Source organism: Homo sapiens, chromosome 6 (genome assembly GCF_000001405.40).
Source record: "Homo sapiens chromosome 6, GRCh38.p14 Primary Assembly".
Lineage (NCBI taxonomy): Eukaryota > Metazoa > Chordata > Mammalia > Primates > Hominidae > Homo > Homo sapiens.
Genome location: NC_000006.12, coordinates 10,654,226 through 11,171,573, shown reverse-complemented (window position 1 = coordinate 11,171,573; position 517,348 = coordinate 10,654,226). Strand labels below are relative to the sequence as shown.

Sequence of the window (517,348 nt, the reverse complement as noted above, 5' to 3'; positions counted from 1 at the left end):
ATCCCTTAGCTAGACATAAAGGTTCTCCAAGTCCCGCCCAGACTCAGGAGCCCAGCTGGCGTCACCCAGTGGATCCCGCACGGGGCCGCAGGTGGAGCTACCTGCCAGTCCCGTGCGGTGTGCGCGCACTCCTCAGCCCTTGGGTGGTCGATGGGACTGGGCGCCGTGGAGCAGGGGCGCCGCTCGTCGGGGAGGCTCGGCCGCACAGGAGCTCACGGGCGTGGGGGAGAGGCTCAGGCATGGCAGGCTGCAGGTCCCGAGCCCTGCCCCGCAGGGAGGCAGCTAAGGCCCGGCGAGAAATCGAGAACAGCGCCGGTGGGCCAGCACTGCTGGGGGACCCAGCACACCCTCCGCAGCCGCTGGCCCGGGTGCTGAGCCCCTCATTGCCCGGGGCTGGCAGGCCGCTCCGAGTGCGGGGCCCACCGAGCCCACACCCACCCGGAACTCACGCTGGCCCGCAAGCACCGCGCGCAGCCCCGGTTCCCGCCCGCCCCTCTCCCTCCACACCTCCCTGCAAGCTAAGGGAGCCGGCTCCCGCCTCGGCTAGCCCAGGAAGGGGCTCCCACAGTGCAGCGGTGGGCTGAAGGGCTCCTCGAGTGCCGCCGAAGTGGGCGCCAAGGCCGAGGAGGTGCTGAGAGTGAGCGAGGGCTGTGAGGGCTGCCAGCAGGCTGTCACCTCTCAGCGCCATCTCGGCTCACCGCAACTTGTGCCTCCTCACTGCTTTAGCCTCCCGAGTAGCTTGGATTACAGGCTCCTGCCACCACGTCCCCCTGATTTTTGTATTTTTAGTAGAGACGGGGTTTCACCATGTTGGCCAGGCTGGTCTTGAACTCCTGACCTCAAGTGATCCGCCTGCCTCGGCCTCCCAAAGTGCTGGCATTACAGGCGTGAGCCACCACGCCTGGCTTGGAGGAGCCCTTTAAAGGAAAAAGAACATTGCAGGATCCTTAACAATAACTAAAAATAAAATTCCTTCAAAAGGCAGGATGTAGTGCCCATGAGTTACTGTTGTATTGTTTCCCCTTTATATAACCTTTTTCCACAATTACTTTAGTAACTTTGGTTGTTCTCGTTGAATGTCTATGTGATTTCTCTGCTGTAAGCTCCTGAGGTTGGATTTGCGCTGCACAGCAGATCCCTACAAGTCCCCTTCTCAGTGTTCCTTGAAGATCTTTTGTTTTATTGCTTGTTTCATAGTTCCCCGGGTGATCTCAGCTGCAATATACTCCTTTGCAAAGTTGCTGTAACCAGGCCAAAACCTGTCCCTAGATTTAGAATCCATGGTTTGGGATGACTGTGACGTTAATCACCCCATGCTCTCTGTCAACATGACCCAACACTTTCAGTACATCCCATCCTCATCCTCAGATCCTCATCCTCAGATCTTCAGCACTTACAGCATCTATAGGCCTTTCAACCATTGCACCAGCAAGCAAAACAACAATTATAGAGAAAATGGACAGAAGGCGAAACAAAAGAAAAGTTTTATGATCAATGAGCAAATTATAGGCAAACGTATTCATATTTAAGCATCAGGGGATATTTCATTTGTCCTGAGTAATTGATATGCTTTTTCTCATGGAAACAAGATTTTTGCAATTAACTGATCATGTTTTCCTTTACTGTAAAGGTCAGAGACAAATTTGATGCCCAATATCAGTAACTAGTAACTTATGGGTCCATCTGGGTTTTACATTTTCTCTCCATACCATCTTTTCTACCTAAATTATTCCTCAAAATTATTCCTCATCCTCTCTTTTTTAGCTACTATCTTTTTTTTTTTTTTTTTTCCTGAGATGGAGTCTCACTCTGTCGCCCAGACTGGAGTACAGTGGCACGATCTTGGCTCACTGCAACCTCTGCCTCCAGGGTTCAAGCGATTCTCTTGCCTCAGCTTCCCAAGTAGCTGGGACTACAGGTGCACACCACCACACCCAGCTAATTTTTAAAAAAATATTTTTGGTAGAGACAGGGTTTCACTATGTTGGCCAGGCTGGTCTCAAACTTCTGACCTCAAGTGATCCGCCCACCTCAGCCTCCCAAAGTGCTGGGATTACAGGCATGAGTCACTGCGCCCAGCCTTTAGCTACTATCTTTGATTACATGTGATTAGCCACATGTGAGAGCTCTGATGCTCTCTGAATGTATAAAGAAGCATGGGCTCTGCTCCTCCGTGTGCTGAGCCAATATGTTCCACAGTAGAAAGGGAGGGGCTCCAGAACTGCGGCTCATAGCAAGTTTTCTTCCATATACATCCACCACCAGGGTGCCAGGTGGAACAACTTCATCTGTTGGCAATTTCACACCCTAAATCAATCTTTCCTTGCAACTTCCCCCTGCCTCTGGTGTGAAACTGGCCCAGACTTCCATCTCTGCCATTATCAATCTCCCCTCCAGAAACCAATGCCCTTCCCAGAAATCCGGCATCAGACATGTTTTTATATGTTTGACCCTCAAAGACAGAAGTCAGGGTTAGGATTCCATTTCTTTTTCATTCAGGAGGCACCTCTGCCACTTTGTAATATCATCAATGCAAGCTTGACTTATTGGTGCCTGAAAACATCCAAGCCCGAAATACTCTACCTGGAGCCTGGTCCAGGCCCTACCCAAAGCCCTGCAACATCCATCTGTAAGCTTCATCACTGAAAGGCGCACAGACTTTCCAGCTGCAGGTGGAGGAAGTGCACCCTCCACTCTCCTCACGTTCCCCTAGAAGGGAAGGGCTTCTCTCCATCCTCACACACACACACTGCTCCTTATGACCGTGCCTCCACCTGGCAAGAAACATATTTCAGGCTCCCCACAGGCTGCTTATTAGATGCAAAGGAAAACTAGTAATTTACACCATGGGGAAATCAGTCAACGCCCTGGAGGGGAGGAATGATCAAAATCAACACCGCCAATGAGGTGAGAAGGACATCAGTGTCTCCAGAAATGAGACCTTTTTTGAGACGGATGCAGGATCACTTACGCAGTATTTCATTTTCTCGCCTCATCGTGAGGAAACATCAGACAAACACAATGAAGAACATTTGTTCTGTCTTTAAAAGGCACAGGGAAACTTATTCTGCTGCCTGTCATTGTTATGAAAGATAAAGGAAGGCTGTGGGAATGTTTCTGATTAAAGGAGGCCAGACAGACATGACAACTAGATCCAAATGTCGGGCCCTAGACTGGATCCCATCCCAGAGGAAATAAGAAAGGGCATTATTGGGTCAACTGTCATCATGGAAATACAGACTACCATTGAATAAATTAAATCAATGTTAAATTTACTCAAGTGGATAAATACTCGGTGGTTCTGTAAGAGAATATTCCTATTCTTAGCAAAGATGCACTCAAGTATTCTAGGGTAAAGGTGACTATATAGGCATGCGTGTTTTAGAAAAGCAATTTTATCTGTGTTAACAGTAAGTGGATCTCAGTAAAGGGTGTGTGCTATTGTTAGTCTCAAAGCTTTTCTGAAAATTTGGAATTATTTCCAAATGAAAAGTCAAAACAACAACAACAGCAGTTCAATCTCATCTAGAAGAGTTTGGCCTCAGTAATAGAACCTGGGTTTAAATCTCATCTCTGGCTCTTCAATGAGCTACTTCACTCTCTGCAGATCTTGATCTCCTCACCAATAAAATGGGCATAATCATAGTCGCTGTATCACAGACTTGTTAGAAGACTGAAAATTACAAATTAAACTTTACAAAGCATTGAGAACAGGGTCTGGCACATAGTCAGCTTCATATAAATGTTTAACAAATATATTGCCACCATTCTGAAATTGAAAACAAAAGAAGCACACAAAAATTTTCCAAATCTAAGAATTTCCTCTTGGGATCTGCTGACTGACTAAAATAATGTTAAGTCAACGTTTTCATAGATCGAGCATGAAGTGTGTGTTAATTGTTGGGTGACCAAGCAGAATCAAGTACAGTTGATCAAGCAGGGTTGGAAACGTGGGCGAGCTTAAGCTACTCACGCATTTCACTTTTGCAAAAGCCGTGAGATATATTAAGTAGATATTGAGTTAAAATAAGCACAGATAAAATAACTACTCGGTAATCTTCCAAACACATCTTTGGTATAATACTGAGCTTTCAGGAAATCAAGGGGGGAAATATGATAATATCCTATATGGCCTAGCCTTGCTATAGGATGCAAAGTAATTAAACCTCACAGGAGAATGACTTATTACATACCAAACACGTGGAAAAGGAAAGGCAAAAACTGCCTATCTTTGGCTTCTACAGTAATTTTTTCCTGGAGGAGAGCAGAGTTGGGGCAACTAAGAGTTTCTTTTGAAAGCTCCCAAAGTCTCTGGCCATTTGGCCGGGAAAGCCTTCCTGTCGGCAGGGCCTGAGTGAGCACTGTCTTCAAACCTCCCAGGGTCAGGTAGCTGCAGGCATCTTTGGGAAGCCACATGGTTAAACCTCCAGATTCCAGGAAGATTACTACCTAAAGCATCCAGGTGGATGGCAGGTCAAGGTGACTGCATCGAAGAAGTGTGATGAACGTTCACAGAGGTTTCTGCAAAGATTTACAACTCATCCATCCCTCTAGCTATGCTAAGCTTTATCCTGATCAAGCCAATCCACCCATGAGTTTGCACCTGGACCACACTGTCTTGGCCTCTTAAATCTCATAGAATTCCTCTTACTCTCTGACATGATATGACAGCCCTGCTCCTGTTATAAGAAATAGTTTCACTGTTCTGTTGATAAAGTGATGAACTTTTTTATATTATTACTTTAAACAAGAAATGGATTTAAACAGCAAGACACTTGACTTGAAGGAAAGCTATCTAGGATCATTTATTTTAGAGAAATTTATCCCACCTTAAAAACTGATTGCCGTACATGTAACAGCTGTGTACAAAAAGTCATGAGTCTCCTTGATTTCACAATGATAATTGAAACATATTGGAATTCTCTAATCAAATAAGTATGCAGAGGAGTCTGTTGTTGTCATTGCTATTGTTTGTCAAACAATGAAAGTAAAAAACTAAATGGGAAACAAAAATAAAAGTGGAACAAGCACACCACTAATGCATTCTTTTTTTTTTTTTCCAAGACAGAGTCTTGCTCTGTCACCCAGGCTGGAGTGCAGTGGTGCGATCTCGGCTCACTGAAACCTCTGCCTCCCGGGTTCGAGTGATTCTGCTGCCTCAGCCTCCTGAGAAGATGGGATTACAAGAGCACACCATCATGCCTGGCTAATTTTTGGATTTTTAGTAGAGACGGGGTTTCACCATGTTGGCCGGGCTGGTCTCAAACTCCTGATCTCAGGTGATCTGCCCATCTCGGCCTCCCAAAGTGCTAGGATTACAGGCATGAGCCACCATGCCCGGCCTAAGGGGTTCTTTCATAAGAAGGTTTTTCTCTACCTCATTTTCTTTTATTGTCTATATCACTAGCCATTTAGTTAAAAAAATAATAATAGTGTTATACAATAGATCTGATCACATATGTCAGTTACTTGATGTACAGTGAAGGGAGAGAACAAATGATGGGATAGAGAGAATTATGTGTACAAGTCAGGATGGGCTGGGCTCCAACTGTAATTTGCTAACTGAGAGTGTTTTTGTGTCTGTGGGTTCTGGTGTAAGGTAGTGAATCATGTGCATTTTCTTTTTTTTTTTGAAACGGAGTCTCACTCTATCGCCCAGGCTGGAGTGCAGTGGTGCAGTCTCGGCTCATCACAACCTCCACCTACCAGGCTCAAGCGATTCTCCTGTCTCAGCCTCCCAAGTAGCTGGGATGACAGGTGCGCTCCACTACACCTGGCTAATTTTTGTATTTTTAGTAGAGACGCGGTTTCACCATGTTGGCCAGGCTGGTCTCGAACTCCTGACCTCAAATGATCCACCTGCCTCGGCCTCCCAAAGTGCTGGGATTACAGACGTGAGCTACCGCTCCCGGCCTATCATGTGCATTTTCATCCTTCATTTCCAACTGTGCAGGTGCATCTGTTTCATTGATTATCCGCCCACCAAATTAGAATATGATCAGCCTCGGTGACAAATCCTGGCCTTCACACTAGGTTTATATTTAGTCACTAGTGCTCTGTGTCTCCTCTTCAACAGAATGATCCCATCCTACCTCCTTCTAATGAATTTGATGTCATTTCCTGTTTTGACCCTCCTTGGGTTTTGCATCAGTCGTGGTGACGGCTGAGGACTCCTTGGTTGCCACGCCACAAAAGATATGTCAGGTCTGCACCCCACGAGCATGGGAGAAGCCGAGGAAGGTGCAGCAGGAAGAAGGGAGGAGGGAGTGATGCTTTTAAGTATTCAGCTACACACCAGTGTCTCTTTCTAAGGATCCCCTTGAGAAATTAAAGCCAAGCTCTCCTGAATGGCTGTGTTGGTTGCTGCAGGGCCCAAGGCTTGCTTCTGTGGCCCCTTCTGTTCTCCCTAAGGGAGCTTACCTAGTCCACCAGCCTGCTCCAAACTGCTGGCGTCTCTGTCCTCGACAGTAGCCAAGGCCTTTCACCTGGACTCCTTGTTTCCCCACTTGCCGGATACAATGCAAGTCCCACACAGCAGCCAGGAGAGCCTTTACAAACACGAACCACATCCCACGCCTCACCTGCTCAATGCCAGCCAGTCCTCCTCTTTGCCCTTTGCCTCGCTGACATCTGACCTCAGCTCAACCTCGCCTCCCACATTCCAGCCACGGGGGCATCTTCTTGGTCTCTCAGATAAGCCAAAGGCATTCCCCTCAAGACCTTTGCACCAGCTACCCTGCTGCCCTGCGGCTCCCCTCCCGGCCACTCAGGAGCCCCCTTATCGTCACGCAAAGCCCAGCCACCTACACTTCCCAGTCCAAAGTACCCCCCAGCCACCTCGCAGCACACAGTGGTCTCCAGAGTCTCTCAGAATGCTCATCGCTTGCCTTTTTCTCTCTTCCTTCTTCCACCTAAAATGTGATCTCACGAGAGAAGAAAACTTGCCTGTCTTATCCACTGCTGTGTTCTCACAGACAAAAAGTGCCTGGAATAGGATATCTGCTAACAAGCATTTATTGAATGAGTCTTATGAGCATGGTAGATTTAATTTCCATGTGTGATTTTCTCATTGCTATGATCCCTAGGACACTCAGGGTCAAAGGCAAGGCTCACTTCTCCTACTTGCACAAGACCTTACGCTGTGCATTGGAGGGACCCATCGCAGCTCTGGCCTGATGTTTCCCTCCTATGTTCCTCTTGTACCGATTTGCTCATCTTAAGAAATATTTATAAAAGGCTGAATGCATCATTGAGCCTTTCTCAGCCCTTAATAAAATGTGGTGGTGTGTAAATACATTGGCAGGTGGCTTTTGCTAAATAGCACAAGATAGATTTCTGCAGGGAACAAGAGGAATCAGTCCTCCATGTCATTCACCAACTACAAGTGGGGAGAGCAAACCCAGATGCTCTCCCTATTTGAGTCAGTGCTGCAGTGGCCACAGAAAACATCCTGTCCTCTGCAGGAGGCAGGTGTGAATTCCCAGGTCACGGGTAAAGTCGGTCAACAGATGACAGGAGAGCAGACATCAGGCTGAGCCAGCCTCAGGACCACAGTGAAGGCAAACAAGGTGAGAGGGAAGCAGACTATCCACTCAGAGGCATTCATAGGACACTTTTAATTTTTTTTAAATTTTATTTATTCATTCATTTTATTTATTTATTTACTTTTTCTGAGATGGACTCTTGCTCTGTCTCCCAGGCTAGAGTGCAGTGGTGCAATCTCTGCTCACTGCAACCTCCGCCTCCCGGGTTCAAGTGATTCTCCTGCCTCAGCCTCCTGAGTAGCTGGGACTACAGGTGAATGCCACCATGCCCAGCTAATTTTTGTATTTTTAGTAAAGACAGGGTTTCACCCTGTTGGCCAGGCTGGTCCCAAACTCCTAACCTCAGTTGATCCACCTGCCGCAGCCTCCCAAAGTGCTGGGATTACAGGCATGAGCCACCGCACCCGGCCCATTCATTCATTTTAAAGATTGGTCTCCCTCTGTCACCAGACTGGAGTGCAGTGGCACAATCATAGCTCACTGCAGCCTCAGACTCCCAGGTTCAAAAGATCCTCTTGCCTCAGCCTCCTGAGTAGTTGTAAGTCAAGCTAAACTTCTTTATTGCTTATAGCATGTCTTTCTTTAAAAAAAAATTTTTTTTTAGATGACGTTTCGCTCTTGTTTGCTCAGGCTGGAGTGCAGTGGTGCGATCTCGGCTCACTGCAACCTCTGCCACCCATGTTCAAGCGATTCTTCGCCTCAGCCTCCTGAGTAGCTGGGATTACAGGCACCTACCACTATGCCGGGCTAATTTTTGTATTTGTAGTAGAGACGGGGTTTCACCATCTTGGCTAGGCTAGTCTTGAACTCCTGACCTCAAGTGATCCACCTGCCTTGGCCTCCCAAAGTGCTGGGATTATAGGCTTGAGCCACCATGCCCAGCCAAAATTTTTTAAATTTTTAATTGTGGTGAAAATTTTAAAGTGTTCAGTTCAGTAGTGTTAACTGTATTCACGTTGTTATGCCACAGACCTCCAGAACACTTTCACCTTGCAAAGCTGAAACTCTGAACCTGTTAGAAGCTCCCCACTCTCCCCTGCCCCAGCCCTTGGCAACCATCATTCCACCTTCTGTCTTTATGAATTTTGAAGTCATACAGTATATGTCTTTTCGTGACTAGCTTATCTATCATAGCATAATGTCCTCAAGGTCCCTTCATGTTCTAGCATGGGTCAGAATTTCCTTCCTTTTTAAGACTGAATAATATTCCATGATATGTTTATACCATGTTTTGTTTATCTATTCCTACATTGGTGGACATCTCTTGACTATTGTTGGATAGGACACTTTGGCATCTAAGTATGTCCTGCTCTGATCTGAGGGACATCTGCCCAAGCCAGGGCATCAGTCAGCACCCACCTCTCTCATGAGCCTGGAAAAAAATCCTACAGCCACGCAGGCCATGCCAGTTATGGTCTCCATACTCTGTGAGAGCCAAAGACTGCTGAGCATGCTTTCGGTCAGCTTGTCTTGTTTTATATATCTGTCTCCAGCCTTGTCCACTTTTCCCATACCTTCCAGCATGCATAACCACTCTGCCTGCATTTTGCAGACAACCTCTGCTTGTGTGGTCTGGCCTAGCAAAAGGCACTACCATCCACCCAGCTTGTGAAGGCAGAAATGAAAATCATTCCATTCCTTCAGGCCCCATATCCAACCAACGGCCAAGAGTAATAGAAGTGAGCCTCTAACATCACAGGATCTGCTCACTTTCACTATTCCCATGGCTGTTTCCTTACTGCCAGGTGCCATCATTGCAAGCTGGGCAACTGCAAAGGCCTCCTAACTGACCTCCCTGATTCCACACACCCTGCCCTTTCCCATCTGATCTCCACCCTGCTTCAGGGAGACAATCCCCCGATTCTGATATGATCCTGCCACCCCCTAAGGGCACCCCAATGCCCTCTCTTGGTGTGGCCTACAAGACCCTCCTTGAGTGGACCTCATCTCCTGCATCTCGTCCTCTCCACACCTGCTTCAGTCTTGCATGAAACCCCTCTACACGCACAAGACCTGCCATACCTTCCTAAATCGTTTCTGCTGTTTCTCCTGCCTGGCACACATTTACCTGTGCTTCACCGGCCTAACTCTTCCACGACATTCATGAAGCACCTCGTGCTCTGTATCATTCCTGAGCCCAGGCTCTTTCCTCCTGTACAGCCTCAATATTGGAGCACCTGTTTCACACTCCTCCTTCAGTTGTTGGAGGAATCATTTCTTTCCCCAGATTCCCACAGTCAGTCTGCGTTCTTTGCACAAGTCCTCAGGGCAGAAGGTCATATTCCCATCCCCACTCCCCCACCACCTTCTTTTCTATGGTAAGGAGACATTTCGTAGTGTAATAGTACATAAGAGCTTCTCAAAAGCCCATTGTTAAGCCTGAGTAGCATATAAACAAATGCACTTAAGAGGAATGTTTAAATTGTGAATTATAGGTACAAAAGGCACCATAAACAATTTAAACTAGGGAAGAATTGCCCTGCTGTGTGTCTCTGTTCTATCCAAGTATTCATGCACAAGGGCTGAGTCACAGATCAACAATGAAGAATGGGCATTCAGTTCCATGGCAGAAACCATGAATGCTAAGGGCACAGACAGACATTCGTTTTATGTCCCCTGGTTTCAGTAGTTGATGAAAAATTACCCTTTCTGTCTGAGGCTTTCTTTGTCTGAGCTCAAATTTCATTTTGAAAATTCCGAACAAGCTCTCTTCAATTAAAATGAATCATTTTCCCACATAATAAGAAATGTAAAAGGTTTCTGAACAAAGTTGGTTGAGCTTGGGGAACTGATTGGTCAAAAAAGAATGAAGGCTGTCAAATGACTTTAATAAGATTTTGGATGAGTGGGATGAGGTTTTTAAAGGAAAGACGTTCCTTGAAGGCGCATACCTTTTTTGTATTAGCAGTTTTGGGAAATTGGAATTTGGATAATCCTAGGCTCAAGCAGGGATAATAGAAACAAAACATGGCCATCTGCTTTTCTTAATGTTTTCATGGAAAGACAACTTTTAAATTTACAAGACTAACTACAATCTTCTCTCCTGCAGATCCAACTTCATATTTTAATGTGAATTATCTCAGATTGATTCTTTCAATAGAACAACATAATACAGTGTCATATTTGGAATTTGGAAATAACATTTTCAGGTCTCTCAAGAAGGTATCTGTCTTCATATTCATATTTTAAATTAAGACAGAACCCTCCAAAAAGCAACTGGAAATTTAGAAATTTGAAACTAAACCAAATTAATTCATTTTCACTCAAAAGTAAGAAAAAACAAAATTAACCAAAACAAAGTAGAAATACTAGTAGAGATAAAAACAAAAGTAAGGGATTTAAAAACAAACAAAAAGTAGAATTGATGAGTAAAACCAAGATTTTTGCTTTTAAAAGTCTAGCAAAAAAAAAGATAAAAAAGATTTACCTTTTCTGATATTTCATATAAATGATCACAATATGTGGACTTTTGTGACACTTATGTTTTTGGGACTCACCCATATTGTAGCATATGTAAGTAATTCAGTTCTTTTATTGCTGAGTAATATCCTATTGCATGGATATGGTACAGTTTGTTTATTCATCAGTTGATAGACATTGGATTGTATCCACTTTTTGGCTATTGTGAGTAATGCTGTTATGAACATTCATGTACAAATTTTTGTATGGACATGTTTTCATTTCTCTTGGGTAGATTCCTAGGAGTGGAATTGCTAGGTTATATGGTAACTTTATGTTTAAGATTTTGAGGAACTGCCAAACTCGTTTCCAAAGGGACTGCACCTTTTACATTCACACTGGCAATGTATGAAGTTCCAGTTTTCTCCATATCCTCACTAACACTTGTTACTGGCTGTCTTTTTTTATGACAGCCATTCCAGCGGGTGTGCAGTAGTATTTCCTTGGGGTTTTTAGCTGTAGTTCTCTAATGACCAGTGATGCTGAGCATCTTTTCATGTGCTCATTATTCATTCATTATCTCCTTTGGAAAAATATCTATTCAAATCGTTTGCCCATTTTTTAATTGGCTTATGTGTCTTTTATTATTGTAAGAATTCTTTAGATAGTCTGGATATGAGTCCCTTTTCAGATACATGATTTGAGAATATTCTCTGTGTGTTGTTTTTCACTTTCTTGATGGCATTCTTTGAAGCACAAAATTTTTTTAATGTTGATGAAGTCCAACTTATCAATCTTTTCTTTTATCCCTTGTGCTTTTGTTGCCATAACTAAGAAACCATTGCCTAATTCAAGATCATAAAGAGTTACTACTGTGTTTTCTTCTGAGTTTAATGATTTTAGCTTTTATATGTAGATACATGATTCACTTTATTGTGTATGGTAGGATTTCAGGGTACAAATTGATTTTTTTGCATGTGGATATTCAGTTATTCAGTTCTTCCAGCATTTGTTGAAGACTATTCTTTTCCCATGAAATGGTCTCGGCTGCTTTGTCAAAAATCAATTGACCATAAGCATATGAATTTATTTTTGGATTCTCAATTATATTTCATTGGTCAATATGTCTATCCTTATGACAGTAAAAAACAGTCTTGATTTCTATAGCTTTGTAATAAGTTTTGAAATCAGGAAATATGAGTAACCAGTTTTGTTCTTTTTAAAGATTATTTGGACCATTCTGGTTTCCTTCCATGCCCATATGAATTTTGATAGAAATTGTGTTGAATCTGTAGATGAACTGGAATATTGCCATCCCAACAATATTAAGTCTTTCAATCTGTTAATATGGAGTGCCTTTCCATTTATTTAAATCTTCTTTAATGTTTTTCAATACTGTTTTGTAGTTTTCAGTGTACAAGTTTTGAGTTTTGTACTTCCTTTTATTCCTTAGGAATAAAATAAATTTATTCCTAAGTATTTTATTCATTTTGACACTCATGTAAAGAGAATGGTTTTCTTAATTTCATTTTCAGACTATTTATTACTACTGTATAGAAATACAATTGATTTTTTTATATTGATCTGTTGAACTTGTGTGTTAGTTCTCATTGTTTTTTGGTAGAGTCTTTGATCTTTTTAATATACAAGATCATGTCATTTGTGAATATAAATAATTTTACTTCTTACTTACCAATGTGAATCTTCTTTTTTTTTTTTTTTTTTTTTTTTTTGCCTAGCTGTCCTAGCCAGAATGTTCTATGGTACAATGTGGAAATGGAAAGAGTGACACCCTTGTCCTGTTCTGAACTTACTGATTTTTAGATATTTGATATATTTCTATCAATCGCAGTCATTATTCTCTTTGTGAACTCAAATTCTCCCATTTTTTGGCCAGTGGGAGCTTCTTCTACTTAATTCCTATGGTCTTTTAATGTAATCACACCAGTCTTTGATTGCTTCCTCACTTTCTGGTGCAATAGTGTGCCCCAGATCCAACTAGTGTTTTCCTGCCCCAGACCTAGCATCATTCAGTTTCCCAAAAACTCATTTCCTTTACGTTGGAAACAGTACTGAGAGACCACAATCTGGATATTAGAAGTGACCAGTGCTATGAGTAATTATTGCATCTAGATCCTATATTTGACAAGGCTAGGAAATAAGATGGTGGTGTTGTTATTTAATAAAAGGGAAAAGCCACAAATTCATAGTTATATTTTTAACTTAAATAAAAAAATAAAGTTTTACTTATTTTCTTTTATTTTATCCTTTGATCTCATTTCTTGTACACTGAAAACCTTGATTCCTTTTAGGAGTAATATAATTATTTATTTGTCATATAACAGTCTCAAAGTAACAGTTTGAACATTCATATAACAGTTTCCAAGCAACAATGACAATATTACTACTAACAATTAGATACTGAATGCCATTTGAGATTTTTTAGTAGTTATTCTCATCATTAGAATATATTATCTGAGATGTACAGTCAAATTACCATATCCTAAATTCACTTGGAATATTTTCCTCTTTATGACTCTTGCACCAATTTGATAGACAGGTTCATTTGTTTCCATTCATTTACCATTTTTATTGATTATTTTCACTTCTTTAAAACTTAATTTTTGTATTTTAATTATAATAAATATATATTGGGTTTTATAAGAAGCTATTTTCACAGAGGTTCACTCTCATTCATGTCCCTTCTACCCTCCCCATAAGTAACTATTTTATTAGTTTTTATTTAACTGTCAACTTTTTTCTTTTTGAAAAGTACTCCAGTACAACCTAGAATAGAAATGGCAAGAGTTGACATTCTTTAGTTGTTTCCATATTCAAGGTAAAACTTTCAGTATTTCACCATTATGTATAGTGTTTTCTGAATAATTTTTGTAGTACTTTATCAGATTTTGAAAAATCTATTTTATTCCTGGTTTGCTGAAAGTTTCTTTTTTTGCTTAAAGTTTCTAAATAAAAAATAGGTGTCAATTTTTAGCAAATATATCTTCTGTATCTGAGATGATCATATGATTTTTTCCCCTTTTTTCCTTAATGTGGGGAATTACATTGATTGATTTTCAAATATTAAGCCAACCTTGCATTCTTATTTAAACCCAAGTTAGCTGTATCATATTATCCTTTTTATATACCACTGGGTTCAATTTGCCAATATTTTGTCTAGAATTTTTGCATCCATGTCCATGAGAAAGACTAACTCAGGAATGCCCTTTTTTGTAATTTCCTTGACACATTATGCTAGCTTCATAAAAAGAGTTTAGAAATGTTTCCTCCTTGCCCATTCCATTAATGTAGTGAGCTAAACTGATTAGTTTTTAAAGTATTAATCAAGCTTTATTCTTGGAATAAATCCAAAAATGTAGCATATAGTTATGCTTTGTTCTTCAAACTAGTTTGACAATCTTGATATTTTACTTGGGGTATTTTATATATTTATATGGGGGTATTTCATGTATTTATCTCAGTAATGTAAATATATAAACTACCCCAAGTAAAATATCAAGTAATGACTGATATATTTGGGCTCATTTATACCTATTATTTATTATATATTTAGCTCATTTTATGTTTTTCCTTCCCTTCTTGCCTTCTTTTGAATTAAGTATTAATAGTCTCTCCCTCTATTAGCTTTTCAATTATAGAGTATTTTACTATATTTTAGTGTTTATGTTAGAGATTATAATATGAATCCTTGACTTACTACTGTTAAATACAAATTAGTACTTACACTTCCCTAGAATATGTTCATTCCTTAGGTTACTTTTCTCTATTTGCCTCATGCTGTCTTTTGTTTTATGGCTGTCATATATTTCAATTCAACGTTAATTTTAAACCACAATATCCAACGTTATTGTTGGATAATGTTCTTTCCTCAGCACAGTTTTCTCTATTTGCCCCATGCTGTCTTTCGTTTTATGGATGTCGTATATTTCAATTCAACATTAATTTTAAACCACAAAAGATATTATTATTGTTGGATAGTCAATAGTCACTTATATTTACTGATATATTTGCTTTTTCTATTGCTCTTTATTCCTTCCTACATCTCTGGATTTCCATCTGGGACCACATTCCTTGTGCCTAAAGCACCTCTTTAAAAAAAGAAGTACTGACTTTTTGGCATACAGTTCTATGAATTTTAATGCATGTATAAATTTGTATAAGCCCTACAACAATTGTGATGCAAAACACAAATAACTCCATTTAACATTTCTTCTATTAGAAGTTTATTGGTGACATACACTCATATTAGTATTAGTTTTTGTTTTTCTGGAAATATCTTTCTTTTGCTTTTATTTTGGAAGGATATTTTCACCAAATATAGAATTCTAGGCTTGCTGTTGTCTCTCTTCAGCCTTTTAAAGGTGTCATTCCATCATTTAGTTTTCATCACTTCCATTGAGAAGTTAGCTATTAATCTTATCATTGCTTCCTTGAAGTAATGTATCTTTTTTCTCTACTTGCTTTTATGATTTTCTTGTCTTTAATTTTTATTAATTTGATTGTAGTATGCCAAGGCGTTATTTTTGTTGCCTTTATTTTGCTTTAGGTTCTTAGTAATTTTTGATTCTATGACTCAATATTTTTTACCCCTTTTGGAAAATTCTTGTTTATTATCTCTACTAATATTGCTTCTGCCACATTCTTTTCTTCCTCCCTCCTTGAACTCCAATTACACAGGTTAGAAAGTTTCATATGATAGACCATGTCTCATATGTCTCCTATACACTTTTTTGTTTTCCATCCTTTTTTCTTTCTGTACTTCAGTCAAGATATTTTCTACTGACCTATCTCCAGCTCACCAGTCCTTTCTTTGGCTGTGACCAAATTGCTGTTAAACCACATCTGTGGAGTTCTCCTTTTTCTTACTGTATTTTTTTCTTCAATGCCAGTATTTCTACTTGCTTTTTAAAAAATATAGATTCCAGATTAGCTGGTGCAGTTGACACTGCAGAGGTCATGTTTAGGTAGCAAGGGGGGGTTTTAATTCATAATTTTCTTTTCTTTTTCTTTTGAGACACAGTTTCACTCTTGTCGCCCAGGCTGGAATGCAATGGCATGATCTCGGCTCACTACAACCTCCGCCTCCCGGGTTCAAGCGATTCTCCTGCCTCAGCCTCCTGAGTAGCTGGGATTACCGGCACCTGCCACCGTGCCCAGCTAATTTTTGTATTTTTAGTAGAGATGGGGTTTCGCCATGTTGGCCAGGCTGGTCTCCTGACCTCAAGTGATCTCCTGACCTCAAGTTGAGCTCCTGACCTCAAGTGATCTGACAGCCTTGGCCTCCCAAAGTGCTGGGATTACAGGCATGAGCCACTGTGCCCAGCCCCTAGTTCATGATTTTCTACCTGCAGCGTAAAATATGAGTGCATGGGTAAAATCAGGATCCAGAAGAGGAGGTGGTCAAGATTCCTCCAGGCCAGAAGGATCTGTGGCTGCCCAGAGGCCATGATTAACAATCTCAACAAGAGGAACCACCAGCTGAGAGTCAGGATGTTGAAGCTGGACAAGAGAGAGAAGAAGGAGCACCTGTAGCTGAAGGTGAGGAGGAAACTGAACTGGAAGGTGACTGCCAGGAAATGGGTCTGGGAAAGAGTGGGAGTGAGTATGCAGATGGCCTCAATGTGAAAAGGAAGATTCTGCCTAACCTACAGTGTGCTAGAATTCCAGAAGAAGGTGGTGGATGGGCAGCTGTAAGTTAAAAAGAAGACAAGCTGAGGCCACAAATGCTGTTGTTATATTGAAATTTTGACTTATTAAATTCTCTCAAAAAAGCTTTACAGTTCTCTCTAGAAAAATATACATTCCAGTTTTCTAGTAAAATTCTTCATTTTGTAATTTATTTTCTTGATCACGATAATTACAATTAAAGTCTGCATCTGATAGCTACAACAATCTAGGACACATGTGAGTATGTTTTTTCTCTTGATCCTCTTTCTTGAATCCTACTAATTTTGAATTGAATGCTGATCACAGGGTCTAGAGGCTCTGGATGGAGTTACTTTCCTCTGGAGAAGGGTTACCCCGTGGTCTGACAGGCTGCTGGAGTAAGGTCAGTTTATCTCAATCCAGTCAGGGACTAAGAAGACGAAGTCTGCGTTGCAGTAAGGCTTGATCAGCCCTCATGCACTCCCTTTCCAATGGTCTCACCTGAAAGCCTGGCGCATTTGCTAAATGCTACTTCCTTGAATCGCGTGAAGCTGGGAGGCGGAGGTTGCAGTGAGCCGAGATCGCACCACTGCACTCCAGCCCGGGCGACAGTGCGAGACTCAGTCTCAAAAAAATAAAATAAAACGCTACTTCCTTGTCAGTTCCCAAACTCTAGTTTTTATCTCCGTTACAACACAAGACTGCTAAAATCCCACCTTGCTTTCCAGTTGCTTTTCCCGGCTTGACTGTCACTCTACATAACTAACACTACGCACTTCCGAGAGAAACCGTCAGATGTCAGGCTCACTCCTCTGCACCTCCCTTCTCTCTGGAACCAAGACTTCTTGAACCCAGCCGACTTGGAAACTCCACACTCCAAGTTTTATCACCTCAGACCTGTAAGACCGTGAGAACTCTGCTGCTTTTCCTCCCCTTCCAAGTCTCTACCAAGCCTCTCAACCTCTTTCTTCATGCCAAGAATTAGCAAATGCCAAGGGAGAAAATCAACATTCAGAATGTTGGGCTCACTTCAGTGGGATTCCCTTCTCTCTAGTATTTTGACCCTTCATCTGTGGGGTGTCTCTGTGACTCTCTGAAGACTTCAAACAGATCCCTTTCAATTGGATCTCTCTTTTTCTGTTGTTCTCACTGGAAGCATCAGTTTTCTACTAACCACTCCATCATATCTGAAAATGGAAAGTGTCTCCTTGTTTCACTTTCTAGATATACTGTAGTTTTTATTCAACCCATTCTCTGCTGAAAAACCTTTGGGTTGTTTTGCAGCCTTTTGCTATAACAGATAAGGCCATAGAGTATAGTGGCACATGTCTGCGTATATCGCCACTGGATAGTTGAGATCGAATCCTGGAAGCGTGATTGGTGGATCAAAAGGCACGTGCATATGTAATTTGCATATACTGATTTGCCAATTTCCCATCACAAAATTTGTACCATTTTATGTCCTCGCCTGCAGTGTATGAAAGGCCTGTTTTACCACAGCTTCACCAAAAATTTTACATTGTCAAACAGGGAATTTTGTCAATTTGACAGATGAGACAGTATCTCAGTAGTTTTGACATGCATATTGTTTACTGTGCATGAGGGTGATTAGCATGTTCTTCTGTGAACTCTCTATTCATACTTTTGCCCTTTGTGTGTGTGTAGAAGGGAGTCCTTTCGTCTCAATTTTTAGGAAATCCTTACTATATTAAAGCATGTTAATATTTGGTGATAAAGGTTGCCAAATTTTTCCCAATTTGTAATTATCTTATGACTTTCCTTATGTTGTTTTTTTTTCAGTGTTGTCAAATTTATCAATCTCTTCTCTTATCTCTAGATTTATTTTAGTCATAGTTAGAAATCTCCACTCTTGGATTATAAAAATAAAATACATGTTTTCTTCTAGTTCTTATATGGATTCTGTTGTTGTTGTTTTTCACTTAGATCTCTAACACATTTGTAAATTATCCTGGAGCATATTTTAAGAAAAAGTTACAACTTTATCTTTTTCTTTATAGCTATCCAGCTGCCCAAACATTGTTTAAAGTTAATGTTTCCCTCTGACTTCAATGCTTGCTTTGTCATATGCTAAATTATCCTTACATGTATTTCTGTATATTCTATTCTGATCCACTGGTCTATAAGTCTTTTCCTGAGCCAGTATCCCACTGCTTTAATTTAGAGGATTTAAAATGTTTTAGTACATTCTAATAGGATTAGCCAGATTAGCCATGCACTACATTAGTGTTCTTTCCAAGTATTTCTTGGTTATTCTCACTTGTTTATTCTTTCATATAAACTTTTTAATCAACTTGTCTAGTTCCAGGAAAAAAGTATCTGAGGAGATTTTTATTAAGGTTGCACTAAATTTATAACTATTTTAGGAAGAAGTATCATCTTTATCACGTTGAATTTTTCCTTCAAAAAGATAGTATGTTTTTCAATTTGTTCAAAATTTTTAAGTCCTTCAAGAATGTATTACAGTTTTCCTATTGTTTTTTCTATCTTATTAAGTTTATGTCAAGATATTTAAATTTTTGTTATTATACATAGGGTGTTCTCATCAAACTGCTTAGTTTATATATATGAAAGCTATTGATTTCTGTATGCTTATTTTATATGCTGCTACTTTATTATCTTACGGTTTTAGTACTTTTCCATTGATTCTTTTGGGTTTTCCAACTATACAGTTAAATTCTGTGAACAAAGACAGTTTGTCTCTTCCTTTCCAATTCTATGCTTCAAATTGTTTTCTCCTGTTTAATTGCATTAGCTAACATGTCAGTGCAATGTTCAACAATTGTAGAGATAGTGGACATCCTTGTCTTGTTCCTGACTTTAGGAGAATCTTCCCTAAAGTGTTTGACATTTGAAGATTAAGTATGAGGCTGGCTTTTGGATTGTTATGCGCACACACACACACACACACACACATTTTATTATGTTAAAGAAGTAGGGCTGTGCTATTTTTTAAATTGTGTGCTAGACATTTGGTTTTGAAAAATTATTTGCAGAAATAATTTGAGGACTAGAATGATATATCTTGCTCCAGAGAGGATTCTTGTTGCTTATTCCGTAATCCCAGGGGGCACTATTAGCAATCTGGATTCGCCCTATTCTAATTTTAGAGTTTGAGATTTTCTAGGCCTGCAGAATCACCTGAAGAGAGGCTATGAGCCTTATAAAGACTCATTTAGTTATCTTCACCCTTCCTTCTTGGGCCAGCTCTTCAGGGCTCTACTCCCAAGGTGTAGGGTACTTCCCAAGACTTCTGCCCCTGGCAGGCTCCAGACCACAGCTCTTTCTCTCTGGCTCAAGGGGTTTTTTAAACTGCAACTCTGTCTTTCAGTTGCCCTTTGAAGATCTGCAAATGTTCCCCAGGACAAAAGGAGCCTTAAATATGAGGCTCACTCTCCTGATTTGTGTCTTCTCCCAGATCTTGGCCAATAAATCCTTATGACCCTTTTGCTCTTCTTGATTTTAAAACTTAATTATCTATTGCATCTAGCTTTTACTAGTTATCATGAACAAGAGATCTGGTCCGAATTACCTAGTCCTCCATTGCCAAAAATGAAACTCCTATATGGAGACAACAACTTTTAAAACCAATAAAGAGAAAAAAGAAAGCAAACAGACTTTTTAAAATCATATTTTTTAATATTTGAAAGATTTCCAGATGTGTCTAAACTACCTTTAGAAACAGGTACTTCTCTAAAGACCACTAACAGCATGAAATTCATATGACTAAGAAAATAAATTTATTTCCGTAAGAGGTCCTCCAAAGTAGCATAACTTTAGAGCCACACCTTACTTTTTACCCAATTTACATATTACCTAGGCTCTCCTTGGCCTACCTTCTGGCACAGGAAATGTTATTCTTTTATAAAAAATTGAACTCTTTCCTTACAACATGTGAAGCTATCAATATCTGTGAAAAGAGGAGGTGGTGGGTGGGGGAAGAAAGAGAAAATGCGAAGCTATTCTTTGATTCTTATCTGTTACTAAGTAAATTTCCGCATGGCAATCACTCTCCTCACAAATGCAGACAAAATAAGTCAACAAACAGACAAACAAAAAAAAAAAAAAAGAAGGAAACTACAACAAAAACAGCATAGGGTACTTCTAGTGTTCTGACCTACGGAAGAAAATGCTTGGTGTTTTTTTATTGTCCCAGCAAATACAATATGATGTAAGATCCTTTGCCTGGACTATATACATTTTCATGGGACTCTATCCTCAGGTTTCTCAATCTAATTTCTTTCATGCACAAAGTTCACTCAAAAGCCATGCCTCATAGACTTACCAACAATACTTAAAAACTCAAGCCAACTGCTTTCGTTCCAGTTTAAAAAGCAACTGCTGGCCGGGCGAGGTGGCTCACGCCTGTAATCCCAGCACTTTGGGAGGCCGAGCCGGGCGGATCACCTGAGGTCAGGAGTTCGAGACCAGCCTGGCCAACATGGCAAAACCCCATCTCTACTAAAATACAAAAATCTGCCAGGCCTCGTGTTTACACCTGTAGTCCCAGCTACTCGGAAGGCTGGGGCATGAGAATCACTTGAACCCAGGAAGCGGAGATTGCGGTGAGGCAAGATGGCACCACTGCACTCCAGCCTGGCAACAGAGCGAGACTGTCTCAAAAAAAAAAAAAAGAAAGAAAAAGAAAAAAAAGCAACTACCCTGAAGATTACAGGCAGGAGGCTGGCTAATACAATTGGAACAGGATCTGACATTTAATGGGAATTGGCAGTACAGAACGGCACCTGAAGGTGGCAACTGCAGAGCCCCATGGGGGTGACGGGTACAGAGGGACTCATTTCACATAGGACCCAGAGGTGCTCTACACTTGCTTTCCAATGTTCAAAATATATATCCAATATTAGGGAACTCTTCCGGAAATACCACAGACTAAAGTAATGCAGACAGGTCTTCCCTCCTACTGCAAACCATAGAGGAGTTGGATATAATGGCAATATTTTCACTGCAGTATTCATAATCCAGCTGAACAAAGAAAGAATGGGAGGTAACCAGGAGCCAGAAGAAAGATAGAAATCAAACCCAGAGCAGTGAGAAGTAGACGCATCCCTGGTGCCTCGTGGCTCACTATGGTTGGGCCCTGATAAAGGCCCTAGGACCTGGCGTATAAGCTCACATGAACAGATGTGACCTCCAGACTGCAGAAGGCAAAGAAAATGTACCAAGCCCTGGCATGAATCCCTGAGCCTTGTTTATGAAAGGTGGACTAGAAATGTCTTCACACTGGCCCAGGAAACAGAAGAAAGGTGGCCATCTGTGCAGGGACTAGGATAAGGGGAAAATCATCCCCTGTCTAAAATAAACATTCCAGGCATCTGCCATATGTGGATGTGAAAGAATATAAACCCAGGTCACTATCTTACATCATATAAAAATAAACCCAAAATAGATTAGATACTTAAATATGAAAGTGAGATTAAAATCCTACAAGAAAATCTAAACAAGTATGAATTCACTGTAAGGGTGGCAGAGATTTTCTTAATCAAGACTACAAATCCAGGAGCTGTTTAATAAATACCAATAGAATATTTGACTCTATAAAGAATCTGCTGGGCGCGGTGGCTCACGCCTGTAAGCCCAGCACTTTGGGAGGCTGAGGCGGATGGATTGCTTGAGGCCAGGATTGCTTGAGGTCACTCTGGGCAACATAGTGACCAGCCTGACCAACATGGTGAAACCCCATCTCTATTAAATACAAAAAATTACCTGGGCGTGGTGGTGGGTGCCTGTAATCCCAGATACTTGTGAGGCTGAGGCAAGAGAATTACTTGAACCCGGGAGGCAGAGGTTGCAGTGAGCCGAGATTGCGCATTGCACTCTAGCTTGGGCAACAAGAGCGAAACTCTGTCTCAAAACAAAACAAAAACAATGGAGAGCAAAGAAACCGGGAAACATGTCGGTATAGCTCAAGAAGCTTCAACTCTTAAATATGCAACAAAAATGATAATGATGACTAATTAATGACTAATAGTAATTACTTAGTTAAAATTAAGGTGAACAAAAGTATTCAACCCCAATCACAAGAAAGGTGGATAGGATGAAACGTTTACTACCTCCTGAGGTCCTGGTGTTGAGGAGCGAACATTATTGTCTGTCTTCAGATTTTGTTGAATGAGCAACTTTGTTGAAAGAAAGAAAGAAAAGAGAAAGAAGGAAGGAAGAAAGGAAGGGAGAAAAAAGAACGAGAAAGGGAAAAAAAGTAAAAGAAAAAAGGAAAGAAAGAAAAGAGAGAAAGAAAGAAAGGCCTACCAGTGACAATCAGGCTTTTTAGATGCAGGCAACAGAAACTCACTGGGGCTGATTTAAGCAGGAAAGAGGTTTATTAGAAAGAATATTGGGCCAGGCATGGTGGTTCATGCCTGTAATACCAGCACTTTGGGAGGCTGAGGCTGGCGGATCACTTGAGCCCAGCCTGGGCAACATGGTGAAACCCCCTCTCTACTAAAAATATAAAAACTAGCTGGGCATGGTTGTGCATGCTTATAGTCCCACCTACTCAGGAGGCTGTTTGGGAGGATCAGTCAAGCCTGGGAGGCAGAGGTTGCAGCGAGCAGAGATCACACCACTGCTCTCCAGCACTGGGCAACAGAGTGAGACCCTGTCTCAAAAAAAAAGAGAGAGAGAATATTGGATATCTCACAGGATCAGTAGGAATATAGTCAAAGGAAGCACTAGTAGGACCAATACCACGGTCAGGGTGCGGAGCTGGCCTGGTGATGACACGACAGCCCTCACCTCCTGCATGGCCCACACCACATCAGCACACACGCCACCCTAGAACCCCTCGGGGTGGGCAACTCAAGCCACTGCAACTGCCACTGCAGATCCGGAGCAATGTCTCTGTCAGGCAGCCTCCTGGGGCTATGAGCTGCTACCCCCTCAAGCACGGGTGGGAACATATGGCTGTAGGGACAAGGTGATGTGCTTGCACCATCGCTGCAGTGCAGGGAAGGAAACCAAGGTCTGGAATTTTATGTCTTTTTTTTTTTTTTTGAGACAAAGTCTCACTCTGTCGCCCAGGCTGGAGTGCAGTGGCACACTCTTGGCTCACTGCAGCTTCCGCCTCCCGGGTTCAAGCAATTCCAAGTAGCTGGGATTACAGGCGCATGCCACAATGCCCGGCTTTTTTTTTTTTTTTTTTTTTTTTGTATTTTTAGTAGAGATGGGGTTTCACCATGTTGGTCAGGCTGGTCTTGAACACCTGACCTTGTGATCCACCCACCTCAGCCTAATTTTCCTTTACTGAGAGAGATGGGCTTGGCCTCCCAAGACACATGAGGTGGGTAGACACACGCGTTTCCTCAAGCGATCGTCCACTGAACCACCCCAAAAAATTGACATAGGTCCACTACAACATGAAAATAATTTAAATAAGAAATCTAACTTCCTGTAGAGGAGAAGGTGAAATAAGGATAACTTAAGACAAAAGAAGATAGGAAGAGAGAGGTGCAGGGTAGTATTTGTTACCTAGGACTGCAGTAGCGAAGTACCACACACTTGGCAGCTTAGAACAACAGAATCTTGGCCAGGCGCAGTGGCTCACACCTGTAATCCCAGCACTTTGGGAGGCTGAGGCAGGCAGATCGCCTGAGGTCAGGAGTTCAAGACCAGCCTGACCAACATGGAGAAACCCCGTCTCTACTAAAAATACAAAAAAATTAGCCGGACATGGTGGCACATGCCTGTAATCCCAGCTACTTAGGAGGCTGAGGCAGGAGAATCGCTTGAACCTGGGAGGCGGAGGTTGCAGTGAGCTGAGATCGCGCCATTGCACTCCAGCCTAGGCAACAAGAGTGAAACTCCATCGCAAAAAAACAAAACAAAAAACAGAATCTTATGCTCTCACTGTCTGGAGGCCAGAAGTCTGAAATCAATGCGTGGGCAGTCTGTGGCCTTCCACGGTTTGTCAATGTCTCTGTCCTTACATGGTGTTGCCACTCTGGGGCTCTGAATTTCCCTGTTCTTATAAGGACACTAGTCATTGGATTAGGGCCCACCCTAATCCAGTATAACCTCTTCTTAATGTGATTACATCTGCAAAGACCCCATTTCCAAATAAGGTCACAGTCACAGGTTCCAGGTAGATGTGAATTTTGGAAGGACACTATTCAAGCCAGCACAAGGGGTACAGAGAGGATAGTAATCACCTGCAGGGACACATATTAAAAATACAGCTTCTTAGTCCAGACCTCCCGAGATTCTCATTCAGTGGATTTCAATAAGAAAGGGCCAAGAATCTGCACTTAGCAAGCACCCAGGTGATTCTGCATGCTGAGAACACTTGCCTAGAAGGAGGGACAAGTGAGAGATCTCCTGGAGGTGCCAATGGAAAGCCACAGGATACAGGGGACCAGGGAAGGCTGCATGGAAGAGGTGGCCCTTGAGTTAAAGGTGAGAGGTCACCAGGCAAGGTGACTGGCATTTGCAGCAGCATGGGGCAGGACTGATGGATGGATGGTGTGGGCTAGGAAGGAACCAGCCTAGAAAACAGGCCGGGGCCCTGGGCTTCTTTCTGTGTTTCATTTTTTGGTCTGGACAGGAGCAGAGGACTTGTTTTTACATGTAATCACTAATGAGTATGAGTTAACCTGACAACACTCAGTGCAAGATTTGTTATGTATTTGGGTTTGTTTTGTTTCTCAATCAAATTAAATGTGACTCTGAGTCTACTTACCAGGGTTAGTGAGACATTCAATGTAAGTCATTACTGGCAACATATCTCCCTCTCCCTAAGAGCCTGAAGGGTCCTCCACAATCCAGAAAACTTAGCAACAGCCTGCGCTCTTCAGGTTGTCAGCGCTGTCACTGAGATGCTCGTCATCCGGCCCTATGGGGTCCACCTTACTGCTCAAAGCATCACTCCCTGGGTCCAAGGTGGCCACAGAAAACATGGCTACAGTTTCCAAAGCCAGAGCTTAGCATTCAGATACCGAGTATCCGCAAGCCACCCTCATTAGAGACCTACCACCTTCCAGACTATGTGGACACGGGGTGCAGGTTTCTACTATTAACCCCTGGGAATCCAACCACATTGCTCACAGGCCACTTGCTCTTGTTAAATGCACCTTTCCTCCAAACCCTGTGCAAGTCCTCCTTGCTGGACAATCCAGATTTAGAACCCCAGTGAGCCCAAACCTGTTGAGTCCGTATGGAGTGAGGGAAAGCCAGTGCTACACCAATACTCTCTCATTAGTTTATCCAGCCAGGTATGCTCATATAAATTAGGGTTTCATCTTGTGTTTGCATTTGAATATGCGTTCATTTTCCTTTGTGCTGAATGACATACAGTGATTTGAATGCTTTAAGTATCTCCCCTTCTCTAAGCAACAAGGCAGAAGCCCAGGGTTTGCACTTATCACATCCATGGCCAAGAAATTGCACTTCAATTTCTTTACCCGTGAAGTAAGGATAAGACTTTTCCTTCCTTCCTTACCCCTCACAGAGCTGTGAAGTTCAATGAAGGCAGTATACGCGAAAGGAGTTTGCAAATGAGAGGTACTTCAACACAAAGCTTTACTATTTTAGGCCGGGCACAGTGGCTCACGCCTGTAATCCCAGCACTTTGCAAGGCCGAGGCAGGCAGATCACCTGAGGTCAGGAGTTCGAGACCAGCCTGGCCAATATGGTGAAACCTCATCTCTACTAAAAATACAAAAATTAGCCAGGAGTGGTGGCTCATGCCTATAGTCCCAGCTACTCTGGAGGCTGGGGCAGGAGAATCACTTGAACCTGGGAGGTGGAGGTTGCAGTGAGCCAGGATCACACCACTGTACTCCAGCCTGGGCACAGAACAAGACTCCGTCTCAAAACAAAATTAAAAAAAAAAAATAAACTTTATTATTTTCAAAACATCTCACCAAAGGTAGGGTTTCTCTGACTCCAACAAATAAATATGTGAGCCTTTGAATCAATCATCCTCTCCTCACTCATTTTCTGAAATGATTTGCTTTCTGGAGTTCTACACAGGGAGATAAAATTCAAATGCTATTTGGGAGCGCTCCTTTTCTCTCCAACTTCAAGCCTTCATCAGTAGGTGTCAGAGAGACTGTAAATATTGTCCCCTGACTTGGCTTTAGAGGGAGAAAAAAGATGCCCCTGTGTGGCCAGAACAATCCTGGTTTGTATCTGTTGTCCTGGCCCAATGATGTATAGTCCACTCTCCTCCCATTCACTCTCAAGTGCTCCAGTTTGATCAACAGCTTCTATGCTCGCCCCAGCCGCTTTAGGTAAAGAAGGCTAGGTAAAATGCCTATGACACAAAACAGGGTGCCACATAATTACCAAACAAATTTCCATCCAGTGACACCCTTCTAAAGGAGCACACCCCTGACCAGACCGGAATAGAAGGCGTCCTCACCTGCCAACTCTTGAAAACTGTCGCCACCTCGTGGTCACAAGCTGCTGTTCCAGCAGCACTGGACAGGATCCTTTGACCTTTGCAGAAGAGATGAAGGAGTGAAATGGACACAGAAGATGCAGAATTAGGGGGCTTGAAAAATATGTATCTCATTAACATACACTTTTGTGTTTGCTGATTAAAGAAAATCGCCACTTTCAGGAGATTCTCATTAGGCAGGAATAAGGCATCTTTTATATTTTACACTCTCAGATTCCAATAAAAAGATTGCAGGCTAAAATGTTATTTTGATATAAGTTCTACTTTATATTGAAATATTGTTTAATTAATTCAACATAGTGGGAATGGTGGCACTTAATTTAAAAAAATCCACCAACAAATGTTCAATTCTTGTCTGGGATCAGGCCACTGAGGGAAAGGAAGACTTCTCTGTGACAGTTTGTCTTTCCAGACAAACTCTTTGTCTGGAAAGGGGGCTGTGTTCAAAGAACACTTCCCTGAGAAAGTGATTTGTGTGCTGAAATTGAAAGAAGGACTGGAAGATAAGGAGAGAGAAGGCAAGTTTGTGAGTGAGGGGCACGGCCAGTGGAAGGATCCAGTGAGTAGGGTGGGGATGTCTGAGTGAGGACAGCATGTTTGCGCAACTGAACGATGACTCATGTGGCCATGAGCATGTAGAGTAAGAGGATGACGAGGCAGCAAATGAAGCCGTGCAGCATGTCACCGGCATGTCGAAGCTTTTCTACCTTTTTTCTAGGAGCAATGGGAACCTATTCACATGTTCTAAGCAAGAAGACAAATTTGAGTTGTGAAAAGCTCATTCTCGGTAACGATAAGAGAAAATACTAAAGATGGGCTGTAGTGATTTGAAACAGCCACTACTGCAGTGGCCCAAGTGAGCATTATCATGGTAGGGAATAACCGATATATGCTGGGCACACTTCTAGATGCTTTGTGTATTGACTCATTTAAGCCTTACAAAAGCCCTATGAGATAGGTACTACTATTAATACCCATTTTACAGATGAAAAAAGAGGCATACAGAAGTCTAATTTCACAGACCACAATTTATGTCTAATTTTATGACCACTACATTACCTGGCCTACAGACAGTAATAAGAAAATGGAAGAAAGTATATGGTTTCAAGAGCTACTTCAGAAGAAAAATCAACAAGACCTGATGATGTGCTGGATATAGGACATCAGAGAGTATCAAGAATGATACCCAGGCTGACGACTTAAGCCACTGGATAGGGACACTGGAGGAACACCAGGTTTGGAGAAAGTCATAAGCTTGACCTTGCAGATGCTGAGTTTAACCAGTGTTTAACTGACTGAGAAGGCAGTTGGCTCAAGAGATAGAAATATGGAGCCAGGCACAGTGGCTCCTGCCTGTAATCCCGGCACTTCGGGAGGCCAAGGTGGGTGGATCACCTGAGGTCAGGATTTCAAGACCAGCCTGGCCAACATGGTAAAACCCCATCTCTACTAAAAATACAAATATTAGCTGGGCGTGGTGGTGCAGCCTGTAGTCCCAGCTATTTGGGAGGCTGAGGCAGGAGAATTGCTTGAACCCGGGAGGCGGAGGTTGCAGTCAGCTGAGATTATGCCACCGTACTCCAGCCTGAACAAAAGAGCGAGACTGTCTCAAAAAAAAAAAAAAAAGAAGAAGAAGAAGAAGAAAGAAGGAGAGGGAGAAGATGAAGAAGAAGAAGAGGAGGAGGAGGAGGAAGAGGAAGAGGAAGAAGAAGAAGAAGAAGGTTTCTACACTTAAAAAGATGAATAAGGAGAAGGGAGGGGGACAGTGAAGTTACTGATTTCTTACTATATATTAATATGCTTGATGGGTATTTTAAAAATTAATCCTATGAGATAGATATTATCATTCCCATTTAGCAGACCAGGAAACAGGGAGGTTAAATAAATTTCCAACTGTCAAGTTATAGCATTTGGATGGGATCTCAGTTCTTCTGACTGAGATCCTAAGATCTGGATTGGCCATTTCCACTGGTCTTACGCGCACCTGGGATTATGCCCAAACTGTCCCCTCAAATACATTCCACCCCAGTGTCCAGCAGTGATTCACCATTGACTAATCCTTGTCTTTCACTTCCTGTATCTAACCAATTATCAAAACCTGTCAAATTGACTCCCATCAGTATCTCTTCAATTTGTCCCCACTACCACCAGCCTTGCAGACTCATGTCATCTTTTGCATAAACTACTGCAATAGCCTCCTGTTGGCACAATTTCTTCGAAAGTCGGATCCAAGCAACATCACTCTACAATATATGTCAGTTGAACACTTGCTCTTCAAGTTTTTTCTTTATTTTGCTTCTAGCACCTTACTATCCTTCATGTATATTCCAGTTCTCTTACCAGTCCTTCTCAGAGTCCTTAATGAACTTCTTTCACCAGTCTCTTTAAGAAATTTTTACCAACCTCTTTGAGAAATACCAATGTTCTTTAGAGGCCTGAGTCTCAGTCTGTTTTGTATTGCTATAAAGGAATGCCTGAGACTGGGTAATTTCTTTCTTTCTTGTTTTTTTTTTTTTTTGAGACGGAGTCTCGCTCTGTCGCCAGGCTGGAGAGCAGTGGCGCAATCTCGGCTCACTGCAACCTCCACCTCCCAGGTTCAAGTGATTCTCCTGCCTCAGCCTCCCAAGTAGCTGGGACTACAGGTGTGCACCACCACGCCCAGCTGATTTTTGTATTTTTAGTGGAGACAGGGTTTCACCACGTTGGCCAGGATGGTCTCCATCTCTTGACCTCGTGATCTGCCCACCTTGGCCTCCCAAAGTGCTGGGATTACAGGCGTGAGCCACTGCCCCCAGCCTCTTTTTTTTTTTTTCTTTCTTTTTAAAAAAAGGTTTATTTGGCTCTTGACTTGACTGGCTGGAAGACTGGACATCTGGTGAGGAACTCAGGCTGCTTCCATTCATGGCAGAAGGTGAAGGGGAGCCTGCATGTGCAGGATTGCATGGAGAAGAGGAAGCAGGGGTTGGGGAGGAACTGCCAGGCTTTATTTAACAACTAGCTCTCTTGGGAACTAATACAGCAAGAACTCACTCGCTACTGAGAGAATGGCACCAAGCCTTTCGTGAGGGATCTTCCCCTATGATCCAAACACTTCCTGCTAGGCCCCACCACCAACACTGGGAATCAAATGTCAACATGAGGTTTAGCGGGGACAAATATCCACACTGTTAACAGCCTTAGTTCTTTTTGTGCTGCTATAACAGAATACCTGAGACTGGGTGATTTATAAAGGACAGAAATTTATTTCTCACAATTCTGGAGGCTGAGAAGTCCAAGATCAAGGTGCTGGCAGGTTCGGTCTCTGGTTCCAAGATGGCATCTCCTTGCTATATCCTCCGCAGAGGAAGAACACTGTGTCCTCATATGGAAGAAAAGAGAGCCCACACCTGCGGATCACCTGAGGTCAGGAGTTCGAGACCAGCCTGGCCAATGTGGTGAAACCCTGTCTCTACTAAAAATACAAAAATTAGCGGGGCATGGTGGAGGGCACCTGTAATCCCAGTTACTCGGGAGGCCGAGGCAGGAGAATCGCTTGAACCCGGGAGGCAGAGGTTGCAGTGAGCCAAGATCGTGCCACTGCTCTCCAGCCTGGGAGACAGAGTGAGACTCCATCTCAAAAAATAAAAAAAAGGGATCCCATGCCTGAAAGCCTTTTTTATAGTGACATTAATCCATTCATGAGATCAGGGCCCTCATGACCTGAACACCTCCCATTAGGCCCCACCTCCCAACCCTATTGCATAAAGTTTCCAACACATGAATTTTTGGAGGGAACAAAAACATTCAAACCACAGCAGTGTCACCTTGGGTCTCTTCTTATTCCACCCCCCTACCCTGGGGAATCCTATTTTTGCATACAGCTTCAAATGCATACACATAGTGATAACACTGAGTCTGTGTTTTCAATCCATGTCCCTCATACTATTTGTACAACTGGTTATTTCTGTCTACGTAATATCATATAAGCACCTGAAATTCAAATATGGTATGCCCAAAACTGGACTCCTATCTTCCACCTCCCTATGCCCAATCCCAAACCTACTTCTCTTGCTGTATGCATCCCCCCATGTTATCAACTGCTAAATGTTGAAATCATCCTTCATTTCTCCTTCTCCTTCACAATCTAATCTCAAGTCCTATTGATTTTTCATATCCTCAAATTTCCCATGGTCATTGCTCCTTTCCAGTCTGCCATTAGTTTTGTTTTCTTGCTTGGACCAGTTAAGAGACATCCTGTTTCCATCGTGCCTCCAACCAGTCCTCCTCCTTGCAGTTAGCACGAGCAACTAGTGCAGATGCCTGGAAGATTAGTCGACTACTCAACATATGTTAAATAAGCAAATCAGTGCTCTCTGTTTAAAATAGTTTAGTAGTCTCTGTCCCATATGACATGAACTTCAAAGCCTTTGCCACTGCACACAAAGTCTTTTTGTGACCTAGACTGTACATCTCTATTGTCAAAACAGTGGACCCCCACCCCCACCCCCGGACACGTGCATTCTCTATTTCAGGAATGACCAACTATCTATAGTTCTCCAAGCAAGGCACCTTCCCATGACACTGCCTGTGCACATTCTTTTATCTAGAATCCTCATCCTCTACTTGGAAAACTCCAACTCCTTTCTTCAAGATTCTTAGTGAAGCTTTTGCTGTCCTTCCCTCCTTCCTCCTCTAACCCCCACAAAGTTCTTTGTAAACAGCATCATTCTTACAATCCAGCTGAATTACTTACACAAGATAAACTAATGCACTTGTAGAGATGCCCAGGGGGTGGGAGGCCAGGATGAGGAAAGAGCATTCTCGAAGCTCCCCCAGAACATTCCTCTTCCATTTTCAGGAAGTTCCCTCCTCCTTTTAAGAGCCACCAGACATAACAGACCTTAAGATAAGTCTTCCAAGTCCCTGACATGGCCCCCAAGTCATAGTTACCTTCTCCATTCCAACTGTAGCCATCATGTGGAAAATATTAGTGGCCATTCTGAGGCTCACATCATATGCTTAAAATGAGTCACTGTTCTCAGATTCCCCTTTTCTATGGCTGTATTTAGTGTCATCACTCAGAACTACTTCACCTAATTTCCATCCCAAACTTATCATACACGTCACATTCATTTTATCTTCAATTCCCTATCCCTTTCCTTTCATCCAGTTTACCAGTGCCTTACTGATCCAACTTCTCTCATGACGCAGCCCAAATTCCAGGGCCAATCTCCAGCAATCTCTAATGACCCTGCCCTTCAGACACACCTGCCTTGCAAAATCCAACCCTAGCACAATCCACTTCTTCCCATCCTACATTCTTGGCAGCTGAGCACTCCTGGAGAAGTCACAACTTGCCCCAGCCAATGAAATTCATGGTTTTCTTTCTCAATTGCATTCTCAAAGAAACTCCTCCATCTTTTTACTTGGCTTTGATGAGTTTCTTCAATCTTCCTGGTGGTTAATACTAACAAAAATGTGAAACATGATCTGTGGCAAACAGGTTAACAAAACAACCTTGAGGGTGTTGAATACAGCATGGGAAGAAAACAATAAGGTAAATGTAATAATGTAGCTCTAACACTATATGTGTGTGTGTGTGTCTGTGTGTCCTTTAATGCTATATATATGTCCTAAGTCATTTACTTTCATGGCACTAAGAAATATTATTGCTATTCTCTTAATTCTTCTAGACTTTTCATTTGAAAAATGGGGTGAAGTGTGGACCATTAGTAAGAATGGCTGCTTTCAAATCCCTTCATGTCCAAGGCACCCTTCATACTTATTATCCTTTATCAACCAGAGACACATAACTTTTGTTGTTTTCAATTTAATTTATTCTATGCAGTTTAAAGTGAAAGTTAAAACATCATACAAACCACAGAAGCTTCATAGTACTGACCAGTTTTAAAACAAAAACAGTGAATGATCATTTACACACATTCCTCATCTTTAATTTTACATCTTGTTATATATACAAAGGTACTATTAAAACACGTAATTCTAATTATTTATAAACCTATTGTCAAGCAGCAAGATGGCAATGCATCATAGCAGACCACAGAATATTTCCTTCAAGGAATCACAGCAGCAGTATTTGGTGAATGGTTATGCATAGAACCAACTTGGAGGATCGTGTTAAACATTCCCCATAAAACAGGTAGCACATGTACACCAACAAATGAAAAATGTAACTTTAATTGACATAAGATAAAATGTTACTCTTTACACTTTAAGTTAAAAACTATAGGACACTTTAGAAGCAGACAATACAAGGTGCTTTAGTTCTAGACTTCACAACAGAACACTATTCCATTAGTCGCTTGAGAGTCCATAACCTCTGAGGACTGCTCAATGGCTTTTTAAAGTCAACCTCAAATATAAAAAGCACTTTAAGTTTACCAGTCAAAATCTAGTTATATCAGTTACATCTTACGTTACAACATACTACTTGAGAAAACTGACTTTTAAAAAAGACTGCATTGTTGACTAATTTCAAAGATTGCTGCTCTTAAAAGTAAAAATGCACCACTTTCAAATCTTTCAACATGTTTTAAGATATCATATTTTGTGAATCCATTACTTTATATATTCCAAACCTTCAGCAAAATAAAATTAAAATGGGTTTTAAACCTAATATCTCTAAAGAAATGGGTCTGCATGTCTGTGAAGTGGCTGTCCACCGCACAGCAATATGTTTGTTTCAACTGTGAAAACATCACTACAAAATCCATCAAGTGAATTTTATATTCATTTTGATGGAAATATCAAAAACCTCATTTAACAGCACTACACAAATATTTAGTGTTTTTGGCATTTAAATCAGAGCAACGCAACCAATGCAATTGGTACAGGCAATTTTCACAAAAAGTTTCAAAGGCAGAACAATTGGAAATGAATGGCTGGTTGGGAAGGAAATAAAACAACCTACCAGAGTCCTCAATTTTAGAATTAATCTTCAAAAGATGGCATGCTGATCACCATCATCCTTTGTGAGGGGTTAGACAAGATTCTAATACATGTATGTGTTTTTAATGCTTATAAACTTTTAAGCTCTAAAATTAACCACAGGCTAGTCCACCTCCCACTGAGACTGCAAATGTAGTTGTGATGCAGTTCCAGTAAGTTTTAGCTACAAAAGCACTAAAACAGGAAAACAAACACTATACCACATAAATAATTCTGCGTTCACTATCTTGCCTTTCTTAGTGGCATTAAGAAATATGTACCATGGTAAGTGTGTTGTGAGGTGCACGAAGAGAAAAAAGTTCTAAACAAAGGATTTGTTTATAGATCTTCATATTGGCATCAGTGATGTTTCTTTACCCTCCCTAAGTGAGAGTCTAAGAGCTAACTAGTATGCTTTTAGGTATATTTCACAAGTTAAATAGAGTATTTCTTAAAATTACATAAAATAAGACATGCTTGAAGCATAAATGTCAATAAATAATGCCAACATATATACCTCTACAAAGGTTAACCTGTATTAATTTGGGCATGACCCTTGTAGATTTCAGGGGCAGAGTTACATCAGCCATCATTCTTTAATAGTGACATAACAGGAAGCTCACCAGCTACTTTAAGTTTTCCAGCAACTATTATATAAACCTTAGGTATCCACCATAAAACAGAATCCATAGTTCAAAACAATAGACTATGAAAAATCTAATTTAAATATCCTCCCAGTACCAAATAATGCCCCCAAAAGTTTTTGGGGGCATTATTTTTTTTTCTGATAATCATTTTAAGATGATATTTAGCTAGTAGGAAGCATTAAAATTAACGCTTGAAACTGTCACTGTTTTGTTATGCCCTAGAGTCACATAAAAATAGAAAATTGTATCTAATAAAGAAATGAAGACAGAGACTGTGCCTTGCTCTCAGCTGCTAGGAAATCTTCCCCTAGCAAACACATAAAACTAAAGTTATGTTCTGTGAATTCTCTTTTAGTATCTCCAAGAGCTACAATATAGCAAAAAGGTGTTCATCACAAACATTGGGACAGAGCCAGTGAACTGTTAAACAAAACTCTAAGCAAGAAGTATGAGGTATCAAACATAATAACACACCATCATAAAATAGAGGTTAAATAGATATTTTGTGATGACTAGTCCTTAATAAAGGTTAAGAAAAACATAAAAAGAACTTGGATTAATAAAGTAAGTTGGCTTTGCACTTCATTCTTGTACAAAGCAGGTAACACTAAACAGGAAGGTTGTTTAATTCACATCTCTTCTCCCTGGTAAACACTCAGCCCAGAGTTCAGTTGAGACAAACACGGAAACCTGGCAAGAGAGTCATTTTACAGCTAAGCGGGAATTTTCACCCACTACTGTTTTCCTCAATACGCATTACCTTTGAGGTCTTGTCACTGAATTGTTTGTGAAGAAGTGTTTTTCTCCACAACACATTCCTTGAGCATAAAGTCCTCCTATACAAAGGGAGTAACTAATCCCACTCTTCCTAAAGTAGAAGATAGTTCTTAGATTCCTAAGTTACTACCCTGAAATCTTGGTTACCCCCTCCCCCCCAAAAACATGTGTTTCACACAGGATTACAAGTTTAACATTGTAAGAGTCAGAATCAAATTCCCCAATAAATAACTGCTATCTTAAAAAGAAAAATAAATTTACAAGCTACCATTTTTAATTTAACCTAAGACACTACCAATTGTTAAGATGCACCATATGTATCACTAAGAAAAAACACTGCCCATTAAACTATGACACAATGCTTTCATATCACAGAAAATGTTTATATTTATTGAAACAGCGCTTTGAGTTAAACAGATTTTTATCACATCAATCTTGTGCATATGTAAAGAAAATGTGTGAAATAAATTGGTTAAGTTATAATTATAACTTCATATTCTGAATCCAACTCTTCTGAATCACTTTTCAAACCACAGTCATTGATGTCTGCATTTTTCCACAGAACGTCTCTCCCGGTGTTGTCAAGAGTACTGGTTATGCAGCACTTCTTGAAAGAGTGCTCCAACACTGTCTTCTGTTTAATGGCAGTGGGGAGCTTGGGACAAAACGATGTTTGATGCCTTAATGATAGTCCTGCTCGACGCATGAATCGGTCACACCAGCCTCTTGTGGCTTTGAATTTTGTTTCATCAATTCCTAGGGTTTTGGCAACTTCTCCTGCCTTCAATTGCATTGCTTGGCGTGTGATAGGCAATCCTTTTGCACGTGTCTCACTGACGAAACGTAGTACAGCTTCATCTACTTGTGGGTACCTACCTTTCTTAGGTCCCGTAAAACATTTTGTTGTTGCTTTGCAGGAAAATATGGAATTGCGATCATTTCTCCAGCGACGAATATTTGCTTCACTAATATCAAATGTACGCCCTGCTGCTCTGTTTCCATGCTTTTCTGCATACACAATAACTTTTCGTTTCAATGCTGAATCATAGTGTGATCTTTTTGAAGACATTTTAAAATGTCAATTAAACCTGACACATTTGATACCAACAAAACACATGTTGGTTAAAGGGATGACACGATGACAAGCTGTAAATTCACACATGCACACGGTAGGAGCGTTACATGACTATCACCTGGTTGACAGTAATGAGATGCATCCCAATTTCAGATAAGTTAAAATGGGAAGAAAAATGTACATTTTAGGGCTAACAAAATATGGTTTTTCAAGCCTTTAATGTTTACCAGATCTGCACCAGTGCAAGAAAATAAGCCCAAAAGCCAAGGAATAAGTGTATAAGTAGAAAGCTGGTGAAACAAAAGATTATCTTTAAGATGAAATTTATAATAGTCCAATTTGGTTTCAGTTCCCTTTATTTTTATATGGCTTACATGTAAATCTTTTTTAAAATTCGACTTAAAATCCAATACAAATGTTCTTCAGTCATTAGTAAATTTCAAAGCGAAGTCAGTAAAAGACAGAAGCTGGCAACTGCCTTTTCATCCTTCACAAGTACAGGACTATGTCAGGGGTCTGTGGCCTTCATCAGCAGGTGCCCTCCTTTGGCGAGCGGATCTGATTCTGTGTGGAGAGGAGGAAGTGTCTTCTTCAGTTTCAGACCCTGAAGGCTCATGATCTCCCTCTTGGGATCCTGTGTCTCCCACCAGTTCCCGGAGAAACTTGAATTTTGATAAAAAAAGATGCCATACAAAATACCAACCTACAGAGAAAGACAAAAACATTAAGAAAAGTTATTACACACAATGTTATCAATTCAGAATGTTACAGTTAATGGGGGGTATATTACAAAATACTATATAAAAATATACATAATTACAAATATATAATGATATAACAAACATTTTTTGTACAAGGAATGAGGATAAACTCTGGGATTACAGTAATGACAAAAACAGTCTCTACCCTCATAGAATTTAGAATTCGGGCTGAGTCTATCTACAGTAAAATCATAATGAGTTTATGATATCTAAGTAAAAGTGTTACTTATACTAAAATCAAATTTTTGAGAGCATTTTTCTGGGAAAGAAAGAATTCACTTTGCCATTTACTTGGACTTTCATATCTCGGTGCTATTTATTTACTAAAAGCAAGTTTGTTTCGATCAGAATCCATAAGGCCTTAAACAGCAGGACTTAACTGCACTATGATGAAAACTACTCAGTCAGGACCAAGCTATTCGTAAGTTTCTGGAAATAATTTTTCAAAGAAAATACATTTTCTTAAATTATATGATGAAAGACTAAAGCCACGGCACCAATATCTTAGATTCAAGATGTTTAAAACACAGATTTTTAAAATACGATATTTTCACATCAATGTCATTAAAAAGTATGACTAATTCTCTTTTAACAAAAAAAAAAAAACAAGTTTTGTTTTTGCAAGGAGTAGTAAAGGTTTTTAAATGTTCGCTAATAAGGAACAAACATTAATCAATAAAGGAACACACAGGAGAAAACCTCTGAACCTATGCTTGGTTGCTCTAAAATGTTAAGAGCATAAAATTAACTAACTTAACCACGCTAACAAGGTTTTTCATGCTTACGTGTTTTCTTGATGCTGTCTACTTTAAAGACTCTGGTTGCATAGAATAGAAATGAAACACAGCATATTTTGTGAAAACAAAATACAACCAGCTTTTCTAGCCGTGTTAATCCAGGCCAAGATAAACAGATACGTAAGGGGAGTTTCTAATTTTACTTGTTTTTTTTCTTACTATCTCTGGAAAAAAAATTACTATAAACCCCTTGACACTAAAGACAAACTTCGGAGATTTAATCCATTTCTCAAGTTTTTGCTTTAAGCTTGAGTGCTGAGTGTTACCTGAACCAAATCACAAATATTTTTTGGTCAACTGTGTGTTTGAGTAAAGCACCCAACTTTGTAAAATATTATTTTAATGATATTCCAAATTAGCATCTTCTCTCTTTACCCAAAATTCTGTGTAAAACAGGCAGAGCGAATTAGTGGAAAGAACACCAAGGAAGAAGTCAGGAGTTCCAGTTCTGACAGAATATTCACAAAGCTATAGTGAGGAATGAATGAGAAGGTATCAAAAGGGCTTAGGTGCCTGGCATTAGGCATTTTCTAAAATGCTCAATTGATGTCAGTTGTGGTTGTCCATAGGCAGTGGGATCTGAGGTATCTTCTGTTGAGTTTTTAAATTGAGATGTAATTCGCATACCCTAAAATTCATCCTTTTAAAGTATACAATTCCGTGTTTTTTAGTATATCCACAAGATTGTACAACCGTCACCACTACTGAAGTCCAAAACATTTTCATCAACCCCAAGAGAAACCTCATACCCATTAACAGTCACTCCCCATCCCTGCTCCCACTTGCCCCTGGCAACCTCTAATCTACTCTCTGTCTCTATGGATTTGCCTATTCTGAACATGTCATTTTAATGGAATCATACAATACGTGGCCTCTGTGTCTGGTTTTTCAAACTCAGCCCATGTTTCCAAGGTGTGTCCATTGTGTTGTAAGCATCAGTACTTCATTTCTTTTTATGGTTGAATAATATTCAATTTTATGTATATATTACATTCTGTTTAAGGATTCATCAATTGATAGACATTTAGAAGTTTCTACTTTTGGCTATTATAAGAAACAAAGTTGCCACTTTTTGACTGCAATGAATATTTGTGTACAAGTTTCTCCATGGACATATGTTTTCATTTATCTCGGGTGTATCTATCTAGAAGGGAATTGCTGGGTCATATGGTAACTCTGTGTTTAAACACTTGTGAAACTGCAAAGCAGCTTCAACACTTTACATTCCCACCTGCAATGTATGAGGTTCCAATTTCTCTACATCCTCGCCAACACTTTTTATTGTCCATCTTTTTTATTACAGGACTCCTAGCAGGCATGATGGTATATCACGAAGCTTTGATTTGCATTTCCCTCATGACTAATGATGTTAAACATCTTTTCATGTTCTTATTAGCCATCTGTTATCTTCTTTGGAGAAATATCTATTCATTTCTTTTGCTCATTTTTTAAATTTAGTTGCTTGTCTTTTTATTATTGAGTTGTAAGAGTTCTTAGTATATTCTAGCTATTAGATGCTTATCAGGTATATGATTTGCAAATATTTTCTCCCATTCTGTGGGCCGGCTTTTCACTGTCTTGAAAAAGTCCTTTGAAGCACCTAAGTTTTTGATTTTAAGGAAGCCTAACGCATCATTTTTTCCTTTGTTTGCTTGTACTTTGGATGGCATATCTAGGAAACCACTGACCAATCCTACGTCATGAAGATTTACATCTATGTAGTTCTTCTAAGAGTTTATAGTTTTGCTCTTAGATGTAAGTCTTCAATCCAGTTTTGTTAATTTTGGTATAAGAGAGGGGTCCAAATTCATCCTTTTGCATGAGGAAATCAAGCTGTTCCAGGATCATTTGTTGAAAAGATTATTTTCCCCCACTATTATATTATCTTGGCACCTTTGTCAAAAAACAATTGGCCATAAATGTTACAGTTTATTTCTGGACTCTCAATTCCATCCCATTAACCTGTATATGCCTATCATTATTCTAGTTGCATACCATGTTGGTTACAGTAGCTTTATACTAAGTTTAAAAATCAGGAAATGTGAATACATCAATGTTCTTTTTCAAGATTGTTTTGACTATTCTGAGTCATTTCCATGGGAATTTTAGAATCATCTTATCGATTTCAGTAAAAAAAAAAAAAAATGGCATCAAGAATTTTGACAGGGACTGCATTTAATCTGCAGATCAATTTGGAGACCCACCTTGTTTTTTTAAAAAAATATATTTCTCTGTACTTACCAAATTTTTCCACAATGAACAAAACATGGCTTTGGTAATTGGGATAAATAAGAAAGAAACTGGTAAGATAAATCATGAATAGTCTGTAGACTTATATTTTGTAAATACCTCAATGCCATTAATTGGCCTAAATTAACATGGTCAATTGACTTCAACAAATACTAAGGAAAACTTCTCTTAACTCTTAGGTTAGACTCAAAAATGTAACTTAAAAGAACTCACTTGATCACTTGTAATATCTTGTAATATTACAAGAACTCACTTGTAATATCTAAACAGATATTACAGTGGTAAATTTACTATCAGAGAATTATAATCTTTCTAAAAACTGATAGTTTTGATTTCATTAAAACCAAAGATTCCAACAGTGGCTACAATGTATAAAATGACCATAAAGAAGAGTGAGGAAGTCTTTTGACTGAAAAGGCTATGATAAAGGGCCTCACCAGTGGGGTTCCTGCCATAAAGTACTATAGTGCTCTTGGGATGGTTAAGAAAGAGTAAGTCTCTCAGCACAGAAATCTACAAGGTAAGGAACTAAGGACAGCTGTAGCTTTCAGAGGCTTGGAATACAAGAGCATTCAGCTAGATCACAGACTCTCTCTTCCCCAATTTTAGTAAGAGGAATCAAAAAAATATTTTTGGTAATCACTGCCAGCAGCCAATGTAAGGGATTCAATCTCAAGTCAAAATTCAGAACCAGAATGTGGTATCAATGAGAAAAACTCTAGAGTTTGGAGAGGCAAGTTATGGCTACTATCACCACTCCCCTCCCCACCCTGGCCAGCTGAGCCACTCCAATTCCACACTGCTGTAATTTTTATCCTCAAATCTGGAGAGAGGTAAGCTTGAACAGTATGCATTTTTCTCCCAATTCTGTCTGGGTATAGGCTGTGTGAGGGCTGGGGGAAAACATGTAGTAGTTACACTGTTTCTCACAAAACACTGTGAGGTATGGAATTCCCCTAATATAACTAGGGAGCTCATCTACTGGGCAGCCAAAAAGAATAAACACCCAGTTGTTGTTGTTGTTGTTGTTTTTTTTTTTTTTTTACAATGACTACTGTAATGATAGGTTGGGAGTACAAAGGAAAGAGATAAATTGTAGTTTAGATAAGAATTGCAGTAAATTCACTAAATTGAGGAAAGTTCAACAAGTTGTCCTCCAAGTAAAATGACTAAGTTCTTACAGAGGTGTAATTTTGGGGACAGACAGGAGGAGGACAGGAAGACAGGGTGTTTCCATATCATAATACTTAGGACTAGTAAGATCTGATACTTCTACCACAGGCTGTTTATCAAAGAGTGTTCATAGTCTGAACAAAGGATGAGACTAAAAATGCCAGGTAGTCTCAATGGGAAAACGACACATGACACATCTGTTTTGAGGGAAAAAACCATTATTAAAGCCCCAAGGAATACATACCAGGAAAAGTATGACTGAGCAAAGAATAAACTAAGAAAGGTATTACTGTGCCAGATACAACTGCCAATAAGCTATTCAACTGCTATGTTAGATATGACAATAATAACAACTAGGAGGCATCACACTACCTGAATTAAAAATATACCAAAAAGCTAGAGCAACCAACACAGCATGGCACTAATAAAAAAACAGACACATAGACAAACGGAACACAATAGGGAATCCAGAAATAAATCCATGTATTAACTGATTTTTGACACAGCCACCAAGAACATTTAAGTTCCTCAAAAAACTAAAAACAGATTTACCATATGATCCAGCAGTTCTACTGTTGGTTTATACATCCAAAAGAAAGGAAATCAGTATATTCAAGAGATATCTGCATACATGCTCATGTTTATTGCAGAACTATTCACAATAGCAAAATATGAAATCAACCTAAGTGCCAGCAATGGATGAATGGATAAAGAAAATGTGGCACAGATACATAATAGAATACTATTCCGCCATAAAGAATAAAATCCTGTCATTGGCAGCAACATGGATGGAGCTGGAGGTTATTATGTTAAGTGAAATAAGTCAGACACAGAAAGACAAATATCACATCATCTCACTCATCTGTGGCAGCTAAAAAAGTTGATCTAACAGAGATAGAGTAGAATGATGGTTATCGGAGTCCGGGAAGTGTTGAGGTGGGGAGCGGATGAAAAGAGGTTGATTAGTGGGTATAAAAATACAATTAGAGAGGAGGGAGGCAGAGGAAGATGGCCAAACAGAAGCCTCCAGTGATCATCCCCCCCCCGCTCCCGGTAGCAATGCCAAATTGAACAACTATCCACACAAAAAAGCACCTCCATAAAAATCAAAAATCAGGTGAACGATCACAGTACCTGGTTTTAACATCATATTAATAAAAGAGGCACTGAAGAGGGTAGGAAAGATAGTCTTGAAATGCCTACGCTACCCTCCCTCCCCTGCCAGCAGCAGTCACATGCCATGGAAAGAGAATCTGTATGCCTGGGGGAGGGACAGCACAGTGATTATTATGGGACTCTGCACTGAAACTCAGTGCTGTCCTGTCATAGGAGAAAGCAAGACAGGACAGAACTCAGTCTGTACCCACAGAGGGAGCAGCTAGACCAGTCCTAACCATAGGGAAATTGCCCACCCCAGCAACTGGAACCTGAGTTCCAGCAAGCCCTACCACCATGGGCTAAAGTGCTCTGGGGACCTCAATAAACTTGAAAGGGAATCTAAGCCACAAGGACTAAAATTCCTAGACAAGTCCTGGTGCTGTGCTAGGATGGGCTTGGAGCCAGTGGACTTAGAGGGCACACAACCTAGTGAGACACCACCTGGGGCAACCAAAGGAATGCTTGCATTACCCCTCCTCAACTACAAGCAGTACAGCTCACAGGTCGGGGAGACACTTCTTCCCTCTGTTTGAGGAGAGGAGAGTAGACAGTGAAGAGGACTTTGTCTTGCAACTTGGGTATCAGCTTAGCCATACTAGAATAGGGCACCAAGCAGAGTCATGAGGTTGCCATTCCAGGCCCTAGCTCCCAGCTGACATTTCCAGATACACCCTGGGCCAGATAGGAACCTGCTGCCTTGAATGGAAAGACCCAGTCCTAGCAGGATGCATTGCCTGCTTAGTAGACAGCCCTTGGGCCCCAAATAGTCAACAGTGGTAGCCAAACAGTACTTACTGAGGGCCTTGAGTGAGACTCAGAGCCATGTTGGCCTCAGATGTGACCCAGCACATTCTGAGCTGTGGTGGCTATGCGGAGAAACTCTTACTCAAGGAAAGGAGAGAAAAGAGTAAAGAGAACTTTGTCTTGCAGCTTGGGTACCAGCTCAGCTACAGTGGGATAGAATACCAAGCAGCCTCCTGATGTCCCCAATTCCAGGCCTTGGCTCCTAGATGGCATTTCTGGACCTGCTCTGGGCCAGAGGGAAGCCCACTGTCCTGAAGGAGAGACTAAGTCCTGACAGCATTCACCACAAGCTAACTGAGTGATATGGCTTGGCTGTGTCCCCACCCAAATCTCACCACAAGCTGAGTTAGATATGGTTTGGCTGTGTCCCCACACAAATACTCCTATAATTCCCACGTGTTGTGGGAGGGACCCAGTGGGAGATAATTGAATCATGGGGAGCAGTTTCCCCCATACTGTTCTCCTGGTAGTGAATAAGTCTCACGAGATCTGATGGTTTTATCAGAGGTTTCCACTTTTGCGTCTTCCTCATTCTCTCTTTGCCTGCTGCCATCCGTGTAAGACAGGACTTGCTCCTCCTTGCCTTCCACCATAATTGTGAGTCTTCCCCAGCCACGTGGAACTGTAAATCCAATTAAACCTCTTTCTTTTGTAAATTGCCCAGTCTCAGGTATGTCTTTATCAGCAGCATGAAAGTGGACTAATACACTGAACCTTGAGTGAACACTGGTGGCTGGAAGACAGTAGTCCCTGTGGGCCTAGGGCAGCTGTGGCCACAAGGAAACAGTTCTCTGTTTGAGGAAAGGGAAGACTGGGAGGGATTTTGTCTTACAGCTTCGGTGCCAGCTTAGCTGCAGTAGAATAGAGAGCACCAGGTAAATTTGTAAGTTTCCCAACTCCTGGCTCTGGCTCCCAGACAGCTAGGGGAGAACTCACCCCACCCTAATGGGAAGGACAGAAGCCTGACTAGATTCACCACCTGCTGATTGTAGAGCCCTTGGGCCTTGAGCAAACGTAAGTGGCAGCCAGGCAGTGGTCACCATGAGCTTCAATCAAGACCCATTGTTATGCTGGCTTCGAGTCTGACTCAGCACAGTCCCAGCAGTGGTGGCCACAGGGGTGACTATGTTATCCCTTCCCCAGCTCCAGGCAGCTCAGCACAGAGAGACTCCATTTGTTTGGGGGAAAGTAAGGGAAGAGAACAAGAGTTTCTGCTTGCTAACCCAGAGAATTCTTCTGGATCTTACCCAAGACAACCAAGGTGGTGACTCTACAAGTCTGCAAGAGCCACGGCATAACTGGGCTTGGGATGCTTCCCAATGCAAACATGGCTACAGTGAACAAAGACTTAGGTCACAATGCCCAAGTCCCTTCCAAAACTTGGAAAGCATTCCCAAGAAGGATAGGTACAAACAAGCCCAGATTGTGAAGACCATAATAAACACCTAACTCTGCAATGCCCAGACACCAATAAACATCCAGAAGTATCAAGACCATCCAGGAAAACACGACCTCACCAAATGAACTACATAAGGCATCAGAGACCACTCCCAGAGATATGTGACCTTTCAGAGAGAGGATTCAAAATAGCTGTTTTGAGGAGGCTCAACAAAATTAAAGAGAATGAATTTGAAACCTATCAGATAAATTTAACAAAAAGATTGAAATAATTTTTTTAAATCAAGCAGAAATTCTGGAGCTGAAACTTTCAACTGACATACTGAGGAATGCATCAGAGTCTCTCCACAGCAGAACTGATCAAGCAAAAGAAAATTAGTGACCTTGAAGACAGGCTATTTGAAAATACGCAGCCAGGGCTGGGCGCCATGGCTCACGCCTATAATCCCAGCACTTTGGGAAGCCGAGGCAGGCAGATCACGAGGTCAGGAGTTTGAGACCAGCCTGGCCAACATAGTGAAATCCCGCCCCTACTAAAAATACAAAAATTAGCTGGGTGTGGTGGCACGCACCTGTAGTCCCAGATACTCGGGAGGCTGAGGCAGGAGAATTGCTTGAACCCGGGAGGCGGAGGTTGTGGTGAGCCGAGATGGTGCCACTGCACTCCAGCCTGGGCAACAGAGCGAGACTCCATCTCAAAATAAATAAATAAAATAAATGAAAATATGCAGTCAGAGGAGACAAAAGAAAAAAGAATAAAGTACATCTATAAGATCTAGAGAATAGCCTCAGAAGGGCTAATCTGAGAATTACAGGCCTTAAAGAGGAGGTAGAGAGAGAGATTAGGGTACAAAGTTTATTTAAAGAGATAACAGAGAATTTCTCAAACGTAGAGAAAAGTATCAATACTCAAGTACAAGAAAGTTATAGAACACCAAGCAGATTTAACCCAAAGAAGACTCCTCAAGGCATTTAATGATCAAACTCCCAAAGGTAAGGGACAAAGAAAGGATCCTAAAAGCAGCAAGAGAAAAGAAACAAGTAAGATACTCAAAAGCTTGAACATGTCTGGCAATCAATCTCTCAGTGGAAACCTTACAGGTCAGGAGAGGGTGGCATGGCATTTTGTTGTTGTTGTTGTTGTTGTTTTGTCTTTTGTTTTGAGACGGGGTCTCGCTCTGTCACCCAGGCTGGAGTCTGGAGTGCAATGGCACGATCTCAGCTCACTGCAACCTCTACTTCCCAGGTTCAAGCAATTCTCCTGCCTCAGACTCCCGAGTAGCTGAGATTACAGGTGTGCACTACCATGCCCAGCTAATTTTTGTATTTTTAGTAGAGACGGGGTTTCACCATGTTGGCCAGGCTGGTCTCAAACTCCTGATTTCAAGGGATCCACCCGCCTTGGCCTCCCAAAGTGCTGGAATTACAGGCGTGAGCCACCACACCAGGCCTTTTTTTTTTTTTTTTTTTAAGATGGAGTCTCACTCTGTTGCCCAGACTGGAGTGCAGTAGCGCAATCTCGACTCACTGCAACCTCTGCCTCCCTGCAACCTCCACCTCCCGGGTTCAAGTGATTCTCCTGACTCAGCCTCCGAAGTAGCTGGCCTTACGGGCGCACACCACCATGCCCAGCTGATTTTTGTATTTTTAGTAGAGATGGGGTTTCACCATGTTGGCCAGGCTGGTCTCGAACTCCTGACCTCAGGTGATCCACTGGCCTCAGCCTCCCAAAATGCTGGGATTACAGGCGTGAGCCACCACGCCCGGCCATGGCATGGCATATTTAAAATGCTAAAGGAAAAAAATTTACCCTAGAACAGTTTATCGAGCAAAAATATCCTTCAAACATGAAGGAGAAATCAAGACTTTCCCGCTAGGGGATTTAGTCAACACCAAACCTGTCCTACAAGTGATAAAAGGAGTTCTTCAACCTGAAAGAAAAGGACATTACTGATAAGAAACCACCTGAAGGTATATAAAAAGGTGCTCAACATCACTGATCATCAGAGAAATGCAAAACGAAACTACAATGAGATATCATCTCACCCAGTTAAAATGGCTTTTATCCAAAGGATAGACAATAACGATTGCTGGTGAGAATGTGGAGAAAAAAGGAACCCTTGTACAGTGCTGGTGGAAACACTGTGTACATAAATTAGTAACACCACTATGGAGAACAATTCGGAGGTTCCTTTAAAAATCTAAAAATAAAACCACCATATGATCCAGCAATCCCACTGCTAGGTATTTCCCCACCTACCCCCCTAAAAAAAGGAAATCGATATACTGAAGAGATACCTACATTCCCATGTTTACTGCAGTACTATTCACAATAGTCAAGATTTGGAAGCAACCTAGGTGTCCATCAACAGACAAATGGATTTTAAAAATGTGGTACATACACACAATGGAATCCTATTCAGCCAAAGAAAAGAATGAGATCCTGTCACTTGCAATAACATGGATGAAACTGGAGGATGTTAAATAAAATAAGCCAAGCACAGAAAGACAAACTTTGCGTGTTCTCACTTATTTGTAGGAGCTAAGAATTAAAACAACTGAACTTATAGAAAGTAGAATGATAGCTCCCAGAGGCTGGGAACGGTACTGAAGGGGCAGGGAGTGGGAATGGTTAATGGGTACAAAAACATATTTAGATAGAATGAATAAGATCTAGTATTTGACAGCACATCAGGGTGATTACAGTCAACAATAACTTACTGTACATTTATAAAAATAACTAAAAGAAAATAAAAGAATTATAATGCAAAGGATAAATGCTTGAGGTAGTGAATACCCCATTTATCCTGATGTGATTATTATGCATTGCATGCCCGTATCAAAATATCTCATGTACCCCATATATGTACCTACTATGTACCCACAAAAATAAAAAATACATACAATAATGTATTGTATATTTCAAAATAGCTAGAAGATTTGAAATGTTTCCAACACAAAGAAATGATAAATGTTTGAGGTGATGGATATGCTAAATACCCTGCTTTGATCATGGTAAATTATATGTATGTATTGAAATATCATATATACTCCATAAATATGTATGATTATTATGTAACAATAAAAATAATAACAGCTAACTTTTAAAACTCTGGGATAAGAACTGTAAGAAAATGCTTTGCACATATCATCTAATGGCCAAATTGTTATTCAGTTTAACTAAACTGTTCTGTCATACACTTCTGGTATGCCACACTCCTTGCTGCTAATAGGGCTCAAAATCTATTCATCTATGGTATTGGTAATCATCTTATGACAAATATAACACGAAATAGAAAGTCACACACATAGTTCATCTCTTGTTATTTTAATAAAGCAGCTTTTAGTTCAAGTTAGAAAATTCCAAAGACTTAGCTTAAACAAAAAAAGGGGAATTTACTAAAAGCTACAGAGGTGTCTGAGAGAGCACGGGAGGAAGCGCCCTTACGAGGGACAAGCACTAGGAGAAGGTTCTCGTGAACTGAGGTCATTTGCTCAGCATTATCTGTTTCTCTCTGCACAGCGGCTCCATTTTCCTCTACGCTTCTCTCTGTAGATTGCTCCTCCTCCCCCCAGCTTTCTAAAACACAAACCTAGAAAAAACACAACGTAGAATCTCTGCCCTAAACTGAATTCAAGTGTCAGCCCCAGGAGCAGGTACAGTGAACATGGATATAGGGCCTATCCCTGAGAGGACATGGATGTTTTTATTTATTTACTGTAGAGATAGGGTCTTGCTTTGTTGCCCAGACTGGTCTCAAACTCCTGGTTCAAGTGATTCTCCCGCCTTGGCCTCTCAAGGTGCTGGGATTACAGGTGTGAGCTGCCACTCCCAGCTGACATGGGTGTTTTTTGAGATTTAAGAGGGGAGTAGAGGGAACAGCCTGGAAAAAGATCCCCAGTAATGATATCTCCTCTACCTTTATTAGACAATAGGCTCTTGGAGGACAGCCTCTATCACAGGAGCCACCCCAAAAAAAAACCCAGACAGGCAATTATTTTGTTAGATAATGTCTAACCAAAACTTTTAATCTTCTTGGAATCTGCCTCAATTCCTTTAAAACACAGGCCTGACCTTTGATAAAGGTCCACACTGCAAAAAGTCCTCCACCTCTAGAGCAGAGGAACTACTTAGTCAGGGCAAGGTGGGGTCACAAGAAGATAGGCCTGACCTTTGGTCCATACTGCAAAAAGGTCACAGGCCTGATCTTTGGTCCACACTGCAAAAAGGTCACAGGCCTGACCTTTGGTCCATACTGCAAAAAGGTCACAGGCCTGACTTTTGGTCCACACTGCAAAAAGTCCTCCACCTCTAGGGCAGAGGAACCACTCAAAGTCGGAGCAAGGTAGGGTCACAAGAGGATAGGATTCATATTTTCCCTTTCAGGGAAAGGAACACCTGTAAAAGTAAGGCAAGTTCAGAATTATTATCCAGTGGAACGATTCTAGTTAAAGGTATGTGATTATCACACTGCACCTTTCATAAGAGGGATCATTCGAACTTCAAAATCTGCTGAGGAGTTTTTAGAAAACACAGATTGCCAAGAGCTCATCCCAGATATCCCAAAATCAATCTCCAGGGATTGTGCTTATTCATTTTTTTTAAGCTCCCTAGAATGATTGCGATGGACATGCAGCCTTGGAAAAGACAAAAAGCAGTGAAAAAGAAGCATGAGTGCTGCTGCCAGTGAATTGTGGAGACTGGCCAAGGAAAAGAAGAAAAAGATTAGCAGTGGGGTGCCCATGGGGGATAGACAGAACAACAGTTGACTACAGAACCTGAGAAGACTCCACTTGAGAAAAGGCAGCTTAATGCAAAAATCAGTATTTACTAGTGAGACGGTGTAGGTATGTATGTAAGGGGAGCAACAAAGAAACTGGCCAGACATTGCTGATGAGTGGAGCAATGCTGCAGGAGGACCATGGATATGATGACCAACATAATGGATAGTCAGAAGTGGACATAAAGAATGACTGTATCTTGCTCCAAGTAGAATTGTATTATGTCTGGTTAATAGAATGTTTAATACAGCACTTATGCATTCAGAACTCGTTCTCTTTTATACAATGAGTGGAAGAGAAGACAAGTGCAAAGTTATGTAATAGAAAATAAAGCATCACCCTTTACATGATATTGGTAAGAGAGCACCAAATAACAGCAGAGGGGTGTGTATGCAGGTGTGTGTGTTGGGAGGGGGAGAGGCACCTGTATAACCATAAATATAGACCAACCTAATCCGGACTCTGGGCCCTAATGACTAACTTCTCCCAGGTGAGCATATGTATTTTGGGGGACAGGGGAATGAAGGAAGTAAAACCACTAAAACCCAGGCAGCCTTCTTCTGAAAAAGACTTACCCATTGCACCCTGCATGCCTACAGCGGACTTCTAACAGAAGTATAGCTTATACAATTCCCAGACCCAAAGTGCACATATCAGAAACTTCTTAACTCTTATTCTATGGGCATGGGTCTGGAACCATGTCCTGGGATTTAGTAAGACAGAAACAGTAGAGAGTGAAAGAAGAAAGGAGAGGTGAGGGGCAAAGTACAGTCCACAATATACTGATTGTTAAGATGGGTTTTGCAGTTTTTCAGCTTAAAAGGAAGTTTATGTCTTGCTTCAGTATCGCATTGTATGCCAGAATAACTAATCAGCAATAGAGGGTGTGTATTCTGAGATAGGCAAAAGAGCACTCACTTCTGTGTGCCAATAACTAAGCATTTGTTCAAATGATGAATTTCATGAAACACACTGTAAATTGTTTTCTATGTAAGATAAACATGCTGGCAGCAGAAGGGTTGTGATAGATGAACTTGAGTGATGAACCATCACTATCAACACACCACAAACCCAGGGGAGAAGTGTAATTTCACCTTCAATTACACAGTTATCAGTTCACACAGTGCTTTTACATTCAATCACTGTGCTTTTACACGACCCATCTGAATGAGACCAGCAATCATTATTCCCATTTTCTAAATAAGAAAATAAAGGCACACAGTGACTCATGACATTGGAAGACAGCCAGCTACATAAGACAGAGCAATGAATCTTAACAGCGTATCAAATTTCTCAGATTTTCATGGTGACAGTATGACTGAAACACAAAGCACTATCTAGAGAATGAGAATACGATTTTGCTACTTGCTGTAGTCTGAATGTTTGTGTGCTCCCAAAATTCATATATTGAAATTTAATCCCCAATGTGACAGTATTTGCAGGTGGAGCCTCTGGGAGGTGATTAGGTCATAGGGTGGAGTCCTCATGAATGGGATTAATGCATTTATTAAAATAACACCCCAGAGAGCTCCCTCACTCCTTCCCCTTCTGCCATGTTTGGACACAGTGAGAAGACAGACATCTATGAACCAGGAAGCAGGCCCTCACCAGACATTAAATCTGCCAGTACCTTGATCTTGGATTTCCCAGCCCTCTAGAACCATGAGAAATAAACTTCCGTTGTTTATAAGCCACCTGGTCTATGGTATTTCTGTTACAGCAGCCCAAACCGATTAAGACACACTACCCAAGGTATTTTCAGTCCAAAAGCCCAGGTGCAGTATAACTACAAATTCTGATCTTTGTAAATTGTGGAATCATTCCAGTGGAGTTATATAATCTCACCTTCATGATAGTATCTAAGTAGCTAGTTGACTGGCTCACTACCAATTTCACATTTATAAAAAGCTCTTTTCCATTTTCAATCTTATTACCTTATTTCCATTTTATTCTGAAGGCAGCAAAGGCTCATCTATGAGACAGTATGTCCAAATCCTAAATGTAGACTAAACCAAGTAAGCCAAGCTCTTCTAATTCTTAAAATTCTCCCTCTATTGTACACACCCCTTTCTCAATGACACACTAGGCAATGCTAGAAGTTATTAAGCCCCTGGAGTTACCACTATCAAATCAATACAAATTTGAATCATAGTACCTCCAAATCCAAAGCTTTTCTATCCAATAATCATAAGACATTTCAAGTTACCTTTTAAAATCTCTTCTCTCCTCTTTCTGTTCTCTTCTTCTTCTTCTGGTGATCACAACACTGCCATGGATCCAAATATCATCGTTATTATAGATGATGAGGACCAAATTTTCTGTTTTTTTGGAGATGGAGTCTCGCTCTGTCGTCCAGGCTGGAGTGCAGTGGCACGATCTGGGCTCACTGCAAGCTCCGCCTCCCGGGTTCACACCATTCTCCTGCCTCTGCCTCCCGAGTAGCTGGGACAACAGGGGCCCGCCACCACGCCTGGCTAATTTTTTGTGTTTTTAGTAGAGACGGAGGTTCACCGTGTTAGCCAGGATGGTCTCGATCTCCTGACCTCGTGATTCGCCTGTCTCGGCTTCCCAAAGTGCTGGGATTACAGGCGTGAGCCACCGAGCCCGGCCCGAGGACCAAATTTTCATCCATACTTTCCACCTTTCCTGAACCTCAAGAGGGAATTTCTACCTGGCTAGTTTGAAGACATCTCAAAAACAGTGAGTGAGTGAGAGAGAGAAAGAGAGAGAGGAGAGAGTGCACGCGCATGTGTCTGCTGTCTGTCTCCATCCAACAGCTCTTTGGGAGAACTACATTCTCTCCCCATCTCTATGGCAGAAAAGAGTTCTTCTTCAGCATTTTGTTCCCACTTTATCTTATCCCAGTGCTATAGATTCTATTTTAATAAACCCTCTCACATCTGTTTCCTTCTCTACACTCCTAGTGTCATTCTCTATCCTAGATCACATCCTTGTATCTATCAACTGGATTGTCCCCATAATTTCTTATATCTCAGAGGCATGTTAGACTGCAATGTTCTTCCATGAATCCTAACTCAGTAACTTATTTCCGACTTCGGCAAGTTAACCTCTATGTGCTTCAGTTTCCTGTTCTATAAAATGTGAATAACAGTACCCATTCTCAAAGGGTATGTGGTAATTAAAAGTTAATACATGTAACAAGCTAAAGTGAATGCCTAAAACATAATAAGTACTCATCAAATATTAGCTCTGTTACCATCTCATAGGCTCCAACCTCCTCCCCTCTAAGGCAAAGAATACAGATATGAGACTACTACCACTGTAACTAAGAATTTTAAGTATTATTAATATATAACTTTTAGATCGTTCTACAATACTATTACCTCAATATGACCTATTTTGGGTAATTGCTTTAGCACCTCATGCTCACTTTCATCCTGCATAGTACTGACCACCTTCCCTATGAGAAACAAGTTTCTTAAGGAAACGAAACGTATGGTTTAATCAGTTTTCCAGTGTGTTCACTATGCCTTAAAGTAGCACCTGGCACAAAGTAGATACTCAAAACAAATCAACTATTATTCTCCCTGTCCCAACCCCACTCCCAAAACTATCAAGATTTAATTAATTTGACCAATTGATTCATTACAGAGCTCAATGTCTGCTCTGAAGAGTCCTACTATATAACATAGTAGCTACTGTATAGCAAAAGCTGCTGGTGCCCTTTCACAAAAGTACCAAACAACCCTCAACCAAACTGACCTGAGATGTACAGAACATTTCAATCAATAGCAGAAAAAAACATTCCTTTTGATTATATATGGGACGTTCACAAAGGCAAACCATATACTGGCCATAGGTGGTGGTTCATGCCTTTAAACCCAGCACTTTAGAAGGCTGAGGTGGGCAGATGACCTGAGGTCAGGAGTTCGAGACCAGCCTAGCCAACATGGCGAAACCCCATCTCTACTAAAAATACAAAAATTGGCCAGGAATGGTGGCATGCACCTGTAATCCCAGCACTTTGGGAGGCCGAGGCGGGCGGGTCACCTGAGGTCAGGAGTTCGAGACCAGCCTGGCCAACATGGTGAAACTCCATCTCTATTGAAAACACAAAAATTTGTTGGGCATGCAATCCCAGCTACTTGCAAGGCTGAGGCACAAGAATCGCTTGAATCCGGGAGGCGGAGGTCGCAGTGAGCGGAGATCTTGCCACTGCACTCCAGCCTGGGTGACAGAGAGAGACCCTCTCTTAAAAAGAAAAAAAAAAAAAAAGATAGACCATATTCTGTATCATAAGTCCCATTAAATGTAAGAGTAAACCCTCCTAAATTTTATCATACAAAATACATTGTGTGACCATAAAAAAGTCAAATTAGAAACTGATAACGAAATATCTGGAAAAGAACAAATATTCAAAATTTAACAACATACTTCTAAATAATCCATGGTTCAAGGGAGAAATCACAAGTGAAATTAGAAAATATCTTGAATTGAATAAAAATTTAAACGTCAAAATCAATACTTACAAACAACTATTAAACGTCGGCCAGGCATGGTGGCTCACGACTGTAATCTCAACACCTTGGGAGGCCAAGGCAGGCGGATCACGAGGTCAAGAGATTGAGACCATCCTGGCCACCTGGTGAAACCCCGTCTCTATTAAAAAAAAAAAAAAAAAATACAAAAAATTAGCCGGGCGTAGTGGCGGGCGCCTGTAGTCCCAGCTACTTGGGAGGCTGAGGCAGGAGAATGGCGTGAACCCGGGAGGCAGAGCTTGCAGTGAGCCGAGATCCCGCCACTGCACTCCAGCCTGGGCGACAGAGCGAGACTCCGTCTCAAAAAAAAAAAAAAAATACAAAAATTAGCCGGGCGTGGTGGCAGGCACCTGCGGTACCAGCTAGTCAGGAGGCTGAGGCAGGAGAATCAGTTGAACCCGGGAGGTGGAGGTTGCAGTGAGCCGAGATCGCGCCACTGCACTCCAGCCTGGCAACAGAGCAAGACTACGTCTCAAAAAAAAAAAAAAAAAAAAAAAAAAAGAAACAATTATCATTAAATGTCTATTTTCTTAAAAATAAGAAAAGTCTAAAATCAATAACCCAAGATTTCCCCATAAGAAACTTGAAAAAGAAGTACAAATTAAACTCAAAATAAGCAGAAGGAAAGATATATAGATATACGCATAAACCAATGAAACAGAATATGGACAAGCAATAGGGAGAAAACAATCAATTAAACCAAAGGTGGTTCTTGGAAAAGATCAATAAAATTTATAAACCTCTAGTCAGGCCAATTACAAACAAACAAGAAAGGACACAAATAATCAATATCAGATCCTACAGGTGTTAAAAGGCTAATTAAGAAATATTATAAACTTTATCCCTGTAAATTATACAATTCAGAGTAAACAGACACAGTGCCTGAAAAACACAAACTCTGAAAGCTCATTCAAGAAGAAACAGGTAAGTGGAATAGTCCAATATCTAATAAAGAAACAGAATTTGTAGTTGAAAATCTTTCCAAAAAGAAAAGTCCCAGCCCAGATGAATTCTACCAAACATTTACAAAGAAATTATGTCAAATGTGACAGACACACTCTAGTAATCCCAATGAGTCAATCCTTTGTGTAATCTTTATATGACTCCTCCTCTTGAATGTGGGTAGAAACTGATCTGCTTCTAACCAACAGAACATGGCAAAGCTGGCCAGGAGCAATGGCTCATGCCTATAATCCCAGCACTTTGGGAAGCTGAGGTGGGCGGATCACCTGAGGCCCAGAGTTTGAGAACAGCCTGGCCAACATGGGGAAACCCCATCTCTAGCAAAAAATACAAAAATTAGCTGTGTGTGGTACTGCATGCCTGTAGTCCCAGCTACTTGGGAGGCTGAGGCACGAGAATCGCTTGAACCTGGGAGGCGGAGGTTGCAGTGGGCAGAGATCACACCACTGTACTCCAGTCTGAGTGACAGAGTGAGACTCTGTCAAAAAAAAAAAAAAAAAAAAAAAAAAAAAGAGGAAGGAAGGAAGGCCGGCCGGCAGGGCATGGTGGCTCACGCCCGTAATCCCAGCACTTTGGGAGGCCGAAGCAGTTGGATCACCTGAGGTCGGGAGTTCGAGACCAGCCTGACCAACATGGAGAAACCCTGTCTCTACTAAAAATACAAAAAAATTAGCCAGGCATGGTGGCCCATGCTTGTAATCCCAGCTACTTGGGAGGCTGAGGCAGGAGAATTGCTTGAACCCAGGAGGCAGAGGTTGCAGTGAGCCGAGACTGAGCAATTGCACCCCAGCCCGGGCAACAAAAGTGAAACTCTGTCTCAAAAAAAAAAAAAAGAAAAGAAAAAAGAAAGAAAGAAAGAACATGGCAAAGGTAATGGGATAGTTAATCCCTTTATTAGGTTATATTATTTGGTAAAGATGAAGGGATTTTGAAACTATAATTAAGGTCTCAATCAGTTGATTTTTAGTTATTCAAAAGTGAAATTACCTTGGGTGGGCCTGACTCAATTAGGTAAAAACCTTAAAAGAGGGATTGGGACCCTCCCTGGTGTCAGAGATTCAACTGGCATGAAGAGGTGAGCCACCTTGAGTCCTCAGTCACAAGGAACTGAATCCTGCCAACAACCACATAAGCTTGAAGGAGGAACCCAAGCTCCAGAAAGGAACGCAGCCAGGCCAACACCCTGACTGCAGCTTTAGGAGCAGAGGACCCAGCTAAGCCAGGTGGAGACTCCTGACCCACAGAAACTGATATCTAATAACTGTGCGTTGTCTTAAGCTGCTAAATTTATGGGAATTTGTTATGCAGCAATAGAAAACCAATATAGCAATTGTATGTAAATGCTTCCAAAAATCCAAAGAGACAGGAACAGTACCCAACTCATGTAATAAGGTCTGCATTAACACGATGACAAAACCAGACAAGGGTGTTTAAGAAAACCACAAGTATTTCTCATGAATATAAAGAGAAAAATCTTAAATGTTTACTAAATTAATTGCTACAGTATAGAAAATGGATAACATGTCATGACCAAAACAGGTTTATCTGAGGAATGGGTTACTTTCACATTCGAAATGCAACAAAATCCACCATATTAACAGACTTAAAAGAGAAAAAATACAGCCGGGCGTGGTGGCTCATGCCTATAATGCCAACACTTTGGGAGGCCAAGGTAGGTGGATCACTTGAGGTCAAGAGTTCGAGACCAGCCTGATCAACATGGTGAAACCCCGTCTCTACTAAAAAATACAAAAATTAGCTGGGTGTGGTGGTACACGCCTGTAATCCCAGCTACTTAGGAGGCTGAGGCACGAGAATCACTTAAGCCTGGGAGGAGGAGGGTGCAGTGAGCCGAGATCATACCACCACATTCCAGCCTGGGCGACAGAGTGAGACTCCATCTCAAAAAAAAAAAAAAAAAAAAAAAAGAGAAAAAGTGCATGACCATCTCAATACAGAAAAATCATTAAAAAAAAAAATCCAATATCCACTCCTGATTTAAAAAAAAAAGAAAAATCACCACAAAGTAGAAACAGAGGGGAAGTTTTCTTCCTAAACTTGATAAAGAATATCTATTAAAATCCCACAGCTAATAATTTATTTAATGGTAAAAGGCTAAATATTTCACTCCAAAAGATCAGGGAGGAAGGTCTGCTCTCACTCCTTTCTTGCAACATTATAAGGCCCTAGCCAGTGCAATGAGGCAAAAGCTAAAAGACAAATGTACACATTGGGAAGAAAAGGTAAAACTACCTTCAACTGCCTGTAATCCCAACACTTTGGGAGGGCGAGGCAGGTAGATCACTTGAGATCAGGAGGTTGAGACAAGCCTGGCCAACATGGTGAAATCCCATCTCTACTAAAAATACAAAAATCAGCCAGGCGTGGTGGCGCGCACCTGTAATCCCAGCTACTCAGGAGGCTGAGGCAGGAGAATCGCTTGAATCCTGGGGGCAGATGTTGCAGTGAGCCAAGACCGCGCCATTGCACTCCAGCCTGGGCGACAGAGTGAGATTCCGTCTCAAAAAAATTAAAAAAAAAAAACAAAAAGAATAACTTTATATGTCATACCTTAAAAACTTGATAAGAAGGACTTATCAAACAATAACAACACAAAACAAATGACATTTAAAAATAAAAAGGCAGCCGGGTGCGGTGGCTCATGCCTGTAATCCCAGCACTTTGGGAGGCCGAGATGGGTGGACCACCTGAGATCAGGAGTTCGAAACCAGCCTGGCCAACATGGTGAAACCCTGCCTCTACTAAAAATACAAAAATTAGCTAGGTATGGTGGCACATGCCTGTAATTCCCAGCTACTGGGGAGACTGAAACAGGGCAACCTTTTGAACCCAGGAGGCGGGGGCTGCAGTGAGCCAAGATTGTGCCACTGTACTCCAGCCTGGGCAACAAAGCAAGACTCCATCTCAAAAAAATAAAAATAAAAAGGCAAGCTACAGAATAGAAGAAAATACTTGCAAAACATATCTGATAAAAACAAACAAAAAAAACTTGTATCCAGAATAAAGAATTGTTTACAACTTGATAAAAGTAACACAATTTTTTAAATGAGTAGAAAAAACTTGTAAAGATGATTTACACAGAAGGTAGAAAGAATGGCAAATAACACATAAAAGATGCTGAAAATAATTAGTCATTAATGAAACAAAAATCAAAAGCATAATACCCATCCTCTAGAATGGCTAAATTAAAAACAGACAATACCATCAAATGTTGGTGATGGATGCGGAGTAACAAATTCTCACTCATGACTGCTGGCAATGCAAATGTTTGGCAGTTTCTCAAGAGAAATGAAGTTACTCAAGAGAAATGAAAACATATGTCTACACCAAGATTTGCAACTGAATGTTAATAATACTACTAACTACTAATACTACTACTACAGGCTCACGCCTGTAATCCCAACACTTTGGGAGGCCCAGGCGGGTGGATTACTTGAGGTCAGGAGTTCGAAACCAGCCTGGCCAACATGGTGAAACCCCGTCTCTACTAAAAATACAAAAAAATATATAATAAAATAAAATAAATTAGCCAGGCATGGTGGCAGGTGCCTATAATCCCAGCTACTTGGGAGGCTGAGGCAGGAGAATTGCTTGAACCCAGGAGGCAAAGGTTGCAGTGAGCCAAGATCATACCACTGCACTCCAGCTTGGGCGACAGAGCAAGACCCCATCTCAAAAAAATAAATAAATAAAACAATAATAATACTAACAGCCAAAAGCTGGAAACCACTCTCATGTCCATCAATGAGTAAATGGATAAACAAATTGTGGTATATCTATACAATGGAATACTCTTTCAGCAATACAAAAGAATGTATTACTGATATACACAACACAAATAGATTTCAAAAGCATTATGCTAGCAGAAAGAAGTCAAACACAAAAAGCATGTTGTGTGATTTGATTTACATTAGAAAGGTAAATTTATGTTTATGGAAAGCAGTTTGGGCCAGGTGTGGTGGTTCATGCCTGTAATCCCAGCACTTTGGGAGGCCAAGGACAGCAGATCACTTGAGGTCAGGAGTTCAAGATCAGCCTGGCCACCATGGTGAAATCTTGTCTCTACTAAAAATACAAAAATTAGCTGGGCATGGTGGTGCACACCTGTTAATTCCAGCTATTCAGGAGTCTGAGGCACAAGAATCACTTGAACCCGGGAGGTGGAGGTTGCAGTGAGCCAAGATTGCATCACTGCACTCCAGCCTGGGAGACAGAGCGAGGCTGTCTCCAAAAAAAAAAAAGCAAGCAGTTCTATCAGGAGGCCATTAGGTTAAGCTGGTTCTGTTAGAGTAGGTAGTCAGGCAGACATGAGCAGGGCAGGAGAGGGCCCCCAGCTCAGGAATGTCAGGCGACCATCAGGTGATGATCAGGCGGTTGTTACACTGTTTCTCTAAAATAATAATAATGGGTTGCAGCCAGTACCAGGGAAAGACAGTCTCCCAAAAGACAGGAAACACCGGAAGCTGGTGATCAGCAACTTCCTGATAAGATCTCCGAAGCTGGGCAAGTGGGCTCAAGCATGCGCACTAAGAAGCAAAATGACAGTTTAACCAGTATGTGACCTTCCTCTAGGAACACCTGACTGATAAGGGAAAAATGTCTCAAGAAAGCATGCGCACAACTTCAGTAAACAAATGCACATGTGGCTCCTCCCAAGTGCTGACAGGCCACTGCACAGCAGACAGCCCACCCCAAGGAAAAAAATCCAAGGAGGAGAAATGGAAACCCCGGAACCATGCCGATGTATAAAACCCCAAGTCAAGGGCTGAACAGGGCACTTGGATCTCTCAAATGGTGCAGTGACTCGGATACCTTCCCTAGTGGTAAGACACCTCTACGCCTTGCCTTCTTCGGCTGGAGGCGTTCAACCCTCGTACGTGGTTTCGTTCTCCTCTTTCACTCTCCTGCTTACTAACCTACCCCTGGAACGATTCCTCTCAACCACAGTGGCTCTGCTCCCCCTGGCTGCTCTCTCTGCTCACCCCGAAGGATGGCTTGCAGGGGTGGGAAGGACCTTGGAGTCTGCACTAAGTAGACCTGAGACACTAATGGCCCCCCCAGACAGGAGGCTGATGAGAGCGGTAGGGCTAAAACCTACAACCATGTAGTATCTGGGGTTTCCTCTGCTTTTTCAACTAAAATCAGCTCTTTCCCAAAAACCCACCACCACCTATTTTCCTTTCTCTGTATGTATTCCAAAATGACCTCGCACACCCATTGGACCAACTGCCTTGGGGGTAAGTCTGTCTTTTCTCTGTTCTTACTTTGCATGCCCTGCAACTTTCTTCTCTGCCTTAAACACACATTCCCTATTTGTTATTCATGCACCCGCAGCTCTTGCTGTGTTAGCCTGGCAACCAAGAGATGGACTCCCTTACGGATGTCCCTTGATATTTATACTTGTTACCCTACCAGCTCGGATGACCTCCAACCCTTTCCCTGTCTGTTGGCTCACTGCCGGGATAGACACTAATCAGAACCTTAGCTCTGTCAGCTCCTTATGACTTACCATATGCTTTTCATCCCTGTTATGCTCCAGGGCCATGTTTCTCCCTGGCTTTTGAATGGTTTGCTTGCTTGCATAGGACCTCACTCTGTAGCCCTTAAGGACCCCACCCACTCGCTTTTTTTCTGAGTTAGCACCCCTTTGTGGGGAAGGAAAATTCTCTGCCGTTTGCAGGGTCTTATCCCAAACACCAAGTCCTCCAGAGGTTCCTCCTTTATATCAAGAGGGCAAATAAACGTTGCCCTCTCAAATCCAAGGGCTGCTGTTTCTGCAAACATATGAAGGCTTTCCATGAGTATTCCTCTTGCTTCCTCCCGCTTTCTCCTGTAGCAGAGGGATTGTTCTACCTCGTTAAGCATTTGTTCTGCATGTTACCCTGGGAGGATGAAGAATCCCAAATACAAATTTTCCTCCATTCCTCTAATCACCTCCAGGCCCTTCTCAATATGTATCAGGACCTTCAAAGTTATATTTGAAGGGAGAGAAGTCCAGCCCCCTTGCAGCAATTGGCAGAAAAACAGGCTTCTCGTCTTCTTAAAGAACATGGGAAATGAGAATCTGAGAAGAGATAATCATTCTGTTGCTAGAATGCTCTGAACAAGGGTCACTATAAGGTCATGGAGACAAGGATATAGGACAGCCCAAGGAGGCAGATGCAAGAGACCAAAGTACCCATAGAACAGAGATGAAGACTAGTTCCAGGCTACAAACACAAAACAGATTACCACTGCAACACAGATGAAGGCTGGTCCAGAAATGGGATGGGATCAGGGTAGGGGTACCCAGTAAACACTGGGTTCATTCCAGAACCCCTTGGATGAGTGGGAGGGCACCCTGTTCACTGTAGTCTGCCATAGGCACAGGATTAAGAGAACAAGGGGAGATGCCCTCTTCTCGCCTCTGTTCTTTCTTTACAAACGGGTAATTGTGCCTCAATAAAACAAGATGGGACCAAGGTTAGGGGTACCTGGTAAGCACTGGTTCATTCTGGAACCCCTAGAATGAATGGGGGACACTGCCATACGCAAAGGAAAAATGGATGAATGGGGTAATGCCCTACCCACTCTGGTCTGCTGTAAGTTCAGGAAAAAGACAGTAGGGAAATTGGAGGGGTTGCCTTCTTTTTCTCTTCTCTCCTCTGTTCTCTCTGTGGACAGGTAATCAAGTCTCTGTACCACAGGACACACTACTAGGATACATCCTCAAGAACTGGGAAAAGTTTGACTCCCAAACCCTAAAAAGGAAAAGGCTAATATTTTTCTGTAATACAGCCTGGGTTGAATAAAAGCTCTAGGACCAGGAATCTTGGCCAGAAAATAGAAGCACAAATTTAAATATGATCCATCAACTAGATTTGTTTTGCTACCACCAGGGAAAATGGACAGAAATCCCCTATGTGCTGGCCTTCATGGCCCTAAGAAACAACCCTGACCTTTGTTGGGCTTGTAAAACAGATCCATGGCCATAGTCATGCAGCCCCTTCCCATTGGTTCAGAAGGCCCCTCATCAGGTTTACCCAGAGCTCAAGCCCCATTGCCCCTTCTACCCAATTATATCGAAGTCTCCCAGAAGCCTTCTCCTCCCTACCCAGGGCCATCCTCTGGACACCACCTCCTTAAGTTATGCCCCATTCAGGAGGTTTAGTGGTCCCAGTGGACCCACTGGAGTCCAGACTCCATTCACTGTGCAAGACCTGAGCCAAATTAAAATGGAACTAGGGAAGTTTATGGAGGACCCTGACAAATATATCAAAGTGTTTTATAAACTGGGCTTAACATCTGAACTCACCAGGAGGGACCTCTCAGTCATACTAGGGCAAACTCTGCCTAAGGGAGAATGTGACTCCATTATGGTGGCGGTCCAACAATTTGCAAACACAATGCACATGCCTGACACTGGTGGCTACCCTGTGGGGGCCACCATAGTTCCCCAGGTCAACCCCAATTGGGATTACAATATCCAGGGGAGTACATGAGCAAGGACCCACATGTTCCTCTATCTGATAGAAGGAATGAAAGCTAGCAGAGCAAAGCCTGTGAACTGTAATAAATTGGGCTTGACAGATCAAGGGCCTTATGAAAACCTCACCATTTTCTTAGACAGGCTAGAAGAGGCCCTAGTGAAACACACTAACCTAGACCCAGACCCACTAGAAGGACAACTGTTCATAAAGGATCATTTCCCTAACTCAAACAACACCAGATATTAGGAGGAAACACCAGAAACTAGCACTGGATCCCAGTACCCCTATGCCTGACATCTGCAAAGTAGGTTCCTTGGTCTTTTACAACCAAAACCAGGAGGAGTAGGAAAGGGCTCAAGAAAAGGAGAGGCAAAAGGAAAAGCAACAGCTCCAACTACTGACTGCCCTGCAAACCTGCCAGCCACCTCTGGCAGGCCCCAGGGAGATCCCTTTGCCCAAATGCTACTTCTGTGGGGAGCCAGGCCACACAAGAAGGCAGTGCCCAAACTGATGGGGACACCCACCCCCAGCTCTCCATGCTCCAATTGCCACAATCTTGGCCACTGGGAAACAGGACTACCCTGAAAGCTGAAAGGCCCTCAGGACATCCCAACTGGATGACCTTCAGCTCCTTGAGCTGAAGGGGGCCCTACGCTCCACTTGGCTCCTGGATTAAATAACACTATTGAAGGGACAGAGCCAAGGGCTGCCTTGGATGTGCCCAGTAGGACTGTAAGTTTTCTTTTGGACATGAGGGCTGCCTGCTCAATGCTTACCTCTTTTCCCAGGCAATTATCCTCCTGGGAGGATATGAAGTGCCCGTAACCTGGAGGTTTACTCCTCCTCTGTGCTGTCTCTGGGGGAAAACCGTCTTTTCTCATTCATTTTTAGTGATGCCAGAATACCCTACATACCTTTTGGGTAGAGATATTTTGCTCAGACTAGGGGCTCAGTTAACCTTTCCTCCAGGGCCAACACCCCCTTTTTCAAATGCAATCTTATGCCTCAAGGAAACCATACACAAGGATGAACTGTTCACAGACCTTCCCATTTATCCAGAGGTCTGGGCCTCAGGAATAACAGGAAAGGCCATAATGGCAATGCCTATAGTAATTCAGCCCAAGAATCCTTCTAGCTATCCTTGTAGAAGGCAGTTTCCTCTTCAGCTGGAGGCCAAAGAGGGATTTCAGCTTCTGACTGAAAAATTTCAAAAACATGGATTATTAATACCCTATAACACCCCATCTTACCTGTTAAAAAGAGCAATGAAAAATACAGGCTAGTCCAGGACCTGAGAATCATAAATGAGGCAGTAGTCCCAATACACCCAATGATCCCCAACTCATATGTAATTCTTCCCCAACCTCCAGATGCTCAGTGGTTTCCAGTCTTAGACCTTAAAGACTCTTTCTTTTGTATCTCCCCCTCGACCCATCCTCCCAATTTCTATTTGCATTTGAGTGGGAGAATGAAAAGGAAGGAGTCAACAGCTCACCTGCACAGTGCTTCAACAGGGTTTCAGAGACAGTCCCCATTGGTCTGGGCAAGCCCTGGCTAGAGATTTGCAGGACCTAAGTCTTGAGAGGAGAGAGTGTCTCCTACAATACATGGATGACCTGTTAATCTGCTCCCCAACAAGAGAACTGGGAATCCAACATCTAGTCCAAACACCAAACTTCCTTGCAGACAGAGAATACAACGTGTCTGAAAACAGACTCCTAAAGTACCAAGTCTTGTTGTTAGAAAACCCATAGGTAACAGTTGAGCAGTGTTCCACCCTTAACTCAGTTTCCTTACTGCCACTACCAGGAGACCATAACACCACATTTGTGTTGTGAGATACTTAACCAAATTTATGCCAGCCAGGAAGATTTAAAAGATCAGCTCCTAGATAATCCACATGACATACGGTTTTCAGGTGGGAATAGCTTTGTCAGGGATAGAGCTAGATATGCAGAGTATGGTACAATGTCCCTTCAACAAATTACAGAGGTTAAAGCTCTGTCCCCGGGGACCTCTGTGCAATTAGCCAAACTCACTGTGCTGACGAAAGCCCTAAACTAGGGGAAAGAAAAGGAGTATATACAAATTCCAAATACACGTTTCTGGTTCTTCACACTCACACAGCTATCTGGAAGGAGAGGGTGTACCTAACAGCTCCAGATACTCAAATTAAATATGGGCCTCAAATCTTAGAGCTATTAGAAGCTGTTCATTTGCCCCAGGAGGTGACAATAGTGCACAGTAAAGGACACCAAAGGGGCTCTAATGAAACTGCATAGGGAAATAGGTTAGCTAACTAAACAGCTAAAGAGACAGGCATCTCAAAAGATACCTTCATGGGGGCCTTGCTCATCTCTCTCCCCAGTGAACTGCTCTCTCTCCAATACATTAAGGAAGAAACAGATTGGGCCACCCAACATGGGTATTGAAAAGAAACCAATGGATGATATAGGTTGGGAGAACTTCTCCGTCTACCTAAAGCCTACCAATGGAAACCATCAAGAGTTTACAGGACTCCCGCCACTTTAGAAGAGACAGTCTAAGGCAAATTTGTAAACCAGTGTTCAGTGGGGGAGGGACTAAATAAAACTATTCAACAGGTTTGTCAAGCCTGCACTTTGTGCACTATAAATAATCCCCAGACGGGGAAGCCCTCTCCATCAGTAAGTCCAATCCAAAGGAGAGGTACATACCCTGCGGAGGACTGGCAGATGGACTTCACTCAGCTCCCTGCATACCACAGGTTTAAGTACCTCGTGGTCTGTGTAGACACCTTCACAGGATGGGTAGAAGCCTGCCTCACAAGGACTGAAAAGGCACAGGAGGTAGCTAAATTCCTCCTAAAGGAACTCATTCCTCAGTTCAGCCAACCCAGGTCATTGCAGAATGACAATGGTCCATCCTTCATTTCCCAATTAACTCAACAGGTTAGTAGTGCCCTGGACATAAAGCTTCACTCTGCCAGGAGACTGTAATCTTCAGGAAAAGTGGAAATAACCAAACCCTCAAACACATCCCCAACAAACTCTGCCAGGAAACAGCACAGCCATGGGTGTACCTCTTAGCTTTAGCCCTCCTTCTGATTTGCTGCCCCTAAGGCTCCCTTGCAATTAAGCCCCTTCAAGGCTTTATATGGTAGGCCATTCCTATATTCTGTCATTACTAGATGAAGAAACTGCTAAAATCACCCACTATGTTTCTTCTTTAGCAGGCTTCTAACAGGCTCTCTGGGAATATGGTTTACAAACAAACCTGAAATCTGAAGGGGAAAAATCCCCACCTCTATACCCCATAGGCTCACAACTTCTCATTAACGCCTGGAAGGATGGAACCCCAAATTCCCAACAAACTCCTATTTGAAAGGGCCCCTTCACCATTCTATTATCTACCCCTACAGCCATTACAGTACTGGAGACTGCCAGCTAGATCCATCACACCCAAGTGAAGCTGTGGAAAAGCCCTTAAACTCCAGAGCCAGAACCAGCAACCTCAGCTCCGGAATACACTTGCAAGGCACTGGAAGATCTAAAATTCCTCTTTAAACAAAAAGATAAGTAATGCCCCACCAACATCCTTTCACCTCAAAGTAAGGTGATCCCAATACTAGAAATTTTACTGGCAATTGCTCTGATTGTTATCACTATTTTAACCCTAACTTGTACACCACCAGGAGTTCCATTGGCAGCTCGTTTTGTGACCAGTTTCTCTTAGGTCACCATGGGCCTGCTCCTGCTGGTTCTCATTCTCACGCCTTCACTAGCAGCCTACCGCCATCCTGATTTCCCGTTATTGGAAAAAGCTCAGCAACTGCTCCAAAGTACAGGATCCCCTTACTCCACCAATTGCTGGTTATGTACTAGCTCTTCCACTGAAACACCAGGGACAGCTTATCCAGCCTCGCCCAGAGAATGGACAAGCATAGAGGCGGAATTACATATTTCCTATCGATGGGACCCTAATCTGAAAGGACTGATGAGGCCTGCAAATAGTCTTCTTTCAACAGTAAAGCAAGATTTCCCTGATATCCGCCAGAAACCTCCCATTTTCGGACCCATCTTTACTAATATCAACCTAATGGGAATAGCCCCTATTTGTGTTATGGCCAAAAGGAAAAATGGAACAAATGTAGGCACTCTTCCAAGTACAGTCTGTAATGTTACTTTCACTGTAGATTCTAACCAACAGACTTACCAAACATACACCCACAACCAATTCCGCCATCAACCAAGATTCCCCAAACCTCCAAATATTACTTTTCCTCAGGGAACTTTGCTAGATAAATCCAGCCGGTTTTGCCAGGGACGCCCAAGCTCATGCAGTACTCGAAACTTCTGGTTCCGGCCTGCTGATTATAACCAATGTCTGCAAATTTCCAACCTCAGCTCTACAGCGGAATGGGTTCTATTGGACCAAACTCGAAATTCTCTTTTTTGGGAAAATAAAACCAAGGGAGCTAACCAGAGCCAAACACCCTGCGTCCAAGTCTTAGCAGGCATGACTATAGCCACCAGCTACCTGGGCATATCAGCAGTCTCAGAATTTTTTGGAACCTCCCTCACCCCCTTATTTCATTTCCATATCTCTACATGCCTTAAAACTCAAGGAGCCTTTTATATTTGTGGCCAGTCGATTCACCAATGCCTCCCCAGTAACTGGACTGGAACTTGTACCATAGGCTATGTAACCCCAGACATCTTCATAGCCCCTGGCAATCTCTCTCTTCCAATACCAATCTATGGGAATTCCCCGTTGCCCAGGGTGAGGAGGGCAATCCATTTCATTCCCCTTCTCGCGGGACTCGGCATTCTAGCTGGTACGGGAACCGGAATTGCTGGAATCACAAAAGCTTCCCTCACCTATAGCCAGCTCTCAAAGGAAATAGCCAACAACATTGACACCATGGCTAAAGCCTTAACGACCATGCAAGAACAAATCGACTCTTTAGCAGCCGTAGTCCTTCAAAATCGTCGAGGACTAGACATGTTAACGGCAGCACAGGGAGGAATTTGTTTGGCCTTAGATGAAAAATGTTGCTTTTGGGTAAATCAATCAGGAAAAGTACAAGACAACATCAGACAACTCCTAAATCAAGCCTCCAGTTTACGGGAACGAGCCACTCAGGGTTGGTTAAATTGGGAAGGAACTTGGAAATGGTTCTCTTGGGTTCTTCCCCTTACAGGCCCACTTGTTAGTCTCCTACTTTTGCTCCTTTTTGGTCCATGTCTCCTAAATCTAATAACCCAATTTGTCTCCTCTCGCCTTCAGGCCATAAAGCTCCAGACGAATCTCAGTGCAGGACGCCATCCTCGCAATATTCAAGAGTCACCCTTCTAAGGAGGACCCCTAGACTGCTCGCTAGTGGAACACGACAGAGGCGAAATCCTGCCCCGTCTCCCGTGGACCTGGCTGGATATGGTTTTTGCCAATCCACAGAGCCATCCTGCCCTGACAGCTAGCAAGAGGCCAAGACCCACAGAACAACCACTACAGCCCCTCTGTCAGCAGGAAGCAGTTAAAGAAGACTGACCTTCGTCCATTTTCCCAGATAATTGGGTCTTGGACTCTTGAGGGGGGGAAATGTTGGAGCAGGTAGCTAGTCAGACATGAGCAGGGCAGGGGAGGGCCCCCTCACCAGGAATGTCAGGCAACCATCAGGTGATGGTGAGGCAGTTGTTAAGCTGTGTCTCTAACATAATAATGAGTGGCAGCTGGCGCCAGGGAACGATGGCCTCCCAATAGATAGGAAACACCTGAAGCTGGTGATCAGCCACTTCCTGATAAGATCTCAGGAGTTGGGTGCGCAGGCTCAAGCATGCACCCTAAGAGGCAAAATAGTGGCATTTAACTCATATATGACCTTCCTTTAGGAAGGCTTGACTGGTAAGGGAAAAACTCCTCCAGTGAACACGTGCACAACTTCAGTAAAAACACTGCACATGCGTCCCCTCCCAAGTGCTGGCAGGCCACTGTGCATGCAGACAGCCCGCCCCAAAGAAAAATCAGAGGAGGAGAAATGGAAACCCCGGAACAATGCCAATGTATAAAACCCCAAGTCAAGGGCCTACCAAGGCAATTGGATCTCTCAAGTCACCCGCTTGGCTCTCTTCAAGTGCACTTTGCTTCCTTTTGTTCTTGCTCTAAAACTTTTACTCCTGCTATAAAACTTGCCTTGGACTATCATGCTACCTTACGCCTCCCCGGCCAAATTCCCTCCTCTCCTCCGGGGGGCAAGGATGGAGTCTGCTGCAGACCCATTGGATTTGCTGCTGGTAACAGTTCCACCATTTAGGTTCCAGCACCAAGCAAACTAACACCCGACTCAGTGTAAACAGCCAAACAAGCTTAACCAATTAGAAACCACCATCTAACCTCTAACTAGGTCCTTTCAACTTTAACCAAGTATTTTCTTTGTCTTGCTTCTGTGGGAACCTTATAAAATTTTCCCCCTTGTACCTCTGTAGTAGAGACCCAGTTGCTTGCAGTTTGGCCCTGCCTGTTCATGAATCACCCTTGCTCAAATAAACTCTCTAAAATGCTAATGTGCCTAAGTTGATTTCTTAACACATCTTTGCAGATTGTAGGAAAACCAATGAACTAGACAACCTACAAAATTTGTTCACACTTTTCTGTAATCAACACATTTTACCTCAATCTACTATCTTTGAAAGGTGTACATTATCCTAAATAAAACTGTATTAATCTAAGGATAGTTTAAATTTCTAAAACCAAATTTAATCTTTAAAAATTGATTTTTCAAAAGTCAATTAATTCATATATATCCACCTGTACTGAAGCCATCCTCACAGGGTTAATGAGAATTCTGGACAGAAACATAATTATAATTAAGCATTAATCAAGCTGCATTTTGACCCATTTTCTTGTAACCAAAAGTCACAATACACTAGATACTGTCCATTTACATCTCCATGGTTCCTAAAAATAAGATTTTTGAGTTAGAATTATAAGGCTTTTAAGAATTGCTAAAGATGAGGCCAGGCGTGGTGGCTCACACCTGTAATCCCAGCACTTTGGGAGGCTGAGGTGGGCGGATCACCAGATCAGGAGTTCAAGACCAGCCTGGCCAACATAGTGAAACCCTGTCTCTACTAAAAATACAAAAAATTAGCAGGGTGTGGTGGCGCATGCCTGTAATACAGCTACTTGGGTGGCTGAGGCAGGAGAATCACTTGAACCCAGGAGGGGGAAGTTGCAGTGAGCGGCAATTGTGCCACTCCACTCCAGTCTGGGCGACAGATGAGACTCTGTCTCAAAAAAAAAAAAAAAAGAATTGCTTAAGATGTTTTTCAGGTTCTGGAATTACAGTAAAACAGCTGTCACCAGTATAAGACCAGTTTAAAGACACCCTACAGAGGAATCAAATCAGCATGAGAATAGTGTCTTCATCTCCCTGTTCCATGGTTTCACCCCTGCACTCTTTGACCAATCAATCGGCCCACTCCAAAACCCTTAAACCCTAGCCCCAAACCCCTCCAAGATGGATTTGGTGTTTCCTTCCATCTCCTCCTTCGGAAGCCCTACCATAGAACCTCTTCACTGCAACCTGGTATTGCGAGAAACAGCTCTATTACAGTTATAGTACCTCAATGTAAGATAAATAAGCAGAAACAAAGTCGAACCTCAGTATTCCTGAATTATTTGTGAATTTATCTACTTGCTGAAATAAGAGAGGTTGACTGCATTCCTCAAGCCACACAGCTAGCAAGCGGCAACGCTAGCTGTGTGACTTGATCACACAGTCACAGATCAGCCCAGGTCCAACGCTAAACATAGAACAACCAAGTTCTGAAATTAAAAACTGGACAGCTAAAATTAAAAACTCAATTTAAGAGACAGAAGATAAAGCCCCAAACATCCTCCAGAAGAAAGGGGGAGGAGGGAATTAGGAGATAAAAAGATAAAATTAAAGAATCAACCCAAAAGGTCCAGCATACAACTACCAGAAGTTTCAGAGAGAACAGAAAAAAAAAAAAAAAAGAAAATGGAGAGGAGGAAATTGATCACAAATCTAGTAGAAAATTTCTCCACAAATGAGGAAAAAATCTGAACTGAAGGGACCTAGAAAAATGAAAGAGACACACACAAAGGTACATCATTATGACATTTCAGTATACAATGACAAAAAGGCTATCCAAAAAGCATCTTGAAAGAGAAACCAAGTCATGTATAATGACAAGGAAACAGAAGGCAATAAATTTTTCAATACCAGACCTAGAAGCAAGAAATCAATGGGGTAACCATTTTTAAATTTTGGGTGAAAATCTATAACCCCAAAATCTATTCAAATTATCAATCAAGTATAAAGGTAAAATATAAATAAATAGAGACATTTTCAGGTATGCATTAGCTCAAAAAAAAATTTTTCATGCATTCTTTCCTAGAAAGCTACTAGAAAATGTGCTCCAACAAAAAAAGAATGGAAACTGAAAAAGATAATGACATGAGATCCAGAAAACAGGGTACAGAAGAGGATAATAGAGAAAGTACAACTTTCTGCAGAATGACAGCTGTTGAGAAAGAAGGAAGGTTCTGGATCTGGGTGGGGGAAGGAGGGGAAAAGCAATCCATTTGAACACGTGGGAAATACCACTGATGAGTGTAAGAGATTGTGGAACATCTGGTAGGGGGCACATAACAATGTACCAAAGTAGGCCAGGCACCGTGGCTCATGCCTATAATCCCAGTACTTTGGGAGGCCGAGGCAGGTGGATCACGAGGTCAGCAGATCGAGACCATCCTGGCTAACACGGTGAAACCTCATCTCCACTAAAAGTACAAAAAATTAGCTGGGCATGGTGGCAGGCACCTGTAGTCCCAGCTACTCGGGAGGCTGAGGCAGGAGAATCGCTTGAATCCAGGAGGTGGAGGCTGCAGTGAGCCGAGATCACGCCACTGGACTCCAGCCTGGGCAACAGAGTGAGACTCCCTCTCAAAAAAAACAAAAACAAAAACAAAAACAAAAAAACAATGTACCAAAGTAATACTAGGTAAGCTAAAAAGGCAATTATGTATTAACTTCAAAAAATTGAAGAACCATGTAAAAATGAAAGTGTGGTCATATTACACTATTTAACCAGCAGAGAATAATGTTTACAGAGTCAAAATATAAATCCACACTATTAAGTCAGCTAAATGTATTATCAATGGCAAGCAGAGAAAGAAATGGATGGAGCATCTACCACGGTTAATAATGTCTAAAAATATATAGTGGCTATTTAGGTCTGTAAAGCTTATGATGCTTCTCTACCTCTACCCTCACCACTAGGAGAACTGGAGTAACAGAATTGAAATAAACTCTTATCTGTTGTATTGAGATCTCCATTGGGCATATCAGGTGTTTCATTTGTAGGAGCTTGGGTATTCTGCAGCATTCATCTATTCATTTGTTGAACAAATGTTTATTGAGTGTCTACTATGTGCCAGACACTTCTGTAGGTGTCAGGGATATAGTAGTGAAGAAAACAAAATGCCTGCCCTCATTGGGCCTTACCCTCTAGTGTGGGAGACAGATGATGGACAAGTAAAACATGTAGTATGGGCCAGGCACGGTGGGTCACACCTGTAATCCCAGCACTTTGGGAGGCTGAGGCGGGTGGATCACGAGGTCAGGAGATTGAGACCATCCTGGCCAACATGGTGAAACCCCATCGCTACTAAAAATACAAAAACCAGCCGGGTGTGGTGGCGGGCGCCTATAATCTCAGCTACTCGGGAGGCTGAAGCAGAAGAATCCCTTGAACCCAGGAGGTGGAGGTTGCAGTGAGCCGAGATCGCGCCAATGTACTCCAGCCTGGCGACAGAGCTAGACTCCGTCTCAAAAAAAAAAAGTCTGATGCATTGAGCCTGGGTCTCAGGAGAGACATAAGAGTTAGAGAAACAAATTTTTGAGTCATTAGCTAGAGCAGACATTTAAATCTCTAGGACTGGATAGGAGACCTTGGGGAGTAAAAGAAAAGGGAAATGTATTTGCAGTATATTATAGAAACATAATAGAAAAAAATAGAATCTTCTCATACAGTAAGGGCAAGTAGGCAAGTACTAGTCCATAAACATTTTATTTCAGAGATCGATGATAAGTAAATAGATGTATTAATGGACTAACACATGTAATCTGTACACTTATGAACATATTAGGAATAATCTATTTTCTATTGTAGGTTGTGGTCAAAAAAAGAAAATTCTAGGGAATGAGAAGAAGCTAAGAAAAAATAATAGCCACTGTGGTAGGAAGAACATCATGGAAATACAGTATATAAAAGCCAAAGAAATGTTGAATGGACCCGGCATGGTGGCTCATGCCTGTAGTCCCAGCACCCTGGGAGCCCGGGGCAAGTGGATCACCTGAGGTCAGGAGTTCAAGACAAGCCTGGCCAACATGGTGAAACCCCGTCACTACTAAAAATACAAAAAATTAGCTGGGCATGGTGGCTGACACCTGTAATCTCAGCTACTCAGGAGGCTGAGGCAGGAGAATCACTTAGACCCAGGAGTAGAAGTTGCAGTGAACCAAGATTGCACCACTGTACTCCAGCCTGGGCAACAAGAGCAAAACTCCATCTCAAAAAAAGTAAATAAAAGAAACGTTAAATGTTTCTAGCAGACATCACTTAACTGTAAGGAATGAATATGACAATTTAAGCTCAGTTAGGACTAAGAAGCGACCACCACAGGCTGGGTAATATGGAGGCCATCTGTTACTGACTTTGACAACAGCAGCATCACTGAATAGTGGGGGTAGAAAACACCTTGGAATGAATGAGAGGTGAGAAAGCAGAGACAACCAATGTAGACAGAAGGGAAACCTGCCTAGGAATCTGAACTTTGGACATCAGAATTCACTAGGTGAAGGAGTCTGTCAGAGCTCTAGAGAAAACTACATAAATTCCTAGGGACAGGAACTGTGTTCCCAGTTCCTGGTAGACACTCAATATTCAGTTTGTTGAACTGAATGAAATAAGAAAACAGGAGACCCAGCCCAAAGAGCAGAGCCTCTTGATCTGAACTCCATGTTTGTATTCAAGGAAGAGGAGTCCATGAAATCTCAGAAATTGGGTGGGGGGGCGGCGAGCAGGGAGCAGATAAGTTATGTGGGTGAATTTTTCTTTTTTAAAAAAAAAGAAAGGTTCACAGCATTTACCAGACTCTCAAAAGGGCTTGTGACCGCTAGAAGGGTAAAAACAACTGTTTTATGGGCATACAGCTACTCCCTAGCTTTCAGCCAGTGCTAAAGACATGGTGCTTGTTATAGAGTGAATCGTGTGCCATCCAAATTCATATGTTGAAATCCTAACCCCCAGTGTGACTGTACGGTATTTGGAGATAAGGTTTTTTTTTTTTTTTTGAAACGGAGTTTCACTCTTGTCACCCAGGCTGGAGTGCTATGGTGCAATGTCGGCTCACTGCAACCTCCACCTACTGGGTTCAAGCAGTTCTCCTGCCTCAACCTCCTGAGCAGCTGGGATTACAAGCATGTGCCATCATGCCCGGCAAATTTTTGGTATTCTTTTTTTTTTTTTAGCACAGACGGGGATTCGCCATGTTGGCCAGGCTGGTCTCGAACTCCTGATCTCAGGTGATCTGCCTGCCTCTGCCTTCCAAAGGGCTGGGATTACAGGCATGGGCCGCCATGCCCGGCCTGCAGATAAAGATTTTTAAAGAGGTAATTAAGGTTAAATAAAGTCATAGGGTGAGGAGCCATAATCCAGCGACTGATGTCCTTATAAAGAGATTAGAACACACAAAGGAGAGACTATGTGAAGACATAAGGAGAAGACCACCATCTACAAGCCAAGGAGAGAAGCCTCAGGAGAAAATCAACCCTGCTGATCTCTGACTTTTAGCTTCCAGAGCTGTAAAAAAATAAATGCGTTTGGCTGGGCATGGGTGGCTCATGCCTGTAATCCCAGCACTTTGGGAGGTCGAGGTGGGCAGATCACCTGAGGTCGGGAGCTCGAGATCAGCCTGACCAACATGGAGAAACCGCATCTCTACTAAAAATACAAAATTAGCCAGGCACTGGGGACGGGCACTGTGGCTCACGCCTGTAATCCCAGCACTTTGGGAAGCCGAGGCGGGTGGATCACCTGAGGTTGGGAGTTCGAGACCAACCTGGCCAACATGGAGAAACCCCATCTCTATTAAAAACAGAAAATCAGCTAGGCGCATGCCTGTGATCCCAGCTACTCAGGAGGCTGAGGCAGAAGAATTGCTTGAACCCGGGTGGCAGAGGTTGCGGTGAGCCGAGATCACGCCATTGCACTCCAGCCTGGGCAACGAGAGTGAAACTCCAACTCAAAAAAAGAAAAAAGAAAAAAAAAAGCAAAACAAAGAAAAGAAATGAGTTGTTTAAGCCACCCACCAGTCTCTGGTATTTTGTCATGGCAGCCCTGGCAAACTAATATCGCACTCCAATTTCTCTCTTAAGTCTGGTCTGATCCTTGCCTCCTCTCCCCAAGTTCCCGCCCCATCCTAGTCAAAAGATGAGGCTACTCCATCATCAGTTCTCCCAACAACAACAAAAAAAGTATTGATCACTTCATCATAGAGCTTTTAGTTCTTGACTATTCCAAAAACTAAGGTGTCCTAGCACAGGGCTCTCCAGCCCTAGCACACAGATCCCTCCTCCCTGCAGGAGGCAAGTATTACCATCTGAGCTCCGCCTCCTGTCTGATCAGCGACATACCAGATTCTCATAGGAGCACAAACCCTATTGTGAAATGCACATAGGAGGGATCTAGGTTGCTCGCTCCTTATGAGAATCTAACTAATGCCTGATGATCTGAGCTGGAATAATTTTATCCCAAAACCATCCCTGCTCCGTCTGTGGAAAAATTGTTCTCCACAAAACAAGTCCCTGGTACCAAAAAGGTTGGGGACTGCTGTCCTAGCACACCTCATCTCTCTTATTCCTTAATGTTTCTGAAACTAAAAGCACTTTTAGAAAAATGTGTATAATTAAACCATCAAACAGCTGTTTAGAGATGAGAGAGCAATTTGGATTTCTGAAGCCATAAAGGTAAATTTGGCAAATATCCTAGTGAAGGTATGGTAGGGTCTACGTGTCACATTCATTCCCATGTCCAGGTAGCTCGCATTTTCAAACTAGAAAGGGTAATAAATGCTTTCCCTCCTTCCCCACATCCAAACATATCACAAGGATTTTGTTTTCCTTACTTCAAGAACCTTAAACATCTACAATTAGTTCAATATTCTAATATTCTTCTGCTTGTTGATATCACAAGCAGAAAATTGAGAAAGGTTATTCAATTGCTTTATCTCATCAGAAAAGAAAGGCTGTAAATTAGAAGCTTTAACCTGGTGTTACAGAAAAGCACAACAAATTTTAAACATACATACAAGGCCGGATGCAGTGACTCATGCCTGTAATCCCAGCACTTTGGGAGGCCAAGGCGGGTAGATCACATGAGGTCAGGAGTTCAAGACCAGCCTGACCAACACGGTTAAACCCCATCTCTACTAAAAATACAAAAATTAGCTGGGCATGGTGGCGGGCACCTGTAATCCCGGCTACAGCTACTCGAGAGTCTGAGGCAGGAGAATCACTTAAACCCAGGAGGCAGAGGTTGCAGTGGGCCAAGATCAGGCCACTGCATTGCACTCCTGCCTGGGCAACAAGAGCGAGACTCCATCTCAAAAAATAAAATAAACATATAAGTTTATAAATACATACACATGCATATGCACAAGTGCACACATATATTCCACAGCGTCACTAAGTATTAATTTGTACATTTATCGTGTAATGAACAAGCCCTATAGTATCTGTATGAATTCTGACCCATTATTACATCAACCTGAACCCATACTTCAGTCTTATAAATATGTGTAAACTCACTGACACGTGTTCTACGTACTTTTTAGATTTTCACAATTGCTTAGCCACTTTGCTAAGAGACCTGTGGTTATCAGCTACTATACATGTACAAAGAAATCAAAAAGATCTAAAATTGGGCTACCATTATTTGAAGAAAAAAGTTGAACGTCCTCTCATTCCAAGAAGGAAAATACGCACAGCATTCGAAATAGCACCATTATTATAGAACTGAGAGTTAGGTTACCCGACCCTGCAAGTTTAATATAGCCGGTGTTTCTAAGCTCTGCCTGGTCTCCACATCTCTGCTTGGAATTGAGTTTAAGGCTGAACTCTAAGTAAACAATTTCACGCGTGCTGAAAACCCAACTCTACCCCACTCGCTGATGAAACGAAGGTGACACCTCTCATTATTAAGGTCAGAATCTGTGCAAATGAAAAAGGACCAATCAATCACTTCACCTTCGAATGCAGGCCAAGGTTACAATCTGGGCAGCCTGTGGTGAGAATGAAAGAGCAGACGCTGCCGGTGAAGCAAGGCTGAGTTTCACTCAGAGGCAGGAAGCCCTGGAGCCTGTCCTTTCCCTCCCCAGGATGCCCGAGGGCCGGCCATGAGTAAAGGGCCCACCTCTGCGCTCAGCCCTAGAGGCTAAGGGACAACAGTTGATTTTAAGACAATTGTCCGTCCACGCCCTTTTGTTTTTTTCAAAAAAACAAACAACAAAAAAAACCCCAGCAGATCAGCGACCCGGCGTGTGGAACTGCCTCGCGGCTACCGCCCCCACTCACCGCACACCATCAGCAGCAGGACGATCAGCAGCGTGGCCACGAACACAAGCAGAGTCAGCCCGACGCTGTGCCACATCTTGGGGGCAGAAGGGCAGTCGGCTCGGGGCGGCTGGCGCGGACGGCGGTGAGCGCGGGCGGCGGCGCGTCCTGCGCTTCAGCGGCGGGCGCCAGGCGCGGCTGGGCGCCGGGGCGGCATGGGCGGCTGGCGCCCCCTCGGCAGCGCCCCCAGGGGGTGGGGCGGCGCAAAGGCGGGCACTGTGGGACCGCCCGCCCGCCCGATCCTTTTCCCGCCGGGGTGGCCAGAGCGCGGGAGGCAGGCGGGCCTCAGGGCGCCTCTAGTCCCTCATCGCCCCGGAGAGCCGAGGCCGCGGCACCCAGAGACCCCAGCGGTCGGATGCGCTTCCATGGCGGACGCCGCGCGCCTGTAGGGAGGACAGAGGGTAAGCACGGGTACACACGGCGGCCACAAGGCCCTCGTCGCTGTCCACCCGTGTCTCTGAGACCCCAGGGATGCCAGATGTCAGCGTCGCCCGGCCGCGGCTGTAGCGGCTTCTCCGCCCCAGGCCCCCTACCGCTGGGGCAGCTCATCACCAAGCTCGCCTCCTCCGCGGCGCGGGGTCGGCTGGGAGATGGAGTGCAGAGCCTGGTGGAGTCGGGACGGCGTTGTCTCGCAGGGACTACAACTCCCAGAATGCACCGCCACTCGGGCTTCGCTGCTTTCATTCTCGGGCGGCTCTGCCTTTGGTCTTGCTCAAGTCGCCTCAGTCGGACGACCGTGGGCTGGCCTTCTCCAAAGCCGCGGATCTGGCTGCCCGTCCTGCTGAGGCGCCAGTGAGATTTCAACCATTACTCCGTATACAAAGTCGTTTTGTTTCTAGCCGTAATCGATGAAGTACGGCGAGAGAGGAAAGAGGAGGCGGCTGCCTGAAAAACTGGTTGCTCGTGCACCTAGCCCTGTTGCCGGGGGCGAAGGTTGGCTATTTGGGACTTGGAGGAAGAACTCAGGTCCCTGCCGCAGACGCGGGTCAGGACACGAAATCTCATTTTCCCCCTGCAACAGATGTTATGTTCTATCTTTTCGTAAGTAAAGCATTTCAGAAATGGCCCGCGGGTGACTTAAGGACAGCTGCACTGCCCTCAAATCACCTGCCTGAGTTGTAAGTTAGACCCAGCTGCCTCCTTGAGACCAAGCTTGGAGATTTTGCCGCACTGGCTTACACCTCTACGAAACAAGACACTGTAGTAATCTCAACTACTGTATCTCCACCCAAAATTGAAACTCCCCACTTCCGCCAGATTACATTCATTTGTTAAAGAGGTGCCCCCAGAAGAATAGAGGGTAAATGTGTCCCTCTTTTAGAAGGAATCAGAGCCTTCGAGTTTTCCTGTGATTCTTTTGCTCCCTGAGATACCTTTTTACTCTTCTAAAAATTACAGTTTCCTGTCTTCTGTCTCCAAAAACAAACACAAAAGTTCTAAGCAGCAATCCCTTGATTTAATAAATGTATCCTGCCATACCCAGCTGCCCTACTATGTGAACTGTATTCCCTAAGAAGCAACATTAGGAACAAATACCATGTATAAAAATACATTAAAGGATAATTACTTGCTTTGCAACAGATTTAATATAGATTCCTGTGAAGAGAATGAACCCAGTGCAATTAAGATATATTTACAAAAAATCAGTGTGTGCTTTTTTCATGGGTGGTTCAATTATGTTGCATAATTAAAACACATTTTATTAAAAGCCAGTTGAAAATACGCGTCAGGGCTAGGCGAGGTGGCTCACGCCTGTAATCCCAGCACTTTGGGAGGCTAAGGCGAGCAGATCACCTGAAGTCAGGAGTTCGAGACCAGCCTGGCCAACATGGTGAAACCCTGTCTCTACTAAAAATACAAAAATTAGCCGGGGGTAGTGGTGGGCGCCTGTAATTCCAGCTACTCAGGAGGCTGAGGCAGGAGAATCGCTTGAACCCAGGAGGCCAAGGTTGCAGTGTGCCGAGATCACACCACTGCACTCCAGCTTGGGCAACAGAGAGACTCTTATCAAAAAAAAAAAAAAAAAGAAAAGAAAAGAAAACAGCCATCGGAAGAACTAAAATAATTTATTTTAAAGGACCTTTTTCTCTTTGATTCACATATATTGGAATACCTATAGGGGCCAGGCACTGTTCTAAGTGCTGGGGATACAGCAGTGAATAAGACAAAGTGCCTTTACTCAAGATGCTTATATGACAGTTGGAAAAAAACAGACAATAAGCATAAATAGAGAAATCTCAGGAACTGCTATTAATAGCAAGACAGTGTGATAAATGTAGGTGTGTTATTTTAGCTTGTTGGGGGATCAGGGAAGGTCTTCCTGAGGAAGTAACATTTAATCTGAGTCCTGAATGACAACAAGGATTCATGGAAAGACCTAGAGAAGAACATACCAGGTAAAGGGAACAGCTAGTGCAAAACCCACAAGAAGGAAATAAACCTGGCCATTGCTCTAAGCCTTTTCAATGTTTCTCAACTCTGGATGCACATTTCAAATCACGTAGGGAGATTTATAAATTACGAATGGCTAGACCTCATCCCCATACCAAATGAACAGAATCTCTGGGAGTAGGGCCTAAGCATGGTTGTTTTTTATTTTTGTTTTTGAGACAGTCTCATCCTGTCTGCCACAGCTGGCCGGATGCAGTGGCTCACACCTGTAATCCCAGCACTTTCGGGGCTGAGGTGGACAGATCACCTGAGGTCAGGAGTTCAAGACCAGCCTGGCCAACATGGTGAAACCTCGTCTCTACTAAAAGTACAAAAATTAGCTGGGCGTGCTGGCAGATGCCTGTAATCCCAGCTACTCAGGAGGCTGGAGAATCGCTTAAGCCCAGGAGGCAGAGGTTGCAGTGAGCCAAGATCACACCACTGCACTCCAGCCTGGGTGATAGAGTGAGACTCCATTTTAATAAAAATAAAAAAATAAGCCACAGCTATTTCCAGAGTCCTTTTACTATTCTCTTCCCTATATAAAATGTTCTGCTTCCTCCTTTCTGATAGCCTCACTCCTACTTCTGCAATGTCTGTCCACATTCCTCCTCAATAAGACCTCCCTGACTCCTGTTCACTCGTCTGTCTAGCTCCTCTAAGCCAATGGCTTACTGCAGCCTCGACCTCCCGGACTCAAGTGATCCTCCCACCTCAGCCTCCTGAGTAGCTGGGACCACAGGCGTGCATCACCATGCCCTGCTAATTTTATTTTTTGTAGAGATAGGTTTTCGTCATATTACCTAGGCTGGTCTCGAACTCCTGCGCTCAAGTAATCTGCCTGCGTTGGCCTCCCAAAGTGATGGAATTACAGGCGTGAGCCACTACACCTAGTTATCAGTCTTGTTTATACATTGGAATTATCCAGGGAGCTTTAAAAACATTCCTAGATTTTGGGCCGGGCGCAGTGGCTCATGCCTGTAATCCCAGCACTTTGGGAGGCCGAGGCAGGAGGATCACTTGAGGTCAGGAGTTCAAGACCAGCCTGGACCACAAGGTGAAACCTCATCTCTACTAAAAATGCAAAAAAATTTAGCCAGGCATGGTGGCACGTGCCTGTAATCCCAGCTACTTGGGAAGCTGAGGAGGGAGAATTTGTGGAACCCGGGAGATGGAGGTCGCAGTGAGCCAAGATCACACCACTGCACTCCAGCCTGGGAGACAAAGCAAGACTCTGTTTAAAAAAAAAAAAAAAATTTCGTAACTTTCATATCAGGAATACTGAAGGCAGGGAAGGAGGTATAGAGGACCTGTAATTTTTTTAATGTTCTCCATGTTTTGATGAACAGACTTGAGAAATGCTAGTGTAAATTACATTTAGCAATTGTGTGCCCACCTTGTGATAGCCCTTGGATTGTTTTATATTTAGCACTTCATATATATATATATATATATATATATGTTCATATATGTCTTACTTCAGGCTGCTGTAACAAAATACCTTAGATTGGGTAGTTTGTAAACAACAGAAATTTATTGCATACAGTTTTGGAGGCTAAGAAGTCCAAGATCAAAGTGCCAGCAGATTCAATGTCTGGTGAGGGCTCGCTGCTTCATAGATGGCACCTCTTGCTGTGTCCTTACAAGGTGGAAGAGGCAAGGCAGTTCGCTCAAGCTTTTCGAGTTCTTTTGTTTTTGTTTTTGTTTTTTTCTGAGACAAGTTATCACTCTCCGCCCAGGCTAGAGTGCAGTGGCACGATCATGGCTCACTGCAGCCTCGACATACCTGGGCTCAGCTGATCTTTCCACCTCAGCCTTTAGAGTAGCTGGGTCTATAGGCATGCACCACCACTCCTGGCTAATTTTTTGTATTTTTTGTAGAGATGGGGTTCCACCATGTTGCCCAGGCTGGTCTCAAACTCCCAGACTCAAGTGATCCGCTGGCCTCAGCCTCCCAAAGTGTTAGGATTATAGGCATGAGCCACCACACCCAGCCCTTGAGCTTCTTTTACAAGGGTACTAATCTCATTCAAGAGGGTGGAGTCCTCATGACCTAATCATTTCCCACAAGCCCCACTTCTTAATAGTGTCACATTGGGCATTGGGTTCCAACATAAGAATTTTGGGGGGACACCAACATTCAAACCACAGCAGTATAAATACACACATGTAAATACAAATATGTACATATGTCTTCTTTCCCATATCTGATTCTTAGTGGGGGAACACTTACCTTTCCTCCTCTGCTATTTCCTTCCATGAGGGAGGCAGCTCAGGTGGTGTAATAATACTATGTCTGGGGCCGGGCATAGTGGCTTACGTCTGTAATCCCAGCACTTTGGGAGGCCAAGGCAGGCGGATCATGAGGTCAGGAGATCGAGACCATCCTGGCTAACACAGTGAAACCCCATCTCTACTAAAAATACAAAAAATTAGCCGGGCGTCGTGGCGGGTGCCTGTAGTCCCAGCTACTCGGGAGGCTGAGGCAGGAGAATGGCGTGAACCCGGGAGGCGGAGCTTGCAGTGAGCCGAGATCGCGCCACTGCACTCCAGCCTGGGTGACAGAGCCAGACTCTGTCTCAAAAAAAAAAAAAAAAAAAAAAAAAAAAAAAAAAAAAAAACTACGTCTGGTCTCTCTATGCTCTTTTATCCCCTCTGTCCCTGGTCAGGGGAGGAGTGATTTACTTAATTGGTGCCTTTAGGAAAAACTGGTTTTGCAGAGCTCCACTTTTCCCACATTCCTCTTAAATCTGAGCTGTTTATGCCTTATATCCACACAGGCCAGCAGCAAAGGGAGGTCCACCCTAGGTGCTTCCACTTAGGTCCAATCAACAGGCCTGACTGGCTCATACACTATTTTTGTTCTCTGATGTAGCCTTATTACTAAAGGTAATATTTTCGCCTCCAAATGTCTTCTTGTTTTCGCAGTTGAGCAGTGTTTTCTCTCAGCAATCCCATACTTCTTTTACGATAATTAAGAGGAGTCACGTCTCATTAGATTGGTATTAAAAGAGAGAAGCTATGGTTTTACCATTTATGTATCACATAGTAGGTGCTCGTCAGATTTCGATCCAAATGTTTTATCTCTAAAGCCTCACAAATTTTAGCCATTCGATCATTAAATATCGTGGGAAGAATATGCTAAATGTAGGGTGGATACAAGGTAAGACAGATTCCTGCCCTTGTGGATAAATCCAGTCCTACACCAATTATCTACCAAACACCTACACCTACTTCATGCCATGCACTGCTTGCCACTAGCAGTACAAAAATAAATATGCTCCCTGTTGTAAAATAGCCCAGCCTAGCTCAGTGTTTTTCAATGTTGACCCATCTGAGTGTGTCCGTAATTGGTAGGTTCTTGGTCTACACTGACTTCAAGAATGAAGCCACCAACTCTCACAGTTGAGTGTTATAGCTCTTAAGGTGGCGTGTCTGGAGTTTATTCCTGCTGGTGTTTGGATGTGTTCAGACTTTCTTCCTTTTGGTGGGTCCACAGTATCCCTAGCTCAGGAATAAAGCTGCAGACCTTCCCAGTGAGTGTTACAACTCTTAGGACAGTGTGTCTGGAGTTGTTTGTTTCTCCCGGTGGGCTACGTGGTCTCACTGACTTCAGAAGCAAAGCTGCAGACCTTCACAGTGAGTATTACAGCTCATAAAAAGCAGTGTTGACCCAAAAAGTAAGTAGTAGCATAATTTATTGCAAATAGCAAAAGAGCAAAGCTTCCCAAGGGCAGAAGGAGACGGGAGCAGGTTGCTACTACTGGCTCGGGCAGCCTGCTTTTATTCTCTTATCTGGCCCCACCCACATCCTGCTGATTGGTAGAGCCGAGTGGTCTGTTTTGACAGGGCACTGATTGGTGCATTTACAATCCCTGAGCTAGACACAAAGGTTCTCCATGTCCCCACTAGGTTAGCTAGATAGAGTGTGGACACAAAGGTTCTCCAAAGCCCCACCGGAGTAGCTAGATACAGAGTGTTGATTGGTACATTCATAAACCCTGAGCTAGACACAGGGTGCTGATTGGTGTGTTTGCAAACCTTGAGCTAGATACAGAGTGCCGATTGGTGCATTTACAATCCCTGAGCTAGACATAAAGGTTCTCCAAGGCCCCACCAGAGTAGCTAGATACAGTGTCGATTGGTGCATTCACAAACCCTGAGCTAGACACAGGGTGCTGATTGGTGTATTTACAATCCCTGAGCTAGGCATAAATGTTCTCCACGTCCCCACCCGACTCAGGAGCCCAGCTGGCTTCACCTAGTGGATCCCGCACAGCGCTGCAGGTGGAGCTGCCTGCTAGTCCCGCCTTGCGCCCGCACTTCTCAGCCCTTGGGTGGTCGATGGGACTGGGCGCTGTGGAGCAGTGGGTGGCGCTCACTGGGGAGGCTTGGGCCGCACAGGAGCCCACGGAGGGGGTGGGAGGCTCAGGCATGGCGGGCTGCGGGTTCCGAGCCCCGCTCCGCGGGAAGGCAGCTAAGGCCCGCCGAGATATCGAGCGCAGCGCTGGTGGGCTGGCACTGCTGGAGGACCCAGTACACTCTCCGCAGCTGCTGGCCCGGGTGCTAAGTCCTTCATTGCCCGGGGCCGGCAGGGACGGCCGGCTGCTCCGAGTGCGGGGCCCGCCAAGCCCACGCCCACCCGGAGCTCCAGCTGGCCCGCAAGCGCCGCGCGCACCCCCGGTTCCGGCGCGCGCCTCTTCCTCCACACCTCCCTGCAAGCTGAGGGAGCCGGCTCTGGCCTTGGCCCGCCCAGAAAGGGGCTCCCACAGTGCAGTGGTGGGCTGAAGGGCTCCTCAAGTGCAGCCAAAGTGGGAGCCCAGGCAGAGGAGGTGCCGAGAGCGAGCGAGGGCCGTGAGGACTGCCAGCACGCTGTCACCTCTCATGTGCATCCTGAAATTAATTCAGTGAGAGTCATGACTGGTACTTTAACGACTAGAATAGAATCTATAAATGTATATCACAAGTAGTAAGGGCAAATACTACTTATGGAAGTTTTATTTCAGTTATTTATGTATGTGGGTGTATGTATTAGTGGAGTGTGTGTGTGAACTGAGTTGCAATGCAAAATACATTCTTACTATGGGTTATAGTTTATAAAAAGACGAAAAATCCAGTCTAGCAAGAGGGAACCAGACGTGTATATATGTGACTTACTTATTTATTTTTCTTTTTTGAGACAGAGTCTCACTCTTGTCATCCAGGTTGGAGTGCAGTGGCGTGATCTCGGCTCACTGCAACCTCTGCCTCCAAGGTTCAAGTGATTCTCCTGCCTCAGCCTCCCAAGTAGCTGGGACTATAGGCACGTGCCACCATGCGCAGCTAATTTTTGTATTTTTAGTAGAGACGGGGTTTCGCCACGTTGGCCAGGCTGGTCTCGAACTCCTGACCTCAGGTGGTCCACGTGCCTCGCCCTCCCAAAGAGCTAGGATTACAGGTGTGAGCCACCACGCCTGGCGGACTATTTTAAATATTACTTTACATGTATAACATAGGATTTTTCAGATGTGATTGAGGCTTAGTGACTCTAAAAAAATTTGTAGTGGGTAATGAGTTGAACTGACATCCAAACACAGGTCAGTATAACTTAAAATTTCGTTTCCATTGTACCACAGACAGGAAAAGATCTGGAGAAAGGAAAGATTGAGAGAAAAACCATGAGCAAATTCTTGAGGTCATGAGTACGTTTGTGAGAGTGATGGTTAGGATGCCTAAGATTCCATGGAAAAGATAACAGTTCCTTTCAGTTCTGAAAAATTTGGAGTTGAGGGAGACTATGGTGGTTAAGTTCCTGCTCTGCAATTCAGCTCTGGGTTTGAATTCTAACTAACTTGGTTGAATGACTTCATCTTCCTAAGCCTCTTACTAATGTTTAATACTAATAATAATACAATTGACCCTCAAACAACATAGGTTTGAACTGCACAGTTTCACTTATATAAGGGTTTTCTTCCACCCCTACCATTGCTGAGACAGCAAAACCAACCCCTGCTTTTCCTCCTCCTGAGCCTATTCAATGTATAGACTGCAAGGATGAAGACCTTTATGATGATCCACTTCCACTTAATGAATAGTAAATATATTTTCTAGTCCTTCTGATTTTCTTTTCTTTTTTTTATTCATTTATTATTTTTTTGAGACAGACCCTTACTCTGTCGCCCAGGCTGGAGTGCAGTGGTGCGATCTTGGCTCACTGCAACCTCTGACTCCTGGGTTCAAGTGATTCTCCTGCCTCAGCCTCCCAAGTAGCCGGGATTACAGGCACGCGCCACCACGCTCAGCTAATTTTTTTATTTTTAGTAGAGACGGGGTTTCACCGTGTTGGCCAGGATGGTCTCGATCTCCTGACCTCGTGGTCTATCTGCCTCAGCCTCCTAAAGTGCTGGGATTACAGGCGTGAGCCACCACGCCCAGCATGATTTTCTTAATAACATTTTCTTTTCTCTAGCTTACTTTTTTGTATAAATAACATAATAGCATATAATACAAATAACATACAAAATACATGTTAATTGACTGTTTATGTTATTTGTAAGGCTTCTAGTCATTCGTAGACAATATTAGTAGTTAAGTTTTTGGGAAGTCAAAAGTTATATACACGTTTTTGACTGCGTGGGGGGTTTAGCATCCCTACCCCCACCCTGTGTTGTTCAAGGGGCAACTGTAGTACCCTCTCCACGGAATCATTTTGACAATGTAATGAGATGCTACATAGAAAGAGCTTACCTGGCACAGTGTCACCTGCACTTAGGATGTCTTCAATAAATGCATGCATCTTAATAACCTAATTTATATATATTTTTTATTTTTTTGAGACAGTCTCACTCTGTCATCCAGGCTGGAGTGCAGTGGTGCGATCTTGGCTCACTGCAACCTCTGCCTCCCAGGTTCAAGATTCTCCTGCCTCAGACTCCCAAGTAACCGGGACTACAGGTGCACGCCACCACACCCAGCTAATTTTTGTATGTTTTCGTAGAGATATGGTTTCACCATGTTAGTTAGGCTGGTCTCGAACTTCTGACCTCAAGTGACCCACCCGCCTCAGCTTCCCAAAGTGCTGGGATTACAGGTGTGAGTCACCACACCTGGCCCTAATGGAACTAGGTAGCAGGATTGCTTGCATTCAATTCATTTTTACTTGATTTGGAAAAGAGCCTGTCAGAATTTGATCAGAAAGCCAGAACCACCACAGGGGCATGGAATACAGGATTTATTGTAGGAGTTAAGTCTCAGGCAATTGTGGGAGCTGACAGGGCAGCCCAAGCAGGCTGTTGTTTCCATGCCTAGTGTTGAGCCTACAGTTGCTAAAACAGCAGTTGGGAAGGAAAGTTGGATGTGGACAAGGGTAAGGGCGACTGGAAACTGCAGGGGCAAACTAGGACCAACAAAGAGAACTAGACCCTGCAAAGACTAACTGGAACCAACATCCTCCTCTCCCCACTTCCAACCTTGATGCCATAGATAATGTGTAGAAGAAGCTTGTGCCCTTCACTATGGAACTGAGCATGCACTCAGTCCAGGAGTTGAAGAAACTGATGGGGGAGATCTGGCAGGAGCTGGAGTGTGTTCGTTTCCTAGGGCTGCCATAAGAAAGTACCACAGAAACTGGGTGGCTTCGACCACAGAAAGTTAGTCTTTCACAGTTCAGAAAGCCAGGACTCCAAAAGCAAGGTATTGGCTGGGCCATGCTCCCTCTGAGGGCTCTAAGGGAGAGTCTTTTCCGCTTCTGGTGGCTGTGGCAATCCTTGGCCTTCCTTGGCCAAGCTGCATCACTCCAATCTCTGCCTCCACCATCACACAGCATTCTTCCCTGCATGTCTGTGTAGCCGTGTCTTCACATGGCCTTCTTATAAGGACACTAGTCATGGGATTTAGGGCCTACCGTAATCCATTAGGACCTAATCTTAATATAACTAATTACAGTTGCAAAGACCCTATTACCAAATAAGTTCACATTCTGATGTTACTGGTGAATGTGAATTTTGACAGGACAACACTGCTCAATACAGTACATGGGGGAACTGTGTTTTGGGGTGTTTTCCCATACCTACGAGGTGAGCTAGCTGCAGAGCAGTGACAATATGCCTGCCCTTCACCAGTCACTAAAGCATAAAAAAAATGGCAGCTGCTTCATTTCAACCTCTCAAATATCATCCAACGTGTCTTTATTGGCCAACGCTGATCCAGAAACATAAAGGAAAGGAAATACTGGGAAATTCCAGTTTCACCAAATTGTTATAGTACAGGGCCACTATACAGTGAGTCACTGATGACTCTCAAGTCAAAACGACTTGATGGGAACATTGTTTTAAAAATATTGATCTGGCAGTAAAGTGGAGGAGAGATCAGGGGTAAGAAAAGATTGCAGATTCATTAAGAGATTGCTGGCATAGTCTAAGACAGTAGTCTCTAAATGTTTTTGATTATGCCTTTGGTAATCGTAGACTAAATAAATTGGACAAATTCTCTAGCTGAATCCAACTAAAAAGTCAGAATTAAAACAAAAATCTTTTTACAAACATCGGCTGGGTGCGGTAGCTCACTCCTGTAATCCCAGCACTTTGGGCGGCAGAGGCAGGTGGATCACCTGAGGCCAGGAGTTTGAGACCAGCCTAGCCAACATGGAGAAACCCCGTCTCTACTGAAAATACAAAAAATTAGCCAGGCATGGTGGCAGGTGCTTGTAATCCCAGCTACTCAAGAGGCTGAGGCAGAATTGCTGGAACCCAGGAGGCGGAGGTCGCAGTGAGCCGAGATTGGGCCATTGCACTACAGCCTGGGCAACAAGAGTGAAACTCCATCTCAAAAAAAAAAAAAGTTAAAGAGCTAATGAGACAATGAGAAATAAGTGGGCCAAGATTGGGGAGAAGATAGAAATAGAAAAATCTAAAACAAGAACCAGGTGTTTGGAGGCTCTTTTACCCAGGGAGGGCATTCAGAGATCCTAAGATGAGGCTGAGCAGTGCTTTCCACAACTCTGGGTGACAAGGGCAAAGCTGGAGTTGTGGGACTGGGGTTCTGGAGAATCCCAGGCACAGAGGGCTCAGACCCCGAAGGGCCTCACCACAGGAATAAAGGGGCGGCTGAAAATACACCTGAAGCCTGGTTGGCTTTGACTGATCGGGCTGACCCAGAAAAGTTCAATTTCTGAAATTGGATTAGGGGAATCCTGGATTAGTGTAGCCTTAAGGCCTGGCAGAAACAAAGAAATAAGCTCATCGTCCTAGGCTTCAAATGATTTCTACAAACACCTTTTCAAACACAATTTCCAGCACATACTCAAGTATTTTTTTATTGTATGCCATTCTTAAGTTACAACAAAAAAATTTTGAGCACACACCTTTAATACATATTTGTTTACAAATTATCACACTTGTTACTTTATATCATGGAATGTACAGAAAAAGAAATGCTAGAGGATGAGATGAAGATAAATAAAATATTTAAGTTTTTTAAATTTTATTTTTGTATTGCAAGAAGTAGTTTTATTTGAGTTAAAATTATTTACAAAAGCCCAGAGACATACTTCATGAAACTCATACAAACTGTTTTTTCCGGCGGTTAGCTTTGGCTCCAGAGATCACAGCTGTGAAATACTGTGTAAAATAAAAGTAGGACTGGATTCAGAAAAGTACTCTACTTTTCTAATTTCCAATGGGTAGTATTTTTAGAAATATTTACAATGGAAAAAAAAGGTTACTTTAAAACTTTAGTTAATTTGCAAGTCACCTCAAGAACCTTAAAAGGTAGAATTCTCTGAATGTTAAAAACACACAAATGTGCTACATTTGGTGAAGGTGATATCTCCCCCACCTAAAACTTTATTTTTAACAGTAGAGAAAATTTTTAATATCACTGTGTTAGTTTGCTAGAACCACGAAGTACAAAGAACCACAAACTGAGTAGCTTAAAACAACAGGAGTTTATTCTGTCACTGTTGTGGGGGCTAGAAGTCCAAAATCAAGCTGCTAGGAGGGCCATGGACCCTCCGAAGGTTCTAGGAAAGGATTCTTCCTTGCCTCTACCAGCGTTGGATAGCCCCAGGTGTTCCCTGGCTAGTGGCAACATAAATGTACTCTTGGACTCCTCCTTACCTGGTCCTCTCCTCTATGTGTATCTGCCCTCTCCTCTTGTTATAGGGACACCAGTCATATAAGGGCCTACCGGCTGGGCACAGTAGCTCACGCCTGTAATCCCAGCACTTTGGGAGGCTGAGGCAGATGGATCACCTGAGGTCAGGAGTTCAAGACCAGCCTGGCCAATGGGTGAAACCCCCATCTCTACTAAAAATACAAAAATTAGCCGGGTGTGGTGGTGGCTGCTTGTAATTCCAGCTACTTGGGAGGCTGAGGCAGGAGAATCGCTTGAACCGGGGAGGCAGAGGGTGCAGTGAGCGGAGATCACGCCACTGCACTCCACCCTGGGAAACAGGAGCGGAATTCTGTCTCAAAAAAAAAAAAAAAAAAAAAAAAAACCTTATGACCTCATCTTAATTTAACTAATTATATCTGCAATGACCCTATTTCCAAATAGGAACTGAGGATAAGGATTTCAACTAAACTTTCTGTGAGACATAATTCAATCCATAACAATCACCAAATACTCTTCATTACTTCAAAAAATCTTTTGAAAATGATTAATACTTTGAGGTTTAGCAGTTCAATGACCTATATTCACTTTATCTTAATACTTAATTTTAATATTTGTCATAATTTTAAAAAATATCTACGACATATAAGAAATATATATTTGGTCTCTGTCTCCAGTTCTTGACACAGAGCTCCTAAAACTCTTGTAGTTTCCTGAGCAATAGGAGTACTAAGAGCACCTTTTATTCTAATATTTGGTCCTCAACTCTGTGATATGGTTTGGGTCTGTGTCCCCACCCAAATCTCATGGCGAATTGTAATCCTTAGTGTTGGGGGCGGGGCCTGGTGGGAGGTGACTGGACCATGGGGGCAGATTTCTCACGAATGGTTTAGCACCATCCTCTTAGTACTGTTCTCACAATAATAAGTCCTCTCAAGATCTGGTTGTTTAAAAGTGTGTGGCGTCTCCCCTCTGTCTTGCTCCTGCTCCGGGCATGTGAGATGCCTCACTACCCCTTTGTCTTCCCTCATAATTGGAAGCTTCCTGAGGCCTCCCCAGGAGCAGAAGCCCCTATGCTTCCTGACAGCCTGCAGAACTGTGAGCCAACGAAACCTCCTTTCTTTATAAATTACCCAGTCTCAGGTATTTCTTTATAGCAATGTGAGAATGGACTAATACACTCTGGTTCCTGAGACAGAGGTCCCAAATCCTTTGAAAATTCTTGGGATGTCCAAAAGACGACGGGAATGTCTTTTGTTCTAGCCAGGCAACTGGCTGAATGAAGCTCCTGAATGGAGCTGGTCACCAGAAAGACCAAGCCATGATTAGAAGCTTGGAATTTTCAGCTCCACCCCACATCCTCTGGGGAAGAGAGAGGGACTAGTGACTGAGTTAATAATCAGTCATGCTTCCATGATGAAGCCTCCACTAAATCACTAAACTACCAGATTCAGAAAGCTTCTGGGTTGGTGAGTACAACCATGTGCTGGGAGGTTGGCGCATATCAACTCCATGGGGACAGAAGCTCCTGTGCCTGGGACCTCGCTCTATGTACCTCTTCATCTGGCTGTTCATTTGTATCTTCTATCATATTCTCTATAATAAACCAGTCAATGAAGGTAAAATGTTTCCCTGAGTTCTGTGAGCTGTTCTAACAACTTACGGAGCATGAGGAGAGGATGGTGGAGAGCCCTGATGTACAGATTTATAGCTGATTGTTCAGACATACAGGAGGCCCAGATCTGGCACTGGAATCTGAAGTGGGGACAGTCTTGTGGAATGGACCCATAACCCGTGGGGGCTGCACTAACTCTGGATAGTTAGTGTCAGAAATGAATTGCAGGGCTGGGTGCAGTGGCTCACGCCTGTACTTTAGGAGGCCAAGGCAGGAGGTCAGGAGTTCAAGACCATCCTGGCCAACATGGCAAAACCCCGTCTCTACTAAAACACTAAAATTAGCTGGGCATGGTGGTGGGCACCTGTAATCCCATCTACTCGGGAGGCTGAGGCAGGGGAATCATTTGAACCCAAGAGGCAGAGTTTGCAGTGAACTGAGATCGTGCCACTGCACTCCAGCCTGGGCCACAGATTGAGACTCCATCTCAAAAAAAAAAAAAAAAGGAAATGAATTGTAGGACACTCAGTTTGTGTATAGAGGGTTGGAGAATTGGGTCTTGTGGACACACACTCCCACATTTGGTGTCAGCAGTATGGTGAGAAATCATTTTTCTTTAATACCTCAAAAAGATGAAGAATTCCAAATGAAAGCAGTGCCCCTCTGACTGACTTTTGTCTTTTTCTTTTCTTTTTTTAGACAGGGTCTCGCTCTGTTGCCCAGGCTGGAGTGCAGTGGTGTGATCACGCCTCACCATGGCCCCAAACTCGTGGGCTCAGGCGATCCTCCCACCTCAACCTCCCAAGTAGCCAGGACTACAGGCTAATTTTTTTAAGTTTTAATTTTTGTGGAGGCAGAGGCTCACTATGTTATCCAGGCTTCTGACTGACTTTTGAATTGTGACACACATTTTTTTCAATCTCATCCACTTACTGTACAAAGATTTTTCTTGAAATTCGGCTAGCAAATTTCCATCTTTACTGTTACTTAGTTGTTCTTGAACACTAAATGGAATATGTTACATTTTTATTGTTTTTATAAATAAGTTAGAAATCCACAGAAACTCTGCTTAGCAAATTTTTATTTTTTATTTTTATTGTTCACATCAGGCAGGTAATGTGCCAATGACAAGGCTCAAGGGAGGCACATCTCACATGTGGACGCGAAAACTCAATCATCAAGCTTATGAACCACAAAAGGATCTAGAAAAGTTTTAAACATATGACACAATTCTGTGTCCATGCTTGTGTGCAAATAGGTCACACTGTTGTATAACTTTTTGACTTAAAATCATCTAACAGTGGAAATGCTTTCCAACATTCTTTTTCAAAACACTCTCTCAACTTCATGAACATAATGAAGAGAACAACATACACTGGGGCCTATTTGAGGGTGGAGGGTGGGAGGAGAGAGAGGAGGAGAAAAAGCAACTATTGGGTACTAGGCTTAGTACCTGGGTGAGGAAATTATCTGTACAACAAACCCCTGTGACATGAGTTTACCTATATAACAAACCTGCATATGTACCCCCAAACCTAAAACAAAAGTTAAAAAACAAAACAAAAAACCAAAATCCAAAATACTCTCTCCATAGGGTGCAATATTTCTAAAGCAACTATTTTCTCATTTGTTGTTATGACATTCTTTTTATCTTGAGGAAACATATGAAATGAGGTTATTTTTCCAAAAACATCTGTTACATGGTATGCTATAGAGACTCACTCTATCTTTTTGTCGCAGAAAGCGTCAGTGTCTTAGTTTAGTTCCAGCAGCTTTAACAAAATGCTATCGACTGGGTAGCTTATAATTAACAGAAATTGATTTCTCAGAGTTCTGGAGGCTGGGAAATTCAAGATCAAGTTGCCAGAAGAGTGGGTGTCTGGTGGTAAGCGCCCACTTCCTAGTTCATAGATGGCACCTTCTCACTATGTCCTCACATGGTGGAAGGGCAAGGCAGCTCTCTGGACACTAATCCCATTGATGAGGGTTACACCCTCATGACCTATAGTCCCTCCCCCAAAGGCCCCACTTCCTAATGCCATCACATTGGGAATTAAGTTTCAACATATGAATTTTGGAGAACACTGACATTTAGAACGTAGTTGTCAGCCAATTCTGTATCCTCATCTTCTGGGATGAACGCTGTGATCCATCACCCAGTGCATTCCCCCTGTGATGTTGGTCTTGTCGCTCCAGGTGTAGGGAGTGCTGGCGGGCATTTTAGGGACTGTCTTGGCCACACCCCTTCCTGGGGTGGACATCCAGTGACTATCCCATGCAGGAATATAAAGAACTGGCCATCTCAGACCAACTCAGGACAACTCTGAAGGGCCATTCTAGCTCCAGAGCTCCTGTGGGTTCAGCCAAGAGTCCTGGCCTGAAATGCATCTCGACTTCTGTCTCTCTGTTCGATTTCTTCTTCCCCCTTCCTTCTATGGGTGTTGAAACCAAGGATGAGCCCTAATAATCATCCTGCAGAATGTGTCTCAGAATTTTCTTCCCAGGAATCTAACTTAGGACACTTTCATCTAAAAGAAATAAAAAATATGTGTAACTTATCTTTAAATACTTTGCCAAGAAAAAAGCCGGAAAACTCCTGGTGGTAAGAAACGGTTTGCCTGGCCATTTTAGTGATGGCCTGTTATTTTAAAATCTTGCTTTTACAAAATTAGGCCCATTGAAAACAACTCATAGCAAGGAAACAGCAAAACAGAGTGACACACTGACAGTGGAATTCCTACCATGCCCTCAGGATACTTCCTATTATTCTATTTGACATGTGAACATGGAACATAAGAGACAAATTGAGGACCCAGTGTCTATCTTTATAGCAAATATTAAGAAAGCTTAATTTCTTACCTTTTAACATAAATACATATACTTTCTCATATTTTCTTTCTATGTCCTCAATGTACAGCATTATATTGCAAAGTCTACTCATCTAGGCAAAAAGCCACAAGAAATGAATGTAAGGAAGGCAGATGGGCACAACCCAGTGGGGCCAGGACTTATGAGCTGTCTGTGCTGCTGAGGACATGGGAAGAGCCAACGATAACTTCTAGATTGCTAGCTCGAGTGACTGAATGAAAGTCAGTGCCCTAAAATCTTTGACTTGGGGAGAGGAGCAAGGTGGCATTTGCCAGGCCGGATTTGGAGTGTGATGGTGGAACATCTGGATACAGGAGTTCAGTGGGAAGGTTCCAGTGTATGTATGCATGAGGGGCAATCAGGAGAGCTGCCAGGACTCAAGTGGCCATCTGCAAGTTAAAGCAAGGAAGTGATGAGAGTATAAAGAGAGAAGATGATAAGCCCAAAGTAATATTTTTAACAGATGAGGCCTAGCAGTAGTATTGAGGATATGCTGGAAAGGCCTCAGGCCTCAAGGCAGCCTATAGGAGGCTGTAGAGATGCAAATGTGGGCTAATGAAGTCCTGGGCAAGGGCACAGGGAGGGTGGAAGGGTGGGAAGGAGAGGATGTGTTTGGGCAAGCTTTACGACTAACAGGAGTAGGGAGCCAGGGAGAGGAGGGAGTTCATGTTTTCCTTTTAGACCTTATTTGGAAAAATACCTTTATCTTAAATACTCTGTGCCTTCCTCCCATTCTGACGTTATGAAAATCCACATACATATGAAGCATTTATGGTTCAAGTTTTAGAAGTGGTTAAGCTGCAGTTAGGCACTGAACACACACCAGTTTCCTATGGCAATTTAGACGACTAACTATAGTAATAGATTTTTACCTACACAGACAGCAATGACATGTCATAAGCAAGAAGGCAAGTATGACTGATTCTCACCTCCTTCTGTGGTGTAATCATTCCTATGACAGGTAGAATATTTGGTTCTAGGCCATGTTTATAAAAGTTTATATTGTAGCTGTTTAGGTTCACTTGTTAGTTTTTTGGGGGGAAAGTTAACCAATTTAGAACTTTGAAAGGGTATCTATACTATTATTTTCACAATTTAATAGGTAGAACATTTGAAAAAATGGATACCGTATTTCCTTCCTTTAGCAGCGGAATCTAACTTTTTCTAAACTTCTATAAGCACTTTCCACTGACCTCCCCCCACCCCAAAAATGAGTAACAACAAGAAAGTAAGGCCACCATGCAAAAAAATACAAAATTTCTCAAACATGTCATATTTCTTTGGTGTTACACAGAATGGAGCCTGCATCCTTCCATTTAAACAACAAAAGCCCTGATTGTTACATTCCTACAGAAATGTGACATTTTACTGGATCTTCATTTTCCAGTACAAAATGTAAATTTCTGGTAGAATGTTTTTTCCCTCAGTATAGTTTTAGAATGTTAATCAGTTGGATAACTAAGTTATTGCAGGCCTGCTTGAATCAGGACTGAGGGGAAATTGCATTTTGGATTAACAAAAACACCTTTATTGGACTTAATATTTATTGTAGCTCAATATCAAGACACTGGTTTAGAAGTACTTATTAACATAACACTACTCTTCTACTTTGTCATGAAATTGGAGTTAGGCTCAAACTTTACATTGTAATTTAAGTCCAGCTAACAGTAGCTAATAACATTCCTGTTGTACTTGTCTACGATGTTAACTCATTCAATCTTCACCTCAATTCTGTTAGGTAGGAACTACAGGCTGACCATTCCTAATTCAAAATTCCAAAAGTTTTGAGCACTGATATAACACCACAAGCAGAAAATTTCACACTTGACCTTGTGTACACAAACTTTGTTTAATGTACGAAATTATTTAAAATGTTGTATAAAATTACCTTCAAGCTATGTGTATGAGGTATATATGAAACATAACTTTATGTTTAGACCTGGGTCCCATCCCCAAGATATCTCATTATGTATATGCAAATATTCCAAAATTTTAAAAAAATCTGAAATTCTAAATACTTCTGGTCCCAAGCATTTTGGAAAAGGGATACTCAACTAGTATTATTATTCCCATTTTATAGATGAGGAAAGTGAGGCATGTAAGGTTAAGTAAGTAGACCAAAATTATACAGCTAGTATGTGGGATGGCCAGGATGCTGACCAGACAGCCTGCCATCAGTCCATGCTCTTAACCACGCTGCTCTACTGCCTGCTTAAGTGAGAGTTAAGTAGTTTTGAGGGAAAAAATACTCCAGCTTGCCTTTATAAAATTCCAGAGATCAAACATGTAGTTATATTGTAGATTAGGGGGAAAATAAGTGGTATCTATAATAAAAAGTGCTCCTGGAAGACATAGCAAGCAGGTCTTTTCTGCCATCCAGGTTACCCTGGAATCCCACTTTCCAATATTCCATTTCACACAATAAAAACACCTGTAATCCTAGCACTTTGAGAGGCCGAGGTGAGCAGTTTCCCTGAGCTCAGGAGTTTGAGACCAGCCTGGGCAACACGGTGAAACCCCGTCTCTACTAAAATACAAAAAATTAGCCTGGCGTGGCATCATGCACCTGTAGTCCCAGCTACTTGGGAGGCTGAGGCAGGAGAATTGCTTGAACCCAGGAGGCGGAGATTGCAGTGAGCCGAGATTGTGCCACTGCACTCCAGCCCGGGCAACAGAGCAAGACGCCATCTCCCAAAAAAAAAAGACAAATGAATGCTTTAGGAATCTAAATGCAATACAGTCTTATGACATTTTGCCAATGAATTGTGATTTTTTTTTAAAAAAGATGAAAGCTGAAAAGGTCATCCAGTTCCAGTTTTGCAAACTGCAGGCTGCCATTCACTTGTGAAAAGCATTTTAAAAAATAGATTGCAGGCTAGGTGCAGTGGCTCACACCTGTAATCCCAGCACTTTGGGAGGCCGAGGCAGGTGAATCACCTGAGATCAGGAGTTTGAGACCAGCCTGACCAACATGGAGAAACCCCATCTCTACTAAAAATACAAAGTAAGCCAGGCATGGTGGCACATGCCTGTAATCCCAGCTACTTGGAAGGCTGAGGTGGGAGAATTGCTTGAACCTGGGAGGTGGAGGTTGCAGTGAGCCGAGATTGCACTATTGCACTCCAGCCTGGGCAATAAGAGCGAAACTCCAGCTCAAAAAAAAAAAAAGGATTGTATAGAATGAATGTTATCAGAGTACATATTGATATTGTTTTATTTGTGACACTTTTATTTGTGTGCAAGATCATAACCTAAAATATGTTTCTCACTGTGGGTCACAAACAAAAACTTTGATATCTACTGATCTAGCCCACATTCATCTTCCAATAAGAGAGATGAGGACTGAATCTTCACTCAACAATGGCTTGTCCACTGGATTTTAAGCGCATCCGTAAAAATTCAATCCTCACACTTATCACTTACTTTGAAAGTTTTTATTGCCTTAGAGAAAATTCTGGGTTATATTTCATATAAAATTCTGGGTTATATTTAATACTGTTACTTACCTTTTTAATTCATTGCCTTGAAATGTCCTATTTTGTTATCACCTGAAACTATATAGTTTAAACTATAAGTGATTTATGGGTGAATACTTCCAAAAGGTAGAAAGTTTTTCAAGCAAAACAACTGCAACAGAATTAAAAAGGATTACCAGAAATCATCCAGTCCCTTGCTATTCAAAGTGTGGGCCACAGACTGGCAGAATCGGCACCACCTGAAGCAGAAACTCAGGTTGCACTCCACGCCTACTCAGTCAGAATCCGTGTTTTCACAAGATCCCCAGCTCATAGTTATGCACTGACCTCAGCTTTGTCCTCCTTACAAGTCAGGACTTTTGGTATCAGCAGGGGGAATAATGTTCATCAACTTAGATTTCATAGAACTTCCCCCAAACTAGAAAATGGCAAAAGAGAATAGTGAGTACACATTATATCTTGTCTTACATTTTGAGAGATATTCATATGTGTGTATCTATCTCTCTATATGTAGATATACACATATGTATACACACACACCAACTAGTTTATCTGTTCATGCCTATTTCATATCTGTTTTTCCAGTCCTTAGTGCAAATGTGTAAGAAAAACAGAAGTTGTCTGAAGCAAGCCTTCAGCTTTAGATCAACATGTGTATTAGTTCATTTTCTTTTTTTTTTTTTTTTTTTGAGTCTCGCTCTGTCACCCAGGCTGGAGGGCAGTGGCGTGATCTCGGCTTACTGCAAGCTCTGCCTCCCGGGTTCACACCATTCTCCCACCTCAGCCTCCCAAGTAGCTGGGACTACAGGCACCCGCCACCACGCCCGGCTAATTTTGTTTTTGTATTTTAAGTAGAGATGGGGTTTCACCCTGTTAGCCAGGCTGGTCTCAGCTAGTCTCAGTCTCCTGACCTTGTGATCCGCCCGCCTCGGCCTCCCAAAGTGCTGGGATTACAGGCGTGAGCCACGGCGCCCAGCCTATTAGTTCGTTTTCATGCAGCTTATAAAGACATACCTGAGACTGGGCAATTTACAAAAGAAAGAGGTTTAATGGACTCACAGTTCCACACGGCTGAAGAGGCCTCACAATCATGGTGGAAGGTGAAAGGTGCATCTCACATGGTGGCAGACAAGGAAGAGGGCTTGTGCAGGAAGATTCCCCTTTATAAAACCATCAGATCCTGGCTAGGCATGGTGGCTCATGCCTGTAAGCCCAGCACTTTGGGAGGCTGAGGTGGGAGGATCATTCGAGGTCAGGAGTTCGACACCGGCCTGGCTAACATGGTGAAACCCTATTTCTACTAAAAATACAAAAAATTAGCCAGGCACGGTGGCATGTGTCTGTAATCACAGCTACTCAGGAATCTGAAGCAGGAGAATTGCTTGAACCCGAGGCGGAGGTTGCAGTGAGCCGAGGTTGTGCCACTGCACTCCAGTTGGGGAACAAGAGCCAAGCTTCATCTCAAAAAAAAAGAAAAAAAAAAAAACCATCAGCTCTTGTGAGCCTTATTCACTATCATGAGAATAGTAAGGGAAAGACCCACCCCTGTGATTCAATTACCTCCCACCAGGTCCTTCCCACAACATGTGGAAATTGCGGGAGCTACAATTCAAGATGAGATTTGGGTGGGAACACAGCCAAACCATGTCAGCATGGTTATTTATATGGTCATCCTCTGGTCACCTCACTTACTACTCACACTTTTCACCTATTTGCCTACCCACTCCAACTCACCTCCCTATTCCTTCCCACCTCCCTTCCCTTTCTCTGTCTACTTTCTAGTGTTTTCTCTCTCAACCCAAGCAAAGCATTAACTTCTTGCCCATTCCGTTCTTAGAAGTGTGCCTCTACATGTATTTGTGTGTATGAATGTATCCTTATTAATTTGGAACTATGAGAGATCTAATGAAATTTATAGTGTAATGAAATGTAATGATAAATTTCACTTCAAAGTGCACTACTGAGTTCAAAGCAATGATCTAGGAAATACCGGGGATGGGGGGAGGCCGGAGGGAGGAAAGAAGACATTATCCCTTTTATATTTTTTACAATCTCATGGTGCAGAGAAGTATGAGATGTCTTATGTAGAAATGCAGATGCTATGTTATGGAAGTATAGAAGAAGTAGAAGCAGAATTCATGTTGAGTGGGGATGAAAAAAGAGAAAGCTTCCCAAAGGATGTGGTCTTGCATTGGTATTTTAAGAATAAATGGCATTTCCAGCTGGGTACAGTGTCTCACACCTGTAATCCCAGCACTTTGGGAGGCCGAGGCTAGTGGATCACTTGAGGTCAGGAGTTCAAGACCAGCCTGGCCAACATGGTGAAACCCTGTCTCTAATAAAAATACAAAAATCAGCTGGGCCTGGTGGTGGGTGCCTGTAATCCCAGCTACTCGGGAGGCTGAGGCAGGAGAATCGCTTGAGCCTGGGAGGTGGAGGTTGAAGTGAACTGAGACCATGCCACTGCACTCCAGTCTGGGCAACGGAGTGAGACTCTGTATCAAAAATAATAATAATAATAAATAAATAAATGGCATTTCCATAGATGGAGAAAGGAGAAGTGAGAAAAAGAAAAGGCATTTCAAGTGAGCATGGTACACGTTCTCAGGAAACAATCAGTATCACAGAGCACGTGAGGATGAAATTGAAGAAACAGACAGAGCCCACTTAGAGAAACTTACATGTCATGCTTGGGCACTAGGTTCAATTGTAGAGTAAAGGGAACCCAGTCTTATTATATCCAACCAGTTATTTCTTCTCCCAAACACAGCAAGAGCAATTTTGTTTTGAAATGCAGAGCTGAGAATGTACTGCCTATCCCATCTACCCTGCCTTCCATCGGCCTTTTTTTTACCAGCTCCCACTTTCTAAAGTAAAATAGCAACACTCCCCCTGATCTCCTTACTATGGAATCTTCCTTGTCTTTCACTTATCCTTTCTGGATGCAGAGTGGTGCACCTGCTGCTTTCTGTGTGTGCAATGCTCCTCCTCCACCAGCCTACCCCTCTCTTCAGCTGGTTAGCACCGTCCACCAAGTTCAGGTCATCTCAGCCCAAATATTGCTTTCTAACTTAGCTGGCTAAATTAGGTTAACATATTCATATAATTAAGATATTCACATAGAGTACCCTTTCAAAACACATATCACAGTTCATAATTTTTTTTAAATTATTTTTTGTGACAGGGTCTCCCTCTGTTGCCCAAGCTGGAGTGCAGTGATGCAATCTCAGCTCACTGCAACCTCCGCCTCCCAGGTTCAAGCAATTCTTGTCCCTCAGCCTCCGGAGTAGCTGGAATTACAGGCACATGCCATCACACTCAGCTAATTTTTGTATTTTTAGAAGAGACGGGTTTCACCATGTTGGTCAGGTTGGTCTCAAACTCCTGACCTCAAGTGATCCACACCTGCCTCCCAGCCTCCCAAAGTGCTGGGATTATAGGGTGTGAGCCACCGTGCCCGGCCTACAGTTCATAATTAAATACTTACTAACCTCTTCATTTGGTGAAAGTCTGTTCTCCAATAAGACCATAAACTCCCTAAAGACAGAGATATTTTATGGTTTGGATGTCTCCTCCAAAAGTCACATTGAAATTTAATTGCCACCGTAACAGTATTAAGAGGTGGGACCTTTAAGAGGTGATAGAGGCTCTGCCCTCATAAATAGATTAATGCCATTCCCTTGGGAGTGGGTTAGGAGTGAGTTCCAGATAAAATGAGTTCGACCCCCTTTCCTCTGCTCTCTCATGGTCTCTTGCCCTTCCAGCTTCCACTGTGGGTGACACAGCAAGAAAGCGCTTATCAGATGATCAGCCCCTTGACCTTAAACTCCCTAGCCTCCAGAGCCATAAAAAATACATTTCTTTTCCTTATCAATGACCCAAACTGTGGTATTCAGTTATAGGAGCATAAAACAGACTAAGATAGGAGATAATGTGTTTAGCTTAAAATGGGATTCCCACCACTTAACACTTTGTCTGTCACATGGTTTGCTGAATGAATGAGTAGGAATGACATAATTTGGACTGAGATTTGGCAGATGAATCAGAAGAGACTGGAGGCTATAAGTGTGCTTGCTCACAAGAATATATGGTGGGGAGGCTGTGTTGAAGAAAGGCATAGTATTACAAATTTCTTATTTCTTTTTTTTTTTTTTTTAGAGATGGAATCTCACTCTGTCGCCCTCAGGCTGGAGTGCAGTGGCAAGATCTTGGCTCACTGCAAGCTCCGCCTCCCAAGTTCACGCCATTCTCCTGCCTCAGCCTCCCAAGTAGCTGGGATTACAGGTGCCTGCCACCATGCCCGGCTAATTTTTGTATTTTTAGTAGAGAAAGGGTTTCACTGTGTTAGCCAGGATGGTCTCGATCTCCTGACCTCGTGATCCGCCTGCCTTGGCCTCCCAAAGTGCTGGGATTACAGGCGTGAGCCACCGCGTCTGGCCTACAAATTTCTCATTTTCATTAAGCCCATTTCTACTTTTTCCATGTGTAAACTATACACACATTAATGACTATATGTGCATGTATATGTCTTTCTAGGGGATCTGCAGGAGACAAATACCACTGGTGCATGGATAGTTTGTCAGAAGGCCATTTGCTTAAAGGAGAGGCTTCTTTTAGTACAGATTTTAAATAACATTCTCCAAATCCTATATTTAAGACACAAGTCAGAATGATCACATTGGCATAAATCACCTGCATTTATCAGAAGTGTATATAGTTTCTCCAGCAGAGGGTGCTAAAATATAAATTTGACACAGTGAAGCTCAGCATAAATTTATTCAATAGATTTGTCAGCTCAGTCTTTATTGTCAGGTTCTTGTAGCAAATCTAACCAAAAAGGGCCAGTCTTGTAGATTATGAGCATGGGAAGTCTTAGAACCAAAGTTTTACAAATGTGAAATTTTTAGTATTAAATCTTAAATACGAGGGCAATTTCCTCCAAGTTAGCTTGCTATAATACTTTGTAAAACTTTTAGTTAATGTTTTTTGGGGAAAGAACTTGTTACAAGGGGCTATATTATGTGTTATATACATAATATTTATATATTATGATTATAATGTAAGTCATCAAAGGACTGGAAAATAAGCCTTTTTAGAAAGATGGGCAAAATTATCATTAGTCCCTCCAATTTGTAGAGGGTGAGCGTTTTATCACACTCATCAAGACAAAATCCTTTCTCAAGTTATAGAGGCTCATTTTAATCCTCAGAAGCCTTTTTAAAAACCCTATATTTCAGTCAAATGAGGCTAGGTAATGCTGCAGTAACATTCCACCTCAAAGTTTCAGTCACTTAAAACATCCAGGGTTGATTTCCACCTTGTGCTGCATATCTATCACAGAGTTGGCTGGGGGATCTACCAGGTGAATCAGACCGAAGGAGCAGCCGTCACCCCAAAAGTCACCAGTTACTGTGGCAAAGGGACAGCAAAGCACAGGCAATCATGCGTTGGCTCCCAAAGTTTGTCTGGAGGTGGCATCCACTTCCTTCACTCACACTGTCTTAACTATACAGTAAATCACATGCCCACATCTAACTTCTAGAGTTCAGGAAATATACTACTATTGTGAATTTGGAGGAAAACCAGAAATATTTAATGGACAGCACTAAGAACTATTACATGTTATAAATGTGATAAGAAGAAAATAAAACATGTAAGTGTAAACATTAAAAAAATCTCATTGGAAATAATATAGCAACATTGATTTATACGTTATCCTTATATCTTTGAAGTGAGGGCCTGTAGGCTTATTATTAACTCAACTTTCATCCTTAGTCACAAGAGTTGCTAGCACGGATAATGAAAATACTTTGCTTTTGAATTCATTACTACATACTGTTTGGAGGGGAGGAGTGGGTAGTCGATTTACTCCTCTACTTAGGTTTGTCTTTGATTAATGTTAAACCTGCTTGACTTTCCTGAGAACATAACTGCAAGATGTGCGAGGAGGCAGGTGGGAGACACTAGGCTTGGGAAAAGGTCAGGCAGCCTGAGCTTCTGCTGCTGACAGGTGACAAAACAGAAATGAAAACCTTGCTGCTTAGCACGCCCTTTTTGCTTAGCCTCGTAAAGCCAGAGAAGCAGGTTTTTCTAATAAAGATGTAAAATGAAGTAAGTAGTCCCTCCAAGTACTAGAAAGGAGAGCCTTGCTTCTTAGCACACCCAAAAGGAATCTCAGATGGATCTGCCACTAAGCACAGAGTTTGGTCACCTTGTGCAGTGATAGCTGCTCACTGCTCACCAAGAACAATGCAGGGTTGCAGTCAGGTTGTAATCAGAGAGGCACAAAACAGGTTATCTTGGGAACCGAGGCTTTCCTGCCAAGATAGACCTGGCAAGCTGCCTGACCTAAACAGATAATGGCAGTTAATACAGGTGGACAACATGACCTTAACATCAGCACTCCAACCTGGATCCTGCCTGGAAAGGCAGTGAAGGCAGGGTCAGAGTTTAGTTCCTATCTGTCTGTGTCGCAAGTTGCTGAGCTGGGGAGAAAGCTTTAATGAATGCTTTGTGCATTTCCACGTAGTCAATTGGGAGAAAGAGAAGCCCCAAAGGAACTTCATTAGAATGTGGTATCACACTTTAATACTCATCATCTTCAATCCTCATCCACCTACACTTTGCTAATATCCTTCTCATCATTCAAGGGCCTTGCAGCTCCCACATTCTCCAAAATGCCTTCCCTAGACCCCCAAATTAGAATGACCTTTCTGCCTCCATCACTTTCTGTCTACAGCTCTACTACAGACTCCCGACAGCCCACTTTTTATTCAATCTGCTTTTGTATCTGTCTGTCTCCCGCCACCAACCTTTGGCCTGTGAGCATCTGGAAGGCAGAGATCAAACATCATTTATCTATGGATTTTGCTCAGCTCCTACCCAGTTCCATGTACACAGAAAGTTTGTTGATTTAGATTGACCACATGGCCATTTTATGACAGCATTCAATTTTTTTTTTGTTAACCTAGGAAAAATTTCAAACACCCATGAAAGTACTGAGAATAACATAGCACTCACTCAGCATGGCATTAACTTCTAATACGTTTACTCAGGCAGCGGAGCCTAGAGGTTGAGAACATGAACTCTGGAGTCAGAATGACGTGGTTCAGCTCTGTTTCTTATTACTTCACCTCTGGAAGTCTCAAATGGGAGAGTTTTTCTATCTGTAAAATTGGGCTGAGGGTTATTACACAGATTAACTGAGATAATATATGCAAAGCACTATGAGTGCTTGGTTCATAAAAAGGCCTCAAAAGGCAGCTACTATTAGTATCACATGTATTACCATAAACTCTTGAGACTGAGCTTACGGTCCATACAAAAAGGGACCATATATCCAAGCACAGTAATCACAAAAGTTGAAAATTATACGGATTAAAAACTATCTGATGAGAAAAAAAGAAGCTAAAGATCAAAAGAAAATTAAGAGACATATCAATCAATTACAATTATAGGCCCTTATATAGATCCTGTTTCAAATTAAGTAAACACTGACTTTATTTGATGTTATTGGGAATTACTGTTAACTTTTAAAGGTGTAATAATGGTATTGTGGTTATGGCTTTTAAAAGCAAGGGTCCTTACTTTTGAAAGATACAGCACATCCTGATATGTTTACAGATAAAAATATGGCATATGGGATTTGCTTTGGAATAATATAGGAAATACAGTATTTCCTATTTTTAAATAATACAGGAAATAACTGGGGGGTTTAGATAAATCTAAGTTAATTGTTGAGTTGGTGTCTTAGTTCAGGCTGCTATAACAAAATACCACAAATTGAGTGGGTTACAAACAACACAAATTTACTTCTCATAGTCCTGGAGACTGGGAAGTCCAAGATCAAGCATCTTCAGATTCTGTGTCTGGTGAGAGCCCATTTCCAAGTTCACAGATGGCACCTTTTAGCTGAGTTCTCACATGGCAAAAGGAGTGAGCTTAGCTCTGTCGGGTCTCTTTATAAGGACACGAATCCCAATCATGAGGGCAGAGCCCTTATTATCTAATCACCTCCCAAAGGCTCCACCCTCCATGGCAGTTAGAACTTCAGCACGTGAATTGTGGGGGAATACCTTTCTGAATATATTGTTGTGGGTCCGTTTGCCTATGGGAAGCAGTCTCTGAAATGGAGAACATTTACTGGGGAGTGCTCTTGGGATCAATGTCTGTGAGGGAGTGAGGAAGCAGGACTGGCCAGTGGGGGCGGGACTCATTTCGTCCTATGGGGTGCTCCAGAAGTGGCATAGGGAGCTGGGCCTTTCTACCCTCACATGACCAGTCACCAGATAAGAGCATAACCAGGATAAAAGAGGTGGTGTAACTTCCATCAAGGCAGCAAGGCTCTCCTTTGGCCTAGGACAAGTCCAGAAACACACTTAGCTATCTGAAGTCAAGACTGCAGCAACTGGCAAAATAAGTAGCTGAATAATGATGAATATTAGTAGCAAAAGACTTTACTTATTCAAACTGAAGTACAATAATTACATTTTAAATATCCTTAATAAAGATTGCCTGACAGCAGATATTTTATTTTTGTATGTATTTCGGGAAGTCATCTTTCTTTCCATTACTCTATCTCAGTTACTAGCTTGAGGGAAAACATCATTCTATAAAACAAGTGCAAGTGACTGAGCCACGGATGCACATGCTTCCTTAGGTTGACAAATAGCTTTCTCTTGAAACCTTCTTTGAGAAAAAGCTAGAGGAAGTAAATAAAAACATTGAAAATTCCTGGATAGCCACCTTAATGAACACATTATCTCAGCCAGTTTTGTTTTCTCCTAAGGCTGACTGGCAGGCTTCTGATTCTATCGCACAAGGGAGTCTCTTCTTGCTAATCCCAGAAACAATGCCGGGGCCATCTGTGTGCATCACCAGCTACAGGCTTGCAGCCAAAGAGGAGTGATTTAGTTCCCACTGAGGATGAAGCAGCATTTACTCTCTTTTGCCACAATATACAATACCATTTGAAATTTGAATGAAGAACAAATATTAAAAAAAAAAGGAAGGAGGAAAGATTTTGTTTTCACTGAATAAAAATGCTACTAGATCCTGAATATCTGAAGTCTTGGTGAGATTACCTGAACAGAAGTTGTAAGCTGTATTTCATGAAACTCTGCTAGTTGAATGTACATAGAGAAATTATTATTGCTAGTCCATACCATCAGCTAGTGGAGACTTATGAATCTCTCTTTTTTTTTTTTTTTTTTTCTGAGACAGAATCTCACTCTATTGCCCAGGCTGGAGTGCAACAGTGCAATCTCGGCTCACTGAAACCTCCATCTCTCAGGTTCAAGCAATTCTCCCGCCTAGCCTCCCAAGTGACTGGGATTATAGGCATAGGCCACCATGCCCAGCTAATTTTTGTATTTTTAGTAGAGGGGTTTCACCATGTTGGCCAGGTTGGTCTTGAACTCCTGACCTCAGGTGATCCACCCACCTCGGCCTCCCAAAGTGCTGGGATTACAGGCATGAGCCATCACGCCCAGCCCCCACTCCTTTTTTTTTGCGAGGGTCTCTGCGCTGTTGCCCAGGCTAGAGTGCAATGGTGCAGTCTTGGCTCACTACAACCTCTTCCTCCTGGGTTTAAGCAATTCTCCTGCCTCAGCCTCCCAAGTAGCTGGGATTATAGGCACGCGCCACCATACCTGGCTAATTTTTGTATGTTTAGTAGAGATGGTGTTTCACTATGTTGGCCAGGCTGGTCTCAAACTCCTGACCTCAAGTGATCCGCCCGCCTTGGCCTCCCAAAGCGCTGGGATTATAGGCGTGGGCCACCGCGCCTGGCCAGATACCTAAGAATCTTGATTTACCAGTGAGTACAAGAGCTAGCCCCACATCATTCCAAGTTTTTCACTTTTACCCAAAGGCATATCGAAAGATGGGGGAGCAGTTCAACCTGGGTGCAGGCCAAGGGGGTTCCTTGTTCATAAACAATATTTTTTAACTGCACTAAACATTTGTCTGGCTTTTCTTGCCACTATGTTAATAGGATCAGGAATCTGGGCAGCGATCAGCTGAGTGGTTCTTCTGCTTTGTGTGATATCAGCTAAGGTCGTTCCTGCAACTGAATTTAGTGGGTAGCTGGACTGGGATGGAAGGTCCAAGAAGGTTTCCCTCACATCTCTCATCTGGTGTTCCTTCATGTAGCGTTTCTCTCTTCATAGTGTATCTTACAACTCAGTAACTATGCTTGAGCTTCTTTACATTAAGGTGGCTGGCCTCCTCAAGAAAAAGCAAAAGCTGCCAGGACTCTTAAAGGCTAGACTCAGAACTTAACTTGCATGTAGTTACTTCTACCACAATCAATGGTCACAGCAAGTCACAAGATCAGCCCAAGTTTAAGGGGAATGAAAGTAGATTTTACCTCTTGATGTGCTTGCAGGGAGAAAGGGAATTAATGGCATTCATCTCTAGAGACTTATTTATCTCAAGTAAAATATTTGAAATCTCATGTAAACATGAGACAAACAAAAACTGAGAGAATTCATTACCTGAGACCTGTACTACAAAAAATAGTCAAGGAAATTCTACAGAGGAATATGATGCTAGGCAGAGAGTTGCATCTATGCAAAGAAATGCAGATCTCTAGAAATGGCTAAGCTGAAAGTAAAATCTCAAAAAAAAATTGTTTTAAGTTGTTCTAAAGATAACTTATTATCTGAAGCAAAAATAAGAGTAATGAATTATATAGTATTATGGCACATAAAAAGTAAAATGCATGCCAACAATACCACAAAAGGTAGAACTGGAGAATTGGGAATATACTGTGGTAAATTTTTTATGCCATATGAGAAGCCATATAACACTATTTGAAGGTAGACTGAGATTAAAGATGAAGGCAACTTAAGTATATAGAAGACCAAATATCACAAACAAGCGTGACTTAGCTGACACTGGGTGAAACCAACATTCCACCCAATAACAGCAGAATACACATTCTTTTCAAGCACACACAGAACATTGTTCTGTTGTTTTCTGATAATGTCTTTGTCTGATTTCGGTATTGAGATAAAGCTGGCCTCAGTAATGAGTTGGATAGTCCTCCCTCCTCTTCTATTTTCTGGAGGAGTTTATGTAGAATTCATGTTATTTCTTCTTTAAAAAAATTTAGCAGTACATATATTTGAAATCATATGAGCCAGAAGTTTCTTTCTTAGAAAAATGTAAAATATGAATTCAACTTCTTTAATAGACATAGAACCATTCAAGTCATTTATTTTTTTTTGAGTGAGCTTTGGTAATTTGTGTCTTTCAAATAGTTTGTCCATTTTATTGTCAAATTTGTTGGCATAAATTTGTTTATCCTATTCCCTTATTGTCCTTTAAGTGTCTGTAGCATCTCAAGTAATGTCTTTTCTTTCATTTTTAATACAGACACACTATATTTTATTGCACAAAGAGATACCTGGGAAACCCCCAAATCTTTAGAAATGAAAAGACACACTTCTAAATAACACATGGGTCAAAGAGGAAATCAGAGAAAATAGAAAATATCTTGAATTAAATAAAAATGAAATAAAAACATGTCAAAATGTGTGAAATGTAGCTAAAATAATGCTTAGAGGAAAATTTAATCAACGAAATTTACCAAATCCACAAACTAAATAAGAAAAAAAGTGTATGATTACCTTACTAGACCACAGTAAAGGCATTTGACCAAATTTAACATCCATATATAACAATAAAAAAAATTATCGGCAAACTAGAAAAAGAAGAGAATTTCTTCTTTTTTTTTTTTTCCGAGATGGAGTTTCGCTCTTTTTACCCAGGCTGGGGTGCAATGGTGTGATCTCAACTCACTGCAACCTCTGCCTCCTGGGTTCAAAACGACTCTCCTGCCTCAGCCTCCCAAGTAGCTGAGATTACAGGCGCCCACCACCACACCCAGCTAATTTTTTTATATTTTTAGTAGAGATGAGGTTTCATGTTGGCCAGGCTGGCCTCAAACTCGTGACCTCCGGTGATCCACCCACCTCAGGCTCCCAAAGTGCTGGGATTACAGGTGTGAGCCACCATGCCCAGCCAAAGAAGGGAACTTCTTTGACCTGCTAAAGGATGTCTACAAAACAAACACAACCCTACAACCATCATCATAATGACTGGTGAAAGGCAAAGCTTTCTGCCTAAGATGAGGAACAACCACTGGATGTCTGCTCTCACTATTCCTATTCAACATCGTATTGGAGGCCCAAGTCAGCTGAATGAGTTAGGAAAAGTAAAAAAAGGCATACATATGGGAAAGGAAAAACAACCGTCTCTATTCACAGATGACCTGATTGTTTATGTAGAAAATCTCCAAGTATCTACCAAAAAGCTTCTGGAACGAATAAGTAAGTTTAGCAATATCACAAGGTAGAATGTCAATATATAAAAATTCATTGTAATTCTATGTGTAGCAACAACCACACATTGAAATTTTAAAAATATCATTTACAATAGCATCAAAAAACATGAAATACTTAGGTAGAAATTTAACGAAATCTATGGAAGATATGCCTAGAATTACAAAACAGTGCTGAAAGAAGTCTAAGAAGATTTAAACAATGGATAAATACACCAGTATGTAGATTGGAAAACTCAATGTTGTGAAGATGTCACTTCTTCCTAAGTTGTCCTACAGATTTAACACAATCTCAGCCACACTTTCTCTAGGATTTTTTGTGGAATGTTGACACGTTGATTCTAAAATGTATATGGGAAAGCAAAGAAGTTGGAATACCCAAAACAGTTTTGAAAAACTGGAAAATTTACAAAACTTGATTTTAAGACTTACTATAAAGAAACAGTAATCAAGACAATGTGGTATTGGTGAAAAGGTAGACACATAGATCAATGGAACAGAATAGAAAGTCTAGAGATAGACCCATACATATATGGTCAACTAATTTTTGACAAAGATACAAAGGCAATTAAAAAATAATAGACTTGCTGAGGCAGGTGGGTCACCTGAGGTCAGGTGTTCAAGATTAGCCTGGCCAAAATGGCAAAACCCCGTCTCTACTGAAAATACAAAAATTAGCCCGGCATGGTGGTGCATGCCTGTAATCCCAGCTACTCCGGAGGCTGAGGCAGGAGAATCACTTGAACCCAGGAGGCAGAGGTTGCAGTGAGCCGAGATTGCACCATTGCACTCCATCCTGAGCAACATAGCAAGATTCTGTCTCAAAGAAAAAAATTAGTTTTTCAACAAATGGTACTATAACAATTGAATACTTGTATACAAAAGAAAAAAAAAAAAGAACTTTGACCCATCCCTTACACCATATACAAAAATTAACTGAAAATGAATCATATAGATGTAAATGTAATACCTAATGCTACAAAATTTCTAGAAGAAAATACACGAATAAAATCTTTGTGACCTTGGGAAGCAAATATTTCTTGTATACAACACAGAAAGCACAATTCATTTAAAAAAAACCAGCTTGAACTATATCAAAACTAAGAACTTTTCTTTGAAAGGCTTTGTTAAGAGAAAGAAAAAACAGGCCATAGACTAGAAGAAAATATTTGTAACATGCATATCTGATAAAGGACTTGTATCCAGAGTATATGAAGAACTCTCAAACCTCAATAAGAAAGAAAATAATAACAAATGGGCCAAAAATTTGAAGAGATTCTTTGCTGAAGAAGACACACACTAGTGGCAAATACTACACACATGAAACGAGCTCAAAAATACCTGTTGAATAAATGAATTAATGAATGAGTTTTGGTCTTGCCAAAGGTACCCCACTACTTGATTAACTCTTTAGAATTCATTTTGATGATTAGTAATTAGAGCAAGTGAAAATTATTCCATTACAAATATACATAGTAAAGTCAGATAAAAAATAAGTTATATGGACTTCTATCTTATGTTCCTTCCTTCTAGTAGGGCAAGTAATTTTTTTTTTTTTTTTTTTTTTGAGATGGAGTCTTGCGCTGTCACCCAGACTGGAGTGCAGTGGCGCGATCTCGGCTCACTGCAAGCTCCGCCTCCCTCGTTCACGTCATTCTCCTGCTTCAGCCTCCCAAGTAGCTGGGACTACAGGCGCCCGCCACTACGCCCGGCTAATTTTTGTGTATTTTTAGTAGAGACGGGGTTTCCCCGTGTTAGCCAGGACGGTCTCGATCTCCTGACCTCGTGATCCGCCTGTCTCGGCCTCCCAAAGTGCCGGGATTACAGACATGAGCCACCGGGCCCGGCCCATGGGCAAGTAATTTTTTTAAAGTTATCTGCATTAAGATAAACACAAGAAGGCCAGGCGCGGTTGCTCACACCTGTAATCCCAGCACTTTGGGAGGCCGAGGCGGACGGATCACGAGGTCAGGAGATGGAGACCTTCCTGCCTAACACGGTGAAACCCAGGCTCTACTAAAAATACAAAAACAAAATTAGCTGGGCGTGGTGGCGGGTGCCTGCAGTCCCAGCTACTTGGGAGGCTGAGGCAGGAGAATGGCGTGAACCCGGGAGGCGGAGCTTGCAGCGAGCCCAGATCCCACCACTGCACTCCAGCCTGGGCGACAGAGCGAGACGCTGTCTCAAAAAAAAAAAAAAAAAAAAAAAAGATAAACACAAGAAGATATGCCACAGGACTTCACAGGACTTCTTACGGTATTTCTTTTTTTCTTTTTTTTTTGAGACAAAGTCTTGCTCTGTTGCCTAGGCTGGAGTGCAGTGGCATGATCTCGGCTCACTGCAACCTCCACCTCCCAGGTTCAAGCGAGTCTCCCGCCTCAGCCTCCCGAGTAGCTGGGACTATAGGCGCGCCACCACGCCAGGCTAATTTTTGTATTTTTAGTTGAAATAGGGTTTCACCATGTTGTCCAGGATGGTCTCGATCTCCTGACCTTGTGTTCCGCCCTCCTCGGCCTCCCAAAGTGCTGGGATTACAGGCATGAGCCACTAAGCCCGGCCTCTTATGGTATTTCTAAATATAAAATGATACTATAGTGCAAAGTTCAATGGAGTCAAACAATTTAGTAACGGTCAATTTGATGTGGTCCCTGTCCTAAGCTTTCTGAAGACCTGGCTTAATGCAGGGATGGACTTAGCCTATGTAGATAAGATTACAAAAATGACAAGTCCCCATTAAAATATTCCTCTCTCAGACTTGGTGGATACTCAGTATCAGTGAGTTCAAGATAATTCTAACAGACAAATACTCAGAATATAGATGGATATCTATTAATGACCTTAATAAGGAAATGTGTCTGAGATTATTACTCAAATACCACAACTTGGCTACAGAATGAGTTTGTGCTTTGTTTCAATGCTAAGAGTTAATTTCCTTGGTTCTCTTTCTCAACACTAAGTTGGGTGCAGTGACTCATGCCCATAATTCCAGCTACTCAGGAGGTAGTACTGAATTTGTGGAAAGTATTAAAAGTTGCTCTCGGCTGGGCACAGTGGCTCACGCTTGTAATCCCAGTACTTTGGGAGGCCGAGGTGGGTGGATCACGAGGTCAGGAGATCGATACCATCCTGGCTAACATGGTGAAACCCCATCTCTACAAAAAATTAGCTGGGCGTGGTGGCGGGCACCTATGGTCCCAGCCACTCGGGAGACTGAGGCAGGAGAATGGCGTGAACCCAGGAGGCGGAGCTTGCAGTGAGACAAGATCGCGCCACTGCACTCCAGCCCAGGCGACAGAGCGAGACTCTGTCTCAAAAAAAAATTTTAAAAAGTTGCTCTTACATTTATTTTTCTTGAAGATTGATGATATTTAGAGCCCTTTGAGATTATGTACTTGGTCTCCATTGTGTCATATTTTAAATTTTAATTTTCAGCCTATCTTCTGGCAGAGTAAGAATCTTGAATAGTCTCATTAAAACATGGATTGGGTTTTCTTTCCATTTATTTATTTTTTCTTTTTCCTAAAGTGGAATAAAGGGTATTGTATTGACCTGTTCCCCAGCCAGTTCCAAAGGCTATCGGTTTGCTTTAAAGTGTTTCTGGCTGGGCACAGTGACTCTCACCTGTAATCCCAGCACTTTGGGAGGTCGAGGCGGGTGGATCATCTGAGGTCAGGAGTTCAAGAACATCCTGGTCAACATGGCGAAACCCCATCTCTACTAACAATACTAAAAGGCCGGGCGCGGTGGCTCATGCCTGTAATCCCAGCACTTTGAGAGGCCGAGGCGGGTGGATCACGAGGTCAGGAGATTGAGACCATCCTGGCTAACACGGTGAAACCCCGTCTCTACTAAAAATACAAAAAAATCAGCTGGACGTGGTGGCAGGTGCCTGTAGTCCCAGCTACTCGGGAGGCTGAGGCAGGAGAATGGCGTGAACCCGGGAGGTGGAGCTTGCAGTGAGCAGAGATCTGCCCACTGCACTCCAGCCCGGGTGACAGAGCAAGACTCTGTCTCAATAAATAAATAAATAAATAAATAAATAAATAAATAAATAAATAAATATAAAAATACTAAAAATTAGCTGGGTGTGGTGGGGGGGCACCTGTAATTCCAGCTACTTGGGAGGCTGAGGCAGGAAAATTGCTTGAACCTGGGAGACGGAGGTTGCAGTGAGCCGAGATCGTGCCATTGCACTCCAGCCTGGGCGACAGGGCAAGACTGTGTCTCAAATAAATAAATAAATAAAAAATAAAGTGTTTAAGAAATTCAGAGGTCGTCAGATCTTTGCATTTATAAGCATGTTCTGAGTACTGTTATGAGACAGCATGCTAAAGTTCCAAGATATAGTCTGGTTGATAGTCTATTTGTCTGGATGAGAAAACTATGTGTAACCACCAGCAGAAGTTCCCTTAGCAAGGTCCAAAGTTATGCAAAACTTGCTAGAGGCTGGAGGCAGGATGAGAGTTGTGGGAGCAGGGTGAGTCCAAAGTTGTATGGTAAAAGAGGCCATCCTCCAAATGTGAGGTCTTTAATCACATCTATGCATCCAAATTCAGGAATTTAGTGACTTCAGCTCACTGGAAATGATGGACTACAAATTGTTGCACCATGATGTCTAGCTATTGGTGCATTGCCTTTTATTTTACTATAATTAATTAATTTATGTTTAGAGTCAGGGCCTTGTTCTGGTGCCCAGGCTGGAGTGCAGTGGCAGAATCACAGCTCACAACAGCCTCGAACTCCTGGGCTCAAGCCACTCCCTGGTTGCCCACTGCCTCACACCCTCCTGAATAGCTGGGATTACAGGCATGAGCCACTGCATCCAGCTTGGTGCACTGCCTTTTAAAGCTGCAGATATTAATGTAAAAGAGCAGGTGAGCAAAGACTCAACTGGAAGTATCACCAAGCTTCATTCAATTTCACTACAGGAAGAATGATCAGGATAGGTACATATGAATTGAAGTGTGTGTCCTTTTAGGGACAAAAAATAGAGAAAAATGCAAATAAGCTAAATTTTCTTTCATTGGTAATACTTGGCCCCATTCTTACTAGCTAACCTTATCTTAGGCTCCAACATATGTAAGTTTCCTGGATATTAATTCCCAGCTCACTGAATTGTCGCTATTACTGGAATTCAACAGACCCTGTGGGTACTGGTCAGGCAGCAGTTTCTTCACTGCTAGTACCATGTTCAGTGTCACTATCAGAAACATGGAGAAAATATTAGAACCTACAAAACACAAGGTCCAAAGCAGCCACTGTGCTTAACAAATGTGATCGTTGTTTTTATTTTTGTGTTATTTAAATGTGTTTTATATATGTGTTGTATCTCTGTAATAGCTAGAACTGTGTGTCCAAAGTTTTTTGCAAACATCTTTTTTTTTTTTTTTTTTTTGAGATGGAGTCTCACTCCATCACCCAGGCTCGAGTACAGTGGCAAGATCTTGACTCACCACAACCTCTGCCTCCTGGGTTCAAGCGATTCTCCTGCCTCAGCCTCCCGAGTAGCAGGGATTACAGGTGCCTGCCACCACGCCTACCTAATTTTTGTATTTTTAGTAGAGACGGGGTTTCACCATGTTGGCCAGACTGGTCTCGAACTCCTGACCTCTGGTGATCTGCCCGCCTTGGCCTCCCAAAGTGCTGGGATTACAGATGTGAGTCACCGCGCCCAGCCTGCAAACATCTTATAACGGTGCAGGTCTCAAAAGGGTAATGACCACATTTGTTTCACAATATTGTTTATATAAATATATTATTAAATTGGCATTTAATCAGGGACTATATTTCCATTATCTAATAAAATAATATACTTTTCAAAGAGCTTTGAATCGGATAAAATTCTCTTTAGAATGTCATAGAAACCTCAGGTGGCATGGGGTAAATAACAAAAGGCCAGTTTGTCTCAAATATTTACCAAATGTCTACTGTGTGACAGAAACTAAAAAGGCAGTCAAAATTAACATTATAAGTAAAATACTGAACTAAGCTGAAGTACTGATGGAATTAATTGTAAATTTAACAGAATTAGTTAGGGATTGGACATAGACTATATTTTGTCCCAAGATTACTGTTACATGTACTTTTCCATCCAATTAGTTCAATGAGGTCACCAAACAAGATTTTAGACAAATTCTTCATGACTCACTCTCCTGAACTCTGACCTATCCCCTTGAAAACGATCAATCATGTTAAAGCCTTCTGTTAATTTTTTCCTTTTCAGAGTTTATATAAATAAAACGAATTCTTTGAAAGAGCCACTCTATTTTCAGGTAGAACATAAATGATATAAAAAACAAGTTGGGCAACAATGGTTAACATGGCATTATTGATCTTGGCAGTTAGCACGAGTATTTCTAAATGCTGTTTATTCTTCGCCTATCTCATATCTAAATTTTGAACTTGTTCTCTGCATTTTTATATTGTTTAATGAACCAGCTCTTTATTTTACAATTGGCATTTATCCTGCCTTTCCTATACAAACTATACCCCTTAGGTAACCAAAGAGTATATAGGGGATATTTTTCTTTAAAGTATTCTAGCTAATAAATGAAAAAGGAATGTAGAGCTAGAATACCACAGTTTTTTTCAGCCCCTAATGAATCACTGGATGTAGTACTGAGCATGCCTAAATATAGAAAGAGTGGACAATCAGATATTTTGTGCTTCCTGATAGAAAAGCACACCACACATGTATGGTATTTTTGCCAAAAAAATTCTCACCTGAATCTGATCAAACCTCTAGAGCCAGTTACCGATTTACAAACATACAGAATGCAGAGCACTTGTTAAGCTATGGCATTCCCATTGCAGGGATGCCATCAACAAAATCCAGACTATTGGAAATTCTACGGTACAAACAAATTACGAGAAAAAGAGATGAACAGATGTAGATATTAAAGGAGACTTAAAAGACACATCAAGCAACTGCAGTGTTAAAAAGAAAGACATAAACCTAATTGGAGAGCTGTATACTTATTTTATTTTTGTTTTGAGATGGAGTCTTGCTCTGTCGCCCAGGCTGGAGTGCAGTGGTGCCATCTTGGCTCACTGCAACCTCTGCCTCCCAGGTTCAAGCAATTCTCCTGTCTCAGCCTCCTGAGTAGCTGGGATTACAGGTGCCCAATACCACGCCCATTTAATTTTTGTATTTTTAGTAGAGATGGGGTTTCCCCATGTTAGACAGACTGGTCTCAAACTCCTGACCTCAGGTGATCCACCCAACTCGGCCTCCCAAAGTGCTGGGATTATTGGCATGAGCCACCGCACCTGGCCTACACTTATTATCTCTAAAGACATTAAGAAATCGGATTTTTAAGGTATTATAATGGTATTGTGATTGTGTTTTTTAAAAAAATCCTTGTCTTTAGAGATACATACTAAATTATTTATGGATAAATTATTATATCTGAGGTTTGCTTCAAAGTAATAGATGGAGGGAAAATAGGTAGGATATAGATGAAGCAAGATGGGTCATGAGTTGATAATTTTGAGGTAGATGATGAATGCATTGGGATTCATTATTATTCTGTCTTCTTTTGTATATGTTTGAAATGTTCTATAATTGAGAAAAATAAGTAAAATCACTGGAAGGCTCACACCTTATCTGCTCTTTAGACTTTAATACTAATAGCTGAAGGAAGACCAGTGACATACACTTGTATTTTCACTACTTGGGCAAACAATGCAGAAGAATTTCCCTTTCACTGTAACTGCAAAATTAACCTACAGATCTCTGAAGGCTGTCTTTAAGCCACTATGACAATCTTAATGAGCATAACATTTTGCTTCAACCCTACTCTTCTACCAATGCTGTAAAGCTCTCCTAGAGTCACGGTGGACCCATGTCATATAAGTGACTGACCCTCAATAAGTGAATAAATGACCTGAAGAAAGTGAATTTATCTGACAATTCTATAAAGATTCTTAAAGATAGGATTATTCAAAACAGCATGGTGTCCTGGAAAGAGTCCAACAGGCCTCAGGTTGAATCCTGGCTCTCCTACTTTCCAACTGCCTAACCATGTGACCCTGTGTACACTACTGAACGTCTCTGAGCCTGAGGTCCCTCACCTCTACAACGGGGCTAGTCACAGGACTATTGTGAGGATTAAATGAGCTACGTTGCAAGTTACCTAGCATAATTTTGGGCTTCTATTGGATACCCAATAGCTACCCGTAAATATCACATTTGAGCTTACAGAATGATGAAGTTATAAGCTGAGACTGCCTGCTGTGACTTCTGCACTAATTATAGGATGCCTTTAGTCAAAGCTTGTTCGACCCACAGCCCATGGGCCACATGCAGCCCAGGATGGCTTTGAATGTAAACTTTCCTAAAACATTATGGGATTATTTTGTGATTTTTTTTTTTTTTTAGCTCATCAGCTATCATTAGCGTTAGTATATTTTATGTATGGCCCAAGACCAATGTGGTCCACAGAAGTCAAAAGATTGGACACCCTGCTTTAGTCTCTGTTTCCTAGACATTGAAGAACTTGCTCAGGTTGTAACAATGCACATAATTGAGACCTGTACTCTTGAGTATCACTGAGACTCCTCATCTCTATTTCTTCTACAAGGTTAATCGACCAATTTACTAGAAAGATAAAATGTTAACTACATTGAGACTGTTCTTATTTTGTATCCTCATTTAATACCAATTAGGACAAATATAATAATGCATTAGCTATGTTTAAATAAGACTATATTTTCTGCTATTTTATTAGCCTGATGACTTCTTTTTTTTTTTTTTTTTTTGAGACGGAATTTCGCTCTTGTCGCCCAGACTGGAGTGCAATGGTGCGATCTCAGCTCACTGCAACCTCCCCCTCCTGGGTTCAAGCGATTCTCGTGCCTCAGCCTCCCGAGTAGCTGGGATTACAGGCACACACCACCACGCCCAGCTAATTTTTTTGTATTTTTAGTAGAGAAGGTGTTTCACCATGTTGGCCAGGCTGGTCTCAAACTCGTGATCTCGAGTGATCCACCCGCCTCAGCCTCCCAAAGTGCTGGGATTACAGGCATGAGCTACTGTGCCTGGCCACCTGATGACTTCTTAATACATTTAAATTCCTTGCTTTAGGGTGAAGTTGACAAAATTTTTGAGTAGATTATTTGTTGGCATACAGGGTTTTCATATTGAAGGCTTTTGTTCTTGATGACAATAGAAAGAAAATGCAGGACCAGTCAGTCTAAGGTGAAGCAAAGTCAAGGGAAGAGTCTACTAAATTTTGTGCATCCATGTAAATTTTATCACCAACTACATTCACAATAACATCTTCAATAATTTACAATAATGAAAAGAATTTGTGGTAGCACGAACTTGTAATCCTGGCTCCGCAGGATGCTAAGGCAGGAGGATCCCTTGAGCGCAGGAGTTCAGGACTCCATCTGGGCAACATAAGGAGATCCCATCTTGGCCAGGTGTGGTGGCTCACGCCTGTAATCCCAGCACTTTGGGAGGCCGAGGCAGGCAGATCCCTTGAGGCCGGGAGTTTGAGACCAGCCTGGCCAACATGGTGAAACCCCGTCTCTTCTAAAATACAAAAATTAGCCAGGCATGGTGGCATGCACCTGTAATCCTAGTATTTGGGAGGCTGAGGCAGGAGAATCACTTGAACACAGGAGGGAGAGGTTGCAGTGAGCTGAGATCGCACCACTGCACTCCAAGCTGAGCGACACAGCAAGACTCTGGATCAAAAAAAAAAAAAAAAAAGGAGATTCCCATCTCTAAAAAAAAAACCAACTTTACAATAATGTTGTAAAAATCATTTGTTACAGATCAGCCCAACTACAGGCCAAAAAATCATAGACTTCAAAATGATTAATTATGAGTTGCTAGTCTAGTCTCTTATTTACATTACTCTAATTCTAGCAGAAGAGGATGTGTGGCTTCACACTGCCACACCCCCCCACACTCACACTCACACAATCACACAATGGGGAATGGAAAGGGGGAGTCCATGCAGTGTGCCCTCCTTGAGACCTAAATGGTTGCATTTTTATCAGCATTTTCTCTCCTTCTTCAGTTGAATTCTAGGCTTCAAGTTTGCTGTAGAGTAGGTTTGCAACAAAAATAGGCTGGAGGACTACTGTGTGGGGTTAATCTTGGAGGGGTACACCTGGGAAAGGAACAGCCACTCTGTGGTATGGATTGGGATGGCTATCGCAGGTCATGCCGAGGGACTGCCTTCCTTGTGAAGTACACTATCCCACTTTATGCCCGTGCTACTTGCCATGAATACATTTTAAAAAAAAATTTAAAAAGAAATCAACAAAGACAATTTAAGTAAAATAGCATCTGTGAAAGACAAAATGGTAAAGTGCAAGAATGCGTAAATAAGATCAGTTAAGTGAGCATAACAAAAAGATGAAAGATAAAGTCCAATGGCTACAAGGGTACAAAGTAATGGCCCCCATTAGATTTTTTAAACTAGGATAACTGCAGCTGACCAGTAAACATCACATAAAAATGTTCTGCCAGGACCCGGATTCCTTAGGACTGAGGTCCTCAAAGGCATAGCAACAGAGCAGGGACCAGTGGCCATGGTGTCAACAAACACATGGATCTCTATCTATAGGATTTGGTCTGCATCCTCACTACAATCCCTGATGATTCACACTTTCCAGACACACTGGCTAACTTCCTGTTCCTCAAAGAAGCCTGATTTTTCTGTCTCGAAGTGTTTCCATTTGCTATCTTCTCCTGGAAGGATTTCCCCTAGATCTTCTCATGGCTTCATGGCTGGCTTGTTTTCATCAATGGATCTCAATTTAGATATTATGTGCTTAGAGGGGCCTTTCCTGACCATCCTATTTAGAGTGTTCTCCCCAAGGAAAGGACACCTACTTCAATAAAGGGTGCAGGAGAAACTGGATAACCATATGTCAGAGAATGAAACTGGACTCCTACCTCTCACCATGTACAAAAATTAACCAAGATGGATTAAAGACCTAAGTGTAAGACCTGAAACTTCAAAAATCCTAGAAGAAAACCTGGGAAAAAACTCTTTTAAAAGACACTGGCCTAGGCAAATAATTTATGACCAAGTCCTCAAAAGCAAACACAACAAAAACAAAAAATAGACAAATGGGACTTAATTAAACTAAAAGGCTTCTGCACTGCAAAAGAAATAACCAACAGATTAAACAGACAACCTACAAAATAGAAAAACAATTTGCAAACTATGCATCTGACAAAGGGCAAATATATAGAATCTACAAGGAAATCAAATAGCTCAAGAAGAAAAAACCAAATAATCCCATTTTAAAATGGACAGAAAATATGAACAGACTTTTTTTTTTTTTTTTGAGACAGAGTCTCACACTGCCACCCAGGCTGAAGTGCAATGGTGCAATCTCAGCTCACTGCAACCTCTACCTTCCAGGTTCACGTGATTTTCTTGCCTCAGCCTCCCAAGTAGCTAGGATTACAGGTGCACACCACAACACCCGGCTAATTTTTTGTCTTTTTAGTACAGACAGGGTTTCACTATGTTGGCCAGACTGGTCTCAAACTCCTGACCTCGTGATCCGCCCGCCTTGGCCTCCCAAAGTGCTGGGATCACAGGCATGAGCCACTACGCCCAGCCAACATTTTTCAAAAGAAGACATACGAGTGGCCACCAAACATGAAAAATGCCCAATATCACTAATCATCAGAGAAATGCATTTTAAAACCACAATGAGACATCATCTTACACCAGTCAGAATGGCCATTATTAAAAAGTCAAAAAACAACAGATTGGCAAAGATGTAGAGAAGGAAATGCTTATACATTGTTGGCGGGAATGTAAATTAGTACAGCCTTTATGGAAAACAGTATGGAGATTTCTCAAAGAACTAAAAATAGAACTACTATTTGATCCCTTAATCCCACTACTGGGTATATACCCAAAGGGAAAGAAATAATTATATCAAAAAGATACCTGCACTTGTATGTTCATCATAGCACTAATCATAATAGCAAAGATATGGGATCAACCTAAGTGTCCATCAATGGAGGACTAGATTAAGAAAATGTGTACACATACATGCACATACATACACACACCGTGGAATACCAGTCAGTCATAGAGAATGAAATCATGTGATTTGCGGCAACGTGGATGGCACTGGTGACTTTAACAGGTTGAAAAATTAGGAGGGTTGAAAAATTACCTATCAGGTAGTATACTATTTAGTGATGGGTACACTAAAAGCCCAGACTTCACCAATATGCGATATATGCATATAAGAAATCACACACCAAAATCTGTCGGGGTTGGGGGGTGATGGAAGGGAGAACATTAGAACAAATACCTACCTAATGCATGCGGGGCTTAAAATCTAGATGACGGGTTGAAGGGGCAGCAAACCACCATGGCACACGTATGCCTATTAACAAACCTGCACATTCTGCACATGTATCCCAGAACTTAAAGTAAAATAAAAAATTATAATAATAATTAAAAAAGAAATCTGTACTTGTATGCATTAAATATATAAAAATTAAAATACATAAAAAACTTAAAAAGCAAAAACCTAGAAAAATAAAGTGCTACCCCCAAGTCACTCTATCATCATACTGTTTCTTCATGACATTTCTCTATCTAGACTTATTGTCTTCTTCCTCTCGTTGAAATATGAGCTTCATAAAACAAGGGAAGTCACCTATATTGTTCCATACCATATTAATATCATCCAAGTTCTACAGAAATTGGCACTTTTTCTTGTAAAGGGCCAAATAGTAGCTATGTGGGGACTTGCAGACCATACAGTTGTGTCACAACTCTGCTGTCCTAACATGAGAGCACCCACAGACAATACGTAAACATAAGGACACAGTGGTATTCTAATACAAACTTTATTTACAAAAGCAGGCAACTGGCTGGATTTGTCCTGCCACTGTAGTTTGCCATCCTCTGCTCTAGAATGTTATACTAGAATATAGTACTCAGCATAATATTTTCAAATGAATTAACATAAACTTTATTTTAAACCTGGATTGATACAAGGTCATGATTGTCTCCTTGTTACTACATCCAATCAAATGACCAATATATACATATATTGCTTTGTCATAAATCCTTAGTCCTAACATATCGAGTGAAAGCTGCACTAAATTTGATGGAGGGAACTCAGTTTTTTCAATGTGCCTTCACTTGGGCTTAATCTTTACTCTTTATCTTACTATTTTTCATTTCTAAACTCATATAGGTGCAGAGCTTTCTTAACACAAAGCAGAGCCCATGGCCAAGGAAAGGACGTGATTTCCAGAGTCTGTTTCTACTACTACCCTAAAAGTACAAATACTTTGAAGAAATGTAGTAAACTGATTTAAAGTCATAATACATTGTAAGTGAGTATTTTTCTCAAGATAAAACACAAAGATGCTAGGTATATCAAAAGAAGGGATGCTTCAGAAGAGAACCACACTAAAAGGAGATTAAACTCCCCCCAAAACAAAGCTTGCCTACTTCATAATTTTGATGAGGGCTGGCAGACTAGCACTGCAGAGGCAGTAGAGACAATGAGAATACTCACCCAGGATTCAGGAGATCCAGGCTTTAGCACTGTCATCTATTAATCGGTCTTCTCTAACTCCTCTGAGACACACTTTCTGAACCTATAAAATCTACGATATGTGACAGAGGGAGAGAAAGAGCATCAGTCAGATCTCTATTTTTAGGTTTAAGATTCTTAGATTATGCTAATCATCACTTTATATAGCACCACATCCATGTAAGTACCTAACACACAATTAGTCTATGTTATTGTACACATGCTCAATATGGGCTTGCCGTACAGCTAAGAAACAGAGTCCAGCTTTTGTGTAATCCATACAAGAGAACAACGAAAGTAAATATTATAAAATCATGTAAGTGATGGCATGTTAAATTTTCCATTAAGTGGGAATTCATGTTATACCCAGTTAAGACCCTCTCCCAGTTATATCTGGTTAAGATATGTTTCCAGTCCTGTGTTTATACAGGTAGAACCACTTCCTTTTTTAAAAAAATTAATTAATTTATTTATTTTTGAGATGGAGTCTTGCCCTGTCACCCAGGCTGGAGTGCAATGGCGCTATCTCGGCTCACTGCAAGCTCCGCCTCCTGGGTTCAAACAATTCTCTTGCCTCAGCCTCCCAAGTAGCTGGGATTACAGGTGCCCGCCACCACGCCCAGCTAATTTTCATATTTTTAGTAGAGACGGGGTTTCACCATGTTGGCCAGGCTGGCCTCAAACTCCTGACCTTGTGATCCACCTGCCTCGGCCTCCCAAAGTGCTGGGATTACAGGCATAAGCCACCGCACCTGGCCACCACTTCCTTTTTCTATTTAATAAAATATTGGTGGGGAAAAAGACCCTCTGGCATTTGCCGTCTCATTTGTTCCTTTGTTGTAGTGATAAGGAAAGCCATAAAATAATATTTTAAGAAACAGATAAGATATAGATGACTTTTTAGATCTCCTTCTGGCCTTATGGGTTGATGTGTATTTTTAGAGAATAAAGGTAAAATAATGATTATCAGGCTAAATGGTAATGTGGAAGTATAGGGATAATTCAAAGTTTAAGAATTCCTTCCCCATGTTTACCTGGTGTGCTTTGCAAGGTTTAGATGACATCAATGATACAATTTTTGCAAGCAACAGCCGCAGGGTTCTTAGAGGTCGGTTGTCACTTAAAATTGTTTTTTCCCTTCATGTTGTTAGAAAAATAGACTAAAGCTTTCCCTGAATGGATAATGGAATTTAGTTTCTCAAAATATCATCCATGGACTGCCTGGCTGCACCAGTATCATTTGTGGTGCTTGTTCAAAATTCATATTCCTTAGAAATGGAGGTTTCACCACTTCAAGACCCATAGAGAGTCCATTATACTTTATGCAGGGTCAGAGATGCCTCTGGAATGAAGTAGATACTCCCGCAATGTGAAACTGATAGCAAATATTAAACCCAAAGCAAAACCAAAAAAAAATTCATATTCTTGGTCTGTACCTGAGGTCATCTTGATGGATCTCAAGTATCCCTGTATAGTATTAAACCCTCTGGTGCTACTTATACACAATAATGTCAAAAAATCACTATCTAGATTAAGAATTCACATTATACTGCATCAGATTAGTGATACAGTGAAATTCAGGTCCAGAGTTTTTATCATTCAATATCCAAAAGACGTGGAAGCTACTTTTATAGCTTTCAAATATAACACGTATCAAATAGAAGAAAGAACACAGGTAAAACAGAAAGAATAAAATCATTCCAAGGAAAAACAATATTTGGGGACTATTCGTGTGAATTTCCTTCAAGTCTCTCAATATCATAATATAGATCATCACAGGTTCTAAAAACTCCTAACAGCAGGGACTGTGTTTTTCTTCATCACTGTAACCCTAGCTGTTACCAAAACGCCTAGCACATAGTAGGCACTGAAATCTTTGCTGAGTGAACAAAGTAAGTGAAGCTGAAATCAAATTGTATCTTTGATTTGGGCCACACTTTTTTATAAAAATATGCCAGCATTAAATAGAATATCACTTTCTGATTCTCAAATGCATCAAATTGATAACAAATCAATAACTAGTACTTTTGTACCAGATATTTTTCTAGAGTTTTACCCATATTAATTTAACCCTAACAGCTACATGTAATGTTAAGTGCTATTTTATCCCAAATTCGTAAATCAGGAAACTGGAGCATAGACAGTTTAGGTAACCAACCCAATACCACACACCCAGTATGTGGCAGAGCTGACTCCTGAGATTTTTATCAGACTAGGTTAACCTGTTTATGGTCATAAAATCATCCGCCTTTTATAAACAAATATATGCCTAATATTTACCACTTCAGCTACAGAAATTCTATATTAGGAAGAAAAACTCTCTATTAGGAAACTATATATTAGGTGATTGTATGACAGTTAAGATTTAGCCCCGGTACCTACAGTTACTCACTCTGCTACTGCACAAAACTCTGCAAGGGCTCCCACACCGCCCCAGGTGTGGGATGCTAAGTGTATGGTGCAGGTACCTCCGTGCACAGCCACACGGGCTGCTCTCAACCCCAATAAACATGTTTACCACATGAGCCTCACATGTGGTAAACATTTTTTTTTTTTTTTTTTTTTTTTGAGACAGGGTCTCATTCTGTCGCCCAGGCTGGAGTGCAGTGGCGTGATCTCGGCTCACTGCAGCCTCCACCTCCAGGGCTCAAGCCATCCTTCACCTCAGCCTCCCGAGTGGCTGGGATCACAGGCGCAGGCCACCACACCCAGCTAATTTTTGTATTTTTTATTTAAGAGGCGGGGTTTCGCCATGTTGCCCAGGCTGGTCCCGAACTCCTGACCTCAAGTGATTCGCCTGCCTCAGCCTCCCAAAGTGCTGGGATTACAGGAGGGAACCACCACGCCCGCCAACTTCCCATGCTTGAGGGAGAAATGGAAGAAAGTTCATGTAATACTCAGGCAAGTCCAATTTTTTCGACGTCTTTCACTTGGGCCACACACACAACTAAAGTAACTAGAAGCGCAGGCTCTAGGAGGCCACCGTTCTGTTCACAGTGAAGAGGGTGCGCTCACCGTTGGTCGTGTCCGCTGGAAGCCCCGCGTCAGGCCGGGAGCGGGACAGAGACTCTTGCTCAGGGCCGTTATCCGAACTGATCCGCTTCCCACCGCACCCCCAGAGAAACCCACCCAACCCCCTAAACCTAAGAAACCCAGACTGCGCAAACCTGCAGGAACAGAGCCATTTCCCCCTAATGTGTGCTTCAAACCCACCGAAGCCCAACTGTAAGCAAGACCAGCGTGCCCGCCCTGCACGATACTGCTTCTCCCCGCAGCAGCGGCTGCCGATCTGGGCAGCGGGTGGGTATTCCTGGGGCTCCGTGGACGTTGAGCCGCCGCGCGAAACCGGCGCCGGCTGGACCTGCAAATCGCCGCCCGGCCGGCAGGGGACGCCGCGGACGCGAGGGCGAGGTCGGTCGCCCAGGAGGGGGCGCGCGAGGCCGCAGGGGCGGGGGGCGCCGCCTCACTTGCCCTGCGCCCCTCCCCCGCGCGCCCTCCTGGCGCGGCGGCCGGCGAGGCCCCTGTGGGAGAGGGGGCGGGGACGAAACGGCCCCGAGGCTCGGAGCGCCGCGCGGCGGCGGCGCGAGCCCGAGGGGGCGGGGAGGCGCGGGCGGGTGTGCGCGCGCCGGGCGTGGGTGTGGGTGGGGGTAACCGGCGCGGGCGCCGAGATAGCGCCGGGCAGAGGGACCCGGCTACCCTGGACAGCGCATCGCCGCCCGCCCGGGTCGCCGCGCCACAGCCGCTGCGGATCATGGTGAGTGGGGCCGCGCGCCGCCACCGACACCGCCGCGCTTTCTTTCTCTCCTGGACCCACGCACCGGGCGGGAAAGGGCCGAGCGGGCGCCGGCGCGGGCGCTGCGGGTTCGCCGCTGGAACCCGCTACCCTCGGAGGGGCCGGGTCCGCGCGGGCCTGGGGAGCGGGAGCTGAGCGTTTGGGCCGGGGGCGCGCGGGTCGGCCCGAGGCCCGCGGGTCTCGGGAACTTTGTCTCGGTCCCCTCTCCCCGGTCCCGCCCCGGCACCTCGAGGCGCCCGCTCGCGCCCAGTCCCCTGTTGCATGCACGGGGCCGGGCGCCCGGGATGCCCGAGGAAGCCGCCCCTCCTTCGCGGCGGCCATTCCCGCGCGCAGCCCACCCTCCGACCCTCCGGACCCCCGAACCTGCTCTCGCCACCGCCCGCCGACGCCTGGAGCGGAGAACGGCGTTTCCCGCGCGCGGCACACACCCTGCCTCGGGAGTTCTGGGGTTCGGGCCCTAACGGTCAAGCTCTTGCCCCTCTCCTCCCTTCACCGCGCCTGCACCCCGGGGGTGTGTCTGTGCACTCGTGGGTGCCTCCTGGGTTTGCAGATTGGCTTGGGAAGCGGCTGGGTTTCTATCAGTGTCTGGGCTCGGAGGGGCTTCTGGTGTGTTCTTTCCGACAACTCCTCTCTCTGCCCGATTTCCCAGGCCAGTCCTCCACTCTGGATTAGTAACGCTTCTTTCTCCTCGGCAGTAAGCTGTGTGTGTGTGTGTGTGTGTTCACCCGTGTCCGATGAACTGCCTGACAGTAAGCTGTGTGTGTGTGTGTGTGTGTGTGTGTGTTCACCCGTGTCCGATGAACTGCCTGACAGTTTTAGTAGCAGAGCCTGGTTCTTTGGTTACAAAGGGAGAACATCTGTTGTGCCATCCTCAAAGGACTGGTCTTTAGGCAAAATGTGAAATCCGCGTTTGTCTTCAGTGGTCCATATTCAGTGTTTGCCTCACCCCCTTCCCGTAGGGTTTTCTCTCCACTTCAGGACTTGTTAAAATAAGCGCACTTCCTTTCTCTTCCCCACTCCATCTGATTTTGCTCTGGCTACCCTTTTAGGCACGTACCATCTGCCTGATTATGTGTGACCACTTAATCTTAAAATTCCAACCTTTCCTACCCCGCCCACCACAGTGTATATTCCCCTTGCCTGCTTCATTTGTCTTCTCTTGAGCATGTATTAGTTAGCGTACTGCATATTTTGTTTCTTTAGCTTGTTTCTTGAACGTCTCCTCTACCAGAATATAGGTTTCAGGAAGACACAGATTTTTGTCATTTCGTTCATTGCTTGCTAGATTTCTAGTACCTACAGCAGTGCCTGGCGCACAGTAGGTACTTGATAACTCTTTTGAATTAACCCAATAAAGCAAGCTGCTTTATGTTAATGCACAGGTGGGGAGTAACTGCAAAGATTATGCAGTTGACATTTGTAATGATGAGAGTCTCAAGTGAAGTTTGGGAGGAGGGAGATACTCCCGACAGGAGGGACCCGATTTTGGCAGCCTTCAATGACGAGTCTAGGCGGCTATCTCTTATGCCTTGTCTGTCGCTTCATGCTCTTTGCACCTTGGCATCAGAGTGGACAAAGCATTTTTAGGACCAACTGGCTCTCCTTTTGGGCTCTGAAGCTTTGTCCTAAAGTATAGGTAGGAATTGTAGTGAGTAAGGGAATAAGTCCAAGGAAATCTCTTTAGCTGAATAGGAAAGTCATGGGAATGTTAACCTAAAAGAGCTAAAATCAAGGGCAAGCTCTTGAAAGCTTTATCCTGCCCAAGTGTGATGCTTCCTGTTTAGATAAGTATTTCTCAGAAACTGTGGGTCTTCAGAGGAATTTTTTTTTAATACCCAAATCCAAATTGTATTACTTTTTTCTTCTTTCTTTTTTTGTGGCAGGGTCTCACTCTGTCACCCAGGCTGGCATGCAGTGATGCAATCTTGGCTCACTGCAACCTCCACCTCCTGGGCTCAAGTGATTCTCGTGCCTCAGCCTCCTGAGTAGCTGGGATTACAGGCGCACGTCACCACACCAGGCCAATCTGTGTATTTTTGGTAGAGACAGAGTTTCACCATGTTGTCCAGTTTGGTCTCTAACTCCTGACCTCAAGTGATCAACACCCACCTCGGCTTCCCAAAGTGCTGGAATTACAAGGCATGAGCCACCATGCCCGGCTGAAATCGTATTACTTTAAAAAAAAAATGGGCAGGGAGTAGGAAAGTTAGGGGGTTGAATTTATAAATAACTTAGTGGGTCAGTTCAGAGAGACATCCTTTTCAATACATGTCCAATATGAACTGTCTTGTAAGATATCTCTGCTAGTTAGTCTTATTATTCCAAAATAAATATTTTTTCTTTCAAATTTCCTTTTGTTTTTCTATAATGTGGATTTATGGCATTGGTTTTTTAAAAATTAGTCTGGAGAAATGTATTAATTGGAAACAAATTGTTTAATAAAATTTACATAAGTTTTTGAAAATTATGTAATTATAGCTATGACTATGTAAGTTCAGCAGTTCTGTGGTTACCATCTTTCCCAGGTAGGTAGTAGAAATTAAAGGTAAAAAGGAAAGAAATATAAGTTTGTCTTTGAAATTAAAACCAATGAACCAACCAAAGATGAATGAAAGATACCTTATTGACTTAAGTTTCTATTTGTAGGATATTTTACTGTTAGGATTCCTAGGATTCCAAAGTATCCAGCCTTTTTCTCTTTCGATTCTTCGAACGTATAGCATTTTCAAGGAGTAAAAAATCAATTTTTAAAGTATCCAGTTGGGTAAGCCTAATTTTTGGTTCTTCAACAAGGGTTCCATTTAATCTAGTTTCCTTCAAAACGTTTTAGTCAGTTTGGGAGGTTCAGGTGCTTTCATGTTCCGAAAGAGAATGTTGAAAATGTGTCAAGTAGATATTATGTATCTAGTTATGTTCAGAAAACAGGGCCCTGCTATTCAGGGTTAGGTGGATGATCGTCTGGGTTGGACAGTTGGATATGTATCATCTAACTTGACAGGTTTGCATTTCTGGGAGTAGACATTGATAAGGGGAAAGAAGTTGCACCAGAAACTTCTTTAATGGCCCAATGTGGTGAAAATACGCCAGCATCAGTAGCTCATAGTAATTCTACAGTTACAGATTCACGCATTTGTAGCTTTTCTTCTTAATTGAATTGGGACATAACTGACTTTGACAATGAACAATTCTAATAAATAGTTAATTTATGACATTTTAAATCTAACCATTTAATAATTGGAGAGCATAACTTGTTCTGAAATTTATGTGACAGTTTAGAACCTGAGATCTGAGGTCATTCGTGGGCTTGAATCCTGACACCAGCATTTAACTGTGTGACCTTGGGCTTCAGTATTTTATCCTGTAAAAGATGATAATATTTCATAAGGTTTTCGGGAGGAACAAATATGATGGTGCCCTTTATGTGTCTAAAACAGTGCTTGGAGTGCTTAGTAAATATTAACTATTATAATGATGTGTGTTCTTTTTTCTCCCATATCTATTTTAGTTGAGACACTTCAGAATGATGTCTCTGTCCCTTTTGTGGTCTTAATATACAACTAATATTGCTGTCCAATAGAAATATAACATAAATCGCATATGTAATTTTCAGTTTTCTACTAATCATATTTAAAAAGTACAGAGACAAGTGAAATTAGTTTTAATAATGTTATTTAACCCAATCCATGCAAATATTTCAACATGTAATCAATGCAGAAAAAGATTTTTCCATTGTTTTTTTTCATAGAAAATCTTCAAAATCTAGTGTGTATTTTATGCTTAGAGTGCATCTCAGTTCAGGCTAGCCGTATTTCAGCGGCTCAGTGGCCACCTGTGGTTAGAGGCTACCGTATTGGACAAAGAGCTCTAGATTGTACACAACTTCCAAGTTTACCTCTTAAAGCTCTTACACCCTTTCCACTAGTGAGAACCTCACTGCCACCTTAAACCCAGCATTACAAAAAGAAAGCTACTCATCTTTCAGACTCTCTTCTCTGTTCTCTTTTGCTGTTAGTAATTCCACCAGCTCTTCAGTCTACTGTGTCTGAAATCTGATTCTTATTCTCTTTTTTATTTTATATTGTTTGTTGTCTAATATTCTCATATTTTTACTTGAAAATATTTCAAAATCTCTTTCCTCCACCCCTTGAGCCCCCTTTCCACCATTTTTGCCTTTTCTACAGATCTCCTCTTTTGTAGACTCTTTGTTTTAACTTTTTTACTTCCTGTCTCTTGGAAAATGTATATCTCTCGCTGAATCACTGGGCTCCACATTCTCTCCATTCCTTCCTCAGCCCTTTTTCATGTTGTCAGAAATGGTTTCTATTTTATAGGTTATTCCTACCCTTAATACCTTTCCTTTGTCAAATATCCAGAGAAGTATAATTACTTTCACAGATAGTCTGATAGTAAAATGATCCACTCAAGAAAAGAAGCACAGATAAAGGAGAAAAATAAGCTAGGGGAAGGGAAGATGAAATCATTCTTTGAGTTTTATTTTCCTTTCAGGAAATATCAGAGGGAATCGATTCTAGTAGTCTGTAGTACAGTAGAGAAATTATATGACTATTTATTTTATGTTTCAAAATAGCTAGATGAGAATTGTAATATTTCTAACATAAGAAAAGATAAATGTTTGAAGTGATAGATATTCCAGTTACCCTAACTTGATCATTACATTGTATACATGTACCAAAACATCACATGTACCCTGGGAATATGTACAACTATGATGCATAAATTAAAAAATAGTAACAGAGAAATATCATGGAACTGATTAATAATCACAATCACCACCACCACCACAATAGCAATGAAACTTGATGTTTATGCAGTGCTTTCTAAGAAACAGGGCACCTTCCTGTGTGCCTGGTGAACAGAGGGAGAAAACGAAAGGCACTGGACCAAGAGTCAAGAAACCTGGGTTCTAGCCCTAGCTTTATTGTTTACTAGCTCCATTCCCTTGCTTAAGTTGCTTTGAGACACTGTTTACTCACTTGCTAAATGGTGTATTATCTCTGTCACAAGATTGTTTTGTTAGAATCAAATGGGGCCTCAGCATCTTTACATTGGCTGCCCTTTGGCTGTATACATCTTTCCCCCAGAGAGCTTTATGTCTGTCTGCTTAATACTTTCATGATTAGACCTACCCTAACCACTCTACTAAAACTGGAACCTGCCTTACCATATGTCACACACCATATTCACACACACAGTTGGATATGTACCACACCTGATCCTCTTACACTGCTTTATTTTTTTTCCACAGCACTTAAAACTAGCAGTTTGCTAATTTACATAGCACTTGGAACCATTTAATCATTAATCTCTTGATAAATTTAAAATTATTTAATTATCACAATTCAGTTTGAGCATGTTTCAGTAATACAGCTGCTTCATCAATACACATTTGCCTGTGTAACCTTTTAGTAAATGATAATATGTATTCCTACAGCATATTTACACTTCATAGTCATATTTGTGGAAAGGGCCAGGTTATGTCATTTTTAAATAATTTAATCCATATTTCATCATAAGTTTTTAATGAAATTAAAATGCATATGTATTTCTATTTTTAGATAAATCTATACTTATAGCATTAAGTTCTTGCTGAAATTAAAAATGATTATCTTAAAATATAAACAAAGCTATGATATATGGATTTGCTGAGTAATTTTATTTTTATTTTTATTTATTTATTTATTTATTTTTGAGCTGGAGTCTTGCCCCATCACCAGGCTGGAGTGCAGTAGCGCAATCTTGGCTCACTGCAACCTCTGACTCCAGGGTTCAAGCGATTCTCCTGCCTCAGCCTCCCGAGTAGCTGGGACTACAGGCGCACACCATGCTGAATAAATAATTATTTTTACTTTACATATATGTGTGGCCTTTAGTTAGCATAACTTAAATATGATTCAAGTACTGTATAATAATACTATTTTACATTTATTAATCAGTTGAATGTTTTTCAATGCATTTTAATCCACCTTAACTCTTTCTGAAGCCTCACAAAAAAACTTTTGTGAGAGGCAAGTCCTGTAGCAACATACCTACTTTACAGTTTCAAAGAAGATAAATAATTTGCCCAAGGTCACATACTAGAGGTAGCAAAACCAGCTCTAAATATTCTCAATCCAAAATAACCACCTCTTCTGCTATTCCATATAGCCTTAGCCTTTGAGAAAGGCAGTAGTACTTTTCCCCATTATTACATATGAAAATGGAAAAATCAGAGTGACTTCCCCATGTAGTTTCTTTCCCATAAATTACAGGGATGGATAGATAGATATGGATATATACATATATTGCATATATACACTTAAACATATTAAATATATAAAGTCTTAAGTTTCATTTCATATATACAGAAAATGGAACCTGCAAAGGAAAATATTATTTGAAATGGAGGTGATTGTGAACAACATCCATATGTACTTATCAAACTTAATCCACTGACTAATATAATTTAAGGGGAACAAAGCTTTCTTTTGGATAAAATGGTACACAGACATAGAAGAACATTGAGTGGCCTGAGTGACTTGAGGGCTCACTGCCTATAAATGAGCAGTACTGAGCATGTGGCTGGTACAGTGCTCCCTTATAGTAGTAATTTTCAAGAGAAGTAAGGCCATCACTTTTTTTTTTTTTTTTTAGTAGAACGAGTGTAGTATTCAAACATTAATCAGAACAGCAGTAGCTTTACACAAAAATTTTGATATCATATATGGTATTTACTATTTGGTTTTATTTCCAATACTTTAAAGATTTAAATCTGTTGAATTTTCCACGTGACTAAGCAGAATTTGGTTAATGAGATCTTGGAGTTTAACATGCATTATGACAATGGGGAGGAGCCTTTTTTTTCTTTGGCAGGGTCAAAGAGCTCATTGACCATTACACTGAGGAGTTAGATTAAAAGTTAACTCATGCCGTCTCTCTCTCCCTCTCTGCCTCCTCTGTCTCTCTCCTCCTCTGCCTCTCTTTCCCTCTCTGCCTCTCTCTTTCCCTCTCTGCCTCTCTTGTCTCTTTCCCTCTCTGCCTCTCTGTCTCTCTCTCCCTCTCTGTCTCTCTCCTTCTCTGCCTCTTTCCCTCTCTACCTCTCTGTCTCTTTCCCTCTCTGCCTCTCTATCTCTTTCCCTCTCTGCCTCTCTTCCTCTGTCTCTCTCTCCCTCTCTGTCTCTCTCTCCCTCTCTGCCTCCTCTGTCTCTCTCTCCCCATCTCTCTTCCCCTCTCCTTCTCTCTCTCCTCTCCATCTCTCTCCCTCCTCAAAAAAAAAAAAATTAACTCATGCTTTGAAAGAAGAAAACAGAATATGTCCATAAGGCAAAAGTAAAATTAGGCTATTTTCAATTTTCCTGAAAATTCAGTTCTGAACAACTGATGTTCTATTTTGTCTCTGGAAGGTCTATGCAGAGTGTTCTCCAAGGCATGCTGGGACAAACAGGAAGCCAATACCTTGATCCTTTCTGCTCCCATTCTAGAAGCTTTCCTGAAATTGTTACAGGGAAGACATTCTCTTGGATCTGTAGCTTCCTTGACTTTTGGAAATGCAGATTTCATGACTGTTCTAATGTCAGTGGTGAATTTATGCTGAAGAGCGTGCTTTGGGATGTCAGAAAAATACTCAGTTGGCTGTGCTTTCCTCCGGGGCAACGCAGTCGAAATGGTACATGTGGGCTATTTCACATCTCAATCTCCAGAGCCCAGGGAATTGTTATTCCTTTGTAAGGAAGAGAATGCCCCCTTTCCTTTGGCCTTTTCTGTGTTCAGACTCCTAAAAAAAATGGCATATATCACAAGTCATTTTGAGATTTACTGCCTGAAGTCTGCATCAAACTCAAGAATACAAAGCAACCACACTGGCTTCACTATATTTTGGAAGCCATGTTTCTCTGTTAAAAAATAGCAGGATTATGACATCAAAGCTTTTAAAGTCCTGCCACTGCTACTAAAATGCTATCATGTTCCTTTTGTAAATTAGGTTTACTATCTCATAAATGACTTTCTGTTTACAATTTTAAAAGTAAGCAGAAACACCCTATTTTAATACCTTTCGTAACACTAATCTCATCAGTACTTGCTTCGTGTAAGACAGAACATATGTCTGTAACAGTCTTAAGTCCTTAGTGTAAACTTTGGAATTAATATTTTGCATTTGTTCTCCTTTTGAAGGAAAGAAATATGCTCTCTACGTTGAATACATATTCTTTAAAATTGCTCTCGAGACATGCAAATACATTGCCTCAGTCATTTTTTTGATTAGATACACTCATTGTTCATTCATTCAGCACGTGCTCAGTACTGCTCAATTAGAGGCAGTGTGTAAGCACTGTCAATTTAAATATAAAAGACAGCCCCTGCTTCATGAAATCTGTAGTACAAAAAGAGATTCTTTTGTCTCTTCCAGTGCAAGCATACTTCACAAGTCAGCAGTGTTTGGACCACTCAGTCCAGTAAATGTGCCTCCGTGTCCATGTGCCATTCCATCCAATAGAAAGACTTAGTCTAATAATGCGACTAGTAATATTATGACAAAAAAATCTAGACCCTACAGCATAGGTAACTTTTATTCTTTATCATGGCAAGAATGTGTTCAGGACCAAGAGGTGGCTGGTAGCTAAAGAGCCAACATCACTGGGATTAATAAAGCTGAGATCAAGACTATGTCTGTGTGACACCACAGTACTCAGCAGTCAATTCAGTGAGAGGAGAAAATGATGAAACCGATTGTGTGAAAGGATGGATAGAAGGAGCATGGACCTAGGAATCTGACAGATATATTTAAATGCACATTCCTAGGCTACGTGAGGTCGGACCTACAGAATGAGAATCTCTGAGGAGGGGCCTAGGGATCTGTATACCAACAATCAAGTGCACACAAATTTGAAATCTTACGCTCTAGGGGTCCAAATGAATGGGAAGAACTTCTAGCAAAATCGTTTTGTGTATGCTTCATGAAGGGGTTGGATTTTGGTATGTAGGGAAGGAAGGAATGTAGTGTAGAACAGAACAGTCTATTTAGGAGAAATAACTGGGTGAAGGCCCCAGAAAGTAGTAACACAAATATATTTATGGAACACTATACTCTGAGCAATTTATGGACAAGGCTGTTTTCACAGAGCCTAGCACAGATTAGGTGCTCAGTAAGTGTTTTTAATTATTATTTTATTTATTTATTTATTTATTTAGAGACAAGAGTCTTGCTTTGTCACCCAGGCTAGAGTGCAGTGGTGTGATTTCGGCTCACTGCAACCTCCATCTCCTGGATTCAAGTGATTCTCCTGCCTCAGCCTCCAGAGTAGCTGGGATTACAGGCGCATGCCACCACGCTTGGCTAATTTTTGTATTTTTGGTAGAGACTGGGTTTCACCATGTTGGCCAGGTTGGTTTCGAACTCCGGACCTCAGGTGATCCACCCGCCTCGGCCTCCCAAAGTGCTGGGATTACAGGCCTGAGCCACCACATTTAGCCCTAATAAGTGCTTTTTGTTATTTATTTATTTATTTATTGAGAAAAAGTCTCACTCTGTCACCCAGGCTGGAGTGCAGTGGCGCAATCTCAGCTCACTGCAACCTCTGCCTCCTGAGTTTGAGTGATTCTCCTGCCTCAGCCTCCATAGTAGCTGGGAATACAAGTGTGTGCCACCATGCCCGGCTAATTTTTGTATTTTTAGTAGAGATGGGGTTTCACCATGTTGGCCAGGCTGGTGTTCAACTCCAGACCTCAAGTGATCCACCCACCTCGGCCTCCCAAAGTGCTGGGATTACAGGCGTGAGCCACCATGCCCGGCAGTAAGTGTTTTTTAAATGTGTGAAGTTTGTGGACCAACAGGATAATGGGATTTATGCTAGGAGAGAGAAGTCAAATTTTAAAGAGTCTTGAATTTGAGGCTAAGAAGTTTCTTCTAGATTTTGTAGGTAATAGAGAACAATTAGGCTTTTGAAATGGGGAGTCAAATGATGAAAATATCATTTAGGAAGTTTAATCTTATTTTCATAATATACAGGGCTGGGAGAGACTGGATAGGGAGGTTATAAAGGGGCTGAACTAATATGTCACTTCTTTCCACTTATTTTCATATTGCCAGCTTCTGAAAAATTCTCTCTTTAACCACACACTCCTGGATTCAGTTCCCTACTCCACTTCTTACTAATTGTTTAGTCATTTGAATATCAGTATTCTCATGGCTAAAATATGTATACTCACACATAGTGAAGATTCCTTGATAGTAAACACTCAAAACTGGTGGCTGCTACCCACAGAAACTTAATCATGTTTATCTTTACAATCCTAACTTTTTTCTCTATGCCTGGAATAGAGATTTTTATAAAACAATCTTGATTAATCCACATGTATTTACATTTTTAAAAATTCTCATATTCCTGTCATGATGGATTTTAGTTTCGACATTAAGGATTTTTCTTCTGGGGAGGATAAAAAAAGTGATAAAGGTTTTATTCTCTGATTTTTGTTTCTTCCTCTTCGGGTTACATGAGTTTTATTAATCAGTGAAAATTGAAAATCTTAACTATATGCTTGTTTCAAAACAACTTTTCTTATTGAATGGTTCTCACTTATGCACTCATAAAACTGAATGTTTTTTGAAAATTGTTTCATTGATTTGAAACATAACTTCAGAAAATCTTAAGAGCTCTACATAATCAGATTAAACCTTAGCTATTTGCCCAACCACCTACATCAAATTGCCTGTCTTGAGCTCCTCAACAGTGCTTAATCTAAAGCCTTAACCCCTAAAAATTTACCCTTAAGAAAATATATCTTTCATCCTCTGTTGTACACACTGCATTCTCATTATTTCAGTTATGAAAATCCTAAATACATCAGAAACTCTTAAGTGTATTGGATTCGTGTATTGTGTTGGAAATAATGAGGAAAAGAATGCATATATGCACATAACTTCTTTTTTAACTTTTTCTCGGTCAGTTTGGAAATAGTAAAAATTGCCTAGACTTAATACACTTAAATAGTGTAGGAGTAAAAAACTAAATAAGTGGAGAATAGACTTTGTGTCATCTAGGAGGGGAGAATGTTAGAAGGGGGCAAGATAGGTAGACATTTAGGGGCAGTAAATAGACCAGCCTGGCTGGAATGAAGTTTACTGTGTAAGGGACTGGTCGAAGAAAAGGCTAGAGGAGTACTTGGAACCAAATGGAATGAAGTTTCTGGGTCTCTGGTATGGCTTGATTCCCTACCAGCTTATTTCAAATAAAATAATTACACCTCTAATTTGTGATCAACTCCAGAGGAACTTTCTACCACATTCCTAGTGATAGTAAGTTAGAATACCATATGTTAGTATGTTTCCATTTATAGAACACTTTCAGGGCGTCGTCTCAATTGCATGTTATTAGTTACTTGTTTATCTTTGTTTACTTGTGTATTATCTGTCTCCCTTACTGCAATATAAACTCTGTAAGGGCAAGAACTTCTTTATTGCTGTAACTTCAGCACTAGAAAGGTACCTGCAGACAGTAGATGCTCAAATAATACTTGTCTGATAAATGAACAGGCATGTAAAGTCACTTTCCCATGTTTGAAGAAACTGAGACTGAGATTATTTCATTCAGAGTCATAAACTAGTAAGTGATTGGCTGAATCCACGGATGCAGATTCATGCATACAGAGGATGACTGTATTTTGTAATTGTTTGAGGAATATTTGATTATCCTTTTTCCATTGGAAAATATGTGGCATGTGCAACTAAATTTCCAGGATTTGTCCATGGTTTAGTACATAGAGTAGAAAAAGCTAAGGATTAAACCTAAATTTATGTGACCCTATAGAGGCCCTATCCTAGTCTCCTCTACATTTTTTTTTTTTTTTTTTTTGTATAGGAAACATTTATCCAAATTGTGTAAAAAGATGTGAAAATTAATTTTGTCAGCCATTAGGAGAATATGTTCTGCTATTTAATAATATGATGGAACAACTTATGGCCTTGAAGTTCTTTCATAGGTAAGACCTTAACCTTGTGCAGGAGCCAGGTGGAAAAATAGAATAAACTCTACATGATATGGATAACAAAACTAAAGCACAGAAAAAGTAACTTCTCTACATGTCTGTAGCCGACTGGAAACCTGAGCCCAAGTCTTTGACTTTTAGTTCATTGATATGTACAAGAGGAAAACATCTGTGGTTTGCTGTAGTGATGCAGAAAGTTTGGAATAGACAACTAGATTAGTGAGGCCAAAAGAGAAAGTCTGGTGCAGATATGGGAACTTGCTATAAGAGAGGAGTAGCACTACAAATGAGTGTGGAAAGGACTGTTTGAGGAATGATGTTGGGACAAATGGCCTTTCATATGGGACAAAATAAAATTAGATCTCTACCTGATAACAATATGCAAAAATAAATTGAGATCATTTAAAAACCTAAAGAAAAATTAAGCTTTGGAACTGTTAGAAAATAGAGGTTATGGCAGGAATAATTTCTTAAGCAAGATTAAACACAAACCATAAAAAGTGACATTTGACCACATCAGAGTTTGAAAATTTTGAGATGACAGAAGACACCATACAGATTTTTTCTTTTTAAAGGAGGAGAAGTTATTTGCAGTGTATATAACAAAAGATTAGCACTAGGAATGTGTAAATGACCCTTATAAATCAATAAACAGAAGACAAGCCATCCATTAGAGACATGGGTAAAGGTTATTTAATGGCAGCTCACTGAAGAGGAAACCTGCATAGCCAATAAATATTTAAAGACATACGCAACTTCAGTAGTAATAAGGAATTGCAAATTAAAACCATGTCAGACTCATGAACTTGGCAAAATTTAACAATTCTGACAGTAGCAAGTTCCATACATTTTTAGAGCTTTGTGGTAGTTTTCAAATAAAAATGTATTCCCCAATGTAGCAATTCCACAGAGATTTATTCCCAAAGAAATTCTCATTAATAAACATAAGGAGATTTGTATAAAGCAGCATTTTTTGTAATAGCAGAAAAATGGGAAATAACCGAATATATCCATTAGTAAGGAGGTGGACAAATGACAATATGGAATATTCATAAGATGGAATACTATACAACAGTTACAGTGAATGAGCCAGAGCTGCCGTGTCAACATGAATAGATCTCAAAAAAAAATCTTGAATGACAGAACAAGCTGCAGAAAGATAAGTGTGCTACGTTATAGTGCATATAAATCCTTAAAACGTACAAAACTATTTTTGCTTGTGAATATCTGCATGTAAATATATAAAACCATAGACTGGAAGGCTTGACATCAAGTTGATTGCAGCAGTTATATCTGATGAATGAACAGGGGACACAGGATTGGGAAGATGTACAAAGGGAGTGAGAACTTTATCAGTTGTGTTTCATTTCTTAGTGCCCAGTACGTGTTTATTTAAATTAGTTTAAAAAGATTTGAATGGCCGGGCACGGTGGCTCACGCATGTAATCCCAGCACTTTGGGAGGCTGAGACGGGCAGATCACGAGGTCAGGAGATCGAGACCATTCTGGCTAACACAGTGAAACCCCATCTCTACTAAAAATACAAAAAAATTAGCCGGGCGTGGTGGCGGGCGCCTGTATACCCAGCTACTCAGGAGGCTGAGGCAGGAGAATGGCATGAACCCAGGAGGCAGAGCTTGCAGTGAGCCGAGATCAAGCCACTGCACTCCAGCCTGGGTGACAGAGCGAGACTCCATCTCAACAAAAAAACAAACAAACAAAAAAAAGATTTGAAGCAAATATGACACAATTTTAACATTCATAAGTGATATGTCTATTTTATTATTCTGTACTTTTTCATACCTTTACACTTTTTCCCCAAGTTAAAAATAAGGATCTGGGATCTGCATTGGAGTCCCAGATCAGAGGTCTGTTAAGAATAGCACATCTAGGACAGATGAGCTACAGGGCAGGAGGGCCTTCTATTGTTTTCTTAGACCCTAATCCTTCCTTCTTGGCTGACTGAATTGGCATCTAAAAGGCCTTACCAGGTCAGACTCCACATCCATGCAGTTTTAGAGAACTAAAGGACAAGTTGTATTAATAGAAATTTGTGTTTGTCATTCTTACCATCAGTGAAAGGGATAAGCATATTTTCTCATGTGTGGAAAGAGAGAGAATAGCCAAATACCAACAATAGCTGCAACCAATTACATTTATTAAATTCTTACTATGTCCCAGCATTGTCATAAGAACCTTTACTGTATTCCCATATCCCCACAGCAACCCTGGGAGTTGGTACTGCCATTCCCTCTTTACAAATAGGGAAACTGAGGCAAGCTGGGCAGTGAGCATAAAGGAATAAGGAGAGCATTTTTACTCAAACAAATTGCACACCATAAATATTTGTTTCCTACTTGTAAGTCAGTTGTGAAAGGGTTCCAACCCACTGCATGCAGTGTCCTCTCAGTGTTTCTCTTTTCCCACAAAAACTAATTGACCTTTGAGAATAGTTACATTGACTGTCAACCAGTCAACAATGGTAAACCCCAAACTGGAATTTTGTTATTCTCCCTTTTATACCACTGCACTTTCTCTTCTGATTTTTCTTTAAAAAGACATCACTCTTGAGACAAGCACTGATTAATGAAGGGACATTTCTGCTATACGATGTCACTCCCCTTAGATTATCCAAGCCTGATACAGTGGGAGTTGTGAGGCTACGACAGTATGCCCCTGCATTGGGATTTGAAAATGCAGAACACTGAATCAGTGACTATCTATTCAACTTCTACTCTGTGTACAGGCCTGTCATAGATGCTTTTACAAGTATGAAATCATTGAGTCTTCACAACCACACTGCGAAGTTAGGATGATAATTCTCATTTTATAGAGAATGAAGATATGTTCAAAGATAACATTTGGCCCAAAGTTACGCAGCGACTTAGTGTCAGAGCCAAAACTAGAACCTGCGTAAAACTCCTGCCCTTTGCAGTGAACCACACTGAATGCCAGCCTACCTTTTTTTTTTTTTTTTTTTTTTTTTGAGATCTCCCTCTGTCGCCCCGGGCTGAAGTGCAGTGGCGCGATCTTGTCTCCCTACAGCTTCCGCCTCCCAGGCTCAAGTAATTCTTGCGCCTCAGCCTCCTGCGTAGCTAGGACTACAGGCATGTGCTAACACTCCCAGCTTTTTTTTTTTTTTTTTTTTTTTTGTAGAGACAAAGTTTTGCCGTGTTGCCCAGGCTCATGCTACCTCTTTTAACCATAGCCTTAAGTGATGCCCCACCCTGAACCATACTCAGGACTGATTAAAAATAATCACCCCATGAATGAGTGACAAGAAGATGCTACAGTCTCATTTACCAGCTCTATGAAATCAGGCAAGTTGCTTTACCTCTCTTAAGTCCCATTTTCCTGATCTGTCAAAGGGGGATGAACATACCTGCCTTATAGAGTAGTTTCGAGAACTAAATGAAGTAATAGTGAGATAATAGGATATAATGTGCCCAGTACAATGGCTGGTATCTAATAAACACATTCTAGTTCTTTATAATAAATATATTACTATTATTACTATCATTTGTAGTTTTTATAATGAAGAAATCAGTGATGGGGGGCAACTCTGAACTGGCAATTAGAAAATTCTTGATACATTATTTTAAAGTGAAAAAAAAAATACCATAAAAAGCAAGCTTTCATGGCTGCTGTGGGGTAGCTAGTGTGAGATAATTTAATTTTTTTCTTTATAAACCAATCAATAGGTAAAAAAGCCTATAACCATTCTTCCACTTGGAGGCAATATCCTCTTCTGATGGAGACAGTTTCTCTGGACGGAAGCCACCCAACCACAGATCAGCCTGTTTGTCCACACCTGCGTCTAGTCAAAGGCAGAATCTCTATACAGTGGCCAGACTAAAGAGTCAGATTAACAGGATGTAAGTCAAGCAATGGCTTACCTTCCCAGCCACAGCAAATGAGGGAAACAGTGTTCTAGGATGACTTAATCTATTATGGCATTAAAATGCTATATCCAGATCTAAAGCTAGAAACCAAATCTCCAAAGAGGAAAAGACATCCTATAACCAAAGCAACTTATACATAGTTATAGAGGAACTCTATTGTCATCAGTTGCTTGATGGAAAAGAAGAGAAACCCATGTGTGTAGGTTTTTTTTCCCCCAAAGTCCAAATTAGACCCATTTGGAGGAATGGCATTGGGGAAAATAGCAAGGCTCAGGCAAAAGGAATTGGGTATACCAAGAGAAATACGATGTTCAGAGTAAGAAAGATAATAGTTCTACGACATTCTGAAAATGTTCACTTCTGAGGGCTCTATTGAAAGAGAAATGTTGACAAACTGGAATCAATTTAGAAAGAATGCTGAAAAAGGTGAGAGTCTGGAGCTCATGTCCTTTATATGGGCATGTGTCTAATGCCTAATACCTAGTAGATGTTCAGTTAGTGCTTGTGGAAAGTAGGAAAGGTCAGTCCACATAGTAAAGCAGAGAAAGGCAGGGAGGGAGGGAGAGGAGAACGGGATAAGTTGAATTTCCTTATCTTAGGCTGCTTGCCTAAGAAAGGTGAAAGCAGGGGGTGAATTAATACCTCTAATCAAATATCTGAAGGGCTCTCGTGTGGAAGAAAAATAATACTAGTTTTGTGTAACTCCAGAGGAAAGAATTAGGATTTATGGGTAACAGTTGAATGGGGAAAGATTTTTAGCACAAAATAAAGTAGGACTTTCTAAAAACAAGAAACATTTTTAAAATGGAATGTGCTACCTTACAGAGTAGTAAGAAGTCTTTCCAGTAAGGTGGGTAAATTTCTATCAGAATTATTGTAGAAACCAATTATTTCCGGCTTTGGGTGGAGAGTTAAAAAGTCCATGACTCTCCCATATGACGAGAGCCAATAAGCTGCTCCTACTCATCTGAGGTTTAAAAAAAGTCACTTGTTTCTGAGCTCATTTCTGTTCCTAACAAAGACTCTGGACCATGCAGAGCTCATTCTTGAGCCTTTACAATGCTGTGTGATGGGAAGTGAATTTCTATAGTAAAAATCGATGTTGATTTATACTATACTTTTAAAGTTATTTTTCATAAAACATAGACAGTAAGCTTAAGAAGTGAGAAGCATTTACACCAAAACTTTTAAAATATTATTTTATCTAAAGATATAAATCTCTTGTTGGTCAAAGGATACAAAATTTCCATTAGACAGGAGGTTCAAGAGATATATCGAAAAACATGGTGATTACAGTTAAGTGTTCTCACTACAAAAAAATGATAAGGATGTGAGGTAATGGATGTGTTAATTAGCTTGATTTCACCATTCCACACTGTATGCATATTTCACATCATATGCACCATAAATAAATACAATTTTTGTCAATTAAATATTTTAAAAGAAATCTCTATGTAAGGATAGTTAATCTATTAGATATAAATAATACTCCATATAGCTATGTAAGGTTGATATGAAGAAATCAAGCTATGATCCACAGACGGCAATAAATCCTGTTATTCTATTCCATATGCTGCATACATATAAAGCTAGAGAGGCCTTTTAGTACGAGGTAAGAGTGTGGACAAAGACAAATGGAAAAAGACAAATGACAAAAGTGCTAAAAACAGCTTCAGTTTCCCTGCAACTCCTAGTTAGTCGAGTGAAACAAAGGAGGCTCTCTAAGAATCAGTTTCTTGGTGGCTGTCCTGGATGTCCGTAGTACAACACTTCACTCCCATGTCCAGGATTAACGTGCAACAGTCTGCTTGCCTCTCCTGTTATAGCCCAGAAGGATCACAAAAGGATTTCCTGCCACATGCTGCCCACCTGTATCTTGGCAGCCTAGCACAGCCCGACCCAAACGGCACTACTACTTGCTGGTTACAGGAGCCATTTGCATTTTCAACCATGGCTATTTTAAGGCTATGCAAATGAGTTGGCGGGACTTTCTCCTTTAAAAGACAATGAAAAAAATTCATAGTCTAACATCTCCTTCTTTAACTTTTCTAATACATCTAAACCCAATACACACTTATTTTTATGGAATCAGAGCAGGATACTTTAAGTCTTCTCTGGAGACTAATTTTGGCTGCCCTTTGAGGAACAGTTAGAACCACTCATCAGGCTGCTAGCACTAGCAAAGGGGAAGCCACGCTGTCATAACTGGCTCTTGCAGTCGCTGCTTCCACTTCACCATCCTGAAAGCTTGATGGCTTATCTGCTTAGGAAACTCAGGAATGTTTCTCACCACCCCACTTCGCTACCCAGAGCCACTACCCATTAGAGTTACCGAACTGACCCTTTTTCTTTTAAAGGTTGGAAGCAAAAAGACTATAAATCTTTTACAGCTGCATTCATTACAGCAGTTAACATTCTCTATAATGATACAGTTCTAAAAAGCATTATCTAAAAAGAAAAATTATTTTTGAGAGCTGAGAGGCTAAAACTGGGTGAAGACTTCTGCAGAGAAAATATTTTTAAAGTCATAAAACCATGAAAATAACAACTACTGTACGTTTTATTTTATAGAAATCAAGTAGTATCTAATAGACAAGGGAAGACATTGATCCATAAACTTTTTAAAGAAAATTTGGTAATCTCTTAAAGTATTTGTATGGCTTTGAATGGGTGTGCTTTTCTAACTTTGTTTTAATTTTTATGATACACTTATAATTGTTTCAAATAGGCATTTGTTCATTTTAAAACTACTAGAAGTTACACTGAAGAAAAGCATTCAAAAGAAGACTTTTGAACAAAAAAATTGTTGAATGAGTGAAATGCCTGAAGTAGCTCAATTTACCAAACAGAAATCACTCAGTATTACAAGCCTGCAGATTTCAGTTTTACTGATTTCAGTTCTGTCTGCCCAGTTCATTTCCAAATTTGTATCAGTTTTACATACTTTAGACATTGGCGCCATATATGAAGCTAAAAAAATTAGCATACTTGTTTATTTTGTTTATATTCTTATTTTTAGTAGTGGTTTCAAAATTCTTATATAGGCAAAGAATGGGCTGGCTGTCAGGGTTGGCAGCGTGGATGGAGAGTGGGAACCCGAGGGGAGGGCTTGAATCTGCTATTACTTAGCCTTTTAAAGAAAACTGAGGAAATATGATTTTTCTCTTCAAGGAATGGTGTTAGAGGTCAGTGGCTGCTAGAATTTATGAGATTACGCCGTTGCCCCTACAAAAACATTGCTTTGTGCTACCATTGCACACTGCGAATTCTGCGAAGTTTAACAAGGCCACTGAAATCTTTAGTTTCCAAGGTTGTGTGTTGGGCGGTAATCTATCCCTTCTCTCTGAGTTTCCTGAAATACAGATGCAGAAGAAAGTTTCAGAAAGAAACAGTTTCTCTCAAATGTATACATGGGAAATCCAAACAAATTTGTCCGTTGAGGTTAGGAACAAACTCAACATACCTTTCCTCCAGTTAACCAACCTGCTTTCCAAAAAAGCCAATTTAGGTTAAGGTTACTTTTGAGAAATTTGTACTTTTTGTTTCAGAATCTGTAATAATTTCATGTTTGCTGATTGCTGATATTTGGTCAACAATACTATAGAGCCAGTTCTTACTTTTTGTATGAATTGGCACTCTGCCTACTGGCTTCAAGAATGTAGAAGAAAGCAGGAGAGGAAAGAATAGGAATGATGGGAGAATAAAGAGACTCATTATCATTGTCTCTTTAAAACTGAGAGCTAGAAGGGGCCTTGGAGATGATTTTATTCAGTAATACTAAGTACTTAGAGAATACATGTACATAGTTTTGTCCTGTAATACAAAAAATAGTGGTGTCTAGGGACCTAATAATAGGAATATTAAAATGATTATATTTACTTAAGGAACATTTCATATTATAAGGTACTATTGGCCATTGGATATAAATGATTTATCAATAAGAAAAAGGATAGTAGTATTTCATAAAAGTGTTCATTTAGCAGGATTCAAAACAATATCCAAGAAGAACCTGGAGAGAAGATTGTGTGTGACACAATGCCAATTTTAAAATGGGGGCCAGAGGCTTACATTTACATAATTTTCTTTATTTTGACTCAATCATTTTGGCAAAGCCACTGGCTTAGCCACACATGATGTATAGCTTGTAATAAATAACTTTGTCTTTTGCCTCTCGTCATCTGTAAAATAGATAATACTCTTCACCTCTTTCTTCCCTCCCTCCATAGAGTTGTCTGTCTTTATTCATCAGCTCTATATTTGGAGACTATGTTGGGCTGATGATTGAACAGTGATGAATGAATTAAGGTGAATTACAAGGATATCCTAGAAGATGCTTAAACTAACATGAAATTCAATTATCTAAAGTTAGTTTGTAATACTCTAACCATCATAGAGGCCAAGTATAGTGTTTCACCAATTTTTTTGCTCACGTAGCTCAGGCCGCATTTTTCTTTTTAGTGATTTATTTTCCTCCTAATGGTACTCAATTTGATTTGACATTATTCAGATTTAAATGCTGAGGGAGAGGTATGATTTTCCTTTACCTCCTAGAAAAGAGGATGCAGTCAAGGGCAGCTCACCGTCACTTTGATGGTAATGTCCTGCCAAACAAAACAGCGCGTGCTGAAGATTTCATTCAGCAGGCATGGAACCCGAATTGCTCAATAAATCCCCATATTGGTTGGTTTTATAGCTTAAAAGAAGGAAAATATAAAATAGTCTGTCCGGATGACTCACAGATTGTCTCTTGCTCAGTATTAACAGTAAAATAATAATCCTTTTGATTACCATAAATATATCAAAATACTGTAGCTATTTTCAAAATATATAGAAATACATAGAAATAATTTAGATGTGATTGTTGCCTAAAAAGTTAGAAATAAAATTTGGCCCATATTTTTTCCAAGAAGTCATTAAAAGCTTTCCTTTGTTTTCATATTCAAAAGGATACCACTTGTACATGCAGAATAGCCAACCTGCTTCCCCTCTGGTCAGTACTTGATAACCAGAGCACACACAGACAGAATCTCCTTTCATTGCTGCTCTTAATTGTGAAAGAGTTTTATTCTTCCCCATGTTCCCAAATCCAGAAACTGGTACAGTTCCAAGGTGTCCTGAATACAGATATCTGGCTTTGGATGAAATCTCCAAGGAGTTTTATATTCACTCACCACTTCCTGTGGAAGAAGTAGTTGTAATAATCATTACAAATATCTTGAACTGCAAACTTAGCAGCATTGTTTTCTTTTCTGTTTCAGACATATTCAGCATTGAATCACTGAATAATTTTATTTCTAATTATGAAATTGAAGCTTTGGCAGATTTCATTTTATTCACTTGAAATTAAAGCAAGTTATTTTATATATTCTAATGAGATCAGAATGTTACAAGTATGTGTTTGGATTTTATTTCCATACTCTTGGAGAGAAGGCCATAACTTGAAAAATGACTGGAAAGAAACTATTATAGTCATTATTAAGAAGAGACTATTTATGATAGTCATTATTTAGTAAAGTGAGTTTCCTTAAACTTGGTACATTTCTGTGTAACCAGTGAATTAATTCACAAGTCATTTAAGCTTCGTGAATATATTTTAAATGTTTAAAATCTATTTCAGAAGCTTAACCAATAAGATAAAGTTATATCTGATAACCAAGCACCATTCTGTGCACCAGTGATACACAGCTGAGTGGCAAACTCAAAATTTTTTGTGTGTATATAATTTATGTTTCACCAGTTCTTTCCCCAGCTCCTCACAAATTCCCTGTACCTGTTCTTCACCATTGACGTACACACATACCCATACCCAGAGAGTTTTTTCAAGAGTTCTCCCGGGATTGATTGTGAGTGATTCTGGTCTGTCTTTTTCACGCCATCTGTGGGGTAGTCCTCTTCTCTTGCTCAGGCCCCTCTCTGCTGGGTAAGACCCCCATATCCACTGACCACCCAGCCCTGCATGTGTGGAGTGCCGGCTGCCTGCTGAGCGCAGTACTTGGCAGTGCTCACTGCCGTTCATACCAGGTGTCCCAGACTCTGCTGGACACCGATTCTTGTCTAGCTGGACACAACTTCTGACACAGGAGGCTTGCAGGTAACACACTCCACGCAGCATTCTGTGGAAACGTTGAGGAGAATACCTTTCTCCTCTTTTCTGTTCTGGTAGAGAGATCACAAGCACTGCAAGGGCACCCCCAGTGTCTTATATGAGTACATCCTATTCTTTTTCATCACGGCCTCTCTCTCCCTGGGACCCCTGGGGAATGGAGCCATGAAGAATCCCAAGCGACAGACCCCCTATTACACTTAACATTACTTTACTCCTCTCATGTTCAGTTAGTGCTTTGTTACTGAGGCAGCCCTGTCAGCATCTGACACTCCACCAACGCACCTCCTTAGGATGAGCTCCCTCTCAAGCGTAGCTCAGGTTCTCGCACAAAGGGGACTGTCCTGCCAGTTTGCAGAGGATTCTGAAGCCAAAAGGTGAGCCAGCAGCACCAGCCACCGTGTGCAGATGAAACAGATGAACGAATGCACACAAGCCCTATAACACACTAGAAAACTGCTGTTTAAAAGATATTAATGATATTAATAATTTTTAAACCTTGGTATTTACCTCTTAAAAGTCTAAAATAAAAAGGTTTTCGGTTTTACTAGTTGGTTTCTCCTGAGTCATGGTGTGTATATTTTTAGTATTACTGCTGCCTCAATATCTCTCTGCTTTAAAATAGTGATACTTTCCCAAAGCTTTCTCCTTGTCTCTGTTCTCTCTTCCTACTCTCCTACACTCTTTACTTGCCAAATATATATTAATACACATACAATTCTGACACCCCTCTGAACCTGAAGAAGAGTGTTGTCAAAGGAAAAAGAGGTCAAAAGTGGACCCTTGAGATTTTCTAGCCCCATTCCTGGTGTGATTCTGTTACTTGTTCAATAAAAGACGCTTTTCACAAATGCTTATTGAGAGCTCAAATGTGTGCCAGGTAAAGAAGATCTTGACTAGTTTGGGAGAACAAGGGGGGCCAGGGAAAACCAACAGAGTTAGGAGGCATATCCAGGCAGAGGGAAGAACACATGCAGTGGCACATGCGGAGAGAACAGGATGTGTTGGAGGAACTCCAAGTAATTAGATATGCCTGGAACAAAGAGGACATCTGAGGATTTGGAAGGAGCAGAGACTTAGCAAAGTGGGTGGAGGTCATCACATTCTGGCCCAGTCTGCCAAAGGACTTAATAGCAATTGTTTAATTTTTTAAAGTTTTTCAGATTTTAAGTCAGATAAGAATGCTAGTTCCTCTTGTAACATACAGCTGGATACCAAGGAATTGAGGTTAAGATGCATAGTGTATACATCCAAACTACTATAGCACAGTTCACTGAGATGGACTTTTCCTTCCACTGAGCTCTGTACTGTGTTAGTTCCATCATATTTAAACATTGATAATAGTGACAGTAACCACACTTGTAATGATAAAAATAATGAGTTTGTCACTGGACCATGCTTGCTTTAGAGCTTTGGTTTTTGTAAAAATTTAACCTATTAGGGGGAAAAATGCTGTTTTACTGTTAACACATGGCAATCTGACCAGCACTTAGGACAGACTACTGCACATCCACTGAGGGAAGCCCCTCATGGTTTTGTTTGGGTTGAATAAAATCCTTCTCTTACTGTGGGGTTGGAGTCATCTTATTCCTCTGAGGTATGTTAGCAGATAAAGCAGAATGGAGTAACTAAAGAGCTAAAGGACCCTCTTGTACCCCTTCCCTGAGCATCTGGGAAAGACCCATATGGAAATATTAGACAGTGACTGGCTTTACTGATGTTTTGAAGATAGTCGGATTCTGGTAGCTTAGCATATGTAATGTGAACTTCAAGATTTATCCAAACGCTTATTGCCAATTACTACAGAAAGTTGGGTTGATTACTCTTATCGCTAATCTTTGTATCAATATAAAATAATAAGTATTTGATGAAAATTTAAGTTACTTTTCACTTAGTCAAGAATTTCTCAAACAGGGTCATACTTTTTAGTCATTTTATATCATGATATCATCTCATTTCTCTCACCTTTTATTTCAAGTGGATAGGAAGAAACCAACCCATTGGAAACTGATTTTTTTTTTAAGACTTAAGGAGGAACTTGTACAACTTTCCTCTATAAGTCATTTTGCTAACAGTTTTTTCTTTAGTTTTTAGTTGTAGTATTTTAATTATACAATTAATATATTGATAATGACTTATTGTTAAAAAGTAAAATGATACAAGCCAGGCCTGGTGGCTCACGCCTGTAATCCCAGCACTTTGGGAGGCCAAGGCAGGTGGATCACCTGAGGTCAGGAGTTCGAAACCGGCTTGGCCAACATGGTGAAACCTCAGCTCTACTAAATATACAAAAATTGGCCGGGCGTGGTGGTGCACACCTGTATTCTCAGCTACTCAGAAGGCTGAGGCGGGAGAATCACTTGAATGCAGGAGGCGGAGGTTGCAGTGAGCTGAGATCGCACCACTGCACTCCAGCCTGGGCAAAGAAGTGAGACTCTATCAAAAAAACAAACAACAACAACAACAACAAAAACTAAACTAAAACGATAGAGACATATACAGAGTAAAAAGTTAGTCCCTCCCTTTTCCTTCTCCCCATGCCCACTATCCTCCTTGCCTCTCCAGCAGTAGTCACTGTTAACAGTTTGATGTGTGGTCTCTGGCATTTGCCTTATGTGTATACTATATGTACTTGTACATACATGCCTAGGCAAGTAGATTGGAGTTGGTAAACAATTTATTTCTCTAAATCAAATCCCAGAAAGCAGAGTTTGTGCTTTATGTTATCTGATTGCACTCTGATTTTCTTTCTTACAGGAAAGCATTCTTTAAGGCTTAGGAAACTATAGGAATTCTTTGAGGCTTTTCTTTTTTTACCTAGTTTATTTAACTTATTTTTATTAGTAATCTGAATAAAGGTGCCAAAATTTTAAAATATACTAAACCTGGAGGGAAAAAATGTCTATATTTAGGAATTTGGACTAATCTTGTCAGCATGTGATGGTGAGGCTGAAATGAAGAAATATTCAATAGGGATAAAAATTTTAAATTGCATTTAAAATTTTAAAATGTGTTATAGAAGTTTAGGATGTAAGACTTGATTTCAGCAGTAGTTAACTTGAAAATAACCTGGTGATGTTTGTTGGCAAGGACTAGCTGATGTAGTGTCTGAATGCAATCTTATGATAACTGTAATAGAAGTATACTATCCTGATCAAGAAGGCACAAACCTCTTTGTACCCTTCCCTAAGCAGGCCACTTTCAGAATACTATATTCAGGTACAGGAAATATAAGGTAAAACACAAGTAGCCCAGAGATTTTATTTCTGTTTGGAGCAATATGGATACTATCTAAGTGGGTTTGTATAGCCCACTAATTACTAAATGCTTTGAAATTAATGGTTATATAATAAGTATAAACAAGTTTGAATTTCATCAGATAGCTAGATAATGAAATACTTGGTTGATTTTTAGAAAGTAAGCAAGGACTTGGTATTTTTGTAATAGAAACACATCAAAAAATCAATCCTTTAATTATAATCTAAACCAATTTCAATAGCCTGTGCATGGTCTCATTGTTGCTACTCAAAATGTGACCTTTAGCCCAGCAGCTTCAGTATCACCTGGGAGCTTGTTAGAAATGCAAACTCAAAGCTCATCTAGACCAATTGAATGAGAACCTGTAAGTTAACAAGATCCCCAGGTGACTTACGAACATTAAAGTTTAAGAACCTGAAAAATTCTGAACCCTCAACTGTGTTCAATGAAAGCTTTAAAAAGTCCATAAAGATGGTGTCTCCATACTTCTTGTGTATCTTCTTGAAGCATGATGCAATAGTTTGGTAAAGAAATGAGAAAAGTAGAAGATGAGGCAATCGTGGTGGCTTATTTGACTCTTGCATTGTCCTTCTAGGCAATACCAGTATTCTTACCTTTTCACATTTTTTAGTATAGGTTGGAATTATTGATAAGTAGTGATAATTCCTAGGATGACTAAATAGAAAAATGTTTTAAGTTATAGAAAAAAATAAGATCACTAAGATCCCGTAATGTATCATAGACTTATAAAAGGGTTCATTCTATTCATGTTAATTGCAAGAGAGAATAAATTTGATTCTACTTTAAAAATATATAGGCAATTTTTTTTCTGTGTTCTTTGGAAGAAAACTTCCAAAAAGAAATTTAAAAAATAAAATTGGATCCAGTTGACCCTGAGAATTAACTGGGAGTTAAGAATGTTAAGGCTCTTTCAAAACACACTGAAAACCAGATCATGTGTATGAAAATATAACTAGGAATGCGAAGTATATGAAATGGATATCGTGAGTATTGTAAAAGTTCAGATGAATGAGTATTTGATTAATTCATTCAATAAATATTAAGTGCCCATTATGTGCCAGGCATTGTTCTTGGAATTGGGGCTAACTGGAGCTTAGATTTTAGTGGAGGACCCAGCCAATACACAAATTAACAGGCCAGTGAAAGTCTGGGTAATACGTGCTGTAAAGAAAAAATAGAGCAGGTCAGGCGATGGTGAATGACTGCAGCACAGGCCAGGATGCCACAAGCAGATGCTTCCCTCTTCTTTGGTAACTAGGCCCTTGAGATGATGGGGAGATATGTAAGGAGTTACCATTTGGCCAGACTCTGAATAAAACACAAGAGCCATGTGTGGGAAGTGGAGCATAACCAAACTGCAGCAATAGTTCTGTTTGTAAAGTCCTTTTATCACCTTAATTGAATGGGACTGTCCTGTGGCCTCAGGGCTACCTAGGATGCAAATAAAATCACCCACTATTGGCTTTGTGGTATCCTGAGATACCACAGCACAAGAAAGGGGCTTGAGATCCGCAGAGATCATTCTCCGCTATCCAAGCTCTGAAACCCTTCAGTCTGAAGGCTGAAAAACACTGATTCATTGTAGTTCAAGTCTCACCTGATAGCACCACTCTTGAGTCTGCAGTCTCAATTTCCACATCTGTAAATTGGGAAAGATACCCAACTTGCAAGGTTATTGTGACAACCATAAAGAGTATGTATCAGGTGCCTGACACGTACTAAGTGTTTAATAAACAGTAACCAGTATTACTCCCCATGAGGGTTAGCTTATTAACATCTCATTTCTAAGATGTTAGAAATGATCCTCAGATTCCTTAGAACCTAAGGTAGACAGTTTCAGCCTTATGATATTACTAAGATACATAATAACAATTTAGAGTTCCCATACATAAAAGATTGTTCTACCCATTGCCTACCCTCACCCTCCAACTTAGCTCATTACTCCCTCCAGAGAATAGTAGTTGGGAGGTAGGGATGAGAGTGGATAGGCCCTGAAAAGGCAGTTTAGGGGTGTCAGTGTAAAATGTGCACAGATACATATTGTGTGAAGTCAGCTGCACGACAGCCAAATAATTTTATGCATTTTTATGTATCCACTCTTATCCATCCTGTAAACCTAGTTTCATTCACAAAGGTGAACACATTTAGTTTCTTCAAATACATGAGAGACTGGCTGGGAATAATCCCCCCAGGAGTTACCAAAAGAGGTTTCAACATTTGAAGGCCACCCTGAGCCATGGGAACAATGGAGAGGACTCACTGTGTGACTCTAGTCTGTCTCCCTTGCCCCTGAGAGGAGATAACACCTCCTCTTCTCTCAGTTCTGTACAGCTCAGCCTTGACCTTGAGGTTCCTGGGAAGTTGTTAGAATTGTGTTAGGTTAGTACGAAATCTATTCATTCCTAAGCTGATCAGATCCCATTTCCTGACTTCTTGTCATTGAATACTTCACATTTAGTTTACTCTGAAATGTACGTTAAAAAAAGAAAAGACAAAGTCTTTTTGGATGCTATGTTTCAAACTGTGTGTTTTGTGATCTTAATGGTTTTTGCTAATTTTAAAAAGCAGTGAGTTGGTGGTAGAAAATAGCTGTTCTCATCGAATGTGTCTTTAAAATGTTCTATAAAACTATCAACAAAACAGGGCAAACATCAAGATCTTGAATCACTGGATTTTTATACAACACAATGCCCATGGTAGACAAATACCAAAAACCAGAAAATGCCTAAAACGTAAATTTTAAAAAGGAAGGGAGAAGGGGAAGAAGGAAGAAGGAAATAGAGGGGAAAAGGAAATTAAAGGAAGAGAAGAAAGAAAGGAAAGAATAAAATGGAATCAAGAGTCCTATCCTTTAGATACCAGAGAAAGCGCAGGCAGAATTTTATGGTGGGGTTCATTTCTGCCTTGCTTCCTGCCTCAGCTTCTGTAGAATGGCCCTTAATCATGGTGGCAGTGATTCTGATTGCAAGGCAGCCTTTGCTGAAGAAAATCTGGCCATCAGGGTTTTGAGGATAAAGCAGTGATCACAGACTTAAACCTTTAAGAGCCAACTGGGAAATGCCCTCCCATTTGAGATGCCCTGGTTTGTGCTGACCTCCAACTGATAGAGTTAGGGATGGGTGGAAGTCCCAGTCAGCATCAGGGTGGCAAAAAGTGCCCAAGAAGTGTGTCCTTCTTGGCTCTTCTGTTTCCCACCTACCCACAGAAGGCAGGCATGCATGGTGAGCCAGTCTACCAGCACTAGGAGCTGCACATTCCATGCCAAGAAGACCCTCTCAGATTTCTATAAGAAGTCAGTCCTGTGAGACTGCCTTACATGGATCCCTACTACCTCCAAGTGGTGTATTTATTGCCAATAGAAGGGACAGGTCCAGGGCATCCCTGGATATTAGGCCACACTGATTCCTGGTGGTGGCGATGGACGGGGCATTAGAGGTGGTGCTGGTGCTGCTGGCTGTAACAGTGGTGTGATGAGGTAGGGGAGGCTGGCTTGCTCTGGGGTGCTCAGAATATGGCTCTTCAATTACATAGATCCATTTTTGGTTGTCTTGAGTCTTTTCTGCACATTTTACTTTCCATATGGAGTCATTTCCCTTTGGCATGAAGAGCATCTTTAGCATACTATGTAGTGCAGTTCTGCTGGTTACAGATTCTCTCACTTGGGCATATATGAATATGTCCTTATTTAGCCCTCATTTTTGAAGGCTATTCTGGTCTCTTCTTCTGCAGTCCCCAGCCAACCACTGATCTCCTCTCTGTCACTATAAGTTATATTTTCTAGAATTTCATATAAATGGAAACATACAGTATGTAATTTTTGTGTAGCTTTTTTCATGCAGAATAATTTTGAGATACATCCATGTTGTGTGTACATCAATTGTTCATTCCTTTATATTGCTGAGTAGTATTTACTATATGGCTATACACAATTTGTCACCTGTTGATGGACATTTGGGAGTTTCTGCTTTTTAGCAATTACAAATAAAATTGCTATGAATATTTGCGTTCAAGTCTTTGCATGGGGGTGGAAAACCTTTATTCAAATTACTAATAAAAATAAGTTAAATAAACTAGGTAAAAAAAGAAAAGCCTCAAAGAATTCCTATAGTTTCCTAAGCCTTAAAGAATGCTTTCCTGTAAGAAAGAAAATCAGAGTGCAATCAGATAACATAAACACAAACTCTGCTTTCTGGGATTTGATTTAGAGAAATAAATTGTTTACCAACTCCAATCTACTTGCCTAGGCATGTATGTACAAGTACATATAGTATACACATAAGGCAAATGCCAGAGACCACACATCAAACTGTTAACAGTGACTACTGCTGGAGAGGCAAGGAGGATAGTGGGCATGGGGAGAAGGAAAAGGGAGGGACTAACTTTTTACTCTGTATATGTCTCTATCGTTTTAGTTTAGTTTTTGTTGTTGTTGTTGTTGTTTGTTTTTTTGATAGAGTCTCACTTCTTTGCCCAGGCTGGAGTGCAGTGGTGCGATCTCAGCTCACTGCAACCTCCGCCTCCTGCATTCAAGTGATTCTCCCGCCTCAGCCTTCTGAGTAGCTGAGAATACAGGTGTGCACCACCACGCCCGGCCAATTTTTGTATATTTAGTAGAGCTGAGGTTTCACCATGTTGGCCAAACCGGTTTCGAACTCCTCTTTTCTCTTGGATGGATACCTGGGGGTGGAAAACTGGATCATATGGTAGGTGTATGTTTATGTTTTTACCAAACTACTGAACTGTTTTGCAAAGTGGTTGTACCATTTTACATTCCTACCAACTGTGGTAAGTAATCAGGGGTCCAGAGTTAAATAAGGCTCTCCCTGCTACCAGTCTTTCCATTCTTCTCATATTTGCTGTACACAGCCACAAATTGAATTCCAAGTCATTGAACACAGACTTTCTTGTAAGGGCAAGGAGTTGTTCTGGAAGTGGATCTAGGGTTATTTCGCAGAGAATTCTGTGGCCTGGGGAACTTGAAATGTCATCTGGGGAGGCTAAGTTGTGGCCATAGGGAGGCATGATCCCTTGGCTCAAAGGATTTTTTTTTTTTTTTTGCTTTGTGGAGGGACGTGGCCAAAGGATGACCAGAAGGGGGCCTTGAAAGTGTGGGGCTCAGGCCAGTGCCTCTCGCTCAGGTCTAAGGGCTATACTGTTCCCTTCTCATCCACCCAATTCTAACCATCTTGAAAAACCCATCCTGCATCCGCACGCCTGTATCTTCTGTCGTGTGGCAGTTCTGTGTGTCCTCCTCCTCTCGGTTGTTTGCTGTTTGACTTTCTATGTCTCACTTTCCCAATTTGTGCATAAACTTTTCAGTCAACTACTCTGTCTCCTTTTCCTTCATATGTATGACAAAGTGTTATGTACACGAATGCTGTTCAAAAATGTGTCAATGAAATGCATGGAGTTTGCTGCTTTTTCTCTGCTCCTAAGTTGGTGTTAATCTTCAGACATTGTCCAGCACACTTGACATTTACATACAGAATCTAGTCTAGTGTGCAGCTAGGACTTTGTGGTCCAAGCTCTGCCCAGTTAGCCTTCCTAATCTCACCCCAGTTCACTAACACTGCAGACCTCTCTGTGCTTATGCTATGTTTTACTATTCCAGTGTAAACCTCAGTTTGTTCCCCTGACATCACCTCATCTCATCATTGCCTTTTTAGACTACTTCCTTACTAACTATATTAAGTAACCCAGAAATAAAGAGAGAATTTTTATCAGGTTTCTGATTTTCCCAGCATTGGCTGTGGTTCTCTCTGTCAGATAGGTCACTAGAGACCCTGGCCATAAAAACATTTCCCAAGGGAGTCATGCCTCAATGTGTTTTATCTATGTTAATCTTTCTTTCTGATGTGTTCTTTCTTTCCTTCTCCATCTGGAAAATGTCTCCAGTCTTTCAAAATTCAGCCACAGCATTATCTCTTCCAAGAAGGCTTTACTTTTTAAGAGATCTAAATTAAAGTATGTTTCTCTATCCTTTATAGCACATCTCTTATAATATTTAAGACACTGGTACTGCAATTTTTTTATTTATTTGTGTATTACTCTCTCTCCACTAAGAACTCTGTGACGATAAGGACCACATCTCATTTGACTTTATTTTTCAGCATATAACAGTGCTAGTATATAAAATCCTCAAATAATTGGTTAATGAATCAATAAATTAATGAATAAAGGAATGGAATGCCTCTTTTTATTCATCTCTTTCCTTTTCTGTTCTCCACATCTTCCCTTGTTTTACTTTTGTTTCTGCCCTTCTTCCACTGTGACTAAATTTTTGCAATATAGAAATAATACGGGCTTTGTGACCTTTAGCGTTTTCTTAGCTCTACAAATGTTGGAAAATGGATTTTGAACCTTAGCAAACAAGCTGAAACAGTTTAAACATTTGTTTGTGGGTGCAGCAATGGAAGAAAGACTTCATTGGCATTTGTTATGATGGTGAGTACATTTGTGAGATTAACATTCTTTGCTCAAGACTGAGAGGCCTCTGGTCAGCCGCCCCCATTCTAAAGCAACACAGATCATATTCTGTCACACTGAGATCTCAGGTAACTGACCTTTCTCACATCGGGGGCCTCCCGAGATGCCCTACATGGAAACAAAGATGAATATACTGTTTAAAAATTTTCAGGCTTGGTTTAGCCCAGATATTTTTTATAAAGATATTATGAAATAATGAAGATAAAGTTCCTTATATGCTGGCCAGCAATAGTAGGTGCCAGTCAATGTTAGTCATCATCTTCATCCTCTTTCCCAAGCTTTCTAAAGTTCCCGAAGACATACGTTTCCTTGAAATTTCTCTCAGGATCAGAGTCACAAATAAGGAATAGGTCCAAGTGATATGTGCCAGGCAGCAAACATGCCGCTCCTCTTTTTCAGATGCCAGCAAATTAATCATCTGTTTTGGCACTTACAACTTTTTTTGAGAGTGAGCTGAATCTAATGCATGCTCCATATCAACTTCCCGAGGCTGTCATGCTCAGCTCACACACAGTCAGGGACCAACCCGCTGGCCCCACCTTCCTGGAAATACTGGTAATGTTCTGACTTCTCCTCTGGTTGCTTGAGGAGGTGCTGTAGACCTCTGTGGCGGAGCTGGGAAATACCTGAACGGGTATTTTGAGCAGCGTGAGAGCAGACCATGCTGGCAGTATTCCGGCTCCCACCTGAATCCAGTGAAAGTGACAATAATTAATCGGGTGTACCCAAGTGGCACTATTTACAGTAATATAAAGTAGATGTTAATGTGTAAGAAATAGTTTGAAAACAAACAAAACATAAATAGAAAAAATAGCTGTAATGCTCCTTACTTGAAAAACAGTCCTACTTAAAGTTTTAGATTCAGTTTTACGAAATACAGTTCAGCCTGAATTTTCATTTTAAAACTGGATTTATGAATATATTTTGTGGAAACAGATGTTCTCTATTGCCTACCCACAACTGTTATTGTAACAAGGGAAGTTGCTTATGGAACAGCTTTGCCTATAAGCATTTTAGAGGTAAATGGAATTTAGGTCAATAACCCTTCAATGTTTTTTTTTCTTTTTTTTTTTTGAGACAGAGTCTCACTCTGTCGCCCAGGCTGGTGTGAGGTGGCGTGATCTCGGCTCACTGCAAGCTCTGCCTCTCGGGTTCACGCCATTCTTCTGCCTCAGCCTCCTGAGTAGCTGGGACTACAGGTGCCTGCCACCATGCCTGGCTAATTTTTTTTGTATTTTTAGTAGAGATGGGGTTTCACCATGTTAGCCAGGATGGTCTCGATCTCCTGACCTCGTGATCCGCCTGCCTCAGCCTCCCAAAGTGCTGCGATTACAGGTGTGAGACACCGCGCCTGGCCAACCCTTCAATGTTTAAATGCACCAAGTCTGTTCTCTAGGACTCCTCTTGCCTAAGGAAATAAGAGGAATTGTTTCCTTCCAAATCTTTATAGGCTTGTGAAAGGTGAGGATGCATTTACTGTCCTCTTTCCTTAAGTCTTTGCAGTCAAAAGTCCTTGAAGCTGGGACCCTTTGAAAGTCTGTCAGTTACATGTTGTTGGTAGTGGCTTGTTTTGACCGTTTCAAAAAAAGAAGAAAAAAACACTTAAATCATTTTTTCTTTCTCTTTTTAGGAACATCTAAAGGCCTTTGATGATGAAATCAATGCTTTTTTGGACAATATGTTTGGACCGCGAGGTCAGTGAATTACTTGAGAACTTAATGTGGAAGGAACACAGGAAGAACACCATTTAGTTATAGAAAGGGATTATGTTATTTCTGGTGTCTTGGAAATAGTAAGGTACTTAATATTTAGAAACTTAACTTCCTCAACTTTGATATCCTTCCAGAATGTCCAGAAGATCCCATTTCTCCTACTGCTTAACCTCTCCTGGGATTAAAGAAGTTCTGGGAGCAGGAAGCAGAGATAGAGTGAAATGCAATGCTTTCCTCCAGTGTCTGTCTGGCTACAAAGCCGGGTTGTAACTTTCCTTCTAAAGGATGCTGCTTTCTTGTTTCCTCTCCACTGCCCATTCATCTTCCACCTTTCTTACATCCTAGTTATATGTGACATTTCTGCCCTTAGATGCCTTGATAAATTCCCTTTAAAGATGTGTGCGCTGGCTGGGTGTGGAGGCTCATGCCTGTAATCCCAGCACTTTGGGAGGCTGAGGTGGGCGGATCATGAGGTCAGGAGTTCAAGACCAGCCTGACCAACATGGTGAAACCCCGTCTCTACTAAAATTACAAAAATTAGCCAGGCGTAGTGGCTTATGCCTGTAATCCTAGCTACTCAGGAGGCTGAGGCAGGAGAATCACTTGAACCCAGGAGGCAGAGTTTGCAGTGAGCCAAGATCGCGCCACTACACTCCATCCTGGGCAACAGAGTGAGACTCTGTCTCAAAAAAAAAAAAAAAAAAGATGTGTGCGCTTTCTCTGCCCGGGGCCCGTAGGTAGGATGAGCTTAGACATCTCTCCATCTTTCCTTCATCACCAGTCGCTTACTGTACTGCAGTGGCCTCCTAACAGGCCTCCCCTCTTCCACTCTTGCCCCTTCCAGTCATTTATTCAGTGTCAGCTGGAATGACATTCTAAAGACCTAAGTCATATTGCATGGCACTGTAGCTTAAAACTCATCAGTGTCATCCCACTGCTCTCAGGTAAAAACCAAACTTCTTATCATGGACTGCGCACCCTTGGGCTGTCTAACCCCAGCAACCTCTCCAACTCAGTCAGTATCCGTCGTCCTCACTGGCTTTCATACAGCTGCTCAAGCCATCTTTTAATTCTGCAAATATGTAAAATTCTTTTACGTGCTATTCCCTGAGCCTGGAATTCCTTCCTAGGATCTCCTACCCCTCCCTCCAGATGAGTCAGTTCCTGTCACACTTGAGGTGTCAGCTTAAACGTTGCCTTTTCAGTTGGGCTTTGCCTCTCTAAGGTACAGTAGTCCCCCCTTAGCAGCAGTTTCGCTTTCTGCAGTTCCAGTTACCCGTGGTCAACCATGGTCCAAAAATAGGGGAGCACAATACAGTAAGATATTTTCAGATAGAGAGATGACCACATTCACATAACTTTTATTATAGTATATTGTTATAATCTCTTACTATGCCTAATTTATAAATTTTCCATAGGTGTATATGTACAGGAAAAAGCATGGTACCTACAGGGTTTGGGAGTATCTGCAGGCTCAGGCATCCAGAGGGGTCTGCTGTGGTCCCTCATCATTCTGTTTCAACCCTTGTTTACTTCCTTCAGATACTTCATTGTTACCAACAGCGATTTCTCCCAGAAGGGCAGGAACCCTGGCTGTTTTACTCACCATTTATCTCCAGGGTTTATTACAGTTCTGGGAACATATTCAGCACTGTATATTTTCCAAATAAATGAATGAATTCTAGACAGAAGGTTTCATTTTACTTGAGCCTTATTGGCTCACAGAACTGTGAAAAGTCCTTAGTTCTCTACAAGTTATTTCCTCAGCCCTATTGGAGGAGTGAGAGAGCAAGGAATGAGGAGGTTTTCCTGTTTCTCAAGATCTTTAAACAATCACTTGAGTATTTAGGCCATTCTCCATTTTCTCCATGGGCTCTATTAACTGTTCTAAATGCATGACTATATAGTTTTAATATAATGATACTGATTCTATACAGCTTTGAAAAAATCCTTTCACATAGGTTTTTTTGCTTTTTCCATTTAACCTCCTGATGACTCTGTGGGGTAGGCAGGGCAGAATATCTTTATCTTCTAACCTACTTTTACTATGTTCTCTCCCTTACAGTTCTAGTGGGTAGAAAGGAGAACAGCTCAGTGTAGAGGGCATGACCCTCTCCCTTAGGCATGCAGGACCCGGGACCCCTCCCTTAGGCATGCAGGACCCAGAGCCCCCTCCCTTAGTTAGGCATGCAGGACCCGGAGCCCCCTCTCTTAGTTAGGCATGCAGGCCCCGGGGGCACTCTCGCTTAGGCATGCAAGATCCAGGAGGAAGTATGATTTGTTGGTGACAGTGGTTTTCTGTTTGACACTTCGACTAGACAGTTAAACAACAACTTGTCTGCGCCAAGTTCACTGAGCTTTGCTGCCAGTAAGATTGGCGTGATCTGGAATTATGTGGATGTGGGATCAATTGAGGAAAGGATTACAGTTGTTTACTCTGCATTGGTCATTTTATGGAATTTTCCTTTGTAGCAAGGAGATTGTAAAATTGACAGTTGACAGTGGAATCAGATGAGCTCCACACTGACAAGGTGTCTAGCATGTAAGCCATCAGGAATCCTTTTTTCTTCCTAAAAGTCTCACACCCTGATGCTGACTGGCACATCACCGAATAAACCTCTCGGTGTCTCCTAGCCTCTTCTGATTTTGCCCACACCATGTTAGTACCATCAAGGGGTATTGTTCTGAGCAAATACTGACTCAGAGGAAGAGCTAACACTTCTCAAGTCCCAAAGATAAGAAAGTTTATTACAAGCATTTGTTCCTATCTTTTGGCTAAAACAACTATGATTATCCTTAACAACTGTAGCAAACATTTACAGCACTGTGACAAAAGAAAACAAAAACCTCAGGTGCTATATTAGTTTGCAGTATGTGCTTGACTCAATGTGCCAATGGATATGCATTTAATGAATGTTTCCTCTTAACTCAGCACTACGTGGGTATGAGTCAGACAGAGTAGAGATATAAGACCTAGTGGCTGTCTCCTGGAGCATGTACTATAGTTGGGGAGGTAAAGCCAGCACATCTGAAACTACTGGAAATCAATTAAATACTAAACCATGTGTGTTTGTTTCCTAGGCTGCCATAAAAAGTGCCACAAACTGGGTGGCTTAAATAGCAGAAATGTATTCTTTCACAATTCTGGAGGCCAACAGTCTGAAATCAAGGTGTCAGCAGAGCCTTGTTCCCTCTGAGGTTCTAGGGAAGATTCTGTACCATGACTCCCCGTAGTTTCTGGTGGTTGGTGGCAATCTCTGGTGTTCCTTAGCTTGGAGATGCATCACTCCAATCTCTGCCTCCCTCTTCACATGGCCGTCTTCTCTTTTGTCCTTGTATTCAGACCTCTCCTTCTTATAAGGACACTAGTCATTGGCTTAGGGCCCACCCTAATCCAGTATAACCTCATCTTAGCTATATTATATCTGCAAAGACTCTATTTTCAAATAATGTCACATTCACAGATACCAGGAGTTAGGACTTGAAGGCATCTTCGTGGGGGACACAATTCAGTCTAACACCATAACAAGAAGTAGCGTAGCAGTTTAGTGCAAGTCATTTCACTTTTCTAGGCCTCTACAGCTCAATTTTTCTTAAGGGTAAACTGGGATGATATTATCACCTATATAATGGGATTGCTTTGAGAATCAAATAAGTTAATACATGTAAAAGCCTTCAGAATAGTGCCTGGCACAGAATAAGTGCTCAGTAAATGTTATAGTAACAGTATCATAGCCATAATAATATGTGAATTAGAAAATGATAATAATTGTCTTGCTATGCATATGAGGAGCTATAAATATGAAAACACAGTAGGAAATGTCTCCCTTCAGAAGTCAGGACCTTTATCTGGGCATTAAAAGATGAGTAGGGTTCAGATATGGAGATGGACATTAGGAAGTGACACACAGCACAGACTTATGACAGGTGATTGCAAGCCTGCTGTATGAAAGGTGGTATCTGTTAGTCACATGAATGCTGAGAAGAGCTTTCTAACCTTTTTATCTCTATCACCAATGGGAGATATTTATAAAATAAGTGATGGGACAGTCAGAGCTTCAGAAGGCACTTGCCTTGTAGAAATGGTACTCTGTAGGGCGGGTGGTTTAACAAGAGGCTGGGGTATACAGGGTAGGATGCACCAGAAAGGGACTTAGAAAACAAAAAATTCAAGAAAAGGCCATTGCCTGTTGGTGAAACCAGCTCACTACAACTCCATTTGTGGAGGTTAAAAGCAGCATGCAATTTTTATAATTCTGGGCCAAATCATTTTCTTTATTTAAACAAACAAAAAGAGCAGAATAGAGAACACAAATCATTTAGTGTCTACAATGATTTTCAGGTGTTACTAATTATATTGTAGCTCTATCATGTGGGTTTCATTTAGGCTTTTAAATATTCACTCTGCAGTGTAAGGGGCCCTGATGTATTCAGCTGCTTGCCTCCCTGCTGTGTAAACGTCCAGTCCCATGGCCAGATCTGGGTCCTCAGTTCTGAATCACAGCTCCCAGGCTTTGCCTCTGCTGTCTGCAGCCTCCAGGCTTGCTGCACGGTCATCCTATTGCTTTCTCTGAACCAGCTGAACTCTAAACCCCTTCCATTACTGATACTAGGCAAATTCGGAGCTGTGTGGGCTTTAGGAATTAGGATACAGTATCGATATGCCTTCTTTCCTCTGACTGCTCTGATCTTCTCCATGGGAGGACAGCTGCAAGGTATCATGGGGCTGGGAGGCAGATGTGACTGGTTCAAATCCTGACTGTACTGCCGACTATGATGTAGCCTTTTGAAAGTTACTAAAGCTTTCTGAGCTGTTTTTTTTTCCATCCATAAAATTGCATAATAGTACTTACTTCATATTAATTTAGAGTAAATAAATGCAGTAACTGTTCCAAAATAGGCATTCAAGAACTGTCACTTCACACCTTTACTTCTTGTCCCTTTCATTCAGTGTTCAGCCTAAGCCCTGTTTGCTCCATGAAACCTTTACCGATTCAGCCCACAGGCTTCCTCTTCCCCTGAACTCTAAACCCAGGCCAGCCTACCTAATGTTGTATGGAGTTGTTCCCTGTTGTGCTGGTGTGTACAAATGCAATGTATGTGACAATACTGATGACTAAACAGGAGCATCATTCCTCAGGATCCTCACTGTATGTGTTTCTTTTCAGATTCTCGAGTCAGAGGGTGGTTCATGTTGGACTCTTACCTTCCTACCTTTTTTCTTACTGTCATGTATCTGCTCTCAATATGGCTGGGTAACAAGTATATGAAGAACAGACCTGCTCTTTCTCTCAGGGGTATCCTCACCTTGTATAATCTTGGAATCACACTTCTCTCCGCGTACATGCTGGCAGAGGTAAGTGTTTATGTAGCCAAAGCTGAAGTCCAGTAACTAGCAGTTTTTATTAACAGAAACAACCACATCTAGCCTGGCAGAACTATGCAAGGTTACTTTAAGACCTAAAAACTTATTCCAGCATTTGATATTATTCTTTCTGAAAATCCTGGAAGTCCTTGTTTATAACTTGAATCTTTCTATCCCAATTTAGACCTATTTCTTTTTTTTTTTGAGATGGAGTCTCGCTCTATCATCCAGCCTGGAGGGCAATGGCACAATCTCAGCTCACTGCAGCCTCCGCCTCCCAGGTTCAAGCGATTCTCGTGCCTCAGCCTCCTGAATAGCTGGGATTACAGGTACTCCCCACCATGCCCGGCTACTTTTTGTAATTTTAGTACAGACAGGGTTTCACTGTGTTGCCCAGGCTGGTCTTGAACTCCTGATCTCAGGTGATCCTCCTGTCTTGGCCTCCCAAAGTGCTGGGAGTACAGGTGTGAGCCACTGCGCCTGGCCTAGACCTATTTCTTTAGTCTCTAGTCTAATTATAATTTAGATTCACAATGTAGATCAAATGGGCCTTTCAAGATCATGTTACAATTTTCTCCTTTTACAGATTAGGATACTGAGGCTTAGAAAAGTTTCATAATTTGCCTGAGAGTAGACAGTGATTAACCGAGTATTTTAAAAATTAACTTAAACATCATATGCAGTTAGTTTGACTGAAATGCCAATATATATATTCCCTTAAAGAATACTCTGTATGTCTTTGGAACACTGACGTTTTAGCTCAGCTCTAGTGGCCCTTTGTTACATCCTGTGCTCCAAATTCCTCTGTGAAGCACCAAACCAAGGTCATTTTACAGGAGAAGGAACAAGGATGATTGCCCCATCTGTACAACCAAGGTTATTTTAATGTAAAGGAAGGGGAAATCTAAAAGTGTTAAATAACTTGCTGTAGAAAAAAAAAAAAAAAGAGGGACAAAGAGAACAAAAACAAAAATTTTTAGTGATTTTATAGCTTGTATAAAATCATTCATACAAGCTATAAGCGGTGGATAATGGCACAAATATAGCTGCCTTTCTGGTGATCTTGAGTTCTAAAAGAAAACAAATCCTTGCCTTAAAATGAAAGTTCTCTTGAGAGTTTATTCTATGCATTATTCTAATATGTACCATTCTTAATAACTATTAATATTACCATAAATGACTGGAATGAAGCTCTCATAATGGAATTTTAGGCATCAGTCAGTATAGGAGATGGAATTTTGGGGTCAAAAAAGCCATGCTGACAACTTTTTTTTTTTTTTGAGGCAGAGTCTTGCTGTGTCACCCAGGCTGGAGTGCAATGGCGCAATCTCAGCTCACTGCAACCTCCACCTCCTGGGTTCAAGCAATTGTCTTGCCTCAGCCTCACGAGTGGCTGGGATTACAGGCACCCACCACCAATCCTGGCTAATTTTTTTTTTTTTTAGTAGAGATGGGGATTCACCATGTTGGTTAGGCTGGTCTCGAACTCCTGACCTCAGGTGATCCACCCGCCTCGGCCTCCCAGAGTGCTGGGATTACAGGCGTGAGCCGCCACCCCCAGCTGACAACTCTTAAAATTATATCACATAGGTGCTCACGAATCTACTTGACACTGAAAGGACCATTTTTATTTTAGGTTCTCTACTAGCTGAATTTTAGCTCCCTAGATGAGTTAGCAAGATAGTAATTTATGGGATTCGTTTCTCTATATAGCAGAAGGCAAGATACTCTTGGATTGTTTTCCATAAGTGACAGCTGCACACTATTTACAATAGCAAAGACTTGGAACCAACCCAAACGCCCATCAATGATAGACTGGATAAAGAAAATGTGGCACATATACACCATGGAATACTATGCAGCCATAAAAAAGAATGAGATTCATGTCCTTTGCAGGGACATAGATGAAACTGGAAGCCATCATTCTCAGCAAACTAACACAGGAACAGAAAACCAAACACCACATGTTCTCACTTATAAGTGGGAGTTGAACAATGAGAACACATGGACACAGGGAGGGGAACATCACACGCCCGGGCCTGTCGGGGGGTGGGGAGCAAGGGTAGGGAGAGCACTGGGACAAATACCTAATGCATGTGGGGCTTAAAACCTAGATGAGGGGTTGATAGGTGCAGCAAACCACCATGGCACTTGTATACCTATGTAACAAACCTGCACATTCTGCACATGTATCCCAGAATTTAAAGTAAAATAAAAAAGAAGTGACAGCAGCAGCAGAAGGGCCAGCCTGCATGTCCAACCACACCAGCAGTTCTAGTACCTGTTTGGGTGGAGCTTTGGTGTAATGGAGTCAGAAGATACAAGTTTGTTTTAGCTCTGTCACTTTCTGTGTAATTTTACAGCAGTTTAACTTAGACTTTCCAAACCTTAGGCAACTTATCTATAAGGCAGAGATACAATATTTCTCCTATATAACTCTTGAGTGACTTGTAAGGATTGATGACTTCTGTTCAATCAGCATGTAGTGAGCTTTTCCTAGGCACTGAATAGGAAGCCCTGAAGGTATAAGATGGATAAGACACAGCTTCTACACTTGAAGAGCCTATGGACTAGTACAGGGTAGGAGTTGGTAAATGTGAAAATGCTTTGTGAATTGTAAAGTGCTAGTTGAACAGTAGTCACCATCAACAGGAGCAAGAACAACCGTTTAGTTGTTGAACAACGAGGTAAATGTCTTCTTTCTAGGAAGAACGTATCTGCACTGAGCCCATTGCCTACCACTGATTTTATCTACTGCTTACCCACTCTTTCTCTTAAACTTTGTATAGGTGTAAAATCACTTAGTTCAGTTCAAAATCACTACCATTGATTGCCACCCAGTCTCCTCTCTTTGATTGTGACCTCTTTCAGAGCAGGCAAAAGGTCTTCTTTGACACTCTGGGGGTATGTTTAATAGATACTAGTCAGGTGACACACTGATTTAACCTTGCTAACTTGTTAGGGGTCAGCAGATGTTTGCTTAAGCCAGAAAATCACCGCAATAATTATTAACAGTCTTTCAACAAATATGTATTGAGTTCCCACACTGTCAGATTCGACTGTAGATTCTAGAACACAACCTTTGCCCTGTAAGAAAGAGTGAGAGGCTGGTGATGGGGCAGCCTCTGAAAAGGTGACATTGGAGTTGAGACTGAATGACACAGTGGACAGAGGATCAGTGGTTCAAGATGAGGTGGAGAGATGGCAGATGACATTGGGCCCTTGGAAGGAATTTGGCTTGCACTCTAAGTGTAATGGAAAGCTATTGGAGGATTTTAATGACGGGAGTGCTATTATCTCCCTCTTAAAATAGATCACTCTAGCTCCTACATAGAAAATGGACCATGAGGGTGAGTTGGCAAGAATGTTAGCAAAAGTCCAGTTAGGAGATCATTGCAGTACTACAGGCAACAGATGTTAACATCTTGGATTAAGGTGGTGAAGATGGGAAGAAGCTGGTGGATTCTAAGTATATTTTGAAGTGATTTAGTCCACACCTCCTTACACCTAACCCTATTTGACAGCCTTGCTTCCTTTTCTTCAACACATAGGTTGGATGACTCCTACACCAGTAAGGGGATTAAGAATGGTCCAGGGAGAGACAGAGCCTCTCTAGCTTGGCTGCCTATTCATAATTGTCAGGTAGTTCTGCACAGATGCCACAGGAATGGGGACAGCCCGGATAAATCTAACTAAAGCAGGAAACATGGGGAAACAGAATATGCCCTGTCCTCTCCACAGTCAGGAGTTACTCTATAACTGTATTAATTGCGGAGTAGAGATTAGAGCCCCTTACTACAGAACTACAACCTGACCATAGAGGTTTTTAATTAATCCTTGTACACAAAGTTAAACAGCTTTCTTAGTTTGAAAAAATGCACGAACACACCAAAATTTATATGTAGTTTAAGGTCTTTCTGGGTCCTCTCTAGCCAGTCGCTGATTCCCAGTTGAGAACTAAGAGCATAAATCCCCTGGGAGATACTGGGAAATGACCTGATTTGTAGTAGATCCCATTCAGGAAAACCCAAGGTTTTCTTCTTTCACTGGACTTATTTATATTGATAATCTTTAATTAGCATGATGTTAACAGAAAGGGTTTTTGTTAGAAGGAAAGAGAGGTATATCAGGACAGTGAAGAAGTCTCACAAAGGTTCTAAAACATTCTAAATGTTATTTAGTAATCTCTCTCTCTCTAACAATTAATTAACATCCAAACCCTCTCAGCTGTGTATATGTATTTTAATGGATATTGTGTATGAATTTTATACATCTCTAAGGCAGCAGAAAATATTAAATCGTAGGCCTTTCGCCTGTAATACCTGATCCAAATCAATCCCAAATGCCTTATATTCTAGAATTTTAACTTTTTACAGGGAGAAAACTTCTTTCATAGCATTTTCAACAAAGAATAAAAAAGCTCATTTTCTCATGAGGTGGAAAGTACACCAAACAATGAATTAGGAAGTCTGAATTCTAATCATCCTTCTACCACTTTCTAGTCATGTAATCTTGAGCAAATCATACACTCATCAAATGTTTACTGAACACTTACCATGTAGCAGGTACTAGGCAAGGAACTGTAGATACAAAGATGAGCAAAAACAGATGCATAAATTTTTTGGAGCTTGTTGGTTTTTGAGAGTAATGGGGAAGACAGACATTAATCAATTAACCACCAAATTGTTTGATTACCAAGTAGCATAAATACAGTGAAGAAAATGGTTTAAGAACCTTACTGAACCCTGTTTTTAATATCTGTAAAATGGCAATATATGTATTTTTAAAAATTATTGAGATGATTAAATATATTTAAACCAATACAAAATATTAAACTTTTACTGTAGTTTTCTCACAGTTGTTTTCAACTAATTCTACATTACACTTGTAGAAACATGACTAGGTAATTCCTTACATAAAATTTTGTGAATCAAATGATAGTTAAAATCTGTTATTTTGGCCAATGTAGTTAGAGGTAACATATGTTAATTAAGGAAATAGCCATTGATTTCAGTTCAACAGCAGGAAATAAGTCCCCTGATAATAGGTGTTTGAGGATAGGATTGAGACAAACTCAAATTCTGGGAAATTCCTACTCAAACCTTGAACAGATGCCAGAGACATGAATGGGAAATTCAGTCTGTATCCAAATTCTTGTGCTGATGTTTGTTTTTCTTTCTTTCTTGGTTCTTTGGCAGCTCATTCTCTCCACTTGGGAAGGAGGCTACAACTTACAGTGTCAAGATCTTACCAGCGCAGGGGAAGCTGACATCCGGGTGAGCCACTAGAAGCAAATCAACCAACTATAACCAGTTCCCATTGACAAGGAGAGGAGGTTTTCTCCTTCCAGATAGAGGGCTGAGGCTAGAATTAGATAAGAAAGGGGTTCCTGTTCTAATAGAAATGCTTGGTAACAAAGATGATTTCCAACTATCCCTCTATAGAGGACCAACTGAATAAACCACAGCACATCCACGTAGCAGATGCCTCTACCAAGTGGAGTGAGGAAGAGCTCTATACCGCTACAGAATTGTCTCTGGGATATAGTTACATGAACAAAAGCAACTTGCAGACCGTGTTTATAGGATAGCACCCTTTGTGCAATAAATGATATGAATGTGTATGTGTATTTGCTTATATTTTTAAAAAGAAACGAGAGGATAAACTAAAAGCTAATAAAAAGTGTTTCTGCCGGGCATGGTGGCTCACGCCTGTAATCCCAGCACTTTGGGAGGCTGAGGTGGGTGGATCACGAGGTCAGGAGTTCGAGACCAGCCTGGCCAACATAGTGAAACCCCGTCTCTACTAAAAATACAAAAATTAGCCAGGCATGGTGGTGGGCACCTGTAGTCCCAGCTACTCAGGAGACTGAGCCAGGAGAATCGCTTGAACCCGGGAGGCGGAGGTTGTGGTGAGCCGAGATTGTGTCACTGCACTCCAGCCTGAGCAACACAGCAAGACTCCATCTAAAAAAAAAAAAAAGCATTTCCTTTGAGGGGAGGGAACAGGGCAGAGGGGATACAGGAGAAGCCAGAATTCTCTGAATGTACCTTGTGCTATATTTGATTTTGGAACCACTGAGTGCTTTACATAATTATAAAACAAAATTAAATTTAAAAAGAAAGCAAGGCAGCCGCCCCCTAAAAGTTGGAAACAAACTTAAATAAATGAATATACCTATATATTAAGTTGGTGACATAATCACCCAAGGAACTATTTCAAGTGACTTTAAAACAGTTTTTTGACTGAACGCCCCTAGTGAGATATATCTTAATAGTATTCAGTAATTTTTTTATTGTTAATAACATCGGTATTGCTTTTTTGACACTGTGATAGTACACTATGGGATAAATTAAGTGTATAATAATGTTAATATCTGTAGGCACTTCGATTTGAAACATGGAAAAAAAGAGATACCAATAAAAAAGTTAAACTAAAACTCATTAATGATAGATTCAAATTGGAAATATCAGAATTAACTTTATTTGTTTTTAAAAATTTTAATTTTCAGCTCTGTCTACAGAAAAGGCCTAGTCTATGACAACCCAGTACAACGAGCAGTGATTACCTAGATTGTGCTCTCTAAATAGAATTTTCTCCAGAAAAGATTAGGTTTCTTAGATAATGGGCCTCTTCCTGGTTTGGGGCAGGAAATGTTTATAAGATGAACCCAGGATATCTATGAGAAAGCGAAGCAGCTATCCAGGACTACAAGGATCATCACAAAAAGAGGATTTGCCTGGAAGGGACCCCACTGCCTAAAAATGGAGCAGGTTGAACATCAAAAAGAATACTGACTGGAATTAACTGAAACATTAAATATGTAAAAAACTGTGAGTTTAAAATGATACTGATTGTAAAAGCTCTTATTGTTACCTTTTGAAGGTTGTTAGAGCACCAATTCATTTTAGGAAAAAAAAATTAGAGGGAAAGAATTAAACATTTATCTTGCCTTTCATATGTGAATTTCCAAATCGATGAAAAGGGAAAGTTCTTCTCTAGAGAAAAGAAAAATGCTTAGGTAACAATTAGAAAAATCACCATTTTGCAACTCCTAGTGAAATAATGGATCGTATTAGTTTGTTTTGCATTGCTATAAAGGAATACCTGAGGCTGGGTAATTTATAGAGTTTCATTTTGGCTCATGGTACTGCAGGCTGTACAGAAAGCATGGTGCTGGTATCTACTTCTGATGAGGCCCTCAAGAAGCCTATAATCATGGTGGAAGGTGAAGGGGGAGCAGGCATGTCACATGGCAAGAGAGGGAGCAAGGCACAAGGAGGTCCCAGACTCTTTCAAACAATTAGATCTTACAGTAACTCACCACAGGAGGGGCACCAAGCCATTCATGAGGGATCTGCCACCGTGACCCAAACAAACACCTCCCACCAAGGCCCCACCTCCGACATTGGGGATGACATTTCAACATGAGATTTGGAGGGGACAAACATCTAAACTATATCATGGATCTGACAGCAATCACCTGTGGATGGTAAAACTATTCGGTGAAAATTGAATAGAAACTTCATAATGACGACTCAATACCTGAACTCACTGTTCAGTTTGAGTATCAGTGGAACAGCCGGAAATTACGTACCTCCTGATGTGAGGCAGTAGGAAGTAGACAGAACCCTCTGAAGTATTCGTACCAAAAACATTACACCTGAGTCTAATCAAGCCTGTAAATCTAATTGCCAGTAACAAAACGCATGTGTAGAGAAACAAATGATACTACGAAACAATCATACAAACCTATAATATTAGAAATTCTTCATAAAGGATCTAGTTTTTCTAAGAAATAAAAGACATGAAAGAATGGGAGGAGCAAAGAGAACTGTTATTGGTTAGAAGAGACTTAAAAACCATTTCAAACCAATGGAAGATGGACCTTCTTTGGATCGTGATTTAAACTAATTATAAAAAGACATTCTGGAGGCTAGGAAAACAACGACATTTTTGAGACCGAGAAATTTGAACATGGATTGGGCCATTAGAAGATACTAAAGAATTGTTAATGTTGATAGACAACAGAATGACTTCATGGTTATGTTAAAAAGTCTCCCTATCAGAAGGATTTATAAATAAAGTGATACCTGAGATTTGCTTATAATATTCTATACTTCCCACTCCCCTGCCCCCCAAAATGGTGGGAAGTGGAATTGATAAATACTAGATTGGAATCATATTGAAAATTCTGAATTTCGGCATTGGATGCTGAGTGTTCATTTGACTTATTCTCCTTGCATTAGTGAATGTTTGAAATTTTCTATAACTAAACATGACATATTATTAAGACAGATGGTAAAAACCATTTAACTAAAATCTTTTAATATCAAGATGGACCTTTTTTTTGAGACAGAGTTTCACTCTTGTTGCCCAGGCTGGAGTGCAGTGGTGCCATCTCGGCTCAGTGCAACCTCTGCCTCCTGGGTTCAAGCGATTCTTCTGCCTCAGCCTCCCGATTAGCTAGGATTACAGGCACCCGCCACCACACCTGGCTAATTTTTGTATTTTTAATAGAGACGGGGTTTCACCATGTTAACCAGGCTGGTCTTGAACTCCTGACCTCAGGTGATCCACCTGCCTCGGCCTCCCTACCTCAGGTGATGCACCTGCCTCAGCCTCCCAAAGTGCTGGGATTACAGGCGTGAGCCTCCACGCCCAGTCAAGATGGATTTTTTTTTTTTTCTTTTTTGAGGCAGAGTCTCACTCTCCCCCAGGCCGGAGTGCAGTGGCGTGATCTCGGTTCACTGCAAGCTCCGCCTCCTGGGTTCACACCATTCTCCTGCCTCAGCCTCCTGAGTAGCTGGGACTACAGGTGCCCACCACCACACCCAACTAATTTTTTTGTATTTTTAGTGGAGATGAGGTTTCACCTTGTTAGCCAGGATGGTCTTTAACTCCTGACCTCGTGATCCACCCACCTCGGCCTCCCAAAGTGGGACATTTTAAAAACGTCTTCAAAACTGCAATACAAATAAAGTAAGATATAGTGATTTCTCTGCACCCATTTTATTTCTAATGCATTACCACAAACCAGTGCATACCATACAGTTCTCTAAAGGTTGTTTTATATTTATTTGTAGTTTAATATTTCTAAAGGTTAATTATCTCATCAGACATTAAGACGGTTGCGGCCGTACCTTATGATGGTCTTCTTGGGAAGTAGACAGTAGAGCATGATATTTTAATTTCAAGATTCCTATTATGCAATGTCTTTAAAAATATCTTATGTTTAATGTTAGTGGTAAAAACACAGTGCCTTTAACTAAAGAAATGTCTCCCTATAGATGAGACTGACTTGAGGGCCTTAGGAGGGAAAGGATGTGTTATCATGACCTCCCACCATTAGCAAGGATGAATAACATCTTGATTTTTAATCTAGTCATCTGAGGAAAAGACACAAAAGATGTAGCCATAGACTGCCCTTGGACAGTCTAAGAGACAAAAAACATATATACTTTAGAAGAGCAGAGGAAAGTTATAATTTAATGTAACAAATAATAATGACCTCCTGTTGAGTTCTAGGCCCTGAGCAAATGTGAGTGACAGTTTCTGCCTTTGAGTGATTTGCAATCTATTGATAGATTCGTAACACTAGCTACACCCTATTATGTCTATTGATTATGGAGCCACAGTTAAAGTAATTTGAATACAAATGAAGCAGCAGTTCAGCCTGAAAAAGGAAAGGGCTGGGTGAAGTTCCAGAGAAAAGGTGGCATTTAAGAGGAATATTAAAGAATATGCCAGACCTGAAGTAGGAAAGGAGTGCTGGGAGCAGAGAGAAGAGTTTTCATGGCTGGAGGAGGAGTAAGCAGGCCACTGTTCCAGCACACAGGACACCGTGGTGGGGAGCTTGCAGGAGGCTGGTGGAAACAGCAGCCACCCAAGCCCATGGGAGATCCTGGGTTCAAGCCAGGAGTCATGAACTTGGGTTCTGCGGATGCAGAGGAGGAACGTGATCACACATGTGTTCTGGAAAAATAACTCATCTCTCACTAGAGGTGGGTGGATTGCTTGAAATAAGGAGAAACTGGAGACAAGGACACCAGGTGAGCTGCCTTTTCAGCAGTGAGAAAGAAACAGCAGGAAACCACAGGCAGCAGGCAGAAGGCCGAGCAGTGGGGCAGCACCAGGAACACTGCCATTTCTCACCCTTTTCTCCCCTTTACAAATTTCTATAGGTAGCCAAGGTGCTTTGGTGGTACTATTTCTCCAAATCAGTAGAGTTCCTGGACACAATTTTCTTCGTTTTGCGGAAAAAAACGAGTCAGATTACTTTTCTTCATGTATATCATCATGCTTCTATGTTTAACATCTGGTGGTGTGTCTTGAACTGGATACCTTGTGGACAAAGTAAGTTATTTTGTTAATTTTTCCGTTTTGAGGAATGGCTCTTAGAGACCACTGGTGCTGTCTTGTATTAAGCATCGCATGCAGATCAGGAGAGCATGAAGGGAGGCCTAGAGCGCCGGCCTTGCCGCAGCAGGATGCCCGTGTCTGCCAGGGGTCATGTATTCTAGTGTCTGGTCTTTGATACAGGCAAAATCTGGGCCGAACCTTAAATTTAAAACTGTTTTCTTTTCCACACATCATATGTCCCATGGTCAGAGGCACATACCCCAGCGGGAGCTGCTTCACTCCAATCCCGGGCGCTGTTTTGACTCCTGTGGAAATACATCACCTTCCACAGTCACCACTTCCCCGTGAAACAGATCGAGGCGAGGCATTTCAGCTTTTAGGGTTTCTTGTTTTCACATTCTGAAAAATTAAGGTTACATCTCTGAAGGACCTACCAGATTTTCCATTTTTTAAAAACAGAATTACAATAAGAAATACATTTTATATCACAACCCAGTGCACTCATTCATATTTGTTCTTTTTTTTTTTTTTTGAGATGGAATTTCACTCTTGTTGCCCAGGCTGGAGTGCAGTGGCGCGATCTCAGCTCACTGCAACCTCCACCTCCTGGGTTCAAGCAATTTTCCTGCCTCAACCTCCTGAGTAGCTGGGATTACAGGCGCCCACCACCACGCCCAGCTAATTTTTTGTATTTTTAGTAGAGACAGGGTTTCACTATGTTGGCCAGGCTGGTCTTGAACTTCTGATCTCAGGCAATCCACCCGCCTCAGCCTCCTAAAGTGGTGGGATTACAGGCGTGGGCCACCGCACCCGGCCCTTCTTCTTTTTTTATTTTTTTAAGACAGGGTCTCATTCTTCTGCCCAGGCTGGAATGCAGTGGTGTAGTCATAGCTCACCGCAGCCTTAACCTCCTGGGCTCAAGCCATCTTCCTAGTTAACTGACTACCCGCATATACCACCATGCCCAGCTATTTTTTTTTTTTTTTTTGGTAGGGCTGGGCATAGTGGCTCATGCCTGTAATCCTAGCACTTTAGGAGGCCAAGGCAGGCGAAATCGCTTGAGCTCAGGAGTTAAAGACCAGCCTGGGCAACATGGCAAAATCCCATCTCTACCAAAAAAAAAAAAAAAAAAAAAAAAAAAAATTAGCTGGGCGTGGTGACGTGCACTTGTAATACCACCAGCTCCTCGGGAGGCTGAGGTGGGAGGATGGCTTGAGCCCGGGAGGCAGAGGTTGCAGTGAGCTGAGATCACGCCACTGCACTCCAGCCTGGGAGACACAGCCAGATTCTGTCTCAAAAAACAAAACAAAACAAAAAAGTGTAGACATGAGATTAATTATATTCAACCAAAGCAATATACTCTTACATGATTTCTAGGCCCCATGACCCATGTCTAGAGACATTAATTCCAACCAGTTGTTTGCTTTTAAATGAGTGATTTCATTTTGGGAAACAGGTTTCAAATGAAAATATATACATGGGTAAAATTACTCTGTGCTAGTGTTGTAGTGTTGTCTTATTAATGTTTATGGTCCCACTTGTATATGAAAATGTGGTTATGTTAATTGGATAATGTATATATAAGAAGTTAAAGTATGTAAAGCATAACTTCAGCCACATTTTAGAACACTGTTTAACATTTTTGCAAAACCTCCTTGTAGGAAAAGAGAGCTCTCTACATGAAGATGACTTGCTTTATATTTCAGATTTTATTTTAAAAGCCGTGTCTGTTAAGAAAAAACACAAAAGAACCCAATTCCTGGTTCATAATTCTGTATTCTTACTCACTTTTTCAAGTTACCTATTTTGTTGCATAAACTAATTGTTAACTATTCATGGAACAGCAAACAAATGCCTGTTTAATAAAGAATTTTGACCAAGGCTATAAATGCCATTTACATTATTTTCAGTATTGTTGGTTATATTTAAATTTTCTTCATAATAAAGCACACTTTTATTTTTTAAAAAAGTGTAGACACAAGGTCTCTCTGTGTTGCCCAGACTGGTCTTGAACTCGTGGGCTCAAGCAATCCTCCCCCCTCAGCTTCCTAAAGTGCTAGGATTAGAGGTGTGAGCTACTATGCCTGGCCCTCATTCATATTTCTCTGTTTTGTATGATATTTTATGAAACAGTATTTACCCTGGCTCTATATGATGTACTGTATATATTTTTTAATCCTGTTTTTTTTTGTTTTTTTTTGTTTTGTTTTTTTTGAGATGGAGTCCCGCCCTGTCGCCAGGCTGGAGTGCAGTGGCACAATCCCGGCTCACTGCAACCTCTGCCTCCGGGTTCAAGTGATTCTCCTGCCTCAGCCTCCCGAGTAGCTGGGATTACAGGCGTGCGCCACTACGCCCAGCTAATTTTTGTACTTTTAATAGAGACGGGGTTTCATCATGTTGGCCAGGATGGTCTTGATCTCTTGACCTTGTGATCCGCCCGCCTCGGCCTCCCAAAGTGCTGGGATTACAGGCGTGAGCCACCACGCCCGGCCTAATCCTGTTTTACAAAGAGTTGATGACAATTCTCACTGCATTGACTTCACCATTCACTAATGGGTCAGTTATGACCTACAGTTTGAGATGCACTGAGCTATAGGGAACAGTACTCTCTATTTGATACTGTCTTGTTCTCAAGAATTTAGAAATACAATATGAAAAATCAGAACATGTAAAACTTCAGTCAAAATGACTTTGTTCCAGGATTTAGGATCTTGTAGAGATGATATTAGGGAAAAAAGTGCCCAGAGATATTTGGAGTATCAGTGACTGTGAAGGTACAAATGAACACTAGAGTGAGGGAGGAAATTGCTGTGAGTGCAGGGGGAAGAAAGAAAGAATTGATCTCTGTCCTTCTAGACGGGTAGACATCCATTTCTTGAGTTTAGTTATTAAGGAAGGACAACTATAATCAATATTAGAGGAGAATTACCAAGGTTAAGTATTTTTATGATTGTCAAGTTTCATTACAAATCACTAAGCATCTAAAACCCAAATCATCACTGTGTACAGACATAGTCCTGTAAATACTGTGACAATTTCTGCTTAAGAATATTAGAAAAATGATACTTTGACCTACCAGAGCAGACTTTCAATTTTTTGAAATGCCTTAATCTGTATCACAGTGAAATGGTGACTGTGGAAGGTGCTGTATTTCCACAGGAGTCAAACATAAGCAACAACTACTCATGGTTCATTAATTGATGGAAATGAAAAGTCATGTAGGTAAAGAAATACCACTAATACTATGCTGCTTGGTAGTCTGAAACTCTGTTTGTGTTTTCATATAAATTCAAGCGCCGTAACAGTTTATTTCAGCCAGTATTGGTTGAGAATTTACTCTATGCATGCTATTGTACCTTTTGTTTCTTATTTATTAATTTGCATTTAGCTATCCAGATCACTAATCTAGGATTAAAGAACCAGGCTAGGGAATTTAAATTGATTTATTAGCCAGCATATGTGCGGTGCTTTTAAATTCATATATTATCTCAGTTAATTTCATCCCAAACTTAAGAGCTAGTTATTATTATTATACCTATTTTCCAGGTAAGAAAATAAAAATTTACGTCAAATCAATGTCTCCAAGGGGACATAGCCAATAAATGGCCCTCTAATGCCACAATCCCTCCCACCACAGGATAGCTCGCAGAACAGCCATCTGGATCCCAGGCTGACAGCTGAAGAGCATTCACTTTGTGCCAAGCATTGTTCTAAGCACTTTCATGTACTGATGAAATCCTCACAACACTGAGTTTCCTTATTTCCAACAAGTGATGCATCTGTGGCATCTCACCTCTTGCAGCTAAATCCTTTCAATGCTTAGCTGACCCAGCATGGTACATGACCCTTTCTCCATGGTTTCCTGAAGCCTTATTCACCTATGGTGGAGGCAGTTACAGAGACGTTTCATGAGGTTGATGGCAGGGGCCTGGATTTTAGACATCCCTCATCCTAAAAGTCTCTGCAATGGCCAATCACTGGGAAGGTCTCGCTGGCCAGTTTCTCCGCCACTCCAGCCTTCTCTGTCTCCTTTATTCTTTCTCCAGCACCTCCCGGTCCCTAAGTGTCTTTCAGGCAGAATTTATTTACTTAATTATGAAAGCAATATATTTTGTCTCTCTAGCACCCTGTTCAGCCATGTACAAAAGGCTCTTTGTCAATATGTCTTATCAAAGGTTTAGCTAAAAAGCAAAGACAATTCTATTTCAGAGGAATTCTGCCAACAGCTTTAAGCTAGTATTTCTTTTCCTCCCTCAGTAGCTGATAGTAGTGACGGTTAAAGAGACAGTAAAACCTCGTAGATAAGGTGTTCCCCTGTGTGGCGGGGGGGGGGCATTCTGAAAAACCATCCCAGGCTACTCCTTCTATCATGGAGTTTTTGGTGAATCCTAGAACTGGCACAGTAATTGGGGAATTTATTAGTGTGGATTTTGTTATATGATCATGTCATATGTGCTACTCATTTTCAATTACCATGCAGAGAGAGAATCTCACTTGACAAAGAAGAATGAACAGTCCTTCCTGGAAGAATAGTGATTTTTATACTGTACTTTTATAGGTTTCTTTGGACCAACACTGAACAGTTTTATCCACATTCTTATGTACTCCTACTATGGACTTTCTGTGTTTCCATCTATGCACAAGTATCTTTGGTGGAAGAAATATCTCACACAGGCTCAGCTGGTATGTTGTCCCTTCTTTTAGCTTTTCTCCATGTGGCTTATGGATGGGGAAAGGAAATAGAAATCTTAGAAGTCAGAGGGCTTTTTATGTGTGATGAGGCTGCCCATTTTTTTTCCAAAATTGGCCTTTTAAGAATTAAACTTTTTGTGTTGAAATGCCCTTTGTGCATGCTATTAGCTTATAATGGAAAGTTCCTTGCTTTGAAATGTAGATGATTACTTTTCAAATTAATGTGTAAGTTAAATCCTTTTTGTCTAAATAATTTTAACTGCGACTTTTCCATGAGGAAATCATGGGCAATTTCACATACTAATTTCAAATAAGATTTCTGGATGAGGGGGCTGCTTCAGCAGCTTTGTTTTGTTCCTACATAATTCCAAGAGTCCTAGGAGTTGATTTCTGAATTGATCAAGCTTGGCCGCAGTGTCTGTGTGGCACAGCCTGGCTCGCTCACAGAGATGCCCTCTCTGCCGTCCCCAGGTGCAGTTCGTGCTCACCATCACGCACACCATGAGCGCCGTCGTGAAACCGTGTGGCTTCCCCTTCGGTTGTCTCATCTTCCAGTCATCTTATATGCTAACGTTAGTCATCCTCTTCTTAAATTTTTACGTTCAGGTACGTGGAATGTAAATATTCAGCAGTAAAATGTAATCGATTGGCACTATTTTTTTTTTTTTGGAGACAGAGTTTCGCTCTTATTGCCCAGGCTGGAGTGCAGTGGCATGATCTCAGCTCACTGCAACCTCCGCCTTCTGGGTTCAAGTGATTCTCCTGCCTCAGCCTCTCAAGTAGTTGGGATTAGAGGCCCGGCTAATTGTTGTATTTTTAGTACAGATGGGGTTTCGCCATGTTGGCCAGGCTGGTCTTGAACTCCTGACCTCAGGTGATCTGCCTGCCTTGGCTTCCCAAAGTGCTGGGATTATAGGCGTGAGCCACTATGCCCAGCCTAGATCATGCACTTTTACATTACATATTTGTTTAATTTTACTGATTAAATATTATAGTAGCACATGCTTGTTGATAAATTCAGGTAGCAGATACACAAAGTGAAATTTGCACTCCTAACTCCTCTCTCCACACCCTCCTCCTCAAAGGGTAACCACAGTTAATAATCTAGTGGGCATTTTTAAAAACATTTTTCAATGCATACACATAAGGTTTTATCAAAAATATCATTGGATTATATATACAGTTCTCAATTTGCAGTATGTATTTGTACCATGCTACCAAAGTCTGACATCTGAAAGTTAAAAACGTGTATAGTAAGACAGATCCAGGAAATGTGAATGGAGCAAAGCAAGGGCTTCTTCAATGTTTTTAATTTATTGAATTTCATGTTTAAAAATTGGTTCCTTATCAGCTACCCTGATGTTGCAGCCTCACTGTTTGTTTGGGAACCAGGATGGAAAGGCCGCACCGACGTCTTTATCCAGTGTCATTTTCTTTTTAGTTAACAACTTAAATGGAAGACAGCTTCAAAATGCAGTTTCAAAGCCACTCTGTTGTACAAGAACGGATGAAAGCTATAACAGAGAAGAGGCCTCAGGTGGATGTAGATTTTAAATTGCTCTCTTTTGTAGGCTGGGGAAATGGAAAGCTTAGTTTAAAAAACAAAGTACATTTATATTCAAAACTATACTTTTGAAATTGTATTCAACTGTATTTTTTTCAGACTAATAAGAAGTGCTTTACTTTTTAGTTTGCACTTGCTGAAAGTTAACCCATAGTGGTTTTTATTTTTATTTATTTTTTTGAAACAGAGTTTTGCTCTTATTGCCCAGGCTGGAGTGCAATGGCGCAGTCTCGGCTCAACACAACCTCTGCTTCCTGGGTTCAAGTGATTCTCCTGCCTCAGCCTCCCAAGTAGCTGGGATTACAGGCGTGTGCCACCACGCCTGGCTAATCTTGTATTTTTAGTAGAGATGGGGTTTCTCCATGTTGTTCAGGCTGGTCTTGAACTCCTGACCTCAGGTGATCCGCCCACCTTGGCCTCCCAGAGTGCTGGGATTACAGGTGTGAACCACCACACACATCCCCATAGTGGTTTTATACAGTGTGGAACAGTGGAAACTGAATTTTGACAGCTTTTCAGGTCTTGTATTTCTGAAATTGGACTAGGCTGTTTTAAGAGATAAAGGTTTCCTTTGAAGATTTCCAAAGAAATAATCAATGATGAGACCAAACAAAGCTATGTGTGGGTGTGCAAACCCCTGCCCCCAACTTCCCAATAAACGCTAAGTGTTAAAGGGAAGCTAAGGGAGTGATTTTGGTACCTCGTGTTGAAGAGAAGCGTATAGCCCAGCAAGAGTAGGTAATGGCATTCAAAGCCTTAGCCCTACATGCTGGTTCAAACTGCATCTTAGTTCTGAAGTCAAGCATATAATTTAAGTTTGGATCCTTGTTAATACTATTGCTTTAAAAAAAAAAAAAGTGAAAATGAGATGCGAGATCAGGTATTTTGTCAGAATAGGAAGGATATGCCAAAAACTAGATCAAGCCAGAATCCCAGGTATTGGTATTTTAAAATAACAGCACTTTTTCCACTTGAATTATTTTTAAAAGTTTTATCTTTCCAAGTGAGCAACTAATGCAGAATACTTTGCCAGCCCCACAATATACAAATCGTGACCTCTAATAGTCATTGAAATACATGCATTTGTTTTGGTCTTTATTTTTAATCTTTAACCAGAAGTTTAAAAATGATACTATAAACATGAAATCTAGGCAGAAATAAAGAAAGATGTTCTTTGAAACCAATAAGAACAAAGATACAACATACCAGAATCTTTGGGACACATTCAAAGCAGTGTGTAGAGGGAAATTTATAGTACTAAATGCCCACAAGAGAAAGCAGGAAAGATCCAAAATTGACACCCTAACATCACAATGAAAAGAACTAGAAGAGCAAGAGCAAACACATTCAAAAGCTAGCAGAAGGCAAGAAATAACTAAAATCAGAGCAGAACTGAAGGAAATAGAGACACAAAAAACCCTTCAAAAAATCAATGAATCCAGGAGCTGGTTTTTTGAAAGGATCAACAAAATTGATAGACTGCTAGCAAGACTAATAAAGAAGAAAAGAGAGAAGAATCAAATAGATGCAATAAAAAATGATAAAGGGATATCACCACCGATCCCACAGAAATACAAACTACCATCAGAGAATACTACAAACACCTCTATGCAAATAAACTGGAAAATCTAGAAGAAATGGATGAATTCCTCGACACATACACCCTCCCAAGACTAAACCAGGAAGAAGCTGAATCTCTGAATAGACCAGTAACAGGCTCTGAAATTGTGGAAATAATCAATAGCTTACCAACCAAAAAGAGTCCAGGACCAGATGGATTCACAGCCGAATTCTACCAGAGGTACAAGGAGGAACTGGTACCATTCCTTCTGAAACCATTCCAATCAACAGAAAAAGAGGGAATCCTCCCTAACTCATTTTATGAGGCCAGCATCATCATGATACCAAAGCCAGGCAGAGACACAACCAAAAAAGAGAATTTTAGACCAATATCCTTGATGAACATTGATGCAAAAATCCTCAATAAAATACTGGCAAACCGAATCCAGCAGCACATCAAAAAGCTTATCCACCATGACCAAGTGGGCTTCATCCCTGGGATGCAAGGCTGGTTCAATATATGCAAATCAATAAATGTAATCCAGCATATAAACAGAACCAAAGACAAAAACCACATGATTATCTCAATAGATGCAGAAAAGGCCTTTGACAAAATTCAACAACCCTTCATGCTAAAAACTCTCAGTAAATTAGGTATTGATGGGACGTATCTCAAAATAATAAGAGCTGTCTATGACAAACCCACAGCCAATATCATACTGAATGGGCAAAAACTGGAAGCATTCCCTTTGAAAACTGGCACAAGACAGGGATGCCCTCTCTCACCACTCTTATTCAACACAGTGTTGGAAGTTCTGGCCAGGGCAATTAGGCAGGAGAAGGAAATAAAGGGTATTCAATTAGGAAAAGAGGAAGTCAAACTGTCCCTGTTTGCAGGTGACATGATTGTATATCTAGAAAACCCCATGTCTCAGCCCAAAATCTCCTTAAGCTGATAAGCAACTTCAGCAAAGTCTCAGGATACAAAATCAATGTACAAAAAATCACAAGCATTCTTATACACCAATAACAGACAAACAGAGAGCCAAATCATGAGTGAACTCCCATTCACAATTGCTTCAAAGAGAATAAGATACCTAGGAATCCAACTTACAAGGGATGTGAAGGACCTCTTCAAGGAGAACTACAAAACACTGCTCAATGAAATAAAAAAGGATACAAACAAATGGAAGAACATTCCATGCTCATGGGTAGGAAGAATCAATATCGTGAAAATGGCCATACTGCCCAAGGTAATTTATAGATTCAATGCCATCCCCATCAAGCTACCAATGACTTTCTTCACAGAATTGGAAAAAACTACTTTAAAGTTCATATGGCACCAAAAAAGAGCCTGCATCGCCAAGTCAATCCTAAGCCAAAAGAACAAAGTTGGAGGCATCACGCTACCTGACTTCAAACTATACTACAAGGCTACAGTAACCAAAACAGCATGGTACTGTTACCAAAACAGAGATATAGATCAATGGAACAGAACAGAGCCCTCAGAAATAATGCTGCGTATCTACAACTATCTGATCTTTGACAAACCTGAGAAAAACAAGCAATGGGGAAAGGATTCCCTATTTAATAAATGGTGCTGGGAAAACTGGCTAGCCATATGTAGAAAGCTGAAACTGGATCCTTCCTTACACCTTATACAAAAATTACTTCAAGATGGATTAAAGACTTAAACGTTAGACCTAAAACCATAAAAACCTAGGCATTACCATTCAGGACATAGGCATGGGCAAGGACTTCATGTCCAAAACACCAAAAGCAATGGCAACAAAAGCCAAAATTGACAAATGGGATCTAATTAAACTAAAGAACTTCTGCACAGCAAAAGAAACGACCATCAGAGTGAACAGGCAACCTACAGAATGGGAGAAAATTTTCACAACCTACTCATCTGACAAAGGGCTAATATCCAGAATCTACAATGAACTCAAACAAATTTACAAGAAAAAAACAACCCCATCAAAAAGTGGGCGAAAGACATGAACAGACACTTCTCAAAAGAAGACATTTATGCAGCCAAAAAAACACATGAAAAAATGCTCACCATCACTGGCCATCAGAGAAATACAAATCCAAACCACAATGAGATAACATCTCACACCAGTTAGAATGGCAGTCATTAAAAAGTCAGGAAACAACAGGTGCTGGAGAGGATGTGGAGAAATAGGAACACTTTTACACTGTTGGTGTTTACACTGTAAACTAGTTCAACCCTTGTGGAAGTCAGTGTGGCGATTCCTCAGGGATCTAGAACTAGAAATACCATTTGACCCAGCCATCCCATCACTGGGTATATACCCAAAGGACTATAAATCATGCTGCTATAAAGACACATGCACACGTATGTTTACTGCAGCACTATTCACAATAGCAAAGACTTGGAACCAACCCAAATGTCCAACAATGATAGACTGGATTAAGAAAATATGGCACATATACACCATGGAATACTATGCAGCCATAAAAAATGATGAGTTCATGTCCTTTGTAGGGACATGGATGAAATTGGAAATCATCATTCTCAGTAAACTATCGCAAGAACAAAAAACCAAACACCGCATGTTCTCACTCATAGGTGGGAATTGAACAATGAGAACACATGGACACAGGAAGGGGAACATCACATTCTGGGGACTGTTGTGGGGTGGGGGGAGGGGGGAGGGATAGCTTTAGGAGATATACCTAATGCTAAATGACGAGTTAATGGGTGCAGCACACCAGCATGGCACATGTATACATATGTAACTAACCTGCACATTGTGCACATGTTCCCTAAAACTTAAAGTATAATAATAATAAAAAATATAATATATAAACATGAAATCTTATTAGAAAATCCAGTGCCCAACTGGGCACAGTGGCTCACGCCTGTAATCTTAGTACTTTGGGAGGCCGAGGCGGGTGGATCATCTGAGGTCAGGAGTTCAAGACAAGCCTGGGCAACATGGTGAAACCCCATCTCTACTAAAAATACATAAATTAGCCGGGCATGGTGGTGTGCACCTGTAGTCCCAGCTACTTGGGAGGCTGAGGCAGGAGAATCACTTGAACCCGGGAGGCGGAGGTCGCAGTGAACGGGGATCGTGCCATTGCACTCCAGCCTGGGTGACAGATTGAAACTCTGCCTCAAAAAGACAAAAACAGAAAATCCTGCGCCCAACAAAATCACATACTGTTTTAACTATATGCACTGTTAAAGACAAGGTCTTATTAAATAACCTTTTTATTTTTCTCTTCAAAATATACACATCCAACAGACATACCGAAAAAAGCCAATGAAGAAAGATATGCAAGAGCCACCTGCAGGGAAAGAAGTGAAGAATGGTTTTTCCAAAGCCTACTTCACTGCAGCAAATGGAGTGATGAACAAGAAAGCACAATAAAAATGAGTAACAGAAAAAGCACATATACTAGCCTAACAGATTGGCTTGTTTTAAAGCAAAGACTGAATTGAAGGTTACATGTTTTAGGATAAACTAATTTCTTTTGAGTTCATAAATCATTTGTACCCAGAATGTATTAATATATTGCTATTAGGTTAATCTGTTAACTGAATGCTTTGATCAGCATTGAGGTGATGCTCACCTCCGAGGACCTCAGAACTGGTGCAGCTTCTCTCTCCCTCCCTCCCACAGACTGAACCTTTCGCCAGAAGCTGTCCTTATAACGCCTTATACGCATACACAGCCAGGAAACGTGGAGCATTGTTTCTCACAGAGAGTCTCCAAATAAAAAGGGTTTTGTTCAGATTAAAATGTTTACAACAAAATGTTAATTATATTCTAAATACAGGGTATGTTCTAATCTATATTAAGCAATAATGCCAGTGCATAATCATTCCATTTGTTCCTTTAGCAATCAACCCCAGAAAATATTAAAATGGGATCATACACAGAAGATAGAAAAATCTAGCAAAACTTCTCTTTCTGTAAGCCAGAGTCTTGTCTATCAGATTCCCACAACCACTCCTGATTCTAAATTTAGTGATATGGTAATGAAATTGGTATTTATTTTAAATATTAGTTATTCTAAGGAGAAAAAAATGCTTCTGCAAGATTTTCATAATTCAGGGGCTGTGGATAGGATTGTTCCTCTGTTTCCCTAATCATTCATCTGTTCATGTCTCCCTCTTGTGCCAGTCAGCCTAGGTTATACAGATGCCATGCTCCACACCACGAGCAGTGTACAAATCTGGCTGCCCGTTTACTTTCTGAGCAAGCACTGGAGTCCACTCCGACCTTTTTCTTTGAACATGCATGCTGCTGGAATATGTATAAATCAGAACTAGCAGAAGTAGCAGAGTGATGGGAGCAAAATAGGCACTGAATTCGTCAACTCTTTTTTGTGAGCCTACTTGTGAATATTACCTCAGATACCTGTTGTCACTCTTCACAGGTTATTTAAGTTTTTGAAGCTGGGAGGAAAAAGATGGAGTAGCTTGGAAAGATTCCAGCACTGAGCCGTGGGCCGGTCATGAGCCACGATAAAAAATGCCAGTTTGGCAAACTCAGCACTCCTGTTCCCTGCTCAGGTATATGCGATCTCTACCGAGAAGCAAGCACAAAAGTAGACAAAAGTATTAATGAGTATTTCCTTTCTCCATAAGTGCAGGACTGTTACTCACTACTAAACTCTACCAAGAATGGAAACAAAGAATATTTTCTGAAGATTTTTTTGAAGATTAATTTATACCCTATAAAATAAAACTTGTTAGCTTCGATGAAGTCACTTCATCTTCTCTCCTGCCTTATTTTTTTAAATAAGTTTTTAGGTCCTGACACTGACATCAAATACATGCACACCAGAAAGGCATTTCCACCACCGTCCCCACTCATTAGCGTCCAGAGTGCCTTTCTCTCTCGGCTTTTTTTCCCCCCTGAGCTCTAGTTTTAAACTTTCTCCTGTTAAAAAAATTGTACTTTTATTTCATGTAAACTGCCCCTCTGAGGATTTGGGCATATTTTTTGGAAGGTGCCTAATGCTTAGGATAGTCTCTAGGGTGATGCACTGCACCTGCTTCCTTCCCTTCAGTGCGGCCGACCCATTTCTGTTGAACAGATGTCTCCTGTGTGATGCCCCTGACTCTTACATTTATCTTTCTAAATCATTTTCTGAAGCTGACTTGCTCTAGGGTGCTTCATCACCACTTCCATCTTGCATCACCTTATAACTGTTCTGTCTTGTTCTCTCCCAGCAATTTATTTTAAAACAAGGGCTAGCTTCAAGCATGACTGTTAATGGCTCCTCTGTGACAAAACACAAGTTGGACCAAGGAGAAAGCCCTTTGGAGAAACTGGACCCTAGTTCAGTTTAGATCTCAAATATAGGCTGAAATCTCTTACCAAAGTGCGTTCCAGATAAAAATGAGACTTAGAAGACAGACTGGTCTAATATGCTCACTGGTCATCACATTCAGCTTATTCTTACGTGCCAGTGAGGCCCTAAGGTCTCAGTGCATAGCATACCTGCCACTCTGGATGTTTTCCTGGGCTTCATATCTGTATGGCAAGGAGGGAGCTGTCCTTCAGCAGACAAAGTCAAGCAGCTTTAAGTACAAGGCAGCTTGAAACCTCTCTGATGAAAGTGAAAAATGTGGGTAGCTTATACTTTCAAACTAATGCCAGTGACTAGAGAGAGGTTTCATTCATGATGTGTATTTCCAATTTGGTCTTCAATTCAAGAGATGCTTCATAAAACACTTATAGCCTTAAACCATTCAAGGGCTAATTAAAAAAATAGTTATGAAATCTTAGCCACAAAAAATAAATCAGGTAAACATTTTAACCTGTCGTTAAGTGTTGTAACTTCAAAAAACCAAAATGCTTATTTTAATGTGATTTTTCTAAAACTATTGAAAAATTAATATTTCTATAATCTATTAAAAAAAATGGAGAATGTTTTCTCTCAAATTTCCTCTGACCCATGGGAATGAAAATACTTAAATACTGTAAAGCATATCTATTAATAATTCCCCCAATTTTTTAAACTAACAAAATGGAATGTTAACTGAATGGAATTAAACATAGCAATTGTCAAGCCATCAAAATTATATATCGAACCACTTAGGCATGTTACGGGGTAAAGTCCTCACCCCTGCATTTGAGAAATATTTTATTATTTTTATTTTAAGGCAAAACAGTGTTTACTGTGATGGGCAGAACAGCCTTTTGTATCTAGGAGTCCATTTGAGTTCTTTCCAATATTTCCATATCGTTCATAAATGTGTCTGGGGGCTTCCTTGTTTGGAAAATATGGATATCGCTTTGTTTTCCTTTGAAAGTAATTATATCTTAAGAACATAGTATCATGAATGGAGTAGACAGGGAGGCTGCAGAAGCCATTTCTCTTTGTAGATAAAAAGCATTATCTATGATTGTTGTATAATAAATTGATTTTTACATTAAATGCATGTTGCGAGTTTTATTTGGTTCAAAGCAGTTAAAATGTATGCCTGCATGGAATTCCAAATGACCTATCACTTGGGAGTTATTTTTACAATAAGGCATTATTTTAGCCATGAATTTTAGACATTTAATTCTTCTCTTGTTTCAGTGAGCAATGGATTATATCATTACCTTTACATTGTATTCATATACCAAGTTAAGCTGTTTCAAAAATGGCCATTCACTAGAAAAACGTAAGATTAGCAGAGGATATAAAGACGATAATTAATAAATTGCTATATAAAGCCACCTAGGGAGGAGCACTAGATTTGTTTGAGGAGAAATTTTTAGGCAGGAACGACATCGTGCAATGCCCTGAAACCCAGGATACAATTCACAGAGCACCTGCATGGGGAGAGAGGTGGTCAGCTCAGCTCGGGAGGAGATGTAGGTGAGTGAGGCCTGACTGTGAGGATGCCTGGGAGAGTTGAGGCGAGGGGCAGGACCACAGGTTGGCGTTTTGTCAGTGTAGAGAGTCGAGTTTTGAATGTGATATTAAGTATAATGAGACACAGATCCTAAAGAAAACTACAAAAGATGTGCTCAAAGTCTGATTAAAAAATTGCTTAAATTCCTGGATAGTGACAGGTGGGACAGGATAGATTTTAAGGAAGGGCAGGAGGAGAAGAGGGAATAGGAGAAGACCTTATTTTAGCTATCTGAATGGGGGCTAGAGTTTGGGGTGGGAGGTTAACGTTTTAGAGGAGCCTTCCCTTTGTTATTTTAAATGGTGGGTGGAACTTAATAAAACTTTGTGTTTAAAAATAAAAGATAAATCCTATGTCTCTATGGCAAGCCTAATAACTGTTGTCACAAACTTAAAGAGCTGCTTATTCAACAAGCGTTCACATCAATAAGCCTCTTAATTCCTTTATGCAAAGAAAAAATTCAGCATGTGTTTTTGTTACAGCAGGCTCTCTTCCAAGAAAAATTACATTCCCATATTTAAGGAAGAGTTTCTCTCCAGAGTATGCAAGGAAATAATCACTCCTAGGAGACTAACTACAGTCACCTCAGGATTCCCTGACCTTCAGTAAAACATGACTTTCAGTCATAGGGGGAAAAAGACTGAAAGCTATTGATTTGTAGGTCATTTTTCCATCTTCAATTGCACTGCAGAACACTGGAATAACACTGAGAGGACAAGGAAATCTGTAATCCGTACCCTCATTGAGCAATTGGTAAATGCGGTCATTGTGGATCTAACGAGCAACCCACCGGGAGCCTGTTCTGAAAGTGTCTGTGACCACATTTGGTAGGCTGAGGAAGGCGAAGCTTGTCACACATCCCTTGATGTTGCATGTGCCATGGTCTATAGCTACCTGGATGACTTGAGATGGGCATTTTCTCTTGTAGTTGCCACAATCACCATCACTCATCCTTTTTCTTTTTCTTTTTTTTGAGACAAGAGTCTCACTTTGTTGCCCAGGCTGGAATGCAATGGTGTGATCTCAGCTCACTGCAACCTCTGCCTCAGCCTCCCAAGTAGCTGGGATTACAGGCATGTGCCACCACTCCCGGCTAATTTTTTTTTTTTTTTTTCAATAAAGACAGGGTTTTGCCATGTTGGCCAGGCTGGTCTCGAACTCCTGACCTCAGGTGATCTGCCCACCTCAGCCTCCCAAAGTGCTAGGATTACAGGTGTGAGCCACGGCACCCGGCCCATTCATCCTTTTTATTCAGCCTATTAACCTGGCTGGCCCCTGAAGGCATTTGAATTTGTGATGCCTATACATTGAACAACAAAAGGAGAAAGTCTATATAGAGTTTCGCCTGGGCCCATATGATATACTTACAGGGAGATGAACACAGACTTACCGGCAGTGGCCCTAGAAACAAATGATAGATGTTGCAGATTTCTCTGAGACTGAAGCACTGTACGTAAGACAGCTCATGTAGAACCAGCTCCTATTCTTTTCAAGCTAGTTTAGACCTATGGAGTTTGATAAACTCTGGAAATAGTTATATTCAGTCTAAAAATTCATCAAATCTTGTCCAGCACTACGTATCGTGTTAGGGATATAGAATGATCTAGATGAAATATCTGTCCTCAGAGTTCATAGTCTAATAAAGTAGATAAACATTTAGCTATAAAATAAGTATTGAGGCCGGGCACAGTGGCGCACGCCTGTAATCCCAGCACTGTGGGAGACCAAGATGGGCAGATCACCTGAGGTCAGGAGTTCGAGACCAGCCTGGCCAACATGGTGAATTCTCGTCTCTACCAAAACTACAAAAATTAGCCAGGCGTGGTGGCCATGCCTGTAATCCCAGTTACTTGGCAGGCTGAGGCAGGAGAATCACTTGAACCTGGGAGGCAGAGGTTGCAGTGAGCCGAGATCACGCCACTGCACTCTAGCCTGGGCAACAGAGTAAGACTCCCTCTCAAAAAAAAAAAAAAAAAAAAAAAAAAAATATATATATATATATATATATATATATTGCCAGAGAAACATTCCTAAAGGAAGTAATGCCTGAGGTTAGTTTTGACGGGTGAAGAGTTCAAATAGACTTCAAAGAAAGTGGTGTCCCAGAAGCCAAGGAAAAAGAGAATATTTAAACAGAGAAAAACGCTGCAAGGCAGCAAGGTGAGCAACTAGTGAAGGCGTGGGGGGGGAAGGCACTGAATTTGGCCCTTGGGAGGCAGTTGGCAGATTACAGGGGGCTTTAGAATGAATGGGAAGTCGAAGAAAAACAATGATGAAGCAAGCCATATGAAAATCCTTCTGAAGAACTAGGGATGTGAAGGAACAGTTACAGTAGTTGCTGAAAGGGAGGAAGAGCTAAGGGGTGTATGTGTTGAATACTTTCAGGAGCATCTGAGTGACTGCAGCTGAGATGGAGGAGGAGGAAGCAGTAAGAAAGAAGCCGGCCCCTTGCTCAGCTCATGGGGCTGGGGCAGGGGATGCTTCAGGTGCCTTTGTCACCACAGGGAAAAATGCCCACAACAACATGCTGGCGAGACTGCAGAGAAAAGGGAATGCGTATACCCTGTTGGTGGGAATGTAAATGAGTTCAGCCCCTGTGGAGAGCAGTTTGGAGATTTCTCAAAGAACGAAAACCTGAATTACCATTCAACCCAGCAATCCCACTACTGGGTATCATCTACCCAAAGGAAAATAAATTGTTCTACCAAAAAGATACCTGCATTTGTATGTTTATCCAGCACTATCCACAATAGCAAAGACACAGAATCAACCCAGGTGCCCATCAACAGTGGATTGGATAAAGAAAATGTGGTATATATACACCATGGAATACTACACAGCCATAAAAAAGAATGAAATCATATCCTTTGCAGTGACATGGAAGCAGCTGGAGGCCATTATCCTAAGCAAATTAATGCAGGGGCAGAAAACCAAATACCGCATGTTCTCACTTATATGTGGGAGCTAAACCTTGAGTGCACATGGACATAAAAGGGGAACAATTGACACTGGGGACTCCAAAAGGCAGGGGTGGGGGAATTGAAAACCTTCCTATTGGGTACTATGCTCACTATCTGGGTGACAGGGTCAACAGAAGCCTAAACCTCAGCATCACACAATATACCCTTTAACAAACCTACACATACACCCCCGAATCTAAAATTTAAAAAGTTCTTAAAACCATAGAGTTCAATAAAAACTTAATACGATACAGGAAAGAAGACCCTTCCCTATAGTCATCTATGGCCTCTAGCAAATCCCCCTGAAAGCAGTCTACTAGAGCCCTGAACCCTGCAAAAAAACTGGCCTCGGTCTCTGTCACAGGAAGAAGGTTGGGGAAGGAGTCAAGAGGGGAGGTTGGTTCACGCAGGCCTGGTTGGCTGAGGTTCCAAGTGCAAAAGCCAGGAGTTCATCTGCTGCCTGAGGGCAAAGCAAATCCTCAGGGGAGCTGCTCGGAGGATGGAAGGTCAGAGCACAGAGGAACACCTAAAATGACAAATGAGGCTGAGGCCACAGATGGCAACAGAGTCTGCTGGGGTAGCTACAGGGCTGTTCCCGGCTACGAGTGAGTCAAAAAGGAAGGGAGCCTGAGTGTAGGGCTGGGAATGGGCCCAAAGGCTGGCTCAGTCCCCAAGGTCAGGGTGAGGAAGCTGACGCTGCTCTTCTTCCCCGAGGGCTGGATGTCAGCATCTCCAGGATGCCTCCTGGTCCAGCCTTCTCTCCGTGTTGCCTGGAAAAGCACATCGATTCCTGCATCCTGCCACCCCGCCCTGCCTTTTCAGGCCAGGGGAGCTCACACACCACCTGGCACAGCACTCCCCAGGCTGTTTTCCTGTTTCTCTGTCTAAGTGTTGGACTGATGTCTGTCTCCCCATTAGACTGCCACTCCTTGCAGGCAGGGGCAAAATCACATTGAATCCTTGGCACCCAGCACAGCACATGGCACACAGGAAGTGCTATAAGGATTCGCTGAAGAAGACAATGTGCAGTAGAGCCTCTCTAGTATTTCCAAAGAGATGTCCCCAATATCTCAAGCTCATGGTTTTTGCAACTTCCATCAACCCATCCTCAAAATTAGCTCTTTAAATCTTACACCTACCATAGCCTCTCATCTCTGTCCCCTCTTTTTCATTCCCAGTCCTATTTTAGTTGAGGCGTTTATTGTAACAGTAACCTCCCACAGTGTACTGAATGCAGCCTTCATATTGCTACCAGATTAATCTTCCAAAACCACTGTGCTCCTGATGTCTTCAGTGGCTTCTTCTCACCTACAGAATAAAGTCCTTCTAATCAAGCTGGTAAAGACACTTTAGTTTGGGCCTAGCTAAATTTAATTCCCACTAATACTCCATAGTATTATGGCCTCAAACAAATTCTGCATTTTTCTTCTCTGTTCTTATATTCATGAAAGCATCTCTTTCCTAATCCTAGAAAAAAACTCCTTCATCCTTCAAGATCTATTTCAAGTGATACCTCTCCTCCAGGAAGCCATCCTGCCACCCCAACAAAAATGACTTCTACCTCCTCATAATCCCGATGGTGATCACTTTACACTTCATTTTGGCACTTGTCACATAGAGCCTTGATTTACAGTGACCTGGGTGTCTTACTGTCCTCTCTAGACTAAGTTCTTTGCAGCTAAGATAGCGTCGTATCCATCCTAACATCTGCCACATCAGCTTACTCAAGGGTTTGTAGAGAACAGTGCTCAAATATATGCTCACTAGGTGCTGGAAGTCATATAAATTCTTCAGACGTACTTCAATGAAGACAGTCCATGTAATGGCACTGAAATCCATACACTCTCAGGTCATGAGAAACTGTGAGCCCTGAACTGGATATACCTAAACGAAATGAAGTTAGTTAACCTCATTCATGTTTTTTGGACTTAAAAAATAAGTGCTCTTGGCTGGGTGTGGTGGCTCATGCCTGCAATCCAGCACTTTGGGAGGCCAAGGCAGGCGGATCACCTGAGGTCAGGAGTTTGAGACCAGCCTGGCCAAGATGGTGAAGCCCCATCTCTACTAAAAATACAAAAAATTAGCCAGTTGTGGTGGTGTGTGCCTGTAATCCTAGCTACTCGGGAGGCTGAGGCAGGCGAATCACTTGAACCTGGGAGGGGGAGGTTGCAGTGAGCCGAGATCGGGCCATTGCACTTCAGACTAGACAACATGAGCGAGACTCCGTCTCAAAAAAGAAAAATTATATAGAAGATGGCAAAATAGGAATTATAAACGTTTTAGACAAATTAAACTATAAATTAATAACCTACATAATGTAACTAAGTTTTATTATATAGTGAATAAAGTATTCAGTCTGCAGTCTTTCACTTCACTTATCCAGTCATGAACAAAGGTACTTTGTAGATGGCCTTAAATGATGTAGGCTCCATTTTTCCAAAATAAATTCAAATGCTTACCTGTATGTGCAATTTCATCCACTCAAACTTCACTAGAGCATCTAGTAATTAATAACAACATGATGAATATTTCTGCCCTGCTAAAGGTGACACTTTTGTTGAAGTGCTGGAGAAATGAGAATATTTGCAGATCAAATGAGACCTCCTAATAAGTTTATTTTCAAAACATATCACAGGCTGGGCACGGTGGCTCATGTCAGTAATCCCAGCACTTCAGCAGGCCAAGGTGCGTGGATCACGAGGCCCAGAGTTCAAGATCGGCCTGGCCAAGATGGTGAAACCCTGTCTCTACTAAAAATATAAAAATTAGCTAGCCGTGGTGGCACACGCCTATAATCCCAGCTACTTGGGAGGCTGAGGCAGAGAATCGCTTGAACTTGGGAGGCGGACATTGCAGTGAGCTGAGATCGTGCCACTGCACTCCAGCCTGGGTGACACAGTGAGACTCTGTCTCAAAAAAATTAATTAATCAATTAAAACAAATGTAAAGCCACCATTTTTACCTGAGCTACCTTCATCATCTTCAACTCAAATTTCTCCTTCCAAGAGACACATCCAATTGTATTTATACAGATGCTGCTAAAGTGTTTTATTCACACAAAACTTGAAGACATTTCTCAAACAAAAAAAAGTCCATTTTACTTTTATAAAAAAAAAGCAACACCACTCCAAGTTGTTTAACATCCTGAACTTTCTATTAATACTATCTGACCAAATTTTAATACAAAAGGTTAATTTTTATGAACAAATGGATAATAACCCAACTGCAAACTACCAACATATATTCTATCTGAACTCAGCAGTTCCCAGGGATGATGTTTGGAGGGGAGGAAATTGAATGCGTACAGAGCACGAAGTCTGGCTAACAAGGCCTGAGCCAACAATAACCTTGCTCTTTCTCTTCGTCTTCAGGCAGCCCAGGCTGGCAGAAAAGGAAAAGGAGAGCAGTAATTAGTCAAGGCCGAACTGTCCTCCTCTTAGTCCCTAAGAACCCTGTGAGCCAATAGGAGCATCATTCCTTTTTATCCGCTACATCTCACTAACTCAGGTATTCAGTGAAGCATCTTACATGGTTGTCAAAAGCTCATGTCAGTGTCCTCGGCAGAAACTGCCTGGTTATCCTCAGAAATCTCTTCAACACATGCCACTCTGAAGATGTACCTGCCATCTCTCGATAGTTTAACCTAACAGGTGATTTTGTTGGATGTTGGAGATAAGACAGCTCTTTCTCTGTTATAGCACCAGATGAAGTGGGTGGCCTGGCTTTAGGGGCCACACTAGGAAAACTACATGTTGTTAATAGCCAGATTGGCAATCAGACCTATTATTATTATTATTATTTTGAGATGGAGTCTCACTCTGTCGCAAGGCTGGAGTGCAGTGGCACAATCTTGGCTTACTGCAACCTCTGCTTCCTGGTTCAAGTGATTCTCCTGCCTCAGTTTCCTGAGTAGCTGGAATTACAGGCGTGCAACATCATGCCCAGCTAATTTTCGTATTTTTAGTAGAGACGGGGTTTCGCCACATTGGCCAGGCTGGTCTCAAACTCCTCACCTCAGGTGATCCGCCCACCTCGGCTTCCTAAAGTGCTGGGATTACAGGCGTGAGCCACCATGCCCCACCTATCAGCCCAATTAGATGCTCATAAATAAGAGGTTGGTAGGAGCTGATATCAACTGAGGGAACAGATTCTCCCATCCCACCCAAACTCCAGGGCACATGCCTACTGAGAAGAATGGCAGAATCACCTGAGCGATATAAGTTATTTCTCCATTTTTTTCTGTGTGCAGCATGTGTAATTTAATTCAGGCATGACAGACATGACTAGTTACCTATCTAACACCTATTCTCCCCTGTTTCCTTATTAACAGAAGCCCCCACTTTTGGGGAGTGCTGTGACACACTCAGTCAAATTTTCACCTCTCCGGATTCCCTTGCAACTAGGGTGAGCCATGTGACCTAGTTCTGGCCACTATGATGCAGACAAAATCTATCAGCTTGGGCTTCCAGGAAAACTGTTTCCCTGATTTTAAAAAGTGGGGAGGAAGCTGGGCATGGTGGCAGACGCCTATAATCTCAGCATTTTGGGAGGCTGAGACAGGAGGATAAGTTGAGCCCAGGAGTTCAAGACCAGCCTGGGCAACACAGCAAGGCCTCATCTCAAAATAGACTAAATAAATAAAAAGCGAAAGAGGGGAGGATGTTGGCATACATCTTTTACCTTTTAGTTTTACTCAACTCCTTCTTCCTGCCTGGGGTGTAGAAAAGATACCTAGAGGTACAACAGCCATGCTGTGATTATAAAATTCCCAAGTCACAAAAAGAACGGTAAAGCAAAAAGCTCAAAGAACCCAGGTCCCTAATGACTACTTAAAGCTGCTGTACCACCAGCCCTGGACTACGCTGCTGCTCTTCACAGGGAAAAAAGTAAAAGCCCTATTTGGTTTAGCCGCCAGAGTCCAATTTCTGTTACTTGTGACCAAATGTAACATGCACATTTAGTTCACATTTAATCCAATTCTCTATTGGAGCTGGGAATTATTCCAATATTCTTAGCCCAGATTAGTCTTTTTTTAATATCCTCTTTTAGTCTTATTTTGATTTGGAGATTTGTTGTTATTGCTATTTCCTCAAAAGAAAACAGTATTTTTTTCCTCAATAATGTAATTCAAGGTATGTGTACAAAGATATTCACTACAAATTTTTGAATAATAATTAAAAATAACCTGGATGTCCATTATAGGGAAAAATATATAAGTTATAGCATGTTTATAAACTATTTTGCAGTTATTAAAAAATAAGATCTTGTATTGCTAAGAGGCGAGTCCTATTTTTATTGCTGAGTGAACTAATAATATATATTTAGTATATCAATTAATCAATTAATACATATTTATAGGCTGGGCGCAGTGGCTTATGCCTGTAATCCCAGCACTTTGGGAGGCCAAAGTGGGTGGATCACCTGAAGTGAGTAGTTCAAGACCAGCCTGGCCAACATGGCGACACACTCTGTCTACTAAAAATATAAAAAATTAGCCGGGTGTGGTGGGAGGCACCTGTAATCCCAGCCTCTTAGGCAGGAGAATCGCTTGAACCTCAGAGGAGGAGGTGCAATGAGCTAAGATCGTGCCACTGCACTCCAGCCTCGGCAACAAGAGCGAAACTCCTTCTCAAAAAAACAAAAACAAAAACATATATAAGTATACATGTGTAAATATTTGTATATATTCTTGTGTAAGCATCACAATAATCTTTGGAAGAATATACTCCCAACTATCAAGAGGTGGTTGTCTCTGGATCATGGATAAGAGGAAAGGCTGGAGAGAGCAAAAAATTTAACTCTTTATAAACTTTTATGTTGTTTGTTTCACAAAGTAACTCCTATCTTTCTTTCTTTCTTTTTTTTTTTTTTTTTTGAGACAGAGTCTCACTGTCTTGCCCAGGCTGGAATGCAGTGGCACGATCTCGGCTCACTGCAACCTCTGCCTCCCAGGTTCAAGCGATTCTCCTGCCTCAGCTTCCCAAGTAGCTTGGACTACAGCCTCGTGCCACCACACCCGGCTAATTTTTTGTATTTTTAGTAGAGATGGGGTTTCACCATGTTAGCCAGGATGGTCTCGATCTCCTGACCTCATGATCTGCCTGCCTCGGCCTCCCAAAGTGCTGGGATTACAGGTGTGAGCCCGACCCCCTATCTTTCAGTAAGTTGTAAAAGCACAGAATGGCCTAAGATAGAAATTAAATTTACTTTAAATATCACCACACAGAAATAAACCCAGCTGACATTTCTAGAACATCCATTTAGAATCTAGACCTCTTACTTCACAGGCAAGTACATAAATACATGCAAACTCTGATCCTCGGTAACCGCCTTCCCCCAGCCCAGTTATCTCCACACTTGATCTTAGCCAAAAGGCCTGGGGGTGATGGCCCGATTATCTCATTAGTCACTCCTTCTCATCCTCTTGCTGGCTTCATCTCCCCTACCTGACTTCAACACACTGGAGTAGCCCAAGAATGTTGTCCTGGGCTTCCTCTCTATACTGAGTCCCTAGGTCAACTTATCCAGTCTATGTCCAGCCCCCAGCCATGAGCTTCAGTCTCAGATATCCAGTTACCTACATGACAATGCCATTCAGATGCTGAAATCACATATGGAATGCATGTCCTGAATCTCACCTTTCATATCCATCCTCATCCTTCCCCGGCCAATCAACTGGACCTTTCCCAATCTCCTCCACCTCCTTAAGTGACAGTGGTTTGCACCCAGCTGCTTAAGCCCCAAACCTAGAAGCTGCCCTTGATCCTGCCTTTTCCCACCTGTCACATCCAAGCCATCAGCAATCCTTCCAGATCCTTCTCTACTGCCCATATCATCCAATTCCCCACCCTGAAACATACATGCCTTCGAAAATAGTCCTTTGACTACTACCCATTCATTGCAATTGGAATAAAATCCAAACTCCTTACCACGGCCTGTAAGGTCCTGGGTCACCCCCACCATCCACACCCACACCCTTCCTGACTTCATCTTATGTACTCTACCCTTGCTCCTTCTATTGGGGCCTTCCCTAAATTCTTAGAATATACTAAGTATATTAATATACTTAATCTCAGAGCATCTGCCTGGGCCATTCCCTCTGAAATGGGCTTCCTCAGTCTTCCCTGCTGCTGGCTCCATCTCGACCTTCAGACTTCAGCTCAAATGTCATATCCTTAGAGAGGTTTCACTTGGTTTCCTCCTTCCACGCTGTGAGTCTCTCTCTTATCCACAGTGTTTTCCTTCTTAGCACTGGCATGAATCCTCATCTGTTTCCTTTATTACCACACTCAATCCTATAGAATGTACACCATGAGGTCAGGGATCCTGTGGGTATCATTCTACCCCAGCATCTAAGACAGTCCCTGGCACCTAAAAGACTTAGCTGTTTACTGAGTAATGAGCAGGCACATACTCATATAACATTTCATACAGGTGGGATCATGTTATATATGCTACTTTGCGACTTTTCACTTACTGTTAAACATCTTCTCAAGTCAATTAATATCATGTAAATCTTTCTTTGTAGTGGCTACATGGCATATCATATGACTGTATTTAGCTGGGCATCTAGGCACTTTCCATTATCTCCCTATTATGATCAAGTTTGTAATATATATTATTGCACGTATCTTTGCACATGTCCAATTTCATCTTTAAGATAATTTCCGGCCAGGCGCGGTGGCTCACACCTGTAATCCCAGCACTTTGGGAGGCCGAGGCGGGCAGATCACGAGGTCAGGAGATCGAGACCATCCTGGCTAAAACGGTGAAACCCCGTCTCTACTAAAAATACAAAAAAAAAATTAGCTGGGCGTGGTGGCGGGCGCCTGTAGTCCCAGCTACTCGGGAGGCTGAGGCTGGAGAATGGCGTGAACTCAGGAGGCGGAGCTTGCAGTGAGCCAAGATCATGCCACTGCACTCCAGCCTGGGCGACACAGCTAGACTCCATCTCAAAAAAAAAAAAAAAAAAAAGATAATTTCCTAGAAGGGGAATTATCAGGTCAAAAATAACAAAGCACAGTCTTGGACATGAAAGCAGTTTTTAAAAAAATCACCTACTCAGTTTACTCTCAAGTTAAAATTAAACTAAATACATGTTTTGCAAAAATAACTACTATACTCTTCAAGGTAAATAGAATTACATCCTTATAAAAATATACTTGGAGATGGTCTGCTTACAAAATCTACTTTAGACCTCTAAATTGAAGAAAATCCCCAAGTGGATATCTGTATAAAAAGCCCTATTATTAAATGCTGTGAGAATGAACAAAATAATATTCAAAGAATCCAACTGAGTGGGAGGGTTGCTGTCCTTCAAGAGACTGCATCTAAGAAGAGAATAGTTGGTGGTTGTCTCACACATTCCATACTTATGTACTCTGTGATCCTCCATGACTCTGCCAGAAAACTCACGAAGTGGTACCACCATCAGCTGATGGACCATTCAGCAGAACACAGGGCTCTCAGAGATAACTATAAGCTCCCTCCTTCAAAAAGCTTCGAAAAGTCAGCTCCATTGGTCTCAAATCCCCTTGCTTTAGTAGCTGCTGAAAGACAGTCATCATCCCCCACACCCTCACCTGATGCTGTGCGTACATCTCCTCCTGGACCCCAGTCTACCTACTGCTCTTCCCTGCCTTCCCCACTCCCTGAGGTCTTTCTCTCCTGCCCCTACAATTCAATCTGTCAGCAGCAAACAAATATCCTCAGCCTCTTCTGGAAGAAAATATTTCCTTTCCTCTTTAAAACATGGCTGGTTTCTGAAGGTACCACCTCCCCTGACACCCTGACTCAACTAAAAGCTTTTTTTCCTCTGATATCCCATGACTTCCTGGCCAGGCAGAGGGGTAGCATTCTCCTTGCTCCCCACTGCCACATGCAGGCATGACTCTTGACTCTCACAGAAACCTCCCTGCTGATGTTTATGTCAACCATCTGCATTCTACTATCAACCTCCTGGCCCCTTTGTCCACTGGGCCCTGGTTCCTATCAGCTTAGCAGTAATTACAACACTGTCATGAAGCATCCGTTTTCAAGCTCTGGCTTCTTGGTTCTTCAACTCCTTCCCTCCTCTAGCAGTTTCTTCAGTGCCACCACAGCTATGTGCACCCCAACCTGTTATCATCACAGATGTCTTGATTCTCAACATCCCACATTCTGACCACATCTTCCTGGCCTTTCACCATCACTTCTTCTCCTTGCTTACCTGGACAATTTTATCCACTGGAAATGCCCATCCATTGAACCCATTACTTTATAACTGGTCCATCGAAGGAACTGGCTTCTATTTCTCTTTCCCTGTCAGACAAAGTGCATCACTCTAACAACTCCTGAGCAAACACCCTCAATTTCTTGGACTGAGATTGCCTCTGGATTCTGGCAAAACCACTCCCCTAGATGAAGCCTTCTCTCTACTTTCTTTACACCTGAATCTGAGCAGAATTTTGCTGGAGAAAAATCATGCAAGAAAGCTCATTACAAACCTCAAAAGGGCACTTAAGGCCCACCAGAAGTTACTAGAATCAGCACTATGCTAACTAGGAAGAAAGAACCGAAATTATTGTTAATGATTTTAAATGTTTTGCCATTAAGTTTAGTATTGCTGCAGACATTCTATCCCTAGTTTTCTAAGAGTCTTATTGTTTATTGGTTGGATTTTACTCATGAATGGGTGCTGAATTTTTATCAAATGTGTTTTCTGAATTTACTAGAATAAGTATGTGGTTATTCTATTGATCAGGTAAAAATAAATTAATAGATTCTTAAATGTTAAACCATCCTTGCATGTATGATATCCATCTACTTCTAATGGTTTTTCTTTTTTTCTCCTCAATACACACACACACACACACACACACACACACACACACACACACCCTCTACCCCATACACATAACTAATACTGGTGGAGTATATTTGCTAAATTTTTAGCATTTTTGTATTTATGTTCATTTGAGACTGATCTATAATTTTCTTCTCAGGATTGTCCTTGTCCTGTTTTGGTATCAAAGTTATAGAAACTTCCTAAAATAAACCGGGAAGCTTTCTTTTTTTCCCTTTTTCCTTGGAATCATTTGTTTATGGATTACTTATTCCTTATAAATTTGATAAAACTTATATTAAAAATATCAGGACCTGATGTATTTTTTATAAATTAAGGATGGGCTTTTTATACTACCAATTTAATTTCTTTAATTATGATTCTAGGTAATACATATTCATCTAGGAAATTGTTCATTTCATCTAAGTTTTCAAATTTATTGACATATTGCTGTTTCTAATATCTTCTTATGCTTTTTAAGACCTCTATGAATTGGTTATTTCTACATTGGTTATTTCTACATTTCAATCATATTCATCTAGAAAATTGTTCATTTCATCTAAGTTTTCACACTTATTGACATATTGCTGTTTCTAATATATTCTTATGCTTTTTAAGGCCTCTATGAATTGGTTATTTCTACATTTCATTCAAAATTTCATTGTGCCTTCCCTATCATTTTATTTTCTTGATCAGTCTGAAGTGGAAGTTTGTTTACTGCATCTAGTCTTTCTAAAGAACCAGGTTTGGTTTTACTCCTCCTCCTATGGTTTCCATTTTGTTTATTTCAGATTTGAAACTCATTATTAACTCCCTTCTAATTGCTTTGGACTTGTACCAGTACTCTTTTTTCTAATTTGTTTTTCAATCATGTTCAATCTACTTTTTCCCCTGTCCTTGTCCTTACACATTAGAATCAGCTGGTCAAGTTTCAAAAAATAACCCTGCTGGGGCTTTGGGGAATAAAAATTATTTTACTAATTTAGGCAGAATGGACGCCTTTATGTTATTCCATCTCCCATCCATTGGTCCTGATTTTAGTGATAATGCATTTAGAATTTCACGATTAAGCAGAATACTGGCTTTTGGACTGAGATTTATCATACTACAGAGTAACTAATCGCTACTATTTTATTAGGTTTTATGCAAATTCAAAAACAGATGTAGAATTTTCAAATGCTTTTGGAAATAAAGATAATCAAAATGATTTTTCTCCCTAGATCTACTGGTAATTAATGTATTAGTAGATTCCCTAATATCGAACCATCTTTGCATTCCTGGAATAAATCTCACTTGGTCATGACAATATGCTGCTAAATTCTGTTTGCCAACACTTTATTGAGAATTTTGGTGTGGTTGTTGTTGTTGTTATTGTTGTTGTTATTATTATTATTATTGAGACAGAGTATTGCTCTGTTGCCCAGGCTGGAGTGCAGTGGCATGACTTCAGCCCACTGCAACCTCTGCCTCCTGGGTTCAAGCAATTCTCCTGCCTCAGCCTCCCAAGTAGCTGGGATAACAGTTGCCCATCACCACACCTGGCTAATTTTTGTATTTTTAGTAGTGATGAGGTTTTACCGTGTTGGCCAGGCTGGTCTCAAACTCCTGATCTTAGGTGATTCACCCGCCTTGGCCTCCCAAAGTGCTGGGATTATAGGCATGAGCCACCAGGCCCAGCCTAGAGTGGTTATTTTAAGTGAGATTGTTCTGTACCTCTCTTTGCAATTTTTGTTGCATTTTGACATGGTAATGCAAGATTTATGTTAAAATTAGGAAATGTTTAATCTTCTATGTGCTAGAATGGTTTGAGCAGCACTAACATTATCCTTCTTTTAAAAAACTAGTAGAATTCCTCTGTAATGTAATCTGGATCATACACATATTTGTAGGGTACTTCTCTGACAACTTTGTCTCTCTCTTCTATGAAGATTTGTCTGCTAAGGTTTCCCATCTATTTAGAAGTCCATTTTGTTAAACTGTATTTTCCTGGAAAATTGCCCAGTTACTCCAGGTTCCTGTCAAGACTTGGATGTGCACAGACATCTGCCAGTTAAAATGTTAAATAAACTGTAGTTCCTGTTTGACCCACATATTCTTCCCACCCTGAGTCTTCCTTATCTAACTGGCAACACCATCCATCTCACTGCAAAAGACAAAAACCTAGAAGACTGACTTCATTCTTCTTCCTTTACCTACTGCTTGCAGCTATCAGCAATTTATTAACTCCAGCTCCAAAATATATCTGAAATCTATTTCTCACCACCTCCACTGCTATCCTCCTGCTTAGAACCACCAACTTGGACACCAAACGCCTTCTGGTTGGACTCTCCTCATCCAGTCTTCATTCCTCCCATCAATTCTTAACATAGCATCTAGAGTAATTTTCTTAAAATATAAATCAGATTATATTATCCTAATCTATTCCTAGATTAGGATAATCAATGGCTTCACCAAAAACCACATATATTTTCTCTAACCCTTAGTATAAAATTCAAACTCCTCAACATGGACAATGAAGTCTTACCTCGTTGAGAGTCTACCATCCTCCCAATTCACTTCAAATAACTGCTTCCCTTACTCACTGTTTCTCAAAGATGACCATACCTGACCCTGTTACTTTAAACCACAAGTCTAGTTTCTTCTTATTCTTGAAACCTCATCTTAAATGTCATTTCCTCAGAGAGACCTTGAAGTGTCTTAAGCTGACACTTCATACCACTGTTCTCTGCCAAAGCACCTTGTTGATATCTCTCAAAGCACTTGTTGTCATTGTTTTGTTTACTTGCCATTTTTCTATCTTCCTTCAAAAAATGTATCTTTTAATGGGTTGCCTCCATTAAACACGTTTGTGTATTAACCACTGAACAGGCTGAACATACCTAATCTGAAAATCTGATATCCAAATTTTTTAAATTTTTAAAATTTAAATTTTAAATTTTTAATTTAATCCAAAATTTTTAAAATGTCAATGTCAAAGAAATGTTCACTGGAGCATTGTGAATTTCAGATTTTTAGATTAAGGATGCTCAACCAGTGCATATTCTGCAAATATTCCAGAATCCAAAAACATCTGAAATCTGAAACACTTCTGGTCTCATGCATTTTGGATGAGGGATACTCAACCTGTATCTCTATGTCCATCATAGTGATTGATGCAGGGTAAGCATTCAGTTATAAACACTTACTGAAGGAATGACCCAGACCCAAAAGGATAATTTCTAAAATGGGAGAAATTGCTATAAAGGAGAAGCTCTGCCAGGCACAGTGGCTCACGCCTGTAATCCCAGCACTTTGGGAGGCCAGGACAGGCGGATCACATGGTCAGGAGATCGAGACCATCCTCGCTAACATGGTGAAACCCCATCTCTACTAAAAATACAAAAAATTAGCCGGGCGTGGTGGCGGGTGCCTGTAGTCCCAGCTACTCAGGAGGCTGAGGCAGGAGAATGGCGTGAACCTGGGAGGCGGAGCTTGCAGTGAGCCGAGATCATGCCACTGCACTCCAGCCTGGGTGACAGAGTGAGACTCCATCAAAAAAAAAAAAAAAATGGAGAAGTTCCGCTGCAGAAATGTCATATGAACAAAGCATTACAGTATCTTTTAGAGCTTGCTCCCTGCCCTGACCCCGATTCACATCCACTGAACAATGCAAATCTTTGCACCTACCTGAGGGCTGCAATCATAAAACCAGGCTTTGGCTTTCTTATGAAGTCTGAGTTGAATTGAACCTGGAAGAAATTGGTCCATCTCTTATTATATTCACATTAGACAATTTAAAAACAAGAACATACATCTAGATACATCTGCATATCAGAGTTATTTCACAGACCATTATATTACTTAATTATAGACACCAACACCCCAGGATATTAACGTAAGAGATTAACATGTTCATCTGATTCCATTTTATGCATTCTCTCTGTCAGTACCACAGACCCACAACATATGCAGAGGTATTTCATGGGCACCATCAAAGCACTGAATCCCTAGCACCTTGTAGTTCTAAGCTAGGGGCTGAAATAATCCAGTCTGAGGGATATTCTTTTCATTTCTTTAACAAAACACATACGCCATCACTGACATGAAAACATAAGATAAGGACAGACAAGGGATACCTGTTTGACCTTGAATGAGGCTTACTAACCTCTTGTAAGGCCCTTTGCACATCAAGGACTCAGCCCAGGGCCAGGCACCCATAAGCACTCAGCGTGAGCTAAGAGAATCACCATCATCCCTCACTGGCAAGCAAGAGGAAAGTTTTCTTAGGTGTTTGGAAGAGAAAAGAACAAACACAAAACCCCAGGGGAGGTATATTTAGGAGATGGTTGTTTTTAAGGTATTTAAATTCACACAGGGACCTGTTATCAAAGGGAGATGAATGCAAATAGTAATTAACATCTTAAAGTGTTTGAAGAGAGAGTTGCCTAATATTGGGGATTTAGTCAAAATAAATGAATCCCCCAGGTTTCAGAAGACTAGGGGATATAATCTCTAGTGCTTAACACAGTGTGGCTTTTTATCAGCTGTTCTCAAAGTGTGCCTGGGGAAACCCTAAGAAACCAAAGGTTCTGTGAAGTCAAAATTATTTTGGTAATAATAATAACATTAAGACATTATTTGCTTTTTAAATTCTTACTCCCTCAAAAATGTCCAGGGGAATTTCCCATAGGCTACATGACTCACAACAGATGAAACTCAGAAACAGATACGAGAATCCAGCTGGCTTCTATTAAGCCAGACAGTAAAGAGATTTGCAAAAACATGAAGCAATGCTATTCTTCCCACATGCTTCTTGTTCTGAAAAGTCATAGTTATTTTTCATATAAATCTGTTATTTATATCAACACGAAAAGGTTTATTGTTGTTATTTTAAAATAAGTGTATTTTTAAAAATCTGTCTCAATTTTTAATATGAAAAATATTCACAGATAGAACCCACATAAGCAAAAGGTCTTTGGGGATCCTCAATAAATGTTAAATATGTAAAGAGGTCTTGATTCCAAGACCTTGGAGAACCACTAACTACCAACCATGGGTATTAAGTGAAGATGGTTTAAAAGGTGTCATCACCTTTAACTATACACAGAGGGAGATGGTGTGTGAGGGATTGTGGAAATGGTTCATACAGTCATCATCATTAACTGTGGTAATTGGAGTAAAAGGCAGGATGGATAACTCAAATTTTAAAAGATTTTTTTTTTTGCTTTGGAATATATGCATAGGAATATATGCATAGGTTTTAGGAAGAATATCCTTCCTAAAACCATGTGCCTTAAATTTCTGTGAAAGCAGCTGATTCTCAATTGGAAGATAAAGCTTTAACTATTATAAATTTATATGGGGATTCCTTTTGATTATTCGAGTGGGAAAGAACACTAGAATTTTCCCGCAGGGCAGAAGTAGAGGATCCAGACTCAACTCTCCCCTTCCTTGGGCTCCAGAAGATGGGACGATATCCCAAATGGATAGAAAGAGCTTCCCCAGAGGATGTATTGATGAATTACAGTGCAGGGAGCCACAGCAGGATCAACCCATTTGTTGTTTTAAAAAATGTGTAAATGAGTAAAATAGAATATAGTCTATCAAAAGCACAATTTTGTATATAACTGAACATTTGTATAAAACTGAAAACTGTTTACTTAGAAACCTAAACATTTTTCTCAAAATCTAACCATTTTAATTTTAAAAAATACTGCTTAAAAATAAAAAAATTGGGATTTTAAAAAAACACAGAAAATTGGACATCAGGCTTTTCAAGATTTACGCCTCTCGAATGGTATCATTAGCCGCACTCTGTCCTCAGGGAGGTGCCACAGAAGTGGCCGGTTCAAAAGATGCAGCTATTTCATTAGTTATGGGAGTTTTACCGTCACCAACTGCCCATTCTCTAGCTAAAGCATTACCTCATACTTCAACCAAGATTCTTCTAGAAAGAACACCTTTCAAAGTACCTCAGCACTTGCAGATCACAGAAAGATTGCAGATCAGCAGACTGTTTCCCCCAGAATTCCTAAGATTGAACAAAAGTTTTGTTTAAGTAGCTAGCGTTATTTTTCCCTGGGAAAGATCCGAAGTCAGAAAATGTTCCACACAAAAAGAACTTACCAGAACCTCCTTCTCAAGGTGTTCCAGGGCCTGAATATCCTGCTTAAGACTGCTCAACTCTTGAAGAACCAAATTTTGAAAGCGCTCTAGTTTATTGAGTCTAATAAACATAAAAGCAGTAAATATCATTGGGATCGCTTGGATGTGACAGCAGACTTTCTTAATAAGTCATCTGATTACAAGGATACTTCAGACTCTTCTCCAGACATTTCTTGTCATGGGAACATGTAGTATCTCCCTTCTCTTCCCTCCCCTCCCTGCCTGCTCATCCCCAATCTGGAAACCTCACTATGCAAACTCTCAGGTCATCTTTTTTTTTTTTTTTTGAGATGGAGTTTCACTCTTGTTGCCCAGGCTGCAGTGCAATGGCGTGATCTCAGCTCATTGCAACCTCCACCTCCCAGGTTCAAGTGGTTCTCCTGCCTCAGCCTCCATACTAGCTGGGACTACAGGCGCGTGCCACCACGCCCAGCTCATTTTTTTCTATTTTTAGTAGAGACAGGGTTTCACCATGTTGGCCAGGCTGATCTCAAGCTCCTGACCTCAGGTGATCCGCCTGCCTCAGCATCCCAAAATGCTGGGATTACAGGCGTGAGCCACCGTGCCTGGCCTCAGGTCATCTTTCAATAGCAGCACAGAGGAAGCTGATTTTTTTTTAGTAGAGAACAAAAGGACAGATGACTCCAGGGAAGATGAGACTGAGGCTCCCCATCCCTTCCTACCTTCCACTTGCTCCCCTTTCTCTTGCATTAAGCTGGCCCTGAAACCTGTGGTCAGGAATGAGCTAATACACTCTTTTCCCACATCTACATTTTAGCTCTAACATTTCTAAGAGTCACTGTTCTTTGTCTAATGGTCATATTTGCTTATTTGTTAATTTTCTTATTTGCTTGCTTATAGTTTGTCTTCTCTATTAGGTCAAATGTTTCAATGAAAAGCACCTAAAACTCATCCTCACCTCACTCTCATACCAAGCACAGGGCCTGGTATCCGACATTGCCCAGTGTGCATTTGCTGAGTGAATACACAGATAACTGTGTGCCCCTGAAAGAGCATGGGAATTCCACCAATCCAAAGTCCTTCGTGGGCTTGCTTTGACATTCAAAGGACATTGCATGCACACCAGACTTTGAAAAATAGTAAAAATTTCTATTCAAATAATGTATTCCATCCTAAGAAAATTTCTGTCTCAGTTAAGCAAATCAACTTGCCATTCCTTTCTTCCCTTCCTTCATTTACAGGCCATTCTCTCCAACAAAGGAACAATTTCTACTCTCACCTTCCCTGTGCCATTCAAATCTTTGTTTCTAAAACCTCACTCAGGAAGCACTTCCATTGGTAATCACTCTGAATTAACTCAAATCACTACAGAAACCCATCCCTCCACTACCTTTCCTCATCCCTCTGAAATCCTGGCACCTCTGTATTTCTTGTTACATGGTCATAAGGGTGTGTGTGTGTCCAGGTGCATGTGCAAATCTGTGCACTGTGTGTGTATGGTGTTTTCTTTTCTTTCTTTCTTTTTTTTTTTTTTTGAGACAGAGTTTTGCTCTTGTTGCCCAGGCTGGAGTGCAATGGCATGATCTCAGCTCACCGCAACCTCCGCCTCCCGAGTTCAAGCGATTCTCCCGCCTCAGCCTCCCAAGTAGCTGGGATTACAGGCATGCGCCACCACGCCTGGCTAATTTTTTATTTTTAGTAGAGATGGGGTTTCTCCATGTTGGTCAGGCTGGTCTCGAACTCCCGACCTCAGGTGATCCACCCACCTCAGCCTCCCAAAGTACCGGGATTACAGGCGTGAGCCACCACGCCTGGCTGGTGTTTTCTTACTGTGGTAAAATACACATAACATAATATTTATACCCTTTTAACCATTTTTAAGTATAAAATTCAATGGCATTAAGTACATTCACAGTGTTTTGTAACCATCATCACTATCCATTTCCAGAACTCTTCCATCATCCCAAACAGAAACTCTGTACCCATTAAACCACAGCTCCTCCTTTCCCCAACCTTTGGCAACCTGTGTTGCACTCTCTGCCTCTATGAATTTGACTATTCTAGGTACACCTCATTTAAGTGGAGTCATATAACATTTGTCCCTTGTTATCTGGCTTCTTTCCTTTAGCATAATGATTTCAAGGTTCATCCATGGTATAGCATGTGTCAGAATTTAATTCTTTTTTAAGGCTGAATAACAGACCATTGTATGGATATAGCATATTTCATTTAGCCTGTATTTTTAACATATATTTCCATGCTTGCCTTCTCTTCATAACTGGATAATGATTTTTTTAAGAACAGCATTTTAGTATCATGGTAGACCATGAGGAGGCTTAAGATGGACATTTAGTTCAAACCCTTTTCATATGAATGAAGAACCGGAAACCCAGAAGGGTTAAATGATGTATCAATCCTCACATCTGCTCAGGCCCCAACTCCTCAGGGCCCTAGCACAGTGGTCATGAGATAAACGCTGTTGGTGAGTGATCACACTTCCACGACCTTGTTTTGAAACCTAAAACTTACCTGAACAGTTGCATCTGGTTTAAAAGTTTTATTAGGCAATCCGGTGCTTTCTTTGCATTTTCTGAATTAAACGGACGCTTTCTGTACCTAAGCTAAATCATAACAACAATAACAAGATGATCACATTTAATATAATTACATAAGTTGAGTGCATGCTTTGTGTTAAAAAGATGCTGCCAGCATGTAATAATATTCATAGCAAATGTGAGTGCTAAGCAAGTGTGATCAGGCATCATCCTATACACCTGTCAGGTATTACCCCAGGTTCAGGACCAATACAGAACAAGTTGAAATAGAAAAATTTACACTCATGCTACCTGATATAGTTTGCATATTTGCCCCCACCCAAATCTCATATTGAAATGTAATCCCCGATACTGGAAGTGAGGCCTGGTGGGAGGCGTTCGGGTCACGGGGGCGGATTCCTCATGGCTTGGTGCCATCCTCACAACAGCGAGTCATGACACCTGGCTGTTTGAAAGTGTGTGGCACCTCCCCGCCCCTTGCTCCTGCTCTCCCTATGTGACACGCCTGCTCCCCCTTGGCCTTCCACCATGAGTAAAACTCCCTGAGGCCTCCCCAGAAGCCAAGCAGATGCCAGTGCCATGCTTCCTGTATGGCCTGCAGAACCTTGAGCTAATTAAACCTCTTTTTTTAAAAAAAAATAAATTATCCAGTCTCGGGTATTTATTTATAGCAATTCAAGAATGGCCTAATATACTACCAATACACACAATGAATACTATGAATAAATTTCTATTACTAATTGGCTTACATTGGTATCACAGAAAATAAGACTCTGGAGATCTAAGTTAATTAAATGAATGTTGGTTAGAGTAATATACTTTTCTCAAATGTACTAATAAATAAGTCATTTGGGATTATAAGTAACAGGACAAAAAAGGAAAAGACTGAAATGGTTCCAATATTCATCTTGTAGACAAGATTTTGGGATGGGCTGTATGCACAGTGTCTCAAAGGTCTGCCACCACTCAGCCGGCCACCAACCCACAGTCCACCTCCGTCTTTGTCTCAGATTGCTCTTTTTTAAAAAAAATAGAGACATGGTCTTGCTCTGTTGCCTAGGCTGGAGCACAGCGGCATGATCATAGCTCACTGTAACCTTGAACTGCTGGACTCAAGGGATTCTCTTACCTCAGCTTCCTGAGTAGCTGGGACTACATGTGTATGTCACCATGTCTGGCTAATTTTTAAAAACATTTTTTGTAGAGACAGGGTCTCACTATGTTGCACGGGCTGATCTTGAACTCCTGGCCTCAAGCGATTCTCCCCCCTTGGCCTCCCAAAGTGCTGGGATCCACAGGCATGAATCACCATGCCCGGCCCCAGACTCCTCTCTAGCCCACTTGGTTCCATCCTTCCCCTCCTCCTTGTCTATCACTGTGACCAAATCATTGCTTTCTGGTAGTTCAGTTGTCTGAAAATGCTACCAATGAAACCAAACTATCAGTCTGATTTACACATAGGTCCACTTGGTCCCACTGGGGCAAATGGACATGGAATAGCTGTCTTATAAATACAAACCACAATTCACGAAGACTGAAATCAGTGACCACAGCTAAGACAAATACCCCTCCCCAAACACTTAGAAGCACTTTCACATATGAAGGTCAACAACAGCATTGATAAGTAATATGAACTTGTTACTTTAAATTCATAATGAACTACCTTTTCCTTCTTTCCTCTTTTTCAGCTTTGTTGAAGTATAATTGACAAATAAAAATCAGGCCAGGTACAGTGGCTCACACCTGTAATCTCAGCAGTTTGGGAGGCTGAAGCAGGAGGATCACCTTAGGCCAGAAGTGTAAGACCATACTGGGCAACATAGAAAGACCCTATCTCTACAAAAAATTTTAAAAAATTAGCCAGGTGTGGTGGCATGCACCTGTAGTCCCAGCTACATGGGAGGCTTAGGTGGGAGGATCACTTGAGCCCAAGAGTTCAAGGTTAGAGTGAACTATGATTTCACTGCTGCACTCCAGCCTTGGCAACAGAACAAGATCCTATCTCTAAAAAACTAAAAACAAAAGTGTTATGTATTCAAGGTATACACATGATTGATATACATATAAACTGTGAAATGATTACCACGGGCCAAGCTTGGTGGCTTACACCTGTAATCTCAGCACTTTGGGAGGCCGAGGCAGGTGGATCACTTGAGCCCAGGTGTTTGAGACCAGCCTAGGCAACATAGTGAGACCTCATCTCTACTTAAAAAAAGATTTTTTAATGATTACCACAATCAAGCAAATTAACATATTCATTACTTCACACAGTTACCTTCTTGGGGGGTGGTAGGAATACTTAAGATATACTCTCTTAGCGAATTTCAAGTATACAGTACATTATTACTAACTATAGTCACCATGCTGTATGTTAGGTCTCCAGAACTTATTAACTTGTAACTGAAAGTTTGTATGCCCCATCCAACATCTCCCATTTCCTCTAACCCTGACCCCTGGTAACCACCCTTCTCCTCCCTGTTTCTGAGTTCAACTTTTTTTAGATTTCAATATAAGTGAGACCATGTGGTACTGTCTGGCTTATTTCACTTAGCATAATGTCCTCCAGATTCATAACGCTCTAGTTTTTTAAGTTTTGTGGACTACTACCTCATATTTTCTTTTCCGTTTTTTAGTGAAGTTTTCAAAGGTTGGGAGAATGGCAGAACCGTTCAAGTTCTCTGGCACAACTTCTAGGGATGAAGTGGAAATTCCTTCTGGAAAACAAAAACAAAACATGGAATAAAACTAACAAAGTGTTCAAAGTAGACTTGCTCAATTCATCAGTTGCCCAGAGGATGAGTTATTTGGAAGCACAGATGCGAACCATGGAAGCCCCGCTGACTGCCTGGACATGACCTCGCTCTCTGGAAAGTGCTCATTTCTTCTATATCTTCCCAGCACTTTAAATCGGGGCAACTGACATTTTGTCTAAGAAGCAGGCCAAGGTGTTGTAATAGGTTCTAAGGAGGACATATAGCTAGGGTATTTCTCTGGTGTAACTGCTTCTGGGTGCCAGTCTTCAGAGGGCTTGCAAGGGGTCTGGTGCTGTTCTGAGGGATTTGCAAGCATCAATTAAGTCTCACAAAAATTGTGTGAAGTAGGTACTGTCAGGATTCCCATTTAACAGAGCTTGCATAAGTCTTGCATGCTCATACCAGCAGCTCCTGGATTCAAATCCAGGCTGTCTGGAATCAATGCTTTCAAATCTGTTGCATTGGAGCCCTTTGTTTCAAAATGCATGGTACCATTTGTCCAGAAGGCCAGCCTCAAACATGCAGACATTCCAGATCATTCTTCTTAATCGGTATAGATATTTCTCACACAAAAATTTGGTTGATAACTATCAACCATATCAGAGACCTATAACTTTAGGAACCCTTGGGCCCTGAAAATTCCCAGAAGGAAGAGTTACGAGGAAGAAATAAAAATGCTAGGGGATAATGGCACTTGCTTTTATCTATAATTTGTGCAACAACTTATTTGTCTCCAAAAGCACAAAAGCTTAGTTTTTAGGATTTTGTAGCTACTATGATCTTAAAACTATACCTCCCTTGTGATTCATGTTGTTACATCCTGTGCTGACCCATTTATCCCACTCCTACTTGAACCATTGGCTGGGTGCATGATGTTACCTGGCAACTCTCTTTCTTCTGTTATTGAGAAAGGGGATCCCGGAGCAACCTCTTCTTCCAATCTTGATTGTTGTGACTTAGCAAAACTACCTTCTGGTATGTCTACAGGCAAACAGAGCACATTTCCTTTTGACCCGAAATTATCTTGTTCATTTTTTGGCAGTTAATGTCTTACTGTGAAGAGTACCATCTGAAACTTGTCCCCTGCCTGTTGCTAATGAGTTATCATTCGGTGCATCGACTAGGCACAAACCAAGTATCGAAGCACGATGTCTACTGATACCTGAACATGGGAACAGGCATCCCTTTGATGAGCTCAGTTACATTTAGGAACACTCTGCTTAGCACAGACCCCTCACTAGGCAGAGCGTTCCTAAGTTAAGCAGTAATGGTAGACATCAAAAGCAACGCTTCCAGGGCTCTGAGCTAAATAGCAAGACAGCAAGGTTTCCAGGCAGATGGGCCTTTGGAAGTGCTTCAGCTCACACCCCGGAGCGCGCCATCTGCTGGTGACACGGGCACATCGGCGCTATGCTGAAGGCTACGTCATAAACGAGGCCATCTTGCCTCCTCACAGCTCAAGTGATTTTGAGAGACTCGAACATAGATTCCCATTTCAATTCAGCATAACACTAAATATTTTCTATTCTGATGTTCACTTTTATCCCAGACATGTCTGGTCCTCATCATCTTATCAATGGCACCACCATGGTTCACAGAGCCCTGGCTTTATGCTCAACTCCTCCTTTTCTTTGCTGCCCGCTTCTCCTCCATCCTCAAGGTTCTGCCTATGGAATGAATCCCTCCCTCTCTGAGTTCCTGCCCAAAGCCATCTCCCTAGAGGAAATCGTCAATCCTTCACCTTCAATTGTCACTTCCAAATCTCTCTCTTGCCTGAGCTCTCTCAAGCGGCCAACTTGTGTCTCCAAGTATTTGACATCTTTACTTCAAACCCCACTCGAGTCTATCCCTCCCACTTAAAACCACTCTCTCCCCCGCACTGTACCTTTAGTTGTGACATCATCTGACTTCTCTTTTGTCACATGCCTGTCTAGTTGCTGTTGGTTTTTCTCTCTGAAAGTTCTGGAATTCAATTTCACTAATTCATTCCATGAATATGTGGACGTTACTATGTGCGAGAGGCAGGGCGATGCGGCTGGCAGATAGTGAGAGGTAAAGACGAAGTGACCCTTCCTCCACTCTGCTCCTGATATCCTGGTCTCCTTGTAGTTCCTTGGACATCCCAGGCACGGTCTTACCTCAAGGCCTTTGCACTTGAGACTCCTCTGACCTCTGACCAGAGCACATCCCCATAGATCTGCACCAAGGATTTCTCCATCCATCTAACCTTAAATTTCAATGTAGCCTCCCAACTCTTCACACTCTCTTCCCAGCTTAATTTTCTTCTCAGCCTTTATCACATACAACATACTACATGTTTTACTTGTCCATCATCTGTCTCCCACACTAGAGGGTAAGGCCCAGTGAGGGCAGGCATTTTTTTTCTTCACTACCATATCCCTGACACCTACAGAAGTGTCTGGCACATAGTAGACACTCAATAAACATTTGTTCAACAAATGAATAGATGAATGCTGCAGAATACCCAAGCTCCTACAAATAAAACACCTGATATGCCCAATGGAGATCTCAATACAACAGATAAGAGTTTATTTCAGTTCTCTTATTCTAATTCTCCTAGTGGTGAGGGTAGAGGTAGAGAAACATCACAAGCTTTAGAGACCTAAATAGCCACTACATATTTGCTATAGTGGCCATGCTTTGGGCTATTGCTACAAATTTGCCACTAAGAAAAAAAAAAGTTCCAGAAGGGGCAGAACAGGAAGTAAGGAAAAGAAACTGCCTTTATTAATAGACAAATAGCAATTAATACATTTAACACTTTAAGACAAATAGCAGTTAATATATTTAGCACTTTAAGATCTGATAAAACTACCTTTTGGAGGAATCTATAAATATATGAATTTGGAAAAAAAGAAAATTATAAATGAGAGGTAAGAAATACCAATTGAGAAAGAAAAAGGATGATCTCAAAGCAAAAAGGATTAAACTAGTAATAATAGTAACTAGTAATAACTATTAAGGACAGACCTCATGGGACACCCTAATTAGTATTCTATAATAGTACTTTCATAAACTGAAAAATTCATTAGAGATCACATTCCCATTCTGCAGAACTTAGAAAAGAAACAGCCAGTATCTGGCCTCTCTGTAATAAAAAAAGAAAAGAAACACATTAAGAAATACTCTTATCTGTGAGAGGCATCTTATAGGAGCTAGTACCTCTTTTCTTCTCATTGCACTTAGACTTAGGTGTGTCCATTTGTTTGAAGGGTTTGGATGGATATTTTCTGGGGGGATCCCGTCATTTCAAGGGCAAAGATTTTTAAAAATAAAAAAAAAGAACCCAATTACAACTCTATCCTTTTCTTTCAGCCTCAAGGCAAACAACATTCATGCTTGCATCTTCTGTGGTGTCTATACCGCAGTCAGGGCCAAAAGAAACCACTTAAAAAGGATTCCACCTAGCCTCAATTAGGCACTGATCAACAATCACCACGTTTCTTTTCCTTACTACCTGTTCTGCCCCTTCTGGAACTTTTTTTTTTTTTCTTGGTGGCAAATTTGTAGCAATAGCCCAAAGTTTGTCCTTGAATTTCAATGTTCCACCCCCATGCATACCTGGGGCAAAGCAAGGCATCTGTCAGCACAGACACTAGTTACATCCACCAAAGAGAGAAATCCAGGAACATCGTGTAAATAACCTGGTCACCCTTTGAATGAATTATGCGGAATTTGTGAACCTACTAACAAGGGATCATCCAGTTGGATGGCTTCAGGGACATGGAAATCACTAGACTTTTAGAAACCTTCTTCGAAGTGGCAGTGCTCGTGAAGTTCTTTACCTTTACCAAAGGCATGGCTCTCCAGAGAGCACAGGCTCCTGCACAAGAACCAGCACTTCATCAGGAGAGGCTGCAGGTACTAAGTGATGTCCTTGGCTCAGTTTTGTTTCCATGGTAACTGTATGCCACTTTTCACTAGCACGTTTCAACATTTTCATAACAGAGTTAAAACTACATACACAGAACACCTCAAAAATAAACACAAACGCAGTCAAGTCATCTTAAAAGAATGTGAAATCCATGTGTATGTGTTGGTGGCTGCAGAGGGGGTGTGCTCCTGCTCTCACAAGAACCCGGCTTTCTTCATTTCCAAGAAAAGTGAAGACAGGTACAATCTGAGGAGCTTCTGAACTTATCTTGGGTAGCCGACTGGGCACAAGTTTCAGTGAACGTATGTTTGGCATCTGTGTTGTATTTTTCAACTTACAAAACTTCTGTTAAAAACAATGTTTAATGCCAGACCTATGGTTAACAGCCAAGCTCCCCTAAGTTAAGGCATTTTTTGAAACCTTGCTCTGAAGTGACACCCTGTGGTAAACAATGATAAAGGCCAACAGTCTTTCCTGAGCAAGAACAGAATCTACCAAAAGATCCTCTGTGGTTTTTACAGCGCTTTCCCAAGGCAAGTACTTTGTTTACCGATGTTTATTAAGTGCTAAGAGTATGACAATTTAAAGACTATCTTTACTGTTGAATTACTCAGTTTGATGGGAACTACTAAATATCTTTTGTATAGATTAATGCAGTTAAGAATGGATAACTCAACTGATAATAAATATTTATTTGTGACTACATATAAATGCTTAAATAGCGAATCAAGCAGAGTTTCATCATTAAATGTTGGGTTTTCTTTTTGTTTGTTTCTTTTGAGACAGGGTCTTGCTTTGTCACCCAGGCTGGAATGCAGTGGCACGATCACAGCTCACTGCAGCCTCATCCTGCCAAGCTCAACCACCCCCATGTCAGCCTCCAGAGTAGCTGGGAACACAGGGACACGCCACCATGCCTGGCTAATGTTTTTGTAATTTTTGTAGAGACAGGGTCTCACTATGTTGCCCAGGCTGGTCTTGAACTCCTAAGCTCAAGCAATCTTCCTGCCTTGGCCTCCCAAAGTTCTGGGATTACAGGCATAAGCCACCATGCCCAGTCTTAAATGTTGGGTTTTCTAAGTTTCTTACTCCATTCCCTTGACAAATACTTATGGAGTGTGTCTATATGCCGGGCACTGAGCTAGGAAGGAACTATCCTCCTGACTCCTTCCTGATTCTGGAGACCTCTCCAAGAAAGTAGATGAAGGCAAAATTCAAAATCTTAAAAAAAAAATTATCCTCTGGCTGGGCATGTGGCTCATGCCTATAATCCCAGCACTTTGGGAGGCTGAGGTGACAGATTGCTTGAGTCCAAGAGTTCAAGACCAGCCTAGCCAACATGTCAAATCCCTGTCTCTACGAAAATTACAAAAATCCGTTGGGTGTGGTGGCATGCACCTGTAGTCCTACCTACTTGGGAGGCTGAGGTGGGAGGATTGCTTAAGCCTGGGAGATCGAAGGCTGCAGTGACCCGAAATTGCACACCGTACTCCAGTCTATCTGAGGGTCCCTCTGACACAAGTCTCTTCTTCTCACCTAGCTTCTGTTAGAGAGCTGGAGGAGAGGCTCTAGTTAAAGGAGGGGCTCCTGCTGATCATACTACAAAAACAAAAGACCAATTGGACCTTAGACTGTATTTTCTAAAAGAAACATAAATCCTCTAATGAAAATGCTAAAAATATTTTTTGAAGTAATTCAGGCAAAAAGAACAAAAGGACAGTGATACCAGGAGGAAAGGTGCAAAGAGGAATTGTGAGCAAAATGATTAAATCTGAGTGTAAATCTAATAAAACACTGAGTAAAGTAATACCAACAGAGAACATTTTACGAATTAAAAAAACTAGAGAAGCAGCCAAAGGGTCAGAAGAATAAGTACGGCACGGAACGCTCATGAAATTTGGATACAGTTTTCAACCATAAGGCAAGTCAAATTGGGTCTTAATATAAGCCCCAATAAATTCTAAACAAACAATATTGTACAGACTGTGTTTCTCTGACCATGTTGCAATAAGTTAGCAAAAGGTAATGAAAGGACAGCTTTAAAATAACCCATATGTTTGGAAACTAAATGTTCAGAAATGTGATTGAAGTTAGTGCTCAAAGGTCCTTCTTCTGTTTGGGATATGGTGAAAACATTTACTTGAAGCTTTTAAAAGTGTGTGTGTTAAAATTTCTAGGGTTAACTTTAGAAATAGGGGACGAAAACTTCCAAACTAGGAAAAGGGGGAAAATGATTAAAAATGATAAATCTAAATGAAGGCAAGGACAGAAAGAATAAAAGAATGAGAATGTGGGACAAAGACGAGAAAACTCAATCCAAATATATCAATGGAAGCACAATGGATTAATTGCTCCTATTAAAAGAGATTGTCAGATCAGATTTTTTTTAATCCAGATATAAGCTCTTTATGTGATAGTCAGCAATTCACAAGGATGAAAAAAAGACTGAAAGTAAAAGAATGGCAAAAAAAAAAAAAAAAGATGTATCAGGTAAATATTAGCCAAAAGAAAACTAGTGTTGCTTTATTGATATTAACTAAGTAAGAAGAGTTACTAGAGATGAACAGTCACTTCCTGATGCACCTAGTAGCACTGCCTCAAAACATATAAAATAGAACAAAGGATATAGATAAGTACATACAGAACACTTATGAAATTTGGATACCGTTTTCAGCCATAAGGCAAGTCCAGTTAGGCCTTAATGTAAGCCCCAGTAAATCTAAAGGAAAGATATTGTACAGACTGTGTTTCTCTGACTATGTTGCAAAAAATTAGCAATAAGTAACAAAAGTATCCCATATGCTTGGAAACTACATTAAATTTTACTAAATAACTGGGTTTTAAAAAATACATAAAAAGGAAGAACTACTAACCATTGATGGTAACAAAAGCACTAATATCAAAATGTGATATAGCCAAAGCATTTCTAAGAAAACTTAAATGCATTTATCAAGAAAACAGAAAGGTTAAAAACAAATGAGTATTTAACTCAAAAGCTGGAAAAAGAGCATCAGAATAAACGTAAAGATATAAGAAGTAAAAATAGAAAAGAGCAGATAACAACAGAAGAGAAAACAATAGAAATAAAAACAGAGAAGAGTAACAAACCAAAATATCAATTCTTTAAAAGATGAGTTAGGTGGACCTCTAGTAAAACTTATCAAGAGTCAAAGATACAAATAAGCAAGTACACAATAAAAAGGAAACAACTACAATGATTAAAATTAAACATTAAGAAGCACACTAAAAAATATGATGCTAAGAGAGGCATTCCTAGAAAAACACAGAATTCCAAAACTGACCCAAGAAGAAATAGAGAACTTGGGTATATCAGTGGCTATTAAGGAAATTGAAATAATAACGTTTTCCCCCAAATTCCCCAAATTCCCAGGTGGTTTTACAAACTTTTAAAAAATAGTTAGTTTTTATCATATATAAACTTTTCCAGCAAGAGAGAGAGCTGCCCAGCTTCCATCCACAGGCTAGTGTGACACTGATTCCAATGCCAGATAATAGCAGTAGGAGAAAAGTACAGGTTTGTTCCACTCATGAGTGTAGATGTAAAGCTCATTAATAAGGTATTCACTAAATAAGTCCAACAATGTATCTTTTTTTAAATGTACCACAATCAAATGAGGTTTATCCCAGGAACACAAGTATGGCTGAACAACATAATACCTATTGATATAATTTGTCATATTAATAAGCAAAAGGACCACCACACCCTTCTACTCTCTGTTTCTATGAGTTGTACTTTTAAAAATTCCACATATAAGTAAAACTATGCAGCATTGGTCTGTGTCTGGCTTCTTTCACTTAGCATAGAAGGGTGGTTACCAGGAATCAAGGGGTTGGGAAAACCGGGAGACGTTGGTCAAAAGGCATAAACTTTCAGTTATTAAATGAAAAAGTTCTAGAGACCTGAGATATGAATGGTGACTACAGCTAATAATAATGTATATGTACTTGAAATTGGCTGAGAGAGTAGATCTTTATTATTAACACACGCATACACACACACAAAGATAACTATGTGAGGGGATATGTAAATTAGCTTGATTACGGTAATCATTTCACAATGCATATGCGTAACAAAATATCATATTAGATACCTTAAATATATACAATTTTTATTTGCCAATTATTCCTCAATAAAGCTGGAGGGAAAAAAAGAAACCAAAGGAGAAAATTCATTTGATTATTTTAGTTGATGCAGAAAAATGCATTTCATAACTTCAATACTTATGTATGATTTTTTAAAAACTCAGAGCAAATTATGAGTAGAAAGGAACTTCTTTAACCTGGTAAAAATTCAATACCAAAAATCTACTGCAAACATTTTACTTAACAGAGAAACTTTAGATGCATTTGCTATAAGATTAGAAAAAAGACAAGGATGCAGATTTTCACTGCTATTTTTAAGACATACTAAAGATATTGGCCAATGCTATGAAGAATGAAAAATAAGAGATGTAAGTATCAGAAGGGGAGAAAGAATCTATCATTTTTTGCAAGTAATAGAATCATCTACTTAGGATAACTAAGAGAATCAACAGATAAATTATTTGACCTAATAAGAGTTCAGCAAGGTTGCCAGATACAGGGTTATTTTATAAAAATTAACAGTATCGCTCTACTTTAGCAATAACAAATTTTAAAACAATAGTAACAAAATCATAAATACCTAGGAATTACCCAAAAATACATAAGCCCTTCACAGAGAAAACTTTAAAACTCAATAAAGGACGCAGACAATGACACAGATCAATAGAGAGACATTTCATACTCTTGTGTGGGATGGTTTAATATTTTAAAGATGTCACTTCTCTTCAAGTTAACTTATATATTTAATGCAATTTCTATCAAAATTCTAGTGAACTTAAGTAACTTGATCAACTTGGTCTAAATTTATATGAAAAAATAAGAAGTCCCTTGAACAACTAAAGTCAACTTTGAAAAAGAGGAAAGAAGATAAACTACTCTATTTAAACAAAGAAAAACAAGCTCAAAAATATCTTCAGGGAATAGGAACTACACAAAAGGACCTAGTAGCTCTAGAAAGAACCAAACAACTTCTAGAAATAAAAAATAAAATAAACATTCAATGATAGGTCCAGTATTAGATACTGGTGAACAGGTAGTTGTGAAAAACAGATGAAATTATCTAGCATGCAAATAAAGTGAAGGAATAGAAAATACGTAGGAGTGGGTAAAAGATGTGGAATCTAGTTGGAGTTCAAGCAGGAGAAAGAGGAATGAGCCAAAAGCAATATTTGAGGAGATAATTGCTGAGAATGTTCCAGAACTGATGAAAGACATGTCACATATTCCAGATTCCCTACAAATGCCAAGGAAGATAAACAAAAAGGTTTATCTTAGACGTATTTAGACTTACTTAGACAAATTTTAATAAGTGGAACATTACCAAGGATAAATGGAAAAAATCATATATATATTGAGGAGGGAAAAAAAAGGACAAATTACCTTTGAAGAATGACTGGTAGATTGACAGCTAAATTTTCATCAGGAAGAATAGAAAACAAAAAGCAATTGAATAATTTCTTTGATGTATGACAGAAAAAATTCTGCCAATATGGTATTCTTCACCCAGTAAAATTTAATTCAAGAATAAAGGTTGAATGGGCATTTTCATAAAGCAAAAATTCAACCTCAAGTTTTAAAATAAAATTAAAGAACACCAACACATTATGTGGTTGGGGTAGGCCAATGGAATTCAAGGATCTTAGGTCTATATAATCTGGAGGAAAAGTAACACTAAATTAAATTTAGGCTTAGAAATTTACACATTATGTAAAAGTAACACTAGATTAACACTAAATTAAATTTAGGCTTAGAAATTTACACGTTATGGAAAAGTAACACTAGATTAAATTTAGGCTTAGAAATGACACATTATGATTTCTAAGTTAATCAGTAAATGAAAAAAGAAATAGAGTATATAACTACAAATGAGTAGAGGTAAAAAATACAATAAAAATACTTATGCAAAATGAAAAGAATGAGAGAAAGAAAACAGAATGGTTGGGGCACACAGAAAGCACAAAACAAATTGGTAGATATAATCCAAATATGGGGGAAAGTACATGAAATGTAAATGGACTAAATACTCCAGTTAAAAGACATACTATGAAATGAGGGGCAAGGAAGTCCAAATACAGGCTGTTTACAAGTTATATATATAACATTATGAAACACATACACATATGTCAGTCATGAAAAGACTTTTAGAAATTATACCATGCAAATTCTAAACGAAATAAACAGACTTCAAGACAAAAACATGACTAGATACAGGGGTCATCACTTCATAATGATAAGAGTTTTAATATGCCATAAGGCAAATATACAATAAGGTAAATATTTTACTTTTATCTAAAGACTTACTCTTTTTTTTTTTTTTTTTTTTTTTTTAAGATGGAGTCTCACTCTGTTACCCAGGCTGGAGTGCCATGGCACGATCTTGGCTCACCGCAACCTCCGCCTCCTGGGTTTAAGTGATTCTCTTGCCTCAGCCTCCCAAGTAGCTGGGATTACAGGCATGCACCATCACACCTGGTTAATTTTTGTATTTTTAGTAGAGACAGTGTTTCCCCATGTTGGTCAGGCTGGTCTTGAACTCCTGACCGCAGGTGATCCACCCACCTTGGCCTCCCAAAGTGCTGGGATTACAGGTGTGAGCCACCACGCCTGGCCTAAAGACTTATTATTTAGAAAAAAGATTTATAGGGAGCAAAAATTGAACAGAACCAGAAGAAAAAACCAGCAAATCCACAATCATAGCGAAAGTTTTTAATACACTTCTCTCAGCACTTGATAGAATAAGTAGACTGATTAAAAAACAGTAAGAATGTAAGATTTGAAGGACATAGTTAAGAAAAGTAACCTAATGAATATACATATATAGAGACACTGCACCCAATGATTGTGAAATATACTCTTTTAACCACAAATTAATATTTTTAAAAATTGGCATATACTAAGCCATAACGTACATCTCAAAATTTCAAAAGGTATAATCATACAGACTATGTTCTCTAGTCACAATGCAATCAAAGTAGAAAACCATAACAAAAAGATAGCTAAAAGCTCCTATACCACTGAGAATTAACAAATATACTTCTAACCAACATTTGGATCAATGAAGAAATCAAAATAAAAAATATTTTAGGCCGGGCACGGTGGCTCATGCCTGTAATCCCAGCACTTTGGGAGGCCGAGGCAGGCAGATCACCTGAGGTCAGGAGTTCAAGACCAGCCTGGCCAACATGGCGAAACCCCGTTGCTACTAAAAATGCAAAATTAGCTGGGTATGGTGGCACATGCCTGTAATCCCAGCTACTTGGGAGGCTGAGGCAGGAGAATCGCTTGAACCTGGGAGACAGAGGTTGCAGTGAGCCAAGATCACGCCACTACACTCCAGCCTGGGTGACAGAGTGAGACTCTGTCTCAAAATAAAAAAATTAAAAAATAAAAAATAATATTTTAAAGTAAATAATGACAAATATATATTATAATGTGTGGGATTCACCTAAAGCAGTACTTAGAGAGAAATGGATAGCATTAAATGTAGTAACATAGGAAATAATATATAATATCTTTTTGGTAGGTAAGAATTTCATATGACTAACCACAGAGGAAAGATGAAAGAGAATTTATTAAAATTAAAAGCTTTGATTTATCAAAAAAAGCAATCTTAAACAGATTATACAGAGAGAGAAGTACAGACCACACAGTGGAAGAAGATATTTACAAGCCACATAATCAAGGACAAGTGTCCAGAATGTATTACGAAGAATTCCTAGGAATCAATATAAGAAGATAATTCTATAGACAACTAGGCAAGACGTGTTAGACACTACACAAGAGGAAATTCAAATGGCTAATAAACACACAAAATTATGCTAAATTTCAATCAGGGATATTTGAATTAAAACTTCAGTGTCCACACACACATATATCAGAAATTTAAAATACCAAGTGTTGGTGAGGATGTAAAGCAACAGGACTCTCATATACGGCTGGTGGAAAAGTAAAAGATACAGTCACTTTGAGAAAGTTTGGCATATGTAAAATTGTTAAAGGTATACATATTTTATAACCCAGCAATTATACTCCTAAAAATGTGCCTAGACAAGATTTTTAACCTGTGTATCAGGAGAGAGTTCATGATTCTTCATAGTGGCATTATTTCTAACAACCCAAATTGCAAAAATCCAAATATCCCACAGCACTGGAATGGATTTTTAAATATGGTATTTTCATGTAACTGCATGCTAAATAGTAAAGAAATATACCTCAATTACACACATTAGCATGAATGGATCTCACAAATGATTGAGCAAAAGAAGCCACATATAATGTATACAGTATAATGTCATTTGTTTACATTTAGAATCAGATAAAACTAAACTGTATATTATTTAGGGATACATATGGAGAAAGCAAAATTATAAAAAGAAGTAACTGAAGGATGTTTACAAAAGTCATAAGTCATTACCTCTATGAGGGATGAAAGAAATTAATAAGTAATAATCTGGTATGGAAGGATTCTAAGCCAATGGCAATTTTCTAGTTCCCAGTTTGAGCTGTGGTTACACAGATGTTCACTTTATAGTCATTCTTTAAACTGTACACATCTATCTCTTCTGAATGTATGGTATTTCTCACAACGCACGAATGAACAAAAAAGCAGAGACTCAGACATAAAATTAAGGGGAGGGGGTGGGATGGGTTTCAGGTAAAGCATACCAGGATTTTGAAAGCAATAGTAATGTTATATTCCTAAAACAGGATGGTGGTTTGCAGATATTTGTTGCATTAATATTCTAAATATCCTACACATATTTATAACTAGTTGAATCCTTTCGATACGTAATTTTAAAAGTAGAGAAAAAAATGCAGTCAAGAAACATCATAAACAGTAGAAAAGTATTATATTAACTCATTACATTATATTAGATACAACATTGTGAACCAGACTGGAAATCTTCATACCACTGTTAACATGAGTAAATGAACTCAGAAGTTTTAATAATTTGACCACACAATGTTTTAGAACATTTCTTATAAACCACAAGTGACCTACATGCTTGAGAATGAAATCAGCTCTGGATGAGACCCTTAGCAAAGTACCGCCACTGTGCCCTCCTCTGAGGCTGGAGAGAAGGTGTGACTGGCTGGTGGGATTCAGGTCCCAGGCTATACCTTCCTTGGCACAAGAGGTCCTGGTTCCTGAATGGAGCCCCCCATTTTTCCTCCTAACCTTCATGAACATTTAGAACTAGTAAGCAGCTCACACTGCTCCCTCCACGGCCTGGCAATAGTCACTGTGCAAAGTGACTTGATCTGCAATCTGAGTAACAGCCCAGTCTGCCAAAATCAGATTAATTTCATTTTATTCTGCAAAAAAAAAAAAAAAAGTACTATTCTCTTACCTTTGTCTTCCAAGTTTCTCAGCTTATGTTTCAAGCTAGTACTTTCTGTTAGTGATTCTTGGTTCACAATCTTAAAAACAAAACAGACCACAAATTACGTCCTTTATGGCAAAGCAAGAAACAAGTGGTGTACTCGTCAGAAGGAATAGCCAATGTGTTATGCAAATATGATATTAATTCTGGAAAATCAGATGAATAACCAACAATTAAATAGTACCTTAGGTTTTTCTTCATCTTCTGAGTGCTTCAAGGAAGAGAGCTCACTCAGTGAGTGAGGATCTTGAAGCTCTGAGCATTAGAGAGAAGTTTCAAGTGAATACACGCCAAGTAACAAAGCAATAAGAATTCACTATCATTCTAGATATTAAATCTCATCATCAAAAAAAAGGAACACAGTTCTAAGTGAAACAAAAATCTACTGACTGTGTCTTTCGGGACACGAATTCTTTTTTATTATACTTTTAAGTTTTAGGGTACATGTGCACAACGTGCAGGTTACGTATGTATACATGTGCCATGTTGGTGTGCTGCACCCATTAACTCGTCATTTAACATTAGATATATCTCTTAATGCTATCCCTCCCCCCTCCCCCCACCCCACAACAGGCCCCAGTGTGTGATGTTCCCTTTCCTGTGTCCATGTGTTCTCATTGTTCAATTCCCACCTATGAGTGAGAACATGTGGTGTTTTTCATCCTTGCGAGTTTGCTGAGAATGATGGTTTCCAGCTTCATCCATGTCCCTACAAAGGACATGAAATCATCATTTTTTATGGCTGCATAGTATTCCATGGTGTATATGTGCCACATTTTCTTAATCCAGTCTATCGTTGTTGGACATTTGGGTTGGTTCCAAGTCTTTGCTATTGTGAATAGTGCCACAATAAATATACCTGTGCATGTGTCTTTATAGCAGCATGTTTTATAATCCTTTGGGTATATACCCAGTAATGGGATGGCTGGGTCAAATGGTATTTCTAGTTCTAGATCCCTGAGGAATCACCACACTGACTTCCACAATGGTTGAACTAGTTTACACTCCCACCAACAGTGTAAAAGAAAAGTGTGCCTATTTCTCCACATCCTCTCCAGCATCTGTTGTTTCCTGACTTTTTAATGATCGCCATTCTAACTGGTGTGAGATGGTATCTCATTGCGGTTTTGATTTGCATTTCTCTGATGGCCAGTGATGGTGAGCATTTTTTCATGTGTCTGTTGGCTGCATAAATGTCTTCTTTTGAGAAGTGTCTGTTCATATCCTTTGCCCACTTTTGGATGGGGTTGTTTTTTTCTTGTAAATTTGTTTGAGTTCTTTGTAGATTCTGGATATTAGCCCTTTGTCAGATGAGTAGATGGCAAAAATTTTCTCCCATTCTGTAGGTTGCCTGTTCACTCTGATGGTGGTTTCTTTTGCTGTGCAGAAGCTCTTTAGTTTAATTAGATCCCATTTGTCAATTTTGGCTTTTGTTGCCATTGCTTTTGGTGTTTTAGACACGAAGTCCTTGCCCATGCCTGTGTCCTGAATGGTATTGCTGAGGTTTTCTTCTAGGGTTTTTATGGTTTTAAGTCTAACATTTAAGTCTTTAATCCATCTTGAATTAATGTTTGTTTAAGGTGTAAGGAAGGGATCCAGTTTCAGCTTTCTACATACGGCTAGACGATTTTCCCAGCACCACTTATTAAATAGGGAATCCTTTCCCCATTTCTTGTTTTTGTCAGGTTTGTCAAAGATGAATTCTTATTAGGTTTGTACATCTGTAGTTAAGATTAACAGCCAGTTACTTCAACTAGATCGGCACCTTAAGGAGCTGCCCATCTGGCCTCAAATAACACGGGCAGGGATTCTTCCACCTCAATCTTGTGATTCTTCTCTCCCTTAGAAACCCCTCCCTTATTGCCTCTTACTCTTTTTTGATGATTTGATATACATATATACGGTGTAATGATTATCACTTTCAAATCGATGAACACATCCATCACTACCTGTGCTGTATATTACATCCCCAGAACTTGTTCATGTTATGCCTGAAAGTTTATATCCTTCGAGGACCATCTCCTCTTTCCCCCCACCTCCTAGCACCTGGCAACCACTGTTCCATTCTCTGTTTCTATGAGTTTGACTTTTTTACATTCCGTATATATGTGAGATTATATAGTATTTGTCCTTTAGTGACTAGCTTATTTCACTTACTATAATGTCCTCCAGGTTTATCCATGTTGTTGCATATGGCCTGATTTCCTTCTTTTTTGAGGCTGAATAGTATTCCATTATTAATATATACCACATTTTCTATATTCATTCATCCACTGACCAGTGCTTAGGCTGATTCCATATCCTGGCTATTGTGAATAATGCTGCAATAAACATGGGAGTGCAGATCTCTCTTCAAGATGCTGATTTTATCTGCTTTGGATATATACATGGAAGTGGGATTGATGGATTCTATACAATTCTAATTTTTTTGAGAAAACACCATACTGTTTTCCACAATAGTTGCATCAGTTTACATTCTCACCAACAGCGTACAATTGTTCCCTTCTCTCCATACCCTTGCCAACACTTGTTATCTCCTGTCTTTTCGATAATAGCTATCTGGACAGGTGTGAGATATCACATTATGGTTTTGATTTGCATTTCTCTAATGATCAGTGATGTTGAGTACATATACCCATTAGCCATTTGTGCTTCTTTTTTGGAAAAATGTCTATTCAGCTTCTTTACCCATTTTTAATTAGGTTATGTGTTGTCTTGCTTTTGAGTTGTGGAAGTTATTTTGAATATTAACCCCTAACCTATTATCAGATATATGATTTGCAATATTTTCTCCCATTCTTTAGGTTGTCTTTCCATTTGATTGATTGCTTTCTTTGCTGTGCACAAGATTTTTAGTATGACATAGTCCCAAAAGTTTATTGTGCTATTAGGGTTGTATGCAAGAAATCATTGCTAAGACCAATGTCAAAGAGCTGTTTCCCTATTTTTGTCTTGTACAGTTTTAGATCTTAAAGTCTTAACCTATTTTGAGTTGATTTTTGTATATGGTATAAAACAAAGGCCCAATTTCATTGTTTAGTATGTGGATAACCAGTTTTCCCAAAACATTTATTGAAGACGCTTTCCTTTCCTCATTGTGTATTCTTGGTGCCCTTTTCAAAGATTAAGTGGCCATATATATGTGTAGGTTTATGTCTGGGCCCATAATGTTATCTTGGCCTATGTGCCTGTCTCTATGGCAGTACTATACTGTTTTGATTACTATAGTTTTTGAATACACTTTGAAATCAGAAAGTGTGATGCCTCCAGCTTTATTCCTCTTTCTCAAGATTGCTTTGGCTATTTAGGATCTTTTGTGGTTCCATATAAATTTTAGGATAGTTTTTTCTATTTCTGTGAAAAATGCCAGTAGAAATTTGATAGCAGTTGAATTGAATCTGTATATTGCTTTGGATAATAAGGACATTTTAACAATTCTTCCAATCCATGTACATAGGATATTCTTCCATTTATTTGTGTCTTCAATTAATTTCATCAATGTCTTATAGTTTTCAGATTATGACCTTTCACCTCCTTGGTTATTTTTATGTGTTTTTTGTAAGCTATTATCAATGAAATTTTCTTTTTTTTTTTGAGATGGAGTCTCGTTGTGTCACCCAGGCTGAAATGCAGTGGCGTGATCTCAGCTCACTGCAACCTGCACCTCCTGGATTCAAGCAATTCTCCCGCGTCAGCCTCCTGAGTAGCTGGGACTACAGGAGTGTGCCACCATGCCTAGCTAATATGTTGTATTTTTAGTAGAGATGGGGTTTCACTGTGTTAGCTGGGATGGTCTCGATCTCCTGACCTCGTAATCCTCCGGCCTTGGCGTCCCAAAGTGCTGGGATTACAGGCATGAGCCACCATGCTTGGCTGAGATTTTCTTGATTTCTTTCTTAGACAGTTTACTGTTAGTGTCTAGAAATGCAACTGATTTTTGTTTTGTTTTGTTGAAACCCAGAAGCAAACCCCACAACTGATTTTTGTATGTTGATTTTGTATCCTGCAACTTTACTGAATTCATTTATTAGTTCTAACAGTTTTTTGGTGAAGCCTTTACAGTTTGATATATGTAAAATCATGTCATCTTTAAACAAAAACAATTTAACATCTTCCTATTTGGATGTCTTTTATTTCTTTTTCTTGCCTGGATAGAACTGGGTAGGACTTCCAGTACTATGTTAAACAGAAGTGGCAAGAGTAGACACCTTTGTCGTATTCCTGATCTTAGAGGAAAAGCTTTCAGCTTTTCACCATTGAGTGGAATGCTAGCTCTGGGCTTGTCATATATGGCCTTTTTAATATTGAGGTGCATTCTATATGTACTTAATTTGTTGAAAGTCATTATGAAAGGATGTTAAATTTTGTCAAATGCTTTTTTTGCATCTATTGAAATGATTCTATGAATTTAACCTTCATTCTCTTAATGTGGTTTATCACATTTATTGATTTGCATATATGGAAACTTCCTTGAATCTCAGGGATAAATCCTACTTTAACATGGTGTATAGTCCTTTTAATGTGCTATTTAGTAAGTTTTGCTAGTATTTTTGAGGGTTTTTACATATACGTTCATCAGAGACATTGGCCTGTAATTTTCTTTTCTTGTAGCATTCTTATCTGGCTTTGACAAGAGGGTAATGCTGGCCTCATAAAATGGGTTTGGAAGTGTTCTGTCCACCTCAGTTTTTTGGAAGAGTTTGAAAAGGATTGGCATTAATTTTTCTTTAAATACTTGGTAGAGTTCACCAGTGAAACCGTCTGGCCCTGGGCTACTCTCCGTTGGGAGGTTTGATTACTGATTTGATCTCCTTACTCATTATGGGTCTGTTCAGCTTTTCTATTTCTTTATATTCAGTCTTGGTAGGTCGCATGTTTCTAGAAACTCACCCATTTCTTCTAGGTTATCCAATTTGTTGGTGTATAATTTGTTTGTTGTAATGGCTTATGATCCTTTGTAGTTCTGTGGTATCAGTTGTAGTGTCTCCTTTTTCATTAACAGTTTTTTTTGAGTCCTCTCTTTCTCTTGGTTAGTCTAGCTAAAGGTCTGTCAATTTCATTCTTTCCAAACACAAACTCTTAGTTTCATTGAACATTTCTATTGTCTTTCTAGTGCCTACTTCATTTATTTATGCCTTAATATTTGTTATTTTCTTCGTTAAGCTGACTTTGGGTTTAGTTTCTTCTTTTTTCAGTTTCTTGAGGGGTGAAGTTACTTGGGATTTTCCTTTTTTCTTAAGGTAGGTATTTATTGCTAATAAACTCCCCTTTTAACACTGCTCTTGCTGCATCCTGTAAATTTTGGTATGTTTCCATTTTCATTTATCTCAAGATTTTTTAATTTCCCTTTTAATTTATTTGATCCATTGGTTATTCGGGAGTGTGTTGTTTAATTTCCATGTATTTGTGAATTTTCCAATCTTCCTCCTGCTATTATTTCTAGTTTCATACTGCTGTGATCAGAAAAGACATCTGAGATTATCTCAATCTTTTCAAATTTGTTAAGATGTATTTTGTAGCCCAACATATGATCAATTCTGGAGAATGTCCCATGCGCACTGTACACTGGAGAAGAATAAGTGTTCCACTGCTGTTAGATGGAATGTTCTGTATATGTTAGTTAGATTCATCTGGTCTACAGTATTATTCAAGCCACTGTTTCCTTATTGATTTTCTATCTGGATAATCTATCGACTATTGAAGGTGGGGTAATTAAAGAACTCTTTTATTGTATTGCTATTTCTCTCTTCAGGTCTATTAATATTTGCTTTATACATTTAGGTGCTGTAATGTTGGGTGCATATATATATTTACAATTGCTATTTCCTGTTGATGAATTAACCCTTTTATCATCATCTAGTCTTTGTCTCTTGTGACAAATTTTGACAGAAAGTCTATTTTGCCTGATGTAGGTATAACCACATCCCTGCTCTCTTTTGATTGCCATTTGCATGGAATATCTTTTTCCGACCCTTCACTTTCAGTTTATATCTGTCCTTAAGGTACAGTGAGTCCCCTGTAAGCAGCAGATTGCTGAATCTCACTTTTTTCTATCCATTCAACCACTCTGTGTCTTTTGATTGGAGAATTTAATCCATTTAAAGTAATTATTGATAGGTAAAAACTTAGTATTGCCATTTTGTTGATTGTTACTCTTTTGTAGTAACTTTGTTCCTTTCTTCCCTATCTTGCTCTCTTCCTTCCTTTTAATCTATTTTTTTTTCTTTGTGAGATAGAGTCTCACTCTGTCGCCCAGGCTGGAGTGCAGTGGCTCACTGCAACCTCTGCCTCCCGGTTCAAGCAATTCTCCTGTCTCAGCCTCCCGAGTAGCTGGGACTACAGGTGCCTGCCACCATGCCTGGCTAGTTTTTGTATTTTTAGTAGAGACGAGGTTTCACTATATTGGTCAGGCTGGTCTCGAACTCCTGACCTCAGGTGATCTGCCCGCCTCAGCCTCCCAAAGTGCTGGGATTACAGGAGGGAGCCACTGCGCCTGACCCCTTTTATTCTTTAATGTTACATTTTCCTCTCTACTTTTTGATTTTCCCTACTTATTTTCTTCCAGTGGCAGCTACACTAACAGATTGTTATTGAAGTACTTACTAAATATCATTGTATGCCTGGCAATGTGAACTGCAGAATAATGAACAATATTAATATTGTTATTAATAATAATAAAATCATATTATTAACAAACTTAAAAACACAGTCAAAATAAAATACAGTGAGGGTTAAGAAAAAGCCTATAGGTTAAGGGTTGGCAAACTCTGGCCCCCAAGTCAGATCCAGTCTGCTACCTGATTTTATAAATAAAGTTTTATGGAAAGACAGCCACCCCATTGGCTTACATCTTATCCATGGCCAATTTTGTGCAACAACTGCAGAGTTGAATAGTCACAACAGAAACCATATGGATCAAGTCTGGCCATGGTGGCTCACGCCTGTAGTCCCAGCACTTTGGGAAGGCAAGGTGGGCAGATCACTTGAGGTCAGGAGTTCCAGACTGGACTGGCCAACATGGTGAAACTCCGTCTCAACTAAAAATACAAAAATTAGCCGGGCATGGGAGGCTGAGGCAGGAGAATCGCTTGAACCTGGGAGGCGGAGGTTGCAGTGAGCCAGGAGCACACCATTGCACTCCAGCCTGGGTGACAGAGCAAGACTCCGTGTCAAAAAAAAAGAAAAGAAAAAGAAACCATATGGATCAAAAAGCAAAAAATATTTACTATTGGAACCTTACAAAAAATGTTTACCAACCCCTGCTACAGGTCATCATTTGAGATGTCTTGCTTCTTTAAAAAAAGAAGAGACCAGCAATTCTTGGGTACAAGATGATCTCAAATGGCACAGCAAAATTAAAACATCATATCCTCTGTTAATTTGCTAATAAGAGACATTAAGGTAAAGAACAATGTTATCTTCATATTTTCTTTAATAGATATTAAAATAAAAATGTTTTGTTTACTTCAAACTACCTTTCCCAAATACAAATTTTTTCCTATGTAAGTCAACAGAAAATCATGTACCTGTTTTCTGGGCAGAATCTTCAGCAGTCAAAAAAGCAAAACTATCTTGGAATTTTTGTTCAGAAGTCTTTGGAGATGTGGTGTTATTTTGCTCGGGTATTTCTTTCTCTGATGGTGATAGAAGCTTAGCCTAAAATATAGTATCTTTTTTAAGTGTTAACATTCATAATTAAAAACAAGTTATCAAAATATTGTAAGACATTTTCAATATTACTTTAAGAAGCTTAAGTATTAGATTTACTCCATTTGAAAATAAATGCTAATTCTACTAAGAATTTCTGTGTGTTTTTAGTTGAGGGGTGGATATTAGCTTAATGCCATGGTACTGAATCTGAATTAGGTCATTTACTCTTTCTCGAGATACAGAAATGAAAATCTCATGAATCCTTGGAAATCAGAAATTCTGTTAGGTAAAAAGAGAAAGGCTGGCACCTGATCCCAGACTCTGGTTTTCACAGTTGGAAAGAATCTTACAGATTCTTGAATTTCCAATTTCCAGTTATCTTTTTTAAGATGGAATCACTCTGTCACCCAGGCTAGAGTGCAGTAGTGTGATCTCAACTCACTGCAACCTCCACCTACTGAGTTCAAGCAATTCTCGTGCCTCAGCCTCATGAGTAGCTGGAATCATAGGCACGCGCCACCACACCCAGCTAATTTTTTTGTATTTTATTAGAGATGGGGTTTCGCCATGTTGGCCAGGCTGGCCTCAAACTCCTGACCTCAGGTGATCTGCCCGCCTTGGCCTCCCAAAGCGCTGGGATTACAGGCATGTGCCACCGCACCCAGCCAATTTCCAGTTGTCTTCTAATGGCTCTGCATTCAAGTACTGCTCCCCTCAAATGGACAATAGATTCAAACCTTGACTCTTTGAATTATTTTTAAAGTATATATTGAGACAGAAATGTTTTCCTTAGGAACTACAACATCACTATTTTCATTAATTTAAAATTACCTTAAAGACATTTGCAAATAATAGTACTTTCATTAAATACATTAATAAAAACCAAAGGGGAGGGAGAATAAAGCAAGCTTATTTCAGAGATTTAGTTAAGAGAGAGACAGAGTGCACGAGACAGAGACAGAGGGAATGTGCCTGTCTAAAGTCCTAGGGTCAAAGCAAAGCGACTACTCATTTAAACATTCCTGCTCTACCTGCCTCTATTCTATTACAGCATGAGAACTGATCTGCCTAATGATCCTAGTGAAAATCCTAAATGATCAATGATTCAATTATATTTCCTTTACTCAGCTTACTAAGCTAAGAAAATAAAATATCTAACAATTAGAATTAGTGTAAGGGGATACTAGATTTAAATTTTAATTGGCAGGAAAATTACATTAACTAAATCCTTCCTTCTTGAGGATTAATTGAGTTAATTGAGATTTTACTGCAGTAAATAAAATTCTGACTGCATTTTTACTGAATAGGAAATTTCTCCTTGTGCTTTCATTCAAAGTTTGGTATAAATGCTATTGAGCTTCTCTTTTTAATTTTTCAAAGACACATCTAATAAACGTAGCCACAAAAAAATAAATACTAAGATCGTAAGACCCCTGAATTGGAAGAACGTGAAGTCATATTTCAGTAGATAACTCGAAGTGTGGTCTCGAAGTGTGGTCTAGACTGGCACATGAGCAGTATCTGGGAACTTGATGGAAATGCAAATTCTCAAGTCCCATCTATTCAATTCAAAACTCTAGGGACAGGACCCAGCAATCTATGTTTCAGCAAGCCATCCTGGTCATTGTGATGGCCACTAGTGTTTGAGAACCACTGCTCTGTATCAGGGGTTGGCAAACTAATCTGTTGCTGTTCTTGAAAGCAAAGTTTTATTAGAACACAGCATACCCATGTGTTTCCATTCCGTCTCTGGCTGTTTTCTGGCTACAAAGGCAGAGGTGAGTAGTTGCCAAAGAGATTGCATGGCTCAGAAAGCCAAAAGTATTTACTATCTGGCCCTTTACAGAAAAAATGTGCTGACCTGACCTCTGCTGTAAATTATTCTCTTATACAGAGAGAAGTATATTTTTGAATACCAGTATTTGTAGAAAGTCAGCAATGCCCTCACTGAAAATCAACATAGATTTCTTGCCAGAGGCACAGCTTAAATTTATCGATTTTTTAAGCTGTGGCAAGGCACGGTGGCTCACGCCTGTAATCCCAGCACTTTGGGAGGCCAAGGCAGGTGGATCACTTGAGATCAGGAGTTCGAAACCAGCCTGGCCAACATGGCAAAACTCTGTCTCTACTGAAAATACAAACATTAGCTGGGCGTGGTGGCAGACGCCTGTAATCCCAGCTACTCAGGAGGCTGAGGCAGGAGAATCACTTGAACCTGAGAGGTGGTGGTTGCAGTGAGCTGAGATCGCACTACTGCACTTCAGCCTAGGTGACAGAGCAAGACTCCGTCTCAAAAAAAAAATTTTTTTTGAAGCTGTGGTATTTCTTTGGTGTTTATTCCAAATAAAAGCTGTATTACTAGAAACTGTTCTTTGGGTCCATTTCTAACTGATAACTCATTATTTCAGGTTGAACTATTCAATGAATAAATACTTACTCTGGCTCATAGGTTTAACCCACCCCTCTCCTTACAGAGCATGAGAGCCCTTCAGGTGGACAGAGGGCAACACACTCCAGGCTGATGGAAGACAGACGATGAAGATGTGATTAAAACCCTAACCAAACTATTTCTGCATGAGCAAGCGGGGCACTGTCGATACTCTCAGAATCACAGCAGCCACTCCTTATAAACCGCTCCGAACTTGCTGATATGCTCTGTACTGTATACATAGCTCACGTGACACAAAACACAAACCAACTGCTGAGAGAGGTAATTCAGTGAATAAACGGCAAAAGTTGGCTTTGAATTGGTGCAGACACTGCTGTCTCTATTCTTAACTACTCTGATATAAAACAAGGATAAGTGAAGGGAAATGAAGAAACTTTGAGGGTTTATTCAATATTTATATAAGCCCGAAGGTATCCTAAGCACTTGCAAAATAAATGTCTAAATAATTAAACCATTAAAAGCTTTAGAAAAAACTAAGGGAAGAACTAAACCAACAAGTTTACATCAAAACATAAATTCAAAAGAGTAAATTTGCAGGAAATTGGAATAGCCCAGAATTTTAGCATCATTCATAATAAACATCCTCCAGCAACATTTGGGAACAGTTAAAAAAAAAAAAAAAAAGACCCTCAATCTTTTTTTTTTTTTTTGAGACACGGTCTCATTCTGTCACCCAGGCTGCAGCGCAGTGGCACAATCTCGGCTCACTGCAAACCCCACCTCCTAGGCTAAAGCCATCCTCCCACCTCAGCCTCCTGCGTAGCTGGGACTATAAGCATGTGCTACCACGCCTGGCTAATTTTTGTATTTTTTGTAGAGACGGAGTTTCACCATGTTGCCCAGGCTGGTCTCGAACTCCCAAACTCAAGTGATCCACCCGCCTTGGCATCCCAAAGTGCTGGGATTACAGGCGTGAGCCACCACACCCAGCCTAAAACACCTTAAACACTTACTTACCCAAGAGTCATATTAAACATTTAGAAGACCTTGAAATTTCTATTGGCGGTGATTCACATATCAGTAAACCAATATTTTGTTATTTTTATATTTCTGAAAGTTGTTTTTGGAGAAATAAATGCAGTTTAACTCACAGGGCACACAGCAACCCAGATACAATGTACTTACTTGGTCTTTCTCATGGCCACTGCCACTACTGGGAGGGAAAACTGGCAAGACTAAATTGAAAGAAAACAAGTGCACAACATATACATTAACTCATGAGGCATAAAAATTCTCTACTCCGTCTCCCAATATGCTAACACTAAAAGCAATTCCCACTTCCTACAGCTTCCAGAAATGTCTACTCTTAAGATCCTTTCCTGATTATTCAACCTTGTTCCTCACCACTCAGTTCCTCACCACTCAGCATGAATTCTCTGCTCTAGACTTTGTCCCTGAATGTCACCCTCACATGCTTGTTGTGTCCTTGTAGTTTGTTTCGTTTGAGACAGGGTCTCACTCTGTCGCCTGAGCTGCAGTGCAGTGGCACGATCACTGCTCGCTGCAGCCTTGACCTCCTGGGCTCAAGCAATCCTCCTGCCTCAGCCTCCCCAGTAGCTGGGACCACAGGCGCACACCACCATGCCCAGCTAATGTTTTAATTTTCTAGAGGTGTGGTCTCACCACATTGCCTAGGCTGGTCTCAAACTCCTGGGCTCAAACAACCCTCCCACCTCGGCCTCCCAAAGTGCCAGGATTAGAGGCGTGAGCCACCATGCATGCCCTTGTAGTTTTACCTACCTAAGAATGCTTCCCTTTCTCCTCTTCACATTCTATTCTTTTTTCCAAAGGTTAATTCAAGTCCCACCCACCTCTTCCTTAAAGATTTTCCTGATGATTCCAGCTCATGACAGATTCCTCTTATCTGAATTTCTACTCCATTTATACAAAACTCATCTGTAACAACTGTTGGTTAATTTCATGTTCTTCTGTTTCATGTACACAGTACATTTTGCCTTTCCAGTGTAACTGTAGCAGGGAAAGCTGGCCCCATAATCATATATTTCTTTGGACCCACTCCCATTATATACTGAAAAATAAATATCTGATTTGAAAATCACTATTTGAAAAGTGATTCAAAAGAAGACATGCCAGACTTACTTCTCAAATTACTTCTGGTTCTTGTCTTCTTTCTACTGGAATATGATTTTAGGGATTTCTTTTTCTGGTTACTGGTCCAAGATAGTTCACTGGTACTTGAATCTTGATTACTCTCAGAGAAGAGATGTTTTCTGTAATGAGACTTCTACAAGCACAGATCATAAATGAGAATTTTTAGAGGGGTGTTAGTGCCTCTTATGTATAACTAAACATATTCTACAAAGCTAGAGATAAGAGAAGTACCCTTCTAGAAGACTGGGCTCTCTTATATAATATAAAAGCAAAGAAGTATGGAGTGGAAGAAAAGGATTATTCCATCAGTCAATTCTCAACCAAGTTGCTGTTGTATAGGATGACAAAATCCTTTCTAATAAAACGTTTGCAACAGAAGAGATGGTGGATGACTGTTCAAAAGCAGACCAATCTCAATATTGTGCCTAATACTACTTGAAAATACTAAGTCAGATGGCAAAAGAAAAGTATGGGAATATTTTTTGCAAAGACAAGCCTCTCTACATTTTAGAAGAACCAAAACCAAAGAGGAGAGTTATTTCTTTTTCTTTTTTCTTTTTTTTGAGATGGAGTCTCACCCTATCGCCCAGGCTGGAGTGCAGTGGCGCCATCTTGGCTCACTGTATCCTCTGCCTCCTGTGTTCAAGCAATTATCCTGCCTCAGCCTCCAGAGTAGCTGGGATTACAGGCGCATGCCACCACCCAGCTAATTTTTTTTTTTTGTACTTTTACTAGAGACGGAGTTTCACTATGTTGGCCAGGCTGGTCTCAAACTCCTGACCTCAGATGATCCACCCACCTTGGCCTCCCAAAGTGCTGGGATTACGGGTGTGAGCCACCGCACCCAGCCCAGGAGGGTAATTTCTGTTTAAAACATAAAGCATTTTGAAATTAAGCCTGGATTATAAAAGATTAGAGATTTAGGGCAAGTTTAATCTTTCTGATGGATTATTCAACTGTACTTTGATATTTATATTTTTAAAATTTTTCTGTTCTTACATTAATTTTCATAAATGCTGTGATGAATACATGTTTGTGCTTGATTTTAATATGGAGCTTGTTTTTTTGAGTTCTGTTTGTTGGGTATCTTCAGGGCCCAGTCCTCAAGCCCTCCTGCCTCTTAAGGGGCTGTAGCATTCAGCTGCTAATAGTTCATTCTCATTTCAGGCCAGGGAGGAGCTAAGTCTCACTCCCAAACATTAGGCTCCTTCAGTCTCTAGATCCCAAATGAAGAAATGAGGCAGAGGCCAAACAAGTCATGTATTCCAAGGAAAAGCCGAGTTGAATGAAAAGAGAATACACAGCCGGGTGCGGCCAGGTGTGGTTGCTCATGCCTGTAATCCCAGCACTTTGGGAGGCGGAGGCTGGTGATCACCTGAGGTCAGGAGTTTGAGACCAGTCTGGCCAACATGGCAAATCCCAGTCTCTACTAAAGATACAAAAATTAGGTAGGCATGGTGGCATGCCCCTATAATCCTAGCTACTCAGGAGGCTGAAGCAGGAGAATTGCTTGAACCCAGAAGGCGGAGGTGGCAGTGAGCCAAGATTGTGCCATTAGCGAAACTCAGTCTTAAAAAAAAAAAAAAAGTAAAGAAAAGAGTATACACAAACATGGAGGCAAAAACAATCTCAAGGAGGGGATGGTCAAAAAATTGACAGATGGCTGATGGGGCATGGTGGCTCATGCCTGTAATCCCAGAGATTTGGGAAGCCAAAATGGGAGAATCTCTTAAGTCCAGGAGTTTGAGACCAGCCTGGGGAATGGAGCGAGACTCCATCTCTATAAAAAATTTTAAAATAAGCCAGGCGTGGTGGCACCACCTGTAGTTCTTGCTACTCAAGAAGCTGAAGCGGGAGGATCACATGAGCCTGGGAGGCTGAGGCCACGGTGAGCTATGATGACAGAACAAGGCCTTGTCTTAAAAAAATTTTTTTAAATTGACAGATGGTTGGCCAGGAGAAAATGGTCCATGAACCAGGAAAGGTGGCTTCCACCTGTCACAGTCCCACTGGAGACAGATAAGAAACTTGAGCCCCACTCCCTGTACTCACAGGTTGTTGCGGGAAGTCAGGGACCCCGAACGGAGGGACCGGCTGAAGCTATGGCAGAAGAACGTGGATTGTGAAGATTTCATAGACATTTATTAGTTCCCCAAATTAATACTTTTATAATTTCTTATGCCTGTCTTTACTCAATCTCTGAACATAAATTGTGAAGATTTCATGGACACTTATCACTTCCCCTTGTGATTTCCTATGCCTTGTGATACCCTTGTATCACAAGGGTATCACAATACCCTTGTGATTTCCTATGCCTGTCTTTAATCTCTTAATCCTGTCAGCTGAGGAGGATGTATGTCACCTCAGGACCCTGTGATGATTGCGTTAACTGCACAAATTGTAGAGCATGTGTGTTTGAACAATATGAAATCTGGGCACCTTGAAAAAAGAACAGGATAACAGCAATGTTCAGGGAATAAGAGAGATAACCTTAAACTCTGACCGCCGGTGAGCCGGGTGGAACAGAGCCATATTTCTCTTCCTTCAAAAGCAAATGGGAGAAATATCGCTGAATTCTTTTTCTCAGCAAGGAACATACCTGAGAAAGAGAATGCGCCCCTGAGGGTGGGCCTCTAAAATGGCCCCCTTGGGTGTGACCATCTTCTATGGTCGAGACTGTAGGGATAAAATAAGCCCCAGTCTCCCATAGCGCTCCCAGGCTTATTAGGGCGAGGAAATTCTCGCCTAATAAATTTTGGTCAGACCGGTTGCTCTCAAACCCTGTCTCCTGATACGATGTTATTGATGACAATGGTGCCCGAAACTTCATTAGCAATTTTAATTTCGCCCCGGTCCTGTGGTCCTGTGATCTCGCCCTGCCTCCATTTGCCTTGTGATATTCTATTACCTTGTGAAGTACGTGATCTCTGTGACCCACACCCTATTCGTACACTCCCTCCCCTTTTGAAAATCCCTAATAAAAACTTGCTGGTTTTACAGCTCAGGGGGCATCACGGAACCTACCGACATGTGATGTCTCCCCTGGATGCCCAACTTTAAAATTTCTCTCTTTTGTAGTCCGTCCCTTTATTTCTCAACCTGGCCGATGCTTAGGGAAAATAGAAAAGAACCTACGTGACTATCAGAGGCAGGTTCCCCAATAACAGGTGGCTCAGATTGGTCATTTAAGTGGAGAGTTATTAGGCAGCGGTCATCTTCAGCACTCATAAACTCCACCATGTTAGTGGATTCTTCTGCCTGCTCTATACAAATTAAGAAAAAGACTAATATAATAACCGTGCACACGCTGACATACTCACCAGTGGTCTTCATGGGATGTCCCCTCTGGTACCTCTCCATCCTTTGGTAAGACCTGGTAATTAGGTCCTGCCTCAAACCTCCAATCAGAAAGCTATGGGTACAGGCTGGCATGTTGGCTCACGTCTGTAATCCCAGGACTTTGGGAGGCCAAAATGGGCAGATCACTTGAGGCCAGGAGTTTGAGACCAGCCTGGCCAACATGGCAAAATCCCGTCTCTGCTGAAAATACAAAAAATTAGCTGGGCATGGTGGCACACACCTGTAGTACCAGCTACTTGGGAGGCTGAGGCAGAAGAGTTGCTTAAACCTAGGAGGCAGAGGTTGCAGTGAGCCGAGATCGTGCCACTGCACTCCAGCCTGGGCAACAGAGCAAGACTCCATCTCAAAAAAAAAAAAAAAAGAAAAGAAATCTATGGGCACTTGGGAAAACAGCCTTGGGGCATAACTCAAAAGAGAAACACGGTCTAGTGCAGGGCCGACTTTGTGGGTAGACAAGACCTTCCTTACCCCCATGTCCTGCCTCCCCCAAACCCCATCATTTCTTCTTTGTCATTTCCAGTTGACCCACAAGAGAGACCTTAACAGGTGTAGAAAACAATTCAAGGCTATCAGCAACTCTTCTTCCTCCAGAAGTGCCATCAGACACGCATCACTCATATGACCACAGGTTTCCAGTGACCTCTTCCAACTAAGGTTTCATCGCTTTTACAGAAAACTCAGGGTCAGAATTTTGTTATTTCCCAATATACCTGTTTCTCTTTCAAGGCCACTGGGACTCTCCCTGTCTTCTTTATCAGACTTACTAAAAAGTTCTGAGGAGATTTTCGTCTGGTCAGGCAACATCTGAAATGCAAGACAAAGGTCAACTTTGAAATGTAGTCATCTTTAAAAAAAAAAAAATTTAAGGAAAACGTAAAGCTTAGAACAAAACACACTGATAAATCAGAAGTTAGTCAAGTTTACCAGTTTGTCCTCTCCTGAAGGATCATTCCACTGTTTCTGGCTTCTCCAGGCCCCACCTCCCTACAGGACCAGCTCGGGCTAGCCATTCCCCTGCTCCAAGCACTCTTTCCTGGTATCTTCCCAGCCTCTCCTGTCTCTGGCCCAGGTCTTACCCCATTGGGTAACGTCTAACCGCTGCTTCTCTCAGGCACTGAGTCTCTTTCAGGATGAGTCTGTAGTGAGTTCCCAACTATAGGGTCCTCAGTCCAACCCCTTTCCCTAGAATAGGGGCCTCCTATTCTAGGAACTACAGCTTTATCACAGGAAAATCCTCATTCTCCCCTCAAAACGTTATTATTCATTTTGTGAAACTGGAAAGACATATGATTTCGATGTTTTTGTGAGTTAAGGCAAACTTGTCTTCAGAACATATGTAATTTGATGGAGGAGGTGTTTTTTAACCAAGTGACTGATTTCCCCTTTATTTCTCATCCTCATCCATGAAATGGCCTTTTTGTAAAAAGACCATGTCATTAAAATAAGGTGAGTTTTTAGAAACTATTTTCAGAGCACTTTGCTACATATAAACACCTTCATATACAACTCAAACCAAAAGGAAACCAGCCCAAGACTTCCTTATCTGGTCTCTGAGCTCTTAATTCAACTTTCTATGGGCCATTACCACAGTATTTTTTGCCTTTTGTCACAAATTTCTTTGCCCTGTCTACCATCTGTGATACAGAAAGGTTTCCTGTTTCTGTCAATAAGTAGGAAACAGAGAGAGTTGGAGACCACAGCAATCTAGAGAAGTACAGACCATTTCCACAAGATAAGACCAACAGGTACAACTGTGGAAAAAGTCCCTCAGAAACTTTATTCCTAATGACTCCCTGATACAGTCTGGCTGTGTCCCCACCCAAATCTCATCTTGAATTGTAGCTCCCGTAATTCCCACATGTCATGGGAGAGACCCCATGGGAGGTAACTGAAACATGGGGATGGGTCTTTCCCATGCTGTTCTGACAGTAAGTCTCACAAGATCTGATGGTTTTATAAAGGGGAGTTCCCCTACTCTCTTGCCTGCCGCCATGTAAGATGTGACTTTGCTCCTCCTTTGCCTTCTACCATGATTGTGAAGCCTCCCCAGCCATGTTGAACTGTGAGTCCATTAAACCTCTTTCCTTTATAAATTACCCAGTCTCTGGTATGTCTTTATTAGCAGCGTGAGAACAGACTAATACACTCCCCCTAGGTCCAGGGGGAGCTGAGAGAGACAGAAATGCCAGTGTCCTCAGGACTCCAGGAAGAAGGTGGTAACAGGGTGATATTATCCTAGAAAACCTTTCAGCTGTTCACAGTTAGTAGAGTAAAGCATTTCAAGGAACAAAGAGGCTTTCTATCCTACCTCAAGACAATGACCCATCAAAAGGGAAAACTGGGATTTAAATCCAGAACTCTCAACTCTTTTTTACATGGCATTTGAAAGACCAGGTTTTCTGCTTTATCAAATATTCACATCAAAACCCAACAAGGACATTTAATAGACATGAAACATACTAAAACATTTTTAAATAATCCAAAAGAATGAAACCTGCCACCTGTTTGTCTTCTCCTAAAGCTTGAATGGAAACTTGTGATATGTTGAACTGCAAATCAAAATGGATTTCTATTTTCATGACTTCTTTGTAGCTGATAATCATGGGCTTCTTCAGGTAAATGATAAATATCTTTATCTTCTCCGTTTCTAAGAGAAAATATGGAATATCAATGCATAGCAACATACTTCAATGTTTTATTTTAAAATTTTATCATTTTAAATAACTACGCTAGGGTATTTGTCCAGATTTTTCTGTGTTAAGAAGTTGAAAAGAAATCATATTAAATAACATTACTTTGAAATTGTCCTTTAGATGCACATGTATTTACACATATACACATACAACACAATTAAGTGGTTGATCTTGCAAACATTGGAAGTAACTTACCTTAGCAGCAAAGAAATGAAGATAGTTTTGTCTTCTGCAATTCAGTTTTTTTAAGAGCATTTTGTTTATACAAGGCTATCATCTGCAACAGGTATTTTATTCCCAAATATACTATGCACAATATTCACTCTCTCTCTCTCTGAAATTCTACTTATTTCTAAAATTGAAAATAAAACTCACTGTCCCCAATGTGCAAAATGGAATAATCTACCACCATTTCAATGGACTCCACTTGAAGAAGAGACGGAAACACCTTAGAAAAAATTCTGTAGGCCAGGCGTGGTGGCTCACGCCTGTAATCCCAGCACTTTGGGAGGCCGAGGCGGGTGGATCACGAGGTCAGGAGATGGAGACCATCCTGGCTAACACGGTGAAACCCTGTCTCTGCTAAAAATACAAAAAAATTAGCCGGGCGTGGTGGTGGGTGCTTCTAGTCCCAGCTATTCGGGAGGCTGAGGCGGGAGAATGGCGTGAACCCAGGAGGCGGAGCTTGCAGTGAGCCGAGATCGTGCCACTGCACTCCAGCCTGGAGGAGAGAGCTAGACTCCGTCTCAAGAAAAAAAAAAAAAAAGAAAAAGAAAAAGAAAGAAGTCTGCGTCTCCCAGCACTTTGGGAGGCCGAGGCGGGTGCATCACGAAGTCAGGAGTTTGAAACCAGCCTGACCAACACACTGAAACCCTATCTCTACTGAAAATACAAAAATTAGCTGGGCGTGGTGGTGCACCCCTGTAATCCCAGCTACTCAGGAGGCTGAGGCAGGAGAATTGCTTGAACCCGCTAAGCGGAGGTTGCAATGAGCCGAGATCATGCCACTGCACTCCAGCCTGGGTGACAGAGCAAGCCTCCATCTCAAAAAAAAAAAAAAAAAAAAAAAGTGTGTGTTTCAGACAATAGCCTCCTTGCAGCCTCCTCCCAGGTCACCAGCCCTTTCCTGACAAATTGTAATCGGGCTTACAAGAGAAAATGGCTTAGACCAAATTCACAAAGAGGCCAAGAATACACCACATTAAGTACAAGGTAAGTCGGAAGAAGGAGAATAGAAAAGGCAGCAAAGTCCAGGAAAGAACAGGCAAAGCTAATGGCCACAAATTAATGAGACGGGAAACAAGGGGAAAAAAGAGGGAAACATACATGAGTCTAAATCTGTGAGGTCCAACTCATCAGAGTACTGAAAGCATGCCTAGTACTAACCGAGATGCTCTGTAAGCACAAAATACGCATCGGATTATGAAGACTCAGTACACAAAAGAAGAATGTAAAATGTATCATTAATAATTTTAAAATATTGATTACATGTTAAAATAATATTCTGGATATTATTATTCCAGGATATAATATTCTGGGTTAAACAAAATATATTAATAAAATTAATCTACTTAATCTACTTTTTTAATCTACTCAAATTAATCTACTTTTTTCTTTAATGTGACTACTAGAAAATTTTAAATTAAGTATCTGGCTCACCTCATATTTCTATAGGACAGTGCTGGTCTAGAGTAAGCCTCCATGATCTCCCCAAAATACTAATCTTGCCGGACATTTTACTCATCACTCCAGGGAAAGTCTATAAAACCATGCAACAAAAGTAATCTTAAATATCTTAAAAAGTAACTAGCTAATTGTTAGCCCGGCATGGTGGCGGGCGCCTGTAGTCCCAGCTACTCGGGATGTTGAGGCAGAAGAATGGCGTGAACCCGGGAGGAGGAGCTTGCAGTGAGCTGAGATCGCACCACTGCACTCCAGCCTGGACGACAGAGTGAGACTTCGTCTCAAAAAAAAAAAAAAAAAAGTAACTAGCTAACTGGGCCGTGGGATCAATGCAAACATATACAAGGGTCAGAAGAAATACCATGAGGGCTACATCAAGCTTCCAACATACTACACTGCCAACTCCATAACCAGAAGGGCTATGATACAGAACAAAAGTCTTACTTACGGAATTTACTAGACAATCATCAGTTTCTTTGGCTATAAGAATGGAAAGAGTAATACCTACTTCCTGTAGAAATTGTGAGGCACTTTGTAAATTAAAAACCATGAACCACAGAAACGTGATCTATTCATGAAGTTACAAAATATTAACTTTGGCAAGTTGACTCCTGAAAGCTGTTAACTGAGCACCCACATTCTTAAAGAAAATAATGAATTATTTTTACCTTTTTCCTTTTCCCCCACCTCTTACTTAGCTCTTTAGGAATGCAATTATGAAAAACAAACAAACAAACAAACAAAAAACATTAAAAAGTGGTCGGCCAGGCATGTTGGCTCACGCCTGTAATCCAGCACTTTGGGAGGCCGAGGCGGGCAGATCACGAGGTCAGGAGACCGAGACCATCCTGGCTAACACGGTGAAACCCCGTCTTTACTAAAAAATACAAAAAATTAGCCAGGTGTGGTGGCGGGCGCCTGTAGTCCCAGCTACTCGGGAGGCTGAGGCAGAAGAATGGCATGAACCCAGGAGGCGGAGCTTGCAGTGAGCCAAGATCGCGCCACTGCACTTCAGCCTGGGCGACAGAGCGAGACTCCATCTCAAAAAAAAAAAAAGGTGGTCAAAGGACATAAACAGACACTTCTCAAAAGAAGATATTCATGCAGCCAACAAACGTATGAAAAAAACCTCAACATCACTGATCATCAGAGAAATGCAAATCAAAACCACAATGAGATACCATCTCATGCCAGTCAGAATGGCTATTATTAAAAAGTCAAACAACAGATGCTGGCAAGGTTGCGGAGAAAAAGGAAGACTTTACACTGTTGGTGGGAGCGTAAATTAGTTCAACCATTGTGGAAGGCAGTGTGGTGATTCCTCAAAGACCTAGAGAAAGAAATACCATTTGACCCAGCAATCCCATTACTGGGTATATGCCTAAAGGAATATAAATCATTCTATTATAAAAATACATGCACACCTATGTTCATTGCAGCACTATTCACAATAGCAAAGACATGGAATCAATCTAAATTCCCATCAATGATAGACTGGATAAAGAAAATGTGGTACATACACACCTTGGAATACTATGCAGCCATAAAAAAAATGAGATCATGTCCTTTGCAGGGACATGGATGGAGCTTGAAGCCATCATCCACAGCAAACTAACACAGGAACAGAAAACCAAACACCGCATGTTCTCACTTATAAGTGGGAGCTGAATGATGAGAACACATGGACACATTGCGGGGAACACATACTGGGGCCTGGGTATGTTGGGGGAGAACATCAGGAAGAACAACTAATGGATGCTGGGCTTAACACTTAGGTGATGGGATGATCTGTGCAGCAAACCACTATGGCACATGTAACAAACCTGTACATCCTGCACATGTACCTATGTAACAAACCTGTACATCCTGCACCTATGTAACAAACCTGTACATCCTGCACATGTACCCATGAACTTAAAAGTTGAAGAAAAAAAAAAAGGAACGCAATTATAACATTTACCTTCTTTCCATGAGGCACTCTCTGTCCTGCAGAGAGTATGTAACAAACCTGTACATCCCGCACATGTACCCATTAACTTAAAAGTTACCTATGTAACAAACCTGTAACAAACCTGTGTAGGTTTACCTATGTAACAAACCTGTACATCCTGCACATGTACCCATGAACTTAAAATAAAAGTTGAAGAAAATAAAAAAAGGAACGCAATTATAACATTTACCTTCTTCCCATGAGGCACTCTCTGTGCTGCAAGCTCATCTAACTATATGTTTGCTTAGAAATTCTAAGGAGGCCAGGCACGGTGTCTCACGCCTGTAATCTCAGCACTTTGGGAGGGCGAGGCTGTTGGATCACTTGAGGTCAGGAGTTCGAGACCAGCCTGGCCAACATGGCAAAACCCCATCTCTACTAAAATACAAAAATTAGCTGGGTATGGTGGTATAGGCCTGTAATCCCAGCTACTCAGGAGGCTGAGGCAGGAGAATCGTTTGAACACAGGAGGCAGAGGTTGCAGTGAGCCAAGATCACGCCACTGCACTCCAGCCTGGGTGACACAGTGAGAGTCTCAAAACCAAACCAAACCAAACCAAACAAAACAAAAAGAAATTCTAAGGAACAAACGTTGAACCAAACCAGGCACCCCCTGAGATTCTCCCCACCAGGAGATTGCCTTGAGACAACAGTCAATGTACAACCTAGTTCTGCCCACGATGGCACCAGCCAGACCACCTGATGGATAAGACATCAAAGCAAGTCATGAAGACCCCACACTTCCTCACTCTCTCCCTTACATGCCATTCATGCCAAGTCCCCTTTAAAATCCCCTGCTTTCTTGCTCACCCATTGCCTGCAAACAGACTTGGTGGTTTTGAGGGTGGGGGGTACCGTGGGAGTGAGACCGGCCCTTTGGATTGCATGGGAGCTGGGTGAGGCCTGTGACTGCTGACTTTTCCCCATTTCCCTGACAACCTGCATGACTCAGCAGAGACAGCCATAATCCTCCTAGGAACATAACTCCATTGACCTGGGAACCTCACCCATATCCCCACAGCAGCCACAGCAAGACCCACCCAAGGAGAGTCTGAGTTCAGACACTCCTAATCCTGCCCCCACCCAATGATCCTTCCCTACCTATCCTGGTAACTGAAGACTAAGGGAATATACTCTTGGGAGTTCTAGGGCCCCACCCACCGCCTGTTCCTCCCTACACTACCATAGCTGATGCTCTCTGGAAATCACCACCTACCGGCAGAAGGCCAACCAGCACAAAAACAGAGCATTAAACTACCAAAGTTAAGAACCATCACAGAGTCCATTTCACCCCACTGCCACCTCCATCAGAACAGGTGCTGGTATCCATGGCTGAGAGACCCATAGACAGTTCACATCACAGGACTCTGTACAGACAACCCCCAGTACCAGCCCGGAGCCTAGTAGACTTGCTGGGTGGCTAGATCCTGAAGAGAGATAATAGTCCCTACGGCTCGGCTCTCAGGAAGCCACAACCATAGGAAAAGAGGGAGAGTACTACATCAAGGGCACACCCCATGGGACAAAAGAATCTGAACAACAGCCTTCAGCCCCAGACCTTCCCTCTGACAGAGCCTACCCAAATGAGAAAGAACCAGAAAACCAACTCTAGTACTATGACAAAATAAGGTTCTTTAACACCCTCCAAAAATCATACTAGCTCACCAGCAATGGATCCAAACCAAGAAGAAATCCCTGATGTACCTGAAAAAGAATTCAGGAGGTTAGTTATTAAGCTAATCAGGGAGGCACCAGAGAAAGGTGAAGCCCAATGTAAGGAAATAAAAAAATCATACAAGAAGTGAAAGGAGAACTATTCAATGAAATAGATGGCATAAATAAAAAACAATCAAAATTTCAGGAAACAATGGACAACTTACAGAAATGCAAAATGCTCTGGAAAGTCTCAGCAATAGAATCGAACAAGTGGAAGAAAGAAAGTCAGCCGGGCATGGTAGCTCACGCCTGTAATCCCAGCACTTTGGGAGGCCAAGGTGGGCGGATCACGAGGTCAGGAGATTGAGACCATCCTGGCCAACATGGTGAAACCCGTCTCTACTAAAAATACAAAAATTAGCTGGGTATGGTGGCACGTGCCTGTAATCCCAGCTACTCGGGAGGCTGAGGCATGAGAATCACTTGAACCCAGGAGGCGGAGGTTGCAGTGAGCTGAGATCACACCATTGCACTCCAGCCTGGCAACAGAGCGAGACTCTGTCTCAAAAAAAGAAAAGAAAAAAAAAGTCAGAGCCCGAAGACAAGGTCTTCGAATTCACCCAATACAACAAAGACAAAGAAAAAAGAATAAGAAAATACGAACAAAGTCTCCAAGAAGTCTGGGATGATGTTAAACGACCAAATGTGAGAATAATTGGCACTCCCGAGAAAGAAGAGAAATACGAAAGTTTGGAAAATATATTTGGGGGAATAATCAAGGAAAACTTCCCCAGCTTTGCTAGAGACCAAGACATCCAAATACAAGAAGCACAAAGAACACTCGGGAAATTCATCACAAAAAGATCATTGGCGAGGCACATTGTCATCAGGTTTTCTTTCCTTTTCTTTTTTTTTTTTTTTTTGAGATGGAGTCTCGCTCTGTCGTCCAGGCTGGAGTAAGGTGGCGCGATCTCGGCTCACTGCAAACTCCTCCTCCTGGGTTCACACCACTCTCCAGCCTCAACCTCCCAACAAAGGAAAGAATCTTGAGAGCAGTGAGACAAAAGCACCAGGTAACCTATAAAGGAAACCTACCAGATTAACAGCAGATTTCTCAGCAGAAATCCTACAAGCTAGAAGGGATTGGGGCCCTATCTTCAGCCTCCTCAAACAAAACAATTATCAGCCAAGAATTTAGTATCCAGAGAAAATAAGCTTCACATATGAAGGAAAGATACAGCCTTTTTCAGACAAATAAATGCTGAGAGAATTTGCCACTACCAAGCCACCACTACAAGAACTGCTAAAAGGAGCTCTAAATCTTGAATCCTGGAAACACATCAAAACAGAACCTCTTTAAGGCATAAATCACACAGGACCTATAAAACAAAAATACAATATTACAAACAAAACCCAAGGCATATAAGCAAGAAGTAGCATGATGAATGGAATGGTACCTCACATCTCAATACTAACATTGAATGTAAATGGCCTAAATGCTCCACTTAAGAGATACAGAATTGCAGAATGAATAAGAATTCACCAACCATCTGCTGTCTTCAAGAGACTCACCTAACACATAAGGACTCACATAAACTTAAGGTAAAGGCGTGGAAAAAGACATTTCATGCAAAAGGACACCAAAAGCGAGCAGGAGTAGTTATTCTCATATCAGACAAAACAAACTTTAAAGAAACAGCAGTTAAAAAAGACAAAGAGGGACATTATGTAATGATAAAAGGCCTTGTCCAACAGAAAAATATCACAATCCTAAACATATATGCACCTAACACTGGAGTTCCAAAATTTATAAAACAATTACTAATAGACTTAAGAAATGAGATAGACAGCAACACGATAATCGTGGGGGACTTCAATACTCCACTGACAGCACTAAACAGGTCATCAAGACAGAAAGTCAACAAAGAAACAATGGATTTAAACTACACCCTGGAACAAATGAACTTAACAGATACATACAGAACATTCCATCCAACAACCGCAGAATATACGTTCTATTCAACAGGTGCCTGGAACTTTCTCCAAGATAGACCATATGAGAAGACCACAAAACAAGCCTCAATAAATTTAAGAAAACTGAAATTATTATGATGATTATTTTATTTTTTGAAATGGAGTCTTGCTCTGTCACCCAGGCTGGAGTGCAGTAGTGCAATCTTGGTTCACTGCAACCTCCACCTCCCAGGTTCAAGCGATTTTCCTGCCTCAGCCTCCCAAGTAGCTGGCATTACAGGCATGCGCCACCATGCCCGGCTAATTTTTTTGTATTTTTAGTAGAGACAGGGTTTCACCATGTTGACCAGGCTGGTCTTGAACTCCTGACCTCAGGTGATCTGCCCACCCTGGCCTCCCAAAGTGCCGGGATTACAGGCGTGAGCCACCACGCCTCGGCTAGAAAGTTGAAATTATATCAAGCACTCTCTCAGACCATAGTGGAATAAAACTGGAAATCAACTCCAAAAGGAACCTTCAAAACCATGCAAATACATGGAAATTAAATAACCTGCTACTGAATGATCATTGGGTCAAAAATGAAATCAAGATGGAAATTTAAAAATTCTTTGAACTGAGTGACAACAGTGACACAACCTATCAAAACCTCTGAGATACAGCAAAGGCAATGCTAAGAGGAAAGTTCACAGCCCTAAACACCTACATCAAAAAGTCTGAAAGAGCACAAACAGACAATCTAAGGTCACACCTCAAGGAACTAGAGAAATAAGAACAAACCAAACTCAAACCCCGTAGAAGAAAAGAAATAACCAACATCAGACCAGAACTAGATGAAATTGAAACAAAACAATACAAAAGATAAATGAAACAAAAAGCTGGTTCTTTGAAAAGATAAATAAAACTGATAGACCATGAGTAAGACTAACCAAGAAAAGAAGAGAGAAAATCCAAATAAACTCAGTAAGAAATGAAACAGGAGATATTACAACTGACACCACTGAAATACAAAAGATCATTTAAGGCTTCTATGAACACCATTACACACATAAACTAGAAAACCTAGAAGAGATGGATAAATTTCTGGAAAGATACAACCCTCCTAGCTTAAATCAGGAAGAATCAGATACCCTGAATAGACCAATAACAAGCAGTGAGATTGAAATTGTAATTTAAAAATTACCAACACCAAAAAGTCCAGGACCAGACAGATTCACAGCAGAATTCTACCAGACAGTCAGAGAAGAATTGGTGCCAATCCTACTGACATTATTCCACAAGATAGAGAAAAAGGGAACCCTCCCTAAATCATTCTATGAAGCCAGTATCACCCTAATACCAAAAGCAGGAAGGGACATTACCAAAAAAGAAAACTACAGACCAATATCCCTGATGAACATAGATGCTAAAATTCTTAACAAATACTAGCTAACCGAATCCAACGACATATCAAAAAGATAATCCACCATCATCAGGTGGGTTTCATACCAGGGATGCAGGAATGGTTTAATATGCACAAGTCAATAAATGTGATACACCACAAAAACAGAATTAAAAACAAAAATCACATGATCATCTGAATAGATGCAGAAAAAGCATTCGACAAAATCCAGCATCCCTTTATGATTAAAACTCTCAGCAAAATCGGCATACAAGGGACATACCTCAATGTAATAAAAGCCATCTATGACAAACCCATAGCCAACATAATACCGAATGGGGAAGAGTTGAAAGCATTCCATCTGAGAACTGGAACAGGACAAGGATGCCCACTCTCACCACTCCTCTTCAACATAGTATCGGAAGTCCTAGCCAGAGCAATCAGACAAGAGACAGAAATAAAGGGCATCCAAATTGGTAAAGAGGAAGTCAAACTGTCTCTGTTTGCTGATGATAATGATTGTATACCTAGAAAACTCTAAAGATTCCTCCAGAAAGCTCCTTGAACTGATAAAAGAATTCAGCAAAGTTTCCAGATATAAAATTAATGTACACAAATCGGTAGCTCTTCTATACACCAACAGCAACCAAGCTGAGAATCAAATCAAGAACTCAACCCCTTTTACCATAGATGCAAAAAACAAAATAAAATAACTTAGGGATGGGCCAGGTGCGGTGGTTCACGCCTGTAATCCCAGAACTTTGGGAGGCTGAGTTGGGCGGATCACCTGAGGTCAGGAGTTCATGATCGGCCTGGCTAACATGGTGAAACCCAGTCTCTACTAAAAATACAAAATTAGCTGGGTGTGGTGGTGGGCACCTGTAATCCCAGCTACTCAGGAGGCTGAGGCAGGAGAATCGCTTGAACCCAGGAGGCAGAGGTTGCAGTGAGTTGAGATCACACCACTGTACTCACTCCAGCCTGGGTGACAGAGTAAGACTCCATCTCCAAAAAAAAAAAAAAAAAAAAACTTAGGGATATACCTAACCAAGGAGGTGAAAGATCTCTACAAGGAAAACTACAAAACACTGCTGAAAGAAATCATAGACGACACAAACAAATGGAAACACATCCCATGCTCATGGATGGGTAAAATCAATGAAAATGATCACACTGCCAAAAGCAATCTACACATTCAATACAATTCCCAGTAAAATATCACCATCATTCTTCACAGAATTAGAAAAAACAATCCAAAAATTTGTATGGAACCAAAAAGAGCCCACGTAGCCAAAGCAAGACTAAGCAAAAAGAACAAATCTGGAGGCATCAAATTACCGGACTTCAAACTATACTACAAGGCCATAGTCATGAAAACAGCATGGTACTGGTATAAAAATAGGCACATAGACCAATGGAACAGAATAGAGAACCCAGAAATAAACCCAAATACATACAGCAAACAAAAACATAAAAGTAGGGAAAGGATATCCTTTTCAACAAATGGTGCTGGGATAATTAGCAAGCCACATGTAGGAGAATGAAACTGGATCCTCCTCCCTCTCCTTATACAAAAATCAACTCAAGACGGATGAAGGACTTAAATCTAAGACCTGAAACTATAAAAATTCTAGAAGAATGGGCACGGTGGCTCACACATGTAATCCCAGCACTTTGGGAGGCCAAGGTGGACGGATCACCTGAAATCAGGAGTTCAAGACCAGCCTGACCAACAGGGAGAAACCCCATCTCTATTAAAAATACAAAAAATTAGCCAGGCATGGTGGCACATGCCTGTCATCCCAGCAACTCAGGAGGCCAAAGCACAAGAATTGCTTGAACCTGGGAGGCAGAGTTTGTGGTGAGCCAAGATCGCGCCATTGCACTCCAGCCTGGGCAACAAGAGCAAAACTCCACTTCAAAAAAAAAAAAATTCTAGAAGATAACATTGGAAAAACCCTTCTAGACATTGGCTTAGGCAAGGATTTCATGACCAAAAAACCAAAAGCAAATGCAATAAAAACAAAGATAAATAGCTGGGACTTAATTAAACTAAAGATCTTTTGCGTGGCAAAAGGAACAGTCAGCAGAGTAAACAGACAACCCACAGAGTGGAGAAAACCTTCACAATCTATACATCTGACAAAGGACTAATATCCAGAATTTACAACGAACTCAAACAATTCAGCAAGAAAAAAAAAATCCCATCCAAAAGTGGGGTAAGGACATGAATAGACAATTCTCAAAAGATATACAAATGGCCAGAAAACACGAAAAAATGCTCAACATCACTAATGATCAGGGGAATGCAAATCAAAATCTCTGATCTGCAAAGCCCTTGATCCTAACTACTAGTTACAAGAGAGCCTGGCAATCCATCTCCGTAGAGGGGGCAGGCACCTTCATTTCCTGACAGCCATGTCCTTTCTTGCTAGATGTCTTCCTTACTAACCACAGTTTACTACCTGATTTTCTAGGTTTATCAAGAGAGGAACTAGGATGACATGTTCTCCTCTCCCCATCAGACTCTTTCAAACCAAAGCAGCACTTTGGGGAAAAGCATTGTTAATTGATTGCTGGATCATATGGTAGTTCTACTTTTAATTTTGTGAGGATCTATAAACATTTTTAAAATGAAAAAACTAGACAAATAATTTAATCCCAAGGTCACAAAGCATAGAAGTCACAAACCTGTGACAGCGCACCTTCTATCATACCATACAGCCTTCCTACCTCAAGGCATGGTCAAAATATGCCCTAGAATTAAATAAATACACACTGCATATACAACAGAAATAATATTTGGAACTGGACGTGGGTTGTTTAAATGTATCATATTACCTGTTATGCTGAAATTCATCACCGCTTCCTTCGGAAGTGTCACTGAGTCCCATAGAGTATTCTTGGGAAAATAAATAAGTGAAATTCATGAGTGCAAAACACATACTTACATAAAAAAGATCTCTAAAGGCTTAGTTCTAACCAAGAATCGAACATCATTACCTCAGCATTGTCTATATAAAAAGTGACACTCTGACTTCCTAGGTTGAAGTCGATCCAAAATTTCTCTAATTTTTCATCCGCTGGTTTTCTCATCTGTAAGAGATCATTTCAGCATGACTTATACACATAAAAATCATGCTATAGGGTCAGATAAACATTATTCCCTTGAAAATAGAATTTGTGCTCTTCCTGGAACAGCATTATCCTAGCATTATAGGGCCTCTATTGACTGACTCTTTTGTGCAAAACAGAAGGATCTCAATTTTATAGAACTCAGCCATTTCCTCCTCACCCCTCCAAAAATCCCACTATCCTTAGCATATTTGATAGATATTTAAATGTGTCACATTATTCTATCCACACAATTTTTTTTCTAATGAAAATCACGGAGAAAACAGTTCTATGTTGAATCAGTAACAAGCCACACTGCATATGGATGGAAACTTCTGGAGAAGGAGATACTGTAACCAAACATGAGTGATTTGCCATCTATCTTCCAACCATTAGAGTACAGCTAAGACTTGAAGACTTCAAATTTCCTTCATTTTAATTATTCTAAAATAAATAGATGCTTAGAGTTAAAACAGGGGAAGAAAGATTCTAACAGTATGGTGTTTATAGAAACAGTAAACATCTTCTCTGCCCCTCAGTTTTTCATAAGTACCTTTCCATAGGCACCATTAACAATGCCTTTGTTTCCTCCCAGATGTTTTCTAGACATGTATCAACAAGTATACTCGGGAGGCTGAGGCAGGAGAATGGCATGAACCCGGGAGGCGGAGTTGGCAGTGATCCGAGATCACATGATGGCACTCCAGCCTGGGCAACAGAGTGAGACTCCGTCTCAAAAAAAAAAAAAAAAAAAAAAAAAGCTTTTATTCCCCAACAACAGATAAAACACTAGACTTACTATTCTACAATCCAACTTTCCAATAAGTTGTATTTCTTGGACATCTTTCCTTTGTATCATACATGTCTACCTTTTAATAGCTACAGAGGTGAATGAGGGCTTTCACCCACAATACATGTTCCTGGAAGCCAATGTAAGGGTCAGGGTAAGGGCCCTGATGGAAGTGAATGGAAATTTGGATGTCATAGAAAGAAGAAAAACCAAACAGAGAGCAGAATCTTCAGACAACCAAAGGGAAAATACACAGAATTGAGACACAAGAATCAGCCTACCAGACTCAGTTCTAGAGAGAAGGAATGTGTAGTGTAGCCATGAGCTGAAAGTTTAGCTCTGAGAGGCCAAGAAGGGGACTCTGAACCCAAAACAAAGAAATCATGAATGAGGACATTCTGAAGACAGGGTTCAGGACACTCAAACAAAGTCAAGCTTCCAAGACCTCTAAATATTTTAGCCTGAAACTGAGATGCTGTAGGTTAGGGCCCTTTTATATGAAGGACCTTGTTCCTCTAGAAACCAAATGGGGGGTGGGGAAGAAACTGGTCAACCTTGGACTATAAAGTGCAAGGTAGAATGAGAGAGAGAGAAAGGACAGTGGCCCCAGTTGTTGAGAATAAGAGGACAGGGCATAAACCGGAAGGAAAGAAGCAAGGAAATCATCCTTTTTACCCCAGTCTAGGCATGAATTATGTTACCCATGAATAGGGTAAAATGAGGCAAGCTTCCTGTAACTGTGCTCATGTACACAGTACAGACCCTAAAATTCCTTTTTCCAGTAGTAACAGTAGAGGCCTTAAACTTACTGGTAACGCATTCTGGTTAGGGTATGGTATGATCGGTTTGAGAACTGAGGTCATTAGAAGACGTTGGCATCCTTTTTTAAAAAGCCCTTTTGAGTTATGAGAGCAAAAGTTTGATCTAACCACGTAAACCTAACTCCTGGTTTCACTGCACACCGCCCTCAGGACCTCCAAGAGGGATGAACATACCTCATGCTCATCAGCAAAAGCAGCAATACACGGAAATGAATACACCCTGCAAAATACCTCACAATTAAAAAAATAAAACATGAATGAATCTTAAACACATCTACAGACGTTCCGCAACAAGCACTTATAACTAGAGTATGCCATTAAGTCTCCTCGTACAGAGTACAATAGGGGGTTTCAAGCCTGCAAATGGAGACCTACTATGGGTAGATTTCAAATCTCCATCTGGCAGTCAGTAAGCCAGGTTTACTAGTACTATATCTCAACCCAGTTACTCAGCCAGATTCCCAAACAAAAGGAGTGAATTTAGCAAATATTGTCTGACCAAGGACTTAACTGTTCACGATACAACTACCTCCAGCAACCTCAAGTCAGGAAATTGTTCTTCATAAAGTCTATGAACTCTTTAAAGAATGTATTATTTTAAAATACCCCAAGTCACAAATATAATAAAACTGATAGAGGTAATTTTTAAACACACTCGAACAAGCCACTAGGCAGAAAGGGTCTGATCTTCTCAGGTTTCCACTCAATGGACAACTCAGTATACTCTGTAAATGATGTACCCAATATTCTCTCCTAAAATGAAACAGACCCTAAACTGTTCTTTTAAAATATTAGACATTTTCAGAATACAACTAGTCAATAATGCTCAGAGACACAACTTACCTTCTTTGGTCACCAAGTCTGTTGTTTAGGTGATTGAGAAAACGTCTACTGTCCTTCAAAGCAAATGATATAAACTTTTATTAAAAAAAAATCAAGATGTCTTAGTTAATACTACCTTAGCATACAGAGGCCAGTGTTTGCTTCTAAATGACCAGGAGGCAGTAACATCAATGAGGCTTTACAAGGATTTGTTATTATATGTTAACAATACTTCATGCCACAAAGAGGAGGCTCCAGGATCATGTTTCCAGAAGGAACCTTTGCTCCCTGCAGCCATTAGATTTTCAGCTGAGGAATACTTAGGTCTCCAAAAGTTAAATGCCTGGTTATGTTTCACTGGGTCAGAAGTGTAAGCAAGATAAATACGTCTTACTGATGACCTAGGTTACAATATTTGACCGACCCATTGGGCATCCACCTCCCTAACACCTGCACAGCACTAACCAACCACAAACCTACAAAATGTATTAACTGTGATCTGGGTGTATTATCTACGGCCAACTTTCCTTTTTGGGAGTTCTCTATCTCACTGTCTTCTCCTAGCATATGTTCTAAGAACAAAGACTATTATTAGAGTTCTCCTAACCAACAGCTCTCAGGAAGAAATCTGCTGCCCCCCAACATTCTAAAAACAAAGAGACAGATCCAAGTTTTTGTTCCCTTTTGTTAGCAAGAATTGACTGTTGCAGTCAACACTCCTTATGCTCCTGATCTACCATTCAGGAGTAAATAGACCTCAGCAGTGTAAGCCTTTCATGCAAAAAAGCAATTCGGGCCGGACGTGGTGGCTCTCGCCTGTAATCCCAGCACTTTGGGAGGCCGAGGCGGGCAGATCACCTGAGGTTGGGAATTGGAGACCAGCCTGACCAACATGGAGAAACCCCGTCTCTACTAAAAATACAAAATTAGCCGGGAGTGGTGGCACACGCCTGTAATCCCAGCTACTCGGGAGGATAAGGCAGGAGAATTGCTTGCACCCAGGAGGCGGGGGTTGCAGTGAGCCGAGATCATGCCACTGCACTCCAGTCTGACCAACAAGACCGAAAGAAACTCTGTCTCAAAAAAAAAAAAAAAAAAAAAAAAATTCAATTGAGAAGTTGATAGCTCTGGGGAAGGAAATGATTTTGGAAACAAGATAATTACATTTCTCTATTTTCATCAAATTTTCCTGCAAATGAGAAATGACAAAGAGCAGAAAGGAAATTAACACGTGAGCGCCTACAACAGCCCTGGACCTTTCAGTTTCTCTCACTGAGTTCTCAAGACTTTGAGGTGGGCTTTAGTCCCATTTTACAGATGAGGTCACTCAGGCTTCACAAGTCAACTACCTTGCCAAAATGCATACATCCCATAAATTGGAGAGGTGGGGCTCAAACTCTAGGTTCAACCCAGTTTGGGATAGCCCCAAAGCTCATGGTCTTTCCACTGAGATTATACTGAATCCTGGCTAAAGAATTACTTTATGCAGTATATGACAGTAGGCTCAGAGTCTGAGGAAATATAAAGGTCCATATTTCATAAGAGTCTTGATTACATAGGAATTTTGACGAGAAAGGTTTGTCAACATGAGTACTGTTATTAAGAATTCTACCTTTTCCTACAAGAGTCTAACCCTCATTTTAAAAACTTTTTAAAAGAAGAGGGAAAATGTTCTAGCTATTTTAAGATGAAGGTGAATACACAGCAAAGCCATACGCTATTTTTGTGCAGCCTGAGGACACAATCACAGGAAGCCCAGCTTGCAGAGAAGAAAAAAAAAAGTATTGTTTCTCCAAATTGTACAGGCCAGATGGCTCACAACACAACCACCCCATAATACTCTTCTGCCAGGCCATGTCCATTTCAGCCTCCTGCCATCACAGCAGCTGCCTTCTGCAAGGCAAAAATGCTCTGATTTCTTCTTCAATTCTTCCTACCATTCAAGGTTCATTGAAAATTGCTCACCCTTCCAAGACTTTTTTTTTAACTGGATCCATCAAATTCACCTAGTTCTGTCTCCTATAAAGAAGTCCTAGACAGACATGGTGGCTCATGCCTATAATTCCAGCACTTTGGGAGGCCAAGGTGGGCGGATCACCTGAGGTCAGGAGTTCAAGATAAGACTGGCCAACATGGCTAAACCTGGTCTCTACTAAAAATAAAAAATTAGCCAGGTGTGGTGGCAGGTGCCTATAATCCCAGCTACTTGGGATGCTGAGGCAGGAGAATCACTTGAACCCAGGAGGCAGAGGTTGCAGTGAGCTGAGATTGCGCCACTATACTCCAGCCTGGGCAAGAGTGAGACTCTGTCAAAAAAAAAAAAAAAAAACCTATCTGTATCCCTATATCTAGCTCACAAATATTCTGTTCATATTACCCTCAAATTGTTTCTCCTAAGTGAGAAACAAGTTCAAGAATGGCAGTGTAATCACACTTAAGCAAAAAAATCCTCCCGTAAGCCCAATGCACAGGAAAGTTCTCAGCGGATGCTTAATAAATATTGGCTAATAAGAAATTCGCATGGCCAGGAATCTCACCGTCTCAAATTCTCGATCCTTAATTTCTTTGAAAGCTTCAGCAATGACTTCATCATCAAACCATTTATGGACAAGTTCATCCCTTGATTTTTTAATCGTCAGTCTACACAGCGCTTCAGAAATAGCAACCTGCTGGTCATAATCTAGAGATTAAAAACATAGTAGACATAGATAATTCTGGGCACAAAGCAAAAGAAAAAATGAGTTCCAGATTTAGCACTTGCTCTAAGAAACTCCATCTGAGAAGCCTAGCATTGTGTCTTAAAAAGTTACCACAGCAAAATGCATCCTGGAGTAATTAGAATCATTTAAATTCTATTTTTTTTTTTTTGAGATTGTCTCACTCTGTCACCCTGGAGTGCAGTGGTGGCTGGAGTGCAGTGGCCCAATCTCGACTCACTGCAACCTTTGCCTCCTGGGTCAAGTGATTCTCCTGCCTCAGCCTCCCAAGAAGCTGGGATTACAGGCATGTGTCATCATGCCTACCTAATCTTTATGTTTTTAGTAGAGATAAGGTTTTGCCATGTTGGCCAGGCTGGTCTTGAACTTCTGGGTTCAAGCAATCTGCCCACCTCGGCCTCCCAAAGTGCCGGAATTGTAGGCATGAGCCACCATGCCTAGCCAAAATCATTTAAATTGAGTATTTAAGAAATACAATAAAAATCTAAACAAGAGGTTGGCATATAACAATTTTTAAATAAATAATATTTATGGGTGTTATATTTTAAATATATTAAAATACTCATTCAAACCAAATCATCAAACAGCCTTAAAAATGTTTCTACTGGCCAGGCGTGGTGGCTCATGCCTGTAATCCCAGCACTTTGGGAGGCCGAGGCAGGAGGATCACCGGAGGTCAGGAGTTCGAGACCAGCCTGGCCAACATGGTGAAATCCCCGTCTCTACTAAAAATACAAAAATTAGCCAGGTGTGGCGGTGCGTGCCTGTAATCCCAGCTACTCGGGAGGCTGAGGCAGGAGAGTCGCTTGAAAACGGGAGGCGGAGGCTGCAGTGAGCCGAGATCGCGCCATTGCACTCCAGCCTGGCCAACAAGGGCAAAACTCCATCAAAAAAAAAAAAAAAGTTTCTACTACAAAATAAAATCCCAAAATAACTTGTAGTATTTCACAGCAAATAAACTAAAACTACATGTAGCAACATGTTTAAATTTCAAACAATTCTAAGGGTAAAAAGGAATGGCATTTATAGAATGCTTTTAAAATCTGCAAAATGATAATGCATGTTGTTTAGGGATGTACAGAGTAAAAGTAGAAAAATATGCTTGGGAACGAAAAACAAATCTGAGTCAAGGAGAGGGAAATGGGATGAGGAACATGGACACAGGGGACTTTATCCATGACACTGTTTTTTTTTTCTTTAAAAACAGACTTGAAGCTAATGCGGTAAAATGCTAAATTGTGACAAAGCTGGCTGGTGAGTAAATGAGTACTCACGAATTATTCTTTACAGTTTCCAGCATGCTAAAATCTCTCAAAATAAATTTAAAATAAAACCCTGATTCCTATCTTCAATTTAACCATAATTTATTCCCCATAGTCCCAAGATGCTCATAAAACCCCCAGTGTCCAATATTTAATATTCTAATACTGAAAATTCTAAAATTTCTTACCACCCACAGTCAAGAGTGTCCTTGCAAGGTCTTTCCTGAAACATTTAGATAAATCACATTTAACTGAAGTGAACATCAAGAGGTAAAACTTTACTACACTAGCATTAAACTTTAAAACCAAAGTATATGTTTCTGAAACTATTTCAAATTCAGCATCAAAATTTCCTTAATGCCAACACATATTTATGGAAAAACCTTCTCAAGTTTATATATTAATGATCTAGATGTTATTTTTTAAGATGCTAGAACTACTATATACACTCTGAGGTTCTGTTTTCCCTCTTGTAAAGTGAATTCAATTTGATGATCTCTAAGGGTTCATCAGATTAATTCTGGAGTTTTATAATCACCGCACCAACCTGTGAGGGCGTATGTCCTTTTACACAGTTTGATACTTGCAGGAAATGATACGACAGTGATTCTTTCCTATGAGCTGCTTGATCTGATTTTAAAAACTAATCTAGGCTGGGCACAGTGGCTCACGCCTGTAATCCCAGCAGTTTGGGAGGCCGAGACGGGCAGATCACCTGAGGTTCGGAGTTCGAGACCAGCCTGACCAACATGGAGAAACCCCATCTCTACTAAAAACACAAAACTAGCCAGGTGTGGCAGCACATGCCTGTATTCCCAGCTACTCGGGAGGCTGAGGCAGGAGAATCTCTTGAACCCGGGAGGCGGAGGTTGCAGTGAGCCGAGAGCGTGCCATTGCACTCCAGCCTGGGCAACAAGAGTGAAACTCCGACTCAAAAAAAAAATGGTAATAATAATAATAATTTAGAGATGTAATAGAATTAAGTTATTACATTATTGTAACTAATGCAGACTCCTGAATTGTATATTCACTCAGAATTTCAAATAAATGCTAACAAGTGTGAGTCGATCTTCTTCTTTTTTTTTTTTTTTTTTTTTTTTGAGACCAAGTCTGGCTCTGTCACCCAGGCTGGAGTGCAGTGGCACGATCTCGACTCACTGCAATGCACTCTGCCTCCCAGGGTCAAGCAATTCTCCTGCCTCAGCCTCCCAAGTAGCTGGGATTACAGGTGCCCGCCACACCCAGCTAATGTTTTGTATTTTTAAGAGAGACGGGGCTTCACCATGTTGGTCAGGCTGGTCTCGAACTCCTGACCTCAAGTGATCCGCCCACCTTAGCCTCAGCCTCCCAAAGTGCTGGGATTACAGGTGTGAGCCACCATGCCCGGCCGAGTCGATCTTTTAATGCCTGAAATAACTCCCATTTTAAAGAACAGATTTGTTGAGAAACCTTGTGATAGTTCAGTCTCTTGTAAGAAGCAGCTCGACTTGTTACTATTAAATAGAAACCAGAAAACAGTACCACTGAGCGAAATTAATTCTGCTTAATTTTATACTTGCAGGTTTTACCTTTGAAGTCCAGAACATTCCAGACTTTCTAGAACACACAGACAATAAGGTAGTGTGTTCAAAGATTAGTTTGAAAACTTAGGAGAAAACATGAGATCAGCTGCTCTCCAAATCTAAATACACCACTAAGAGTAGTGATTTCACTAACGTATTAAATAAAAATTTGTTTAGGAAAAATTCTGTGTAAAAACTATATCCTGCAAAGACTAAATGGACAAACACGACAGCAGTGAGTTTCATGCTCACAAATCACCCATTTCAGGCCCTACACTGTGGCCACACACCACGCAAATAATGTGCCACCATGATGTCCTCCGCGCTGGCTGGTTGTTAGCGCAGTCGTGGGTTCAGGTTCCAACTTCAAAACACGGTGCTGGTTTTGTTGTTTGTATGGTCACACATTACAACCTTACCTCCAAATCTCATGTCCCAAGAATTACGCAACAATGACTTTGGGTCACCAACAAACAAAAAATCCATCACTTGAAAAGCAATCAAAATTCCATGCCCCATTAGTGTAGCTACTGGAAACCTTGGGGCACTTCCTCTTTAGCAGATAATGTGCTAATCACTTTACATGGATTGCTTGATTTAACCTTTACAATAACTATCAAGTAGTATTACTTTGACTCCATTTTACAGGCAAACAAACTGAGGTGTGATGAAGTTAGAGCTGTGCTCATAGACAGCTGGCAAAAGTGGCAAAACTAGGATTTGAAGCCACGCAGGCTCTACCGTCTGTACTCTTAACATTCTCCCATGAGTCACTAATTTAGTTCACATTCACAATGAAAAAATATAGCCTGAGAAAACATTTTGCCTCACAACGTTGAAGCAAAAAGAAAAAAAAATTATAATTATTAAAAAGGAAAAATCTAGGAATGTCTTTTTTATTTTTTTATTTTTATTTATTTTTATTTTTTTGAGACAGAGTCTCGCTCTATCACCCAGGCTGGAGTGCAGTGGTGCAATCTCAGCTCACTGCAACCTCCGCCTCCTGGGTTCAAGCGATTCTCCTGCCTCAACCTCCTGAATAGCTGGGACTATAGGTGTGTGCCACCAAGCCCAGCTAATTTTTTGTATTTTTAGTAGAGATAGAGTTTCTTTTTTTATTATTATTATTTTAAGACAGAGTCTCACTCTGTCACCCTCAGGCTGGAGCACAGTGGCGCGATCTCGGCTCACTGCAAGCTCCACCTCCCAGGTTCACGCCATTCTCCTGCCTCAGCCTCCTGAGTAGCTGGGACTACAGGTGCCCACCACCACAGCCGGCTAATTTTTTGTATTTTTAGTGGAGACAGGGTTTCACTGTGTTAGCCAGGATGGTCTCGATCTCCTGACCTCGTGATCCACCCGCCTTGGCCTCCCAAAGCGCTGGGATTACAGGCGTGAGCCACCACGCCTGGCCGAGATGGGGTTTTGCCATATTAGCCAGGATGGTCTCGATCTCCTGACCTCATGATCTGCCCGCCTTGGCCCCCCAAAGTGCTGGGATTACAGGCGTGATCTACGGCGCCTGGGCACAATGTCTTCTTTTTACCTCAGCCCGTCTTTATCACCTAGCATAGTGCCTGACACATAATAGGTGCACAAAGCATTTACCCAAGAGAGAAAGGACATAATCAGGTCTAAGTAGAACACAGACTGAAGCCATACACTCATGAGAGATTTTACCCTTACTACAGCACGTAACTTATACAAAGTCACTTACATAAGATGACACATGCCTTCTGACAAAGGGAATTTTTTTCTCTCTTCTCGAGGGACAGCGTGCAAAATGCAGTTAAAAGTCTTCAAGCCCTTTTTGGAATTGAGAAGACATTCATGGAGAAGAAAGAAAACAGAGACCTATGTACGATCTTCTTTTAGGTTTCTGGAACCACTATTACCTGTTTTGTTACTTGCAACTCACCTCCTGTTGAAGCAAATGATTTACAGTCTTTTCTGTCACCAGGAATCCTAAGCTAAGTAGGAAGGAATCCAACATCTGAATTTTCCCTGAAAGTATAATTTCAAAGCATCAAATTTATGTTTGGAAGAGTAAGAAAATGACTCCTACACACGGTCAGAGCTTTTCACTAAGGATGTCGTTCTGGCTTTTCTACAATATAACCCACTTTGCAGGCTGTGCCTCTTACAATCCTGTTGCATTGTCTTCTGGTATTAAGGGTTGTGAGCATGTGCACACACGCATACACGCGTTTATTTTCCATGGTTCTTGGTGACTTTTTTGAAACCAAATCTTACTTTAGCTCAGGAAAATTAATTCTCTGATACTTTTATTACAGCAGACTTTTTCAACTTTGGCAATATTGATATTTCAAGCCAGGTAATTCTTCTTCTAAGAAGAACTTGAGAACTGCTGTCAAAATGCAGGGGGGAAAGTGAGCGAGGAAAAGATGCATATGAAGATAAAAACAAAGATGTGACAGATAATCTTACAAAGAGGGAACAGAAAGTAACTGTAATGGACTTTTTGGTGGCCTCCCCACCATCCTTCCCCACTCCTCTGTTACGGAGCAATTGTGCTATTTGGGTGAGACCGATCAGTTCCAGGGGTAAATCTAGACTGGCTTAAACTAGGCAGAGGTGGCCCATTTATCCTTTCATAGTGACTGGTTCATCTGGAGGGCAGGGCATCCAATCAGAGCAAAGCTAGGGCTTTCATTTGCTGGTTGAGGAAAGTGAAACTTTCTCCCCAGATGTGAACCAGGAAGCACAAAGTTCTGGTTGCAACCAACAAGGAAACCACATTGAGAGCAAAGACTAGACTCTGAGAAAGGCAGAACTGAAATTTTGGGCTGCAGAGAAATGGGGCGGAGCCACGCTATTTCCAAACTGCCCACCTCTAGACTTTTCAGTCCCTTGAGCCAGTAAGTTGTCTTTATCATTTAAGCCTATTTGAACTAGATACTCTGTTAAATACACCCAAAGCACTCTACCTCAGCAGTTGTTGACTAGAGATGATTTTGCCCCACAGGGGACACTTAGCAATGTCTGGAGATGTTTTTGGTTGTCATGACGTGGGGATGGATGCTGTTGGCATCTAGAGGGTAGAGGCCAAGGATGCCGCCAAACACCCTCTGATGCGCAGGACAGCACCCACGACAAAGAATTACCCAGTTCAAAATATCTATATTGCCAAAATTGAGAAACTCTGCTGTAATAAAAGTATCAAAGAACAAATTTTCCTGAGCTAAAGTAAGATTTGGATTCAAAATAAGTCACCAAGAACCATGTAAAATAAACACGCTTTCAACCCTTAATATCAGAAGATAATGCAACAGGATTGTAAGGGGCAAAGACTGCAAAGTGAGAGTAATATTGTATAAAAGCCAGAAAGACATCTTCAAACGATGAAAAGCTCTGACCATGTCCCTCTCACAGCCTAATACTCTTACATTTCTTTAACACATTAAACTTGTTGTCATATACAAAGAAGAAGAAATAAGGTACCATCATTTTTTGATGTTAGTAATTAAATTAAGGGTAACTACCGGTAAAATAAAAGTAGGACATAAGCCATTCAAATCACTAGAGAGGGATAAACTGTGATTGAAAGAAAGTCATAATCCATATAGCAGAACACAAACAAAAGAATCATAAAAATAAGTAAGAAGACGTAAGTTTCAGAACAAAAAGGAAGGAGTGATTAATTGTGTCAATTGCAGAAGGAGGTGAGAAGAAATTCAGTGAAAACATCTTTCTACTTCGGAGAGAGGGATTAGACAGTAGCTCTGCAGAGCCTGGGCATAAAGCTCGCACAAGACAACTGTCAAAGGCCACATGTGAAAACCTGTCACTTCAGAGAGGCCAGCCCCGCTAAGGTGACCAGAGTGGGCTCCAAGCACAAACTGTCGTTGCTATAGATGGGACTGTGTCCCCCCCCGAAATTCATATGTTGGAGCCTTAACCCTCAGTGTGGTATTTGAGATGCAGCCTTTGGTAAGGGAAGTTCAGATGAGGTCACGAGTGTGGGATCCTCATGATGGGATGAGTGCCCTTATAAGAGCTCTGGCTCCGTCTAGGCGCGATGGCTCATGCCTGTAATCCCAGCACTTTGGGAGGCCGAGGTGGGTGGATCACCTGGGGTCAGGAGTTCAAAACCAGCCTGGCCAAAATAGTGAAACCCCATCTCTACTAAAAATACAAAAATTAGCCAGGCGTGGTGGCACACGCTTGTAATGCTAGCTACCCAGGAGGCTGAGGCAGGAGAATTGCTTGAACCCGGGAGGCAGAGGTTGCAGTGAGCTGAGAACGTGCCACTGCACTCGTCTGAGCCAACAGTGTGAGACTCTGTCTCAAAAAAAAAAAAAGAAAAGAAAAGAAAAAGAAAGAGCTCTGGCTCTGGCTCTCTGTCCACTTTGTAGCCACACAGCAAGAAGCCAGGTCTCTGCCCACCATGTAGGCATACAGCAAGAAGCCAGAAAGAGGCCATCACCAGAATCCAACCATGCTGGTACCCTAATCTCTTAATCCCAGCCTCCAGAGATAAATGTCTGTTGGCTTAGCCTCCCAATTGATGGCATTTTGTCATGGCAGCCTAATTGGACTAACACAGTCATCTAGAACAGTGTTTCCTCTACCAGGGGCAATGAAAGTCATTATAGCATTATGTGAATCCATAAATGCACCAAGCAATGACCGTAGAGTGAATATATAGCTCACATCTGCACTGTTTTTCAAATATGCAGTATATACATATTGTTGGGATTAATACAAAGCAAGTTTATTTTAAAATGTTACAAAAATCAAAGTAGTTTACCACTGTGCATTTTATCAACCAGTTTTAAAGACAGCAACTGTCATTGTGATGATCATAAAACTTTGACTTGAAAATGTTTGGAACCACTGACTTGAATTATGAGGACCAACCAAGTCAACCAAGTTTTAAAGTCAACCAAGCACAGGGCATGCTTAAGCTTCTGGTACTGAATTTCCTCAACTACCAGATACCATCCATTGCAGAATGTAGTGTCAATTAATGACAGCCTTTCAGAAGAAAACTAAAAACATGTAACATAGAAAAATGACATATCAAGATGGCTCCAATTTCCAAAATGTTTAAATATTTAAGTGCATCTTTGAATCCATGGTATCATAATTCAAATGTCAAATTACTTTTTTTTGAGACAGGATCACGCTGTCACCCAGGCTGGAGTGGAGTGGCACGATCATGACTCACTGCAGCCTCAAACTCTGGGGCTCAAGTGATCCTCCCACCTCACCCTCCCAAGTAGCTGGGACTACAGGTGCAGGCCACCACACCCCAATAATTTTTTATTTCTTGTAGAGATGGGGGTCTCACTATGTTGCCCAGGCTGGTGTCAAACTTCTGGATGCAATCAATTCTCCCTCCTCAGCCTCCGAAAGTGCTGGGAATACAGGCGTGAGCCACCACACCCAGCATAATTACCTTTAATTTGAGCTAAATGGAACAAAATCAATCTATCCTCCAAAGTTTCTAAAATTTTACCTTTTACACTCTTGAAAGACAGAGAAAGGCATCTGAATCAGCTCCAAGTTAAATCAGTAGTAGCTAAATTTTTGCATATTTGAATGACAAAAGTGACTTTCCATTACCTGAACAGAGCTAGCCATATGTCAGGAGCAGCGAAATAAAAATGCTTCTCAGACAAATACAAGACTTTTTTCTACAATGAAATGCATTTCCAAATGACACTATGATGACCATAAGGTGGTCAATAAATCCAAATAAAATGTTTAAACTCACTTTACTTTTACATATCATTTTTCTTTTCTCTGTGCCAGAATATTCTATTAATGAAAAATTAATAGCCAATTAGTAGCCAATAATATACTTACCTTCACTACTACTCCTGGAAATAATCTAACAAAAAGAAAGAAAAAGTAAAGCTCATATTATTTTAAAACAGCATGATAAACCGTAATGTGAATGTATTAGTGTTAACTTTCTCTAACAGGCAGGCATTGACTTTACAGAAGAAAAGCATTTTAGAGAAAGCCTATCTGGGCCTTAATCACTTCCTTAAAATGTGCATATCACTCTCAATCAGGTGACTAATATATTTGTATGATAATAAATCACCTCTCATTTTTAACATCGGTTATATATGTTTCTTACTATATCACATATTAATAATATTCTAATAATAAAACACGAGAGTCTTTTGTTTTGAGACAGAGTTTCACTCTTGTTTCCCAGGCTGAAGTACAATCGCGTGGTCTCGGCTCACTATATAAGCTCCGCCTCCCAGGTTCAAGCGATTCTCCTGCCTCAGCCTCCCAAGTAGCTGAAATTACAGGCGCCCACCACCACGCCCGGCGAATTTCTGTATTTTAGTAGAGATGGGTTTCACCATGTTGGCCAGGCTGGTCTCGAACTCCTGACCTCAGGTGATCCACTCACCTCGGCCTCCCAAAGTGCTGGGATTACAGGTGTGAACCATCACGCCCAGCCATGTGAGTCTTTTAACAAAACTTACATATTATAGAAAACCATGTTTTATAAATAACTTGAAGATTCCTGCCAATTACCAATGGCATCTGCTCAGTGAAGCATCCATCCCATCCTTACCAATGCAGTGTCAAAGAAATCTTCTATAACACAAATCAGCGACGTGTCTGAGGCTAGGCCTTCCGAGGTCAGAATTCCTGTTGTTCTTTCAAACCAGGAAACTAGGTACACAGGAGGACACTAACGTAACTACATAAGACTAAATGCTGCCTATTCAATAAAATTGCACAAGACAATTTTCTCATTACAACAAAATAATCTTAAAGATCTTTTCCCATTCCATTCCATTTCAATGAGGCCTGGCTCTGAGGCCTCCCACCAGAACACTTCAGGATGGTGCCATACTACTACAGAGCTGTCATAAGTAAGCTCTCAGAGATCAGCACAAAATAAGAGTCCCAGCCAGGATCCGTGTCAGAAATTCATATAAAGGGACTAGTGAGGAACATTTAAGAGATAAATGAGGCCAGGCGCAGTGGCTCATGCCTGTAATCCCAGCACTTTGAGAGGCCGAGACAGGTGGATCACTTGAGGCCAGGAGTTCAAGACCAGCCTGGGAAAGATGGTTAAACTTCGTCTCTACAAAAAATATAAAAATTAGCTGGGTGTGGTGGTGCACACCTCTAGTCCCAGCTACTTGGGAGGCTGAGGTATGAGGATCACTTGACCCCAGAAGGTCAACACTTTAGCAAGTGCTGTGATCACACCACTATTCTCCAGCCTGGGGAACAGAGCGAGACCCCACCTCCAAAAAAAAAAAAAAAAGAGATAAGTGAGCCTCCCCAGCACAGGTGGAAAAAAAATCTTGCGATCTGAGAATCTGCTGAAAACAAACTATCAAAGAAGACACAGAATTTGGAAAGTTCTCAGAAGTATTCTTGATTATAGTAAATATGCCTCAGGCCTAGGTATCTTTCTTTCGTTAAAAAGCTTCCAGCTAATTAGAGAATTTTTTCCTATAGGAATACATATCCAATTTCATATTAAACTGCTGGGATTGGAATGATTTAAAATAAACTTCTGCAACCTTTCCTCCCCCACTCCAGAATATACAGTATTTCCTCAATAAAGCAAAAGCCATCTTATTTTTCCCATGATTTTAACTGAGACTGGTCACTCTTAGAAAAAAAAAAATTAGAAAAACTCCGCATGCATAGTTAGAAATTATCAGCTGAACATGACATCAGTCACATGAGTTTCTGACGAACAACTCTTGCAGGAGTCAGGCCTTCAAAACTCTGTATACTTTGGGCCAAGAACCTGAGACAGCCCAGCTGAAGATAAAACCAGTTTTCAACCTTGGCTGTACATTAGGAAAACCTGGGGAGTTAGGAAACATCCCCCACTGCTGAAGCCTGGGACCTATCCCAGACCCAGTAATCAGAATCACTGGTGATACACCCCCACCTGAGTTTTCTATTTTAGGTTTAAGAACGTTTGTGAGAGCTCTCCAGGTGACTGTAATGTACAGCAAGGTTTGAAAGCCATTACTATCTTCCAAGTAAGGTTTCTTTTGTCTCAAATCAGACAAATACTTATACTAGATTGAATCATCCACCTGCTGAAGGAAGCTTTGCTCCAATAGCACAAGAAAAGAAATGTCCCTCTACGCAGCAGAACTCACTGCTAAGGCTGTATTTTCTCCCTCCCTATGTTCATACTCAAAATTCTATGCTTTTTAAATACATTTTTGTCACCACTCCATCTATCCCTCCAAAGCCTATCGCACTCCCAGCACCCTCCCAGCACCCTCCCAAATATACTGGTTGAGGAGATACAGAAGTGGCAGAAAGGCTGCACTATCTGATCAATACTTGGGAACAGGAAGTTCTCACTGAACCCATTTATGTGCCCTGGTCACACATTGTCTAACAGACATCCCAGCTCTCCCCACAGTTGTATCACTACAGAAGCCAGACACAACAGCCATGACTTCTTAGGAATATGGTATCAGAAAAGTTGCTTAATCCTCCTGGATTTTACGGTACAGGACTAAAGATGTTCCTTTCTGTAGGGCTTGTTTTGTTTTGGAGACAGGGTCTCACTCTGTCACGCAGACTGGAGTGCAGTGACACCATCTTGGCTCACCACAACCTCCAGCTTAAGCAATTCTCCTGCCTCAGTTTCCCAAGTAGCTGGGATTACAGGCATGTGCCACCACTGCCCAGCTAATTTTTGTATTTTTAATAGAGACAGGGTTTCACCATGTTGGCAAGGCTGGTCTTGAACCCCTGACCTCAGGTGATCTGCCCACCTCAACCTCCCAAAGTGCTGGGATTACAGGCGTGAGCCGCCGTGCCAGGAATTCTTATTCTATGTAGTAGAAGAACTTCCGAGCACACTTTGTGTTCAGTCTGCAAACACAGTTGTCTTTAGAAGTATAGAGTTGGCCAGGCGCGGGAGCTCACGCCTGTAATCCCAGCACTTTGGGAGGCCGAGGCAGGGGAATCATCTGAGGTTGGGAGTTCGAGATGTGGAATATGATGAGGTTTCTCTTCGAATAATCTGATCAATCTTTTATTCTCTAATTCATAGTACCCCCCCCTTTTGTTCTCCTTTCTCCTTTTTGCCTTTGTTAGATGCCCAGGCACGCCACGGTAGCAAGCGTTATCAGTACCAGCTCACATTCCTTTCCTTATTTGAAAAGAGGACTAACTTTCTAGCTCATTACAGACACCCCTTCCCCTTCCTCTCCACTTTCTCTTACATGCCCACCCTATCTAAAAAGAAAAAAAGGAAATGTTTAGCCAACCGGAATTAGATTGTACGACCCGACCCCGGCCAATGGGGAAAGGGTACAGGGGCAGGACTTGCGTCAGGAATAAAGGCCCTCGTGCCCCTTTGTTCAGGTGTGCTCTCATGGCAACTGGCCAAGGAGGTACCCCTCTGCGCAGAAGAAGTCCTATTCATACCCCAAAAGGTCAGCTTAGGGTTCCAAGGTACACTTAGGACATCTCTGCCTCATTTCCTTTGAGATTTTTATCTCCTTTCCCCTGCTTCCTGTTATCTGCAGAAGTTGGCGTATCAACAGGTCAAGTGGGGTTATATGCAGAACGAAATATATACGGTTTGCATAAACACAGTCCTTAATTCCCCCTGCAAACACTTTAAAGTCCCTGAGAGGAGTCTGGGAAAGCCTGGAGTTTGCTTTCTCTCCTGAGGGGGTAGCTTCATAATTAGACGCATTTTAGAGTAACAAAGGGCAAAGACAGATCTTGGCCCAATCTGGCCTCAATAAACTTCTGGTACTGGAGCTCAAGGGGTAAATCAAAGACATTATTAGCAGCCAGATGATCCTTCCACCCTACTTCTTCCCCACATCTCCTCGTCAATAAACAAACTTGCCTCTGGGCTGCAAAAACCTCACCACTAAAAGAGCGGAACTGCAGCAAGAGATGTTGCAGATTCTGCTTTACTTCCAGATGCCGTTATAAAGGCACTCGCCATGTTATCTCTTGGTTATTATTTTTAAAAGAATAAAAGCTGATAATTTGGGTAACTTTGAATAAGCAAAAATGTTTCTGCTATTTGTTTTTTCAGATTCATCCAAGGTTTAGAAAATGGATAAAGTGAGGTGTTACAAGGGCAAAGAAAAGTTTTTGACGATCATTTTTCTAGGTCTAATCTTGTTAATAAAGTCTATTAAAATAGTTCTAGAGCCTACTCCTACTCATTTTCCCCCAAATTCACTAAAATAATTTAAAATAATAATTACTGCATAGGCTCAACAAGGGCAGTGGTTGTGTCTGACTCGATCCTGTGCACTCCCAAAGTGCCTTCTATAGCAGGTACATCAGGAAATGTATGTCGAATTTAATTTTTGGTTAGACAGAAGCAATAAGAATGGATATCAATTTCTTTTCAAATTGGATTTCAAAGGAACAGAAAATACCAAACTTAACTAGACAACTAAATCCACCTAAGTTCTCTAAGTTACCCAAAGCCATATAAAATTAAAATAGGACACTTATCTTTGGGATCAGTCCCTGCCGAATTAGCAGAGGTTCATCTTCTTTCAGGCCATCTACGAGGAATCGCTGAATACATTTCAGCAACAGTGACACAGACTGAAATTCATTTTTATCTAGTTCCTAGGTATAAACCACACTAAGTTAAAACACTTATAAATAATTATACATTTGTATTTTGGTCACAAAGCAAACCAACTTGCCTTATTTATTGATCTGTCAAGACGGTATAATAGAAGACGATTATATTTTTGAGGAAAGTGGCTCTCTTTCTGTTGAAAGTATTCTTTTATTTTCTGAAATCCTTTATCATGGAATGCATCCGTAATAAGTGATTGAAGCTGGAAAGATGATAGTTTGCAAATTACTTTTTCCCCAAGAACATTTATTTTATAGTAATTTTCTAACTGATCTCATTATCAATAAGAATTCAGTGTGAAATAATATAGGGTAAATATAGAATGGAGATCTCTATCTTGAATAGTAAACAATCATTTCACAAATGATTGATGTTTCCGTTGGTTTAAGACAAGAGTTCCCAAAATGTGGTTCCTAGACCACCAACAGCGCTGGCATCACCTGGGGACTTCTTAGCACTCACACTCAGGGCAGAGCCTTTCACGTGATTCTCGTGCATGCTGAAGTCTGGGAACCACTGACCCAAGGAAAACAACACTTCAGTTTCAGATATCATTAGGTGAAGATCCTCAGCAATGTTGGGAATTCTAAAACACTAAAAATTTCAAGCCTATGATCACTCACTAAGTGACATAAATGATCATAATAGAAGGAAGAAAAATAATACTAATAATTATAGATAATAAGTATGCAAATTGACCATAATGAATGAAATTCATCTTTTCTGCCTGCACATTAGCTAAGACATGCTTCTAAGTACATATACTTGAAGGGCCGGGTGCAGTGGCGCACGCCTGTAATCCCAGCACTTTGGGAGGCCAAGGCAGGCGAATCACCTGAGGTCAGGAGTTCGAGACCAGCCTGACCAACATGGAGCAATCCCATCTCTACCAACAATACAAAATTAGCCAGACGTGGTGGCGCATGCCTGTAATACTTGGAAGGCTGAGGCAGGAGAATCGCTTGAACCTAGGACGGAGGTTGCGGTGAGTCGAGATCGCACCACTGCACTCCAGCCTGTGCAACAAGAGCAAAACTCTGTCTCAAAAAAAAAAAAAAGTATATATACTTGAATAACAGACATTTCCTTAAACATTTAAACTATAAAAGATTTTTTATCTTTAAAAAAATCTTACAGGTTAAATATACAATACTATTTTAATAAGGAAGCAATTTACTATATACAGCCCACAATTCCACTTATTCTTAGTACTGAATTAAAAGGGAAAACAGCATTTAAAATTATTCCATTTAAACAGAATGTTTTCTTTTTTAAGTTAACACATAGTGAGCTTTTTTGTGCCAAGTGTGTTAAGTGTTCTGCAGATGTTATTATTTAATCCTTACCACGGTCCTGAGAGGTTAGGTTCTTTATCTCAGGATACAAGTAGCAAGGATAGGAAAGGTTACAAACTTATGTGAGATTGCTCAGCTGAAATTCACTCCCTTTTACCTGCTTAAAACTCTGCCATTACCAGGCGCAGGGCTCACGCCTGTAATCCCAGCACTTTAGGAGGCCAAGGCAAGAGGATCGCTTAAGCCCAGAAGTTTGACATCAGCCTGGGCAATATATTGAGACCCAGTCTCTACAAAAAATGAAAAACTAGCCAGGTGTGGTGGTTCATGGCTGTAGTCACAGCTACTCAGAAGGCTGAGGCAGGAGGATCACTTGAGCCCAGGAGGTCAAGGCTGCAGTAAGCCATGATTGTACCACTGCACTCCAGCTGGGGTAACAGAGTGAGATCCCGTTAAAACAAAACAAAACTTTGCCATGGCTTCCTCTGCATTAAAAATAAACCCAAAATCCTTTGCTTTAGTCCGCAGAACGTGGCATGATCTGATCTCTGACAGTCTGACCTCCTTGCTAATGAGTCCTAGGATAAGTCAAGCTCTTCCTTGCCTCGGGGCCTTTGAACTGGCTGTTCTAGGCCTGGGCTACTTCACCCCACCACTTTCCACATGGCTGGTTCCACTCAGATCACAGCTTAAGCATCACTTTTTCAGGTAGATCTTCCAGGACCACCTTATCTTACGTAGACCAGGTGCCTCCTCAACATTCCCAATTATTCCCCATCTCATTACCCTGTTCTTTTTCTTCCTGCTTCTTTGGCTCTCTGCCAGTCTATAAGCTCCATAAAGGCAGACGTTGTTTCTAGTTTGTTCAGTATCATCTATCTGCATTTAGGGCACAAGATATCTGCACAGGGCACAAGATAGTTTAGACTAGGATATTGGTAAGATAGCTAATGGTAAATTGACTAGATATAGTAATAAATTGGACATGAGAGATTAGGGAAGGAGAAGTAAAGATTTCTCTGCTTCTGATTTGAGCAACTGGAGGAACAAGTTTGCTAATGACCCAGGGAACACAGAACTAGAAAGAATACATACACTCATATACACATACACACACACACACACACACACACACACACACACACACACACACACACACAGAGAGAGATTATAAAAGAAACTTGATCTTTACCCAGAAAGCATCATCCTGGGCCTTCCCAGTCCTGTCTTCCTTAATAGGCTGCAAAGCATCTTTGTTTTTCTGTGTGGAATAAAAACATGTTTTTAAACAATTTTTATTTCAAAGAAATGCATTTCAAGTTTTAAACACAAAGCAAAAAAAAAAAAAAAAAAAATTAAAGGTTTGTATTGTTTTCCTGAACAGAAATTTTTGTTTGCTCATATTATAGGTCTAAGTAAAATAGTACTTAGAAAAAAGAGAAAAACTTTATCCAACCTTCTTTAGCATGGTCTAAGACAAATACAGTACAAACTATCAGAAGAAGCAAAGCAAACATCATTTGAATAAATAATCACACAAAATAAACAAACTCTATAATGATGATTATAAAGTAGAAGTAAAAAGGCTTTGAACTAATAAACCATTTTCAGAATGAGAGCTTGTAAAATAAAGTTAAATAAAAGTGTCTTTAAGGCATCATAGTACCTGACTTCAAAATATACTACAAAGTTATAGGAACAAAACAGCATGGTACTGGCATAAAAACAGACACATATGTAGACCAATGGAACAGAATAGATAAACCCAAAATAAATCTACTTTTTTATAGCCAACTGATTTTTGACAAAGGTGTCAAGAACATTCATGGGGAAAAGACAGTCTCTTCAATAACTGGTGCTGGGAAAACTGGATATTTATATGTGGAAGAATGAAACCAGATCCCATGTCTCACCATATACAAAAATCAACTCAAAATAAACTAAAAGCTTACACTTAAGATCCCAAACTACTAGAATAAAATATAGGGGAAACACTTTAGGACATTGGTCTGGGCAAAGATTTTATGGAGAAAACCTCAAAATCACAGGCAATGAAAGCAAAAATAGACAAATGAAATTATACAGACCAAAAAGCTTCTTACAGAAAGGGAAATAATAGAGTGAAGAGACAACCAGCAGAATGGGAGAATATATTTGCAAACTATGCATCCAACAAGCCATTAATATCTAGAATATACAGGGAACTCAAACACCTCAACAGCAAAATAACCAATCCAATTAAAAATGGGTAAATAAGCTAAATAGACATCTCTCCAAAGAAGACATACAAATGACCAACAGGTATATGAAAAAATACTCAACATCACTAATCATTGGAAAATGCAAATCAAAACCAAAATGAGATATTATCTTACCCCAGTTAGAATGGCCATTATCAAGACAAAAAACAACAAATGCTGGCAAGGATATGGAAAAAGAGGAACTCTTGTACACTGTTGGTAGGAATGTAAATTAGTATAGACAATATGGAAAACAGTATGGAGGTTCCTCAAAAAACTATCATAAATCCAGCAATTCCACTCCTGGAGATATATCCAAAAGAAAAGAAATCAGTATGTCAAAGGCATATCTGCACTCCCATGTTTACTGCAGCGCTATTCATAATAGCCAAGATATGGAATCAACTTAAGTGTCCATCAGTGGATGAATGGATAAAGAAAATGTGGTATATTCACACAGTGGAATACTTTTCAGCCAGAAAAAAGAACAAAATCCTGTCATTCATGGTAACATGCATGAGCCTGAAGGACATTATGCTAAATGAAATAAGCGGGGCACAGACAGACACACTGCATGTTCTTGATCACATGTAGAGGCTAAAAAAGCTGATCTCGGCCGGGTGCGGTGGCTCATGCCTGTAATCCCAGCACTTTGGGTGGCCGAGGTGGGTGGATCACCTGAGGTCAGGAGTTGGAGACCAGCCTGGCCAACATGACAAAACCCTGTCTCTACTAAAAATAGAAAATTATCCGGGCAGGGTGGCGCATGCCTGTAATCCCAGCTACGGGGGAGGCTGAAGCAAGAGAATCGCTTGAACCCGGGACGCGGAGGTTGCAATGAGCTAAGGTTGCACTATTGCACTCCAGCTGGGGAAGCAAGAGTGAAACTCCATCTCAAAAAAAAAAAAAAAAAAAAAGGCTGATCTCATAGAAGTAGAGAGAATAGTGGTCACTAGAAAAGAGGAAGTGAGATAGGCAGAGGTTAGTTAATGAACACAAAATTACAGCTAGCTGGAAGGAGTAAGTTCTAGAGTAAGATAGTACTGCAAGGTGACTATAATGTACAACTTATTGTATATTTTCAAATAGCTATACGAGTAGATTTTGAACATTCCCAACACAAAGAAATAAATATTTGAGGTGATGGATATGCATAATTACCCTGATTTGATCATTACACACTGTATACACATATGGAAATATCACACTACACCCAATTAACATGTGCAATTACTATGTGTCAATTAATATATGTGTCAATTAAAAATAAATGATAAAGGCAAAGAAAAAGAACCATTGTGTTAGTGGATAATTGAGTAGAGGCAAAAGTGAGATAGGAGGAACAGCTAAAGCTACAATTAAAATTGGGTGTTAGGCCAGGCGCAGTGGCTCACGCCTGTAATCCCAGCACTTTGGGAGGCCAAGGCGGGCATATCATGAGGTCAGGAGTTCGAGACCAGCCTGTCCAATATGGTGAAACCCGTCTCTACTAAAAAATACAAAAATTAGCTGGGCGCAGTGGCACGTGACTGTAGACCCAGCTACTCGTGAGGCTGAGGAAGGAGAATCACTCGAACCCAGGAGGTGGAGGTTGCAGTGAGCCGAGATCCAGCCACTGCGCTCCAGCCTGGGTGACAGAGTGAGACTCCGTATCAAAAAAAAAAGGGTGTTAATTCATAGCATAAACTGACATCAAATAAACACTATGCTACGTATCTATAATTTCTAAGTTTTGTCAACAAATTCTGAATTAGTGGGAAATACTTCCCATCCCAAAGAAAATATTCCCGGGAGCCTTTATGTTAAGCTTCTTTACCTCTTTTCTCTATAGACACGGCCCTATCTCTCCTTCAGTTCAATTCGTATGCAGAGATGCTCTGCTTATTTTTATTTCTACCTCCTTTCAACCTTCTCTGGCCTTGGTGGTCAGTACTTTGCAAATTCCAAAGAAATGCTTCCTGTTTCTGGAATTTCTGGAGCCACTCTAGTACACAGAAAGGTATCCCCCTTCTGTGAAGATCATGTGGCAGCTTTTGTGGGTAGGAACCTGACAGGAAAATCAGAAAGTGGGATGGTTTAGGCAGAAAAGATCGTTAGATTCTCTGAGATTCAGTCTCCTCATTTAAAAAACATGATGATAGCCGGGCGCTGTGGCTCACGCCTGTAATCCCAGCACTTTGGGAGGCCGAAGCGGGCAGATCATGAGGTCAAGAGACAGAGACCATCCTGGCCAACATGGTGAAACCCCGTCTCTACTAGAAATACAAAAATTACCCTGGCGTGGTGGCGCGCGCCTGTAGTCTCAGCTACTCGGGAGGCTGAGGTAGGAGAATCGCTTGAACCCGGGAGGCAGAGGTTGCAGTGAGCCAAGATCACGCCACTGCACTCCAGCCTGGGCGACAGAATGAGACTCCGTCTCAAAAAAAAAAAAAAAAAAAAAAAAAAAAAAAAAAAAAAAAAAAAAAAAGATGGTAACACCTATATGGAAGGATTGGAGTGAGGACTGACTGACAGAATGTCTGTAATGTTCTTAGCATAGTGCCTGGGCACATAAAAATGGCTCAGTGAATGGCAGCTTTCAATGTAACAGGGATGGAGAGGGTGAGGAGGTTATGCTTAAGTGCTCTGAATTTAAGCGTAGCTTGATGTTAGAAAGGTTTCTGTCCCAAATCTGTTTCCCCATGGCTGGGAAGATGGCGCCAGATGACAGATGGATTTTATGGAGAACAAGAGTGAGTTCCTGGATCTAGGCAAGCAGTTACCCCTGGCTATCAGAATCACCTGGCGTCCTCACTAACAAACTAACAAACTACCGGCCCACCGTAGACCAATTACATCAGAATTTCTACCACCAGGAACCCAGGCAGAAGAATGTTAGAAACACGCCCCAGGTGGTTTTTGTTTGTTGTTTTTGGCGTCCCTGGGTGGGCTCAAACTTCATGTGTTTTTTTTTATTATTTATTGATAAGTAATAATTGTAGCTTTATCTTAGGGGCTGTCCTTTGTCGTTCGGTTAAATGAAGTCCCAGCACTTGGGGTTGCTTAACACTTCTGCACTTTCTACGCAGCAAGGTGGAAAGAGGGCTGGAAAACCGGCTAGGAAAATACGCAAAGCAACTAGAAAAGAACTATCTCATTGCTTTCCGAACACGAATTCTCCGGTTCCCCTTTCCCTGAGCGCTATTTAGCTAGGGATCCGAGGTTTCTATTCTGCCTGGTCTCCCCGCAGGCTGCCAATACACTCCGAGCAAACCCAAGGAGGTGGCGGGGGACTATGCCCAGCACCCGGTCTCTGAGCGAACACCTCAAGGCGGCAGAACCTGAGCCCCAGGGACCCCGCGCCCTCGCGCGCCCTAGCACTGTGGACAGAAGGTCCGGGCCCTTCGGGGGTCACTCACCGCTTGCATAACGAGGCTTCTTCGTTCCTGAAGCGACGCGCCGCTCAGCTTTGTTGCGCTCGGTCGGCCCTCTCCTGCTTCCCCGCCCAAGAGCCCCGCCCGCTGGGGGCGCTGCCGAAAGAGCCCTGGTGGCGGACCGCTCTTCGAGTCGAGTCTTCTTCCGCAACTGTAATTGACGAATCCGCCCCCTGAAGTTTACTAGAGCTCTGTGTTTTGAGACTCAAGAAGCGCGTGCAAGTAACTAGCGCACACAGGCCAAACCACCTGGGCGCACGCACTCACCCTTTAAGAGAAAGCCAGCACTCAAAGGATGTGAACTACGTCATTTAAACGTTCCTTATTTGCGAAATTCCAAACAGATAGGCGTTCGCTTTGTGGTAGCTGTTCCAAGTTTTTGCCCCGCCTTAAAAAGCCAGAGGGGCGGCCAGGCGCGGTGGCTCACGCCTGTAATCCCAGCACTTTGGGTGGCCGAGGCTGGTGGATCACTTGAGGTCAGGAGTTCAAGACCAGTCTGGTCAACATGGTGAAACCTTGTCTCTACTAAAAATACAAAAAATTAGCCGGGCGCGGTGCACGTGCCTGTAATCCTAGCTGTTGGGGAGGCTGAGGCAGGAGAATCACTTGAACCCGGGAGGCGGAGGTTGCAGTGAGCGGAGATCTCGCCACTGCACTCCAGCCTGGGGGACAGAGTGAGACTCCGTCTCAAAAAAAAAACAGCCAGAGGAGCAGTTTTTGGTCCATTGATGTGTGCAGACAGAAGCCGAACCCTTTCCTATGGTAACCAGACTTGTACCCGATATTATTAATACATTCCTGATTTCACACACACACAAAGTGTGTTTGGTGGTTGTTTTTTAAGTACCGTGGTGGGGAGGAAGGGGAATTTTTTTTTTTAATCAAAGCAAATAGTTTTGTTTTTGTTTTTGTTTTTTTGTTTCTTTGTTTGCCTATTTCCTTTAACCTGACAAGTATGCGTACCAATGGCTAGGCTGATTCGGATAGGTGGCCAGTTGTGTGAACACGGTGGCAAAATTAAATTGGACTAGAGTTTTCCACAAAAAACAAAAAAAAGACCCCTCCAATCCAAACATCCTTTGTGTAAAAATCAACTTGTATTATAACTAGACCTGTGAGTATTTCAAGTCATAATATGTACGGAAGATATTTGTCTACACCAAAGCAAAACATAACAAAACCAGAACCCCTGTTAGCCCAGGACTTGCACACATTTCTAGTCCGTTCAAAACAATGTTTATGTCAAAGCCTGTCATATCAATTTCCTGGAAAGTATAATGTAAACATTCTTACATTAATTTACCTATTTTAATCTAAACCAAGGAAATTCAAACGCAAGTTTTTTTCCTTTTCAATGAATGGACTTTTGTAATATTAAACTAGTAATCAAGACAGGAACAGCTGTGAGTATAAGCTATTGTGAGTCAATACAAATATAATACCAGGGCAAGAAAGAAACAATGAATAATAAGAAGCAATAAACAAAATACTACAGTTTAAATGAATTTTAAGAGAATATTTAAAAATTAGAGTTTTCATAATATTAGATAGAAAACTTAATCATCTATTATTTTCAGGCTTTGGGGGAAAACATGTCCTTCCAAAGTCTATGGTGCAATGCATTCAAATCTTTAAGAGAAATTAAAAATAACAGAATAGGCAAAATACCTTTTATCTGGTTTTTTTTTTACTTTGATTAGCTTCTTTTACTAACATGTTTTGTCTTAATATAATTTATGGCAACTTGAAATGCATACTCTAATTCTTCTCAAACTAAATATAGTAGAGGCTCTATGACATTTCTTTGGATACCAGAATCCCTTTAGAAATTAATTGATTTGCCTTTTACATAAAAAAGTTTTATTTATTTATGTTTTTGACGGGTCAGGTCTCTCTAGGAACATTCCAAAAGCACAGAGACAAGAACTATTCTAGCACTGCAATAAGACCAAAAATTAATTTCTATGCATTTTCAGAGGTAACTTTAAATCACCATTTTAAAGTTATTTTTAGAACATTTGAAAGGATAAGTTATCTTAGACTACAACATTTAATGAAATACTATAATTAAAATGGATAATCAATAAATTTTCATTCAATTTTGGAAGACAAAACAACACGAAAAGCAACTGAATCAACAGGAGTTTCGGGGACCTTTGGCAGACAGTTAATAAGATGAAAAATCTGTGAATGAAACTCGTGGGTGAAGAGTAGACAGATCTCTTCGTTCCCAGCTAGACCTCAGTGGCGACCATTTGAGAGTGATTTTAATCAGAAACCTTGACTGACAGGACCTTTTAGGAGGGGAGAACTTCGGGAGAAAGGAGGCTGGGAATGAACAAATCACTTTCTTCTGCTAGGACCCTTCGGCTTTGACTGGGAGGAGGACCCCAGCTAGAAGATAAAGGAGGAAAAAATCGCGAGGAACTGCTCGAAGTTGGCCTTTCTTCCCAACAGAGTTCGCTGGTCCGCTGCCACTGGCAGGCTTCTCTGACCGACTGGGATACTTTTTCTTTCTTCTTTCCTTTTCTTTTTTTTTTCTTTTTCTTTTCTTTCTCCTTCCTTGCTTCCTTCCTCTCTCTCTCTCTCTTTCTTTCTGTCTTTCTTTCCTTCCTTTTTTTTTTTTTTTTTTTTGAGACAGGGTCTCGTTCTGTCGCCCAGGCTCGGCGCTATCTCAGGTTACTGCAACCACTGCCTCCTGGATTCAAGCGATCCTCCCGCCTCAGCCTCCCAAGTAGCTGGGACTACAGGCACACGCCACCATGCCCGGCTTTTTTTTTTTTTTTTTTTTTCGAAGAGACAGGGTTTCGCCATGTTGCCCAGTCTGGTCTTGCACTCCTGGGCTCAAGCGATCCTCCCGTCTCGGCCTCCCAAAGTGCTGGGATTACAGGCATGAGCCACTGCGCCCAATCGCGGGATGGACTTTTCTAAGCAAGCCTCACTGTGCCTTTGGCGCGGGAAGTAAAAGGACAGGGAGCGTGGACCACCCTTAGCTTCCTGATGTGGTTTCGCTCTTCCTTTATCCGCCTTTTGCCAACCGAAGGCACTAATCCTGCAAGAGGCGTTGGCATGGGCGCCCTCCTGGCCGAGTCCCGGGCAGCACCCGTCCGTGCGCTCAGCACGGGCTTTGCGGTGCCAAGGCCTAGGGTGCGTCGCTTCCCGGGTCTGGAGGGTCATGGATTCGGTTCATCCTCCTCTATCAAGGGATCTGCCGTGAGGAGTTGGCTCCTCTTCTCTGGCTGGGGCTGGGAATGGAAGCGTGCAGCTGCAAAACAAGGACGCGGGCAATAAATTCCAGAAGCCCTTTCCCCTGGCCGCCAAGAATCCGGCCTTGGGGTAGTCAAAGAGTGACTTTAGTCACTTCAATCGGTTTTGTTTTGTTTTGTTTGTTTTTTGTTTTTTGTTTTTTTTATATATATATATACTGAGGGTCTCCATGTGCCGGAGTAGCCCTGGGCGAGTCGGCTGCTCAGATGATGAAGGTTTCGTCCCAGCCCCGGAGAACCCACATTGTCCTGCGCACCTCCGCACCACCGCGATTCTCTAGTCCTCCAAAGCCTCCCAAGACTGTAATGGAGTAAATTCAATTTCGTCGTGATATTTCCAAGACTATATCAGTGAAGTTTTTTTTTAAGAGTTGTGGGCCGGGCGCGGTGGCTCACGCCTTTAATCCCAGCACTTTGAGAGGCCGAGACAGGAGGATCACGAAGTCAAAAAATCGAGACCATCCTGGCCAACTTGGTAAAACCCTGTCTCTACTAACAATACAAAATTAGCTGGTCGCGATGGCGCGCCTGTAGTTCCAGCTACTCGGGAGGCTGAGGCAGGAGAATCGTTTGAACCTGGGAGGCGGAGGTTGCAGTGAGCCGAGATTGCGCCACTGCACTCCAGCCGGGAAGACAGAGTGAGACTCCGTCTCAAAAAAAAAAAAAAAAAAAAAGATTTGTGTTCGGGTGGGTGGCAACTGAGAGCTCGCCGAACCACAACCTCTTATTTAACAGATAAACAGATAAGGAAGCTGAGACCCAGAGGGAGCCAAAGCAGTGGAGAAAGCGAGTTCTTTGGGACTTTTCCCCTCTCCCCTTTCCCTCCTTCCCCAGGCTCCCACCTACCCCAGGCTCCCACCTACCCCGGGCTCATTTCCGCCCCCCACCTCCTCCAGGTTCACTTTGTAGGACTCCGTTCCTGCAGGGCCAGGTCCCTCCGAAGTCCCCGGGAGCGTGAAGGCGCCTGGGCTCGCGAGCATACGCGGAGGCTTGGCGCACCCTGGCACGTCCCAAACAGCAGAGCCAAGACTGCGAGACACTCACAATAGTTAGGGGAAGAGCCGGCAGTGGAGGCCCAAAATGGGCTGACCCCTAACTAGGAGGCGTGGGCGCGGTTATTCAGGCTAGGGCGCACGCGGACGGCAGAGGGGCCCACGCACGGTTCCCATGCTCTCCTGGAATTGAGTGTTGGCTCTCAGGGGACTTTGCTGGAAAGCCTCCATCTAAGCCCCTTTCCGAAATCAGGGAAGCTGGACGCGTTTAGAAAAAAGAAAAAAAATAGGCCGGTCGCGGTTGCTCACGCCTGTAATCCCAGCACTTTGGGAGGCCCAGGCGGGCAGATCGTCAGGAGTTCAAGACCAGCTTGGTCAGGGTTTCGCATGGCTAAAACCTGTCTCTACTAAAAATACAAAAATTAGCCAGGGTGGTGGCACGGACCTGTATTCCCAGCTACTCGGGAGGTTGAGGCAGGAGAATCGCTTGAACCTGGGAGGCAGAGGTTGCAGTTAGCTGAGATGGCGCCACTGCACTCTAGCCTGGGCAACAGAGTGAGACAAAAAAGAAGAAAAGAAAAGAAGAAAATAATAAGGTTTTAAACTTAAAGGATACATTCCTACTTACCCTCTCCACCCCCACCCTCTGGCTGCAGTTTCCATTTGCTTCCAGGGCTGAGTTTAACCTCCACCTCCGTTCCTGGGACTGTGGTGGAGGGGGCGACCGGCCCCTGGAGCGTGGGCGCTAGCGAGGTAGGCGAGACAGGGCGGAGCCCCCCGGAGGTATATCTTTATAAAGGAGGGGGCAGCTGCCAGAGGTCGATGCTGCCGTTCGGGTGGAGAACGTTCAGCACCGCGGCCAAGGACAAGGCCCCGCCCGGGTCCATAACCATTGTCCCCAGCTTCCAGATATCTAAACAGCCTCTCTCTCTTTCTCTCTCTCTGCACCTCCCCTTCACACACCCCACTTTCTTCTTTAAAGAGAAGAAAAAAAACCCACCTGGCGCACCTGTCCTTTTTTCTTCTATTTTTCAGAACCCTGGGCGGAAAGCGCGAGCGAGTTGGGCAGATGCCGGCGGCCGCGGTGCAGGAAGCGGTCGGCGTGTGCTCCTACGGGATGCAGCTCAGCTGGGACATCAACGATCCGCAGATGCCTCAGGTAAGTGAACCGGGTGTGTGCGGGCACGCGGGGCGCTGTCCATCCGAAGGAGGGAGAATGGCATTCGAGTTCTTGAAGAGTCTGCGGACGGACCATACACACACACACACACACACACACACACACACACACACACACACACACACACATACCCGCAAAATTTCTGGGTTTCTGAGGCCCTCTCAAGTGTAGAAAGAAAACTGGACTCTACAAAAGGCTGAGTTGGGTTTAGAAATGTGTCTTCTTGGCCGGGCGCTGTGGTTCATACCTGTAATCCCAGCACTTTGGGAGGCTGAGGCGGGTGGATCATCTGAGGTCGGGAGTTCAAGACCAGCCTGACCAACATGGAGAAACCCCGTCTCTACCAAAAATACAAAATCAGCCCAGCGTGGTGGCGCATGCCTAAAGTCGCAGCTACTCGGGAGGCTGAGGCAGGAGAATCGCTTGAACCCGAGAGGCAGAGGTTGCGGTGAGCCAAGATCACGCCATTGAACTCCAGCCTGGGCAACAAGAGCAAAACTCCATCTCAAAAAAAGAAGAAGAAGAAGAAGAAGAAATGTGTCTTCTCCCAGCAATTTCCTTGTGCTTGCCTGAAATCACAAGCAAAGCAGCAGGAAATGTTGGTCAGGCTCCACATTCCCAGTCTTGGGGAGAGCGGGACGCCTGTCCTTTCACTTCCCTTTAACCAAGGTAGAAATTAGGTGCCTCTCTCCTTATTCATTTACTTTAAATCCATGAGGAAGCTAAGGAGAAAATCTAAGCAGATGTAAATACCACTGCTTCTCATGCAGCAAAACTGAGGTACAACTGTAAAGTGAATCTAATGACCTAAATTTAAAACAAGTAGCCCGACTTGAGCAATTTGCTCAGACCTCCCTAACTGCTCAGAGGAAGGAGGCCCCATAGTCATGCCAACAAGGCCACCTGTACCCAAAACTTACTTCTTCTCTAATGACAAGCAAATCATCATTCTTTTAGGGTGAATTTGTTGTATTTTGCTTTATTTCAATAAAGCAAAAATGGTTTGGAGCCAAGTCCAAAGAATGACTGGGGTGGATGAAGTGGTGAATGAAGTGGGTGGTTTGAAGCCAGTTCCAGAGAATGACCAATTATCATTAGTCACACTGGTTAGGGCCAAAATTGAGTGATGTTGAAGTCCTGGCTGTAGGGGGTGGGGGGTGTAGAATGAGAGTTGCTTCCCTGCCATTTGCAGATGTGGGCTTCCAGCAATGTTGTGGCACAGGGATAAAAGAGATGGGTCATTTTGTCCGCAACTAAAATGTGTCTGATAGGTGTTCAGATGAATAACAATTCATTGCAACATTGTGTCGCCTCTCATAGAGGTCAGCACTTTTTTGGATCCATATATTTGTAGTAGGTTAGGTGTGTTTTACTCCTTTGTTTTTGTTTGTTTGTTGGGGTTTTTTGTTGTTGTTTGTTTGTTTTTTGAGGCGGGGTTTAGCTCTTGTTGCCTAGGCTGGGGTGCAATCACACGATCTCAGCTCACTGCAACCTCCATCCCCCAGGCTCCAGCGATTCTCTTGCCTCAGCTTCCCGAGTAGCTGGGACTACAAGCATGCGCCACCACGCCCAGCTAATTTTGTATTTTTAGTAGAGATTGGGTTTCTCCATGTTGGTCAGGCTGGTCTCGAACTCCTGACCTCAGCTGATCCACCCGCCTTAGCCTCGCAAAGTGCTGGGATTACAGGCGTGAGCCACCGTGCCTGGCCCACTCCTTTGTTTTAAAGTCTGCCTACTTTAGAGTCACATGGTACCATTTTCATGAAAGTGGACCACAGTACAGCAAGTGCATCTCATTCTGTTTCTGTCCATGTACATCTTCACAGGAAACAATCATATCTTGCATTTTAGAAAAGTCACATCCAAGTAATGTAATTATGGTTCATCTCTCAAGCATTTGCTAGACTTCCCATGTCAATATGAACTTTTTTTTAGGAGACTGGTTGTTAAGCAGGAAGCATGTGTGTAATATCTCAAACGGGCCAGGCACACTGGGACATGGAGAAGTGAAGAAACTTAGCATCGCCCTGCTCTGGGTAACCGAGTGAGCAAGTTAAACTACCTGTCTGACCTTGAGAGAGTCCTTGAATTTGCCTTAGTCTCAGGCTACTTACTCACTTGTCATCAAGTGGTAGAGTGAGATAACCATCTCAAACTCTCCTCCAGGTCTACGATCAGGTTCAGTGTCTATGTGTGTGTATGTACACACACACACAACATGCCAACACTTGAGAGCAAGTGAAACCCAATCCTTGACATCCTCTATTCTTGTACTGATTTTAAAAATACAATCTCTGTGGCTTCATTGCCAGGGTCACTACCTCAGTAGCTCGTGTGAGGCATGGGGGCCTAGTCTACATCCTTAAGGGAGAGCTAAAGAAATGCTGTTTTCTGGAAAATTGTCAATTTGTTACTAAGATCCTTAAGTTAAAATATTCACTTTTAAAACAAAGATATTAGCATTTAATATAAGCTTGGAGTTGATAGCACATCATTATATATTTCATTTGTGACTTACCTTACATTGATGTATCATGTCAATTGTAATATTTCAGAGAAAAGATAAATAATACCTATGGTAGTAATAATGATTTCAACAATATCTTTGTAATTTTGGAAACAAAATCACCCATTAACCTTATTACTGTTAGAATGTGCAGTATTAATGATGTATACAAGTCTGAATTTTCCAACTGTGAATACTTCAGCTTTGCAAATGTTTGATCTAATTTTCCTGAGTGGCAAGAGTGGGGAGGAGATGCAAATGGCTTACTGCTATTATACACTCTTCTGAGCCTTTATTACACCAGCAAAGCTACTGGGTCTGGCTGCTACCCATCTTCTGTTTATATTCCAGCTATGCCACTGTGAAAGGTTATCTATTGAACCTCCACTTCCTTATTTAGTAAACAAGAGTAAAGATGTCCATCTTGCAAAGATGTTGTGAGAATTATATATATTGCATAATATGGCTTTGCAGGTCATACTGTTTCTGTTCCAAATATTCAATTCTGCACTGTAGTGTGAAAGCAGCCCTAAACATTACATAAAAGAAAGTGCTCAGTGGCCGGGCATGGTGGCTTATGCCTGTAATCCCAGCACTTTGGGAGGCCAAGGTGGGTGGATCATGAGGTCAGGAAGATCAAGACCATCCTGGCCAACATGGTGAAACCCCATCTCTACTAAAAATACAAACAATAGCCAGGCGTGGTGGCATGCACCTATAGTCCCAGGTAGTCAGGAGGCTGAGGCAGGAGAATCACTTGAACCTGGGAGGCGGAGGTTGCAGTGAGCTGAGATCATGCTACTACACTCCAGCCTGGGTGACAGAGTGAGATTCCATCTCAAAAAAAAGAAAAAAGGAAGTGCTCAGTAAAGGGTGATTTTTCAATGAAACTTATATGCAAAAGTGACATTTATTGCAGTGTAAATAATGCATTAAATTGACAAAGACTACCAAATATGAATACTAAGGCAATGCTCAGTATTTTAGATACAACTTATTATTGCAGCCATGTGGCTCTTTGTTGAGGAGAATGACAGTCCCATATTGCTCTGGGGAGCAGTCCCGTGCCAGACAAGCTCACCCACACCCCAAAGCTCATGGCTTAAGTCCCTCATTGCAGTACCCTTTTAAACTTGGAGAGCCAAGTTGAGAGTAGGGAGGGAAGCTGTTCTTTCCTCTCTGACATTACTCTGGGTGCCACTGCTAATGTGACTGACAGGTTTGGCATACAGAGCCAAGTGCTTTTGAAGAAAATGCACTGACTTAAAGATATTTACCAGTTAAATTGCATTTCAGTGATAGAACATTCCAATCACTTTTTCCCCTGGTACTTTGATACCTAACTTAAAAATGTTTTCAACATTTAAACACACCAAGAAGTGATATAACATAGTGGTAAGAAGTACAGGCTCTGGAATGGGACTGCCAGGGTGCAAATCCTGGATCCAGATCTTGCTAGCTGTGTGATGTGACCTTGGGCGAGTCGATTAACCTCTCTGGCCTCCATGTCCTCATCGGCAAATTGGAAATAATTGTTTGCCTATAATTTGAAGTCTAGATGAACTAATACATGTATAGCATTTAACAGATAAGCACTATATAAACATTAATTATTACCTGGTTGTCAGGAAGTCTTACATAGAAAGAGTGGCATTTTGGAATTTGACGTTACTGGATTTAAAAAGAACTGGTTTGTATCCTAATGTGCTCAGAGAAATTTTAGAGCATGATGTGTGCAGTTTGGACTGGATAGACTGACCACCCTTCCTTCTGCACTCTTCCAGGAGCTGGCCCTCTTTGACCAATTCCGAGAGTGGCCTGACGGCTATGTGCGCTTCATCTACAGCAGCGATGAGAAGAAGGCACAGCGTCACCTGAGCGGCTGGGCCATGCGCAACACCAACAACCACAATGGCCACATCCTCAAGAAGTCGTGCCTGGGTGTGGTGGTGTGTACACAGGCCTGCACCCTGCCCGACGGTTCCCGCCTGCAGCTGAGGCCGGCCATCTGCGACAAGGCACGGCTGAAACAGCAGAGTGAGGACATGGGGCCAGGGAGAGGGTGACCTTGGAGTCATGAGTTTTTTGTTGTTGTTGTTTTTGTTTGTTTGTTTGAGATGGAGCCTCACTCTGTCACTCAGGCTGGACTGCAATGGTGCAATCTCAGCTCACTGCAACCTCCGCCTCCCGGGTTCAAGCGATCCTCCTGCCTCAGCCTCCCAAGTAGCTGGGATTACAGGCATGCGCCACCACGCCCGGCTAATTTTGCATTTTTAGTAGAGACAGGGTTTCTCCATGTTGGTCAGGCTGGTCTTGAACTCCCGACATCAGGTGATCTGCCTGTCTCGGCCTCCCAAAGTGCTGGGATTAGAGGCGTGAGCCACCACACCCGGCTAATTTTGTATTTTTAGTAGAGACAAGGTTTCTCCATGTTGGTCAGGCTGGTCTTGAACTCCTGACCTCAAGTGATCCACCCGCCTCGGCCTCCCAAAGTGCTGGGATTACAGGCGTGAGCCACCGCGCCCGAGCATGAGTTCTTTGTTCCCAGCTAATTTTCCCCTTCTTCCTTCAGAAGGGTCTGGGGTCAGGGTTAATATTTCTCCCTTCTGGGCTTTGCAGAGAAGGCATGCCCTAACTGTCATTCTGCTTTGGAGTTGATTCCTTGTCGAGGGCACAGCGGATACCCCGTAACCAACTTTTGGCGGCTTGATGGCAACGCGATCTTTTTTCAGGTAGGTCAGGTGAGAACACAATTTGTGATGGATACTTTTCATCAGACCACAAAGGCCAAACCACCTGTCGTGTGCCTTGGGAACCCTGGGCCAAACAAAATACAGCCCCAGTGGCCAGAAATAGGTGCTGGAGCTCCCCAGGGACCTAGCGGGAGCCTAGAAATTCACTCACTACTTTGTGCTCTTTAAGGTACACAGATGGTAAACCAAGTTATAGTTCTTTTAATAGAGTGAAGGGATTGCAGGTGATCTTTTCAGATGTCAATTCTTGAGCCTGTTTTATTTGTTCAAGAATTTTTTTTTCTGTCATTTTGAAAGAAACAAAACTAAACTCTTGAGATGTTGGGAAAGGCATGATCAATTTTTGGGCAACATTGTCAGCTTCCTTTAGAGGCACAAATGTATGATTCATTTTCTCGTTATCGCAGGCCAAGGGAGTTCATGATCATCCAAGACCAGAGAGCAAATCAGAGACAGAAGCTAGAAGAAGCGCCATCAAGAGACAAATGGCCTCTTTCTACCAACCCCAGAAAAAGAGAATTCGAGAATCCGAGGTAACAGGGAGCTGATAGTGCACAGTGGTCTCAGCTCATTTTCATCCCAAGATACGCTGATCGTTATGCAAAATATGAAGGTCATACGTTAATTACAAGGGTTTGATTTCATCTGAAAATTATACGTCTGTAACAAAATATCATTAAATCAACATTTGGACAGGGTTTCTAATCCCTTCTCCTTAAAACAAAAAGCAACAATCTCTACAGGCAATGATACAGTCCTGATATGTCAGTGTGCTGAGCTGACATCCTAATATAAGGGCGATTATGCAACAGTAATAAAGATAGAAATATGTGCCTACCAACAGGAAGTTAACAGTGCACCCTTGAGAGGGTCCTTTCCATTATTTCATCCACAAGAATGGATAAAATTTCTCTGCGCAATTTAATTCAGTTTGGCTTTTCAACCAAAGCACGCCAAGCAGGCAGAGTGTTAGTGTAAGGATAACAGAAGCTGACATTTTCCAGCACTTCCTATGTGCCAGGCACTGGTCTAAGAGTTTCACACATTTAATGGTTGCAGAAACCTTATAATGAGGTTACTGTTATTAAGTTCCATTTTTAAGATGAAGGATCTGAGGCTCAGAGAGGTTAAGTGGCTTGTACAATTTGTGAGGGACAGAGTCAGGAATTGAACCCAGGCCCGTGTGGCTCCTAAGTCTCCACTATTAGGAAGACAGTATAGGTGAGAACAGGACCATCTGCCACTCAGAAGCATCCTACCTGGCTACCATGGACCTTTGTCATTCAGTCGTTGGTATTTATGTCTGAGTGAGCCCAAGCTTAGCAACCCCTGGACCACGTGCTTACATCACGTACCTGAGCAGTGCCATGTTCACAACACAGAGCCCAGCACATGGATGTCTGTTTTTACTTACTTCTAGGCTATTGTTACAGGTGAGGGTGTCCACACGATTTACATAGCGTGTGTCTATGTTTGTATCATTTTTCTAGGCAGAAGAAAATCAAGACAGCAGTGGTCATTTCAGCAACATACCTCCCTTGGAAAATCCAGAAGACTTTGATATAGTTACTGAAACCAGCTTCCCTATTCCAGGGCAGCCTTGCCCTTCCTTCCCAAAGTCTGATGTTTACAAAGCTACCTGTGACCTAGCCACCTTTCAAGGAGACAAAATGCCACCCTTCCAGAAATACTCAAGCCCAAGAATCTATTTGCCTAGGCCACCTTGCAGCTATGAATTGGCAAACCCTGGTTATACAAATTCAAGCCCATATCCCACCCTTTATAAGGATTCCACCAGTATCCCTAATGACACAGACTGGGTTCATCTGAACACACTACAATGTAATGTCAATTCATACAGCAGCTATGAGAGAAGCTTTGATTTCACCAACAAACAGCATGGCTGGAAACCAGCTCTTGGAAAACCCAGCCTTGTGGAAAGGACTAACCATGGGCAGTTTCAGGCCATGGCCACTCGCCCTTATTATAACCCAGAGCTTCCCTGCAGGTACCTCACGACTCCACCACCAGGTGCCCCTGCCCTACAAACCGTGATCACCACCACCACTAAAGTGTCCTACCAGGCCTACCAGCCCCCTGCTATGAAATACAGTGACAGTGTGCGAGAGGTGAAGAGCCTTTCGAGCTGTAACTATGCTCCTGAAGATACTGGGATGTCTGTCTATCCAGAACCCTGGGGTCCTCCGGTGACAGTCACCAGGGCAGCCTCTCCTTCAGGGCCACCTCCTATGAAAATTGCAGGAGATTGCCGGGCCATCAGACCCACTGTGGCTATTCCCCACGAGCCAGTTTCCTCTAGGACAGATGAAGCAGAGACTTGGGATGTGTGTCTGTCTGGGCTGGGCTCCGCAGTCAGTTACTCAGACAGAGTGGGTCCCTTCTTTACCTACAACAATGAGGATTTTTGAAAGACAATCCAGGGGACATAATAGCAGTGTGCATGCAGGCAGGAGGCAGGGAAATGTGAAATGGCAATGATCTCTTATTGAGTTGGGAGATTCACCTTGTGTGCAAAGAAACACAGATAGTAGTAAAAATTCTGAGTAACTGAGAAAATAATCAGTTGGAAATGATTAGATAATATGGGAAATTTCACACAGCATTTTGAAACTGGCTACAATACATAGAAGTAGTGAGGAAAGTGTGAGTCTCTCAAATGAACAAATAAGCAAACTGTAGGAGGTTAAATACTGACCTAAGTTCACTTAGCTTATTAGCAGGAGTAGAAGTCAAGGATTCTGGTTCTTATTCTAGGACTTTTCCCATTAGAGCACCTTAGGGAATTTCACATCCCTAGAGGCTGCCAAAATAGCTTCAGGAAGAAATTTTTACAATCTTATCACCTGAGTCATTTCATGAAATTTTTGTTTAGCATTTAGAACCTGTTAAACTAGCTTCAGGAAGTAATTTTGATTGTTTTATCTCCAACGTGTGTATCTACAGCTTTTCAAAAAATCTCTAGCAATGGTAAAGTTCAGTTGTTTTTAAAAGATTCAATATTAGCTTTTCATAACATGATAGTTTCCTAACCTTTTCATAACCTTTTCATAACATGATAGTTTCCATAACAGAGACAGCCTAACAATGATGAGTTGTATTTAATGGATTACCATTGTACTAAATACATTTTTTTTCTGATTAGGTTTCAGAATTATAATTAAAATGTTTTGCTGAAATACAGCTTTACGGTTCCTCTGTTATTCTTCATAAAGGTAATTGATAATGTTCAATTAAATGTAATAAGGACATTTTAAATGAAGCTAATTCTTGCCTGACTTCAAAACAGAAATAGGAAAAAAATTGTTCATATTATGACCTGGGAAACAGTTGTTATGAAACATTAAAACTTATTAAATTGGCTGAGAGAGGTGGCTCACGCCTGTAATCCCAACACTTTGGGAGACCAAGGCAGGAGGATTGCTTGAGCCCAGGAGTTTGAGACCAGCCTGGGCAACAGGGAGAGCCCTCATCTCTGGGCAACAGAGAGAGACCCCAGGGCATGGCAGTGGGCCTGTGGTTCTAACTACTTGGGAAGCTGAGGTGGGAGGATCATTTGAACCCACGAGGTCAAGGCTGCAGTCAGCCATCTTTGTGCTACTGCACTCCAGCTTGGGCAACAGAGCAAGACCCTGTCTCAAAAAAATAAATAAATAAATAAATAAATAAAACAAGTATTAAATAGTTTGACTGTTTTGTAGTTTATTTGCAAAATACCTGCTGTTGTACTCTGTCATAACAGAAAGCCTTTTCAAAACATTTGGAGTGTTCACACACACACTTTAGTGAAAATATTCTGTTTTCAAATAAAGATAAACTACAGGAGCAATATATTTTGGGGGGGGGTGCCTAGAAGTATCATCCTCAAATTTGCATAGAATAATCAATTTGTATAACTAAATTGTAGTCAGTCAGATGCCATTTTAAATCATTGAGCATTCTGTATCATCCAACTAATTCATAAAAGCCTAATACTCCAACATCATAAATGCATGCAGTACTTAACAAAAGATTGAGTAGGTATGAGTACACTCCTATGAGTTTCTAACCAACCAATTTTTTTTAAAGGGAAAGATGCTTAGTACACTCATTGGTTACTTTTTCCTTTGAACTTCCATTGCCAAAACTCACAAGCTATAATAATATCTAACATTTATATAGCACTTACTGGCCAAACATGGTGGCTCACACCTGTAATCCTAGCACTTTGGGAGGCTGAGGCAGGTGGATCACTTGAGCCCAGGAATTAGAGACCAGCTTGGGCAACATGGCAAAACCCCATCTCTACCAAAAAAAAATACAAAAATTAGCCGGGTGTGATTGCACACAGCTGTAGTCCCAGCTACTCAGAAGATTGAGGTGGGAGGATGGCTTGAGCCCAGGAGGTAGAGGTTGCAGTGAGCTGAGATAGCACCACTGCACTCCAGCCTGGGCAACAGAGCTAGACCCTGTCTCAAAAAATAAAGAACATTTTTTTTTAAAAAAAAGAAAAAAAATTAAATATATATATATATATATATATATATATATATATATATATCAGTATTTACCATGTGTCAGACATTGTAAGCCCTGAACATACATTAATTGATTTAATCCTCACAGCTGTCCCCTGAGCTACCTGAGAAGGTGAAATGACTTATAGAGCAAGTGGGAGACCAAGATTTGAATCCAGGTCATCTCCCTGTTCCTAGCCAATACATCATATTGGCTTTGATTGTACTCTTTTATCAATAAAATTGCATTTATACTTTAGTGTTGCTCTTGGCACAGAGTGAGCTTTGTTACTTCTAAGTGTTCGTGTTCCAATGTGGGACTTGAGGAATCCCGGCAGGATGGGGAGGAAGGGCCGGGGATGGGAGTGAGCAGACATGCTGGAGGCCCTGAGACAATCATTTCCCAACATGTGGTACAAGGATCCCATGGGGTGCAGAGTGAGTCTAGACAGTCCACAAATATTTCAATAGTTACTGACTTATTTTAATGTATAATAGAAAAAGATATAAATAACACATCAAACTTATGATTTTAGGTGGTGACCATCATAATCCCAAAAGACACAGTCCTGAATGCCATAATCCCAAATGTTGAAATCCAGAATGATCAAAATCCCTAATGTCTAAAATCTCAAAAATCACAATCCCAAAAGATTAAAATCCCAAATGCTGAGATCCTGGAAGCTGAATTCTGGAAAAAGGGTTGCGCATGTTCAGTTGTACGCAGGATAGTTACATTATGTTAGTCGCATCACGTTAGGCAGAGCTACCATGTCTTTATTTGGAAATTAAGTATGGTATAAGGGATGCATATGGGTGCCAAGTTAACAAGGGATCAACTTATCAGTGTGTAAACACAGTGTACATAGGAGAAGTATGGCATGAATTGGGCTGAAATGGAAAGCAGGGCTCAGAGCCTTGAAGTCCAGTACAGGGCATCTAGATTTTATTCCAAGAGCCATGGCAAACCACTGAAGAATTTTTTTTTTTTAGATGGAATCTCGCTCTGTCGCCCAGGCTGGAGTGTAGTGGTGTGATCTTGGCTTGCTGCAAGCTCCGCCTCCTGGGTTCACGCCATTCTCCTGCCTCAGCCTCCCGAGTAGCTGAGACTACAGGCGCCCGCCACCGTGCCCGGCTAATTTTTTTGTATTTTTAGTAGAGACGGGGTTTCACTGTGTTAACCAGGATGGTCTCGAACTCCTGACCTCGTGATCCGCCTGCCTCGGCCTCCCAAAGTGCTGAGATTACAGGTGTGAGCCACTGAGCCTGGCCTTTTTTTTTTTTTTTTTGAAGATGGAGTTTCGCTCTTGTGGTCCAGGCTGGAGTGCAATGGCACGATCTCGGCTCACTGCAACCTCCGCCTCCCAGGTTCAAGCGGTTCTCCTACCTCAGCCTCCTGAGTAGCTAGGATTACAGGCACATGCCACCATGCCCGGCTAAGTTTTGTATTTTTAGTAGATGAGGTTTCACCGACTTGGCCAGGCTGGTCTTGAACTCCTGACCTTGTGATCCACCCGCCTCAGCCTCCCAAAGTGCTGGGATTACAGGCATGAACCACTGCGCCCGGCCACCACTGAAGAATTTTAAGGAACAAAGTGGCATGATCCAATTTATGTTTTGAGAGGAATCATCCCGATGCTGTGTGGATACTGGATTAAAGCTGGGTTTAGGAAGCAGGAAGATGACTGCAAGTAGTCCAGGCAAGAAATGATAGTGGCTTGGACTAGATGGTGTTGGTGGAGATGGAAGGAAGTAGACAGATTCAAAATGTAATTTGGGGAAGACCCACTCGGGAGCCCCTCTCTCTCTGCAGGAGAGAGAACTATTCTCCTTTCTCTTTCTTTCGCCTATAAACCTGTGCTCTTAAACTCACTTCTTGTGTGTCCACGTCTTCAATTTCCTTGGTGTGAGACGATGAACCTCAGATATTTACCCCAGCGAATGATGCTGCTTCATTTTAGGGCCCCATCTGGGATCGTTTCTAATAGCTTTGAAGGGTTTCTAATAGCTTTGAAGATCACAACATTGGAATAGAGAAAAAATGTGCAGGACTCATGAAGAGCTGAAATGTTCATGAACGTCAAACAGGAGTTAACTGCATGCACTACACCAATAGAAGTCTGAAGACACAATTGGAGAAACTGATTGTTTTACCAAAGCTTTGACTGGAACTGTGCTTCCCTTTAAGGAATCGAGTTTGACTTGCAGAGCCAATAAAGGCCCCTTGGGGATGACTGGCTTCCTACCTTTTCTACACAGTCCCCATGCAGATTTCCTAACCTGTGACTAACCCTGCTTATTCCCCTGAATCAAGTAGTGATCTCCTGCAGCTTGGAAGAAACAAAAAGGGACGGGTAATGTAAAAATCTGGATCAATATGCCAGTTCTGGGCAATTATCCCGCAAATCCTGCCGGGTAATAAAAGTAAATAGGGTGCCCATAAAAAAAAAAAAAGGTAAGTTGGAGGTAGCATCAGTGGAACGAACTTATGATTCAGGTGTGGATAGTAAGGAATAAGGAAAAATAAAGAACTACTCTCAGTTTCCGGCTTCAACAAACTGAGTAAATGATGGTACCATTCCTGAAATATTGGCAGCTGAGAAAAGAACAGTTATGGTCCCTTAATGCTTGTGAGTCATTGAAGCTATCAGATGGATATAACCCTGGACCTCTGTGGAGGGTCAGAGATATGGATAAATATCAGGAAATCATAAGCATAAAGCCGCTTTTTAAAGCCAATAGTAGCTCACCTAGTAAGATAATCTAGAGCTGTACTGTCCAATATGGTAGCCACTGGCCATATGTGGTAATATAAATTAATCAAAATTAAATAAAAGTTAGCTGGGCACAGTGGCTCATGTCTGTAATCCCAGAACTTTGGGAAGCCAAGGTGGGCAGACCACTTGAGGTCAGGAGTTCAAGACCCAGTCTCTATAAAAAATACAAAAATTAGCCAGGCATGATGGCACATTCTTATAATCCCAGCTACTCCGAAGGCCGAGGCAGGAGGATCACTTGAACCCAGCAGGCAGAGGTTGCAGTGAGCCAAGATTGCATCACTGCACTCCAGCCTGCGTGGCAGAGCAAAACTCTCAATAAAAAAATTAAATAAATAAAATTTAAAATTCCATCCCTCAGTCACACGAGCTACATTTCAAGTGCGTAGTCGCCATATATAGCTAGTGGCTACTTCATTGGATGGTGCAGAAAGAGGACATGTCCATCGTCACAGGGAGTTCTATTGGACAGTGTTGGTATAGAGGAGGACAGGGGAACCTTGCATGAAGCCATGAAGAGTTCCCAATTTGGAGTTAAGAGGAGAAGGATCTGATAGAGGAGATGAGAATTAGTGTCCAGATAAGTAGAAAACCAGGACAGAGAAGGGGGTCACAGAAGCCGGAGTCGAACTCTTTCAAAAGAGAGAAGGAGGTCAACATTGCAGAATGCGGCTGAGATGTTAACATGAGCGTCCATTGGGTGTAGCAACAGGGAACGTGTTGGTGACCGTGAAGACACCTGTTTCCATGGGGTGACGGGGCTCTGTGAGGCAGATTGGAATGGGCTGAGGGCCAGTGGGAAACAAGGAGCTGGAGACAACATACGTACTCTCTGGATGATGTAACATTGATTTTCAAGTGTGAATAAAAGTCAACGTGCTTGATTAAAAACTGTAGTGAGAGCTTCAAATTTCTTCCAGTGAAATTTGCCTTGGTGATAGGGTTGCCACAGTTAGCAAACAAAAATACAGGCCATCCAGTTAAATTTGAATTTTGGATAAACAATGAGTAATTTTTTAATATAAGCACAGTCATTCATCACTTAGCAATGGGAATATATTCTAAGAAATGTGTCCTTAGGCGACTTCATCCTTGTGGAGAAACCAGATTGTATTTGCACAAACCTAGATGATAGAGCCCACTATACACTTAGGCTAATATGGTAGAACCTATGGCTCCTAGGCCACAAACCTGGACATCATAGTACTGTACTGAATATTGTAGGCAATTATAATGTAATAAGTATTTGTGTATCTAAACATATCTAAACATAGAAAAGGTACAGTGAGAATATAGTATAAAAGATAAAAAATGGGCCGGGTGCAGTGGCTCATGCCTGTAATCCCAGCAATTTGGGAGGTCGAGGTGGGTGGATCACCTGAGGTCAGGAGTTTGAGACCAGCCTGACCAATATGATGAAACCCTGTCTCTTCTAAAAATACAAAAATTAGCCAGGCCTGGTGGCATGCACCTGTAATCCCAGCTACTCAGAAGGCTAAGACAGGAGAATAGCTTGAACCTGGGAGGCAGAGGTTGCGGTGAGCCAAGATCATGCTGTTGCACTCCAGCCTGGGCAACAAGAGTGAAACTCCGGCTCAAAAAAAAAAAAAACAAGATAAAAAATGGTACACCTGTGTGGGACACTTACCATGAACAGAGCTTGCAGGACTGGAAGTTGCTCTGATTGAGTCAGTGAGTGGGTCATGAATGAATGTGAAGGCCTAGGACCTTACTGTATACTAGCATAGACTTTATAAATACTGCATACTTAGGATACACTAAATTTATTAAAAATTTCTTCCTTTAATAATAAATTAACCTTAGCTTACTATAACATTTTTACTTTACAAAACTTTTTAATTTAAAAAATATTTATATATATATATATATATATATATAAATTGTACTTTAAGTTCAGGGATACATATGCAGAATGTACAGCCTTGTTACATAGGTATACATGTGCCATGGTGGTTTGCTGCACCTATCAACAATTCATCTAGGTTTTAAGCCTCACATGCATTAGGTATTTGTCCTAATGCCCTCCCTCCCCTTGCCCCCCACCTCCAGACAGCCCCCAGTGTGTGTTGTTCCCCTCCCTCCTCCCTGTGTCCATGTGTTCTCATTGTTCAACTCCCACTTGTGAGTGAGAACATGCAGTGTTTGGTTTTCTGCTCCTGCGTTAGTTTGCTGAGGATGATGGCTTCCAGCTTCATCCATGTTCCTGCAAAGGACATGATCTCATTCTTTTTTATGGCTGCATAGTATTCCGTGGTGTATATGTGCCACATTTTCTTTATCCAGTCTATCATTGATGGGCGTTTGGGTTGGTTCCAAGTCTTTGTTATTGTGAATAGTGCTGCAATAAACATGTGTGTATGTGTCTTTATAGTAGAATAAATTTTTAAAAACTTTTTGACTCTTGCAATAACAGCTTAAAACACACATTGTACAGTTGTACAAAAATATTTTCTTATTTATATTTCTTTCCTTCTATAAGTTTTTTTCTATTCTTAATTTTTTATTTTATTTTTTGCTTTTTAAACTTTTTTGTTGTTAAGAACTAAGACACAAACACGCACAGTAGCCTAGGCCTACATGGGGTCAGAATCATCAATATCACTGTCTTCCACCTCCACATCTTGTCTCTCTGGAAGGTCTGCAGGAGCAATAACATGCACAGAGCTGTCATCTCCTATGGTACTAATGCCTTCTTCTGGAATCCCTCCCAGAGGACCCACCTGAGGCTATTTTACAGCTAACTTTTATTTATAAATAGACGGAGCACACTGTAAAATCATGATAAAAAGTATAGTAAATACATAAACCAGTAACACAGTTGTTTATTATCATTATCAAGTATTACATATTATACATAACTGTATATGCTAGACTTTTATACGACTGCAATGCAGTAGGTTGATTTACACCAGCATCACCATAAACACACAAGGAATGCATTTCGCTATGACGTTATGACAGCTATGATGTCACTAGGCAATAGGAATTTTTCAGCTCTATTATAATCTTATGGGACCGCCAACATATATGCAGTTCATAGTTGACTGAAGTGTCATTATGTAGTGCCTGAGTTTGTATCCCAAATACTGCGTGGACATAACAAAAATTATTCATCATTTTTCTTAAATTCAAAGTTAGGTGTCCTGTATTTTATCTGGTACTCTACTTAATGTGAATATTATCATTTAATTTCATTCTTGTCCAAAATGTACTAAATGACATTTGAATAAACCAAAAAACTAAAAGTGCATTTATATAAAAACAATTCAGGTACTGAACACTTATGAAAAAATAATATTTATTTTAACTGTGTACTCTAGTGGGAGAAAAAATATTTTATTATCCTTTAAAGTATACACATCAAAGATAAACAGCACAAGATTTTAAAAAGCAAAAAAATCACCCTTTGACGTTTTCATTTACAAACGACACTATCAGCTGATTGTCAACCTATTTACTCATATTTCCATTCTACTTGGGTGAGATAAAGCAAGAGTGTCCTTTGAATGTTACATCAGTAATGTATTTTCCATTCATCAGCCCATTAGAGTTGGGTTTTCTGCTCCTCTCTCAGACGGCTGAGCTACCCACATAGTGTTATGGTTTGAATGATAAATTTGAATGACAAGCATGAGGCATGTCAGGGTTGTGGGCATGGGGGAGAAGAGGAAGAAGGAGAAGCCCTCTCCAACTGCAGCGACCTGTGGCTCTTCAGATGCAGCAGAAGGGCACTACTGGGTAAAAATGCCAGCCACCTGCCTTTGGAGGCCTCCGCCTGCGGAAAATAAACATTCTCTCTTCCAATGCTTCTTAAGTGTGAGGTTTTAAAAACCCCAGTTGAAAAAGCCTTCTGCTTCAAGAGGGCCTATGTATTAGGCTGCAGTACTGATCCGGGTTTCCATAAACCACCTGAATTCCTTCTCTTAACCACTTTAAGCACTATGCTTTCAAAGATCATTTCTGGCTATTGCCAAGATGTAGCAATAAAACCCCTTAATTCAAACGTGCCCAGAATTGTGACACCAGAATGGATGTCATCTATCCCAGTCTTCTGTTATCAGGACTGAGTGCCCTGTGGACAGATGCCCATCCATTTCTGCTGTGGGTGCTACTGTCCTCTGCAAGGATGCCACTGTCCTCATGGAACGCTAAAAAGAGCTTTTAGAATAAAGGTACAACTTTATGATCTGGTTTTGTGATTTTTAAAAAAATTAAGCTTACCTCAAAAAATATATCTGCAAAGATTATTTGAAAAAAAAAACTCATGACATTATCAACAGAATATATGCATTCACCTGTTAGATGCTAAATGCTCACTATGAGAATTACAGAGAAGCATAAAATGAGGTCGCTGCTTTCAAGAAATTTGTAGTAGGAAAAAACAAATAGGCCCGGCACAGTGATGCATATCCGTAGTCCTAGCTACTCAGGAGGCTGAGGCAGGAGGATGGCTTGAGGCTGCAGTGTGGTCGTGAGTATGCACTGTGATCCTGCCTGTGAATAGTCACTGCCCTCCAGCCTGGGAGACACAGCGGTACCCAGCCTCTAAAAAATATTTCAAAAGAAATTTGTAGTAAACAAGAGAAATAAGACACGCCAAATAATAGGTTAAATAGCAGGGCATGGCAGTACATTATTGCATGCATTGTATTTTATACATAGGAAAATATAATGATATTTCAAGAATTTTTACTTGCTAATTTTATGATTGTTGGAAACATTAAAATTGTGAAGGCTGAACTTGTCTCTGCAGCTGGAAGAGCTGGGCAGAGGAAAATTCTCCAAGGAAAGAATGAAATGGGGAAGGCAAAACAGCCCAGCTGCAGAGGCAGAGGGGAAGATGAGGAACACTCTTCATGAATATTTTCCTCATCTTGAAGCTTTTCTTATTAAAATATTTTCCTTATTAGTATTTTCTTCTCCAGATGTTCTTCAAAAACTTTCCATGTACACATTCCTCAAATTACTTCATAAGTAATTTGTTCATAAAATCTTCATGAAATTTGTTCACAAAATTTTATGAAACATCCTTATGAATATTCAACAACTATCTTTATGAATATATTCTTCTTGATTATGAATATTTTAATACATTTGTAAGAATAATATACTTGAATGAATAGAGCACTGTTTCTATTTGTAAAGAATCTGTTTTTGAAGCAATAGATGTTGAATATGTTCATGCACATAATAAACATATCAATGATCCCACATTCAAACAAAGTTTCTGAACACCTACAATGTTCTAAAACCTGACAGTAAAGGGATGGACAACGTAGACATGGTTCTTGCCCTCATGGGGCTTACATTCTTTGTGAGGAATATGTTTTTTTGTTTTGTTTTTTGTTTTTGAGACAGAGTTTCGCTCTGTCCCCCAGGCTGGAGTGCAGTGGCATGATCTCAGCTCACTGCAACTTCCGCCTCCCAGGTTCAAGAGATTCCTCTCATGCCTCAGCCTCCTGAGTAGCTGGGATTACAGGCACCTGCCACCACACTCGGCTAATTTTTGTATTTTTAGTAGAGACAGGGTTTCACCAAGTTGGCCAGGCTGGTCTCGAACTCCTGACCTCAGGTGATCCGCCTGCCTTGGCCTCCCAAAGTACTGGGATTACAGATGTGAGCCATGGCGCCTGGCCAATAATACATTTTTTTTTTTTTTTTGAGACAGAGTCTCGCTCTGTCGCCCAGGCTGAAGTGCAGTGGCATGATCTCAGCTCACTGCAAGCTCTGCCTCCCAGGTTCATGCCATTCTCCTGCCTCAGCCTCCCACGTAACTGGGACTGCAGGCGCCTGCCACCACACCTGGCTAATTTTTTGTATTTTAATAGAGATGGGGTTTCACCATGTTAGGATGATATCGATCTCCTGACCTCATGATCCGCCCACATCGGCCTCCCAGTGTTGGGATTACAGGTGTGAGCCACTGTGCCTGGCCGAATATGTTTTCAATAAAGGCAAAAGTGTTGTGTACATTCCTATAACTAAGAGTATTAGTGAAGAATGTACTCATGTGCCCTCTTTCTCTGCCACTCAATGTTCCCCATCTTTCCCCCAGCAAAAAGTCTTCTTTCTGCCCAACTGACTGTATCACAGTAGCAGAAATTCAAGGCGGAGGATAATCAAGTATTCCTTGAGATGCTACTATGAATATAAAATGAAAATTGGCCTATCAAAGTTTTGCAGAAATCCTCAAAACTTAAAAAAAGAAAGAAAAAACCCATACCCATCATCCCATCCCAGATAATAGCAATTGCTGTAAACTTTATAAATTGTTTTTATAAAAATATTTGGAGACCTGGCTTGGGAAATGGCTTCCAATAAATATCCTTCGTAAAAAATGTGTTCTCCACCATTCTGCTCTCAGGCACTGACATCCAGTGGGCACCACATGTCAGCTGAGATACCTGAGACTTTATGGTGCAAAAAAAGAGAAGGGGAGTAAAGAGTGAGAGAATATTAAAGCCTGCCAGGGCCAAATGTGGAAGTAGAGGAGGGCCCTCTACCAGCTCGTGTTACACTTGCCTGGGAGGGATCTCAGCAGGGCCGCTTGTGCGCCAACGTCTTATACAGTTTTAGTAAGTGGCTCTCCTCTATTACCACTTCCAGGTGAACAAGGAGAGACTGGAGCACCTTGTAATGCAAGAAAGTAAGGGCTTCAAGCAACAACAACAAAAACTGGAGCTGATGCAGGGCAGATGAGCCTCAAAATTGAGGCTTAGCCTGGGAGAGTTCTTGGCTCTGCTGAGGAAAGAATTCAAGGGGAAACCAGTGGTGTTAGACAGCAACTTTTTTTTTTGAGAGGGTGTGTTGCTCTGCCGCCCAGGCTGGAGTGCAATGGTGCGATCTTGGCTCGCTGCGACCTCCACCTCCTGGGTTCAAGTGATTCTCCTGCCTCAGCCTCCCGAGTAGCTGGGATTATAGGTGCCCACCACCATGCACGGCTAATTTTTGTATTTAGCAGAGACGGGGTTTCACTAGCTGGCCAAGCTGGTCTCAAACTCCTGACCTCAAATGATCTGCCCGCCTTGGCCTCCCAATGTGTTGGGATTACAGGTGTGAGCCACCGCGCCTGGCCTAGACAGCTACTTTTATTGAAGCAGCACTGTATAAGCAGCAGCAGAGGTACTGCTCTTTGTGGAGCAGGGCTACCCCACAGCAAATGTGCCCAGAGTAGCAGCTCAGAGGCAGTTCAGCAGTCACATTTATGCCTCATTTTAATTATATGCAAATTAAGGGGCAGATTATGCAGACAATTATTTAAAAAGTGTGGTAACTTCCAGGTTGTCAAGTTGTTGTCATAGAAAGGCGTGGTAACTTCCATATGTTGCCATGGCACACTGGTGGGTGTGTCTTATAGAAAGGTGCTTCTGCCCCATCTCTGTTTTAGCTAGTCCTCAATTTGGTTCAGTGTCCAAGCCCTGCCTCTGGAACTGAGTCCAGTCTCCTACCTCAGAGTCATGGCAAAAGGACATGCAATCCAATGGAAAGAGCTCCTATGGCCAAAGTTGGAACTATTTTAAAAAATAATAACCCAGTATTCGATTACAACCCAAAGTATTTAAAAAACGCAGGAGTCCGCCCCGATATGAGTACCTAATTGAATAAATATCAATCATGGGGGAGTACAGAAAAATCTCCTGTGCAAAATAATTTTAACTAATCTATGTTGCCACCCTTACCCTCAAGAAGCATAACTCCTCACTTCTTAGGTATGGCCTATATATGGTGACTTCCTTCTAAAGAGCACAGTGTGGAAAGTGGGGAGTGGAGGGAGGAACTTCCCAGTGGGGAAACTAGATAAACACTACCAGATGACCAGGTGACCAAGGTCAACAGCAACAGTGATGTCATGCTGCTAGCATGTGCCCGTGATATGATGTGATGAAAATGGCACTTCACCTCTGTGATCTTCCTCCCAAAAAACACAGAATCCCAGTCTAATCATGAGAAAAACATCAGACGAATCATAATTGAGGGGTATTGTACAAAATGCCTGAGCAGTACACCTCAAAATTGTCAGAGTTGTCAAAACAAGGAAAGTCTAAGAAACTCACAGTCTAGGGGAATCTAAAGAGACATGAGGATTAAATGTTATATATCCTGGATGGGATTCTGGAGAAGAAAAGGAAATTAGGTAAAAACTAAGGACATCTGAATAAAGTAGGGACTTTGGTTAATAACGAGGCATCAATATTGGTGTATTAGCTGTAACAAATGTACCATGCTAAGGTAATATGTTAATGATATGGTTCGCATCTGTGTGCCCACCACATCTCATGGTGAAATGTAATCCCCAGTGTTGGAGATGGGGCCTGCTGAGAGGTGATTAGGTCATGGGGACAGATCCCTCATGCCTTGGTGCTGTCCTCTTGATAGTGAATTCTCATGAGATCTGGTTGTTTAAAAGTGTGTAGCACCTTCCCCCAACTCCCTCTCTTGCTCCTGCTCTGGCCATGTGAGACTCCTGCTTCCACTTCACCTTCCACCATGACTGTAACCTTCCTGAGGCCTCCCCAGAAGCTGAGCAGATGCCATTACCAAGCTTCTTTGTAGGGCCTGCAGAACTGTGAGCCAATTAAACCTGTTTTCTTTATAAATTACCCAGCCTCAGGTGTAAATAACAATGCAAGAATGGCCTAATACAGTTAATAACAAAGGAAACGGGGTGCTAGGCTTTTGTGAACTCTGTATTGTCATCCTAATTTTTTGTAAATCTAAAACTGTTCTAAAAAATAACATTTAGGTCGGGCACAGTGGCTCACGCTTATAATCCCAGCACTTTGGGAGGCTGAGGTGGGTGGATCTCCTGAGGTCAGGAGTTTGCGACCAGCTTGGCCGACATGGTGAAACCCCCTCTCTACTAAAAATACAAAAAATTAGCTGGGCGTGGTGGTGGGCACCTGTAATCCCAGCTACTTGGGAGGCTGAGACAGCAGAATTGCTTGAACCTGGAAGGTGGAGGTTGCAGTGAGCCGAGACCGTGCCACTGAACTCCAGCCTGGGCAACAAGAGCGAAACTGCGGCTCATAAACAAATAAATGAACAAAACATTTAAATAATACTATTTAGTGATAAAAAAAAAAAGAAGGAAATCCTGTCATTTGTGACAACATAGGTAGAAGAGGAGGACATTATATGAAGCGAAATAAGCCAGACACAGAAAGACACATTTCTTGTGCTCTCACTTATGTGTGGGAGCTAAAAATTAAAACAATCGGACTCATGGAGATAGAGGATAGAATGATGGTTACCAGAGGTTGGAAATCAAAGCAAATAGGCAGGGGTGAAGTGGGGATGGATAATGGGTATAAAAATATAGTTATATAGAATGAATAGATCTAGTATTTGATAGCTACGTAGATGTAGATCTAGAGAGATATTTAGTTTAAGGAATTGGCTTACACAGTTGTTGGAACTGGCAAGTCAGAAATATGCAGGGCAGCCCAGCAAGCTGGAAATTCCAGCCAGTCATAGTTTCAGTCTTGGGTCCAAATTTTGGAGGGCAGTAGGATGGAAACATGGGCAAGGTATCTATGTTGCTGACTGAGAATTCCTCCTTCTCTGGGAAACCTCAGTCTTGATACTTAAAGTCTTCAACTGAGTGGGTGGGACAAGCCCCATCCAAGTTATGGAGAATAATTTGCTTTACTGAGAATCAACACAACTTAAATAGCATAATTTAAGATTAGACAAGTTTACATATATAAAAAGCTAAACACATTCTATATGGAGAAGAAAGAAGACTAATAGTACCCAAGGCCAATATATGTAAGACTTTATATCTACTCCTCAATAGGATAAGTTGACCAGAGAGAGTAATCTGTTAACTCTTATTCTATCACCAGTTATTCAGTGGCTGACAACATTTTTCTACACTCTGTACCACTGATGGAAAATACCCATGATTGTCAGCTGTGGCCATAAGACCCTGGAGATTCAATTCTCTGATGAGGTCAACTTGCCCTGAGTCTGTGAAATGTTATACCAGGCATTTGCTGAACTTGAAGGGAGCAGTAAGCAGTGACAGAATAATGAATATTATCACTGACCTGTATCAGTTGTGCAAATGCCAGGAAAATCATTTCAAGGTGATTTCTCAGGTATTTGTAATAGATCATAAATCAAAAATGGTTGCTCACTGATAACACCTTTCACTCCAACTTGAGTAACTAGAATATTCCTTGGATTATAAATATAAGTTAAAAGTTTTTCTCAAAAATATAAATATGTCTATTTTAAATAATCCAGCAAAGACTGGACAAAAAAAATTTTGAATTCCCACAGTTCCTTCTTACTTTTTAAATGTTATCCAAGAGAAATTCTAAACTTAGTAAGAAACCCATTCTAAAATGTAGAAATGGAGTCAAGGATGAATTTTCCCCTTTTTTTTATTTTTTATTTTTTTTGAGAAGGAGTTTCGTTATTGTCGTCCAGGCTAGGCTAGAGTGCAATGGCACGATCTCGGCTCACCACAACCTCCACCTCCCAGGTTCAAGCAATTCTCCTGGCTCAGCCTCCTGAGTAGGGATTACAGGCATGCGCCACCACGCCCAGCTAATTTTGTATTTTTAGTAGAGGTGGGGTTTCTCCGTGTTGGTCAGGCTGGTCCGGAACTCCCGACCTCAGGTGATCTGCCTGCCTCAGCTGCCCAAAGTGCTGGGATTACAGGCGTGAGCCACCAGGCCCCGCCGAATTTTCCATTTTTCTTTTTCTTTTTTCTTTTTTTTTTTTTTTGACATGGAGTCTAGCTCTTTCACCAGGCTGGAGTGCAGTGGCACGATCTTGGCTCACTGCAACCTCCGCCTCCCAGGTTCAAGTGATTCTCCTGCCTCAGCCTCCTGAGTAGCTGGGATTACAGGCACGTGCCGCCAAGCCCAGCTAATTTTTGTATTTTTAGTGGAGATGGGGTTTCACCATGTTGGCCAGAATGGTCTTGATCTCCTGACCTCATGATCTGCCCATCTTGGCCTCCCAAAGTGCTGGGATTACAGGTGTGAGCCATGGCGCCCCGCTGAATTTTCCATTTTGGATTGGACATTCACGGTGGTAGTAAACCCCACTACACTCTAGGAATCAGTAATCAGCAGAAATATTTGTGAAGTAGAAATGCCTTCTGAATACCTCATTCTCAGCATTTTTATCTAAATAATTCCAGCATCCTAACCCGTTAAAATCTATTCTCCACACCCACTTAATTAGCTGTGGAATCATAGACATTACATGCCAGGGAGTGTGAAAGCCCCTCAGGGAGGGGTCCAAAATAGTCAGGATTCTTCAGAGAAATAGAACCAATAGGATATATATGTGTGTGTGTATGTGTGTGTGTGTGTGTGTGTGTGTGTGTGTGTGTGTGTACAAATAGTTGGCTTTGCATATAGGGATGATTTCAGCTTAGCATAAGGAAAAACATTGTCTTCAATTTCTCATCATTTGAGCTAGTTAGCAATATACACATACGTACATACACATACATACACACATATGAGATTTATTTTAAGGAATTTATTCATGTGATTGTGAGGGCTAGCAAGCTTGAAATTTGTAGAGCAGGCCAGCAGGCTAGAAACTCAGGCAGGAATTGATGCTGAAGTCTTAAAACATTTCCTTCTTCTCTGAGGAACCTCAGTTTTTGCTCTTAAGACCTTCCACTGATTGGATGTGGCCCACCTGCATTATGGAGGGTAACATACTTAAGTCAGCTGATTGTAAATGTTAATCATATCTATAAAACCCCATCACAGCAGCATATAGATTAGTGTTTGACCAAACAAGTGGGTGCCATAGCCTAGCCAAGTGGACATATAATTTTAGCCATCACAGGGTCATCGGCTGAGAGCCCCCTACTCATGTACCTCCTGCCTGGATTGCCTTTCCCTGAGATATTTGCAGAGCTGATTCTTTTGGTTAAATACTTATGTCTGGGCTCAAATGCTGTCTTCACAGAGCTTTCCCTGACTGCGCCATCTCTTGCTCAGCTCCCTTCCCACCCCGTTCTCTCTATCATGTGCCCTGCTTTGTTTTCTTCATGACAATTTCATTTTCTTCATGGAAATTAATTTTTTTTTGCTTGTTGGTTATCTGCCCCACTAGAATGTAAATTCTATTACGGCAAATCCATGACTATCTCATTGATCACCTGCTCATGTCCAGAACAGGGCTTGGCATATAGTAGGCATTCAATACATATTTGCAGAATTAATTCATAAGCCCAATGATGCAGGTGCCTCATTCTATTGCTAACTAGCTCAAATGATGAGAAATTGAAGACAGTGTTTTTCTTTATGCTAAGATGAAACCATCCCTATATGAAAAGCCAACTATTTGTCCTAGATTTGTCTTCTGGACCACACAAAATAATTCTGTTCTTCATTCTGTATCCCTAAGCATTGGAACACAGTGCTCTTGCCTGCAATGACTTCTTTCTTCTCATGGCCAAGTGCCTTCAATTCCTCTATATTATGGTTTCCAAGATCTACCCTATCTTGTTTGCAGCCAGTTGAAAAATCTCTCTCTCAAAGTGAGCCTGCCAGAGGGAAACACAAAATTTGGGGTGTGTTGTCACCAATGCAAGAAGCCAGCCTACCACTTCCAAGGCCTGAACAATAAAATTGTATTAGTTTTTTATTTTTGTTTGTTTGTTGAGACAAGGTCTCACTAATCAGGCTGGAGTGCAGTGGCATGATCTCGGCTCACGGCAACCTCTGCCTCCCAGGTTCAAGAAATCCTCCTGCCTCAGCCTCCCAAGTAGCTGGGATTACAGGCGCCCACCACCATGCCCAGCTAATTTTTTTTTTTTTTTTTTGAGACTGAGTCTCGCTCTGTCGCCCAGGCTGGAGTGCTGTAATGCAATCTCAGCTCACTGCAACCTCCACCTCCCGGGTTCAAGCAATTCTCTGCCTCAGCCTCCCTAGTAGCTAGGATTACAGGCGCCTGGCTAACTTTTGTATTTTTAGTAGAGACGGGGTTTCACCATCTTGGCCAGATTGGTCTTGAACTCCTGACCTCGTGATCCACCCGCCTCAGCCTCCCAAAGTGCTGAGATTACAGGCGTGAGCCACTGTGCTGGGCCAATTTTTGTATTTTTAGTAGAGACAGGGTTTCGCCATGTTGGCCAGGCTGGTCTTGAACTCCTGACCTCATGTGATCTGCTCACCTCAGCCTCTCACAGTGCTGGGAGTACAGGTGTGAGCCACCACACCCGGCCACACATTGTCAATTTCAAAGACAATAATCAAGTGCAAGACTTATGATTCCGGATTTGGAGATACTTCCATGGTGTCCCACTGCTCTACAGTGGGGTGGGGGAATGGGTGGGGGAGTCTTTCCTGGGTAGCAGGGGTGGGCGTGTGGGAGGGAGATTGAGGGTGGGGGTGTGGGAGGGAGGTTAAGTGTGAGGGAATGGGAGGGAGGTTGAGGGTGGGGATGGGGGTGGGAGGGAGGTTGAGAGTGGGGGTGCGGAGTGGGAGGGAGGTTGAGGGTAGGGCTGGGGGGAGGGGAAAATCTTTCCTGGGGCCCCTGAGGGTGCAGGCTGCAGATACTCCTGGGTCCTGCGCCTAGGAGGGCAGCTTTAGCTGCACTGGGAAGGCAGATACTGCCTGCTTCCCGCCCTCCCCCAAGAGCATAGGGTGACTCTGATCCACAGCTGCAGTTTGGGAGGCTGTAGCCCCGCCCAGGAGGGTGGGGCTCCTTCCTGCTCCTTAGAGCAGGAGGCCTGGGTCTGCAGCTGTGGTTTGGGCAGCTGCAGCACCTGGCAGCTCTTACCGCAACTCAGAAGTTGCCATAAACTGAGATGGGGAAGGCTGTGGAAGGAGCAGCTTGGGGAAATGAAGGAAGAAGAAAAAATATTGAGAGCTCAGTTTTGAACAGGATAAGTTCAAACCATAAGATTTCTACGTGAAGTGTTGAGTAGGCAGTTGGATATGTAAGTTTAGAGTTCAGGACAGAGGCGCAGACTTGGAAATGCAAAGTCGAGACTCATTAACACATAATAATACTTGGCATTTGTAGATTGTCAAATGCTATTCAAATACAAAGCTTCATCACCTAGCAATTGCTCATGAATATAACACAACAGCAAACATTGGCCCACTTAGATTCTCTGATTAGAACACTAAAGATCCTTTTTGAAAGATACTTTTAGCAGAACACTTTTTTTGTTTTTCAGAAAAGCATGGCATATGCAAGTCTTTTACATTTTTCCTGTTGTACATCTTAACTATTTTATTGCTGATTTTAAATATAACAAAGTTCTGAAATTCTTAATTTATTATAGGCTTATGAAATACTATCAATCGGAAATTCTAAGAAGGCCATGTAATTATATCTTCTTTGAGAATGCTTATCTTCCCAGAAATTGAAAAGCTCAAATGTGAAATGCACAGTCTTAAAGAAGCATGCAGCTGCTAGGTCAGCCCTGTCCTGATAATAATCGTTTACCAAAGGATATTCTGCCAATCTTTGACAAGAAACATGCTGGTAGTCTTAAAATATACACACAAACACTCCACCTTGGAAGGAGAATTGGAAGAAATCACCAGTAAGACTGAACTACTGAAAAATTGATTATCTGAGGATGAAACAATTAATGAAAAACAAAAGATGAAGGCACGGGGGAAAATATCAAGATTAATTATTGAGGGAACCCACCCCCAATATATCAACATAGGTTCTTTCTATTTTCCATAAGTGTCGGCTGGCTGAGAAATAAAGAGAAAGAGTACAAAGAGAGGAATTTTACAGCTGGGCCACCAGGGGTGACATCACATATCGGTAGGACCATGATGCCCACCTGAGCCTCAAACCAGCAAGTTTTTTATTAAGGGTTTCAAAAGGCGAGGGGTGTAAGAACAGAGAGTAGGTACAAAGATCACATGCTTCAAAGGACAAAAAGCAGAACAAAGATCACATGCTTCTGAGGGAACAGGACAAAAGGCAAAAGCAGAACTACTGATAAGAGTCCAACAAAGATCACCAGACAAAGGGCAAAAGCAGAACTACTGATAAGGGTCTATGTTCAGCCGTGCACATATTGTCTCGCTAAACATCTTAAACAACAGAAAACAGGGTTCAAGAGCAGAGAACTGGTCTGACCACAAATTTACCAGGGCGTTTTTTCCCCACCCTAGTAAGCCTGAGGGTACTGCAGGAGACCAGGGCGTATCTCAGTCTTTATCTCAACTGCATAAGACAGACACTCCCAGAGTGGCCGTTTACAGACCTCCCCCCAGGAATACATTCCTTCCCCAGGGTATTAATATTAATATTCCTTGCTAGGAAAAGAATTTAGTGATATCTTCCCTACTTGCACGTCCGTTTATAGGCTCTCTGCAAAAAGAAAAATATGGCTGTTTTTGCCCGACCCCGCAGGCAGTCAGACCTTATGGTTGTCTTCCCTTGTTCCCTAAAAATCGCTGTTATTCTGTTCTTTTTCAAGGTGCACTGATTTCATACTGTTCAAACACACGTTTTACAATCAATTTGTACAGTTAACACAATTATCACAGTGGTTCTGAGGTGACGTACATCCTCAGCTTATGAAGATAACAGGATTAAGAGATTAAAGACAGGCATAAGAAATTAAAAATGTGTTATTTGGGAAATGTCCATGAAATCTTCACAATTAATGTTCCTCTGCCGTGGCTCCAGCTGGTCCCTCCGTTTGGGTTCCCTGACTTCCCACAACAATTAATATGAAGCTACTGAAAATCTTGAAGTTATGGCAAAGATCATAATATCTGTTTTGCTATTACATATCTACATGTCAAGTCATAAACACACAAATAGAAATATTTGGGGTCATAAAACGCAATCTTTGGAAATATTGGGGTATCAGTACTCAAAAATAACTTCTTGAATTTCTGGTTCTGGAAATGGTGGAGTGGCTTGTATTGGACTAACTCTTCTTCAGGTAATTATTATAAAACTCTAGACAAATATAAAATTTAATTATTTGAAGACCCTGGAAAAAAATCACCAAAGTTAGGTAGAAAGTGGAGGGAAGGCTGGGCACAGTGGCTCACACCTGTAATCCCAACACTTTGGGAGGCTGAGGCAGGCAGATCACCTGAGGTCAGGAGTTCGAGACCAGCCTGGCCAACATGGGGAAACCCTGTCTCTACTAAAAATACAAAAAATTAGCTGGGTGTACTGGCACATGCCTATAATCCCAGCTACTCGGGAAGCTGAGGAAGGAGAACTGCATGAACCCGGAGGCCACTGCACTCCAGCCTAGGCAACAGAGCAAGACTTTGTTTCAAAAAAAAAAAAGAAAGTGGAGGGCATTTGACACTTGAAATAAGAAAACCACCCACACTGAATGAGATTCATGTTTATACAGCTGCTCCCTGAGGGCACTCCCCAGTGCACAAGGCGTGGAATGGCTAGGACTGAGCAGAAATTGCGATGCTTTTGACTTGTCAGAGGATGGAGTCTGGGGCTGCCAAAGGACCTGGAAATTGAGGGGACGGACCTTGGAAAAGAGGGAGCCACAAAGAGGAAACCCTAAAATTTGTGTTTAAACTCACTTTGAATTCTTGGCTGACACCTGAACAGGGCTTAACGAGATGAGACTCTAAAGATGTCAACGTAAAGCAACAGCTGGAAAGCGTCAAAACAAAGCAACCATCTCGTCGGCTGCGCACTGCAAGGGAGATGGAATTTGGAGTTTGCATAGCACTAAGGCCATGCCCTAAGAGTAAACTGTATGTTCTACATCTAAGGAATTCACCCTAAAACTAGTGCCAAAGCTAAAATGAATGCATCTTTAGAAAGGGTAATACTAAGCATCCACAAATTTAAGGTGATTTGTCGAAAAAGCAATTGATTACTTAAAACAGAAAGCAACACTCAGTTAAGAAAGGTAAAATCCAAAACTCTTCAACATATTATTCATCATGTACAATATACAAACAAAATAGTAGCTATTTAAGTAAATAAGACTAGTACCATGAGGTTAAGAGGAGAAGCAGTCTATAGAAAAAGATGTGAGATGGCTCAGATGTTGGAAATAGCTGACAAGAACTTTAAAACAGCTATTATAAATATTCAAAGACCTAAGGAAAATATTGTCATCATAAATAAAAAGATATAGAGAATTTCAACAGAATATGGAAACTATTTAAATGATCCAAGTTTAAAAGTCTAGAACTGAAAATCGAAGGCTTTAAAATAAAATAAAACACCATGGGATAGGCTTACCAGCAGATTGGAGATGATAGAAGAAAGTGTCCATGCACTTGCAAACAATTTTTCAGAAATTATCCAATCTGGGCTGGGCGCAGTGCCTCACGCCTGTAATCCCAGCACTCTGGAAGGCCGAGGCGGGCAGATCATGAGGTCAAGAGATCAAGACCATCCTCGCCGACATGGTGAAACCCCGTCTCTACTAAGAATACAAAAATTAGCTGGGCGTGGTGACGCGCACCTGTAATCCCAGCTACTCGGGAGGCTGAGGCAGGAGAATCACTTGAACCCGGGAAGCAGAGGTTGTAGTGAGCCGAGATCGCACAACTGCACTCCAGCCTGTCCAGCCTGGCGACAGAGTGAGACTCTGTCTAAAAAAAACAAAACAAAAAAACGTAGTGGATTGAACTGAGTCTAATTTTTAATATGTATAACTGGTAATCTTAACAGAGCAAATTTTCCTCTATTAGAAAAATTATAAATCTTGACATTTAAATAAAAATTGATATAATAATAAATACCTCCAAATCTCAGTATGAAACTTTAAAATCTACACTTACCAAAGGCTTGTGTAGCATTTTAAAAATGTGAAGCTTATATTTACTTTCTGTGCTGAAAATAAATGCATGGATTTCCTGAGTTTTTTTTAACACAACTTCCCCCAGATGTCCCACTGTGACCAAAATGAAAAATTATGCATTGTAATGTATTTTTAAAAATTGGAATAAAAATCGGAATTTCATTGTCTTTATTTTGGCCCTCTAATATTTTTAAAATTTTGTTTCAGAGTTCTTGTACTTTACTTTGGGCAGGAACTTGATAATATATCACATTACCGTAAAATCTTCTAAGTCAGTGAATAAAACACATAAACAAAGTTGCTGGAGCTAGTAGAAACATATTGATAAAGATCAGTTCCACAAAGTCATTTTGACAGAAGCAAACATACCTGAGGTGATATAATTTATTACTTCCTCCTAAGCAGGACAACTTCACGACATATTGGTGAAAGGAACGAAATGAGCTACGCAGCCTGTTTAAGCATGACATGGTGAAGAAACTGCTTACTGACAGACAACCCGGGTCTCAGGTTCCCAGCCCTGCCCCGTGGCCCTCCCAGACTGTTACGGTCATCCATAAGGATGTTTGTGCTTGAAGTTCCAATGCAGTGTTTTGGGTTCACTGTCTTTTGCTCCCCTACATATGGGCCCTCCCTAACTTCTGCCTACACCTCTGGGACCTCCATGGGTTAGAGGCAGAGAGTCCCAGTACCGCGATGCCACTTAGCCAAGATGCTGTTGTATCATTGAATGGCATCAACATTCTCATTCTTGTAAAAAGCAACAAACTGGTCTGGAGTGGTGGCTCACGCCTATAATCCCAGCACTTTGGGAGGCCGAGGCGGGCAGATCACCTGAGATCAGGAGTTCAAGACTAGCCTGACCAACATGGATAAACCCCTTCTCTACTAAAAATAGAAAATTATCTGGGCGTGGAGGCACATGCCTGTAATCCTAGCTACTTGGGAGGCTGAGACAGGAGAATCACTTGAACCCGGGAGCTGGAGGTTGCGGTGAGCTGAGATTACGCCATTGCACTCCAGCCTGGGCAACAAGAGCCAAATTCTGTCTCAAAAAAAAAAAAAAAAAAAAAGCAACAAACTGTAAACACAGGTGAAAACCAACATATCCACACATATTCTTGCTTTAGTTGAAAAGCTGTTGGCAGGGTGATAGGAAGCAGTTTCTTTTGTTTAGAGTGGGTTGTTTGGAAAAGCTCTGCATATTGTTTTTGAAACTTTATATCCACTGAATAACAACTCCCCACTTATCCTCCCCCAAAATCCCTGACAACCACCATTCTACTCTCTGCTTCGATGAGTTCGACTATTTTTTTCTTTTTAGAGAAAAGGTCTCACTCTGTCACCTAGGCTGGAGTGCAGTGGCACAATCGAGGTTCACTGCAGCCTCAACCTCCTGGGCTCAAGTGAGCCTCCAGCCTCAGCCTCCCGAGTGGCTGGGACTGTAGGCATGAACGACCACACCAGGCTAATTTTTTTATTTTTTGTAAAGATGGGGATCTCACTATGTTGCCTAGGCTGGTCTTGAACTCCTGGGCTCAAGTGATCCTCCCCCATTGGCCTCTCAAAGTGCTGGGATAACAGATGTGAGCCACCCTCAGCCAGCCCGTATTGTAGTTACCTCATCTAAATGGAATCATGCAGTATTTGTCCTTCTGTGACTGGCTTATTTCAGTTAGCGTAATGTTCTCCAGGTTCATCCCTATGTGGCACATGGCAGGATTTCCTTTTTTTTATGGCTGATTCAATTTACATATATACCACATTTTCTTTATCCATGTATCCGTTGATGGACATTTACATTGTTTCTGTATCTTGGCTATTGTGAATAAGGATGCAGTGAGTATGGGAATGCAGGTATCGCTTCAACATCCTGATTTCAATTATTTTGGATACGTGCTCAGAAGTGGGATTGCTGGATCATATAGTATTTCTGTTTTTAATTTTTTTTTTTCTTTGAGATGGAGTCTCACTCTGTGGCCCAGGCTGGAGTGCAATGGCACGATCTCGGCTCACTGCAACCTCCGCCTCCTGGGTTCAAGCAATTCTCCTGCTTCAGCCTCCTGAGTAGCTGGGATTACAGGCACCTGCCACCATGCCTGGCTAATTTTTAGTTGTATTTTTAGTTGTGACGAGGTTTCACCACGTTGGCCAGGCTGGTCTCGAACTCCTGACCTCAGGTGATCCACCCACCTCGGCTTCCCAAAGTGCTGGGATTACAGGTGTGAGCCACCGTGCCCAGTGTAATTTTTTTTTGAGAAACCTCCATAAAGACAAGTAAACATAATGTAATATTCTAGGTGAGCTACTGGAACAGAAATTGGACATAAGGCAATTTATTCAGATACTAAGGAAATCTGAATAAAGTATGGACTTTAGTTAATGATAATGTATTGATATTGCTTCATTTGTTGTGACAAATGTAGCATAGGAATGTAAGATGCTTGACAATGGGGAAACTGGCTGCAGGATATAGGGCAATTCTCTGTACTATCTTTGGAATTTTTCTGTAAATCTAAAACTATTCTAAAATTAACAAGTTTATTTCAAACTTTTAAATGGCATACACCAAAATGTTAGCAGTGGTGAGATATGTGATTTTTATTATGTCTTCTAATATTATGTTGTTATGTATTACTTATAAAGTGAAATAATAAAGTGGATCAGTAAAGAAAAAATTACCTGATATGCTTTAATATTTTCTTTAGTATTTACTTAGCTGTTCATTGTTAAAATTGCTCACAAGTCATTAGGTATTAATAAGAGCTCAATGGCTGGGTGTGATCACTGACGCCTGTAATCTAGGTGGGTGGATCACTTGAGGTCAGTTCGAGACCAGCCTGGCCAACATGGTGAAACCTCGTCACAACTAAAATTACAACTAAAAATTAGCCAGGCGTGGTGGCAGTTGCCTGTAATCCCAGCTACTCAGGAGGCTGAGGCAGGAGAATTGCTTGAACCCGGGAGGTGGAAGTTGCAATGAGCCGAGATGGTGCCACTGCACTCCAGCCTGGGCGACAGAGCGAGACTCTGCCTCAAGGAAAAAAAAAAAAAAAAAAGGCCAGACGCGGTGGCTCACGCCTGTAATCCCAGCACTTTGGAAGGCCAAGACAGGCTGATCACCTGAGGTCAGGAGTTCAAGACCAGCCTGGCTAACGTGGTGAAACTTCGTCTCTACTAAAAATACAAAAATTAGTCCGGCGTGGTGCTGGGTTCCTGTGATCCCAGCTACTCAGGAGGCTGAGGCAGGAGAATTGCTTGAACCTAGGAGGTGGAGGTTGCAGTGAGCTGAGATCGTGCCACTGCACTCCAGCTTGGGCAAAAAAGTGAGACTCCGGCTCAAAAAAAAAAACCAAAAAAACAACAAAAAAAAACGGTCAAGTGGAATTCAAATTCCTAGTTTCCTAATCAAGGAAACCATAAATTGTCAAAACACTGATTTTCTTAATAAGACAGGCTATTGTAAATTGTTTTCAGAATTGCAGTATCATAGAACACTGCTACCTTGTGATGATTCATGGTATAGCAGATAAATCATGCTCAGATTCTTTTTTTTTTTTTTACTTTTTCTAAAAGATTTTTCTTATACTGGTATCTTCTAAGTAATAATTGTGACAAATGTATTTAGCCTGAACCAACATCAATTAAAAAAAACAAAAAACACCAGTAACTGGCTACTCTACAGAACTGACTGCAAAGGAGATGAGAATTCTCACCCAGGTAAACTCTTATATGAGTATGTGGAGGTTTATTCTTAGAATTATAACCATATGAAACGTATTTTGAATTTAGGAGTAAAATTTGAACATGAGATTATATAATAGTTGATACGTTTCTTTAGAAAATAATTTAACCCACAAACACGTCATTTGATGGTAGTTGGATCAGAGTTGGGAGCTGAGGGAAAAGCTAGAGAGTACAGCATACTAAAAAATGAATTGAACCGTGAATGTTCTGGTCCTTCAGTCACTGACTGAGTGTCAGGTCCACACACTTGGCATTGAGGCTTGGTAGGGAATTCAAGCATGAGATGGAAGTCTGGACTTGCTAAGGAAAGACCCTTTACCCTACAATTCTGGGATGGTGTCCAATCACAAATCAGTCCTTAAGTGGAGAGATGGGACAGCTAACTTCAAATACTGGAAGGGTTAACATGTAGGAGGGAAAAGTAAATCTTCTCTATGGCCCTATACGATTAGAAACACTTTTTTTTTTTTTTTTTTTTGAGACAGAGTCTTGCTCTGTCAGCCAGGCTGGAGTATAGTGGCACGATCTCAGCTCACTGCAACCTCTATCTCCCAGGCTCAAGCAATTCTCCTGCCTCAGCCTCCTGAGTAGCTGGGATTATAGGCGTGTGCCACCACACCTGGCTAATTATTGTATTTTTAGTAGAGACGGGGTTTCACCATGTTGGCCAGGCTGGTCTCGAACTCCTGACCTCAGGTGATCTGCCCGCCTCAGCCTCCCAAAGTGCTGGGATTACAGGCGTGAGCCACTGCGCCAGGCCAGAATCACTTTCAATTGCAAGTGGAAATGAAAATCAAAGGACTAAGCAAAAAAAGGAATTTTCTGACCCTTGTCATTGAAGAGACTGGGAATAGATACCTGCGTGGCTCTGTCCAGATGCTCCAGTGCTGACATCTGGAAACTATGTCAGTCCCTCCCAGCTCTGTGTTCTTCCTTGTTCCTTTTCAGGAAGGCTGTCCCTGTGCAGCAAAGCTGGCCCCCAGCCACTCTGGGCCTTCATGGTACTGCTAAGTGTCCCTAGCAGAAGGGGAGTTTGTCTTTCCCAGTAGCTTGGAATCATGTTGCCATCTGTGTAAGCCACGCTGAGACTCTGAGTGGCTCACATGCCCATCTCTGAAACTGAGCCACATAGCCAAGTGGGTCAGGGGTGTCTGCCCAAAGAAAACTGGGGGAAGGGCCAGGCACGGTGGCTCATGCTTCTAATCCCAGTACTATGGGAGGCCGAGAGGCGGGCAGATCATTTGAGATCAGGAGTTTGAGACCAGTCTGGCCAATATGGTGAGACCCCATCTCTACTAAAAACACAAAAATTAGCCGGGCGTAGTGGTGCGTGCCTGTGATCCCAGCTGCTTGGGAGGCTGAGGCAGAAGAATCGTTTGAACCAGGGAGACGGTGGCTGCAGTGGGCCGATATCGTGCCACTGCACTCCAGCCTGAGTGACAGAGTGAGACTCCATCTCAAAAACAAACAAACAAAAAACTGGGGGAATACCTGACAGGGCAGGTAGATGCTGGACGGGCAAAAATAAGAGGTCCACTACAGATCACAATGGGTAAAACTCGGGAACTGCAAAGTGACATATTACCATTCAATAGAAGGAGGGCAGTTTCAGCAATCAGACCCATCTCAAGCTGGGATTGGAGGAGGTAGTGAGTTCTGTCACAGGAGGTTCCAAGCAAACACTTGCACTTCTAAAGTTTCTAAGAATTCAAACTGCCGATGGACTCTATCTAAGGATTGATTTGTGGCTGGATGCCACATTGCTTCCCTCTGTCTCCACTGCTGTCCACTTCTCCAATACACCATCACAGCTTAACTGTGCAAACTGAATATGCCCCCTAACTTGTCTCACTGCCTGCCTCCCACTTGCCTCTCTACAATTCATTCTCCAGAGAGCAGGTGGAAGAAACAGTCATTTATTCATTCAATAAATATTTATTGTGCACCTGGTATATGCCGGGCACTGTTTCAGGGATAGATATATGAGCAACCAAGACAGACATAAATCTCTGCCTTCAGGGAGCTTACATTCCAGTGGGGGAAGCAGAAAATAAACAGAAAGTGGTAAAATATAGTATATATTAAGAAGAAAATTAAGCCAAGGGGTATGCATGAAGTGTCAGCAGTGGAGTAGTAGAGGGTGTCTAGAGAAGGCTTCACTGAGAAAGTGATGTTTTGAATAAAGACTAAAAGGAAGTGAAGAATCGAGCTATATGTTGAGTGCTACAATTTTTTGTTCAATGTGGTATCATTTAAGGCTGAATAGTCTTCCGTTATGTATTATGTATATCTTGTCATTTGCAACATGGATGAACCTGGAGGGCATTATGTTAAGTGATAATAAACCAGATATAGAAAGACAAATATCAGGCCAGGCGCAGTGGCTCAGACCTGTAATTCCAGCACTTTGAGAGGCCCAGGGAGGCGGATCACTTGAGGTCAGGAGTTCAAGACCAACCTAGCCAATATGGTGAAACCCCGTCTCTACTAAAAATACAAAAATCATCAGGGTGTGGTGATGAGCACCTGTAATCCCAGCTACTCAGAATGCTGAGGTTTGAGAATCACTTGAACCTGGGAGGTGGAGTTGGAGTTTGCAGTGAGCCAAGATTGCACCATTGCACTCCAGCCTGAGCAACAAAGTGAGGCTCCATCTCAAAAAAAAAAAAAAAAAAAAGACAATCACCACATTATCTCATTTATATGTGGAGTGTGAAAAAGTTAAACTCATAGAAATAGATAGTAAAATGGTGGTTACCAGAGGCTGGGGGGTGCGATGACTTGGGAGATGTTGGTCAAAGGATACAAAATTTCAGTTAGATAGGAGAATAAATTGAAGAGATTTATTGTTCATCATGGTGACTATAATTGATAACGCTATACCGTACACCTGAAAAGTACTGAAACAGTAGATTTTGTGTTCTCAGCACATACACAAAAGTGGTAAGTATGTGAGGTAATGCTTATGTTAAATAACTTGATTAAGCATTACACAATGTATACATGTATCAAAATATTATATGGTATAACACAAATATATACAATTTTTACTTATCAATTTTAAAAAATAATTTTTTGTTTTTTTACTTTTTTATATTTTATTTTTTTCTATTTTTTATTTTTTTGAAAAAAAAATTTAAAAATTTAAATGTAGTATAGTTTATTACCATCATTATTCTTTTTCATGTTCAGATTATTTCAAATTGAGCTAGTAGATACATCTTTAAACTTAGGAAGAAAAAAAGGTCAAATTTTAATTTTTTTCATATGGTTACTCATTATGTCATTTGTCAAATAGTTTGTATTTTTCCAAGTGCAAAATTTGAAGTAGTGTTAGAAAACAATATTTTTCTTTTTTTTTTTTTCCCCCAGAGATGGAGTTTTGCTCTTGTCCCCTAAGCTGGAGTACAATGGTACGATCTCGGCTCACTGCAATCTCTGCCTCCCAGCTTCAAGAGATTCTCCTGCTTCAGCCTCTCAAGTAGCTGGGATTACAGGCACCCACCACCATGCCCAGCTAATTTTTTTATTTGTAGTAGAGACAGGATTTCACCATGTTGGCCAGGCTGGTCTCAAACTCCTGATTTCAGGTGATCCACCCATCTCAGCCTCCCAAAGTGCTGGGATTACAGTCATGAGCCACCACACCCGGCCTGAAAACAATATTCTGACAGTACACCCTCAGTGGCATATAATCTAAGGACAAATTAAATTGAAAAGAAATCTTGAATTTAGGATAAAATGAGAAAGCCTAACATAGGTCTAAATAAATTCTAAGCAGCAGAAAGAATAAAGGAGAGACTATTTTTGCAAAATCATGGCTATTTTCTACAACTAGTTAAAGACATAAATCCACAGATCTAAGAAGCACAGATAATACCAAGCAGGGCAAGTAAGAAGATATTCACATCTAGACACAAAGTAGTAAAACTGTAGAGTGCCAGAACAAAGCAAACTTAAAAGTACCAGAGAGAAAAGAGAGATGACCTACAAAGGAGTGGCAATTAAACCACAGCAGACTTCTCAAAAGTAAAAATGGATGCTGGAAGATGAAATGAACATTTCTGTTCAAACGAAAATTTCCCCTCATGGTACTGAGAAGTAATAACTCTCAAACTACTAGAATTGTACCTAAGAAAACCATGTTGCAAGAGCAAGGACAAATAGAGATTTTTTAAAAATAAAAACAAAGCCGGGCACAGTGGCTCATGTCTGTAATCCCAGCACTTTGGGAGGCTGAGGTGGGTGGATCATGAGGTCAGGAGATCGAGACCATCCTGGCTAACAAAGTGAAACCCCGTCTCTACTAAAAATACAAAAATTTAGCTGGGCGTGGTGGCGGGCACCTGTAGTCCCAGCTACTCGGGAGGCTGAGGCAGGAGAATGGCGTGAACCCAGGAGACCGAGCTTGCAGTGACCCGAGATCGTACCATTGCACTCCAGCCTGGGTGACACAGCAAGACCCCGTCAAAAAAAATAAATTAAAACAAAAACAAAAAGCAAGTGCAACATTTTACCACGAACAGACCTACTGTAAAGGAACTTCTAAAGGCTATACTTTAGGATGAAGGAAGGTAATCCCAGGAGGAAGGTCTGAGGTACAGAAAGATAAGATGAGCAAAGACATCATCACATGTATCAATGTACAAATACTCTGAATGTAAAATAACAGACCAATCTATAGGGTTATAAATATAAACTAAAATATTAGATGACATTAGCACATAAATTGAATGGGTAATCTGAATTAAAGAATTATAAAGTCCTTGTAGTGCTCAGTGGCTTGGTGAAATAGGATCTTTAACCTTTGCTGGGTGTGCATGATACATTTTAAGACTACCTTGGACTTTCCTTGCCCCAGTCATGGAATCAGCCACTTCTCCAAGGAGTTCTGTTTCCTTTAAGTAAATAATAGTATTACAAAACCGGGACTTGGGTGTTAATCTGTTCACTGTTACTGTAGTGTCATTGTTTCTAGATCCTTTCAGTGAACAGAGCTAGGAAGCACTTTTTAGTAAGTCATGTGTTAATCTTGCTACCTCCAAGTCAAAACTGACACCACAGATTCTTCCTCTTCTTTCTCCATTCTACATCTTTATCTCTCTTCTCCCAAATAAGAACTCTGATTTTCAACAGTATCAATATTTGCTTGATTCTACCATATAGATAAATTTTACTAGAACTGCAGCTGGCCAGGCATGGTGGCTCATGCCTGTAATCCCAGCACTTTGGGAGGCCGAGGTGGGTGGATCAGCTGAGGTCAGGAGTTCAAGATCAACCTGACCAATATGGTGAAACCCCATCTCTACTAAAAATACAAAAATTAGATGGGCACGGTGGTGTGTGCCTGTAGTCCCAGCTACTCGGGAGGCTGAGGCAGGAGAATTGCTTGAACTCGGGAGGTGGAGGTTGCAGAGAGCCGAGATCACACCACTGCACTCCAGCCTGGGCGACAGAGTGAAACCCCATCTCAAACAAAAAAAAGAACTACTGTAGCAATGCATTATCAACAACAAATCTACTTCTTAGAATTTATTTAGACCCATGTTAGACTTTATTTTATCCATCGTATCTCTTAATTTCTCATTAGTATTTCTCATCTTCTTATCTTTTATATGCTATATTCTAGGTACTTTCTGCAGATTTTGTGCCAATTCCCTAATTCTTTCTTTTGTTCTAATATAACATGTAACTCATTTTTAAAGTTTCAATAGTTACGTTTCTTTCTAACAGTTTATTTAATTCTTTTTCTAATATTCCTGATTGATTTCTGTTCATTTTTGCTATTCCTTCTTCTATTTCTGTATATATTTCATACATAGCTATTTTGTATTCAAGCTGATTTTTCCAATTTCAGAAATCCTGGAAAGTCTGAATAATTGTTGCTTTTTCTAGATTCTCATTTGACGGTGTTCATTCCTCTGTGGTCATGAGCTCATATTTTTTGAAAAACCTAGAGGCCTAAGTTGAGGATGCCTTCTTCAGAGATGATTGTGTTTGTTTCCTTTGGGATCCAGATGATGCTCCTGACCTGGGACCACTTTGACCCCTTCTAAGCTCCCCTGGTTGATTTTCTAGTCCCTGGTCCAGCTCAGCCCTATTGCCACGGGTCCAAGGCTTCGTCAGCTGGTTGAAATGCTGAAATGGGATTTGCCTTTGGGCCACCTTTGCCTTTCAGGTACGTTCACTGCTCTGCTCAGATATTAGGTACTTTTTAGAAGGGGTTAGGAGTGCTTGGAGAATTTTTATTCTTCTATTGTGAAACGTGACAAAAAATATGTTTTGTGCATGCTCTACTTGTTTTAAAACAGAAGAGTTCTTCAGAAGGAATAAATGCTGTTTGTCCTCTTTTTGTTTTCTCTCTCTTTCCTTCCTTCCTTTCTCTTTCTCTTTCTTTTGGGAAACCTACCTTTCCTCATTCTGAAATATCATTTTTCTGAGGGATCTCCTACTACTTCCCTGACTTTTCTTTTTTCAGTCTGTCTCTTCCTCACCCCTACTCTTTCTTTCTCCACTCTTTAGAGGATGGAGTTTTCCAGAATCCCATCCCTTCTTTCTTCTTACTGTTTATTTCATCTATATCCATGATTTCATCCACAGTATCCCAACATATCTGTATTTCTAGCTCTAAAAGAACCCTAAGTTGCAAATCTATATTACAAACTCCCTTCTTGTAATCTGCATAAGGATTTTTCTCAATTCAAAAATTTCAAAACTGGGCTTGTTATCTCTCACATCCTCCATCCCTAAATCAGCTCCTCCTCTATTATTTTCCAACTTGGTCATGGATACCACTATCCACCAGTCATCTAAGCCTGATGGTCCTGCCGATTTTAACTCCTAAACATCCCTTGAATTCTGTCTTTCTCTGTCCTATTTCCATCATCACTGCTAGAGTTGGATCCTTATCATTTCTTCCCAGTCAGTTGGGAGAAAGACTCCCAATCTTTCTCTTGCCTCCAGACTTGCAGCTCAAATCCACCCTACCCACTGCTCCTCTTGGGATCTTTCTGAAATGCAAATGTGAACATGTCACTCTTCTGTGGGAGATTCTTCACTGGTCTTCCTCATTGACACATGTTAAAGCTTAGGCTTCATAACTGGGTATATAAAGCTGCTATGACCTATCTAACTTATGCTTTTTACTTTGCCTGCCTACTTCACTTATTTATTGGAGAGCAATGAATCTTTTATTTATTATTATTATTATTGAGACGGAGTTTTGCTTTTGCTGCCCAGGCTGGAGTGCAATGGTGTGATCTCAGCTCACTGCAACCTCCGCCTCCTGGGTTCAAGCTATTCTCCTACCTCAGCCTCCCAAGTAGCTGGGATTACAGGCATGCGCCACCACGCCTGGCTAATTTTTTGTAGTTTTAGCATTTTAGTAGAGATGGGGTTTCTCCAGGTTGGTCAGACTGGTCTCAAACTCCCGACCTCAGGTGATCCGCCCACCTCGGCCTCCCAAAGTGCTGGGATTACAGGCATGAGCCACCGCGCCTGGCCATTTATTATTATTATTATTTTGAGACAGAGTCTTGCTCAGTCACCCAGGCTGGAGTGCAGTGGCACGTTCTCCGCTCACTGCAACCTCTGCCTCCTGGGTTCAAGTGATTCTCCTGCCTCAGCCTCCCGAGTAGCTGGGATTACAGGCATGTGCCACCACACCCAGATATTTTTTGTATTTTTAGTAGAGATGGGGTTTCACCATGTTGGCCAGGCTGGTCTTGAACTCCTGACCTCAGGTGAGCCACTCACCTGGGCCTCCCAAAGTGCTGGGATTACAGGCATGAGCCACTGAGCCCCGTCTGTTTTTAAATGTTTATTTCAATAGCTCTTGGGGTACAAGTGGTTTTTTGTTACATAGATGAATTATATAGTGGTGAATTCTGAGATTTTAGTGCACCCATCATCTGAGTAGTGTATATGGTACCTAGTGCATAGTTTTTTTTATCCCTAGGCTCTCTCCCATCCTCCCCTTTCTGAGTCTCCAAAGTCCATTATTTCACTGTGTATGCCTTTGCATACTCATAGCTTGGCTTTTGCTTATAAGTGAGAACATACAGTTTTTGGTTTTCCACGCCTGTATTACTTTGCGTAGAATAAGGACCTCCCACTCTTCCAAGTTGTTGCAAAAGACATTATTTCATTCTTTTTTTGTGACTGAGTAGCAGCCTATGGTGTATATATACCACATTTTCTTTATCCACTCATTAGTCAATGGGCACTTAGATTGGTTCCACATCTTTGCAATTGTGAATTGTGCTGCCATAAACATACGCGTGAAAGCCTACTTCACTTTAAGCTGTGAGGGCCACAGGCATGTCTGTCGTGTCTACCTTGGCGCTATTCTTGGTCCCAAGCCCACATCCTGACACCTAATAATTACTAACTTGCCGCACCACTGCTTCATCACTTATGTTTCTGTTTCGTAGACCCTTTTTGCCAGCCAATCTGAACTATTTGCAGTAACACAAGTGTGCCTTCCTCTCTAAATTCTAGACTAGTTACAATTTACCCATTTATTCACACATTCAGTCATTTTTCTTGGAATTACCACTATCTAACTCTGTGGCTGATACTAGGCAGGTTCTCTGAATGAATAAATGGAAACAAACTTAGAAGGGCAGCTCAAGAGGTAATACATACCCAAGGAATTGACCAATTTAAGGAACTGCATACAAGAACAGTTTTTCCCCAGGCACAAGTAAACAAGTGCAAGTATGAGGCAAACAGACTTCCTTCTCTTGCTCTGCCCGGTCTGGGAACCATATTTTAATTAATCAAGACTTTGTAGAATGAATCGGAACAAAACCAAAACAAAATAAAGGGCAAACAAACCAACTTCTGACAAAGACCTGACTGAAAAGGTAATCAACTCCCCTAAACCCCAAGTCTAAATGGCACACTTGCTGCAGCTCAGCCGACAGTCCCCCGGCTCCATGAAGCCCCGCCCCGGGGAAGGCGGGGCCTGCGGGAATTGGCGGGGATTTCCCGCGAGGCCACGCCCTCTCTGGGCCGGCCGTAGGCCCGCCTGCTGCCCCCGCCGTTTCCTAGGAGATGAAACACACAAGACGCCGGAGCTTCACAAGGGAGCGAACGAGGTAAGCAGCAGGCGCGGACAGGTAATCCCCAGCGGGCTGCAGGGCCACCACCCTCTGTCCGACCCAGCCGGAGCCCGACCTGCGAGGCTGGCCGGGCATGTCCCCTCGGCGCCCTGTGCTACCAGGGCCAATCTCCGCCCGGAGACCGGTCCCTGACGCCGGTAGGGGAAGGACTGGAGGGAGGAGGGTCCCCGGAGGGGCGGAGCGGGCGGGAGTGGTCAGCCCGAGGGAAGGCGGTCGGTGTCTCCCAGACCTCTTGACCACTTTCCCGCCTCCTGGACCGCGGGGGCCGGCCTGGCGTGGGAGGATGACGGCCGGGCGTCCCTTAGCCTGAGACCCCCGCCCCTAAACTCTCCTCCGGGATCTCCCACCTCTGCTCCCCTGCTGCTTGGGCTGGCGGTGGAAACTGTTTTTAGGACAGAGAGGCAGGATTGGGTCTCAGGGAGGCAGCGGAACTGAGTTCAGAACTGTTGCAAAATCTAAAAGGAGGGAGAAAAACAGGAATTAGGTCCGACTCCAGCCCTCGCTGGTGCATCCCAAAGGACGCTCAGGTGAAAGTGGAATTCCGCACACCCCCGTCCCCCCCAACGGCGCCGGACTCCCGGCGCCCGGGGACGCCCCCTCCTTCCACCACGCGGTCCCTGGAGCCTTTTAAGAGCCCTGGTTTGCAGAGTCGGATCAGAAAGTGTGTGACGAAAACTGTCCCTTTTCTGCAAGTAATCCGTTTTAATTTAGGGACAGGTCGAGAGTGCGGTGTCGAGAGCAATAAAACTGGTTTTTAGTGGTTAGTAATCTCAATCCTACAAGGAAAGAGCTGTATGCAAATGTGGTTAGATAATCGTTTAAAAGAAACAGACATTTGTTCTAATGATAACGGAATTCTCAAAGAGGGAAGCCAAAGTTATCTGACTTTATTTATTCAGAAACACAACCCATTAAGTGAAATAATGGTGAAAACAAAAGTGACTTTCCAGCTTTTCGATCGGGCCCCGCCTCCCCGGCCCTTCAATTCCCGAGGCTTGACCGGGAGGGAGAAAGTTCCCCCAACCGCGCCACCGCCTGCTTCCACTGCAGGCACCGGGCAGGACGTTTAATCTCTTCGTCGGGGTGGACTTTTTTTGTGTATAAGCTTTGAAATAATTTGTGAATATGAGCACAGAGAACTGTGCTTTTATATTTTAAGATACAGTCTTTGTTTTCCCATTGTAATAGCTCATTTAATTTCTGTAAAACTTCGACTTGGTTAGTTTGGGATCTTTTTTTCCTGCGTTGCTTTTTAAAGAGTTTGGTGACTTTTAAAACGTTAATTACTCTTTTGTTGTGTATTAGAAGCGTTAAGCCAGCCTCGGAGTGACATAATATGTTCTAGAAAGCCACGTTGAAGACATCCAAGCCTTATCTCTTCAGTTTTTGGCAGACGCTTGTTTTACCCTTCATTTGCCCTCTTTGCTAATCTTCTTTAATCCTATCTGAATCTCTTATTAGCTGGCAAAAGCTGTTGAGAGTAAAGGCTATATTTACAACAATTGTGCACTTAGAGAAACGGTAATTATGAACTTAGATTAAAAAGTTGAAAACTAGAATGAGAGATAAATTATAAGGGTATTTATTTTTGTGTAGGTCTATAATTAAGCCTCTAAATAAGCATCTTTTTCTTTAACCCATAGGAAGGTCAATAAATGTTATAGCTTGATTGTAGAAAATTCCAAGTTTTTAACAATTCTGTTAAATTGAGGATGATAGTTATATTTACTTGGGTTTTTTGTTGCATATGTATCATATCTATATATATTCATGTACATAAGAAACTGTGTTAATATATTCCTATTTTGTAGATTAGTTTTCCATAGGTCAACAGAGAAGAATATATGTAACTTGTAGAGAAATATTATTGTGCGTGAACTGGAGAACCATGGGAAGCCTGTGTTTAAGGAACATAGACTGCTTTTTGATTAGTAATCAGTAGTTGCTATGCCACATTGATAAAAGTAGTTGCTTATGTGCTATCAGGGAGCAGGGACATGGAATAATGATTTTTTAAAAGCTTTACCTTGATGTCTATGTCTCTACATTAGACAATTGTATGTTCAGGGGATAGAAGGAACAGTTGCAATGATCAGCGTCTCACCCTGGGCAGCTGTTGATTTTGTAATTAATGTAGTTCAAAAGAAGCCTTTCCAAAGTTTTTTCTTAGGGAGCGCAGTATGTAAAGTTGTTTTACTTAAAGGTTAGGTAGGGCTTAAATGGGACAGATCCTCACAGAACCACTAATCTGACCTTTTAAAAATCTATGTCACGTCCGTAATCCTCAACACTCCACCCCTCAAACAGAAAGGAGCTGGGAAATGGTCGTGTTCCTTGCTTATTCTTCCCTCAATATAAGTACACCCTATCCTATAGCCATCATCCGTTGAAAGACAATTGGTGTTGCCGGTGTTTATTCAGAAGTTGATTGGTTAGGCTTGGAATGAAGTTGCCAAAATAGCCACTCGCAAAGAGACTGTGCACGCAGGCTTGGGTCGAAAGTCATCAGTGACTGAATGCTCTATTGTGCTGATAGTGCTGGTGCAGCTTCAGGTCACCCTCCCACCCCAGGGCGGTGGTGATGGGGGTGGCTGATGGCCTTAATAGTGGAAGAGAGAGGTGTAATTAATTCTTAATTTTTAGATTGTTGGGCCAATGAAGGTGATTTTTTTGTCACTCTTTGTGTTTCCACTTCCTGAATAACACTCGCTACCATCATTACCATGCAACCAGAGGCAGCTCCCTCTTCCATTCCCTTCTCAAGTCATATGTCCTTTTTCAGAATTGTCTGCATTACTTTTCTACCTTTTAGACCCTCAAATGCTTGTCCTTGGTTAGGTGTTAACATGAAAATAATTTGGTTAAAAGAAAAGATGATGCTATCATACCATTATGTTTCTGAATTAAATAATTTTCATGGCTGGGCGCAGTGGCTCACGCCTATAAACCCCAGCACTTTGGGAGGCCGAGGCAGGTGGATCACATGAGGTCAGGAGTTCAAGACCAGCCTGGCCAACGTGGTAAAACCCTGTCTCTACTAAAAATACAGAAATTAGCCGGGCATGGTGGCACGCGCCTGTAATCCCAGCTACTCAGGAGGCTGAGGCAGGAGAGTCCCTTGAACCTGGGAGGCGGAGGTTGCAGTGAGCAGAGATAACGCCACCACACTCCAGCCTGGGCATCCGAGCTGTAGGAGATTGGTCAGGGTGGTGGGAAAAATCGTAGAAAGATGCAAACCTTCTTGGAAGGCCAGGGGTTTGCAAAGCTTCAAAAGAAAATTTGGCTGAAGGCAGCTGAATTCTCTTAAGAGCTTAGGTTAGATAACAAGGGGATGTAAAGAAACTAATCTAGATAAGTTAGTTTACTTAGGCCTCAGAACCTGGCCTTTAATCATCCAGACGCAGGACTGCGTGGGGCGGGGGAGCGGTGCGACCATGTTAATTACCCACAAGTGTGTTAACTCAAAGCCTTTGTCATTAAATCTGTGCTGAATAAATGCCCACAGCGCCAGCTGAGCAGGGCCACGGTTTACAGCACCCTCCTGGGGTCTGTGTGCTGCCCGGTCCCCTAGCCCGCTCTTTCACTGGATACCTGTGTCTGAGTGCATTCTTTGATCTGTCATTCAGCCAGGGTCTGCGGGTCGGACCTGGCACAGAGTGAGACTCTGTCTCAAACAATAATAATAATAATAATAATAATTTTCATGAGAGGAGCACCACCTAGATTCTTTCTCCCTTAACCATTCAAGTTCTAAGGTCTCACTCTTTCCCTTCACTGTTTCTGTTATTTTTCACTGGTCTGAATGACCCAGATGTAGCATTAGGGTTTAGTCAGGATATGGAGTAGTCCCACTTCACTTTCCAGGTAGTCAGCAATATCTTAGTGTTTGAGTGAAGAGCTGCATTAGGAATCTTAAGGTGGAGGTTGGGGTAGGTGGCTTGAGTTGTGGAGCTTAGTCTGTGTGGTTTTGGAGCAAAGAGGATGATTTCTTTAGCCTCATTAGGGATAGTAAGAGCTGGCACCAGTTCATAAGAATGGCTTGTTTAGAAGTTGGAGACGACCCTGAAAAACCAACAACATCAAGCCAAATGCAACTATTGGATTGACTCCATCGTTGATTCTCTAGTTGATCCTAGACAGGTCATTTAATCCTTCCATGTTTTTATTTTATGATCTTACTGTCATAAGGAACATGATGGCCTTTTGTGCAAATATATTCTCTTTATGCTTACTTAATCAGAAAGAATCAGTAAACCTAGAGATCACATATTTCCTAAAAGAGATAGATATATGTCACCTTAAATAGGCTAGCTAGAAAAGAGTGTACAGCAATTGAATATGCTGGTGATAAATTGCAAAATACTGATTTAATAAAATCCTAAATGAGAAGAAATATATTTTAGTCCATGTTTTGTTTAACGTAGTACAAAACAAAACAACCCAAAAGATTTTTCCAAATTATATTTGCTTATACAGATAAAGGCAAAATGAAGAAAAGCAAATTCATGTTTTGATTAGGAACCGTGCAGAGAGAGAGACTGCCTTTCTCTATATTAACACCTTAATATTTGGAATCAGTGTCTATGAATAAGGTGACAATGACTTACAAAACTATTCTTTTTCAGGCAAATGGGGAACCATTTGCTGGTACTTATGATTATTAGCTCGGGCTTAATCTGACAAAAAGGAAGAAACCCCTAAATAGAGATGGAATCTGCTGTCATGTTCTCTTTTTCAAGATCCTGGCCATGGAGTTAGCTAGCCTAAATTATTTTATATGTGCCTTTGAAGGGATTGTTACCTACATGAAGTAAGATAAATGTTAAATACGTACTCCCTATTATTATTATTATTATTATTATTATTATTATTTTGAGACAGAGTCTCGCACTGTTGCCCAGGTGGGAGTGCAGTGGTGCAATCTTGGCTCACTGCAACCTCCGCCTCCCAGGTTCAAGTGATTCTCCTACCTCAGCCTCCTTAGTAACTAGGGCTACAGGCCTGCGCCACCACACCCAGCTAATTTCTGTATTTTTAGTAGAGATGAAGTTTCACCACGTTGGTCAGGCTGGTCTCAAACACCTGACCTCAGGTGATCCACCCGTCTTGGCCTCCCAAAGCGTTGGGATTACAGGGATGAGCCAGGGCGCCCAGCCCACACTCCGTATTATTAAAAGCCCCACAGGATTCTTCTCAAGTTTTCTGTGAACAGATACGTTCCTGTAAATAGGAAACAACATAACTTTACTGTGCTGCTCTGCACGTTTATGTCTGCTCATGTTTATGTTTCTTTTCCCGGAAAGGCTGTTTTGGGAAATCTTAAGTATTTTGACAACTATAACGTGCCCTTGTTGGTCTTAAATTCCTGCAAATAATAGAGGAGCAATTTCTATGATTTAAATGAAAGTGCTCCAGTGAGAGAAAAATATTCTTTGAATGAAGAACTAAGTCATAAAAGGTACTTTAAAACAAACTACATACACACCTCGGAGATACTGTGGGTTTAGCTCCAGACCACGGCAATAAAGTGAATATTGCAATAAAGCAAGTCACACATGTTTTTGGGTTTAAAGTACATATGCAAATTATGTTTACATTATACTGTAGTCTATTTAGTATACAATAGCATTTTGTCTAGAAAAAATAACATACATACCTTAATTTAAAAATATCTTATTGTGGCCGGGAGCAGTAGCTCACACCTGTAATCCCAACACATCGGGAGGTGGAGGCAGGTGGATCACTTGAGGTCAGGAGTTTGAGACCAGCCTGTCCAACGTGGTGAAACCCTGTTTCTACTAAAATTACAAAAAATAGCTGGGTGTAGTAGCTTGCGCCTATAGTCCCAGCTACATGGGAGGCTGTCAAAAAAAAAAATCTTATTGCTAAAAAATGCTGATTATCTGAGCCTTCAGTGAGTCATAGTCTTTTTGCTGGTGGAGGGCTTTGCCTCTGTGTTGATGGCTGCTGACCGATCAGGGTGGTGGCTGCTGAAGGTTGAGATGGCTGTAACCATTTCTCAAAATGAGACAACAATGGTATTTGCTACATTGACAGACTTTTCATAAAAGATTTCTCTGTAATATGTGAGACTGTTTGATAGCATTTTACTTACAGTAGAACTTCTTTCAAAATTGAAGTCAGTCTTCTCACATCCTGCCACTGCTTTGTCAACTCAGTTTATGTAATATTCTAAATCCTTTGTTCTTGACTGGGCACTGGTTCATGCCTGTAATCCCGCCGAGGCGGGCGGATCGCTGAGGCCAGGAGTTCGAGACCAGCTTGGCCAACATGGTGAAACCCCATCTCTACTAAAAATACAAAAATTAGCCAGGTGTGGTGGTGCGCACCTGTAATCCCAGCTACTGGGGGTCGGGGTGGGCACCTGTAATCCCAGCTACTGGGGGAGTGATGGTGACAGGGGTGAGGACTCAGGGACAAAAATCACTTGAACCTGGGAGGCGGAGGTTACAGTGAGCCAAGATTGTGCCACTGCACTCCAACCAGAGTCTCACTCTGTCTCAAAAAAAGAAAAAAATTCTTTTTTGTCTTTTCAGCAGTGTTAATAGCATCTCTACCAGAAGTAGATTCCATCTCAATAAAACAGTTTCTTTGTTCATCCATAAGAAACACTTCCTCATTCATTCAAGTTTGATTATGAGGTTACAACATTTCAGTCACATCTTCAGGCTCTACTTCCCTTTTTATTTATTAAAAAATTTTTTTTTCTTTAGAGACAGAGTCTTACTCTGTCACCCAGGATGGAGTTTAGTGGTGTGATCATAGCTCACTGTAACCTTGAACTCCTGGGCTCAAGCAATCCTCGTGCCTCAGCCTCCCAAGTAGCTGGGACTACAAGCGTGCCATCAAGTCCAGCTAGTTTTTTAGTTTTTGTAAAGAAGGGCATGATATGGTGCCCAGGCTGGTCTTGAACTCCTGGCCTCTACAATCCTCCTGCCTTGGCCTCTCAAATCACTGGGATTACAGGCATCAGCCACCACGCCCGGCTATGTTTCTTATTTCTTTGTATGAACCTAGTGTGACACTAAATCCTAATTAGTATTTACATTTTTCTTAGTTTGATGTAAAATAAAGTAGCATGTTATTTAAATAGAATATGAAATTTTAAAATAATGCTATTCCTTTCATATGAAACAAAAGTTTGCTTTATACTTACCTTACCCAATTGGGGTACTTATATTCCACAGAAAATTTACAAGTAGTACAGTTTTAAACAATATGCCAAATTAAATATGATACAAAAATTGATTCAAAGAATGGATATCATATAGACATCAATTTTCCAAGGTCTGATTTGGAATAATGTAGATTATATTTAGTAAAAAAGGAATCATACAAGCCATTATGCCATTATTGAACATAAATAGCACAGTACCATGTAAATGAGGCATTTACCAAGTGAGTATTACCAGTGAGTTATATGTGAACTTCATTTTACATAGACAAATGACTTACTGACAAATATTTAACACAATAGTATTTATATTATTTATAATTTTCCCTTTGCTCTAAGTTGCCAGTACAATTTTTGAAGAGACTTGTTAATGAAAATTCATGATATCCTTGTTTTCTTTCTTTAGGGTGTTTATAAGAATGGAAGTGTTGTTTCCTTGCCCGATTCCTTCATGCTATATCTCATGAACCTCTGTAATCTTGGGGGAGAGACTATATTTAATGATGACAAACCTGTCACCAGTGTAGCAACAACAGTGTGAGGACAAAAGCAAATAAAAATTAAGAAGCGTTCAAATTTATATTCAACAAGGAAGTCATTTCAATCAACAACTTCTGCTGCATTATTTTTCCAAGATGAACCGATACACAACCATGAGACAGTTGGGGGACGGCACGTATGGGAGTGTGCTTATGGGCAAGAGTAATGAATCCGGGGAGCTGGTGGCCATCAAAAGGTACTGTGTGTGACACTGCCAACTTCACCTTTGAAAACTCTGCTCTTTATTTTCCTGTCCTCGCTTAAGAATATATACCAGCACAGGCCAGCGCGGTGGCTCATGCCTGTAATCCCAGCACTTTGGGAGGCCGAGGCGGGCGGATCATGAGGTTAGGAGTTTGAGACCAGCCTGGCCAACATGGTGAAACCCTGTCTCTACTAAAAATACAAAACTTAGCCAGGCATGGTGGCACGCGCCTGTAATCCCAGCTACTCAGGAGGCCGAGGCAGGAGAATTGCTTGAACCCAGGAGGTGGAAGTTGCAGTGAGCTGAGATCGCGCCACCGCACTCCAGCCTGGGTGATACAGTGAGACTCCGTCTAAAAATATATATATATACGTGCACACGCACACACACACACACACACACACACACACACACGTGCACACAGGCTGTGTGCGGTGGCTCATGCCTGCAATCCCAGCACTTTGGGTTGAGGTCAGGAGTTTGAGACCAGCTTGGCCAACATGGTGAAACCCTGTCTCTACTAAAAATACAAAAATTAGCCAGGCATGGTGGTGCACACATGTAATCCCAGCTACTCAGGAGGCTGAGGCACGAGAATCGCTTCAACCTGGGAGGCAGAGGTTGCAGTGAGCTGAGATTGCACCACTGCACTCCAGCCTGGGTGACAGAAGGAGACTCCATCTCAAAAAAAAAAAGAATATATACGAGCACAGAAAGAGGTCTAGTTTAGATCAAATAGCATCTGGCTCATGTGGAATGTCATTCTTGGAAAAGAACATTGCCAAAGAGGAATTCTGCTGTTTTTCTTCTATATTACTTTAACTGTCTGGCTTGTCCAGCTACACTGATAAACCAAAAAATATGAGTGCCTCCTTTTTTATATGTATAATACATTTGGACCAAAACTACAGGTGATCTTTGGAATGTTCTTCCAAATTTATTTGTTGGTTTTCGTTTTTGTTTGTGTTTTTTGAGATGGGGGTCTCACTCTGTTGCCCAGGCTGGCGTGCAGTGGTGTGATCATGGCTCACTGCAGTCCTGACTTCCCAGGCTCAAGCAAGCTACCCACCTTGGCCTCCCAAAGTGCTGGAATTACAGGTGTGAGCCACCATTCCTGACCTGTTTTTCACATTTAAAGTTGAGTGCAGAGTAGGGCTTATTATTTCTTTAAAACAAGGTCTCAAAATCAGATGGTATTCATAATGTCAAATTGAGTTCTGAATGATATATGTTATATTCCTGAACTTATGAAATAGAATTGTTGTTAATTTGTTTGTTTTTAATCCACTGTGTTTATCTATTGCTGCATAACAAAATACCTGCAAAGCTTAGTGATTTAAAATAAGAAGAAACATTTATTAATTCACATAGTTTCTGTGGGTCAGGAATTTAGAAGTAGCTTAGCTGGGTAGTTCTGGCTTGGGTTCTCTGATGGCAGTCAGATAATTGGCCGAAGTTTCAGTCATCCGAAGGCTTGACTGGGACTGCAGGATCTACTTCCAAGGTGGCTCACTCTTGGTTTGCTAGGGCTGCTGTAACAAAGTATCACAGACTGGTTGGCTTAAACAACAGAGATTTATTTCCTCACAGTTCTGGAGGCAAGAAGTGCAACATCAAGGTATCTGCTGGTTGTTTCTTCTGAGGCCTCTCTCCTTGGCTTGTAGACAGCCATATCCTCTCTAGGTCTTTATATGATCTTCTCGTTGTGCATGTCTGTGTCCACATTTCCCCCCTCTTTTTTTTCAAGACAGGGTTCCATTCTGTCGCCCAGGCTGAGGTACGGTGGTACAAACATAGCTCACTATAGCCTCAGCCTCCTGGGCTTGAACCATCCTCCTGCCTCAGCCTCCAGAGTAGTTGGGACTGTAGGCGTGTACCACAACATGTGGCTAATTTTTAAAAAATTTTTTTGGAGTGATGGGGTCTTGCCATGTTGCCCAGGCTCCTCTTATAAGGACACCAGTCATATCAGATTTGGGCCTACCTGAAAGACCTCACTTAAACTTAATTACCTTTTTAAAGACCCTATCTTCAGATACTGTCACACCGTGAAAGTCTGGGGGCTAGGACTTCAATATAGGAGTTTTGGGGGACACAGTTGAACCCATCACACTCACTCACAGGGTTGGCATATTTGTACTGGCTGTTGGCAAGAGGCACCTCAATTCCCTTTTACAGAGGCTCCTTCCTTGGGCCTTTCCAGAGGGTTGTTTGAATAGCCTCGGGACATGGCAGTTGACTTCCACCAGAACCAGTCCCGTACTCATGGGATACGCATCTCCACATTACCACATCAACCAAATTATGACAAACTAAAATTTAAATACTTTAGCAAATGTTTTAAAATATTATGATCTAAACCATTACATGTACAAGGAAATAACTTCATAAAATATTTTTAAATAGTCATTATCATCAGATAAGTAAATATATAATATACAATAATGGAAATGAAAAATAAATTGAATAGGCTTAATAAAATTCAGTGCTCATTTGTGATTTGATGAACTAAAAAAAACAAACATTGATTTCTTAAAAAACTTATGATAAAGCCTCTTGGCTGAATGCAGTGGCTCACACCTATAATCCCAGCACTTTGGGAGGGCAAGGCAGGAGGATCGCTTGATCCCAGGAGTTTGAGACCAGCTTGGCAACATGGTGAAACCCCACCTCTACAGAAAATACAAAAATTAATTGGGCATCGTGGTGCTCACCTATAGTCCCAGCCACTCGGGAGGCTGAGGTGGGAGGATTGCTTGAGCCCAGGAGGTCGAGGCTGCAGTGAGCCAAGATAGTGCCACCACTACTGTACTTCAGCTTAGGTGACCTAGTGAGACCCTATCTAAAAACAAAAACAAAAGTAAAACAAAACAAAAACTTAGCAAATAGGAATAAAAAGAAACTTCCCTAACCTACATAATTCATATTAATGTGAATTAGTACGAAAACCTATATAATTCATATTAATGTGAAATATCAGAAGTAATATCAGTACAAATTGTTTGAAAACCCCAAATGCCTGCTAGCAGTCCTGCTGATTAGGATTGCATTGGGGATACTTACTACTGCTATAAGACAGAAACCTAAGAAATGAGTGTTATTAGACAAAATGAGCTGAAATAGCCCACATTTGTAGATTAAATGATTATGTAAATTCACACAAAGAAATACTTTATTATATACAAATACATCCATATACAAAAATATTTTTAAAGGCCTGGAAAGATACACCCAAAATCCATGATAGCCATGGGTTCTGGGGAGGAGGGTAGGCGAATCAGAAGGGGTGTTGGGTCTTGGGTACAGTCCCACAGATGGTTATTACTGTCTGGTTTTATATGACAAAATGTCCATCATTTTTTTCTGAGTGGCAAAAATATGGTATTTGTTTTATCCTTCAAAAATATGGTATTTGTTTTGTTTTGTTTTGAGATGGATTCTTGCTCTGTTGCCAGGCTGGAGTGCAGTGGCGCGATCTCAGCTCACCACAACCTCTGCCTCCTGGGTTCAAGCGATTCTTCTGCTTCAGCCTCCCGAGTAGCTGGGATTACAGGCATGTACCACCACGCCTGGCTAATTTTGCATTTTTAGTAGAGACGGGGTTTCTCCATGTTGGTCAGGCTGGTCTCGAACTCCCGACCTCAGGTGATCCACCAGTCTCAGCCTCCCAAAGTGCTGGGATTACAGGCGTGAGCCACCGTGCCCGGCCTACTGTACTCTTTTAATTGGGAAAGCAAAAGCTTTCTCACATCCCATCCAGAATGCATAGGGTTTCTTCTCGTTGATCAGAAGTGTACCACATGGCACCCCTAGCTGCAGGGAGGCTGGGAAACTGATTACTTAGCTGAGCATTTTATATTCCTGTGTAAAAGCTGACTCTGTGAATGAAGAGGTAGAGAAGGAGGGCTTTCAGCTACTCAGCTTACCGTGTGTCTGCCACATGCAGTATCTACTGTGTGTTGGGCAGTGCTCCACCTTAGGCAAAGATGGAGCAAAAATGAATGAGAAGAGGAGTCCCATGGAAGACTTGAAGAAAATTGAAAAATTCATTTAGCACAAAATTGTTAAACTCCTGTTGTATTTCATGATCGGGACAAAATAGATGTCTTACAATATACTCAGGAAGACCAACAGATTCAAGAAGTTACAACATCAAGTATGCTAAGTCCTATGATGGGGGAATATTGGGTCCTGTGGGAGCCTAGATAAGCCACACTGGAGAAGTATCACAAAAGTCTTCCCAAGTCATTGAGACCTCAAGAATGAGAGAAAATTATTTTTTTAAAAGGGGGGGTGGGGGGAAATGCTCCAGGGAGTAAGAAATAGTACGTATGAAGCCCTGGAGGCGAGAGAGAGTGTGTGAGGGCCTAACTGGGGCTGAGTAACTGAAAGAAGTGTAGGTGGCTGGAGCGTGGATTACGAGTGGGGCAGAGGAGGGACGTGAGGCTAGCAGGTGAAGTCGTGAAGCCAGATGAAGGAGCGTGTATATCTTGAAGACTAGAAGGTCATGAAGGATTTTCAGCAGAATTGTTGATGTGATCAAATTTTTGGAACTGGCTGATTAGCAGAAGAGTGGAGACGATTGAAGAGGTCAAGACTGGACACCAGGTGGCCAGTTAGAAGGTCAATACAGTCATCTTGGTTAGAGGTTAGAAGGTCAGTGCAGTCATGTTGGTTAGAAGTGGTGGTGGCCTGACAGGAAAATAGCTTTGGGGATGGATGTAAGTGGATACAGTCAAGGGACATGTAGGAAGCAGGCTCTATAGAAACTGGTGACTGGGCATGAGGGTGGAGGGAGGAGTAAAAAATGGGGAAGAGTCCAGGCTAACTCCTGGGATTCTGGCTTAAATGTATAGTGGTGGTGCCATGTACCATGTACCATGTCAAGGAGGGGAAAATCACAGGCTTAGGGGTAAAGCTGAATTCAGTCTGGGGCATGATGACTTTTAGTCAATTGAATATTTGCATTTAAATCTCAAAACAGAGGTGCAGGCTAATGATTTGGAATGGTTAGTCTACAGATGGCAATTGAAACTCTTTAGAGGGAGAAGAAAAGAGGTCCTCATTTAGGGCACCGAGAAACCATGGCATATAAAGGATGGGCCCTGGAATAGGATCTTACAAAAAAGTCTGAGGAGCCACCAGAGAAATAGGGTAGAAACCAGGAGAATGTAGAAAATATCTGAAACCAAGGGAAAGATCTAAAGAAGCAGAAGCACGTATCAAGAAGTCTGGAGTGTGATGATTCCAGAGCTCTTTCAATGGCTCAACATTGTACCCAAGAAATTCAGATGTTTTCTATGATTTTCATGCTGAGCGGTTAGCATTGTTTTTGTCCTCAAATGTGTCACCTAATGACCACCTTATGGCTACTTCACCTCCAGGCATTACGTCCATGTTCAAGGAGGGAAGAGGGCAGAATAATACGAGCAAACTCTTCTCATCTTTTATCAGCTAGTGATAATTCTTCCCCAGAAGTCCTCAAGGACATCCCCTTACATCTTACTGGCTAGTATTGGGTCACGTGGTCTCTCTTCCAAAGGAGGCTGAGAGAGTGAGTATTTACTCTTCCAGTCTCTATATTAGGAGGCAGAAGGAAAGGGGCTGGAAATGGCCTTGTGATATTTCAACAATATCATCGGCTGTGGTGTTCCTTGGGTTTGGGGAATATGACATAACTGGCGGCCACGGTGAGCACTGTTCCAGTGGAATAGTGGAAGCCAGACTGCAGTGGGACAAGGAGTAGCGGGAAGTACGGCAGTGGAGGCATGGAGCTTTGGAGAGTTGTGAAGGATGAGTTACTGAGTTGTTAAGAAAGCCACAAAGGGGTTGCCCAGTGTCAGGAAGAGTCCGCCTGAAATTACATGGACGAATGTGAAAGTGGAGCCGCTGGGAGCATTTTCATGACTTTGCTTTCCACCTCCACCCATCTGTATGGAGAGGGGAGACTGGAGGATGACAAGGCAGGAGAGGGGAGACTGGAGGATGACAAGGCAGGAGCAGTGGAACGGTGGGAGAAGGGGATGTTCAGAACGTGTGTGTGATCTTGAGAGTGTAGTGGGTGAAAGGCTGATGGTGGGGCCAAGCTGGATGAGGAGGCAAACCACGCCACACAGGTGGTTGTAGGAATAGCCACAAGTTGAACAAGAAAGAGGTTGTATAAAGAAGTTTTGAGGGTAGCGACGGTGAAAAGGATAGGAGGTTATGATCAAGAGTCTGAAGTTAGGTTGTTAGGTCTTGGACAGTAGGACCATTCCTCATAACAAGGAGTTTATGGTAACTGTGGTAAGACAGAGGTGAACATCTCTTAGGAGTTAAGCAACTGTGAAGCCAGGCTACTGGCAGGGTTATCAGTTTAACCTACATTGAATATTCACTATAGCCGTTACTCCTCAAGTCTGAATGAGACAGTGATTGTTATCTACAAGAGTCATACAAGCAGGCTTTGCCATCTCTTTAAAGCCCGATATAGAGGGATAAACTTTACCTGAAAATTACAGATATTAGAGTCTTCATTCTCCCTTCTCATTTTTTTTTTTTGTTTGTTACCAAAACAATTCACATCCCATAATATCCTATCAATCTTTTGCTTGGTGATATAAAATTTTAGGCATTTCCAATTTAGGCTATAAATATTCTAGGTATAACTTGTTAGATACCGCTTTAAGATCCATCGATACTTTTCCCCTAAAATTAAAAATAAATTCCAGGCCGGGTGTGGTGGCTGATGCCTGTAATCCCAGCACTTTGGGAGGCCAAGTGGGGTGGATCACCTGAGGTCAGGAGTTTGAGACCAGCCTGGCCAACAAGGTGAAATCCCATCTCTACTAAAAATACAAAAATTAGCCGGGTGTGGTCGTGTGTGCCTGTAATCCCAGCAACTCAGGAGGCTGAAGCAGGAGAATCACTTGAACCCAGGAGGCGGAGGTTGCAGTGAGCTGAGATCACACCACTGCATTCCAGCCCAGGCAACAGAGTGAGACTCTGTCTCTAAATAAATAAATAAATACGTTCTACATTGAATACATTTTGTGGAGTAGCTGAAGAAGAGCTGCCTATTCTTAATTTTCAGAGTGGGCAGTAAACATGTCCCCTTAAAGGGAAATTGATTACCTGGAAGGTGTTTTCATTCTAAAAACCTTTTAAACAAAAGAGCCGGTGTCGGGGGCTGGGAGTGGGGGTTTCTATTGGAATTAGAGAAGTTCAGCTATGGAATTTAACAAGTTCCATGTGTTATTAGATATGGAATTTAACAAGTTCCATATGGAATTTAACAAGTAGGAAGTAAACAAGTTCAGAATTACGTTGAGAAGCAGAGAAGAAGCTGAATGCTGGCCCTCTGCTTTTGGGAGTTGGCCTGAAGAAGCAAGGGCATGGCATGGCAGTTGGTAGATGATGGACAGGGTGGTGTAATCTGCTAATGTAAACATGGAGAAGAAAGTCTGTGCTTAATTCAGCAGGCAAACCTTTTGAGCGGTCTAGAAATGCAGTCAAAACTGGCTAGGATGTGTTGGAGGGGGAATGGTTAGAAGTTGGGAGAACACTACACTGAACAAAATAAGAGGTTTCTTTGAATGTTTCCTTTGGGGAGTTTTAATTTAGATCACTGAAATCTTGTCTTTTCTGCAATTTTTTTTAAAAAAAGTTATTTACTTTATGATAGAGGATGGTAGAAAGATTCCCTCACTTAATTAAGTTAATAAATATCTATTAAGCCCTCTGCCCTTTAAGAACTTGAGAGGTAGTTCTATTTCTGAAGTTGATTTCCTGTGTCAGATGGGAACACCATGGTACCATCTCTTATTTGTTCATTGCCCTGGCATGGAGTGGATATTGACGAATTAATAAATGACAAAAGATGGCAAGGAACCTAAAAGGAAATGCCTTTTCTTAGCTATTCTAAGCAATTGGTTTACCTTTGGGATAATCATTTTGTAAGGAAACTTCTGTATTTGTTGTAAATAGATACATGCATTGCCTTAGGGAAGGGAAGTACTGCTGAGAAGTGGTAATTGCTGGAAAGAAGAAGAGATGAAGAGAGTACATCTGGATGGATGAAGAGAATACAGATTTTTTTTTTTTTTGAGACGGAGTTTTGCTCTTGTTGCTCAGGCTGGAGTGCAATGGCGCGATCTCGGCTCACTGCAACTTCTGCCTCCCAGGTTCAAGCGATTCTCCTGCCTCCGTCTCCCAAGTAGCTGGGATTATAGGCATGCGCCACCATGCCCAGCTCATTTTTGTATTTTTAGTAGAGACGGGGTTTCTCCATGTTGGTTAGACTGGTCTTGAACTCCTGGCCGCAGGTGATCCACCTGCCTCAGCTTCTGAAAGTGCTGCGATTACAGGTGTGAGCCACCGCACCCGGCCAGCTTTTTTTTTTTTTTTTTTTTTTGAGACGGAGTCTCGCTCTGTTGCCCAGGCTGGAGTGCAGTGGTGCGATCTCAGCTCACTGCAAGCTCTGCCTCCCGAGTTCACGCCATTCTCCTGCCTCAGCCTCCCAAGTAGCTGGGACTACAGGCGCCCGCCACCACGCCTGGCTAATTTTTTGTATTTTCAGTAGAGATGGGGTTTCACCCTGTTACCCAGGAGGGTCTCCATCTCCTGACCTCGTGATCCGCCCGCCTTGGCCTCCCAAAGTGCTGGGATTACAGGTGTGAGCCACCGTGCCCGGCCTCAGATTTTTTTTTTTTTAAGAGACAAAGTCTCCCTGTGTTGCCCAGGCTGGAGTGCAGTGGCTATTCACAGGCTCGGTTATAGCACACTACAGCCTCTAACTTTTGAGCTCAAGCAGTCCGCCTGCCTCAGCCTCCAGAGTAGCTGGGACTACAGGCGCACACCAGCATGCCAGTGAGAGTGCAGATTTTACAGGTAGAATGAAAGTTTCAGTTATCACTGAAGCTTGAAAAGTAACTTGAACGTATTTTTATTTGGCTTCTAAAAGATTGGATACTTTTAAAATTCTAGACCTGGAGTGGTGGCTCATGCCTGTAATCCCAGCACTTTGGGAGGCTGAGGTGGGCGGATTACCTGAGGTCAGGAATTCGAGACCAGCCTGGCCAACATGGCAAAACCGCATCTGTACTAAAAATACAAAAATTAGTCGAGCTTGGTGGCACACACCTGTCATCCCAGCTACTTGGGAGGCTGAGGTAGGAGAATCGCTTGAACCTGGGAGACAGAGGTAACAGTGAGCCGAGATCACGCCATTGCAGTCCAGCCTGGGTGACAGAGCGAGGCTCCATCTCAAAAATGAAATAAAATTCTGAAATTACGTTTCAAGAATCATAGCAGGCTGGGTGTGGTGGCTCATGCCTGTAATCCCAGCACTTTGAGAGGCCGAGGTGGGCAGATTGCTTGAGCCCAGGAGTTTGAGACTAGCATGAGCAACATGGTGAAACCCCATCTCTACAAAAAATACAAGAAGTTGCTGGGCGTGGTGGCATGTACCTATAGTCCCAGCTACCCAGGAGGCAGAGGTGGGAGGATCACCTGAGCCCAGGAGGTCAAGGCTACAGTGAGCCATGATCAGGCCACTGCACTCCAGTCTGGGTGACAGAATGAGACCATGTCTCAAAAAAAATAAAATAAATAAAAAGAATCATAGCAGATTATATGTGCAGTTTCACATGGATATGATCATTTTATTAATCAACTTTTCTTTCATAGCTGTATTTGAATTGGCTTCTGTTTTATTTTAAATTCATCATTGTGCTAGATTTACATTTTACATTTTAGCAAGACATTTTATAAATCTATGGCACTGAAAAGTATCTTTTAATAAGCTAGTAAACCCCCATTTCATCACGCTTCTTCATAAATATCTAGTACCTGAGTAACTGCAAATGAAATTCTGATTCACTAAGGATATTTTAGAAATAATAGCAGTGATGCCCTTGAGGTCATCTCAGTGATGTCCTTTATTTCGTCTTATAGTCAATCATAGATATTGGTAAACATGAAAACATCTAGTAGTTATTGAGTGCTGAACTAAGCAGTTTGCAAGATGCTTTTCTTATGCAGTAGTTTCTACTGTATGGCTAGCTAAGGAATTTGAGGCACAGACAGGTCATTAGGTGACTTGTCCAAAGTCATATGGTGAGTGACTGGGCAAGGATTTGAATCCAGGCAGTGCGGTTCCACAGCCTCTGTTCTTGGCTGTGATGTTGTGCTGCCAATTTTTACTCATTTCCTCACCTGTGTATTATACCCCCATAGAGCCTCTGGATCTTAAGGATTATTGTAATTAATAAAGACAACGCTAAGCTTCCCAAGGATCTTCTGGAACATCTCGATAGGAGATTATAATACTAAATGAAAGCAGCATGGCATATTTGGTTTTTCTTTTTCACAGCCCAGCCTTATAATTCCCATGCCTGAAGAAACATTTTTTAGAATATGAATCCTGTTTTTTTTAAATTTTTTTTTTTGAGACAGAGTCTCACTCTGCCACCCAGGCTGGAGTGCAGTGGCGCGATCTCGGCTCACTGCAAGCTCCACCTCCCGGGTTCACGCCCTTCTCCTGCCTCAGCCACCCAAGTAGCTGGGACTACAGGTGCCCGCCACCACGCCTGGCTAATTTTTTGTATTTTTAGTAGAGATGAGGTTTCACTGTGTTAGCGAGGATGGTCTCGATCTCCTGACCTCATGATCCACCCGCCTCCGCCTCCCAAAGTGCTGGGCTTACAGGTGTGAGCCACCGCGCCCGGCCATGAATCCTGTTTATTATCCCCTGTTTTGTATGGTGACTAAAAATCTGTTCATATAAAAACACATGTTCATATAAAAACAACAACTAACTGGTGTATATAGTGGAAATAGTTTTTACTCTTAAATACACTTTTGGTATATTTATCTCTAATAGAAACCAACATTGGGATGAAAGAGGGGAAGTAAAGAACAAAATTCAAGAAAGCCATTTCTCATCTGTCGCCCAGGCTGGAGTGCAGTGGCGCAATCTTGGCTCACTACAACCTCTGCCTCCTGGGTTCAAGTGATTCTCCTGCCTCAGCCTCCCAAGTAGCTGGGACTACAGGCGCCTGCCACCACGCCCAGCTAATTGTTTTGTATTTTTAGTAGAGACGGGGTTTCACCATGTTAGCCAGGATGGTCTTGAACTCCTGACCTTGTGATCCGCCCACCTCAACCTCCCAAAGTGCTGGGATTACAGGCGTGAGCCACCGTTCCCGGCCAAGAAAGCCATTTCTAACGTTTGTAGTTACTTCTGAATTTTTGCCAACTTAAATCATTTAAGTAGGGAGACATTTAACTTTATGGGCCTCTTAAGTTCTAAAAAGAGAGAATCTTGAAAAGGACCCTTTAAGAAAGGCACAATTAAACTGATTAGAGAAATGTTAAGAACTCACCCAGAAAAGAAGATTAATGGTAATTTTTTCACTTTTGATTAAAGCTGAATTTTGGATGTGACGTAGGCCTACCAAGTAGCCTTGAGGTATAGGAGGTGATTTCCTTATAAGGATGAGGACAGAGAAAGATAGCTCGCCCAAAGTGAACCAGTAGTGGAGTAAGAAAGCCAACAGTGTAATGTGTGTCTTTGAATCCTCAATCCCTGAACACTAAACTTTCCCTAATTTATTTTAGGATGAAGAGAAAGTTCTATTCTTGGGATGAATGCATGAACTTGAGAGAAGTTAAGGTAAAATCCTAAAGATGAAAAGAACCTGAGAAGGCCTTAACACTACCTGAGGACCGTAGTTAAGATGATTTTATTCTCTGTGGGAAGCATTCTGAAGATAATTTTGTTTGTTTTTCCTTTATATTCCTAAATTAATTTCTCATTTCTTCTGGTTCTGATGTCAGTGGAGAACAGCGTATAATTATATCCTCACATTTGAAAATTCACTTTCACTTTTAAAAGAGCATCTTAAAATCATATTATGCAAAGACAACTTTTTTTTTTTTTTTTTTGTGACAGAGTCTTACTCTGTCACCCAGGCTGGAGTGCAGTGGTGTGATCTCAGCTCACTGCAACCTCCACCTCCTGGGTTCAAGTGATTCTCCTGCTTCAGCTTCCCGAGTAGCTGGGACTACAGGTGTGTGTCACCATGCCCAGCTAATTTTTGTATTTTTAGTAGAGACAAGGTTTCACCATGTTGGCCAGGCTGGTCTGCAACTCCTGACCTCAGGTGATCTGCCCGCCTCAGCCTCCCAAAGTGCTGGGATAGCAGGCAAGAGCCACCACGCTCAGCCACCAAAGACAACTTTTTAAATTACTACATACCATTTCCTTAGATTTTATGCTTAAAGACTTGGATACAATTTTGGATACCTTTGCATGGTTAAGTCAGACAAAAGTTAGACCTATTTATAAACCAAGGGAAAAACGTAACAGATTGAAATGTTTAATAGCTATTGTTGGCTTGATTTATTGTTTGCACTTAACGTTCATTACTTAAAGCAATTATGTAGATATTAAAATGTAATTAATTAATGAACCCAGGAGAAATGGAAAATTACATAAGGTAATTATTACACTTAGCATTGATGCAATTTTGCCAAATTCTGTAAGTTTTTTTTAAGAAATTTTAAGGCATATTTGTTATTTTTCAGTCTCTGAAGAAACTTAATCATGCCAATGTTATTAAATTGAAAGAAGTTATCAGAGAAAATGACCATCTTTATTTTATATTTGAATATATGAAAGAAAACCTCTATCAATTAATGAAAGACAGGTATGTTTTTATTCATGTTTTTCCCTGTTATTCTCTCCATGAGTTCTTTGGATCCTTTTGATATGTCATACTTTATGAGAGAAAGATTGATTGCTCCAAAAGGTAAATTTAAATTAACCAGTTCTGTTACCTTTATCAAAGGGTAACATTTAACACTGAAGAACCAGCTGTGACATAGCCAGCATTTTTCTGTTGTAAATCCTTGAAAGTGAAGGCCAGTATCTCATATAAATACACATACTATCTATTTATGCTTTTTAAAATACAAATTTATGTATAGTTTATTACTCAATAATAAAGCTGGCCTTGGGCATTATTGAGAAAATTATCTTGGTTGCTCTCCCAAGCATCTTGTGAAGGTTAATGAAAGAATGGAGAAAGGAATGAAGTTGCTTTCAAGAAAGGATCTAAAAAGCTCAGTCATTAGAATGCACAAGTCAGTGATAAGACTTGATGTGTTACCAATCCCAAGGAAATTCACAATTTTTAAATATGTGTGGGCAGAATCTGTAAAGGGAGAGCTTTGGTCTTCCGCCCTGGGCTTGGGGAGATAATGTTTTGGTGGTGGTTCTGGTCATGTCTGGGAGATTAACATCCATTTTGCCTGCTTTTAAAGTGAGAAATGTTCAACAACAAACTCTGAAATACTTAGAAATAATTTTCCGAAGTAATGATGTTGATTTCTCTTTGATTCTTACACACACACACACACACACACACTCTCGCTCAAGGTCTGAGGATGTTACTTGAATTATTCTTTAATCATATTTTTCCCTTTCTCAAAACATATTTATTGAATGCCTCTTATGTTCCAGGCCGAAATCATCATAACATTAATGTCAATTAAAATAAAAGTAAATTTCTGCCCCTCAAATCAGTTTTTACTTTTTCAGAGTCCCTTCTAGGCCTTCTATATAGACATGCACGCCTTTTTACTTAGTTGTAATTTTAGTGGGACAAAGTTTTTTATTTGATTAATTTACTTACAAGTATTTTTTATGTGGATACTTAGTCTTTATAGTTATAAATAATATATTCTGTTAAATGGCTATACTAAGCTTCACTTTTTGAACTATTTAAAATAAATAATTAGTGTGAAAATAGGTTGGTAATTATTGTATATAATATTGATGGAATTATTACCATTAAAGGTGATAATTATAAGGGTTATGAAAACGCTTGTAAGTGAAAAAACAAACCAAATTGTGTGTATGTGACTTTCATTCCTAATATAAAAGTTATGTATGCAGATGGATTAGGACTGGATTAGAATACTGAAAAATTAAAAGTTTCTTAATCAGGTGGTGGGATTATGGGTAATCTTAATTTTCAGCCTCTAATAAATTTTGTCCTTTAAAATATTGAAATGATATATACTTACATGAAATATCAAGATACCCTTGTTGAAGAAAAAAATGAAATACATGTAAATTCATGAAATATTAAATTTTCATCTATTTTTGAAATATATATAAATCTGGATGGATGTGGTAGTTCCTGCCTTTAATCCAGTACTTTGCGAGGCTGAGGTGGGAGGATCACTTGAGCCCAGGAATTTGAGACCAGCCTAGGCAACATAGTGAGACTCCATCTCTACAAAAAAATTAAAAAATTAGCCAGGTGTGGTGGCACACACCTGTAGTCCTAGCTACTTGGAGGCTGAGGTGAGAAGATTGCTTGAGCCCAGGAGGTTGAGGCCACCCATAATCCCAGCCACTCGGGAAGGTAAGACAGAAGAATTGCTTGAACCCAGGAGGCCAGCTAATTTTTGTATTTTTAGTAGAGACAGGGTTTCACTGCGTTGGCCAGGAGGGAGAGGTTGCAGTGAGCCAAGATTGCACCACTGCACTGCAGCCTGGGCAACAGAAGAAGACTCCATCTCAAACAAAAAAGAAAACATACATATATATATATATATATATATATATATATATATACTGTATAAAGCTACACTAATACAGTACCCATTAGTCAGATGTGGCTATTGAAGTCCTGAAATGTTTGCATTGAAGAGTGTTGTAAATGTAAAATAAATTGCACATCAGATTTTGAAAACTTGTTACAAAACAAATTTATTAATAATTTTTACTCCAAGCTTGATGGCTCATGCTTGTAATCTCAGCACTTTGAGAGGCCAAGGCGGGAGGATTGCTTGAGCCCCAGGAGTTTGAGACCAGCCTAGGCAACATAGCGAGACCATGTGTCTCTCTTTTTTTTCAGAGACAGGGTCTTGCTCTTTCACCTTGGCTGGAGGGCCAGAGTGCAGTGGTGCAAACATGGCTCACTGTAGCCTCGACCTCTTGGGCTCCAGCAATTCCCCTGCCTCGGTGCCCCAAGTAGCTGGGACTGCAGGCACGTGCCACCATGCCTGGCTAATTTTTGTATTTTTAGTAGAGACAGGGTCTCACCATGTTTCCCAGGCTGGTCTTGAACTCCTGAACTCAAGGGATCCACCTGCCTTGGCCTCCCAGAGTGCTGGGATTACAGGGGGGAGCCACCGCACCCAGCCCGCATCTCTTTTTCAAAAAATAAAAATTAAAAAGGTAAAATTTTAAAAATAAATAATTAAAAAAACATTGTTTTAGAGGCATAGTCTTGCTGTGTCACCCAAGCTGGAGTACAGTGGTACAGTCAGCTCATTTTTATACTGATTACATGTTGAAATAATATTTGGCATATATTAGGTTAAATTAAATATATTGTTAAAAATTAATTTTACCTGTTTGATTTATTTTAACATGGCTGCTAGAAAAATGATGTTAAGTACACAAGTGGCTCTCATATATATTTCTTTCTTTATTTTTTTTTTTTTTGAGATGGAGTCTCGCTCTTTCACCCAGGCTGGAGTGAAGTGGTGTAATCTCAGCTCACTGCAACCTCCACCCTCCGGGTTCAAGCGATTTTTCTGCCTCAGCCTCCTGAGTAGCTGGGATTACAGGCATGTGCCATCACGCCAGCTAATTTTTGTATTTGTAGTAGAGATGAGGTTTCACCATGTTGGCGAGGCTGCTCTCGAACTCCTGACCTCCACCCACCTTGGCCTCCCAAAGTGCTGGGATTACAGGCATGAGCCACCATGCCCAGCCGGCTCTTATATTTCTACTGGACAACACCAATATGCAGAATAGAACTGAAGCATTTATTTATATCTCTAAATTTATTTCCCCCCCGCTTTTTTTTTTGGAGGCAGGATCTCACTCTGTCACCAGGCTGGAGTGGAGTGGCACAGTCACAGCTCACTGCAGCCTCGAATTCCCAGGCTCAAGTGATCCTCCCACCTCAGCCTCTCCAGCAGCTGGACTACAGGCATGCGCTACCACACCTGGCTAATTTTTGTATTTTTTGTAGACACAAGGTTTCACCATGTTGCCCAGGCTGGTCTTGAACTCTTGGGCTTAAGCGATCCTCCCACCTTGGCCTCCCAAAGTGCTGGTATTATAGGCATTAGCCACCACATCCGGCCATCTCTCAAATTCTTCAAGCCTGCATAATACAGATTTGCATGCTTGGCTTATCTGTTAGTAATTCAGTTTTTCAACTTGCTTTGCTCTTCTTGGGACAGTTTAAAATTTAGCTATTTAGGCCAGGTGCAGTGGCTCATGCCCGTAATCCCAGCACTTTGGGAGGCCGAGGTGGGCAGATCGCCTGAGGTCAGGAGTTCAAGACCAGCCTGACCAACATGGCGAAACCCTGTCTCTACTAAAAATACAAAATTAGCCAGGCATCGTGGTGCATGCCTATAATCCCAGCTACTTGGGAGGCTGAAGCAGGAGAATCACTTGAACCCGGGAGGTGGAGGTTTCAGTGAGCCGAGATTGCGCCACTGCACTCCAGCCTGTGCAACAAAGAGTGAAACTCTGTCTCAAAAGAAAAAAAAAAATTAGCTATTTAATATGTGTGCAATATATTCAGTTTTGGATTTGAGTTTTTACCTCACATCAAAACAAAAAAAAATCTAATTTTCATGTTTTAAATGTGTGAGCTTTAAGAGTATAAATCTATAAATCATAGGTTTAACCAGTATCGTGAGGCCAGTAGAGGCTCCAAGGCAGGGGGAATATAAACCTTCTTTGGATTGGTTGGCTGGTTGCTTAACAGAATTATGTGACTGTTCATTTCTTTACAGAAACAAGTTGTTCCCTGAATCAGTCATCAGAAATATTATGTATCAAATATTGCAAGGGCTGGCTTTTATCCATAAACATGGTAGGTTTCTTTTAAGTTTAATTTCCCTACCTCTTTAGATTACTGTCCAGATTGTGCATACAAATTTATTAAACTGTTAAATAACTGTTATATTGGATAACTATGAATCTGGAGTATGTGCCTATACACACTGACATTTTTATTTAAAAACTTTATCAATTTCTGTGATTCTGTATAAAATGGAATTTCTGGCTGGCACGGTGGCTCACGTGTGTAATCTCAGCACTTTGGGAGGCCAAGGCAGGCGGATCACCTGAGGTCAAACGAGTTTGAGACCAGCCTGGCCAACATGGTGAAACCCTGTCTCTGTTAAAAAAAAATACAAAAATTAGCTGGGCGTGGTGGCGGGCGCCTGTAATCCCAGCTACTCAGGAGGTTGAGGCAGGAGAATTGCTTGAACCCCAGAGGTGGAGGTTGCAGTGAGCTGAGATCATGCCATTGCACTCCAGCCTGGGCAACAGAGTGAGACTCCATCTCAAAAAAAAAAAAAAAAAAAAAAAAAAAAAATTTATATATATATATATATATATATATATATATATATATATATATATATAAAAATACATAACATACATACATACCAGGCCGGACTCACACCTGTAATCCCAGCACTTTGGGAGGCCGAGGCGGGGGGGGGGATCACCTTAGGTCAGGAGTTCGAGACCAGCCTGGCCAACATGGTGAAACCCCATCTCTACTAAAAATGTAAAAAATTAGCCAGGCTTGGTGGCGCGCGCCTATAATCCCAGCTACTTGAGAGTCTGAGGCAGGAGAATCGCTTGAACGCAGGAGGCAGAGATTGCAGTGAGCTGATATTGTGGCATTGCACTCCAGCCTAGGCAAAAAGAACGAAGCTCCATCTCAAAAAATAAAAAAATAGAATTTCTATAATCTATAATTATCTTCCACCACAGCAGAATTTTTTAACAGTTTAATCATCATCAGCCTTTAGTCTCAGTCATCATATACCCATCTTGCAACCTCATTCTCCCTAATTTTATCGTGGAAATGAAAAAAAAAGGACCTTCTTTTGGAAAAGATTAGATTATTTTGATCTAGCATGACCAATTATTAACACTTAAATAGTTTGTAGCACCCACGGAGCAGTGTTTTATAGTTTTCCTTAGTTTTTACATTTAGTTGTTTCTATTCTGTGAATGAAATTAAAGCAAGTATTAATACTTGATCTATTTTCTATGAATTATGTACTTCAATTAATGTAGTTTTTCATATCTATCAAATCAAAATAATTATTAGTCCAAAAAGTTAATATGATTATTTTTTAAAAACATTTGTTTAGAATCACTAGATGTTTAGATACTAAATTAGAAAAGTTTGTCCCATACCATTGCTGTGTTCTGAACATAGGCACTGGAAAATCACCATTAGTTTCCCTTCATGTCTCATCCTGTATTTTATTTTATTGCTATTATTATTATTATTTGAGACAGGATCTCACTCTGATGCCCAGGCTGGAGTGCAGTGGTGCCATCATGGCTCACTGCAGCCTCCACTTCCTGGGCTCAGGTGATCCTCCCACCTCAGCCTCCCTAGTAGCTGGGACTACAGGCGCACGCTTCCACACCCAGCTAATTTTTTTCTTTTTTGTAGAGATGAGGTTTCGCCATTTTTCCCAGGCTGGTCTTGAACTCCTGGACTCAAGTGATCCTCCAACCTCAGCCTCCGGAAGTGCTGGGATTACAGGCAGGAGCCATCACACCCATCCTCCTCCTGTAGTTTATATTTTGTTTTTTTTATTTTCTTAACTGCTACAGGAATTATTTGCCTTCCAAAAATGCTATGCAGGATTCCATATAAATATTTTAAGAACACTTCTTAAACTTATAAAAAGGGTATGTTTAGAATGTTTTAAGAACATTAAAAAAAAACTTTTTATTTGCACCATATGTAAACTATTGGGGTCTTTTAAAAGTCTAAATCCTGTAATGATATACTACACTTTATTGGCAAACAGCAGTAATGTATTAATTATATGGAAATAAGGGACATCTGCTATTTTAATTATTCATAATGGATTCCTGATTTTTAATTGTTTTAAACTCTGGTCAGCATGGTAACACTTGACATTTGCCTGGGTTGATTTATGCTGTCAGCAACGTCTGAAGCATAAGGGATTGAAGGAGGAAGTTCGATTACGATTTAAAAATTGTGACTGAAAGAAATAACATGAATAATCAACAGTTGACTGTAGAGTTGGCTACATAGTAATTTGGGAAACCAGCCTATAAGGATGATTAGACGTTTTTACGAAAGCCACATAATTCTTGCTGCTAAGCATCTCAGATGTAATACTTCAAGAAATAGATATTTTAAAATAGTTGTTTGGCCGGGCGTGGTGGCTCACGCCTGCAATCCCAGCACTTTGGGAGGCCAAGGCAGGCGGATCACTTGAGGTGAGGAGTTCAAGAGCAGCCTGGCCAACGTGGTGAAAACCTATCTCTACCAAAAATACAAAAATTAGCTGGGTATCATGGCACATGCCTGTAATCCCAGCTACTTGGGACGCTGAGGCAGGAGAATTGCTTGAACCCGGGAGGCGGAGATTACAGTGAGCTGAGATCATGCCACTGCACTCCAGCCTGGGTGACAGAGCAAGACTCTGTCTCAAAAAATAAATAAATAAAATAAAATAGTTGCTGTCAAAAAAATGAAAATATTTAGTTCAAATAGGACTGAATTATTAATATATGTATATTAGGATGGGGAAAACCTCAGCTGTACAAATATGTAATTGGTTTAGTTCTCTAAGACTTTATGGATTAGTGTCACTCTGCTGTGCATCACATGGTCCCATTCCTGTCGTTACATTACAAAAGTATCTGAATGTCTCTTGGACATAGTGAAATGGATGTTACTTACTATTTAGAGTAAGAAGTACTGGATAAACTCAGATTACAAAACTGTTAAACAGATGTCACAAACAGAGCCCACTCTGGCTTTGAAGTGATTAAAAACATTTAGGCTTAAAAAGGCTTCCCAACCCCAGCTGGCCGTGGTGGCTCACACCTGTAATCCCAGCACTTTGGGAGGGTGAAGCAGGTGGATCACAAGGTCAGAAGTTTGAGACCACCCTGGCCAACATGGCAAAATCCAGTTTCTACTAAAAATACAAACAATTAGCCGAGTGTGGTGGCAGACGCCTGTAATCCCAGCTATTCCAGAGGCTGAGGCAGGAGAATCGCTTGAACCCAGGAGGCGGAGGTTGCAATGAGCCCAGATTGCGCCACTACACTCCAGAGCAAGACTCCGTCTCAAAACAAAAAAAAAAAAAAAAAAAGAAAAAGATAAAAGAAAGTCTTCCCAGCTCCAAAGCTACATGAAAACCCTCTTCAAGTGATCACCTGCAGTCTCCCTGCCTCCCAAGGCCTTTGGAACCCAAGCCATTTGGATATAACCAGAATGCTGTAGACTGCCCTTAGAAAAAGCCTCCCTTAAGACAAATCTCATCTGCCAGGAGGGCTTTAATGTTTGTTCTTTTCCCCCTGGGTTTTCTTTTTCTTTTCTTTCTTTTTTTTTTTTTTTTTTGAGACAGTGTCTTGCTCTGTTGCCCAGGCTGGAGTGCGGTGGCATGATCTCAGCTCACTGCAACCTCCGCCTCCCAGGTTCAAGTGATTCTTCTGCCTCAGCCTCCTGAGTAGCTGGGACTACAGGCGCACACCACCATGCCCGGCTAATTTTGGTATTTTTAGTATAGACGGGGTTTCATCATATTGGCCAGGCTGGTCTCAAACTCCTGACCTCATGATCCACCTACCTCGGCCTCCCAAAGTGCTGGGATTATAGGCGTGAGCCACCACGCCTGGCCCCCACTGGGCTTTCTGCCTCATTTTCTTTGGTTTCCCTTTTAGCTTCATAACCATTTATTTTATAGATTGAATTGCTAATATAAACATTATAATTATTGGGATTTTGCAACGACACAGCTATTGAGGAAAACTGAACATTAGATAAAATAATTTTAAATGAAGAAATTAGTTCTGATGTGTGGAGTTCCATTTTTATTGAATGGACTTTTTAAACAAGTGATTTTTCTCAAGAAGTCAGCTGCACTGACTCAAGCCTGATTAAAAAGTGCTCTTCTCAGCCTGGGTGACGTGGCAAAACCCTGTCTCTATCAAAAATACCAAAAATTAGGTGGGAGTGGTGGCATGCACCTGTGGTCCCAGCTACTTAGTGGGCCGAGAGGATTGCTTGAGCCGAGATCGAGCCACTACGCTCTGGCCTGGACAACAGAGCAAGACCTATCTTAAAAACAAAAACACTTCTCACACGTTAATTAGGTGACTTCACTCTGGCCCTCAACCTCCTCCTCTATTGCACAATAGTGATAACAGTACCTCCTTCAGGTTGTTGTGCAAATGAATGGAGATAATCATAGTGTGGTAATACCTAGCCCAGTGCCTGAACACCCACTGGAGTCACAAATAAAAATAAATGTTAAATGGGTGGTTATTTTTAATTATCTCATACACTGTGTGAACTTTCTTGCCAAAGCATTTTAAAAGCAGGGTCCCTACGCCCCATTTACTTCTTAGACAATAAATATGGTTTACTTTTTTCCTAAGATGATGTTTTGAATTATAAAAGAGGGGGTTCATTTATATTTTGTTTATAAATCAAATAAAGCTATGTTTAAACGTAATGATTTACTGTATTTTTTTTTCTCCGTATATCATCAAGGCTTTTTTCATAGGGACATGAAACCAGAAAACTTGCTTTGTATGGGTCCAGAGCTTGTGAAAATTGCTGATTTTGGACTTGCAAGAGAATTAAGGTCACAGCCACCATACACTGATTATGTATCTACCAGATGGTGAGTAGGGGTTATGCAGCCCTCCTGAGGCATAAGCCTATGGTGAAATTTTCCTACGATGGATTGTTACATATTTCTGGAAGTTCCATATTGAATATTTAAAACACAGAATTGAATTTTATATTCTTTAAAGAAAGCGAAGGATTGGTTTATTGCTATTCTGATCACTGAAAAAAAAAGGAAAAAGAATTTCATTTATTCACTCATTCATTCATTCAACAAATATTTATTGAACACCTACTATGTGCCAAACATCATTTTAGGCACAGAGAACACAGCAGTGAAATAAAAAAAGAAAAGAAAAATCTCTGCCTTATGCTGCTTACATGACAGCCAATAGACAGATAAACAAGTTAAAAATATTATGGATCACCAACAGAAAGACATACACGTGTTCACCAGAAGACATGAATCCTCTCTACTGCACGCCACCCAAACGTCCATGAACAGTAGCATCGTATACTCACCCAGTGGAATGCTTTGCAACAATGAGAACGAAGGGTCTATGACTGCATGCAGCAATGTGGACGAATCTTAGACAATGTTGAGATCAAGAGCCCAAAGAGAAAAAGAGCACATACCATATGATTTCATTTATGCAAAGTACAAAAAAAGAGAAAACTAATCTGTGCCATGAAAGTCAGGATAGCAAGCAGTTCTATGGGGTGGGGATGTGTGTAGTGCCTGGACTAGTGCACAAGGGGCCTTCTGGGTGCTGATAGCATGTCTTTCTTTTTTTTTTGAGATGGAGTTTCGCTCTCTCGCCCAGGCTGGAGTGCAATGGCGTGATCTCGGCTCACTGCAACCTCTGCCTCCCGGTTTCAAGTGATTCTCCTGCCTCAGCCTCCCGAGTAGCTGGGATTACAGGCACCCATCACCATGCCCAGCTAATTTTTGTATTTTTAGTAGAGACGTGGTTTCACCGTGTTAGCCAGGCTGGTCTCAAATTCCTGACCTCCGGTGATCCTCCCACCTTGGCCTCCTATGCATAGTGCTGGGATTACAGGCGTGAGCCACCGGGCCCGGCCGATAACATGTCTTTCTTGATCTGGGTGCTGGGTCTGTGGATGTGTTGTATTTGTGAAAATTCATCAAGCTCTACTCTTACAACACATGCCTCTGCCTGTGTGAATATTATACTCCAGTGAAAACAAGAACATATGTGTATCAGGCTGGGCATGGTGGCTCACGCCTGTAATCCCAGCACTTTGGGAGGCCGAGGTGGGGGATCACTTGAGACCAGGAGTTCGAGACCAGCCTGGCCAACATGGCTAAACCCCGTTTCTACTAAAAATACAAAATTAGCCGGGTGTGGTGTCACGCGCCTTGGTGCCAGTTACTTGGGAGGCTGAGGCATGAGAATCACTTGAACCTTGGGGGCAGAGGTTGCAGTGAGCCGAGATTGCGCCACTGAACTCCAGCCTGGGCAACAGAGCAAGACTCTTTCTCAAAAAAAAAAAAAAAAAAAAAAAAGGAATATATGTGTATCAGATGTTGATACATTATTATAAAGAAAAATAAAATAGGAAAGGGGGCAGGGAGTTGGGGGAGATGGGGAGAGAAAGGAATGTTACATGGAGGGTCTGACTGAGAGTAGCCCTGATGGAGATGCCAGGGCCAGCAGGATTTTTTTTAGGCAGAGTAAAAGCCTTGAGACAGGTGCACGCCACACGTGAATTCTGCACAGTGCAGAATGAATAAGGAGGGCAGTCGTAGGAAACAAGGGCAGAGTTTGTAGAGTGGCCAGAAATGATAGTGACTTGGACCTGCTGGCCATGCAGGTAGTGAGAAATGTGGGATTCTAATGAATCAGATGTGGGGGCTGAAAGAAAGGAGTCCGTGTCTTAGTGTGTTTTTTTGTGTTGCTGTAAAGGAACACCTGCGGCTGGGAAGTTGGTAAAGAAAGGAGGTTTATTTGGCTTCCAGTTCTGCAGGCTGTACAAGAAGCATGGCACTGGCATCCGCTTGGCTTCTGATGTGGGTTTTTATGCTGCATCAAAACATGGTGGAGAAGGTCAGGCCGGGCGTGGTGGCTCACACCTGAATCCCAGCACTGTGGGAGGCCAGGACGGGTGGATCACCTGAGGTCAGGAGTTCGAGACCAGCCTGGCCAACGTGGTGAAACCCAGTCTCTACTAAAAATACAAAAATTAGGCCGGGCACAGTGGCTCACGCCTGTAATCCCAGCACTTTGGGAATCCGAGGCAGGTGGATCACGAGGTCAGGAAATCAAGACCATTTTGGCTAACACAGTGAAACCCCGTCTCTACTAAATATACAAAAAAAAAAAAAAAAAAAAAAAAATTAGACGGGTGTGGTGGCGGGCACCTGTAGTCCCAGCTAGTCCCAGCTACTTGGGAGGCTGAGGCAGGAGAATGGCGTTAACCTGGGAGGCGGAGCTTGCAGTGAGCGAAGATCGCGCCACTGCACTCCAGCCTGGGTGACAGAGCAAGACTCTGTCTCAAAAACAAAAAAAATTAGCCAGGCATGGTGGCACATACTTGTAACTTGGGAGGCTGAGGCAGGAGAATCACTTGAACCCGGGAGGTGGAGGTTGCAGTGACCCGAGATCGCGCCATTGCACTCCAGCCTGGGCAACAAGAGCAAAACTCCGTCTCAAAAAAAAAAAAAAGAAAAGATGGCGGGGTGAAGGTCAAAGGGGAAATGGGCACGTGCGAGAAGGGAACAAACAAGAGGAGGAAGCTTGCCGTGGAGCAACCCACTCTCTCAGGAACTAATTTCATCTTGCCTGAAAAAGAACTCATTCACTACGTGAGAACAGCACCAGGCCTTTCATGAGGGATCCGCCCTGGTTACCTGCGAATGTGACCTTATTTTGAAATAGGGTCTTTGCAAATGTAATCAGATTAAGATGAGGTCAGACCACAGCCTGGCTGGTCTTAATCCAGTAAGACTGATGTCCTTATAAAAAGAAGGCAGACAGAGAGATGGAAGAGGGAAGACACGTGAAGGCACCTTGGGAGAAAGCAGTGTGATGTACACTTTAAATGGATCAACTGTATATTATGTGAATTATATATCAATAAAGCTTGTAAAAATATTCGTCAAAGTATAGTAAGTTCTCACTTAACATCATCAGTAGGTTCTTGGAAAGTTTCACTTTAAGTGAAACAACATATGATGAAACCAATTCGACCATAGGCTAATTAAAGTAAACAATTTTATGGCACGTTTCTGGTCACAAAAACATCACCAAACTTCTTTTTTTTTTTTTTTTCCTGTCACCCAGGCTGTAGTGCAGTGGCACGATCTCGGCTCACTGCAACCTCTGCCTCCCGGATTCAAGTGATTCTCCTGCCTCAGCCTCTCGAGTAGCTGAGCTTACAGACGCCCACCACTACACCCAGCTAAGTTTTTGTATTTTTAGTAGAGACGGGGTTTCACCATGTTGGCCAGGCCGGTCTCGAACTCCTGACCTCATGATTCACCCGCCTTGGTCTCCCAAAGTGCTGCAATTACAGGTGTGAGCCACTGTGCCTGGCCACCAAACTTCTAAATAGTGACCAAAACACTAATATTGAACATTGAAATACATGTAAGCTATACATACATTTGAGAAACATTAATAAAAACAAGGAAGATAATTATTCGCCAAGTTATTCTAGTTCAGGGTCACAGGTGGCAACAGCGTGTCCTGGAAGCTGGGGGTGCAAGGTGAGCACCAACCATGGACGGGACAGCCTCCCATGGCAGCACGCCCCCTCCCCACCCCCCCCCCGACACACACATGCACACACTCATCCTGGGGCCACACAGGCACCCCAGTTCACCTGACATGCACATATCTAGGATATGGGAGGAAGCTGGAGTCCTGGAGAAAACTTGTAGACTTGGGGAGAATGTGCAAACCCCACACATTGGCCCAGCCAGAAATGCCTTTCTTTTTTTTTCTTTCTCATCAACATTACAATGAAACAACATTGAGCAAAAACAACAGTGAACAAAACTAGTTTATTTGAGGGCTTGCAGTATTCTCAATGAAAGCAAAAAGACAGTATGCCAAACATTTGGACTGAAATATTTACACATTTTGGTTGGAAAAAAAGAGAATTGAGAGTGTCTTCCATTTAGCAGACTTTGTGTTGGACTCACCAGCTCACTTTGCTCTTGTAAATTGAGTATTTTTCTCAATTAAAAATATTGTTAGGCTGGGTGCAGTGGCTCATGCCTGTAATCTCAGCACTTCGGGAGGCTAAGGCAGGCTGATCACCTGAGGTCAGGAGTTCGAGACCAGCCTGGCCAACATGGGGAAACCCCGTCTCTACTAAAAATACAAAAATTAGCTGGGCATGGTGGTGTGCCCCTGTAATCCCCGCTGCTCGGGAGGCTGAGGCAGGATAATCACTTGAACCCAAGAGGCGGAGGTTGCAGTGAGCCGGGACCGCGCCATTGCACTCCAGCCTGGGCAACAAGAGCAAAACTCCACTCAATAAATATAGTTGACTACAGAAGAGGAGTCAGTTGAGGATATCAGTACTTTCAAACTGATAAAAAAAAACTCCACTACTCAGGATATAATCCTGTTCATCTTTTGTTTTCTGTGCTTCCTTGTGAATAGATGCTGAATATAATGCTTTGTAACATAGTTTTTCTACTTTTTTTCTTAATATATCAGATGGCACTTATTTCCATATCTATTCAGTTGAGTTCCTGTCTTAGGCTTGATGGACATTTCATAGACATTTGTCTCCAGCCCCACTCATTGTCTGTGATCAGGGAACATGTGTTGTGTCCTATTATCCCCAGAACATTGTACAAATGCCTGACACACAGATGGAACAGGGTCTGAATACCTGTTCCTTGATGGAAATGCATGACCACACAGCGTAGAATGCTACTGCCCATCCACCTTTGAAATTGCAATCAAAATTACCTCTTTTGTTCTCTATTTTCATAGGTATCGTGCCCCTGAAGTTTTACTGAGATCTTCAGTTTATAGTTCTCCCATTGATGTGTGGGCTGTTGGAAGTATCATGGCTGAACTCTATATGTTAAGGCCACTTTTCCCAGGGACAAGTGAGGTCGATGAAATCTTTAAAATTTGCCAAGTTTTAGGGACTCCCAAAAAAGTAAGTACTCTTGTCCCTAAGTTGCTATAACTTTTGATTATTTCTATCTTGCTACTTTGCTTTTAATTTTATAATTTTGATTATTTACAACTTTTGCCTAGATATCTGATATTTTCATTTTGAAATAGGCTCATACTTTAATGATTAATTTTCTTATAATTCTTTTTTTTTTTTTGAGATGGAGTCTTGCTCTGTTGCCCAGGTTGGAGTGCAGTGGCTCAATCTCAGCTCACTGCAACCTCCACCTCCCAGGTTTAAGCAATTCTCATGCCTCAGCCTCCCAAGTAGCTGGGATTACAGGTGTGCACCACCACGCCTGGTCAATTTTTCTATTGTTAGTAGAGAGGAGATTTCACCATGTTGGCCAGGCTGGTCTTGAACTCTTGAGCTCAAGCGATCTGCGATCTGCCCACCTCAGCCTCCCAAAGTGCTGGGATTACTTGGTGTGAGCCACCACGCCCGGCTGTAATCCTTATTTTTTTAATCGGAGTGGGTTAAGGATTGCAAGAAGCCAGAATCCCACCAGCTGAAGAAAAACAGGTGCTTGCCTTTCCTTAAGAACTTCAGGAAAAATTCTGTGTGTTTAGAGTGTAACTTGGGGGTGATGCCCAGCTGACACTGTACAGACAGCCTTGCTTGAGCTCTTTCCTGCTCATTCTGTGGCTGGCCATTGGCATCACCTGTTAACCCCTGGTGTCTTGAACCTTGTTTTTTCTTAACCGTTTCTTGTTTCCTTTTTTATATCTCCCCTGTGGATATTTGACTTCTTGAACTGAGTGCTTTTCAATTAACTATATTTCATCTACACCTTTCTTTCTGAAATGTGCTTTATAAGTGTGTATATAATGACATCCTAATTAAATTAGTAAGTGCCTTGTAGTTAACATTACACAAGTAAATGTAGATATTAAAGCTTTAATGTAATTGTCATTTCCCAGATATGTGCATTTTTAACATTGTATGCAATGGGTAATATACACGACAAGGATCTTTGTTCACAGTCAGCCTCTTTGTAAAGCACTTTTCCTTATTTGTTCAGAGTTAACCCAGGTATCATCACAGCAACATCACCATCAGGATCTAAAACCAGACAAGAGCTTAATATTGCAAAATTTATAAAGGCGGGCATGGTGGCTCATGCCTGTAGTCCCAGCACTTTGGGAAGCCCAGGCAGGAGGATCACTTGAGCCCAGGAGTTCAAGACCAGCCTGGGCAACATAGTGAAACCCCGTCTCCACAAAAAAAAATTAGCCAGGTGTGATGGTGCGCACCTGTAGTCCCAGCTACTCAGGAGTCTGAGGTAGGAGGATCTTTTGAGCCCGGGAGGGTGAGGCTGTAGTGAGCCATGATTGCTCCACTGCACTCCAACCTGGATAACAGAGCCAGATCCTGTCTCAAAAAAAACACAAAAAAACAAACAAAAAAAAGCTATAAAAGTGCTTTTCGCATTGTTTCCTAACTCTCAGCTTAATGTTCTTTCTATACTGTCGTAGCACTAAATTATAGACGTGGTCTGGTATTTCATTTTCATGTTTATATGGATCAACATGAAAATGTTCAAACATAAATGATGTTTATATTACTGCTGTGTTTTTTAAATGGATTACTAAAAACAATTTGTTTTGCCCTCCCCACCTGCACTTATATATTCCTGAAACAGAGTGACTGGCCAGAAGGATACCAGCTGGCATCCTCTATGAACTTCCGTTTTCCCCAGTGTGTTCCTATAAACTTAAAAACTCTTATTCCCAATGCCAGTAATGAAGCTATTCAGCTCATGACCGAAATGTTGAATTGGGATCCAAAGAAACGACCGACAGCAAGCCAGGTAAGAGGAGTCTTCCTGTTAGACCTTTAAAAATGTTTAGGTTTTGTAATATCAGGGATGTTTTCATTTACAAAGGCAGGTCTATTCTCAACCAGGATTTTACTAAGAGAATTAAACACAAAGTCCTAGGCATCCAGCGTATGTAATAAATTAATTTCTAGGCATATAATATCATTGGGAGAAATGCAGAAATAGCCACACCAATGATTTTCTGAGTTTTGTGGTTCAAATGAAGAACCCTGAGGTTGCAACAAGGAATCAATCTGCAATGATAAAAATTCAGACCTGCGACAGACTAGTTATGAAGGAATCTGTCATGGAAGCAAAAAGGCATCTCATGAATCATTCCACATAGTAGACTTTCCTATGCTGCCTTTACAGTTTAGGGGTGGGATTCTGGTTCACTTTATACAACAGTATCATCCCTTGCTGGGACTGGAGTGTGCAGCCTCTGGCTGCCACAAGAGGGCAGCATTGTGGCACCCAGGCTTTGTTCCTTTGTGACTACACCTGACATATCTACAGATGTATTCCAAGTCTAGGGCCTTTAAACCCAGTGTTTTTGTCTGCAAGGCTTCAATAAAAAGGCAATAATAAACTTTATTGTATTCTCATCATTTAAATATAAATTCCATGTGAAAATTACAAAAATTTATTTTGCTTTTTTTAAAATTAATCTTGAGAAAATGTTTTCTAAATGTCATCTGGAAGAACAAATGGGAAAGGATAGTCAAGATATGTTAAAACAAGAATAAGGAATTAGAGAGCGGTGATAGGGATGGACAGCTTGCCCCATCAGATATTAAAGTAATCTTTAAATTGATGATGGTAACAGTGGAAGTACTGGCATAAGAATTGACAAATAGCTGAATGTTGCAGAACATATGAGTCAGCACAAGGTAAACAAACGTGGCATCACAAAGAGGGGAGGACGGCTCAGTGGGTGATACTGGGAAAATTCATTAGCTCTTAGGGAAAAAAATAAATTGAGGTCCTTACTGCTCACCATACTTTACAACTCACAGAAGGGTTACATTTTGTTGTTGTTGTTGAGATGGAGTTTCACTCTTGTTGCCCAGGCTGGAGTGCAATGGCATGATCTCGGCTCACCGCAACCTCTGCCTCCTGGGTTCAAGTGATTCTCCCACCCTCAGCCTCCCGAGTAGCTGAGATTACAGGCATGAGCCACCACGCCTGGCTAATTTTGTATTTTTAGTAGAGACAGGGTTTCTCCATGTTGGTGAGGCTGGTCTCGACCTCCCAACCTCAGGTGATCTGCCCTCCTTGGCCTCCCAAAGTGCTGGGATTACAGGTGTGAGCCACCGCGCCCGACCAGGATTACATTTTCAAAGTGTAAAAAAAAAAGCACCCTAAACTGTTAGAAACAAAAGGAAAGCATACATGTGTATTTGATCTCAAGGTGAAAAAACACGGGTATAAAAATAATAGAAGAAACCACAAAAGGAAGATTCAAACAATTTGATTACATAAAAAGTAAAATTTTTCTCTATGTAAAAATCTTAAAATGGAAAGATAAGACAGAGAAAATTATTTTTAATTCTTAATATAATACTCCTACAGAAACACAAGAAAAATACTGAAATGTGTATGTGTATTTTCTTTTTTTTTTGAGATGGAGTTTCTGTTGCCCAGGCTGGAGTGTAGTGGCATGATCTCCACTCACTGCAACCTCCGCCTCCTGGGTTCAGGCGATTCTCCTGCCTCAGCCTCCCGAGTTGCTGGGATTGCAGGTGCCCGCCACCACGCTTGGCTTATTTTTGTATTTTTGTAGAGACCAGAGGGGTTTTTTTGTTTAGTTTTTTTTTGTTTTTGTTTTTGTTTTTGAAACGGAGTCTCGCTCCATCGCCCAGGCTGGAGTGCAGTAGCGTGATCTCGGTTCACTACACCCTCCGCCTCCCAGATACAAGCAATTCTTCTGTCTCAGCCTCCCTAGTAGCTGGGACTACAGGTGCCTGCCACCACACCTGGCTAATTTTTGTATTTTTAGTAGAGATGGGGTTTCACCTTGTTGGTCAGGCTGATCTTGAACTCCTGACCTTAGGTGATCCACCCACCTCGGCCTCCCTAAGTTCTGGGATTACAGGAATGTGCCACTGTGCCTGGCCAGAGACGGAGTTTTACCATGTTGGCCAGGCTGCTGTTGATCTCCTGACCTCAGGTGATCTGCCTGCCTTGGCCTCCCAAAGTGCTGGGATTACAGGCATGAACCACTGTGCCCAGCCGTTTAAGTGTATTTTCTAATTTTTCTTTTTTAAAATTTTTTGAAAGTTTTGTTTCTTTAAAGATGGGGTCTTACTATGTTGTCCTGACTGGTCTCAAACCCCTGGTCTCGTGCAGTTCTCCTGCCTTGGCCTCCCAAAGTGCTGAAATAATATAGGCGTGAGCCACCACACCTGGCCCATATTTTCTAATTTTTCTAAACATTCATTACCTTCATAATAAAGACATAATAAGTTTTTCAAATGTATTTTAAAAAGAAAAGTAGTAATGGGACATGAAAAAGAAACACAGGAAAAGAAATACAGATTACAAAAAATATTTTTTAAATGTTCAGTCTTTGTTTACTATTATAAAATGCAAGTAGAAATGAGATACCGTTTTTCATTTATCTCTCTTAGTAAGAGAAAGTAATTTTGTAGTATATAAAAAGAGCCTTGAAGACAATCAGAAATTATGCTCAAAGATGTTCAATTCCAATAGAAAACTGTACATTGAAAGTTAATCAAAATGTTTCCAACCATGTGCGGTGGCTCTGCAGTGCCGCACACCTGTAATCCCAGCACTTTCCGAGGCAGGCGGATCACTTGAGGTCAGGAGTTTGAGATCAGCCTGGCCAACGTGGCAGAACCCCATCTCTACTAAAAATACAAAAAATTAGCTAGGCATGGTGACACACACCTGTAATCTCAGCTACTCGGGAGGCTGAGGCAGAAGGATAGCTTGAACCCAGGAGGCGGAGGTTGCAATGAGCCAAGATCGTGCCACTGCACTCCAGCCTGGGTGACAGAGTGAGACTCTGTCTCAAAAATAAATAAATAAATAAATAAATAAATAAATAAATAAATAAATAATGTTTCTAAACTTAGGTTATGTGCATCTTTAATTTGGAATATACTGCCAGCATTAACAGTGAATTTGTAAAATAAAATTTTTAAATAATTTGGGAGAAATCTCATGCTAAAATACTATTATACAAATAATATGATTTTGTTTTTGAAAAATATATTTTATATGATGAGAAAAAAATACCGAAAAGTATAAAAAATGTTAGTCTTGGTTGTCTCTGGGTGTTAAATTTTTATTTTTGTCTTGAGAACTCTATACGTTTCTCATTCTCTACAATGATCACTGCTTCCCTTAAGTAAATAGGAAAAAATAAATGCTATTAATTTTTAAAGTTTTCCCTCTTCTTGAAGGATAGTAACTGGTATCTTAAAGTATCTTAAAAGGGAAGAGTTGGCCGGGCACAGTGGCTCATACCTGTAATCCTAGCACTTTGAGAGGCCAAGGTGGGCGGATCACGAGGTCAGGAGCTTGAGACCGGCCTGACCAACATGGTGAAACCCTGTCTCTATTAAAAATACAAAAATTAGCTGGGCATGGTGGCGTGTGCCTGTAATCCCAGCTACTCGGGAGGCTGAGGCAGGAGAATTGCTTGAACCCAGGAGGCGGATGCAGTGAGCCAAGATCGTGCCACTGCACTCCAGTCTGGGTGACAGAGCGAGACTCCATCTCAAAAAAAAAAAAAAAAAAAAAGGGAAGAGTTGTTATAAATAAAGCCTTGAAATTACAAAACACATCCTCAAAGTTTCCAGCTCCAAAATATGCATCATTAATTTAGGAATATTGACATACTAATTACTTAATGTGACTTAATTCAGAATTTGAGTACCTTCAGTGTGCTAGGCATTGAAGTATTCAAATTATGTATATTTGTGTATTCCACTGAGAATGCAAGTAACCCTTAACAAACTCTTTCTTGTGCTCTGTTTCACAGCCCTGCTTTTTAGTGGAAGTGGAAAGACCTAATTAGGGAGAGAGGTTGGTTAAGTTGTAGAATATGAAGACCATTTAAAGTACCAAGCTGCCTTCTGTTCCTCTAAAAACTGCCCTTACACATGGGAGGAGTTAACTGTTGGTCAGGGCTATGTTCCCACCTATGTGGGGACTGGCTAAAGGCAGGAGGTTCAGGGGAACAGAGCTTGACCATCTTAAGGAACCCATCCCCCCAAAAATGACCAGCTACTTTGCCCAGGTATTTGATGCCAATAAGGGAATTTTTCCATAGCTGAGCTACACAGGCTTTAGACATTCTGTAGAATATTTTTTCGGTTTTAGCCTTACTGACGTTGTGAACCAGATAACTCTTTGCTGTGGGGTGCTATTGTGTGCATTATGGGATAGTTAGCAATGTCCCTGGCCCTCTAGACACTAGACACTAGTAGCGTCCCCCAACCCCTGTCATTATAATAAGAAATGTCTCCAGACATTGCCAGATATCTCCCAAGGGGCAAACTTGCCTCCATTTGGGAAGCACTGCTATTAGATGGTGCCACCCATACACCAGGGGGTCCTTTCCCTCTCATGCAAGCAGTCAGGTGACTGATCTAGATAAAACTCAAACAGTGATCATTTTTCATAATATTTTTATATTTTCTTCCCATAAATGTCTTCTCTTTGCTGGTATACCGATGAAATAAACTTCAACAGTATGTGTTTGTTGTCCCCTCTTTAGATTTTTTTTTTATTACTAGTAGGTATATTGTTGTACTCAGGCTGAGAGTAACCCGGAATTTTACATACAGCTCTGGTTAATCATTTCAAATAATCTATATGGAAGATTTTCTTAATTCACTTTTTAATGTCTTTGAGTGTACTCTAAACCATTATTGGTGTGTAGTATTTTAGCTTGAAGTAATCACATTAATTTAGCCAATGTCTATAAATTACATTTTATTTTCACTAACAAATCTTTAAATAAATAGAACAGCTGTTTTGCTTAGATGTTATAATAACAAGTGAGCTTTCTATTTTTTCCTACTAGTACTTTTTTTTTTTTTTTTTTGAGGTGGAGTCTCGCTGTGTTGCCTAGGTTGAAGTGCAGTGGCACAATCTTGGCTCACTACAATCTCCTCCTCCCAGGTTCAAGCGATTCTCATGCCTCACCCTCCCGTATAACTGGGGTTACAGGCATCCACCAACACGCCTGGCTAATTTTTGTATTTTTAGTAGAGACTGGGTTTCACCATGTTGGTCGGGCTGGTCTTGAACTCCTGACCGCAAGTGATCCTCCCACCTCATCCTCCCAAAGTGCTAGGATTATAGGCGTGAGCCACCATGCCCAGCCACTTTTAATTTTTTAATGCAATTTATTTCTCAAATCATTTTTTTCTGGTTATCTTTTAAAAGAGGCACTGTATAGGGAATGATGGCTGCTTTCTAAATCTTTGAAGCTCATGTGGGCTAATGATAAATGCCTCGCACAGGGCCAACCATAGTTTATGTGCAATACATTTAGGTGGAACTGTTTTCCATTTGTTGTTTTCTCTGTGTTTTTATAGGCATTGAAACACCCATATTTTCAAGTTGGTCAGGTATTAGGCCCTTCGTCAAATCATCTGGAATCAAAACAGTCTTTAAATAAGCAGCTGCAACCATTAGAATCAAAGCCATCTTTAGTTGAGGTAGAGCCTAAGCCTCTGCCGGATATAATCGATCAGGTTGTTGGACAACCCCAGCCAAAAACTAGCCAGCAGCCACTGCAGCCCATTCAGCCGCCACAGAACCTGAGCGTCCAGCAACCTCCAAAGCAACAGAGTCAGGAGAAACCGCCACAAACGCTATTCCCGAGCATCGTCAAAAACATGCCAACTGTGAGTAGCCAGTCATGACACTTGCAATGAAATAGTTTGACTCGTGCAATTAAGATTTTTTTCGAGGCATTTCTAATAATGTTGGAAAAGATATAAAAGATTTTTCTTTGTTAAAGACCCTGAGTCCTCTGGTTGGAGCTTGACATGAGATCACTTAAAATTCTAATATGGTTTATAAAAAGAAAAACTTTCAGGATAAAAGTAACCAAGTTTACATGCTACAGTCTTCAGTCTTTTTTCTTTTTCTTTTTTTGAGACGGAGGTTCGCTTTTGTTGCCTAGGCTGGAGTGCAGTGGCACGACCTTAGCTCACTGCAATCTCTGACTCCTGGGTTCAAGCGATTCTCCTGCCTCAGCCTCCCAAGTAGCTGGGATTACAGACGCCCACCACCACGCCTGGATATTTTTTTGTATTTTTAGTAGAGATGGGGTTTCACCATGTTGTCCAGGCTGGTCTTGAGTTCCTGACTGCAAGTGATACACCCGCCTTGGCCTCCCAAAGTTCTGGGATTACAGGCATGAGCCACTGCACCTGGGCTTTTCTTTTTTATTTCTTGAGACGGAGTTTCACTCTATTTGCCCAGGCTGGAGTGCAATGGCACGATCTTGGCTCACTGCAACCTCCACCTCCCAGGTTCAAGCAGTTCTCTTGCCTCAGCTTCCTGAGTGGCTGGGATTATAGGCACCCACCACCACACCCAGCTAATTTTTGTATTTTTAGTGGAGACCATGTTGGCCAGGCTGGTCTCGAACTCCTGACCTCAGATGATCCACCCATCTCGGCCTCCCAAAGTGCTGGGATTACAGGCGTGAGCCACCAAGCCCGGCCTAAAATTCTTTCAATGCAGAAGAATTCAAAGAAAGAATTTAAAAGAATCGGGTACTCCAGAGTACTGATCCTAAATCTTAAGAATTTTTAACAGTACTTTCATTTTACAGTGTTCTTAAATGCTAAGGAACATGGAGAGAATGGGTTTTTATTTATTATTATTATTATTATTATTTTGAGACAGAGTTTTGCTCTTGTTGCCCAGGCTGGAGTGCAATGGTGTGATCTCAGCTCACCACAACCTCCACCTCCCAGGTTCAAGCAATCCTCCTGCCTCAGCCTCCTGAGTAGCTCGGATTACAGGCATGTGCCACCATGCCCAGCTAATTTTGTATTTTTAGTAGAGATGGGGTTTCTCCATGTTGGTCCGGCTGGTCTTGAACTCCTGACCTCAGGTGATCCACCCTCCTTGGCCTCCCAAAGTGCTTGGATTACAGGCCTGAGCCACCGCACCTGGCCAGAATAGGTTTTTAAAGTGTCAGGCATAGTATAAAACTTTTTCTTCCATCTTTTGTTCAGCTCCAGGAGCTCTTCAGTTGCTGTAGTATTTTAGCTGTCCCACTGGGTATACACTCCCAAATGTGTTTGCATTATGGCATTTTAGGATGGAAATCGGTCTTATACAGCACTGTATCTATTTCCTTCCAGTCCCCAACTGCCCCACCAACCTAGATAAGCAAGGCCTCCTCGTCCCCCAATAGCACTAATCACATTCTAACATACTGTTAATTACTTCTTATGTTTATTGTTTATTTGTCTCTTCCTCTGGAATGCAGCAAGCTCAGTGAGGTCAGGAATGTTTGTGTGTTTATCAGTACAGCCTCAGCACCCCGACCAGTGCCTGCCACATGGTAGATTCTCAGTAGATATTTGTTCAGTGAATGAAGGAATGAATAATTGCCCACATGACTTGTAAACCACCTCTGGGGTCCTGGGGAGTCCACTTTTATCTTTGGAACAGTTCTGAATATTAGAAAGTTCTTCCTTAATACTGGGTAAAATCTGGTTTTCTAGCTTTTAATGAAGGCTAATCACTTTTCTAGAAAGGCAGCCTTTTAGATATTTGAAAATAGCCCTTATATTATCTGCCCTTTTCTCTAGAGAAACTTCTCCAATTCCCTTAAGGGCTCTGCATATAACACCATTCACCAATGACTGATAACTCTCAGTTCCTATTATGAATGTGTCTTTAAGTCCCCTCTCATCTTGCTTTCCACTTAGAATGAGGTTGCCAGAGCTAGAGGCAGACAGCAGGCAGGGAATATAGAGCAGGGCGAATCACCTCCGACATTCTAAACCATATGTGCACTCGTGCCACCAACGATGACAGTCCTCCCCATGACCCCTTGGAAGATGCATCAATTGTTGACTCATATTGTGAGGGAAGGAAAGGAAGTTAATATTTATTGAGTAGCTTCCAAGTGCCATGCATATGCGAGGGACGCTGTGTGCATTCTCTAAGTTAAAGAGAATAACCTAGCCCCCAGCCCCGCCACACACACATTTTTATATAGGTGAGTTCCAGAGCTGGGATTAAGTACTGTGTTAACTAAAATTTCTAAGTATACCTGTTTTTTCACAAATGCTTCTCCTAAATTGCATATTCTGTACCTCTGACTTGTGTATTTCATCTCTAGGATTCAAAAAGTTGCAAGATCTCTTACCTCTTCAATTTCTAATTATTTTTGAATCTGTATTTTTTCTTCTCAGTTTACCCATTCTGCCCAGCTTGTTGCCAGCTGTGTATTTGTTTAGTTGTCTGTTTTGCTCCTGAATCTTCATGATGAATAGAACGACCGTGAGATCTTGGGCAGGCTACTAGAACCTTTCTCTAGATTGACGTTGATCCATTTGTCAGTACTGTTGGTCAAGTTCTTCAACTATGTGCTGATCCCCTTTGCTGCCTTCACCCACTGGGCTGAAGTCCACATACACTACACTGAATGAATTCATTGTTTGCCTTTTATGAAAAAGTGTGGTCTATATGAGCTATCACTGTTTTTCCTTAGTGCTCACAAACATCCCCTTTAATAATTGATTTTAGAATCTTTGCCCTCATCCTCTACCAAACTTACTGATGTGGAGTTTGCAAAAATAAATCTTCTACTTTATTAAAAGTATTATATTTGCCCCTTTCCAGTCTTCTCAGCCATACCAGATTCTTGCATATCACTGATATTGTTCAGCAGTGTTCAGGATCAGTACCCTAAAATACAATTCAACAGAAGGGAGGCTCAAACTCAGCTAAGGGTAACCTTTTATTAACCCTACTCATCTGGAGCTTAACATTTTTTTTATTCTCTTTATTCTGGAGATTGTTGTGCCTGGCAGAGAAAGTAATAGTGTAGAGAAGCTGGCAAATACTGCTTTTTGTTATCATCCATCACTATCACTGTAATACCGTCAGCTTCAAGCAATAGCATGTCCATTCTTTAAGAATCTCCCTGCACCCAACATAGGTGTATTTTCTGAAAATTTTCCATGCTCTCTTCCCTAGTTTTGAGTTGCCTTTTGGATTTTTCTGTTTATGTGCCCCCAAACCACTTTCTGTAAATTTGTATAAAACCAATTCATTGTGTGCTCTAAGCCAGGACTTCTTTCCCATTCCTTATTTCTGTTAATGATGCCTCCATTCTGTGACAGTCAGACTCATACTTCCCTCTCTGTTTCCGTTAGGATTACATTCAGGGACTTATGACAAAAACTCGACCACTGTGGCTTAAACAATAGGGATTGTTGTTCTCAGATAACAAGAAATCGGGTGGTGGGTAGCTGGAGCTCATGAAGCTTGCAGAGGAGGCAGGCTGCTGCTGGCTTCCCGCTCCACCACCCTGAGCAGGTGGCTTTCATTCCTGTGGCCACAGGATGACTGGTGTTCCTTTGGATGTCGTGTCTGCATTCAAGGAGGGGGAAGAGTAAAAGATGCTGGCACATGCCAGCCTTAGTGTCCTTCTCATTAAGGCTGTCCCCACTTAAGGAGGACACTAAGGCTTTGAGAAGTTAAGTCACTTGCCCAAAGAGCATAGCCAAGTCTCAGGTTTCCAGATCCTTCCTGTCAATGAAGAGTCAACTCAGATCCTAAATATTCAAGTCTCTCACCAACCTAGTTCACAGAGATCTCTCCTCTGAACACCTATCATATTTTTGGCATGTACCGCCCATTTTTGTTCATGCTTTTAAATGTGTATATATGTTATGCCCTTACATGTATGGAACGCTCCTTGAGAATGGGGACTGTTAGTGTCTTACATAGATAGTAGCTTGTGCATGAAAGGCATTCAGTACATGATTAAAGATTATGATGACTGATTTTCCACCACAGAAGCCAAATGGCACACTGAGTCATAAAAGTGGTAGGAGGCGTTGGGGTCAGACTATCTTCAAGTCTGGAGATAGCTGGGAAGAGTTGGAGGACTATGATTTCGGAGCCTCCCATTCCAAGAAGCCAAGCATGGGTGTTTTTAAAGAAAAAAGGAAAAAAGATTCTCCATTTCGGTAAGATTTCAAATTCCTCAGAAAAATATTTTTGCCATGCATTAACTTTATTTTACTCATTAAATATAAATGCATGTAGACCCTAAAAGAAGAAAAGTTTGCTTAACAGGCCAGGTGTAGTGGCTCAGGCCTGTAATCCCAGCACTTTGGGAGGCCGAGGCAGGTTGATCACTTGAGGCCAGGAGTTTGAAACTAGCCTGGCTGACATGGTGAAACCCCGTCTCTACTAAAAATACAAAAATTAGCTGGGTGTGGTGGTGTGCACCTGTAATCCCAGCTACTCGGGAAGCTGAGACATGAGAATTTCTTGAACCTGGGAGGTGAATGTTGCAGTGAGCCAAGATTGTGCCATTGCATTCCAGCCTGGGTAACAAAGTGAGACTCTGTCTCAAAAAAAAGAAAAAAAGAAAAAAATTTGCTTAATATTGGTGCCTTCCACAAAACACAAATCTTTCCACATACTTCTGAAAAGGTAAGAATCTTCTCACAGTAACAGTTCTCAGTATTAACAGATGAGTGGGGTGTGTGTGTCTGTGTGTGTGTGTAGAGAGTGTGTCAGTCCGTTTTTACATTGCTATAAAGAATGTGTTGGCCCATGGTTCTGCAGGTTGTACAGGAAGCATAGTGCCAGCATGTGCTTCTGGTGAGGGCTTTTGGAAACTTAGAATAATGGCAGAAGGTGGCAGAGGATCCAGCCTGTCACATGGCAAGAGAGGGAGCAAGAGAGAGAGGGAGGAGGTCCCAGACTCTTTTAAACGATCAAGTCTTGCATGAACTCAGAGTGAGAACTCACTCGTTACCGCAAGGATAGTACCAAGCCATTTGTGAGGGATCTGCTCCCATGGTCCAAACACCTCCCGCCAGGCCCCACCTCAAAACTGGGGATTACATTTCAACATGAGATTTAGAGAGGACAGATGTCCAAAACGTATCAGAGGGGATCTTGTTCCATTTTTACGATGCTCTTGTGAATGACAATCATTATTCCCATTTGAAATTGACATGCCTCGTTGCAGGAAGTAGAGCACCACGTGCCAAGTTAACAGCTTCTTCTGATGGTGTTAAGATTTCACTAACTGCCTCCTCGCTATTCTAAACTTTTTTCAATCATTTTCTGAGCCTTTTCTGGAAGTTTAATATCTCTAGCAGTTCCTTTACTTTTTATAAGTGAGGTCATCCTTAGTACATTATTCGACTTTGAAGTTAGGATGGGTTAAGTTTTGGTGAATATTTTGGAAAGATACTTTCTTTTTTTTTTGTTTTCCTCTTTGAAACAGAAGAATAGAAAGAACAAGTGTGTTATGAGTCAGGAAAACTTATACAAGTAGCTATTTGGCATGACATAGTATGGAAGTCTTCACTTTGGAGCACGAGGAATCTCTAAGGAGTACATATGCTTGGATAATTCTTTTTTTGCTTGGATAACTCTTATGCAATCCGTTTCCAGGTCTTCACATTCCATAGGTACTCTTTCCTAAAAATACATGAACTGGAGGAAAAGCCCACTCAAGTCCTCTTCCACTCTAGGCAAGAAAGTCACACCTCTCAGTTATTTCAACTCTTACATGGCATAGGGTTACTAAATAAAGGGACAAATCAGAAAACTGGCTTTCTGTTGGTTCTTGTCTTACAGAAATTGGGTACAGTAGTCCCCTGAATCTGCAGTTTCACCTTCCATGGTTTCATTTACCTGCAGTACGGTGCAATAAGATATTTTGGGCTGGGTGCGGAGGCTCAATGCCTGTAATCCCAGCACTTTGGGAGGCTGAGGTAGGTGGATCACCTGAGTTCAGGAGATTGAGACCAGCCTGGCCAACATGGTGAAACCTCGTCTTTACTAAAAATACAAAAATTAGCTGGGTGTGGTGGCGGGCGCCTGTAATCCCAGCTACTCAGCAGGCTGAGGCAGGAGAAACTTGAACCCAGGAGGCAGAGGTTGTGGTGAGCCGAGATTGTGCCACTGCACTCCAGCCTGAGTGAGAGTGAGACTCCGTCTCAAAACAAAAAAAAGATATTTTTGAGAGCACATTCACATAACTTTTATTACAATATATTGTTTTAATTGTTCTATTTTAGTATTAGTTATTAATGTTAATCTCTTGCTGTGCCCAACTTATAAATTAAACTTCCTCATAGGTATCTATGCACATACATATAGGAAAAGATGGGCTGTATAGGGTTTGATACTATCTGTGGTTTCAGGCATCCTCTGGGGGTCTTAGAACATATCCCCCACACGTAATGGGGGCTACTGTATTTTAGCCCATGTTGGAAAGCATGGTGATTTGGAAACACTGAAGCACCAGGCGTTAGTGATGTGTATTCTTTCAAATATACTAAAATGCTCTGTTTCCTCTTTGAAACAGAAGAATAGGAAGAACAGTTGTGTTATGAGTCAGGAAAACTTATCCAGGAGCTCTTTGGCATGGTATAGTATGGAAGTCTTCACTTTGGGGCACGAGGAATCTCTAAGGAGTGCATATGCTTGGATAATTCTTTTTTTTTTTTTTTTCTTTTTTGCTTGGATAACTCTTAGGCAATCCGTTTCCAGGTCTTCACATTCCATAGGTACTCCTTCCTAATCTGTGTGTTTAATCCATGGGTTTTCAAAACACATGGATTAAAATTTTACTTATTTGAGGATCAGAGTGTATTATGGATAAGGTAGTTAAAACTTATTTTATCAAGCCATACCATGAAATACTCCAATTGCAGTCAATCCTCACAATATTTCATCTTATAAAATACTGTTTCTATCTGCTGTTAACAAGAAATAAGGAACAAATTTATGATGAAAAATTATAGATGTCTATTTAAAGATGTGCAGGGAGTTACATAATTTAAAAAACAATTATTTGGGTCTAGGAACAGAAGAGTTTGAAGACCACTGATGTAGTATATGGGAGATTTGAAACATTTTTTTTCTTTTTTTTCTTTTTGAGACGGAATGTCGCTTCATTGCCCAGGCTGGAGTGCAGTGATGTGATCTCGGCTCACTGCAACCTCTGCCTCCAGGGTTCAAGCAATTCTCCTGTCTCAGTCTCCTTAGTAGCTCAGATTGTTACAGGCGTGTGCCACCACGCCTGGCTAATTTTTTGTATTTTTAATAGAGACAGTGTTTCACCATGTTGGCCAGGCTAGTCTTGAACTCCTGACCTCAGGTGATCCACCTGCCTCGGCCTCCAAAAGTGTTGGGATTACAGGCATGAGCCACCGCACCTGGCGACTTGAAAACATTTTTTAAAACCCATGTCATTCTGATTTCAGCTAAATTTTATTCATAATTATTTATAATTATTCATAATTTATTCATAAATTTTAGTCATATATTTTTGAGGATGGTAGAGGTTTGAATCAAAACCTATAGTTAAGATCAAGGTTGTGGCTGTTCATGGTGGCTTATACTTATAAACCTAGCACTTTAGGAGGCCGAGGTAGGTGGGTTGCTTGAGCTTAGGAGTTTGAGACCAGCCTGGGCAATATGGCAAAACTCCATCTCTACAAAAAAATACAAAAATTAGCCAGATGTGGTAGCCCACACCTGTAGTTCGAGCTACTCAGGAGGCTGAGGTGAGAGGATTGCTTGAGCTTGGAAGGCCGAGCCACTGCACCCCAGCCTGGGCAACAGAGCGAGACACTGTCTCAAAAAATCAAAAAAAGATCAAGGTTGTAGTCTATATACCTGTTTCTAGCAAGGGAACAATTAGTAAATTTCTTCAACATTAATTATCCCTTTTCTCTTGAAATTCTTTAGAAAAACTGTATGACAGTGAATTTTTCATGTGGGTATTTCTTCTACTTTTTTTTTTTTTTTTTGAGACAGTCTCGCTCTGTCACCCAGGCTGGAGTGCAGTGGCGCGATCTCAGCTCACTGCAAGCTCCGCCTCCTGGGTTCACGCCATTCTCCTGCCTCAGCCTCCCGAGTAGCTGGGACTGCAGGTGCCCACCACCACACTCGGCTAATTTTTTGTATTTTTTTTAGTAGAGACAGGGTTTCACCATGTTAGCCAGGATGGTCTCGATCTCCCGACCTCGTGATCCACCTGCCTCAGCCTCCCAAAGTGCTGGGATTACAGGCGTGAGCCACTGCGCCCAGCCATTTCTTCTACATTTTTATTTTTTGGTATCTTTCAATGGTCTTGTACAATTCTAGGCATATGGTTATTATTATGATCATCATTATTATTAATATACTACCATCTGTTAAGCTCCTGCCTAAACTTTATAATTTTCATACTTCAGTAAAAATATCTGCAGAGTAGGATGCTGAGACTTGGATAGGCTGGGTTTCTTGCCCAAGATCAGGTAAGGATTAATTCAAATCCAGGTCTTTCTCTCTTCTACCCCACACTGCTTCTTTAGCAATAGGAGCTGAATTGGTGAATTGTTGGATTTGTGAATAGGAGCTGAATTGGTGAATTGGTGGATTTGTGAATAGGAGGTGAATTGGTGAATTAGCGGAGTGGTGAACAGGAGGTGAACTGGTGAATTAGCGGAGTGGTGAACAGGAGGTGAACTGGTGAATTAGCGGAGTGGTGAATAGGAGGTGAACTGGTGCATTAGCGGAGTGGTGAATAGGAGGTGAACTGGTGAAGTAGCGGAGTGGTGAATAGGAGGTGAACTGGTGCATTAGCGGAGTGGTGAATAGGAGGTGAACTGGTGCATTAGCGGAGTGGTGAATAGGAGGTGAACTGGTGCATTAGCGGAGTGGTGAATAGGAGGTGAACTGGTGCATTAGCGGAGTGGTGAATAGGAGGTGAACTGGTGAATTAGCGGAGTGGTGAATAGGAGGTGAACTGGTGAATTAGCGGAGTGGTGAATAGGAGGTGAACTGGTGAATTAGCGGAGTGGTGAATAGGAGGTGAACTGGTGAATTAGTGGAGTGGTGAATAGGAGGTGAACTGGTGCATTAGTGGAGTGGTGAATAGGAGGTGAACTGGTGCATTAGTGGAGTGGTGAATAGGAGGTGAACTGGTGCATTAGTGGAGTGGTGAATAGGAGGTGAACTGGTGAATTAGTGGAGTGGTGAATAGGAGGTGAACTGGTGCATTAGTGGAGTGGTGAATAGGAGGTGAACTGGTGAATTAGTGGAGTGGTGAATAGGAGGTGAACTGGTGAATTAGTGGAGTGGTGAATAGGAGGTGAACTGGTGAATTAGTGGAGTGGTGAATAGGAGGTGAACTGGTGCATTAGTGGAGTGGTGAATAGGAGGTGAACTGGTGCATTAGTGGAGTGGTGAATAGGAGGTGAACTGGTGCATTAGTGGAGTGGTGAATAGGAGGTGAACTGGTGCATTGAACAGACCCTGCCATCCCCTGCTTGGTCTCTCAGGCAGCCAGGGCCTCCCCATAAAGAATACAGAGTACCAAATACTAACATGTATACCTTTTATTTAATGGTTGTCTTATTTTTTAAATTATTATTATGATTGAGATGGAGCTTTGCTCTTGTCGCCCAGGCTGAGTGCAGTGGTGCGATCTTGGCTCACTGCAACCTCTGCCTCCCGGGTTCAAGTGATCCTCCTGTCTCAGCCTCCCAAGTAGCTGGGATTACAGGTGGCCGCCACCATGCCCAGCTAATTTTTGTATTTTTAGTAGAGACAGGGTTTCACCATGTTGGCCAGGCTGGTCTCAAACTCCTGATCTCAGGTGATCCACCTGCCTTTGCCTCTCAAAGTGCTAGAATTACAGGCGTGAGCCACTGCACCCAGCCTGGTTGTCTTCTTAAAAGTGAACAAAAAGCAAGATATTTATATTTAGATTTATACTTGTATTTATATTCAGTAGATGTTTACTAAATACCTAGTTGGAATTAAGCCTCTCTTCAACTCATCAAATATATGGCAACAGAAATAAGACCTCCAGAGGACTATAACACATGACAAGTGTGTGCATTTAGTGCCACTAGTGACAGCTGCAAGGAGCTCTGGGAGTTCTGTCTATGGGCAGAGATCCCTCTGATGAGGACAGAAAAGTCTTTTTAGAGTGAGTAGTTTTGGGAATGGGTAGAATTTCAGTTAGTGATATAACAGCAGTGGGCTCAGGGGAAGGGAAAGTTGCCAGAAATGGCGGGACTGTTCCCATTGAAGCAGACGCACCTGTGCCTAGAACTGCCCCCAAGCAGGTGGCCAGCAGTTCAAAGGGCCACCCAAGTGAGTATCCATTTCCAAGGGAGCCAACTTGGTGAGTAGGGTTTGGTAGCATGAATTTCTAGGTGGAAACCATGGATGCTTGGAGTTAACAAGTGATGGAAATTGGGCAGTATATTCAGGCCCCAGCAAAGAAGGAGCCCAGTCGGAGGGTGGTGGGGAGAAGGTTGGTCGTGGAGGGCTCATTACAGCACACAGAGGGATGGGCAGCAACACAAAGCAATGGCCGCCTCACGCACTGCTGCCTGGTCAAACAGGCCTCAGGGACAGGCCTCGGGAATGAGACAGAACTAAGCCTCGAAGCAGAAAGTCCTCAGTCCGTACACAGAAACAGGACTGTGGGAGTTAGGGACCAACAGGCAGAGAGTCAGTCTTAATACTAACAAACACCACTAAACAGCTAGCGAGGTGCTTAGCCACTGCACAAGTCTGTTCTGGCTGAGACACAGGCATGTCTCCACAAATACCTATTTTCTGTGCCTGACACTAGGGTGACGGGAAATTGTATACGGGAGCTTTTCTAGCACTTCTTTCCCCATTTCAGTTTTTTAGGCCATCCAAACCATGCCCCAAACAACCTCATTGATTGTAAATTATTTTAGTCAACAGGTGAAGATGGCTGTTATTTCCCTCTCAGCACACCAGTTTCCCACGTTATGAATCCAACTGCAGCCGTTGCAGGACAGATAGAAACATGTTACACACAAGTAAATTGCTGCTCAGTTATAAAGGTTCCTGTCACATACTGGTATCAGAAATGAGTCTGTGCACGACCCAATATCTACGCGGGTGGAGGGGAAGTTGTCACTTAGCCAAAAGACTGATGGAAACCATTTAAGTGAGGTCAGATTGACTGGCTTAGGAAGATGTGCAGAGGGTGGGCGAGATGTGCAGAGGGTGGGCGAGATCCTCTCGTTGTTCGTGCTGTAATGCTACCTTTCATTGGCTTTCAAGGCTTCCAGAGCCAGTACCCTCAGGCTCCAACCACTCGACAGGGGAAAACAAGAGCTTACCTGCTGTTACTTCCCTAAAATCTGATTCCGAATTGTCAACTGCTCCAACCTCTAAACAGTACTACTTGAAACAATCAAGATATCTTCCAGGTAAGTAGAGCAAAGAAAATGTTTGCTGCTAACTAGAGTATAGATAGGTCAGGTTCAAGTGTCTTGGAATCTCCAAAGAAAGGGCAGCAGTGAAGCAAAAAATCTAATCACAGAGCTCTTTGGTAGCTCAGTCTGTCGCCAAGGACTTTTCTGGACCTCCTGTTTCTACCACTAGTAGAATTCTGCTCAAGAAATGCTTAGGAGCAAAAATCAAGATGATGAATATGCTTCCAGAAAACACCAACCCCCACCCCCCACCAAAGCTATGCATTCAGTAAATCCTAAATTTTATTAAGCCAATTCTATGCCCCCATTACAACTTTTTATAAAATGTAGATTTTCAAATACTCTTTCCTAAATGATCTGGTGTACATTTTTTTGTTTGTTTGTTTTTTTGTTTTTTTTGAGACAGATTCTCGCTCTGTCGCCCAGGCTGGAGTGCAGTGGCGTGATCTCGGCTCACTGCAACCTCCACCTCCCAGGTTTAAGCCATTCTCCTGCCTCAGCCTCCCGAGTAGCTGGGACTACAGGTGCGAGCCACCACGCCTGGCTAATTTTTGCATTTTTAGTAGAGATGGTGTTTCACCGTGTTAGCCGGGATGGTCTCGATCTCCTGACCTTGTGATCCGCCCGCCTTGGCCTCCCAAAGTGCTGAGATGACAGGCGTGAGCCACTGTGCCCAGCCAATCTGGTGTATATTTTTAAAAGATTCTGCCTGCTCGGAAGAGCATGCTGGGAACTCAAGAGAGGCAAAGACACTGGCTAAGAGGCCACTGCTTATGTCCGGATGGGGTGGGGTAATGTAAATGGCTGGTTCCAGAGTGGAAGTGGCAGAGGTACAAGTGGGCAAAACCTAGACATGTTTTGGTACTGGAACCAATAGGACTTGTGGGTAGATTGGTGGAAAGAATTAGTGGCAGCATCTGAGGTTTTGACTTGGGAACTGGGTGAACGGTGGTGACTTTAGCTGAGAAAGGGAAGATTAGAAGAGGAGAAGATTGTGGAAGTAGAGAATGGAGAGCTGAGTGCGGGATGCCTGTTAAACATCTGAATTGATCCATCTAATGGGCGCCTGGGTATATGAATCTGGAGCTTGGGAGAAAGATCTGGACAGACAGTGGGGAGTTTATCATGTGCCTGCAAATAGCATTTTCTCCTCTAAATCCAAATAAAAAGGAAATGTTTCAATTCAATTTAATCTAAAAGATAATCCATTTTTAAATCGTCCTGTATCTACACAGATACATCTTTAATCCAGTGAGGGAGAAGATGATCTTTTTCTTTTGTGTTTTTGTGGGCATGGTCATTTATAACTTTCTAAACACGAGTGGGCCACTGTTTAACTGAGGAAGATTTGCTTTTCACATCTAAGTCTCCTGAAGCAAGACACAGTCTCCATTTCCCAGAAGCTTGTTTGGGAAGATGGGGCATGGCAAACAAGAGAAAAGGTTGAGACAGGATTGCCAGCAAAAGATGGATCTGTAACACACTTCCCTGTGTACCTTTTAGGCAAACATAGAAATTTCAGTTCTAAGAATCCAGCTAGGGCTGGGCACAGTGGCTCACACCTGTAATCCCAGCACTTTGGGAGGCCGAGGTGGGCGGATCACCTGAGTTCAGGAGTTTGAGACCAGCCTGACCAACATGGTGAAACCCCGTCTCTACTAAAAATATAAAAATTAGCTGGACGTGGTGGTGGGCATCTGTAATCCCAGCTACTCGGGAGGCTGAGGCAGGAGAATTGCTTGACCCAGGAGGTGGAGGTTGCAGTGAGCCGAGATGGCACCGCTGCACTCCAGCATGGGCAACAGAGCAAGACTGTGTCAAAAAAAAAAAAAAAAAAAAATCCAGTTGGGACCCTCTCTTGCTGTTAGTAATTGGGGAAAAGAAAAAAAATGAAAGCAAGTAGAGGGTTTAGAGATGAATGGGAGAGAAAACAGAAGGCACGGTGGGTGTATAGGTTTAGCCACAGGTGTTGAATAAGTTGATATAAACTTACAGGGGGTGAATTGAGGCTTTAGGACTGCAGTCCTGTGCTGATTTGTAAGGAGGAAGACACGTATTTGTATTTGAGAGGTTGAAGAAATTGGCATGAAGCCATCAAGAACAGCAAAAACTTTATAACCCTGGGTATTTGGCGATCTAAATAGGTTAAATAGTTTTGGTGTGTGTCTGTGTGTGTGTGTGTGTGTGTGTGTGTGTGTGTGTGTGTGTGTGTGTGACAGAGTTTCACTCGTTGCCCAGGCTGGAGTGTAGTGGCACGATCTTGGCTCACTGCAACCTCATCCTCCTGGGTTGAAGCGATTCTCCTGCCTCAGCCTCCCAAGTAGCTGGAATTACAGGCGCTCACCACCACACCCGGCTAATTTTTGTATGTTTTAGTAGAGACGGGGTTTCACCATGTTGGCCAGGTTGGTCTTGAACTCCTGACCTCAGGTGATCCACCCACCTCGTTCCCAAAGTGGTGGGATTACAGGCGTGAACCACAACACCCAGCCCTATAATATTTTTTGTCGTTGTTGATGTAAGCACATTTTTAGGCTCTGTGGCACCAGAGTGAGACATGGGAAGTGGGCCTGAAAAAACCTGGGTCTTGTTTGTGTGTGTCTGGATAGAGAAACAGATGAAAAAATGTATACATATCTTATTGGTAGTATATGCCAAGTCAATTTACAAGTATCTTATTAAAATAGTTAATGAGGCCAGGTGCAGTGGCTCATGCCTGTAATCCCAGCACTTTGGGAGGCTGAGGCAGGCGGATCACTTGAAGTCAGGAGTTCGAGACTAGCCTGTCCAACATGGCAAAACCCTGTCTCTACTAAAAATACAGTAATTAGCCGGGCGTGGTGTTGGGTGCCTGTAATCCCAGCTACTCAGGAGGGTGAGGCAGGAGAATCACTTGAACCCAGGAGGCAGAGGTTGCAGTGAGCCAAGATTGTGACATTGCACTCCAGCCTGGGTGACAGAGTGAGACTCTGTCTCAAAAAAAAAAAAAAAAAAAATCTACTTTTGACCTTGAAGTCTGTATTTTCTTCCTCACGAGGTCAAATTTTCCTGACTATAGTTTCACCTACAGTTTGAAAACTGTTCTATTTGTGACATTATGCTTTGATTCTTGAAAGTGAGAGAAAATAAGTTATTCTAACATTTTTGTATAGGAAGTTGTCACATCATGACACTCACAGAATGAGAAATCTGCCCATATTTCTTGATAATCAGACTGTAAACATGGCAGGCCTCATTTTGGCTGCTTCATCTTAGATGGCTGTGAAGAGGAGCTTAGAAATGGAATGAAGCATTTCAGCAGTGCTCCGAGCAGGTTTGCGTGTAGAGGAGCAAGATCCCTTACAGAGGAGGAACTAGTAACACAGGAGGTGAAGGGGGATGAGTGAGGGACTGAAGAGCTTAGGAAGGTGGGAGAGGAGTTGGGATCAAGACCAGGGTTGGGGCACACTTTTGAAAGCAGCAGAAATCCTTGTTATTGTAATCTTTAGACACCTGTGTGTAAATTTTGGTGTTGAAATCATGAGAGAGAGAGAAAAAGAAAAAAGAAATTCTGAGAGAGTTTTAATCTGACTGCAAAAGCAAGGATGGAAGAAAGTTTTCAAAACATAGGTTCATGAGAGATAGTTTTCACTGTGTTTTTTGTTTTTTTGTTTGTTTAAATTGGTACATTTTGCCGGGTGCTGTCGCCTATAATCCCAGCACTTTGGGAGGCTAAGGCGGGTGGATCACGAGATCAAGAGATTGAGACCATCCTGGCCAACATGGTGAAATTCCGTCTCTACTAAAAATACAAAAATTAGCTGGGCGTGGTGGTGTGTGCCTGTAATCCCAGCTACTCAGGAGGCTGAGGCAGGAGAATGGCTTGAACCCGGGAGGTGGAGGCTGCAGTGAGCTGAGATCGCCCTACTGCACTCCAGCCTGGAAACAGAACAAGACTCTGTCTCAAAAAAAAAAAAAAAAAAAACCAGTACATTTCACTGACTGAAATATTGCAAATCAGTATCTTCTTACTTACAGAAGTGAGTAGTAGGAAACACTACTGCAAACTTTTGTCAAAGGATATTTATCCTTTGAGCCAAAGCACCCTGTTTTCATAGTTCTGCTTCCTAATGTGGTTTTCTGAGACCTGTTTGATCATTTCCTTTTTAACTAGAAATCTAACAAAGTCTGCAAATTACTTGGGATCAGAAGGATGGCTATAATTGAGATTTAAAAAGTAAACTCAATTACAAAGAATTGTTTGGAATGTAAACTTGAGCCTTACTGTCACCTATTGGCGGTCGTGGTTTTGAAGATGACCCCTCTGGAGCTGGATGAAATTTAAAACTAGAATCAGGCTCAGTTCAGTCACCTGGACAGACATTTATTGAGCACCTATTGTGAACCAGCAACTATGCAGAGGATAGAAACCTGAATAAGAAGCAATCTTTGGCCGGGTGCGGTGGCTCACGCCTGTAATCCCAGCACTTTGGGGAGGCCAAAGCCGGTGGATCACCTGAGGTCAGGAATTCGAGACCAGCCTGGCCAACATAATGAAACCCCGTCTCTACTAAAAATACAAAAAAATTAGCCAGGCATGGTGGCGGGTGCCTGTAATCCCAGCTACACAGGAGGCTGAGGCAGGAGAATCACTTGAATCCAGAAGGCAGATGTTGCAGTGAGCCAAGATAGTGCCATTGCACTCCAGCCTGGGCAACAAGAGTGAAACTGTCTCAAAAAATAAAAAAATTTAAAAAAAGAAACAATCCTTGACATTTATTTATGATCCATAGTTATTTTTGTAATTGAGTATCTTCAGGAATAAAAAATACTAATATCTTTTGGGGCCCCCTCTTTACCCTAAAGCCAAGTATAAAAGGTCTTATTAAGCATCGACTTTTAGGATTCTGGGAGCTCTAGAAATGTACCATATAATTGCAGGGCAGCATGACATTATACTACAAGGACTGGCGGATCTGTGACACTGGCCTTCAGGGAAAGAGACGCAAGAGTCATAGTTACTGACCTGCTACTACTAACCGGCTGTGTACTTGGAGCAAGATTCTGTTTTCTGTAACTTACGATGGGACTGCACCATCTGTCAGCTCACTCTGTAAGCCTTAGGTACTTTAATTATCACAAGATAGTTGCAAATACAGTATGCAATTGAAAGCTAATCTCTCAGCAGTGCCCTCTGGTCTCACCCCCTGCTCCTAGAGCCGGGACTCTGGGCATGAATCGATGCCACCACTGCTGGCCGGAGCAGCTCACTCCATAGCACTTCTTTTTTTTTTTTTTTTTTTTTTTTTTTGAGACGAAGTGTTGCTGTGTTGCCCAGGCTGGAGTGCAGTGGTACCACCTCAGCTCACTGCAACCTCCACCTCCTGGGTTCAGGTGATTCTCCTGCCTCAGACTCCCAAGTAGCTGGGACTACAGGCACACGCCACCATGCCCAGCTAATTTTTGTATTTTTAGTAGAGATGGGGTTTCACCATGTTGGCCAGGCTGATCACAAACTCCTGACCTCAAGTGATCCGCCCACCTCAGCCTCCCAAAGTGCTGGGATTACAGGCATGAGCCACCGCACCTGGCCTCCATAGCACTTATGAAACTGATCTGTGCATCCTTCTCTCTTCCCATTCATTATTCACCATCTTTCCTTCCACCCTGTTTATTCAACATCCTGTGTCATTTCTACATTAGCCTCTGCTTTTTCACTTTCTTAACACGGCACACAAAATCCTGTGTGGCCTGCCCCTCCTCCCCTCTCCAGCCTCATTTTATACCACCCCGTGTTCTTGCTGCAGCCTTACTGGCCATCTCTGAGTTCTTTCCCATCTCAGGTCCTCTGCCCAAACTGTTGCCTCTTCAAGGATCGCACCTCCCCACCCCTTAAAACACATTTATGCCTAGTGTTCCATTATTGGAACGCTAAGCATGTGGGAGTTGTATCCTACTGCTGAAGGTCATCGCCAAGGTCTGATTGCAAAATTTCAAAAAATTGCAACCTCAGGCATAAATGAGGGTTAATCATGATTCACATTTCAGCTTAAAATTGCTTATTTGAAAGAAAGACTGGCTGAGTTGCTTCTGTTATTTGCCCCCTCCACCCCAGATTCTTCTAAACATGATGCACCCTGCTCATTATGTATTTACTTAGTTATGACTAAAACTGTCTCCCTTCTCATTAGATTCTAAGAGCCAAAGAGTAGAAACTGGTCTATTTTGTTTAGCACTTTTTCTCCAATGCCACGCACTGCCTGGCACTGGTAGGTGCTCAGTAAATATTTGCTAACTGACTTTTTTATGTCCTTTGAGGCAAGTGATTATCATCATGTAATGACATCTATCATTATAATATCAAATTAATTTATGCTTCTTCCTAACAGTGTTTGGTTTGTAGGAGGTACCCAGTGAAAACTTATAAACAAATAAATAACAAAATTCTAGGATATATCTATTTCCAACAAAATTGGAATCTTTATCTTAAATAGACCTTGAGGCCAGGCGAGGTGGCTCATACCTGTAATCCCAGCACTTTGGGAGGCTGAGGCAGGCGGATCACCTGAGGTTGGGAGTCCGAGACTAGCCTGACCAACATGGAGAAACCCTGTCTCTACTAAAAATACAAAATTAGCCGGGCGTGATGGCGCATGCCTGTAATCCCAGCTACTCAGGAGGCTGAGGCAAGAGAATCACTTGAACCTGGGAGGTGGAGGTTTTGGTGAGCTGAGATCACGCCATTGCACTCCAGCCTGGGCAACAATAGCAAAAGTCTGTCTCAAAACAAAAGAAAACAAAACAAACCTTGAATTAAACTAGTTATCTTCAATAATTTACTTACCTTTTACTTTAAAATACTTAAAAAAAAAGCCTATTTAGGAATATTGCCAAGGCCAACTGGATTAACAACATCATTTAAATATTCAGAACTCATTCTTTGTTATGACAACTGTGTTCACACAGATTTTTAATGTTTTACCCCTACCTTGCACTTCCTTTTTGGGTAAATACATTTTTTTTTTTTTTTGTGACAGTCTTGCTCTGTAGACCAGGCTGGATGCAGTGGCACAGTCTCAGCTCATTGCAACTTCCACAACTTGGGTTCAAGTGATTCTCGTGCCTCAGCCTCCCAAGTAGCTGGAATTACAGGCAGGCACCACCACACCCAGCTAATTTTTTTTGTATTCTTTTAGTAGAGACAGGGTCTCACCATGTTGGCCAGGCTTGTCTCGAACTCCTGACCTCAGGTGATCCACCTCCCTCAGCCTCCCAAAGTGCTGGGATTACAGGCATGAGCCACTGTGCCTGGCCTAAAGATGTTTTAATATGAGTAATTGCCACCAAGTGCATCTTTATGGTTAGGTAGTTGCCTTTTTTTTTTTTCTTTTGAAATGGAGTCTCACTCTGTTGCCCAGGCTAGAGTGCAGTGGTGCGATCTCGGGCTCACCACAACCTCTGCCTCCCAGGTTCAAGCGATTCTCCTGTCTCATGCCTGGCTAATTTTTGTGTTTTTAGTAGAGATGGGGTTTCACTATGTTGGCCAAGCTGGTCTCAAACTCCTGACCTCGTGATCCGCCCGCCTCGGCCTCCCAAAGTGCTGGGATTACAGGCATGAGCCACCGCACCCAGCTGGTAGTTGCCTATAATAGTTCGATTTGTAGGTGTTTTATTAGGGAAGTTATATCCTATAAAGAAAGGGAAATTACTTGCCTGATGAAGTGTTTCCTTAGAGAACTGATAATGGGTAACTTTTGAGGTGCAGTATTTCTGGTTTCAAAATAAGGGATATTATTATATATCTCATACATATGAAACCTTTCTAAGGAATCCAGCTCGCGGAAAGCAAAAGCTCAACTGCCTGGAGACAGTTCTGACTTCCTAAATCAGTGGAGTCCTCAGTGATGATTTCTACACTAGATAAAGAAAACTCTCCGTGAATGACCAAAAGGCATAGACTGCTCAAGTTCACTCTAATTTAATTATCAGTGAAAAGAAAACAAGCTCAAGAAGTTTTCAGTCTCTTAAGAACAGGTTGAAACAACTCCCTTTGACCACTAGTATCACGGCCCAAGGCTGAATGGACATTTCACAGATTTCAGAAAATCATAAGTAATTTAAACTGTTCTTTTTCCAAGTACATTTGCAATGACTTCTTTCTGGCGCACAGGGGATAAACTGTTTCCATTTTACTGTATCTCATATACAAATAAGCGTTTCAGGTGGAGCTTCATACCTCCGAACTTCAAAGGTTTTCCTGAGTTCTTAGTCACGTGTCTGTTTTCCCTGCTACACCAAGGGTTGGGCCAAGAATATACGCTCAAAACAAGTGACATGAAAATGTCATGTTGGGTCGGGTGTGGTGGCTTACACCTGTAATCTCAGCACTTTGGGAGGCCAAGGTGAACGGATCACTTGAGGCCAGGAGTTTGAGACAGCCTGGCCAACATGGTGAAATCCCCTCTCTACTAAAAATACAAAAATTAGCCAAGCATGGTGGTGGGTGCCTGTAATCCCAGCTACTCGGGAGGCTGAGACACAAGAATCACTTGAACCTGGGAGGTGGAGGCTGCAGTGAGCCAAGATCACACCATGGCACTCCAGCCTGGACGACAGAGAGAGACCCTGTCTCAAAACAAAACAAAACAAAACAAAAAAAACGTCGTGTTGTTGAAGAAAAATTTTTGTGCCATCTCAATTTTTACAAGACCCTTAGCAAGAACATCAAGTGTTATTATTATATTGTAGAAAATATCTTCTGCCTATAAAGTACACTGTCAACATTCCAGGTGGTTGTGCTAAGGGCTTGGTATCATGTTAGGGTTCATCAGAAAGCAAGTATCTGCTACATTTTCACCTAGATTTATTTCCATTCTCCTGTCCAAGGTGTCTCTAGTCTTTGTTTGAATGTATTACATAAGTTTCCTTTAAGTTTATGATCTGCTCTAACCTTTGAAGTGGTTGTTTTGTTCTTCTCAGGTGTGAATCCCAAGAAGGTGTCCTTGATAGCCAGTGGAAAGGAAATAAACCCCCACACTTGGAGCAACCAGTTATTCCCCAAGTCACTGGGACCCGTTGGGGCAGAACTTGCTTTCAAAAGGAGCAATGCAGGTAACGCAAGAATACAAAATGTACATGTACGGGGTTTTCCTTTATAGAGGTCTACTTTTAAATATATTGCAGTGCTCTTCCAACCAAGATACATGTGCACTTGGGAGATACACAAAGGTTTTCCACTACACTCTGCCTATGGGTAGCCCTGCTCTGCTGGAGCAGTCATGGAGTTGTAACACTGCCTCTTCAATAAAACTGTTTGTAGCTGGATGAGCATGGTGGTTCACACCTGTAATCCCAGCACTTTGGGAGGCGGAGGTGGGCAGGTCCCTTGAGCCTAGGAGTTCGAGATCAACCTGGCCAACATGGTGGAACTGTGCCTCTATATTAAAAAGTACAATAATAAAAAAAAGGTTTTCCCACTAATTCTTGAGTACAGCTAGTTTTAAGGGAATTCTCGACCTCCATCTGAATCTTTCCTGAAATGGGTCTGCCCTAGCAAGGAGTTTCTATTCTGAAAAGAAGACTTCTCACTGGCTACCATGGTGTGTTTTCTTTTTCCCCAAAATGTAAAAATATCTGGGGTGCCAATGAAATGGAAATTCTGGTATGTTGATGTCACTGTTGAGAAAGTAAGTAACTTTGATTTGATGACTGAGGAACAGGTCCTTTTTAAAGTCAAGGAGTCTTAACAGTTCTCAGCATTTAGAAAATTGAAGGAGGACCTACTTGAATTGTTAGCTGACAGGTAATTTAAAAAGTTTTTTTAATTTTTTTTTATGAGATCAGTATATGAATTTTGGTCTGTAATTTTGAAGAGCGTTTGAAGAATAGAGTGGCAAAGCTATCACAAAACCGCTTTTGTTCCCAACTATCTATTTGTATTAGCAAGATTTCTTAATGCTTCTGTCTCCAAAAAGGAAGAAAAAAGAAAAGAGAGAGAAAATAGCCCTGATGCTGTGATTCCAGCAATAAATATTCATTTGTTGATACATGAACTACTTGAAAATAACCCCACCTTTCTCATTAAGAGATGTGTTTGCAAAAAACTTAATTTTCGTGTTTAGTAATCAAAATATATAATACTCAACTTTTTTGATTAATTATATACAATGAATCATTGTAATTATAACTTTGTACAGTATGTTAATATCCTTATGGTTACAAGAAATTAAAAAAAGTTTTAATTTACACATATTTTAGAGTGACCAATTTTAGACTTTTAAGCCTAAGATTACATTTGGATAAAATTTGGAAGCTGAGGTATAAATAAAGATATAATTTTAAGGGAAAAAAGAATTAATGTGAAATGTCCAAGCATCAAAAAGGAACTTGTTCATGTATTTTTATGTCAATATTGGAGGACATAAAATCACTAATAGTTTTGGCCAGGTGCAGTGGCCCACTCCTGTAATCCCAGCACTTTGGGAGGCCGAGGTGGGCGAATCACAAGGTCCGGAGTTCGAGACCCGCCTGACCAACATGGTGAAACCCTGTCTCTACTAAAAATACACACACACAAAAAAAAATCCAGGCATGGTGGCATGCGCCTATAAATCCAGCTGCTCAGGAGACTGAGACAGGAGAATCGCTTGAACCCAGGAAGTGGAGGTTGCAGTGAGCCGAGATCACACCACTGCACTCCAGCCTGGGCGACAGAGCGAGATTCTGTCTCAAAAAAAAAAAAAAAAAAATCACTAATAGTTTTATTTTTTAAATGCCTATAGTTACAATATGTCAGAAATAACATCCTTTGCAACTGTTAAACTTATGATTAAAAATTTTAAATATCAACTTAAAAGTGTGTGAAGAGGTACAGTTTGTTTTTTAATGTAGGTGATATTGGATCAAAAAACTTTGACAATTACCATTATAAGTGAGTAGTTTAGTGAGATATTCTGATGTGACATCAATATATTTGGGCTTTTTACAAGTTTTCCAGATTCTTTAAAAACTCAGTTTATCCATTTAATGTCGCTGCGGTGTCATACACTGCAGCACTGTAATTTACTTATTTTTTCTTCAGATAATTAAAATTAATATTCACTGAACCAACCAGTTACACAAATTCAATTAAATGACAGTAGAACAACTTTGAGTCTCAAGGGAATATACAGTTGGCATCAAATAAATGCTGTGACAACAATGGGGACATTTTTGCATTTTTAAGGGCTCTTTCTGGATCTTTTCATTAATCATCTAATCCATTTTTTCTCTGCTTTTCCTATAACATTCTCCTTACTATTATTCTTTCTTTCCATCTGTCTTCTCTTTAGAAGAAAGCATAATTAAACCAATCGAAAAACTATCATGCAATGAAACTTTTCCTGAAAAATTAGAGGACCCACAAGGTAATTTCTGGGCGTCAGATGAATGCAGTTTGTTCTTTGAATCTCTTGTCTGATTTTCTTCTCAACATTTGCCCCTAATCCTGACATAAAAGGCCGAGATGATCCGCTTTGAGAAGTCAGATCAGGACTAAGATAAAGAAAAGCATTCTGTCTCATCAAGAATATCTTCCTTCAGTAACTGAGATTTTAAGATGAATATGCTCTCAAAAAGCTCTGTGCTGGTCTTCTTAAATTAATTACGGAAATTTATAGAGGAAATCAAGCAAATAATTCTAATGAAAAGAATCAAAAGAGTATTTTCTAATTTTGCGATCTATATTCCTGGAATTTTTTTTTCAAAGTTCTGAAACTCATTTCTTAAGCATGAACAACCACTTTTTTAAAAAGGTTAGGCTGGGCGCGGTGGCTCACACCTGAAATCCCAGCACTTCAGGAGGCCGAGCCGGGCAGATCATGAGATCAAGAGATAGAGACCATCCTGGCCAACATGATGAAACCCGTGTCTCTACTAAAAATACAAAAATTAGCTGTGTGTGGTGGCATGCACCTGTAATCCCAGCTACTCAGGAGGCTGAGGCAGGAGAATCGCTTGAACCCGGGAGGCGGAGGTTGCAGTGAACCAAGATTGCGCCACTGCACTCCAGCCTGGCAACAGAGCAAGACTCCATCTCAAATAAATAAATAAAAATTAAAAAAAAAAAAAGGTTAACTGGGTTAATAGAGATGGTGGATTTCCTAGGGGTTCAGTGTTACTGGTTTCAACAGTGCTAACAACTGGCTGCAATCTGAAAATTCACAGCATACAAGGTACTTCAAATAATAAGCCAAAATAATTTAAGAAGACTTAATTTTCTGTTCATGTTTTTTCCCTAACAACTTCTTTCTCCAATAAGAAGCATCATAATGCATGAATCCTAGAGTCTGATATATCCCATTTTGTCACTCACCAGCTTTTGTGGTTTGGGACAAGTTGTTTAAGCCAGCTTTCCCGTCCATAAAACGGACGAAATTTCCTTAGGTATTCTTACATAACCCTACCTGGAATTTTAACACATGCTAAGCATTTAATAAGTGTTTGCTCTGCTGATGAGGATGAGAGCAAGAGACATGACTGAAGCTGCTAGTGAATGCAATCACTGCTTTGAATTTCCTTCCGAAAATTTTTCTGAAGTAAAGAACTGATTAGTGTTTCAGAATGAGTTTCTGAGATGGGAAAAAGGTTAAAGTAGGCAGCTGAACTTACACAAAATTCAGTAGGGTTAAACATGTATAGACTGAGAGCATGTGCTCACTGTATGTAACCCTTTAGGGGCTGATAACATAATATTGCGCTTTGACATTTGTTGCTTCAAGAGCAGACACCTGTTGAAGCCTGATATGCCGTGAGAGACAACGGACACAGAGCCCAGTGTCGAGACGTGTAAACAGATAACGCTATAGAGAAAACACTGTTTACTGAACAGTGCTTTGAAACCACGAGGGTGATCAGAGCCCCATTTCGCCTTCTAGAGATAAACCTGTCTCCCTTCCTGCAGAGCTAGCTCCTCCTATTGCTTCTGGTTGTCGTTTGTCTTCAGTCTGCTTCCTGCCAGTGCAGCAGCTCCTGCTAGATCTTGACATCCTAGTGGCCAGATCCCAGGGGCGGTGCTGGTCCTATCCGAGCTCTCTGCCTCATCTCCCATTCCTTTTTTCCACACTCAGTGTGTATTCTCTTGGATTTCCATACCCTGTTCCTCCTACCATCCACCTCTCTACCTGTTCTCTTCCTCCATGAGGTCCTTTTCTCTCCTGTCCCTTAATGCTGGTGTTCCTTGGGGGTCTACTCCAGGTCTCTGCACATTCGCAGTGCCTCTGAGCTGGCTCCTTCAGCCCACAACTCTGTAACCACCACACCCTGATCATCACCAATCTCCACGCCTGCCCACTTGCCCTCTGCCTGCCACAACATGAATGTCCTCTGGGTACCATGTCTTTCCCCCAATCCTGATTCTCCTCCTATGTTGCTATTCATGGACAACGCACCCCCCAGTCACCTGAGCTGCAAACTTAGGAGTTTATATTTCCCTCTTTCCCTACCACCTCCACCCCGTGAACCTGCTTAGTTCCCTTCTTCTTCACCCTCTGCCACTGCTGTGGTTCAGACCCTCATCCTCCCTCATTTCAGCTCTTAGCAGTGACTTCCTCACTGGTCTCCAGACTTTAGATTTTTCCTCATCAATGCATCCCTATGCTAACGCCAGATTGAGCATTCACCAATAGTGATGATGATGATGGTGTTGATAATGATGGCAATTATGCTAGCTGACGTTTAATGCGTACAGATTCTATGCCACGTGCTCTGAAGAGTCTCATCAATCCCTACAACAACCCTACGAGAATAGGTCCACTTACAACCATTTTACAGAATGAAGACAGACACAGAGAGCACTTCAGAGATAGGGGCTTCGCAGTGGGAAATACACCCCCATGTGAAGAAGTGGGGTCGTGAGAAAGCCTGGCGTGTTCAGGGTGAACTGAACACCCCTGGGCCTTGAGTTCAGACCCCAGCTCAGTCTCTTACTAACTGTGAGAAGTTAGGCAAGTTACTCAACATTGGAGAGCCACACGATATGGATACTAATATGATCTAAGCGGGCTGTTGTATGGATGGAATAAGAATATCTGTAACAAGTGCAGCTCAGTGCCTAAAACATAGTAGATGCTGAAAAATAGTATTTAGAAGTAATGGGGTAGTATTCAATGTTATTCTACTGTGCCTAAAATATTCACCTTCTGACTGTGAAACTTTATGATATGTCACTAGGAAATCTTGGAAGTTATGCTACTTACAATCAGTCAGGATATATTCCTTCCTTTCTCAAAAAAGAAGTGCAGTCAGCTGGCCAGAGGATCCACTTAGCACCTCTCAATGCAACGGCTTCAGGTAGGAACAACTTCAGATACAGTTTTCTAGATTCCTAGCAGAAAGGAACATTTTCCTTTTTAAGTTTATGCAGTCACTTTTCCCAAGCGAAGACTTTTAGTCAGCCTCACCTCATTAACGCATTTCTTTTTGTTTTTACCGAAATGTCCTATTTTTCTTCCAAAAATGAGGATTTGAGGGTCTAATAATTATAAGAGCTACCACTAATTAAGTGGTGACTCTCTGCCAGGCACAGTGTAAAGGGCTTACTGGAATTATATCATTTAATCCTCATGATAACCTGATGATGTAGCTAGATCTCTTCTTTACAGATGATGAAATGTAGGTGAAGTAACTTACCTGAGGTCACACAGCTAGTGGAGCTGGGATAGAAACCCAACTTAATCCACTTCCAAAGAGTGTGCTGTGCTGCACAGAGAGATGTGAGAAAATGCCTTTTCCAGAGCCCTCTGCCCAGGACCTGGCACAGGGTGAAAGCTTAATAAATGCTGACACTCTATTTATGAATGAGTTAACATGAGGTGTGTCTCTACAGTTCCATCTTAGGGCGTAGAAATTAGCGGTGGCAGGACTTTCACACCCTGCCTTTTGCTTTGCAATAGTATTCAGGGGGAAGGGTTTATCCCTCCACCCTCCAGCGTTATGCCTAACTGAGGTAAGCTTGCTCCCCAGTGGTGTGGCATGTGACAGCCACATGTGGGGGTACACACTTGAAATGGAGGGTGATGATTCTGTACTTAAGCCAATCAGATTTGACCATGAATGGTCTTCGAATCATTTGAATCTGAAATAGATATTCTTAGTGAAGCACCAAAAATAAACATTAAAGCCAATCATTAGAACTTTAATAAGATACCTAATTGTAGTTTAATTTATTTATTTTAATTCTTTTTTATAGAGAAAAAGCCTTGCTCTGTCACCCAGGCTGGAGTGCAGGGATGCAATCATGGTTCACTGCAGCCTCGAACTCCTGGGCTCAAGTGATCCTCCTGCCTCCGCCTTCTGAGTAGATGGGACTACAGGCACACACGACCGTGCCCAGCTAATTAAAAAAAATGTTTTTTGTAGGGACAGGGTCTTGCTATGTTGCCCAAGCTGGATCTTGACTCGTGGGCGCAAGCAATCCTCCCACCTTGGCCTCCCAAAACTCTGGGATTATAGGCATGAACCACTATGCCCGGCCTGTAGTTTAATTTAAAAGTTGACTCTGAAAGTGTGCTCACAGCCTATCCTAACCACTATCTTATATTAAAACCCCTGATTAGATGTGCCAGTCTTTAAAGTTCACACTATTGGAGCTAAAAATGTATAAAGCCTGGACTTCTTTATTTTTTTATTTCTTGCCGCAATAGAACTGCTTAAATAGTACTACAGTTACCTTATCTGTGAAAAGAATTGCTTCATTATCTTTTCGCTGAAACAAAATAAGTAAACATTTTATATACAGCAGTGATTTTTATAAGGCCTCAAATATTTAAGCCAGCCTTATGAGCCATTCATTTATATGAAATATAAAATTTTATTTATTTTGAGATGGAGTCTTGCTCTGTTGCCCAGGCTGGAGTGCAGTGGTGTGATCTCAGCTCACTGCAACCTCCACCTCCCGGGTTCAAACGATTCTCCTGCCTCAGCCTCCCAAGCAGCTGGGATTACAGGCATGCACCACCATGCCCAGCTAATTTTTTTTGTATTTTTAGTAGAGACGCAGTTTCACTGTGTTGGTCAGGCTGGTCTTGAACTCGTGACCTCAAATGATTCACCTGCCTCAGCCTCCCACAAGTGCTGGGATTACAGGCATGAACCACTGCACCCGGCCACATTTTATATTTTTAATATAAAGGCAGAAAATCATAATGTTTCAAATTATTTTGTTACCTAGGTATCTACTCTTATAAATCAAGAGTGGGTCTTTTAAAAAATATTTTTGTAAGATATTGAAGGCCTTTATATATTAATTATTCTATCCAATTAGCATGCATATTCCTGTTTTCATTTTTTTTAAGTAAATGCTTTTTCTTAACTTTTTATTTCTTTACTCTGCTTATCAGATTTTTCTACAGATGGTGATAGGAGGAAAGGTAAAAAATGAAGTAAATATTAATCACTCTCAAGTGGTCAATGCAAATCCTTAGAAAAAACACTGTTCTGTAAGAGATGTGTCTTCCAGTCATGCCAGTTGGGTGACAGTTTCCCACAAGAAAATAAAACCAGGTCATTACCATATTTACTCAACTATTTCCCCCTTCTTGCATAGTCTCGTCTTTGCTCTTCTTTCTCCCCTTCAAGATTTTTGTTTTTGTTTTTTTTTTTTTTTTTTTTTGAGACAAAGTCTCGCTCTGTCACCAGCCTGGAGTGCAGTGGCGTGATCTCAGCTCCCTGCTGCAACCTCTGCCACCCGGGTTCAAGCGATTCTCCTGCCTCAGCCTCCGGAGTAGCTGGGACTACAGGTGCGTGCCACCACGCCCAGCTAATTTATGTATTTTTAGTAGAGATGGGGCAGGATGATCTCGATCTCTTGACCTCGTGATCTGCCTGCCTCGACCTCTCAAAGTGCTGGGATTACAGGCATGAGCCACCGCACCTGGCCTCTACCCTTTAAGTTTTGAGAAGGAAAATCAATGTCTTCCCTCCCATGTAATCTCTCCTTCCCCTAATACTTCCTTATCCCCTGCCTTGAAACTAACAAGGACTTCGAGGAGTGACTTCTGTTCTACACAGCACCCTTTAGGATCACTTTAGAAGTGCAGGATCCTGTTTTAAGCACTCTGTGTACATTAACTCATTAATCCTCCCAGGGCTGTATTCCAGGAGGTACTATTATGATCCGCATCTCACACAAGTTTTATATGTTGCTAAAAGTTGTATCACAGTGGCATCAATTAAATCCATAACTAGAGGCAAACTTCTTTCCTTTAGCATAGATTTTCTACAAGAAGTTAAATGTCCTTGATAGGACAGATGCAGTTTTTAAACACAGAGCAAGCATTGCAAGGCTCACTATCCCTCCCGCTCTTGCAGGGCAGTGAGGTGTGGGGTGGTCCCACTAAGGCACAAAAGCACTTCTTGCCCTGCCACGAGATCTGGGCTCCTCTCAGCTGTTAGGTTCTTCACCAAAGGTACTTGAGTCCTGAAATTCTAGTATATCTAGGAAAGGAATCCTAAATCTCAACACTACCCCCTTCTTAGCAAAATGATTCCCTCTTGAAAAAGTTTTACAAAATATTGTCCTGGACACAATTTCATTTAAAACCATTTAGGACTTAGGTGATATCATGACCTGGAAAAAGGCTTCTCTTTTTGTTACTCCCCAAAGCTCTCACTTCTTGCCCTCAGAGCCACACCCATTAGCCTAATGCCACGTTCCCTTTTCCCTCCCTGAATAAGCGGGGCTTATTGCCTCTCTCCCCGCTCTCTACTCCCCTCCCACGCTGTCTCTTCTACCCCTGCTACCAGTTTGACCTGTGGCCCACATGGGTGAGCTCACTAATTTAGCAGACAGATGCTCGTTTCTATTCCAATGGCTATAACTAAAGGGCTCTTTCTGGAAAACATGGTGCCCTGACTGGCCCTTGTAGACACATTGTCCCTGACTTTGTTAGATAGCTTTTTAGTGGCTTTGACTTTGAGAATTTTAAGCCCAGTAAAAAGAGTGGAATGAAAGGACCTGTCAAACCATGGAGTGGGGAGCTCTTGGCCTCCCTGCCTCCACCAAACTACACGGCAGCCAGGCGGCTGTCTTACCCAGAGTGTCCACACTTAATACCTTGTTCACCCATGCTGAAGTTAGTAGCTTGTCAGGACCACATGCTCACAGAATTCCCTCCTCACTCCCAGTTATACAGTGAAAATTTAAGAAAAACTGTGCAAACCATGCCAGTAAATATGGGATAGCTAGGGCTAGGGGTACAAAATGGTCAGATTCATTTCAGTATTAACACTTAGAGTTTAATCCAAGAATGGCAGCTACTACACAGTGTGAAGAGATATTTAAACCCCAGATGGAAAAAGCAGACATCCCTCCTCAGATACAATACCTGTGATACCTTAGCTCTCAATTCGAGGTGAGGAAAGCGTGAAGGAGGGACTGAAGAAGGCATCAAAAGTTGTCTGTAAAATGATCTCCTGCTTTGTCCTTTGAAATGTTGAAGCAGTTTTAGCTCATAAATTGTTCAGATAACAAATGTTCAAGAAATTTTAAATTTTTCACAAATTTTTAAACAGTCAGATATATGAATGAAACAACCTTGTGGTTAAAAGTTTAGGATCCTACCATTTAAGGGAATTGTGTTCCCACCCATGATTTTCCCAATGAGAAATGAAGTATGGGCCGGGTGCGATGGCTCACACCTGTAATCCTAGCACTTTGGGAGGCTGAGGTGGGTGGATCATTGGCAAGGCTGAGGTGGGTGGATCACCTTAGGTCAGGAGTTCCAGACCAGCCTGGCCAACATGGCAAAACCCCATCTCTACTAAAAATACAAAAACTAGCTGGGCGTGGTGGTGCGCCCCTGTAATCCCAGCTGCTCAGAAGGCTGAGGCAAGAGAATCACTTGAACCCGGGAGGTGGAGGTTGCAGTGAGCCGAGATCGCACCATTGCACTCCAGCCTGGGCAACAAGGGCGAAACTCTGCCTCATTAAAAAAAAAAAAAAAAAAAAAAAAAAAAAAAAATCTTCATTCTAAAACCCACATTTTAATGTTTAAAAAGAAATCTATTATAGGACCCCATGTGTGTTCTTCCATGAAGCCACAGTTTTATAGATTCACAATTCCAAATACATTTTTCTGTAGTGATATTGTGTCAATATTATTTAGATGTAACCACAGTGTGATATTACAAAGTCACCAACACTGTGGGTGTTGCCCATTGAATTTGAGCCAATAAATTTTCTTGGTCTTCTTACCTGGCGTTGCCTATCTAAATGTAAAATATTAAAAATAGCAGCAGTGTCAGCACTATAAACCAGGAATAATATTGGCTCTTCAGCTACTGAAAATTCTTTTTTTTTTTTTTTGAGATGGAGTTTCACTCTTGTCGCCCAGGCTGGTGTGCAATGGTATGATCTCGGCTCACTGCAACCACTGCCTCCCGGGTTCAAGTGATTCTCTTGCCTCAGCCTCCTGAGTAGCTGGGATTACAGTCACCCGCCACCACGCTCAGCTGATTTTTTTTGTATTTTTAGTAGAGACAGGGTTTCACCATGTTGGCCAGGCTGGTCTCGAACTCCTGACCTCAGGTGATCCACTTGCTTCAGCCTCCCAAAGTGCTAGGACTACAGGCAGGAGCCACTGCGCCCGGCCAGCTACTGGAAATTCTAATGGATGTCAACATAATACTACACTAGAATTTTTGGTTTTAACATTTAAAAAGCCTCAGAGAGTACTGAGTTAATCTTTTAAACATAAATTCAGATTTTCCCCATCAAATGAGAGGATGAATTTCTTTATTTTGAGTTTGATAAGCAAATGAGTAAAACCCTGTTTTCCAAATCTGATTTCTTTCAGAATATACCTGGAACACAAAAACTGGTCGGGGGCAGTTTTCAGGACGTACTTATAATCCTACAGCAAAAAACCTAAATATTGTGAACCGTGCACAGCCCATTCCCTCAGTGCATGGGAGGACAGACTGGGTGGCCAAGTATGGAGGCCACCGGTAGGAGTCTATGGTGTGAAACCCTACAGCATTGCTCCGTAGAGTACGTGCAAGTTCCTTGACCCTGGGAAATGTCTACAAATGTCTATTTCTACTGAGTTCTGGAAGAAATATGCAAAAGTGGGTACTTGGAAGGGCAAAAATCATCCCCTATTTTACTTATTTCCAAGAAATGCATTTTCTTAGCATCATTGCCCACAGTGTTGATATATGGGTAGGATGTTACAAAGTATTGAATAAACTATTTGCCAAAGTATGAAGTATTTGATCTACAATTTAATAAATAGTAAATCCAATAAGAACCCTTAAAAAAAAACAACTTCCAGAAAATGTTTAGAGTGTTTTAGTTTTCATTTGTTGTATGTGCCCAAATGGTTTAGTAGTTCTTCACTTTGCTGTGGTTGGCTTAAGAGGTTTGTCTTTTGTTTTTGTACAGCAGTTGGGCCAACCTTTGCTGGCTGTCAGCTGTGGTTCTTATTTGACTAAGGCTCTGCGCTGCCATTTTGTCAATGACAGAAAGATTGCAATTATTTGTTTTTCTACTTTGAAGCTATGGGAGCGATGGTAATTTCAATCTTGAGCAGGATATCTTTTTTTTTTTTTTTGAGGCGATGTTTCACTCTTGTGTCCAGGCTGGAGTGCAGTGGCACTATCTTGGCTTACTGCAACCTCCACCTCCTGGGTTCAAGTGATTCTCCTGCCTCAGCCTCCCGAGTAGCTGGGATTAGAGGCGTGTGCCACCATGCCTGGCTAATTTTTGTAGTATTAGTAGAGACAGGGTTTCACCATGTTGGTCAGGCTCAGGCTGGTCTCAAACTCCTGACCTCAGGTGATCCACCTGCCTCGGCCTCCCAAAGTGCAGGGCTTACAGGTGTGAGCCACAGTGCCCAGCTTTTTTTTTTTTTTTTTAGAAATAAATTTATCTTTAACATAGAGAATATCAAAGTTATGCCACTTGATTTTAGTGGACGGCTTGTGTTTTGATCTTGACCAGTACAGTTCCCATGAATTCAAGGTGACAATCAAGCCCAATGGCTTGATGACTTCAATAGTAACCAAGTCAAGGTTCTCTTGGCTGGACATCATTAAGAAAGTTCTGGAAACTGTGTTTGTTTGATGCTGGTTCATTGGACTTTTCAAATTGTTTTGTTTCTGTGTCCCTACCAGACACAAAGATGAAGTGTGCCAGCTGGTTCCCCCAAGCCAGCTCATGCTGCTGACCACTGACTCAGCTCTGACCTTCACATTTGCTCTGAAGCAAGTGCGTTCAGCTGCTGGGGCAGTGATATCACATAGTACATATATTATTTCCTTAGTTTATTTCCAAACTGGTATTTTAAATAGACACTTCGAACTTTGGGCTACTCTGTTTAAATCTGCCACTTTCTGGACTGGACCTTAGTACTGTAAATTCTTTTTAAAGAATAATAATGTTACCAACTGCTGAGATTTTTATGTATTTTGTGACTTTGTAACAACTGCTATTGTAATAAGTGTCATCTTGTGGGCATTATACAAAGGCATATTATAAAATAATAATGATATTTTTGTATAGAAGAGTCAACTGTTCAGATGTAAGATGTTGAAAAATGTTAAAATCTAAAGAGTAATTTATCCTAGTGGTAATGGTTATATGTATTTGTACAGTTTAAATTAATGTCTCAAAGCTGTGCAGTCTTTTGTTACTGGGACACTTTTAAACTCTGAATAGGCATTAAAAAAAATATGGCTAACTAGTGTGTTTTCATTATGTTTTTAAACCTTATATCCTGAATTCTATTTGTTGTTGTTGTTTTAATTAGTAGTCTTTAAAAAAAGCAGTTTTAGGGCCAGGCACAGTGGCTCACACCTGTAATCCCAGAACTCTGGGAGTCATAGGTGGGTGGATCACTTGAGGTCAAGAGTTCAAGACCAGCCTGGCCAAGATGGCAAAACCCTGTCTCTACTAAAAATACACAAAAATTAGCTGGGCACGGTGGCGGGCACCTGTAATCCCAGCTACTTGGGCGGCTGAGGTAGGAGAATTGCTTGAACCTGGGAGGCAGAGGTTACAGTACAGTGAGATCGTGCCACTGCACTCCAGCCTGGGCGACAGAGCGAGACTCTGTCTCAAAAAAAAAAAAATAAAAGCCCTTTTAGGTTTATGAAAATATTGATCAGAAAGTAGAGTTCCCATATGCCCCTTCATCTGCCCCTCCCCGATTTTCCCTATTATCAACATCTTGCATTCATGTAGATAATTCATTACAACTGATAAGCCAGTATTGATACATTGTTATTAATTAAAGTCCATAGTTTATATTAGGGTTCACTCTTGTGTTGTACACTATGGGTTTTGACAAAATGTATAAGGACATGTATCCACCATAATAGTATCATAAGAATCATTTTACTCCCTCAAAATCCTGTCCTCTCCCTATTCATCCTTCCCTATCTTGCCCTGAACCTCTGGCCACCATTGACCTTGTTACTGTCTCCACAGTTTTTCTTTTTCCAGAATTACCTGGGGTCAGGAGTTCAAGACCAGCCTGGCCAACATGGTGAAACCCCATCTCCACTAATAATACAAAAACATTATGAGCCATGGTGGTGCATGTCTGTAATCCCAGCTACTTGGGAGGCTGAGACAGGAGAATCGCTTGAACCCGGGAGGTGGAGGTTGCAGTGAGCCAAGATTGTGCCATTGCACATCTAGCCAAAACAGATCTCAGAAAAAAAGTATGCACATGGTTTATTTGTGGAAAAAAAAAAAAAAAAAAAAAAAACGAGCATGGAAAATATGCTGAATTTGAGCATTTAATTTAGGAAGCTAGAAAAAGAATAACGTAAAAAAATGTTTTAAGTAGATTTCAGCCCAGTAGCAATAAGCATACCTAGCACTCAGATATTGGTGTCCAGATATTGGTGTGCAGTACCACTGTTCAATAAAAGGAACCAGAGCTACTTGGAGAAATGGCTGATTCTAGTACTAGGACAGGAAATATACAAGATGAGCCTAGAACGTCTTGTAGTGCCAGACAATAAGGAAGTTCTACAAACACACAAACCCTTTGGCTATGCCAGAGGGACACAGAGGTCAACTGAGTTTCCAATGGCCAAAGCTGCAACAATTTGAGCAAGAAAATTAAGTATTGCCCGGCGCGGTGGCTGATGCCTGTAATCCCAGCACTTTGGGAGGCCAAGGTGGGCAGATCATGAGGTCAGGAGATCGAGACCATCCTGGCTAACATGGTGAAACCCTGTCTGTACTAAAAATACAAAAAAATTAGCCGGGCATGGTGGCAGGCACCTGTAGTCCCAGCTCCTCAGGAGGCTGAGGCAGGAGAATGGCGTGAACCCATGAGGCGGAGCTTGCAGTGAGCCGAGACCATGCCACTGCACTCCAGCCTGGGTGACAGAGCAAGACTCCGTCTCAAAAAAAAAAAAAAAAAAATAAGTATTACAACCCAAAGAAAAAAGAAATATCCATGAGTCCATACTAAGATGAATGCATGAATGAATGCATGAATGATCAGGTGCGGCAGTGACTCACGCTTGTAATCCCAGCACTTTGAGAGGCCGAGGTGGGTGGATCACCTGAGGTCAGGAGGTTGAGACCAGCCTGGCCAACATGGTGAAACACCGTCTCTGCTAAAAATACAAAATTAGCCGGGTGTGGTGGCACACGCCTATAGTTCCAGCTACTCGGGAGGCTGAGACAGAAGAATCACTTGAACCCAGAAGGAGGAGGCTGCAGTGAACCTAGATCATGACACAGCACTCCAGCCTGGGTGAGAAGTCCCAACCTGAGGTCGGGAGTTCGAGACCAGCCTCACCAACATGGAGAAGCCCCGTCTCTACTAAAAATACAAAATTAGCTGGGTGTGGTGGCACATGCCTGTAATCCCAGCTACTCGGGAGGCTGAGGCAGGAGAATCACTTGAACCTGGCAGCCAGAGGTTGTGGTGAGCCAAGATCACGCCATTGCACTCCAGCCTGGGTGACTAAGCGAGACTCCATCTCAAAAAAAAAAAAAAAGAATAAAAATGTGAAGTGCTTTCCAAAGACACAAAATCTTGTAATGGCCCAATGGGTTCACTTTGCCCTTTGCCTAGACAGAGCTGAGTTATCAAGACAGGGAATTGCAATAGAGAAAGAGCACACGCAGAGCCAGCTGTGCAGGAGACTGGAGTTTTATTGGTACTCAAATCAGTCTCCCAGAGCATTCAAGGATTGAAGTGTTTAAGGGTTACTTGGTGTGCCAGGGGCAGCCAGGTGACTCAGGAGTGCTGACTGGTCCGGTGGGAGATTAAGTCATAGGGAGTGCAAGCTGTTGTCTTGCACTGAGTCAGTTCCTGGATGGGGGCCACAAGATCAGATGAGCCAGTTTATCAATTTGGGCGGTGCCAGGTGATCCATCAAGTGCAGGGTCTGTAAGAGAAAGTGCTCCTAACCGAAATTAGCCGGGAAGCCTCTCAGGTTTTAAGTAAAGAAAACCTGTCTTTGACTACAAAGCCACGTTTCATGTTTCTTTCTTCTTTCTTTAACTCTTACAGGCATGACTATGGTCAGTGAGCCAATTCTAGTCCATTGCCTGTTTTTGTGCAGAGAGCAAGCTAAGAATAGATTTGCATTTTGAAATGGTTGAAAAAAATCAAAATAAGACTATTTTGTGATATGTAGAAATCATATGAAATCCAGATTTCAGGGCCCATACATAGTTTTATTGGAACAGTCACACTCGTTTATTGATTGGCTGTGGCTGCTTTCATTCTACAAAGGCAGAGGTGAACAGCTGGGACACAGATGGCCTGAGAAGCCTAAAATATTCACTATCTGGCCCTTTACAGAACAAGTTTGCAGACTTCCAGCTTAATGTGTCAAAGATTTTTACAAAGTCCAATTACACAAAGCCACCACTAGTGGGAGGATAAATTGGTGCATCCTCTTCTGAAGGCAATCACAATTTTAAATGCTGAGATGCTCTGACTCAGCATTTAGGAATGTAACCTACAGATTCCTTTGCACATGTTCACGGGGATTTCCATGAGGATATTTCTTGGTACACCATCCTTTGTAATATCAAAGGCCTCAGGGGATCTGCCCACCTCAGCCTCCCAAAGTGTTGGGATTACAAGCATGAGCCACTGCTCCCGGCTATCAAAGGCATTAAACAAGACATATTTCTATCAGTAGGGGAATAGTAAACTAAATAGTAATCATCCGTACAACTTAAAAGCCATTAAAAAGAATTAGATCTTGGCCTGGTGCGGTGGCTCATGCCTGTAATTCCAGCACTTTGGGAGGCAAGACAGGTGGATCACCTGAGGTCAGTTCAAGACCAGCCTGGCCAACATGGTGAAACCCCATCTCTACTAAAAATACAAAAAATTAGCTGGGTGTGGTGGTGCACACCTGAAATCCCAGCTACTCAGGAGGGTAAGGCAGGAGAATCGCTTGAACCTGGGAGGTGGAGGTTGCAATGAGCTGAGATCGCACCATTGCACCCCAGCTTGGGCAACAAGAGCCATACTCCATCTCAAAAAAAAAAAAAAAAAAAAAAAAAAGAATTAGATCTCTAAGGAAAGGGTTGAACCCAGTTATGCTACATAGTTTCATGCCTTTGAGGCACTGTATATATTGCTCGCTCTGAGACATTTGCCCCGTCCTTACCTATGAATTTCTCAGACAACTCACAAAAGGAGTTCATGTCAACTGATTCATGCATCAACTGACAAGACTCAGCTTAACTGTTGGTTCCTTTGTGAAGCCTACCTTGACTCCCTCAACAGAAATGCCCACTCCCCTCCTTGTGCCCCCACAGTAATATGGATCTACCTCCATCATACACTTATTTCTATACTGCCTTTGTTTAGATGTCCACCTCCTCCACCAGACTCCAGAAGGGCAAGCACCATGGCTTGTTCTTTGCACTGCTAGGACCCAGCACAACCCTTAGGCAGTAAATACTCAGGGATCTTTGCAGAGAAGCAGGGATGAGGGCACTTGGCAAGGGCTATGAAGATCTCCTGCCTCTCATCTGTGGGCAGCCTTAGAATTTTCCAGGCTGATTGCTGGGGATCAAATAGTCACATGGGGATCTACTTGGCACCTAAACTAATTCCCACATTCAGGGAACCTTGTCATTCATGAGGAGCCAGGTCCTCCTCTAGGACTGAAGGTGGCAAAAATGTGTGCCCTTTGGAAACACTCCATGACACATGAAAAAATGGCCAACGTTGAGACTCAAAATCTTAGCTATGGAAGCCTGGGAGGATGATAGCTTTGGATGATCTGTGGCCTTCTGATGCCTCTACCACTGCAACACAAGAGCCCTTAATTGTCCAGAGTCCTATAAAAAAGGATGGAAAACTAGGACCACCATCCAGGGGCTTATGCAAATACATAAAGTGTCTGAATTATACTCTAAACTCAACCAGTATCAGTTAGGGTAAATCAGTAGCAAATATCTTTTTTTTTTTTTTTGAGACAGAGTCTCACCCTGTCGCCCAGGTTGGAGTGCAGTGGCGTGATCTCGGCTCGCTGCAACCACAGCCTCCTGGGTTCAAGCAATTCTCCTGCCTCAGCCTCCTGAATAGCTGGGATTACAGGCATGAGCCACCACACCCAGCTAATTTTTGAATTTTTAGTAGAGACAGGGTTTCACCATGTTGGCCAGGCTGGTCTCAAACTCCTGACCTCAGGTGATCCACCCATCTCGGCCTCCCAAAGTGTTGGCACTACAGGCGTGAGCCACCGCGCCCAGCTCCTTACCTTTTTAAAGAGGGAATGAAAACTAAAACAAAGGGCACCAGATTGAGTTAATTCTTCATGTTGAAACATGAATAAAGTGAACTAAAAACGTACCAGTATCCAGTAAATGTGTCCAATGTAGAGCCCAAACTAGGTGATTCAAGCTCTAGATGGGTCTTCTAGTTTCACAATTATATATGAACTAATTAACAAAAAAAACCACTTTTTTTCTTCTTCTTTTTTTGCTACACAGTCCTAAATCTTAGAAATCCTCAGTGGCCATGCTCATTACCCCAGCACTTTGGGAGGCCAAGGAGAGAGAATCGCATGAGACCAGGAGTTTGATAGCAGCCTGAGCAACAGAGCAAGACCCCATCTCTACAAAAAAATAAAATAAATTAGCGAGGTGGTATGCACCAGTAGTACCAGCTATTCAGGAGGCTGAAGTGGGATGACTGAACCCAAGAGTTTGAGGCTACAGTGAGATATGATTGTACCACTGCCCTCCAGCCTAGGTGACAGAGAAAGACCCTGTCTCTTAAAAAACAAACAAAAAAATCCTCAGAGATCATTTTTGAAACAAGCTTCAATGCAATGTACAATCAAATAACTTTCCTTGGTCCTTAAATTACTCAAAATAGGTAATTTCTAAATATCAACAAAATACTTTCAAGTTTCTATATCTAGCAACATCTCATTCTATGAACTAGACCAGCTCTGGCAATGAAGACACCATAGGAAATATTATTTATAGTAAACTTTATTTTCATTGATATTTCACTTAACATAATTTCAAAGTCAGTCTGTGGTCTAAGATGAGCAAAAGAAAAGATATTCTAAATCTCTCAAGAGATTTTTTTTCACACTGTTCCTCTGAGCAGGGAATGGGGTTTCAGGGTTCTCAATGTCAACACCTAACATTTTACCCTTGAGATTTACCTATAGATACAGAAAGAGATAAAATCAATATACAAGAATCGATCTCTATGATGGTCTCAATAAGCTCATGTTACATGCTCACCACCTCTGTAGGGTTATAATGGTAACAACTGATTTTCCACCCCTCCGCCAAATTTGGTGTCTTTTTTTTTTTAGGTAAAATGTCAGATGCAAAAATGCTGCACTTATTTCTCTTAATACATTGAAAATAGTGGAAGATGCAGATTTTTAATCCTTCATGAGTCCAAGCTGGAACATGACTTCTGCTAATCAGATGTCATCAACATACGAACTCCAACTTTGGCGGCCATCAGCAAACTGTTTAAAACAAGTAAGATAGAAAACATCAGGTAAAGGATAGAACAGGCAACTATGTTTTTAAGGAACTAAACTCTGCAGGTTCCTCACAACTGTGTGGGGGAGGAGGTACTAAGGCAAGAGTGGTCAGAGGTAAAATTTCCATCCCTGGGGGAACCAGAGAAAAAGCAAGCCAAGGGACAGTTTCACTGAGGTCTTAAAATAGCACACATGAGCTAGATCCTAATCCAACTGCCAGTAATTTGAAGAGATGAAGAAATGGAGGCAAGAGAAAGCAAGGCCTCCCCACCATCACAGATCTGATTTATGGTAGACTCCAGCCTCTCAGTTTACTGTTCTAGACCTTGCTCCATACTGACTCTTTTGCTTCAGGTATAAAATATTATACTGGCAGCATCACGACTATGATCAGAGTAGAGTATGTAATCTTTCTTGAAAACAGGATTTTAAAAATTCCCCTGCCTTCAGGATGTCTTTATCATACTTAACAAGTGAACTTTTTTTTTTTTTTGAGACAGACTCTCACTCATTGTTGCCCAGGCTGCAGTGCAGCAGCACGATTTCAACTTACTGCAACCTCCGCCTCCCCAGTTCAAGCAAGTCTCCTGCCTCGACCTCCCGAGTAGCTGGGATTACAGGCGTGCACCACCGCACCCACCTAATTTTTGTATTTTTCATAGAGAGGAGTTTCACCATGTTGGCCAGGCTGGTCTCAAACTCCTGACCTCAAGTGATATGCCCGCCATGGCCTCCCACTGTGCTTGGATTACAGGTGTGAGCCACCGTGCCTGGCCTACAACTACATTTTTTAAAAACCACAATTTGGTTTAGGTATTATAATCAAAATTAGAAAACAGGATTCAATCAAAATTTCCTTTTAGCAAAATTTTCTACAAAAGACACCTACACACCTAAGAAATATGGGACCCCCACACATCCTCCGCAAGTCACACAAAAGGCTGCAGTCATAGCTTTGCAATAAAACTTCTGCCACCATATAGGAAGGAGCTAGGACCAGAGAACAAAGCCATCTCCACAGTGAATGGATATACTCATGTCATTTGACATTAAATCAACTATTGTTTTTGAAGCATCTCCTATTAGTGTATAAGTCAAACGTCAGTTGATGCATAGCATCAGATACTCTGAAACAAGTAAGGTTTTGAATGCATAAAGTATTCTGGGCAATAAACTGAACTCTACATGGTAAAGAAGAGTAATAGAATGAAAGTACCTGGCACCTGCAATTAAACCTACAGGCATGAATTTTCCATAGTAGTAGGATCTCATTCCCATAACACCAACAAAAGTAACAGATGTAGCGGCTGAAAAAGATACAAAGAAGGGTCAAAACTCATTAGTCTTCTACGCAGGGGAATCAGAAGTAGACCAAGCCCCACCAATCTCTCAAGGCTCACGCCTCATCCTATGCTTATTCCTCCTTCCCCAAGTAGGGGAGATTACTAGCTGCCCACATCCTATGGGTCCAAATACCAATACTGGCCAAATAGGGCCCTTCACAGCCTGGGCCCTACCTGCCCTTCCAGCCTCATCTCTTACCACTTGTCTTCTGCAAAACCCACACTTTAGCCATCAATGTGTTAGTTTTCTCCAAAATGCTGTTGTTTCTCATGCCCTGCAGATGCTATCGCCCTGCAGACGCTATTTCCTCTACCCTGCATGCAATTCCCACTGGGTATCTGTCAAAGCACCTACTACATGTCAAGCGCTGTGCTAGGAGCTGGAGAATACAAAAGTAATCGTAACTGTCTTTGCCCTTTTACAATGCTTCAGGTCTGATGGGACAAGACTTTAAACAATCACACAAAGAAAAACAAGGTACAATGTGTGCTTCAGGTATAATTGATGCTACACAAAAAAGCTCAACAGGGGGATCAACCTATTCAGGGAGATCATGCTAGGCTTTTAGCCAAGGAAGTGAAGACTGACTGAGATCTGAAATTACAGCAGGCGTTAATAAGCTGAAGGATGGGAATGCCCTTTCCAGGCAGAGGGGACAGTATATGCAGAGGCCCTGTGGTGACAGGGAGCATGGCACATTCACCCTAAAAGGGCAGCGTGGCACAGAAGTCAAGATGCAGTTTGTGAGTAAGAGGCGCCAGACCACATAGAGCCTTGAAGGCCATACTAAGGATTGGGTTTTCATCATAAGAGCAATGAGAAGCTATTAAAGGATACTAAGCAGAGGGATGCATAAAAAGAGTTGCATTATTATTATTATTTTTTGAGACAGAGTCTCACTCTGCAACACACGCTGGAGTGCAGTGGCATGATCTCAGCTCACTACAACCTCTACCTCCCAGGTTCAAGCAATGCTGAAGCCTTTTTTAATTTTAGTGGAGACCGGGTTTCACCATGTTGCCCAGGGTGGTCTCCAACTCCTGAGCTCGGCAATCCGCCTGCCTTGGCCTCCCAAAGTGCTAGGACTACAGGCAGGAGCCACCGCAACCGGCCCAGAGTTGCATTTTGAAAGCGTAATTCTAGCTATACTATAGAGAACAAACTTCAGGGAAACTAGAGGGTACATGGGGATACCAGCTAAGGAACGTCCTTGGGAATGCAGGTAAGAAAGAGGGGATAACTGGGACTAGGACGATGGCTGTGCAGATGAAAAAGAGGACAACTCAGGATAAGGGCTAGAGGTAGTGTCGACAAGACCTGCTGATGAATTAGTCAGAAAGGGGGTGGTAGAAAGGAAAGAGAGCAATCAAGAACCGAATGGATGGAGAACAGAAGACAGGGGGAGTGTGTGGCCATGAGGTTAGGTCCGGGCAGATTCCTGGAGACATCTGAAGGAAAGTGGACAGATGAATACATGAGAGTCCAGCCTGGAGGAGAGAGAAATTTGTGTCATTTGTGTATCGGTGGAAATTAAAGGCATAGGCTTCAATGAAACTGTCAAGTGAGTAGACAAGAAGAGCCTGAAGAACTTCAATATCTAGTGGCCAAAAAGGAAAATAGGTTGCCAAAAGAGAATGAGAGGATAAAAAGGGAAACCAGGAGAATGGAAAATGATTGGTCAACCGTGCTGAGAACTGCTAAATGGCCAAGTAAAATGAGGACTGAAAAATGTACATTGGATTTTGTACAAACACAGGTCACTGGCAGCCTCAGGGAGAGCTATTCCACAAACACAGGGACAGAAACAGAGACTGAAATGGGCTGATCATGTGTGATGGGAGAGGAGGCATAAATGATCTTTATTTTTTGAAACGGAGTTTCGCTCTTGTTGCCCAGGCTGGAGTGCAGTGGCGTCATCTCGGCTCACCGCGACCTCCACTTCCCGGGTTCAAGCGATTCTCCTGCCTCAACCTCCTGAGTGGCTGGGATTACAGGTGACAGCCACCAAGCCCGGCTAATTTTGTATTTTTAGTAGAGATGGGGCTTTCTCCAAGTTGGTCAGACTGGTCTCCAACTCCCGACCTCAGGTGAGCCGCCTGCCTCGGTCTCCCAAAGTGCTGGGATTATACGAGTGAGCCACCGCGCCCAGCTGCATAAATGATCTTTAAGAAGTTTGTGGTCTACCGCCATACCACCCTGAATGTGCTAGATCTTGTCTGATCCCAGAAGCAAAGCAGGGTCGGTCCGGTCCTGCATGGTACTTGGATGGGAGACTACCACCCCACCTTCGGGGAAACACCAGGTGCTGTAGGCTTTTGGCCTCCCACTCCCTCCCTCTTTCCCTCTTGGCTGGGCGTGCTGCCTCATGGCTGTAATCCCAGCACTTCGGGAGTCCAAGGTGGGCAGATCACCTGAGGTCAGGCGTTCCAAACCAGCCCAGACAACATGGCAAAAACCCTGCACCTGCTAAAAATGCAAACGTTAGCCTGACATGGTGGGAGACACCTGTAATCCCAACTACCTAGAAGGCTGAGGCAGGAGAACCACTTGAATCCAAGAGGCGGAGGTTGCAGTGAGCCAAGACCGCGCCACTGCACTCTAGCCTGGGCAACACAGTGAGACTCCGTCTCAAAAAAAAAAAAAAAAAAAAAAGGTAGTTTATGAAGGGGAAGGAGACAAGCACATCTGAATATCAATGCGGGGATCCACCTAAAAGGAGGAATACAAATACAAGACAGGATCCTGGCCAGTGTAAAGGTCTGGAGACGGTCAGGGAGAAGACACCCAAAGCCCAGAGGAAGACACTGGTGTTGGAAAGGAGGGAAACAGGACGAGGGGAGGCTTGGAGATTAAAGGCTCCAGGAGTCCCCACCTGATGGCTGCTGTTTTTTCTCTACAATAGGTGTGAGGTCATTTGCTGAGTGGAGTAGGATCAGAGAAAGGGAAAATGCAGGCTCAAGTCATTCTGGAGCATGAGGGAGGGAGCTGTTAGGCAGAGCTGGGACCTGGACACACCTCCTTCCCCAGCACACCCCATTAGCCATCACGGACCTCCCTTCCCCACCCCAGCTGATATGTACAGATCACACGGCTTCTCCCTCCCACATGGCACTCATTCTCACACGGGGTTTGTAGAGACCGCAAGGAACCCACACTCATAGCAGTGTCTGACACATGGGTGGAGCTCCACAGAAATGTACTGAAAACCACTCTGATGAGGACTCTTATGTCCTCCACACCACTCACTGTCCTCACTGTCCGTGCTGCTCACAGGGTACCTTTCCAGTCCTGCTTCTATGCTCATGTCTTACTTCCCCAGTGAAGTCAGTTGAAAGCTCCTTGAAAGCATGGTCTACGTCTTATATATTTAGTTAGCTGACTGCTAAAGAGGTGATTTTCAAATGTGAAAAACGTAACGCAGCTGCAAACCTAACCCAGATACGTGATATTTTAGTGATACTGAGGCCAATGGTCTTCAGCGGAAAACCTCAACGGTTGACACATATTTGTCTTATACAAGTTTAATGCTGACTTTACTGGGTAAATATGGGTAATACAAGTTTGATACTAATTCTACTGGGTAAACACTGAAAATAAGGCCCACAGAGGATGGATGACTTTCTGAGAGTCACACAATTCACAAGGTATGGAAATCTTTCCATATTATCTACATAAACAATAAACAGGAACCAGGACAATTCCCACCACCCTTCTCCTATTTTAAAACTTTGAGGACTTGGACTTGGAGAAGCAGTGAAACTGTCGTAAATTAAGTGGGAAGAACTCGCTCCATCCCACCAAACCAGGGTCTTTTGGAAAAGAATATTCCAGATACATGATTGCCCTAAGGAGACGCTGAAGCAGACATACCTAGGAAACCCCAAACGTTCCTTGGATCCTGATACAGCTGGTAAGCACCCAGGCCGGCTAGACTGCCGAAGAGCAGCCCTGCAGCCAGGGACGGCACGCTGCCTAGAAGGAAGCAAACGCAGCTTGCATTGTAATGTCAGGCACTTATTTCACTAACGGAATCCACCAGACCTCCTGCCCTACAAAGGACAGCACAAAGAACTCTCAACACAGCTCACAGCCAAGGTGGACTCAAGCAGGAAGGCGTTAAGGAGAGTGTGCTATCTTCTCAGAGAAGTCAGGGTCTTCCCACCCCATTTTTCTCTCCTCTAATAGGCAGGGCACTTCCATCTAAGGAAAGGAAAGAAGGCCATCTTCCCTCCTTAGACAGAACTATGACTAGGCCTTCTTTTGTAATGCCTAACCTTGTTTTTACTAACCCTGTTTTTAGACTCTCCCTTTCCTTTAATCACCTAGCCTTGTTTCCACCTGAATTGACTCTTCCTTAGCTAAGAGAGCCAGACAGACTCCATCTTGGCTCTTTCACTGGCAGCCCCGTCCTCAAGGACTTAACTTGTGCAAGCTGACTCCCAGCACATCCAAGAATGCAATTAACTGATAAGATACTGTGGCGAGCTATATCCGCAGTTCCCAGGAATTCGTCCGATTGATAATGCCCAAAGCCCCGCGTCCATCACCTTGTAATAGTCTTAAAGCCCCTGCACCTGGAACTGTTTACTTTCCTGTAACCATTTATCCTTTTAACTTTTTTGCCTACTTTACTTCAGTAAAATTGTTTTAACTAGACCCCCCCCCCACCCCATTCTAAACCAAAGTATAAAAGAAAATCTAGCCCCTTCTTCAAGGCCGAGAGAACTTTGAGTGTTAGCCGTCTTTTAGGCCCCAGCTAAATAAACAGACTCTTAATTCGTCTCAAAGTGTGGCGTTTTCTCTAACTCGCTCAAGTACAACACTTTCTAATCAGGCCTCATCAACCATGAAGGGCTGGAATTGTGTACAGGCAGGACCTCCAGCAAATCACAAAAGCAGAAGGAAATAGGGCCAGGCAGTTAAAAAAAAAATAGAAGATCAGGAGAATAAGAAGTCTGGTGCAGGGATTGGGGTGGGAATGCAGGCAAGGACTAGGGGGCAAAAACAAGCACAGCCACTGACACACCCCTGCCTGGCCTAATGAGGAAACTTCAAAATACCAGTCTGTGTAGGCCAGAGGTTGACTCCTACTTAAGCCCAGAGATGGCACTTGGGGGTCATGGCTGATGAATGGCAGTCAATGATAATAACAAACTACAACCACCCCTGCCTACCTTTAGATAAAGAGGCAAAAATAAGTAATTCCACAAGAGGCCTGGCTCAGCTTCACCAGATAAGCAAAAGGCAAGGGCAGGAGCTGCAAGACTGACAAGGAAGCCTGCACTCCAGCTTGGGGACCTACAGCAAAGCTGAGTCAAACGAGATTGCTTCTCAGGGACACAGGCACTCACATTTCACTGGAACAACGTGAAGATGTTAAGAGGCTAAGTAACAACAAAACCCTACCTGTTTTTACATAGCCAACGATCCCACCAGAAACAACCAGTGCTGTGTAGCCAAAGCCAAACCAATGCAAAGGCACTCTGAAAACACAAGAGAAGTCAGTGAGAAGTCAGTGCTAACCTGGATTTAAAAACAAACCATATTGTCATAGGATGGGGCTAAAAGGTAATCATTCCCCACAGGTCCTATGTGCCCACAGGTACTATCACTGAAAATAAGCACCACAGAGGTTGGATGACTTTCTGAGAGTCACACAACTAAGCAAAGCTAGAGCTGGGACTCAAACCCAAGTTTCTGGCCCACAGGTCCAGTGATCCTCCCATCCCGCACGCCATCCCAGGCAGTCTACTCTTAGGGTTCTTTTCAGCTGAGGAAAGGAACTCTGGTTTCCAGAAGCTCCTGGCTACTCTCTAACCATTTACTGTCTACTCACAATGGGAAGAGGGGCTTCTCCATTCTTCTCTTCTCAGTCCAGAAAGGAGACTACCCCAGGCCTGCATCTGGGGAAAACAAGCCGGATCAGCAGTGGTTAAAAGCACAGCTCCCCAGCAGTCAGAAAGAAGTGTGTCCAACCTGCAGGCTATGCAACCTAAGTCTCAGTATCCTTCACTGTACCATGAGGATAACACTGGTACCAATTTCCTGGGGGTGTTGTGAGCATTCAATGGATGTCACATGTAAAGGTGCTTAGCACCTAGTAAACCCTGAACAGATGCCGATCATTTCACATAGGTCCACAGGAAACTCAGCAAGATCCACTGACCAGCTCTATAATCAGGGAATGTGTTAGTCATTTCATTAAGCACTCACATTATCACTAAATCGGAAAGCAAATACTCCCGTGCCCTTAATCCAACTACTTTAATGTCTCTTTTGAGGGGTGGTAGGGATGTTGCTTTTCTTCACTGATGCAACAGCCAATTTCAATACTCAATTTTTTTTTTTAGAAACTTCTGCATCCAACTCACAGTTCTCGTTAGGAGGGCAGAAGGGGAGGGTAAAATACACGGAAACTCAAGTCAGAATCACATGTGACATTGCACCCTTGGAAAAACAGCTCCTATTTTCTTACAGAAAAGTATTCTGTATGCAGTGAACCTAACAAGATGGAAAGCAATGCATACGCCGTTTATTCTGTTTAAAGAATTAGGCCAGGCAAAGTGGCTCACGCCTGTAATCCCAGTACTTTGGGAGGCCCAGGCAGGCGGATTACCTGAGGTTAGGAGTTCGAGAACAGCTTGGTCAACATGGTGAAACCCATATTCTATTAAAACACACACACACACACACAAATCGGGCATGATGGCATGCACCTGTAATCCCAGCTACTTGGGAGGCTGAGGTGGGAGGATGGCTTGAGCCCAGGAGGCAGAGGCTGCAATAAGACATATTCAGGCTACTGCACTCCAGGCTGGGCGACACAGCGAGAACCCCTCCCCACCCCCCAAAAAAAGAAAGAATTAATTTCCCATAAAACGGGGAAGGGCAGCGGGCTTGGGATCTTGCCCACAGTTCTTAACTCGAGGCGGCACTGAGTAAGGGAGGCTTTTAAAGAGCTGGAGCAACAAAACCACCAGGAAACGAGGCAACACTATGCTACAAGGGTAAGCCTTTGCCTCAGGAGCTCAGGTGCTCCGAGCATCCACAGCCTCTTTTAAGACAAGCAGAAAATACCCAAGGAGAAAAGCACCGACCACACGGCATAAAGGCCCGCTGAATCGGGGGGACGAAAAGCAGACGGCCGTGAAACTCCTAAATAATCCCTAAAAGTTAAAAGTGGCAGAAAATAAAAACAATACTCTCCAAAGACCTGCACCGACCTGCCGAAGGCCCGCGGAGTCCACTACGGAGCGCAAGCCGCGGGACACAGCAGCCAGGTCTCTCCGGAAACGCGATTGCGTGCGCGCTGCGCCCCGGGGCCGCGGCAGGGCGGGGAGAAAGGCGGGACGTCGTGGCGCGTGCGCAGTGTCCTTGGAGAGAGGTGAGCGGAGAATGGGGACAGTGGGGGCGGGGCTTGAGCCGCGGATTACCAGCACGCGCCCTGCATCCCGGGGGCGGGGAGTGAGGCGGGGCATCGCGGCTAGCGCCGTTGGCGGGGAACCGGGCGGGGAATCTCTGTGCTTCCTCAGTCCCCAGGCCCAGCACCTGCAGGGCCGACCAGCTCCAGTCCCAGGTCCAATCCTGAGTGGCCAAAAGCCGGAAACCCGGAGTTGGAATTGGATCTTGCACAAGCTGGACCACGTAAGCTGGGCCAGGCCAGAGGTGGAGGCCACCGCTGCGGGAGGAGGGCATCTGATGATTTTGAAGGACCCCATTAATAGAGGGTATAAACCAGGTGCGGGCCATCAGGGAGGATTGTCACTCTGGCCCGATCTTGTTTGTTTACACCAGGAAGGGCCTGCCTTCCACCTGCAAGAAAATATGGCAGCTGCAGAATAATGTGGCGCAATGCCAAATATCCGTTTGTTTTAGGGAGTGAGGCTACTTGAGAAGCATCTTAAATGGGGAGAGAGAGCAAGTTAAATCTGATTTCCACGCAGCTCTGTGGATTCCGAATGTCCACAGTATGATGTTATCTCCATTCCCACTTCCGAGCCGCTCCTCTTCTGTGTTTCCTGCACCACCATTCGCTCAGTTGCTCTACACTAAAATTTGCTGTCATCGTTGACTTCTCCCTCTCCTTCATCCCCTACAAGTATCAACATAGACAACTCCGATCAATATAATCATCAGTGAATAAAGCAAATTGCAGCGCATATTCTTAAAGACAAACTTTCCACTTGCAGCAGCACCTACCTTCCAGATAGCTAAATTGAAGCCCGTGTTTATCATAGCTGCTTCTAACCAGCCAGAGCTGATAATAACTAAGAACTTGCAGGAATTGCAGTATGCCAGACCTTCAATTTAATTGAAGACTTTCCTGAACAATTAATGAGACTTGTCTTAACCAGCAGGGAATGGCTTTAGGGACTCATTCTTCCCTATGCAGGTGCAAGCCTCAAACCTTAATTAGGATCATCCACCATGATCCTCGAGCCCTTCCCCACCTTATACTTGAAGAGGCTGAACCTCAGAGAATTAAATTACCTACAGTCCTGGTCACTGGTAGAGCTATTATTTAAAGTAAGGTCTAATGTCAAAGCCTGCGTCCTTAATTCTACCATATGCTGCTTCTTGCAGTGTCGTTCCTCAACCAGAACACATAGCTCTTCTGTGTAGGTAAAGTCCATCAAAACATGTCATAAAATAAATTAAAGAAATTGGTTTCTGCTCTATTTCAATTAGTACCAGAGTAAAACAATCAATGATTTGTGTTTGGGAATATTTCTAGTTGGCATTAACGTTGTTAGGAGATAGCTTAGCTCTTCACTGGGGGCCCACTGAATTATCGGAACCCTGGAACACAAATGTGTCAAAAGGGTGTAATCAAAATTATGTCAGGGAATGTTAAGTTTCTAGTCTTTGGTCACTGAGGCCTATCAGTAGGTTTGGGTGTTTTGTTTTGTTTTTCCCACAAAGAGGCTTTGAGTAAGAATTGTGTCTGGTAGACAAACACAGGTACACACACAGGTGTGTACTCACACAGCAAGAGCAGTAGAGATCATCTCCCACAACACAAGAGCTCATGAAGAAAGGGAATTGAGCTTCAATGTAAGCATTAGTTTAGCATTTTTGGAGCCTGAATGTGTTGACTTTACAAATTAAGAAGTCCCTGAACAAAAACGTCAAAAACAAATCCCAAGTTGCAGTCTGCCCAGGTAATTCATGTCTATCAAGTGTCTACAATACCAATTTCTACATCTTTGGGAGTATTTTATAGGTTTGTTTGAAGAGCAAGGTCAATAACTCTTTCCCCAAGAAATAAATGAAATCATAAAAAAAAAACCGCCTATTTTCTTAACCTAACCTATCTGCCATCTACTTCTGGATCATATTCATTGGAGCCATAAAAATATTAGCAGAAGCATATGCAGTTCTTATTATCTGCCACTGTTGGAAGCGCTTTACATATGTTAACTAACTTACACTTCATACCAACTCTGTGCAGTGACGACTATGATTATCTCCTGCTTTACACATGGAAGAAATTGAGGCACAGACTACAAGGTCACACAGCAAATGGCAGAGCTGTCCTAACTCTGCATTTGTTTCTTGCAGTGAAGAGTCTTTTTTCTGTCTCTTAGTCTGTTCTCAACACAGTGACCAGAGCACTTGGGTTAGAAGTCTGACTGTGCCATTTCTCTCCCCAAAACCCTCTGGTGGCACCCCTTTTCTCAGGCAGTGCTTTGCAAAGCCCCACACATCCTCCTCCCTGACATCAGCATCTTCTCTTTCCCCCTCACTTGTGTTTCCTTCTTGCCCTCAGCTGCTTCATCTGCCTGGAACGCCTCCCCAGACAATCTCCTGGTTCACGCCCTCTCCTCCTTTCTGTCTTTACGCAAATGTCACTTCTCAGAGAGACCTTCCCTAATCACCTGATTTAAAACTTCAACTCATCTGCATTTCCCCCGACAGCATCTTTCCTTCCATGACAATTCCCTGCTAACCTGCTCTGTAACTGGCTTAATCATCGTAGAGCCTACCTCCCCCTTTTTTGCATGTTTGTTTCATGGGAGTGATGATATTTATGCAGCATTTAGCACAGTGCCTGGCCCATAACCAGTACTCAGTAAACATGTGTTGAATGGACAAGTAGATGTGGAGTGAGAAATGAGAGGGGTGGTCGGCAGACAGGAGAACAAAGGCCACATGTACAGTTTGCCCTGGCTGTACCCTGGCTCTGGTTCTTCCTGCCTTGGCCTCAGCCAGATACACCTGTGTCCTTCTCATGTACTTACCCCCACGTCCTCTGTTGAAGCTTAGGACATCCAGAGTTGCATTTGTTTCTTGCAGTGAAGAGTCTTTTAAAATCTGAAATAGGCTGTGAGCGGTGGCTCACGCCTGTAATCCCATCACTTTGGGAGGCTGAGGCACATGGATCACCTGAGGTCAGGAGTTCGAGACTAGCCTGGCCAACATGGTGAAACGCTGTCTCTACTAACAATACAAAAAAAAAAAAATAGCCGGGTGTGATGGTGCACGCCTGTAATCCCAGCTACTCAGGAGGCTGAGATGGAAGAATCGCTTGAACCTAGGAGGCAGAGGTTGTAGTAAGCCGAGATCACTCTACTGCACTCCAGCCTGGGTGACAGAGGGAGACTCCATTTCCAAAAAAAAGAAAAGAAAAATGAAAAATTGAGTTGACATCATGGGCCCTGTGTCATTCAAAAACTCAACATTTCACTAATCAGTCAAGCTGCCCATGACTGCCCCAGGCCATTGCATTCAATATGTTAATTTATTTACCAAAGCTGTGTCTTTCAGAAGGGTTGTGTTTTTCCTTTTAGCCCTCAGAATCTAGGATAGCACCTGGCACACATGGTGAGCACTCACTTCATGGCTGTCGGATAAACAATGGAGCAAGGAAGGTGGAGATGGATGCTTACACATGGGGAATTGTATCAGGAAGGAGTGTATGTGTGATTAAAACCTGTTCTACATAAATAGAAAAGTTGATCATTCAACACATGGACGGCTAAGACTATATGCAGACTATCCATTCTCAGGAAGAAAAGGGAAGCAATCTACCTGACTTCCCCAAATGGATTCCGTATTTTGATATGAATTGTTATCATGTGGGAAATGCGATGGCCTCCAGGTATACTACCTCAGAGATCAGTGAGCAGAAAAGCTCACAGATCAAATTAAAATGCTTGAATCTCTTAGTTTATTTAAATCAATTTAAAGAGACAGTGAAAAGCAAGAGGAAAGAGATGGGATAAGTAAACGCTGTCAAGAGACGGTGCAAATCTGGTGGAAGATGCCTGCTACCTAAAGCCTACCTCATACAATGTTCAGGGGCCACCATCCCCCACCTGCCCCAACCTCCACCCCTCTCTGTGATATTGACTTTCCTGTGGATCGTGGTGCTGAAGACGACAGGTTTGAGCAAGGAGACTCAAAGAGGCAAGGTGCCCCACGCCAATGACACAAACTTGCTCTGTCCGAGATGCAGGTACAAGCAAGCCTAGCAAAGAGCTGAGCTTTGCCTGTTGGCCTGTGGAGCAACCATGGGTTTTACTGTGTTTCTTGGACAGAGGACACTTGGGGACAGAAGTGAATAGCATGACTATTTCATGCTTATGTATATTTTATGCACTGTATTTAGTGCCTCTTGGACATTTAATGTATCAAATATTTCATGCTCAGGTGTCTCATGTATACTTGGTAGCTAGGAATGTTAGGTATCCTGGACTTTCTATTCCTTTCTGTGTCTAACACATGTTCTACTTACTACTTAACACATCTAATAAAATCTGCCTATGTTTTAAAAACTAAGATTTATCTATACTTAACTTGTACTAAAAGCTTTCCCCTGTATTTCACAAACATATTAATCTTCCTTAAAAGTATTGAATACTCCCAAAAACAAATGTATATTCCAACTTTTTATTTTCAAATGCCACATTAAAAAAACACCCTCTGGCTGGGCGCAGTGGCTCATGTCTGTAATCCCAATATTTTGGGAGGCCAAGGCAAGCAGATCACTTGAGGTCAGGAGTTCGAAACCAGCCTGACCAACATGATGAAACCCAGTCTCTACAAAAAAAATAAGATTAGCTGGGTGTGATGGTGGATGCCTGTAGTCACAGCTACTCAGGAGGCTGAGGCAGGAGGATTGCTTGAGCCCAGGAGTTCAAAGCTGCAGGAAGCTATAATCATGCCACTGCAAAAGGTGACAGAGACCCCGTGTCTTAAAATAGACTTAAGCCAGTTTAAGCCTTTCAGTTAAATGTCCCATGAAGAATTCTGTTTTGAGACTGAGTGTTGCTCTGTCACCCACGCTGGAGTGCAGTGGCGCGATCTTAGCTCACGGAAACCTCTGCCTCCCGGGTTGAGCGATTCTCCTGCTTCAGCCTCCCAAGTAGCTGGGATTACAGGCACATGCCACCATGCCCTACTAATTTTCTTATTTTTACTAGAGACAGGTGTTTCAGCATATTGCCCAGGCTGTTCTCAAACTCCTGACTTCGTGATCCACCTACCTCAGCCTTCCAAAGTACTGGGATTACAGGCGTTAAGCCACAGCTCCCGGCCCCCACCAAGAATTTTAAACAGCTGATACGAATGTGTCCAAATATTGGTTCCTTCCGGTGGGTTCTTGGTCTCGCTGACTTCAGGAATGAAGCCACGGACCCTCACGGTGTTTACAGTTCTTAAAAATAGTGTGTCCACAGTCTGTTCCTTCAGCTGTTTGGATGTGTCTGGAATTTCTTCTTTCCGCTGGGTTCAGTGACCTGCACAGGCCTCAGGAGTGAAGCCACAGACCTTCGCCGTTGACTGTTAACAGCTCTTAAAGGTGGTGCATCCAGAGCTGTTCATTCCTCCCCTGTGGGTTCATGGTCCCGCTGGCTTCAGAAGTGAAGCTGCAGACTTTCGCAGTCAGTGTTATATAGCTCATAAAGGCGGAACGTCCACAGTTGTTCATTCCTCCCTGTGGGCTCATGGTCTTGCTGGCTTCAGGAGTGAAGCTGCAGACCTTTGCAATGAGTGTTACAGCTCTTAAAGATGGCACCTCCAGAGTTGTTCGTTCCTCCCAATGGGCTTGTCATTTACGCTAGTGTCAGGAGTGAACCTGCAGACTTTTACAGTGAGTGTTACAGCTCATAAAGGCAGTGAGGACCCAAACAGTAACCAGCAGTAACAGCAGTAAGATTTATTGCAAAGTGCAAAGGAAGAAAACTGCAACAGCATGGAACAGGACTGATAGGAGAGTTGCCACTGCTGGCTCGGGTGGCCTGCTTTTGGCCCCTTATTTGGCCCCACCCACATCCTGCTGATTGGTCCATTTTACAGAGTGCTGATTGGTCCGTTTTACAGAGTGCTGATTGGTGCGTTTACAATCCTTTAGGTAGACACAAAAGTTCTCCAAGTCCCCACCTGATTAGCTAGACACAGAGTGCTGACTGGTGCGTTTGCAAACCTTTAGCTAAACACAGAGTGCTGATTAGTGTGTTTATAATCCTTTAGCTAGACAGAAAAGTTCTCCAAGTCCCCACCCGACCCAGAAGCCCAGTCGGCTTCACCTCTCAGGAATATCTGCATTATACTCAACTTTGCTGTAATATGCATTCCCTAGGAACTGAGTAGAATTAAATAACATGGAAGCTTCATCAAGTCGCTTTTTTTTTTTTTTTTTTTGAGACAGAGTCTCACTCTTGCCCAGGCTGGAGTGCAGTGGCATCATCTCGGCCCACTGCAACCTCTGCCTCCCGGGTTCAAGTAATTCTCCTGCCTCAGCCTCCCAAGCAGCTGGGATTACAGGCGCCAGCAACCACACCCGGCTCATTTTTTTATCTTTAGTAGACACCGGGTTTCACCGTGTTGACCAGGCTGGTCTTGAATTCCTGACCTCAGGTGATCCACCTCCCTCTGCCCCCCAAAGTGCTGGGATTATAGGTGTGAGCCACCGCACCCAGCCTCAAGTAACTTCATTATCATAAGGTGATCCTACATTGATTCTAGGGAGAATGGCATAAGAGGAATTACATTTGTATCCATTTTTATTCCATCTAAAAATCATATTCAGAAACTTGCTTTTCTGGGATGATAGAGTAGACGTACTTTCCTCTCTCACTAAGTGCAACTAAAAACCCTGGACATCATATATAGATGACACATAAGAAGGCTCTGAAAGGTGGAGAAAAGTCTGACCAGTCAGGGATCTTGGGACTCAGGAATGCCATGGTAAGTTCCCTAAAATTGTTTCCCTTATATATCCCAGACTTAAATGTGAAAACCAACCGGGCATGGTGGCTCATGCCTGTAATCCCAGCTACTTGGGAGGCTGAGGCAGGAGAATGGCTTGAACTCGGGAGGCAGAGGTTGCAGTGAGCCGATATCATGCCACTGCACTCCAGCCTGGGCGACACAGCGAGACAAAGCCTAAAAAAAAAAAAAAAAAAAGGTGAAAACCTAGCAGAATGGCCAGCCAGGCGTGGTGGCTCCTGCCTGTAATCCCAGCACTTTGGGAGGCTGAGGCGGGTGGATCACCTGAGGTCAGGAGTTCAAGACCACCCTGGCCAACATGGTGAAACCCCGTCTCTACTAAAAATACAAAAAATAGCTGGGCGTGGTGGTGGGAGCCTGTAATCCCAGCTATTCAGGAGGCTGAGGCAAGAGAATCACTTGAACCCGGGAGGCAGAGGTTGCAGTAAGCTGAGATCACACCACTGCACAACAAAAGCTAAACTCAGTCTCAAAGGAAAAAAAAAAAGAAAAAAAGAAAACCTAGCAGAATGGACAGGCATGGACCAAATAATAATAATAAAAAAGTGCATGAACAAAAATCCTGCTCTTTCTAGCCAAAGGACCACACAAGGAGCAGCCTAGCAAAACTTTCAGGCAGTGACCACTCTGCTGCAGCCAAACCACACATCAAACTGAAGCCCCACTCTGACCCATGCTCACAGGACAGTAAGTAGGGAGCTGGTTGTTTCATTCCCAGTGGCTGGTATCAAGTCCCCTCCCCAATGTGGAGCCAATAGAGACCACAAGGAAAGCCACAGCTCCCAGACCACCTGTCACTAATAAGCCCCCACTCTTTGGGTGTCACTGGAGGTCAAGCAGAGAACCTCATGTGTCACCAAAAGTCACCTACTTCCATCTGGCAGTAGCATCCTTCTTCCCTTCCCATAGCAGTGTCAGAGAAAATCAGTTAAAACAAAAGGTTTAAATAAGAGCCAGAGGCCGGAGCTCACGCCTGTAATCCCAGCACTTTGGGACGGCGAGGCAGGCGGATCACTTGAGGTCGGTTCGAAACGAGCCTGGTAAACATGGTGAAACCTCGTCTTTACTAAAAATACAAAAATTAGGCGTGGTGGTGTGCGCCTGTAATTCCGGTTACTCGGGAGGCTGAGGCACGAAAATCGCTTGAACCCAGGAGGCGGAGGTTGCAGTGTGCCGAGATCACACCGCTGCACTCCAAACTGGGAGACAAATAGAGACTCTTTTTATTTTTATTTTTATTTTTTATTTTTGAGACGGAGTCTCGCTCTGTCGCCCAGGCTGGAGTGCAGTGGCACGATCTTGGCTCACTGCAAGCTCCGCCTCCCAGGTTCACGCCATTCTCTCGCCTCAGCCTCTGGAGTAGCTGGGACTACAGGCGCCCGCCACCACGCCTGGCTAATTTTTTGTATTTTTAGTAGAGACGGGGTTTCACTGTGTTAGCCAGGATGGTCTTGATCTCCTGATCTCGTGATCTGCTTGCCTCAGCCTCACAAAGTGCTGGGATTACAGGCGTGAGCCACCGCGCCCGGCCGAGACTCTGTCTTAAAAAATAAATAAGAGCCAGTGTCTCATAACATAACACAAATGTGTCCAGAATTCAATAGAAATCACTCAATATATAGTCATGTGCCACATTAACTATGTTTTTGGTCAATGAGAGACCACGTTTATGATGCGAATACTGTAAGATTATAAAACCATATTTTTACTATCCATTTTCTGTGCTTAATTATGTTTAGATATTCAAATACTTACCATTGGCCGGGCGCGGTGGCTCATGCCTGTAATCCCAGCACTTTGGGAGGCTGAGGTGGGCAGATTACCTGAGGTCAGGAGCTCAAGACCAGCCTGGCCAACATGGTGAAACCCCGTCTCTACTAAATATACAAAAATTAGCCAGGCATGGTGGCAGGTGCCTGTAATCTCAGCTACTTGGGAGGCTGAGGCACGAGAATCACTTGAACCTGAGAGATGGAGGTTGCAGTGAGCCGAGATCATGCCATTGCACCCCAGTCTGGGCAACAGAGCAAGACTCTGACTCAAAACAAACAAACAAACAAACAAAAAAAACACCCAGTAGATTTGATCAATGTATTCAGCAAAGACTTACTAAATTCCCTACTGTGTTCTAAGTATATATGGTAGTAACAAAAGTGTTGTTTTTCCTGCCTTTATACAACATTTATTCTAGAGGCAGATATTCAATAAACACACAAAAACATGTATGTTTGCAAATTGTGACGAGTGCTATTAAGAAAAAGAACAGGATGTTATAAGAGCTAAAAGAGAAATGTAAGTGTAGTCAGGGACCATTGAGTAGTTTTAAGTCTAGAAGTCTATACTTGAGCTATGCCTCTGCCTGCTGGGTAAAGAATGACTTATAGGGCCATAGCATGAAAAGAAGTATTCCTTGCAGAAGATTATTTAAATAACCAGGTAAAAGATAGAAAGGGTTGGACTTGGACATTAGCAATATTATGGGAGAGAATGGATTATGGCTATTGATAGAAAGCTATTCGTTTTCAGTGTTGATCTTGTTTCTTGCTGCTTTAAAGATCTCTGTTAGTTCCAATCGGTTTTTAGTTGCTTCTCGTGGATTTTCCAGATAGATAATTATCAGCTGTTAAAAATGTTTAAGTTATTTTCTACTATTAATTTATACCTCTCAAATTATCTTTTTTATTGCTTTGTCTAATTTCTCTAGAACTATGTTGAATGTTGCCAGTGATAGTAAACATCCTATTATTTCTAACTTTAACATAAAGCCATAGAATCAGATAAAAAGTAGCTCATAAAAACCGAAAGCAAGTAATATGCTTGAGTGAGGTGACAGAAGCAGCAATATTAACGTCAGGAATTCATTTTGTTCAGACTGATATCTAGTTAGAAAATACATGAAAAAGTACCCATTCATAATAACAAAACTATAAAATACTATAAAATACAAAAAATTCAAAATACCACAAAACTATAAAATAATCCACGATCTTACTAAAAGTGTAAAGTACTATGTGAATAAAGCTCTAAAATATTGTTTTAGGACATTTTTTAAAAAACCTGAACTTGCCGGGTGTGGTGGCTCATGCCTGTAATCCATTTGCCAGCTGAGGTGGGTAGATCACCTGAGGTCAGGAGTTCAAGACCAGCCTGGCCAACATGGCGAAATGCTGCCTCTACTAAAAACACAAAAATTAGTCAGGTGTGGTGGCAGGCTCCTGTAATCCCAGCTATTTGGGAGGCTGAGGCAGGACAATTGCTTGAACCTGGGAGGCAGAAGTTGCAGTGAGCTGAGATCATGCCACTGCACTCTAGCCTGGGCGACAGAGCGAGACACTGTCTCAAAAAAAAAAAAAAAAGTCTGGGTGCAGTGGCTCACACCTGTAATCGCAGCACTTTGGGAGGCTGAGGCAGGTGGATCACCTGAGGTTGGGAGTTTAAGACCAGCCTGGCCAACATGGTGAAACCCCGTCTCTACTAAAAATACAAAAGTTAGCTAGCTGTGGTGGTGCACGCCTGTAATCCCAGCTACTTGGGAGGCTGAGGGAGGAGAATCACTTGAACCCAGGAGGCGGAGGTTGCAGTGAGCCAAGATCACGCCACTGCACTCCAGCCTGGGCAACAGACAAAGACTCTGTCTCAAAACAAACAAACAAACAAACAAAACACCTGAATTAAATGAAGGAACATACAATGTTCCTGGATAAGAGGAAATATTTTAAAGCTTTCAATCTCCTTCATTATCTATCAATGTGTCATAATAAAATCCCAAGTAAAATTTAAAAATTAAAAGGCTAATTCTAACAAAAAAGGAAAAAAAATAAAAAAACAAACAAGCAGAAAGGCTAATTCCAGATTTAGCTTGTAAAGTTACTGTGTCAGGAAAAATCTGAAAAGCAACGACAGACTTGTCCGACTAAATATCAGCATATGGTACAAAGCTACAGTAATTAATACAATTTGGCACTGGGACAGAAAATAAAGAAATCCCTGGAAGAGGCTAGAAAACCCAGAATCAATTCCAAATACAGAAATTCAGCACATGGTAAAAGTGGCATTCCAAAGCAATGAGGAATTAACATTTTTCAATAAATAATATTAAGGTAATGGCTATATTTTGGAGAAAATAATCAGATCCCTAATTTGCACCATCACACACAAAAATAAATTCTAAAGTAGCATTAAAAATAGAAGTGCTCTCACCACACAAGAAATGGTAATTTGGTAATATGACAGCTTAGCTTGATTGAATCTTTCTATAATACATACAGAGATTAAAACATCACATCACATTGTACCCCATAATATGGACAATTATTTGTTAATTAATAAATTTTAAAAATAGAAACCTAAAAGATAAAACTATAAAAGCATTGGAAGAAAATAAGATAATTTCAGGCCAGGTATGGTGGCTCACGCCTGTAATCCCATCGCTTTGGGAGGCCGAGGCGAGTGGACCACTTGAAGTCAAGAGTTCAAGACAAGCCTGGCCAACATGGTGAAACCCCCGTCTTTATTAAAAATACAAAATTAACCAGGCATGGTGGCATGCGCCTGTAATCCCAGCTACTTGGGAGGCTGAAGCAGGCGAATCCCTTGAACCCAGGACACAGAGGTTGCAGTGAGCTGAGATCGTGCCACTGCACTCCAGCCTGGGCAATGGAGCAAGACTCCAACTCAGAAAAAATTGAATAAATAAACTATAAACTAAGTTCTTCCCACAGTTAGTTCAGCCCACACCAGAATGAACAAGGACAGCTTGGACGGTAGAAGCAAGATGGCGTTGGTTAGGTCAGATCTCTTTCACTGTCTCAGTTATAATTTTGCAATGCTGGCCAGGCGGGGTGGCTCGCACCTGTAATCTCAGCACTTTGGGAGGCCGAGGGGGGCGGATCACAAGGTCAGGAGATCGAGACCATCCTGGCTAACACGGTGAAACCCCATCTCTACTAAAAATACAAAAAATTAGCCAGGCGTGGTGACACGTGCCTGTAGTCCCAGCTACACAGGAGGCTGAGGCAGAAGAATTGCTTGAACCTGGGAGGCGGAGGTTGCAGTGAGCCGAGATGGCACCACTGCACTCCTGCCTGGGCATCAGAGCAAGACTCCGTCTCAAAAAAAAAAAAAAATTGCAATAGTGGTTTCAATCTGAAAGCCATAAAGAAAATATAATAAATTTGATTTCATAAATGTTTACTTTCTGTACAACGGCAAAAAAAACACATAAACAAAATCGAGACACAAATAACAAGTGAGAGGAAAATATTTTCAATACATATGATAGGGAACACATTTTTATACTACATAGAAAGTCTCAGACTATCCAATGTTTTCAATTAAAAAACAAAAAAACCAAAAACATGGACAAAAGGGATGAAAGACTGCTCACAGAAAAAATATAACTGGTCAATAAATGTATGAAAGATGTAATAATTCATAACTAAATCACTGAAACCATTAGATAACATTTTTTGGGTAGATCGGGGGTGGCATGACTATGGTCAGTGAGCTAATTCTAGTCCATTGCCTGTTTTTGTGCAGACAGCAAGCTAAGAACGGTTTTGCATTTTTAAATGGTTGAAGAAAATAAAAATAAGATTACTATTTTGTAATATGTAGAAATCATATGAAATCCAGATTTCAAGGCCCATAAGTACAGTTTTATTGGAACAGTCACCCTTGCTTATTTACTTATTGGCTATGGCTGCTTTCATCCTACAAAGGCAGAGATGAGCAGCTGGGACAAAGATGGCCTGCGAAGCCTAAAATATTCATATCTGGCCCTTTACAGAAAAAGTTTGCAGACTCCTAGCTTCATGTGTCAAAGATTTTTAAAAAGTCCAATTCCACAAAGTTAGCCACCACTGGAAGTAGGGTAAATTGGTGCATTTTCTTCTGAGGGCAATCACAACTTGAACTGCTGAGATGCTCTGACACAGCGTTTAGGAATGTAACCTACAGATTCCTTTGCACATGTTCACGGGGATTTCCAAAGATATTCCTTGGTAAACCATCTGTTTTTTTTTTTTTTTTTTGACACGGAGTCTCACTCTGTCTCCCAGGCTGGAGTGCAGTGCGATCTCGGCTCACTGCAATCTCCGCCTCCAGGGTTCAAACGATTCTCCTGCCTCAGCCTCCCAAGTAGCTGGGACTACAGGGGCGTGCAACCACACCCGGCTAATTCTTTGTATTTTTAGTAGAGATGGGATTTCACCATATTAGCCAGGATGATCTTGATCTCTTAACCTTGTGATCTGCCCTCCTCGGCCTCCCAAAGTGCTGGGATTACAGGCATGAGACACTGTGCCCGGCCGGTTTTCTTTTTGTTTGTTTGTTTGTTTTGAGATGGAGTCTTGCTCTGTCAGCAGGCTGGAGTGCAGTGGCGCAATCTCCTCTCACTGCAACCTCCGCCTCCTGGGTTCAAGTGATTCTCCTGCCTCAGCCTCCTGAGTAGCTGGGACTACAGGTGCACGCCACCACACCCAGCTGATTTTTGTATTTTTAGTAGAGATGGGGTTTCACCATATTGGCCAGGACGGTCTCGATCTCTTGACCTCGTGATCCACCCACCTCGGCCTCCCAAAGTGCTGGGATTACAGGCATGAGCCACCGCGCCCGGCTATCAGAGGTATTAAATAAGACATATTTCTATGAGTAGGAGAATGGTAAACTAAGTAGTAAACATCTATACAACTTAAAAGCCATTAAAAAGAATTAGATCTCTAAGGAAAGGGTTGAACCCAGTTGTAATACCTAGTTTCATGCCTTTGAGGCACAGTATATATTGCTCCCTCTACCTGAGACATTTGCCCTGTCCTTGTCTGTGAATTCCTCATAGACAACTCACAAAAGGAGTGCACGTCAACTGACTCGTGAATCAACTGACAAGACTCAGTTTAACTATTGGTTCCTTTGTGAAGCCTACCTTGACTCCCTAACAGAAATGCCCACTCCCCTCCTTGTGCCCCCACAGTAATATGGATCTACCTCCATTATACACTTATTTCTATACTGCCTTTGTTTAGATGTCCATCTCCTCCACTAGACTCCAGAAGGGCAAGCACCATGGCTTGTTCTTTGCACTGCTAGTGAGAGGTGAAGCCGGCTGCTCTCCAGGTCTGGTGGGGACTTGGAGAACTTTTTTGTCTAGCTAAAGCATTGTAAACACCCAATCAGTGCTCTGTGCCTAAAGGTTTGTAAACACACCAATCAGCACTCTGTAAAAACGCACCAATCAGCACTCTGTGTCTAGCTAAAGGTTTGTAAACGCCGGATCAGCACTCTGTAAAAATGGACCAATCAGCAGCATGTGGGCAGGGCCAAATTAGGGAATAAAACCTGGCAACCGGAGCCAACAGCAGCTTGGGTACTCTTCCCTCCTGTGGGTAGTTTGATCTTTATAATCTTGCTGATGCTCAGTTTTTGTGTCTGCTCTATGTTTATGAGCTGTAACACTCACCGTAGAAGTCTGTGGTTTTACTCCTGAAATCAGCAAGACCACGCACCCATGGGGAGGAACAAACAATTCCAGACGTGCCGCTTTTAAGAGTTGTAACACTCCGTGCGAAGGTCTGGCTTCACTCCTGAAGTCAGCGAACCCACTGGGAGGAAAGAACAACTCTGGGCACGCCACCTTTAAGAGCTGTAACACTGAAGGTTTGCGGCTTCACGCCTTAAGTCAGGGAGACTACAAAACCGCAAGGGAGTAATGAACTCTGGTCGCGCCACATTTAAAAGCTGTTAACACTCACAGCGAAGGTCTGCAGCTTCACTCCTGAAATCAGCGAGACCACGAACCCACCAGAAGAAAGACACTCCGGACTCACAATCTTTTAGGAACTGTAACACTTACTTCGAGGGTCTAAGGCTTCATTCTTGAAGTTGGCAACACCAAGAGTGTACTGGAAGGAACCAATTCCGGACCCACCAGGACCCAGTACAACCCTTAACGATAGTAAATATTCAGGGATTTTTGCAGAGAAGCAGGGACAAGGGGACTTGGCAAGAGCTATGAAGACCTCTTGCCTCTCATCTGTGGGCAGCCTTAGAATTTTCCAGGTTGATTGCTGGGGACCAAATAGTTACAGTCTACTTGGCACCTAAACTAATCCCACCTTCAGGGAACCTTGTCATTCAGGAGCCAGGTCCTCCTCTAGGACTGAAGGTGGCAAAAATGTGTGCCCTTTGGCAACACTGCATGACACATGAAAGGGCCAACATGATTCAAACTCTTAGCTATGGAAGCCTGGGAGGATGGTAGGTTTGGATGGTCTATGGCCTTCTGATGCCTCTATCACTCCAACACAAGTGCCCTTAGTTGTTCAGTGTCCTATAAAAAAGGATGGAAAACTAGGACCACTTTCAAGGGGCTTATGCAAATACATAAAGTGCCTGAATTAAACTCTGAAGCAGTAACAGGGTAGAGAACATGGTATGTTTTCCTTTTTAAAGACGGAATGAAAACTAAAGCAAGGGCTACCAGATTGAGTTAATTCTTCGTGTTGAAACGGTACCAGTATCCAGTTAATGTGTCCAACAAAGACACCAAACTAGGTGATTCAAGCTCTAGATGGGTTTTCTAGTTTCACATTTATGTATGAACTAATTACAACAAAAAAATCACCTTTTAATTTTGCTACACAATCCTAATTTTTTTTTTTTTTTTTTTTTTGAGATAGAGTCTCATCGCCCAGGCTGGAGTGCAGTGGCGCGGTCTTGGCTCACTGCAACCTCTGCCTCCCGGGTTGAAGTGATTCTCCTGCCTCAGCCTCTCTGGTAGCTGGGACTACAGGCGCCCGCCACCACACCTGGCTAATTTTTGTATTTTTAGTAGAGATGGGGTTTTAGCACATTGGCCATGCTGGTGTCGAACTCCTGACCTTGTGACCCGCCTGCCTCGGCTTCCCAAAGTGTGGGGATTACAGGCGTGAGCCACCGTGCCCAGCCCACAGTCCTAACTTTAGAAATCCTCAGTGGCTGCCGGGCATGGTGGCTCACACCTGTAATCCCAGCACTTTGGGAGGCTGAGGCAGTCGGATCACCTGAGGTCGGGAGTTTGAGATCAGGTTGACCAACATGGAAAACCTCGTCTCTACTAAAAATACAAAATTAGCCGGGCATGGTGGCGCATGCCTGTAATTCCAGGTACTTGGGAGGCTGAGGCAGGAGAATGGCTTGAACCCGGGAGGCAGAGGTTGCCTGGGCAACAAGAGCGAAACTCCGTTTCAAAAAAAAAAAAAAAAGAAGAAAACCTCAGTGGCCAGGTACAGTAGGTCATGCTTATTACTCCAGTACATTTTGGGAGGCCAAAGCGAGAGGATCACTTGAGACCAGGAGTTTGAGACCAGCCTGGGCAACAGAGCAAGACTGCATCTCCAAAAAAAAAAAAAGTACATTAGCTGGGTGTGGTGGTATGCACCAGTAGTACCAGCTATTCAGGAGGCTGAGGTGGGATGACTGAACCCAAGAGTTTGAGGCTACAGTGACATATGATTGCACCACTGCCCTCCAGCCTAGGCAACAGAGAAAGACCTTGTCTCTTGAAAAACAAAAAAAATCCTCAGAGGTCATTTTTGAAACAAGCTTCAATGCAATGTACAATCAAATAAGTTTCCTTGGTCCTTAAGTTATTCAAAATAGGTAATTTCTAAATATTAACAAAATACTTTCATGTTTCTATATCTTGCTGCTAGCAATATCTCATTCTATGAACTAGACAGCTCTGGCAATGAAGACCCCATAGGAAATATTATTTATAGTAAACTTTATTTTCATTGATATTTCACTTAACATAATTTCAAAGTCAGTCTGTGGTCTAAGATGAGCAAAAGAACAGATATTGTAAATCTCCTAAAAGACTTTTTTTCACACTGTTCCTCAGAGCAGGGAATGGGGTTTCAGAGCCCTGAAAGCTGACACCTAACATTTTACCCTTGAGATTTACCTACAGATACAGAAAGAAAAGACAACATCAATATACAAGAATCAAGCTCTATGAGGGTCTTATTAAGCTCTTGTGTTACATACTCGCCACCTCTGTAGGTTTGTAATCATGACTGATTTTCCACCTCTCTGCCAAGTTTGGTGTCTTTTTTTTTAGGTAAAATGTCAGATGCAAAAATGCTGCACTTATTTCTCTTAATATATTGAAAATAGTGGAAGATGCAGATTTTTAATTCTTCATCAGTCTAAGCTGGAACATGACTTCTGCTAATGGGGTCTGTTGAACATACTAACTCCAACTTTGGCGACCATCAGCAAACTGTTTAAAAGAAACAAGATAGAAAATGTCAGGTAAAGGACAGAACAGGCAACTATGTTTTTAAGGAACTAAACTGCTGGTTCCTCACAACTGCGTGGGGGAGGAGGTACTAAGGCAAGAGTGGTCAGGGGTAAATTTCCATCCCTGGAGGAACCAGAGAAAAAGCAAGCCAAGGGAGTCTTAAAATAGCACACATGAGCTGGATCCTAACCCAACTGCCAATAATTTGAAGAGATGAAGAAATGGAGGCAAGAGAGAGCAAGGCCTCCCCACCATCACAGATCTGATTAATGGTAGACTCTCCAGCGTCTCAGTTTACTGCTCTAGACCTTGCTCCACACTGACTTCCTTGCTTCAGGTATAAAACATTATACTGGTAGCATCACAACTATGATCAGAGTATGTAATCTTTCTCCAAAACAGATTTTTAAAAATTCCCCTACCTTCAGGATGTCTTTATGATACTTAACTAAATTTTTTGTTTTTGAGAAGGTTTTTTATTTTTATTTTTTCAGATGGAGTCTCACTCACCTCTGTTGCCCAGGCTGGAGTTCAGCAGCACAATTTCGGCTCACTGCAACCTCCGTCTCCCAGGTTCAAGAGATTTTCCTGACTCAGTGTCCCAAGTAGCTGTGATTACAGGTGTGCACCACCATGCCCGGCTAATTTTTGTATTTTTCATAGAGATGGGGTTTCACCATGTTGGGCAGACTGGTCTTGAACTCCTGACCTCAAGTGATCCGCCCGCTCTGGCCTCCCAAAGTGCTGGGATTGTAGGCATGAGCCACCACACCTGGCCTACAACTAAAGTTTTGTTTGTTTGTTTGTTTGTTTTTTGAGATGGAGTCTTGCTCTGTCCCCCAGGCTGGAGTGCAGTGGCATGATCTCAGCTCACTGTAATCTCCGCTTCCCAGGTTGAAGCAATTCTCCCTGCCCCAGCCTTCCGAGTAGCTGGGATTACAAGTGCCCACTACCATAACCAGCTAATTTTTGTATTTTTCATAGAGACGGGGTTTCGCAATGTTGGCCAGGATGGTCTTGAACCCCTGACATCAGGTGATCCGCCTGCCTCTGCCTCCCAAATTGCTGGGATTACAGGTGTGAACCACTGTGCCCAGCCACAACTAAATTTTTTAAAAACCACAATTTGGTTTAGGTTTTATAATCAAAATTAGAAAACAGGGCCAGCCGCAGTGGGTCACGCCTGTAATCCCAGCACTTTGGGAGGCCGAAGTGGGCGGATCACAAGATCAGGAGTTCCAGACCAGCCTGGCCAATGTGGTGAAACACCATCTCTACCAAAACAACAAAAATAGCTGGGCATGGTGGTGCACGCCTGTAATCCCAGCTACTCCGGAGGCTGAGGCATGAGAATCGCTTGAACCCGGGAGGCAGATGGTGATTGCAGTGAGCGGAGATCACGCCATTGCACTCCATCCTGGGTGACAGAGTGATACTCCGTCTCAATAACAACAACAAAAAATAGAAAACAGGATTCAATCAAAATTCTCTTTTAGCAAAATTTTCTGTAAAAGACATCTACACATCTAAGAAATATGGGGCCCCCAAATCTTCCATGCAAGTCACACAAAAGGCTGCAGTCATGGCTTTGCACTAAAACTTCTGCCACCATATAGGGAGGAGTTTGGATGGACTGGAAAGCAAATATGAGAACAAACCCATTTCCACGGTGAATGGATATACTCATGCCATTTTGACATTAAACTAGCTATTGTTTTTGAAACATTTCCTATTAGTGTATATATCAAATGTCAGTTGATACATAGCATCAGATATCCTGAAACAAGTAAGGTTTTGAATGCATAAGGTATCCTGGGGAATAAACTGAACTCTACATGGTAAAGAAGAGTAATAGAATGAAAGTACCTGGCACCTGCAATTAAACCTGCAGGCATGAATTTTCCAGAGTGGTAGAACCTCATTCCCATAATGCCAGCCAAGGTACCAGATGTAGCTGATGAAAAACATATAAAGAAGTGTTAAAACTCATTACATCTTCTACGCAGGGGAATCAGAAGTGGGCCAAGCCCCACCCATCTCTCAAGGCTCACGCCTCATCCTATGCTTATTCCTCTTTCCCCAAGTCGGGGAGACTACTGACTGCCCACATCCTATGGGTCCTAGTACCAATATTGGCCAAATAGGGCCCTTCACAGCCTGGGTCCTGCCTGCCCTTCCAGCTTCATCTCTTACCACTTGTCTTCTGCAAAACCCACACTTTAGCCATCAATATGTTAGTTTTCTCCAAAATGCTACTGTTTCTCACGCCCTGCAGACGCTACTTCCTCTACCCTGCACACAATTCCCACTGGGTATCTGTCGAAGCACCTACTACATGTCAAGTGCTGTGCTAGGAGCTGGAGAATACAAAGGTTATTGTAACTGTCTTTGCCCTTTTACAGTGCTTCAGGTCTGATGGGACAGACTTTAAAGACTCACACGAATAAAAAGGCTTAGACAAAAAAGTGAAGATTGGCTGAGATCTGAAATTACGCAGGAATTAATGAGCTGAAGGATGGGAAGGCCCATTCCAGGCAGAGGGGACAGTATATGCAGAGGCCCTGTGGTGACAGGGAGCATGGGACATTCACCCTAAAAGGGCAGCATGGCACAGAAGTCAAGATGCAGTTTGTGAGTAAGAGGTGCCAGACCACATGGAGCCTTGAAGGCCATACTGGGGTTTGGGTTTTCATCGTAAGAACAATGAGAAGCTATTAAAGGATGCTAAGCAGAAGGACACATGAACAGAGTCACATTTTTTTTTTTAATTTTTGAGACAGAGTCTTGATCTGTCGCCCAGGCTAGAGTGCAGTGGCGTGATCTTGGCTCACTGCAACCTCCACCTCCTGGGATCAAGCAATTCTCAAGTCTCAGCCTCCTGAGTAACTCGGACTACAGGCGTCCGCCACCACGCCTGGCTAATTTTTTTTTTAAATTAGAGACCGGGTTTCACCACGTTGCCTACGGTGGTCTCAAACTCCTGAGCTCAGGCAATCCACCCTCCTTGGCCTCCCAAACCTGAAGTCAGGAGTTACAGACCAGCCTGGACAACATGGCGAAACTCCTGTCTCTACTAAAAATAGAAAAATTAGCCGGGCATGTTGGTGGACGCCTGAATCCCAGCTACCTAGAAGGCTGAGATAGGAGAATTGCTTGAATCTGGGAGGTGGAGGTTGCAGTGAGCCAAGGTTGTGCCACTACACTCTGGCCTGGGCAATATGTGAGACTCCATCTCAAAAAAAGGGAAGTTTATGAAGGGGAAGGAGACAAGCACATCTGAATATCAATGCGGGGATCCACCTAAAAGGAGGAATACAAATACAAGACAGGATCCTGGCCAGTGTAAAGGTCTGGAGAAGATCAGGGAGAAGACACCCAAAGCCCAGAGGAAGACACTGGTGTTGGAGAGGAGGGAAACAGGACGAGGGGAGGCTTGGAGATTAAAGGCTCCAGGAGTCCCCACCTGATGGCTGCTGTTTTTTCCCTACAATAGGCGTGAGGTCATTTGCTGAGTAGAGTAGCATCAGAGAAAGGGAAAATGCAGGCTCAAGTCATTCTGGAGCATGAGGGAGGGAGCTGTTAGGCAGAGCTGGGACCTGGACACACCTCCTTCCCCAGCACACCCCATTAGCCATCACGGACCTCCCTTCCCCACCCCAGCTGATATGTACAGATCACATGGCTTCTCCCTCCCACATGGCACTCATTCTCACACGGGGTTTGTAGAGACCGCAAGGAACCCACACTCCTAGCAGTGTCTGACACATGGGTGGAGCCCCACAGAAATGTACTGAAAGCCACTCTGATAAGGAGGACTCTTCGGTCCCCCACACCACTCACTGTCCGTGCTGCTTACAGGGTACCTTTCCAGTCCTGCTTCTATGCCTATGTTTTTTGTTTTTTGACATGGAGTCTTGCTCTGTCGCCCAGGCTGGAGTGCAGTGGTGTGATCTCAGCTCAACTGCAATCTCTGCCTCCCAGGTTCAAGTGATTCTCCTGCCTCAGCCTCCCAAGTAGCTGGGACTACAGGCACCCGCCACCACCCCCAGCTAATTTTTGTATTTTTAGTAGAGATGGGGTTTCACCATGTTGGTCAGGCTGGTCTCGAACTTCTCACCTTGTAATCCACTTGCCTCGGCCTCCCAAAGTGCTGGGATTACAGGTGTGAGTCACTGCAGTCACATTTAGCTAACTGCTAAAGAGGTGATTTTCAAATGGGGAAATCGCAATTCAGATGCAAACCTAACCCAGACGTGTGATAGTTTAGTGATGCTGAAGCCAAAGGTCTTCAGTGGGCAACCTCAACGGTTGATACATTTGCCTGATAGAATTTTAATGCTACTGGGTAAATATAGTCACGAGCTATGAAAATCCTTCCATGTTCTGTATGTAAAAGATAAACAGAAACCAGCATAATTCCTGCCTCTGCACCCTCATTTTAAAACTTTCTGAGGACTTGGTAGAAGCAGTGAAATTGTCGTAAGTGAAGTGTGAAGAACTCACCCCATCCCACCAAACCAGGGTCTTTTGGAAAAGAGTATTCTGGATACATAGCTGCCCTAAGGAGACGCCAAAGCAGACATACCTAGGAAAACCCAAACGTTCCTTGGATCCTGAGACAGCTGGTAAGCACCCAGGCCGGCTAGACTGCCAAAGAGCAGCCCTGCAGCCAGGGACGGCACGCTGCCTAGAGGGAAGCAAACACAGCTTGCATTGTAATGTCAGGCACTTATTTCACTAACGGAATCCCCCAGACCGCTGCCCTACAAAGGAGGACAGCACAGAGAACTCTCAACACAGCTCATAGCCAAGGTGGACTCAAGCAGGAAGACGTTACAGAGAGTGTGCTATCTTCTCAGAGAAGTCAGGGTCTTCCCACCCCATTTTTCTCTCCTCTAATAGGCAGGGCACTTCCATCTAAGGAAAGGAAAGAAGGCCATCTTCCCTCCTTAGATGGAACTGTGGCTAGGCCTTCTTTCTAATCAGGCCTGATCAACCATGAAGGACTGGAATTGTGTACAGGCAGGACCTCCAGCAAATCACAAAAGGAGAAGGAGATAAGGCCAGTCAATTAAAAAAATACAAAGACCTGGAGAAGAAGAATTCTGGTGCAGGGGTTGGGGTGGGAATGCAGGCAAGGACTAGGGGGCAAACACAAGCACAGCCACTGACACACCCCTGCCTGGCCTAACGAGGAGAGTTCAAAATACCAGTCTGTGTAGGCCAGAGGTTTCCTCCTACTTGAGCCCAGAGATGGCACTTGGGGGTCGTGGCTGATGAATGGCAGTCAACGATAATAACAAACTACAACCGCCCCTGCCTATCTGTAGATAAAGAGGCAAAAACAAGTAATTCCAAAAGAGGCCTGGCTCAGCTTCACCAGATAACCAAAGGGCAAGGGCAGGAGCTGCAAGACTGACAAGGAAGCCTGCACTCCAGCTTGGGGACCCACAGCAAACCTGACTCAAATGAGATTGCTTCTCAGGGACACGGGCATTCACATTTCACTGGGACAACGTGAAGATGTTAAGAGGCTAAGTAACAACAAAACCCTACCTGCTTTTACATAGCCAATGATCCCACCAGAAGCAACCAGTGCTGCGTAGCCAAAGCCAAACCAATGCAAAGGCACTCTGAAAACACAAGAGGGAGAAGTCAGTGCTAACCTGGCTTTGAAAACAAACCATACTGTCATAGGATGGGACTAAAAGGTAATCATTCCCCACAGGTCCTATCACTGAAAATAAGGACCACAGAGGTTGGATGACTTTCTGAGAGTCACACAACTCAGCAAAGCCAGAGCTGGGACTCAAACCCAAGTTTCTGGCCCACAGGTCCAGTGATCCTCCCATCCCCCATGCCATCCCAGGCAGTCTACTCTTAAGGTTCTTTTCAGCTAAGGAAAGGAACTCTGGTTTCCAGAAGCTCCTGGCTACTCCATACCCATTTACTGCACTCACACTGAGCCAGTGTCCTGCATTTTTCTCTTCTCTGTCCAGACAGGAGACTACCCCAGGCCTGCACCTGCAGAAAACAAGCTGGATCAGAGGTAGTTAAAAGCACAGCTCTCCAGCAGTCAGAAAGAAGTGTGTCCAACCTGCAAGCTACGCAACCTAAGTCTCAGTATTCTTCACTGTACCATGAGGATAACACTGGTACCGATTTCCTGGGGCTGTAGTGAGCATTCAATGGATGTCACATGTAAAGGTGCTTAGCACCTAGTAAACCCTGAACAGATGCTGACCATTGTCATGAAAACCTCAGTTTTAATCACATAGGCCCACGGGAAACTCAGCAAGATCCACTGACCAGCTCTAAAATCAGGGAATGTGTTAGTCATTTCATCAGCTACCCATGTTATCACTAAATTCAAAAGCAAATACTCCCGTGCCCTTAATCCAACTACTTTAATGTCTCTTTTGAGGGGAGGTAGGGGTGTTGCTTTTCATCCCTGCTGCAACAGCCAATTTCAAAGCTCAACTTTTTTAGAAACTTCTGCGTCCAACTCACAGTTCTTGTTAGGAGGGCAGTAGTAGGAGAGGATAAAATATACGGAAACAGTGGTCATATTCACATGTGACACTACACCCTTGGAAAAACAGCTTCTATTTTCTTACAGAAAGTATCCTGTGTCCAGTGAGCCAAAAGATGAAAGCAATGCATACCCCGTTTATTCTGTTTAAAGAATTAGGCCAAGCGCAGTGGCTGACGCCTGTCATCCCAGTACTTTAGGAGGCCGAGGCGGGCGGATCACCTGGGGTTAGGAGTTCAAGACCAGCCTGGCCAACATAGTGAAACCCATTGTCTACTAAAAAATATAAAAAAATTAATCGCGCATGGTGATATGCGACTGTAAATCCCAGCTACTTGGGAGGCTGAAGTGGGAGGATGGCTTGAGCCCAGGAGGCAGAGGCTGCAATGAGACATATTCAGGCAACTGCACTCAAGCATGGGCGACAGAGCAAGTCCCTCCCTCAAGGACAAAAAAAAAAAAAAAAAGAATTAAGTTTCCATAAAACAGGGAAGGGCAGCGGGCTTGGGATCTTGCCCACAGTTCTTAACTCGAGACGGCACCGAGTAAGGGAGGCTTTTAAAGAGATGGAGCAAGAAAATCACCAAGAAACGAGGCAACACTATGCTACATGGGTAAGCCTTTGCCTCAGGAGCCCAGGGGCTCCGCGCATCCACAACTTCTTTTAAAAGCAGAAAATACCCAACGAGAAAAGCACCGACCACACGGCCTGAAGGCCCGCTGAATCGGGGGGACGAAAAGCAGACGGCCGTGAAACTCCTAAATAATCCCTAAAAGTTAAAAGTGGCAGAAAATAAGAATAATCCCCAAATACTCGCACCGGTCTCACGAAGGCCCCGGCTGTCTACAAGGGCGCGCAAGCCGCAGGAATGACTGCGAGGTGTCGCCGGAAATGCAGCGGCGGGCGCTCTCCGTCCCGGTGGCGGGGCGAGGAGAGGGGAGCGGCTCTGTTGTGCCTGCGCAGTGTACCGGGAGAGGGGCGGTCAGAGAATGGGGACGGTGCGGGCGGGGCTTGAGCCGCCAAGTAGCAGCATGCGCCCTGCATTCAGCGGGTGGAGAGTGGGGCGGGGCATCGCGGCGAGCTCCTGAGTCCAGGGAACGCGGCGGGGAATCTCTGTGCTTCCCCTGTCCGCAGCGCCTGCAGGGCCGACCAGTATCAGTCCCAGGTCCAATCCTGAGTGGCCAAAAGCAGGAGACCCGGAGTTGGACCTGGGACTTGCACAAGCCGGACCACGTGAGCTCGGCCACGCCAGAGGTGAGGCCACCGCTGCGGGACCAGGGAATCTGAGGCTGGATTTTGAAGGACCCCATTAATAGAGGAACAAGTTACAGGGTATAAACCAGATGCAGGCCATCAGGGAGGAGTGTCACTCAAGCCCGATCTTGTCTACACCAGGAAGGGCCTGCCTGGAAGAAAATACGGGGGCTGCAGAATAATGTGGCTCAAAGCCAAATATCCGTTTGTTTTAGGGAGTGAGGCTGCTTGAGAAGCATCTTAAAGGGGGATGGGGAGTAAGTTAAACCTGATTTTTACCCAGCTCTGTGGACCCAAAATATCCACAGCATATTATCTCCATTCCCACTTGGAGTCACTCCTATTCCGTTTCCTGCACCACCATTCTCTTAGTTGCTCTACACTAAAATTTGCTGTCATCGTTGACTTCTCCCTCTCCATCCCCTACAAGTATCAACATACACAAATCTGACCAATATAATTGTCAGTGAATAAAGCGAATTCCAGCCAAGTTTTTTTTTTTTTTATGTGGAGTCTCACTCTATTGCCCAGGCTGGAGTGCAGCGTATGATCTTGTCTCACCACTACCTCTGACTCCCATGTTCAACTGATTCTCCTGCCTCAGCTGCCTGAGTAGCTGGGATTATAGGCCTGTACCACCACCCCTGGCTGCCAGGCTAATTTTTGTTATTTTTAGTGGAGATAGTGAGAGATCACAACGTGCCAGTGTGTTCAAAATTGATGGCTTCTTGGTCTGACTTGAGAAAGCTGCAGACCCTCGCGATGAGTGTTAGTTCTTAAAAGCAGTGTCTCTAGAGTTTTTCTTCCGATGTTTAGAAGTATTCAGGGAGTTTTTCTGCTGGTGGGTTTGCTGTCTCACTGGCTCAACGAGCAAAGCTACAGACCTCTGTGGTGGATGTTAAAGCTCTTAAGGCAGTGTGTCTGGAATTGTTTGTTCTTCCCGGTGGGATCGTGGTCTCCCTAGCTTTGGACTGGCTCAAGGAGCAAAGCTACAGACTTCTATAACGAATGTTAAAGCTCTTAAGGCAGTGCGTCTGGAATATGTTTGTTCTTTCCGGTGGGATCGTGGTCTTCGTAGCTTTGGGAGCAAAACTGCAAATCTTCGCAGTGAGCGTTACCACTTGTAAAGACAACACAGGACCTAAGCACCGAGCAACAGCAATATTTGTTGCAAAAAGAAAAAGAGAAAGAACAAAGCCTCCTCCACATAGAAGAAAACCCAAGTGCGTTACAACTACTGGCTTGGGCAGCCTGCTTTTATTCTCTTATCTGGCCCCACCCACATCCTGCTGATTGGTAGAGCCGAGTGGTCTGTTTTGACAGGGTGCTGATTGGTGCGTTTACAATCCCTGAGCTAGATACAAAAGTTCTCCACGTCCCCACCAGATTAGCTATAGAGTGTCCACACAAAGGTTCTCCAAGGTCCTGCCAGAGTAGCTAGATACAGAGTGTGGATTGGTGCATTCACAAACCCTGAGCTAGACACACGGTGCTGACTGGTGTGTTTACAAACCTTGAGCTAGATACAGAGTGCCGATTGGTGTATTTACAATCCCTAAGCTAGACATAAAGGTTCTCCACGGTCCCCACCAGAGTAGCTAGATACAGTGTCCATTGGTGCATTCACAAACCCTGAGCCAGACACAGGGGGCTGATTGGTGTGTTTACAAACCTTGAGCTAGATATAGAGTGCCAATTGGTGTATTTACAATCCCTGAGCTAAACATAAAGGTTCTCCACCTCCCCACCAGACTTAACCCAGCTGGCTTCACCCAGTGGATCCCACACCAGGGCTGCAGGTGGAGCTGCCTTCCAGTCCTGCGCCCTGCGCCCACACTTCTCAGCTCTTGGGTGGTTGATGGGACTGGGCCCTGTGGAGCAGGGGGTGGTGCTCATCAGGGAGGCTCGGGCCCTACAGGAGCCCACGGAGGTGGTGGGAGGCTCAGGCATGGCGGGCTGCAGGTTCCGAGCCCTGCCCCGTCGGAAGGCAGCTAAGGCCCCGCGAGAAATCCAACGCAGCGCCGGTGGGCTGGCACTGCTGGGGGACCCAGTACACCCTCTGCAGCCGCTGGCCTGGGTGCCAAGCCCCTCATTGCCCAGGGCCGGCCGGCCGGCTGCTCCGAGTGCGGGGCCCGCCAAGCCCACGCCCACCCGGAACTCCAACTGGCGCGGAAGCGCCGCGCGCAGCCCTGGTTTCCGCTCGCGCCTCTTCCTCCACACCTCCCTGCAAGCTGAGGGAGCCAGCTCTGGCCTTGGCCAGCCCAGAAAGGGGTTCCCACAGTGCAGCGGTGGGCTAAAGGGCTCAAGTGCCTCCAAAGTGGGAGCCCAGGAAGAGGAGGCGCCGAGAGCGAGGGCTCTGAGGACTGCCAGCACGTCGTCACCTCTCACTAGCAGCCTTCGCTTGCTCTCGGTGCCTCCTTAGCATCGGCCAGGCTCGAGGAGCCCTTCAGCCCGCCGCTGCGCTGTGCGGGGCCCTCCCTGGGGCTGGCCGAGACCGGAGCCGGCTCCATCTGCTCGTGGGGAGGCGTGGAGGGAGAGGCGCAGGCGGGGACTGGGGCTGCGCTGCCCCGGGTTCCAGGTGGGCGCAGGCTCGGTGGGCCCCGCACTTGGCGCGACCTGCCGGCCCCTGCTGGGCTTGATCGGAGGCTGGGTCCAGTGCGTGGACCGCCGTTCCCTCTTGGCGGGGTCGTTGGCCACGATGGCGGGTCTCTGTCTCTCTCCTCCTCTTTTCCTCTTGGTTGTGTGGGAGGAGCTCCCGGAGTGCCCAGGCTAGTTGCCAAAAAGTCCCACCCAACTCCCAGCGAGAGGTGAAGCCCGCTGGGCTTCTGGGACGGGTGGGGACTTGGAAAACTTTTGTGTCTAGCTAAAGGATTGTAAATGCACCAGTCAGCAGTTTTTTGTCTAGCTAAAGGTTTGTAAACGCACCAATCAGCGCTCTGTGTCTAGCTAATCTGGTCAGGACTTGGAGAACTTTTGTATCTAGCCAAAGGATTGTAAACGCACCAATCAGCACTCTGTGTCTAGCTAAAGGTTTGCAAATGCACCAATCGGCACTCTGTAAAATGGACCAATCAGCTGGATGTGGGTGTGGCCAGATTAGGGAATAAAAACTGGCCACCCACAGCCAGTAGGGGAAACGTGCTTGGGTGTTTTCTTGGGCTGACAGAGCTTTGTTCTTTTGCTTTTTGCAATAAATGTTGGTGCTGATAGTTCTTTAGATCCGTGCAATGTTTATGAGTTTTAATACTCACCGTGATAAGGCTACAGTTTTGCTTCTGAAGCTAGTGAGACCACAAACCCACTGAAAGCAGATGAAAAACTGGATGTGCCACCTTTATGAACTGTAGCACTGACTGCAGAGGTTGGTGGTTTTATTGCTGAGGCTAGCAGAGAGCACAAACCCACCAGAAAGAACAAGTAACTGCAGATGTGCCACCTCTAAGAGGTGTAACACTCACTGCAAAGGCCTGCAGCTTCATTCCTGAAATCAGTGAGACCGTGAACCCACCAGTAGGAAGAAACTAGATAATGTCTGAATGTCGGAAGGAACAAACTTTGGACCCACCATCTTTAACAGTTGTAACATTCAATCATGAGGGTCTGTGGCTTTATTCTTGAAGTCAGCAAGACGAACCCACAAAGTCCAGACACAATGGGGTTTCACCATGTTGGCCCAGCTGGTCTCAAACTCTTAATCTCATCTGCCCACCTCAGTCTCCCAAAGTGCTGGGATTAGAGGCATGAGCTGCTTTGCTGGCCTTTGTAGCATGGTTTTTGCTTTTTTTTTTTTTTTTGAGATGGAGTTTTGCTGTTGTAGAAAGTAGAAAAGCTTCTCTTCAAACCTTGTCTTGGTTTAAAAATAGACACCAGGAATAATCACATCTTACTCCAAAGCCTGCTATCAACTGTTAGTTCTTACGATTTAGCCCAGTTAGTTGCTTTGGCTTATTCAGGCATGTCTGGACAGGCCCAAGCAAGTCTCAGCTCATATTTTATGCCCCTTCCTTATTTGGAAATGTTATTATTTCCTTAAACCTTTCATAAGCAACTTAGTCTCCTTTATCCTCCCTTGCACCTAACTATTTAGGAAAGTTTCAGGTTGTTAGCAAATTGGAAATTTAAGACCGAGGTCCAGCACCAGTCAATGCATGCAGGACACAGCAGTAAGGAGGACCCAAATGTGTAAACCCTCTGCTTTTCCTTTGTTCAAGTGTGCTATTGCCGTTGTTCCATCTGTGAGAAGCACCCTTTCTGCAGGAAGTGAAAATGGCCTTGCTGAGAGAATTAAATTTATGTTTGAGTGCTATTTTGTGGTGCTGGGGAACAAGCATTTCTAACAGTTGCCCAGGCTGGAGTGCAGTGGCATGATCTCAGCTCACTGCAACCTTTGCCTCTCAGGTTCAAGTGATTTTCCTGCTCAGCCTCCTGAGCGGCTGAGATTACAGATGTGTGGCACCATGCCTGGCTATTTTTTGTGTTTTTAGTAGAGACAGTGGTTCACCATGTTGGCCAGGCTGGTCCCACACTCCCAGCCTCAAGCAATCTGCCTGCCTGGGCCTCCCACAAGTGTCGGGATTACAGGTGTGAGCCACCATGCCCGGTCGCGGCGTATATTCTTAAAGACAAACTTTCCACTTGTGGCAGCACCTACCTTGCAGATAGCAAAATTGAAGCCCTTGTTTATCACAGCTGATTCTAACCAGCCAACGCTGATAATGACTAAGAACTTGCAGGAATTGCAGTATGCCAGACCTTCAATTTAATTGAAGACCTTCCTGAACAATTAATAGGGAGACTTGTCTTAACCTGCAGGAACGGCTTTAGGGGCTCATTCTTCCCTATGCAGGCGCAAGCCTCAAACCTTAATTAGGATCATCCACCATGATTCCCGCACTCTCCCCCTCACCTTATACTTGAAGAAACTCAACCTCAGAGAATTGTATTATCTACGGTCTTTGTCAGTGGTACAGCTATGATTTAAAGTAAGGTCTGAAATACAAAAATTAGCCAGGCGTGGTGGCACACCCCTGTAATCCAAGGTACTCTGGAGGCTGAGGCAGGAGAATTGCTTGAACCTAGGAGGCGGAGGTTGCCATGAGCCAAGATTGCGCCATTGCACTCCAGCCTGGGCAACAGAGCAAGACTCTCTCAAAAACAAAGAAACGAACAAACAGTGTAAAGAAAGAAAAGCAGCATTTTAAATAATGTTTATATAACTCATAGGAAAGTAGGAAAAAGAAAACAAAAACAGCACAAACAGCAAAACAAAAAAATGGCCAACTTAAGTCTTAAAACATTAATGACATTAAATGTAAACAGTCTAAATACATCAATTAAAAGACAGAATGGATTAAGAAATATGACACAACTATATGCTGCATACAAAAAATTCACTTCAAACATAAGGATACAGGCAAGTTGCAATAAAAGACGGAAAAAATATATCATGCAAACAAAAGAAATCAGAAGTAGCTACATTACTATCAGATAGATTTCAGAGCAAAGAAAATGACCAGAGACAGTGACATTGTATAAAGATTTAAGAGTCAATCCACCAAGAAAACAGAAATCCTAAATGTATATGTACCTAACAATAGAGCTGCAAAAGATGTGAAACAAAAACTGAAGGAATTGAAATAAGAAATGGACAAATCCAGAGTTATAGTTGGATGCTTCAATCCCTCTAAATGATGATAAAAGCAGTAGACCAGAAGTCAGGAAGGATATAGAAAAACCCCAATAACATCATCAACTAACAGGATCTAATATACATTTATAGAGTGCTCCACCCAACAACTGCAAGATACATATTCAAGTGTCCACAGAACATCTATCAGGAGAGATCATATCCTGGGCCATAAAACAAATCTCAACTAATTTAAAAGAATTGAAATCATACAGAATGTGTTCTCCAACAACAATGGAATCAAATTAGAAATCAGTAACAGAAAGATAAGAAAATCTCCAAACACTTGGAAACTAAACATTTTAAAATAATCTGTCGGTCAAAGAGAAAAATCCAGAAATTAAATTAAGGCTAGGCATGGTGGCTCTAAAAATTAAAAATCTAGAAATTAAATTAAGGCTAGGTAGGTGTGGTGGCTCATGCCTGTAATCCCAGAACTTTGGGAGGCCAAGGTGGTAGGATCGCTTGAGTCCGGGAGTTTAAGAGCAGCCTGGCCAACGTGGTAAAACCCTGTCTTTATAAGACACAAAAAAGCCAGGCGTGTTGGTATGTGCCTCTAGTCCCAGCCATTCAGGAGGATGAGGTGGGAGAATTGCCTGTCTCTAGGAGGCCAAGGCTGCAGTGAGCCAAGATCACGCCATTGCACTCCAGCCTGGGTGACCTTGCCCCCTCCCCTGCCGCCAAGAAAAGTGCATTATCCTGAATAAAATGAAAATACAACACATTAAAATATATAGCATTAGTAGCAATGAATAAACCAAAAGTGAAATTAACAATTCAATTTACAATAGCATCAAAAGGAATAAAACCCTCAGAAATAAATTTAATAAAATAAATACAAAATTTATAAACTGAAAACTAAAAAACACTGTGGAAAGAAATGAAAGAATACCTAAATAAATAAAAGGATATCCTTTGTTTGTGGATTGGAGGATTTCAAATTTTTCAGGTTATAATATTCCTCAAATTGATCTACAGATTCAATGCAATTCCTGTCAAATTCAAGCTGGACTCTGCAGAAATTGATAAACTGATATTAAAATTCATTAAAAATTCAAGGGACACAGTACAGCCAAAATAATCTTCAAAAAGAATAAAGTTGCAAGACTCACCTTTCCTTATTTCAAAACTTACTACAAACCTATAGTAATCAAGACTGTATTGTACTATTATAAGGATGGGCATATAAATCAATGGATTAGAATTGTGAATCCAGGGCCGGGCGCGGTGGCTCACGCCTGTAATCCTAGCACTTTGGGAGGCTGAGGCGGGTGGATCACCTGAGGTCAGGAGTAATAAACATTTTTTCAAAAAAGATAAAAGAGGCTCACCATCATTAGCCATCAGGAAATGCAAATCAAAATCACAATGAGCTACTAAGCCCCACCCACTGGAATGGCTATAATAAAAACAAAAAACCAGGTGTCAGCAAAGGTGTGGCAAAATTGGAACACTCACACACTGGTGGTGGAAATATAAAGGGTGTGATCGCTTTAGGACAGTATGGCAGTCCCTCAAAAGGTTGAACATAAGAGTAACCATCTGATTCCGCAATTTTACTTCTAGGTATATATGTACCCAAGAAAAATGAAAACATATGTTCATGCAAAAACTTGTAAATGAATGTTCAAAGCAACATTATTCTTACTAGCCAAGAAGAAACAAATATGCATCAGCTATAGAATGAACAAACTGTGTTATATCCATGCAATGAAATATTATTTGGCAATAAAAAGAAATGAAATACTGATATATGTTACAATATGAATAAACCCTTGCCAGGCACAGTGGCTCACACCTGTCATCCCAGCACTTTGGGAGGCCGAGGCAGGCGGATTACCTGAGGTCAGGAGTTTGAGACCAGCCTGGCCAACATGGCGAAACCCCGTCTCTACTAAAACTACAAAAATTAGCTGGGCATGGTGGCGGGTGCCTGTAATCCCAGCTACTTGGGAGGCTGAGGCAGGAGAATCGCTTGAACCCAGGAGGTAGAGGTTGCAGTGAGCCGAGACCGCACCATTGCACTCCAGCCTGGGCAACAAGAGCGAAACTCCATCTAAAACAACAACAACAACAAAAAACCAATATGGATGAACCCTGGAACAATATGTGAAGTGAAATCACAAAAGACCCCAAATGGAATGATTCCATTTCTATGAAATGTCTAGACTAGGCAAATCCTACACATACGGAAGACAGATCAGTGGTTGCATACACCTAGGGGTGTTTGGGAGGGAGAAATGGGGAATGACAGCTAAGGGGTCCAAGGTTTCTTCTTGGAGTGATTAAAATGTCCTAATATTGATTTTTGTGATAGTTGCACTCTGTGAATAGACTGAAAAACATTGAATTGTATGCTTTCGATGGGTGAATAGTATGTTGTATGAATTATGTCTCAAAGTATTACAAAAAACCAAACTGTGTTTGCTACTTGGGAGGCTGGGGCCAGAAGATTGTTTGAGGCCAGAAGTTTGAGACCAGCCTCAGCAACCATAACACAACCCTGTCTCTTTTAAATAGATAGATACACTACTACATACAAAAACAGTGGCATGTAGCAAAAGCAGTGCTAAAAACCTTAAGAGCACACATTTGAAATGAGGGAAAAACTCACATAATATAAGCTCCTGCCTCAAGAACCTAGTAAAAAAGCCAGGTGTGGTGGCTCACACCTGTAGTCCCAGCAACTCCGGAGGCCAAGGTGGGAGGATGGCTTTAGCCCAGGAGTTAAAGGCCAGCCTGAGCAACATAGCAAGACCATGTCTCTAAAAAATCCTAAAACAAACCAAAAAGAAAATAGAAAAAGAAGAGCAAAAGAAACCCCAAAGCAAGCAGAAGGAAAGAAGGAAATAAGGATGAGAGCAGAAAATGAAATTGAAAACAGAAGGAGTCAATGAAACAAAGAACTGATTCTTTGTTTTGTTTTGTTTTTGAGACACAGTTTCTCTCTGTTGCCCAGGCTGGAGTGCAGTGGCACAGTCTCGGCTCACCGCAACCTCCGCCTCTCGGGTTTGAGCGATTCTCCTGGCTCAGCCCCCCTAGTAGCTGGGATTACAGGCGCCTGCCACAATGCCCGGCTAATTTTTATATTTTTAGTAGAGACAGGATTTCACCAGGTTTTCCAGGTTGGTCTTGAACGTCTGACCTTAGGTGATCTGCCCACCTCGGCCTCCCAAAGTGCTGGGATTACAGGCATGAGCCACCGTGCCTGGCAGAACTGGTTCTTTGAAAAGATAATAAAACTGACAAAGCTCTAGGAAGACTGACAAAGAAAACAGAGAGGACACAAATTACCAATATCAGGAATGAAACAGGGGATGTCAAGTTGACCTTTCTTCAACTTGACAAAGAATATCTACGAAAACCCTACAGCTGGCATTATACTTAACAGTGAAAGACTGAATATTTTTCCCCTAAGATCATAACAAGGCAAAGATGTCTGTTCTCACTATTGTTATTCAACACAGTGCTGCATCTTCTAGTCAGTTAATAAGGCAAGAAAATGGGGAAAAATACAGATAGAAATAACACTATTTATATTTGCAGATAACATAATTGTCTACATAGAAACCCCCAACAAAACAACTCCTAGAATAAATGAATTCAGCAAGATAGCAGGATGTAAGATCACACAAAAATAAACTGTATTTCTATGTATTAGCAATGAATATGGGCACCAAAATTAAAAATATCACTTGTAGGCCAGGTGCAGTGGCTCATGCCTGTAATCCCAACACTTTGGGAGGCCAAAGTGGGCAGATCACGAGGTCAGGAGTTTGAGACCAGCCTAGCCAATATAGTGAAACCCCATCTCTACTAAAAGTACAAAAAAATTTGCCGGGCATGGTGGCAGGCACCTGTAATCCCAGCTACTTGGGAGGCTGAGGCAGGAGAATCGCTTGAACCCAAGGAGGCAGAGGTTGCGGTCAGCCGAGATGGCGTCACTGCACTCCAGCCCAGGCACCAGTGCAAGACTCCATCTCAAAAAAAAAAAAAAAAAAAAAAAAAATTACTTGTAATTCCCCCACCCCAAATACTTACAAATAAATCTAACACGTGCAAGATTTGTATGCTGAAAACTACACAACACTGATAAAAGAAATCAAAGATCTGGCTGGGCGCAGTAGCTAAGGCCTGTAATCCCAGCACTTTGGGAGGCCAAGGCGGGCGGATCACCTGAGGTCAGGAGTTTGAGACCAGCCTGGCCAACATGGCGAAACCCTGTCTCTTCTATAAATAAAAAAATTAGCCGGGCGTGGTGGTGTGTGCCTGTAATCCCAGCTACTCGGGAGGCTGAGGCAGGAGAATTGCGTGAATCCAGGAGGCAGTAGTTGCAGTGAGCTGAGGTCGCAAAATTGCACTCCAGCCTGGGTGACAAGAGCAAAACTGTCTAAAAAAATAAAAATAAAATAATAAAAAAATCAAAGATCTATACAGCCATGTGCTGCGTAATGACATTTTGGTCAATAATGGTTTGGTCAATAACGGATCACATATACAATGGTGGTCCCATAAGATTATGACTATACCGTATGGCCTTGGTGTGCAGCAGGCTCTACCATCCAGGTTTGTGTAAGTACACCCTGTGATATTCACACAAAATGAAATCACCTAATGAGGAATTTCTCAGAATGTATTCCTGTCATTATTGACATGACTGTACATTTTTTTTTTGTAGAGAAGGATAGAATTATCCTAAATTCTATATGGAAAGGCAAAGGAACTAGAATAGTGAAAATAATTTTGAAAAACAGAAAAGGGGGAGAATCATTCTACTCAAATTCAAGGCTTATTATATAGCTGCAGTAATCAAGACCATGTGGTTCCAGCAAAAATATCAACAGAGATCAATAGAACACAATAGAGAGCCCAGTAATAGACCCACACTAATATGCTCAATTGAATTCTGGCAAAGATGCAAAAGTATTTCAATAGAGGAAGAACAGTCTTTTCAACAAGGCGCTAGAGCAAGTCGATATCCATAGGCAAGAAAATAAACTTGGAATTAAACCTCACACTTTATACACTCAAAATGGATCACATACTAAATGTAAAATGTAAAACTCTACAAAACCTTTAAAAAATATATAGAACCTCTTCAGGATCTAAGGCTAGACAAAGGTCTTGGACTTCACACCAAAAGCATGATCCATGGAAGGAAAAATTGATGAACTGGATTTCAACAAAATAAAAAACTTGAGCTCTGCAAAAGGCTGTTAGGACAAAAACACAAGCTACAGACTAGGCAAAAATATTTGCAAACCACATTATCTGAGAAAGGCTGAGTTTCTACAATATATAAAAGAACTCTTGGCCAGGTGCGGTGGCTCACGCCTGTAATCCCTGTACTTTGGGAGGCCGAGGCGGGTGGATCACTAAAGATCAGGAGTTCGAGACCAGGCTGGCTAACATGGTAAAACCCCACCTCTACTAAAAATACAAAAATTAGCTGGGTATGGTGGCACGCACCTGTAATCCCAGTTACTCAAGAGGCTGGGGCAGGAGAATCGCTTGAACCTGGGAGGTGGAGGTTGCAGTGAGCCGAGATCACGCCACTGCACTCCAGCCTGGGTGGGTGACAGAGTAAGACTCCGTTTCAAAAAAAAACAAAAACAAAAAACTCTCAAAATTCAACAGCAAAAAAGAAAAAATATATAATGTGAACATGGGCAAAAGACTTTTCACCAATTATGATACACAGATGGCAAATAAGCACATGGAAAGATGATTAACATCATTAGCTATCAGAGTAATGTAAGTTATAACCGCAATAAGGTATCACTACACTCTTACCAGAATGGCTAAGACTAACATCAAATGCTGGAAAGATGCAGAGAAACTGTATCACTCAAACATTACTGGTAGAAATGTAAAACCATACAGCTATTCTGGAAAACTTTGGAATTCCTGGGCATTTATCCAAGAGAAATGAAGACTCTAGTTCACATAAAAACCTGTACACAAATGTTTACAGCAACTTTATTTAGATACCTAATAACAGGAAACATTCCTGACGTCCTTCCACAGGTGTTTACTATGGTACATCTATACTGACATCCCACTCAGTACTAAAAACAGAACTATTGATGCAACAAGCTGGATCAATGCCCAGAGATTATGCTGAGTGAAAAGCCAATCCCAAAAGAAAGTATAATCCAATCAATTTTGGCAAAATTAGAGATGGAGAACAGACCGCTGGTGCCAGAGGTTATGAAGGTGGGCATAGCTATACGAGCACAAGAGGAAACTGAATATGGCTTATGACAACAGATGGGATCATTGTGATAGAAATGTTCTGTATCTTGATTATATCATTTCTATCCTATCTTGGCTTGGTTGTGATATTGCCCTTGTTTTGCAAGATGTTATCATTGGGAAAACCGGGTGGAATCTCTGTATTATTTCTTACAAGTGTATATTTCTCACAATGATCTCAAAATTTTTGAGTTGAATTGAGAAAAAAAAAAGCCAACGACCTACATTTATGCTAATAGCTTATGAAATAAGCTAACAAAGGAGTAGACTGATATTAAGCACACAATTTGGTTCATTTCCTAGACAATTTATTCCTATGGAGTGGCAATTCCAGTGCCCGTTCTTATTCTGCCTAATCAGAAGTGATTCTCCTGATGGTCTCAGGTATCTAGTATCTGCCTGGCTAATTCAAACCTATGGATCCCCAATAATGTCTTTTTCTTTCTTTCTTTTTTTTAAGACAGGGTCTGGCTCTGTTGTCCAGGCTGGAGTATAGTGGTGCAGTCGCAGCTCACCGTAACTTCCACATCCTGGGCTCAAGCCATCCTTCCCACCTCCGCCTCTTGAGTAGCTGGGAGCATGTCACCACATCTAGCTAATTTTTTGGGAGAGACAGTCTCCCTATGTTGCCCATGCTGGTCTCAAACTCCTTGGCTCAAGCTACCAGCTACTCGGGAGGCTGAGGCAGGAGAATAGCCTGAACCCAGGAGACGGAGGTTGCAGTGAGCTAAGATCGCGCCACTGCACTCCAGCCTGGGCAACAGAGCAAGACTCCGTCTCAAAAAAAAAAGAAAAAAAGAAAAGATCATTTTCCCGTCCTTAAATTATTTTGTACATCTACTACTTGGAAGCAAAGTAGTTTAAAGTCTGGCAATCTCTCTATAATCTTAGGTACGTGGTCCTACACTTAAGCATATGTTTGTTTCATAGATATGTATAATTATATATGTATAATCTTTTAAGTTTGTCTGGTTGGTATGAAAATCTAAAATTACTACTTACCATTTGAAGAAGCCAAAGGCAGTTCTTAAATTCTTTCCCATTTAAGAGAAAATTTTGAATAATGACTCCTTCATCCAAATCTGATAAAGAATGTGTTCAATATTTTATATTATTTTACAGTATATTTTGAGAAAGATCTTTATTTGCTTTGTACAAAGTAAAAATTACATGACACATTAACATATTATATATCAACATGATACATAATTCATAAAACACTGTCTGCCAAAAGTAATTTTACCAGTTTTTTTTTTTTTTTTAAAAAAAACCATCTAAAAGTGGTTTTTTAATATATATATTTTTTCCAAAGGAAGAAATTTCTTGCTTTTACTCAGGGAAAAAAAAAAAATTAAGGTACATTTGAGTAGAATGATTTCATCTAAAAGAGTTCTTTCAGGAGACATCTGTGATTCACTGCATTGTTTTTATTTTCTTCTTTTTCCTCTTCTTTTCCAACATTTCTACCATTTTCCTCTTCTTGGTTGATATCAGGCCACTTTCTTTTGTTGCTTTCTTACTGTCACCTGTTAAACCGCGTTTCTTTGTGTTAGGTTTTGACCGCTTTTCTTCTTTGTGCACTGTGTCACCAGGCTCCTTTTTGCCAATTTTGGACTGTTCTTTACTTACTAAAACACAAAAGAGAGTGCTTTTAAAAAAAGACTGTTTTCCCCTTTGAATGAAATAAACACAAGCTGTCAATAAAGTGAAATTATCTGGATCTCCTCCACTTCTACAATTTAAGAGATAATAGATTATTCAAAATTTCAAAACAATCAAATTCGATTACCAGGAGAAGGCTCTGCAGCTGGAGGAAGGCTTTCTTTCATGTCTGCCACTTTGTCTAGCCACACTCCAAGACACGTCAGCCTGGCATTAGTGTTTATTTCACAGAGTAAAGATGGGGGAACTTTCTAAACAGAAGAAACAAACATTCATAATGTGCATTTTCAATAATTTCTTTTTCCATAATCAAGTTACCTTAATTTAAAACTTCCTGTATTTTCTTGAGTACAAAATATGATATTCAGAAGCAACATATAATCTTCACTCATGATTAGTTTGACTGTTATTCACAGAGCCAATTTTGCATGTTCTCACTCATAGGTGGGAATTGAACAATGAGAACACACAGACACAGGAAGGGGAACATCACACACCAGGGCCTGTTGTGGGGTGGGGGGCAGGGGGAGGAATAGCATCAGGAGATACACCTAATGTTAAATGACGAAGTTAATGGGTGCAGCACACCAACATAGCACATGTATACATATATAACTAACCTGCACGTTGTACACATGCACCCTAAAACTTAAAGTATAAAAAAAAAGAAAAAAAAACATATATCCACACAAAAATTTGCATATGAATGTTCACAGAAGCACTATTCATAACATCCAAAAGGTGGAAACAATCCAAATGTCTATCACCTGATGAATGGATACATAAAAAGTGGTATATCCACACAACGGCGTAGTATTCAGTCATAAAAAGTAGTGAAGTACTAACATATGCTATAACATGATGAACCTTAGAAACATACACGAAGTGAAAAACGCCCGTCACAAAAGGCCAAACGTTGTGTGATTCCATATATGAAATGTCCAGAATAGGCAAATCCATAAAAACAAAAAACAGATTACTAGTTACCAGGGACTGGCAGTGGGGGGAAAGGAGAGGATGGGGGGTGACTGCTAATGGGTATGGAGCTTCTCTTTGGTGTGATGAAAATATTCTAAAATTAATTACGATTATGATTGTACAACTCCATGAACATGCTAAATTAAATCACTGAATTGTATACTTAAAAAAAAAAAAAAAAAAAGAAAATTCTAAAGAAAGGAATCAGGTCTTATTTCCAGGGCTGAACAAAGAACCTTGGAAAGAGACATTCAACAAACCATATTCACAGAATGTGTTTATGAGAGAACAAAGAATAAACCAAGAGAGACTGTAAGGAGACTACAGGAGGGAATTCAATTTTCCAAAGTGTCTGGTTTAAATGGTTTGTTAATTTTGTAATTGATCAGGAGCTTCCAAATTACTTTTAGCAATGGCAGTATTTTTACCTAAGAGCTTCCAGAGAACTCCAATATTCAAGAGAGGAAAGTAGAGCTTCTCTGACTAAAAAGAGCAGCGCGAGTTCTGGGATCCCACCAGCTCACACTCAGAAATGACAACCATCAAGGCAGCTCCCTGGGAACCCTAATTTTAAAACCATTAATATCAATCATGCCTGGAAGAGATTTAAAAAGTTTAAAGACCTATGTCTTATGACCCTTAAAAAAATTCCACCTCACTTATGAGCAAGACTTGTATTAAAGTACATTTAGATTGTGTTGAAGCACTGACCTTATCCTGCTTAAGCTTCCACATTTTGATGAAACCATCACTCGATGCTGAAACAATAACATGATGCTCTGGAATTTCAAAACTGAACATGTCCTTTACCCTAGGATAGAAATATTAACACCATAAAAGATCTTTTCCTCCAAATAGTCTAATATTGTTATAAAATTACACACAAAGACTAGTGCTTTCTCAATGTTTCAAGTATTTCCAAACTGCTCAATGAATGGTGCCTTAAAATATAGCTATGCTTCGCATTCCCATTAATGAGATATATCCAGGCCCAAAAAACAAGATAAAATCCACTGCCAACCATATCTGAAGGAAAAGTTGAAAAGAAAACAGATAACTATAAATAATCAGGTTATCACAAAGGAACTAAAGATGAGTAAAACAAAGCCCATCACCTCAAGAAACTCCAAGTTCAGTAAGGAGAGAAAAGACAACAGAAACGATGAATCCAGGCCTCTCCCACACATCCATTTCCCTCATCTCCAGTCCCACCACTGTTAGTCTAAGCCACTCTCATTTTTCCTCTGGATCACAGAAGTAGCCTGATTGGCCTTTCTGCTTCTTTTTTGCCCCTTAACAATTTTCTTTTCTTTCTTTTTCTTTTTTTTTTTTTTGAGATGGAGCCTTGCTCTATCGCCCAGGCTGGAGTGCGGTGGTGGGATCTCGGCTATCTCAGCTAACCACAACCTCCGCCTCCTGGGTTCAAACGATTCTCCTGCCTCAGCCTCCCGAGTAGCTGGGATTACAGGCGTGCGCCACCATACCTGGCTAATTTTTGTATTTTTAGTAGAGACGGGGTTTCACCATGTTGGTCAGGCTGGTCTCAAACTCCTGACCTTGTGATCTGCCTACCTCAGCCTCCCAAAGTGCCAGGATTACAGGCATGAGCCACTGCACCTGGCCAGAAATTTTTAAAAATGTAAATCAAATCATGTAACTTGCAGGCTTAAAACCCTACAAAACTGGGATCTACTTTAAAATAAGATGGGAGAGGAAGAAGTGGCTGGGCATATAGATGAAGCAAAACTGGCCACACAGTGACAGTTGCTAAAGCTGATGGTGGGTCTTAAAGAGTTAGCACCTTAAACCAGTCTAAATGCTTTTAAATTTTTCCATAGTAAGAAAAATTATGATGATTACAGGCACCGATTGGCTTCCACCGTCTTCTCCTTGCTCATTCTCACCTAGTCACACAGGTCTTCTATCTGCTCCTAAAATACACCAAGCTCTGTTCTCCCTCAGGGTCTTTGCACCTGTGCCTCTCTCTTTTTAAAACTAACTCCTTTTTCATTCTTAAGGTCTCACATCTTCTTCCCTCATCATCCTATCTAAACCAATTACCCTTGTTAATCTTTAATCACTCTACTTTTCTATTTCCATCCTGTTATAATGATCTGCTTGCTTATAATCTATTGCCTCCTTATAATGTAAGAGCCATGAGAGCACAAGCTCCTGTCTTTTCTGTTCATCATTAAATACTTCGTGTAGTATTTCATAATGATGCTCAATGAATACTTGTTAAATGAATGAATGGCCAAATATCTTAAGTGTTATTAGTACATCTGGAATGGGCGACTTTGAAAAATATATTCACTTCCCAATATAGGAGAAGAGTAAGGCCTTTATACTACTGACTGCAGTACTCTAAGTATGGATTTCTTAAAACTTAACCACTGTTTAAGAAATAAGAATTAAGACTCATTTGAGACATAGAACATGCAAATGGATCACATCAAAATCTAACTCTGTATATTAGATCACCTTTTTCAAAATTACTGGAGAAAGCAGGGATATAAGAGTCAGATAAAACCGGGTTCAGCTCTCAGCTCCACTATTGGGGTAATATTGGCCAACCACTTAACTACTTACTTTGAGACTATCTACCCCCTAGAAATAGAGAAAGCATTAAAAGGTAATAAAAGCTGGCACAAAACAGGAACTCAATAACGTCAATTCACTTCTCCTGCAGGAAAAAAAATCACATGGAAAGGGGGAAGAAGTAGGCAAGGGGACTTATGTAAAAGGACAAAAGTAGATGGGAACAAAGCTCAAGATTGTTTAGTCTTTTGTTTGTTCAAATATGCTTGATTTCAGGCTCCAAGTCTAACAGACATTTAAAAAATACCTTGTGTAAATGACAGTCCAGAAAACAATTTCACCACTTTTGCATTATTATTATTATTTTTTTTGAGACAGAGTCTCACTCTGTCACCAGGTTGGAGTGCAGTGGTGCGATCTTGGCTCACTGCAACCTCCGCCTCCAGGGTTCAAGTGATTCTCCTGCCTCACCCTCTCGAGTAACTGGGACTACCAGCGTGCACCACCACACCAATTTTTTTATTTTTAGTAGAGACGGGGTTTCACCATGTTGGCCAGGATGGTCTTGATCTCTTGACCTCCTGATCCGCCCGCCTCAGCCTCCCAAAGTGTTGGGATTACAGGCGTGAGCTACTGCTCCCGGCCCACTTTTGCATTATTAAATGCCAGGAAGATAACATCTTCCACCACCTTATTAGACTACAGATACCATATACTGTACATGTAGATATGTCTGATTATTTCTGCAGTTGTTAATAAAAACATATAACCTGGCTTATGAAACTACTGCATATATACCTTTTATTAAGACTAGACATATACACCAAAGATTGGTAAAAATACCTGTTTTCATGAGCTTTAAATTCGCAGAGGCACACTAGTGAATCACAGTCAAAAAACCTTATAACTTCTTCATCTCCAGCCACTGCAAGGACAGACTCCTAGGAGAGAGGAAAAAGAGTAATAACATCCAGAATGTCATCAACAGTTCCAACCATCACCACAAACTTTGGTCAATGATTTCTGATTACTTACTGAAAGAAATTTAACAGAGGAAATTCTCTTTTCATTTGTGATGGTGCCACTAATGGATGCAGTGTCAAGCTGATAGATGTCTATTTTATTCTGTATGATAACTACATACTGCTCTCCTCTTGGGGACCATTCTACTATGTGAGCATCTGTAAGTGGAAAAAAACGAAGTTTATTTATTTTGTAAATAAAACATAAAATGATCATAGTAATAAAAATAGCAAATATTTATACTGTGCATTTTCAAATTCATTATCCTATTTCATCTTCGTAACACATTTTACAAGTCAAGTTTTTTAGAAAATAATCTAGGTTCAAAAAGTCAAAGGTGGGCCAGGTGCAGTGGCTCACACCTGTAATGCCAGCACTTTGGGAGGCCAAGGTGGGTGGATCACTTAAGGCCAGGAGTTTGAGACCAGCCTGGCAAACATGGTGAAACCCCATCTCTCTACCAAAAAATACAAAAAATTAGCCAAGCATGGTGGCACGCGCCTGTAATCCCAGCTGCTTGGGAGGGTGAGGCAGGAGAATAACGAACTCAGAAGGCAGAGGTTGTAGGGAGCTGAGATAGCGCCACTGCACTCCAGCCTGGGTGATAGAGCGAGACTCCATCTCAAAAAATAAAATAAAATAAAAAATATAAAATAAAATAAAATGAAACAAAATAAAAATCAAAGGCAGGTGGCAGAGCCACAAAAAGAATCTAGTCTAAAATGGGAAAAGAAAGTAACCCAAGGCATTTGCTCAGAGGTAACCACCACCATGCAGGGAAATAAATGTGTAACATACACACATGTAAAAATGTATATCTATATTCATATTCCATTAAGTCACTGTAAAATATACAGGTTGAGTATCCCTTATCCAAAATGCTTGGGACCAGAACGATTTTGGATTTTGGAATATCTGCATATATACAATGAAATATCTCGAGGATAAAACCCATGCAACTCATGTTTCAAGTCTAAACATGAAATTCATCTATGCTTCATATACACCTAGCCGGAAGGTAATTTTACACAATATTTTAAATAATTTTGTGTATGAAACAAGGTTCTGACTGTGACCCATCATGAGGTAAGGTGTTGAATTTTCTACTTGAGGCACCACATCAGTGCTCAAAAAGTTTCAGATTTTGGAGCATTTCAGATTTCCAGATTAGGAATGCTCAACCTGCATTTCAAACAAAAATACTCACTTTGTTTTATATTTTTTATGAATGCTGATCTTCCTTCTACAAGATTCCACGTTCTGCAAAACAGGAAGCTCACTTACGGTGTGATCACCAACTAACTTTTACTAAGCGTAAAAGAACAAGCATAATGAAGACTTAAGTGACATTTTACTAAATATTGGCTATTTAGAAGACCTGCTATCTTCCTTACAGCAATATTTTGAAATATTATGAGGCAGGATTAAGACTTGCTTCATTCCCATATCCCTTTAACATCTCGTATCCATTGTATTTTCAAAAGGTTTCCCTTTCTAAAATCTTCAATTCACAGCTATGATGACTGCAGCATAATTGCATGTTTGAAAACGGAGCTTGTTGGCTGGGCGTGGTGGCTCACGCCTGTAATCCCAGCACTTTCGGAGGCTGAGGCGGGCGGATCATGAGGTCAGGAGATCAAGACCATCCTGGCTAACACGGTGAAACCCCGTCTCTACTAAAAATACAAAAAATAGCCGGGCGTGGTGGTGGGCGCCTGTAGTTCCAGCTACTTGGGAGGCTGAGGCAGGAGAATGGCATGAACCTGGGAGGCGGAGCTTGCAGTGAGCCAAGATCACGCCGCCGCACTCCAGCCTGGGCGACAGAGCAGGGAGACAGAGCGAGACTCTGTCTCAAAAAAAAAAGAAAGAAAACAGAGCTTGTCATTTTCATTCTACCACTATGAACCACTATGAAAAGGTTCACCAGCTTTTGACCTTTCCCTTGTATAACAGTATTTTTAGATGGTGGAGAGCTGTAGTAAAACACACACCTTAGATAAATGCTCTTGAGCATTAATGACTTACCTTAAAGTTTTATCTGTACCAACCGACAGGGCCAACTTGCCAGATGGGTGAATAGAAAGGAAGGTCACCTGTCCTCTATAATGAAACCAAAAGTTAGTCCCCAACTTGACTGGCACATCGAGAATGCCAAAGGGAAAGAGCCCGACTCACTTGTGAGCTTTAATTGACTTCAGGCATTCCCATTTCTTTGCATCCCAGATACAGATGAGTCCATCTTCCGCTCCACTGATTAAATGCCTGTTGCCATAGAATTTCAGGCAAGTTATTGTACCTATGGAAAAACCAAAATAGGCAAAAATAATATTCATTTTAAATGCAAACTCCATTTCTGATTTGAAGGCTATGCTATGCTAAGTAAAACACTCAATACCTTTTTTTCTTTTTCTTTTTTTTTTTTTTGAGGCAGGGTTTCACTCTTGTTACCCAGGCTGAAGTGCTATGGCATGATCTTATCCCACTGCAACCTCTGCCTCCTGGGTTCAAGCAATCTTCCCACCTCAGCCTCCTGAGTAACTGGGACTACAGGTGCACATCAATATACCTAGCTAATTTTTGTATTTTTTGTAGATACAGTGTTTCACCATGCCATGTTGCCCAGGCTGGTCTTGAACTCCTGGGCCCAAGTGATCTGCCCACCTCAGCCTCCCAAAGTGCTGGGATTACAGGTGTGAGCCACTGTGCCTGGCCTCAATGTCTTAATATTACTAAAACATACCTTAAATTTTTTCATGTAAGTACAGTTGTTCAAATCTATGCAAATATTTTCAGCAGAGTATCTCCAGTTTAGATACAGATTTGAACAAATCAGTTCACGTCCTTGCTTTATGTCTTCAAATTATAAATTTAGGAGGTGGCTGGCTAGGATAGTTTGAGCAGAAGTAAACAAAACTAATCAGCTAACAAGCTAATCTGGGGAACAAACCAGGTGTACTGCCACATGACTTCCACTTTCTAAACAGTGAATTAGCTACCCAATCAGCCACAATCCAATCCTTATCACTCAGATCTGTTTTGATCCATTTCCACACACTTCTCATTCATTTGTTCATATTTTCCTCTCCCTATTATCCTATTTCTCACTTTGGAAAGTTTGGTTTCCCACATTTGCTTCCCTAGAAAAAAGCTTATCTATTAGCAACTCTTAGAAAAATAGGATTTATGCACCCATAAAAAGGAATGAGATCATGTCCTTTGCAGGGATGTGGATGGAGTTGGAAGCCATTATCCCCAGCAAACTAATGCAGGAAGAGAAAATTAAACACTGGCTAGGCGAGGTGGCTCATGCCTGTAATCCCAGCACTTTGGGAGACCGAGACAGGCAGATCACTTGAGGTCAGGAGTTCAATACCAGCCTGGCCAACATGGCGAAACCCCGTCTCTACTGAAAATACAAAAATTAGCTGGATGTGGTGGTGTGTGCCTGTAGTCCCAGCTACTCAGGAGGCTGAGGCACAAGAATCGCTTGAACCCGGGAGATGGAGGTTGCAGTGAGCCGAGCTCTGCCACTGCACTCCAGCCTGGGTGACAGAGAAAGACTGCATCTCAAAAAAGAAGGAAAGAAAGAAATAGAAAAGAAAAGAAAAAGAAAACCAAACACCACATGTTCTCACACAGGGGAAAAACAACACACACTGGGGCCTGTGGGAGGGGAAGGGTTGCGGGAAGGAGAGCATTAGAAAGAACAGCTAATGGATGCTGGGCTTAATACCTAGGTGATGGGATGATCTGTAAAGCAAACCACCATGGGACGTTTACCTACGTAACAAACCTGCACATCCTGCATGTGTACCCCTGAACTTAAAAGTTGAAGGAAAAAAAGAAAAAAGAAAAAAAGGATTTATACAAGAAATAAAGGAAACCAAGAAACCAAGAGCCCTACTTCATTCACCCCCCAATCTAAACTCCTTCTATGTAATTCCTTTTCTTATTGTTGAACACTTGTACTAATGGGTTTGGGCAGATCAAATTTAACTTATTTCTTCCAAACCTGAGAGAGAAGCCTTCTTTGTAACAAACTAGGACTAGGAGATAGAGAAAAAAAGAATGTATATTTGAATCACTCAAAGCTCAGCTTCTGATGAAGAGCAAGACAGCTGTTAAAGCAGCAATGGACAGTCTGCCATGTGTGAAAGTGTCCCCCAAAATTCATTTGCTGAAACTTAGTTGCCAATGTGATAGTTTAAGAGGTGAGACCTTTAGGAGGTGATGGTGACTAAGTCATAAGGGCAAACCCTCATGAACGGGATTAGAGGACTGGCGACATTATAAAAGTTGTTTTTTTTGGCAGGGCGCGGTGGCTCACGCCTGTAATCCCAGCACTTTGGGAGGCTGAGGCGGGCGGATCACTTGAGGTCAAGAGTTCAAGACCAGCTTGGCCAACATGGTTAGACCCGTCTCTACTAAAAATACAAAAATTAGCTGGGCGTGGTGGCAGGCACCTATAATCCAAGCTACCTGGGAGGCTGAGGCAGGAGAATCGCTTAAACCCAGGAGGCAGAAGCTGCAGTGAGCCGAGATCGCGCCACTGCACTCCAGCCTGGGTGACAGAGCGAGAAGCCCCCCCGCCCCCGCCAAAAAAAAAGTTGTTTTTTTCGTTTGTTTGTTTGCTTTTTTTAAACTGGCTCCAACTCTCAAGCTTGACCTTACAGAATTGTGCAGGGATCTGCTTTGCCCTTCTACCATGAGGACACAGCAACAGAGAGCCAGTCCTTACGAGACAAGAAAATCTGCTGGTGCCTTAATCTTAGACTTCCCAGCCTCTACAACTGTGAGAAATAAATCTCTATTATTGATAAATTATTCAGTCTAAGGTATTTTGTTATAGCAGTCTGAATAAACTAAGGGAACACCTAATAGAAGGAAGCCATTTATCGCTGCAAATTTACTGCTGGAAACCAATGCCTGGTGTGGATCCTCTGAAATACATGTAAGATTGGGTAGGAAAAAGGGCACCATTTTATCTGCCTTTCTTTGCAGAAAACCAACTTTCTTGGCTGAGTTACTCCTCATTCTCTGTCCCCTGGGAAAATGCAACAAAAACAGCATAAAATGTTTGGTACTGAAGAAAAAAATTTACCTGTTCAGTCTTTCTCTCCCTTGATTCTGCCACTATCCTGGGTACCTTGACCACCAGTGTGGAAAACCAAACCACAAGCCGGGAACTGTAGTACTACTTCTTGACTTCAACTCCAGTGACCTTTGCCTCCCCTGCATTTCAGTCCCCTACACCCACAGCCTGGGCATCGTTACCACATAGAGCTGTTCCACGTTAGAACTCTTGACCTCTAGGAAGCTATTTGCTGACCACAAGCTCACATCTTCCCATCCCTTTCATGCCTCTCTGCACTCACACTCCACCTGCTTTTGTATTTCAGAGATCTCCAGGCCCTTGACAACACATTTTCTTTTCTTTTCCTCTTTTTTTTTTTTTTTTTTTTTTGAGACAGAGTCTCGCTCTGTCGCCTAGGCTAGAGTGCAGTGGCACAGTCTCAGCTCACTGCACACTCTGCCTCCCCAGGTTCAAGCGATTCTCCTGCCTCAGCCTCCTAAGTAGCTGGGACTACAGGTACGTGCCACCATGCCCAGCTAAGGTTATGTATTTTTCGTAGAGACGGGGTTTCTCCTTGTTAGCCAGGATGGTCTCAATCTCCTGACCTCACGCTCGGCCCACCTCGGCCTCCCAAAGTGCTGGGATTACAGGCGCGAGCCACCGCGCCTGGCCTTTGACAACACATTTTCTCTATGTTGACAACCTAATCCACTCCTTCACCAAAATTCTTAATTCTCTTGTAACTCAATCCTTCTACCGCACACACCAAGTAACCTTCCTCTCTCTAGGGAAATGTCTGTGGCTTATTACTGAATAAACTCAGAAAATCTTGCAAACTGATGTTACTCAATCCGTAGCTGCCAATTCCAATGGGGCAGGCCTTCATCAGTCCTTCTGTTGGGGTTCTCAGTCAGCACCCCTCCGATACAAACTGGCAGTACTTTCCTCAAGCCCACATCATTCATTTGCTAGCTTGCTCCCTCCCTCCCTCCCAATTCAGTCTCTAACTGGCTCTCTCAAGGACTCCAGGATCTGGTCCCATCTACTTCTCTAGCCCCTCAAACTCCCAATTTAACCTTCTCATAATCCGGAACTGCTTACGGTTCCCTATGAACACCAGTGGTCAAAAGCATGGGCTCTAGGCCCAGGTTCAAGTTCTAGTTCCAGTGTTTGAGACCTTCGGCAAGTCAAGTAACATCTTTGAAACTAGGTGTTCTCTTCTACTTTCTTGGCACACAGAGGGGTACATAATATGCCCTCAATAAAGTCAGATATTGCTATGACGCTACATCTTTGAAACTAGGTGTTCTCTTCTACTTTCTTGGCACACAGAGGGGTACATAATATGCCCTCAATAAAGTCAGATATTGCTGTGACGCTACATCTTTGAAACTAGGTGTTCTCTTCTACTTTCTTGGCACACAGAGGGGTACATAATATGCCCTCAATAAAGTCAGATATTGCTATGATGCTACTACTTGTGCTCCTCACACTGCCGGCTCTGCCTGGAATGTCCTTTCTCCCTCCTTGCAAACTTTACCTGCCCAATAACTGACATTTCTCTTTTAAGATAATTCAGATGTCATTTTAAGGAAGGTTTCAGTGAAAACCTCACTCTGACTGGGTTAAATGCCTCCTTTCTGTCTCCCAATACAGACCGTAAGCCAACCCAGAGCAAGAAACCTTTTTTTTTTTTTTTTGAGACAGAGTCTCACTCTGTTGCCCAGGCTGGCATGCAGTGGCGTGATCTCAGCTTACTGCAATCTCTGCCTCACGGGTTCAAACGATTCCCCTGCCTCCGCCTCCCGAGTAGCTGTGACTACAGGTGTGTGCCACCACACCTGGCTAATTTTTTTTGTATTTTAGTAGAGACAGGTCTGGTCTCCAGCTACTGACCTCAGGTGATCCACCCACCTCAGCCTCCCAAAGTGCTGGGATTACAGGTGTGAGCCATTGTGCCAGGCTAAGAAACCATTTTTTTTTAAAATTCCTCTATCTTCTAGCAAAGAATCTGCTATAAAATAGATACAACAAATTGTTCAACTGAAGTCAAATTGTAAAGAAAACCTCTATGTTCTCATCTTAAGGGATACAATTTTCTTACCACTGTGATGCACTAGAGCCCCATGCTCAATCTTCTTTTTCATGTCATAAATGTGAATTGTTTCATCTTTGCTCCCAGTGACCACAAAACGACTATTTACAGCTACTGCTGACAAGGAGGCAGTGTGAGCATGGTGAGTGAAGTCAGCCACAAGAGTCCATTGCTGCTGAAGATGAAAACATACAATTAATGCCAGTCACACCACAGTTCTACCAACTCTATCCACTGGTAGTTTTCATGAATCACGGAACCATTTATCTGTTTCTGAAAAGATAAATCATTCCACGATTCATGAAAACTATCAATGGATCCTATAAATGGAAAAATGATATGTTAAACTACAAAATGACATGTAGTTTACCACAAAGGACTTGAGACTTGATGAGGAAGGTAAAGCAAGGAGGTGGGCAGGCAACACTGGGTATCATCACTCTAGAACACAGTAATGGAGACTGGACTAAGGAAGACTTTTAGATCCTACACAAATCTTTAACTCTTTAGTGTATTTACTTTATATGTGAGACTTAATTTATTTTTTCAGATATTCACATTTTTATTTGAATTTATTCTTTCAAATAATGAGTGCCTACTATGTGTCTGGCACTATTCCAAGCAGTTGATACACAGCAATGAACTGCGATTCTCCCACCTAAGCCTCCTGAGTAGCTGGGATTACAAGCACTTGCCATCATGCCCAGCTAATTTTGGTAGAGACAGGGTTTCACCACATTGGCCAGGCTGGTCTTGAACCCCTGACCTCAGGTGATCCACCTGCCTCGCCCTCCCAAAGTGCTGGGATTGCAGGCATGAGCCACCGCGCCCAGTGGACAAGTCTTATAAAGAAAAACCAACAGAGTAAAGGTATGTTTCCATGAGTACCAACGTAAGCTCTAGAGAATCACCAATAACGAAATCTCAGGAACTCTGTGCTTATTGCCATGTGACAATAGCATTAGGAAGTCTGATTGGATGAGTGCGAAGCATGACAGCAAAATACACAGACACACACACACACTCACTCACTCCTTAAACTGAAGGAACTGCATCAAAAAGTATTTGCAAAACAAACCGAAAAAGAAAAAAACCCATCAAACTTCTTTGAACATGTGTTACTGCAAATCAGGTCCTTAGTTACAGAAGATACTCCTTCCATCATTTAAGACCAAGGGGGCCTCCTTTGAATCAAGCATTTTTGCGGGTCTGCTATGGCCTTAAATCAAATAATAACCTTTTAAAATTCACATAATGTAGGTTATCTAGGCTATTGCTTAGATTTAGTAGAAGTATAGGGTAATGGTTAAGAGTTTCAAATGTCAGAGACCCTCGGGGGCTCCTGACATTTTGGGGTCAGCTGTGTCAATTATTATCTGTGTGTCCTTCAGCAGTCACTTAACCTATCTAGGACCAACATTTTGGTACTTCATCTGCAAAACGAGAATAACTGCATCCTCCTCAGAGGGTTGCTGTGAGGACTACTGTGTGTCTGGAACACAGTTAAGTAATTTCACTACAAAAAAAAAAAATTAAATAGCATCATCTTTGACTATTCAAAACACATCACTTTTCAGCCAAAGACAAAGAGCAAATAACTGGAGTAGGAAACAAAATAAACGAAAGCAATAGGCCAAGTGATATACTTCCAAATTTTCTGGATAATTAAAGACCGACGCCTTGACTTCATAAAGAAGTACTGTACTCAATTTTCTAGAAAATGCTTAGAATTGCTTCAAGAATAAAAGTGAGCTAGATGTTAGGAGGTCGGATTCCTAGTCGTGAGTATAGTCCTATCTACCTATTTGACTACTGATAATTTATTTGACCTTTTTATCTATTCACACATCTAGTAATATCATATTCTGCTGTAATTTCTCTCCATCTATGCGTCTCCTCAGTCCTCCACCCCTTATGTAGGCAACGTCTCTAAGGCAAGATCCATACCTCCAGCATCTTTGCATCTCCACCGCCCAGCTCGCCATAAGTTCCCAACAAATAATGAATTGGTATCGCTTTACCTATAAGGGATTTATCCTAATCTAGTTCTAGTAATTTGTAAAATTCCAGGGCAGAAATTCAGCAAAAGAGCGAGATCTTCTTTCATTAAATTCTGAATACTGTCAACTTATGGGATCGATCCTTAAATCCACAATCTACGACTCATTTGTCCGTATGCAGAAATGCCGGTTTCCTTTGTGTCCCGTGGACCTTTTGTCTACTAGAAAAGGCAGATATTGCCTCATTTTGATAAAATGTCCATTCTACGGTTTAAAAGGTTAGCTTTTCTCTTAAGTCTCTTAGGTTTGATTCATCAAATCATCCAGTGAACAGCAGGCGCTCCAATGTTCACCTCTGCTGTGTAGGAACCAAACCCGACCTTCCCGGCCCCGCCTCCGACTGTCTCTAACTACGCGGTATCTCACCTCGTGGTCGCCGCAAGCCTCGGGCTCCGGGTGTACAGCGAACCCAAAGAGGACCTGCTCGTAGCAACCAGCGACCAGCTCCATTCAGCAGCGCACGTGCCTCTTCCGCCAGCCCGGCTCAGCCTGGAGGTGACAGAACCGGAAACCAAAAAAAAAAAAAAAAAAACACCTGACTCCTTTCTGCATCGGCGCTCGAATTATACGTCAGGCTCCAGGGCTGCCTTTAAGTCGCCTGTAACGTGGAAACACTTTAAGCGCGGGGAGGTCACATGGATTTTCCAAGAAGAGAATAAGTAAAGATGCCACATGAGGAGGTTCTCACTGCAAGGAGAAAAAAATCGGGGGCAAGCAGGCATATCTCAGGAAGGTGCCAGCTACGCCCGTCTGAAGGGAGCGGGCGGGACATCCTCTGCGAAGCCCTTCATTTCCGTGACATCAGGAGGAGGTGGGGCCGACTTCCGGCCGGTTGCTTAGGGGCTGTAGCGCCGGCAGCGTGCATTGTTGTGGGCTGTGTACTAGTAGGGTAGGAGTTTTTGTTCAGGGACCAGCGGAACGAGGCTTTCTGTCGTTAATAGGGTAAGGAGGGGTGGGATTAGGGTTCGCGGTGACTTGTTCCAGCGGCGCAGCGCTCGCGCTGCCTTGACGGACTCGGAGTGCTAGATGTGTCCGCGTTCCCGTCTGCCCGGGCCAGAACCCCAGCCCTGCACACTTTCTCTGTCTGCTTGTCTAACTCTGGGGCTGTATTGGCCAAGGTTGCGGCACCTCCTGGGGAGGGAGCAGTGAGCCTTCATTTTTTTTTTTTTTTTTTTGAGACGGAGTTTCGCTCTTTTTGCCCAGGCTGGAGTCCGGTGGCGCGATTTCGGCTCACCGCAACCTCTGCCTCCCGGGTTCAAGCAATTCTCCTGCCTCAGCCTCCCGAGTAGCTGGGATTACAGGCATACGCCACCACGCCTGGCTAATTTTGTATTTTTTAGTAGAGACAGGGTTTCTCCATGTTGGCTAGGCTGGTTTTGAACTCCCGACCGCAGGTGATCCGCTTGCCTCGACCTCCCAAAGTTGCTGGGATTGCAGGCGTGAGCCACAGCGCCCGGCCAGAGCCTTCATTTGAGAGTTGGGAAAACAAAGTGAGCCTGAGCAACATATTTTGATGCCGTCTCTACAAAAATGTTATAAATTAGCCCAGCATGGCGACGCCCGCCTGTGGCCTCAGCAACTCGGAAGGCTGAGGTGGGAGGATTGCTTGAGCCCAGGAGGTCGAGGCTGCAGTGAGCCGAGATCGCTCCACTGCATTCCAGTCTGGGGGACGAGCCAGGCCCCCTTTCAAAGAAAAAAAAAGTTTTATTTAATAAGGTTTAGAGATTCAGGTATGTCTTAGACATTACAGCTTTCCTACAAGCTCCCAACAGAGTAAATCTTGGTTCGTATAGTTCTCATAAACACCGTAGTAGGTCATTTGGTAAACAAGATGCATAGTCCATCCTTCTCAAATCTTCAGCCTCCATTTCAAGTGCGATACAGTGCTTCAGCGCTTAGACCCTTTTGTTTCCAATAACTTTTCTTCTCTGGTGTTCTGAATTGTTAGTACGTGTTAATAGAGGCTAGTTTGGGTCTTGCAGAAATGATTTCATTTGGGATGCTTTGGTTGTCACTGCAGTGCAGAAAAGACCTTGTTATTGTTAGAAATAGATAATTGGTGACACGAAGAAAAGTCAGCATGGAGACAAAAGATCTCTCAGCAAGGCAATTTTTACTTTATGCAGAAAGGGTGCTCAATTGCAGATGGAACGATGGTGAGAGCACTCCTGAACAAAGGAAAAGCAGACATATTTGTCCCTTACGCCTTTGGGTTGTCCTTACTGCTGTGTCCTGCATCCGTTGGCTGGGGCTGGACCTCATAATCTTAAACTGATACCCGATTTGCTAAACAGGCTGTGAGCTGGAACGTGCCTGGGCCTGTGAGCATGTCCCGCAGTTACATACAATAGGGCTTAACAGAGTTATTAGCACAAAGCAAGGAGGCTTGAAGTAAGTTAGTCTTTAAAAGAAACTATTGTTTCTAACATTTATGATTTATTCTTTAACAAGAAGGGAAACTTTGAAGAGGCAACTTTTTACTTTCTACGTCATCTGCCAGCTTTGTCCACGCCAAATGTAAACACTTCTCAAGACACTGAAATGCTGTTGACAAACTAATTCTCAGTCTAGTGGAAATCCTTGTATTCATTCACTCTTCCAAAATCTTTCTTGGCTGGGCACGGTGGCTCACTCCTGTAATCCCAGCACTTTGCGAGGCCTAGGCAGGCGGATTGCTTGAGGTCAGGACTCTGTCTCAAAAAATAAAATAAAATGGCCAGACGCAGTGGCTCACGCATGCCTGTAATCCCAGCACTTTGACGAGATCAAGAGATCGAGACCATCCTGGCCAACATGGTGAAACCCCGTCTCTACTAAAAATACAAAAATTAGCTGGGTGTGGTGGTGGGCGCCTATAGTCCCAGCTACTCGGGAGGGTGAGGCGGGAGAATCGCTTGAATTAGGGAGGTGGAGATTGCAGTGAGCCGAGATCCCGCCACTGCACTCCAGCGTGGGCAAGAGTGAGACTGTCTCAAAAAAAAAGTCATTCTTTCTTTACTTTGTGCTAGTTATCTTCATTGTGTTACAAAAAATCAAATTATTTTAGGATTTAGAATAGATTACTTTTTTTGTAATGTGTAAGTTTCCACCAGAGAACCACTAAGATTAGAGGAGTGTGAAGTAAGTGTCCTCTGGACGTGAGACAAGGTATTAGTAAGCAGGACATTGTAAGTTTCACATTTTATCTTTAAAAATGTGCCTTTATGCATTTTACTCCACAACATATCTGTTTATTTTAATGCAAAAGTGTTACACCCTCATCCACAAATTAAAAACCGCTAAAACTTTCAAAATCATGCTTTGTATATTCTGTTACTTCTGGAATGTCCCTGGTGCCCTGTCTCCTTACCCCAGGGACATCTCAACTGCTGTTTGAGAAGTATTAATACTTGTTTAATACACTTTTTAAAATAAATTTTAGCTTATCACCATAAAAAGGTGATTATTTAGAATCTGTTACCAGACTGTCACACTTTTACTTGCTTAAGTAACTTTTGTTCCAACCAGGAATTTTAGAATATAGTTGGTTCTAGAATGGAAACCATGGTGTAAGCACCATGAACATAACTCAAAGTGGTTTTACTTTAAAAAGAAAAAAAAACCCCAAAACTTAGAAATCAGTGGAACCAATTACAGAGCTCAGAGGACTTAGACAACATCTAGTCCAGGTGTTACTAATCTGGGGGTTCCTGGATAAATTTCAGGGGTTTTGAATCCCATGAAATTATATGCAAATATGTGGATATACATTTTTGGAGGAGAGCATTAGGATTTTAAGGGAGGGAGACCACCCCTCATATTGTCTTATGCCCAATTTCTGCCTCCAAAGAAGAAGTAAAAACTAAAAGGCAGAAATGAAATCCACAAGCAGACAGCTCGGCACCACACTCTGGGCCTGGTAAAGATCGACCCCTGACCTAATCGGTTATGTTATCTGTAGATTAGAGACATTGTATAGAAAAGCACTGTGAAAATCCCTGTCCTGTTCTGTTCCGTTCTAATTACCGGTGCATGCAGCCCCCCAGTCATGTACCCCCGCTTGCTCAGTCAATCACGACCCTCTCACACGGACCTCCTTAGAGTTGTAAGCCCTTAAAAGGGACAGGAATTACTCACTTGGGGAGCTTGGTTGTTGGAGACGTGAGTCTTGCCGAAGATCCCGGCCGAATAAAGCCCTTCTTTCTTAAACTCGCTGGCTGAGGGGTTTTGTCTGCGGCTTGTCCTGCTACAATTTAAGTACTGTTTCAAAAAGATTAGTGTAAGCGTACCTCATTAAGGGTAAAATGCAGTGATTCAGTCTTAGGTTATAAATGCTGAGATATGTCTGGAGAAGTGACTTTTTCAAGAACACACAGCTAAATAACAGAGCCAGCAATGCTGCTCTTTTTTATGTGTCCTCGGCCTTGAACATTCTCTTTAACAGAGAGGAAAGCAGCAGCATTTCATTTTATGCATGGCTGTGGCAGTAGTTTCAGGTCTTAGATTGCGGATTTTCATTGTCTGAAGAAAGACAAAAGAGAATTATATACCTGTTTAACTGGATTGGAACTGAGCATAACTTCCTGTAAATCCTCCTATTCTCTTTCCAAATACAGGATGTAAAAAGCCATTTAATCTCATTCTTGTGAAATCTGCAGCTGCCAAGAAACAACCAATGTTGAGAGTTCATTAAACACTAAAGCACGAGAGGATATTGTTTTGTAGCTTTGCTTTTAAATTATTGATTGAAAAGGTTTTTGCTCTTGAGCTATGCTCTGATTTATTCATTCATTCAACAAATATTTGTTGAGTGCTTAGCTTCGGTTTGTTAAAGTAAAAGCTAGTTTTTCTTCTTGGGTGGTTGAGGGTGGTAAAGTGGATATCCTGGGGTACAAGCAGGACACAGTAGAGAAAAATCAGCCCTGTTAGAAATATGAGAGTCTCATATTCCTGCTGAATTCTCCTCTTTCTCAATGTGACAGGCAGCAACTCTGTTAAATTCAAGGACTATGGAGGTTGCACGTGAATGTATTCCTGGGGGTTTTGGTCTCCTTTGTATTTCCAGCACGAAGGGAAGTGGAGATAATGCTGTACGTGCCCTGAACCTGTCCAGTAGTGTGCCCCAATAGAAATTTGCTTCACCTGATTCATGGGAGTAATCTAGTTGAAACAGAAGGTTTGCATTTGGGGCTTTTAGTGAGCAAAACAGCGCTTGTGAGCCCTTGTCACTGTCATCTCCAAGGCCTAAGTGCCCATCTTTACCCTGGGATCTTGCTTACAACCTTCTGTTCCACAGCTGCTGCCATCTTCCTAGGTGGTTGCAACATGATTACATTGACCTCTCTCTTCCTCAGCCTCCTTAGCACCTCCTCAATGTTCAACTTCCACGTTGCTTTCCAACTGCAGCCTCAATGCTTACCTGGTTATAGCCATAATTGTGATTTTCTTTGTGTAAAATAAAGTCAGTCCTAAAGTGAGAGAAAAAAAATTTTACAGGAAAAGAATCTTTAACTGACATGTTTTATTGGCTGTCTAAACTACAGTAGTTAGGAATTGTGTTTTACCTGACATAACAATAGTGGTCTAAACAAGACATTAAGTAAACCAGCGGTAGGCCAGTCTAGTGCTAGTGGAAGGAGTCCTTAGTCATTGGTGACCTAGACTCATTCTGTCTTGGATCCCAGTATTCTTCTGCATGATGCCTTCCTGGATGTCACCTCATAGTCCAAGATAGCTGCAGAGTTATTCTGACACCAGCCGTCATATTTGTAATCCCAGCACCAGACCCTCCAGCTAAGCAAATACCCTTTTCCCACACAGCTTTCCCCTATCCCCTTCTACTAGTTCTGTTTACATCTTCTTAGCCAGACTGACCACCTGGCCACATCTTGCTGCAAGGGAGAAGCTAGGAAATGTAGTCTTTTAGCTTGGGCCTATTGCTAGCCCAAGTGAAATCAGAATTGTTATTAAGGAAGAAAATAAACCAATATTGGGTGGCACTTAACAATGTCTGCCACAGTTGCTAATCAATAAAATCTCCCTTGAAGACATGAGGAAATCCACTCTCTATAAACTCCAGTACATCACCAATGCCAGTTACCCTGCCTTGCGGATACCATCGGCCCTCAGCGTCTGTGGGTTCTGCATCCCTGGATGCAACCAGTCGTGGACTGAAAATACTTGGGAGGCCGGGCACGGTGGCTCACGCCTGTAATCCCAGAACTTTGGGAGGCTAAGGCGAGCGGATCTCCTGAGGTCAGAAGTTTTGAGACCAGCCTGGCCAACATGGTGAAAATCCGTCTCTACTAAAAATTAGCCAGGCGTGGTGGTGGGCACCTGTAATCCCAGCTACTGGGGAGGCTGAGGCAGGAGAATCACTTGCACCTGGGAGGCACAGGTTGCAGTGAGGAGAGATCATGCCACTGCCCTCCAGCCTGGGCAATGTGGTGAAACCCTGTCTCTACTAAAAATACAAACATTAGCCAGGCGTGGTGCCAGATGCCTGTAATCCCAGCTACTGGGGAGGTTGAGGCAGCAGAATCACTTGAACCTGGGAGGTGGAGGTTGCAGTGAGCCAAGATCATGCCACTGTACTCCAGCCTGGGTGACAGAGGGAGACTCCATCTCAAAAACAAAACAAAACAAAAAACCCCAAAACTCCAAAAAGTTTCAAAAAGTAAAACTTGAATTTGCCACATGCTGGATACTACTGGTGAACCCACATGAAGTAATACATAGCCATTGTATTAGGTATTATAAGTAATCCAGACAGAATTTAAGGTTTATGGGAGGGTGTGTGTAGGTTCTTTGCAAATACTACACCATTTTATACTTGGGCATCCAAGGATTTTGGTATCTGAGGGGGATCCTGTAAACAATCTCCCATGGATACTCAGGGATGAGTATAGTAATGGCTCAATAACTGGTGAATGATTGAATGATCCGAATGTTTTGAATTCATCATGTTTGCTATTTTTCGCATTACAGGTAAATAGTAAATACATTAAGAACTTAGTTATTAGCAAGCTGCAGGGAAATGGCCAAACCCTAAGTGCCCCATATGGACTTAAAAGTTATCCTGAATTTTGACACTGTGTAACCTTGCTACTTCAAGTGGCGGGAGCTGGCTAATAAAGGCAGAATCTGAGGCTCCACTCCAAATCTGTCAAGTTAGAGAACCTACATTTTAAACAAGTCCAGGTCATTTGAATGCACATCGAAGTTTGGGAAGTTTTATGCTTTTTTTAAAAAAAAAAACTGAACCAGAGAAATATTTCTTTAAAATTGTATCCTGTACTCTCATTAATGTAGAGCGTAAGAGAAGAGGAGAGAAGGGAAGGGGGCGAGGGAGCGCGTTCTTCTCTGCCTCTTAATTTTGCAGGTAGTTGGATGATGCTTTCAACCTGCGTGGAATTAAAAAAAGAAAAAGCCAGCAGGTGCTAGTTCCAATAGTTATTCTCAGCAGGTAACAGAGGAGAGAAATGTATTTGTCTTAAGGTTTTAGTTATTAGAGTTTCCTCTTTTACCTGTTATGGTAAGGGGTGGAGTGGAGACTATCCTTCATTGTCGACCAACATACCTACCCCTTCTGTCCCTCCCTGGGGTTCTGCTGGCTCCCGCTGCCTGACAGTTGGGAGAGAGGGGCTGGCAGGTGGAAGCCCGAGGAACAGATTGCAGAAGTTCCCCCAGGTGCCTCAGTACACCCCTCCCCCACCCACACCTTTGCCCCGTTGTCAGGAAAGTCAAGCAATTAATTGCCTAGCAGGAATTGCCACTAAATGTAATTATCTCAGATGTAGTTGCGAGACTTATTTGTCAGGATTGAGAGGTTTCAGCCCACAAGCTGGATTTTTGACGCAGGAATAAAAACTGGATTCTGCTCTCTTTTTGTAAAGTTTCTGGGTAAATGGCCCAACCAGAGAGTTCTGCAGATTTTGGCATAGCTCAACAAAATAACTATTACTGCTACTGGCAAAGGTGAGTGGTTTTCTCCTACTTTGAAAAGGAAAGCTGTTACTGTTCTATTTGCTACATAACTGTTGGTAACTTACAAACTATGGCTTTTTTTTTTTTAAAGTTCTGGGGTACATGTGCAGAACGTGCAGGTTTTTTACATAGGTATACACGTGCCATGGTGGTTTGCTGCACCCATCAACCCGTCATCTACATTAGGTATCAAACTATGGCTTTGAACATAGGTGTTCAGCTTACTGCAAACTTCCTGGAAAGAAGAAAGGGTTTGGGGGTTTGTGGATGATTCTGCGTTGGTTGTGATGATTGTCATTCCTGTAGTCTCCCCTCTGCTATTAGAGTGAAGCAGGAGTTCCAGCCCAGCCAGAGTTACCGCTATGGCAACTGGTATGCGCGACAGCACGGCTCTTACCTTCTTTCTGGCTACAGCTATGGCTGTGCAGTGGATGGAAATGGAAAGGACTGTTTTTCTGCGCATGAGACCCCTGAACACACAGCTGGAACTCTGGTTATGCCTAAGGTATCCCTTGCTAGAATGAATCTTGTGTCATTCGTGTGCCCAATAATAGTAAACATCACTTTCCTATCTTCACACATCTGTGTCCTGTCATCCAAATTCCCACAGACATGGCTTTTGCTACCTGTTTTAATACTAGAGAGTAAAGCTGATAGCCTAAGAAAAATGTTTGTATAGCTTTATTGAGGTATAATACACAAAAAGTCCCTGCACATGTTTAATTTATATGATTTGCTGAGTTTGGACGTGTATAAACTAGAAGTGTTCACTTGCAGATAATTTCCCATTCTCTTCTAGAAACAACACAAAAAGCTAATGAAGTCTTTTTCTAAATTCTTGCTGCTAAATTTTAGATTATCATAATTCGATAAATTTTACTCTTTAACACTATATAGGACAAAAGGTAGTTTTGGGGTTTGTTTTATAGCAGTTGGACATAAACACACTTTAAAAATATATTTTAATACTTTGAATTACTAAAGTGACATATTTCTCAAATCACACAAAGATGTATTGAAGTAAGGGAAAAGTTCCCCCCCACACACACCCCTCCTCCTTCCCCATTCCCTTCCCACTTAGAAGAAAGTACTGTGGAGTGGATCTATGTCTTCTAGATCTTTCTCCTGTACTCTTGCTAAATCAATGTGGTTCATCTTTCTGTTTTGGTGGTTAGGGGATGATTTGGGCAAGAACGAACTATGTAGTACATACTGGTTTGCTGTTTGCTTGCTTCTGCATAAGGAGACCTTTCTTTAAAAAATCGTCCACTTATGGTCTGGGCAAGATGGCTCACACATGTAGTCCCAGCTACTTGGGAGACTGAGGCGGGACGATCACTTGAGTCCGGGAGTTTGAGGCTGCAATGAGCCATGATTGTGCCATTGTACTCCAGCCTGAGCAACAGAGCGAGCGCAGTTAGATACATTGCGATTTTTAGCTCATCCCTTATCTGACATTTTAAATATTTTCAGGGCTTTAACAAACTTACCTATCTTCAAGCATTTGTCTGAGTGTTGCTTTTTTCCCCAAGAATATAATTCTGGATGTGGAAGGGCTGGATTAAAGGATATAACATTAAAAAATTTTAATAGCAAGTTACCTAAAGTCTGCATGAATTTACACTTTTCATTATTGTGGTGGGTGTTCTTGCTACTCTACATTTGTCTGTGTATGATTAGCCAATCTAATAGGGCAGGGAGGCATTTATCTATTATTGAGGGCAAATACCTCTTGAAATGTTTATTGCTATCTGTGTTCTGTGACTTTGATATCCTCTTTCTAATTTTTCTGTTGAGTTGTGTCCCTCTTGCTTGACTGCATAAGATATTCACATGTTAGAGAAATTAACACTTTGGAGTCTAAATGTTACGGACTTCCCCCACCCCAGCTTGTCTCCTAATATGCAGAGTGACACCATTTGTGTGATGATCTTTACCTTAAAATGAAAATTGAATTTTATATCTAGTCCCTTGGCTTTTAAAACTTACATTTGCTTTATATTATGATATTTCACTGCCCAAACTTTCATTTTCAATTTTTCTCAAGTCTGTTTTAGGTGTGCCTCTTATATAAAATATCTTGTTAGATTTCTTGTCATTTTTTCCCCCTTTTAGCCCAATTTGGGTTTTTCCCTTTTAACAGATGTTTGATATTGCAGCACTTAAAAAAAAAATCTTTCACTACATTGCCTGTGGTTTTGGCACTCTTTTTTTTTTTTTTTTCTTTTGCCCCTTCTCTTTTTGCTCTTTTTTGGGAGACGGTCTGTCTTTTGGTGGTTACCCTTATATCTCTAAATAGAGAAGTATAGGAATTAGTATATTATCAACTTCAGAAACAAAAGTATTTCTTGATTTTTTCGTCACTCTTGAGAAAATTAAGAAATGAACATCCTTTTTTTCTCACCTGGCTACCCCTTCTCTCAATTCCTCTGTCCATTTTTGTTGGCACAGTCTGGGATTTTTATCTCACCCTCAGGCCGAATTATTACTATAACATGCATTTTTCATACAAGAATTATATAAATATGTTATCTTTTGTGGCTGTAGTGACCCCCTGTGCCATCTGCCTGCCATCCTGCTGGGTGTCCCCTGTTGGGAAGCTGCTGAGTGAAATTAAAGATGGTAAGCCTCTGTGGTGGCGCTCTTTTACTCCCACATCCCCATTTTGGTCTTCTCCAATAACGTGTGTCCTTGCCAAGATGTCCTAGTCATTCCCTGCTTCCCCCAATGTGCTGTGCCTCTGTCCATAACCTTTATCTCCCCAAGTTAAAGGGGTTACCCCCTCTCCAGCCCTCTCCTTTACATTTTCACGTTGTGGAGGTGGATGTCTCCAAAATGATTCTCGGGTCTTTGTGGTCCATCAGCACACCTTCCCAGACTATCTCTAGCTGAGGAAAGCCTTTTATAAATGTGCTTTTCTTTAAAGGCAGCCAGCTGCATACACAGCACAGGTGGCCCTCAGACCAGAGAGAATGCTCTGTCTCCAGATACTTCCTGCTTCCCTCATCCTGGTTATTTAGCATCCACATTTACCAGAACACACACTGAAAGGAGGAAATGTGTGGTTACTCAAGTCTTGTATTATGGGAAAGGAACTTATGGAAGTGTGGATTCTGGGTGTCTTTGCCATTTCTTTCTTTTCTTTTTATATAATTAGCTTTTAGAGATGATGTCTTGCTCTTTTGCCCAGGCTGGAGTGCAGTGGTGCCATCATAACTCACTGCAGTCTTGATCTCCTGGGTTCAAGTGGTCCTCCTGCTCCAGCCTTCCAAGTAGCTGAGACTACCGGCTGCATGCCACCATGCCTGCGGTCTTAGCCGTATCTAAATAGAAAAAAGACAGATTGTCTTTTGAAATTTATGGTAACTATATAACCTATTTTCCAAACCTCAGTATATTTCAGAGTGAAGGGGAGGCATACTTTCAGATAGACTGAAAAGAAAAGATAGTAGATCTTTGGCTCTCAGTATCTTCTCATTCTTATTAGCAAGGGAAGCTTAATTAAGTGCCAGGAGCTACATCAGCCCTTTCTTGATAGTGATTCCTTGGAATAGCTGGCCATACTTAAAAAGACAGGTTCCCAACAGGTCTACATAGAAGAATCATAAAAACGTATGCTGCCCCAGTAGAGCCAACAGGGTCTGGGTTAACCAACCAAGATTTACTTTGGGAGTACCTCTGCAGTTTACTTCTCTCATTATGTAAGGATATGATTGGTTTGCTTTGCTGTAGCCTCTGCATTTTCTTGAGCACCTAATATCCTGGTTCTTAGCTGAGTCACGGGTTTGAGGATGTGATTAGAAGGCCATGAGAAAAACGTGCTCATGGAGACTTAACAGATTGTCTTCTGGAAGGAGGAGCAGAACTCTAGGTAGAGTCAGGCATGTAGTACAAGAAATAAGGAGCCTGGATACCAGGGTCGCTGGTGTCTGGTTTCCTAGCTCAGGCTCTAGGATGCTAGTTAGGTCCCAGAAAATCCAGGGGCCAGGGGCCCTCGTTAGGCTTGTTCCTCTTTGTGACAGTTCTTCTGTGATTCAGTTTACTTCTTTCATAATTGTACTATGCCACCTAAAGATTCTTTTCATCAAATTCAAAAGTTGATTTAAAGAGATTAATTGTCAATATTATTTTTATTTTAGGTAGTTTTTTTGAGAGCTAGAGTTTTTCCCAATAAAGTATGTATTGATATTAAACCTTTAAGTAAAATTATTTTCTCATGAGATAATATTTTGTTGCAGGAAACCACACCTCTAGCTGAAAACCAAGATGAAGACCCACTAGAAGGTAACATAAACCTTGTGCTGAAGTGGTTGGAAACAAAACCCCATTTCCTGGTTTCTCATTCACTCAGCTTGCTAGAAACTGGAAGGTTCTATTGGAAAATTCCAATGTAGGTTGCCTAAGCCATATGCTTCAGTAATTTCTCCTGTTTTTAGAAACTGGTTCTATGGGAACAACTTTAACTAAGCCACCTCTTTGGGCCTTTCTGAAGGACTGAGAAAGGGGGACATTCCCAAACAGTAAGAAGACAATACATTGTTCTTAAGCTCCATTTCCTCTGTAAGTTTAGACTTTGAGGAGAATTATGCTTTAATTCTCTTTTTCAAGGGGGAAGAGCATGAGGTGATTGCTGTGGCCTCAGGGTTATTGGATCCTGGGGTACCTGACAGAGCAGCACTGTAGTGTCAGTCTGGTGGTGCTTCCTGTACTTCTCAATTTGTTTTGGAAAGAACAAAGTTTGCCTGCCTAGAGACAAACACTCTGAATGTGTCTTATTTGAGGAAGGGGAAAAAATGTTTTGCTTCTTTTAAGTAATGGGAAAGAAAAATAGAGGAGAAATGCAGAGAACACTATTGCCTTTTTCTTATCACATGTCTGTCTTATCACATGTTTGTCTAATCTCTCTCTTGCCCAAACCCCTGCCCCTACCAGACAAACCCACCCACTGCCTTTATGACTTTATCAAAGAAGGGAGCATGTTGTTATCAGTCTTTGTAGGCCCTGTTACTAATTCAGAGAGTTCACATGTCAGTAGGTGCTCAGTGTTTAAATTAAATCAAATTGGTGTTGAAAAGAAATGTTTATATGCTGTTGAGCAGTTGTAGTTTTTAGTACTTTGATTTAAACATGAGTAAAGGGTGCTTATTTCAACTTTGTGGGATTTCTTTCAGATTAAGTGTGAGTCTTTCTTCCTGCCTTTTATCAGTTATGCAATTTATTAAAATTGATGCAGGATTTCTTGCTCCTTAGTTCAGCTAAATCTGGGTCCTTGTCTCACAACCAGGAAAAATTAGGCATGTGGATACATTGAAGGGTGAGGAGGATGGAATTTATTAAGTGAAAGGAAAGCTCTTAACAAAAAGAGGGATCCCAAACACAGGTTTCCACCTCACAAATTGAATACCAGGCCATCACATACGAGTTGAAAAGGCCAGGCTCCTCCCCTGCATAAGGTGTGAATTCCTGGTGACTCCTCCTCATTCTTCCAATGTGCACGTGGGCCCTTAGTCTGAGCCACTCCACATTGATTTATTTCCCTTATTGCACATGTGTTAAAAGATGGAATTTTTCACCGTGGGCATGTTTAGCCAAGCCCCCTGTGCACAATGACTTGGGCAGGTTGGAGGTTCTCCAGGGACCTTACCCTATTTGCCTAGGCATTTGGCTGTCCCATGCCTCTATCAAAATAATAGAGGTAAAAGTCTGCTTTTTGGATACAGATTGCCACGGGGTTCAGATTCTACCTACTAGCTCTGTAATTCCAGACAAATTAATCTCTAGTGTGTCTGCTTCAGTTTCTGTAAAGTGGGGACATTGATACCTTTCTTATAGGAAGTGTGGGTATGCTAGGTCTACAGTACTTTTAGGTGGTTAAACAGCTGCTGCCATATCATAAACACTCAAGTATTGGCTGGTCATCAATCTGGCACAGTACTGGTCAGTAGAAATGTAATGCAGTTGCACCTCAAGGAGCTAGAAGAACAAGAACAAAGTAAACCCAAAATTAGTAGAAGAAAAGAAATAATAAAGACTATAGCAAAAATAGATAGAAACTAGAAAAACAATACAAAAGATCAACAAAATGAAGGGTTGGTTTCTTTAAAAGATAGTCAACAAACCTTTAAGAACAAAAGAAACTCAAAATCAGATGAAAAAGGAGACATTACAACTGATATCACAGAAATACAAAGGAACATAAAAGACAATTATGAACAATTATACATCAGTAAATTGGATAACATAGAAGAAATGAGTAAATTCCTGGACACATACAATCTACCACCTACCAAGATTAAATTATGAAGAAATAGAAAACCTGAACAGACCAATAATAAGGAATTGAAACAGTAATAAAAAGTTTCCCATCAGGCCAGGCCTGGTGGATAATGCCTATAATCCCAAGCACTTCGGGAGGCTAATAGGGGAGGATCATTTGAGCCCAGGGGCTTGAGACCAGACTTGGCAATACAGTGAGACCTTGTCTCTACAAAAAATTTAAAAAAATAACTGGGTATGGTAGCATGTACCTATAGTCCCAAATATTTGAGAGGCTGAGATAGGAGGATTGCTTGTGCCCAAAAGACTGAGGCTTAAGTGAGCTATGAATGTGCCACTGCATGTCAGCCTGGGTGACAGAGTGAGACCCTGTCTCAAAAAAAAGTCTCCCATCAAAGAAAAGCCCAGGTCCTGATGGCCTGTTTAATTCTACCAAACATTTATTTTTCATTTTATTTTATTTTTTGTAGAGGTGGAGTCTCACTTTGTTGCTCAGGTTGGTCTCAAACTCTTAGGCTCAAGCGATCCTCCCAGCTCTGCCTCCCCAAGGGCTGGAATTACAGGCCTGAGTCACCATGCCCAGCCCCCAGATATTTAAAGAAGAACTAATGCCATGTCTTAAACACTCCAAAAAATCGAAGACGAAATACTTTGAAACTTATTTTATGAAGCCAGCATTACTCTGATATCACAACCAGAAAAGGACACAACAAGAAAAAACTACAACCAATATTCCTGATGAACATAGATGCAAAGGTCCCCAACAAAATACTAGCAAACTGAATTCAACAGCACAATGACAAAATCATCTGTCATGAACAAGTGGTATTCATCCCAGGGACGCAAGGATAGTTTAATATACACAAATTAATAAACATGATACATCCCATTATCCCATCAACAGAATGAAGGACAAAAAACATTATTTTTCTTTTTTTTTTCCTGGAGATAGGGTCTCACTCTGTCACCCAGGTTGGAGTGCAGTGCCGTGATCTCGGCTGCAACCTCTGCATCCTAGGCTCAAGCAATCCTCCCATCTCAGCCTCCCAAGTAGCTGGGACCACAGGTGCATGACACCATGCCCAGCTAATTTTTTGTATTTTTGGTAGAGATGGGGTTTCGCCATGTTGCCCAAGCTGGTCTTGAACTCCTGAGCTCAGGTGATCTGCCTGCCTCAGCCTCCCAGAGTTCTGGGATTACGGGCATGAGCAACTGCGCTTGGTGATCATTTCAGTAGATGCAGAAAAATCATTTGACAAAATTCAGTTATCTCTTCATGATAAAAACTTCCAACAAATTAGGTATAAAAGGAGTGTACCTCAATACAATAGAGTCCATATAACAAACTCACAGCTAATATTGCACTGAACGGGGAAAATCTGAAAGCTTTTCCTCTAAGATCTGAAACCAGATAAGGATGCCCACTTTCACTACTTCTATTCAACATAATATTAGAAGTCTAGCCAGAGCAGTTAGGCAAGAGGGAGAAACTAAAGGTTCCTAGGTTGGAAAGGAAGAAGTTTTGAAGATGACATGATGTGATATACAGGCATACCTCATTTTATTGCACTTCACTTTATTATGTTCCACAGAGACTATGGTTTTTGTTTTTTGTTTTTTTTTTTTAACAAGTTAGAAGTTTATGGCAGCCCTGCATTGAGCAAGTGTATCTGTGCCATTTTCGCAAACGGTATGTGCTTACTTGTTAGCACTGTTTAGCAATGAGCTATTTTTTTTTCTATTTTTTTTTTTTTTTTGGAGACAGTCTTGCTTTGTCACCCAGGCTGGAGTAAAGTGGCGTGATCTCGGCTCACTGCAACCTCCGTCTCCGGGTTCAAGCGATTCTTCTGCCTTAGCCTCTTGAGTAGCTGGGACTAGAGGCACCTGCCACTACGCCCAGCTAACTTTTGTATTTTTAGTAGAGATGGGGTTTCGCCATGTTGGCCAGGCTGGTCTCAAACTCCTGGCCTCAGGTGATCCACCCACGTCATCCTCCCAAAGTGCTGGGATTGCAGGCATGAGCCACCGTGCCCAGCCGCAATAAACTATTTCTTAAGGTATTTACATTGTAAACAAATTTGTTCTTTTATTTTATTTTTTTTTGAGATGGAGTCTCACTCTGTTGCCAGGCTGGAGTGCAGTGGTGCGATCTTGGCTCACTGCAATCTCCGCCTCTTGGGTTCAAGTGATTCCCCTGCCTCAGCCTCCCAAGTAGCTGGGACTATAGGCAAGCACCACCATGCCTGGCTAATTTTTTGTATTTTAGTAGAGGTGGGGCTTCACCATGTTGGCCAGGATGGTCTCGATCTCCTGACCTCATGATCTTCCTGCCTCCGCCTCCCAAAGTGCGGGGATTACAGGCGTGAGCCACTGTGCCTGGCCAAATTTGTTCTTTTAAAAAAATTTTTTTAAAAACAGAGACAAGGTCTTACTATGTTGCCCAGGCTGGTGTCGAACTCCTGAGCTCAAGTGATTCTCCAGCCACGGCCTCCCAAAGTACTGGGATTACAGGCATAAGCCACCATGCCCAGCCAATGTAAACAACTTTTATATGCACTGGGAAACAAAAAATTCATGTGACTTGCTTCATTGCAATATTCATTTTATTGCAGTGGTTAGGAACTAAACCTGCAATATCTCTGAGGTATGCCTGTAGAGAAAACCCTACAGACTCTGCCAAAAAACTGTTAGGTCTAATAAACTTATTAATTTTGTATCCTGTAACTTTACTACACAAAATTGTTTCTATACACTAATACTGTTTGAAAAAGATAACAAGAAAATAATCCCATGTACAATAGCTGTAACAAAAACTTAAGAGTAAATTTAACTGAGGTGAAAGATGTCTATACTGAACACTATAAAGTGTTGATGGAAGAAACTGAAGACACAAAAGATATCTCATGCTCATGGATTAAAACAATGAATATTATTAAAATGTTCATACTACCCAAAGTGATCTACAGAATCAATGCACTCTCTCTGTCTTTTTTTTTTTTTTTTTTTTTTTTAAGACAGTCTCACTCTGTTGCCCAGGCTGGAGGGCAGTGGTGTTTGAGCTCGGCTCACTGCAACCGCCTCCTCCAGGGTTCAAGCAATTCTCCTGCCTCAGCCTCCCAAGTAGGATTGGAATTACAGTAGGATTGGAATTACCACACCCAGCTAATTTTTGTATTTTTAGTAGAGATGGGGCTTCTCCATGTTGGCCAGGCTGGTCTTGAACTCCTGACCTCAGGTGATCCACCTGCTTTGGCCTCCCAAAGTTCTGGGATTACAGGCATGAGCCACTATGCCCAGCCAGATTCAATGTACTCTCTATCAAAATACCAATGGCATTCTACATAGAAATAGAAAAAAATGACCGAGTGCACAGTGTCTCATGCCTGTAATCCTGGCACTTTGGGAGGCTCAGGTGGGAGGATCACGTGAGGTCAGGAGTTCAAGAACAGCCTGGTCAACATGGTGAAACCCCGTCTCTACTAACAATACAAAAATTAGCCAGGCATAGTGGCATGCGTGCCTGTAGTCCCAGCTACTCGGGAGGCTGAGGTGGGAGAATTGCTGGAACCCGGGAGGCGGAGGTTAGAGTGAGCCAAGGTGGCGCCACTGCACTCCAGCCTGGGTGACAAAGTGAGACCCTGTCTTGGGAAAAAAAAAAAGAAAAAAATGATACTATAATTTGTATGGAATCACAAAAAAACCTAAATAGCCAAAGCAATCTGAGCCAAAAAAAAAAAAGGGTGAAGGCATCACACTACCTGACTTTGTACTACAAAGTTGTGGTAACCAAAGCAGCATGATACTGGCATAATAACAGACACATAAACCAATGGAACAGAATAGAGAGCCCAGAAATAAATCCACACATTTATAGCCCACTGATTTTCAGCAAAGGTGCCAAGAACACACAATGGGGAAAAGGCAGTCTCTTCAATAAATGGTGCTCAGAAAACAATGTCCACATGCAAAAGAATGAAATTAGACTGTTTATCTCTCACTATATACAAAAACAACTCAAAATAGATTAAAGACTTAAATGTAAGACCCAAAACTGTGAAACTACTAGAAGAAAACATAAGGGAAAAGCTCCACGACATTGGTCTGGGCAATGATTTTTTTGGATATGACCTCAAAAGGACAGGCAGCAAACGCAAAAATAGAAAAATAGTATCACAGTGAACTAAAAAGCTTCTGTACAGCAAAGGAAACAGTAACAGAGTGAAGACAGACAACGGAGTGGGAGAAAATATTTGCACGCTATGCAAGTGATTATGAAGAGGCATCTTCTGGGGTAAATACCCAGGGTTCGTCGTCTTGCACCAGGAGGAATAAGGACATGGACACATGTGGGTGGGTTAAGGAGTGCAAGGCTTAATAGGTAGAAGAAAGGAGAGAGGAGAGCAGCTCTGTGTGACAGGAAACAGGCCTCCGAAAAGGAAAAGTAGGCCTGTAGCAGACAGCAGGCAATTTTACAGGCAGGCTTGAGGAGGCGGTGTCTGATTTATGTAGGGCCCAGATTGGCTAGACCAGGTGTGACGTCTACATGATGCCAGGCGAAGGCTGGTTGCCCTACCCTGATCTTATTATGCAAATAGACTTTCCACTTGTCCGCCATCTTGTCCGCTCCTTACTGCACAAGTGGCTGGCAAAGAGAAGATGGAGCCGCCATTTTGAACATGCCTATTCCTTAGGTAGCTTTTTCCTATTGGCACAACTGCTGGCATTTGCATGTGCAAGCTTCTAGCTTGCTTGTCTGTGTCTGCAGTTCAGTTTTACAGGTTGCTGTTTGTTAGAAAAGAAAATGATTTGGGGGCAGCTGTTCATGAAAAGCAAAACCTTACCGAGGACTTTCTTACCCTAAATAATTTCTTTTTAACTCCTGTATCAATAAGGGGTTAATATGCTAAATATATAAGGAAATCAAATGACTCATTAGCAAGAAAATAACCTGATTATTCAGGTCTTTTGCACATTTAAAAAAATTTTTATTTCAATAGTTTTTGGGGGTACAGATGGTTTTTGGTTACAGGGATAAGTTTTTTGTTTTGTTTTGTTTTGTTTTTTTGAGAGTGAGTCTCACTCTGTTGTCTAGGCTGGAACGCAGTGGCGTGATTTCGGCTCACTGCAGCCTCCGCCTCCCCCGTTCAAATGAACCCAGTCTCAGACTCCTGAGTAGCTGGGATTACAGGCACTCGCCACCACGCCCAGCTAATTTTTGTATTTTTAGTAGAGACGGGGTTTCACCATGTTGGCCAGACTGGTCTCAAACTCCTGACCTCAGGTGATCCACCCACCTTGGCCTCCCAAAGTGCTGGGATTACAGGCGTGAGCCACCGTGCCCGGCCATTTTTTAAGACATTTCTCAAGAGATGATGTACAAATGACCAATAGATGCATGAGAAAATGTTCAACTTCACTAATCATCAGAGAACTGTAAATTAAAACCACAGTAGTGAGATATCGTCTCACTCCTGATAGAATGGCTGTTATCAAAAAGACGAAAGATAACAAATGTTGGGTAGGATGTGAAGAAAAGAGCCCTTGCATACTGTTGGTGGGAATGTAAATTGGTACAGCAGTTATAAAAAGTATGGCGTTTCCTCAAATTATTAACAGTAGAGCTACTATATGATCCAGCAATCCCACTATTGGGCATATATCCAAAGGAAATGAAATCAGTATGTCAAAGAGACATCTGTACCTCCGTGTCTATTGCAGCACTATTCACAATAGCCAAGATACAGAATCAAACTAAATGCCCATAAGTGGATGAATGGATAAAGAAAATGCGTATATACACAATAGAATACTATTCAACTGTAAAAAGGATGAAATCTTGTCATTTGTGGCAACATGGATGAACATGGAGAACATTATGTCAAGTGAAATAAACCAGGCACGGAAGAACAAATGCCATATGATTTCACTCATGTGGAATCTTAAAAAGCTTATTTCATAGCAGTAGAGCATAGAATGGTGGTTACTAGAGGCTAGGGTAGTTGCAGGGAGAGAGTGGTAGGGAGATGTTGGTCAAAAGATAGAATTTCAGTTAGCTAGGAGGAATACCGTTCAAGAGATTTATTGTAGGCTGGGCACGGTGGCTTACACCTGTAATCCCAGCACTTTGGGAGGCCGAGGTGGGTGGATCACGAGGTCAAGAGTTTGAGACCAGCCTGACCAACATGGTGAACCCTCATCTCTATTAAAGATACAAAAAATTAGCCGAGTGTGGTGGTGTGCGCCTGTAATCCCAGCTACTTGGGAGGCTGAGGCAGGGGAACCACTTGAACCCAGGAGGTGGAGGTTGCAGTCAGCTGAGATCGCACCATTGCACTCCAGCCTGGGCAACAAGAGCAAAACTCCGTCTCAAAAAAAAAAAAAAAATGTATTGTATACCATGGTGACTATAGTTAATGAAGAAATACAGGCTAATTCGAAGGTAGTGAGTTATCGCAATTGGTTGTTCAGTCAGTTACAGATTGAACTTTTTGTTCTACTCTTTCCTTGCTTCTTACTGCTGCATTTGACTAGTCTTTTAAAAAAAAAAAAAAAAAAGAAAGAAAGAAAAATACTTAGTGGATATTCAGTGTTTCCACCACAAAAATGAAAAATGATAACTATGTGAGGTAGTTATTTGATCCTTTGATCATTCCACAATGAATATATACTTAAAACACTATGTTGTACGTGATAAATACATACAGTTTTCTCTGTCAGTTTGAAACACATAGAAATTTAAAAATAGACAATGTGAAACACAAAGCCATCCATGTGGGTAATTTTAAATTTTTTAGTAGCCAAATTAAAGAACCAACTCAAGAGATAGGTGAAATTAATGTTTCTTACTTAACCTAATATCTGGTATGGACTGAATTTGTGTTCCTCCCCCTCGCCAAATTCATATGTTGAAACCCTCACTCCCAATGTGATAGTTTTAGGAGATGGGTCTTTAGGGAGATGATTAGGATTAGGTGAGGTCATGAGGGTAGAGCCCTCATGAATGGAAATGGTGACCTTATAAAAGTCACGAGGGAATTTGATTCCTCTCTCTGCCCTCTGCCATGTGAAGACATGACTTCTGGGCAGTGTGCAACCCAGAAGAGGGTCCTCACCAGAACCCAACCACGCTGACACCCTGATCTTGGACTTCCGGTTTCCAGAACTGTGAGAAATAACTGTGTGTTGTTTACGAACTAGTCAGTTTCTGATATGTTGTTAGCAGCCCAAACTAAGGCAATATCCAAGATATTATTCCAACATGCAATCAATATAAAAATTAACGACTTTTTTTACATCAAGTCTTTGAAATGCAGCATATATTTTTTCTATTTTTTTTCTTTTAATGGCTGCCCCCTCACCTGCAGATTGAGGGGACCCTTATTTTGAGGGCTATTCAGACATTACCTTCAAGCAGAGTTTTAAATTGTTCCTATTGTGGTGAAATATGCATAACATAAAATTTACCATCTTGACTTTTAAATGTATCACACTTGATCTTAGCCAAAAGGCCGGGAAGCAATAGACTTTTAAATGTATCAGTGGTATTAAGTACATTCGTAATGTTGTGTAACCATCACCATTCATCTCCAGAACTCTTCATTTTATAACCTGAAACTCCATACCCATTAAATAACAACTCTTCACTCTCCCTTCCCTCATCCCCTGGCAACCACCATTCTGCTTTCAATGTGGTGTATATTTTATCCTTACATCACATCTCAGTGAGGGCCAGCAATGCTCAATAGCTGCATGTGGCTAGTGGCTACTGTGTTGGACAACATGGGTCTAGAAGATTCACAGGTTTAGGGATGATATAATTAGTTTGTCTTGAATAGGCTTCTATTATAGTTTTGATCAACATCACTGGAAGGGCAGAGATCATGTAATCTGGGGTTTGGAGCTGACCACACTATATCTGTTTTCTTGGCCACAGGTTAAGTGGAGAGCATGCTCATAAGCATATGATCCTAACTCCTCTTTCCCCACCAGGGGCATGCAGTCAGGGACCCATTAGCAGACAACTGCCCATAACGGTAAAGGAAGGGAACCGGGGACAGAAGTGTAAGAAAATTTCAGAATGTTTAGTGGGAAAAAAGGGAAACATCTACTTTTATGACCAGAAACGCTCAAAGGAAACTCAAAAGGGATGGGAAGCTCTAAAGAATAAGAATCAGACAACACAATCATGAATGACTCCAATGAAGAAAAGTGAGAAGTAGCTCATGGAATTTATATGATGACTAAAGCCTATTTGACCATTTTGGTTCTAAAATGATAAATACAGAAGAGTACTGCATTAGTCTTCTAGGGCTACTGTAACATAGTACCACAGACTGGGTGGTTTAAACAAAGATTTATTTTCTTACCATTCTGGAGGCTGGAAATCCAATATCCAGGGTCTGGATAATTTGGTTTCTGGCGAGGGCTCTCTTCTTGGCTTGCAGACAGCAGCCTTCTTGCTGTTTCCACACTTGACCTCTTTATGCATGCATTGTAGGAGAGAATGTGAGCAAGTTCTCTGCTCTTTTTTTAAAAAAAATTATTTTTATATTTTGTAGTGACGTCTCAGTATGTTGCCCAGGCTGATCTCAAACTCCCAGATTTAAGCAATTCACTGGTCTCAGCTTCCCAAAGTGTTGGGGTTACAGGTATGAGTTGCTGTGTCCTGCCTGCTGTCGCTTTTTATAAGGGCACTACTTCTGTCAGACCAGCACCCAACTCTTATGACCTCATCTAACCTCCCAGAGGCCCCATCTCCAAATGCCTTCACATTGTGGGGGTTAGGCTTTTAACAGAAGAATTTTGTGGGGCAAAGATTTAGTCCCTAATAAGCATACAGATGAATAGCATGAACCCATATGAGTATTAGGAAGCAAATTATGATCCTCAAGGAACTAAGGCTTGCAAAAATTACAAAGGAAAACATAAAAGGCTTCTTCCATTACATTCAGTACAAGGAGAGGAAAAAAATAGATTAAAAAAATTAATGACCTTGTAAGCCTTGGAAAGCTCTGGAAACCTGACAACTTGGGCAGAAAATCCACGTTTAATACGTTCGCAATAACATAATACCATCTCGTCACAGGGTTCCAGGGTTCGGAGATGGAAGGCCAAGTCCTCCTGTCTTTCTGAATTAGTTGCTGTATAAAATTAATTCACTTTATCTGTTAACTGAGCAGTTAAAGTAGCATGTGTATTTTTACAAACCCCTGTCCAAGGGGCCCTTGGCTTGGTTCATTGTTTGGCATTGTATCTATCTGGCTCATGCCAGAAACATGGCAGTCATTCTTGACCTTCCTTTTCCCCTTTCCTCCCAAATTGAATCCATCCCCCAAGCATCTGAAATCTGTCCATTTTTTTCCTCCATCTCTTCTGTCAGCTGGATGCTCATTGAGTTTGATGACACTACTACTTTTATAGCTTAAATTTCTATTTTCAAGTCTTATTGAAAGGAAATATGCAATTTAAGAATTTTAACCTTTACTATCTGCAGTACTTCCTGCAAATGCTTTCTAAAAGCTTTCTAATTTTAAACTATTTCTAGTATGTGTCCTGTAAAACTCTATTTTTTTCATATCCATTATTGGCTTCTGCAGATCCACATCTTCATTTGAATATTGAGGAATCAAACCAAGAGTTTATGGTGAAAAGTGAAGAACTCTACGACTCCCTCATGAATTGCCACTGGCAGCCTCTGGACACAGTTCACTCCGAAATCCCAGATGAGACCCCGAAGTGAAGCAAGGTGTTCATTAAACTCCGCAATTATCATACTAATTGTGTCGTCTTTTGTTTTGGGAAAAAAGTAGTTCTCCCAGGAAGGCACTGGATTCTGTATATAAAAACCAACTTCCAGGGCTTACATGTGATTGACATGAGAGAATATTAACGCAAATAAACTTTACCAGCACATGTGTTCCTGGAAGTGTTACATTAAGTAAGGGCCAGAAGAGCTCACGTGATGATCATGGTAGAACAAGCTGTGCCATAAAACCCTTGGAAATAGGTTTAATATGAGGTGAGCTTGAGCTGAACTGATTGTGGCATTGGCTACTCTGATAGGATTTGCTGCTTTCTCTAACTTCAAACTCTCATGGAGAGAAATTGTATCCACAGACAATGCATGGTTTCTTGCTTGTGTCTTGTCTAGAGAATGTTAGTTAGAACTGGATGTTTGATCTCCATTTCCTGGCCCCATAAGAGAGCTAGATGTGGCAGTAGAGACTCAATTGAACAGAAAGATTCCTAAGCAGGGAAAAAAATTTGCTTGATCCAAACAGCATGTCAACTTTCTAAGATAGAGGAATTAGGCCCTCATAAAAGCCAGCCAATGTGTATATTGACTGTGCTCCTTAAAAAATGTCTTTTTTTTTTTGTCCCGAAGATGATCATTGTGTCCTGTTTTATTGCTTTGCTATGGATGGATACTTTAATGACCCCTGGGACTGATGTGAGTTGACTGCTAGAAGACTGATTGCTTAGAAACAAGTCGATTAGACTGTGGGCAAGGGCAGTCTGACATCTCTTTTGCTCTGAAGGTGCTTGACAGATGCTAATCCTTGCGCTAAACAGGTTCAAAGACCGAATCCTACATGGAGAGCCAGGCGGGCTGCAGCCATTGTAAAGGAGCTTCCTCTGCCCCATGGTTTCTCAGCCTTGGCACTATTGCCATTTGGGGCTGGACACTTCTTTGCTGTGGGAGACTGTCTTGCACGTTGTCCTGACCTCTACTGCTAGATGCCAGTAGCACCCTGCACTCCAGTTGTGACAACCGAAATGTCTCTAGACATTGTCAAATGTCCCCTACAGGCAAAATCCCCACCACCACCACCCAATTGAAAACCACTGGAATAAGGCAATGTTTTCAAACTCTAGGGTGTATCAGAATCTCCTAGAAGACTTTCTGAAACACAGATTCTTGGGCACCATCCTGAGTTTGATTCAATAGGTTTGGGGTGGGACCTGACAATTTTCAGTTCTCTAAAAAGTTTATGGATAACAACACTCTGAAAACCAGTGGCACAGGGATATTCTCAACTAGCTCAACTTAGTTCTACCTAGAACAGAGGGTGAAGTTCTACTTTCACACTCACCTCCTTAATACAAGGTGTGCAAGTCCCTACTTTCCTACAGGGCCCTGGCTTGATCAAGTATCCATCATCCTCCTCTAGCCATATGTTTTGGGGACCAGCACTATATTCAGCTCCAGGGAATGGCTCTTGTAGCATCTGAGCCATGTGTAGTGATCCCATTCCTCTTGCCAGTGATTGATAAGAGACATATGATAAAATTCTGGCTAACGAGATGTGAGGTGATGTTTTATCTCATTTTTAAAAGGAACAAAAAAGAGACAGCTACAGTCTCATACTGAGCATTAGGTTTAGATGTGATGCCTGGTGCTGTGGCAGACATACTGTGACTCTTAGGGGAACAATCTTAGGGTAGTGCTCATGCACCAGGGATGGCAGTGAAGGAAGATGGAAGGAACCTGGATCCATGATAATGGCATTGAAGCTGTTGAATTAGCCAACCCTGGATTCTCTCATCTGGACTTATGTTTAATCCACTCTGAATTTTTGTTATTTGTAGCAAAAGTATCCTGACTCTAGCATGGATAGATACAGATAGCATGTGCAAAGGGCTTGATATCCTTGAACCAAAACGAGGTCTGTCAGAGTGTCTAGAGCTGTGTTGTCTGCTATGGTAGCCACTAGCCACATATGGCTATTGAAATTTTATTTAAGCAAAATTAAAACTTTGCTTTTCCTTTTGTACTAGGTATGTTTCAAGTGTTCAGTAGCCACATGTCAGTAGGGGCTACTATATTGTGTAGCGCTGGTCTTATAGGTAAGGGGAAGAGGAACCTGAGATTAGATTAGGCGGATCTCTCAATTTTTCTTTAAACTCTTTTTCTAATTGTTCCCCTTCCATAAGATTTTAATTTCATAGGTATTATATATGCTCTATCTATACCTGTTCTTTATACGTTGGAAAAAGAAAGATTTACTTTATCCCCTCTCTTCCCCTCCAGAACCAATATTCACCTCCCTGGAGGTTGATATTGTCCCCTGTTGCAGATACATGGCTCGTGTGGTAATCGTGAGTAAGCTCAGGCAGGGATTTTAGGTCACTGTAAAGAATTTGGATTTTATTAAAATTGTATTTAGGAGGCAATGAACTAATTTTAAGGATGGGATTGGCATGGTCAGTTTTGCCTTTAGAAAGTGATTCCAAAGGCAGAGGGGCCAAGATAGCCTATTAGAAGCAGCTGCAGTACTCATGGAGAGGAATGAAAGTGGGGAGTGAATTTAGCACCTTCAACTGAAATATCCAGGTTCTTGCATTGGGGCTGACTAGGCAAACAACTTGACCCGAAGAGAACAAAGAAAAGAAGGGTGGGGTGATGGCCCAACTGGGAACAGCATGGAGCCAAAGGAACCCCTGCCCCTAGCCAAGGAAAGTGGTGAGTGATTGTGCAAGCCCACTCAGGAAACCACAATTCCCCCATGGATCTTTGCAACCTGCAGATCAGGAGATCCCTTTGTGAGCCTGTGCCACCAGGGCCTTGAGTCCGATACACAAAGCTACACGCAGTCTTGGCAGAGCAGCTTCTCAGACACAAAGAGACCCAGGAGTTTTACATTCTCTGACCCTCGGATCCCTGGCAAGGTAGGATATCCATCTGTAAATAATCCTGGGAAGGGGGCTGAATCCAGGGAGCCAAGCAGCGTTGTTCTGTGGGCCCCACATCCATGGCACCTCACAGATTAAGACACACTGGCTTAGAATTCCAGCCAGCCAATGGCAACAGTCTGCCAGAGATGGGACTGAGTTCCTAAGGGGAGCATTGGCTGCCATCTCTGTGGTTTGGTAGACTCAGCTGTTCCAGCCTGTCAGCTTTGGAGAATACAAACAGTCTAGACAAGGAAGGGTTCTCCCTAGTGAAGCACACCTGCTCTACAAAAAGCAGCCAGAGTGCTTCTATAAGTGCGTCCCTGATCCCATTCCTCCTCACTGGGTAATAAGGCCCCCCAATAGGGGTTTCCAGCCATCTCCTACAGGTGCATTTGGGCCGGCAACAGGTCAGTTACCCCCCAGGACAAAGCTTCTATAGGAAGGAGCAGGCTGTCATCTTTGCTGTTTTGCAGTCTTCACTGGTGATACCTCCAGGTATGGGAAAAACTGAGGCAACTAAGGGTCTGGAGTGGACCCCCAGCAAACCGCAGAAGCCCTATGGAAGAATCTCCTGACTGTTAAAACAACATCAACAAAAACCCCACAAAAACCCCATTCAAAGGTCAGCAACTTCAAAGATCAGCGGTAGAAAAACCCACAAAGATGGGAGAGAATCAATGCAAAAATGCTGAAAACTCAAAAAACCAGAGTGCCTCATCTCCTCCAAATGACTACAACACCTCTCCAGCAAGGGCACAGAACTGGGCTGAGACTGAGATGGCTGAATTGACAGAAGTAGGCTTCAGAAGGTGGGTAATATTGAACTTCACTGAGCTAAAGGAGCATGCTGTAACTCAATGCAAAGAAGCTAGGAATCTAAACAATACAGGAGCTGATAACTAGAATAGCCAGTTTAGAGAGGAACATAACCAACCTGATGGAGCTGAGGGTTCAGTTCAACAACAAGAGCTAATTATCCTAAATATATATTCACCCAATACAGGAGCACCTAGATTAATAAAGCAAGTTCTTGGAGACCTACGAAGAGACTTGGACTCCCACACAATAATAGTGGGAGACTTCAACACCCCATTGATAATATTAGATAATTGATACAGAAAATAAAGATATTCAGGACCTGAACTCAGCTCTGGATCAAGTGGACCTGGGAGATAACTACAGAACTCTCCACCCCAAAACAACAGAATTTACATTCTTCTCATCACCACGCAGCACTTACTCTAAAATTGACCACATAATTAGAAGTAAAACACTCCTCAGCAAATGAAAAAGAACTGAAATCATAACAGTCTCTCTGACCATAGTGCTATCAAATTAGAACTCAAGATTAAGAATTTCCACTCAAAACCACACAACTACATGGAAATTGAACAATCTGCTTCTGAACAACTATTGGGTAAATAATGAAATTAAGACAGAAATCAAGAAGTTCTTTGAAACTAAGGAGAACAAAGAGAAAATGTACCAGAATCCCTGGGACACAGCTAAAGCAGTATTAAGAGAGAAATTTATAGCACTAAATGACCACATCAAAAAGCTAGAAACATCTCAAGTTAACAATCTAACATCTCAACTAAAAGAACTAGAGAACCAACAGCAAGCAAACCCCAAAGGTAGCAGAAAACAAGAAATAACCAAGATCAGAGCTGAACTGAAGTAGATAGAAACATGAAAAACCCTTCAAAAATCAACAAATCCAGGGGTTGGTTTTTTGAAAAAATAGACTGTTAGCTGGACTAATAAAGAATAAAAGAAGAATGAAATAAAGTCAGAAATAATAAGGGGGATATCACCACTGACCCCACAGAAATACAATCATCAGAGAATATTATAAATGCCTCTATGCATATATACTAGAAAACCTAGAAGAAATGGATAAATTACTGGACACATACACCCTCCCAAGACCAAACCAGGAAGAAATTGAATCCCTGAATAGAACAATAATTAGTTTTGAAATTGAAGCAGCAATTAATAATAGCCTACCAACCAACCAAAAGCAAAAAAAAAGCCCAGGATCAAATGGATTCACAGCTGAATTCTCCCAGAGGTACAAAGAAGAGCTGGTATCATTTCTACTGAAATTATTTCCAAAAATTGAAAAGGAGGGACAGGGACTCCTCCCTAACTCATTCCATGAGGCTAGCATCCTGATACCAAAACGTGGCAGAGATACAACAAAAAAAGAAAACTTCAGGCCAATATCCTTGATGAACATTGATGCAAATATCCTCAATAAAATACTAGCAAACCAATTCCAGCAGCACATCAAAAAACTTATCCATGACAATCAAATTGGTTTCATCCCTGGGATGCAAGGTTGCTTCAACATACACAAATCAATTAATGTGATTCATCACATAAACAGAACTAAAGATGAAAACCACAGGATTATCTCAATAGATACAAAAAAGGCTTTTGATAAAATTCAACATCCCTTCATGCTAAAAACTCTCAATAAACTAAGTATTGAAGGAACGTACCTCAAAATAAGAAGAGCCATATATGACAAACCCACAGCCAATATAATACTGAATGGGCAAAAGCTGGAAGCATTCCTCTTGAAAACTGGCACAAGACAAGAATACCCTCTCTCACTCCTATTCAACATAATATTGGAAGTTCTGTCCAGGACAATCAGGCAAGAGAAAGAAATAAAGGGTATTCAAATAGGAAAAGAGGAAGTCAAATTATCTTTGTTTGCAGATGACATGATTCTATATCAAGAAAATCCCATCATCTCGGCCCAAAAGTTACTTAAGCTGATGAGCAACTTCAGCAAAGTCTCAGGATACAAAATCAATGTATAAAAATTGCTAGCATTCCTATATACCAACAACATCCAAGCAGAGAGTCAAATCATGAATCAACTCCCATTCACAATTGCTGCAGAAAGGAAAAAATACCTAGGAATACAATTTACAAGGGAAGTGAAGGAGCTTTTCTAGAACTACAAACCACTGCTCAAAGAAATCAGAGAGGGGCTGGGCGCAATGGCTCAGGCTTGTAATCCCAGCACTTTGGAGGCTGAGGTGGGTGGATCACCTGAGGTCAGGAGTTTGAGACCAGCCTGCCCAACACAGCAAAACCCCATCTTTACTAAAAATACAAAAAATTAGGCAGGTGTGGTGGCGGGTGCCTGTAATCCCAGCTACTCGGGAGGCTGAGGCAGGAGAATCACTTGAACCTGGGAGGTGGAGGTTGCAGTGAGCCGAGATCACGCCACTGCACTTCAGCCTGGGTGACAAAAGTGAAACTCTGTCTCAAAAAAAAAAAAAAAGAAATCAGGACACAAACAAATGGAAAAACATTCCATGCTCATGAATAGGAATAATTAATATCATGCAAATGGCCATACTGCCCAAAGTAATTTATAGATTCAATGCTATTTCGCTTAAACTGCCATTGACATTCTTCATAGAATTAGAAAAACTATTTTAAAGTTCATATGGAACCAAAAAAGAGCACGTATAGCCAAGACAATCCTAAGCAAAAAGAACAAAGTTGGAGGCATCATACTACCTGACTTCAAACTATACTGCAAGGCTACACTAACCAAAACAGCATGGCTTGTACAAGAAAAGACACATAGACCAATGGAACAGAATAGACAACTCAGAAATAAGACCACACATCTACAACCATCTGATCTTCAACAAACTTGACAAAAACAAGCAATGGGGAAAGGATTCCCTATTCAATAAAAGGTGCTGGAAGAACTAGCTAGCCACATGCAGAAAATTGAAACTGGTCCCCTTCCTTACGCCGTATACAAAGATTAACTTAGGATGGATTAAATACTTAAACATAAAACCCAAAACTATAAACACCCTAGAAAATCTAGGCAATATCGTTCAGTACATAGGCACAGGCAATGATTTCATAACAAAAATGCCAAAAGCAATTGCAACAAAAGCAAAAACTGACAGATGGGATCTAATTAAACTAAAATGCAAAAGAAACAGCAGAAGAAACTATCGTCAAAATAAACAGACAACCTACAGAATGGGAGAAAAGTTTTGCAATCTATCCATCTCACAAAGGTCTAATATCCAGAGTCTACAAGGAACTTAAACAAATACACACACACACACACACACAAAACCCATAAAAAGTGGGCAAAGGACATGAACAGACACTTCTGAAAAGAAGACATAGACGCGGCCAACAAACATATGCAAAAAAGCTCAACATCACTGATCATTAGAGAAATGCAAATCAAACCCACAACGAGATGCCATCTCACACCAGTCAGAGTGGCTATTATTAGAAAGTCAATAAACAACAGATGCTGGCAAGGTTGTGGAGAAAAAGGAACGCTTTTACACTGTTGGTGGCAGTGTAAATTAGTTCAACCATTGTGGAAGACAGTGTGGTGGTGATTCCTCAAAGACTTAAATTAGCCGGGTGTGGTGGCGGGCGCCTGTAGTCCCAGTACTTGGGAGGCTGAGGCAGGAGAATGGCATGAACCTGGGAGGCGGAGCTTGCAGTGAGCCGAGATCGCACCACTGCACTCCAGACTGGGCGACAGAGCCCATATTCTGTCTCAAAAAAAAAAAAAAAAAAAAGACTTAGAGGCAGAAATACCATTTGACCCAGCAATCCCATTACTGGGTATGTACCTAAAGGAATACAAATCATCCTATTGAAAAGACATATGCACATGTCATTGCAGCACTATTCACAATAGCAAAGACATGGAATTAACCTAAATGCTCATCGATGATAGACTGGATAAAGAAAATGTAGTACATATACACCATGGAATACTCTGCAGCCATAAAAAGGAAGGAGATCATGTCCTTTGCAGGGACATGGATGGGGTTGGAAGCCATTATCCACAGCAAACTAATGCAAGAACAGAAAACCAAATACCACGTGTTCTTGCTTATAAGTGGGAAATGAAAAATGAGAACACATGGGGAACAACACACACACTGGGGCCTGTTGGAGGGGTTGGGGAGTGCATCAGGAAGAATAGCTTAATACCTAGGTGATGGGATGATCTTTGCAGCAAACCACCACGGCACTCATTTAGCTCTGTAACAAACCTGCATATCCTGCATATGTACCCCTGAACTTGAAGGAAAACTCACTCCAGCTGTTCTATGGAACATAGTGTGGAGGGAGATGGGAGGAGAGACAGAGAGCCGTTAGGAAACTACTGCAGCTGTCCTGGCCTAGAGACTGGAGTTTAATTCCAGGGTGGATGTGGTGTATACGGAGAGAGGTGGAGAACTTTAAGGTGCATTTTAGAGATAAAATTATTACTAAAAAGGGGTCCCAGAGTAGACCCCAAGAGAGGGTTCTTGGATCTTAACGCAAGAAAAGAATTTGGGGCAAGCCCATACAGTAAAGTGGAAGCAGGCTTATTAAGAAAGGAACAAAAGAATAGCTACACCATAGACATAAAAATAGCATAGAGATAAGCTATCTTTATGCTTATTTCTTGAATATATGCTCAACAAGGATGGATTATTAATGAGTTTTCCAGAAAAGGGGTAGGGATTTCCTGGAACTAAGGGTTCCTCCTCCTTTTAGACCATATAGGGTAACTTCCTGATGTTGCCATGGCATTTGTAAACTGTCATGGTGCTGGTGGGAGTTTCTTATCATGCTAACGCATTATAATTAGTGCATAATGAGTAATGAGGATGACCAGAGGTCACTTTCTTGCCATATTGGTTTTGGTTGGCTTCTTTAGCACCTCCCGGTTTTTTTTGTTTTTTTGAGACACTGTCTCACTCTTGCCCAAATTGGAGTGCAGTGGTGCAATCTCAGCTCACTGCAACCTCCGCCTCCCAGGTTCAAGCAATTCTCCTTCCTCAGCCTTCCGAGTAGCTGGGACTGCAAATGCGTGCTACCATGCCCGGCTACTTTTTTGTATTTTCAGTAGAGGTAAGGGTTTCACCATGTTGGTCTGGCTGGTCTCAAACTTCTGACCTAAAGTGATCGGCCCACCTCGGCCTCCCAAAGTGCTGGGATCACTAGCAAGCGAGCCACCGCGCCCAACCACCACCTCCTGTTTTATCACCAGTGTTTATGACCCGTATCTTGTGATATCAGTCCTGCGGACCTCCTGTCTTATCCTGTAACTAAGAATGCCTGACCTCCTAGGAATGCAGCCCAGTAGTCTGTCTTGTTTTACCCAGCCCCTATTCAAGATGGAGTCGCTCTGGTTCAAATGACTCTTGACAAAATGTCAGCTTTTTGATTGTGATGAGGGAGATAGGCAGAATCCAGAGTTACCCCTAGGATTTTTTGGCTTGAGTAATAGCATGGTTAGTTGTTCTATTCACTGAAAAGGAAGAAACTGGGATAGCATCATTGTGTGTGGTTAGGTCATGGGTCTGGCAGAATCAAGATGCCTGCCAGACCTTAGGCATAGACTGCTTGAGCTTCCTGAAATATATCTACTCCACAACCATTCTTGATCCCACCGCTGCCAAAAGGGGTAAGGATTCACCCCTTGCTACCTTTTCAGAATGTGGACCATGATGGAGATGCCTGCATTGTTAGACCAACCTAAAGGGAAACTTGTTATATGAATGCTTTGTTTAACCAGAGTCGTCTTAACCAGAATCTTCTCTAATAGCAAGAAATAGGCAAAAGGGAAAACTTCTGGAGAAGTTGAAAAAGGAACAGAATGGGCTTTGCACCTTTATTCTTGAAGCTCAAAGAAACTTTAAAAATGGATTTTAATACTAGACAAAGAACTAGTGGATGCACCAAGATTGTTATATCAGAACTATATGCTGTTCCTATAAAAAGGTTTTTATGTTATCTTATGGGGGAATCTAAACTCCCTTGAGATTGCTGTAACAAGAAAAGGGTTGGGATTTTTTTTTTTTTTTTTTTTGAGATGGAGTCTTATTGTCTCCCAGGCTGGAGTGCAGTGGCATAATCTCGCCTCACTGTAGTCTCTACCTCCCCGGTTCAAATGATTCTCCTGCCAGTCTCCCCACTAGTTAGGATTACAGGAACGTGCTGCCATGCGCCAGGCTAATTTTTGTATATTTGGTAGAGACAGGGTTTTACCATGCTGGCCAAGCTGGTCTTGAACTCCTGGCCTCAAGTAATCCACACACCTTGGCCTCTCAAAGTGCTAGCGTGACCAGAATTAGCGTGTTCTTGGTCTAGACTTCCAAAATGAAGCTATGGAACCTCACAGTGAGTGTTACAGTTCTTAAAGGCAGCGTGTCCACCAGCGTTTCTCCCTACTGATAGCTCAGCTGCGTTCAGTTTTTTTGCTTTTAGTGGGTTCGTGGTCTCTAGCTCAGGACTGAAGCTACAGACCTTTGTGGTGGGCGTCCCAGCTGTTAGGGCGACGCATTATTAGTTGCTCCCAGTGGGTTTACAGTCTCACTGGCTTCATTATTGAAACTGCAAACCTTCGCAGTGAGTGTTATAACTCACAAAGGCAGTGTTGACCCAAACATTGAGCAACAGTAAAATTCATTACAAAGTAAAAACAAACCACCCACACCACATAACACAACCTCACCAAATGGCCACCGCCTGCTCCGGCGGCCTGCTTTTATTCTCTTATCTGGCCCCACCCACATCCTACTGATTGGTCCATTTTACAGAGAGCCAATTGGTCTGTTTTACAGACAACTGATTGGTCCGTTTTGACAGGGTGCTGATTGGTGCGTTTACAAACCTTGAGCTAGACACAAAAGTTCTCTAAGTCCCCACTAGATTAGCTAGACACAGAGCACTGACTGGTGCATTTACAAACCTTGAGCTAGACACAGGGTGCTGAGTGGTGCATTTACAAACCCCGAGCTAGACACAGAGTGCTGATTGGTGCATTCACAATCCCTTAGCTAGGCATAAAGGTTCTCCAAGTCCCCACCAGATCAGCTAGACACAGAGTGCAGATTGGTGCATTTACAAACCTTGAAATAGACACAGGGTGCTGATTGGTGCATTTACAAACCTTGAGCTAGATACAGAGTGCCAATTGCTGTATTCACAATCCCTTAGCTAGACATAAAGATTCTCCAAGTCCCCACCAGATTAGCTAAATACAGAGTGCCCACTGGTGCATCCACAAACCCCGAGCTAGACACAGAGTGCTGATTGGTGTGTTTACCCTCCCTTGACTAGACATAGAGGTTCTCCAAGTCCCCACTAGACTGGGTAGCCCAGCTAGCTTCACCCAGTGGATCCCGCACTGGGGCCGCAGGTGGAGCTGCCTGCCAGTCTCGCTCCCTGCGCCCGCACTCCTCTGCTCTTGGGTCCTCAATGGGACTGGGCGCCTCGGAGCAGAGAGCCACGCTCGTCGGGGAGGCTCGGGCCTTGCAGGAGCCGACAGCGTGGGGCAGGGGAGGCTCACGCATGGCGGGCTGCAGGTCCTGAGCCCTGCCCCGCGGGGAGGCAGCTAAGGCCTGGCGAGAAATCGAGCGCAGCCTCGGTGGGCCGGCACTGCTGGGGGACCCCGTGCACCCTCCACATCTACTGGCCTGGGGGCTAAGCCCCTCACTGCCCAAGGCCGGCGGGGTCGCCCGGCCGCTCCGAGTGCGGGGCCAGCCAAGCCCACGCCCACCCGGAACTCTAGCTGGCCGGCAAGCGCCGCGCGCAGCTCCAGTTCCTTTCCGTGCCTCTCCCTCCACACCTCCCAGCAGGCTGAGGGAGCCGGCTCCGGCCTCAACCAGCCCAGAGAGGGGCCCCGACAGCGCAGAGGCGGGCTGAAGGGCTCCCTGAGCATGGCCAGAGCGGACGCCGAGGCCGAGGAGGCACCAAGAGCAAGCGAGGGCTGCCAGCAGCTGTCACCTCTCTCTGGGATTACAGGCATGAGCCACCTCCCCCTCTCCCCGTCTCCCCCTCTTCCCCTCTCTCTTCCTCTCCCCCTCTCTCCCTCTCTCCCTCTCCTCTCCCCCTCCTCACCTTCTCCCCTCTCTTTCTCTTTTTCTTCTGCAGTCTAGCTCTGTCGCCTAGGCTGGAGTGCAGTGGTGCGATCTTTGCTTACTGCAAGCTCCGCCTCCCAGATTCAAGCAATTCTCCTGCCTCAGCCTGCGGAGTAGCTGGGATTACAGGCTCCTACCACCACGTCCGGCTACTTTTTTTGTATTTTTAGTAGACACGGGGTTTCACCGTGTTCGCCAGGATGGTCTCGATTTCCTGACCCCGTGATCCGCCCACTTCGGCCTCCCGAAGTGCTGGGATTACAGGCATTAGCCACCTCGCCCGGCCCCTCCTTCCCTTCTTATGATAGATGGTAACATTATCATAGTGAACACCTCCAATATCATGGTGAACAGGTGAATCGCCTCCAAGTAGCTATGTCCTGAGGAGACCCCTCTTGCATCACTGCTGGCCTTGACTGCGTGACTCGCTTTAGCCAATGAGCCATCGGCAAATAGGTTGCAAGCAGAGGCTTGGTAAGCCCTTTCTTACACGTGGCGCCTGCTCTCTTGGAACATTGGTGTGAGGAAGCCCACTCAAGCCTAGAGGATGAGAGGCCTTGTGGAGAACTGACAGGCCCCAGTAGACAGCCAGTGCCAACTGACAGACTGTCACGAGGCCATCTTGTGACCACAGGAGACCAGAATATGCCACCCCAAAATATGCCTCCTTGGCATAAGGATTGAGTGAGAAACAGGAGACACAGGACAAGCTCTGAAAACAGAGTAGAAGTTACCCCCCCCCCCTTTTTTTTTTTTTTTGAGATGGAGTCTTGCTCTGTCACCCGGGCTGGAGTGCAGTGGCGCAATCTCAGCTCACTGCAACCTCCGCCTCCCGAGTTCAAGCGATTCTTCTGTCTCAGCCTCCTGAGTAGCTGGGATTACAGGCGCCCGCCACCACGCCCGGCTAATTTTTGTATTTTTAGTAGAGACGGGGTTTCACCATGTTGGTCTGGCTGGTCTCGAATTCCTGACCTCATGATCCACCAGCCTCGGTCTCCCAAAGTGCTGAGATTATAGGCATGAGCCACCGCGCCCTGCTGAAGTTACCTTTTTGTAAGAGAATTTTACACGTAAGGAAATCTCCATTTATAAGGATGTTTCCCTCTGCACCAGAAAGAGGAGGATTAAATCAATAAAGATGCCCATCAATGGAGAAGGCGCTGACTTTTAAATTTGCATGATGAAATTTACCATTGCTTACTGTGCTTTTCCTGCTCAACCTCTCCATAACTTGCCTCCGTCAATTTCCTTTGAGATGAAGATGGTGTTAAAGCCTGAGTTCTAAGCCATCTCTCTGAGAGTCATTCATTTTTCCCTGGGTATCTTCTGGGTGTGGGTATGTATACATGTTAATAAATGTCAGCTCTTCTGTTGTTAATCCATCTTTCATTATGCTGGGGAGGGCACCTAAAAATTATGAAGGGTATAGGAAAAAAATGTCTTTCCTCCCCTATAGAATTGTCAGAGGACTCCAGCCCTAGCAGTGATCCCATGTGAGAAGCCGGTCTTTATTGCTGAGCCTATTTAAAATATTTTCAAAAAGATGACACTATGATTTGGCAGTGAAATGAAAAGGGCACAGAAAACAAATCAGCAGGGCCAAAATTTGAATTTAGTAGAGCAAATATTTGTTTTTAGAGAAATGACCACAAATCCATGTTTTCTTGCATATTTGTTGTGAAGAAATGACCAATTTATTTCATTTATATCAATCTTGTGTGTAAATAAAAAGTAAAGTATGATTTTTAAAAAATGTGTCTAAATGAAGCAAGAGCAGGGGTTGACCAGATAAATATTTCTGACTCTGAAGGCCATCCTGTAGAAGCAGCCAAAAAGGAAACCAGTGAGCTTGGCTGCCTCCCAATTAAACTTTATTTACAAGAACAGGTGGCAGGTTGGATTTGGACCATGAGCTATAGTTTGCAAATCCTTGGTCTAAAAAAACCCTTCAAATTTATTTATTTATTTATTTATTTATTTATTTATTTATTTATTGAGATGGAGTCCTGCTCTGTCACCAGGCTGGAGTGCAGTAGTGCGATCTCAGCTCAGTGCAACCTCTGACTCCCTGGTTCAAGTGATTCTCCTGCCTCAGCCTCCCGAGTAGCTGGGATTACAGGCACGTGCCACCATGTCCAGCTAATTTTTGTATTTTTAGTAGAAACGAGGTTTACTATGGTGGCCAGGATGGTCTTGATCTCCTGACCTCGTGATCCACCCGCCTCGGCCTCCCAAAGTGCTGGGATTACAGGCGTGAGTCACCGCGCCTGCCAGTTTTGCTTCTTGATGAAGTAAAGTTATAGGAAGAGATGTGGGCACACAGACACATCCACATTCTGCAGTGTGGCCCATCCCAGTGTTCTAAATGCAAAGCTGGCTTAGGGGGTGTGCCATCAATGTTCTCTCCTAGAAAACAGGCAGCTGTTATGTTTCAGAGCATGGTTTCCCAAACTGCGATCTATGAAACACGAGAGTTAAGAGAAAGACATGAACGAGATGAACTACTAAAAATAGGGGTGGTTGTTCTATGTTCAAATAAGTTCAAAAAAGATTGCATGTTGCTCCCTGTATCACCAGATGAATGGCTCTGAAATTTCTGCATTATTTTCTCAGCATTTTCCAAATGGATTGGGCCATATCTTTTCTCATCACATCCTTGCAGAGTCTGGTGTTACAAAGAGTGTGATGTTCTAACTTCATGTACTGCAGGTGTGTCCTACAGATGGGGGCTGTTTTCCCAACTATTTAACCGATAGTCTGCAGTAAGAAAATGAAGAAATTGGGCAGATTGGGGAACTTTTATAACAATCTGACATTACTGCAACATCCAGGCAGCATTTTGGTTTTTTTAAAATTAATCCTTTTCATTATATTTTATAATAATGTTACTGTACAACTGATTGGAAAGAAAAAACTTGCTCTTCACATATGGGTAAGAAGCACTTTTTAAAAAAGCAATGGCTTAAAGACATTTCTCATAGACTTTTTTTTTTTTTGGAGACAGAGTCTCGCTCCGTTGGCCAGGCTGGAGTGCAGTGGCATGATCTTGGCTCACTGTAACCTCTGCCTCCCAGGTTCAAGCGATTCTCCTGCCTCAGCCTCCCGAGTGGCTGGGATTACAGACATATGCCACTATGCCCAGCTAATTTTTGTATTTTTAGTAGAGATGAGGTTTTACCATGTTGGCCAGGCTGGTCTCAAACTCCCAACCTCAGATGGTTCGCCCTCCTCAGCCTCCCAAAGTGCTGGCATTACAGGCGTGAGCCACTATACCTGGCCCTGTTCTCATAGACATTTGAATCTCATGGATTAGAAATATTAAGAAGATTAACAAATATATAATGGCCAACTTTTTGGTTTTTCCATTTAATTAAGTGACTTCCATCATCTATTTCTATCATTTCATTTCTAAATATGGTATTTTAACATACAGACAAAAGAGGAAGGACTTCATTTCAAACAAAGGACAGTCCTTTAAACTTCGGAAACATGGCTTTATGAAAAACTTGCTACATCGTCCCTTTTTCTCATTTTGCCGAAGTTCAGTGAGGATTTTATCACGCAGTAGCATTCTTCATAGACTGGGCTGTGAAAATGACTGACTAAGAAAAATGAGTTCTCAGCTTCTAGGTCCAAAAGGAAGAGAGAGGGGAAGCGAGGAGGGGCTTTCCCATAGACTCTTTCTCTGAAGGCACCGAGGGCAAAACCAGAGGAAATCTCTCTTGTGGTTCACAAACAGGAGGTTATTTTCACGCCCGTCTATACATTAAGATGACGCATGAACTGAGAAGTACACCAAAGAATTTTGTAACTTGTTCCACATCAAGCAAATATGTTTGTGTGTGTGTGTGTGTGAGCAGGGAAGGCTAGTCAAATGCTACCATGTATAGTGTGTTCCTAGGACTTGGAGGGCTTTCTGCGTTCCATCTAGCTATTACTGCAGGAGGCAGAGACTTAAGGGAGGCAGGTTGCGGTGACAAAGCCCTGGGCTCCGAGTCAGATGGCCACGTTCTGTTCCTGGTCCTGCCTCTCACTAGCACCTCACGGGCTTGTCATTTTCTTTCTCAGAGCCTCAGTTTCCCTATCTATAAAATGAGGAGGATTCTAAGGCTCTAAATCTATAAGATGAAATAATTACTGCAAATCTACTGGCATGTATTCAGAGCTATTAATTCTTGATCATTTGCTTTATGACCCAGGCGCAATCATTTCCGTGATCATTCCAGACAGATACTGTCATTCTTTCATTCCCTCTCTTTATTCTAATGGTGAAAATGGAAGTTCCAATGGAGAGAGAAAAAAAAAAGGAGAAAGTGTTACCGTGGCAGCCTTTGTGAATATTTTCCTGAAAAATCCACTTCACAGCTCTAAGACTCCTAACTGAGATTTCTTGGTTTGTGGATCCAGGGGCATCTACAGGGTTCATGAGGAGAGAGACAGAAGTGGTTGGAATCAGTCGGGGAATTGTGGAGGGTCCCTAAACAAGCCGAGTTCTTCCTGCAGGACATGGGAATTTGTGTATTTGTTCTCTTTGCTGTTGGCTCTTCCATGGACTGTTTTTCTTTAGACACCAACGAACCAACAAAACAAACCATTAGGGAACCACCTATTCCTTGATCCACCTCTGTGAATCTTTTACTTAATGAGTCATGGAAATCGAATGCATTAAAGACTTAATTTTTAGAATGTAATATATTAGCCTTTAAATATGATTTAATGTCTATAATAAGGATTCAAACACACAAACTACTTAGCTGAATTTCTAAAACACATTACAGGAAAATTATTTCCCTATGACAGGTGTTCTCAAAGGCTAGCATACCTCAGAATCACCTAGGCTTGAGAACGCAGATGGCTACCCCTCCCTGCAGAGTTTCTGATTCTGCGGGTCTGGGGAGGGGCCAGATAATTTCATTTCCAAGTTCCCAGTGCTGACTGCTCTAGGAACCATACTCTGAGAACTGCAGAGGTACAAGAAACTATACCTTTTGATGATGATCTTAGAATGCACGTTTTGGGCTGAGCAGGGTGGCTCACACCTGTAATCCCAGTATTTTGGGAGACCTAGGTGGGAGGATCATTTGAGCCTAGGAGTAGGAGATCAGCCTGGGCAATATAGCAAGATCCCATCTCTATTTTTATTTTATTTTATTTTATTTTTTAAGACAGAGTCTCACTCTGTCGCCCAGTCTGGAGTGCAGTGATGCAATCTCAGCTCACTGCAACCTCCACCTCCCAGGTTCAAGCAATTCTGTCTCAGCCCTTGAGTAGCTGGGATTATAGGCGTGTACTCTGCAGGGAGGGGTAGCCAATAATTTTCCTGTAATGTGTTTTAGAAATTCAGCTGAGTGGTTTGTGTGT

The 517,348-nt window shown here is 42.0% G+C and overlaps 10 protein-coding genes, 3 long non-coding RNA genes and 3 pseudogenes across 52 annotated transcripts, besides 41 other annotated features; 9 read left to right on the top strand and 7 right to left on the bottom strand.

The window, feature by feature from the left end:
• Positions 16,424-16,645, top strand: PAGE4P1 (PAGE4 pseudogene 1; annotated as a pseudogene).
• Positions 27,100-27,149: an enhancer, noted in NCBI's record as "active region_23978". NCBI's record gives its function as "activates an Ori minimal core promoter by ATAC-STARR-seq in GM12878 lymphoblastoid cells {active_cell/tissue: GM12878}" and the evidence as "EXISTENCE:reporter gene assay evidence [ECO:0000049][PMID:35858748]".
• SMIM13 (small integral membrane protein 13) lies at positions 32,841-77,740 on the bottom strand. Its single transcript, NM_001135575.2, has 2 exons — positions 77,185-77,740; positions 32,841-37,171 (listed from the first exon to the last, which is right to left on the bottom strand). Exons 1-2 carry the CDS (start codon positions 77,258-77,260, stop codon positions 36,972-36,974), a joined length of 276 nt encoding a protein of 91 aa, NP_001129047.1. The 5' UTR covers positions 77,261-77,740; the 3' UTR covers positions 32,841-36,971.
• Positions 44,342-44,542: a silencer, noted in NCBI's record as "peak5657 fragment used in MPRA reporter construct". NCBI's record gives its function as "represses an SCP1 promoter by STARR-seq MPRAs in K562 erythroleukemia cells {active_cell/tissue: K562}" and the evidence as "EXISTENCE:reporter gene assay evidence [ECO:0000049][PMID:32103011]".
• Positions 44,342-44,868: a biological region, named in NCBI's record as "NANOG-H3K27ac hESC enhancer GRCh37_chr6:11126939-11127440".
• Positions 44,367-44,868: an enhancer, noted in NCBI's record as "NANOG-H3K27ac hESC enhancer chr6:11126939-11127440 (GRCh37/hg19 assembly coordinates)". NCBI's record gives its function as "activates a minimal SCP1, AML or CMV promoter by ChIP-STARR-seq in naive H9 embryonic stem cells {active_cell/tissue: H9 hESC(naive)}" and the evidence as "EXISTENCE:reporter gene assay evidence [ECO:0000049][PMID:30033119]".
• Positions 44,384-44,678: a silencer, noted in NCBI's record as "tiled region #3750; K562 Repressive non-DNase unmatched - State 16:ElonW". NCBI's record gives its function as "represses a minimal TATA promoter and a strong SV40 promoter by Sharpr-MPRA in K562 cells {active_cell/tissue: K562}" and the evidence as "EXISTENCE:reporter gene assay evidence [ECO:0000049][PMID:27701403]".
• On the top strand, positions 59,849-69,085 carry ERVFRD-1 (endogenous retrovirus group FRD member 1, envelope). The gene is made up of 2 exons (NM_207582.3): positions 59,849-59,897; positions 65,944-69,085. Exon 2 carries the CDS (start codon positions 66,264-66,266, stop codon positions 67,878-67,880), a length of 1,617 nt encoding a protein of 538 aa, NP_997465.1. The 5' UTR covers positions 59,849-59,897; positions 65,944-66,263; the 3' UTR covers positions 67,881-69,085.
• Positions 75,114-75,193: a silencer, noted in NCBI's record as "silent region_16910". NCBI's record gives its function as "represses an Ori minimal core promoter by ATAC-STARR-seq in GM12878 lymphoblastoid cells {active_cell/tissue: GM12878}" and the evidence as "EXISTENCE:reporter gene assay evidence [ECO:0000049][PMID:35858748]".
• Positions 77,051-77,170: an enhancer, noted in NCBI's record as "active region_23977". NCBI's record gives its function as "activates an Ori minimal core promoter by ATAC-STARR-seq in GM12878 lymphoblastoid cells {active_cell/tissue: GM12878}" and the evidence as "EXISTENCE:reporter gene assay evidence [ECO:0000049][PMID:35858748]".
• Positions 77,051-77,592: an enhancer, noted in NCBI's record as "H3K27ac hESC enhancer chr6:11094215-11094756 (GRCh37/hg19 assembly coordinates)". NCBI's record gives its function as "activates a minimal SCP1, AML or CMV promoter by ChIP-STARR-seq in primed H9 embryonic stem cells {active_cell/tissue: H9 hESC(primed)}" and the evidence as "EXISTENCE:reporter gene assay evidence [ECO:0000049][PMID:30033119]".
• Positions 77,271-77,580: a silencer, noted in NCBI's record as "silent region_16909". NCBI's record gives its function as "represses an Ori minimal core promoter by ATAC-STARR-seq in GM12878 lymphoblastoid cells {active_cell/tissue: GM12878}" and the evidence as "EXISTENCE:reporter gene assay evidence [ECO:0000049][PMID:35858748]".
• Positions 77,593-78,133: an enhancer, noted in NCBI's record as "H3K27ac hESC enhancer chr6:11093674-11094214 (GRCh37/hg19 assembly coordinates)". NCBI's record gives its function as "activates a minimal SCP1, AML or CMV promoter by ChIP-STARR-seq in naive H9 embryonic stem cells {active_cell/tissue: H9 hESC(naive)}" and the evidence as "EXISTENCE:reporter gene assay evidence [ECO:0000049][PMID:30033119]".
• Positions 77,841-78,050: an enhancer, noted in NCBI's record as "active region_23976". NCBI's record gives its function as "activates an Ori minimal core promoter by ATAC-STARR-seq in GM12878 lymphoblastoid cells {active_cell/tissue: GM12878}" and the evidence as "EXISTENCE:reporter gene assay evidence [ECO:0000049][PMID:35858748]".
• ELOVL2-AS1 (ELOVL2 antisense RNA 1) lies at positions 92,430-127,816 on the bottom strand. 3 transcript variants are annotated; one of them, NR_038964.1, is made up of 5 exons: positions 127,749-127,816; positions 123,575-123,665; positions 122,355-122,465; positions 98,029-98,119; positions 92,430-93,885 (listed from the first exon to the last, which is right to left on the bottom strand). It is a non-coding gene; the product is annotated as an ELOVL2 antisense RNA 1 (long non-coding RNA). The 3 variants fall into 3 exon arrangements; NR_038963.1 differs by lacking the exons at positions 98,029-98,119; positions 122,355-122,465; NR_038962.1 differs by lacking the exons at positions 98,029-98,119; positions 122,355-122,465; positions 127,749-127,816 and adding an exon at positions 126,608-126,883.
• Positions 125,738-126,238: an enhancer, noted in NCBI's record as "H3K4me1 hESC enhancer chr6:11045569-11046069 (GRCh37/hg19 assembly coordinates)". NCBI's record gives its function as "activates a minimal SCP1, AML or CMV promoter by ChIP-STARR-seq in naive H9 embryonic stem cells {active_cell/tissue: H9 hESC(naive)}" and the evidence as "EXISTENCE:reporter gene assay evidence [ECO:0000049][PMID:30033119]".
• Positions 126,239-126,739: an enhancer, noted in NCBI's record as "H3K4me1 hESC enhancer chr6:11045068-11045568 (GRCh37/hg19 assembly coordinates)". NCBI's record gives its function as "activates a minimal SCP1, AML or CMV promoter by ChIP-STARR-seq in naive H9 embryonic stem cells {active_cell/tissue: H9 hESC(naive)}" and the evidence as "EXISTENCE:reporter gene assay evidence [ECO:0000049][PMID:30033119]".
• Positions 127,174-127,373: a silencer, noted in NCBI's record as "silent region_16908". NCBI's record gives its function as "represses an Ori minimal core promoter by ATAC-STARR-seq in GM12878 lymphoblastoid cells {active_cell/tissue: GM12878}" and the evidence as "EXISTENCE:reporter gene assay evidence [ECO:0000049][PMID:35858748]".
• On the top strand, positions 127,269-190,815 carry ELOVL2 (ELOVL fatty acid elongase 2). 4 transcript variants are annotated; one of them, NM_017770.4, is made up of 8 exons: positions 127,269-127,346; positions 160,765-160,828; positions 166,015-166,202; positions 171,410-171,487; positions 176,396-176,567; positions 181,132-181,256; positions 181,737-181,871; positions 187,668-190,815. In NM_017770.4, exons 1-8 carry the CDS (start codon positions 127,344-127,346, stop codon positions 187,791-187,793), a joined length of 891 nt encoding a protein of 296 aa, NP_060240.3. In that variant the 5' UTR covers positions 127,269-127,343; the 3' UTR covers positions 187,794-190,815. The 4 variants fall into 4 exon arrangements, with proteins under 4 accessions (NP_060240.3, XP_011513019.1, XP_011513018.1 ...); XM_011514717.4 differs by lacking the exon at positions 127,269-127,346 and adding an exon at positions 142,518-159,092; XM_011514716.4 differs by lacking the exon at positions 127,269-127,346 and adding an exon at positions 142,518-159,689.
• LOC100421248 (siah E3 ubiquitin protein ligase family member 3 pseudogene) lies at positions 155,591-156,128 on the bottom strand (annotated as a pseudogene).
• Positions 194,891-195,391: an enhancer, noted in NCBI's record as "H3K4me1 hESC enhancer chr6:10976416-10976916 (GRCh37/hg19 assembly coordinates)". NCBI's record gives its function as "activates a minimal SCP1, AML or CMV promoter by ChIP-STARR-seq in primed H9 embryonic stem cells {active_cell/tissue: H9 hESC(primed)}" and the evidence as "EXISTENCE:reporter gene assay evidence [ECO:0000049][PMID:30033119]".
• SYCP2L (synaptonemal complex protein 2 like) lies at positions 197,265-284,522 on the bottom strand. Its single transcript, NM_001040274.3, has 30 exons — positions 284,439-284,522; positions 279,993-280,061; positions 277,570-277,707; positions 277,370-277,489; positions 273,459-273,563; positions 272,726-272,750; positions 268,812-268,897; positions 268,611-268,699; positions 265,520-265,554; positions 263,890-264,032; positions 261,374-261,426; positions 260,705-260,750; positions 258,809-258,901; positions 258,647-258,707; positions 246,933-247,078; positions 245,142-245,235; positions 244,207-244,334; positions 243,124-243,171; positions 241,060-241,204; positions 240,085-240,134; positions 236,387-236,516; positions 229,045-229,115; positions 228,828-228,897; positions 216,357-216,458; positions 215,332-215,438; positions 212,699-212,790; positions 210,170-210,269; positions 210,016-210,074; positions 207,731-207,792; positions 197,265-197,622 (listed from the first exon to the last, which is right to left on the bottom strand). The coding sequence occupies exons 1-29, from the start codon at positions 284,445-284,447 to the stop codon at positions 207,768-207,770; spliced, it is 2,439 nt and encodes an 812-aa protein (NP_001035364.2). The 5' UTR covers positions 284,448-284,522; the 3' UTR covers positions 197,265-197,622; positions 207,731-207,767.
• Positions 208,073-208,633: an enhancer, noted in NCBI's record as "OCT4-NANOG hESC enhancer chr6:10963174-10963734 (GRCh37/hg19 assembly coordinates)". NCBI's record gives its function as "activates a minimal SCP1, AML or CMV promoter by ChIP-STARR-seq in naive H9 embryonic stem cells {active_cell/tissue: H9 hESC(naive)}" and the evidence as "EXISTENCE:reporter gene assay evidence [ECO:0000049][PMID:30033119]".
• Positions 216,744-217,038: an enhancer, noted in NCBI's record as "tiled region #7443; HepG2 Activating DNase unmatched - State 1:Tss, and K562 Activating DNase unmatched - State 12:CtcfO". NCBI's record gives its function as "activates a minimal TATA promoter and a strong SV40 promoter by Sharpr-MPRA in HepG2 and K562 cells {active_cell/tissue: HepG2 | K562}" and the evidence as "EXISTENCE:reporter gene assay evidence [ECO:0000049][PMID:27701403]".
• Positions 216,937-216,986: an enhancer, noted in NCBI's record as "active region_23975". NCBI's record gives its function as "activates an Ori minimal core promoter by ATAC-STARR-seq in GM12878 lymphoblastoid cells {active_cell/tissue: GM12878}" and the evidence as "EXISTENCE:reporter gene assay evidence [ECO:0000049][PMID:35858748]".
• Positions 217,485-239,257, top strand: LOC101928191 (uncharacterized). Its single transcript, NR_125851.1, has 3 exons — positions 217,485-217,529; positions 219,193-219,905; positions 238,985-239,257. It is a non-coding gene; the product is annotated as an uncharacterized LOC101928191 (long non-coding RNA).
• Positions 284,587-285,355: an enhancer, noted in NCBI's record as "H3K27ac hESC enhancer chr6:10886452-10887220 (GRCh37/hg19 assembly coordinates)". NCBI's record gives its function as "activates a minimal SCP1, AML or CMV promoter by ChIP-STARR-seq in primed H9 embryonic stem cells {active_cell/tissue: H9 hESC(primed)}" and the evidence as "EXISTENCE:reporter gene assay evidence [ECO:0000049][PMID:30033119]".
• Positions 289,344-289,638: a silencer, noted in NCBI's record as "tiled region #8043; K562 Repressive non-DNase unmatched - State 23:Low". NCBI's record gives its function as "represses a minimal TATA promoter and a strong SV40 promoter by Sharpr-MPRA in K562 cells {active_cell/tissue: K562}" and the evidence as "EXISTENCE:reporter gene assay evidence [ECO:0000049][PMID:27701403]".
• GCM2 (glial cells missing transcription factor 2) lies at positions 289,533-298,351 on the top strand. The gene is made up of 5 exons (NM_004752.4): positions 289,533-289,870; positions 294,182-294,434; positions 295,017-295,129; positions 295,558-295,683; positions 296,641-298,351. Exons 1-5 carry the CDS (start codon positions 289,781-289,783, stop codon positions 297,577-297,579), a joined length of 1,521 nt encoding a protein of 506 aa, NP_004743.1. The 5' UTR covers positions 289,533-289,780; the 3' UTR covers positions 297,580-298,351.
• Positions 332,353-332,512: an enhancer, noted in NCBI's record as "active region_23974". NCBI's record gives its function as "activates an Ori minimal core promoter by ATAC-STARR-seq in GM12878 lymphoblastoid cells {active_cell/tissue: GM12878}" and the evidence as "EXISTENCE:reporter gene assay evidence [ECO:0000049][PMID:35858748]".
• Positions 332,563-332,622: an enhancer, noted in NCBI's record as "active region_23973". NCBI's record gives its function as "activates an Ori minimal core promoter by ATAC-STARR-seq in GM12878 lymphoblastoid cells {active_cell/tissue: GM12878}" and the evidence as "EXISTENCE:reporter gene assay evidence [ECO:0000049][PMID:35858748]".
• Positions 332,843-332,972: a silencer, noted in NCBI's record as "silent region_16907". NCBI's record gives its function as "represses an Ori minimal core promoter by ATAC-STARR-seq in GM12878 lymphoblastoid cells {active_cell/tissue: GM12878}" and the evidence as "EXISTENCE:reporter gene assay evidence [ECO:0000049][PMID:35858748]".
• On the top strand, positions 333,035-408,851 carry MAK (male germ cell associated kinase). 15 transcript variants are annotated; one of them, XR_926215.4, is made up of 16 exons: positions 333,035-333,071; positions 340,697-341,026; positions 352,634-352,688; positions 353,603-353,724; positions 357,851-357,930; positions 362,632-362,764; positions 367,683-367,854; positions 369,515-369,682; positions 375,265-375,576; positions 379,727-379,899; positions 387,002-387,150; positions 396,115-396,246; positions 398,466-398,540; positions 401,344-401,463; positions 403,512-403,674; positions 406,968-408,851. XR_926215.4 is itself a non-coding variant. In NM_001242957.3 (15 exons), exons 2-15 carry the CDS (start codon positions 340,926-340,928, stop codon positions 407,120-407,122), a joined length of 1,947 nt encoding a protein of 648 aa, NP_001229886.1. In that variant the 5' UTR covers positions 333,035-333,071; positions 340,697-340,925; the 3' UTR covers positions 407,123-408,851. The 15 variants fall into 15 exon arrangements, 9 of the variants coding, with proteins under 9 accessions (NP_001229886.1, XP_011512921.1, NP_005897.1 ...); NR_134935.2 differs by lacking the exons at positions 398,466-398,540; positions 403,512-403,674 and adding an exon at positions 386,650-386,754; NR_134936.2 differs by lacking the exons at positions 398,466-398,540; positions 403,512-403,674 and adding an exon at positions 392,077-392,248 and having other exon boundaries at positions 333,035-333,232.
• Positions 356,934-357,119: a silencer, noted in NCBI's record as "fragment chr6:10814688-10814873 (GRCh37/hg19 assembly coordinates)". NCBI's record gives its function as "represses an EF-1alpha promoter that drives an FKBP-Casp9 reporter gene in an ReSE screen in HepG2 liver carcinoma cells {active_cell/tissue: HepG2}" and the evidence as "EXISTENCE:reporter gene assay evidence [ECO:0000049][PMID:32094911]".
• On the bottom strand, positions 411,800-423,815 carry TMEM14B (transmembrane protein 14B). 6 transcript variants are annotated; one of them, NM_001286488.2, is made up of 6 exons: positions 423,693-423,769; positions 422,306-422,372; positions 421,876-421,952; positions 420,340-420,441; positions 416,342-416,432; positions 411,800-412,635 (listed from the first exon to the last, which is right to left on the bottom strand). In NM_001286488.2, the coding sequence occupies exons 2-6, from the start codon at positions 422,326-422,328 to the stop codon at positions 412,473-412,475; spliced, it is 456 nt and encodes a 151-aa protein (NP_001273417.1). In that variant the 5' UTR covers positions 422,329-422,372; positions 423,693-423,769; the 3' UTR covers positions 411,800-412,472. The 6 variants fall into 6 exon arrangements, 5 of the variants coding, with proteins under 5 accessions (NP_001273417.1, NP_001273418.1, NP_112231.3 ...); NM_030969.5 differs by lacking the exon at positions 411,800-412,635 and adding an exon at positions 414,593-415,107; NM_001286489.2 differs by lacking the exon at positions 420,340-420,441.
• On the top strand, positions 418,648-418,783 carry RNA5SP203 (RNA, 5S ribosomal pseudogene 203; annotated as a pseudogene).
• Positions 423,740-423,799: a silencer, noted in NCBI's record as "silent region_16906". NCBI's record gives its function as "represses an Ori minimal core promoter by ATAC-STARR-seq in GM12878 lymphoblastoid cells {active_cell/tissue: GM12878}" and the evidence as "EXISTENCE:reporter gene assay evidence [ECO:0000049][PMID:35858748]".
• Positions 423,740-424,039: a biological region, named in NCBI's record as "ReSE screen-validated silencer GRCh37_chr6:10747832-10748052".
• Positions 423,755-423,975: a silencer, noted in NCBI's record as "fragment chr6:10747832-10748052 (GRCh37/hg19 assembly coordinates)". NCBI's record gives its function as "represses an EF-1alpha promoter that drives an FKBP-Casp9 reporter gene in an ReSE screen in HepG2 liver carcinoma cells {active_cell/tissue: HepG2}" and the evidence as "EXISTENCE:reporter gene assay evidence [ECO:0000049][PMID:32094911]".
• Positions 423,810-424,039: a silencer, noted in NCBI's record as "silent region_16905". NCBI's record gives its function as "represses an Ori minimal core promoter by ATAC-STARR-seq in GM12878 lymphoblastoid cells {active_cell/tissue: GM12878}" and the evidence as "EXISTENCE:reporter gene assay evidence [ECO:0000049][PMID:35858748]".
• Positions 423,990-428,250, top strand: TMEM14B-DT (TMEM14B divergent transcript). Of its 2 annotated transcripts, none has more exons than NR_187231.1 (2): positions 423,990-424,113; positions 427,260-428,250. It is a non-coding gene; the product is annotated as a TMEM14B divergent transcript (long non-coding RNA). The 2 variants fall into 2 exon arrangements; NR_187230.1 differs by lacking the exon at positions 427,260-428,250 and adding an exon at positions 424,345-425,136.
• Positions 424,160-424,209: an enhancer, noted in NCBI's record as "active region_23972". NCBI's record gives its function as "activates an Ori minimal core promoter by ATAC-STARR-seq in GM12878 lymphoblastoid cells {active_cell/tissue: GM12878}" and the evidence as "EXISTENCE:reporter gene assay evidence [ECO:0000049][PMID:35858748]".
• Positions 428,251-440,446: 12,196 nt separating the features above from the next.
• On the bottom strand, positions 440,447-448,504 carry TMEM14C (transmembrane protein 14C). Of its 2 annotated transcripts, none has more exons than NM_001165258.2 (6): positions 448,333-448,504; positions 446,941-447,018; positions 446,537-446,613; positions 445,566-445,667; positions 442,847-442,934; positions 440,447-440,959 (listed from the first exon to the last, which is right to left on the bottom strand). In NM_001165258.2, exons 2-6 carry the CDS (start codon positions 446,958-446,960, stop codon positions 440,908-440,910), a joined length of 339 nt encoding a protein of 112 aa, NP_001158730.1. In that variant the 5' UTR covers positions 446,961-447,018; positions 448,333-448,504; the 3' UTR covers positions 440,447-440,907. The 2 variants fall into 2 exon arrangements, with proteins under 2 accessions (NP_001158730.1, NP_057546.1); NM_016462.4 differs by having other exon boundaries at positions 446,941-447,004.
• Positions 446,164-446,458: an enhancer, noted in NCBI's record as "tiled region #12108; K562 Activating DNase matched - State 5:Enh". NCBI's record gives its function as "activates a minimal TATA promoter and a strong SV40 promoter by Sharpr-MPRA in K562 cells {active_cell/tissue: K562}" and the evidence as "EXISTENCE:reporter gene assay evidence [ECO:0000049][PMID:27701403]".
• Positions 446,164-446,515: a biological region, named in NCBI's record as "Sharpr-MPRA regulatory region 12108".
• Positions 446,255-446,515: a silencer, noted in NCBI's record as "fragment chr6:10725292-10725552 (GRCh37/hg19 assembly coordinates)". NCBI's record gives its function as "represses an EF-1alpha promoter that drives an FKBP-Casp9 reporter gene in an ReSE screen in HepG2 liver carcinoma cells {active_cell/tissue: HepG2}" and the evidence as "EXISTENCE:reporter gene assay evidence [ECO:0000049][PMID:32094911]".
• Positions 447,608-448,504: an enhancer, noted in NCBI's record as "H3K27ac hESC enhancer chr6:10723303-10724199 (GRCh37/hg19 assembly coordinates)". NCBI's record gives its function as "activates a minimal SCP1, AML or CMV promoter by ChIP-STARR-seq in naive H9 embryonic stem cells {active_cell/tissue: H9 hESC(naive)}" and the evidence as "EXISTENCE:reporter gene assay evidence [ECO:0000049][PMID:30033119]".
• Positions 447,608-448,573: a biological region, named in NCBI's record as "H3K27ac hESC enhancer GRCh37_chr6:10723303-10724199".
• Positions 448,444-448,573: a silencer, noted in NCBI's record as "silent region_16904". NCBI's record gives its function as "represses an Ori minimal core promoter by ATAC-STARR-seq in GM12878 lymphoblastoid cells {active_cell/tissue: GM12878}" and the evidence as "EXISTENCE:reporter gene assay evidence [ECO:0000049][PMID:35858748]".
• Positions 450,818-450,957: a silencer, noted in NCBI's record as "silent region_16903". NCBI's record gives its function as "represses an Ori minimal core promoter by ATAC-STARR-seq in GM12878 lymphoblastoid cells {active_cell/tissue: GM12878}" and the evidence as "EXISTENCE:reporter gene assay evidence [ECO:0000049][PMID:35858748]".
• Positions 451,288-451,447: a silencer, noted in NCBI's record as "silent region_16902". NCBI's record gives its function as "represses an Ori minimal core promoter by ATAC-STARR-seq in GM12878 lymphoblastoid cells {active_cell/tissue: GM12878}" and the evidence as "EXISTENCE:reporter gene assay evidence [ECO:0000049][PMID:35858748]".
• PAK1IP1 (PAK1 interacting protein 1) lies at positions 461,792-480,709 on the bottom strand. 3 transcript variants are annotated; one of them, XM_011514721.1, is made up of 11 exons: positions 480,668-480,709; positions 480,255-480,377; positions 474,088-474,250; positions 469,085-469,205; positions 468,935-469,009; positions 468,117-468,169; positions 466,922-467,067; positions 466,730-466,827; positions 464,060-464,159; positions 462,498-462,621; positions 461,792-462,336 (listed from the first exon to the last, which is right to left on the bottom strand). In XM_011514721.1, the coding sequence occupies exons 1-11, from the start codon at positions 480,692-480,694 to the stop codon at positions 462,122-462,124; spliced, it is 1,245 nt and encodes a 414-aa protein (XP_011513023.1). In that variant the 5' UTR covers positions 480,695-480,709; the 3' UTR covers positions 461,792-462,121. The 3 variants fall into 3 exon arrangements, with proteins under 3 accessions (XP_011513023.1, XP_005249261.1, NP_060376.2); XM_005249204.3 differs by lacking the exons at positions 480,255-480,377; positions 480,668-480,709 and adding an exon at positions 476,505-476,602 and having other exon boundaries at positions 474,088-474,253; NM_017906.3 differs by lacking the exons at positions 480,255-480,377; positions 480,668-480,709 and adding an exon at positions 476,505-476,602.
• Positions 476,384-476,986: an enhancer, noted in NCBI's record as "H3K27ac hESC enhancer chr6:10694821-10695423 (GRCh37/hg19 assembly coordinates)". NCBI's record gives its function as "activates a minimal SCP1, AML or CMV promoter by ChIP-STARR-seq in naive H9 embryonic stem cells {active_cell/tissue: H9 hESC(naive)}" and the evidence as "EXISTENCE:reporter gene assay evidence [ECO:0000049][PMID:30033119]".
• Positions 476,575-476,954: an enhancer, noted in NCBI's record as "active region_23971". NCBI's record gives its function as "activates an Ori minimal core promoter by ATAC-STARR-seq in GM12878 lymphoblastoid cells {active_cell/tissue: GM12878}" and the evidence as "EXISTENCE:reporter gene assay evidence [ECO:0000049][PMID:35858748]".
• C6orf52 (chromosome 6 open reading frame 52) lies at positions 476,683-500,152 on the top strand. 12 transcript variants are annotated; one of them, NM_001354357.2, is made up of 6 exons: positions 476,777-476,871; positions 484,410-484,608; positions 486,651-486,725; positions 488,342-488,387; positions 498,938-499,027; positions 499,976-500,152. In NM_001354357.2, the coding sequence occupies exons 3-6, from the start codon at positions 486,723-486,725 to the stop codon at positions 500,116-500,118; spliced, it is 282 nt and encodes a 93-aa protein (NP_001341286.1). In that variant the 5' UTR covers positions 476,777-476,871; positions 484,410-484,608; positions 486,651-486,722; the 3' UTR covers positions 500,119-500,152. The 12 variants fall into 12 exon arrangements, 7 of the variants coding, with proteins under 7 accessions (XP_011512874.1, XP_011512876.1, NP_001341286.1 ...); NM_001388311.1 differs by lacking the exons at positions 476,777-476,871; positions 486,651-486,725 and adding exons at positions 476,958-477,080; positions 484,013-484,094 and having other exon boundaries at positions 484,428-484,608; NM_001388310.1 differs by lacking the exons at positions 476,777-476,871; positions 486,651-486,725 and adding exons at positions 476,958-477,080; positions 484,013-484,094.
• Positions 476,995-477,044: an enhancer, noted in NCBI's record as "active region_23970". NCBI's record gives its function as "activates an Ori minimal core promoter by ATAC-STARR-seq in GM12878 lymphoblastoid cells {active_cell/tissue: GM12878}" and the evidence as "EXISTENCE:reporter gene assay evidence [ECO:0000049][PMID:35858748]".
• Positions 509,307-509,507: a silencer, noted in NCBI's record as "peak5653 fragment used in MPRA reporter construct". NCBI's record gives its function as "represses an SCP1 promoter by STARR-seq MPRAs in K562 erythroleukemia cells {active_cell/tissue: K562}" and the evidence as "EXISTENCE:reporter gene assay evidence [ECO:0000049][PMID:32103011]".

Bases quoted from the DNA above. Each gene is read 5' to 3' on its own strand.
- C6orf52 (XM_011514572.3), top strand. From the start codon at position 476,804: ATGCCACATGAGGAGGTTCTCACTGCAAGGAGAAAAAAATCGGGGGCA. The intron at 484,609-488,341 runs GTATCCCTTGCT...ATTTTGTTGCAG, and splicing joins GAACTCTGGTTATGCCTAAG to GAAACCACACCTCTAGCTGA. The intron at 488,388-498,937 runs GTAACATAAACC...TATATTTTGTAG, and splicing joins AGATGAAGACCCACTAGAAG to TGACGTCTCAGTATGTTGCC.
- SYCP2L (NM_001040274.3), bottom strand. The intron at 210,270-212,698 runs GTAAGTTTTAGG...TATGTTTATTAG, and splicing joins AACCAGATGCAACTGTTCAG to ACTCAATAAACTAGAGCGCT. The intron at 210,075-210,169 runs GTAAGTTCTTTT...GTTCAATCTTAG, and splicing joins ACCTTGAGAAGGAGGTTCTG to GAATTCTGGGGGAAACAGTC.
- ELOVL2 (XM_011514716.4), top strand. From the start codon at position 159,597: ATGCATGCTCCATATCAACTTCCCGAGGCTGTCATGCTCAGCTCACAC. The intron at 159,690-160,764 runs GTAATGTTCTGA...TTCTCTTTTTAG, and splicing joins CCACCTTCCTGGAAATACTG to GAACATCTAAAGGCCTTTGA. The intron at 181,872-187,667 runs GTACGTGGAATG...CACATCCAACAG, and splicing joins TCTTAAATTTTTACGTTCAG to ACATACCGAAAAAAGCCAAT.
- TMEM14B (NM_001286488.2), bottom strand. From the start codon at position 422,328: ATGGAGAAGCCCCTCTTCCCATT. The intron at 420,442-421,875 runs GTAGGGTTTTGT...GCTTCCTTCTAG, and splicing joins CGTTGGCTATGTAAAAACAG to GCAGCGTGCCGTCCCTGGCT. The intron at 416,433-420,339 runs GTATGTCTGCTT...TATCTTTTTCAG, and splicing joins GAACGTTTGGGGTTTCCTAG to CCGCTACATCTGTTACTTTT.
- GCM2 (NM_004752.4), top strand. From the start codon at position 289,781: ATGCCGGCGGCCGCGGTGCAGGAAGCGGTCGGCGTGTGCTCCTACGGG. The intron at 289,871-294,181 runs GTAAGTGAACCG...GCACTCTTCCAG, and splicing joins ACGATCCGCAGATGCCTCAG to GAGCTGGCCCTCTTTGACCA. The intron at 295,684-296,640 runs GTAACAGGGAGC...TCATTTTTCTAG, and splicing joins AGAGAATTCGAGAATCCGAG to GCAGAAGAAAATCAAGACAG.
- ERVFRD-1 (NM_207582.3), top strand. From the start codon at position 66,264: ATGGGCCTGCTCCTGCTGGTTCTCATTCTCACGCCTTCACTAGCAGCC.
- TMEM14C (NM_001165258.2), bottom strand. From the start codon at position 446,960: ATGCAGGACACTGGCTCAGT. The intron at 442,935-445,565 runs GTATGTCTGCTT...GTTTTTCATCAG, and splicing joins GAACGTTTGGGTTTTCCTAG to CTACATCTGGTACCTTGGCT. The intron at 440,960-442,846 runs GTACTTTCATTC...TCTTTTAAACAG, and splicing joins GGTTTAATTGCAGGTGCCAG to TTTGCTGATGGTCGCCAAAG.
- PAK1IP1 (XM_011514721.1), bottom strand. From the start codon at position 480,694: ATGCTCAGTTCCAATCCAGTTAAACAG. The intron at 480,378-480,667 runs GTATATAATTCT...TTTTTGAAACAG, and splicing joins GTTCCAATCCAGTTAAACAG to TACTTAAATTGTAGCAGGAC. The intron at 468,170-468,934 runs GTAAGTCATTAA...CCTGTTTTGCAG, and splicing joins GGTACAGATAAAACTTTAAG to AACGTGGAATCTTGTAGAAG.
- MAK (NM_001242957.3), top strand. From the start codon at position 340,926: ATGAACCGATACACAACCATGAGACAGTTGGGGGACGGCACGTATGGG. The intron at 367,855-369,514 runs GTAAGTACTCTT...TTCCTGAAACAG, and splicing joins TTTTAGGGACTCCCAAAAAA to AGTGACTGGCCAGAAGGATA. The intron at 379,900-387,001 runs GTAAGATTTCAA...TTGGCTTTCAAG, and splicing joins AAAAAAGATTCTCCATTTCG to GCTTCCAGAGCCAGTACCCT.
- SMIM13 (NM_001135575.2), bottom strand. From the start codon at position 77,260: ATGTGGCACAGCGTCGGGCTGACTCTGCTTGTGTTCGTGGCCACGCTG. The intron at 37,172-77,184 runs GTGAGTGGGGGC...CTTTCTCTGTAG, and splicing joins CCTGCTGCTGATGGTGTGCG to GTTGGTATTTTGTATGGCAT.